This window comes from Phocoena phocoena, chromosome 13, assembly GCF_963924675.1.
Source record: "Phocoena phocoena chromosome 13, mPhoPho1.1, whole genome shotgun sequence".
Taxonomy (NCBI): domain Eukaryota; kingdom Metazoa; phylum Chordata; class Mammalia; order Artiodactyla; family Phocoenidae; genus Phocoena; species Phocoena phocoena.
In genome coordinates this window covers 7,943,076-8,519,791 of record NC_089231.1, presented here as the reverse complement: position 1 = coordinate 8,519,791, position 576,716 = coordinate 7,943,076, and the positions used below count along the sequence as shown (strand labels likewise).

Here is a 576,716-nt window from a genome sequence, read left to right as displayed (position 1 = left end):
ATGTCACTTGCCTACACACACACACACCACACACACACACACACACACACACACAGACAATGACAATGCAGAAGAGGAAGTGAAGGGTAGTGAAAGGCAGCTTTAGAGATTATGTAGTTTGTGGTTGTAAAATGTTCAACATATCTGCTCTGGCATGACAGAATAAACAAAGCTTCATTCTAGCATTCATTTGCGTATGTGAAAAAGGCCTTTAGTACCTAATAGAGCACCTGGCCTGTAGCACATTCTGAACATGCATTTGTTTAATGAATGAACGAAACAAACAATTGCAACCAAAACCAGGTTGAACTCTGAGGTCCATGTGCTTGACTCATGTTGCATTTCATGGACCATCCTGGGAGCTGAGTGGGTTGTCCTGTAATAAGGGGACATGTTCACAGAAAATGTCACAACATTTACCACAGTATTTTTCATGGCAACCTTAGAAACTGAACTCAAGAATCTGAGAGTTGTGAGGGGGAAACATTCCTTGAAAAGCATCTTAAATTCAAACCACTTGAAAAAATGGGGAATTGTGGAGAATTTAAATACTTTATAGCACAAGACCCTCTTATGAGTTCAATATGATTATCTTTCGTGATCTGCCACTTGCAGGAAATGACATTGGCAAGGAAAATGTGCAAGTGTGTGGAGGTAAAATAACTGCCTATATTAACTGAAGTCACACACTATTTTTTGACTATACAGACGGTAATTGAAACCTCCTCCTTCTGAGCAGGAGGAAATCTTCCAAGAGTCAGATAATCCAATAATGTACATGGTTGGAAACATTTGCCTGAAACATGATTATCATTCAAATAGTATGTACTTCTTTAAGCATGTGTTCTTAGTTATTTGGATTACTTTACAGCTTTTTGTTTTGTTCTAGATTTGGGTATTTTGTCTGTTAGTCACGTTTTCCCTCTTTCTTTTAGATTAGAAAAGCAATAAAGATCTCTGTTTGAAACTAAGTACCAAAAGCACCCGTGAAGATTTCACAGAAGTGTGTAATGAATAGGAAGAGTCATACAAAATCAGTCCATAGAACACCTGTGGAAGTCTGTGTGTGTGTGTGTGTTCATGGTTATTAATGAAGAGAAACAGACATTAATTCTTGGGAAATTCACAAGGAATTTTCATGCTCAGTTGTATATGAAAATTTGAATTTGATCTCCTAAGTGTGAAATACAGTTCAAGTGAATGTTATTTTCTTAAAACAAATCTTAATTTCAACCTAGAACCCCTCCTTTATTTTCTAAAAAATGTTTTAAAAGTTAAATGTATTATTTAAGAGGTAAATGACTAAACGTAAACATTTATGCCTAAGGTAAAAGCAACACTTCAGCTTGCTTTTAACCTTCCTCGAAGTGTTCATGTGATACAAAAATTGTCTCTAAGCATCTACCATACCCATACACATTCTAACAGTGAATAACAGCTGTGGGTGAAGAGGAATACCCCTCAATTTTTCAACCATGAAAATAAAATGAACCTTTATATTGCCCTAAAAATAAATGTAAGCAATGCCAAGTCTGGTTAAAAGGGCTCTTTTTGGATAGTGAGGCACAAAATATTTTGTGATAGTTCAGAAAATACATAGACCCTATAATTGGCTTATGCTGAAAGTGGCATTATTTTATTTTTTCCTTTCTCATTCTACAGAAAGGTTTTACTAATTGCCTACACCTATGATTATAATCACTTAAAATCTCTTGATGAGTTGCCTTTTTTGCCTATGAATCTGTGTGGTCTATTATTTTACTAACTATTATGCTGGCTCCATAATATTGAAGAGATAAATATTCACAAAGCTCATTCCATGGCAAATGATTTATTAAATCGACAGCTTTTGCAAGCACATGATTTTTTTTTAAAGCATAGCTGTACTTATGAGACTTTAAGGCTAATTCAATTTTCCTCTCAGCTATTGAGTTCGATTAAGTGTTATCTCCATTCATTCAGCAAAAATCTAGTGAATACCTATTCTTCACTAGGTGCCGGGGCTCCCAGCAGGCCAGCAAATAGCATTCTTCTTCCTCTGTTCTGAACAAATTAAGAAATAAAAAAGAGCAGCATATGATGGCAGAAACATCAGCTCTATAACTTGCATAGGCTCTGTTGGAGGTGGTGGTTTAGTGGGACTGCCAAAGGACTGCCAACTGAACCCTCCCACGAGGCGCTCACCCACTAATAAGGGTAGAGAAGGACCTGCCACCAGAGTACTCCTTGCTCCCTGGAGGAAAAACAGGAGGCAAGCACTGCATGGAGATCTCTCTCTTCCAATGGCCACTGAATCAAGGAGTAAGATGAGGGCAGATTTTATAATGGAGCTTCCACCAGGGTTGGGGGCAAAAGACTCCCCCTACTACTAGCTTTCATGTCAGCAAAGATGAGGAAGGATCTTATTCTTCATTCCAGAAGCTCAGAGCCTACACGGAATGTAGTCTAAAAGAAAAGAAGCCCCTCCTTCCTGAGAGAGTAGGCTGGCATTGCCAGGGCAAATAATGTTGTGTCTGGAGAGCTTCTATGTTTAGTCAGAAAGGATAAGGAATCTGGCTAGGAAGAGAATATTTTAGGCAAAAAAAAAAAAAAAATTCTCAAGTAATCACAATACATGTTAAATCACAACACATAGAAGATACTATCTTTTACTATCAATATGCTTCCATTCCTTCTGTCTAAAGGGGGCATCAGGCACTATAAGATTGGTAGTTGACATTTATTGAGAGTTATGTGCTAAGCATTTTACTTAGGTAATATACATGTTCTCATCTGGTCTTCCCAACCAACTTTTATGATTACAGTGAGGTTTACATAGGCTAACTAGCTTGCATACGATTATAAAGATATTAAATGTTAGACATCAGGAAAAACCCATGTCGCCCAGAGAATGAACATAAAAATATTTCAAAGAGCCTTGGAGGCCAAGCATGATTGGATCTCTGCCTACATTTCTAGCCTTGCCTCTCTGTGATCCCATATCATTGTCTCTCTTTCAGTTATCCAAACGTTTGTAATCTTTCCTATGAATGCCTCAAAGGTGTACATTGAAAGGAAAACATCTGTAGTTATTTCTAAGATTTACTTAAAGTTACTCTTTAATTTTTTGATAGATTTATATTCCTACCTTCAAATTAAAAATCGAGCCCAATATTTTAAATTTAAACCTCAAGTGTATTTATGAACCGCACAATTGTTTTCTGAAATGAAGTCAGTTTTATCATATATTTTTTTAAAAATAAAACTATGCCCAATTTCATATTGATTAATTTGGCACACTGCATAAATTTAGCTTCCAGTTTTCTTTTCTTTTTTCTTAGTTGCGGCATGCACGTGAGATTTAGTTGCCCAACCACAGATCGAACCCGGGCCCCCTGAATTGGGAGCACAGAGTCTTGCCTACTTAACGACCAGGGAAGTCCCAGTCTCCCGGTTTGAACTAGATAATCTCTAGTTCTAATGCTATAGGCCATTGTATATATCAGTCATATATTTAGTATTGAGATCCAATTGTTAAGAAATATTCTTATTTTTACTCAAGAAAAATCTTCACATAAACAGATTCCGAATTAAAGTGAGCCTTTGCCTAACAATTGGATCAAACCTCAGGACTATTTACTCATTCTTTCTTATCTTATACCCTTTGTTTTACACAAGTATTTCTAAGTAATGATTATGTCTGATTCACCACATTACATTCTGGAATTACAAAATGGTAAATGAAGGGAAAAGAACATAAAAGCATTTGGAGAGTAAGTGACAGAAGTTCAGAGAGAGGACTAAGGACTAAGGACATTAGAAAAAGGTAAGTGAAAAAGGTAGATATAAACTGGCTTTTGGATAAACAACAGAAAAATAAGGGCAGAGGGAAAAGGAAAGTCATTCTGGACAAGTCAAACTTCAGAGGTAGGAGGTTGAAGAATCCAGTTTTAAGAGAGGAGACAGGAAGATGAAGACCTTCCCTTAAGGCTGCTTGAGACACTGGTGTTTGGGAAGACAAGACAGTGACATTTCCAAACACTCCTGGAATCAATATAACATTTCTGAGCCCCAGAGCTCATAGACACAGCAGCTCTGCTTGTCTCTTCTTCAACATTTAGTGTCTTCACCACTTAGGAACATTCCCACTTCTTTCCCACACCTTAGAGAGTAATTACAAAGGTTTCTCCTTCAATAACAAGGAGGTTTTCTTGGGAGGAGGATGGGGCAGGGAGTACAGTGGGGGACAGAAAGGACCTGCATTTCCTCAGTTCCAGACACTGTCAGACTTCCTGGACCATGGAACTATTTTGAGAAAAAATTCTCAGTCTGAGTTCGTGCTTCCAATATCATCCTCACCACCATCACCACCATCATCCCTGCTCCCACATTAGGTTCATCCTCCTCAGTACCACCAGGGTCAGCTTTCTAAATCTCAAACCCGAGCAAGTAATTGCCCAGCTCAGGAGCCTTCAGCCCCTCTCCCCATATCACAAGGTAAATTCCAATCTTTAACATGGCAGGAAACATTTACAAGGTGAGAAAGGGGCCTTGCTCCCTTGTTCCTGCTATCTCAAAAAATTAAAAATCTATCAAAAAATTATAGAGTAACTTTTAAGTAAATCTTAGAAATAACTACAGATGTTTTCCTTTCAATGTACACCTTTGAGGCATTCATAGGAAAGATTACAAACGTTTGGATAACTGAAAGAGAGACAATGATATGGGATCACAGAGAGGCAAGGCTAGAAATGTAGGCAGAGATCCAATCATGCTTGGCCTCCAAGGCTCTTTGAAATATTTTTATGTTCCTCTTGTGTGCCCAGTGCTGGCATGAAGTGTGGTCCCCACAGACCCACTTAACCAGGTGATGGCGTCTTATCTTTGCCATCCCTGTGCTACATTCCTGAACCACTGCTGGTGAAATTCACCAATTCCACAGTCCCTCAGGTCCCTCTCACTTGTTTTCTCCTCTGTTTTTTCAGAACGCTCTTTGGTTTTTCATCTTTACTTTCTTCCTTAACCTCCACATCAGCATTTTTACACTTTGCTAATTCTCCCCACTTTTCAAGACTACTAAAAGGTTACTCAGTGAAGTTTTCCTTGATCTCCACATGTAATAAAATATCTCCATCGAGATTTCTACAAATTTTAATTATAGCACTTTCCTCATTGCCCTTAACATATTTCTCTATATCACACAAAAGCTTTTGACAGTCTTAAAGGCAGGGAATGCATTATTCATCTTTGTATGCACGACGACCAGCACAATCCTTGGCATAAAACCATTTTTCACATAAAAGCTTTTATAAATTGTTGTTAAACACAACTAGAGAACTTTTCAAGACTCTCTTCTGTTATTGTTTCTGACTGACAAAGTCTTTTTTATCTCCTTCTAAAATGATAATTTGACATGAGAACATTTATTCCCTAGCTATATAACAATTACCTTCATTAATAATAGAGTAACTATTTGGTTTTTAGTGGAATTTTAAAGTTGGTTTATTCCACTGACTTATTTCTCTTTTACGTTTCTTAAGAAGAAAATTGTCCAGGTGTTTCTGAATGAACACAAGCATGGGATATTTCTGTTCTTGGTTCCACTTCCAAAGAGCTGTGACCATGGACTTACTTGGACCTCAATTTCCTCATCTATAAATCAAAGACATGGACAGATGGTGACTAAGATTCCATCTCAGTGTAATATTTTACTATGAAAATTAAATAGAGTACCTTGTAAATACTTTATAGAAGCTATGTGTGATTATAAACCCATGCATAATTTCCTGGTGGTTTTTTAGTAAATATTCTAGGACTGCGAAAATATACTGGAGAAATATGCCAAAGCAGCTGGGAAAAATCCAGTTGGTTTATTGTCCATTTTTTCTTTCCATTTTTACATTCTATTATTTTAATCTAGTGAATCAGTTCATTTACACTGAAAAAACAAATAATTTGTGATTATGAAGTTAATTTCCATTAGTAGAAAAGCCACGTTAATACTTTTTAAGTAATTTCTCTCATCTACAAAGAAAACGACATTTTTCCAGTGATTGCACTGTTTGATGATAACTTGAGTTTTGCCTACTTTACATGCTAGTGATAAAAAATATACATAAAGCCAGCTTTGTGTATATGAGAACAACTTCACTAGGCATGAGTGTCTTCTGAAAATGGCACTTTTTTATTATGGGGAGAATTTTGCCTCACCATGTGACCTTATTTGAGATTACATTATGAAATGTGGCATGAGAGATGAAATAAGTGGAACTTGAATGATTTCTAATTGCCTTTCCAATAAAACCAGCAGGGAGCTATTAAATAATCCCATTTTAAAAGTACATGTTTGCAGGAGAAATAAGGCTTCAATCCTCATTCTCTGTAGGCAACTCTATATAGGCAAGCTGAGAGATTTCATTAGTTTCATCCATGTAGGTTGTTTCCTTCCAGTTTATAGAATTTCACGCTCTTATTGGTATGCACAGGGCTCCAGAAAGTTCTGCTTCATTGGAAATATTTTCTTTGGACCTGGTTTATGAAGATTATACCATTTTTTAACATATTTACGGTTATTTGAGTTTTAAGTAAGGATATATGTTAGGTTAAATATTAACATGTACCTGAATGTATTATTGAATCATAGATGCACATTGATCACTAATTTTTCATCAATAGTGTAATGTGTTCAGTTTGTCTCATAAAGTATACTGGTTAGACTTTTAAATTTTCAAAGAATCTTTGTAACATTCATACCTCTCCTTTTTAAATAGCTTAAGGGGTTTTGATGGTAACAAAATACATATTTTTCAGGCAAGAAAACAGAGTTGATTTAAAATAAAACAGAATTGCCTGTTGTTGCGTTCCTTTGTGAAAGGTCCAACTGGATGCAAATGACTCTAATCAGTAGCTATGCCCCTCCTTCCCAAAAGGGCCTTCTGCCGCCTCTGCTTATTTTAAATTAACATTTTTTTAATTATGATTTTCTGCAAAGATAAATATGTATGGACATTAATATGGCAGAGATCCATAAAATGATTACCCACATTTAACTACTGTATATTTTCATGTATTTTCCATCTATTAAAAAAAGCTTTGTAGATATATTACTACAGACATTCTATCCTGCCCCCATCATACCTCCTTCCATCTTTTTCCAGAGATGCTGAGAGAATGTATTTCTTTTCCTTCATGATTATGTGTATGTGTGTGTGTATATATATATATGTATATGTATACACACATATGTTTATAAAAAATATATTGTCAATAATATTTACGTAAGTTATTATATAACATGGTCTGATCGTTTTGCAATGTTTTTTATTTACTTAAAATTATGTACTTGAAGTTTACTGATTTTGGTGAATATACCCTTTATTTCAGTTGATTCCATTGTTTGACCATGCTAAATTTATCCATTCTTTAATGGAAGAATATTTATTCCTTCCAGATTTTTACTACTGAAAGCATTGCTCATTGAAGATCTTTATGAAGTTCTCCTAAAACCGTGAACACAATTTTCTCAAGGGTGTATTTTCTCTAGTTGTCAAATTCCTGGGTCACAGGGTCATTGCTTTCTGCTTCTAAGCTTCTAAATGTTTGCAATAAACAAAAAAGGGGGGGTGCACATTTTACCTTCGTAATCTCTTGTGTCTTCGCCAAATAAATAAATGAATAATTAGCTTCAGATAACTTACTAGCGGGGAGATTGTAACTTTTCTGAGGCTAAGTGTAAAGCATTCCTCTCTGTGGTGACGAGTTAAGTTTATTTCTCCTTTAAAAATGTCCTTTACTCTTGCTTCATAAAAGAATAAAAAGCAGTGAGGTTTCTGAAGTGTAATGGACTCAACCTGCAATCCTGCTAATGAGAAGTTCTTCACTGCTTTTTAGAACTGCAAAGTTCCTAATGCCTCTTCTTAGCACATGACTCTTACACGCAGTTGCTTGACTTTACTCACCCTACATGCATAAAGGATAAAAAAAAAAAAAAAGCAAAGAGAAGAAGAAAGAGGAAATAGCTTTTTCTAGGATTAGAATTCTTAATGAAAACCTGTTAAGTTATAATATCTGTTATAAAAACATATGGGAGGGCTTCCCTGGTGGCGCAGTGGTTGAGAGTCCGCCTGCCGATGCAGGGGGCACGGGTTCGTGCCCCGGTCCGGGAAGATCCCACATGCCGCGGAGCAGCTGGGCCAGTGAGCCATGGCCGCTGAGCCTGCGCGTCCGGAGCCTGTGCTCCGCCACAGGAGAGGCCACAACAGTGAGAGGCCCGTGTATCGCAAAAAAACACAAAAAACATATGGGAGTTAGAGCTAAGATATGTTTAGTATCTCCAATAATTGGTGTTTTAAATTGTAAAATTCAAAAGTGTAAAATGCAAATAACTGATTTGAAAATTGATGCATTTGAAGACTAAAATCTTAAAAATATACTGAATACATCATCAATTAAAAATATCACTTTAATCCAATTTCATTTTTTGTGTATCTTTTCTCTATCAATACATACCATGCTGATAAAGAGTACCAGAATAGTGCCTATAATAGGCAATTATTGATTTACCCATTCCATTGATGCACACTGCTTATATGTATACTTAAAAAAATAAAAAGACAACCATTTGTGATGATTATGTGTCAACTTGGCTGTACACAGTTGATTCATCAAACACATTCTTGATATTGCTTTGAAGGTATTTTTTTAGATGCAAGGTATTTTTAAGAGCAAAGATTGAGGTTTCCAGAGCAAGAAGCAATTCAGCCACAAGACTGTGACATAGAAACCCCACCTGAGTTTCCACCTTGGAGATTTCAGACTCAAGATGGCAGCATCAGCTCCTCCCTGACCTGCCAGTGTCTGCCTGCTTGTTCTAGAGATTCTGGACTTGCTAGCCCCACAGCACATGAGACAACTCCTTCAAATCTTTCTCTTTATACTTTTCCTTTCGTCTGAGTTTTTCTATATTTTCATTTTCTTTGTGCATATTTTTCTTTACAGTCATCAGTTATAATGTCTGTTCTAAAAACCTGTGTCTGGTAATTGCAACAGCCTGGTCATCTTGTGGGTAGCCTCCACGGATTGCTTGGTCTCTCCAGTATGAATCACCTATTTCTAGTGCTCATATGAGTAGTGATTTTGGATAGTGTGATGGTTAATTTTATGGGTCTTCATGACTGGGCTAAGAGATGCCCAGATGGCCAGTAAACCATTATTTCTGGGTGTTTCTATGAGGGTGTTTACAAGAAAGATTAGCATTTGAGTCAGTAAACTAAGAAAATCTGCCCTTACCGATATGGGTGGGCATCATCCAATCAACTGAGAGCCCAAACAGAACAAAAAGGTAAAGAAAGAGGGAATTCTTTCCCTCTCTTATTGAGCTGGGACATCCATCTTCTCCTGCTCTTAGACATTGGAATGCCCAAGTCTCTGGATGTTGGACTCAGACTGACTTATACAACTGGCTTTCCTAGTTCTCCATCTTGCAGCTGGCATGTCACAGAATTTCTCAGCTTCTTCTCTGAGCCAATTCCCATAATTAATCACCTCTCATATATTTCTCTATCTATCCTATTGATCTGTTTCTCTGGAAAATTCGACTAATACAGATTGTATGATTGACATCGTGAATGATACATCATAAAGACTGTAGATACTGTTTCTTTTCCTTCTGAAGGAAATAGTTTTCAAGGTAATTTTAAAACATTAGCCCACAGTTAGCTTTTTAAATTGTCATTAACTTTATTAAAATTTTTATTAGCTTCAGCTTTTAAATTTGACATTTTGATTTTAGATTTCTAAATTTTGACTTTTATTTTTCTAAATTATGTGCTGAACTAGTATTTGTCTTGCTTGCTGGAGTCATCAACAGCCCCTTAAGTTCTGCACCCCACATGAGTACTGCATCTGTCTCTCCATGAGTCTCACCCATTCTCAGAGAAGAGGAGGTGTCTGATTCTGGCCTGGTTGTTATTACTGTGTGCCAGTGTGGTGGAACATTAATGCCCTGCCCATCTGGTCCTTGTTGATGCTAAATGATTTCAATACCATGACCCCAGAGGATGAATGTTCCAAATGTAGGTTCAATATCTGTTCAGCTTACTATTTCCGTAGCTACCATTCCCTCTGCTTCTATTATTGGCACTGACACACATAAAAATGAAGTCATAAAGATCCTATCACTTTCCCCTACAGACTGAGGAACAGCTAGCTCATACATGGTATCAGAATTATTTAAGTTCTCTCCTTGTCCGTGAACATCCTTTCTACCCCTCTTAACCTTGTAGAAAACAACTCATCCCTCCACTCTGATTTCTTCCCCCAAATTAACAACGTTTTAAAAATTGAAAATGGTATTCTTAATTGACATCATGAAAAAATTCTACTCCAAACTGATATGCATGTTTCCTAGATTTTCAACAAATAAACCTATGAATCCTAAAGTTATTTACAGTCATCACTTTTTTAAAGATATTTTTAATGTGGACCATTTTAAAAGTCTTTATTGAATTTATTACAATATTGCTTCTGTTTTATGTTTTGTTTTTTTGGCCACGGGGCACATGGGATCTTCACTCCCTGACCAGGGATCTAACCCACGCTCCCTGCATAGGAAGGCAAAGTCCTAACTGCTGGACTGCCAGGGAAGTCCCCTATAGTCATCATTTTAAAGTTAAATCTTGAAAACAATGCCAAATGTTCACTTTTCTAATATTAGTTGCAATACAATGGCATTAGCTTTTACTCCTTCTATTCCACCATTTCCCTACTTTTCCCCACCATTATAATTTCCACTATTTAAAATGTTACATATAGAGAGAAGTAGCAGTCAAATTGCTTATGAAAAGGTATGCTTGTCACTTATACATTAATATACATATTACCTTGCTCATTTACTCACTGTTCAATCTATTATTTGTATACTCATACACCAGTCTTTGCATCTATTTCCTTTAATTTTTTTTTCTTCTACTAGGACACGGCAAATTTGGCAGCTAGTAGACTACTGAAAAGAATCATTTCCCAACTATTGTATTCTTCGTGACTTAGGAAAAATGATATCTCTGTACCTCTAATTCCTTGGATCAAACTTGGAAGTAATAGAGTCATCTTTTACATTTCTGTAGAAAATTAAATAAGATAATGATGTGTTAATACAAGAAACATAGTAAGTGGTCAATAAAAGTTTATTTTCTTCCATTGTATAACATGTAACTCTATTCTGTTTGGAATTTTGCCATTGTTGTTTATTGACCTACTATGATTCTGCCTCTGTCATTGCTTGTATTATCCAGAGAGTATTTAAATTGATAAATTTATCTTTTGCAACCTGTACATAAGGTATTGTATGCCATAGGCTAATTTTTGACCTTCATAATGTAGCCAGGTTAATTACTAGTTAATAAAAAACATTTATTTTCCCTACAATAAGGTGCTCAGCAGGAATGTTCCACCTAATATATTGTGACATGTTATATGAACCTCATCTGGCATTTTGCACCCAATTCAAAGCAATTTCAGAGATGAATAATCCACAGTGTATTTGAATGTGTCTTTGCCAGTCATGATAACAATTCATGGTAAAGAACATAAACAAACAGTGCATGGCGATTACTCAAAGTGATTTCAGTTTCCACATAACTAGTAAAAATAGGTTGAAGAATACTTCTTTGTCTCAAGAATAGATATGAAAGTCCTTGTTTAAAAATTAAACCGTGTTCTAACCCTCAACGGTACTCCTGTCAACATTTTAAATATTAATATTTAATAACTGATTTAATTATTTTCCAGATGAATATATAAAACATGCATTAAATGGAAGTAAAACTGTCTAGTCCACTTTCACAAAATTAGATAGTCTTTAAGATATGTCTGGTTATGACTGTTAAAGGAGTTTATATGCAAGGTAATTTAAACTACTTAATGGATAAATACTTGGATCATTTTTTAAATGATGAGTTAAGGAGAAATCTTTTAAATGGAGTTGTGTGTGTCAGGGAAGTCAGATAAAATATGTTATCTTCAGAAACATTTCAACCTTTAATCACAGGAAAACACAGCTTTGTAACTTCACTTTTTTATAAATTTCACCAATCAGAGAATCATTAGGGTTAACATGTAAACTATTTTAAACACTCTGAAAACCCTGACAATCAGTAATCTTTACTGAGGTTGTCTTTTCCTACTAATTTCTGCCTTAATAATCTCAGATCAGCTAATTTTTGATATGGATATGAGGCAAAATGTTGTGACTCAGGGACACTAATAAAATGCACCATATTTCTGAAATAGTAGAAATATCAAGAAGTCTTATGCACTCTCTTATAAACTATTAAAATGTCTTGAAAGTGTCAATGTTTAATCCTCCAAACTACATCTCCCAGATGTATTATCAACTTGGACTTGGGAAAACCAGATGACCTCAATTATTTGGCATATCAGTACAAAGAGAATAAGATCTCGTGAGAGGGGGTAAGAGTGAGTGACCTGAGATCGATTTTGCAAGGATTAAGAAAATCAAATCTGATCTCCTTCAATATTTTACTTAAATCTGGCTGTGGTTTTGTCTGCATTGAATGCATTGCAATGATGTCATATTTTACCTTGTCTATAGGTCAGAGAGACAAATTATCATCATCTACCCACCTCACTGGCTTTCATTTTCACACACGTAAGATTGCATGAGATGAATTTGTACAGAAAACATTGATAAAACCAGAAATTCTTGACAAAGGATAAAATGGAGATGGAGAAAAGAAGTAAATGCAAGTTATGATTTTATTATTGAAACCTGAACATTTCTCTTCACCCCTATCTGGACCTTCCTACTACTTCAGGATAAAATTAAGTGATGTAGGGATTGTTCATACTATAGGTAAAAATAACACATCAATGTAAAATTTATTCACAGTGAACAGTGTACCCTAACTCTACTCTCTCCATAATTGTGGTGTAAGGCCTAAAGTTGAGGTTCAATATTATATGGGTTGTCATCTGTCAAACAACCCTCCTTATAAAACGTACCAGGAACAGTTTCTGCTTATCTTGGAAAGTGGGTATGCTTCTTGCCAGTCCGTGGAATTATTTAACAATCCGATTACACTTTTCCATGGGAACCAAGGGGCACCCTACCCTCTTGATACTACAGAAGTACCTCCTGTGGCCCCTGCTTGTTCACCCTGTTCCCAAGTGCAATGCCCTTTTGGCCCTGCAAGGTTTGGGTCATCCTTCCCAAAGCTATGTTTGGCTATCCCCATAACCCCAGGGCAGGATTTACATCCTTAACAATAGGTTGAATAGAAAGCAATTGAAACTATATAAAAATGATATATTTGGGCTTCCCTGGTGCCGCAGTGGTTGAGAGTCTGCCTGCCGATGCAGGGGACACGGGTTCATGCCCCGGTCCGGGAAGATCCCACATGCTGCGGAGCGGCTGGGCCCGTGAGCCACGGCCGCTGAGCTTGCGTGTCCGGAGCCTGTGCTCCGCAACAGGAGAGGCCGCAACAGTGAGAGGCTCGCGTACCGCAAAAAAAAAAAAAAGATATATTTTTTTGCTTTAACCTGCAACATGGCAAAGTTCATTGGTTAAGTTTAATTAAATCCTTGTTGAAGCCCAACTGGGTCATGATGTATTATCTTTCATACATTCTTTACAATCTAATATTTTGCTTAAAATTTTTGTATGAATGTTCTTAAAATTTATCTGCTTTGGATTTTCCTTTATTTTGCTGTCCTTATTGTTTGTTTCAAGATGCTGATTAGCCTCATAAAATATTTAGAGGAAATTTCACTATTTTTTTCCCTAAATCTGAGAAAATTTGTATATGATTTGGATTATTTGCTGTGCAGACATCTGATAGAATTCATCAGTGAACCCAACTGTGTCTGGAGTTCTTTATGTGGAAAGATTGTTGATTATTGAATCTGGCTTTAGTGATCATTCAGATTTCCTTTTTTCTCCTTCCATAAGTTTTACTAATATTTTACCAGTGATTTTTAGATTTTTATCTAAATTTTCTTACCTATTGCCATAAAGTAGCTCAAAATATGCTCTTATAACATTTTATCTGATTCCTCTTGCTCCATGGTCTCTTTGGGGCTCGTTCATGCTGTCCCATCTCCTTGTATGCGTAATTTTTTGAATTGAATTGAAGATATTCTGAAGATAAAACTGTAAGAAAAATAATTGTTAGAACCTAAACTTTGCTGCATTATACATTAGAGGTCAGAGACGCTAGCAACCCTGAATTATCTTAATCTACACAACTACTAAGAAGATTCTGATCCATGTAATCTTTAGACAAAACATTCCTAGTCAAAATTCTAGGCGTGTTGGTAGTGGGATGAACTGGGAGATTGGGATTGACATATATACACTAATATGTATAAAATAGATAACTAATAAGAACGTGCTATATAAAAAAATAAAATTCAAAAAAAAATTCTAAGCATGTTAAGATTTTCCACTCAAGAATTTGTTCATATACCATGAACTTCAATTTTTGTTCCTCTTATCCAATGGATGTTCTGATGAATTCCCTTTTATCTGGCTTTTCTTTATCTCTAATAATATGTTTTTGTTTATACTCTATTTTGTCTGATATTAGGATAGCCGCTTTTGTTTTCTATGGTTGTTTGTATATTTTTCTCATCATTTTACTTTCAATCTGTTCATATCTTCAAATTGCTAGTGTGTCTCCTGCAGCAGCATATAATCAGAAATTGATTATTTTAACCATATTGACAAAATCTGCCTTTTGACTGAATTATTTTATCCATTCACATTTAATGTTATTATGTATATAATTGGATTTATGACTTGTAGTTTAGTTTGTGTTTTGCATATATCCCATTCTTTATGTTCCTCTGTCAATAACTGCTTTTGCATTAAGTGAATATTTTCCAATATAACATTTAAATTTCTTTAATAAATAAAAGGTAAATAAATAAAGGAGGAGGAGAAGGAAGGGGAGGGAAACTCCACACTCTTGAAATGTAGAGACGTTATATTTTTTTCAACTAATCTTACTCCTTGTTCTAACTCTAATTATCCTATTTGTCTGTTTCTTTCGAAAGGATTCAACATTAATATATATTATCTTTAAAATGGTTCAAGTGAATCATACACCCAAAGTAAATGACCTCGAGTCAATTAATTTGAAAACCCTGGACTTGTTGAAAGACACATAGTTTTGCTGCCTTTAAAATGTTCTAAGGAACAAACCTAGGTAGGCTTATAGAGGAGGAATTTTCTCTTAATGTGCTTCAACTTGCATAAGGAGAGGTCTCAGTGCAACTGACCAAGAAAGCAGTAAAACCAAATAGTTCATGTGATGTGTCCAACAGTCTGTAAGGATCCTCAGTCCTGATGGGGTGCTGATTGGCATTTGGTTGTCAAGAAGCCTGTTTTGATTTCCCAGAGACAGGTAATGGATCTGAGGTTACCACTCCATTGTCTCAGAAGCACAACTAGTAATACTTTACTCTGAAGATCATCTTGGGAGAAGTAAACTCTTATCCATGACATATTTAAGCAAATATTGACTCTCTTGCATTTTTTCTTAGACGTTTAATGTTATTTTTTATTTCAACTAACTTTCAAATGCAAATATTTTCAAAATTTTATAACTCATATTTAAGCTACAGCTTATTTCAAATCCCTTATAAAATCTATCACAGCTTTGATTTAAAAGTCAAAGATTATATTCAGAGAATATATATTAAAAAAACGTAGAAAAATTTTTAGACATATACAGTAGTTAGGTTTTGTATTTCTCATATTCTTTAAAGCAAAGGTTATCGGGTATGTTGCAGTCATGATATGAATAGTATACCAAGGATTGGAAAATGAAAATATTGCCAAATAACAAACCAATTCTTGCTTGTTTTAACATTATTACATGTATTAGAATCTTAAAAATCAATCTGATAATGAATCAGCCACAAGGTTGGTCTTAATTCAGTCTCCTGTGAGAAAACATAAATGAAATATAATTTATTTAATTTTTATTTACCCTCCTTTACCCTTTAAAAAAATGAGAGGAAACTTCTATTTTAACTCCTCTGGCTTAGTATTTTAATTCAATAACAAAGTAAAAATATATTTAAATTAGTTAAATACCCTTATGGATTTTTAAATAAACATTGGCTCTAACCTGAGTATTTCCTCATTGACATTAGTGCAGTTTACCCTGTTAAAAGCTACACTAAATTCTATGTCTTCATTGCATTTATCAAGTTTACTCCTTTCCAGGTCACTAGCCTCTCCCGAAATTTTTATTACTAAATTACCTTGATGAAGTGATTCTTAAATGTCCCTATGGTACTTTCTGAAGTTATGAGACTAATTTTCATTCAGACTCACATCATCATCTATCAGACTATCTCTTGAGAATCTATTCTCTAGCAAATACACACACTTACATACACAGAGTGCCTCAGGCTTTGCGATATTTCACATAGATATCCTTAGAGGAAAAAAATATTGTTGGCATTAAGAAAAATGGAGGGGACATTTCCCACTACAATAACTATAAAGACATTTCAAAAATAAGCAACAACAGAGCTCTGAAAATATAGTTCATATGCAGTGAAAACAAATACCAGCATACAATTCTGATATATATAAGAAATATACACTGAAAAGAAGACACATGATTTACACAACCTTATCCAGAATTTATATAATAGCATATTTAAGATTTGTTTCATAAGATTCAGAACGCTTGCAGCACAATATTAAAATATTCTGTACCTTCCTGATTCTTGACTTAGAGACCTAGGGTCTCTAACCACTAAAATATTGAATCATTATCAGTCTACCCTGCAGGAGCTTATTTATGAAGCAGCCCAAAACATCAAACTCCTTTCACACTCTACTTATCTCAGTTGTTCCTACAGTTTTACAGTATTAATTATAATCAGCAACTCCCCAACAAACAACTAGGCTAAAAGCAAAGGGTAAGGCAAATTAAAGTGGTACATTTGTTATTTCAGAAGTTTTCTCCCAACTGTTACCATGCTCTAAAAGATTGAGAATGTGGAGCAGATTCAAGGGGGAAGAACCCCACTATCATGACAAATACAGTATGTGGTGATGCTTATGATTAGAGAAATCTTGTGAGTGAGGTTAAAGAAGGATTTTATAAACAAGACACAAACATTACTAACCATAAAGGAGAAAATGATAAATGGAATGGCATAAAATTAATAACTTCTCATCAAAATACATAATTAAGAAATTGAAAGGACAAACCACAGACCAAGAGATGATATTTTCACATGTGCCTAATAGAAGACTCACAAAGAACTTCCAAAAATCATAAGTAAAAGCCAAGCGAGCTAATAAAACAATGGGAAAATGTCTTAAACATATATTTATAAAAGAAGAGATCCAAATTGCCAATAGCATGAGAAAAGTTGCTGAAACTCATTAGTCATTACTAAATCTAAAAATACCCATTCCTATGACTCTGTAAATTGACTCCTAGGTATATAGCTAAAAGAAAATGACACATATATATCTAAAGTTATATATGACTCAGATGTCTATCAACAGAAATATGGATAAAAAAATAAATCATTGTACTATCGTAGTCAGCCTGGGCAGCTATAACAAAAGTACATTTGACTGAGTGGCTTAATCAACAGAATTTTATTTCTCACAGTTATGGCGGCTGGAAATCTAAGATCAGGGTGCTAGCATGACTGGGTTCAGGTGAGAACCCTCTTCCTGCTTCACAGCCATCTTCTAACTGATCCTTACATGTCCAGGAGATAGAGAGCTCTGATCCCTTCACCCCCTTATAAGGGCACTGATCCCATCATGGGACTCCACCCTCATGCCTTCGTCCAAACCCAATTACTTCCCAAGGGCCTCACCTCCAAATACTATCCCATTATGAATTAGGGTCTCAACATATAAAATTTGAGGTACATAAACATTCAATCCATAGCAGATATATTTATACAAGGGAAAACCTCACTTAATGAAAATAAATGAAGTACGCTTACATGTAACATCTTGCAGCTATAATTTTGAGAATAAGAAGTCAGATATAAGAATATATATTATAATATTCCATTTATATAATGTACAAAATAGGAAAAAGTTATCCGTGGCATTATAAGTCAGGTATTTTCCATTGGAGGCTAGTGACCAGAAAGGGCACAAAGGTAGGCTTCTAGGATTTCCTAATGTTCTTATTTGTATTCCCTAGTTATGTTTATGGGTGTCTTTACCCTGAAAATCCTTTAAAAGCTTTATACCTATAATTTGTACAAATTTTAAGGCTTTGTTACAGGACAGTGAAAGATGACTTTTAAAACATTTAGGGAATAAGGACAAAAAAGATACAACCACTGTCAAAGAGAAGTGTCCTTTAAAAACAGTTTTTAAAAAGTTCAAAAACCTTCCCTTCAACAGTATAATTTTTTTTTACATCTTTATTGGAGTACAATTGCTTTACAATGGTGTGCTAGTTTCTGCTTTATAATAAAGTGAACCAGTTATACATATGTTCCCATATCTCTTCCCTATAATTGAAAGAGGGTTATCGTGTGTTGACTGACAGTAGCCTTAACATATCTCAGTATTTCAAGAATTGGAAATAAGGAAAAATGTTAACATTGGCATGTTGGGGGAAAAAACACTTCATAATTATTGAAAGTAAGTGGTTAAAGGAAAGTTTCCCTAAAATAATATTCTTAAAAATCAAGAAGAAAACCGCAGGAAGTTCTTTGGAATCCTTAAAAAATTATACAAGGATGTGTTCACTTTATAATTAATGGAGAAATCCAAGTAGCACAGATTGAGATGAGAAGGCATGGTTTGAAATAAAAAGCAATAGGGGGAGATAAGAAATATTGTAAGGAAACTAAAAGTTCAAAAAGCAGAATTAAGTTCAACTGAGAGTTGGAAGATTATTAAAATATAAAAAATGTACTCAACACCGTGGAGGATGAAATTTACTACAGAGGAAGAAGAGCAAACAGATGCAACTGATGAGATGAGAAAGTAAAAGATATTAAAGTGGGGGAGGAAAATGCCAACATATATATAATTTATATTCCCAGTGGAATGACTAGATCAAATAAAGCAAAATAAGCTCAGACATGTCTGAGGAAAAGTTCTATGCGAACGAAAGCCATCTCTTAGGAAAATGAAAGGATGGCACTTCATTGATGAAAATTAGATGTAAAGAGTGCATCTAAAGATATCATCAATAATTATGAATTGTATATACAAGCTGGAAAGAACCCTATAAACATTCTGTTAGATGTATTATTTATTAAAATTGGGGAGAAAGCTTGGGTATACAAGTGTCAAAGTTCTCCATGCAAAACTGTCATAAGACAATGGATCAACGCGTTCAGCATTTGAAGAGGAATAATATTACAAATGAAGAATATAACATTTAGGCAAAGTTTCATGTACGTTGGTAAGAAAGAGACACTCTCAGATACAGACAATCAAAAAGTAGAACACACATACCATCCTCACAGGGGAAAACAGTTATTAAAACTTACAATCATCAGTAAGGAGAAAAGGCAATATTAATCATCAAAATAGAAAAATCACTGTATTAAAAACTAACTTTGAGCACAGAAAATACTTAAGATATTAAAATCTGATTAAAACTGAGTCTTGACAATAACTGCAAATGTTACAACAAATTTTGAATGAAAATATACATGAGAAATAACATGTGAACTTATAAAGTAAACTAAAAACATAAGTTTGGTTGTATTGAGAAAATAAAGGTAAGTACTATGGAGGGTAATTGGCATAAGTGAGTTAAATTTCCATACGTTCTAGCAGGAATTCTTTACATGAAGTATAAAACTAATGACGGAGGAAATGGCAGCAGGAAGACATTCATTAGAAATAGATGATTAGACATAATCACAGCTACATAATTAACATACATACAATTTATATTATCATTGATGTGATCATGTCAAATATAGCAAAATGAAAAGTTTAAGATATATCTGAGGAAAAGTTCTTATGCTAAAGAAAGTCATTTCAAAGCAAAATGAAAAGATGACCTTTCTTTGATCAAAATTACATATAAAAGTTGCATCTAAAGGCTCAAAGATTCACGTACTTTTAAAAAATACGTAACGGACATGACTTATAGCAGATGTCATGAATAGGATTCTCTGGCTTCCTGAATAGTCCTAAAGGCAGCTCTAAGAGGTCACCTTTAAGGATAACAATTACAATGCCTATTGAAGCAGCCCTTCTTGAATTCTGTCATTACAATTATTCTGAGTACTATACATATACATATGACATATGTCTTTAAATTACATATAAATACATATGTAAACTGTATATATATTTAAAACTACACTATGTTTACATATTTAAACTATATATATATACTTTTAAACTATAAATATGATTTGAAATATGTATGTGTAGTTTTCAAACATTGTTTCTCTAATTTTCACATAATCTAATTTGGCATTTATCCTGAATTTCAAGTGCCTTTCAGTCTAATCAGTTCAACAATTTGTCATCATATGTGACTTCACATGTTTAAATTTTTGCCATTCCCATAAATAACAATGCTATTCTTCCAGTAAATTCAGGTAAGAAATCTCAGTTACCTTTAACTTACTTCTCTTCCAGAATTCCCATACTAAATCAATCATGGGCAATACTTTCTAATTTTTTTTTTTATTTGGGAAGGGTTTCAAATGAATAGTGTATTTTAAAAGAATTTATTGATTTGTAATTCAATTTGAGAAAAACTGTTTTAAATACAAGACATTCAAAAAATATTGTGACAGCCATCCAAATTCCATTAGCTGGGATTAAGTTTTATCACACTGCTTCTAGAAATTTTAGAAAAAGTTAAACATTGCATAATAAGCCAATCTCCCCTTGAAATAGCACTCATGTTACTGAATGCAAGTTCGTGTGCCTGACACACAGTGAGGCCAGACAAACCGAAATGTCAGAGTTTGGATCGGAGAAAGGTTTATTACAGGGCCATGCAAGGAGACAGGTGGCTTGTGCCCCAAAAAAGCTCAGAGCTCGAAAGGTTTCAGTAAAGCACTTTTAAAGGCAAGGTGAGGGAGGGATGTAGTTAGTTGTTGCAAACTTGTTGGTGTTGGTAGGTCAGGTCACGATGTTCCTGTAAACCTTCAACAAAACAAATGTTATTCTGTTCTGGAACTTTTAAATCTCTATATGAATGGACTCTTAAAGATCAGAGCCCTGAGAATAGGCTATCCTGTATATTTCACACGATAGGCAACTTGCTTTTACAAAAGGTGCAGAGCCAGCATGACTGAGCACAGGCAACAGAACAGATCTAATATGGAGTCAGGTTTGTTCTTCCCTATTACACTCAGAGTCCCTTCCCTCTTCTTCACTCTCTAGTGAGTCTAAATTATTACACCCTACTTATTCTATTACTCACAATTTTTAGTACATGTCTTTAAAATTTTACATAAATGCTACTATTCTACAAGATGTTTTTGAAACTTAAAATGTTCATTCAAATCATTTTTGAAATATCCCTCATTATCTATTTATATAATTAGAACTTATTAGCTAGTATATTTTTGTGTGTGTATGTTTTTCATTTTAACCTGCATATAACTAAATCTATATCTATTCTCCAATTGATAGTTCTCTGTGGTGTCTCCATTTTTTTCCACTATTAGAAAAAAACACTTGATGAGCAATCTTGGAATTTTCTTATACACATGTGGAAGTTTTCCTGGTTAATACATCTAGGAGGGTTGATACACTATTAATGATGTAAAATATTTAGTATTGAATGATTTAGTATTGACTATGACAGATATGTACCAAGGAAACTAGATTATTATGCATAATCCTTTCATCCAAAGCATTCATAGTCTTTAATTATATAGATATTATCTTCCTGGTAACTAATAATAACAATCAGCATAAGCTAGGTACAATCAACTAGATAGCTAGACACATGGCTGGCCATCTGAAGACTATATTTTCAACTACCCTAGGAGCTAGGCATGCCCCTGTGATTAAGTTCAGGCCAATGGGATGGGATGTGAGCAAGGTACAGTACCTTGGTCCCTTTCCCTTTTCCCCAGGGTTATGGTAAGAGCTGACATCCATAATGGGCTAAGAAATAGAAGCCACAGGTGAAGAAGGTAGAATTGCCCCACAGAGCCCATTCTGCTAACATCAGACCTCTGTGTGAAAGAAAACAAAAACTTCCCTTTGGTTTAATCCACTGTTTTTAGTGATCTCTTTGTTACAGTACATTAACCTATACCACACCTGATATAGACGTTACAATACGAACTTCAAAGGCTTAAATTTCAGTAAGAAAACCAGTTTCAGTAAGAAATCCTTCTTAAAAGGATTCTGGCACTCTGTTACATTTCCTTCATTTACTAAAGAAAGAAAAGGTGCTTGAGTCTCCTCGTGGTCCATTTTCTAAACTGAAAGTGTCCCGTGCACTTACTTTTTCACTCTTACTGTCTGGTTCTGCCACAATGGTCACTGAACTTGTACTCTCCTGGCTGAGATACGAGTAACCAAGAATCAGAAAAATCTTGTGTATATTTCTTGTTATTTCCCTCTACGTGGCAGTGTCTATTACATAATTTCAGTCCCACAGTGTTCTCTTGGGATGCCAAAGCATATTCTCATGTCCGTATTCAATTTAAAAATATGCAATTTATGATACTTAGTTTCTTATTCTAAAGCAGTTCATTCAGCACAAGTGGGCCTGGGCGTGTAACATCATCTGTATATAAAGAAATGAGAGAAATGTTCCTAGTTTATTCCTAAGAAATGTTGATCCAAAGTGCTTAGAGGTGGGTTACCTCAAGGATGCAGATATTTTGATATTTAAACTGCTGACACCTGGTGCTGCTAAGCTTATCCATATGCCACAGTGAGATTTAATGCATCTAATCCACTTGCTCATTTTAATAAAAACATGATTGTTAGATACAGATAATTATTTTTTTAAATGATAAATTTGCAATCATTTTGAATGAGTTCATATTTCTATTCAAATGTCAGCTCACAAATGATGACTTTCCTGACTACCCCACCTAAAAGAGCATTCTGCAGAGAACACTCTCCTCCTAATTGGCTTTACTTTTATTCATTGTACTTGCATTATTAATATTATTTTAAATATGTCTGTGTCTTAAAAAACTAGAAAATAAACTCCCATCCCTGTAATTTAAGCTCTATGAAGTCCAGTATATGGTTTTTACAGCAACAGTCACATTAACTGAAATAGCAGTTGGGATATAAAACCTAACAAATAAATATGTTTCAAATTGATTAATGAACTGTCTGAGTTAATTTTTAAGACTTTTTACATAGCAGCTTTAGGTTCACAGCAAAACTGAGTTGAAGGTACAGCAATTTCCTACACACCTTCTGCCCCAACACATGCATAGCCTCTCTCATTATCAACTTTACTCACCAGAGTGGGACATTTGTTACAACTGATGAACTCATGTTGACACATCATAATCACCCGAAGTCCATAGCTTACCTTAGGGTGCAGGCTGGGTGTTGTACTTTCCATGGGTTGGGTTATTTTTATATCACTTTTTTCTTTTAGAGTAAAACAAGAACAGATCTTAATAGGGACAAAGTAATGACTATTAATCAACTATAACTTGATACATTTTAATTTGCTAGATATTAAATTTTGCTAAGATGCAGTATTTTTGAATGACAAAAGATTTATTGCTGGAAAGTCACCTGTTTGTAATCATATCTCTGTCTTACATTGGTAGCTCTTAAACTTGACCACAACATTAGAATCACCTGGGGATATTTTAAAAGCAAGCAACACTTCTTCTCAATTCTGACCAATTAAATCAGCACCTCCCTAGGTGTGGTTGAGGTATTGATAGATCTTAAAACTTTTCAGGTGATTTTAATGTATATCAACAACTGAGAAAAACTGGCTTAAAATAATCTCTTTATCCCTTTTACTGCTCAGTCTATGTTAAATTAGAATTTACCATATTAATCCTGAGTCAGATGCAAAGTCATCCAGATGTCATTTCTCCCCAACCGATTATATAAACTTAAAGCAATCCTCATTGAATTCCTAATAAGGTATTGTTGTTTAACTTTTATTTTTATATTAATTTGTAAATGTATATGGAATATCAAAAAACCATATAGACTACTGTTCATGGGAAAATTGTTTTAATTCTAAAAATTAGGGATAACAGAAAATCAAACAAGAAAATGGATACATAAATATTGTTATATTCACTGTTACAGTTATCTATTTGCACATTAAAAATTAGCCCAAAACTTTGCAGACTAAAGCAACAAACCCTCATGACCTCACATGTTTTGGGTCAAGAGTTGGGAAGCAGATGAGTTGAATCGTTCTGTTTCAGGGGCTCTCATGAGGTTATAGTCATGCTCTTGGCCAGTAAACTCCCCACATTGCTATAACATAAAATATTTTTAAGCTCTTGAATAATTTAATTAAATATGGAACAACAAAAGAGGAAACACAAGAGAGCACAATATAAATACAAATAATATTCAATAAAATTTAAAAATGTAAGTTATAAAATGTGACTGAGTTGAAATTTTATTAAAGTATAGACATTTAAGGATAAATTTTTATATGTGTATGTGTCTCACATCCTTTATATAAGAACTTTAAACAAGAATCACACCTAAAAATAATTTCTAATTAAGGTCAAATATAAGGAATGAGCAAGAATATATAGAACAAGTGCCAAAATAAAAGGATACTGGCAATATTAATATCAGATATTATAAAATTTAAAGTCAAAAATATTAAAGTTAAATTACAGTGTAATATATTAATGATAAAAGGATAAATTCTTTTGTGATTTTAAAGATTAAAGAAAAATTCTTTTGTATTTTATACAGAGGCAAATCTTAATGTGAAAAGATAGAAAATTAATGAACGTTCCTTATATACAAGGCACAGTTGGTATAAAAGTAAAAACTTTTATAAATAAAGGAAACATGATTAATCCAATGATACTGATAGAATTTATGACACTTTCCTCAGATGTCCACAGAGAAAATTAGTAATAACTAAGGATTTAGGAAGATTTGAATAATAAAAACCACCATAAGCTGTTATCAATTTACAAAGAATATGCATTGTTTTCAAACACTCAGAGAACATTTCCAAAAATAGACCTTATATCAGGCTACAAAGAAAAGACACATAATTACACAAAAAAGGAATCATATAGGCCACTCTTATGCTCCAAAATGCAACAAAAATAGCAATTAAAAACACATTGTCTCTCCCACCTTGCCTCACCCCCACCCCTGCTAAAGAAATCTCCATCTTCATTTGAAATCATATATATTCTAGCTTTCTTTCAGCATCTTTGTTACATAAGGAAATCAAAACTAAAATTGCAGTTATTTAGCAATGAACAAAAGTGAAGGTATAATTAAAACCTGTGGAATATGAAAAAAATAAAGGAAACTTTCTTGCAACTAATGCCTTTATTGGAACATAATAAATATTTAAAACAAGTGAAAGGCAAATACAACCCAAGAATCCAGAAATATAATTAAATAATGTCCTAAAATTTTACAGAAGAAAGGAGGAATCAATGAAACACAAAACATGCGGAAAACTGAAAACTGCTTCCTAGAAAAGACTAGTAAAGTCTTTGGAAAGTTTCATCACAAGAAAAGGAGAGAAGACCGACATAAAAACCATTAGGGGTGAAACCAGGGATGTTAAAAAATAGGGAACAGAATCTAGAAATTAAGAGGTAATAATGCATAAAATTATATGGATTTTTTTAGTAAAAATGTTCACTACCAAAATTGTTTCAGAAAGAAGTAGTAAAGCAATGTAAACCAATAACCACAGGAAAGATGGAAAAGTCGGTTAAAGCATAATGTCATTCCTCCCTCAAATAAAAAGTGTTTCAGCCTCAAAATAAATTTAAAGAAACAGTTAAAGAATGGTTAATTCCAATGTTAAGATTTTTTTAACTATATAAAAAAGAGGAAAGAAGCATGAAACTATTCCATCCTAACAGATGAAAAAGCTGAACAAACTAAAAAAAAATTGACATAGCTTCTTAGATTTGTAAGAGAAGTGGGGTCACCAGGCAAACTGCTGCCCCTAAAATTGAAGAGTCAGGAAGACACAGAGAATCACAACTTATTAGAGCTGAAACTTCCTTGGGAAGCAATGTCAGGATAGGAAAATCTGAACTATAATTGATGAATTGATGTAATTAATGAAGCTCAATGTGGACAAGTCTGAGGGTTAAAAATTCCAGGTGACCCAGTCAATAGGAGATCCCCACAATTTTGTGAGCATTACCTCCTGGAGGTCTACCAGGTTCTCACAATATAGAGAGGAAAAAAAAACCCTTGTGCAAGGGCAGGGCAAAATGAACTATTTTGAAATATTCCAGAGTATTCTGTTCTTCACAAGGGCTTTTCTCAGGAGAAACTACTTAACCAGAACCTAACCTGCTGGAGGTCCATCAGAACCTAACTGACCTAGGGGCTAGGGGAAGGGAAATTCTCAATTCCATCCCATTCCAGCCATTTTATCCACCTGAGTTATGTATGGGGGAGCGGGTACCAAGAAGCAAGTGTGATGAAGTTCACAGTCCAAAGGCACAAGCTCACTGAAAGACTGAGACTCAATCGCAGGACTATAAACACTTCCCCTCCCCCACACCTCACCACCACATTACTAAAAGCCTGTTTACAGCAGTTCCTTTCACAGAGTACATCACATCCAGCTATCAAGAAGAATCACAAGGCATACTAACAGGCAAAACAAAAACCACAGTTCGAAGAGACAGAGTAAGCATCAGAACCAGGCTCAGATATAAGCAGAGATGTTGGAATCATCAAATCAGGAATTTAAAACAACTATGATTAATATTATTGGTAAGGGCTTTAATGGATAAAGTAGACAGCATACAAGAACAGATGGGCTACATAAGGAGAGAGGAGAAAATCCCAAGAAAGAATCAAAAAGAAATGCTAGACATCAAAATCACTATCACAGAAATGAAGAATGCCTTTGATGATTTTACCCAGACTGGATGTTGTCAAGGTAAGAATCTCTGAGCTTGAGAGTATCTCAACAGAAACCTCTAAAACTGAAAAGCAAAGAGAAAAAAGACTGAAAATAAAAGACAACAGCACATCCAAAAACTATGGGACAACTACAAAAGATGTAACATGTGAGCACGGGGAATAACAGAAGCAGAAGAAAAAGAGAAAGAAACAGAAATATATTTGAAACAATAGTAACCAAGGATTTCCCCCAAATCACAGATCCAGGAAGCTCAGAGAACACCAAGCAGAATAAATGCCCAAAAAAACTACACTTAGGCATCTCATTTCAAACTGCAGAAAATCAAAGATAAAGAAAAAATCCCAATAGAAGCCAGAGAATTTAAATACCCAATAACCAACCTATAGAAGAGCAGAGATAGGAATTACGTCCAATGTCTCAGAAACCTTACAAGCAAAAATAGAGTGGAGGGAGATAGTTAAAGTGTTTAGAGAGAAAAACCACCAAGAATTATGTGTCCTGCGAAATTATTCTTCAAAAGTAAAGGAGAAATTAAGACTTTCTCAGATTTAGAAAAAAAAAAATTGAGTAAATTTATTGCCAGTAGACCTGAAGTTCTTTAGCAAGAAGGAAAATAAGATCAGGATGTTGGATCTACATAAAGTAAGGAAGAGCATCAGAGAAGATATAAATGAAGGTAAAAATCAAAACTTGTTATATAAAAAAAGGAAAGAGTCCTGACTCAGCTTCTGAGATGAATAAGACCTTAACAGAGAAATCAGCCAAAGATTACCCACGCTCAAAATAAAAATGAGAGATTATATTAATTTGTAAACATGTAAGTAGATATCTTAAATACATTTTAGCAACTGTTCAGCAATATGGTAAGATAATGAAACATGTTACTCAAGTGTGTTTTATCTGAGGACTGTAAGGAAGTTTCAAGGTTTTGTAATTTGTAATGTAAGTAATGTTTCAGTACTTTAACAGGTTAAAGGGAGGGGGGAAGAAGCAAATAAAATGTAAAAAATCTAACCATCTGGAACAATGCTTTAAAAGATATCTAAAAACTGTAATACTCTCATTAAGAACAAGACAACTAAATATATATAAATAAACAGCTCTCAATATTGAAGCAACTAAAATATATTTTCCTATTTTGATAAAGAGTAACCACCTCAAATGTTATTCTTAAACACAATAGAGAGAATATACTCTTAATTGTTGAGAGGAATTAAAAAAAAAAAGATAAACCACAATTTCCATTTTAATGCAATAAGAAAAAAGTATAAGTCTTGGTAAGACTGATAAAATTCATTATTTTGAGACAATATGATTGTCTATTTAGAGAAGCTCAAATAATTAACAAACTATGAGAATTAATAAGATTAAAGTAATATGTCAAGACAAGAGGAGCAAATCAACATTTTCTTTTATACCAGCGGCAAACAATTAGAAGCTTTAAATATGAAGTTCGCATTCAGAAAAAAACAAATTTTTGAATCCAAAATAAATACCTAAAAAATATAAAAATGAGCCATAAAATTGGACTGAAACTCACACAAGAGTTTACCAAGCCAGAAAATTAGGATTCATCTCCATTGCTTCCTCTCCCTCACTTCTGCAACTTAACCCATTGCCATGCTTCCTCAATATTACCTCCCAAACAATCCCCGTCTTCCCATTTCTCTCCATTTCTAGCACCACACCCGTAGTCCAAGGAATGCTTTTTCATCACCATCATCTGATCGACTGCAAGAGTTAATCGGGATAAACGGGGAACTTCCCTCTCCTCCCTACATTTTCCATACCACAGTTGGGTAGTCCTGGGTACCTCAGATAAAAAATAGTGCCTACATTTTTTTCCCAGCCGCTTAAGATTTTGTTTTTCATATCACCTTCTTAAATAGTTTGCTTACGTTTTTAATGTATAGCATAAGATAGGATTCTAAATTTATTATTTTATTTGCATATCCAATTGCCCTCAGTTAGTTATTAGTCCATCTTTCCCTAATGATCTGGAATGCTTTCTCATTCTGGAATCTATGTTTGCATAATGTTCTATTTTTTCCATTCTTATACAGGCACTGCATTTTTTTTTTTGGTCTACATTATAATTATAGTATGCTCAGATAACAAGTAGGGTAATTGCTTCTCATGGAAAGAGTGAGCCAAGAGGTTGTTTGAAAAGCAAGTGACTTCCTTTGGGTTTTACAGATTTAAAACAAAAACTCAGTGGGCTTAAGAAAGCTGTTAGAATGATACAATTTCAGCTCATACAGACTAATTAAAGTGCATTGAAACTATAGTTTAAAAGATGTATTTAGAAGCCATTATTTTTCTAAGACAGTTAAATTTAAATTTTTATCCTTAGGTGATTGTGGAAGCAAGAGTATCATTTATTAGCCCAAAATACTTTCAGCAATGATTCCAAACAAACCAGCAAATGCATATACCTATACATACTTATACTTGGCTCGGAACTGTTTTATGGCATCATTATCTGCAATTTCTTCCTATTTCTACTGGTGAACTAATTAACATTCTCACATAGATATTCATTATACCTTGATTTGGGGCAGGAGATAAGCATAAAAACAACAGAAGACAAATATTTGCATGTAAAACATCTGCTTTGTCAGCACTACGATTCTAGCTGTATTAATATAGCAATAATAATATAGCCTAGAGAGGATTTATCAGGATAGTTTGCATATTGAGGTTAATGCCCTTGCAAATGAGTTTATATTTACATAGTCTACATTGCGGGAGTCTTCAAAACGTTCTTTAAAATATATTAGGTATAGATAACTAACATGATTCCACAACATCTGCATTAAAATTACATGAAACCTTATACCAATCATTATGCTACATTTGTCTTTCATCACAGTAGAATAATGAGTTAAAGACTGGCTAATAAAAGTGTAACAAATAATACACCTAGCCAGAATTTATTTTTATTTAGACAGAATTCTGTTAAGGGTAATGCTTGCCAATTCTTATTCGTGCTAGACATAGGAAACTTGGACAAAATGTTAAAATTAATTCTATCTCTACCTTGCCTTCATGCCCATGTTCAAAATTACAGATGTAGGATTTATTTAACCTGTGACTGTATCATTACAATAAAATGGTTTTCCAATAATTGAAGCCAAATTTTGGAAAGAGATCTACATACAATTTAATTCATATTACATTAAGCCTAAATATAAATAAATATAATTAATAACAGAAGAATTCTGATAAGCATTTCCAATTAATCAGTCCTACAGACCTGGTGTTACTATATTTATTGTGATCAAGACAATTATTTTATGGTCCTAGCGGGACTATTCAATTATTCCTGGTGTACTAACCCCAGATATATTTTGCACTGAAATATTTATTCTTACTTCAAGTCCTTTATTATTAGTCACATAATATTTTTATTGTTTGTAATAGACTTATTCAAAGTATAATCATCAATACATATCTTTTGTTTTCCATTAACAGCTTTCCTTCTTTCCAAAGTACTCTGCCTAATGTCCACTATTGTTCTTTTTTAATAAGTTTTTTTTTTAACAGAAATGTGCCTGTGTTTTCTGTTGTGTCTTTCTCTGTTACTTAGTGTTGCTTTCTCTTGAGCATAATGGGGAGAGTTTATGGAATTTGCTTTCTGTTCAGAAAGAGTTACTTCTTCACTGAATTTGACACTGAACTAAAATCAGGTATGATGTATAGCACAGGCCCACATTCCAACCTCCCTGTGGCAATGCCTTCATTTAGGCCAGGTGCCCACTGGAAGCCACACCCTACTTCACACCCTGAGGACACAGCAAAAAGGAAACAGTAAAACCCCTGCCCCAAGGAGCACACGTGCAGTCTGGAAGCAACAAAACCTACCTTTGGCAGCAGAATTTTTGGAATACTACTGTTAGGGGAACCATTGACCCGAAACCACCGGCCCTGGCCAAGCCCCATAGTAAACATTTGCATGAGTTATCTTACAACAAGAGGTCCAGGTAAGGAACGAGGAACTAACAAGCTACCAGCAACTGGAATAATTTGGGAAAGGTCAAAATGAGAGAGGAGACGCCAGTCCATATGTCCTACCAACCTCTCAGAATCCTTCTCGCTGGAATCCATCTTGGCTGAACAATGCGCGAGACACTAGGAAGGACCCTGAGTCAGAGTGATTGGCCAGAGACAACCCGGAAACTAACCCCATCACCATAAAACTCGAGACTGTGAGCCACGTGGCAGAGCAGTTCTTCTGGGTCCCCTTACACTGCTGCTCTCCACCCAGGTGCCCCTTCCCAATAAGGTCTCTTGCTTTGTCAGTGTGTGTGTCTCCTTGGACAATTTATTTCCGAGTGTTAGACAAGAGCCCACTCTTGGGCCCTGGAAGGGCTCCCCCTTCCTGCAACACTATTATCTAGGCATCATATAACAGAGGTTTAAAAAAGAAAAAGGTCTTAATTGTGGGTAAAACAAAATTTTAAGTTATGGGATTTAGATTGTATATTCCAAGTTCATTACTGATATCATGAACATGAGCATTATATCAATGGAATCATAGGAGAATCAAATTCCTCACTTATATCATTGACAAATATAAGAATTTCAAAAAAAACAATATAAAATTCACATTGTTATCAAAATTGATAAAGGATTTCACTCTAATGCCTTCCAAACAGTCCATGTATTCATTCTTCCTCTATTAATCGTTCACTTACATTCATCTTCTCTTGTATTCTTTTTCTCATGCTTATATGGACTGCTATGGAGAAGATCTCCTGTATTCAATTCTTTGATTATGTATTTGCCTGAGGAACTTCAGAAAGAGTTTCATATTTGTCTTCTCTGAATATATCAAAGAATTAGGTCACAATGGATATCTCCAGTGTCTAAGTTAAGTTTGGTCCTTGTAGAAAAGATAATCTAGAAAATAGTTTTCTTTATGCTAATTCTTGGATTTTTGTTGCTCTTTGCCCCCATAAGAATATTTCCATTTGTTTACCCATGCAACTTGAACTTTTTCCTCATATTTGTAATTACAGATACTCTAATGTTACATTTGCAAATGTCGGCTGACAATTTAAGATGCACACCTGTCATGTTAATTCTTAATCTATTTTCTCCAGAAGCTCTGTGCATGGCTAAATCTGATGGTGTTAATGTTTGGCGTGTGAAAAAGGTTAAAAAGTGTCCTCCAAAGTAAACTGCTGTTCTTAAAATAAGATTATCTTATTTCTATATACCATCCCTTTATAAAAAGAGGCTACAAAGATTTTATTTTTACTATAATAAAGAAGTGGACTTCATTGAAATAGCTTGAACAACTTAGAGCAATTGTTCTATGGCAATTTTATATATTTTATTGATTTTGTGCAAACAGCAATTTGGGTGACTTCTATATTCAATAATGTGTTAGAGAAGATAGTGTTTATTTCACATCTTCAATTTTATATTAATATCCATTGATAAGAGAGTAGACAACTTTTACTAAGAGATAACATAGCTATATGAAAGTGAGAATTAATGCTGAAACTCTCATATGCAAACATGTTGATAAAAAAGCAAATATCCAATACATAATAGAAAGGAAAAAATCAAGATAATTTAGAATCACAAATGCAAAAAGAGTTAGGAAGGCTATAGGCATTCACTAGAAAATTTAGCATCAAATGTGCTTTACTGGATGAAAATTGAGAGAATATACTTGGATTTATATCAAACTATAATCTTCTTGTGAATTAGAAAATAAATGAATATTTCTCTTATTTGTAGATATCAGCAGTAATGGAATAGTTATTTATGATTCTCAAATGCTACCAAAATATGGAAGTCCACCACCTTACAATATGTTTTCTTTTGCTTCTTGGGGCTTTGTTGCCTAGAAGATATGACAGGTCAGATAAGATACCTGATAAGGAGAAAAATATTGAATAATTTATCAAAAAATATTGAGTGGTGTGCATCGACAGATGAATGGATAAAGAAGATGTGGCACATATATACAATGGAATATTACTCAGCCATAAAAAGAAACGAAGTTGAGTTATTTTTAGTGAGGTGGATGGACTTAGAGTCTGTCATACAGAGTGAAGTAAGTCAGAACGAGAAAAACAAATACCATATGCTAACACATATATATGGAATCTTAAAAAAAAAATGGTTCTGAAGAACGTAGGGCCAGGATAGGAATAAAGATGCAGACGCAGAGAATAGACTTGAGGACACGGGGAGGGGGAAGAGTAAGCTGGGACGAACTGAGAGTGTGGCATGGACACACATACACTACCAAATGTAAAATAGATAGCTAGTGGGAAGAAGCCACATAGCACAGGGAGATCAGCTTGGTGCTTTGTGACCACCTAGAGGGGTGGGATAGGGAGGGTGGGAGGGAGATGCAAGAGGGAGGAGATATGGGGATATATGTATACGTAAAGCTGATTCACTTTGTTATAAAGCAGAAACTAACATACCATTGTAAAGCAATTATACTCCAATAAATATATTAAAAAAATATGGAGTGGTAAATATTTCCAATGGGATGAGAAAGAGAGTATTTTCAAGAAATTTCTAATCCAGTAAAAACAATCTACAGGTACTGTTGGACGTATAACTATAAACAAGTAGGTTAAGCAATGGATATGAAATGCCATGATAGGGGAAAACAACCCATGAGATGAGCTGGAAATTAGAGAGGGATAGCAGAGGAAGTCCAGTGTAAAATGGCCTGGAATGAGGAAATAATTTGTATACAGAAACAGGAGAGGCCTATGGAACAATGTGAGATGGACCCCAAGTGGTAAGAACAGTACAGCATAGCAAACAGTGCAATTTGGCTAGCGTAAATTATTCTTAAAGAGGTATTACAGGTCATAAAGTTGAGGTGGAGAACTTGTCTATGTAGAGGCTTTCCTTTAAAAGTATAGCTACATACTTTATATTAAAGGTACAGAAAAGTAAAAGGAAATGTATGGTATCAGTCATAGTCTTTGCATGTAAAGAAGAGTATTATAAAAATCAATGTCACATATTTATAAATAGCCAACTTCAAACCTGTATTTCTTCAAACACAAAGCTAACAAGCAAAAGAACGGTGTGTGGTCTGAATGGATTCGTGCTTTCTATAATTACCTTATTCCAATTAAGATATTGGGAAACCAGAACTATCTTCAGTATTTTAAGACTAAAAAAGTGTGTTTAAACTATAACATTTTATGACTCCTCAATTTAAGAGAATATGTATAATCTCAACTGAATATAAGACTAAAGTGAATACAAAACCACCATTAATAAATAATATTTTAAATTTTATTTTCATGAATTCGTCTATTTATTACTTTTGAAAGGAGAAAGCTTTGACAGAAATTAGCATATGCATGTTTCTGAAAATCTAGTAATTTGAGAAGGTTGAGGAAGGAAATCAATAAAAAATGAGAGGCTCCAGCAGTACCAAATTTTTTAACTTGGAAACTGGACCATGTTTGTTTTAACATATCTTCCAAAATTATAGATGCTTTCTTGGCAAATTCTAATTTCAGAATTATATTTAATTATGCTTAACCATTCAAAAAGCTTAAGACAAATATTATCTATTAATTAGATGAATGACAAAAGTATACAAGAGGACATTTTTGTCAAATTTGTCACATATACAGAAATAACTGACTGGCATAGATCAGATAAATATTATTTTAATTATTTTTGGTCAGTGGAAAATTGCCTCAAAAGTTTGAAACTATTGGGAACTTGTAAGTGTACTTACAAGTAAGTAGGTTGAAATCAGCTGACATAGTCAAAAGACCATATGCCTTTGTGTTCACACAGTATTTAAAACTTTACAGAGCCAGCTGCTTCATTTCATAATCTAATTACATATAAAAATGTTCAGCTAAATACTGCAAATGTTTGCCGAAAGTTCCTTTGAATATCTTCATCCTCCATGTCATTGAATTTGTGTTTTATAACTCCTATCCTTATAATTACTGCTTTTTCATTATTCAACTTTTAATAAAATATCATTTACTTCACCTAATATATTTTGCTCTGCCTAATAAGTTAGTATGGATGCTATGTGAATTATAAAGGAAAATAGTCTTTTGAGGGCAGACATATGTATACACATATATATGTGTGTATGTCTATATATATATCAATACCAAGCATATATATATATGCTTCATATGTATATGAAGCAAGGAAAAAGAGGGCGTTCCACATTCAACATGTGCCATTACAATGTAAAGGTGCAATACTCATTCAACAAAAACAACAACAAAGCTCTTATTTGACAGTAAGGGAGATATATATTAAATGAATACATACAACAGAATTTTTATCCTAATAATGCATATTCTCTTCAGAGTACTTATACAACATAGCTGAATTTTGGATGAAAGGAGCTGCTTTTTGATAGATGTACCTCTGTTATCTAATCCTTTCTTTTTAGTTACAAATTTTTAGTAAGATATTACACCCCCTTCTTAAAATTTATAAAAATCAACATTTTCTGCTCATATGTTATGATTTTATGTTTCTTTAAAAATTGCCTTTGGCCATGGAAGACAAGTGCATTGGTTAATAGCAAAATAAATGGTTTTGTTTTATTTTCTTAAATATTTGAAAACATTTTTTTACAAAATTATATTTTAAAAGTACTCTGAATCCTTAATATCTTCACATCATAGGAAGAAAAAGTTCTTATACACTGAAGTCATTCATAATTCATTTATGCTAGAAAAAATGATCATGAACAGCATTTACAAAATAAATGGGAAATGTTTTCTATAAAGTTAACATTTTCATGGGCTCATTATAACAAAGTTATAAATTTATGTTTTCATGATTTTAGGATTGCTTACTCTAAATGAATCAATTATGGAGACTTGAATAGGAAGCTCCTTTTGGATCTACTGTCTATATTTTTTAAATCTGAAATTGCATGTTTTAATTTATGGGGACAATTTTACAATTTCATAATTTAGAGAAAAATGACACTCTGCCTTTCTAGAACATTTTCTAATGTTCTCACTCTACTTCTATTGCCTGGATACTTGAAGCCAAATATTGCTTTGTTACCAAAGGTACTATTTCATGGTCAGCCAGTTAAGATAGATTCATGGCTTAAAACTGGCTCTTAAACCATCTCTCCACTATTCAATTTTCCCAGTCCTCAGTTATGGCCCAACTGGGCTATTCAGCCACTTTTATCATATTCCTGAACTTTTCCATCTACTTTTTTTTTCAGACCCAGAAGTCACTCTCTTCTTCCAAAAGCTGTGCATTCCTTTAAACCTACTTCAAATCATTTCTCTTTGATAAAGCATATTCCATGCTATCTCCCCTCCAATAATCTCTCTCTTCTTTGAATCCAGTTCTTTTTGTCTCTACTGCTCATTTGGGAATTTGTTTTTTCTTTATTTGGTTTTGTTTGAACTAGCTGTTATTTACCTGACTGTATGTCCTAGAACAGAGGAGCCATGTCTAAAACTGTTTTCTATCTGCCACTCTGATATAATACTTACACTGTACAATTTTGTTACTTAACTGCTGGATCTAAATTTGGGTGAATAGCTTTATTGTTCCAATTATACATTTCCGACTAGGCATTTCCCTACCTAGATTTCAGGGTCATTTCATAAAGAAAGAATGGCTTATTTTTCCCATGTTACCTGCAAATGCGGTGGTCATGAGATTATCTCTTAGGAAACTGAGCATCCCTGTTAGATTCCAGTGAACTGTTCAAGGAAACTTTTGGCCTTATTCTACATAACAAATTGCAAAAAAAGATGATTAAATCTATAAAGTGGTTATCTGTTAAATTGAGACAATATATTATTAACATGTATATAATACATATATATGTATCTTCAGATAGAAAAAATATATATATATATAGAGAGAGAGAAAGATAGACAGAGAGAGACAGAGAGGAGAATGTGTATAAATAAATATGCGCTCTAGGTGGGAAGTGGGCTTGGATAGGAAAATCAAACTAATTTGGTGAAATTTCAGAACCTGCAGGAAAATGTTTCATTCTTTTCTGAATCAATTTAAGCAACATTGCCCCTTGAAATAAACAAAACAAAAGCCCAAATAAACTTAACTACAATTAAACCATTTTAAACTGTGAAGCATTACAAAATATTGGCTATTATTATTTTCTATTAATCTTTTGTCTAAGGTTAAAGTTAGAGAGAATAACATCACTACTATCTAAGGTAGAAACAATGCCTTCTGTAACAAAAGGACTCAAAATATTCATAATACCTATTTTCTTTTTACAAATTACTTTATCCTATCATGATTTATTGATAATTATGACAGAGGTTTAGGGAGATAATCTTAGGATCAGAGAAAATGAGTGATGGTTTCAAATTCCAATGTTGCTACTTATGTTTAATAAAGCATCTGCCTCTCAGTCCCTTCATCTAGAAAATGTAAGTAAAACCACCTGGCATAGTTGTTTTGTGACCAAAGATAAGGTATAAAAACACCTGGCACTGTGTGTGTTTCATAAGAGACATTTAACAAGTGGAAACAATACTGTTTGCATTATCTTTTGAGAATTAATACATTAATTTGTACCTCTATGTTTTATTATGCCAACTATAATCTACTATACAATTTTCCCTTCTCTTATCCAGTATCCATGACTAACCCTAATTCATCAACATGTCAATTTGCTCTCTGGAAGTCTTTAACATCGTGGTTATTTCAAACTTTATTTTCTGTAAATTACATCCTTCTAAATCAAATGAACTTTATGCTGTTTTGGCATATTGAAATTTTATGTAGAAGTGATAAAGCAAAATAGTCTCTTCAGGGGTGGTAGGGTAATGACTGATTTTATGATTTCATTCGGCTTCCAAATGCCTATATTTGTTGTATGTCAGGCACTCTGGCAGGCAATGGGGTTATAGGCATGAAAACAACTAAACTCTTGCTTTTGGGCATATGTCAGTCTTATCGAGAAGAAAGAAAAACACTATCCGTAGTGAAACTTATAAATACCATATTAAAAGTCTGGACAATGTATCATGAGGACCCAAAGAAGGGAAGAGGCACATAGCACTACATGCTATGGCTTCTGTGGAGGGGACAGTAAAGGAGTCGATGCCTAAGGACCATAGATTGTCAAATGGACAAGGACAAGAAGAAAGATTCCCAGCACAGTTCTACACCAGCACTAGTAGCACGGGAGGCCTTTCAACCAGATGCTGTAGCAAAGAAATTTAAATGACCATGTAAAAGACAATCTAAAAGTAGTAAGGCAATCTGAAAACAGAGAGAACTTTCTTTTCTAACATCTCCTCCAGGGTAATTGTGACACAGATTTAGAAAAAGTTTAAATACACTTACTGCAATGATACGAAATACTGTCTTTAATTTCCCCAACCTGATGTAAGAAAAAAATTATAAATCTATATTATCCCCTTTTACAACTAATGTGACATTAGTACTCATTTACGTAGAATCAGCCTTGATAAGTAGTCAAAACCTCTCTTTCTAAGAAATAAAGTCTTATAGCATAGTGTGGGAATACAGAAATATATTTTTGTATAGTAAAGTAAAAATATATTTATATATATTATAGTAATATATATTAAAGTAAAATATATAAAGTAAAATATATAAAAATATACAAAGTAATTAAAGCCATGCTGAAAGCAAATTTCTATCTGCAAATTCATCTTGACAGAAGGAAAAGTGCTCCCACACACAACATAATCAATTTGTTTCTTCAAATCGTCTTTCCTCTTATCTGAATGTGTGCATACCATGTATTCTCCTTTTCCTATTCTTTAACATAGCTGACCACTTGCACTGTTTTGCATCCATTTATCAGATATTTATGTTCATTAAACATCTTCTAATTCGTATGCAAGACACTGAGTTAGACATTGAGAGAGGTGCAGTTAGATGACATAACATGAAGGCTTTAAAGGTGTTGCCTAAACGTTATGTAGCAAATGAGAAAGTTATAAGTAGAATAAAGGAAGCTAAGATGGGTTTAGAGAATGATACTATCACTTCTAGTGAAGAGGCATTTTTTTGCCTCACATATTTTATTTTGACTGCTCAGATTTTATCTATATAAATGAAGAAGATGAAATCATTTTAAATCGAAAAGTTTTTCTCTCTTCATAATTCTGCAAAATATGCTTCAGTAGGGAATGAACTGTTAGTTGCTACATCTTCTTAGTCACATTAGAGGTTTGAATGACAGTCCCGGGTTCGATTCCATCCTGTCAGGGATGTGGAGATCAGACAGTGCACAGAATTCTCCTTTCTTTTAAACTAGCAACTGCTGTTATGAAAGTGAGAGGTGCCCTTCCAATATGCTCAACCAGAGATCTTTCTCAGCTAAGCAGATGGCAAAGCTCTTCTACTATGCTGACAATTTGCAGATAAATGGAAGTCTTACTTGGCCAATCTCTGTACTGCTGTAAATCAGGAAAAGAGCAAAAATACAGAAAAATCTATGCATCCCACAAGAATGAGGACCGTCATATGTAGAAATAGTGTAAGACCTTGTGTATCACGTTGTCAAAGCCTAACTCCAGAAGCCGTACAACAAAAGCAGTGTTACTGGTAACCACTCTGATAGGCTTTTCCCATACAGTGAAATTTTGTTGAAAAAATTGAATTCAGCTAAATAGGAGAGTTTAGAAATGCAAATCAAATAGGAAAATAATTGACTTGAGATTGAAAATAGATTTGTCTTAGGTATGTATTTTTTTTTCATTTTTCACAGGAAAATCTGGGGGTCCTACTTATTTTCAGCTTATAATATATTGAAGTTTGCATTATTAGCATTATTTAAAAAGTCATAATATTGCTTTAGTGATTTTACAAGGTGGATAATATTTCAAATTCATGCAGGTTATACAATTAATTTTTTTACTTTCTTTAGTATTTTGAGATTTTTGAATAAACAATGGTTTTCTGTTGCCATAAGCTAATACCTTTCATTTCCTTCTTTCTCCTTGTTTAATAATTTTAAAGCTGTCACCAATGTTGTTATTCTCATAATCTCATCTTCTTTTCAAACACACACATTCCCTAAAAGCACGAAAGAGCAACTAAAATGTTCTAGATTTCTACATTCAGTAGAACGTAGACTCCATGAGAGCAGGGCTGCTGCCTTGTTTATTTCCCCTTTACTAGCTCCAGCAGTGTCTTGCAGGAGTAGATATTTTCTTCCTCTCTCTCCTTCTTGAAATGAAGTATTAATATCAAGCTGTATCTATAGTGTTTCAACGGATTCTGATGTTCTCATTAAAACAAAATCTATAATTCCAAATTCTATCTTCTTATATTTATCTGTAAAGTGCCCATGTGAGACCCTTTTATTTCATTTGTCTTAAAACCTTTTAGGCAGGAAAGGTTTAATGAACCTAACACCTCTCTCGCACAGGGGTGAAATGCACTGTTATGAAATCCTACTGGGAGCCTCTCTGATTTATGGCAGAAAGGAAAATCTACTCCATTAAAGGCACAAGCCTTCAGAGTGTTCCGTCCAAAACCGTTTAACCTCTTGGTTATCCCTGACAGGCAGACCTGGGAGGAGAAGCAAGACCAGCGAGCAGACGTTACTCTGAGATAACTGAGAGGTGCGCTGACTGGCTTCTCCTCCCCTGGCCTTGTTACAAATAGAAACAGCCACAAATAGACAGCCACTGTCAACCTGGCGCGAGGCGATGGGAGTCAAAAGGCTCTCCTGACCAAAAACAACTACAAAATCCTGCTTTGTTTTCACCACTTCCAACATCATTAGCCCTTTTAATGCCCTTATGTGCTCTATTTTATTTTATTATTATATTCTTTAATTTTCTTTATTTTTGGCTGCACTGGGTCTTCATTGCTGCCCGTGGACTTTCTCTAGTTGTGGCAAGGGGGAGCGACTTTTTGTTGTCTAGCGTAGGCTTCTCATTGCGGTGGTTTCTCTTGTTGTGGAGCACGGGCTCTAGGTGCCCGGGCTTCAGTAGTTGTGGCGCGTGGGCTCAGTAGTCGTTGCTCCAGGCTCTAGAGCGCAGGCTCAGTAGTTGTGGCGCACGGGCTTAGTTGCTCCGTGGCATGTGGGATCTTCCCAGACCAGGGATCGAACCCGTGTCCCCTGCATTGGCAGGCGGATTCTTAACCACTGCACCATCAGGGAAGCCCCCTCACGTGCTCTTTAGCTAGCTTAAGACATTATTTAAGTTTAAGAGGATAATTAATTTTCTACCAAATTAGCTGAGACTGGTTTATCCAATTATTCATTGCTAACGATCAGAAGAACCTTGGAGAAATAAGGAAAATAAAAAGAGAGTTTAGGTGATAGAATAAGAAGGTTCCAAGAGTACTGAACTTTATCAGGCAGGGTAAATGTTCTAATTTCGAACCAGGGGAAAGTTTAGGTGAGAAAGTAAGTTTAGAGGGATTTTTGAGCTATGGATACATTTGAAGGAGAGGGCTAGATGTGTCAGTCATCTAGTGACAGCTTAGAGTTTTGTACCCTTTTTAAAAGGGGTGTGCAAATACCACTGTCACCATCAGAACCTATACTTGTCCTTGGAGGAAGAAAGAAGATGTTTTTCATATGCTTAAAGTCAGAAAACCTTAAATCTTTACTGCACTCCCCGCCTCCAATGCACCCACATTATTTTACAAATATCGTCTGTATATGGCAAAGGGGAGCTGTATTCCCCACGGCAACTGGATTTTGCTAACCCGGCTGATAAACGGATGGAAGGAGTGAAGCAGTGGAGGTGATCAGCAAGAAGAGTAGACAGTTGAACAATAAGAATCACCTCTTAAGAGCATAAAGGCCAACACCCCTTAAACACATAGAATTTTTTCCCTTTTTCTAACCCATAACATCTGAGGGAAAATTACCTTCTAGAAGAATTACATCCTGCTCTTTACTCTGCATGCAGTGATTGTTTATTTAGTGTTAAATCATGTAAGATAGAGCAATAATACATTTACTATAGTGAGAACTGGAAAGAATTATTTGTTAAAGCAAGGGAATGATTTCCGGGGGGGTAAATCATAGCGGTTTTCTTAAATTAGATTTTCTATTTGCTGAGCAGAACTTTAATTATGTATTATGTAGTCAATAGGCAGCATTCTTGCATCCAGATTTTTAAGCAGAGGTTAAAGATAACAGAGTACTTATCTCATGGTAATGGCATTTTGAGAAGCTTACTTTGTGCACATGGATTTTAGGCTAGATTTAAACGTAAGGCAGTTTTTAGGAGAAAACATAAAAAGCATCTGTAGTTTATCTTGATTCAAAGATGGTTTGGTCATGCATGGAATTTTTACATTGACCTGGAGAGCTTGTGTTAAGCTCCCCTCCCTGAGTGAAGTGTTCAGTAATTAACGTGCAAAGTGATAGACCTGCTTCATTATTATTAATATATTTTTAATGTCAACTAACATTCATTCAGCTAGGCATTGTACTAGGGATTGGAGGGATAAAAATAAATAAAAGGGCTCTACTCTTTTTTTTTTTTAAACGTCTTTATTGGAATATAATTGCTTTACAATGGTGTGTTAATTTCTGCTTTATAACAAAGTGAAACAGTTATACATATACGTATGTCCCCATATTTCTTCACTCTTGCGTCTCCCTCCCTCACACACTCCCTATCCCACCCCTCTAGGCAGTCACAAACCACCTGGCTGATCTCCCTGTGCTATGCAGCTGCTTTCCACTAGCTAACTAGCTATCTATTTTACATTTGGTAGTGTATATATGTCCATGCCACCCTCTCACTTTGTCCCAGCGTAACCGTCCCCCTCCCCGTAACCTCAAGTCCATTCTCTAGTACGTCACTGTCTTTATTCCCATCTTGCCCCTAGGTTCTTTGTGACCTTTTTTTTTTTTTTTTTTAGATTCCATATATATGTGTTAGCATATGGTATTTGTTTATCTTTCTGACTTACTTCACTCTGCATGACAGACTCTAGGTCAAACCACCTCGTTACAAATAACTCAATTTTGTTTGTTTTCATGGCTGAGTAATATTCCATTGTATATATGTGACACAACTTCTTTATCCATTCATCTGTTGATGGACACTTAGGTTGCTTCCATGTCCTGGCTATTATAAATACAGCTGCAGTGAACATTGTGGTACATGACTCTTTTTGAATTGTGATTTTCTCACAGTATGTGCCCAGTAGTGGGATTGCTGGGTTGTATGGTAGTTCTATTTTTAGTTTTTTAAGGAACCTCCAAAGTGTTATCCATAGTGGCTGTATCAATATACATTCCAACCAACAGTGCAAGAGGGTTCCCTTTTCTCCACACCCTCTCCAGCATTATTCATTTGTAGATTTTTTGATGATGGCCATTCTAACCAGTGTGAGATGATGTCTCATTATAGTTTTGATTTGCATTTCTCTCATGATTAATGATGTTGAGCATTCTTTCATGTGTTCATTGGCAATCTGTATATCTGTTTTGGAGAAATGTCTGTTTAGGTCTTCTGCCCATTTTTGGATTGGTTTCTTTGTTTTTTTGATATTGAGCTGCATGAGCTGCTTGTAAATTTTGGAGATTAATCCTTTGTCAGTTGCTTCATTGGCAAATATTTTATCCCTTTCTGAGGGTTGTCTTTTCGTCCTGTTTATGGTTTCTTTTCCTGTGCAAAAGCTTTTAAGATTTATTAGGTCCCATATGTTTATTTTTGTTTTTACTTCCATTTATTTAGGAGGTGTATCAAAAAGGATCTTGCTGTGATTTATGTCTTAGAGTGTTCTGCCTATGTTTTCCTCTAAGAGTTTGATAGTGTCTGGCTTTACATTTAGGTCTTTAATCCATTCCGAGTTTATTTTTTTTTCCGGTGTTAGGGAGTGTTCTAATTTCACTCTTTTATATGTAGCTGTCCAGTTTTCCCAGCACCACTTATTGAAGAGGCTGTCTTTTCTCCACTGTATATTCTTGCCTCCATTATCAAAGATAAGGTGACTATATGTGCATCGGTTTATCTCTGGGCTTTCTATCCTGTTCCATTTATCTGTATTTCTATTTTTGTGCCAATACCATACTGTCTTGATTATTGTAGCTTTGTAGTATAGTCTGAGGTCAGGGAGCCTGATTCCTCAAGCTCTGTTATTCTTTCTCAAGATACTTTGGCTATTCGGGGTCTCTTCTGTTTCCATACAAATTGTGAAATCTTTTGTTCTAGTTCTGTGAAAAATGCCAGTGGTAGTTCGATAGGGATTGCATTGAATCTGTAGATTGCTTTGGGCAGTATAGTCATTTTCACAATGTTGATTCCTCCAGTCCAAGGACATGGTATATCTCTCCATCTATTTTTATCATCTTTAATTTCTTTCATCAGGGTCTTATAATTTTCTGCATACAGGTCTTTTGTTTCCTTAGGTAGGTTTATTCCTAGATATTTTATTCTTTTTGTTGCAATGGCAAATGGGAGTGTTTCCTTAATTCCACTCTCAGATTTTTCATCATTAGTGTATAGGAATGCAAGAGATTTCTGTGCATTAATTTTGTACCCTGCTACTTTACCAAATTCATTGATTAGCTCTAGTAGTTTTCTGGTAACATCTTTAGGATTCTTTATGTATAGTATCATGTCATCTGCAAACAGTGACAGATTTACTTCTTTTCCAATTTGGATTCCTTTTATTTCTTTTTCGTCTCTGATTGCTGTGGCTAAAAGTTCCAAAACTATGTTGAATAATATTGGTGAGAGTGGGCAAGCTTGTCTTGTTCCTGATCTTAGTGGAAATGGTTTCAATTTTTCACCATTGAGAATTATGTTGGCTGTGAGTTTGTCATAATGGCCTTTATTATGTTGAGGTAAGTTCCCTCTATGCCTGCTTTCTGGAGGGTTTTTATCATAAATGGGTGTTGAATTTGATGAAAGCTTTCTCTGCATCTATTGAAATGATTATATGGTTTTTCTCCTTCAGTTTGTTAATATGGTGTATCACATTGATTGATTTGCGTATATTGAAGAATCCTTGCATTCCTGGGATAAACCCCACTTGATCATCGTGTATGATCCTTTTAATGTGCTGTTGGATTCTGTTTGCTAGTATTTTGTTGAGGATTTTTGCATCTATGTTCATCAGTGATATTGGCCGGTAGTTTTCTTTCTTTGTGACATCTTTGGTTTTGGTATCAGGTGATGGTGGCCTCGTAGAATGAGTTTGGGAGTGTTCTTCCCTCTGCTCTATTTTGGAAGAGTTTGAGAAGGATAGGTGTTAGCTCTTCTCTAAATGTTTGACAGAATTCTCCTGTGAAGCCATCTGGTCCTGGGCTTTTGTTGGTTGGAAGATTTTTAACCACAGTTTCAATTTCAGTGCTTGTGATTGGTCTGTTTATATTTTCTATTTCTTCCTAGTTCAGTATCACAAGGTTGTGCTTTTCTAAGAATTTTGTCTGTTTCTTCCAGTTTGTCCATTTTGTTGGCATAGAGTTGCTTGTAGTAATCTCTCATGATCCTTTGTATTTCTCCAGTGTCAGTTGTTACTTCTTTTTCATTTCTAATTCTATTGATTTGAGTCTTCTCCCTTTTTTTTTGATAAGTCTGGCTAATGGTTTCTCAATTTTGTTTATCTTCTCAAAGAACAAGCTTTTAGTTTTATTGATCTTTGCTATCATTTTCTTCATTTCTTTTTCATTTATTTCTGATCTGATCTTTATGATTGCTTTCCTTCTGCTAACTTTGGGGTTTTTTTGTTCTTCTTTCTCTAATTGCTTTAGGTGTAAGGTTAGGTCATTTATTTGAGATGTTTCTTGTTTCTTGTGGTAGGATTGTATTGCTATAAACTTCCGTCTTAGAACTGCCTTTGCTGAATCCCATAGGTTTTGGGTTATCGTGTTTTCATTGTCATTTGTTTCTAGATGTTTTCTGATTTCCTCTTTGATTTCTTCAGTGATCTCTTCGTTATTAAGTAGTGTATTGTTTAGCCTCCATGTGTTTCTATTTTTTACAGATATTTTCCTGTAATTGATATCTAGTCTCATAGCATTGTGGTCGGAAAAGGTACTTGATACAATTTCAATTTTCTTAAATTTACCAAGGCTTGATTTGTGACCCAAGATATGATCTATCCTGGAAAATGTTCCATGAGCACTTGAAAAGAATGTGTATTCTGTTGTTTATGGATGGAATGTCCTATAAATATCTATTAAGTCCATCTTGTTTAATGTATCATTTAAAGCTTGTGTTTCCTTATTTATTTTCATTTTGGATGATCTGTCCGTTGGTGAAAGCGTGGTGTTAAAGTCCCCTCCTATGATTGTGTTACTGTCAATTTCCCCTTTTATGGCTGTTAGTATTTGCCTTAGGTATTGAGGTGCTCCTATGTTGGGTTCATAAATATTTACAATGGCTACATCTTCTTCTTGGATTGATCCGTTGATCATTATGTATTGTCCTTCTTTGTCTCTTGTAATAGTCTTTGTTTTCAAGTTTATATTGTCTGATATGAGAATTGCTACTCCAGCTTTCTTTTGATTTCCATTTGCATGGAATATCTTTTTCCATCCCCTCACTTTCAGTTTGTACGTGTCCCAGGTTCTGAAGTGGTCTCTTGTAGACAGCATATGTACGGGTCTTGTTTTTGTATCCATTCAGGCAGTCTGTGTCTTTTTTTTTTTTTTTTTTTTTTTTTTTTTTTTTTTATGCGTTACGCGGGCCTCTCACTGTTGCGGCCTCTCCCGTTGCGGAGGACAGGCTCCGGACGCGCAGGCTCAGCGGCCATGGCTCACGGGCCCAGCCGCTCCGCGGCACGTGGGATCCTCCCAGACCGGGGCACGAACCCGTGTCCCCTGCATCGGCAGGCGGACTCTCAACCACTGCGCCACCAGGGAAGCCCAGTCTGTGTCTTTTGGTTGAACCATTTAATCCATTACATTTAAGGTAGTTATTGATATGTATGTTCCTCTTACCATTTCCTAAATTGTTTTGGGTTTGTTATTGTAGGTCTTTTCCTTCTCTTGTGTTTCCCACCTAGAGAAGTTCCTTTAGTATTTGTTGTAAAGCTGGTTTGGTGGTACTGAATTCTCTTAGCTTTTGCTTGTCTGTAAAGGTTTTAATTTTTCCATCAAATATGAACGAGGTTCTTGCTGGGTAGAGTAATCTTGGTTGTAGATTTTCCTCCTTCATCACTTTAAATATGTCCTGCCACTCCCTTCTGGCTTGCAGAGTTTCTGCTGAAAGATCAGCTGTTAACCTTGTGGGGATTCCCTTGTGTGTTATTTGTTGTTTTTCCTTTTCTGCTTTTAATATTTTTTTTTTGTATTTAATTTTTGATAGTTTGATTAATATGTGTCTTGGCATGTTTCTCCTTGGATTTATCCTGTATGGGCCTCTCTGTGCTTCCTGGACTTGATTAACTGTTTCCTTTCCCATATTAGGGAAGTTTTCAACTATAATCTCTTCAAATATTTTCTCAGTCCCTTCTTTTTCTCTTCTTCTGGGACCCTTATAATTTGAATGTTGGGGCATTTAATGTTGTTCCAGAGGTCTCTGAGACTGTCGTCAATTCTTTTCATTCTTTTTTCTTTATTCTGCTCTGCAGTATTTATTTCCACTATTTTATCTTTCAGGTCAGTTATCCGTTCTTCTGCCTCAGTTATTCTGCTATCAATCCCTTCTAGAGAATTTTTAATTTCATGTATTGTGCTGTTCATCACTGTTGGTTTGCTCTTTAGTTCTTCTAGGTTCTTGTTAAATGTTTCTTGCATTTTGTCCATTCTATTTCCAAGATTTCGGATCAGCCTTACTATCATTATTCTGAATTCTTTTTCAGGTAGACTGCCTATTTCCTCTTCATTTGTTAGGTCTTGTGGTTTTTTACATCGCTCCTTCATCTGCTGGATGTTTCTCTGTCTTCTCATTTTGCTTAACTTACTGTGTTTGGGGTCTCCTTTTTGCAGGCTGCAGGTTCGTAGTTCCCGTTATTTTTGGTGTCTGCCCCCCATGGCTAAGGTTAGTTCAGTGGGTTGTGTACGCTTCCTGGTGGAGAGGACTAGTGCCTGTGTTCTGGTGGATGAAACTGTATCTTGTCTTTATGGTGGGCAGGTCCACGTCTGGTGGTGTGTTTTGGGGTGTCTGTGACCTTATTATGATTTTAGGCAGCCTCTCTGCTAATGGGTGGGGTTGTGTTCCTGTCTTGCTAGTTGTTTGGCATAGGGTGTCCAGTACTGTAGCTTGCTGGTCGTTGAGTGGAGCTGGGTCTTGGTGTTGAGATGGAGATCTCTGGGTGATTTTTGCCACTTGATATTATGTGGAGCTCGGATTTCTCTTGTTGACCAGTGACCTGAACTTGGTTCTCCCAACTCAGAGGCATAGCCCTGACGCCTGGCTGGAGCACCAAGAGCCTGTCATCCACACGGCTCAGAATAAAATTTAGAAAAAAAGAAAGAAAGAAAGGAGATAAAATAAAATAAAGTAAAATGAAATAAAATAATTAAAATTAAAAACAATTATTAATAATTTTTTTAATTAAAAAAAGGAAGGAAAGAAAGAAGAGAGCAACCAAATCAAAAAACAAATCCACCAATGATAACAAGTGCTAAAAACTATACTAAAAAAACCAACAAAAAACGGACAGACAGAATCCTAGGACAAATGGTAAAAGCAAAGCTATACAGACAAAATCACACACGGAAGCATACACACTCACAAAAAGAGAAAAACGGAAAAAATATATATATCGTTGCTCCCAAAGTCCACCTCCTCAATTTAGGATGATTCGTTGTCTATTCAGGTATTCCACACATGCAGGTACATCAAGTTGATTGTGGAGATTTAATCCGCTGCTCCTGAGACTGCTTGGAGAGATTTCCCTTTCTCTTCTTTGTTCTCACAGCTCCCGGGGCTCAGCTTTGGATTTGGCCCCGCCTGTGCATGTAGGTCGCCGGAGGGCGTCTGTTTTTCGCTCAGACAGGACGGGGTTAGAGGAGCCGCTGATTCAGGGGCTCTGGCTCACTCAGGCCGGGGGAGGGAGGGGCACTGCGTGCGGGGCGGGCCTGCGGCGGCAGAGGCCAGCGTGACGTTGCACCAGCCTGAGGTGCGCCGTGCATTCTCCCGGAAAGTCGTCCCTGGATCCCGGGACCCTGGCGGTGGTGGCTGCACAGGCTCCCAGGAGGGGACGTGTGGATAGTGACCTGTGCTCACACACAGGCTTCTTGGTGGCGGCAGCAGCAGCCTTAGCGTCTCATGTCCGTCTCTGGGGTCGATGCTGATAGCCGCGGCTCGCACCCGTCTCTGGAGCTTCTTTAAGCGGCGCTCTGAATACCCTCTCCTCACGCACCAAGAGGCAAGAAAAAGCCTCTTGCGTTTTCGGTAGCTCCATACTTTTCCCAGACACCCTCCCGGCTAGCCGTGGCGCACTAACCCCCTGCAGGCTGTGTTCACGCCGCCAACCCCAGTCCTCTCCCTGCGCTCCGACCGAAGCCCGAGCCTCAGCTCCCACCCCGCCCACCCCGGTGGGTGAGCAGACAAGCTTCTCGGGCTGGTGAGTGCCGGTCAGCACCGACCCTCTGTGCGGGAATCTTTCCGCTTTGCCCCCCGCACTCCTGTTGCTGTGCTCTCCTCCGTGGCTCCGAAGCTACACCCCCTCCGCCACCCGCAGTCTCCACCCGTTAAGGGGCTCCTAGTGTGTGGAAACCTTTCCTCCTTCACGGCTCCCTCCCACTGGTGCAGGTCCCGTCCCTATCCTTTTGTCTCTGTTTATTCTTTTTTCTTTTTTCCCTACCCAGGTACATGGGGAGTTTCTTGCCTTTTGGGAGGTCTGAGGTCTTCTGCCAGCGTCCAGTAGGTGTTCTGTAGGAGTTGTTGTTCCACATGTAGATGTAGTTCTGATGTATTTGTGGGGAGGAAGGTGATCTCCACATCTTACTCTTCCGCCATCTTGAAGCTAACTCCAAGGGCTCTACCCTTGAATAGCCTCACGTACTAGAAAAAATGGACATGAGAATATGTAATTTTAAACCAATAATGTAAGTGAATTCTCTGCAAAGTGGTCTAATTGGTAGGAAAACTAAAAGGTTAATTCTGCCTAAGAGAACACAAATGTGATGCAATGGCAATTCTCTGGGCCTATTTGAGAGAAGGTTCTTAGACATGGTTGGAATATCAACAGAGACAAAATTTATTCAACAAAAGGGCCTATGACTAAATGGGAAAAAAAGAGCTGTTTGGTGAAATGAAAACTGTAGGAACAGTGTGACAGAATCTCCACAGCAGTTTTCTGCCTAACACAGTAGGAGAGACAGACATAATAGCAGATGTACCATGAAATGTAGAGAAAGCAAATTTAACATGTTTGGAGAAAAACAAATTCCAGAAAAAGTCCTCGGCCTTCTCTTGTTGGAGGGACAGGGGCCAACCTGTGAAATGAGTGAAGGCCACCCGAGAACACACGGGGGTCAGGATGGGAGGTGGCAGAGAGCAGGTTGTGGGCTGAGGCTATCAGCAGTTCAGGAATACAGAGTGTCAAGTGAAGCCTGCAAAGTCAGGAAACAAGGCTGAAATGTGGGGTGGGAGGGGGCCTGGTTGGGAAGCTCTGAGGTAACTTCATTCTGCACCCTGGGACTTTCGCTCCACCTCACAGGCACAGGAGGTAAACAGGCTGTACCAAGATAGAGCTGCATCTAAGGTTGATCACTCCACAAAGACGGCATGCTTCCAAATGGGACATAACGCAAAGAAGCATTCGAAGAGGAAAGAATGTTGCTTACATTTGACTTTAGAAACACTGTTAAAAGCTCTGGTCAAGGGAAAGCTTTGTCTCAAGGAAAGTTCACCTCCCAGGAGTGCCTCTGCCCTTGTGTTTGTATTATTGGTGCCATTTCAGTCTTTGAAATCATAGCATGTCTTAGATGTCAGCATAAACTGAAAAGGGCTTATGAAACATTCATCAGTCATTGCATAGTCGTGCCTTGGTGTGTGCTCTAAGGGAAATGTGTCTAAAGATCCCAGACTCAGGAATAAGTATAGGATTATACCATACTTAGAGGAGGATTTCATCATGGTAATCAAAAAAGAACAGAAATTTCCAGGTAGGAGCATTTCCCATGGAGGAACAGGAAGTCAGTGAAGGAGAGGCAAGAGTTTCTGCTTATTCCCTGGTTTTTAACTAGAATGAATATTTAAATAACAGTGGTATTAATATATCAATTTGCATTAATACTAATGTTATTATCGTCACTGAGGTAGATTATACCGATAGCTTCATTATTGAAGTCTTATTATGGACAAGGCACCATGCTACCTTATTCACAGAATGCTCGTTTCAAACTTCTAGTAATTCTGTGGATTATTTCATCCTTCGCACCTCAATAATTCAGGTGGGTGCTTTATTTATACCCATCTTGCAAGTAAGCTTTTAAAGCCAAGAGAAGTTAAATAGCCCATTGATAACCAGTTGAATAGAAGTGGGTGACCGTCAGTCTGACTTTCCAGCCTGTGCTTTCAGCATGATGGTGGTGCCATAAATTAAGATGAAAATACAGAGCAACCTCAGGAGTGGGGATGCCTTCTGTTGACGGAGAATGTAGGGATTGCAGTGCTACAGGACCACTTCATGGCCACATGGAGAAGAAGGTTGACTTAAGAGACTGAAGCCCAGGGGCACAGAGAATTTCTCTGACTCTAAGTTCCAGCAACGCTGAAGCGCTTATCCTTATGGAAAGGCATAGTGTTATCTTCTGTGCCTTCACTCACTTTGAACCCTCTGCATTCCTCATTCCCTGTAGCTCATTCTGACTCCTCAGTAACTCATGAGAGGCCCAGCTTCTTCATTTCTTCATGAAGCTTTTCCATGATTACTCAGGCTGGGTGATGTCATATTCCGTGGAGTCATTATATTCTGCCCCTTCAGTTACCACTGTCTTTCCACTTTGTAACTTTGTTATGTGTCTGTCTGCCTCTCCTAGGGGACCGTGAACCCCTTGAGGGCAGAAATGGCCTTAGGTATTTGTGATGCTCTGGGATTAGCCTGTTCTCAGCATCTGAGTTCAAATAAACTTTTTCTTGAAAGAAAGAAGCTGGTTAAATCTGTTGTAGAGATGACTTGTGACAGAGGCTAGACTAAGATCTCTATAGCATGATTTTAAATTACTGAAAAGTAAACTTGAATTCAGCTACAGAAAAATATTCTGATATTGAGGATACATACAGTCATCTCTCAGTATCCCTGGGAGATTGGTTCCAGGACCCCCATGGATACCAAATTCTAAGGATGCTCAAGTCTCTTATTTGGAATAGCATAGTATTTGCATGTAACCTATATACATCCTCCCTATACTTTAAACCATACCCAGATTACTTACAATAACTAACACAATGTAAATGCTACATAAATAGTTGCCAGTGTACAGAAGATTCAAGTTTTCCTTTGTGGAACCCTCTGGAATTATTTTCCCCTAATATAGTCAATCCTCAGTTGGTTGAATCCATAGATGCAGAACCTGCGGATATGGAGGGCCAACAGTGTGTGTGTATGTATATCTATAGTTATAAACATATTCACCATAGTGAAGTGGAATACTTATTATTGGACATAATTAAAAAGCAGTTTAATGACCAATTGTCACAGATATTTAGGAAGAGATTACTTCATTACTTCAATGGATATAAAATAGCTAGATTATATTACCTTTAATTTACTCTTCTCTCTCAAATATATCCTGTAATTCTACATTGTTTTGAATGAGTAATGAGTTGAGAGCAGGTCCTTCAAGACATACCTTTCTAAGACTACCCTTAGCTAACGGTTCCCCAGAGACATGGCCTCTGTACCACATCACTAAAACCATGGAGTCTGGTATAACACAAGGACATGTGTCGGTCATATGGTGGCCTGGCTCTGTGGGACATGACGATAGTCAAAGGCAGAGCAGAAGTGGGAAGAGAGAGGACACGTTTATCTTGATGAAGGCATACTGTCCGCTCCTGAATACGGCAAAGTCAAGAATAATCTACAACATGTCAACAAGACAGGACAGAAGCATCTGTAACAACAAGCTTCTCCTGAAAGAGAATTTTCCAAAAATACTTCCTTGGAAGAATTGATCACTGACATGATGGAAAGGTTAGTGTCCAAGAAATTCTACAAATACCAGGCAGTTTTGTTGCTTGGATATCAACAATGACGTGGGTCACCTAAAGGGGTTGAAGACAAAAACCAAGAATAACTTTGGAAAAACCCCAGGAATCCAGCTTCTGGGCATGTGGAAAGGAATTGTGCTAGCACAGGCGTACCTTGATTCATTGTGCTTTGCAGATACTGTGTTTTTACAAATTGAGGGTTTGTGGCAACCCTGCATCAAGTCTGTGGTGCCATTCTTCCAACAGCATTTGCTCACTTCATGTCTCTGTGTCACATTTTAATTATCTTGCGATATTTCAAACGTTTTCATTATTATATGTGTTATGGTGATCGGTGATCAGTGATCTTTGCTGTTACTACTATAACTACAACTCAGATGATGGTTAGCATTTTTTAGCAATAAAGTCTTTTTTAATTAAGGTATGCACATTGTTTTTTTAGACATAATGCTGTTGTGCACTTAATGGACAACAGTACAGGATAAACATAACTCACATATGCTCCGAGAAACCAAAAACAACCTGTGGCTTGCTCTGTTGCAGTGGTCTGGACGGAACCTGCGGTATCTCTGAAGTCTGCCAGGCAGACTCCTGGGCCTTGCTTCCATGTCACATCTTGGCCAAAATCTTGGGCACCAGCAGGATAGCACCTGAGGCTCTTTCCATGGTCCATAGTCTTAGCAATCGAAGCAGTGGTAATGCTGTCAATCACAACAGCCATGACCTAATCTGTGCGGCACCCTGCTCATCACTGTGTATGCTGTGGCATTCACTCCTTCCAGCAATCTGGAGTTACTGCATAACCTGATTCCCTTTTTATGAGTGAAGAAAGTGAGAATTCAAGAGGCTGAGGATATACAACTGCAATTAACATAGCTAACTAAAAACAGAAAATCTAATCCCAAATCTCACTCTTAGTCACAACACTCTAGGATCTGAATTGAGAAGGATGTATTTAAATTGCTGTTACAGCAGACATAGCAGGGATTGTATAGAAAAATATTTAACAAAAGTAACGATGACCTTTGGCTCAGCAAGACCCCACTGCCCCTGCCAAGGGCCTTGTCTGCCCCCGTGAAGTCCCTTCAGGGCTAGAAGGTGCCGGGTTGGGGGTGGGTACAGTGATGAGTGCTGCTCTAAAGGAGCTCTGGTGGCATCTGGGTGAATTTAATGGTGGTCTCTGGCAGTGCCTACTGGGAGCTCCCAGGCTGGGTACGGGAGAGAACTGGGGTCTAGACAGGTGTCCCTGTAAAGCCCCAGGGGTCCTGGGAAGGGGGATTTTCCTGGGTCTGACTGACAGACAATGGCCAACCAGAGGAGCAGCTGGGAGTTGGTCCTAGTTGGGGCAGATGGGAAGGGTCAGAGTGGCAAAGGAGACCGCAGCACTGAGTGGCTCAAGACAGCAGCTATTTACCAACCAGTAAGGATTTTCAACACCCAGCACAGATGCCCTGGTGGGAATTGGCCCCTCGTCAAGCATGTAGGCTGCAGAATGGAGATCTCAGGGCAAGGTCTAGTTCTTCCTCCTGAAGGAACAAGCGGAATCCTTCGCTGATCCCTCTTTCGACAGAGTCAAGATCTACTTGGTTCTAGGTCTGGCTGATCTTCCATTGTCACCCATCAGACAGGCCGACCCCCGAGTAGCCTGGCACGCTTTTTCTTGACTTCTGCTCTCATCCTGCCCCACAGCCATCTGGATCTAGCACAGCTAAGCTTTCCTGTAAGTAAGGTGTCCTAACCGCTGGCTTCCTTCTATGCTGAACCCTGAAAAATGACTCCCCTCTCCGAGTTGGACCTGTAGCTTTCTATTTATACATCCTTAGCTGGCGCTCTTCTTGGCTGCAGACGTCAGGAGACGTAAAATCTGCTTCCTCGGCAGGCTGGCGTGGAATTAGGTTGGGGGAAGGGGAGCTTCTGATTTACAGTACAATCTAAAAACAGGTTTCCTCATTACCCAGAAACGTGGCCAGCTGGACACTTCCTATATCGCAGCCTTAACACACAGCCTGCCCTCACATTTGCGGCAGCTCAGGGGTTTTCAAATTAATCACTACACTCCCTCTCTGCCATGCGCCACAGAGCAGGTGTTTTATGGGACTGAACTACCCTCTCTCAGCAGTCAGAGAATATCTGAGTCTGTGATGCTTCCAAGGCAGCCACCAAATTCCACAGTCTGTCTCGGCATTGAATTATTGCAGATCCTCATTGGCTTGATAGAAGTTCATTTTCTTGCTCTAACAATAAAGGCTCTTTCTGGCCTATGATATAAACAGCCAGCTTGTTTGGGTTTTGTCTGTTTCTTGCCCGGTTTTGCCCTCACTTTCGTCTTATGTTCTGCTCTCAGTGGTTTCTAACTGTAAGTGTCTCCTCTCACTTTCTTTACCTTGGATCTACTTCTTAGGACTCTCTATCCCACCCCCCATCTTTCTCTTTTATTTATTTATTTTTTGTTTGTTTTGTTTTTAATACCTCTCATTCAGGATCTGGGACTGCTGACGTGTCACTGCGATCCTCACACCCAGGAATTCATAGCACTGATTTTTACTAACTCATTACTTAAGAATATAGTTAAGGTTCTCCATTGATATTTTAACTAAGGCACATCTAGCCTTTTAATCTGGGATTGGGCCACATGAGTCATCAACTTGTTTTGGAGAGGATGTGTTTTTATCAAGAATTGATTGAACATAGATTTGGCCCAATTGTGGGCCACCAGGCCAGCCTGCAGGAGGAAATGTGGACAGGAGGTATTTCTTACTGTGTCCACCTCTGTGCAGCATCCAGATTCAGCCCACTTCAGAAGGATGTCTGTACTCTGTGTCACATGCAAAGCTTTAGTAGGCTTTTAGGAACTACTTATAGATTGGGGCTACCTGTCCTTTGGTCTCCAGAGGTAGTTTATTCCCAATAACTACTGGCCAATGAGAGTACAGTTTGAAGGCAGCCGTTGGGGGACAGCACTTCCTATGTCACCTTTAACAACCCTCCTACAGAGCTCCCTGCGTGGCCATGTTTCAAGGTCAAAGGGTAAGTCCAAACGCTTTTCTGTCAGTGACTCTATGGTTTAACCATTAACATGGCCACACTTCAAAAAACGTAGACCTTTATACATGAATACTTTTTAAAAAAGTTTTAGAGGAATTTAGGTTTTCTAAAAGAGTCAGAGTCAGCAAGTTACAGAATACTTCGCGTGACATCTGGCCTTCAGTATGAGCAGAGAGGAAAGAAAAGACAGGGCGCTCTCAAAGAGACAGCTCTTTGGCCAGCAGGATGCAAATCTTCCCACTCCCATTTTTGCTGACTATAATAAATGTCATATTAGGCCACAGCCTCCCAAATGGCCGAAGTGACAGATGAGAAACTAGGCAGCAGGGAAGAGAAAAAAGGCTCCTCGTATACCTGCCACTGCCCTCATGCCTCAGACAGAACACTCCCTATGGGCCAGGGGAGATGAGTCAGGACACAGGCCTCTGGAGGTAGAGCTAAATGAGGCCAACTGACACACAGTCAACTCGCAGCGTTTGAATCTGAGCCTGTTTCTCCCTGATCCACTGGGGTTCAAAACCCAGTGCCATCACTGAGCTTAACGAAGTCCTTCTCACTTGCAGACTATGTGTGACCCAAGGCTGCTCTGCTCCCAGCAGTAAAACCCAGGAGATGGCTGTATTGACAGTTCAGTGTTCAAAATACCTCTGGAACTTTGGACAGAATAGAACCCCCATTAGCTATTGACACAAAATTCCCAGAATTGAACACATCTCTGGAACATGTGCTCTAGTATCTGCCTAGACCACCTTGGACGTCTGGTTGACAGCTCCCCAGGAATGACTTAGAAAATCAAACAGCATTTAGGGTGTATGAGTTATTCTACGTGATCTGATATAACTACCTTGAGAAAATTTAACAAGTAATAAATAACATTAAACAGCCATAAAAAGAAATGAAATAATGCCATCTGCAGCAACATGGATGGACTTAGAGATTATCATACTAAGTGAAATAAGTCAGACAGAGAAAGACAAATATCATATGATATCACTTATATGTGGAATCTAAAATATGACACAAATGAACTTATTTACAAAACAGAGACAGACCCATAGCCATAGAAAACAAACTTATGGTTATCAAAAGGGAAAGGGGGAAGGGATAAATTAGGAGTTTGGGATTAACAGATACATACTACTATATATAAAATAGATAAACAACAAGGACCTACTGTATAGTGCAGGGAACTATATTAACTATCTCTAACATATGATGGAAAAGAATCTGAAAAACTATATATATATAACTGAATAAGTTTGCTGTACACCTTAAAGTAACACAACATTGTAAATCAACTATACTTCAATTATAAAAAATTTAAAAAAGACTAAGCAAATTTTGAATCTAATAAATGTAATTCCCCAATGACTCTGTAGCTAGACCCCCAAAATTCTGTGGAGGGCAATTTAGTCTGACTTCAAAATAGGATGTATAATAGGAAGTAACAAAAATGTAAAAAGTTTCTTAATTTGTAGCTCTTCTTTAGTTGTTTTCACTTAATGAACATTGGGACATTCTAATTATTGAAAGCTTTTCTGAAAACTGAGCATAAAATATACCGATCTTAATAAACAAAAGCCAGACAAAATTTTTTTGAATTAAATGTAATTGTAACCATATGCTTTTAAAACATACAGTTACCTATCAGTCATGATTATAAAAACTACCAACTGTACAGATTTTAGAGAATTCTTATGACATGGTGGGGCAAAAGTAATTGATCTAGAAAAGTCAGATCTTTGAGAAATCATTAAATTCAACATAACACTTTAAGTCAGATTAGCAATTGATAACCTAGACAAATGCATTTTTGTGTGAGCATGCCTGAGTTTTTGCCTCTGAGTTATTCTGCTTCTTTGAAAATATTCACACAATAAATCTCACCCCTGCTTTTATATTTAACCCAAACCTTTGTGGTCACTTGAAGCTTGGTGATGGTCTTTTAATTGATTACTTAAAGTGTATTTAAAGTGTGCCTTCACTAAATTGTTCCTTTTTTTCTGCCTTTTGATATGTGTTCCAAGCTATTATAAGATCTGTACTTTCTTCAAGATAATTAAAGTATTCCTGTCATCGAATTACATTGTTAAACACATCTTTCAATGTTCTTATTAACTTTATCTAACGTTTAACACAAACTATTAAAATGTTCAGATGTTACCTTTTTAGTGTATTTTTCTCATCAATTTCAATTCTAATCACTACAATTAGCATAAATAATTACTTGGACAAGAAGACTGAACATTTTATGATGTAGTTGTGAGAGGGAGTTATTTTACATCAAAATTAACATTGAAGAAAAGGCGTATAATTTCCTTTAAGTACAGAAACCAGCATTCCTGAAAACACCTAAGTTCTTTGCAGAATAATTTATAAAAGAGGGCTGAATATTCCATAAGCAATTTTAGAGAAGCTTTCTACCATCCCTCATTTTAGGTGGAATGTAATGTTATACTAAGAAATAAAAACAAAGTTACTTTGTGCTCCATTCTTTTGCAAGACCTCTTCATTGATTTCTTTAGAAAGAATTATCTATGGTGACAAATATGCCTTTGTATTGCAGACCTAAATCTTGCAAGTTCTCTTAAGAATCTTTGCCATTTTTGTGATCATAACATAGGTCAAGTTCAGTTCGGCAATGAAGAGTCCCTTATGTCACTACAAAAGGTGTTGAGGTTACAAAAGAGAAAATGAAACCACCCTTCCCTGGAGAGACAGATCTTTCAGTCTGCTTACAACTTGCCAAACAGATTGTTTCAGTATACTGTTGAGAGTGTCATGATAAAATTCATCCAGGAAAGTATGTGAGGAGAACAGAATACTTTGCCATGCCTGAAAGGTATCAGGGAATGCTTTTTGGAGGTGAGGATGCCTGATATATGTCCTTCAGAAATGAGGAGGATTGTGTCAGTTGCGGAAAGTAACTGAGTGCCTTATTTATAACAACAGGAAGGGGGAAAATTAATAGATAAGCATGCCCCTTGGCAAGGAATGCTTAATGAAACAAATAAATGGCATTTCAACCAAGAAACTAAATTATTTCAGTATGTAAAGTACCTCCCTATGTATCATCTACCATTAGAAGATTTTTATCATTTTCAAGAGTGTTCATTAATGAGAATGCACAGTAATATTCTAGTTACTTAGAGAATAACATAAATCAGAGCCAACATTTAAAATTTAGTACCAATATATTTAACAGTGCTTTACAAATATTACCTCATTAAATCTCATATTAACCCCATAGGGTAGATAGGTAGATACTATAATGCTGAATTTATAGCTAAAGTAACTAAAGAATAGAGGGTCTAATAATTTGGCAATAAAGTTACATAACTAATATGTGTTAGTGGTTGGATTCAAACCCAAATAACCTGTCTCCAGACCCTCTTTTCAATCCATGCCATCTTCACTCAAGATCATGACTGTTTCTAGCTGGTAAGTAGCCAACTCATAACAAAGTAGGTAGATGAAGTAGGGAGTAGAAACAGAGGAACCCTGTGGTTCTCAAAAAGAATTCCCAAGACTGGGTATGACTTTCACAGGCTAAATGGAAGTGGGCACGATGAAAACAGCTAGTCCAATTTTCCAAAGAAAATTGATCATAATTTCAACTGTAGCCAAGCATATTGGTCTAGTATTAGCAGAGAATAAAATTTAATAAGTTGTGCCAAGGTATGGTCATAAACGACCAGGATGGCCTCCATCTTTTTTGTAGCCACTTCAAAGCAAAGAATCAATAGATGTTCCAGAATTTCCCTCACTACCCCACAACATCCATTTCTGAAGATGTGTTGATTATATTTTCTATATCCCTTATCTTTGCATAAATTAGTTATGATAAGTTCCTTTGCAATCTTGGATACTTATTTCATTTTGTACACATTTTCTTTCCAAAGAATAAAGACTACATCTTATATTTCCTTATTTTTCCTCTCAGATTGTTAAAACAGTGCCATCTATGTTGTTTAGACAGTGAAATAACATATGTGTGTTCAACCTAAGTAAATGTAGTAAAATTGCAAGAGAAAAGAGAGTGGGAATTTAAATGGTGAAGATTTTGCCCACGTTCTAGTCCATGAGCACCTACCCTCATAGGAACATAAGAGGGCATATGAATCAGTGTTTACTTCAACCATGTTCAGCTTCCTCAGACTATTCATAGCATGAGCATTTCAAGATTTGAATATGAATCCATAGATTCAAAGGTATGTAGTTTTGCTACAGCATATCTCCTGGATACAAGGTAATTAATTCATTAGGTGCTCAACTGAAAAGAACAGTGATGGCTTCATACTGGAGAGAAAACTGCTCAATTTCGTGAGAAATCATATGTTAGGCTTCGATGTGGAGATTTCCTACAAAACTTTCAAGGAAAACGCTTAATTTAAACAATCTTCACTCTATAAACCACCTATGGAATCTAAGGAATGTCACTTGTGACTACTATACCCAGTAAACAGCTTTTAAATGAACGCATAGAATGGGCATGTGTTAACAGTTATGGTGAACCTACTGCTAGAAGGTATTTGGGGAACCCAGGAAGGTCTGAATCTGATTTTAATTCAGTACCTCTTCAACCCTCCAGTACAAGGTTTATAATGAAGAAAATGGGGTGACCCAAACCCCTTTCTTTTAGGTTACCCTGAGCTATGATGCTCACCATCCAGACTTCTTGTCTAGTTGCATTAAAGCACACAATTTAGTCTATAGTCCTATTAAGTCCGATGACCCAAACCCAACACCAACAGGCTGCATGGGATGGAGATCTAAATGATGATGAAAATAATTAAGCTCGTATGTGGAGGGAAAAAAAGGAGTCCAAGATGATTGACCCAACAAGACCTTAACCCTGCTTCCTGATCACCCTTGATGGAGGCCACAGAGAACAGAAAACAGAGAAAAAATTCAGATTCAGTACTTTTTTCTTTTTTTTTTTTTGCAGTACGCGGGCCTCTCACTGCCGTGGCCTCTCCCGTTGCAGAGCACAGGCTCCGGACGTGCAGGCTCAGCGGCCATGGCTCACGGGCCCAGCCACTCCACGGCACGTGGGATCTTTCCAGACCGGGGCACGAACCCGTGTCCCGTGCATCAGCAGGAGGACTCTCAACCACTGCGCCACCAGGGAAGCCCCAAATTCAGTACTTTTTAATAAACAGTAATTCTGTCTGCAAGCAAAAGGCCCCATCATCTTTCTAGGTAATCTGAAACTATGAGATTTCTAGGTATGGATCTAGGAAGGTGACACAATAGAGATCTTTTTTCCCACTCCACAATATCTATCTTGATTTACTACCTGTGTTATAGCAGATTTGGCAAAATATTGAGAATAGGTTAGTTTTGTTTGTTTTTTTTTAATTTGGAAATCCACTTACTTCCCTCTATTTCTTACATGATATATCTTAAGACAACTTTATCAACTACTAGAGGATACTTGATGCCAATACTGGTTTGAAATCCCATGATTATGAAGCAAAATAGAAAATTTGAAAAAGTTCTGAAAAAGTCAACAATAGAATGCAAATATTGGAGGATGAAACCATCTAGTAAAATCGAAAGGTACCAGTTACATTTGATGAGATCATGAGCTTAGGTGATTTGTCTCCCTGCTTTTATGATGTTATTTCCATTTGTATTTGAACTATACAGCTCTTTTCAGTTTTGGAGTATAGAGATTGATTCAATTAACTTAGCATAGGGAGAAAAGGGGAGTCTGGGCAAGGATTCAAGGGAAGAAGTGAGTCAGAGAGAAGGAAATTCGAGAGCAGAGTCCTGTATTGCCAGACTTCACCTATCTAAAATATGAATGGAAAATCTGGCAAGAACTCTACACTCTTGAAGGCTGAAAAACCCTTCGTTTTCATGATGGTGCAGCTTCTTTCTACATGTTGACTCCATTCTTTTTTCATACCAACCACTTCCTTATTACCTAAGTTTGCACATGGTTATGAGTTCAATTTACCACTACCAAATAGTCTATTTCTCAGTTGCCCAAATTCTAATTCCCACTGGCCTAAGCTATCCTTTGTATAGAGGCCAGAAGTCATTGGCTACTGGCTTTGAATCAGGGCTGCACCATGTTGGGTATATCACTGGCAGCATAGGTGGAAGTGCCTGTGGATGAATGGACACAGCAGACAAGGGAAGTTACCACAAAATAGATCCAGTGGACCGCACTTTATCATTTACATGTTTGTTAGCTTAACCCTGTTAAACTCTGCGAGGTTGCTGTGTTTATGAAGGGGTCTTAGTGGTTGATATCATCTATATATCAGGTTAATTTTTGTCATCGTATTCTCTAGCTACAGCACTTTTAAAGGTTCTTCAGCTTTGCTGGATCTGTGTATATGCCGTGTGACCTTGTCTACTGCCTTTGAGTATATGCCTTGCTGATTGGTAAATGGTATCATGAAGTGCCCAGTTGCAGGTATAACATTTTCTAATGAATTAGCAATTTCCAGTTGCTAGTTGTGGGCTCCAAGGTTATTTTGTACAATGTTATGTCACTCAGGGGACTGCAACCGAGTTCGAAGCTCTATGCCTTTCTCATCATTCTGCCCACAGTTGATGGTATATCCTTTGACGGCCCTTTGAAGTTCTGATAATGCTGCTTTTCTTCTCTCAGTGTGCAGGAAACCAGGAGTTTAACACAAAATAAATAAGTAGGATAAAATTCTGCTACATTACAAGAGCTAAAGTTCTTTTCTTTCTCTCTTTCATCTCAAGTTTAATTCCCAAAGTGAAAGTGTTGCATTAATCCTTTTTAAGGAAGTTGATAGAAGAATTAAATCCTAAAGCATGCATATCAGACAGCTATTTCTGTCTTGTGAACCAACTAAATCCAGTCTCTCTGTGCTGCCAAAAACTGCTATCCTAATAAGTGAAATACCATTTTGCTGATAAGATAGATTTTCAGTTTCACCCAAGTTCACAGTTACTACTCTATAAAAAAACCAATTTGGGTCATTACTTAGATCACAAACTTACTTTTTAAGGAGCATTTTTGGTCATGCTTGAGCAGTAATAAACACAGAAAGAATCTTTTCTATAAATTGAATTGTAATGTATTTGAATTTATGGAACTACTTCCTCATTTTTAAAATGAAGGGGTTGGACTAGCTTATTTTTAAGGTTCTTTTCAGAATTAAGCCATGATAATGTAATTCTGTAATTCAATTAAACATCCCCTTTTCAATCAAAAGGATCAGAACTCAAGCAAAATTTGAACTTGGTAAGAGAAGTAACTTTTATCCTCAGTTACCTATCAAATTTTCCTCTTTGCTTTCTTTTATGGACCCTATCTTGGTCTCACAGAGCTGTTGGCAATCTTTCTCTAACTGCTTTAAATCATTGCTTCCTTCAGACCTAAGCATTTGTAAGAGGAACTTGAAAAGAGGAAAACCTTCAAGATACCAACAGATGAATTACCAAAGGTGAGATGTCAGGAAATTATGGGCAGCAGGCCACTCAAGTGACATAATAAACCTTATCTACTCACTCCTCCTGGGCTAAGCTTGAAACTCTGGAGAATTAAACTGGCTCCAAAAACTAGGTTTTCTCTGTTGTTCTAATTGATAATCAGTTAGTATATCACTGCTTCATATTCAGTCTTCTCTCAAGTTGGTATAGAAAAAGTCTTTTCCTCCAATTTATGAGTGTAAGGCAGAAGCAAGTATCCAAGACTTATGTTAGTCAAAAGATGAAGCTTCAGAATAGTGACTAGGGGATTACACTGAATAACTGAGGAATGGGAAAACCACGAATTCCATGTTCCAATACTGGTTCTAAAGGATATCTCTATGGCTTCACCATATGCAAAGTTTTGTATGCATGGGGGCTTTTGGCCACAGTAAAAAATAATTGATTAAAACTGGTTAAAACAATAAGAGTATTTCTTATCTCAACTAACATGACTGTGGTTATCTTTTGCTGATAATTTTCAAAAGTGAAACGATGTGGGTTCATTAAGAAAATAATGCAGCAGGGAAAATTTGGTTATTTCTGAAGTGTGCAAAACAAAGTCAATCCAAGAAATGTTTACCCTCCTATTTCCTAAGAAGACTGGATATTATGTATAATTATAAAAATGGGTGAATATAACTTTTACAGAGGAAAAAATCTTCAATTAAAATATATAATATCCTGAGATTATATGCCATTAATACCCCAAGCTCATAGGTAGAATATATCATTAATATGTCAAAATAATCAAAAGATTCTGTAAGTCTGCAGTAGGTCTTAAATATCTATATATTAATAAAACTCCATAGGTAAGTGATGCATACCCCCAATTGAAAACCTTTGGCCTTGAAGATGCTAGATTCAAACTGAAGAAGAAAAGTTGTCACAAAAATTAACATTTTAAAAAATAACTGAACTTATATCTGCTGGCACAGTGCTATTATCTAATTTCAAGCACCAGGATTCTGACAAATAGAAACATGTTAACAAGGGCTTTGACAATTGTTTAGATTTTCCATACGACTTACAATTTCTGAAATGTTTATATTAATAATATTTTACCTATACCAATTTAACCTAAAAAATGTTAGCATCTCATTTGATGTGACATTTCCCATGCAAGTCATTAATTGTACCATGTCAAAAAACTTAGTTTTTTCTAACACCTTTCTTTTTACAAGGTGAAAGAACAAATCTTCTTTGATTTTCCAGTGACCCTTCAAGGTCACTTTGCTTTATTTGCAAAGGATATTCTCTGGAGAATTAGATCTTTGGGCAGGTAAAATATCAAAGATGTAAGGATATTTGAACAATTGTTTAAGATAGGATCCTGGGTTACTGAGAAACAAATGGGCCACATATTTAACCAAATCAACAATGAAAGACTTTAAAAGTATATAAAGGGGGCTTCCAGTTTCTGGTTCTGCATAAACAGCTCAGAAGCCCCCACTCTATCCTAAATCAAGTAAATAGCTAAAGAGAATGAAAAATCAACAACTATTCTAGGATCTGTCAGAGAGGTGAGGAAACGAGCCGAACTGCTGCCCCCAAGTTTGAAGAGACCAACAGGCAAATACAGAATATAATAACTTACCCAAGCAGAGACTAACAAGCAGAAACCTCCACAGGGACCGGCACCATCATAGGAAAACCAGAATATAATCTGATGATTGCTGGACACTCGATGTGGACAACTCTATGACAAACTCCAGGGGGACTCAGTCAGAGAGGGACCCCCACAATCCTGTATATGTACTTCCAGGGTCTAGGCCAGGTTCAAACAGTAAATATCTGAGAAAACGTTCTCTCCTGCTAACTGTAGCAGGGAGGGAATGCAGCCAGAGCCCTCTGGAAATACCCCAGAACATTCTAGTCTTCTTAAAAAGACTTGCTCACAGGGGAAACTAGTTAACCATAGCCCTACCTTCTGGGTGTTAACAGAGTCTGACTCACCTGGGGGAAGGCAAATACCCAACTCCAGCTGGCTCTTGACTTCCATGTGGGAGGAGGGAAATAATGAACTCCTGCCTGCTCTAGTCATTCTCTCCCACCTACCGAGGAGAAAAAAATATTAAAAACACTTGTGAAGTTCACCATTCAGAGGCACAGCCTCCCAAAAAGACTGACGCCTAATTATAGCATTATGGAAGACTTCTCTTTCCCGACACCTGGCCACCACAGGACTAAAGGCCTATTTTTAGCAGTTCCTTTTACCCAGTACATCATGTCTGGTTATCAACAAAAAATTACAAGGTGTTTCAAAAGACATAAAACACAATAAGAAGAGACAGAGTAAGAATCAGAACCAGACATAGCAGAGATGTTGGAATTTTGAGACCGGGAACTTAAAACAACTAAGATTAATATGCTAAGGGGCCTAATGGATAATGTACATACCAGGCAAGAACAGATGGACAAGGTAAGCAGGTGGGAATACTAAGAAAAAACAAAAAGAAATGCTAGAGATAAAACCACTGTAACAGAATGAAGAGCACCTTTGAAAGGCTATTAGTAGACTGTACACAGCTGATGAAAGAATCTCTGAGCTAGAGGATACAGCAGTAGAATCCTTGAAAACTGACAAGCAAAGAGAACAAAGACTGAAAAAACAGAACAGAGCATCCAAGGACTGTGGGACAACTACTAAAGTATAACACATGAGAAATGGAAATATCAGAAGGAGAAGAAAGAGAGAAAAGAAGAAATACATGAAATAATAATTGAAAATTTCCCCAAATTAATGTCAGACACCAAGCCACAGATCCACGAAGCTTAAAAAAAACAAAGAAGGATGAAAATCTCTTAATTAAAAAAATTTTTTTAATTAAAAAAATCTACACCTAGGCATATCATTTCAAAATGCAGAAGGCCAAAGATAAAGAAAATTATCCTGTGAAATTATCCTTTAAAAGGGAAGGAGAAATAAAAGCCTTTTCAGACAAACCAAAATTGAGGCACTTTATTGCTACTAGAACATCCTTGCAAGAAATGTTAAAAGAAGCTCTTTAGAGAGAAGAAAAACGATATAGGCCAGAAACTTGGATCTACAAAAAGAAAGTAAGAACACAGAAAAAAAAGAGTAAGTAAAAGTAAAATAAAATTTTTTATTTTTTCTTATTCTTAATTCATCTAACAGATAACAGTTTGTTCAATGTCAAAATAGTAAAAAGAAAAAAGTATAACTGATATGCAAAGAAAGGAGAGAAATTAAATAATATATAATGCTCAATTAAACCACAAAAGGCAAAAAGAGTGGAAGACAAAAATAGGAACAAAAATCAAGGGTAACAAATAGAAAAGAGTAACAAATATGGTAGGTATTAATCCAACTATATCCAATAATCACTTTGAATATAAATGGTCTAAATTCACCACTTGAAGACAGAGATGGTCAGGGTAGATGAATAAACACAACTCAACTATATGTCATCTACAAAAAACCCACTTTAAATATAAAGACACATATAGATTAAAAGTAAATGGATAGAGGAAAATATATCATGCTGACACTAATCAAAAGAAATCAAGACTATGTTAATTTTGGATAGAGCAGTCGTCAATACAATGAAAGTTATTAGGAATAAAGAAGGGCATTATACAATGATAAAGGAGTCAATTCTCCAAGAAGGCATAACAATCCTTAAAGTGTATGCACCTAGCAACAGAGCCTCAGACTACAAGAGGTAAAAACTGAAAGAAAAACAAGGAGAAACAGATGCATCCACTGTCACAGTTGGAGACTTCAACGTCCCTCTATTAGACGTGGACAATTCCAGCAGGCAGAAAATCAGTAAGAATACAGATGAACTCAACAATGCCATCAATCAACTAGATAAAATTATCACCTGTAGACCACTTCATTCACCAACAGCAGATAATACATTCTTCTCAAGAACACAACACATGGAACATTCACCAAGATAGACAACATTCTGAGCCATAAAACACACCTTAACAAATTTAAAAGACTAGAAATCACACAATGTCTGCTCTCAGACACAATGGAATTAAACTAGAAATCAATAACAGATTGATAACTGGAAATTCCCAAAATAAGTGGAGACTAAACAGAACATTTCTAACTAAAATGTGGGTCAAAAAGAAATAGCAAGAGAAATTTAAAATATTTTGAACCAAATGAAAATGTAAACACAATTTAAAGAATACGTGGGAAAAAGCAAAAGCAGTGCTTAGAGGGAAATTTACAACATGAATTCATTTATTACAAAAGAATAAGGAACTGAGGTCAATATCTAACTTTCCACCTTAGGATAATAGAAGAAGACGAACAAATTAAACCAAAAGTAAGTGGAAAAAAAGAAATAGTAAGAACTAGATCAGAAATCAGATGAACTTGTAAATACGAAATTAATAGAGAAATGTAATGAAACCAAACGGTGGTTTTTTGTAAAGACCAATATAATCAATAAGCCTCTAGCCAGGTTAAGTAAGAAAAAGAGAGAGGACACAAATTACTAATGTCAGAAATGAAAGTGGGGACATCACTACAGATCCTGTGGACATTAAAAGGATAATAAAAGAATACTATGAAAAACTCTATGCCCACAAATTTGATAACCAACATAAAGTGAATTCCTTCAAAGACAATTGGCCAAAACTCACACAAGAAGAAATAATCTGAATAGGCCTATAACTATTAAATAAATTGAATCTATAATTAATAATCTTCCAAAACAGAAAGTACTAGGCCCAGATGGGTTTAATTGTGAATTCTATCCACATTTAAGGAATAAATTATACTAATTTTCTACGACAACCTCTTTCAGAAAATAGAAGCAGAAGGAATACTTCCTAGGTCATTGTATAAAGCCAGCCTTACACTATATATGGCCTAATTAGAGAAAGTTTGAGAGAGAATACCTAATCTGGTACTTGAAGGATAAATAAGAATTATCAGGTTCATAATGCTAGGAAAGAATTTCAAACAGAGAGCACATCAGAAATAAAGACCTGTAGATATTACATAACTACTGTGATTGAAGCATTTTACATAAACCAGCATTTACTTAAAACATAAAATTCAAAGTCGTGAGTGCTAAGAAATTAATCAGATGAGGAGGGTAGACTTCAGTACAGAGAATGAATTTCAGAAGAACAAGATGGATGTTGGTAAGTAGGAGACAGTAATAATAATCCCTGCTAGGGCTTAGTTGCTCCTTGGCATGTGGGATCTTCCTGGACTAGGGCTCGAACCCATGTCCCCTGCATTGGCAGGTGGATTCTTACCCACTGTGCCACCAGGGAAGTCTCGACAGTGTGTTTTCTTCCCCTCAACAGTGGAAAGACCCAATGATCTTTTTGATCACTGACTTCTAACTCCTAATCTGGCCCAAGGTTACCTAATAAATTCACTCAGTTTCCAATCTCTTGAATGTCAGGGATTCTTCTATCATATTACCTAAATATAAGATTAAGCTGTGGAGGTATTATAATCAAAGTTCTCCAATCAGCAGGAGATATGTCAAAGGGGGAGAAAAAAAACAAGTTATTTGAAGCTCACCAATTAAAAGACATTCTGTAAGCCAAAGGACACCCCACCCTTATTAAACAAACTGGAGAATCCTCCTAAGAAGAAGACTATTTTATTTAACTCCTTAAGATTTTGAATCTTAAATGTGAGAACTTGGAAGTAGCAAAAATGGAGAAATTTTCCTTTAAAAGAAGCCTGTATCAATTAGGATGCAAGGGAAAAGTACTGTTTGTATTTGAAATAATATATCCTGATCAAGAATCATTAATTAAAGATGTATACTACAAGCAACTATGTTTTCATATCAGAAATGCTGTTTTATTTTACATCCTAAGGATTTATTGCCACCAAAAAGAACTTAGAAGTATTGTAATTCATACAAACATAAGTTATTGAATTGAATTGAATTTTTTAAAATTTTTTAAATTTTTGAATTGAATTTTTGAAAATTGAATTTTTAAAAAATTTATTCAGAGAACTCAGGTTTCAAGAAGGAATCTTTGGAAAGACTCCTGGAACAGTCAGAGGCCTAACAGGTAGTGGTGGTACAATTGAATTAGTATACTTCAGGGAGAGTTGAATAAAGGTGACATTTACAAATTATGATCAGAGTGTAGAGGAATCACAGGAACAAGGCTGTAACCAGCTAGCAGTGTGGGTGCTGCTGGAGAGCAGTTGCTAGAACCAGGAAGGATGCATCTTGGAGGGATGGTCTTGAGGGATGCTTCTAGCCTAAGGTGACTTTGAAAGGATTAGTGGAAATGAAAGCCCTCATCTCACTCCCCTCCCTTTCTCTGACCTTCTTCTGGGGTTTCCACTGGCCAACAGGAAGTGAGAGGCTCCCTGGTTCGTGTCCTGAGGTGAGACAAGGCGCAGAACTGCAGCATCAACGTGGCATGCCAAACTGAAGATACCAGTGCAGTTGCCTCCAAAAACACGGTTTCTAAAAGACTGAAAACAAGACATTCTGTTGGTAAAAATATGACGACTGATGTTTACGTTCTTTGTTTAAATGTGTTTCCAGCTAAAAAGACAGAATGGCTGTGAATCATTTTTCTGAAGTTAAAAATGATAGGAATTGAACTTGTTAAACTAAAAATGCTCTCTCTTTTTAAAAACACAATCTTATATTTAGAAAGAAATTTAACTAATGGAGTGATAAGAGCAGGCTGTAAGCCAGGAAAGTGATAAAAGGATTAACTACTCCAAGGCTAAAAGGTCTTTATTTTTTCAAGTCAGTTTTAAATCTTCTAATAGCAAAAGCCCAGATTTTAGAAAGGGATCAGCATCTCCTCCAACCCCATCCATTGGTTAAAGAAGCATTTATGAGTCCCTTTGTTTTTCAAGAACACATTTTTTTAATGTTTGAAGGTACATATTAAATTCTATTTAAATTTGAAAAAGTGATTTAGAAGTAGGTATAGTATAATAAAACTGAAAAGTTTAATGTTTTGTCTTATTTGTTTTAGAAGAATGTTTTGTTTTTCTTCATGGAAATGAGAACATTACTAGTATAAAAAATTGAGGATTTGAGACATAGCATACACTAGTTTCCTGCAAGAATTTGCATTTCTTCACTAAATCAAAGTATATAAATTCCTGTGTAAATGTAATAGGGATTTAGGATCCAAGTGACTTCATGATGATAATACTCTAAAATTCAAATCTATAAACAAAATCTATACAATCAATAAAATAAACGTCAATTTTATATAGTGTTTATATATGCTTTATCTTTCCCAACATTATTAATTTGTTAGTGGAAGTTAAGAGTTTATCATGGAAATGGATATGTATGCTTTTCCAGTGGCATCTGAAATTTTAGATTTCATGATAGGGATTTTTGTAGTTAAAATAAGAATGCTTAAAGGAACAAAGATGTATGAAGTAAAATTGAATTTTGTCACGTTATTCGAAAGGAGATTTTTAACTGAACCGCCACAGTATGTATTTTCATGTACAGTTCTCTGCGAGGAGTCATCTCCTTAATTTCTCAACAGAAAATTTAAAGATTTTAACTACTGTATGGTCCAAATAATACCACCTCAGAGAATCCTTTGCAGTGATACATAGCAAGCATTGGAACAATATATACAGTATAATAACAAATAACTTAATACATTATATGTGATGTTACAGAACCATTTTATATCATAATATAAAGAAAAGCTTGTGGCTCTAACATGAAATAACAATCAACTTGAAAATTTAATATAAAGACAGAACTTAGAGCAAATCCTAAGTTATATGCCGACACTATGCCATTTTATATAAGGAACTTGAGCCTTATAGATTTTGGTATCTGTTGGGGGGGAGGTGTCCTGCAACCCATCCCCCCCAGACAGCAAAGGATGGCTGTACTTTGAAACTTTTTAGGAATTAATGCTTTAATTATAGAAAAACAAAGTTCACTTACAGAATTAAGCATTTTAAGAGGAAGACTATAATAACAGAACTGAACTGAAAATTCTAATGTGAATTCATGTCTTTAAAAGAGCATGCAATTTTCATGGGTCTTCCCTTTGTCCACTGAAACAGCTTAGTGACAATGTCACTCTGAGTTTCCATTGTTTATTAAAAAGAACAAGAGTTCCTTGAAGATAAGATAATTCCACGGGTCCAAGGTGAGCCTGAAACATGCTCTGGTGCCAGAAAGCTGAATATGTTTCCAAGGTTAATGGAACAATATCAAAAGTGCACATAAAGCGATTCCCATTGAACAAAGTGTTGACAAATTGAGCATCCAAAGATGATTACAAACTTCAGTTAATTAAAAAATAATTAAATCTATAAAGACATGAGTTCATAATGATAACACAAAAAAAGAAAAGGTAATATATTCTAAGCTATAGAATGTATTGTTGAGTCTTTTACTTAATCATCTTCATATTACAAACCCATTTCATGTGTTTCTTAAGAAAACGGGTCCCTGTTTATATTGGAAGTTGTTTCATATCTATTTAGGGTCACTTCCTGCATTGATACCAGCATATACATTTTGAAATATACTAGTGGGAGGTCTTGACCTCGATCTGTATATTCCTATAGTAACAAACAATGATTTGGACTTTATTTCTAACTTTTTTTTTAATCTGCCTTGTTTATTTTAGGTAAAGATAAGCCACGAAATCTTCTTCCAAATTTGAGTCTATCTTTCAGACTAATATTTTTTGTATTTCATTTGTTCCAAGTCTCTAATTTACTTCTTTCTTTTTTCATTATAAACCAAATCCAGACCCCACCATTTGAGGCCCCCCATACCCGGTGGTCCCTCACTCAACTTCCTTCTTAATTGTATACAGCCCCAAGTCTAATTTCTAATTGGCTTAAACTGTTTTTTAATGGCATTACACACACTTTCAGTCTTTGGCTTGTATGGTCCCTTTCCTCCATCCAATTTTTTCAAGTCTAACTTCTTCAAATTCTTTAAGTATAAGAGACCCTCCTGTTGCCATGTCTCCAGGTATCCAATAAATCCTTCCATAAAACCCCATACAATACTAGACTCTTTCTGAGTATCTCCATTTTGGTCTGTACCACACACTAGACACTTACTATCATGTTTTATACTATTTTATTGCTATTTTGTATGTTTATCATCTTCCCTTATCTAGAATAACATTCCCTCGGTATCTAAAACATTATTGATCACTCGGTAGACACTTAATCAATACTTGCTAGATTTTCATTCATTCATTCAATGTTATTGCTTATATACATGACAATACAAGCATTGTTTTTGTCATCTGCATTTTCTCTCCTACTTCATACTTGGCCTCTAATTCATTTAATGCATACCTGTAGATTCAACCTCATTCTACAGTCTTTTATTATTATTTTCATTATTATTATTATTAGCTGGATGTATAACCAGAATGATAGATCAATAGTTTTCTCATTTAATGAGCATATTTTGCTTTGTCATAGATTCACTTTTCCCAACAATCAGTCATTAGACATTTGGATTACTCCTCCTTCCTCTTGTGAAGTGTTGCTGACTTGATTCCTCAAGCTTTTGAGGGGTAAACAGTACTTCTCTTCTCATGTCCACATGTCATGTGATGGATTTCTCTCTCCTGATCAAGCACACTTCATGAGAAAATGAACCGTATTTCTTTTGATCAATTTGCTTCTTCTAGTCACCTAGCAAAATACCACTAGTCCACTACGTGAGTTAAAGCTTTCCTAATATTTTCATTGGGGTTTCTCTACTGTATTTTGAATTTCACTAATCACATCATCATTATCTGCTTGAACAGACTGGAATTTTGATTTGATTTTGTTTAGGAATTTATTAATAAATTGTTATAATATTATGAATAAAAAGTAGTTGCCTTCAATTTGTTTTTTCACAAAAATGTATTGTAATTGACTTTTTTTCAGTATCCACAGCCTCGCTTTTCAATAAATACTTAGTTCATCCTATTGCCAACTGAGCCCAATACAGATACCAGCCTCAGAGCAAATGAATATGATTCTAGCATGGATTCCAAATGAAGCTAGAACTAATTTAGCACCTTTACCATCTAAATATTATATTCCAAACTCCTTCTTAACTGCGTTAACCTTTGAGCAAAAGTTAGTTCATGTGTGAATTTCTATAACATTGTATTACAGCAAAAATGTTTCTATCATAGATCTCTTCATAATAAAGTTTGAGAATAACAGGAAATTTCTGTTCTCAAATTTATTTCAACTCTACCTGATCAAGAATGAATTCAGAATTTCAGGTATATTCTCAGATCTTTACATTATCTCATATATTCATTATTGCTTTTATTTAATCCTAGCATGATTATGTACCTACGTATAAAATTTTGTGAAAATGTCAGTTTCCCTTTTTCATTTCTTCCTTTTAAGATGAAGGTGGCATTTGTCCCAATATCCTTAATTCTAAAAAGATCTTCTTGTTTGAGTTTCTTTATTCACAATGGGAACAATCATATTTTCCAAAAATGTTTTCAAAGGTAAAGAATAAATTTGAGCAACGGCATTTTCTCTTTTCCTTATTGAATCCTCTAAGCCTAAGGCATGCATGATAGTAGATTTTGGATTTTAAATGCTCCTATTTGGGGAGAAATGTTAAATCAATTTATATGATTTTTATGCTTCATTTTATCTTTGGCTACAATGATATTTCTAATATGGTTTATGTTCTAAGAAATACATTCCATGACATTATGACAGGCTTTGCATTATAAATGATATGGAGAGAAAGAAAGCAGAACAAGCAAAAACAAATAAAAACAAGGGATGCTAAGTGTAGGAGGAAGAAAAGTAAATGTAATTCAGTATTTCTTTTTAGAAGAAATGTAACTTATTGTTGTCTTTGAAAGAGAAACAATGATTCCAAAAATGACTTAAAATTATATTACATTGTCTTATCTTCAACCTTTTTTGCTTCCATTTTGGCATAAAAGACAAGATTAAATAAATATTTAAATCATTCATTTAACATTAAACACCCAAGGGTCTAACACTATCATTTTTGGTTATTAACACAATTTTTTAAATGATTCTTCTACATATATTGTTATAACTTTAAAAACCTGTCAGAAAGCAGGCATTAGAGCTTCCCTGGTGGCGCAGTGGTTGAGAGTCCGCCTGCCGATGCAGGTGCAACGGGAGAGGCCACAACAGTGAGAGGCCCGCGTACCGCAAAAAAAACAAACAAACAAACAAAACAGTCTTTTTATTATACTCGTGATTCTGTGGGTCAGAAATTTGGGCAGGGCACAGCAGGAACTGATTGTTTCCGCTACATCATACCTGGTGTGGGGTTGCACAAAAAAGCAGAAAGGCTGGAATGGCTGCACGGGAGCAATATGCCTGGGCACTGGTTCTTCTCCACCAGCACCCAGTCCGGCAGTGCCTTCCTGCAGTGTGCTGCCTTAGCTGCAATAACAAATATTGCTCTCTTTCCACAATGCCTTTCCACATAGCTAGCTTGGGTTTCCTCAGAATTCCCAGATGTCTTTCATAGCATCTGGCTTTCCTGAGAAAGGATGTTCCAGAAACTCAAGGCGGAAGCTGTAAGGCTTCTTACATCCTAGCCATAGAATTAAACAGCATCACTTCTACCACATTTCATTGGTTACAGATAGCTGCCCCAAGCCAAGGTGGGCGGGACTAGGCAAGAGCATGAATACCAGGAAGAGTATGTAATTCACTGGAGCCTGGCTACCCTAGGGTTTAAGACATGGTGCTAATTTCTCCTTATTAAACCTTTCAATTTTATCCTGGATGTCATATGTTCTAATCACACTCATTTTTTTGTTGTTTGCTTTGTGAATAAAAACATAAGAAAAGGAAGTATAATCATTCTATTTCTTAGTGGAAGTCTTCAAAACAAGAGGTAAACAATATTCTATTAATGTTATATAGTACTGGGTGTTAAATTATATGCATAGTCTACAATCCAAATGTAGAATGTACTTTGAAATCATCCCATGGTAGAGTTGCAAAAAATGAAATTAAAATTAAAAAAACTGAATAAATCACTTGAGCTAATACAGTCAGATTTGATTGTATTGTTGCTGTTCATAAAAGGTTGCAGAATGGACATATATACACTACCAAATATAAAACAGATAGCTAGTGGGAAGCAGCCGCATAGCACAGGGAGATCAGCTCGGTACTTTGTGACCACCTAGAGGGGCGGCATAGGGAGGGTGGGAGGGAGATGTAAGAGGGAGGAGATATGGGGATATATGTATATGTATAGCTGATTCACTTTGTTATAAAGCAGAAACTGACACACCATTGTAAAGCAATTATACTCCAATAAAGATGTTAAAAATAAAAATAAAAGTAAATAAATAAAAGGTTGTAGAGAAGAGAAAGGTTAGAAGCAATCTTCATACACTTGGACAAATTCACTCATTTTGTAGTGTCTTAAAGAGCATGGCTAACACTTTAGATTTTATGGTGAAACAGGGTGGTGGTCATGATAAATTCAAATTAAGATTGAGGCTATCTGATACAGTCTTTTTCATTCTTCTTTAAAAGTCGTAATCCCAAGTGACATGGGTAGGTCAAGATTGCACAGAGGGTATTGCATGTGCAGAAGGAGACTCTCTACTCCATTTGTAGGTATACTCTTTGCCCTGCCCACAACCTAGTCCCTCTTAGATTAGAAGCTTAGACACTCACAGACATTCTCCACTTGACATTTTACCCATCCTTTCTAGTTGGTCTAGACATGGCCCACTGAGAACCTAGCTTCTTCTCCTTACACATATATTTATGGTATACTTAAACATTTGTGATATTCCACTATAGAAAATATACATATTTAACAATCCACAGTATAAATTGGGTTGAGGGATATTAATCATCTCTGGAATTCTTTTCTAGTCTCGAAGGCTTCTTCAAAACCATCAGGTCTTATGTTTGGAAAATTCTGGATCCCTGGGTTAGGAGTCCTTATACAAAGAGTCGCCTTAACCTCGTGCCTGCCTTTCAATCACACAACTAAGTTCTATGAAGGAACCAGAGATGTGTTAAGGCAATATCATAACTAAGAAAATGTTATCTGGACCATATTCTTCAAATGTGCAGCACTGAAGTAATAAACTTTTCATGGAGCATGTTACCAACTTGGATAATTCTCCATGCATTGTTAAAAAATAGTTACTCATCACTGCAAACACAATAACATCCTAATTCTTTACAAAGTTTCCAAACTATGTCTGCAAACCTTTTAACCAATTGTTCATCCTAACAATACGTTCTGTATCCCACAGTCTTACCCGATTACATTTCATTCTGAATGCACCATGTACTTTCCATTTTCTATTACTTGGCTTAAACAATTCCTTTATTCTTAAATGCTTGGAATACATTTTACCTTATCTTCAATTATCCAAAGCTTACAGAACTCAAATGAAATTTAATATAGTCTATTTATCATAGATGCCTACAACACTATTTATTAAGTATCTTGATACCAACTACAGGCCTAGTCCCCGGTACCCTGGCACTGATATCTTGAACATACTAGATGCTTAATTAATATTAATATGTGAATAAATGAATGAAGAAACCTAATAATTAAATGGAATGTTATATTCCCCACTAATGTTTGAGGAAGGTGAAATATTCAAGACCCTAAAAGAGGGATACCATAGAGTAGCATGAAATTAGGTCACTGGACAGACACTTCAGAAGACCCGTCAAATAGCCATATTTAGAGTGATAATGTTTTATGCCTTTTCATATGGAATCTGAAAGCACATGAAAGATAATGTAGAGTGTTCTAATGTTTGCTAATTATTGCCCTATAATTGTAATTAAATACACCTAAGTATTTCCTTTGAGCTTAAATACAAAATAATCTTGAAATACGAATTTGGTAATTATTTTTCCTTCATTGTCATTTCACTTGGTTTTTTTTTTTTTTTTCAAGTAACCATGGACTGGGATCAGAAGAAATGAAAAAACAGAAAAATTCAATGTCAAATGATTTATTGTAGGACATATTTTCAATGGGAAAAACATAAAGAATAAGGAGTTGCAAGATTCCCACATTCTATGGAAATGAAAAACAATAATACTTAAAATTAAAATGCTTTTTAAGAGGAAAAAGGTACTAGGTGAGGATTTTGTGAGTTTTTAAAAACTGCTTTTCACTCAAACTTAGGATGAGTAAAACAAACATAACTCTCCCATTTCTATAGTTCAATATAATATCACCTGAACTCATTAAAAGGTTGCTATTCATCAGAAAGACTGCCTTTGTATAGTAGCTGAAATATGTATATATATATAAAATTCACACAATAGCACCTTTTAAATTTTATTTGCCTCTATTTTAAATTGTATTTATTTTATCTGCTATTAGAATGTATTTCATATAAAATATATGAAAGAATTTTACATATAAACTTCTATATAACTATATAGAAGAATGTGTATATTCCAATCTTAACATTTTCCAAACACATATTTATAAATTCTAAATTTTTACCTTTTATCCAGCCATAATCTGGACACTTTTAGGCATTTCATTATCAAAAGGAAAAATGAAAATCTCAAAATAATTCCCCTACAAAAATTGCAATCTGATTTTATGCAGATATAGCCTTCCTATTATTGTTTTCTTTCCTTTTAAAAATCATAACTTAATAACTTCTTCTTTTCTTCCTTCCTCCCTTCCTTCCTTCTTTCCTTCTTTTTTTTCTTCCTAATACCAGAAAATAAGACTTGGCCGAAATGGGAAAAGCAGATCTTAGAAGTTATCAGACTTTTTAAAGTCATGCATGTGATTTATGTTGTCCTAAAGGCTAAAAACCTCTAGTTCTGACCGATCCTTTAGAATAATATTCAACTGTCTTCTTAACATTCCACATGGTTATAAAATTCATATGCCACATCATGTCTAAAACAACACTTTTGATTTATCATCCCTCTCTCCTGTTGCTTCCTTCTTCTTTTCTAAATGGCATCCATGTGATGATTCAAGGTGAAAACCTGGACATTACCACTGAACCCTCCTATGGAGGACACTCCATTGGCAACCCCTAACACTGACCAATCCCCTTTTCTTCACATACTCTTCATTCTAGAGTCTAGAAAACAAGAAACCCATGCTTCCCATTTGTGCCTACAGCCAGAGGTTGCCATGTGACCAGGTTCTGGGCAATGAAAAAAAGAGCTAAGAATGTTGAGGCTTCTAAGCTGGCTTTTATGGTCCTGATCAAAAGAATAGATGTAACTCACGACATTAAATCTCTTTCCTTTTCCCTTCTTTCAGTAGGTGGACATGATGCCTAAAGTTGTGATTGTTTTCATGTGACAAAGAGGCAAGAAATAGATGAGTAAAATTTCCTCCAGTGAAGGATTCAGGAGCTGTAATATAGCTTGGAACTTTGATGGCACTTGTAAAGAACTGAACCACTGCCAGCCAAAGCTTGCTGCCACACTTCCTGTAACTATCCTATGTTGAACCACTACAGTCAGGCACTCTGCTACTTGCAGCTCAAAGCATTCCTAACCGCTATATCTCTCCTTCTATCATTCCCTCCTTCCCATCTCCCAAATCATCCCTCAACTAAATTTTGTCAAGTCCACCTTCAGAATATATCTTAAGTACCACAACCCTATTTCAAAACTCCATTATCTCTTTCTGAGATTACTGTATTAGCTTCTTAACTGATCTGTATTTCCACTCTTAAATTCTACCTATCTATTCTCCATATAACTTAAAGAAATGGTATTTCTCAGGGTTATTGTACATTGTGATTTTTGTTCCTCCTACCTAAAATGCTCTTCTGTGGAGCCTTCAAATAGTTGGAGCCTTTTCATTGCTCTGCTGTTACAAATATCTATGCTAAAAGGAGCCTTACTTGACTATTTCATCTAAAGTGGCCCCTTCACAATCATTCTTGAATAATGTTATCCTGTTTACTTCCTTCATATCACTTAAGGCAGTCCAAAATTATCTTTTTTCTTTGATTATTTGTTGTCATCTTCTTCCAACTATTCTATGAACTCTTAAGTTATCTTATGAGCCACCATATACCCTGTATTTAGAATAATTTTGATTAATAGTAGCCATTCAATAAATATTTGTTGGACAAATACATTCATGCATGGAAACTCAGAAATGTCTTCAACACTCAAATGTGTTAGTATCTGAAGTCTCCCTAATATATTAATTCATTAATGTTAAATTGCTTCCCTTTGGAGAGTGTATGCTGAAATAGTTTATACATTAGTGAGAATTAATTATTAACTTCCTTCTGACAGATTCCTGAAGATAAGATTTTATATATACATGTATATATATATATATATATATATATATATATATATATATATAATTAACATTATATATCCACACAAACACACATATATAGTGGCAAGGGGGAATATCATGGATTGATTCTTTGCTAAGTCTTGTCAGACCTAAATTAACACTTTGCAGTAAAACTGGAAACCTACTATGAAAAGGAAACTCCTTGACACAGTGGAAGATACAGTGTTAAAGATTACAAAGACATATATACATTAGTTCCCCAAGGTTGAAATTATAGGATATGGTATTCCAAAAAATGATACTCTTCATTGTGTTATTTCTAATTCCCAACAAGTTAAACTCTGTTGAGGGGTGGTTTAAAAGTGGATCATGACTGCAAGAATACATTTTAGTTCTTACATTCTCCCAGTATCTGCCTAAGATTCCCTACTTCTCTTAGGCCTGATTCTGTCTGAGTGCTGTGATCTAACTGTTCATTTAGTTTTAAATAACTTATAAACATTGATTCTTTTTTTATCTTGTTTTTAAGTAGTAAAAATGAAACATGGTTGCTGAGAGGAATAAATGTGAATGATTTTATCTTGTACAGTTTGGAGGTCCAACTAAAATATAAGAGTTGGTTCAATTGGCTAACAAGGAATTACTTAACTTTTGGGCTTTTTCCATTTAGTTGAACAGCATTTCCGTGGATTCTAAATCTAAAATGGGAACACTTTTAATAAGAGGTATAAGTAAAGATGACATCAGTTTCATGTCTGATGAAAAGCTTGATCCCTCCCAGAATCTGCTTTAAATTCTTACTTGATTGCATGCTGTTTTGCTAAATGCTGCATTGCATGTCTACTTTGCCATTGACCTAAATGCTCCAGACTTTCGCCAAAGCACTGGGCTCCAGAGCTCTCAGTTATGAAAGGCCAAAACCATTTGACATTCTTAGTCTTTAACAACCAAGTATTCTACATCCATTAGAGACCTCCCTTCATCTGGAATAATGCACTGAAGACACCACACTGACGTTTCTATTCTCTACTGCTTCTTCACAATGGAGTAGATTTCTCTCTCATAACTGTCTACCATTGTTGATATGCACTGTGGGACATACAGAACTATTTCTGCTGCTCTTAGATTCCTCAACACTTCAAGGTTTATATTACTGTGTCTCTTCATTTTAAGATTCAACTCAGGGGGTTAGGTACAGGGTAAAACTTAACACAAACATCTCGTGTGTCAACATAAAATCCTTCTCCCTCTACTTTCCAAGCTCTTGTCTGAAAATGGAAAAAACAAACCTGACATCTTCCTTAAAATCTTTATTATTCATTTAGTTGCTAAGAATGTGTTACCATAAACATTAATATGTCTGACAACCCCAGAATAAATGACAGCCCCTCTTTTTGCAGATGTAACACCTTTGTTTTCAGGGTCTAAGAAAGTGACATATGTTAATATTTCAAAAGTTATTATTCTACTTCATTTGTACAAGTTAGATTATTTTGTGCTGAAATGAAAAGACACACTCATATTATCTTAACTGGTACAGAATTATTTATTATAAGGATACTCTAAAAAGTATGAAATCATAAGGCACCATCTCATGACCTATAAAATTTACAGGACAACAAAGAAGTGCTGACTAGAATGACCACAAACTGTCAATGGGAAGCTAACTTTCCCTAAGAATTTGGGGGAAAAATTCCTTTCATAATCAACTGATTGTTTATAAATCTCCCAGGACTAGATTATATCTCAGGTCATAAATAACCAAGAGACAGTAAATAGTGTCATTGCCTTGGAGGCTGGCATCTACTCTATGTCAAGCACTCTGCCTCTATCTATGCTTTCCAACTTTCTTCAGTCATCTTTGTGGACCTTTCCAGTGGTAGGTATAGTTCCTGATTGCACACTAACTCACCTTCCAGGCAGAATGGATGACCAACTTTCTGCTCAAATTGATGTCCAGGATGTCTTTCCTGAGGTCACTCCTGTGAATGTTCAGTATTCTAAATTCTCTCCTCGTAAAGACACCTATGAACAAAAGAACTGTTATTTTATGTTATATCTTATAATCATAAGAGACCTCCTTTGAAACTCCAGAATGTGTCTATGTTTAGGACTCAGATTTTTAGAACCACAGATATGTGTGTGTGTGTGTGTGTGTGTGTGTGTGTGTGTGTGTGTGTTTGAGGAATCTGCTAATTTAAGAAATTTGTGTTTTCAGTTACCCTGGGCATCAAATGTCTTCATATTGCTTCCATTTAATAAGGAAATATTTTGAGGGCGTATATCACTCTGTTGGGGTAAATCAATTTTGCTTCAAGATGTAATTTAACTGCCAGCTTAATGTGTAGCTTGGGTTGAAAAGTTATTTAGTAACCTGTGATCAAGTATTTAGACTCTAGTAGATTCTAAAGCAAGCCAAATTCTCTTTTCCAAAATGAGAATTATTTATACATATAAAGAAAACTATGGCTTTGCTCCAAATCCCCAAGAGATCTTTCTTGCAATTCTATTAATCTTGTCACAGGCCTCAAGTTGCATCCCCTCTTTTTTAGATACTTCAAGCAGTATTGAACCTGTAAAGATTTCCCTTTATTGCAGTAAACTGCTTTTGGGGTCATAAGATAAATGAGTTGGAGAAGGTCACTCACTTGGTGGTTATAGTCACTTAAAATCTAAAAAGTTACACTGATCCTCCTATACCTTCTTCCTGGTATGATGTTCAAGATGCAGCTCCTTGCTCTTCACATATCTACCCCTATGGCCCTAAGTCACTGGATGCACAGAAACTTCAGAAATGTAATGGATTTTCATAAGGCTTAGCTGTCTTCCTCTTCCAGGCATAAAAGACTTGTCACTTCATACTTGATGTTATAAATTTAACGGACAAGGACTTTGTCCTAGGAGAGAGTAAATCCATTAACTTGCCAGTGGACAATTTTAGAATACAGGCTAGGAAATTTACATGACCTTGAGGCAGAATCCTAGAAGTTTGTTGCTGTTATTTTGGGTTAAAAATAAAATATATTTGGTCACTCAAGTGAAAAATAACAGAAAAGAAATGGCTTTACTCTTTCAATAGCCCTGTACCAAGCACCAGGATTGGTGGGGGAGGCGGGGTGGATGTGTTCCAATAACAAGGTAACATTCAGAGTAGATATAAGTGGAGCTGCTCTTGGCTAGAATTTGGGTCGTATGAAGACAAACTTTCAAAGACCAATCTGGGAAATTGAATGAGGAATTCAGATAAATTACTATATTTTGCATGTCTTTAATCATGTTGTTTACTGAGGTGAATTTAAGAGACTGAAAGATTGCTCAGTAAGAGTTGAGTGTCAGAGGATATTTTTAAATTTAATTTTATTTATTTTACACAGCAGGTTCTTACTCGTCATCAATTTTGTACACATCAGTGTATACATGTCAATCCCAATCGCCCAATTCATCACACCACCATCCAGTGTCAGAGGATTTTTCAGTTGCTCTGAAATTTTCCTCCCTTAAAAATCATGGAGCCAGAGATTTCTGGAAAGGTGACTTTTCAATGATATTTAAAATCAAAAGGAAATGATCACCACCATGCCCAAAATGGATCTCCTAGAATGGCTGTTGAGGTGGAATTTACGGTGATAGGCTATAGTGGAATTGAGAGATGATTAGAAGGGTAACTGTAATATTGAGCAAGAGTTCCCCCCATACAATCACTGGGAGATTGCCTTTCCTCAAGTTAACATGGCATTCTCTATGAAGCTTAGAAACCAATGGCAAAAAGCAGAGAAACCAAAAGTCAAAAATTGTACAGATAAAATTGCCTATCCTTCTGGAAAAACATAATCAAGTTAGTCTAACTTCACTTAATAAAACAAAATAAATTCCGGGTGAACTAGAAAACTGAATGTTATAATTAAACATGAAAACCTTTGCCACTCATTTTTTATATTCTAAACTGATCAGTGGCACTAGCATTTTAAAATACAACATTTTCTTTCCTATTTAGATTATACAATTCTTTTTTTTCTTTTCCATTGTAATTACAAGATATTGAATATAGTTCTCTGTGCTACACAGTAAAACCTTGTTGTTTATCTATTTTATATACAGTAGTTTGTATCTGCTAATCCCAAATCCCTAATTTATCCCCCCTCTTTTCCCCTTTGGTAACTATAAGTTTGTTTTCTATGTTTGTGAGTCTGTTTCTGTTTTGTAAATAAGTTCATTTGTATCACCTTTTTTTAGATTTCACATATAAGTGATGTCATATTATATTTGTCTTTCTCTGTCTGACTTACCTAGTATAATAATTCTAGGTCCATTCATGTTGCTGCAAATGGCATTATTTCATTTTTTTATGGCTGAATAACAGTCCATTGTATATATGTACCACATCTTCTTTATCCATTCATCTGTCGATGGACATTTAGGTTGCTTCCATGCCTTGGCTATTGTAAACAGTGCTGCAATGAACATTGGGATGCATGTATCTTTTTGAGTTAGAGTCTTCATCTTTTCCAGATATATGCCCAGGAGTGGGATTGTTGGATCATATAGTAACTCTATTTTTAGTTTTTAAAGGAACCTCCATACTGTTTTCCACAGTGGTTGAACCAAATTACATTCCCATCAAGAGTGTAGGAGGGTTCCCTTTTCTCCACACCCTCCCTGGTATTTATTATTTGCAGACTTTTTGATGATGGCCATTCTGACCGGTGTGAGGTGATATCTCATTTTTGTTTTGATTTGCATTTCTCTGATAATTAGCAATGTTGAGCATCTTTTCATGTACCTGTTGGCTATCTGCATGTTTTAATATTATTTATTTATTTTTATTTTGGTAAGAACACTTAACATGAGATCTACCCTCTTAACAAAATGTTAAGTGCACAATACAGTATTAACTACAGTCACAATGTGGTACAGCAGATCTCTAGAACTTATCCATCTTGCACAACTGAAATTTTATACCCATTGAACAATTCCTTATTTCACCCTCCCCCCAGTCTCTGCCACTTACCATTCTATTCCCTGTTTCTATGGGTTTTGAGTATTCTATACGCCAAAGATAAGTGGAATCATGAAGCATTTGTCCTTTTGTTACTAGCTTGTTTCACTTACAATAATGTCTTTCAGGCTCATCCAAGTTGGCTCATATGTCAGGATTTCCTTCATTTTTAAGGCTGGGAGTTAAAGATTTAAATGTAAGACCTTAAACTATAAAATGCCTAGAAGAAAAAAAATAAGGGAAAAATGGCATGACATTGGTCTAAGCAATGATTTATTCCAAAAGATAGCAACAAAAACTAAAATATACACGTGGGACCACATCAAACTAAAAAGCTTCCACACATCAAAGGAAAAATTCAACACGGTGAAAAGCAACCCAGGGAATGGGAAAAAAAAAATTTGTGAATCATATATCTGACAAGGGGTCAATATCCAAAATATATAAGAAACTTCTACAAATCAATAGCAATAAATAAATAAATAAATAAAATAGGCAAAGGACTGGAATGGAAATTTCTCCAAAGAAAACATGCAGATAGCCAACAGGTATGTGAAAAGACGCTCAACATCACTAATCATCAGGGAAATGCCCATCAAAACCACAATGAGACATCACTTCACACCATTAGGATGGCTATTATCAAAAAAAAAAAAAAAAAAGAAAGAAAGAAAAAACGTAAGTATTGGCGAGGGTGTGAAGAAACTGGAACTCTATACAGGGTTAGTGGGAAAACAAAATGGTATAAACACTATAAAAGCAGTATGCAATTTGCTCAGAAAAGTAAAAATGGAATGACCACATGATCTAGCAATCCCACTCCTGGGTATATATACAAAAGAACTGAAATCAGGAGCTCAAAGAAATATTTGTATTCCCATGTTCATTGCAACATTATTCATAATAGCTAAGATATGGAAGCAACCTAAATGTCCACCAATAGATGAATGGATAAAGAAAATGTGCTATGTATATACAAAAACTCTTATCTGTAAAAGGACAATTAACTCAGTTATTTAATTTCCAAAGAATTAATTCCAAAATTTTATATGTAACCCCTAAATTATGCAATTCTTGATTCTCACTCTCAAAAAGTTCCCCAAAGAAGAGAGACAAGTCATACATAGTAACATAAGTCACAGGTGAGTATCCGAAAGTTTGTAGATGAAAATGGGCTGCTCAAGTTCTCTCCTAGCCTAGACATGCCTCCCTTCCTTTTGGGGGATGGAGCCTGGAACGTTTGGTTGACCAAGACTTCTCCCTCTGTTTCACTATGAGAAGAGCAAATATTTACTTTTAAATCTATATGGTTTTTTTTTCTTCTGGACATTAAAAGTGTATATTTTGGTTTCCAATTTCAACTTTTAGTTGATAATACCATCGATGATTTATTCTTTTGGGGAATGGAGAGGTAGAGAGGAACAGGTGGGGAATAAAAAAGATATTATTTTGTAAATAATATGTAAAATTCATGTATTTGTTTTCAACAAATATTTTAGTCTGTGTGCCTATTCTAGGCCCGGTACTCTTGTAGGTGCAGGAGAAAAGGAAATTTCCTACTCTCAAAGCACACTACAGTGAGATTTAGCAAATAGCTCTCTATAATTGCATATGATAGGTACCTCTTCAATTACATATAATCTGATATTTAGATTGCTTTCCTAACTTCAGATAAAATTACTCATGAAAGTAAATTGTGATCTCTTAAGAATTCTTCTGGGCATCAAAATTAATGGAGGGCTGTCACCTTGAACACAGTTGTGATGAAGAATTCTATATGAAAAAATGCCCTCAAATAACAAAACTGAAATACATTGCTAAATTACTCTCTAGCTTTATCATGTTTGTTTGTTTTTTTAATTTCTATTGATACTCCTACAGCTGATTTACAAGCTTTATCACATTTGGACAAACTTTTCCAACAAGACTTACATAAAAATGACACACAGAAAAAAAATCTAAGGCTATTCTTTCCCGGTAAAAACTTCCAATCATTTCTGAGAGTAAAGAAAGCATCATACCTTTTTTGAACTTCTTGTCACTAGGTTAGGAGTCTGTTTTTCTACCTATTTCACATCCATAGCTATTCAGTGGCACCTCACCTTATCAGTTAAACTCTCTGATGTGGAACACAGTTAAATTCATGTTAGAAAAATTGAAGTATGGCTTCATCACTTGAATTTCTCTTACTGGTCATGACAGTAACATCTTAAAAAGCTTCCATCAGGCTGGTTAAGTTTGACTCCTATGCAGCCTGAAGTTTCTGGGATTAGCTCTATCAAAATGTCCTTTAAGTTGTTTTCACACTCTCCTCTTTAGTATTTCATTGCTGACTGACAGACCTCATCTCTCTGTACCATGCCAAATGTATTTTGCACTCTATAATTCTCTACCAATATAATTCCAAACAACCTAAGTCTTCCAAAGCGGTTGGTCTAGAATCTAAGCCGTCAATTTTGTGTGTTTCTTGTCTCTAGCACTTCTTCAGGGCCTGACTGCATGACTGGATTTCTCAACAATGATCTTCAGTGAGAAAATTAGAGAAAGTATCCAAGCCAGTTCAGATCGTTATAACAAAAATACTCTAGACTTGGTGCCTTACACAACAAACTTTTATTTCTCACAGTTCTAGAAGTGCAAGGGTCCCAGCATGGGTGGGTTCTTGGTGAGTGCTGTCTTCCTGGTTTACTGATGACCATCTTCTCATTGTAACTTCATACAGTGGAGAGTAGAGAGAGAAAGCAAGCTCTCTCTGTTTCTTCTTCTAAGGGTACTAATCCTATAATGAGGGCTCCACCCTCATGACCTGATTACCTCTCAAAGCCTCCACCCCCAAATGCCATCAAATTGGAGGTTATGACTTCAACATATGAATTTTGGGGAGGACACAAAAATGCAGTTCATAGCAGAAGGATACATTATTTGAAAACAAAGGACATTGTATAGGAACCAAGTATCCATTATACAAGAAAGGTTTACAAGCCAAGGTAAAATATTGATCCATGCACCTGTTGTTTCTCTTAGTTACCTTCTAATGATTGGTGATCACTATTGTCAGTCAACTTTATTTTAAATATTCTATACACTTTTCAATCATGGTCCTTGTTCAGTATCTACATGGCGGGTTAACCAGACAGTCTAACACATCATTTTCCCTCTTTGTAAAACCCAGATCAATCCTGCTTGGATGAACAACTTGAATAAAAAACCTGTACTGCAGTCTTTTCATAATGACAATGTAGACCTTGTGTGTGAGACAATGTGAGCCTGAGAGGGAAAGAGCATTTAAGTTAAAATATATATAAATAAAAATAGAAACCAAGTAGAATTTGGCAGAATCCCATAAAAGGAATACAAACACTAACAAGTAAATATAACTCTATTACAAATTTACAACATAAACATGCTGAAAGTGGTAGGCAAGAAAAGAACTAACCTAGGAAATTTTTTAAATGGTACCTTGACTAGACACTGTAAGTCTAAAAACAAAAGCTGTACATAAATGCTGTCATCTAGTTAGTAACCTATTTTATGTGTATATGAGGACTGAAAATATAATTTCTCTGTGAGAGAAAGAAGTTACAAATAAGCAAAGAGGGAAGACCAAAAAGAACTCTGTGGTGCTGCACTAAAATCAGAGGTATCAGTACGAACTCATGATACATACATACATACACAGATACATAGATAGATAGACACATACATAAACACATACTTACATATGTACTTACATACATAGACAGACCTGTATATTCATGGGTTAGTATACATGCGTATATTTCCTAACTCTGTGTATTGAAGTGCCTAGAAGCAATGACACTTGGATAATGAATTGATATCTAGGGAATAGACTTCCCTGGAGCCCCAGCACTGCCTTTGACGATGTGAATGGAGGCAGAATGTGGCGTAAGCATCACTGATGTTCATATTCAGCATAAGGGGAGGATATTTCTCCCCAGTTAATTTGCTCACACAATTTAGTGTCAAATTTCATCTATGACTTGAAATACTTTATATGTCCCATAATAAAGAAACCTTAAAAGCATAAATGACAATGTCCCACAGCCCCTTATGTCACATATATATATAATACATACATACATACATATATATATATACATACATACATACATATATATATATATTAGAAGTGCTTCTTTTTCTGCAATATGTTTCTACTGCATATAGTTTGGTTCGTTTTTATTCTGGTTGTGTTTATACCTGATCCTTTATGCTTTCTATATTTTAGGAATTATTCACAATTTCTGACTTTCTGATTGTTTGCTTTATTGTTTATATTGAGAATACATTCTATATATTTTGATATTGTGTAGCTTTTCTGTTATTTCATGGAATTAGTGGACTAAAGTGCTCATTTTCTCAATCCCTATTGTAAACAATTTAGCCTTTATTTCTCATACAATTATACCTGCATTATCTTGCCTTATAATCCCCAAATCCAAAGCATAAATGTTAATATTCCTTAATTTAAAAGTATTGACAAATTTGAAGTGTGTGGTAGAAATGCATATGGAAACTAAAATATATTTATGTATCTTGATGTTTACCAAAATTATTATGATTGCTATTGTTGAAATAATGATCAAAATAGCCATGCCTAATGTGTATGCTGTTGTGATGATTAAAAGATTCGAAAATACAGTACTTCATTTCGATATTGCAAACACACTCTGTATTTTAAAAAAGTGAATAAACAACATTTTGTGTAAACATACATACATATCTTTGATGATGTTGAGTTAGATTGCTAAAATAATTAGCTTTAGTAAGCCAATAATGAGTTAGTGAAAACCATATTTTAAAAACCCTTACGCGGAGAAAGCAACTGGAAAATCATTCTGCTTTAAGATAATCTCGATGATAGGCATTTTCTATACATACGTATTAGAGTGTTCAGTCATTTGAAAATATGCAATATTGATTTAATAACATTAAAAAGTATTCCATCAAGAAAATGAAAGTAAACTGACGCCAATGGAAAATGTTTACAGCATGTGCCAGACTTCCCAGAATTATCTGGATAATACATCTATAGTTTTTATTTATTTCATATATATTCTATTTATTTGCAGGTAGATGACACCTTTAATTTAGCTAGAAATTAATGAATCTATGAGAATACGTTTTATATATATATATAGTAATATAAAGTAAATATAAACTTAAATAATATAAAATTTAAATGATTTCATTTGAATTAAATGATTGATTCAAATGATTTTTAGTGTAATAATAATTTTGAAAATGGTATTTCTCACAGAATTTAGTGTCACTTAAATTTCATCTATGGCTTTAAATGGTTTATATGTCTCATAATAAAGAAACATTAAAAGCATAAGTGACAGTGCCATGACAAATATATAAATAAAACTGAGGCTGAATATATGAAAAGCCATTAAGTTATAGAAATTTTGATTATCACATTTCCTCAAAATACATAATTTGATACTATATAGACCCAAATAATTTTTTGAAAATTAGCAGGAAACGTTTCGCAGCTTCAAGGAACGTCCAATAGAAAGACATGTAAAGTAATATTTTCAGAAAAGTGGGCTATAATTGAAAGGCTAATATAAGGAGCTAGGAGAGTATAGCAGTAGAGGAAAGTGCAGGCAGAAAAAGTGCTTATCATTTGGTTTTGTTTGTTTTATTTGCTCATTCATTCATTCAGTTTGTTTCACTTATCCATTCATTTTTACCCCTGAATGTGCTCTGTAGGTTTAAAGAGAGGGCCTCATAGGATCGAATTTAAAAGTCACTGTATTTTACCTCCCCTCTGCAGGGGTCCATAGCAATCCATTATAGAGGCTAGCCCTTTCCTGCTCTTTAATAAAATAGTTGCCCATGATTCCTCTGGCTATTTTCAGATGATAAAAGGAGCTTCAGTTATTTCTAGTCACAAAAAGTGTCAGATAAGTAATATCTCTGATTCCAGTTATGAGTAAATCTTCGAATTGCATTTGAAGGGAACCCCATGCCAGCTTCGGCCTGCTGGAAGCCAGTCTTGAAAAGGGGCTGAGGTGGTCAGCTTCCCTCCTTCTCCGCCTAGGTTTGCACTCTGCCTTGCTGACTCTAATTTGTGGACCCTTCAGATTTCAGGCTCTAAGGAGAATGAGAGAGGCACACTTGCATGCTCTGGTCTTGTAAGGAGCTGCCACTTTCCCTGCTGAGCCAATGTACTGGGGTTACATGGTGACCAGCACACTGCTTCTCATCACTGCTCTACTTAGGGGCTCTGAGAACCTGGCAGTGTGCTTTTGCACGCCTCTCCTTCACCTTCTCCTCTTCTTCCTTCTCTCTCTCCTTCTTACTGTAGCTCCCACTGGTCTCCAGGATGCCATCCTAGACGGGATCTATGGCAACTCCACACTGATTTTCTCTCTTCCGTGGGAAGCGCTCACATGACCTTTGACCTCACAGTCAGAAAGGGCCTAACTGTAACATCCCTCCTTTTCCTGCCACCACAAGTTAGAGAGCCAGCGTCTTGCATGCTTGCTTCTCAGGCATGAATTGAACGAACACTCTCTCACTGTGGAAAATAAATGTGAAAGAGCTAGCTCATCCCACTGAAGCCCCTTTTCTGGGTTTTGGGTTTGAGAAGGAACTGTCAGGAGAGCGACAACTTTTTCACTTAGTCTTTCCTAATCTGCAACTCTTTTCTTAGCTCTTCTATCCTCTTTGGTTGACTGATGATATTTGCAGAAACCGTCTATGCAAGAATTACAAAGAGGTCTGGAATCCCCCTTTGAAGTGTACAATTTATATTTCTGGGTTTCAGCACAACTGGTGAGATGCTACTTAGGTAAGAATGTATTTAAGGTACATACTGAGGAGTTTTCTCCTCTGGCTATGTGATCATTGAGCACTTGTGCACCCTGAAACTAAGGAATTAAAAGAGAGATCCTAGGTACTCAACTGATAATTGGAACTTGTTATGGCAACTAATTGGACAAAAATTGACTCTATCATCAAAACTCAGTAGGAAAATACGGTAGCTAATAAAGTCAAGCCGGGTAAAATGTTCTATTTGTCTGTGTCCTAAAATGATGATGGAGTGTTTGATTACATTCACCAACAGTAATCAGTGAAACATTTGGATATAACGAGCTTTAAACAACTCAGATTTCTTCTCTTTTTCCAGTCTCAAGACTGTAAATGACTAATTTAGCTTTTGGAATCAGTTTTAGCAAGTTTACTCTAAATAGCCTATAGATTGGTTTTCATGTACTGGAAGATATAATTAATAATAAATAGGTATAACTTCTAATTTACCAGTTAAATTTAGAAATGACCCAAAATATGGAGTTTGTATTAGTGAGTCTAGGCAACTGAAAATTACCAAGGAAATTCTTAAGTAATATGAAGATTTTGCTTATAATATATTCCAGCACTTTTCCTAGGCAGTGAATTATTGCTGCCAAAAAGCAGTACAGAAACTGAAAATTTGAAAAATGACAAAACATTATAGGAGAGAATCATGAGGTTAAGTGAACCGGCAAATCTAGAGTGAAATCACTTCAATCTAAATGATAGACACAAATTTGAGAAAATGTGAACATTAATTCTGAACAAGTACTGTTCATCAAATATAGTTTGTATGACCTGCATTGTAAAACTGCTTGCATTCATGAATTAATTTCATATATCTGCATTATTCCATCATAAAACATTCAGGAACTCCCACCCCACACACATATTTCATTCCTTCAAATATCAAAAGGTAGATTTTTCTAGTGTGTAATATGATAGAAGATGGCAGGTAACAGAAAACCTTTTCCATTGGTTAACTGTCATCCTTAAATGATCTCCACACGCTTTAAAAATGTACTGATTAAACCTTACAGTAACACTGATATTGAAGTACTCCAAGAAGGAATCTCATTATAAACTTCATTTTTTGCAGAGACATGATACATAGGAACTTTGTTTATTTTCCCAGGATCAAGGACATTTCAAGCTCTGACACTGATACGCTGAGTAATAGGAACAGCAGAGCTGGTCTCAGAAGGGTGAAGATTATGCTGCTGCCTAGGTGATGAGATTTTAGAAAGTTAGATCCCTGTTTCCAAAATCTGCCTTCCTAATTTGCTCAATGATGGCTGAAATTCTTTCCAACATAGCCAAATTCTTTCATCCCAGAGTTAATTGAAAACCTGAAACTGCAAGTAACCTGGTAGGCTTAAAAGAGTGATATTTTTCTTTGCTCAGGAAGTCAGTGAGAACAGGAGAATTCTAGACACCTTGATGAAAGATAAAGTTTTCACGGTAAAGGGAAGGAATTAAGGTAGAGACGCTGAGGGTACTCATATAAGGTCCCCCATCTTGAACATTTTGCATATTTGCTTTGGAACTTTGCCTTTTGTTGCCATAACCCTGACTGAAGGATGCTTGACAAAAACTTGGCTAAAATACGGTATAGAAATGGAGCATTAGACCATATAGTTTATAAGTGGAGACTGTGGATATGGATCACTCAAGCACAAACATATTTTCTTACTGGAGAAGTTGGATAAATCATATAATTCTATCATTATATCATTGTCACTATCTAGCACTTAACCATCTTTTAGAAGGTACTGTGAATGTTATTGTACACCCTTAAAGCAAGAAGGAACCACATTCTTAGAATAAACTCAGAGAAGGGAAGGAAAGAAGTAGCATTTAAGATACTAAAACATTTATCCTCTCCTTAATTCATTACACTTTCTTTGCTTAAAACTCAAATTTACTATATTTAATTAAGCTAACAATTATATACCTATTTTTGAACAATAAGTGGAAAATCTATAGGATACATGCTGCAGAAGAGAAGGTGAATGAAGTAGAACCCTACTATTAAGTGTTTACCAGACTTGGGAAAAGGGCAGTGACAAGCAGACACCTAACTGCCATATAAATTATAAACTTTATATCTGCAAAATGCCTTCAGGTTAATATTCAATTTCACTCTAATATTCAAATTAATAACCATGAAGAACACAATTTTAATGTTTATAAATGAGGAAACTGAAAATCAGAGAAGCTAAGAGTCTCTTCCGTCTCTAAGTTTAAGGCATCTGTCTTATGTGTTATGTGTTATGTCTTATGTCTTATGTGTTATAAGAACATTTTTCACTTGATCAGTAATTATTTACTTAGCACCAAAATGCCACCTAAGTATAATATTGCTTCCTGGGCTGATAGGATTTACAATCCTCTGGGAGAACATGAATGAACAAATAAGGGCACTATAGCATGGAGGAATGCTATATTAAATGTTTGCCCAGCATAACATATACTGGGGGCACTGTACTGGTTTTCTATGGCCACCATAACAAATTACTACACACTTAGTGTCTTAAAGCAACACAACTTTATTATTCATCAGTTCTGTAGTTTAGAAATCCAAAATGGATCTCACTGTGTTAAAATGAAGATATCAGTAGGGTATCTTTTCCGTAGGTTCAAGGTGAGAGTCCCTACCTTTCCTTTACCAGCTTCCAGAGGTTTGCTGCCTTCCTTGCCTTATGACCCTGCTCCTTCTCTTCAAAGTCAGTGAAGTTGCATCCCTCCGACTTTGCTCCCTCAGTCACATCTCCCTTTGACTCTCCTCTTTTGCCCCCTCTTCCACATTTAAGGACCTTTGTGATTATGTTCGGTGTGATTGGATAACAAAGAATAATATCCTTACCTTAAGGTTGGATTTAGCAACTTACCTCCATCTGCAAACTTAATTTTCTTTTTCCATGTAGCCTAACATATTCCTAGCTTTTGGAGATTAGGACATGGACGACTTTGGTGAGCACCATTTTTCTGCCGACCACAGGTGCAAAGAAGGAAGTGGAAAAGGTTGAGTGTTTAGGAAAACTTCACAATGATTACTTCTGAAATATGATTGGGAAACAAAGTTCTGTAAGAATCCTGAAGAGGGAATAATGCTGATGCAGTGAAACAATAGCATATTGCAACTGACAAACCCTCCCTGAAAGTAAATCTATACACACTCCTTCACCTCTCAAAGGCTGTAAAAGCTGAAAATATTCATGACAAACCTGTGAGAAAGCTCAAAAATACCTTGAAGATAAATGCTTCTGCCTTTAACAAATACTTAAATTGAGCAAGAAGCACCTAACACAAAAATTTGAGAATCTGAGGGATGTTTCTTAGCAACTTGTCAGAGAAAATTAACTCTTCATTTGTAATTTATGCATTTAAATTAGTGTTTTAATCCCCTCAAAATCAAGTTCACAATTGTTGTCAACTGAAGAAGAAAAAAACATGTCACTAAAAGTTTTGGTTAGAGAATTATTACTTTTTTCTGTAGAAATCTTATTGGTCATAATACTACATTGTGATTTCAAATGAATTTTTAAAATTATATATATAAAATACATATATATGTACTTTATATATAAAGTTTTAAAACATTATTTTAAATTGTCTTTACTTTTTTTTTTTTTTTTTTTTTTTGCGGTATGCGGGCCTCTCACTGTTGTGACCTCTCCCGTCGCGGAGCACAGGCTCTGGACGCGCAGTCTCAGTGGCCATGGCTCACGGGCCCAGCCGCTCCACGGCCTGTGGGATCCGGGACACGAACCCGTGTCCCCTGCATTGGCCGGCAGACTCTCAACCACTGCACCACCAGGAAAGCCCGTCTTTACTTTTTAGAACAGTTTTAGATTCACAGAAAAATTGAGTAGATAGTACATACATCCCGCACCCAGTTTCCCTATTATTAACATCTTCTATTATTGTGGGATGTTTGTTACAATTAATGAACCAACATTGACACGCTACTACTATCCAAAGTCCATTATTCAGATTTCCTTAATTTTTACCTAATGTCCTTTTTCTGTGGCAGGATCTTATCCAGGATCCCATATTGCACTTAGTCATCATGTCTTCTTCGGCTCCTCTTGGCTGTGACAGTCTGTCTGACTTCTCTTGTTCTTGAAGATTTTGACAGTTAGGATTACAGGTCAGGTATTTTGCAGTAGGTCTTTTTATTGGAGATTCTCTGTTGTTTTCTCATGATTGGACCAGGATTATCTGTTTGGGGAAGAAGACCACATAGGTAACATGCCATTTTTATCATGCCATATCAAGGATACATACTATCCACATGACTTGACCTTGGTTACCTGGCTGAGGAAGTATTGGTCAGATTCTCCTGTGGAGTTACTCTCTCCTGGTCCTACCATACTGTCTCCTTGGAAGGAAGTTGCTATGTGCAGCCATCATTTAAGAAGTAGGGAGTTATGCTTCCCCTCCTCAAGGTCAGGGTATTAATATGTTATTTATATAGATAGAAATTATTTGCAATTCTTCTGCATGAGAGATTCATACCCTCCCCCCACTTATTTATTTATATCAATATGGACTCGTGGATTTTTTTTTTTTTTTCCGGTACGGGGGCCTCTCACTGTTGTGGCCTCTCCCGTTGCGGAGCACAGGCTCCGGACGCGCAGGCTCAGCGGCCATGGCTCACGGGCCCAGCCGCTCCGCGGCATGTGGGATCTTCCCGGACCGGGGCACAAACCCGTGTCCCCTGCATCTGCAGGCGGACTCTCAACCACTGCCCCAACAGGGAAGCCCATGGATAAGTATTTTTATACTTTGGGGTATAATCAAATACTACTTTATTTTGTTGTTCTAATTGTTTAAATAAATTTTTATTAGAAGTTGATGCTACTTAAAGTGTTTTATCAGTAATAATGCAACACAAAGGCTATGTCTGTTACAATCAAATGTTATATAATTTTAATTCAATAAATTAGATTAGATATTCTGGGTGTGTAACTCCTTCCTTAGCCAAAACTATAGTGTTTATGATTACAAATGTAGGATTTTAAAATCACAGAGAAAGTTCAGTTCCCAAACAATAGTGTAGATAGAATATTTTATTCAGGACCACCCGTTCGAATAATGACGAGCCTATTTCTTTCCATGTCCTTTATTATCTGACAGTTGAATTGACTAAATGGATTTAACTAGAGAAGCATTCTTTATATTTGAACTAAAATTCGAGATACTGAGAACAAATAATAACAGAATAATTGCTTTTAGAACTCAAACTTCCCCGCAGGCATATTTCGCAGGATTCAAACGATCTAAAATAAAATTACTCTTACCAAAGTAACATACAGGGTCCACATACCGGTTCAGGAGTACTTTGAATATATTAAATATATAGATTATTGTGAGCAAGAATGCATTTCTCTCTTTGCCTGATCTCTTTGGTCAAACACCTGATTTAACATTCTGTGCAGCTATGTAAAGAAGGATTGAATTCTCAGTGCTTAATTACTTTAGCCTGCTTCCATCTGTTAAGTTAATTTCAGACCTTTTCTCCAACTTTAGACTACATAGAAATCCTTCAAGTAGGCCTATTTCATGACGGATACTTCATGCTGACAATTCAACAGACAAAGTTCACCTTCAAATTCATGGAACCAGCACACTGGCCTTATGTCACCTCCAAGCACTCCTCATATCCTTTTCACAATGGCAAGCCTAGCACTTTTTAAAAAAAGTATAATGTTAAATTGCTTTTTTTCTGAGTCATATCCTTGTTCACATAAAATGGAATTTTTAAGAATGGTTTATTAAAAACACAAGCAAATTGAGGTCTGACAAAATCCACCTTTTAAATAGCTAGCAACAGTTAGATGAAACGGCACATCTGTACTTGCTGTCAGTTCCTCAGCAAGTGATCAGCCAACATAATGGCAATAAACTTGAACAGAGAAACCACCAATAATACAACAATGTGCATCTATCTGCCAAAATCTTGACTCTCTTTAACAGCCTGAGTCAAGGTCAAAATCCAGTAACTGAGAAGACTGATTAAAAGGAATTATTTATTTCCATGAAATTTAAGGCTGATTTGGCATTATACAACTTTACATTAAATAAGTTAAAGAGTAAATTAAAGAGGACATTTAGTCCATTCCCTTGCTTTCAAATAGGAATGCCCACGACCCCACTTAATTTTGACAAAAGACCCAGAGATAATTAAAAGGTCCGCTTCAAAGAGATTATCCAGGGTTTCTCAGTGATCTATTCCAGTGTTTAACAATTCTTAGGCAAGTAAAAATTTTATTGGTTTTGGACCAAAGCCACTGTATGACTTCCAAACTAGAGTAGATACAATATGACCTCTGAAAAAGATTATAAAGATAAAAACTAAAAGAACAGAGAGAATGTCTTTCTTAGTATAGAAATAAGACAAATTTCTCCAGGCTAAGCAGTTTCCAATGCATAAAGTGTCACTCCAAGTTGCAGCCCTGGCAGACTGCATCCCCCTCCAGCTGCCACCTTCCCACCCCCACTGACACATGCCCCCATTCGCCAAATAATCATGGGACCCCCGTGGGTGGTCACAAGCCCATTCACGGCCTGTGGGTGCTGTCACGGAACCAGCAAGTCTCACAATTGTTTTCATCCATTTCTACCGCTGGTCCAGTGGCATGTCACCTCCCAACACAGTCCCTCACAGGAGTCTGGCAGTTACCTACAGGTACTGACACCTAACTGCTATCTGCTCCCGGACACTACAGCATCACATCAGGTCCCTAATATGGCCCCAAAGTGACTCAAGCTTCTGTTCTTTCACCGGAGGCTCCTTAGCGCCAGTTTTATTATACATGTGGAAGCAACGTACGTATATGCGAGATTTTACTCTAAATTTCATAAAGAAATGAGATCGATATGTCTCTGCCCTTTGGAAAGACTAATGAGAATAGAACAATACTGAAACAATCTAAGGTATTTATGAATTTAATTCTGTAGCTGGATATAGTGAAGAGGGTATATGATTTCATAAGAAACATCTACTTAATTTAATGTTTGTTATTATTTTCAGATGGGTGTGAATTTTAATTGAGGAAAGCATTATTATGCTTTAGTTTTATCTACCAGGGTTCTACCTGGCTGAGGTGTGTGTGTGTGTGTGTTTGTGTGTGTGCTTGCATATATGCATATAGATACAAATGTACATCCAAACAATGTCTTCCTTTTCTTCATTTCTAACTGCATTAAACCAAGGCTTTCATTCTTTATTAACAGAGTTATTACATAGCTGCGTATATGTCTCTTCGCCTCTGGTCTCTTTCCACTTTGTGTCAGAGTGCTTTTATAAGACTCAGGCTACTTGCCTCCTTTAGTGACAAACCATTGGTTCATGATAAAATGCAAACTTCTTAGCATGACATGAAGGCCCTTCTAGGAATAGCACTCACCCCTTATACTGTTCTAGAACAATTTGCTGCTTCCAGAATGTGACAAGCTTTTCTACATCTTGGCCTCTCTCCCTACCTCTCCTCCGAATTTCTGCTTGCCCTTGTCTGACTTTGTCACAATCGTCCCTCCATATCTGAGGATGTGGAACCTGTAGATAGGAAGGTGCATTGTATGTCATCCTAAATTTACTTAAGTGATCACTTTTTCTGTGCACTGTTTCCTGACCCTCTCTTAATATCCCATGTAATCTTCCCAGCCATAGCATCCATGGTGTCATTACCAGTACTGCAGCATGTGTTATTATAGAATATTCACTTACTTGTTTTTCTGTATTTGGGGATCATAAATTCTCTGATGGAAGTTTTGAAAGTTTTATGTTCCAAAACCTAACATAGTAGCTGGCATGTGATATTGATGAGAAATATGTTATGTGATTGATAAAATAATTTGAAATTTGTAATCTGTGTTGTTTCCTTCCCAACTCCAGACCTCAGCTACATGATGAAAGTGGATCAATTAGTATTTGAGGGCTGAAAATTTCGAGTACACCCTACTTCAGGAAAATTTCTGTATAAATTCTATTATTTCATTTTCTTTTGCCTTTATCACACTATATGCCACAATTATTAGAAATTTTTGCCTCAAATCTCATGAGAGAACTTAAGCTTGTTTCTTTGGGCTTTGACCTCATAAGGAATTAAAGCTCACCAATATTTTGAATAGAAACCCTTTCCTATTGTTCAAGTTGTCTTGCATTTATATTCTCTATGTTAAATTAAACCTTATTTTTCCTCTTTACTCATTGAGAATCATTATTTTTCCCATTTAAAATTAAAAAGTTCTCTAAAACCATGAGGAAAATTTGACAATATTGTTTTATATTCCCTATAAATATGAGCAAAGGAAATTAATAATTAGCAGAATTCTGGTCTAAAAATTTCTCAGTCAGTAATTAGTTATTTTTAAATAAATATTTTCCATGGTATTTAAAACATGAGGTTTTTTTGTCACACCTTTATTGAAGTATAAATGCTTTACAATGGTGTGTTAGTTTCTGCTGTACAACAAAGTGAATCAGCTATAAGTATACATATATCCCCATATCCCCTCCCTCCCACCCTCCCTATCCCACCCCTCTAGGTGGACACAAAGCACCGAGCTGATCTCCCTGTGCTATGCCGCTGCTTCCCACTAGCTATTTACTTTACATTTGGGAGTGTATACATGTCAATGCTACTCTCTCACATAGTCCCAGCTTACCCTTACCCTTTCCCGTGTCCTCAAGCCCATTCTCTATGTCTGCGGTCTGCGTCTTTATTCCTGTCCTGCCCCTGGGTTCATCAGAACCATTTTTTTTTAGATGCCATAAATATGTGTTAGCATACAGTATTTGTTTTCCTCTTTCTGACTTACTTCACTCTGTATGATAGTCTCTAGGTCCATCCACCACACTACAAATAACACAATTTCTTTTTATGGCTGAGTAATATTCCACTGTATATATGTGCCACATCTCCTTTATCCATTGATATGTCAACGGACACTTAGGTTGCTTCCATGTCCTGGCTATTGTAAATAGAACTGCAGTGAATGTTGTGGAACATGTCTCTTTTTGAATTATGGTTTTCTCAGGGTATATGCCCAGTAGTGGGATTGCTGGGTCATATGGTAGTTCTATTTTTAGTTTTTTAAAGAAACACCATACTGTGCTCCATATTGGCTGTATCAATTTACATTCTCACCAACAGTGCAGGAGGGTTCCCCTTTCTCCACACCTTCTCCAGCATTTATTGTTTGTAGATTTTTTGATGATGGCCATACTGACTGGTGTGAGGTGATACCTCATTGTGGTTTTGATTTGCATTTCTCTAATGATTAGTGATGTTGAGTATCTTTTCATGCATTTGTTGGCCATCTGTATACCTTCTTTGGAGAAATGTCTATTTAGGTCTTCTGCCCATTTTTGGATTGGGTTGTTTGTTTATGTGATATTGAGCTGCATGAGCTTGTATGTTTTGGAGATTAATCCTTTGTCAGTTGCTTCATTTGCAAATATTTTCTCCCATTCTGAGGGTTGTCTTTTCATCTTGTTTATGATTTCCTTAAGTTTCGTTAGGTCCCATTTGTTTATTTTTGTTTTTATTTCCCTTACTCTAGGAGGTGGGTCAAAAAGGATCTTGCTGTGATTTATGCCATAGAGTGTTCTGCCTATGTTTTCCTCTAAGAGTTTTACATGTAGCTGTCCAGTTTTCCCAGCACCACTTTTTTTTTTTTTTTGCGGTACGCGGGCCTCTCACTGTTGTGGCTGCTCCCGTTGCGGAGCACAGGCTCCAGACGTGCAGGCTCAGCGGCCATGGCTCATGGGCCTAGCTGCTCCATGGCATGTGGGATCTTCCCAGACTGGGGCACGAACCCGTGTCCCCTGCATCGGCAGGTGGACTCTCAACCACTGCGCCACCAGGGAAGCCCACCCAGTACCACTTATTGAAGAGGCTGTCTTTTCTCCATTGTATATACTTGCTTCCTTTATCAAAGATTAGATGACAATATGTGTGTGGGTTTATCTCTGGGTTTTCTCTCCTGTTTCATTGATCTATGTTTCTGTTTTTGTGCCAGTACCATACTGTCTTGATTACTGTAGCTTTGTAGTATAGTCTGAAGTCAGAGAGCCTGATTCCTCCAGCTCAGTTTTTCTTTCTTAAGATTGTTTTGGCTATTCGGAGTCTTGTGTGTTTACATAAAAACTGTAAAATTTCTTGTTCTAGTTCTGTGAAAAATGCCATTGGTAATTTGATAGGGATTGCATTCAACCTGTGGATTGCTTGGGGTAGTATAGTCATTTTCACAATATCGATTTTTCCAGTCCAGGGGCATGGTATATCTCTCCATCTGTTTATGTTATCTTTGATTACTTTAATCAGTGTTTTATAGTTTTCTGAGTACAGATCTTTTGCCTCCTTAGGTAGGTTTATTCCTAAGTTTTTATTCTTTTTGTTGCAGTGGTAAATGGGATAGTTTCCTTAATTTCTCTTTCTGTTCTTCTGTTGCTAATGTATAGGAATGCAGGAGATTTCTGTGCATTAATTTTGTATCCTGCGACCTTACCAAATTCATTGATCAGCTCTAGTAGTTTTCTGGTGGCATCTTTAGGATTTTCTGTGTATAGTATCGTGTCATTGGCAAACAGTGACAGCTGTACCTCTTCTTTTCCAATTTGTATTCCTTTTATTTCTTTTTCCTCTCTGATTGCTGTGGCTAGGACTTCCAATACTATGTTGAATAACAGTGGTGAGAATGGACATCCTTGTCTAGCTCCTGATCTTAGAGAAATGCTTTCAATTCTTCACCATTGAGAATGATGTTTGCTGTGAGTCTGTAATATAGGCCCTTTATTATGTTGAGGTAGGTTCCCTCTATGCCCACTTTCTGTTCTTATCATAAATGGGTGTTGAATTTTGTCAAAAGCTTTTTCTACATCTATTGAGGTGATCATATGGTTTTTATTCCTTAATTTGTTAATGTGGTTTATCTCACTGATTGATTTGCATATGTTGAAGAATCCTTGCACCCCTGGGATAAATCCCACTTGATCATGGTATATGATCCTTTTAATGTGCTGTTGGATTCTGTTTGCTAGTATTTTGTTGAGGATTTTTGCATCTATGTTCATCTGTGATACTGGTCTGTAATTTTCTTATTTTCTGATATCTTTGTCTGGTTTTGGTATCAGGGTGATGGTGGCCTTGTAGAACGAGTTTGGGAGGGTTCTTCCCTCTGCAATTTTTTGGAAAAGTTTAAGAAGGAAAGGTGTTAACTCTTCTCTAAATATTCAGTAGGATTCGCCTGTGAAGCCACCTGGTCCTGGACTTTTGTTTGTTGGAAGATTTTTAATTACAGTTTCATTACCTGTGATTGGTCTGTTCATATTTTCTAATTCTTCCTGCTTCAATCTTGGAAAATTGTGGCTTTCAAAGAATTTTTCCATTTCTTCCAGGTTGTCCATTTTATTGGCATAGAGTTGCTTGTAGTAGGCTCTTATGATCTTTTGTATTTCTGCAGCGTCTATTGTAATCTCTCCTTTTTTATTTCTAATTTTATTGAGTTGAATCCTCTCCCTTTTTTTTCTTGATGAGTCTGGCTAAAGGTTTATCAATTTTGTTTATCTTCTCAAAGAACCAGCTTTTAGTTTTATTGATCTTTGCTATTGTTTTCTTCATTTCTATTTATTTCTTCTCTGATCTTTATGATTTCTTTCCTTCTACTAACTCTGGGTTTTCTTTGTTCTTCTTTTTCTAGTTGCTTTAGGTGTAAGGTTAGATTGTTTATTTGAGATTTTTCTTGTTTCTTGCATGAGCCTGAATTTCTATGAACTTCCCTCTTAGAAATGATTTTGCTTCATCCCATAGGCTTTGGATTGTCATGTTTTCATTGTCATTTGTTTCTAGGTATTTTTTTATTTCTTCTTAGATTTCTTCAGTGATCTCTTGGTTGTTTAGCAGTGCACTGTTTAGCCTCCATGTATTTGTGTTTTTTACAGTATTTTTCCTCTAATTGATTTCTAATATCATAGCATTGTGGTTGGAAAAGATGCTTGATATGATTTCAATTTTCTTAAATTTTCCAAGGCTTAATTTGTGACCCAAAGATGTGATCTTGGGTCTTGTGACCCAACATGTGATCTATTCTGGAGAACATTCAATGTGCACTTGAGAAGAAAGTGTATTCTTCTTGTGTTACTGTCGGTTTCTCCTTGTATGGCTGTTAGCATCTGCCTTATGTATTGAGGTGCTCCTATGTTGGGTGCATAAATACTTACAACTGTTATATCTTCTTATTGGATTGGTTCCTTGATCATTATGTAGTGTCCTTCTTTGTCTCTTGTAATAGTCTTTATTATAAAATCTATTTTGTCTGATATGAGAATTGCTACTCCAGCTTCCTTTTGATTTCCATTTGCATGGAATATCTTTTTCCATCCCCTCACTTTCAGTCTGTATGTGTCCCTAGGTCTGAAGTGGGTTTCTTGTAGACAGCATATATACAGGTCTTGTTTTTGTATCCATTCAGCCAGTCTATGTCTTTTGGTTGGAGCATTTAATCCATTTACATTCAAGGTGATTATTGATATGTATGTTCCTATAACAATTTTCTTAATTGATTTGGTGTTGCTTTTGTGGGCCTTCCTCTTCTCTTTTGTTTCCTGCTTAGAGAAGTTCCTTTAGCATTTGTTGTAAAGCTGGTTTGGTGGTGCTGAATTCTCGTAGCTTTTTCTTGTCTGTAAAGCTTTTGATTTCTCCATCGAATCTGAATGAGATCCTTGCTGGGTAGACTAATCTTGGTTGTAGGTTTTTCCCTTTCATCACTTTAAATATGTCTTGCCATTCCCTTCTGGCCTGCAGAGTTTCTGCTCAAAGATCTTAACAGCTTTTAATATTATGGGGATTCCCTTGTATGTCATTTGCTGTTTCTCACTTGCTGCTTTTAATATTTTTTATTTGTATTTAATTTTTGATAGTTTGATTAATATGTGTCTCAATGTGTTTCTCTTTGTGTTTATCCTGTATGGGACTCTCTGCACTTCCTGGACTTGACTATTTCCTTCCATGTTAGGGAAGTTTTCGACTATAATCTCTTTAAACATTTTCTCAGACCCCTTCTTTTTCTCTTCTTCTGGGGTCCCTATAATTCAAATGTTGGTGCACTGAATGTTGTCCCAGAGGTCTCTGAGACTGTCCTCAATTCTCTTCATTCTTTTTTCTTTATTCTGCTCCCCTACAATTATTTCCACCATTTTATCTTCCAGCTCACTTACCCATTCTTCTCTCTGTTATTCTGTTATTGATTCCTTCTAGAGTATTTTTAATTTCAGTTATTTGTGTTATTCATCATTGTTTGTTTGCTCTTTAGTTCTTCTAGATCCTTGTTAAACGTTTCTTGTATTTTCTCCATTCTGTTTCCTAGATTTTGGATCATCTTTACTATCATTATTCTTAATTCTTTTTCAGGTAGGTTGCCTATTTGGTCTTCATTTATTTGGTCTTGTAGGTTTTTACCGTGCTCCTTCATCTGTAACATATTTTTTTGTCATTTCTTTTTTTTGTTTTTTGATGGATGGGGCTGTATTCCTGTCTCTTTGTTTGGCCTGAGGCATCCAGCACTGGTGTTTTCAGGCAGTTGGGTAGAGCCGGGTCTTGGTGCCGAGATGAGGACCTCTGAGAAGCCTCCCTCGGTTAATATTCCCTGGCGTCTGAGGTTCTCTGTTAGTCTAGTGGTTTGGACTCAGCACTCACACTACAGGAGCTTGGGCCCGACCTCTGGCCTGGGAACCAAGATCCTACAAGGTGCATGGAGTGCCAAAAAGAAAAAAAGGAGCAGTACAATAACAGAGAATAAAAGATGAAATAAAACTAGAAATATAAAAAATACATTAGGAAAAATACACATATAATTGAAACAACTGCAACAAGGTAAAACAAAACCACAACAGAAAAATGAAAAAATTTTAAAAATGGGAACAAGCCAAAAGGAGCAGAATAACAAAGTATAAAGAATAAAATAAAATTAGAAAAATAAAATATTTATTAGAAAAAAATAAAAATATAAATGAATCAATAACAAGAAGGTAAAATAGAACCCCAACCTAAAAGAAGAAAACAGAAAGATAAATAAATAATGAAAAAAATGGGCTTAGCTATGGGGGGGGGCGGAGTTTAGGCAGGGGTGGAACTTAGGCAGGGACAGGGTTTAGGGTAGGGCGGGGCCTAGGCGGGAGGGGGTGTGGGCAGGCAGGAGGACATTCAAGCATGGGGTGGGGCCTAGGCAGATTGACGTTCATGTGGGGTGGGGCCTCTGCTTAGGACCCGCATGGAAGGGGAGAGGCAGCACATCCAAAGGAGGGCCTAGGGAGTGTGGAGTTCCGGAGTTTGGAGATAGGGCCCTGAGTGAGGATGTGTGGATGGGGTTTAGGCACAGCACTGGAGGGGGTCTCCGAGTGTAGAGGTCAGCCTTGGGTGGGGGTGTAGGGGCGGGGCTTGGGTTCTACGTGGCAGGAGGGAGGCTCAGAGGGCAGAGGATTAGGCCTGGGAGGTCAACAGGCTCCCCAGTGCCTAAGTGGGCAGGGAAAGCGCTGGCCCCATTCCCTTCCATTCCTCCACACACACCCCAGGGTCTCCCCCATCACCGCTGGACCCCTAACCCTGGGTGGGTCCCGCTGGGTGTAGGAACCCCCCTCCCCCAGACACCCCTCAGGGGTGCCATCCCAGAGGTCCGGCCTTTACTTTTGCTTCCCCTTCCCTCCCTCCCACTCCCTCAGGACCCCTGCGGCTGGAGGGGGCCTTGTTGGGCAGAGGATCAGGCTTGTATCTCAGCAGGCTCCTGGGGGCCCAAGTGGGCAGGGGAAACCTGGCCACACTCCCTTTGGATCCTCCCCCCTCCCAATGGTCCCCCCCTTTCCCCCTCCAGGTGTGGGATCCCTTCCCCTCCCCCAGCCACCCCTCAGGGGCGCCAGTCCCCTCCCACCTCCACTTCTCCTCCCCCCTCACTTTCCTGCATGCCCCACATCCTACCCGGTCACTGGGGGTTCCTCTGTCCCCTTAGGTATCCATGGCCCCCCAGCGGTGCCTGCTAGGTGCCCTGGTTGTGCAGAGAGGCGAATTCCACATCCTCCTGGTCCGCCATCTTGACTCCACCCCATAAAGATTTCTTTATTTATAATTCCTGAAGGACACATGATAATTCCTTTATTTAGATATTTGAATTTATAGATTTTTGAGCTCTATAACGAAGAAATCATTATGACGTACATGTCTGCATATCGTACAAAACATGACAAACATGCTCAGTAAATGAATTTTCCAACATAGCATAAAAGAATTAATCATTTAAATAAAATGAAGTTCACTTTAGCACCTAAGTATTTGGGGGTTCCTGTCACTTAAAACTTTTTTTAAGGCTTCTGTTACAAGGCCCATTCTTTGTTCAAAAACCAATAAAAGGAGGGGGAGCTGAAAATCTTATATAATACCCCAGTTCAAAATGTAGCTGCAGTATTAAGGAGAATACAAATCATTTGGTCTCATGAAATCCTCACTATTTTGAAGAGACGTGAAATAAAATATTTGCCTTACTTCAAGGGGCTTTTACGTGCATGAGTTTTCATACTTATCAGAGATTACTTCAGAGTAATGAAATTCAGCTCCTAAAACTCATCTAGAGAAGAATAATTTTAAGTTAATAAGACTCTATTTTGAGTCAGATATTACAATTGAAGAGAGTATATTATGGTATTCTTTATCTGTGTTCTTACATCAACAGGACACGGGTTCGTCAGACATAGTGCATTGGGAATCTCAGAACCATCTCCAACAGTTTTCCCTTTCAATTTTAAAGCACCTGACATATACTCCATTTAGCCTATGCTTTATCTACAATAGTCATTTACTATATCTTAACTTTTGTTTGCATGTACTCTCCCACTCACGTAACACTGAAAATAGTTCTTAACTACATGTGTAAAATTTTTCTTCCTGATTTTCACCTTTTAATACACAGATATTATAGACTATAATCATTTCAATTTAAAAATTCTGATTGTACAACTGGCATGGATGGGCCATGCCTGGGCTAGATGTTATGGAAATGAAGACAAGTAATAGGCAATTTTGTCTATGAAGGATTTTATAATCTTGTTATTTCATGAGGTTCACATATGTGGAAGCTACTATGAAAGGTAATGTGTCTCTAATAGATAAAGAGGAGCATGAAGCATTTAATTCAGTAGGACTTTACTAAGGAGAAAGCACTTGAGCTGAGTGACATGTTTGGAATAAATCTTAAGGAAATCATACGAATTCGACAGGTAGACAAGAAAAAAGATGTCATTGGGGGTAAAAACCATACACAAAAGCATGTCATGATCTGGTGGCATAGAAAAGGAGTGTCAGCTGGCTTTGTGAAGACATGAAGTGTTATTTGGGGCTTGTTATTTAGACTCTTTGAAACTCAGTTTTTAATCAATTGTAAAATGGAGAAGGGAATTGACAGTTATTGGTAATTGATCATTGAAATCATTACAGATAAAGACAAATGTAGAGAAAATTAGTGCCGTGTCTCGCAATAATAGGATCTCCACCCATTTATTGTGCTTATAACAGGCCACACAAGTCCGTGGTGTTAACAGCTATTTGAATGGTGGTATTAGAAGCTCAACATGTTTGAAGTATAGGATACTTGTTAAGGATATTGAAGCAGCATTTCAGGGCGTTGGTCTCTGTCTACCAGATTTGTGTTTGAGGATGATCTCTCTAAATGATAGAGTGGAGATAGCTATTCATAAATGAACATTTCAGCAATTATGTCATGTCCTCATTTCCCTTATTAAATTATTAATTTGGCTTTAATCCTGAGAAATTAATTGAATTTCTTCTCTGCTAGCGATCCCTAAAATGAAAAACCCTTAAAATATCTTTGAGGCTCAAGAAGAGAAGTCCTATATTCTGAAATAAGTTCTTCATCCTCTCACTTCCCCAAATATGCTTTGCAAGTTAATATAATAACTGTAACAAATCTTTATTATGTTTATAGAACTGAGTTATCAGCAACAGCTAATGTTAAGATATTTAAATATCTTATAACAGACATACATTAAAAGTCATAGGATTTACTTCTTGCATGGAAAGAGAATGAAAATAAAATTAATATCAGTTTTCATGACCAATTATGTTAGCCTTTTCAAATTTGAAATGTAATAAGTTAAAAATCTCTGAGCTGAAACACTGAGGAAATGAAGTGAATTAATAAATATTTGTCTCATATTTAATTGAAAATCTGAAAGCTGTATTAAAGCCAAATTCAATGGGAAACATATGTGAATAACACTTTTATAACACAAGTCCATTAACATTGTGAATATTTACTTTGGCATATATAGGCCAAAGAGAAAATAAAAATAGGGTTTCATTGCATTTATAAATTCAGAAAGAATTCATCTGGACCCAGAACTAGTACCACTATTGATTGTGTGTGTGTGTTTCTTTCTTAATTAGTAAAACTTTAGTTTTCTTTCAACCAAAATCATGAAATCAGAAATACAGCTCCATCTGTCCACCAAAGTCTTGCAAATCACACATCACTGCTACTGCTATAAAAAGGTAAGTAAGAAAAATTTGCTGAAAGTTATTTCAAATAAATTACTATAGACAATATCTATAGTATCTGTAAGTTAACATTCTCAGATTTACAAAACAAATGAAGAAACTACTTGGATATTTGCAAGAATAGATAAACAAGTAACTATGTAGTTTTAGCTGGACTTCATTAAAATTAAAAACTCTGCTCTCTGAAAGAATTATGAAGAGATTTAGAAAACTAACCACAGACTGGGAGAATCATTTTGCCAAAGACATATCTGATAAAGGACTTATCCAAAAAATATAAAGAACTCTTAAAACTCAACAGTAAGAAAATTGACCACCTGATTAAAAAATAGACAAACGATCTGACCAAACACCTCACCAAATAAGACGGCAGATCATCATATGAAAATAAGCTCGATGTCATATGTCATTAGAGCATGAGACAGCAATAAACATCTATTAGAATGGCCAAAATACAGAACACTGACAACACCAAATGCTGGCAAAGATGTGGAGAAACAGCTACACTTATTCATTGCTGGTAGGAATGTGAAATGATATAATCACTTTGGAAGACAGTTCAATGGCTTCTAATAGAACTAATCACATTCTTACATAATTTGGCAATTATTTCTTTGGTATCTACTCAAATTAGGTGAAAACTTATGTTCATTAAAAAAACAGAAATGAATGTTTATAGCAGCTTTATTCATAATTGCCAAAACTTGGAGGTAACCAAGATTTTCTTTAATATGTGAATAGATAAACTACACTATATCCATACAATGGTAAACTTTTCACAACTAAAAAGAAATGAACTATCAAGCCATAAAAAGATATCAAGGAAACTTATATATATATTTGTAAGCAAAAGAATCCATTCTGAAAGAGGTACATACTCATGATTCCAAGTTTATGACATTTTAGAAAAAGCAACTCTATGGAGACAGTAAAAAAAACTAGTGGTTGTCATGGATTGGGAGGAGGAAGTTATGAATAGGTGGAGCTCAGAGGATTTTTAGGGCAGTGAAACCATTACATATGATACTATAATTAGATGGCTATATGACATTATACATTTGTCAAAAATTCATCAAATGAGTGAATCATAGTGTAAACTGTGGATTTGGGGTTATAATGACAATGACACTGTATGTTTATCAATTGTAACAAACACAGCTGTCCCTCAGTGTCCACAGGGGATTGGTTCCAGGGCCCCACAGATATAAAAAGCTGCAGACGCTCAAGTCCCTTATACAAAATGGCACAGTGTTTGCATAAAACCTATACAAATACAGAAAACAGAGTATGTAACTATTTTTGTGCAAATTATAGTGGGGATATTGAGGAAATTTTCCAGTTCTTTCTGAGGAAGAGCTACCTCCTTTGCAATAAAAAACAGTTTTAACTGTAAGCATTAGCAGCATCCATCTACCATGAGAGATGACTGCAATTTACCACTCTGGAAGTCTACCATAACAGGTGCTGCCAGGGAAACCTTCTTAGGTACATTCAATACACTGGCATTTTAGTCTGCTGTGTTAATGTGATACTTGTATCCAGTAATACTTTTGTGCCTTTAATTAATTACAAATTTAAAAAAATATTCTCTCTGCTTCCAAAGAGTATGAAAGTAGGAAAAAAAAAACGTGGTACAGTGGCAATACCTGACAAACACTCCCTCAGCCAGGTGGTCAAGGTCAATCAACATCAACGGTGCTAAATCCCATTGATGGTGTGAACTCTTGGTATGCTGTGATGAGAATGGCACTTGACCTCTTGTGGTCTTCCTCCTCAAACACATAACCCACATCTGATCATAAGAAAAACATCAGACACAACCAAATTGAGGGACGTTCTACAAAATATCTAAGAGTACTCCTCAAGATTGCCAAGGCCATCAAAAATAAGAAAAATCCAAGAAACTCTTACAGACCAGAGAAGCTTAAGGTGACATAAAAACTAAATGAAATGCAGTGTCCTGGATGGGACCCTGGAACAGAAAATGGACTTTCGGTACAAACTAAGGAAATCCAAATGTAGAATGGAGTATACTTAATAGTAACATACAAGAATTGTGATTTCTTCATTGTGAAAAATGGATCATAGTAATATAATTCATTAACAGTAAGGGACACTGGATGAGGGGTATACAGCGACTCTCTGTAATATCTTTGCAACTTTCCTAGAAATCTAAAGTGATTCTGAAATTAAAAGTTTGCTTAGGGCTTCCCTGGTGGCGCAGTGGTTGAGAGTCCACCTGCCGATGCAGGGGACATGGATTCGTGCCCCAGTCCGGGAGGATCCCACATGCCGCGGAGCGGCTGGGCCCGTGAGCCATGGCTGCTGAGCCTGCACGTCCGGAACCTGTGCTCTGCAACGGGAGAGGCCACAACAGTGAGAGGCCCGTGTACCGCAAAAACAAAAACAAAAACAAACAAAAAAGTTTGCTTATTTTTAAAATCACTTAACCCTTTAAATGGGAGCAGCAATATTCCCTCTAGAGACAAATGTGTTATTAAGAGATGTTTTATTCTTTGACATTTATGGAGGAAATACACTCTGAAATCTCTCCTTTACTAACATTTTTTTTTCAACTTGTCTGAAATCGCTTGGATTTCATAATTTTTAAAGACTGGGCGAGAGTAACCTTAGCTATTATTTCTTCATTTTCCTACAGCTTTGATCAGTAGGTGTATTCTCAGAATCACATCTGCTCTTGTCATGGAAAATGCATTGTTCATTGGCTTCCTTTCCGAAAAACTGACAACGTTTGAGTAATTGCCTCAAGTTTTCCAGAATGTTGTGAGACCAACACTGAGTAAGGATATATATCAAAAATAGAAGATAGCAAATGTATTTTAGTGGGGTAACCTGAATAAATGGAGAGAAGTCAGGAGAAATAAACAGTGATGCCTTTATCGGTGACATTTTAGCAAAGGTTATCTTAATATCCTACCCAGCAACATCTGTGACTGACACTAGTGCCATGTTTGTAAATGTAAAAAGTATACTAGTGAAGAATGCACAACAAGAACACAGAGGATTTCTTGAAAATGAATGGCCTTGATTTCTTTAACCACATTAAAAATCTTGCTTACCTTTACAAATGGTATCTTCATTACCTGAATTTTGCTAAATATAGAAGGAAGAAAATAGTCATATACATTCATGAACTAATTCAATACACAATATTCAGTGGTTCTTATAAATTTTTTAAAATGTATATTTAAATAGTACCAAATGTGAACAAAAGAGATATGTAATATAATCAACCAACAGTTACAAGACCTGGACCCTGGATCTGTTTCCTTCACTTATTAATTGTTTGGCATATGACTGTAACAGTGATCTCTCACTCCTTCTCTTTTCAACTAAAACTGGATGGTCATACTCCACCTGAATATATCTCAATGCCTCTATAAAGATCATATGTTATATAGCATCTTTATGAGAAAATATAAGACCTTGGATATCTACTTGGGAGTCATCAGCATCAAAACTATATTTAAAGCCATGATACTGGATGAAATAATTCAGAAAGTATGTGTAAATAGAGAAGAGAAAAGTTACAAGGATTGGTCCTTGCTTCAGTTCATATTTTAAAAGTCAGGAAGAAGAGAAGGAGTGAGGGAAACAGATGAAGGAGTAGCAGTTAGTGAAGTAGGAACATCAGAAGAATGAAAAAGATTGCAACTGGACTAAATGCTGCTGAGAAGTCAAGAACCATGAGTACTAACAAAGGTTGTGGTTTTAAGGACATCTACAAGTACTGTTTCAGTGAAAAAATAGGAAAGTGTAGTTTGAGGGAAAAAATGTGAGATATGGGATTAATGTATCCATAACTATTTTGAGTTTTGTTATAAAGAAGAAAAGAGAGAAGAGGTGGTAGTTAGGCGGGGTAGGGGGGTAGAGCAATGAGATCAACGCAGTTTTGACTTTTATTTTCTCTTTTTTATATAGATTTACATTATAGTATGATGTATAGCATGGTATATGTATACCTAGCTTTCTACATGTATATGTATGTGTGTGTGTGTATAGATGTATATACACCTATGTCTATCTATACTTGCACCTATACCTATATCTTTCTATATGTAGATAGATACAGATGAATAGATAAATAGAGAACTTGATAATATAGGAGAAAATAAAGGAAATCTTAAGTTTTAAGCAATTAAGCAAGAAGGGAGAGGATCTAGTAAGCATTTGACCTCAGTTAGGAATAGGTAAATTTTATTATATTAATTTTCTCTAATGGCTGTAACAAATTGGCTTAAAACAGTACAAATATCTTACGTTTCTGTTGGTGAGAAGTCTGAAACCATTTTCACTGGGATAAAATCAAGGTATTGGCAGCGCTGCTTTCCTTTCTGGAGGCCCTAGGGGAGACTGCTTCCTTGCCTTTATAGCTTTTAGACATCATCCACATTCCTTGGCTTCTGGGTCCCTTTCTCTTTCTTCAAAGCCAGAAATACACCATTTCACTCTGACCATTCTTTCACAGTCACATCTCAGAGCTCTGACTCTCTTCCTCTGCCTCCCTTTTCCATTTTTAAAGAAACCTGTGATTAGATTGAGCCGACTGAGATAATCTAGGTTAATCTCCCCATCTCAAAGTCTTTGATTTAGTCACATCAGCAAAATCCGTTTTGCCATGTAAAGGAGCACATTCACAGGTTCTGGGGATTAGGATGCGGGCATCTTTAGGGACCATTATTCTGCCTTCAGCATTCACCTATTATAATAGTAAGAAAGACAGTAGAAACATAGTAGTGGGGAAATGAAGTAGTTCTTATCTTGCTGCTGATAATGTATCATTGAATTATGACTCAGCTAGCTGAAAGTGATCATAGAAGAAAGAATGTTGGAAATTTGAGGAAGGTATTAACAGTACTTTGTCAAATGGGAGAGTGATTTGACTAGGTTAGTGTCAGCAGTATTTTCTTAAATGTCACTTGATGTTTGGGATAATAAATTTAAGGGGAGACTATTCAATATTGTTGTACATTTTCCACATTGGATTTCTGATATTTGTATCAAGTAGGTGGATATTTGGGTTAACCAAGTGGGCAAGACGAGAAACAAGGCACTTGATGATGTAAACAAGAGAATGTTTATCATCAGGGACAATTAAACTTCAGCTGGGAAAAAAAAGAAAGAGACTATGTGGGTAATAATGGTCACTAACATGGTTGAAAAGAGATTCTAATGCAGTTGAGCAATTTTTGAATTGGTCATGTATTATTAGGGTATCCAGAGAGACACAACCAACAGAATATGTATATAAAAAACAGAAGTAATAGGGGATATAGATAGATGATAGATACATACATAGATAGACAGACTTTATGAGAAATTGGCTCACATGATTGATTATGGAGTCTGAGAAGTCCAGTGGTCTGCCATCTGCAAGCTAGAAATCCAGGAAAACTGGTGGTGAATTCAGTCCAAGTCCAAAGGTCCAACTAATGGTGTAAATCACAGTCCAAGGACAAGAAAAGATGAGATAAGATGTCCCAGCTCAAATTGTGAGGCAGGAGAAAAAGGGTGAGTTCCTCTTTCCTCCACCTTTTGTTCAATTCAGGCCTTCAACTGATTGGATGATGCCCACCCACTTTGGGGAGGATGATCTACTTTACTGAGTCCCCTATTCAAATGCTAAATTCATCCAGAAACACCCTCACAAACACATCTGGGTACCCTATGGCCCACTCAAGTTGACACATAATATTAACCATCATGGGTCAGTTCCAGGAGAAGAGATCAGAAAAGTAAAGAAAGCGTGGGATAATTGAAATTTTAAAATAGAAAGGGCTTAATTATTATTAAAAGTAAAGGCCAAGGTATGATCTTGGGAGTAAGTGGTAAAACTTGGTAGAGAAAATATGGTCAGAAGTGTGGAAGTAAAGAAATCAAGAAGCTACGTGTATGTTGCTGTTTCTATGTGTTTACGTGTTTTTGTACAAATGCGTGCATGTGCATTTTTTTCTTTCCTTTCTTTTTTTTTCTTTTTCTTCCTGCCTTCCTTCCTTCCTTCCTTCCTTTCTTTCTTTCATTGCTTTTATAGTTTCCTGGGAAAAAAGAAGATTTAACATAAAGTCTGAAGTATCTCAAAACTTGTTGTTAACATCTATTATGCTTGAAAAGTGATCTTTAGGATTTAGTTTCCTGAAATTTTTTGAGTTAATCTTCACGGAGGTATTTTGCACTAAGAATAGTTCTAGAAGTTATAAAATGGAACATCTGTGGTGAATACATTAATATCAAAAGTATACTAGTTCATTGAGTCACTATGTTGATGTGAGGGCTTTAGTCTTATTTTACTAATTTGTGGAAGACAGAAGTTTTTGCTATAATCAAATCATATATGAGGACTTCATCCCAAAATGAGGCACTAAACAAGTATAAAATTATCTAATTGGGTTGCTCACATCTGCTGATGGCAGTTGCAGGGCACAAGTAAAGATGTTTTTACCTTGACTTTCAGTTCAGCATCTGCCGGACTGCCTGAGGCCATGCATAGAACTGGATAAAATAATAGGGCTCCTCTGAGGAGGGAAGGACAGCCCAGGGACAATGAGTCCCCACATAAGACATGACTCATTTCTTCAGCCCCATATCCTTTAAATGCCATCCTAATTAACAGTGAGACAATCATATATCATGACACAACAAGCATCTAGGGACCAGAGCGCCATTTTAAAAACAGATGATTTCTTAGTTCATACTGAGGCATTAAATTCTTTATATTACTCCTTTTTCTTAAATAAAGACATTATTGATATACAGAATGACACTTTAAAGCTTTACTCTACTATCAGACTAAGCTTTAACCCTCAGGGATAAAGTCCATGATTCTCTAAATTTAATTTATTTTCAAGACCATAATTAACAGTTCACTAAAATCTCCAGCACCATTATAGCAATAGAGCAGCTCCTAAAGTTCCAACTACATGCTCATAAAATTTTGATTAGTTCTTGTAATCACGCCATCTGGTAGCTTGATTATAGTTATGTCTTAAAACTTAGTGGGGTCTGCCTGATTTTTTAAGTTTTTTCTTAGTATTCTGAAAATTTAATACCTTAGGAATATAAATATAGTTTTTCATCTTTAAAAATTAAAGTATAAATCAATCATATAGATATAAAATAATTAAGCTGTTTTTTTCTGTATATACTGCATTTAGCATTTTTTAAATCACTATTGAATTTAAATTTAGAAGAAAATTACTCATGAGGTGCCAATAAGGGCATGTGGAATATTATAATTTGTCTTCAGTCAAATAAAGTAATTGTAAATAAACTGGAACCTAAGTGTCTTATTTTTAATTTTAAACAAGCTTAAAATTTTTATACAATCTTGTGTATTTTAAAATAATAGTAGAGGAAAGACTACTTTTAAGAGAATCTGGGATCCATCTACAATTCTCAGGTCAGGCTCTTAGCGGAGTCACTAGGCAAACAGGGCTAGATGAATACAACTCTGGCTACCTCTGCAAGGGCAGGTGCAGATCTTTAGATTGAATAAGGATATGAAAGAAGCATCTGGTGAAAGAAATGAAATGAGACATTTGGTGATATCGGCCCCCAGAGACCCATAATAAATGCCTTGACCACCACCATCCCTAGAGGAATCTGACGTTGCCTGTTCTTCCTGGCCTCTGTCTATGGCTGTGGCGTCAAATACTGCCTCTCAGGTGCTCCTGACCCACAGAGAGACATCCTGTGGAGGCATCCACCTGCTATCTGCAAAACTGCCAGCACACAGGGGCGACCACAGCATAGCCCCACTCATGGGCCTGACTCTCTATGTGGTTTCCTGGCAGGCAGACCTCAGTCCCAAGGAGGAAACAAAGGATCTATGCGCCCATCAAAAGAAAATACAAGAACGCTTAAGTCACATCCCTCACAAGACAGAGACAAAGGGAGAACAAAGCAGCACCTGGAACAAAGTAATGCTCCTTTTGGAATTAAAAAAAAATTACACAATTAAAAAATTTCATTAGGTATTTATGGAATAAAGGAGGGTAACTGTAAAACCCCAGGGTTAAGCTTAAAATATTGAGTGGAAAAATGCCTCAAGCAATAGAAAATATGTAAAGATAAAATAGAAGAAAAAATAAAATAAAGTATCTATTTGGGAATAGGTTGACATGGTCTGATTACCATTATTAAATATTATCTAGAATATTGTAACAAAAGTAATGTGATAACAATTATAAACATTAAGTAGACAATAAATTATTTTTCTAATGTTTTGATTTTATACTTAAAAATTCCCAAGATAATTAGAATTTATTAAACTTAAGTATTTTATTAAGTGACTGGATATAAAATAAAGATGAGAAAAACAGTCCATCACACCGAGAGCATAAATTATGATGTAGTTAGAAATACATTTACAGCTTTGCGCAGTGGCAGTATTGTAGCCAATGAGGTTTATCCGAGGCGTGATTATTGCTAATAGAAATACATTTACAGAGTCCTGGACATGAACAGATTAGTATTCAGCCAATGACATATGGGGACTCTATGAAGATTTCCGAAGATTCTTCTATGGCTATGTCCTTTCTGTTATTCTTCCCTGTAAATTCTAGCTGCCTTATCAGCTGTTAACTTAAACTCCTAATATCAGTGACACTTCGATGCTCTAACTGAACTCTACTTTTCCATGCCCTTGAGTATCCATTACTTCATCATGTCTGGAAGATAAAGTCACCAAGACATTTCTGACTATGCCATTTTTCCTTCCTCCTCAAGTCTAACTCCATAAAGAGGTTCGTTTTGTAAAAAGAAACATTAATATATCCAGGGTGTTAAGCTAATGCTCAGTTACTGTTTTAGTGTGTCTTTTTTTAAGGAAGTTAGGCACTTTGACATTCATGTCAATAAATCGTGCATCAATATCCCAAGAAGATGTGAAATACTTCCCAATAAAAAGAACTAAAATTCAGAAAAGGTGTAGGTTCTGGAGGGAAAGCAACTCAAACTGTTTTCAAATTTAAGTTTTTTCTTTTCTCCTATCAAGTACATCCAGAGAGAATACTGGTTATAGTTAATGTAAGTTTAAAAATCCTTCTAAAATGTTAAATCATTAGATAATTCACTATTAGAATAGAGAATATTTATTCTAATTTTAAAAGACATTTTAGACAAAATAGGAAAGACCACAACAATAATTTTAAATTAAAAATTTCTATATGTATACTGAAAATTAATCATAAACCTTTTCATTTTTTACTGAAATATCAAGGTAAGTGAGAAGATTAAAAGGAAAGCAATTGAATGATTCAATGAACAATTCTATTCAAGGCGGGCACTGTAGTTTTGTCATAGCCTAAAACATACACTTAATTTTAAAATGATGATTTTCTCATTTGAAAATGATAAAAATGTATACTTTGTCCAAAAGGTATAAATTTTATAAGGTTGACTATATTAGTGGAAAAACGTGATAAATCATGGTGATAAAAGACTATCATTATAGAGCACCCTAATCCATCATTTTAAATAGACTCTACATTAATCATTACTTATAAACTGAATGCTCAAGTAATCATAATTTATTATGACAATTCAGACTAAAAATAAACATCAACAATGTGGGGTGCATTTGCAGGACAACACAAATTAGGTGTAGGAACTACTTTTCACCCCAAAATTGTTAAGTCTAGTCTATCAGGAGTAACCACATTCAAAGCAAAGTATATGTAGTCAAAGGATAAGTCATATTGCTCCAACAATTGAGCTAGCTTTGTTAAAACGGACTGATCAATGTCAATCAAATATTAAGACTCATTCAAATCCCCATAGCAACATGGACAGAGCCTAGATCATGTAACAGGTATGTATGTGTTTCAATTTAATATTAAATAATTAAAATTCACAACTTAACTCAGTATATTCTACAGAAAGAATATGTAAACAATGCATGCTACCAAGATTTTACAACGTGGCTAAATATGCTAGAACAAATTTACCCTATTACAATTTTCCATCTGTGTTTTCTAGAGTTCGGTTACCAGTGCTATTAACAATGTCTTGAGGGCGGTAAGAACAGAAATAGCCTTCCTTCCCTCCTCAATAAAAGCAGTTCTATTTTAAAATGTCTTTTATATAACAAGGTTTCAAGTGAGATGGTATTTGACAAATAGAGTTTTGCTGTAAATAAAACAATGTAAATTCTTAAAATAGTCCCATTGTAAAATAAATAAATAAATATAAGTAAATTTAAGTATCTGGATGCATAAAGTCACCTCCAGGCAGAATGCCGAGGCAATAAGGCGGCGATCCTATTTTATTTCCCATTTCTCAGTGATTACAATCCTGAACAACTTGTTATCCAATATCTGAAAAAAAAAAAGATGTTTAATCTATTTTGTCCAGTTTTCAGTTGCTTGTTGTGGAATACTTAATCATGTCTCTGATTCCATCATGGCCAGAAGTGGAACTAAAATTCACTTTTGCCAAAAATTGCATTGTGGGATATTGAGGGATAAGTTTCACAAACTTTAGAAAACTTCAATCAAATATTACCAAAATCGAATAAGTTGCTTATAAATATATTTCTTATTTAAGAAAAGTATGAACAACACTAAGTTATCTTGCAATATTTGCTCTTGAATAAGAAAATAAGTTCTATATCTGGCTCTGTGATTAATATTCAGTGAGACATTTGTGAAAGCCTTTTATTTGTCTCTGTTTTGTAATATCATTAAAATATGAATAATTTACTCATTCTCATAGAAAATATTTGTACTATGAAATTGTTAATTATGACATAAATATTCTATAGGCATCAATAGCTGGTGGGTATTTTTATATAAAGGTATTCTGCAAAGTCCTAACTCATATTTTAAAATATTTACTATACACTAGGGACTATATGTTTAATAACATATTTGTTAATATAATACCTAATGAAGTACTGTATTATTTTTCTCACTCTTAAGAAAAAGTCTCACTTTGATTCTCTTTGGGACTGAGTCCATACTCAAATTTCACTAGATCTTAGTTCATATTCTTACTTCTCAGAATTGTACAATAAGACAGTATAAAAATTTTAAATTTCCTCATGTTTCTCAGGTAATTTGTAGTATGAGAATGTGTTATATAGTATTTCCTAGAAGATCAGATATGGCTTTTCCCTCACCATAACACTTTATATACCAAATGTCACTCCCACCCAGCCTCGTAATTTGGGGGACATACACCACAAAAATATGAGATGTATGATAACCTTCTTTCTCAGCCAAAGAATGAGATTTCAAAAGTTGAAGTATAGTTTAAAATAGGCATATACCCAGTGAAGACTTTGGTGAACCCTAATTTCTAATCTATGCAGTTCAGTGTGACTTTGCCCAGGAAAAAACAAAAATGAAACAAAACAAAACAACAACAAAAATACACCTCTTTTGATTTACAGGTTGGCAAATGGCACTATTCATGGAGAAATTTGACTCTTGAATCCTGTGGGCATGATTTACAATGAGGAAGAAATACTGCTGTTTTTAAAATGGTGCAAATAACAAAACAGGAATAATTTAGGCTGAGGCTTTTATGAGATAATGGGGAAATAACTGTCAGATATTTATTTAACTTGCCATGTATCCATTTCTTGAAAGTTAAAATAACTTTTTTTTCTTTTCCAAGATTGTCACTACTTCATGTAACAGTCTAATTAAGAATGGCGTTGAGGTAAATGATCCTGCACTTGATAAAATCTGACTCATTACGAAAAGAAAGATAATGAACTCGGGGGCACAATGCACTCACGGATCAGCTGGACCCCTTGAATATATGACTCTTGTATATGGTGGCCAGGACAGTGGCAAACATGTGCCTTTATGTCTATGAGGGATTTGCTCCTACCAGAGGATAAGCCGATCTGTTTTGTGCTTACTGCAGCCTTATTTGCCTGCTGTGTTAATGTTCAGGTAAAGCACATTATAATGACTGAGTGTAGATATGATAAATATGTAGAACGTTGGGGTTTCATTTATCATCTTGACAGCAAGAATAGTCTTCTGCCCAGCTGAAACTAGACAAAGTACCCTAGTTTACTGGAATGGACTTAAAATTTGTCTGCTATGATTATGGAGTTGACATTCTCATCTTTTTCCTCTCCTTCCAATAGGTTCTTAAAGAACTGGTTGCTGTCAATGTAGAGTTCTACTCTGTTCAAAGGCCAGGGTGATATGGGTGGGGGGGAAATCTTTTGGAACTTCTTTGATTTCTTGCATATGATTTACTCTCCTGTCAGAGCAATAAAGCAGCTCTACACCTCTGGATTTCATTTGTTTTCTTTAATCAAGTAAGTAATTAAGAAAAAAAAACAGTTTAATTATGAACTACCCACTGTGTTCGAATGGAGTTGGAACCAATTAAGATAAAATTAGACTATGAGTGATAAAGTAAAGGCAACATGGATGTATGTGATGTTAGTCTATCCTATCGTCATCTTTTAAACAGTACCCTATAAAATGGTTTCGATTCAGTTTTCTAAAGCATAGTCCTGATTATAGCACTTCCCAGCTCAAAAGCCAGCTGATCTTTTATCCCTTCCTGAATCAAGTCCAAGCCCCCAGAAAACCTAGAAGATCAAGTTCTTCCACAATCTGGTTCCTACCTAAATTTTCAGTTATATTCTTTATTTTCTTTAATATTCTTTATTTCCTTTTTTTTTTTTTTTAGGGGGAGAGGGTCAAAGTCCTCTATTGTCTGGTACCTATACATACCTTGGTTTCTTTTCTATTTTCCCCATTTTCACTTTGGTCTGGGATTTGTTTTTTACATCTTAGCCTGTTTCTTCCCTACCATTTTGAAGAAATGCAAACATCTCTCCGAAGCTTTCTTATTTACTCACCATCAGACTTCAATTATTTTTCCCATTTTTCCATAGTACTTTATTAATATCCCTTGCATAAAACTTATTACTTTACACCTTGCACCAGAATACAATCAAAACCATTATTGAAAACAGAATCCACGTCTGGTTTTCTGCATTTGTTCTCTAGCACCTAGCGTTAAGAACAGAATAAGCTAAATAAAAAAATGTTGGAAAATTTTGCTGTCCTTTTTAGTCATCAATCTTCAAGGCAAGCACACTGGAAATTATTATTTTTTATTTCATATGCTGTAGCTAGGTACACATTCTCTATTGCAGTTATATGATTTGGCTTTTCCTAGGTTTGATTAAACTAAATATCTGAAATGCTTTTATTAAGAACTATCATTAATAAGTTCAACTATTGTATCTCTTACTAAGTTTGCATTAAAAGCCCTTGAAGGTAACTTTCAGTACTCTTTGGTTTGTTCCCCATTCCCTCTAGAATCTTTTTAAAGATAAATATTTCTGGACACCAAAAATATTCAATAAGAAAATATAATGAAAAATGCCAATTTCATACTACAAGAGAAATAATAATTGATTCCCTCTCTTAAGATGTAAATGACAAAGCCATAATTCTTATAGAATTTTTAGCTTACAAAAAAACGTATGAAAGTGTGTCTTCTGACTATGACTCTCAATTTATGATTTGGGTATCTTCCAATTAAAATTTGTCTTTACCTCTAAACTAGATAAATAAGAATTTCGTTAAAAAAGGAAATGTCATATAAATTTTTCCTTCAGAAGATTCTGTGAAAGAAAGAATAACACATTTTTCTCTTTTATGATTCTAGTACTAATGAAACATGGAAACTCTTTCAGTAATGCTTAATTCTAAATAAAGTTAACAAACCAAAGTGTAACATAATAAATTACAAGAAAAAATGCATTTCACCGAGTAAGCATTCATAAAAGATGTAAATCAAAGACAATTTGATAGTGCTCCGCAACAAGAGAGGCCGGGATAGTGAGAGGCCCATGCACCGCGAAGAAGAGTGGCCCCCACATGCCACAACTAAAGAAAGCCCTCGCACAGAAATGAAGACCCAACACAGCAAAAATAAATTAATAAATTAATAAACTCCTACCCCCAATATCTTCTTTAAAAAAAAAAAAGACAATTTGATAATTTACAGTCAGAGCCCTTGACTAACAAAAACATATTTGACATGTAGAGGTAAACAACTGATGAATGAGTCATTATCACAACGAAAGATTTATGAATGAGGGATGGCATTCACTAAAATAATCATGAAGGAGAAAAGATAACTGATTCTGCTTGGAGGGTCACAGAAAGACTGTTTTAGTGGTAGAAAGATTTATTTCATGCATATAAAAAGCATCATACTCCACACCAAGAATTATACATCTGGCTTGATGTATGGAAATTAGTTTTCTCTTCAGGAAATAAGAGGAATTACATTTTTCTAGTCAGTGACAGAGTAATAAAATTTTGATTAAAATCATAACATTTATTTAGAATCCACTATAGCTGAGAATAAGACAAACAACAGGCAGAGCTGACATCACTTCCTGTGGGACATCTTCATCCTTTTTGTCAAAAACATTTCCCTCATTACATAGATAAACTAACTTTCACTAAATTCCTCCAGCTGCATATAAAGTTTCTTGAATAACAAGTGGCAACATCCCCACAATCAGCTATTCCTTCCATGATGCGATTTCTGCTGCATTTGAATTTCAGCTCCAACGTTGTCACTTTCTTCTGTTTGCTACACTTTCATCTTTACTGGCCAAGTCCCTCTTTTGAGCATCCATTGTTGTAAAATACCATCTAAGTCTATCCCTGGGAAGCACTGGGAGCACAAATACACACTCTTTTTTGATGTCTATGTGTGACCGAAATAACAGATGCACAGTGATCAATCACTAGCAGAATTTGAAAGAAGTGACATCATTGGACACCAATCATGTGTGTCTATTATTTACATGGTGATTTGTGGATTAAAGAACTGGAAGCAGTATTTGTACCTCATGAAATTACTCTCAGTTAATATACTTTGGTAACTGAAATTTTAACTGTTTGGCTGAGAGACTGGTGTTATCTACTAAACTATGGTAAATGAAATTCATGCATATAAGCAACATCTTTAGGCTACTAAAGGAAAACTGAAGTTGTCAACTTAGAATTCCTAACCTGGAGGAGATATCTTTCAGAAACAAGGGAAATAGCTTTTTCAGATATATGAAGGCTTTGGCTGGCCAGAATACAATGGGGAAATATGCTTTAAGTGATGTAAGAAAACACACACACACACACACACACACACACACACACACAAGCACACATACACAGCTGTCAACCCAGAATTCTATACTCTGAGAAAATATTTTTCAAAAATTAATGGCAAAATAATGATTATTTTTGAGAAAAAAACAATAGCTGAGAGAATTTATCATAGGCATGTCATTATTTTAAGTAATGATAAAGAAATTTCTTTAGTCAGACAGAAAATTATATCATATGGAAACCTGCATCTAAGAAAGAAATCAAGGGCAACAGAAAAGAACAATATACGAATAGATACATATGATGGATTTTTTCTTTACAAAATCACTTCAAAGACCACTGATTATTTGTGCAAAAATGATATCAATGTATTACAGGGTTTATAACATATAAAGAAAGAAACTGCATAAAAATCACAAAAGACAAGAAATGGAAGTACAAGGATATATTATGTGGAGGTTACCTATGATAACATAAAGGTAAAATAGAGTATAAAGCAGCTTATCCTTAAAATTAAGAATCACATGGAGGCCTTGCAAGTCCCTGTGTTGTGTTGTGAAAGATCAGAAACAGCTCCCTCCTCAGGTCCTTGACTATCTTTCTCTTTGCTGCATTCTAGAAATACAAATTCAGCAACAAGTATACAAAAATCACTTACATTTTTATATGCTACCAGCAAAAGATTGAAAAATGATTCTGTTTGTGTGAATTTTATTCCATTTTTTTTTATACAGCAGGTCCTTATTAGTCATCAATTTTATACACATCAGTGTATACATGTCAATCCCAAACTCCAAATTCATCACACACACCCCCACCACACCGCAGCTTCCCCCCCCTTGGTGTCCATACGTTTGCTCTCTACATCTGTGTCTCAATTTCTGCCCTGCAAACCAGTTCATCTGTACCATTTTTCTAGGTTCCACATATATGCATTAATATATGATATTTGTTTTTCTCTTTCTGACTTACTTCACTCTGTATGACAGTCTCTAGATCTATCCACATCTCAACAAATGAGCCAATTTTGTTCCTTTTTATGGCTGAGTAATATTCCATTGTATATACGTACCACATCATCTTTATCCATTCGTCTGTTGATGGGCATTTAGGTTGCTTCCATGACCTGGCTATTAGAAATAGTGCTGCAATCAACGTTGGGGTGCATGTGTCTTTTTGAATTATGGTTTTCTCTGAGTACATGGCCCAGTAGTGGGATTGCTGGATCATATGGTAATTTTGTTTTTAGTTTTTAAGGAACCTCCACACTGTTCTCCATAGTGGCTGTATCAATTTACATTCCCACCAACAGTGCAACAGGGTTCTCTTTTCTCCACACCCTCTCGAGAATTTGTTGTTTGTAGATTTTCTGATGATGCCCATTCTAACTGGTGTGAGGTGGTACCTCATTGTAGTTTTGATCTGCATTTCTCTAATAATTAGTGATGTTGAGCAGATTTTCATGTGCTTCTTGGCCATCTGTATGTTTCCTTTGGAGAAATGTCTATTTAGGTCTTCAGCCCATTTTTGGATTGGGTTGTTTGTTTTATTAATATTGAGCTGCATGAGCTGTTTATATATTTTGGAGATTAATTCTTTGTCTGTTGATTCGTTTGCAAATATTTTCTCCCATTCTGAGTGTTGTCTTTTCGTCTTGTTTATGGTTTCCTTTGCTGTGCAGAAGCTTTGAAGTTTCATTAGGTTCCATTTGTTTATTTGTTTTTATTTCCATTACTATAGGAGGTGGATCAAAAAAGATCTTTAAAAAAAGTGGGGGGGGGGCTTCCCTGGTGGCGCAGTGGTTGAGAGTCTGCCTGCCGATGCAGGGGACGCAGGTTCATGACCCGGTCTGGGAAGCTCCCACATGCCGCGGAGCGGCTGGGCCCATGAGCCATGGCTGCTGAGCCTGTGCGTCCAGAGCCTGTGTTCCACAATGGGAGAGGCCACAACAGTGAGAGGCCCGTGTACCAAAAAAAAAAAAAGATCTTGCTCTGATTTATGTCAAAGAGTGTTCTTCCTATGTTTTCCTCTAAGAATTTTCTACTGTCCCATCTTACATTAAGGTCTCTAATCCATTTTGAGTTTATTTTTGTGTATGGTGTTAGGGAGTGTTCTAATTTCATTCTTTTACATGTAGCTGTCCAGTTTTCCCAGCACCACTTATTGAAGAGGCTGTCTTTTCTCCATTGTATATCCTTGCCTCCTTTGTCATAGATTAGTTGACCATAGGTGCATGGGTTTATCTCTGGGCTTTCTATCTTGTTCCATTGATCTATGTTTCTGTTTTTGTGTCAGTACCATATTGTCTTGATTACTGTAGCTTTGTAGTATAGTCTGAAGTCAGGGAGTCTGATTCCTCCAACTTCTTTTTTTTTTCCCTCAAGACTGCTTTGGCTGTTCAGGGATTTTTGGGCCTATATACAAATTATAAGATTTTTTGTTCTAGTTCTGTAAAAAATGCCATTGGTAATTTGATAGGGATTGCATTGAATCTGTAGATTGCTTTGGGTAGTATCGTCATTTTCACAATGTTGATTCTTCCAATCCAAGAACATGGTATATATCTCCATCTGTTGTACCATTTTTAATTTCTTTCATCAGTGACTTATCGTTTTCTGCATACAGAAAACTATAGTCTCCTTAGGTAGGTTTATGCCTAGGTATTTTATTCTTTTTGTTGCAATGGTAAATGAGAGTATTTCCTTAAATTTTCTTTCAGATTTTCCATCATTAGTGTATAGGAACGCCAGAGATTTCTGTGCATTAATTTTGTATACTGCTGCTTTACCAAATTCATTGATTAGCTCTAGTGGTTTTCTGGTAATGTCTTTAGGATTCTCTATGTACAGTATCATGTCATCTGAAAACAGTGAGAGCTTCACTTCTTCTTTTCCAATTTGGATTCCTTTTAATTCTTTTTCTTCTCTGACTTCTGGGGCTAAAACTTCCAAAGCTAGGTTGAATAACAGTGGTGAGAGTGGGCAACCTTGTTTTGTTCCTGATCTTAGAGGAAGTGTTTCAGTTTTTCACCATTGCGAACGATGTTGGCTGTGGGTTTGTCATATACGGCCTTTATTATGTTGAGGTAAGTTCCCTCTATGCCGACTTTCTGGAGGATTTTTATCATAAATCAGTGTTGAATTTTGTCGAAAACTTTTTCTGCATCTATTGAGAAGATCATATGGTTTTTATTCTTCAATTTGTTAATATGGTGGATCACACTGATTTGTGTATCTTGAAGAATCCTTGCATTTCTGGGATAAACCCCACTTGATCATGGTGTATGATCCTTTTAATGTGCTGTTGGATTCTGTTTGCTAGTATTTTGTTGAGGATTTTTGCATCTATGTTCATCAGTGATATTGGCCTGTAGTTTTCTTTCTTTGTGACATCCTTGCCTGGTTTTGGTATCAGGGTGATGGTGGCCTCGTAGAATGAGTTGGGGAGTGTTTCTCCCTCTGCTATATTTTGGAAGAGTTTGAGAAGGATAGGTGATAGCTCTTCTCTAAATGTTTGATAGAATTCGCCTGTGAAGCCATCTGGTCCTGGGCTTTTGCTTGTTGGAGGATTTAATCACAGTTTCCATTTCAGTGCTTGTGATTGGTCTGTTCATATTTTCTATTTCTTCCTGATTCAGTCTTGGCAGGTTGTGCCTTTCTAAGAATTTGTCCATTTCTTCCAGGTTGTCCATTTTATTGGCATAGAGTTGCTTGTAGTAATCTCTCATGATCCTTTGTATTTCTGCAAAGGTCAGTTGTTACTTCTCCTTTTCATTTCTAATTCTATTTATCTGAGGCTCTCCCTTTTTTTCTTGTTGCATTTGGCTAATGGTTTATCAATTTTGTTTATCTTCTCAAAGAACCAGCTTTTAGTTTTATTGATCTTTGCTATTGTTTCCTTCATTTCTTTTTCATTTATTTCTGATCTCATCTTTATGATTTCTTTCCTTCTGCTAACTTTGGGGGTTTTTTTGTTCTTCTTTTTCTAATTGCTTTAGGTGCACAGTTACGTTGTCTATTTGAGTTGTTTCTTGTTTATTGAGGTAGAATTGTATTGCTATAAACTTCCCTCTTAAAACAGCTTTTGCTGCATTCCACAGATTTTGGGTGGTCGTGTTTTCATTGTCATTTGTTTCTAGGGATTTTTGATTTCCTCTTTGATTTCTTCAGTGATCTCTTCATTATTAAGTAGTGTATTGCTTAGCATCCATGTGTTTTTATTTCTTACAGATTTTTTCCTTTAATTGATATCTAGTCTCATAGCATTGTGGTCAGAAAAGATACTTGATACTATTTCAATTTTCTTAAATTTACCAAGGCTTGATTTGTGACTCAAAATACGATCTATCCTGCAGAATGTTCCATGAGCACTTGGGAATAAAGTGTATTCTGTTGTTTTTGGATGGAATGTCCTATAAATATCAATTAAGTCCATCTGGTGTAATGTATAGTTTAAAGCTTGTATTTCTTTATTTATTTTCATTTTGGATAATCGGTCCATTGGTGAAAGTGGGGTGTTAAAGTCCCCTACTATGATTGTATTATTGTTGATTTCCCCTTTTATGACTCGTAGCATTTGCCTTATGTATTGAGGTGCTGTCATATTGGGTGCATAAATATTTACAATTGTTATATCTTCTTCTTGGATCGATCCCTTGATCATTATGTAGTGTCATTCTTTGTTGTAATAATCTTTATTTTAGAGTCTATTTTGTCTGATATGAGATTTGGTACTTCAGCTTTCTTTTGATTTCCATTTGCATGGAATATCTTTTTCCATCCCCTCACTGCCAGTCTGTATGTGTCTCTAGGTCTGAACTGGGTATCTTGTAGACACCATATATACGGGTTATGTTTTTGTATCCATTCAGCCAGTCTTTTGGTTGGAACATTTAATCCATTTACAGTTAAGGTAGTTATTGATATGTATGTTCCTATTACCATTCTCTTACTTGTTTTGGGTTTGTTATTGTAGGACTTTTCCTTCTCTTGTGTTTCCTGCCTAGAGAAGTTCCTTTAGCATTTGTTGTATAGCTGGTTTGGTGGTGCTGAATTCTCTTAGCTTTTGCTTGTCTGTAAAGGTTTTAACTTCTCCGTCCAATCTGAAAGAGATCCTTTCTGAGTAATCTTGGTTGTAGGTTTTTCCCTTTCATCACTTTAAATATTTCTTGCCACTTCCTTCTGTCTTGCAGAGTTTCTGCTGAAAGATCAGCTGTTAACATTGTGGGGATTCCCTTGTATGTTATTTGTTGCTTTTCCCTTGCTGTTTTTAATATTTTTTCTTTGCATTTAATTTTTGATAGTTTGATTAATATGTGTTATGGCGTGTTTCTCCTTGGACTGATCCTGTATGGGACTCTCTGTGCTTCCTCGACTTGATCGACTAGCTCCTTTCTCATACTCAGTAAGTTTTCAACTATAATCTCTTCAAATATTTTCTCAGTCCCTTTTTTTTTCTTCTCATTTTCTTCTGTGACGCCTATAATTCAAATGTTGGGTGTTTTATGTTGTCCCAGTGGTCTCTGAGACTGTCCTCAATTCTTTTCATTATTTTTTCTTTATTCTGCTCTTTGGTAGTTATTTCCACTATTTTATCTTCCAGTTCACTTATCCGTTCTGCCTCACTTATTCTGCTATCACTTCCTTCTAGAGAATTTTTAATTTCATGTATTGTGTTGTGCACTATTGTTTGTTTGCTCTTTAGTTCTTCTAGGTCCTTGTTAAATGTTTCTTGCATTTTCTCCATTCTATTTCCAAGATTTTGGATCATCTTTACTATCATTACTCTGAATTCCTTTTCAGGTAAACTGCCTATTTTCTCTTCATTTGTTAGGTCTGGTGGGTTTTTGCCTTGCTCCTTCATTTGCTGTGTGTTTCTCCGTCTTCTCATTTTGCTTAACTTACTGTGTCTGGGGTCTCCTTTTTGCAGGCTGCATGTTTGTAGTTCCCATTGTTTTTGGTGTCTGCCCCCAGTGGCTAAGGTTGGTTCAGTGGGTTGTGTGGGCTTCCTAGTGGAGGGGACTGGTGCCTGGGTTCTGTTGGATGAGGCTGGATCTTGTCTTTCTGTTGGGCAGGACTGCGTACAGTGATGTGTTTTGGGGTGTCTGTGACTTTATTATGATTTTAGGCAGCCTCTCTACTAATGGGTGGGGTTGTGCTCCTGTCTTGCCAGTTGTTTGGCATAGGGTGTCCAGCACTGTAGCTTGCTGGTCGTTGAGTGGAGCTTGGTCTTAGCATTAAGAATGGAAATCTCTGGGAGAGATTTTGCCGTTTGATATTACATGGGGCTGGGAGGTCTCTGGTGGACCAATGTCTTGAATTCAGCTCTCCCACCTCAGAGGCACAGGCATGACACCCGGTCAGATCACCAAGACACTGTCAGCCACATGGCTCAGAAGAAAAATGAGATGAAAGAAAGAAAGGAAAAAAGAAAGAATGAAAGAAAGGAAAATAAAGTTATTAAAGTAAAAAAATAATTATTAAAAAAAAGTTAAAAATAAAAAAAGAAAGAAAGAAGAGTCCAACCAAACCAAAAAACGAATCCAGCAATGATAAAAAGCATTAAAAAGTATACTAAGGAAAAAAAAAAAAAAAAACCAGAGAGACAGAATCCTAGGACAAATGGTAAAAGCAAAGCTATACAGACAAAATCACACTAAGAAGCATACACATGCACACTCACAAAAAGAGAAAAAAGAAAAAGAATATATATATCATTGCTCCCAAAGTCCACTGCCTCAATTTTGGGATGATTTGTTGTCTGTTCAGGTAATCCACAGATGCAGGCTATGTCAAGTTGATTGTGGAGATTTAATCCACTGCTCCTGAGGCTGCTGGGAGATATTTTCCATTCTCTTCTTTGTTCGCACAGCTCCTGGGGTTCAGCATTGGATTTGGCCCCGCCCCTGCGTGTAGGTCACCTGAGGGCGTCTGTTCTTTGCTCAGACAGGACGGGGTTAAAGTAGCAGCACATTGGGGGCTCTGGCTCACTCAGGCTGGGGGGAGGGAAGGGTATGGAATGCAGGGCAAGCCTGGGGCGGCAGAGGCCAACATGAGGTTGCAACATCCTGAGGTGTGCCATGTGCTCTCCCGGGGACGTTGTCCCTGGATCATGGGACCCTGGCAGTGGCAGGCTGCACAGGATCTTGGGAGGGGAGATGTGGATAGTGACTGGTGCTTGTAAACAGGCTTCTTGGTGGCTGTAGCAGCAGCCTTAGCATTTCATGACCATCTCTGGTGTCTGTGCTGATAGCTGTGGCATGCACCCATTTCTGGAGCTTGTTTAGGCAGTGCTCTGAATCCCCTCACCTCGTGCACCCTGAAAAAATGGTCTCTTGCCCCTTAGGCAAGTCCAGACTTTTTCCCGGACTCCCTCCCTTCTAGCTGTGTTGCACTAGACCCCTTCGGGCTGTGTTTACGCAGCCAACCCTAGTCCTCTCCCGGGGTCTGACTTCCAAAGGCTGAGCCTCAGCTCCCAGCCCCACCCACCCCGGCGGGTGAGCAGACAAGCCTCTCGGGCTGGTGAGTGCTGGTCGGCACCAATCCTCTGTGCGGGAATCTCTCTGCTTTGCCCTCTGCACCCCTGTTGCTGCACTCTCCTTCGTGGCTCCAAAGTTTCCCCGCCACCCCCATATCCACCACTGAAGGGACTTCCTAGTGTGTGGAAACTTTTCCATCTTCACAGCTCCCTCCCAGAGGTGCAGGTCCCAACCCTATTCTTTTGTCTCTGGTTTTTCTTTTTTCTTTTGCCCTACCCAGGTATGTGGGGAATGCCTTGCCTTTTGGGAGGTCTGAGGGCTTCTGCCAGCGTTCAGTAGGTGTTGTGTAGTTGTTCCACATGTAGATGTATTTCTGATGTATTTGTTGGGAGGTGATCTCCACGTCTAACTCCTCTGCGATTTTGAAGGTCTTGGAGGTCTCCCTGCAGATCATATTTGAAGTGTCTCCCTTTTACAACCAAAAGCAGAAATTGCTATTTATCCTGACTCACATTTTTCTGATCCAATGTTACACTGAGGTTAGTGTCTTTCTCAGGCATGATTTATTAATTTTCTGAGCAACCTTTCAAGTTCCTGGGCCACCGTGGCTCGTTCCACTGCCTCTTAATTTAGGAAAACTTCAACCCCACAAGACTCAACTCTTAGAAGTGATTCTTCTTTATCCCTTTACTTGTCTTAGTTGGAAAATCACCTTCAGACTCATGATCTGAGGCTGCTATTTGATGCGTCTGAAACCTTTTCCAAAAGGAACCTATAAGAACCACTATTTGTGCATGTTCTCTTTAATATGTGTTTTTTTTTTTTTTTTTTCGTTACGCGGGTCTCTCACTGTTGTGGCTTCTCCTGTTGCAGAGCACAGGCTCCGGACGTGCAGGCTCAGTGGCCATGGCTCATGGGCCCCGCCACTCTGCAGCATGTGGGATCTTCCTGGACCGGGGCACGAACCCGTGTCCCCTGCATCGGCAGGCAGACTCTCAACCACTGTGCCACCAGGGAAGCCCTAATATGTGTATTTTTATCCAGTTTTTGAATCTTCCAAGCACTGAAGCATAAATTACTTTATGTTGCTTTTTTTCTACAGTCAAGGAAAGTTCCTCTCACAATTAACTCCTTCTGCCATTGTCTTATTCCTTTCAGGAGGGTTCAGCTGGATTCCTGAAATTTCAAACTTATTTTTAACTTGGTTTCTTTCCTTCTCTAATACATGTAGGATATTTTTATACTTGTTTTGCTAGAATTGACTGCTTTCCTTCCTTTAATATTTTATTTTATGCACAGGGATATTTCTTTTCAACATATTCCTTCGTATTTTGTTCTCACAGTGAAATGGCTCTGGATCATCCAAATGTTCCATTGGTCTGCATGTTTGTCTTTATGCCAGTAAAGTACTGTTTTAATTACTATAGCCTTGTGATATATTTTGAAATCAAGGAGTGTGATGCCTCCAGCTTTGTTCTTTCTCAAAGTTGTTTTTAGTACTCAGGGTATTTTGAAGTTTCATGTGAATTTTAGGATTTTTAAAAAATTTCTGTAATAAATGCCATTGAGATTTTGGTAAGAATTGTATTGAATCTGTAGATCAATGGATACTTCACCAATATTAATTATTCCAACCTATGAACATGGGATATCTTTCCATTTATTTTTATCTTTTAAACATTTCTTCCATCAATGTTTTATAGTCTTCAGTGCACAAGTCTTTCACTCCTTGTCTAATTTTATTAATTTTTTAAATATTTTCTTTCCAGGTGATTTGTTAATGTACAGAAATGCAACTGATTTTTGTATGTTGATTTTGTACCCTGCAACATTAATGAATTTGTTTATTAGTTACAATAGTTTTCATTATTGTTTTTGTTTTTGGAGTCTTTAAGATTTTCTACATATAAGATCATTGCAACCAGAGATAATTTGTTTTCATCATATTAATGCAATAGTTTCCCAAGTATTTCTTTTTCAAAAAACATAAATCCTAAATCAAATTTTTGCCTCAAAAAAGCTAGCTCCAGAATGGAAGTTAACACTTGCCATAATTGGATACACAATCATTTTTAAATTATTTTATTATGTGCATTCAATACTAAAATTCTATTAATGCATTTAACAACATTCCTAATTAAAAAGAAGCTTGTCATCCCTCATCTTGAAATTCTAAAAAAAACAGCCACAAATAAGTGGTTATTTCTTAACAACTACACTGAAAACTCACTTGTGAAATATAGAGGTATATCTGTAAGCACAGATGAGGCTGACTTTTGAAAAGTCTAGAAAGAACTGAACTTTCCCAGCTTAAAAATCAGCTGAAGCCTTAGAAAACTGTCAGCACAAATATTGTCAGAAGGCTCTAGTAGCCCCCAAACAAAGCTGACAGAGAACTCCCTGGCATAAATCTGTGTATCTGAGCTACTATTCTGACCTGATTTTCTAAACACTACATTGAACCCACAAAAAATAAGGCTCTTCCATACCTCTGTCTTTTATTTGTCTACAGAATTGCTATGATAGTCTTCTAAACTTTAATTTTAATCTTAGTATGTAGCCTGTCATTATTCTTTATCAAATTTGATGATGTACAGCCCTCATCCAGAATCACTGGCTGAATGCCCAAATAAAACTTCATATGTCATGTCAATCCCAATCTCCCAATTCATCCCGCCCCCGCCCCTTCCCCCCCGGCGTCCATATGTTTGTTGCTTACGTCTGTGCCTCTATTTCTGCTTTGCAAGTAAGTTCACCTATACCACTTTTCTAGATTCCACATATGTGCATTAATATACAGTATTTGTGTTTCTCTTTCTGACTTACTTCACTCTGTATGACACTTTAAAGCATGCGTCTCTTACTTTAACATTCTTTCTCTAACAGGTTATTTCTTATCATTTCTCTCTTCCTTTTCTCATCTTTCTCTCATGACTTCTCTTTCCAAGCTCAAGCTGGAATGAATATTACCTTCTCCACTAGCTCACACTCAGCTTGGCTAGCAGGGAGACTCAGGAAATGGAGGAAAACCATGTGTCTAGTTGATATGGATCTGCCAGAGACATTTTCTCATCTCCAGTGTGACAACTCCGCTCTATCATACAGCACTGGATCTTTGTCCTGACAAATTCATTCTCAGATACCTGTAAAACTGCATTCTAAAATCAATGCCAAATATGTTTTTAATAGTTGGCAACAATGGTTTCCTTAAAATAATTTTCCAGAGTCTTTCACAAATTGATGAACATTAAGATTGTTTTCAGGGTTTGTTAACTGATTTTTACTGTAACAAAGAACGTTTGCATTAAACATCCACGTACACAGCTTTTATTACCAGTATCATCATTTTTACATTTTCATAAACGAAAAATAGTGGGTCAAAATGATTATACAATTTTAATTTTAATATATGCAGCCAGATTGCTTTCTCCAACACTTTTTCCAAGTGTTAGTTAATCACATTTCTTAGAGAAGCATATGAGAAGAAATGGGGAGGTATGATTGGAGGGAGATGGACAGAAATCATACAAGAGATTTTGTAGCCCAGAAGAAGGGATTTGGGTTGATTCTGAGTTCAAAATAAAGTGTTGAAGGGCTTTAAGCAGAGGAGTGATGTGATTTTTAAAATATTACAAAAAACACTTTGATTTGACTTGGTTTGGAGAAGGCAAAGGTAGAAGCAGAGAGAAAAGTATAATGAAAAATAGTGTAAGATTTTTTTTCAATTATTTGGATTATGAAAATATTTTGAAATGAGTTCCTAATATTATAGGACTCCTCTGAAATTTTTATGCAAAGCAGTTACACTGAAACTTCTGTTTAACCTGTTTAGAATATATCTCATACGCTTGTTCTAACAAATGGATTCCAAAATGCATGTCCATAAAATACAAGAATGTGAAGTTAAACAAACAAATAAAGTACATTAAACAGCACTCTCTTGGATCAGCCTGCTCTAATAACCCAGTCTGAAATAGATCTTCCTCTCTGTTATGTTCGGTGATGTCAAGCATCCTCTTTTTTTTATCGTAACACTTTTCTGATTTTGTAATTATAAATCCAGCTGTGTCTTTATCACTTTAACATCCATCTTCCTATCAGGCCCTGCCTCCCTGTCTGTCTTTCCTAACGTATTCTCAGGATGCAGCACAGTGTGGGTGCAAAACAAACAGTACACAAAAGTAAATATTTGTTAAATTAACCAATCAAAACCTATTTATCTTCACTGCCATAGCTCATACAGGAAGACATTAGTAGACACTTTTAGGATCTAAATAAAAGAAATTACAGAGTCTCTCAATTTAAGGATATATTTTATGCAGATTAGTATATTATTCTTCTATTTCATACAGCTGAATATCAGCCTTGGGCAATAACTAATGCAGATGTATTTTCAACTAACCACACATTCATGATATAGAGTCACTGCTTGATTATCATTTGAATACAGTTTGTCAAAAAAATAATTTATTTTCTAAATGATTTCTGCCTCCAGTCAGCATTCTTCTAAAGAGCTTGACCACATGGTTATAGGGAGATAGGAAATTATTATGGCATTTGAGAAGTAATTAGAAATTAAAATATGTTACACATGGTACATGATGGAATATGAGGGTGATGGAAGAGTTCAAATGAATTTCTGATAGAGTTAAATTGAGAATTTGGGAGTATAAACTTTGCCTAATAAGTCTGTAGCTAACAGGGTGGAAAAAATTCACAATATTGATACACCTTGGCTGCTTCTTGATGCTTTTAACAAGATATCAGGAGATATGCTGAGGTGCGAGTTGGCCAAATACTAAGAAAAATAAAAGAGAATATAATTTCACTAAAGGAAGCTCTCTCTGCTATGGACTGCCACTTAAAATGGCTGAGAGCCCAATAATTAGCAGCTTTACAGGATTGGAAAAGCCAACTGTATGTGTAACCCAAGAAATAAGAGAGATGATTTTCTAATACAAGCCAGCCCAATGGTACCAACCTACTTAAGGGTACCTCCTTCTTCCCCAAGTCTGTTATTTCACATGGCCTCAAGGTAATTGCCATTAAATTGACGGGGAGAGAGATGCGCAAACAAGAGCTCCAGTAAATAAAAGAGGAGATTCATCAAGTTTCAAAACAACATGTCTGATTAACTTCACGTACAGTTTATTGAAAGCAAATAGACATGAAGGCTGCCAAAGCTTGAGGAAGTTGTACTGCCACAGAAATTACAGACCTTTACAAAGACTGTGATTGTTTAATTTTTAGTTACCCTCTGTCCCATGCCTGTACCAGCCCCCATGAGGTATCTCTCCATCATCGACTTCAGATTAGACCACTGAGGATCAAAGATAAGCAAGAACCTCCCAGAGTCTAAGAAAGACAATGCATGGGCAAGTTATTCACAGATAGCAGAAGGAGAGGAAATCAGCAGACTAACCCAGGAAGCAGTGTTTGGTAACTACCATGGACTCTTTCACATTCTTCCTATTTCTAACACCTGATCTCTTCCTCTAGGACCCCTCAAGTCTTACATTCATTTGTTTCCATGTCTTAGTCCTCTTCAATCTGGGTCCCAGGAATTTCATTCAACACATATGCCTATTGTATGAAAATACCTTTTTTATGCAATTACAGAACACAAAGATGAGTAAAAATAAGGTTTTTAGGAATAATGTTTGCTATCCAGTATGGTCACACACATGATTTAAAGGCTATTATGAGAAATTTCCTACACCCAAATATTTTTCCCATAATGAATACCTTGACTTTGTTACAGCAACTTTGAGGAAGAGGTGGGGCTTTTGTTCTAGTGGGTTCCTCATATAGGTTTTAGATAGATTGGGAGAGCACCGACTCAGGGACAGCTGAACATATGATTTCTAATGGCACATAATTTGAATACTGTTGTGAGTAAAAACACCTACTTCACAATTTTTCCTGACCTGAAAGAGTCTCCCTTTAGTTCAGGACCTCTCCTGAACTCTCAGTTCAATAACCCCACGTTTCTGCCCCCCCAGCCCCCTCACACACATTGCAAAGTTCTTTATTTTAACATGACTCTTCCATTTCCTGTACAGCAAGAGTTGCATACAACAGTATACTGCAGAAACAATTTTTTGAAAAGCAGTGTGGCATCTAGAATTTATTTTCCACATTGACTTTAGCCAAAGGACAAATCCTAATCCTCATCATAAACCAAAAGATGGAATGCCTTACTCCTTTTGATCATATTTTCATTGTGAAGAGCAACAAGGTTAAATGTATTCACAATTTACTGCTCTCTTAAAGAAACCTGTAATAGGGTTTCAGAACCAAGCTTCGGAGAGCACTTAAATATTTAGCAACATGAAAGCACTCTTTTTTCTACTACAATTTAATGCCTCTAACATAAGAATTATTCACATAAAATGTTTAAGTGTTGAACACCTCTGTATAGGACATTGAATAAGGGTTGAACTAAATAAATGTTTATGGAATTCCTATTACATGACAGAATATTCCAGCATCAATTTTGATTTGCTAATTAAAATGCACAGAATTAATTTATAAATAATAAACATTTTTTAAAGTCAGTGAAGGGAGAGACCTTCAAGAAGGTGGAGGAGTAAGACGTGGAGATCACCTTCCTCCCCACAACTACATCAGAAATATATCTACATGTGGAACAGCTCCTACAGAACACCTACTGAACGCTGGCAGAAGACCTCAGACCTCCCAAAAGGCAAGAAACTCCCCACATACCTGGGTAGGGCAAAAGAAAAAAGAATAAACAGAGATAAGAGAATAGGGATGGGACCTGCCCCTCTGGGAGGGAGCTGTGAAGGAGGAAACGTTTCCATACACCAGGAAGCCACTTCACTGGTGCAGACAGGGGTTAGTGGGGCGGGGAAGAAGCTTCGGAGCCACGAAGGAGAGCGCAGTAATAGGGGTGCAGACGGCAAAGTGGAGAGATTCCTGCACACAGGATTGGTGCTGACCAGCACTCGCCAGCCCGAGAAGCTTGTGTGCTCACCCACCAGGGCGGGTGGGGCCTGGGAGCTGAGGCTCGGGCTTCAGAAGTAGGATCCCAGGGAGAGGAACGGGGATGGCTACATGAACACAGCCTGAAGGGGGCCAGTGCACCATAGCTAGTCGGGAGGGAGTCCAGGAAAAGGTCTGGACCTGCCCAAGAGGCAGGAGACCATTGTTTCAGGGTGCATGAGGAAAGGGGATTCAGAGCACTGTCTAAACGAGCTCCAGAAATGGGCCCCAGCCGTGGCTACCAGTGTGGACACCAGAGACGGGCATGAGACACTAAGGCTGCTGCTGCAGCCACCAAGAAGCCTGTTTGCAAGCACAGGTCACTATTCACACCTCCCCTCCCAGGAGCTTGTGCAGCCCGCCACTGCAGCAACGGAAAAACAGCAAATAACACACAAGGGAATCCCCATAAGGTTAACAGCTGATCTTTCTGCAGAAACTCTGCAAGACAGAAGGAAGGAGCAAGACATATTTAAAGTGATGAAAGGGAAAAAGGTACAACCAAGATTACTCTACCCAGCAAGGATCTCATTCAGATTCAAGGGAAAAATTAAATCCTTTACAGACAAGGAAAAGCTAAGAGAATTCAGCACCACCAAACCAGCTTTACAACAAATGCTAAAGGAACTTCTCTAGGCAAGAAACACAAGAGAAGGAAAAGACCAACAATAACAAACCCAAACAATTAAGAAAATGGTAATAGGAACATACATATCGATAATTACCTTAAATGAAAATGGATTAAATGCAACAACCAAAAGACATAGACTGGCTAAATGGAAACAAAAACAAGACCCATATATATGGTGTCTACAAGAGATCCAGTTCAGACCTAGAGACACATACAGACTGAAAGTGAGAGGATGGAAAAAGATATTCCAGGCAAAAGAAACCAAAAGAACGCTGGAGTAGCAGTTCTCATTTCAGACAAAATAGACTTTAAAATAAAGATTATTACAATAGACCAAGAAGGACACTACATAATGATCAAGGGATCAATCCAAGAAGAAGATATAACAGTTGTAAATATTTATGCACCCAACATAGGAGCACCTCAACACATAAGGCAAATGCTAACGGCCATAAAAGGGGAAATCGACAGTAACACAATCATAGTAGGGGGCTTTAACACCCCATTTTCACCAATGCACAGATCATCTGAAATGTAAATAAATAAAGAAACACAAGCTTTAAATGATACATTAAACAAGATGGACTTAACTGATACTTATAGGACAGTCCATCCAAAAACAACAGAATACACTTTCTTCTCAAGTGTCCATGGAACATTCTCCAGGATAGATCATATCTTGGGTCACAAATCAAGCCATGGTATATTTGAGAAAATTGAAATTGTACCAAGTATCTTTTTGGACCACAACACTATAAGACTAGATAGCAATTACAGGAAAAAATTTGTAAAAAAAATACAAACACATGGAGGCTAAAAAATACATTACTAAATAACCAAGGGATCACTGAAGAAATCAAAGAGGAAATAAAAAAATACCTAGAAACAAATGACAATGAAAACATGACGATCCAAAACCTATGGGATGCAGCAAAAGCAGTTCTAAGTGGGAAATTTACAGCAATACAATCTTACGTCAAGAAATGAGACAACTCAAATAAACAACCTAACCTTACACCTAAAGCAATTAGAGAAAGAAGAACAAAAACCCCCCAAAGTTAGCAGAATGAAAGAAATCATAAAGATCAGATGAGAAATAAATGAAAAAGAAATGAACGAAACAATAACAAAGATCAATAAAACTAAAAGCTGGTTCTTTGCGAACATAAACGAAATTGATAAACCATTAGCCAGACTCACTAAGAAAATAGGAAGAAGACTCAAATCAATAGAATTAGAAATGAAAATGGAGAAGTAACTGACACTGCAGAAACACAAAGCATAATGAGAGATAACTACAAGCAACTATATGCCAAAAAAATGGAAAACCTGGAAGAAATGGCTAAATTCTTAGTAAAGCACAAGCTTCCAAGACTGAACCAGGAAGAAACAGAAAACATAAACAGACTAATCACAAGCACTGAAATTGAAACTATGATTAAATATCTTCCAACCAACAAAAGCCCAGGAACAGATGGCTTCAAAGGCAAATTCTATCAAACATTTAGAGAAGAGCCCACACCTACCCTTCTCAAACTCTTCCAAAATATAGTAGAGGGAGGAACACTCACAAAATCATTCTACAAGGCCACCATCACCCTGATACCAAAATCATACAAAGATGTCACAAAGAAAGAAAACTGCAGGCCAATATAAGTGATGAACATAGGTGCAAAAATCCTCAACAAAATACTAGCAAACAAAATCAACAGCACATTAAAAGGATCAAACACCATGATGAAGTGGGGTGTATTCCAGGAGTGCAAGGATTCTTCAATATATGCAAATCAATCAATGTGATAAACCATATAAACAAATTGAAGGAGAAAAACCATATGATCATCTCAATAGATGCAGAAAAAGCTTTTGACAAAATTCAACACCCATTTATGATAAAAACCCTCCAGAAAGTAGGCATAGAGGGAACTTACCTCAACATAATAAAGGCCATATGTGACGAACCCACAGCCAACATCATTCTCATTGGTGAAAAAGTGTAACCATTTCCTCTAAGATCAGGAACAAGACAAGGTTTTCCACTCTCACCACTATTATTCAACATAGTTTTGGAAGCTTTAGCCACAGCAATCAGAGAAGAAAAAGAAATAAAGGAATCCAAATTAACAAAGAAGAAGTAAAACTGTCACTGTTTGCAGATGACATGATACTATACATAGAGAATCCTAAAGATGCTACCAGAAAACTACGAGAGCTAATCAATGAATTTGGTAAAGTAGTAGTATACAAAATTAATGCACAGAAACCTCTTGCATTCCTAAACACTAACGATGAAAAATTTGAAAGAGAAATTAAGAAAACACTCCCATTTACCATTGCAACAAAAAGAATAAAAGACCTAGGAATAAACCTACCTAAGAAGACTAAAGACCTGTATGCAAAAAATGATAAGACACTGATGAAAGAAATTAAAGATGATACAAACAGATGGGGAGATATACCGAGTTCTTGGATTGGAAGAATCAACTTTGTGAAAATGACTATACTACCCAAAACAATCTACAGATTCAATGCAATCCCTATCAAACTACCACTGGCATTTTTCACAGAACTAGAACGAAAAATTTCGCAATTTGTATGGAAACAAAAAAGACCCTGAATAGCCAAAGCAGAAATATAGATCAATGGAACAGGATTGAAATTCCAGAGATAAACTCACACACCTATGGTCACCTTATTTTTGATAAAGGAGACAAGAATATACAATGGAGAAAAGACAGCCTCTTCAAGAACTGGTGCTGGGGAAACTGGACAGCTACATGTAAAAGCATGAAATTAGAACACTCCCTAACACCATAAACAAGGATAAACTCAAAATGGATTAAAACCTAAATGTAAGACCAGATGCTATAAAATTCTTAGAGGAAAACATAGGCAGAACACTCTATGACATAAATCACAGCAAGATCCTTTTTGGCCCACTTCCTAGAGAAATGGAAATAAAAATGGAAATAAACAAATGGGACCTAATGAAACTTAAAATCTTTCGCACAATGAAAGAAACCATAAACAAGGTGAAAAGACAACCCTCAGAGTGGGAGAAAATATTTGCAAATGAAGCAGCTGACAAAGGATTAATCTCCAAAATTTACAAGCAGCTCATGCAGCTCAATATCAAAAAAAAAAAAAAAAAAAACCCAATCCAAAAATGGGCAGAAGACCTAAATAGACATTTCTCCAAAGAAGATATAGATTGCCAACAAACACATGAAAGAATGCTGAACATCACTAATCATTAGAGAAATGCAAATGAAAACTACAATGAGGTATCACTTCACACCAGTCAGAATGGCCATCATCAAAAAATCTACAAACAATAAATGCTGGAGAGGGTGTGGAGAAAAGAGAAAGCTCTTGAACTGTTGGTGGGAATATAAATTGATACAGCCACTATGGAGAACAGTATGGAGGTTCCTTAAAAAACTACAAATAGAACTACCATACAACCCTGCAGTCCCACTACTGGGCATATACCCTGAGAAAACCATAATTCAAAAAGAGTCATGTACCAAAATGTTCACTGCAGCTCTATTTACGGTAGCCAGGACATGGAAGCAACCTAAGTGTTCATCGACAGTTGAATGCGTAAAGAAGGTGTGCCACATATATACAATGGAATATTACTCAGCCATAAAAAGAAAGGAAATTGAGATCTTTGCAGTGAGGTGGATGGACTTAGAGTCTGTCATACAGAGTGAAGTCAGAAAGAGAAAAACAAATACCGTATGCTAACACATAAATATGGAATCTTAAAAAAAAATGGTTCTGAAGAATCCAGGGGCAGGACAGGAATAAAGACACAGATGTAGAGAATGGACTTGAGGACACGGGGAGGTGAAAGTATAAGCTGGGACAAAGTGAGAGAGTGGCATGGACACATATACACTACCAAATGTAAAATAGATAGCTAGTGGGTAGCAGTCGCATAGCACAAGGAGATCAGCTAGGTGCTTTGTGACCACCTAGAGGGGTGAGATAGGGAAAGTGTGAGGGAGAAACAAGAGGGAGGAGATATGGGGATATATGTATAGCTGATTCACTTTGTTATAAAGCAGAAACTAACACAGCATTGTAAAGCAATTATACTCCAATAAAAATGTTTAACAATTAATTAATTAAAGTCAGTGAAAAACAGAAGGTATGTCAGCTCCCCTCCACCATCACCATCGCCAAATTGTTCATTTCTTTTTACTGTCCTAGCTAATTTCTGCTCTACTTTGACATGCTGAATTCTCTAATCTTATATCTGAGAACCTGGAAATACAATTTTTCGAATCTCTGCTCTGATAACACAACCTTGACCCCATGCATTGGTGCCTGTGTCCCAGTTAATATCACATCCACTTTTCTGAAATTTTCCCAAATGTGCAAGTGCTAATGCAATTTTTTTCTTTTTTCTGGTTCCAAAAATCCATGCTACACTTATATGGCTTTTTTAATTAAAAAATTACATTTGTTTGAAATAAAGAAGTGTTCCTGGGAGGTCATATTCAACAAAAATTATGAAGAGTGCAATGAGCTTCATGATTTCTCACACAAAAGTAAAAGGTCTAGATAAGCTCAACAATGGATTTTAATGTCCCTCTCCCCTGGAGGAGGTAGACAGAAGTATCATTCACATAAACAACAGAAGTCTGGGTGATTCAGTTGGCTTTGTGTTTCCTCTCAGGAATCCGAGAGCAAAACGACAACAAATGGCAGCTCTTCTCTGTGCCTCCCTGCACAACGTCTCTGAAGACCTCTGGACTGCATTATGCCGTGCAGCCGGGGTTTGCATGAACCTTCTTTCCCCCAGAGTGAGTTTGCTTAGAAGGGCAGTGTGACAGGAAGGAAATCAGGTAGTGTGTAGTAAGGTAAACAACTTGAGACCTTGAAAAGGTTCTACTACCCAGATTTAGCTCTCCTATCAATTAGTTTGGAGTAATAACACTTTTCTTATAAGATTTCAGGGATAATTGAATGCAAAGGCATACGTGAAGGATCTGGGAAAATTAGGCACTCAATGATTGATCGTTTCTTTCCCTTTCTCATTTCCTTAGGGAAGTAATGTTCAGTCCATCCCTTGCTTTATGGGAATGGACTGAGTTGGCAGCAAAAGTCATGAAAGGAAGAAGAGGAAGAAAAACCTAAGACCAGGAGGTATAACGTGAGGCAACAGTAAAGGCCGTTGATTAAATATTTGGGCCTCCAGCTAAGGGTACTAGCTAAGATGCTGAGAAGCAGTTAGCGCAGCAACCACAAAACTACACACTGTGCATTAGAAATGTGTACCACAGCTGAGAATTAGCAGTGTCAGTGATTCCCAGAGCTGTGGCAAAGACTGGCGCAGGGTCAGTGATGTGAGAAGCTCACGTCACTAGGGATGTAAAACGAGTAACAGTGAAGGGAGAACAGAGTGGAAACATACAGAGGTGGGCAGTAATATATATTATTACATAATACTACAACAGTAATACATATTATTTGTGGTGAGCTTTTCCCAAAAGGCAAGGTGTGATAGTATAGCGGTTCCCAGAACCTCTGGGATTGACAAAAGAGTTTTCAATCTTTCCCCTGCCTAACGAGGCTTACAGCGAGATCCAAGGTCATTAGTAGTTATTTAAAAACCATTTTTCTGACACTTTGTCTTACTCAAGGTCAGGTTTTAACTGGGGAAAGAGTGAAAGGTACTTTTTCTGTTTCTGAAGTGGACATTTGTCAGTTTTTCCTGCTCACCATACATTCTCCTTTCATAACAGCAAGTCAGTTTCTTATGTGTGGCTTTTTTAAAAACTCTCTCCTATTAAATGCAAATCCAAGTTCTTATCTTCCTTTACAGGAAATGAAGGGGTCAGATCTTCCTTTAAAATGGGAAAAGGAAAGAGCCAGGCTGTGTGCTAGCTCCAAGTCTGGAAAAACATCGTACCTTGAAATAGTGTTGCTAAAACCAAAGCAAAGGTATTAATCTGAGGGGCAGGGACTGAAGAGCCTGTTCTCACCAGGGCAGTATTGTACTTTATACTCCCCTGTCACCTTGGTTCCTAACCATTACTAGGACCCCCAGAATTCCCAGAGCCCTTGAGATCTTTCCCATAAATCACACTATACTTGAGTTAGTGAGAAAGTGTTCATATTGCTTGCCTTCAGGGCTCCTCATCTGGTATATCATCCAGAATACACAGTGGGGAGAACACTTATCAAAAGCAGATAATTTAGGGAAGGGAGACTGTGTACATTACCAGAAACACCAGTGATGGGAAAATTATTTCCTTATAATGCAACCAATTCTATGTCTGAATTTATCTAATTAAAAAAAAAATCTCTTCCCGATATTACACTGAATCTTCTTCCCTGTCACATCTTAATCAGTGAAAGATTATACAACTGAAATTAGTAAGTCAACTGTGACCTATAAAAACAGATTTCATTGAACTTCTGAAACAGAAACCAAACTGCAAAGAGTCGGAGTAAGCGAGTGGTGTGGGTCTGGGAGCAAGAGAAGCTAGCGGTGAAGTAGGAGAGAAATGGTGCGCTGGTTGAGGCACTGACCAGTCTCAGAGAATGTCTTTTTTTTTTTTTTTTTTTTTTTTTTTTTTTTTTTTGCGGTACGCGGGCCTCTCACTGCTGTGGCCTCTCCCGTTGCGGAGCACAGGTTCCGGACACACAGGCTCAGCAGCCATGGCTCACGGGCCCAGCCGCTCCGCGGCATGCGGGATCCTCCCAGACCGGGGCACGAACCCACGTCCCCTGCACCGGCAGGCGGACTCTCAACCACTGCACCACCAGGGAAGCCCTCAGAGAATGTTTTTAAAAGGCAGTAGAAGCCGGTATATTTTTGGGTGAATTAGAAGAAGTTAACAGGGGTAAGCTGAGGAAGCGCAGGGAGGTTGAAGAGGATAAATGAGGAGTACAGGTGGAGAAAAATATCTGATAAGCAAAAGGGACATTTCTCTCAGGGGGGAAACATGACGGAAACGATGAGTGAAGATACAAGGTAATCACACAGATTGGAGAAACACACAAGAAATATCTCTTATTTTAGCGAGGTGTTCCATAAATTCATGGGCTGTAAGTGATCTTAGAAGCACCTGAAACAACCTCCTGATAAATGTATGCATTTCTTCTTCAGAATTCAAGAGAGTCCAATAGTTTCTTGAAACTTCTCGTGGTGGGAAAATACTATCTCATGAATAGCTCAAACTGTAAATGACTGTAGTAAATGAAGAAAAAAAAATCCTTTCTTATACGTTCCATCTATTTATCCCAGTTTTACCCTCGAAGACCACAAAAATTCCAATCTCTTTTTCAAACACTCACTCCAAATACTTACTTGAAGATAATTATAATTCTTACTTTAGTAGAGGAACTCATCCAAACACATCTTTTAAAATATAGCCTTCCATATCACAGACTGTTATTGGAGACACAAACATCATCTGTTTAGATCATCTATTCTTTTCCATCTGACGAGAATAACTTTAGTCCCTCTCTGCCTCTCTCTCTCTCTCTCCTGCTTTTCCCCACCTTCCTCTTTCCTTACCTCTCTCCCTCAGTACCCACTCTCCTTTTCTCTTTCTCGTTTGTTCTTCCCTCTTTCCTTTATTCTCTTTCTCCTGCAATCTCTCTTTTTTCTTCCCTCTTTCAGTACCTATGTCTCTCTTTCCGACTCCTTCTCATTTCTTTCTTTGTCTCTTCATTTCTCTCTTCCTCACTCACATGTACTCTACCATGCTTATATTCTTAGGCATATGAAGGTGTACATAGTTACATGCCTTTCTATCCATGGCAATCAATAACTGGCACATTTTCTGTTAGATATGTTCCTTTGGTAAAATGTATATTTCTACATGCCCCTATTCTAACTCTTAGAACTTCATGATACCTTGGTGATTGCGTTTTTCTATTTAGATTTAAATTTCAAGTTCATGTTCTCTCTGACCGATATGTTGTGCCATCCAAAGTCATGAACATCATTTCTGACACACTTTACAATAATTTCTCCCAAGAACTCCTGAGGCTTCCTTCTATTGATTTTCTTTATTACTTGACAGACAAGATTTCCTTCATGCTACCAATATTACAGATAATATCAGATCATTTTTTTTCTCCCCCTCCTTTTAAGCTTAAATTCCTTGTCATGAAATAAATAAAACTCAAGGAAAATAAATCTTTTTTTAAATCTTCACAAGAGTCATCTGCCCCTGGAGTAGAATCAATGTATTCAACACTAAACTGTACCAGAAAGCCAAGTTGTGTTATTCGCTTTATTTTAAAACTTTGTCAATTTTCAGCTTCACGTAAAAACAAGAAATTAAAGTCCACCATTTATCTTCAAAACTTTCCGGTTCTTACAAGGATTCCAGTCACATTTTATATTTCTTTTTTTTTTTTTTTTGCGGTACGCGGGCCTCTCACTGCTGTGGCCTCTCCTGTTGCGGAGCACAGGCTCCGGACGCACAGGCTCAGCAGCCATGGCTCACGGGCCCAGCTGCTCCGTGGCATGTGGGATCTTCCCGGACTGGGGCACGAACCCGTGTCCCCAGCATCGGCAGGTGGACTCTCAACCACTGCACCACCAGGGAAGCCCTATATTTCTTTTTTATTACTTATTTTCCTGATTATAAAATTTGTTTCTACATTGATTCATCCTATAAATTTTTATTGAGCATTTATCATATTCACATTAATATGTTAAACTGTATATATGAAAAGGCATATTAGAAATTGTCTTTATTGTAATGGAGTGCTCAGTTTATTATATTGGACATGTAAGTCAATGATTACATTACAATATATTAAATCTATGCATTTTTCAAGAATATTCATTACTTTTATTATAAAGGATAAAGAAATTATTGATTTTTGTCTGAAAACATGGAGATGTCAGAAACAGCCTTAAGAAGATAAATCATTTTAGTTGAGATCCCAGGAAAGGGTAGTAGTTGGATTTTTTAATAACATAGATCTGCCATCGAGGAAAAAAGCAAATCTTTAAACTGGACAAATCATGTTGATATACAGCTACTTTCCTTATCTTCAGTAATGATTCTCCAAACATCACCCATATTAGTTCATTATCCTATAGACATAAGCAAAATGTTCTCACAATTCTTAAGATCTGTTGTTCTTCCTTGCCCTATAAGAACATGTTCCCACCCTCTTGCACTGTTCGTGGGAATGTAAATTGATACAGCCACTATGGAGAACAGTATGGAGGTTCCTCAGAAAACTAAAAATAGAACTACCATATGACCCAGCAATCCCACTACTGGGCATATACCCTGAGAAAACCATAATTCAAAAAGGGACACATACCACAATGTTCACTGCAGCTCTATTTACAATAGCCAGAACATGGAAGCCACCTAAGTGTCCGTCAACAGATGAATGGATAAAGAAGACGTGGCACATATATACAATGGAATATTACTCAGCCATAAAAAGAAAGGAAATTGAGTTATTTTTAGTGAGGTGGATGGACCCATAGTCTGTCATACAGAGTGAAGTAAGTCAGAAAGAGAAAAGCAAATACCGTATGCTAACACGTATATATGGAATCTAAAAAAAAAAAAAAAAAATTGGTTCTGAAGAACCCAGGGGCAGGACAGGAATAAAGACACAGACGTAGAGAATGGACTTGAGGACATGGGGAGGGGGAAGGGTAAGCTGGGACAAAGTGAGAGAGTGGCATGGACATATATACACTACCAAATGTAAAACATATAGCTAGTGGGAAGCAGCCGCATAGCACAGGGAGATCAGCTCATTGGTTGGTGACCACCTAGAGGGGTGGGATAGGGACGGTGGGAGATGCAAGAGGGAGGAGATATGGGGATATATGTATACGTATAGCTGATTCACTTTGTTATACAGCAGAAACTAGCACAGCATTGTAAAGCAATTATAGTCCAATAAAGATGTTAAAACAAAAAAAAAAGAACTCGTTCCCATAGACAGTTCAAATTTACACTATGTGAGGAAATGCTGACTTTGGTATAATGCAAATATGATATACCCTCGGTTCAGCTCTTAGATGCCTGGTGCTGAATGCCGCACAAGTCAGGTGTCCTGTAGCAGCTGTCTAATCCCTGTGAGTCTAATTTCTCATCTGTAGCATAAATACAGTACAGACTTCGTATCTCCAGCAACAACCATCTAGCAACCCCTATAAAGATATTGGAAGAAATGTGTCGAATGGCTTGCCTCCTTCTGCTTAAACTTAGGGTTTTCACAATCTAAAATGCTACATACATTATTTTGTTTTCCATTTTTTTCACTAAAATACCAGTTCCATGAGGGCAAAGTTTCTTGTCTATCTTATTTAGCACTGTTTCCCCAAGTGTCTAGAATAGGCTGTCCCATTATAAGTGCTCCACAAATATTTGTTGAATGAATCAGTGAATGACTGAAGGAAAAAAAAACTGAACCTGGGAGATGGTTAGTAGGGACACTATGGGAAATGAGATATGAATTAAGTGACTCATTCTATCAATCAGATGGCTATCATGCAGTATTTGGAATGCAGCTGAAGTTAAAAGAGCAGTCCTGAGTGCAACAAGCCCACCCTACAATCAGGAGCTCTGGGCTCAGCTGGATTTAGGATCCTGGGGTCTTGCATGATTGATATTTTCGTGACCTAAGTGTGTTTAATGCATATCTAAGCTGACAGCACCACACATATTTTCCAACTGCTTAAAAAGGTTTATGTAAATTAATCTTCTGATAATTTCCTGTTTGTTTTCTGGATTTTCTACAAGTACAATTGCTTTCATTATGAAAAAAAAAAAAAACTGGTTAAAATTGAAAAGAATTTACAAAACAAGAAAAGACTTTCTTTGCTGTGAAAAGGAATGAACCCTCCAGTTAGGAAGGGATTTTATTAAATGTATAGATATTGAATTTTACCAAATAGATTTTCACATTCTAATGAAATATCTATGCATGTATTCTATGTTCACTGAGAAGAATTTCCCAATAACCCATTCTTAAATTTTTTAGATTAAAAAGTGTTTAATATCTTAATTTTGTAACTTCATTTTGTTAGAATTTTAATTAGAAATTTTATGTTCATATTTTGCTAGTTGGTATTATTATGTGCAAATAACAAAAGCCAACTCTAGATAAGCTACGGGGACCTTGTCAGGCGGATATTGGGGACACACAGAATGGTCAGAAGGCTTAAATAAGACTTTAGGACAGAAACCAAAGGAGCTCTGATGGTGAGACAAGTCACAGCCAGTGGCCCACAAGAGGAGTGAGCTTGTTCTGAGGCCAAAGTGCCTTCCCATTCGGGACACTCTCTCAAGACGCAAAGTCCCCAGACGGAATGCCTTTTGGCCCAGTTGTAGCATGTGCTTGTCCCTTTGATGATCCAGGGCCCTGGCAGATGGGTCTGGGAACCTTGACTTTCCTTGAGAGGTCAGTGGGAAGTATCCCCTGGGAATACCAATTTTATTAAAGTTCTCCACAATGAGGAATTTCCCCAATGGGCTTACACTGTCACCAGTAAAGCCCATTAACAATTCCCAGGAAATAAAAATAGAATCTGGATGATAAAGTCTAACCTTTTTTTTCCTTTGGGTTTAGTCTGGCTTCGCTCGCTCACAGGGTGGCGCGTGCAGAGGCCTCACACTCATCCTTTCAGACCAGATTTCCGGCTGCGAAACGGCTGCGGACACCTCAGCTCCCGGGCTGTGCGCAGAAGCGCAGAGCACAACACAGTTCAAAATGGCTGCAACAGCTGGCCGTGTGCAGAGACAGTGCGCCCGGCACTTTGATCTGAAGCGCACAGCCTCGCGAGAACTCTGCCTCCCCCACGAGATCCCTGCAAAGCAGCCCCACCCACCGCCTGTGGGGAGAGCATGGGCTCTAGAGCTCGAGCTCGCGCCGCTCCCGTTCTTTAATCTAAGAATAAAGCTTTCCTTTGCTTCTGAACCGAACTTGGTCTCCTTTTGGCACAAGCCACACCAGCCAGAAGGACCCGTGTTGGAAGGTCAGTAAAAACACTAGAGCTAATAGGGGCAGGTTGGAGACAGGATATCCAGTCTCACCGTGAGTTTCTCTTTAATTATTTTTCTTACTATTTTTTTCCAGATTGTATAAATGTTATGGTGACTATATAAAATTAATGTTTTTATATTTATTTTCTCTAGCACAGTATGTAATATGTGAATAATCTGTTCTTTAATCTACCAAGAAATTATCAGGTCTTAAGTATTTATTGGTTTCATCAAAAACTTACTGGAATGTAGCTTTTAATTTTTTCAATTTCATCTGTGATGGTTGGTTTATTCCTTGATACTAAATTGGGTTGGCCAAAAAGTTCGTTTGGGTTTTTCCATAACATCTTACGGAAAAAACGAGGGGCTTGAACCGTGTTTGTCTTTTTTAAATTTAATTTTTAACTTATTTAAACCAAATCAAAAACAAAAAAAATTTCTCCCAAACTCCACCCCTCCACTCCTGGCAACCACCAACCTGTTCTCTGTGTCTATGAGTTTAGTGCTTGTTTTTCTTTTTAAGAGTCCACATATAAAATCATACTGGATTTGTCTTTATCTGTCTGACTTATTTCACTTAGCATAGTACCTGGGAGGTCCATCTGTGTTACCGCAAATGGCTAGATTTCACTCTTTTTAATGGCTGAATTATATATATATATATATATATATATATATATATATATATATATATATATATATATATATCTCAATTTCTTTACTCATTCATCTATTAATGGACATTTAGGTTGTTTCCATATCTTAGCTATTGTGAATAATGCTGCATGAACATGGGGCTGCCTATATCTTTAACAGTTAGTGTTTTCATTTTCTTCAGCTAAATACCCAGAAGCGGAATTACTGGATTGTATAGTAGTTCTATGTTTAATTTTTTGAGGAACCTCCACATTGTTTTCCATGGTGGCTGCACCAATTTACATTCCTATCTACAGTGCACAAGGGATCCCTTTTCTCCACATTTTCGCCAACACTTGTTATTCTTGTCTTTTTGATAGCAGCCATTCTAAAAGGCATGAGGTGATATCTCACTGTGGTCATGTCTGTCTTATTCATAGCTGTAGTCTTGGTGCTTAGGACAGTCACCAGGGTATACTTGCTGTTTTAATTAACAGCTTAATTAATTTGTTGAATTGTGAAGGAATAACCTTAAAAACAGTTTTGATCGTGTATCTTTAAGGACATGTTTCCATTCATTAAATTGTTCAGCATAACTTTCTGTGTCATACTATTTTCTTTTCATTTAAAAATCATTATGTATTTTGTTCTTTCATTTCCAGTTTTATTTATAATTTATCTTCTTTTGATGATTAGATCAGTGTTTTTGGAAAATAAACTCCCGGGCTCATCAATTTTACTACCTAGTTATTTTTTTGTTTACAAGTTCTTATATTTGGTATAGTAATTCTTCCATTTTCTTAATTTAAAATGTTTTTTAGTTCAACAATTAGTTTCTTTATTTCTATTCTTGAGAAAGAAAATGACAGATAAAAATTTCAAGCTCCTGATCCAGACAGCTAAGATACATAGAAACTGTATTTGGAGCAGGTTACTTAACCCCTCTGAACTTGAGTTTTTACATCAATAGGATGGTGATAATACCTTGCAGGGCATCTGTAAGGATTAAATGAAGGACTGCTTAGAAGAACATTCAATATTTCCATTCAATTTATTACCTTGTATTTTTTAACAATGATATAATTTACAACCATGGATTTATATCTTAGTAAAGCTTTGAATATATGGTCCATAATATTTTCATATAGTGTCCCTTCATTACATATTTTAAATAATCTATTGAACTTTTAATTACTTCTTTGACCAAAATACTCTTCAAATAGAATAGTTGTCAAAAAAAATTGTACTTGAGATTTTAGTGCTTTACAATTACTATATAGTTTTGTTACTACTTATTGTAAAATGTTATTTTTTTGTCTGTTTTTTGCAGGTTCATTGAAATTTGATAGTTTCATGTCCTATAATGTTATTATACATTTTTGCTTTTTTGAAATTGAGACATTTAACATTACCTAGAATATAATCACATTTGAATCATAAATGTCTCATAGATACATTGTGGGTTTATAAGATATAAACTGTATGTCCTGTTTATATGATATATAGTTAGTGAAACATTCCAGATTTTTACTTTCCAAGCCACCATTTTCTGCATTAATTCTTTTATCTTTTAAAAACAATTCCCTTTCTTGTGATTCCTTGCCTTTTATCTTCTGTCTTTGCTGTATAGACTATTTTTAACCTCCTATCATTTTCAGAGAACTGATGATAAAGACCTAAAATTAATCTTAAGATCTAATATTCAAACAGCACTGAAGTGAACTCAAGAAGGCAGAAAGCTTTGAATTTGTTCTTTCCCTAATTATCTGCCATGGATCTGCTATCAGATAGTTCCACAGATACTTTCCAATTATCCTGTTTTCCTTGCTGTTGCCTAAATTAAATGACATATTATACACCTGATATTTACCTGTGTTCTGATAGAAAGTTGCTCCAATGGTTATTTAAAATTCAGGGAATAGGAGTGAGATAAGCTCTGATACCTTTTCTGACTCTCTTGAGCTGTATGAATTGCCATGGTAATGAGAAGGAACCGAAGAAGGAAGACACTGATGAATCATTGGGGTTTGTGAACCTTGGTGAGAAATTTCCTCTCTGAGTCATGACTGACCCAGAGCCTTGTCTGGTCTCGTGGTCTATAAAATCTCCATGACTCACTAAGCCAGAGAGGCTGTTATTCAAGCCTTAGTATATGTTGGGATATCCTCAGAGGAACAAAAAACTCCTCCCATTGTCTTTTTCCTATTCACTTTTTAAATGCTCCTCAAGAATAAACTTCTTGTCACTGATGGGAGTTTCTTTTTTGATGATTCTGACTTTTGTTCTTTCAGAGGAAGGTTTTAAGCTTCCATCTTTTATTTACATTCTTTCCTTAATTTATCCAGCTCTATTTCTATACAATAGGTCATTTATTTAGCATCAATATTCTCTTTATTTTAAAAATGTGTTGTAAATACCCTCTACGAGTCACTTTTGCATACTTTAATTCAGTAACTACTTCTATTTATTTAAATGGCTATCTATATTCCATATTGGATATGTTGAATTTTTTTCTCCACCATGAACAAGAAAATATCTGTGTTACTTATCTAAGTCTGCTTTAGAGAGTTAAATGCAGTCTTTGGTGAAGTAAACGTTCTTTTTCCTCTATCCTCTAAATATTTTTCAAATGATTTGTAGTAACTGGAGTTATGGGTAATGTAATTTATATTTATAATGTGCTTTAAGGTTACATTGCTTTCATTCATCTGTCATTTGATCAGCATACCAATTATTTGGAACATTTTGTTTGTATTGGATACTCACTTTAATTTTACCAAAGAAACTTAAGGTCATTAAAGGTGAATGATTCTCCAGATGTTCCCAGTTCATAAAGCTTATAGGTTGCAGAAATAAGACCCTAAATGAGAGCATGTGACTTCAAATCTTCAAATCTTATGGTCTAGTTACAAATTGCCTCTCTTTTGGACTTATTGTCATTTTAAGCATAACATAGCTCTACAATGAACTATGATATTAAATGTTTTATTTATTATATTAATGTTGGTAAATAATGCATATACAACATTAAAATACCTGAGTATACAATATTTGTGAATCAACTAGAAAAACCATTTTGACTCTAATTAGTAAGTTATACACTTTGCCTATTCAATTATGTATGTTTATATATTTAGACTGGTCATAAGACTGAAGTAAATAAGCTACTTTTAAAAAGTTCATCTGTTGAAAAATAATTAGGATAGCTGTGATACATGCAGATGACATTGATTATCTGTGGTTCAAGATATAATGTTCCTAGACATATGGAGAGGCTAAACCCTTAAAACCCTTATACCAAAACAATTATTCAAGACAGAAGAAGACAGTTGGTACTGATTTTATATAAGCTGTGGGATGGGCACTGTGTCAGGGATATCATATTACCTAATGTTAATAGACATCTCTAAATCATTGATATTCACCTTGGTTAATTGGGAAAAAACTGAGGCTCATGGAAGTTATAATTTGTCTTGCTCTGATGCTCTTGCTATTTCTACAACAAATAAGTTTTCAGAGATGAAATGTGAGTGGCAAAGATTAATGATGTTTTTGAAAAACAGAGAAGCTGAACATCATATGAAAGAGTTAGCATCAAAGATTTTTTTAAGAAGCTCTTAGAGGCAGGACAGGAGTGTTAAATGTTTATCATGGACAAGACAGATTTGTAAGTATCTCCCAAGTCCTAATGGGCAGTCAGCCTCAGGGGTTGTGGAACTCCAACACGGGAGCTTCCCCACCTATTATTCCTGTTCATGTTTTCTCTTCTAAGGGATCATGTTTATGAAATAAAATTCATATTTTAAGGCAAGACAAGGAAAATTTAAACATAAAATTTTTCTCTTCCCATTTGGGCCTCCTTCCTCCCCTCCAGTGTGCATTGTGCATCTGTGTTATGCATTAACTGGACCTCCCCAATGGCAGAAAACCTGTTCAACCATAAAGATCAATTTTTCTCCTTTTGACACCAGCCATGTAACTCCTTAGAAGATACCATTCCTTTCTCAGTCCTGTAAGGGGTAACGATAACCCACCACTCGCCTTGTATGTGTAGGCATATTTGGTGAGCTTTATGTACAATGCCAATATATCATTTCCCTTAAATGGTGCAGAAATGACTGGTCAGGTGACCTGGGGAGATATTGGTCCACACCTAGTGGAAGTTCTTAACTTAAATACTTATGACCTTATTAATGTTACTAGCTATATTACTTATACTCTGCATATTTTACAAGATTATCGTGTCTTGCATTACCAAATGTGTGACTGAAACTCCTATAAAGATAATAATAAGGCAACTTGAAACAATTGATCGAATATATAGTTCTGTAAGATCAATAATTGTCATAGGGTCACTCTAGGTATGGGAAGAAGCAACATGAGAGGACCATTTCCTGGATCATAACAGACTAGTAAGACAGGTGGTCCAGAGACTTTGGTTACTGTTAACAGAGCCTAATACAGTAATAGTACATGGAGTGGCCCATCAGCAAAATCCTCACCTGAACTGGGAATAAGCATTCCTAGTGCCATGAGTCAAACTGGTCACAAAATGCCTCTCAAACTTTGGTCGAAATTAAGACCAAAGGGAAGGGATTGTAGCATAAAGAATGTCTTGCCCACCACCCGGTCCTACAAGAATCAAGTCATCGGCTACTGCAGTTGCTGACTGACAGTATGCCATGAAAAGAATTCAGCGTGAAGATCAGGATGAAGCAGTTTGTGATCTAGGAAAACTGGCAGAAATGGCCCTCAGATAGTTACGTATTTTTAGGAGAAAATTTTAGGAACCCAGTTTCTTGCATCTTCTACTTAGAAAAGCACTAAAACCGTTAACTATCTGTTCCTCACGAATAGCAGTAATCTTCTACCGGGATGTGTGCTTGATCGCACAGTACCCCTTCGTCAAAATGAAAAATATACTGGCCTCCCTCCTTACCTCGCTGGAACAGTTCTCAGAGATCTCTGAGAGACTGTCTCTCAGGTTATAATCCTCAGTTTGGATCAAATAAAATTTTCCACTTCTTCCTTAGATTGACTATTGATTAATTTTGTCAACAGTGTGCATTCTACTTCCTAACTGAAAAATAACTTTTCCAGATTTTGGTTCCTTTTCATCTGCTCTACTTTAATATATCATTCCATTAAGGAAAAATCTTTGGATTAAAATAAAAGTTCCTAGAGTGTTGAAAACAAGCTACTGGTTTTATGAAATTGAGCATCTCTAGCTAAAAACTAAGAAGATAGCTCTGCAACTCCAGCTGACTGAATAATTTTATTTTTCGTGAATTACATGTCTTGTAAGTATGTGCATCAGCATTATATATTAATAAGTATGCTAATTAATTAACAGAGATTTAAAAATTCCAAATTAAGCTTAATAGTCATCGTTTAATACCTTGAACCTATTTACTTGTTTTAATGGGAACTAGAAATGAGATTTACAAATATTTTCTTATATGATTTGAAAAGAATGAAATTACTTTATTTATATTTAAATAATAAATCAGATCCTAAATTTGACAAACTATTAAATATATCATTGAAAAAGAAGAAATATGTTGCAAATAACCAATTAATCCCAGTTTACGTTTTAAGCCCAATTTAGGTGGAAAGGGTAGAAACTGGAAAAAGTAAAAGTTAGATAAACTGTATCTGAAGTAGAAGAAAATCAAAAGGTAGGGCTTCAGTTTATCTCCTTTAGTTATTATGATATATACCAACACGTTTTTGGAATATTTTGCAGTTTTAGCCTAACTCTACCTATCTAGCCACACGGAAGAGAACACTTTGCTTTCTATCAAAGCAAGAGTCTCCAGTTATCAGTCCCCAACATGTAGACAGGAGGCGTTCAGAAAGAGTGGAAGGGTCTAGAAGCCAATGAGATCAGGCAAAGCGATCAAAACAAAGCACATGAAGCACAACTGTAGGAGAAGAGAGATGGATACAGATAAAATAATGCAAAGAACACATGAGAACATCCGAATGACAACTTTCTGAACTCATGCAAAATAATTTCAAGAGATATAAACATGTTTCCCAATAAAAGATCTAGAAAGTGACTTAGGGCAAAACTTACTGATGATGATGAGTTTACGGTCTGAAAGATCAAGTGCAAGGAATGTCTCAGAGGAGAGAGCCAAAAAATGAAGAAATGGGAAAATGAAGTTATGCAGTGTGATTTAGAGGGTAAAGCCAAAAACTTCTAAAAACTAGCGTGCAACTCCCTCAAAATGTCATTGTTGCCAGATCTTTGAAAACACAATGGGCAAGTGTTTAAAGCAATAGAGAAAGTGAAAGCCATTCCTTCCCAAGGGGCATTTGGCTACAGAGGTCCACTGAGAAACTAAGATTTTTTCTTTGCTTCCAGCAATGGGCCAGGGTTGTGGAATTGAGAACCAAGAGGAATTGTTGTAACTACATGGCGCCTGTGTAACCAACTGGAGATTTGCAAGTGTTTCAAACACTGTCTCTTCCTAAAAACATTTGCCATTTGATAAAATTCAACATCTCTACATGGTAAAGTCAAACAGAAAACCAGCAATAGAAGGGTCTCCTTAACAAAGACTATTTATGACGTTAACATCATAGTTAATATTGTAATATGAAAAGATTTCCCTGAAGTTAACAACCAGTCAAGGATGTTCAATATTATCACTTCTATTAAACATTATTGAACAGGTCTTAACCAGAGAAAGAATAAGAATTGGAGGAGGAGGAGGGGAAGGAAGAAGGGCACAAGAATGGAAAGGAAGGAGTAAAACTTTTTTTTTTTTTTTTGCGGTACGCGGGCCTCTCACTGCTGCGGCCCCTCCCGTTGCGGAGCACAGGCTCCGGATGCGCAGGCTCAGCGGCCATGGCTCGCGGGCCCAGCTGCTCCGCGGCACGAACCCGTGTCCCCTGCATCGGCAGGCGGACCCTCAACCACTGCGCCACGAGGGAAGCCCAGTAAAACTATTTTTATTTAGAGATGGCATGATTGTACATGTAGAAGCTCAAAATAATTTCCAAATATACCACTATGTCTAAAAAGTAAATCTAGCAAGGTCAATATTTTAAAAAAGCAATTATATTTTTTATATCCTAAAAACAAAATAAATTGAAAATTAAATTTCAAAAAATACCACTTACATTGGCTTTAAAAAGTCAAATATCAAAAAATAAATTTAAAGAAATATGTAAAGACCACTACAATAAAAGTTATAAACACTTAAAGTAACAGTGTATTAGTGTGCTAAGGATGCAGTAACAAAGTACCACAGACTGGGTGGTTTAAACAACAGAAATTTATTTTCTCACAATTCTGGATGCTAGAGGTCCGAGACTAAGGTGTTGGCAGGCTTGGTTTCTTCTGAGACCTCTCTCCATGGCTTGTAAATTGCTGTCCTCTCCTCTATCTCTGCATCACCCTCGCATCACCTTCCCTCAACTCATCTCTGTCCAAATTGCCTCTTCTTACAAGGACACCAGCTATATTGGATTAGGACCCACCCTAATGACATCATTTTAACTTAAGTATTTAAGATTTTATCTCTAAATACAGTCACATTCTGAGGCACTGGTGGGTTAGGACTTCAATATATGAATTTGGCCGGTGCGGGGGGGGGGGGGGGGGGTGGGGGGTGGGGGGTTGGTGGGGGTGACAATTCAGCCCATAACACATAATTAGGCAATAATGAAATAAAAAGAGTGAAAGAAGTATTCACATTTGGAGAGGTGTTAGGCGTGTGGTGTAACTGGAGCCAGATACTCATTTGTCCTTGAAAAAAATCGACACCAGATAAATTCTAAAGTTGAGAAATGAAGAAACAGAAGTATAAGCTTATCACTCAATTTGGAGTAACCCTCAAATTATTAAACGTAAGACTTTGAAAATATGGTTGACTCTAGAAATAGGGACTGGGACGACATAAAGATATAAGCTGGAAACCAGTATTTGAATTTATAAAATCTTTTGGCCTACTTTTTCAGCTATATGCTAAAGATATGCAAAAAAATAACAGGTAATTAGAAAAAAAAATAGACCTACATCTAGTAAACATAATCAAAAGGAAGGAACTCAAAATATTAGAAACAAGAAAGGGACTAGAAACACAAATACCAGAGATTTTTTAACTGTGCACATAACACAAAATATTAATTTAAAATCATGAATATATTTGTGATGTATTATATAAATCACTAAAATTGTCAGGTAAAGATTTAGCATATCTGGAGAGACCATTAAAATCAGAAACCATTTAAAGTGATAAAATAATTAACTTTTCAAATTTGTGAGACCAAAGATGCTGTCAAACTTGCATAGAGCAGATAATTTTTATATTTAAAATGTTTCTGAGCACACAAAGAAGAATAAAACTTTCTGTATCTTTTTCTTAAGACACACAGGTTAGCTACACAAAAGTACAAGCTAATCACACTAATCGATGGTAAGTTACTACCCCATCAAATTGAGAACTTTATTAAATAAATGATTAGGGCTTCCCTGGTGGCGCAGTGGTTGAGAGTCCGCCTGCCGATGTAGGGGACACGGGTTCGTGCCCCGGTCCGGGAAGATCCCACATGCCGTGGAGCGGCTGGGCCCGTGAGCCATGGCTGCTGAGCCTGCGCGTCCGGAGCCTGTGCTCCGCAGCGGGAGAGGCCACAACAGTGAGAGGCCCGCGTACCGCAAAGAAAAAAAAATAAATGATTAAATATGATCAAATAAGCTGTATTTTAGAAATTCAAACTTGGGGCAATACTCATAAATATATTAATATACTTAGCTTATCATACTTGAGATACAAGTTATATTTTATGATCTTGATAGATATTAAGACATATTTAGTAAAATTTAATAAATTTTTTGAGTAAGGAACACTTCATAACATAAGAATTGAGAAGTACTACTTTTATCTCAATCAACAGTCAACATCTGAATTATAATCCCTCCCCAAATTCTCATTTACATCAAAAATATTTTTGTGACTGCTTTAGCTTCTATCTTTTAACATTGTTCCAGAAGTTATATCCATTGCAACAAAATAAGAAAAATATTGTAGTAAAAATATTGAGGCTTCCCTGGTGGCGCAGTGGTTGAGAGTCTGCCTGCCGATGCAGGGGACACGGGTTTCGTGCCCCGGTCCGGGAAGATCCCACATGCCGCGGAGCGGCTGGGCCCGTGAGCCATGGCCGCTGAGCCTGCGCGTCCGGAGCCTGTGCTCCGCAACGGGAGAGGCCACAACAGTGAGAGAAGCCCATGTACCGCAAAAAAAAAAAAAAAAAAAAATATATATATATATATATATATATATATAGAACAGGACATAAAATTACTTTTATTTGAATAAGAAATGCAAGAGAATAAATTTAAATGATTTATAAATAATAAGAGCTTTCAGTGATATGTCTATAAGAGGATTTCTAATATAATGATCAGTTATACAGTTTAATAAAGGAAATAATATTTATGACAGCCAAAAATAAAAGAACCAAAGTATGAACTTGAAATGCATAAATACAATACTTATAAAAGAAAACTGCAAAATTTTATCAAGGCGTGTGACTTGTGGAAGGAAAAAGCAAAGTCATATTTCTAAGTGGGAAAATTCAATATTTTAAATATATACAGTCCCTTAAATTTCACTGAAAAAATTTACAAAATTCCAAGCAAGTCCAGTGAGAAATTTGGTGGCAAAATTTGTAGGAGAATAACACTTCAGTATCACAAATTTTGATAAAGAAAAAAATAATGCATTGGGGTGAAGAGTGGACTTGCACTCCCAGATGTTAATACACATTATAAGGACACAATGAATAAAATTTCATGGTTGTAAAATAAATATAGACTATTCTGTTCTGTTGAATAGGAGGTACAAAAACAGAAAGGGATGTATATTCCTTTATAGTATATAATATTGGGGCAATTCAAATTCAATAAGCACGATTAAACATTAGAAGAAATACAGTCATATTAGCACTCCCTCCAATAAACCTGAATAGATTAAAATTTGTATATAAAAATCTTCAATTATAAATGATTTATAAAGGTAGAGGTAGATGTCTGTACCATGGTATTGGTGTGGGCAAGGAACATAATTTGAATATACCAGTCCTCTCACATAAAGAAAGATGGCAACCGGGGTAGAAAGGGAAAAAAATCTATAAACAGTTTCCTTAACTAGGTGACAAGATGGACAACAGAATCTACAATGAGGGGGTATATCCCATCACCAACAGGAACAAGAGTCTCAACACAAGAGTGGTTGTGTAAGAGAAACAAGAGGAAAAGAAGGATCTTGGATCTAAGAATAAAAAAACCCAAAATGCACCCAAACAGCACACTTTCAAGGGTCCCCACTCAGAGTAGAGGGTGAGGCAGACCAATCTGAGAACAACCGAAGAAACAATAGATTAAAAGTTGGAGGTTCAGATATTCCAAAGTTCATGGAGTATATGAGGATGTAGGTAACGGTATAAGTGAAGTAAGTGACTTGGGCCTTGGTACTCTTTGAAAGACAGAGCCTAAAACAAAAAAAACTATTGGGAATAGAATAAAAGTGAACCAGGAGAGGAATTCTAACAGTATGAAAAGAAAGAAGGTTCAAATATTAGGAAAGGAGGAGACCTGAGTAGGAGTGATGTTGACTTAGAACAAGAAATGTATATTTGGTCTTCTACCTGGTTCTCATGTAGATTTTAAAACCCTTGGAATTTCCTAAGTAGCGAGAAGGTCATAGTTTCTTTTGTTATGTTAATCAGGTGACTTTGGAATGCCCCTAGGTCATCTAAGGGTGGGGGCTGTTTGCCAGTAGAACCAACCCTGTAATTGGAGGTTTGGCATTTTCAGACCCACCACTTGACCTCCCAGGGAGAGGAAAGGGGCTGGAGGTTAAGTCAATTGCCAATGGTCAATGATTTAATCAATCATGCCTATGTAATGAAGCCTCCATAAAAACCCCAAATGATGGGATTTTGAGAGCTTCTAGGTTGGTAAACATGTGGAGGTGCTGGGAGAGCAGTGGGATCTTACAGAGATGTCCCCATGTCTTGTCCTATGCATCTCTTTTGTCTGGCTGTTCCTGAGTTACATCCTTTTATAATAAACCAGTAATTTAGTAAGTAAAATGCTTCTCTGAGTTCTGTGAGCCACTCTAGCAAATGAATCCAATCAAACTAGAGGAGGGGGCCTTGGAAAACTCTGATGCATAAGCCAGTTGGTCAGAAGTACAGGTAACCACCCATCTCACACCTGAAGATGGTTGAGGGGCAGTCTTGTAGGAATCAGATTCCTTAACTTGTGGGATATTGATGGTATCTCTGGGTAGATAGTGTCAGAACTGAGTTGAATTGTAGGACACCCGGCTGGTGTCCTGAGTATTGCGAGCTGGTGTAAGGACCTCCCCTCCCCCAACCTGACTTCACATCGAATTGGTGCCAGAACCAATTTAGTAGGCAAGTAACAGAATGTCTTCAGGTGGATACATTGAGAAGCTACATCTTTTTTTTTTTTTTGCGGTACGGGGGCCTCTCACTGCTGTGGCCTCTCCCGCTAAGGAGCACAGGCCCCGGACGCGCAGGCTCAGCGGCCATGGCTCACGGGCCCAGCCGCTCCGCGGCACGTGGGATCCTCCCGGACCAGGGCACGAACCTGTGTCCCCTGCATCGGCAGGCGGACTCTCAACCACCGCGCCACCAGGGAACCCCGAAGGGTAGTTTTTTGTTTGTTTGATTGTTTTTCTGCTGAGCTTTTCTCTCAAACTGCTTCCTGCTAGCAGAATATTGGGAGTCCAAGTGTCTCTCATTCTGGGTAATCTTTGTCTGTTAATGTTCCTGCATATATAACTCTTTTAAGAGCTTTGTGGGTTTCTTGTGAATCTCTTTATTCTATTATAGCACATCCATAAAAATTTGGTCTAAAGATACAGCCAAGGATGTGACTGTAAAATCATTAATTTTCTGAAATCTTAAAAAGAATACATATTTTACAGTCACACCCTTGGCTGTGTCTTTAGACCAAATTTTCAGAGCAGTGCCCAAGGTTAGATCTTTGTTCAGAAGCCATTTCTTAATTTTGGCACTGTTGTGGCTTGGAAAGGCTGAGAATATTAAAAAACATCAGTTGTTGGCTTCTTTTTTTTTGATGGTCCATTCCTCAATTTATCTCTCTCCTTTCTCATTTTACTAAACAGCAAGAAGAAAGAGGCTGCCCCACCAACACTTTGCCTGGAAATATTCTCATCTTCATGACAGTTTATTAGGTACATTTTCTAGTTTCTATATAGTTGCAAGAAGCTGTATTGCTAAGTTTCCTTTCACTACATACATAACCAGAATGCTCCTTCCTCCAATTTCCAATAATATTTTTCTCAGTTTTTGTAAGATCTCACTCACAGTGTCCTCAGTCTTCAAAATTTGGCAGTGTGTGCAAGTTACTTTATGCTTTCACCAGTATTCTTCTCAAGACCACTGATGGATTCCAAAGCCATTCCCAAATTTTACAGTTTTTGTTTGAGGCAGAACCCTCCTTCCACATACTAAAATTTACTTTAGCTATCCATTTATGCATAACAATAACAAGTCATCCCCAAAATTAGCAGATGAAAACAAGTGTGTCTTCTGTTATTTAGAAACAACTAGTAGCAACTTAGGTGGCTGGTTCAGACTCTGGGTCTGTCTCTCAAAGTGTCAGCCGGGGTAGAGTCTTTAAAGGCTTCACTGAGGAGAATCCATGTGTGAGGGTACTCACAGCTGTTGGAAAGCCTCAGAAGATCTACCTCCAGGCTGATATACATGGGCCTCTCCACAGGATCGCTTCATATTGTGGCAGCTGGCTTCCCCCAGAGCAAGCTAGCCAAAAAAGATCACCCAAGAGAGAAGCCACGGTCTTTTATAACCTAATCTAGGAAGCACACTCCATCACGTCTGCCATTCTATTCACTAGAAGTTAGTAAAAAAAAACCCAAGCCAGACTCAGAAGGATTACATGGGCCATCATGCAAAGAGTTGGGGATCTTTGGGTCCCGGTTTAGAGACTGTGTGCTATAGTGATAAAAGTGTGAATAGTATGCAGTTATTTTGGTAAGTAAAATAGAAATAGCACATATGTGTCTTATATAGTCAAAAAGCAGCAATGGAAACGTAAACCCAAAACTAATAAAATTGGTTTCCTAAAAAGAGAAGTAGAAAGCAGAAGGAAGGGACAGAAGTCAAAGCTGTATCTCTCAATGCAACTTGTTTGGTAGGTTTGACTCTGGAAATATGTGAGTATTTCACATAATGAAAGCTCAAAAGAAAAGAAGCAATCCTTAGATATGGAATCTGTCAACATTAATTTGAATTGGAAATATTTGTAAAAACAGAATTTTTCTCTTTTAAAATATATTTCTAAAAGAAAAGTGTTTCATTTCTTGACAACTGAAAAGCTTAGAGTCAGTAGCAAAAATAACACCCTAGTAACCGGATTAATGGGAAATGCATTTCCCATTAAAAGGAACAAAGGTTCCCAGAAGAAATAATGGATTCCAGGTCCTGAGTTGGAAATGTACAAGATGAGCCCGGGATATCTTGTGAGTGATCACAGCAAAGCTGTTAAGGTTCATGGGTTTTTTGTGATAGAAACACAAAAAATGTCTATTGAAACAGTTCCTTTTGGTCAAGGATGGAGCAATTCAAACAGCAAAAAGAATAAGGACTGTGATGGATTGAAATACATCACATATACAAAACTCTATCTTTGATGATATTTTAAAGGGAGCAGAGTTTCCTTTTTGTGTTTGCTAGAACCCATTCAGTATTTCTGAAAAATGGTTGATAAAGGTTAAGAATCAAGCATATTCCCTGCCTTTCTTACAAGGAATCTATTTCAGGGCAATCCTGTAGTTTGCAAAGGGAAGTTTTGTTTTGTAAGAAAATAGCTTATAAATGCAGGAATAAAATCAAATTAGAAAATCAAAATGTTGCAGTCCATAAAAAAACAATGGTCATCAGGGGCTGCAAAAACGATTAGGTGGAAGGTTGGAGGAGAATTTTGTAATGTATGGATCAGGCTGACAACACTTGATTCCTTTCATCAGTGGGATAGTCAGACATTTTGTTTGCCTTGATGTGATTCAGTAGGATATATACAGCATCTCATAAATTATTCTTGAAAACCAAAAGAAGAATGTACTCAAATGTCTAAGTCACATTACTAGTTTGGGGCTTAGGTGACTAAAATAAATTATGCCATGAGAATACAAGCAACCAACCCAGACCTAGAAGAATTTACATGACAAATTTATATTATATAACCTAGTGTTTTCAAGAGGCAAACAAACAATATAAAAAGAGGGGGAGGGTATTTTGTCATAGATACACACACATATACACACAAATTGCTATACCAGCAATATAAGAATCAAACAAATATAGAGTAATATTTACATCATATTAGGGTATTATAAAGACCTACATAAGCATATGAACAAAGGCATAATCATTCCATAATCTTTAAAAGCCAGAGTTACTAACCTTACCTTATCCTTGGGTATGCCTTAAGATTGTTGCTGAGACAAAATTAATCCCTGACTTCAAACAGCTTACAATCAATTTGTGGAAACCGATTATTATATAAAGGATGGTGGAAGTTAGTGGTCAGGGAAATTATTGTGGACACAAAACCTATCTTGAAATTGTGCCTCTGAAACTGAACATCTCTGAGCCTCAGTTTCCTCATCTACTAAATAGCAAGTATCCTTGGGTTGCAAAGAGGTCTGAACTGAATAATGTATTTAAAGTATCAGCAAATCTAAAACAGTCTTCACATGAAGAAAAGAAATAACAGCCATGTAGTATACGAAATAGTAACAAATGTGTGGGCTGGACCACATGCTCCACGTATTTGGAGAAGGGGAATCACACCAAGTTAACAGGGAGTTTACGCAAGTTTTCTGCAAGTATCAGAATTTGAACTCATTCTGAGCGGCAGCCTAAGGAATCTTGCCATGTGATTGGATATGTCTGCCCCGGCACCTGGCCCTCTGCATGGCGGATATCCAAACAAATGCTGGCTAAGTAAATGAATGGATAGGAATAGTGTGCTGTTCAGCCAGGTTAGAGTTGCCGTTGGGTTATATGGGCTCTGGATGGAGACTCTTGCTAATGATGGGACCAAAATCACCTTTGGGGCATCCATTTGGTAGGGTGAGGGGCATGCTACTTTATCCTTCAGGTTTTGATATTTTTCTCCCCTCAATCAAGTAGTTTCCTTTCTCTCTTACTATTGTTATGTTCCCAATAGGGCTAAGAAATTTAAACTGAGAACATGGAAAAATACTGCTCACCAAAATAAGCAGAAATAAACACGGTCTTTTGAACTCTTACTAAACAGACTCTATAAAGAAGTCACTTAGAAAATTTTCATTCATTATACATTATTTTTCTTAATTAGAAACATCCTTACTATGTATTAAATATCCTTCCCTATAGCAAAAATCCATATATTGTCCCCAACCAACATTTAATACTCCCTCATTTTTCCTTGAATCTTATCAAACGGATATAATTTTTAGATTAAAATTTCTTTACAACAGAGAATAGCCTACTTCTAAATCTCACGCGTTCCTACATAAAGGGGTCAGAGTTCTTCATTGTTTTGTTTTTAGGAGTGGAACATTTCCATAAATCATTTGCATCCACCGGTAACTGCTATGGTCTGCATTTCGCCTAGAAGATGAAAAGCCACGAGCCACTTTTAGTCATAGTTAACTAACACGCGGGCATAAATCACTCCACTCCAGCGCTCACGGCTTCTTCGGGAGAGGACGTCGGAGACCGGGGCCTCGCCTGATTGCTCCAGTCTTTCCAGCAGCAGAGGGATTAGACACATGCGCACGATTGGTCTCTTTGTGTGCACCGGGAAGGGCTTGGCGTCGATTTACAGTTCCTAACCTAACGGGGCAAGGACCTGGAGCGCGAGCGTGCGCTTAGGAATAAAAATGCACTGTAAAACACGGCCATTGAAATAAACAATTGCCTTGCTCCCGTTGGCCTTCTTCCCTGGGAGGATCCCCACCGCCCTTCCCCCGGTGTCCAGCTTGGGAGTGGAGATTTAAGAGCCCGGGAATGAGGAGCCGTGGCCTCAGGAATCCCGCACCCGGGAGAGCGTGGCTGGCACAGGGAGCCGGGTGGGAGCGGGACCCCGGGCGCGGGTGGCGGGAGGAGCTCACCGCCCGAGTCGCGAGTGATGGGGCGCGTCTTGCGAGTATCTTCTAGCCCAGCCACCCCGCGGGCCAGGGGGAGGGAGCCGGGCGGCGAATCGGCCCGCCCCCCCGCCCCGTTCCGCCCCTCCCCCCCGCGCTGGGGAGCCGCGATGGTGCACTCCGGCCAGCTGTGCGCCGCCGAGTGAGGCGCCAGCCCGTGGGTGCTACCGGGGGTGGCGGCTGCGCGGAGGGGGCGCCAGCAGCAGGCGGCGGCGGGGGGCGAAGGTGAGGACCGGAACGCGGAGGGCGGGCGCTGCTCGCGGCGCCGGGCCGCGTTCCCCGTCCGCGGTCACCCTGCAACCCAGCCTGCGTCCCCGGCGGCGGGAGCTCGGGGGCACCGGGAGGCGGCTGGCGGCGGCCGGCTGGATGCGAGACCTGCGCGGACCCCGTGGCGGACGGCAGCTCTCGACTCGGGGAAGCCGAACGCGCTGGCCATGGCCTCCAACTTTAACGACATAGTCAAGCAGGGCTACGTGAAAATCCGCAGCAGGAAGCTGGGGGTGAGTCGCTCGCTAGGCTTTCTCCTTCTCCTGCGCCCGTTTGGCGCAGCTGGCGATGGGGGGCGGGGCGGGGAGAGGTGACCCACTCGGGGGCAGAGGCAAAGAAGGACCCGGCCCTCCCGCGGACGGCCCGCTTGTTGCTCGGCGGGGCTGGGGACCCGCACCTGCCTCGGGGGGCTCTGCAGACCCGGCTGAGGGCTCCGGGAGCGCCCGGGTCCCCGTCCTCATGTGCGCGGCGCTGGTTTAGACCCAGACTAAGAAGTCTTGTAGGCGAAAGGGATTGTCAGTTCCGAGATGAATGCGCCCCAGAGGGGGTTTATATTCAGAGCAATCCACAATGCTCTGTTCTCAGGACTGTGTGCCTTCGGGTACAACTGCTCTGTGTGCAGGACGTGGACACACGCTCTGGTGTGTGTGTGTGTGCGTTTAGTATCACCATTTCCCCCGCTTCCCCAGCCCGCTTCGAAATTCTCTTTTGATGCCTTGTCTGCGCCCCGCGTCCCTGCCAGCGACTGCCGGCGAGTTTCGTGCTCCCTGAGCAGTTGCCCACCGGCAGGCTCCCTGGCCGCGAGTGCGCCCGGACAGGTGGACCTAAGTCCGCGTGCACGCAGGTGTATGCTCACGGCCGCTGACACGGGAGCGGTCGCGACAGAAAAGTTTACGGAGACCTTCTCTTGGTTTTTTGAAATATGCTCTGCCCGACTTGGGAGAGAAACAGTGTAGACCCCCGAGGGTTTAAAACTTCTCCAGTGACCGGATGAGGACGTAAGAGGAACGCGTAGACGGCCCTAGAGGACCTGGGAGGTGGGCTGCAGGGAGTGGGAGGGGAGGCGGGCACCTGGGCCGAGAGCCGCCAGAGTGAGCAGACGTGGGAGGACGGTCGGAGTGACGGGTAGAGGTCCCCGCGGGAGCGCGCGCTGGGGGAGTGGGCACCCGAGGCCGGCCTGGGTGGGCCTGTCCAGAACGCGAGGGAAACTCGATCTGGGGGCCAAAGTGCCCGCTTTCCGTATTCCCTGGATGTCCACCTCACGCTTCTCAAAGCTCCAGTTCTACGGAGCTCCGGTATCCTGGGGCAAAGCGGCCTTGAACGAGAACATTCCCTGCCTTCCCTGCTGAATGGATGAATTACTCTAACTTGGAGAGGGAAAGAGAAGGAGGGAGAACTTCGTTATTCTCATTAAAAAGAAAGAAAGAAAGAAAGAAAATAAATGCTAAGCGTATCGTTAGAAAACTAAGGTGGGGTAGAGTCCCTAAAAGAGGAAGGATCACCTCGCACCCAGAAGCCGCTTTGCGCGAGTAGGTGGACACAGGTGTTGGGGGAGGAGGGAGGGGACAGGCAGACTTGCCTTTTTGTGCTGCCCCCGTTGGGTTTCACGTTCGAGATGCAGACTGTACCCCAAGGACACACGGGACCCATTCTCCAACTTCATCAGACCTGTAGAAGTGGGGAGTACAAATCTGGGTGAGGACAAAGCTCCCCTCGCCCCCGCCTGGCGCCTCGGTGCGCTGCTGCGCGCCCCGCCTGGCGAGAGAGGGCAGACACGGCGTGCAGACCCTCGGCCGGGTTTCAAGGGCCGCTCCTGGGTAGAAGAATGCGCCTCATTCTTTCCCAGGGAGTGAAGGAAGAACCCTCGTGAAAAGCTGCAGTTGTCCGGCAGGCTGATGGCTTCTCGCGGCCCGGACGTATTGCTCAAATCTGTCACCCTGACAGCCATCGGCCAAGACAGGAGGTGCGGAGCTAAGGCTTGGGGGCGCGGAGGGCGGAGGGGGGGGTAAGAACTGTTCCAGGAACTTGACCTTTGAAGCCCTTTGCTCTCCCACGGGGTGCTTGCTCATCATTCTCGCTCTTGCGTCTTCTTGAAATCTCAATTGTGTCTGACACTTCACACGCTATAAGCTAATGGATGATTTAAGTCCCCCGGGGAGATGTGCATCTGCTTCCACAGTCACCGTGTACGTGAAAATCAGACTGAGGAACAGAACGCTGAGAACCCCGCCTCGCGCACTTGGCCTTGGAGTCTATAGGATTCCTCCCCCATCAGAGCTTTCCAGGATTTCATATAATTAAAACTGAATTTGCATCTTAATTATAAGATAGGATCCAGGGAAAGAGCACTGAATGTTTCTTGGGTAACTATGGCATTTACAGCCTTTGAAATGCCCTTTTAGAACATCGTACACCGTTTCCCCCCTAAAGATGTGTTCAGATGTTTATTTCATTTCCAAACATCTCTTTCCATACCCGCTGTTTAGAGCTATGCATGTGTAAAGGACAGCCTTCACAGAAAACAGTACAAGCATGTTTACTTCAGAGTTTGATGTTGAAACAGTTTGCATTGTTTTAATATCAAAATATTAAACTAAATTAACCTTGACTATTTTTGAGAATATTATTTATTTTAAAAAACGTTAGCAACTTTTCTATTCAGAATATGCTAGTATTCAGAAGGGTGAATTCCAATGACAGAACTTCACACAGATGATTCTGTGAAGCTTAATAAGTTAAATGGGTCCCGTAAGATAGTAAAACACTAAGCGAATATCGTGTGCCTTAAAAATGAAAATGTATAATCATACCCAAAATCATAGTTACAGGAATTATCTAAGCATTGGATGATAGGAATCAGTTATAGGAATTATCTAAGCATAGTTTTTCTAGTTAATAATACATATTCGTAATTTTATGGGCTCAGAACTATGAACTTTTCTAAATAAAAGAATACTTTTAACTCAGAGGAGACATAATGGTTCTTTTATGGGTTATGTTCAAAATTAAATTTCACAATAAAAGGAATTCTAATTAAATATGCACAGATATTTGATTTAGTATGGGTAGAATGCATGCTTTCAAGAACCAAATTTTATAGTATTCTAAGGGAGAAAAAGGCCTGGTTATGAGGCCAGTTGTATCAGAGATGAAAATGATGACATGAAAATATATTTTGAGATAAAATGTTTAATGTGCCCTTTACTCCTCACAAGTTAGTGCTTATTATTATGCTGAATGAGGGCAGAAAAGCATTTCCTGCCCTCTAGGCAGTGGGGCATTCCTTCCAGAGGTGCTTCCAGGTCCAAGTGTTTGAAAGGGCCCCTGCCCTGTGTCTTTTTACAGAACCTAGTGCTACCTGTTGAGGATAATTCCTTAGCCAAATAGTTGGGTGAAGTAGTAAGTGTTAAACATTTTTTTTGTTGTTTGCTTTCAAATTTGTCTTGGATCATTAATCAGTTTTTCTTCCATTTAGGAAAATAATTTTGAGAAAAAATAGAATCATCTTCCTGAATTTTACTCTTGTCCTTTAAAAAATATGCTGTTAAGTCATTATTTATTAATTTATTTTTGGCTGCATTGGGTCTTCGCTGCAGCACGCGGGCTTTTCTCTAGTTGTGGCGAGTGGGGGCTGCTCTTCGTTGCGGTGCGTGGACTTCTCATTGCGGTAACTTCTCATTGCGGAGCACGGGCTCTAGGAGCGCGGGCTTCAGTAGTTGTGGCTCGCGGGCTCTAGAGAGCAGGCTCAGTAGTTGTGGCGCAGGGCTTAGTTGCTCCGTGGCATGTGGGATCTTCCCGGACCAGGGATGGAACCCGTGTCCCCAGCACTGACAGGCAGATTCTTAACCACTGCATCACGAGGGAAGACCCAGTCATTACATTTTTGAAGGTATTAAATCATTAAAAGTATAATGATGACTCTTATAAAGAATCATTTCTTTAAATTCTCTATTAATTTTTCATTATATTACATTACCATTTCTATGAATATATTGTTTTCCTTTTGCAGGATTTAAAAGCGCTTACTGTAGTTTAGTTCTCACCATCTTATCTGTTGCATGATTTATATTATAATTCACAAGATACCATGGTGGCCAGTATTTTTTTTTTTTTTTTAAGAAAAGAGTGCTTAAAAACTCTAATAAAAATAAAACAAAGCAAATGCTTTTTGGTCAATATTGTTTATCTCTTAGCCTTTATCATCTATTTTTCTTCTGACCTCTAATAGGTTAAATTTAGTCAGCAAGGCATATATTGCAAAATATCCAACCTGTTCTTGGTTTGCAGATAAACTAAGAACACAATTGCTGAAACTGTTACTAACTTTATATGAGGCTTATTGACTCTATAAATGTAGCAAAAGTAAATGCAGCATTATGCAGTGATATCACCATATCATCACCATCATTGCCACCAGTGTACAAATTCCAGCCTGCAAATAGTCTACAGTAATTCTGCAGTTTGACTGCTTCTAGACTGTCACATCATTGTTTTCAAGGAATTCTATTCAAATACATCATTGTGAATATTCACAGGCACGTTGTGCATAGACAAGTAGTATTTTATGTAGCTTTTTTTTCTAGTTCTTACTCAAAGTTAGGTGAGAGATTGGATTAGTATGTGTGGGTATTGAAGGAGTGTCTCAGGATAGGGTGGTATTACATGTTCAACAAATGGTCAAATCGTGGAGCATCTACTGTTTATCAGATGGCGTACACTGTGTGTGTGTGTGTGTGTGTGTGTGTGTGTGTGAGAATATTCCAGAGTCATGTTGTATTAAGTCAAGGTTGTTAACAGTGGATACCTCCTATATCACCACCGCTCGTGGTACGCTAGGTCAGTAATAATCACCTTGTCCCCACCTGGCTGTAAGGGAAGCAGGGAAATATAGAGCACAATTTTGGAGTATTTGATGAGCACCAACTTTATGAGCTAATCATCTATTCAGGATTTTCTCTTTTGCATAGTCTCCATTTGTTTTAACAATTATTGTGGATTCATCTATCTCATGCCCTCTCTCCCTCCTTGATTAAAACCTTGAGACACCCCCATACCTGGTTTGATGATTATCTATCTGCTTCTCGTAAACTCTTCTGAATTTTCCTGTGCTTTTACAAACAGCTTTTATCTGATGATGGAAGAGAGTATTTATGAGAGATGTTTTTGAAAATTTATCCCGTTATAGAATCTCCCTCATTAATATGAATGGAAATTTTTGTGGGTGCATTTGCATCGGTTTTGGTCCATAGAGCATTTAAAAATTTCTCTGGTCTCCCAAATCTCTAGAAACTATTTTGTGAAGAGAGATTATATCATGTATGAAATGCGTTACCAATTTGCCAAGAATTAGATACAATAAATGTATTTAAGATAAGATATATAAATAACAATAATTCTGACCATTCAAAAGTTCAAAAGAACTTTCAGGATCATTACCTCAGATATGAGTTCTCAACTTAAGTATTTAAGATGTAGAAGTTGTATTGGGTGCCTTTAAATCTTTACCCATTTGTGAATATTGTATATCCTGGGCATTTTGCTTTCTGAAATGGAGCCATTATATCCATGGTGATTTATCATTTACCTCTTTCTCATTAAATATGGATTTAGAATGTATAAAAGTTTTAATTATTTGAGCTCTCTTTCTCTTTCAGATTTTTATTTATGGTGGCTATTATGTATACGTTTAACATGTGTACATACCACTTATTTCTGTATCTATATATATGTCTGCAAAAATCACTTGTTCTTAGAATTTTAGAGTAGAAAGTGGTCTTGTATACCTTCTATTCAATCTCCCTATACTAATTTATTTGCAACCGTATGTTTGTGTACATGACATTTTAGCTATTCTAAAGAAATTCTATTATCTGAATTACTGAGACTTTTTCGTTTTTAAAACATCCCTATGTCTGCATATGGACATGCCTGAGTTTCTTTGAATTTTCAAAACTTAAAGCCAAAAGCAAAGACAATAAAAGTAAGCCTAACTGTAAAAACCAAAGCCAGACATTTTGCTGGCTTTGATAGTAAATGATTATGCCCATGCAATACCTGGGGGAAGCCATTAAATCAGGTGTGAGATATAAGAGTTCACGTCTCAGTTTTTGACTTGCTAGGTTTACAGATGACTGCTGTCAAGGTGAACTTTAAAAGATGGCATTCCCTCAGATAACAAAGATTTTACTCAGTACTCAGGGAAATCTTTTAAATGACGAGAATAGCGTAATCAAACAGTGGTCAACTATCTTTGTAAGTTTTACATTCCCAATTTCCTTAAAAGTGTTTCAGAAGTGCTCGATAATGGTTGACATTGGGGATGAGTATAAAATAACATGAATATAAAATAACATATGTATTTGAAATCGGTGTCATTGTTTTGAAGTATTTTTATTCTAATGTGTTGTTCTGTTTGGGTCATAATAAGCCATGTGACTACTACTGAGTAAGACTATTGAGTATTCCTATCGTTGGTCTGTTTCCATCCACTTCGTTTTAGACACTGTAGAATTTAAAAAGCAAGCAATACAAATAAAAGCTACCTGTATTCCCACCATCTACAGATCATCTCTAGATTTTGTCAATTTTGAAGTGCTAGTTTAAAGGAAAAAGTAATTTCTACCAATTGAGACAAACTAATTAAAATAGAGTATACTATAGTTTTTTTGCCTTCAGTTTATAGCTTTTGCTTCATTTTACTCACGGTATTTTCTTTATTCTTCAAGCTCTGGGTAACTTGTCCAGAGAGGCCAAGACTCTGGAGAACATTTTCGTTAACTTTCTGCATAGATCTCCATTCGTTTTCCTTTTTCTTAACATCTTTATTGGAGTATAATTGCTTTACAATGGTGGCCATTAGTTTTTATTTTAAGATACAGAGAGGATTATCTTCTGAGTAATTCATTTTTACATTATAACACTATTTCCCACTGAGAATACTGCAGCTGTCAGTCAAACTGGATGGAACAAGGAATGATATTTTGTTATTAGCAGAGAACAGCAATTCATTTAATAAAGAAAACTATTTTCATGTTATTTGAAATGAATGGTGGTTGTAATCTTTGAACATGTGCAAAGTGCTTTGCCTGCAATTTTACTGAATCCATTGCATAGAGCTTGGCTTAACAGTAAAATGACTTGGAGGACAAATACACTGAAGTCTGAGACTTTTTTTAAAAATGGATACAGTGAAGTTTGAGACTTTTTAAAAAAATTGATTAATTAATTTGTTTTTGGCTGCATTGGGTCTTTGTTGCCGTGCTCAGGCTTCTCTTTGTGGTGGCTTCTCTTGTTGCAGAGCATGGGCTCTAGGCACGTGGGCTTCAGTAGTTGTGGCATGCGGGCTCAGTAGTTGTGGCTCATGGGTTCTAGAGCACAGGCTCAGTAGCTCTGGTGCCTGGGCTTAGTTGATCTGTGGCATGTGGGATCTTCCCAGACCAGGGCTCAAACCCGTGCCCCCTGCATTGGCAGGTGGATTCTCAACCACTGTGCCACGAGGGAAGCCCTAATTTGAGACTGTATAATAGTAACATAATCATGTTGCATTGGGTGTACCATGCATTTTACAGCTTATAAAGAATTTTCACGTATATTTTATAATTCTCTCAGCATACTTTTGAAAGTATATTTAGTTTTTAATCCCATTTTATACATAAGCTAAAATTTAAAAGAAGTAAAATGAATCAGCCAGGTCTACAGAGATACAGATTGGGTTTGTATGTGTGAGTGTGTATACTCAAATCTAGGTTTTATAACTTCAAGTTCAGTGTTATACCTACTATGAACAGTTTCCACTTTGCAAAATATGTGGACAGGTAATAACAGCTATGTGTACTATTCGAAGTAAATGTGTTTTCTTTCATTGGTAACATAGTGTAAAGCAAATATTATCATTAACTTAGCCTTAAGCTAACTGTATTGCATATAAAAGTGTGTTGGCAGGTGGGAGGTGATGGAAATGGGTGAAAGAAGTCAAAAGTACACACTTTCAGTTATTAGATAAGTAAGTTCTGAGGATGTAATATATACAATGGTGACTATAGTTAGCAATACTGTATTGTATATTTGAAAGTTGCTAGAAAGGTAGATCTTAAAAGTTCTTATCACAAGAAAAAAATTGCAGCTGTGTGAGGTTATGGATGTTAACTAATTGTGTTGATCAGTTCACAGTATATACATATCAAATCATTAAGTTGTATACCTTAAACTTATACAAAGTTATATGTCAATTATGTCTTAATAAAGCTGGAAAAAAGAGCTATGTAATGAAAGAATGTACACCACAGTAAGGAGGTTCTATACAGATATTTCTCCAGGCCACTTGAATGGCCTTGATTTCATTTTCATTGTACCATCTAAAACTCAGCTAATCTCTTCTTTTACAAAAGGAAAACAGGCTTCAAAAACTGACAGTGTCCTGGTATAATTTATAATGTTTTAAAAATATTTAAATCTATTTATTTTACCATTATCTTTATTTATGAAAAGCCATCTTTTGTTTAAGGTTGTCATATAAAAGCTTATGTTTGAATCAACTTAATGAAAAGTGAGTTTATTTAAGGAAAAACACAAGTAAAAAATAATAAACATTTACTGGGATCTGGCAAATCAAAAGGTGACATAGTTATGCAGCAAAAAGTGTGATTGTGTTACCCTGTTGCTTTAATATCAGGCAGCACTGAAGTATACCGTGAACTCTGAGTGGCTGGGGTGGGTTGTGTGTTTATTTGTGTGGCTTGCTACTTTTAAGTGGCAGGAGTTGAAATACGTATACTGAAATGATGTTCCTTTTTTTCCCCTTAGTTTCCTTATTTTTCTAAATTGGCTATATCACCTACATTTGTCACCTACATTTGTAAACTTTTATAGAAGATGTATTGCATGTGTAAACATGTGTAGTTATTTATAGAAGATGTATTGCATGTGTAAACATGTGTAGTTATTTACAGAAGATGTATTGCATGTGTAAACGTGTAGTTATTTTGCTCCTCCTGATTTCTTCTTTGTAAATATGAAATTACTTTTCCTGACCATTCACTATCCTTTTGAATATGCATGTATGTGTGTATGTGTGTGTATACGTGTGTACATATGTACACATACATAGATACATGCATATATATAATGTGATATATATGTTATATATTAAATAGAATATGTATATATCTCCAAATGGTCTGTTAGTCCTCATTCATGCTGAATTGTTATCCTTCCCGAGTATGTAAAAGCACCTAACCCAACTCCAGCAGAAGAAAATGTTCACAAAATGTCTTAGCACACTTTTTAAAACATAAATTGTTACATGTTCACGTTATACTTTATTTGGAAAAAATATTTGATATTAGTCTAAAATTGAAATTTAGTGTATCTTTCAAAAACTATAACTTTTAAAGAGTGCCAACCAGTAAGAGAAAATTCTGTATTTATCTCTGTCTACATAACTCTAGTGAAACTTCTCACATACTATTCAAGAAAAAGAACAAAAACATACTTTTGACATAATTGAACTTGCTTAGAAAACTATGCCTTTTCATTTAACTTACTAGGGAAAAGGAATACATCTCTCTGAGCGCTTTAAGGACCCTTGGGGCTATGCTGTAGAAAGGACCCATGTCATTTTACTGATGCTTTTATAGACTTCATTACACTTTGGAATCTTTAAGTATTACCTGTGTAATTCTTCTAAATAAAAGTACATCCAGTGCCAAATCATGATGTTTAGCTATAAGGTACCAAATTTATGTATAAGTATGAAATGTACTCTTCTATACATTTAAAACATAACAACTATTTAACGCTCCAAAGGCTACTTAACACTCATACTGTTGCATCCTGATATTTTGCGTAATTCTCTACATTACTTAGCCCTCTATTAAAAAATGATTCTCAATATTTGTGAGGGACTGCACATTGGAGTCCCTGGGATGGGTGTGGAACGTTGAGGTAAAGGGCCAGAATAAAGGAGCTTGCTCTGTCCTGAGAATCCAGGAAGTCACTGATGTGTTTACAGGAAAGGTTAAATGTTCATTCTCAAATCAACAACATCCCTGAATCTTGGGTGTGTAGAAAGGATTGTAGTCAAGTAGGACTTTTGGCAAGGAGACCAAATAGGAGTGGGTTTTAGTATCCAGAAAAGGCACTGGTAATTCTAGTGGCTAGTTCTGATTGAGAATCACCGATGTAGAAGTATTTTTTTCCAGCACTGAGAAGAAACAATTCTTCAACCTATTATTGTTTGCATTGAGAAGTCAGCTGTCAGTCATATTGCTACCTTTTGAAAAGGATTAGCCTTTTTTTCCTCAGGCTGCTTGTAACTTTCTCCTTTTCTGGTTTTCAGGAGTTTTGCTATCATATGTGGAGGTGTAGTTTTTATTCTGTTCATTATTTTGGGGTCTATAGCGCTTCTTAATTCCATAGCTTGATATCTTCCTGCAGTTCTAAAAAATTATCCACTATTACTCTTTCACATATCAGTTCTGTCCATTTTTTCTCTTCTTCCTTACTCATATGTTATGTTAGATCATTTGTACCATACGTCTGTGCCTTTATACCTTTTCTTTTCCCTATTTTTGTGTCTTGAAGATTCAGGATGGATGTTTTCTACTGAAATTTCTTCCAGTTCACTAATTTTCTATGCAGCTGTGAATAATCTACTGTTAAACCTATTCATTATTATCAATTTAAGTAATTTTTTCAGGTCTAGGATTTTCATTTCATTCTAGTTTTTAGAATTTCCTATTAAAAATTCTCAGTTTTTATCCTTGGTAGTCTTCAATGCCTTCAGATAGATGATTTTTGTATTTGTCCAGCATTTCTAATCAACAGCAGAAAGGCTGGCCTAAATTGCCTTGTCCACCATTAACAGGAATGGAGCAGTCCCAGCTGGTTGAGTTTTATAGTGATTTCTTTGTGAGAGCTAGAGGCCGTGTGGTCCTCTTGAACTCCACTGAGAGCCAAGAGGGTCGGCTGTAGCTCTTCCCTAGTAGTGAGACCCTCTCCCTGTGGGAATTTTGTCTTGAAATATTTTCAACAGGTTATTTACCTCCACATTAGTACTAGGGTTTGTGATAGTGAAGTTGAAGAAAAATGAAGATATTTAAGTGATAGGACTAACTACAACTTTGCAGGTAGTGTACGTGGGTCTAACCTGCCCCTGTATAAAAATGGAGGGAAAACAAGGCAAGGATTCTAAGCCTGCTCTAGGGTTTGATTTAACGAACAAGGCCAAATAGTTCTGGCTGTTAAAGCAATGGTTCTTAGCCCTGGATACACATTGCAATCCTAGGAGAGGGGTTTTGAGTTTGTTTGTTTTAGTATTTACTAAATGCAATGACAAGATCGGCTCCCAGAGAGGCTTATTTAGTTGATCTCTGGGCAGTAGAATTGTTTTTGTTTGTTTGTATTTGTTTGGTTTGGTTTTAATCTACCCAAGTGATTCTAGCATAAGTGAAGTACTTTTCACCAGAAAATAATTTCAAAGCAAGCTGTTTATCACTATATATTACCACAGAACCCTACTGAACTAGGATAAGTAGTTTATAATATACCTCAAGAAGTAGCTAAACCAATTAACAATACAGTTCAGACATCCATCATTTATTTTTTTCACCCAGCATTTGAATGTTCTTCCAACTATTTGGAGAATAACCCCACATTATGGATGTTGAAGATAGCAAATAATGGCTCACACTGTAGAAGATAAAATACCAAAAATACTATTTCCTCATCTTCCTTGCTACTAGGGTATGAGAAATGAGCTAGTATTGCCAATTACATGTCTAGACATTGACTTATTGATGCAAGAGGCAACCCAGTGGAGAAGTCTTCACAGGGCACGCAGAATAGTACTTTCTCCTGGATTAATTTATTGATGCAAAAGTAGAAGCAATGCAAACTGTCCAAAAGCAATAGCTTCATCAAGAAACTTTAATAATTTGATGGGTCACTTATGGTTTCTTAGTCTTGAACCTGGTTCTCCAGCCTCTATTCCTGATTTGAGGTAATGAAAAATTGAATAAACGTTTTTCCATCTAAGTCAGCCATTGCCAGCTTTGATTACAACTAATAGCAACTAATACATCCGATGGATAAAATGGCGTTATTGGAAGTGATGCAATTAAATTTTAAAATATACTAAAATCCTATGTATACTAAATATATACTAAAATAACTAATTTTTAGAGTAATGGTTATTAAACAATTGTCCTTAACAATACGTAGACACTGGAATTCATTTTCTGTTGTGGTCACTCCTAATGTGGACGTATAGAGCATAGTTAGTGAATTACTCTGTTCACCCATGGAGAAGTTTAGGAGCTTTAATGGAAGCATACATTCAGACCCTATATAATTATGAAAAAGTTTGTTCTAGAAGAGGAACCCACACAAATGTATGCAACACATTTTTGACAAAGGTGCAGAAACAATTCAGTAAAGAAAGGATATCTTTCAAATAAATGTTCTGGGAGCAATTGGACATCCATAGGCAAAATGAATGAATCTCAACATAAACCTCACACCTTATAGCTCAAAATAGATTAGCGATTTAAATGTTAAAAGTAAAACTTGATAAATTAACTTCATAAAAATGAAAAACTTTTGCTTTATGGAAGAGCCTGTGAAGAGGATTTAAAGAAAGCTATTGGGTGGTGGAGATTATTTACGAGCTACATGTCTCTAACAGAGAACTTGAATAAAAAACTCTTAAAATGCTGCAGTTAAATTTAAAAAACAATAATCCAGTTAGAAAATGGGCAAAAAAATGAACTGATCCTTCACAAAAGTTGATATGCAGATGGAAAATAAACACATGAACAGATGTTCAACTTTATTAGCCACTAGTGAGATGCAAATTAAAACCACCATGAGTTATCAGTAAACACCTATTGGAAAGGCTAAAACGAAAACCTGTGACAACAACAAATACTGGCAAGAGGCAGAAAACCTGGATCACTCATACGTTGCTGTTGGGAATGTGACATGGTTCAGACACTCGTGAAAACACTGTGGCAGTTTCTAAATTAAACTAATTATGCAATGGCCATACGATCGTCAGCGGTACCACCCACTGGACATCTATCCCAGAGAAATGAAAACTTTTGTTTACAGGCAAACCGTACACAAATGTTTGTAGCAGATTTATTTGAAATATCCCCAAACTGAAAACAAGCCAGATGTCCATCATTGGGTGAGTGGTTAAACTGTAGGACGTCCACATCATGTAATACTACTCAGCAATAAAAAGGATTAAACCACTGATAACCCCCAAAGATGAATCTTGAGAGAATTATGTTGAGTGAGTGAAAAAAAAAAAAACCCAAAAGGTTATAAACTGTGTGATTTCATTTATATAACATTCTTGAGATACAAAATTATAGAAGTGAAGAATAGATTTGTAGTAGCCAGAGGTTATAGACAGGGGAGAGCAAGTGGAGTTTGTGTGTGGATAGGGTGATAAAAGGGCAATGTGAGGGATCTTTGTGGTGATGGGGATATTTTGTATCTTGACCGTATTAATTGACATCCTGGTTGTAACAGTGGACTATATAAGATGTTCCCATAGGGAAAATTGAGTAAAGAGAATGCAGGGTCACTCTATTATTTTTCATAACTGCATGTGGAACTACAATTATCTCAAAAATGTTTAATTAAAAAATGTAAGCGGGGGGCTTCCCTGGTGGCACAGTGGTTGAGGGTCCGCCTGCCGATGCAGGGGACACGGGTTCGTGCCCCGGTCCGGGAAGATCCCACATGACGCGGAGCGGCTGGGCCCGTGAGCCATGGCCGCTGAGCCTGCGCGTCCTGAGCCTGTGCTCCACACCGGGAGAGGCCGCAACAGGGAGAGGCCCGCGTACCGCAAAAAAAAAAAATTTAAGCGGGGCATCAAGATGTAGCCCCATTTTACAAATGTGATACCGCTGAGCCTCACTTTTCTTATTTGTAAAATGAGGATAAGAATACCAACCTCATTGTACTTTGTTAACGTTAAATAACTGTACTTTACAAGATCTGAAACAAACCTTGGTCTATGATGCTGAGTCCTTGACAGAGCTACTGAAAGTGTATCCCTTTGAAAAGGAATATGCATCTTTGCAGCCCTTTTGAATTGGGGTCCCATAAGCAAAGAAAGCCTTATGTGAGTAATGCTTCAGTGACCATGGGAGTGTAGATAACTCCACTAGAATCCTGATTTTAATTTCTTTGAATATGTCCTCAGAAGTGAAACTGCTGGATCCTATGTAGCTCTGTGTTTAATTTCTTGAGGAACCTCCATAGTGTTTTCCATAGTGGCTGCCCTGACTTCCCTGCCCACCAAAGTGCACTGGGTTCCCTTTTGTCCACATCTTTGCCAACACTTGTTATCTCTTGCCTTGCTGATGTTAGCCATTCGAACAGGTGTGAGGTGATGTCTCACTGGGGCTTTGATTTGCACTTCCCTGATGATTAGTGATGCTGCGCGGCTTTTCCTGTACCTGTTGGCCATCTGTATGTCTTCTTTGGAAAATATCTATTTAAGTCCTCTGCCCATTTCTAAGAGTTTCGTTGTTTTTTTTTTTTTGCTGTTGAGGTGTATAAATGTTTTGGTTATTAACTGCTTATCGGATACATGATTGGCAGATATTTTCTCCCATTTCATAGGTTGCCTTTTTATTTTGTGGATGGTTTCTTTTGCTGTGCAGAAGTGTTTTTAGTTTGAAAATATAAATGTTGATTGTTTTGAATTTGCACATTAGTGTTCTCTGTGAAATGAGGTTTATTCTATATCAGCTGTATTTGCCCACAGGACACCTTAATTACTAGGAGCCAAGCGGCTTGAACACGCCATTGACTCTGGAGACAAACAGCAGTGCAAACTTCTCTACCTTTGCTTTTGAGCTCAAAGTGAGCCACCTTGTCCAAATTTTAGAAAATGTCATTACTGAGAAGATAAAGTTCAGCAACAATTTAATGAAATTTCATTTTGTATCTCCAGTAAGAGATCACTTGGCTACATTCCCATCCAAAAAGTGCCATTATCTGTTTTGATTCTCAAGGTGATACCTAGTTGCAGCTCCTTTTTCAATGTTAATGAAACTGCCCAGAATACAAAAGAAATGAAGTCCCAAATACAGCCTCTAGGAATACGTTTCAGTTTTTATGCTCTCTGATGACAGGTTAATTTCAGTACCTGGATAGAAAGTGAAGGGGGAACCGAAAAATTGCTTTTAAAAAATAGCTTAACACCTGAGGCATTTGGGTATCTGACTCATTTAGGATTCAGAATCAGTGGTGAAGGAAATAATCATTTTGCTACGCAATTAGAATCTCTAACATATTTGGTACGTTTTTCAATTAAAAATATCAAGACTATGTTACTGTATATTAACATTAAGGGTATATTAATATGAAATATTAATATTAATTAAGGGTATATTAATATGAAATATATCAAGATGAAGCAGTAAAAGGGAGGAAAAGGAAAATTAGCGTCAATACCTGCAAGTCTAGTATGTACTATGCACAGGGGGTACAGCGATGGGTAAGAACCAATGTCAGACTAGCTTAGCCTGGCACAAAAGCGGGCAGTCAATAAATCATTGCTGAATTGTTAAATCAGTTTATATTCAGAACTGCACTATCAGGGTTTTGATTGACACATAGAGGAGTATTGGCACTGCTGTCTTGGAGGCACTTTGTAATTTACCTCTTCATAATTAGCTTTAGCATTATCAACTGAATTGCAATACAAAGGCTGTAATAGGCGATATATCAGCTGGAAAATGTCTTAATATCTTACCTAGGGCTTCCCTGGTGGCGCAGTGGTTGAGAGTCCGCCTGCCGATGAACGGAACACGGGTTCGTGCCCCGGTCCGGGAAGATCCCATATGTCGCAGAGCGGCTGGGCCCGTGAGCCATGGCCACTGAGCCTACGCGTCCGGAGCCTGTGCTCCGCAACGGGAGAGGCCACGGCAGTGAGAGGCCCGCGTACCGCAAAAAAAAAAAAAAAAATCTTACCTAAGGATGTTATTCAATTTATAATATTTTTTAACTTCACCTAAAGACACTTTCTGAAAATTCTTTGAGAAAGCACTAAAATTTAGCTTCCCTAAGAACACACCATGCAACAACAAAAACCCCCAAAGTGCATTTGTTTTGCATAAGTTTTGTTTAAAGGCTACCTAAATTTTTTTTTATTAATTTTTATTGGAGAATGGTTGCTTTATAATGTTGTGGTATACGCCAGTGCACAACAAAATGAATCAGCCATACACATACAGATATTCCCTCCCTCTTGGACTTCCCTCCCATTTAGGTTACCACAGTGCATTAGGTAGAGTTCTCTGTGCTATATGGTATGTTCCCAACAGTTGTCTATTTTATACATAGTATCAATAATGTATATGTGTCAATCCTAGTCTCCCAATTCCTGCCACCCCACCTCTTTCCCCCTTGGTATCCATACATTTGTTCTCCACGTCTGTGTCTCTATTTCTGTTAAGGCTACCTAAATGAAAAAAAAAAAAATTAAGTTCTATAACATTAGATGTATTTCTTGTGTTGTATTTGTTTCAGTTGCTATTTTGACTGTTCTTTATGTATATATTTATTTTTAATATTGGTTTTGAAATTTCAAATAGTATATGAATTAGAACCTTATGATAACTATCTTTGAGCAAGAGGAATTTTCCATTAAGAGTCATACCAACAACTTGTATTTTTATAGTATTTTACAATTTAAAACATGCTTTTATATATAGTTCCCCTTTAAAATAACACCTTCTTCAGTGGGTAGGTCAGATATCATCTTTATTTTACAGAGGAAGACTGTGATTTTAAGGGAGGTGAGATAACACTGAGTCTGAAGGCTTCATTCTTTTACACTCATTTCTAGTTTCTTCTCAGAATACCTGTGCTAACTACTGCACACATTTTGATGACAATGCATTTCACTCTTACCCCAGTAGAGGCTGCCCTCTGATATGGCATCCTTGACTAGGACATGGTATACTTTTTCTTAATAACATATTTTATGTAGGTTTCCTCCCAATATAGATTGGAGCCATTTAATATCTCTGTTGTAGTGCTTTGTCTCTGCTGTGTCTCAATTCTTAATCTCAAAGATAATGTCACCAGTGGGTCCTCAGAGCTCTTTAACACTTTCCCTTTGCTGCGTGTAATCTGCCGGCCTTGAAACCTAGGTCCATGCGTCACTTTAGATGTGTTTGAGAATTATGAAATTTTCTCACTTGTGTTTATTTTTAAACATGGAAACCATTACCAAAATAGTCCTATATGCAAAAGTGTAATTCTGAAATGTCTTCTTCCATCTCATTGATGTTGACTTTTATGATATGTGATTTTATGACTTCGATGGAGCTGATGGCTGTCCCTCTTCTAGCAATGACTACATTCTTTTTGTCTCTGAAACGACTCTCCACAAACCTCTGCTTCAGGAAAACTCAGTATTTCAGATTATTCACACGATTTAAGCCTCAACTCAAGAGTTCCAAGCTTCAAGCATTAGCACAGTATAGTGGGGAGGAAAAGCTCTGGAAAGAGCGAGCTTCAGTTGAGTCCACTGACTTTCCAACGCTGTACCTCATCTGTAAATAGAGTGTCACATGCCAAAAGGCTATTCCATAGGTTACTGTAAGCTGTAAATAAGATAAAATATTCAAAGTGCAGGAACATGGTAGACCGCACGACTTTTACCTATTGATAGTGGTATTTCTAAACAACAGACAGGGACTTGACTAGCCACAGTGAAGCAGTATCACCATTTTGGAGTATTTTATATATTTCACCCCTTTGGGACAGTACCTCTTTCTTTGCTTTAGGCAACACGCTTCACTGGGTTTTATGTTTGACGCAAAGTGGGAACATGGCAGGATTTTAATCCAGAGCAATTACTTGATTAAAGTGTTTTAGACATTTTAGTCTGGCAAAATGATGTGCATGGATTGATGTAAGTGAAGGCATGGTGACCAGAGTGAAGGTCGCTAGGGTTGATCACGCCTTGGCCACACCTGCATCGGGGCTGCCATGCTTCCTCACCTGGAGTGCTGGGCCTCCTGGGCTGTGCTTGACTAGCTCTTCTCTGTCATTTGATGTTTTTTTTTCGACCGTCACTTCGTTTCAGCTAATAGAAGCACATAGTATCACCTAGGAAGCCCTCCACTTCTGGGCCTTCCATTGTATACACCTTACCAATTTCCAGCCCTAAATGCATGTGCTCTGTTTCTAATAGCTGGTGTCACGTCTGTGTGGAAGGCGAGGAATCCCTGCATTTGTGCATCCTTCTGCCTTTTCAGCTGCATCTTTCACCGGCTTCCCCCCCTCCTCCTGCCCTCCCCGTGCCCACCACTGCAAGACTCCTCCTGATGGTCTGTTTCTTAAACTCTTACCTCTTTTTCTTAGAATCCTTTTTCAGTCCTGAACCCTACAGTTTTATTCCTACTTCTCAAAAGATTTATCTGAAGTAGATATTTTAATCTCACTTCCAATCTCCAGATTGGCATATGCCAAAATGTTTATGAAAGCTTTCCTTCTTAATACCCATAGTGCACCCCAATGCAACGAGGCTAAATAGAGCACTTCATCACATATAAACATATATAAGTAGGTATTTCTATTAATACTACCAGTCATTTCAAAATGACTACCACGTCTTAGAGACGATACTGGCTCTGCCCTTTCTCTGATTCACTACAGACAACCAAATGCCGTATCTTATTGGTGCTGCCTGCAAACGTCTTTGTCCTCTGTGGTCTCTTTCCAGTTGAAATTCTGCTTCTATAACTTCAGGCTCAAATGTTGGTGGGATTTTCCAACAGTTATTTTTACTGCCAGCTCGATTACTCTTGTACTTCTGCCAGATTAATTTTCCTAAATTTCAGATTGAAACATATAATTCCCCCTCTTAAATTTTCCCATGGTTTCTCATTACCTAGAGTAATAATTAAAACTAAAACTTGTAATTCAAAGCTATCGACACTATCTACCATTGTTTCATTTAGGTTTTTTTTAATTACATAATATTTCAAACATACTGGAAATTATACAGAATCGTATTACAAACTGCCACATACAGACTACCCATATTTTACCAATCTTATCACAGTAACACACTGAACAATTGTACTCAGTATTTATCTATGTTACTACATAGATCCAGTTTGTTCATTTCAATGGCTGTATTGTCCTGTATTACATAAATAAACTATACTTCTTCTGTTAATGGACATCAATGAGGTTTTTCTATTTTTGTTATTATAAACTATACTTCAACAAATACACTTATATAATTCTCTTGATGCTATGTATCCAAGTTTCTCCAAGGTATGTGGTTAGAATTAGAATTGTAGGTTTTAAAATATGTGCATTTTCACTTTACTAGGTGTTTTCAGGTTGCTCACAAGTAATTGTTCCAATTGGTCCAATGAAATGGGAGAACTTATATCACATCCTTAGAAGCAATTGATATTGCCATATTTCTTTAAGTTATGAAACATTTCAAGCAGAGAACGTAAAACTGTCTTAAAAATAACATTTTGCTATATTTACTTCACTTTTTAAAAACAGAAATAAAATGGGTAAAGTTGAAGCCCCAACACAGTAACTTCAGAAGTAAACTTACGTTTATAATTCTATGCATAGTTTTTCTATATTTATTATATTTTTATATTTATTTTAGTAATATGTGCTGTTGCTTTGCATAGTTTCAGCTTTATATAACTGGAATCATACACTTTGTAACTTCCTGAAACATACTTGACTTTGCTCAAGATTATGTTTTTTGAGATTTAATCATTTTGATGGAGTTTCTATTTATTCATTTTATTCTGTACACTATTCCTTGGTATAAGTACTCCACAGTTTGTATTTCCTAGTGCAATGTGCAGGAGTTTTTTGTTTGTTTTTAGGTTATATGCCTAGAGGTGGATTTTCTGGGCATATGTTGGCACAGACTAGATATCGCCAAATTGCATCCCAGATGGTATAGCCAAGTGCACTCTCCCCTGAATTTAAGTCCCTTTTACTCTGCTTCCTCACCAACATCTTATATTTTCAGATGAGACTTTTTCCTTCCTTGGATAAATGGGTGTGTGAAAGTTATATTTCTCTACAGTTTGAACACGTTTTCATATGTTTGTTGATCAGTGGATTTTCCTGGTTTATAAATTCTCTCTTCAGTCCCACTGCCTATTTTTCTATGTGATATTTTTTCTTAATGGTTCATAGGTGTTCTCTCTGTATTTTGAAGATGATTCTTATGCAGTTAATAAACTTTACAATTATCTTCTTTCATGTTATGGCTTGCCTTTAAATTTGCTTATGGTCTCCTGTGTATTACTGATACTTTAAATTTTAATGAAATCAAACTTATTCTCTTTATGGCTTATACCTTTTGTGTCTTATTTAAGAAGTTACTCCACACGGTAGTATAAAACTGCTATTTTTCTGTTTTAGTCGGTTGCTTTCATGCATTTATTTATACACTTAGATCTTTAATCAACCTGTAATTAATCCTCATTTTAGGATTTACATTTGTAATCTTATTTGTTTCCCTATGGAGAGCCAATTTTTTCACCTTCATTTATTAAGTATTCTTATCCATGAGCTTGTGAAACAGATCCAATTTTTCATGTTTTCATATATTTCCAACATTTTGTTGTATTTACTCTTAATGTACTTTAAAGTTTTTATTGTCATTTTGAATGAAATCTTTTAAAATTAGATTTTCTAATTGGTTGATACTGATTTATAGGAAAGCTATTGTTTTTGCATAACTTGTATCTAACTGAATGTTGAATATATTGATGTCTTGTTCTGTGTAGTCACCGTGTAGGTGCTCAGGACACATCAAAGCAAAGAGCATGAACCTTGCCTTCAAGGAGCACGTCTCATAAGGGGGTCAAAAAATTAAACACACAGTTGCCATGCAGAGTTATACGTGCCTTTTGCAAGGGAAGATGGTGAGATTAGTAGGAGGGGACTTTGCCATTGAGAACCAAGAAGGCACCAGGATGGAGGTGACTGAGTTTGTTCTGATGGATGAGGCAGGCTCATTAAGTGGGTGTGGAGGAAGGACTGGGTGATGGGGTAACCTGGGCAGGGCAAAGGTCATGGAATATCTGCGTTTGTGAACCATAAGTACCCCAGAACCGCTTGTGTGTAAAGTGTGCCAGAGTAGAGTCAGATTTTAGAAGACATTTAAAGTTATAGGAAGTTACAACCCTGATGTGTATTCATTGGGATTTTAGAAGAGGAGTTTTAAGCAGGGGAGTAATACAGTAATATTTGTGCATTTGAGGTGTGGGTTGGCATGGTCAAGATTGGAAGTGGGGATGCTATATAGAAATTAAGCCCCAAAATGCAAGAAAGAGCCAGTATAGGCAGCAAAAATAGCAAGAAAGAGCCAGTATAGGCAGCAAAAATAGAGAAGGGCATTGCTGTCATAGTGCCTTTTGTGTATTGTAAAATGGGTGAATTTTCCCACTTCTGGCCTCTTGATTGTATATACTTACTGTATATAATATGATATATAGTATTTGTTCTGCTCTCACTATCACGGCTTGTCACAGTGCTACCTGTCTTTAAGACCATTTAAAAAGTCACCTCATTTACAAAGCTTTTCCCATAATTTCTAAGCAATACGTGGTTTTCCACCTCCCTTTTTCAGTTAAAGTGCTTTGCTTGTACCTTTTATGTACTTTTTTCCTGCTTTTCACTTTATTTGTTCATGAAATTAATTTTTCAATTATCTCACAATCACATTTATTTAGTAAGGTCTTTAAAATGTAAGAAAATTTGAATTTATTTTACAATATTTTATTTTATTCATTGAATTATCATTAATTCAATTTCTTATTTTTAAACAAGAATTTTTAAAAATTGCAGTTCTTCAAGCAATCTCTAATCAGATACAAAGTGATTCTGATTTAAAAAGTTGATAAACTGTTTCCGTATTAAAATGAAAGAAATCACATAAACTGTTAAAGTCAAGGGGGATAGACAATCAGAAAATTAAGTTAAACTGTTAAACATATACTTAATTTTCTGATTGTGTCCCCCTTGATTTTATGTCTCTGTCTGTATACTAAGGCATTGGGCAAGGCTATCTTTAAGATCATTTTAGCTTTAGCACACCATAGCTAGATACATATATTTATCTTCTTTTATTTTTGGAGAAATTCTTCCCTGACCTACTATCACAAAGATATTCTTGTACATTTTATTCTAACTGTTCCAAATTTTAATTTTCATATGTAGGTTTTTCAGTTCACCTGAAATAATTCTTGGTTAGTGTGAGATAATGATCAGATTTATGTTTCTAAAAGTTTAGCCAATTTTCTCATCACTATTTGTTAAATAGTCTGTCCTTTTCCATTCAGGTTCAATGCTACTTTTTTCATACATCAAGTTTCTATATATGTGTGGGTGGTATCTGGGCTCTCTATTCTGTCCCATTGTGTATTTGTGTGTAATGAGCCTAGAAAGCCCTCTTCACCTCCAACTACTTTACACTTCCTTTGCAAAGTTTTCTAGGATCTTTTAATCCTTTATTTTGTCATTTGCATTTTGGGATCTGTTATTAAGTTGCATCAAAAACTTCGCTGAGAATTTAATTCATTTCATTAATTCATTCATTAATTCATTCATTTAATTCATTCATTAATTCATTTCATTGACTTTTAATATTGGAAATGCAATTATAAATGACTTTTAGACATTGTATTTCAATGCCTTAATGTTACAAATATGGAAATGGGAGCCCAAAGGAGTACATTCAGATTACCTGTAAAAACCATTTTGAGTCTAAATTTCTATGAGAAAATGTAAATGACTCAAATATGGACCATTTACTAAACACTATAGATCATGTCTATACCATTAAAAAGAAATAAAGTGGAGGGAACTGATCCCTGTAAGCCTCAGGAGGACAGGAACCTTGTCTCTCTTGCCCATCCCCCCCTCCCCAGGGCTCAGCCCAGTGGCTGACTCTGAGAAGGAGACATGAAAATGTTATCTGCTGAATGGCTGAATGGATTTGATTTCCAGCTTCTGCACGTACTTGATTTTGACCTTAGTGTGATGCTAATGAGAGATGATGCAGAAGGAACTCTGACCTGGCAGCCTAGCTCAATGGGAATGGCCTGGCTTTGAGCATCAGGAGACCTGGGGACCACCAGAGTGGAAAAAAGAGTGAAATAAGCCTCAGCAGGCATAACAGGAGAGCTGATACCAAGCCAGGAACCGCCTGTCCCTGACAATCTCAAAGAAAAGCAACCTCGAGGTGTGAGCCTGGATTATAGCGGGAGGGCCAGGCCTCAATGGACCCCTGGGTAGACTCACACGGATGAAAAAGCCCACAAAGGCATAGGAGAAGCCAAGGCTCTCCTTCTTCTGGCACTTCCTTTGCCTGGTTGTCGTAGTTCCCTGATGAGTGTACATATATATCAGCCCCATTGCAGGTACACACCTGTGGGTTTAAACTTGGGGGCTGCAGGAGACACCTGTTAAAAGACAGGGAGGAGGGTGGCTCTGCAAGGGGGCCACTCTCCCATTGGCAGTTCAGGTTGGAATGGAGAGGCTGGAGAGTCCACTGCTAGTTCCCCTTGACTGGACTTTTAACAAATAATAAGAATAATAAATGGAAAACAGAAAATCTATGAAAAGTAAATATGAAGTCAATACAATGAATTGTTTTTAAAAAGTGTCAAAGATTATCATTTTAATCAGCATTTATACCACTTTATTCACCTTATGGATTATGAGATATTTCACATTCTATTTATTGTCCTCTTCTGAATCTAGTCATTCCTGATCCCTTCCAGCCTAATGTATTGACCCTTTTTAAACCTGTTTTTACTTTGCTTAGAATTCTTCCTGGAACCTTAGCTTATTCTGCTTTGTATTGTACAAATGATTAGATTATAAAATATAGAGCAGAACTTTTACTACAGCCCAGTGAATAGAAGGACCAAAATTTGCACTCCAAGATAATTTTTACTTTCTCATAATAAATAATGGGGGCCCACAATTTTCAGTGGGTATGATTTGTGAATATTATTTAATTCATTTAACAAATTTGCTACTGTTGGACTCCCCTCACCTCTTGGATAATGTCGTAGAAGTGGAATTGTTGGCTCAAAGCCATATAATTTGTAACTTTTTAATTTGAGATAATTTTACATCAAAGTAACAAAAATAGAATTCTGTATACCCTTCATCCAGGTTTCTCTTAGGTTAACATCTTACATAGCATAGAATAATTCTCTTATTTTTCAATTTTACTTTATGTATTATAAAAGGTAGCATCCTGCATTTAAACATTGTTTCTTTAAACCACAGACATTAAATTATAAGAAACTATGTAAATTATAATAACCATAGAAAAGGAAATAAAGTGAAAATATATTATAATTAAACACTGAAATATTCCATAATATAGTTTATAATCAGTGAAAATTTTCTCTGAAAATTAACCTAAACAATTTTAATACTGCAATTTTTCTGAAATGTGTAAAAAAATACCAAACACATAGATAAACTGAGTGAGAAGAGTAAACCTTTAAGCTGATTGTTCATAATGTAATACTATTTTGAGAAAAGAGGGAACAGATATGCATGTTTCTGTATTTCAACCACGCTTCAAAATGTAAAATGAATCTTATTCAGTTTGGCTAAATACTGACTGCTGGCAACAGTGCTACATTTGCTTGTTCTGTGCTTATGGGGGGTAGAGACAAAGGTGTTTCCATTAGTTTGTAGACAAGTGAGAAAGGATTCCTTGAAGAGGTGGATCTTGAATTGGGGTTTTGTTTCACTAAGTCTGGATTGATGGTGAAATGGTAAGAAGTTCAAGATGCAGGATAGCATTAAATATTATCTTTGCACTTTAATGAATGTATTTGACAATACTTTTGTATGCTTATTTTGCCTTATTTGCAATTTATTATTTTATTTTCAAAGAATATATATTATTGGCATTCAAGGAAAATTATATAGATATATCTTTAAATAAGTATTTTTTCCTCCATCTTTCAGTTTAAAATGAGTATTTTTTCCTCTCTCTGAGGTATAGCTTCTCTTTGTTCATATGTGCTTCTCTTTAGATTTATAGAGATAATATTTAAAATAATTTAAGATAATCTCTCTTTATTCTCTCTATGAAAATCGATAATGTTAGCACACTTAGAGTTCTCTTCTTTCTGATTTTTGCATACTATTCTAACTTGTTAGGGTTTTCCATGTTTACATCCTGTTTTATAATTCTTACACATTTTCACACCATAGCTCTGTATTTAAATGTGTGATATGCACCATCACAGCCTCCCTGTTCTTGAGTCCTTTATTTTGAAATATATCTGGATTAGCTGGATTGTATCATTAAATAGTTGTTTTTGAGAACTTGTTAAGAGTAGTCATGAGTACAGGCATACCTTGGAGCCATCCCACGTTCCCTTCCAGACCACCGCCAGAAAGAGAATATCGCATTCAAGTGAGTCCCGCGAATTCCTTGTTTCCCAGTGCGCATAAAAGTTATGTTCACGCTACACTGTAGCTTGTGAGCAGTAACATTATGTATTAAAAAATGCACATGCATTAATTAAAAAATAAGTTATTGCTAAACAATGCTAACCATCATTTACTCCTTCAGCAAGGGGTAATCGTTTTGCTGGTGGAGGGTCTGAAATATCGCGAGAATTTACAACGCGACAGAGATGTGAAGTGAACGAGCGCTGCTGGAGAAATGGCGCCTCGTAGACCTGCTCCAGGCAGGGTTGCCAGAAACCTTCCGTTTCTAAACCGCGCAGTGTATGCCACGCGCAAAAAAATGAGGTATGCCTGTATGTTCTCTGACTTATTGCGTCCGTGGGAATGTCTGCCTGGTACTTTTTTGCTTGAAAGGTAACTTGAGCTACATTTAAATAAATGTAGTGAAAATGTAGCCAAATCTATTACTCAGGTTACAGTCTTTTTCACTGAGACGCCTGTAGACATTGTTTCACTGTCTTCCAACATTTACTGTTTCTAATGGGGCAGAATTTGGTTTCTCAATTATCTCACTTTCTATACAAATTGCTTTTTCTTCTCGGATTTACATTCTTATTAAAAGCATATATTTTGTTTGCCTTGACTATGAAAAACATTGAACATGAAAAAAGAATTATGGACTTGTGTAAAATTGCGATCTTTGAATAGAAAAACAACTGTACATTGTATAGTTGAAGGTACTGAGTATGTGGGTAGTGAAATTCAGTAGCTTCTTGAGGTATTTCAAATCCCTCTGATTCTCAATGGGCTAATTTTTAAAAAAGCGACTACATTAAGCTTTTGAAATTACAATAGAAAAGCATGGAAATTAAACTTTAAAAATCAATTCTCTGTATATCCTATTTCTGATAAATTCTGTGTTTAAAAAAAAATTATGTTAAATCAGAACTAATAGCCAACCAAAAACAACCTTATGTCAGTACCAAATGAAGTTAAAGTACTATTTCATTGCAGTTATTATTATAATACTATGTTACTGTCAAAAATAGTATAAAAGTATGCCAATTATTCTATTATAGCTGTGCTTAATTTTTGAAATTGAAAATTATGTTCTGTTCATCGTACTATTTTGTGGTAGGTGTTTCAGGATCTAAATTCTTTTTTGCTTTTTGAAAAATTTTTGCAATGGATGACATTAGAAGATAAGAGAAAATAAATTCAATAGGACATCTTTGTACATAACATCTGTTGTACAACTTAATATGAATTACTTGTCGTGAACTATTTTTCTTATAAAAACAATTTCAAAGCTGTACCAAACCTACTCCCCAATGACTCATTCAAATATGGCTAAGATAACTTAAATTTACAAGTTATTTCTGAATCAGAGAATTATATTGTTTGGTCCACCAGAATATGCATTGGACAATGTAGCAATAAATGTAGCTACAAATCTGTTATTCTTTTTTATAATAGAAATATCAACAACCAGGGGGTGACAGAATAATTTGTTCTCAATAGCTGTTGCCTGTGAAAAGCACTACAGGTGTTCTGTGGTATAAAGAGATGGCTCAGGTAGAGGTAAAACCCTGATGTGCATAATGCAACACCGAATGTTTTGATATTCATAATGCAACACCGAATGTTTTGATATGCATAATGCAATACCGAATGTTTTGAGCACCTTAAGAAAGACACAATATTTTGGATATTGAGAGAAAATAACAAATTGTGCTGGCTGGAAGGAGGGCAGAGTTCAGAATGATATTTTAGAAAGGAGATTACGTTTAAGCTGGGGATTAAAATATGGTTACCCTGGGATATACAGAGACAGGGTAAGAGAACAAAATAAAGGATCAGAGGATTTGGATAATCCTGAATTGTGTACAATCCTTGCATAATTAATCAGTCTTTCTTTACCTTGTGTTTTATTTTTTAAAATTTCACCGTTAATGTCATTTTTGATTTATGTTCTTTCCTTAAAATAGGATAAATTTGCTCATCTTATGAATATTAACAAAATTATCTGGAATTATCTTTTATGTGCTTTTTATTTTTAAGTATCCTTCAGGATTCCTAATATATTTGCAAATTATTTTTCAGCAGTAGAAATTTAAGTTCTTTTTGAGACCTTTTTTACATACTGATCATTATCTTTAAGCCACTTGCATTTTCCCAGCATAATAGATATCATAATCTTTATATATCTGTATGAATACTGTTTTAGTGTTTCTCCCACTTACTGTGAGTTCCATGAGGTCAAAGACCACTTCTGTTACATCTCACTACATTCTCATAGCACAAGGCTGACTCATAGCCAGTGCTTAAAAATACTGAATTAATAAACAAATGGTGGGGAAATCAATGTTATTTCATATTTATTTTATCTAAAAATAATGAAGATGACTCAACATTTTTCATCTGGTGTAAAGAGGTATTCTACCTCATAGTGAATGCATCGGTAGGGTTCAGGGCCTAAATAATTTCTTTTGAAGTAAAAAATTATATTTATATAGAATCTAGAGTTAAGAACATGATTTTCACATGTTGATTTTAAACCATCTTTTAAAGAATGATGTTAGTGTCTGAACGTGAAACTTGAATGCAAGTTTCACTACCTGCTGAATGCATAGCTCCTTGCTCAGCAAGCAACTAGGGGCAGAGCCTTCCAGAGACCTTGTGAGAATGTACATATTGGTTCAGCGTATGGATTCTAGAGCAAGATTATCTCAGCTTGAAACCCAGCTCCAGCACGTACTAGCAATGTGACCTGGGGATGTTTATCTCCTCTTTGTTCTCCAGTTTCCTCCTCTGCAAAGTAGTGTTGGAGTGATGAGTCAGTGAGTTAAATCATGTAAGTCGTTTAGAAAAGTGATACAAGTAAAGTGCTATAAAAGTGTGTGTAATTATTATATTATTATAAATACCAGGAGACCCAATTCTCCACAGGACAGGGGTTACTCTTCCTAAGCTGGAGAACCCTGAATCCTTATCTGTTTCTTGTAGCCTGCAAAGCAAGCCGGGAAGGATATTAAGCAGGGAATTAAAAATGTGAGTTTTAAGATAGCTTTAGATGACTTCAGGGAAATGGCTGCGCTAATCTAGGATCAAGTTCAGTAGGCAATTTGCAATTTTTAATAACCTTTGATGTTTTGGAGTGTATGGCATGCATCACTGCAGCCTGGGCCAATTCACTTGCAATGTATGATCATTGCAGATATATCAAGATGGCTGGGTATTTGAAGAGTCAAAGAATAGTTGTGAATATCTGATCCAGGATCTCATTGCCTTCACAACTATGCCGAAAGGGTACCGTATGGAGTTGATTCAATTTGTGGTCATTTTCCAAGAATGCATTTCCCAACTATCCAGCCCTACATATGAGCTATGCCTATTTTGTAATTGTTTCTTTGAGGTTTACTTGGTTAAAAACTTCACAGGTAAGAATTTGTGTCATACTTATTGCTGTCTCCTCAGCGCTGATTGCCATACTCATTCTTTTTTTCTAAGAAAAATATATATTATTGAGGCAAAAGTCATCTTAGTATAAAACAAACCATTTTAAAGTGTAACATTCACAGCCTTGTGCACCCGTCATGTCTATCTAGTTCCAAAACATTTTCATCACCCCAAAGGAAATCTCTATTCCATACTCAGTCATTACCCATTTCATACTCCCCTAGTCCCTGGCAGTCACCAATCTGCTTCTGTCTCTATGCATTTAACTCTTCTGAATATATAAATGAAATCATATACTGTGTGAACTTTTATGTCTGGCCCTTTCATCCAGCATAATGTTCTTGAGGTTCATCTATGTGTTAGCATGTGTCATTTATGTATGTTTCATTTATGTCTGAATAGTATTTCGTTGTATGAATATACCATATTTTGTTTGCTCAATCATCAGTTGATGGGTATTTGGGTTTTTTCCACCTTTCGGTGACTGTAAATAGTATTTCTATGGACATTTGCATACAAGTTTTTGGTGATCCCTTTTAAAATTATTTTGAATATATATGTATGAGTGGAATTGCTGTCTTATATGGTAATTCCTTGTTTCACTTCTTGAAGAAACTCCAAAATGTTTTGTACAATGACTGCTCCATTTTACATTCTATCAGCAATGTATAAAGATCCCAATTTATCCGTATCCTTGCCAACACTTGATATTTTCTTTGTTGTTGTGATTGTGATTATGATTATGATGATGACTATCCTAGTGGGTATAAAGTGGTATCTCACTGTGGTTTTGATTTTCATTTCTCTAATGACTGTTGTTGAACATGTATGTTAAACATCATTTCATGGGCTGGTTGGACATTTGTATATCTTTGGAGAAATGCCTACTAAAGTCCTTTGCCTGTTTGTGGGGCGGTGGTTGTTTGTTTTTTGTTGTTGAATTGTAAAGTTTCTTTATATATTCTGGAAACTAGACTCTTATTGGATATATGACTTGCAATTTTTTCTCCTATTCTGTAGGCTCTCTTTTCATTTTCTTGATAATATGCTTTGATGCACAAAAAAATTAATTTTGATGAAGTCCAGTTTTACCTGTTTTTTCTTTTGTTGCTTGTGCTTTTGACTTCATATCCAAGATTCCATTGCCAAATCCAATGTTATGTAGACTTACACCTATGTCTTCTTCTAATAGTCTTATAGCTTTAACTTTACATTTAGGTCTTTAATTCATTTTAAGTTAATTTTTTTTATGGTATGAGTTAGAGGTTCAACTTCATTCTTTTCTGTGTGGATTTCCAGTTGTAATAGCACCATTTATTGAAGAAATTATTCTTTCCCTATTGAATGGTCTTGGCACCCTTGTTGAAAATCAACTGGCCACAGATGTATGGGTTTATTTCTAGAATCTCTGTTCTATTCCATTGACCCACATGTCTATCCTAATGATAGCAGGACACTGTTATGATTATTGTAGCTTTGTAGTAGGTTTTTAAGTTGGGAAGTGAGTCCTCCAACTCTGTTCTCTATCATGATTATTTTGGCTATTTGGGGTTACTTAAAATTCCATGTGTATTTTGAATCATATGAATTTTTGCAAAAGGCTAATGATAGGATTTTGATAGGAATTGCAGTGATTATGAGGATCACTTGTAGGGGTTGGGGTATTGCCATTTTAACACTATTAAGTCTTCTGATTGATGAACATGGGATGTCTTTCCATTTCTTGAGGTAATTAAAAGAGGTTTTGGTTTTGGCAATGTTTTATAGTTTCAGTGTACAAGTCTTGTGCCTCTTTGGTTAAATTTATTCCTGAGTATTATATTTTTGATGTTATTGTAAATAGAATTGTTTCTTAATTTCAGTTTCAGATTATCCATTGCCAGTGTATAGAAATACAGCTGATTTTCTTGTGTGTTGATCTTTTATTCTGCCATTTTGCCGATTTTGTTTATTAGCTCTAATGATTTTTTGTGTGTGGATTTTCTAGAATTTTCTATATGGAAGATTAGTTTTTCTGCAAGTAGAGATACTTTCACTTTTTTCCCCAATTTGGACGCCTTTGTTTTGTTTTTAATTGCCTAAGAGTTCTGTTTAGACCTCCTAATACAATGTTGAATACTAGTGACCAAACTGGTTATCCTTGTCTTGTTCCTGATCTTAGAGTGAAAACTTTCAGTCTCTTATCATTGAGTAAAATACCAGCTATGGGTTTTTCATAGATGCCCTTTATTAGGTTGAGGAAGTTCCTTTCTATTCCTAGTTTATGCAGTGTTTTTATCGTGAAAGGGTTTTGGCTTTTGTCACAAGCTTTTTTTGCACCAACTGAGATTATCGTGTGACATGAATTTTCCCTCAGTCTGTTGTGGTGTATTACTTTGATTGGTTTTCGTATGTTGAACCACACTTGTATTCCTGAATAAATCCCACTTGGTCATGGTGTGTAATTTTCTAATATGCTGCTGGATTCAATTTTCTAGTACTTTGTTGAAGAGTTCTGCCTTTACTTTCATAAGGAGAATTGGTCTATAGTTTTCGTATGATGTCTTTATTTGGCTTTGGTGTCAAGATTATTCTCTCCTAAGAGAATGAGATAGGAGTGTTCCCTCCTTTTCTATTATTTGGAGGAGTTGGAAATGGATTGGTGTTAATTCTTGTTTGAAAAATTTGCATAGTTCACCAGTGAAGCTATCTGATTCTGGGCTTTCCTTTAGGGGTAGAGGTTGGTTACTGATTCAATCTCTGAACTGGTATAAATCTGTTTATATTTTCTATTTCTTTTTTTTCTTTTTTTTTTTTTTTGCGGTATGCGGGCCTCTCACTGTTGTGGCCTCTCCCCTTGCGGAGCACAGGCTCCGGACGCGCAGGCTCGCCGGCCATGGCTCACGGGCCCAGTCACTCCGCGGCATGTGGGATCTTCCTGGACCGGGGCACGAACCCGTGTCCCCTGCATCGGCAGGCGGACTCGCAATCACTGCGCCACCAGGGAAGCCCCACCTTCATTCTTTTAATATGACTATCCATACATCCGATGTTCATGGATTGCTAAAATGTTCATGCTACCCCCATTGATCTATAGGTTCAATGCAATCCCTATGGAAATTCCAAAGATACTTTTTCACAGAAGCAGAAAAAACAGACCTACAATTCATATGAAATCACAAAGGACCACAAATAGCCAAATCAATCCTGAGAAAGAAGAACAAAGCTGGAGGCATAACACTTCCTAATTTCAAAATATATTGTGCAGTTACTGTAATCAAAACAGTACGGTGCTGACAAAAGACCAATGGAATAGAATAGAGAGCCCAGAAATAACTTCACAATTATATGATCAGTTCATCTTCAACAAGGATGCCAGGAATACAAAATGGAGAAGGGATAGCCTCTTCAACAAATGGTGTTGTAGAAACTAGTAGATATGCTTCTTTTTTAAAAAATTAAGTTAATTAATTAATTTTTATTTTGGCTGTGTTGGGTCTTTGTTGCTGGGCATGGGCTTTCTCTAGCTACAATCAGTGGGGGCTACTCTTTGTTGGGGTGTGCGGGCTTCTCATTGCGGTGGCTTCTCTTGTTGCGGAGCATGGGCTCTAAGTGTGCGGGTTTCAGTAGTTGTGACACGCAGGCTCAGTAGTTGTGGCACATGGGCTTAGTTGCTCCATGGCATGTGGGATCGTCCCAGACCAGGGCTCGAACCTGTGTCCCCTGCACTGGCAAGAGATTTCTTAACCAATGCGCCACCAGGGAAGCCCCAGAACGGTAAGGCCTCACAGGGTTTTAGCAGATCCCTGAACTCCATTTTGACTCTTGCTGTCAAAAAAGTCATTTGATCTACTTTATCTCTGCAATCAACAGGAAACTTTTGCTGCATTGAGTGTTTGTAAGTTAATTGTGTGTGGTGTGTGTGTGTGTGTGTGTGTAGCATGTATTCTAATATGTAAAGTGATTGTAGCTTGAACTGTTTTTAATAGAAATATATGTTTATATATTATGTATATTATATATTCATATGTTATATATTTTCATATATTATTCACGTATATGAATAATTCATACTGCAAAATATCTCAGTGAGTTCCTTTACAAGTGCTTTCTCTCCTTTTGGTATATGTGGCATATTCATTAGACTTGTGCAGAGTCACAGTTGTATTTTGGGAGATAATTCGATCAATATGGCTGTTTGTTTTTACATAGGAATGGGTAGTAAGATTCATAGAGACTCAGGGTTTTAATTGACAGCAGATGAGAAGCGCAGAACATTTTGGGGGTAAATGCCACAGCATAAAATGTAAAATATTGGCAATCCTTCTCTTTCAGTAAAATTACCTGCAGCTGTATTGGCAAACGACTTATCATTTATATTCAAAAAGCTAAATTATGGGCAATTTGAACTCATTTATCTTTTTAAAATCCATGCAAATAATGACAACATTAATCTTTTTTCTCCAAAAGAATGAACAACTAGTTTGAAATGCCAATTCTTTAAAGAGATTTACATGACTATAGTGTATCCAGATTAAAAATGAGAATTTAAAGAAGGGATTAAAGAAATAGAGGAGGCACAAGATTTCAAATTTGTTTCTGCCATATACAAACAAACATTTTTCATTCAAGCATTATAATGAAGCACCATATCTACTGCATCAAAATGTGCTTTTCAAAAAAGAAATTGATACCAAAACATTGTTTTTCTTCAGGAACACATTTCAAAATAAATTATTTCATTAAAGCACCCTTTAATTTATTATATTCCATAACAACTAAAATTTGCCTTTTATACTTTCTAGGCCTTGCCAGTTTTTCTAAATGGTTTGCACTTTTTCTTGTTTTGAATCTACTCTCCACAATTCTTCTTGCCCTCTTTGTTGGTCCTCATGTTATTAAGTTGATAACACCAGTAATAATTAATGGCCAACCTTTACTGCGTACTTGAAACGTGTCCATGTTTTTGGCATTTTACTTTTTAAATAATTTAATACTCACTTCTTTTTATATTTGAGGAAAGTCAGGCATCTGGCAAGTAAGGAACAAATTCTAAAACAAGATTAAAGCCTAGTCAGCCTTGTCTCCAGAACCTGTGCTCAGAACGCTTCTGCTTATTGCTTTTGATGGCGATTATTGCAGAGCATACTGTCTTCTGTTTCTATATTTACGTTCTTCATGACTAAGCTTCTGCCACTGTACTTAGAACTTTCCTGTCGCTGAGCACAGTGAATACTATTTGATACTTCACATTTGGGAAGAAATCTCAATATAAATGTGAAAGCAATATATTCATTACATCTGATACTTGGTTTAAACGTATAATTGATATAAAGATATATATTTCAGATAATTTTATTAAAGAATGTAACTACTTTGATGTATCTATGGATAAAGTTCATTAAAGGAGTTACGTTCCTATTGGTATGTTATTTGTGTTTAAAAATGACTTTCTCTTATTTCTATAATATCATTTATGGACTCTTTTAAAAAAATTAATTTGTAGTCAGTTCCTGTCATTATTTACTTTGATACTTAAATTGACCCCAATGTGGCACATGAGAGCCTCTTCCAGCTTGTTTCTGTGTGTCTTCTTGCCATTTCCCCATAAGCTGTGAAGCACATCCCTACTTTTTGGCACAGTATATAAGGGGTGTTGGGGAGAGGAGGAAACACTTCTTTACCAAAAAATGAGCAATAAAATTGCAAAATGAGTGACAGAAATAGAAAAAATATTCTTTTACAATCACTAAAGTAGTAATTGAATCCCTCTGGCATCATCAACCACTGAAAAAAATAGTTAACAGAGAGAATATTCACAACTTAAATGATAAAACTTAATATCACCAGGAATGGGTCCAGTGATTATTACTATATCCTGATATAATGCAATAACAAGAAGATGCATATGTCAAAATAATATAACATATCAATGAGGTAATAATATGTTAATAACATAAATATATTGATATAGTATATTTATATTACATATAAAATACCAATTAGAAAGATACCAGTAAGTTTTTATGCAAGTAAAACTAAATATACAATCATGCTTTATATTATAAAACTACTCGATGGGCCTGTAGCCCATATATAACATATCAATGAGGTAATAATATGTTAATAACATAAATGTATTGATATAGTATATTTATATTACATATAAAATACCAATTAGAAAGATACCAGTAAGTTTTTATGCAAGTAAAACTATACAATCATGTTTTATATTATAAACCTACTAGATGGGTTTGGTCAGTATATTTGTACATAAATTTATTAATGTTTCTATGTGCATGTCACATATTCTGCAACAGTAAGTGTGAAGCCACTCATACCTTTTCATGGGCAGTATGAGAAATTTATATTACCTGGCACTCTTGTGAATTGATGATTTTCTAAGTAAGCTGCTGAATCTATTATGTTTTAACTTGTAAACAGCTGGCGTCTATGCCAAGCAATGTATTTTCTTCTTTCCATATTTTTATTGTTTTAAAAGCCCACTTCTGTCTTTCTTGAAGTCTCATTTCCAGCCCGTCCATGCTCATTTGGAATTCCTAGAGTAGCAACACTTTCTGCTTCACACTTGGTTCTGTTAACCTCGCGCGGCGTGCACGTGTGTGTGTGAGCCCGTGCCTAGGCATGCAAAAAGGAATAGAATTATGCTCGAGGAAAGCACAGAAAAAGCCCTAAACTGACTTACATTTCCCATAAGTGCCTTCCTTATAGCTTTGCTCTTAGGAAGTACTGAGTATTTGAGGATAGCATTGTTACCATCATTATTATTATTATTACTAGTAATAGCAGTGTGGTATTGTAATGCCAGCACTTTCTTTCTTGGCTCTGATGAATAAATGTATTTCAGAGTCTCTCTGTCTCACACAGACATACAGGTACACACAGAGAGGTACACACACACACACACACACACACACACGTATACACACACACGCACACACATTTAATATATTTTACTGAAAAAATTTTCAAACTCCTCTGACTCAGAAATGCCTCCTAGAATTATTTTTGTATTTTACTAGTTTGTTTGCTCTTATTTTAAACCTTCTATTTCCTTTGACTTCTCACCTACCATCTTCCTCATCACTCAGGGCAAGTAACCTTACTGCCCGTCCACCTTGAGAATACCTAACAGTAGCTTCTCAGTTGCCTGGTAAATGTCTGACAGTCTGACTGGTATCTAAATAGCCTTGATTCATCCCATTGGGTTATAATGGAGCACATACTCCCCGACTCTGGTCTAAGTTCTTTCCAGCTTTTCTCTGAATAACATCCACACTATTTAATCCATTGTTAGGTTTTCACAAAATTGTTTTCCCACAATCTTTAAATAGTCTCTCTCCCCACTTCCATTCCCACTGGAATAAACAAACATCTTTTTAAAACTCTCTTTAAAAAATAAACTTTGAAACATTTTTGACCTCATATTCTCCTACAGTTGTAGACCTGTCTTTTCCCTATAAGTGACTTTTTCAAAGGATTTCACCGACACACACACACACGTTAGTTTGATTAGAAATGACAAAGCAATTCATCATCTCCTTTAGTCCTCTCCGACCATCTTGCCAACTAAGTCTTCTTATAAAACGTGGGTTTGCCTTCTATCTTCAGCCCTTTAAGAACAACCTCCAATCCTTAATGCTTACTGTGATCTGTAAGGTCTTTTCTGATTTGCTTCCCACTTAGCTCTGTTCTGTCCACAGTGAACAGACTCTGGTTCACCTTTAGTTTGTTGCTCACTCTTCCTCATCTCAAGACTCCTGCACATGCTTTTCCTTCTGCCTTGAGAACTTCTCCCTGCACACTTTCCTTCTCATGTCTGGTTAGCCTGCTAATCATGTTTTTCCTGCGAAACATTTTCATACCTCTTCTTCTAGGATATCTTCCTTGACGTTCCAAAGTGTGCTGTGTCCGCCCTGGCTGCTCCCATATCGCTGATCATAATATATTATAACTGTCTATTTGTTGGTATTTCCCACTAACCATAAGGTTTATGAAAGCAAGCATCATGTGTGTTTTTTAACCACATGTTCTCAAGATCTAGCACAGGTCTTGGCAGATAGAGGTTATTCACTAACCATTTAAAAAATGAAATGTTAGTTATTAGTCTTCTTGCATAGACTGTTGTGTGTGTGTGTGTGTGTGTGTGTGTGTGTGTGTGTCCTGAAACCTCTCCTTGGGCTATGATGGTTAAGAGTATTTACAAAACGTACCTTCAAACATCAATTTTCCATGAATATTTTGATTACATTATTGCTTCTTTCCATTTCAGTGTTAAAAATTCTAAATGTCATGGGTATTTAAGGTATATTTATTCAACATATTCTTGTAAATGAGAGAAAAATCCTGTCCTATTTGTGCTTGATTTTTTGTCTTTATTTTTATTAAACGCTTCAATGAATTGCTTCGGCTTAAAAAATTTTTTTTCATAGAGCATTCATGTAGTGTATTAACTGATTAATCCTTCTGCTAGAAGATTACAGAAACCCTCAAATCTGTGCAGAATTCAACAAATCCAGAGTAATAGCATTTAAACATTGGAAAGGTGGTTTCTCCTGGGAGCTTGAGCAATTATTTTAGCTCTGTGCCCAGGTAACTCGAGTCCTTAGGAACCGTCCTTGCCTTTTAAATTCTGTGAGCCTGAAGGGCTGACTGGGAGCTCTGCCTGTGTTTCATTACCTTCAGCAGTGATTTCTTTTCAGCCTGTTGCTTGGAAGTTCGTCTCTGGCTTGGCATTGTGGAATCCGTGTCGCCTTGTCCACTCTCCCTCCTGGTCCCCTGTCCTCTGGAGACTTGGTCAACACCCAGCAGGTAGAGATGGACAGCAGTGTTTGTAGCATTGCTACGTACCGTTGGCCTCGTGGGCTCCCCCTCCTTCTTAAGAATGTGTTCGGTTGCATGAAACATTGAAGTTTTCTCATTAAACCATCTGAAACGTTTAACTTACTTATGCCTGTATAAGACACTTGATAAAGACGTTCACAGAGCATGCCCCAGTTTTATGTGCTACAAGTAATTTGCCTTTCCCTGTCATCTCTCGTCCTGTGCGTGTGTGCATGTGTATCTTATGATCTTCATTGTGTCCTCTCTTTAGATTTCTTGCTACTGCATCTGTATCACCAGGATAGTGCACAGCATCCTGTTGACACCAAATAAAGCTTAAACTGTAATCATTGTCGTTATTGCTACTTTGTTTGAAAATAATATCTACTGTAGACTTTTGTCAATACTTTGTTACTTAAATTGCCTCCTCCTGTGTTTCTGGGATTCTGAGCTCTGGACCTAAAGCATAAAGATCTGGGCCATCTAAAGATTTGGCAATTCTTAAAGCACACAGTGAGCCCTGGGCTTCAAATGTAATCGTAAATTGTAGCACACTTAATGAGTATAATAAACTAACAGCAGGAGTGTTGTTTTCATACATGTTTGCATAATGATAGACTCACATCTGAGAAGAAATCATCTAATCAATGTGAATTCCCATAATTTGTCATGAATCCTGATGTGGGATTGGCATTTGGTAAAAACGTTTTTAGCTGAAAGCTAGACTTAGCAGACTGTAAGGGTGTGTGTCACAGTGGAGGGGGTGTTTATTTTGCTGTTTAAACTTTAGTTATTAAGGTCCACTTTCCTGTTCTTTAAGGGGAAACCTATTCCCAGAGTTGTCTACATCTTGATAGTTTGATGACAACAGTTTGATTTTTTTTTTAATGGGACTTTCTAGTAGATTGTGAGAGCCTGAAGCGAATGCATATTGATACTTTTCTTTCATCATCTCCAGGGTGAGACAAAGATATTTAGTGAAGAATTTTGCTCTGACAAATTAGTGAAGGAAAATGATCTATAAGATACTGTAGAAGCATAATCCGTAAAATTCAGTAGCTGAAACACTGTAGATGTCTTATATTTGTCATAAAACCTTTGTGATTTGGGCTAATTTTGAGCAGAGCCAGTCTGAATTAATAAACAATGCAAACTGTGGAATGCCTTTAAAGATGTATAATATTATTATGTAAAACTAATCAGGGCCTGAGGGATCTGCTTCTAAGAACAACAACAAAACCCCAAATAATCTCTGTTTTTAAATTTCAGATCATACTTTTTAGAGTAAATGCTCTTCACATGTACTTCAAATTTCAAATCATTTATATTTCCTTGCAGCATTTTCATATAACTTAATTGGCTGTTAAATGCATGTGCACAGACACATACGTGCACGTGGAACTGGAAACCAATTCACCCATTTTGTTGTGCGGCATGTTTGATTTCTATCCTGGATCGGAGGACCTTTAGTTTTCTAATAATACTAAAATCATCGAAAGCCAATATTGAGAAACATATATCTTCATTTAGGACAGAAGGAACTGAATTTACTTTTTGGATTTTTGTGATGTGACTATAAAAGAATAAGCAAAATTCCTAATAGAATTATTCTTTTGGCCTTTAAATTTAAAATAAAATTGTCCATATTTTCCTGCCTTTGAAAGGTTTTCAAAAACAGAAAGCAGGATGAAGAAGGGAGAATCCTCTATTTGTTCAATGATTAGCTAACCACATGCATAATGTAATACTACGTGGACAAAAATCCCAAAGATCCGAGAGAGAGGAAGGGAGGAAGGGAGAGGGAGGGAAGGAAGAAGTCAGAGAGAGAGAGAGAGAGAGAAGGAAGGCAGGGCCTTCTGTCCATAATGAAATATCCTTTTCTGATGAGTAAGCTGTTGATCCAAGTTACTTTTATATTGATACCAAGGAAAATGAGGATTCCCTTCTCTTCCCTTCCCTGCCCCTTTTTTCTTAAGTAGGAAAGATGAAGGGACCATGAAGGCACTCAGTGCTGAGGATAGGTAACAACATCGAAGAAGCCATAACTCTTTTTTTGCGATACGCGGGCCTCTCACTGTTGTGGCCTCTCCCGTTGTGGAGCACAGGCTCCGGACGCGCAGGCTCAGTGGCCATGGCTCACGGGCCCAGCCACCCTGCGGCATGTAGGATCCTCCCGGACGGGGGCACGAACCCGCGTCTCCCGCATCGGCAGGCGGACTCCCAACCACTGTGCCACCAGGGAAGCCCCATAACTCATTTTAACCTTACTGGTTATTATTATTGAATATTTTGTTTTGGCAAGGACAATTCTGTCTGCGTATTTTAATACAGGGAAAGTGTTAGCCCATTATCTTATTTAATAATGTTATAGAGTAAAGAGGATGATAAGGTTAATAAATATTTGAAAGAAATGATTAAAATATACTATACTATAGCTGCTAAAAGATGAGGTAATATGGCAATAGCAAATTACAAATTAATTTCTAAAGATATTGGTATTTCCACATAAGATCAGAAGACCATTTTTAAAAGATGAATGCGAATGTAAGAAAGCAAATATTTAACATGACTGAAAATTGGTAATGAATCAAGTAAGAATTTCTTTCGAATCAGGAATGTGAAGTGGTCCTGTTCTAGAAGAAGTAAGATAGATTGAAACATGAGTGGTTTCAAACACTAATTCATAGTTTTTCAAGGAAATGCAGAGTTTTCTTTCCTAGTCTGTATTCAGCGAATCTGTATTGGACTCATAATATTGTATAAGTTAATAATTTAGCATGTGTTTTCTAGAAGCTCTCTGGATATTATCAAATCAGTTAATTTCTCATATCTCTTACGTACTGAAAAAATCGGTCCTTTTAAAAAAACATATCCTTCTATGTTCCACTAGATAATCAAACACTATACCAGAATTAACCAAAAGTCTAAGTATACAGTTTCCTCTATCATTTGTGTTACTTATTTTTATGAGGTACACGTTAACCGCTAGTCTTGGTATTTACAATTATTATTGTTGTGATATCTGTTTTAGAAGTGATGGGTGACATAGTTATCAAAATGATTTAGAGAGTATGGTGACTCCCTAATTTACTGCAAGTAATAGCATGGAAAAACAGCTTGCATTTCTGAGCAGCCGTATGCCACGTGATAGGCAATGATTTAATTTTGAAGTTATTTTATTACATTTTCAAATGAAAAATCCACCCTATTTCTTACTATGTGCCTCATTATTAATTCACACTTTATCCTCCTTAGGTGATTATCATGATTCATGTATCACTGCCTGACTTGTATTATATACACTGTTGCCATTGTATAATGGTGGGAATTCGATATTTCTCGTTTCAGTGGAATTACTTTCCTTGTATACAGTAAAGGAGGCTTCTGTATTTCAGGAAGCAAATTATGAGTACTTGTTTAACAAATAGGAACATGTCCACTGAGCAGATTTTCCCGTTAAATTCTGCTGTGCTTATAATTTGAAACTCAGTTAAACCCAGCACGTCAATAACACACATAATAGTTTTGATGGTTTAGTATGCACCAGGTCTTATGAGAGGTCACAGGCAGTATCTGTACCCTTGAGGAATGAGTGGCTTAATAGATGGGGTTTCTACTGCATTTTGTGTCATACAAAATTAATGTGTGTATATATATATATATATATATATATAATACATAGAATGTATTATATATACTGCATATATGTTTTTGTATATATTATAATTATAGTTGTATCTGAGAAGCAGAGATGAGGCTGGAAAGAGAAATAGAAGCTGAAAGACATTAAATATCTCATGTTTAATCTAATATACAATAAGATCTGGGGCCATTTTAGGTTTCAGACTTAGGTAATGGTATGATCTAGCCACAGGTTTGAACCATTTAACTACTGCTGCGTATAAGATGGACTAGAGCGTCTTCTCAAGCAATTCATGGGTGATGGACTGGAAAGAACTTGGAGTATGGAGACCAGCTGGGATACCAAGAGACAAACACAACTCTGGATAAAAATGGGGATTTTTTTTTTTGAAACAAAAACATAGGAAGAAACTGTTGCATATTTCAGAGCAAGCTAATCTGGATTTTGTAACTCCTTGGATGTTTGGGACGAAGGAGGGTGGGTGAGGAGATGCTTTTGAAGGTGCTGTCTTTTCTATCCCATATCTGGGGATAGTGCTGCTTCTGCTAAAGGAAAGGCAGGGTTTGTGTAGGAATTTAGAGTTGCCTCTTCTTTATAATAACTTCAACTGGAAAAGGAAAAGCAGTATGGAAGGCACCCAGAAACTGGGGGTCCAAGAGCCTAGTGCATCAGAACTAGAAAGACATTTATAAGTCTCCAGTGTCTGCTTAATACTGATAATTTCGTGAAGCAAGTAGATTTTACTGAATTTGCTTTCTTATTATTTGTTTATTTAATTCTTAGTTTTATACAGGTTTTTTTTTTAAATTGGAGAATAATTGCTTTACAATGTTACATTAGTTTCTGCTGTACAAGGAAGTAAGTCAGCTATACAGGTTTAAATAATGAAACATTTTATCCTTTAATTTAAATAATATAGTATTTTCAATTCCAAATCATTTTAATTTTGTGTGTTGGCTTTGAAGGATGGGGAAGATAATTAAGCAATGAGTAGAGATGGTAATCTAATTTGGGGAGGGTGTTGTTTTGAAAATACATATAATTTATGAACTACTTCAGAAAGTTGCCTGGAAAAGATGTTAGTAAAGGAGTAGAAAACAAAGTGTAAGACATTTTCATTCATTCAACTAATAGTTGTTTTGACTTGGGTGCTGGGGCTAGAACATTTGAGTTCTGTTCTCATGGAGTTTTTGCTTTAGAGGATGGAGATGAGGAATATATATTTAACACATAAGCAAAGAAATAGATGAAGATAAGTCCTACCTAAGGATTTTTTTAAAGTGTGATACAAATGGAGATGCAAGAAGGATATTCTGAACTTAGGGAACAGGCCTGGTGTATTTAAGAAACAAAATGAAGCCAAAAATGAAGGTGAGTAATGGAGATTAACCAAGGTGGTGGCAGGAGATGAACCAAGCAGGGTTTGTAAACCATGGCATGCTCTTTGGATTTTATCTGAGGTTCTCTGAAAAGTTACTGGATAGTTTTAAGTAGGAATTTGTCCTTACCTGGTTTATGTATTTTAAAGATCACTATGGCTGCTATGTTAAAAGTGGATGAGGGTTAGAGGGAACAGGAGAGAAAGAAATCAGGGAGACCATTTAAGACGCTGTTACAATATTATCATCTGAAAGAAAATTCTAATCAGCAAATATTGAATGAATGAATGGTCTTTTGCTTCTGATATCTCAAACAGAATAGTTTTTGGTTGAGCAGGAAATAAACTTTCAAAGCACCTAATGAAATCTGTCTATGCTCTTACTGAGAATTCTGTTCTACCCCATTTTTCATTGCAAATTTCTTATTCTCATGTTGCCTCCATTTCACCACAATACTTACCTTACAGTGTTATTATAAAATAATAAGAATAATCAAGTTATTATTGTACTAGTTTGCATTTATTTATTAAGCAGGGACTGTGGTCGGTCTTTTACATGCATTATCTCATATCATTTTACCAAACAGCCCTATTAATTAGGTGACATAAGTGTCCCCCTTTTACATATAAGGAAACTGAAGCAAAACCTCACTTAAGAAATGGCTCCTCCAATTCCTACTTAGGAAAAGCCAGAAATCAGTATCAGAAAACCTCCATTTGGAGCTAAGGAGACAGGCAAACACAGGTGGAGCATCCCTAGTTATCTCGGCCGGATTCTGAACTTGACACTGAGCTCAGGGAAGCAGCACTGCTCACTGGATGCAGCTTCCTCATTTCTCCTGCGAAGCTGCCCTCTGTCCCCATGCTGAGAATCCGCCCGCCCCCCCCCACCCCCCCCCCCGGGACTCACAGTCCTTAGAAGAAAAGGATGCAGATATTATTCCTGCCTTTGGGGCTAAGGTTTCCGTGAAGTTCTTGCCTGGGCTCCCTTAATTACATTGCCTTGGAATTTGCCAGGTCCTTCTCCCCCTTCCCAGATTTCTGGGGCTCACTTAGGCCCAGGAGGAGAAAGGTTCGTCAGTTATTTCTGGAACGTTTTTTTCTTCGTCTTCTTTCCCATTGGGGAGAAACCCACACGTGTCTGATCCCACTATTTCTTCAAAGAAACATTCTTTTCCTTTCCATTCGTCTCAGTCAAAATGTCTGGCCTAAAGGCAAACAAATTATCCAATTCAAGAACTCCTTCTTAAGAAACAAAGAATTGCAAGCATAGGTTATTCGTATCTGCCCTGTTCTGATCTGTGTTGGAGAATCTCACGCTATTTGAAACCTCTTCAAAGATAATTGCTGGCATTTACTTCTTTTGTTTTACAGCAGTGTTAAAGCTATAAATCAGAGGGAAAGCACATTTTATATTTACCTTATATAGTACAACCAAAATGTAACTAGTACAGACTTGGGTGGGAAAAAGTAATATTGCATATTTTATGTAGCTAATCATGCTTCCCAAGTTTGAGAAAAAGTTCCAACTTGCCACTTAATTACAAGTAGGCCTGTCAGATAGAATACAGGATACACAATTAAATTTCACTTTCAGATAAAAAATGATTTTTTTTTAGTATGAGTAAGTCCCATGCAGTATTTGTATTTTTATTTGCTGAATCTGGCAACCCTAAGTATAACCTTAATTATAAAACTATTTTTTTGTTAAAAGTTTAAAGGCCAAATAATGGAAGAGGTGTTAAAATGTCTCAAATTAGTTTACGTAATCACAATAATGAAGTGCTGGTCCCTGATGTATTTCCTGTAGGTAGGATAATTCCTGCCATGGTCACGTCCTTTGGTCCCTGTTAACACAGACTTACCCAAGTTCTTGCCACCACTGAAGATACTCCCATATCACTCTGTTTTGCATCTGGCCTCAGTCCTGGACCTACTACTGTGAGTCTCTGCTCTGGGGTCAACTAGACCCTCACTGAGGTCTGTGTGACAGACCCTCCCATGCCTTTGCTGGGTAATATGCTGTGAGTCCATGTGTGTGTGGGTTTTTGGGGGGGGCTTCCTCCTTCCTCTCTCTCTGTCATGCAGGCACACATGCACTCTCTTCTCTCTTTTCTTTCTTTTTTTGAGGACTGTGTAATTGTGTCCACAGAAGCAGTATGGCCCCTCTGTATTGGAGAAGCAGAAAATCATTTGTAAGGTTAAATAACCTGATGCTGAATTTCGAGATATAAAGCAAATTCAGGCTGCTTGATTCTAATACAAACGAGAAACATTCATTTTATTTAGACTCATCCACAAAGTGTGCTTAGATCTTTAAAATAAAATTTTTCCCTACAGGGAATTTGATTTGACTCTTGACATGGTTTCTATAAGGTTTAATATATTTCAAAAGCCAATTTATTAGAAAATGTGTCAAAACTCTTTTTAATGCCAGTTTTCATTTTTAAACCAACGTATATTATAACTGCCTAGGCCTTCTTTGGCAAGAAAGCCTTTGGTCACAGCATAACTAAAATAGTTCCAAAGGTTTCCCAATGCAATGTTTTCCAATCAGTGTAGCCAGAGCTAGGGTAACTTTTGTCAAAAACAAAAATTAATGTGGTCTTGTAATTCTAGTTCAATAACAAAACTATAACAATCTCTTCAGAAATACTACAGACAAGAATATTAATTATCTGTAAGTTAAAACTCGAACCCAAATGAAAATGTATGGCAGAATGTAATGGTTTATTAAACACCAATGTATCTATTCTCCATATTTGAAAAAATGTTATCTTGGATAAAATTTAAATATTATCAAAGTCCCCAAATAAATCCCGAAGTAGATAGATGTTTCACTTTTGAGTTCTAGGTGGGCACATTTTTATTGAGTTTTACATATTAAGGAAAAGTCAACAAATCACTCCATTAGAAATAATGTAGTTAATGAATAGCAATTGTATACCTCAGTATTTTAGTCTACTTTAGCACAACATAAAAAGGGAATTGTATAACATATACGACCATTTTAGAAAAAAGAAGGAGACTGTGGTTAAGTAGAAGAGAATATTGGAATCTTATTTTCACTGGGAAGGTTGGAAAAGCAGAAGTATTGATCTTACGAAGAGTAAGTTGTTTACAAGGCATAAAGTAAAACTAAGAATTAAGGTTAGACCCTGTGGAAATGCACTCATATTGATTACAAATACCTACTTAGTATTTTGTGATTTGCCCATCGTGAGATAGTAGAAAATAAAGTACTTTGAAATTGGGAGTATAAACAAAGCAAAAAACAGGAAACATTTATCACAGAATTGGCAAATAATTTAAAATTTTGAAGAGAGAAATTCAGTGTTTGCTGTGCTGCTAAGCGCTGCATTGGACGCCTTCCTAGGTGAGCCCTCGTCTAAACTGTCCCGGCTTTACCTGAAATTACGTTCCTGAAAGTAAGGAAGCTTGGGTCTTAGTGGTGTCATACTGAGCTGTATATCTGCTTGAAAATTAATTGTTTTCCTTTAGACGTATTAGCTCTTCCAGTAAATATGTAACAGCTCTTCTTGTCTTGCTGCCCACCTGAAAAACTTTGTCTCCATTCTGCTTTATAAATGCTGACCTTCCAGTTCTACTCAACAAGCATTAACAATATGAGCGTCTTAGCCTGGTACCTGACATTTTAAAGGCAGTTCTCCAAGGTAGTTTTTTGTGACTCTAGTATAATTGATTTGGTCCATTTATAGATTGTTAAAGAGAGTTTTCATCTTTTGAACCATTTTTCTTTAGCACACAGGGTTAGTTTTTTCCCTAGATATATGCACGTTGTGAATTTTTTAAGTATGGAAAATATGTATAAGAGCAAGACATTTTCTGGATGTTCTTAAACTCTTTGTGTCATAAGGGATATAAGTATCTGAGAACTCATGAACTTTTATTTTATTTTCTCAAGAATGAGACAGCAATCAGAGGGTTTCTTGGAAGACACACATAGTCGTCACTTTGTTAGTTGGGGTTCCTGGAGGAAACAGATGGCCCTCTCAGCAGGAATGATTAGAGAAATCTTAACTGTGGACAAGATGGGTAATGGACAGCTTATGGGAAACCAACAAAAGGTAGGAGAGAGCGAGAGTCAGCTCTGCCATACCCAGGCCTCAAGGACAAGAGAAGGGATTGATGACCAGATTGGAGCCGAAGGTGTCAGAGGGGCCGCCCAAGGGAGTGGGCCTGGGCAGGGGGAAGCAGTGCCCTCTGAGGCCCGAGGGGGGAGTGAAGGGACACACACTGCAACGCCATCCCCCTCACTCCCATTTCCCGCTGGAACTTTCCTCTGTCAGAACCCGACTGGAACCAGCTGGAAGCACAGGGACTTGCTCTGTAGTCCATACAGATCAGCTTCTGGGATGCAGAGCTGGCCAGAGCACAGTGAGAGTGGGGGACTCTGGAGGGGCCAGTGGAATGTATAATTCCCATTTTTTATGAACACAGTAAGAGATTACTTGAATTAGTCAGTGGAGGTCGTGAGGACATGAGTGCTGTTAATGACCCCATCACTGAACCTGTTTGCATTGCAGCCTTCAAAACAGGCTGCTTGTAACACGGGAACATTTAAAGATGGGTATGGTGTAGGGATGACTGTATGGCTGTGTGTTTCATAGAGTGTGTGATAACCCAATGGTGACAATGCTATTTGAAATATGAATTTAAAGTTTGAAATAAGATTTAGAAGAACTTTCATCTTTGGGGGAGTCCTATCAACTCTCAAGTGTTTCACAGTACCATTTCCGATGAAAGCATCAGTCTCAAGGATTTTTGAGGTAAGATCGTCCTATTGGAGTCTCTGGTGTCAGTAGGCCATACTGGCAGGTAGAGAAGGTAGAGGTGATGACTTAAAAATGCGACGAGCATCGTGGTCCCTAAGTTTGCTCTAGATTTAAAATTTTGTGTTTTATCTTGTTTTTAATCAAATGAGACTATGCTTCATATTATCTTTGTTGTTTTTCATAGCTTTGGATAGCTCACAGCAAGAGAGTGTAATTGTATCATTCAGTTTATTCCATAGATATTTATTGAGTTCCTCCATACTCCAAAAAAAAGTTAAATCCTGAAGTTGCAATGAATGGCATCTGTATCTATATTCTAAAACATTATTACTTGTTTTATATTCGAAGTAAGCTAATCTATATGTGTTTTATAATTCAAAGCTGACCTAATTCCTGCTTTTCGCTAGGTATAATATATGACTTTATAGGAATTTCAAAGAAAAATTTTGAACATTGATAACTTTGGTGGTGGCTTTGGCACCTCCTGAATGATCAACGTCCATTAATCAGCTCAACAGCTAAGATGATAACTGTACAAATTAGCATAAATTTGACCTTCAAACTATGTTTTCAAACCTGCTGTGTTCCTTCTACATTTGGTTTCTTTATATACATAACTATGAAAAAGATCACTACTTTAGTATTTGAGGATTTAGCCTTAATTTCGTTTAGCCTAAAACTATCACAAAATGTATCAATAGTGAATGCATATACAAAGCATTGTCATTAGCAAACAGTAAAGAAAACTTACATCTTTTTCCTTTAAAATATAGAAAATTACATTCATGTTACTTCAAACTGAGTTTTCAAGTAAGCATGCCAATCACTTGGATAAAGTGATCTGTTATTCACAAAGGACCCCCAAAGGATATATGTGTTCTTACTTTATACTTTCATTTGCTCTGCACTGAGAGAGAGAACCAGCTTTTCAAATCAGGGCTGTTTCTGATACTAGATTTAGCATAATTTGCACTTCGATATTAGCACAGGACATTTGCTTGGAAAATCATATTAGCCTTCTTATATTACAAAGTTTCTTTGGACCTTGAACATAAATCCCTGTTTTAGGGCTTTAGCTATCTTCTTTTTTTTTTTTTGCGGTACGCAGGCCTCTCACTGTTGTGGCCTCTCCCGTTGCGGAGCACAGGCTCCGGACGCGCAGGCTCAGCGGCCATGGCTCACGGGCCCAGCCACTCCGCGGCATGTGGGATCCTCCCGGACCGGGGCACGAACCCGTGTCCTCCGCATCGGCAGGCGGACTCTCAACCACTGCACCACCAGGGAAGCCCTCAGCTACCTTCTTGTCCCCGTTTCAGTGCTCCTCCCCTCCCGCCGCCTCCTTCCGATCCTCCTTTCCTTTCTCCTCCTGCTTTTTCTTGAGATCATTATTGGAAAACAGTCACTTTGAAAATTGTCTATTTCCTAATGTAAAAAGTTTTAACAATAATAACTAGTATCCTAGTTTCCTGATTACAACCTAGTCAATTTCATGGTTTTCTTTGAGGAATAAATTCCTTTTACGTCTTTTGTAAGGTTAGTGTTTTTGTTTTCTAATTTTACTGATAGCATATTTATTCATATAACCATCACTTTATTTCCAGTATATCAATTATGTACCAACTTCGGGACATAAGACTAATATTGTTTGTGAGAGAGCTTGTTATAATTATTTTCACAATGATTTTATATTGCAATATTTTTTTTAATTTACAGAAAAGTCACAAAGATAACCTCTCATCCAGTTTCCCCTAATGTTGCCATCTTAATAAACCATAGTATATTTGTTAAAACCAAGAACCAATATTGGTACACTACTATTAACTAAACTTGATTCTATTTGGATTTTTTGGACTTTCCCACCAATGTCCAGGATCCCATTAGGAATACTACATTACATTCAGTAATGCTCATATTGAATACTGCTTTTCTTTCTCTTTTCTTTTTTTGAGAGAAAATATTTTATTTTTGACTCATTTGATTTAACATTTATAAAGCTATTGAAGTTTTCTATCTTTTGTGAAATAATTTTGGTAAGTTATTTTGGATTACCCCCCCTTTTTATTTATTTTTAAATAATAAATTGTATATATTTCAGTTGTACAACATGATGATTTGATATACATACAGATAGTAAAAGGATTACTGTAGTCGAGCTAATTAATGTATCTTCCCACAGTTACTAGTTTTGTGTGTCTGTGTGGACAGAGGACCTGGAATCTACTTTCTTAGCAAATTGGTAGTGTTCCATATGGTATTATTAACTATAGTTACCCTGCTGTACATTATAGCTCTAGATTTATTCATCCTATATAACTAAAACTTTGTACCCTTTGACCAACATCTCCCCCTTTTCCCCACCTCCCCACCTCTGGTAACCACCGTCCTACTCTGCTTCTATGTATTTGACCTTAAATTTTTAGATTCCACATATAAGTGAGATAATGCAGCATTTGTCTTTCTGTGTCTGGCTTATTTCACTTAGCATAATATCCTCCAGGTTCATCCATGTCATTGCAAATGACAGACACTTCTTTATTTAAGGCTGAATGGTATTCCATTGTGTGTATGTATACAGACACACATATGTGTGATATATTTGCCACAATTTCTTTATCCATCCATTCATAGACAGACACTTGAGTTGTTTCCATATCTTGGCTATTGTGAATTCTGCTGCTGTGAACAGGCTGTGCAGATATCTTTTCAAGGTACTGATTTCATTCCTTTGGTCATATACCCGAAAGAGGGATTGCTGGATTGTATGGTAATTCTGTTTTTAAATTTCTGAGGAACCACCATGCTGTTTGCCATGGTGGCTGCACCAGCTTGCATTCCCACCAGCAGTGCTCAGCGTTTCCACTTTCTCCACATCCTAGCCAGCGCTTTTTATCTTCTATCCTTTTTGATGGTAGCCATCCTGACAGGTGTGAGGTGGTAGCTCACTGCGGTTTTGATTTGCATTTCCCTGATGATTAGTGATGTGGAGCATCTTTTCATGTACCTGTTGGCCATCTGTATGTCTTCTTTGGAAAAATGTCTATTTGGGTCCTTTGCCCATTTTGTAAATAAGATTAAAATTGGATTGTTTGTTGTTTGTTCGCTTTTTTGCAGTTTTATATGTTCTTATATATTTTGGACGATTAACCCATTATCAGAGATATAGTTTGCAAATATTTTCTCCCATTTAGTAGGTTGTCTTTTCATTTTGTTGATTGTTTTCTTTGCTGGGCAGAAGTTTTTGGTTTCATATCATTTCACATGTTTATTTTTCTTCAGTTGCCTGAGCTTTTTTCAATTATAGGAAAAGATTACCAGATTATGGTATAGAATTCAGCTAAGCTATATTTCTGGTATATATCCAATTTAGATATTTTGTTAGTTTTGTTTTTGCTCAACTATTTCCTGAGTGTTTAGTCTACTCAGTAGTGCTTGGGAGGTAAGGAAAAGTATAACTGAAAGACAAATGCACGACGTCTATTCTAGTGACCTGTGGTTCTATAAACAAAAATAGAATAAACAAAGAACAGGGGATTAGTTAGCAGGAGGGGTGGAGTGGGACTATTGATTACATAGTGGACAGTTTTGTTTAGAAGGGTTCCAGTCAAAAGATAAAAATGTGAGAATGGAATTCAATAAAGGGTTCTGGAGTAACCCAGAGAGGATGGGATAACATAAGTTGGTGTACAATGTAGCAACATGTGTAGTACACTTAACAGGATGAGCTGGAGGAATTATAGAATATGACTTCCACACCTTGCCCTCAATATATAATGGATATTAAGCCAGTTGATAGATGATAGTAAATATAGAAGCAACTTTTGCAGGGTTCTGGGGATTAGAGGAGTACAATGCTTTACTCCACTTGTATTTCATTGCAGATATGTTTTCTGTACTATAGCCACCATAATACATTTTGAGAGATTGAATTGTGAACTCTTTGGAAGAAAAATGGCCCATTAATACAAGTTAATATATATAAGTTAAAACATTCTTCTCCAGGTAACTTATTCATTAACTTTGGCACATTTTCATAAAAAAATGAAATACCCTTTGTTATCTATGGTATCAGTTAGAATGGAATTATAATTTCTTCCCATGAGGAAAAAAAAGTATTTAACACTCTTAAGTAGAGTTATAAAAATAATTTAAGGGAATGCTTAAAATTCACAAAGTATTTTGAATGAAGGTTGACACTAACGTGATTAAACATTTCGTTTGCATCTGTTCAGTCTCTTGTGAGTATGTGGTAATGACCTGATTTTAATTATCGAAGCCCCTAATAAATTTAGACATAAATCAGGAGGGAGCAGGTCAACTTCGGGAGTTATTAATAAATTGGCACACTTAAAACATTTAATTTTTTAGCATCTAAACTAATGTGATGTTAGAGTCTACTTGTTGACATATTAATATAGCTGAATACATTGTTATTAATCACATATTAATTGAAATAGTAAAATATATTTTAATAGTAGTGATAACTTACCTCAAAATAATTTTAACTAATTTAAAAATGAATTATAAAGTTTAGCTTTTCAGAAGTAGCTTATGCACTATGCTCTTATTTTAAATATGCCTATTGGTGTGTAATTTATAAGATTAAAACTTGTAAATGATCACATGGGAAATTCTGTATCTTTTTTTAGATGTTGGGGGTAGGAGTTTATTAATTAATTTATTTTTGCTGTGTTGGGTCTTCGTTTCTGTGCGAGGGCTATCTCCAGTTGTGGCAAGCAGGGGCCACTCTTCATCGCGGTGCGTGGGCCTCTCACTATCGCGGCCTCTCCTGTTGCGGAGCACAGGCTCCAGACGCACAGGCTCAGTAGTTGTGGCTCACGGGCCTATTTGCTCCGTGGCGTGTGGGATCCTCCCAGACCAGGGCTCGAACCCATGTCCCCTGCATTAGCAGGCAGATTCTCAACCACTGCGCCACCAGGGAAGCCCTCTGTTTCTTATTTTTTGCCCCAATTTTATCTAACTTTTGAGATGGTAAAATGAGTCTCAAAGACATGAATATTAATAGACTACAGTAGTGAGAAGAATCTTAACACATTTTTCATTTGTTAGCTATACATCCTTGACTAAATTATTTTATGGAAATGAGGTAGCTCATTTAAAATATTTCTATAGCCTCTCATATAATTAATATAATTCTCTGAATTTATATCATCAAACTATTTAAGGCTAGTAATGTATCTAACCTGTTTGAGTTAATTAAGATATATTTATCAGTTTTATTTACAAATGTATGACTTAGGGACAGATATCAAGGTAAATAGATACGAACTTTAACTTCAAAGCCTTTAAAATCTGGGATGTAAATCAGTGATGCTTGTAAACAGGCAAACAACATTAAGGTAAGTGAAGAGCTCAGTAAAAAATTTCACAGGTAAACAAATGCTTGTATTTATTTTACTTTTTTGGACATCTGTCCCAAACATGCTGTTATTGGACTGGACCTTTGTACCTTTGTACTGTTTAGAAGCATCTTGTAGTAAGAAGTGTCTTAGCCATGAGTTTACCTGTGGGTAAGGTAAATTACATAACTTCGATGTGACTGAGGTCATGGTACAAGTTTTTAATTTTCAGGCAGTTGCATCGGGTAGAGGTGGTCCCATGTCAGGGAGCTGTGAGGGTGAAGAACTCACACACAAGCCTGAGATATCTGCGTGGCTGGTCAGCCTCAGCTGCAGAAGCACTTCTTCCAGAGTGGCAAGTGAAGAGGAGAGAAATTTCCCCTTATTCCGCTATTTTCCCTCCTAGTATTCAGCACCTGTGCAGTGAGGCACTGATGACTGGGAGGACCCAGCCCATACCCGAGCACAGCTTCCCCCGCCGGGTGCTTGAGAGAGGAGTGGGGTCAGACACACCCTCTTCATTCTCATCCCTCCAGGCTCCTGCTTGAGAGCGGATGGGAGGTGGGATGAGGATTTTTAAACTGTGCTGAACTCAGCTCTTCACAACTAAAAATGATCCAAAATCAGGTGGTCCACTCAAGTGTTATGAATGGAACGGGACATGAAAAATGTAATATCGTACATTTGGGGAAAGAATTGGGAGAAAAGTTCATTTATGTTTGTGTGCCACACATTTAGAACATTCAACATGACTATTACATATATGATGGAAGGAATGATTCTGTCCTTGGGCTGAACCTGTTGGAGTGCATGCATCATTGTCAGAAAGAGGTATTCCATATAGATAGAAGTGAAAAAACTATGTATTTCATATCAGTATGAAAAGAATTCATTTAAAACGTTTTGGTTTCCTTAGCATATGCATGTCTCTGTGAGCAATATTTTTCTGTTTTGACAATTGTTCTAGAAGTTAAGGAACCTTATGAAAGGGATGAAATCAAAGAGTTGTATAAGAAATATGAATAATTTGAAAGACCCTCTAAATATGTATTTACTAATTGCTGTCTTTCAATGATGTAACGTAGTTACTTTGTCCTGAGGTCCCCCTCAGTCTTAGGAGACTCGTTCTGTTTACACAGTGGAATTCTGGAGGCCCCTCGTGGAAGGTGTCTCAGGCTGCTTGGCTGGAATGGGCCTTCACCCTTCTGTAGAATTTTAACAGTCTGGAGTAATCACTTTCGTGCCGATTTCTTCTTTGCTTCTGTTAGCTACTCCTGTCCCTGAACTTTTGTAACATAAGAGTCTTTGCCACTCCTTTCTCAGTAACTGCAGGTGACATTCAAACTTGCAGAAACTCTTCTCTCCAGGTTGCTGTAACGAACTGTGCAGAGTAGACTTGCTTGAAGAAAATAGTGCCTTAGAGGATTGCAGGCTTTTACCCATACTTGACTTAATAAAATTTAAAGAAAGGCATTAGAAAGACATTGGCCTTTGTGTTTTATTCATACTAGTTATGGGCCTCCTTTTAAAAGTTAATTGTTTTATTTAATGATTAAAATAATGTTTCTGTCCAATAATCAGCATGCCAAATTGGGTTTATTTGATTATTTACATCTTTTTAGATTTTTCAAATAAACAAGAATATTTAACTACTTAAGAATTAATCCATATGTTTTCTTTATCTACAGTATCAGCCAACAGGTTGAGGGTTTTCTGCTCTTTGCTGACATCCTGTGACCTTAGCATACACTGAATTTCTGTTTGCTTAATTTCTAAACCCTAAGGCCCGAGTCTTACCTCAAAAGGTAAATTAAATACTCAGTAGGTTTCTATAAACCAAGACTGGCTGAAATATTCTTGTAAGACACTTTGACAAACTGATTTATATGTAATATGTGTATGCTTTGTAAAAAAAAATTCACAGTCTCTATTCTGTAAGCAACTGAAATGTTTATTTTATAGAAGGAGTCCAAATAAATGTCTCAGCTTCATAAGTATGCATGGAGATACTCAGTTGATTTATTTTTGGTGACGGGAACAAAGCCTAAATTTAGAAGCTATCTTTCTTTGACAGTACAGTCCTAAAATACTTCTAGACGTTTTCAGTTTTTGTATTTTGTATTTCTTTAGTGAATTAAAGAATTAATATAGCTAAGTCTAGAGGATGTTAAGCTTGGTCCCTCCTCAGTTAATATGTTTTAAAATATTTTTATTTCTTAGTGACCCATGAAAAACTAAACATATAAGTGTATTTTTAACTATATTTTTAAACAGCTTCTAGCATGACTTGAAAAAAAATGACTCTACCACACTCATTTGAGGAAAGAGTTGTATATGCAGTTAATTCTTGTTATTCATGGTAGTTACGTCCTATAAAGTAAACAAGAACATTGAATTAGCTAATACTGAACCATTGTTCTTAGGAGAAATACAGACTTGGGTCCTGCCAACCTCTGGTCGCAACATTTTCATCAAGCAATCAATACATAGATTTGTTTTAAGTGTGTTTCTGTTTAAAGGCACTCTATTTAACACATATTGTTGAGTCATTAACATTAGACTCTCACCAGTAGCATTGCAGCTCATGATTGAGCTAAGCCTATCTGGCACATCCCAACCCTCTTGTGCTCAGGGATATTAGCACTTCAGCACCGTGCTTGGGGCCATTTTAAACAGTGACACCACCAACAAAAAGCACAAAAATGTGAAAAGCATGGCAAATAAAACATGAAAAAAGACACTAGTTTATAGTTAAGAGCTTTGAAACAAAGAATATGGAGTGTTGTATTGTAAGACCTCAGCTGGGAACATGTGGGCAATCATTGATCCAAGTTGATCTTGGGATTACAAAAAATATTAATGAGTAGATGAATTCTCAAATAATAGACTTTACGGATAATGAGGATCAACTGTACTGCACAGCGTATCCGGTGCACATCCTTTAAGGTTTGGTTTGGGGCTCTTTATTCATTCATTTATTTATTTATTTATTTTTTGCGGTACGCGGGCCTCTCACTGCTGTGGCCTCTCCCGTTGTGGAGCACAGGCTCCGGACGCGCAGGCTCAGCGGCCATGTCTCACGGGCACAGCCGCTCCGCGGCATGTGGGATCCTCCCGGACTGGGGCACGAACCCGCGTCCCCTGCATCGGCAGGCGGACTCTCAACCACTGCGCCACCAGGGAAGCCCTGGGGCTTTTTAAAATCAGCTCTTCAGCACATGCTGTGCCAGCGGGGCTGCTCACATCCGCAGTCCAGGTGAGTCAGGGCCAGAAGTGAGATCCAGGCTTGAAGACCTTGTAGTCATTTGGCATAGTGCTTTTAGATCTGTTGAATTTAATTACATTTTTATTTAATTACATTTTAAATGGGTCTCTATGTTGTAAATGTGTTTAAGATATTCATTTTTAATGTACTTCATAAAGTTTCTTAATGGGTAAGAGATTAAAAAAAAAAAAAGAAAAAAAAAAGGATCCTTCCCCCCAGACAGTTGGGGAGGCATGGCTGCAGGTGGTCGTTGAGCTGTCCCACTGGCCCAGAATATAGAGCGAATAGGGCAGCAGGTGTCCTGTAATCTAAGCCTCATTGTCACCCGCCACTAGTGATCCCTCCCCCCCAAGTCTGTGTCTGAGACGTGAGGGCAACCCTTCTGGCATCATTTAGTACTAAGATCCTTCAGAAGAGTGAAGAAAGGCCTCATTGACCACTGCTCATCTGGTTCATCCTTCTTAGGAAGATAGAACTGGTAATTCTCTAGAAATAAAAACATTTTTCTGCTCTGGTTTAAGTGATCAGACAAAATATTCTCTGATTCTACTGAAAATTGTAAACCCAAACATACTGCTTATCTTTTCCTAAACGTAGGGTGACAGCCATTATATTTTTCTCTTCCTCCGCCTCTTATAGCACAAAAGAAAAATAAGTTTCATAATTTTAGAAATATTCCCATGAAGCCTCAGATTTTTTCTATACCTCGAGTGAAATATTTACAAAAGATATTGTATATATGCATATATGTTTATATAATATATGCATATGTGTTCACATAATATATACATATATATGCACAATGTATATTTATATATTCACAAGCCCCAAATCATTTCACAAATACTTTTACTCATTAATTTACAACAGATATTGAATGACAACCTTCCGTGTTTCAGGATTTGTTCAATACGTATTTGTTGAATGATTTCATTAGTCACTGATTCTTCAAAGTAGCTTTTTAAATTAAAAAAAAATCAATTTCTATCAAGACCTATAGTCAGTAACATATATAAATATTGAGAAATAGAGAATTTGTGCAGTACTTTGAGAGGAGATAGATGACTCCAATGAATGATTAGGTCAGACACACTCTTGAAAAGCTCTACTAGATAGATGGCTGATTATCAATCCCTGGGTCCCATTGTCAAAAAGTAGTGAAAGAATAGGAGGATGTAATTAGGAGAGAAGATCACTTCTCTATTTGAAGAGTCGAAGCAAATGTGTAGTGTAAACATGGTGGATTGGTCAGGGCCCTGCTCCGTATGTTCACTGCGAAGCCATCTGATGAAAGTGCTACCGTGCTGTGAATGCACCATTTGAAACAGGTCTTCTCCTTGGTTGCCACCACAGAAGATTAGGGGGCTGCGGAATCTTGCCTGGGCTTTTCCCTACCTGAGCTGAAGGTGACACACATTGCTGTTACAGATGCGTCCCGATGTGACTCCTTTAAGAGCAAAGGGCCAGGAAGTAGGGAGAGCAGCCAGAATGCTTGGTAAATGGTCTCTCCTGTGTCAGAGAATGGACACTGTTTATAACCTGACAATGTTTTCCCACTAGTACTCAGCTCACGGTGTGCCCTGTGTTTTGCTTGAAGGCACCGAGCAAGTACGGATGACTTTTCTGATTGACGTTTCGTTTAAACTCACTCACTGTTCGCTCCAAAAGATACATTGATTTTCATCAGTGATGCTGACTTAGTTCACTGGTTTTCAAATGGTATGCTTCCAACCCTAAACATCTACAGAAGTGTTTCAGGAGTGATCTCAACAGGAGAAGGAGATCAAGTGGGCAGGAATATGGCTGATCCCCAGCCTCAGTCCCCTGGAAAAGAGATAACCTCATCTGGTTCATTGCAATTCTGAAAAAGTTTTTTTTTTTTTTTTCATTATTGGAGTATAATTGCTTTACAATGTTGTGTTAGTTTCTGCTGTACAACAAAGTGAATCAGCTATAAATACACATATATCCCCATATCTCCTCCCTCTTGCGTCTCCCTCCCACCCTCCCTATCCCACCCCTCTAGTTGGTCACAAAGCACCGAGCTGATCTCCCAGTGCTATGCGGCTGCTTCCCACTAGCTACCTATTTTACGTTTGGTAGTGTATATATGTCCATGCCTCTCTGTCGCTTCGTCCCAGCTTACCCTTCCCCGGAGGGTTTTACTACTGTTCCTCCTGCCCCCTTCCCCCGCAAAACAAACAAACAAACAAAAAAAACTTTGTTACTGAAGAATCATTTGAAAACCAGTGATATTTTACAGAAACCCACTTCATATTTGTCATTGAATTAAGTCTAAAATATATGGTATAAAAAGATGGAATTTGAGGTTCTTGTCAACGAATCTCTGAAATTTCAACAAAATATAAGAACATATATATTTGAAGGACTAGCAACTGAATCCACTTGTGATAAATATCTTCTCATTTACTTGATGTTTGAGTATGTTAATCATCTAATTCTAGTCTTAAGTTTGCCAATTTATAATGTCATATATATGTGAGAGTCGGGTTTTTTATGAAAAACTCAGTGATGGCAAATAAAGGTCTTAATCACTGAAAGAGCATTAAGTTATGGTACAGGTTCCCCACACTATCTGGAAGTAGAGCATTCCTATGAAACCTTTCAGAAGCCAAAATGGTGTGAAGAGAAGAAGCAGTCACATTAGGACACATCTTGCTAACGGAGGCACAAAATAAATCGAGATAAAGCACAAAGGCTCACAGACACAGTTCAAAGCTATGGCAGCTTGATGCTGAGATGCTGAGTGACTTCTGGGGACGGAGCCTTGGCAGGGCTAGCCCTCCTCTCCGGGTGGGCACTGCCTCAGTAATAGCCCCCTGCAAGACAAACGCTGAATGCTGTTTTCACTTTTCACCTTTAGTGAAAGCAAAAATCCACTTGGGATTTCTTTTGGTTATCGAAAACAGTTACAAATGTAGATCTTTTTAAAAGTGAAGTGGCGGGCTTCCCTGGTGGTGCAGTGGTTGAGAGTCCGCCTGCCGATGCAGGGGACGCAGGTTCGTGACCCGGTCCGGGAAGATCCCACATGCCACGGAGCGGCTGGGCCCGTGAGCCATGGCCGCTGAGCCTGCGCGTCCAGAGCCTGTGCTCCACAACGGGAGAGGCCACAGCAGTGAGAGGCCTGCGTACGGGGAAAAAAAAAAAAAAGTGAAGTGGCGTAATGTGAACTTTTGAAAAGCAGGGGATACTCGTAGTTTAATAATTTTATAGTAATATTTTCATAGTGAATACAGAAAGTATAAAATTTTATATATATATAATAACATAGTTAAAAAAGGAACTGTAAAAATGTAGAAATGTCTTATAGTAGCATGGATCAAAAGAGTTGAAATAATGAAATCTTATTAAAGAATCCATAGTAGATTTTGAACAAGCTCTTAAAAGAGAATTATCCTTTGGGAAAATGCCACTTCATTCATACTAAGTGCATAGTTTTTACTTTCATTTAAACTATGTTATGTAAATATTTGACAGTGAAGTTTAAATCATTGACAGAAATTACTGTAGTGTTGTTTGAGCCTCTGACATTTATTTCCCCGTGAAACAGGTTTGTTTCCATTGTTTGATATTTAAGATACATTGCAGATTGAAAGTCTAAAGGTGGATGAAAATCAATTGATAAATAAAATAATCTTCCTCTTACCTTTGAGGAAAATAGTTTTATATTCAACATCTATTAGAATTCTCTTATTTTTCTCAAGTATGCATTTAATACATTGAATCACAAAAATGTTTAGAAATAAACTCAAAATATACTATTACAGATAGAAATTGTATATAAGAAGGTAGGATGAATGATTTTGGCAACCAGATAAAGATTCAGATTTTTAAACTTCTTTTTTGCTTTTTTCTTTTGCACATTGACTAATAAACAGTTGCTGATGCTGTTTTGTACGCTACCAAGCTCCAAGTTCTTTTACGCCTGGGACAAACTTTTTGGCAACAGGAAAGAGACACAGACCTGCTGGGCCATATGCCTTGAAAAATTAATCCACATGGAACTGTTTGTAATCTTATAAGTTCATGCCTGGACAAATTAAGATAGCCTCAGACAACACAAAATTGTTAGAAAGAAAGCAACATTTTGCTTATCTGTTGCTGCCACGTAAATTACCCCACAATTTGAAGCTAGAAACAATGGTTTTATTTTCTTCAAAGTTTACCAAGATTGGGAAGGGCTTGCTGAGTAGCTTGTCCCTGATGAATGGGGTGTCAGTGGGAGTCACTGAGGCTGGGGATCTATTTCCAAGACATTTGGTTTCTTGGTTCACAAGTCTGGCTCCTCCTTGCTTCCTCTCCCTCTCCTCAGGCAGCCGCAACTCCAAAGCCTGTTCCTGGGACTCAGGCTTCTCAAGCTTGGTTTTCCCGGTGCAGTCACACCTTCACATGCCAGCTGGCTTTCAACCAACAGGGGCGGAAGTTCTCAGACCATTAACTTCTGTGCCTGGGACTGGAACCACATCATTCTGTCATATTGGTCTAGGCAATCAGAGGGTCCACCTGGATTCCAGGAGGAAATTCCAGAAATGGGCCTTAAATTAAGATTAGAGAACAGAGGATAAATCATTCAAATATATGTCTCAGTTTGAGGAGAGATGAGTCTTCTGTCTAATGGACTCAAAGAATGTTGGTAGGAAACTGTGAGAACAGATTTTTCTAGGAAGAATGTCAGCATAGACATATCTTTGGGCACAGACAGCTCTGTCTAACAAGAAGAGAGTTCAGTCAAACCATTTTGGATATAGTTATTTGTCTCATTGCAGACTTCAAACATTTTAAGTTCACATAAATATACCAATATCACCTAAACCTATTTATTTTCTTTATTAATATATATTCTCTTTATTAAAATATGCCTAGTCTGTAAATATTATTTCCTCATCCTCTGTTGTCTTTATGTGTCACATCTTGGGTGAAAAACACATGTGAAACAGAGAAAATAGGATAACTCATAGGTGTAAAGGAGACTTGAGTTCCGGTAACAAGCAGGGTCTTTGTTTGCAGAGTATGGGATATTTCTTATTCCTGGCTTGTGCTGATTTTAGAGATTTACCTCTTCTGTTGAATGAATTGCTGAATGTCAATAGATGTTTGTAGGAGTTACACAAGAAAACTTTAGGGTGGAGTAAAGTCAGAGAAGGGGGTGATAGGTTATCTCATCAGCTGGAATGTCCCTGTACTTACAGATCTTCACCAATTCTAGAGTTGTGAGATCTCGGCTTCTCCCCACTTTGATGGTCTCTGCCAATTTATAGAGTTTCAGGAAGGATCTCACTGTGTTTATAAATCAGTCCAGTTTGTTTCTTGAGTCACTGGCCAAGGTGTTGCCTTAACTCACCTCAGGGCCCCCACTGTTGCCTGTGGGTTGCTTTGGTTTCTCTCTAATCTGGCACCCCAGAGGCTGATTGCCCTTCCTGAGGGCTGACTCCGCGCCTGACTCCCCAGCCTCCTGCCTGCTGCTTCCCACTCCCTCAGGCTACTCCCCAAATGCTTCCACCCAAACTCCCTGTGGTGGAGGTGCACTGTATGCTCCCTTGGGGCCTGAAACAGACTCTTAATCCACTCATATAGAGCCCATGTGTCTTAGTCAGCTTGGGCTACCATAACAAAAATGCCATGGACTGGGTGGACTAAACAACAGAAATGTATTTCTCATTTCTGGAGGCTGGAAGTCCAGGACCAGGGTGCCAGCAAGGAGGTGTCATTATGAGGGCTTTTACACTGGCTTGTAGGTGGCCGCCATCTTCCTGTGTGTTCACGTGACTTCTTTGTGTGCACATGGGAGGGAGAGGGAACAAGTTCCCTGGTGCCTGTCTCTTGTTATAAGCGCACTAATGCCATCAGGAGGGCCCCGCCCTCATGCTCTCATCTGGACCTAATTACATCCCAAAGGTCCCATCTTCAAATAGCATCACATTGGGGGTTAAGGCTTCAACATATAAATTTTGTGGGGGACACAACCATTCAGTCCGTATCATCATGTGTCCCTCTCTCTACTGAGGCCGCTGACCTCACCACCAATGGCCTCAGCTCATCTGGGTCTCACTGTTGCTGGCTCATCCATCTGGTTGTGAGTCAGTTGTGCTGTTCATCTTGTGTGACACCTCCCTTAATGCCAGTGTCACTGTTGCCTGTACTCATCAATCTATAGCAAAAGTAATGGAGAAACGAGCCTAGCTCTTTGATCAGCTCTTATTGATGTGGTCCACAGGGTCCAAAGTGTTACAGCTTTTTAAGTTTTACACACATAGAACTTTTCTACTAAATAGAAACAGAGGCTAAGTTGAGTGCACTGAAAGTGGTTCAATGAAAAACCAGCACTGAACTCAAGAACTCAAGTTTATTCGGTGAGATTGTCTCTGAAATCCTAACGATGCTTTTGTTATTTGTTTGCATGTTACTGCCCTACCCACCCTGTCCAGTTTACATATTTACGTAGTTCTGAATCCCAGTGTTTCAAAATCTTTTTCCAGAAAACTTCTCAGACTCAGTATAAATCAGTGGAGACAAATACTCAAGGTCCATCTGCTCCATCCCCATCTTGCTTACGTAAGGGGTAGGTGGTCCACCTCCGATAACATGCTCCTAAGCTGGGTATGGGTGGGGGAGGGAGGATAAGCCCACTAGTTCCATGTGCTGAGTACCTTCAGTGACTTCACAAAAATAAGCTGGAATCAGCCATGGTGGTGGAAGTATTTATACCACAGAAATCAGCAAATGCTACAATCTACAATCTGGGCTTTCAAAAACAATTTTTTTTTTTGTCAGCAAGCCAAAATACCAGTACTCTTAACAGGACTGATTTCAAGCTATCAGTGTTTTAACAACAGCTCACAGAATTCCTAAAAACTTAACAGTAAGCTCTCACGATCCCGTATCATTGGGCTGCAGCATACCACCTCTGTTCTTTCAAATGATGACTAGGAAAAACACAATTTATAACAGTTTTCTTGGATATTATTATTTATGTAATAGGCTGTTGTTTTGGATATATCTGAAGCTGGGAAATTTATGTTTAGGCTTGCAGCACAAACAACAAAAATTAATGTAGCTGCAAATGTAGTCGGCACATTTCATATTATTCTTTAGTTTATAATTAATTGGATATTTGTGTTGGTGATTAAATATAAATGTATACCTCAGTCTATCTGTGATAAAACTGACTAAAATTTCCTTCTGTAAAAATACAAAAGTTAAATTTAATGCACTAATGGTCACTAACAAGAGTCAGGCAGAAATGATTATTTGTGTATAGTGCCTGATTTTGAAGGATTCTGAGGAGTATGAAGACTGTGGAAGTTGGAAATCATGCGGTCATTGTACACATTGGACGGTAAAATGGTCAGGATGATGGGAATTGAGAAGGGCACCGGAGAGATAGGAGCAAGTGGAAACAGCTAGGGTAGATGAATTTTTCCAGAGATTTAGCAACACTAGAAATGAGATGGAATGGAAATCTAAAGGTGAAAGAGAGTCAGAGGATAGTTTGAGGAGGGATGAGAAGCCTTGTTACATTCAAATTGGAAACAGCTAGTCAAGAGAAAATGATGGCTGAGGATTCTACAAAGCTAGAAAAAGATCTAGAGTGAACAACATCCTTGACAGACTAGATATTCTCCTTCAAGACAGAAGTTGGAGTCAGGGTGGGGAGTTGAGGGCAAAGAGAGTGATTCAGAGAGTTTAGAAACTAACATGGATTTGAGGGCTTAATATTCTCTCTCTCTTTTTTTTTTTCTTTTAAAAACTTCTTCCTTTAGGGTAAAAAAAAAAAGAAGTGATTCTACAAAGCAATCTCACGGGCCATCAAAGTGGAAAAGCCATCAGGTGTGTCAGGCAACAGGCAGCTTCCTCCTCCTTCAGGGCAGAGCCAGTGGTTCCCATGCCTTCCAGCCTTGAGTCAGCCCTTTTAAATTTTTCTGTTTATCATCTTTATTGGAGTATAATTGCTTTACAATGGTGTGTTCCTTTCTGCTTTATAACAAAGTGAATCAGCTGTAGGTATACATATATCCCCATATCTCCTGTCTCTTGCATCTCCCTCCCACCCTCCCTATGCCACCCCTCTAGGTGGTTACAAAGCACCACGCTGATCTCTCTGTGCTATGCGGCTGCTTCCCACTAGCTATCTGTTTTACATTTTGTAGTGTATATTTGTCAGTGCTAGTCTCACTTCGTCCTGGTTTACCCTTCCCCCTCCCCGTATCCTCAAGTCCATTCTCTACGTCTGCGTCTTTATTCCTATCCTGCCCCTAGGTTCTTCAGAACCACTGTTTTTTTTTTGTTTGTTTTGTTTTTTTTAGATTCCATATATATGTGTTAGCATACGGTATTTGTTTTTCTCTTTCTGACTTACTTCACTCTGTATGACAGACTCTAGGTCCATCCACCTCACTACAAGTAACTCAATTTCGTTTCTTTTTATGGCTGAGTAATATTCAATTATATATATATGTGTTACATCTTCTTTATCCATACATCTGTCTGTGGACACTTAGGTGGCTTCCGTGTCCTGGCTATTGTAAAGAGTGCTGCAATGAACATTTTGGTACATGACTCTTTTTGAATTATGGTTTTCTCAGGGTATATGCCCAGTAGTAGGATTGCTGGGTCGTATGGTAGTTCTATTTTTAGTTTTTTAAGGAACCTCCATACTGTTCTGCATAGTGGCTGTATCAATTTACATTCTCACCAGCAGTGCAAGAGGGTTCCATTTTCTCCACACCCTCTCCAGCATTTATTGCTTGTAGATTTTTTGATGATGGCCATTCTGACTGGTGTGAGGTGATACCTCACTGTAGTTTTTGTTTTGCATCTCTCTAATGATTAGTGATGTTCAGCATCCTTTCATGTTTTTGTTGGCAATCTGTATATCTTCTTTGGAGAAATGTCTGTTTAGGTCTTCTGCCCATTTTTGGATTGGTTGTTTTTTTTGTTGTTGTTTGTTTGTTTTTGATATTGAGCTGCATGAGCTGCTTGTATATTTTGGAGATTAATCCTTTGTCAGTTGCTTCATTTGAAAATATTTTCTCCCATTCTGAGGGTTGTCTTTTCGTCTTGTTAATTGTTTCCTTTGCTGTGCAAAAGCTTTTAAGTTTCATTAGGTCCCATTTGCTTATTTTTATTTCCATTTCTCTAAGAGGTGGATCAAAAAGGATCTTGCTGTGATTTATCTCATAGACTATTCTTCCTATGTTTTCCTCTAAGAGTTTTATAGTTTCTGGCCTTACATTTAGGTCTTTCATCAATTTTGAGTTTATTTTTGTGTATGGTGTTAGGAAGTGTTCTAATTTCATTCTTTTACATGTAGCTGTCCAGTTTTCCCAGCACCCCTTATTGAAGAGGCTGCCTTTTCTCCATTGTATATTCTTGCCTGTTTTATCAAAGATAGGGTGACCATATGTGCGTGGGTATATCTCTGGGCTTTCTGTCCTGTTCCATTGATCTATATTTCTGTTTTTGTGCCAGTACCATACTGTCTTGATTACTGTAGCTTTGTAGTATAGTCTGAGTCAGGGAACCTGATTCCTCCAGCTCCATTTTTCTTTCTCAAGGTTGCTTTGGCTATTGGGGGTCTTTTGTGTTTCCATACAAATTGTGAAATTTTTTGTTCTAGTTCTGTGAGAAATGCCAGTGATAGGGATTGCATTGAATCTGTAGATTGTTTTGGGTAGTATAATCATGTTCACAATGTTGATTCTTCCAATCCAAGAACATGGTATATCTCTCCATCTGTTTGTCTCATCTTTAATTTCTTTTATCAGTTTCTTATAGTTTTCTGCATACAGTTCTTTTCTCTCCTTAGGTAGGTTTATTCCTAGATATTTTTTTCTTTTTGTTCCAAAGGTAAAGGGAATGTTTCCTTAATTTCTCTTTCAGATTTTTCATCATTAGTGTATAGGAATGCAAGAGATTTCTGTGCATTAATTTTGTATCCTGCTGCTTCACCAAATTCATTGATTAGCTCTAGTAGTTTTCTGGTAGCATCTTTAGGATTCTCTATGTATAGTATCATGTCATGTGCAAACAGTGACAGCTTTACTTCTTCTTCTCCGATTTGGATTCCTTTTATTTCTGTTTCGTCTCTGATTGCTGTGGCTAAAACTTCTAAAACTATGTTGAATAGTAGTGGTGAGAGTGGGCAACCTTGTCTTGTTCCTGATCTTAGTGGAAATGCTTTCAATTTTTCACCATTGAGAATGATGTTTGCTATGGGTTTGTCATATATGGCCTTTATTATGTTGAGGTAAGCTCCCTCTATGATTACTTTCTCGAGGGTTTTTCTCATAAATCGGTGTTGAATTTTGTCAAAAGCTTTTTCTGCATCTATTGAGATTATCATATGGTTTTTATCCTTCAATTTGTTAATATGGTGTATCACATTGATTGATTTGCATATATTGAAGAATCCTTGCGTTCCTGGGATAAACCTCACTTGTTCATGGTATATGATACTTTTAATGTGCTTTTGGATTCTGTTTGCTAGTATTTTGTTGAGGATTTTCACGTCTATGTTCATCAGTGATACTGGCCTGTAGTTTTCTTTTTTTGTGACATCTTTGTCTGGTTTTGGTATCAGGGTGATGGTGGCCTTGTAGGATGAGTTTGGGAGTGTTCCTCCGTCTGCTATATTTTGGAAGAGTTTGAGAAGGATAGGTGTTAGCTCTTCTCTAAATGTTTCATAGAATTCACCTGAGAAGCCATCTGTTCCTGGGCTTTTGTTTGTTGGAAGATTTTTAATCACAGTTTCAACTTCAGTGCTTGTGATTGGTCTGTTTATATTTTTTATTTCTTCCTGGTTCAGTCTCGGACAGTTGTGCATTTTAAGAACTTGTCCATTTCTTCCAGGTTGTCCGTATCATTGACATGTAGTTGCTTGTAGTACTCTCTCATGATACTTTGTATTTCTGCAGTGTCAGTCGTTACTTCCCTTTTTTCGTTTCTAAGTCTATTTATTTGAGCCTTCTCCCTTTTTTTCTTGATGAGTCTGGCTAATGGTTTATCAATTTTGTTTATCTCCTCAAAGAACCAGCTTTTAGTTTTATTGATTTAGGTGTAAGGTTAGGTTGTTTGAGTTGTTTCTTGTTTGTTGAGGTAGAATTGTATTGCTATAAACTTCCCTCTTAGAACTTCTTTTGCTGCATCCCATAGGTTTTGGGTCATCTTTGAGGGCTTAAAATTCTTAATTTATTGTCAGCATTTCTGATATGAGTGAAAGGGATAGAAACATTGGGAGTTTTGAAGGAAACAGGGAATGATTTGCTGGAAAAACTCAACAAGGAAGTAGAGAAATAAAGGAATAAAGCCCACAGAGAAATTTCTCCCTGTTGTAAGTCTCAAGTGTTAAGGCCAATCATTTGTGAAATACCTTTTTATTCTTTTCTACCCTTAGACAAGCCCTACGTCATTAGCATGAGGTGTACACACAGTATATATCTATTTTTATTATAAGATGCCACACCATCTTATTGTCATTTTTATCTCTGTTCCCTCCAATTCCTAAGGTGGAACTTTTGCATGCCTCCTTGCCTTTTGCTTACATTTCATGCTCATTTCTTTTGGGAATTTACAGATCTTCCTTCACTTACCATGGGGTTACATCCATTCCAATAAATCTATTCTGGGAATTCCGTGCAGGTCCAGTGGTTAGGACTTGGTGCTTTCACTGTGGCGTCCGGGTTCAAATTCTGGACTGGAAATATTGTAAGTGAGAAATGTATTTAATAACTTAACCTACCGATCATCACAGCTTAGCCTAGCCCTCCATAAACATTCTTGGAATACTCACATTAGCCTGCAGTTGGGGAAAATCATCTGACGCAAAGCCTATTTTATACTAAAGTGTTGAATATCGTGTAATTTATTGAATACTGTAGTGAAACTGAGAAACAGAATGATTGTCTGGGTACAGAATGGTTTAAGTGTGTCAGTTCTTCACCAGCATGATTGCGTGGTTGCCCGGGAGCATCAGGAGAGGATCATACTGTGTATATCACTAGCCTGGGAAAAGATCAAAATTGGAAGAATGGTTTCTGCTGAATGCCTATCGATTCCACAGCATCCTAACGTCAAAAAATTGTGGAGTCAAACCGTTGTAAGTCAAGGACTGTCGATACATAAATTCTCATCTTCAGCCATTGTCTCCGCTGGGAGTGTTCTAATGCTTTCTCACTCAGTACACACCTGTCTCCTTGAAATCCCACAAGGACACTTTTCCTGACTGCTTCCCCAACAATCTGTTTTCTGAATCTTTCTTCACTTTACCCTCACACTTGATTTATTTATGAGTTTAAATGTTTATGGGAAATTTAGGTTCAGGTGAGTGAAAACTTTGAAAGTCTCCGAAGACCAGTGAAGAGCTTACCATTTAGTGAGAGAGAACACACACAGAAAGAAATTATTTTAAAATGGTATTTTAGTATATAGGGAACAAATCAGTAAGTTATACATACTTAAACACTCATAAATTATTTCCTCTAGTGTAATAACCATGCCCTTTCTTGATCTCTGAGTGAAAGGTGGTTATGGAAGTGTGACCAGCAATAAGGATGAAAAACAAATGAATTAAGATGTGGAAGAAGTTTACAGATATCACCCTACTACCTATTTAATAAAATGTATCCTTTTTAAGAAATAAAGTATATTTTTTATAATTGTAATATTTTGTTATTCCAAAATGCTACCTCTATGCAATATAAAATCTCTTGGAAAAATATTTTTTAAAGCACATCAAATTGGAAGTTATGGTATTTTCTTTACAGAAATGAATCTTAACATGAAATTCTGGCAAAATGGCAAAAAACTTGATATTCCACACAGATTTTGTTTTCAGGCAAGTATCATATCAATAACTATGTAAACTATATCAGTAAAATAAGTTATAAATGTACCTCTAATCATTCATTAACATGATTTACATTGAACCTACTCTAGATATAGAGCAGTTTCTGTAGCTTTGACATCATGTATATTATACCTCTTTTAAAAAATATATTTCACGTTTTCACTCATATGTAGAAAGTAGCAGCCTTTTATATAAAACAGGTTATATATACACTTTTAACATATATGATTAAATGGTAATCACAGACTAAGAACCATAGGCAATCTAAATTGTAGCTCAGATTCCCCGATCAGTCCATAAAGACCTATTTGTTTTACTAAACAGAAGTACAGGAATCTTCTTCAGAGAGATTCTTCTCCTGCCCCATGTTTCAGTACCAATCCCATCCCTCTTCAGGTAATCATTCGTCTGCTGAGCATGTACCTCTCCATGGAATGACGTAGGTGGCATGTGCTATTGGATAAGATGTGTGCTCTGGGGCCAATGGACTCATTGGCCTCAGCAAGTGACTGTCACTTTGCTTCAGATTCCTCACGTGTGACATGGGATACCAAGAGTCTTATTGCTTGGAGTTACTGTGAGGCTGACATATAAGTTAAATTAATAATGTATAGTCCCCAGGACACAGTATTATTGTCACTATTATTCGCTCTGAAGGTAGCCCTGGCAGAAATCGCTTTTCTCCTGAATTGTCGCCATTACTTCTCCCCAAACCACACACCCACAGTGATACCTCTCACTACTAAGATGCAGGAATGATAATAGAGACATTACAGCTACAAAGATTTCAGGAAACTGGCAGCAAAAAGGGCAGAGAATTTTTTTCAGAGATTGAGAGCTGAGGCCAGGACCTTCTTTAAAAAATATTGATCACATCAACTCCTTGGTCATCCCATGTATTTTCTTCCTATGACCCCAGAGATCAGCCCAGCTTCCCCCTTCCCATTGCCATCACCATTTTATTCCAGTCAGGGTTTCTTTTCTCCTATTTCTTACAGAATAAAGCAAACATTTTTGAGTTTTTCCTTATCCTTCTGTCCCTAATGCATACAGAAAGTCCTGTTCAGATTTCCATGTGTTCCATAAGTCTGTTTGTGTATGTTTTGGCATATCTCAAATAGATATTTTACTAATTCTTGGTTTACAAAGTCTGAGTTGTTTTACCATACAAATTAATACACCTTTAGAAGTGGAAGGTGAAAAGAGCGGTATTTTATTTATTTTTTTGTCATATATTTTGCTGAAAAAATGTTGGGAGGGACAGTTTTGAGGTCATGCATATATTTTGAAAAATAATTCTGGAAAGCCTGTCTCTACATAAATGGATTTCTAAACAAATTTCTGGTATATATAATGCATTATTGCAGGCTGCTTTTTCATAGTTCTAAATATTCACAGAACATGCTAATTAGTCCAGAAGCTCAGATTGCTGGAGAACTAAATTTTGAAAAAGAATTGTATCATGTGATCATATATTTTCTATTTTTTAAGGAGCTTGAAATTTCTAAAACAACACAGACTTTTTTTGCCCCAATGGGCGATCTCTGTGTTTGCATGCGTTGTGACTTCCTATAAGTGATGAAACACTAATTCTCACAGTGGTATCATTAGACAGCAGCTACCTCTCACAGCACAAATGGGAGGCTATTCTGTTCCATGCTGTTTTCATCAGCAAACTTGATACCCCACATGCAAAGAGTAATTTCATTACAATTAAAATGTCATGTAAATAAGTGAGGTTGATAGAATATACAAAATTCAGAAAGAAAGAAGAAAAACCTCCACAATGGATTGTGGAAATACAAAGACAATATGGAAAATGTTTCCAGTTAAGAAGTAGTTGTTATGAGTTCTTTTAATTCTTATATATTTTAGAGAAATTTAATTTATTAATATATGCCTGGTAGCATATACTTAAAGTAGAAAATACCTCTCATATCATTTAATACAGATTTTTTACTTAAAGAATCTTGAGACCAAAGACTAAAACTGTGACCACCTATATACTAACTTAATGCTTTGTTAAGTGTCTTGTGCAATTAGAACAAGCAAAAAAAAAAAGACAATTGGCTCTACTTAAATTTAATTTTTTTGCTTAAAGTAAAAAATATGATTTTGAGATAAATATAAAATGATAAAATCATGAAGCATTTATGATTATTTAGAAGTCTTATGTTAGGTTTTATAGTTAACTTTAGCAAATTGCATCCCCTGGTTTCCAAGTGGGTTGATTTTGCATACTGCTAATATGTGCAAGTAGGTATCATTGTGATGAACTGAGTTACACTTGCCTCCTGTGAATAGTATGGGGACACGGGGTGACTCCTGTTCCCACTGTAAGTGGTGAGGGAGCAGTTGAATAGATTGCCTTCAACATGTTCTGCTCCTAGGAGAGCCTATGATTCTTCCTCATACCTGGCCTCAACACCTTGTATTTTTCGTGGAGGAGACAAAAAGTGTCATATAAAATGAAGCTACTCTTTTTAATTTCTTAATTTAGAATACGATGCCTTCACATATTGAATTGATGGGACAGTAGCCTGACCAAGAAATCAGGAGGCCTGGAAAGCATGTTTGGATAGGGAGCTCAGTGGTATTTGTCAGAATGCAGAAATGTTTAGAGGTTCTACAAGTAAGGAAATGTTTTTCACAAACCACAGAAATTTGCAGTGCTGGGGGGGCCTGTTCATTGCTTTTATTCATTTTGAGTTCCAAGAAATATTTTATTTGAAAGAAATAAATGATTGCAGAAAAGATTGAACACTGGAGTAGATAGATGTTTACTCAGTCATCTCCAGCTCATTGGTTCCAATGAATAAGCTTTACATGCCTAAGTGTTTTCTGACTATAAATTAAATATATATTTATTGTAAAAAAATTGGGAAATACAACAAGTATATACTAAAGAAAGTTAAAATCATCATTGAAAAAAATTATTTCTCTATTTTGTATTTACTTTTTAAACAAATAGCAAACGTTACTGTCCTAAAATTCCTCTAATTTAGTGGACAAATTTAGCCTATCGTATGTCTAGCTAATATATTTGGCACTGTATATTTATAATTTTCAGTGTTCAGTAGTTTAGTTACATTCAATATTTTAAAGGTATTTCTTTATAAAAATGATACCTCTGGGGTTACTCACAAAATTGCTTGGGTGTATATACTAAGTAAGGTAGGAATACAGGTTAGCTCTTTCACTGAAACAATATTAACAGATCACCTAAGAATTTTCTTCTTCCACAAAACGTATGAGAACACATACTGGAAGGTAAGAGAAATTCATATACGTAATTTCTAATATTGAAAGGAATGTGCAAAAACTCGTATATTTATACATTATTAGTGGTTGTATAAATTTATACAAGACCTTTGAAATCAGTTGTATAGCAAGGGCCTAAAATTATGTATGTATTTCTCTACTTCTTGAAATAAAAAGTTTGTTGAAACGTAAAATCACCACACATGGCATGGCATGTAGTAAACACTCAGTAAATATCAGCTGTTAATATTAACCACAGTGAAATGGAAATTGTTTAAATTAACTGAACAATGTTATCAGTATAGAACATCTACTGAGTTTATTTAGATCATTAGTGAATACTTTTCTTGACTAATTTCTAGAGGAAATGCATAATTTTTGCACTTTGCTCTCTTGACTGGCTCAAATGCCCTTCACGACAGAAAGATAACTAGTGAAGAATTGTATTGCCTATCATTTTCTGACACAATAAATACATTTTGTGTATCTAATATAATAGGTTTCTTTATGTGTTGTTGGATGTGTCTTCCGAAAATAGCTGATGGTGTACAAAGAGTGTTTTCTAAAAATTCAGTAAAACTGCATGGGACTTAATTTGAGATTCTGAAATATCATCTCACTGATCCCATTACTGTACTGTATGTCCTTTGTGTGATGTAATTATGATCATAAATTAGCAAAATGTTTAGCTTGTTATCGGTACATTTCCTAAGGAAGAACTAAGAATCTGAGCTGAATATTAATTCCAGCCATGACTGAGCGTTTTCTAAATTGCCATAATCATTTATCAGCCTGTTATTTTGCATACAGCTTTGGCCTTAGAGGTTGTTTATTGTATCTGTTGAATTTGAAGTTGTGTGCAATAGGTTGCCTAGGCATGTTTCAGAAATGTACCATGCTATCTAAACATATAAATCATCGGGGTTTTTTGGTTTTTTTGTTTTTTGCCAACTGGCTCGACATTAACACTCAGTAAATGGCAACCAATGTGCAGAAGAAAACCAAAGGAATATTAAGAACAGACATCTCCAAATTGAGAGCTCAGATGGGTTTATTATGGCTATATTTGTAAGAAAGTATTCGTTCCCAAATCTGTCTCTTTTTGTGCAGAGATAATCATATGCCAGCAGCAGATAGAAAACTGAAGAGATGAGTGGTGTGCATCTATAATTTTGATTATCTCATGTAGAGGGAAATACATCCTGTAGGAAGAATAATACATGTTCTTTTTTGAAATCGTACAATAAGAGCTATAAAAATCGCAATATTGTTCACATGAGAGTATGGTGACATACAATTATTGGTTTTATACTTACGGCTGTCATACACAATGGAAAATAGTGTTAGACATGTCACTTCCTTAATGCCAAAGAGCAATTATGATGGTGGTCCTGGAACAGCAGCATTAGCATCACATGGGAACTTGTTAGAACTCAAATTTCCAGCCGCACCCAGACCTCCTAATCATAAACTCTGGGGGTGAAGCACCAAAAACCGTTCTGTAAGAATCAGTCTGGTTGATTTTAATGCATGCTAAAATTTGAGAGCTATTGCATTAGACAAAGCAAGTAAGCAGAGGGGCAGCAGTCAGTTAATAATGATCAGTTTTGTCCAATACACAGATATATACCCATTCTACTGGCTCTCAGCTTCCTAACCCTGCCTTAATAGCCACAGTCACTACATGATGAGTACCTCCCCTAGAATATAAACTAGATGGGGGCAAGGAATCCAGCTCCTCTGTTCACTGCCTGTTACCCCAGCACCTATAGAGGGTAATTTAATACATATTTATTGAATGAGCAAATTGCTGAGAGTTCAATAATTTAAACATTATGTTAATGGATAATGTTAATAACAATTTTTAAGATAGATATAGATGAATAGATTGATGTGTTCACCTTTAGTTAAACAAGAGTAACCCCCCTTATCCATGGGGGATAACATTTCAAGATGCCCCAGGGGATGCCTGAAACCTTGGATAGTACCGGACCCTATATATATTAAATATTATGTTTCTTCCTATACATAAATACCTGCCATAAAGTTTAACTTATAAATTAGACATAGTAAGAGATTAATACCAATAACTAATAATAAAATAGAACAATTATAATAATACACTGTAGTAAAAGTTATGTCAGTGTGATCTCTCTCGCTCTCAAAATATCTTATTGTACAAATTTAATCAAGCACACAGTGTGGCCTCAATTTTTCCAGTTTGAGGTGGGACAGCAAAATTAGCATAATTTTCTTTTTCCTTTTCACAATTTTGCAGATAGGATATTTGTTCTTACCATAGATTTTAGCAACCTCAGCATCAGATTTATTTCCTTTTCTGACGAGTTGAGAACTTTACCTTTTCACTTAAAGGAAACACTTTACGGCTGCTGTTTGACGTATCCAAATTGCCAGCATCACTACTCTTGCATTTGAGGGCCATTATTAAGTAAAATAAGCATCATTTGAACACAAGCACTGTGATACTGTGATGTCAGTAGATCTGATGACTGAGATGGATACTAAGTGGCTAACGGGCAGGATGCTCTGGACAAAGCGGTGATTCACGTCCTGGGCATGGTGGGGCAGGATTTCATCACACTACTCAAAACATCAGGAGATTTAAAACTTCTGTGTTGTTTATGCAGTTTTCCATTTACTACTTTTGGACTTTGGTTGACCATAGGTAACTTAAACCTCGGAAAGCAAAACCATGGATAAGGGGAGACTCCTGTAATATGTCAATCTTGTATCACTCTGGAATTGTAAGCTAATTTTAGTCAATATAGTTTGACAAGTATGAAAAATATTTAATATTTAAACTTTGTGTAGCATGAAACCACCATGCTCATAACTCTAGCAGTCACCTTCAATAAATTATTTTAATGCATGTACTTGGAATTGTTAGTAAAATTTGAAATGCTAGCAACTTTTGGTGTTGGGTTCTGTGTGAAAGTGTGTTAGAATGCTGCATTTTCTGTACTTTTATGAAAAGAATCCTCCAGAGTGAAAAACAGCCCTAAAAATGGTGTATTCAACCAAAACCTGAGATGAGAAAAATAAATTGAAATAATTGTGGTCCATAGTATTCCCATGTGATATCCAAAATGTCATATTCACTAGCAACAGAAGTAAACAGTACTTTAGACTTGTGCTACGTTGCTTTTTAGAATTAATTTCATAGTAGAGTGAATTCTCAACAATTGTGAATTCTCAAATTTATCACTATGAAATGATCTTGAAAAATATTCATTTCATACTAACTTTACTGATTTAACTGGTTAGTGAGCTAATGTGTGTGCACTGCTCACTAGGTAATTAGAAGGAAAAAGTGCAATTTTCACAATTTATTTTATGGTTGAAACATACTACATATCAGAACCTAATATCCTCAAATAATTTACTTTCCATCTAAGGGTGTAATTTCAGTGTGAGTTTTCTAATGCAGCACTGCCATGAGCACCAAGTCAATATCTGTTCCTCTTAAGGAAGAGTCACTATGTAGAGTCATCACTCTCAAAATATAATCTTGGGTTTCAGTGAACTTGTGTGTTAGATGAATGATATTTTAGTGGTCTCCATGCTTTTAAATTTGCATGATTAATATAGAATGATTGCTGAAAAATGCCTGATGACAGTTAGGACGCATGGTACCTCTTTAGCTTTTCTGACAAGTTTGTAACCATGCATATCATCATAAGGCAAAAAAGAAACACATCAGTCAATGTAATGACTAATTTAAAATATTTCCCACTAAAACACAGAATGCTTTATACTTGTATTAGATTCTTAAAGTATATTTTATAAATGCTAGAATATTAAATCTTCAATTAAGATTTTAATAAATACAGAAGATATGAAACACCAAGTTCATTGTTATCAGAATCAAATTCCCATTGTATTTATTTTAGGGGGAAGAGAGACAGGAGATTTGGAACAATTGTCTATAACAATGGAATAACACTTCTCCCTTGATATCTTCAGAAGAGCTAAGAGAGCTGTAATTTCAGACGCAATTGCTTCCATTTGGTATTACAATTGTTGGTCTTACTTAAATTAAAAACTGCCATTAGATTGACTTTTATAGTGGTAAGTTGTGCTTAAGATGGGTTGGTACTAAGTAAACAGCTGCATAATTTGCTAACTTCCTTGAAGTTGTAGCATTGTCATTTATCATAGCTGTTTTGGTGGGACATGATTATTGTATTAAGAAGGGTGTTGAATTTGAACGTCTTATATACCCAGCAGATGAAATTTCAAGACTCTGAATACAAAAATTTATGAAAGGGGAGGAGATAATTGAAGGAAAGATTGTTGAGAGAAAAACTGTATGCTGAGGGCAGAATGAGGGGAGTCACTGATATTTTAAAAGTTGAAAAAGGAGAAATAATTCAGGAAGACAGAGATGAAATTGCAAAACAAAAACAAAAACAGAAATTCTCAGGTTAGAATCTAGGATCCCAAGGAGACAGCGCTTTGAGAAGCAAATGGTCCGCAGTGTCAGATGCAAAGGAAAGGTTGTTACAGTATCTTTAATTGGCTAGAAAATACTAAAGCACTGACAATGTAATACTCTGCAGTGGCTACTTTAACCCTAGGGATAGATCAGTTGTCCTATCACAGCCTCTAATTCCATGCATTTTCTGTGGAATGAGGAATCCCACACTCCGAAAGAACCTACACGTGGTTGTCCTGGCAATTTATCAATCAAAACACAGACTTTATAAAGTGCTATAATAATGCAAAAAAAATAGTTTTGTTAGTGAAGCTAGTGATTTTCAAGAGATGATAGACTTGCTAAAATATTTTAAAGATACTTTTTTCTTCTAAAGTATAAGTATATAGAAGGTTCTGCCATATGCAGTCTGTGGATTGATCTCCAGATTGCCTGTATCTGGTTGAGGATTCCAAGGATTTGGCTTAACTGAATCATGGCCACAGAGTATTATCACATTTTTCTTAAGTGAACCTTAATGTAAACTAAAGTTTCTGGATAGCTGGAATTTCTTTGAATCTGCATAGATTGTATGATTCTTTCTGTGTCTCCCTGCTAAAACTATTTGTCTAATGAATAGCTACCTGTGGGGGAGATTTCAGTCTGAGATATTCTTTTGTTTAACCTGAAAAGATAATTATAGGAACCTCGAACACTGAAGAAGCCAGGAGTTGAGCATAACCAAAATGCATCCCAGTTTTAAATAGAGACCCAGTGAGCTGAGGACAGAATTGACCACTGGAATTTTCACTGTGGTTGATCTGTGCCAGGGGACGTTCAGTTTTTTTGTGGAAGCCTAAATCTACTGGTGATTGGCTAAGGAGAAGATGGGAAGCCAGAGAGTGCTGCAAACACCCAAGTTGACAGTCTCCATTCGCATTGCCTGGTGTAGTTTCCTATTTTGATAAATAGTAAGTATGGTTAAATTTCCTTCATGTAAGAGTGAAGAAGGCAAAAGTACTTAAAAGCATAGACTTTAAAACAGTAAATTTGTTAGACTGTCTTACAATACCACATATATTTGTTTTTCACTTCAATATATGTGGCACTTTTAAAAAGGAATTAATTTCTTTTTGGTTAACGTATCTGTGTCTAATAAAATTTGACAGATGTCATTTTGTATTGAATAACATTTTTTAAACCAATATTTGTTATTCAGAGACAGAAAAAAGAATGACTAGAGTCACTATTCTTCCTGAACAATAGGAGAAATGTTATATTCCTATGTATAAAACATTGTTTCAAGAGAAAGACCTTTTGAGAAGTAAAGAATTCCTGAGGGCTCTCAGTGACTTAGATGATGTTTTATAAAACATCTTTAGTCATATCCTCCACATTTGAGTCACGGTGGAAACTTATAATACGATAGGTTTCCATGGCAACTATGAAACTACCAATCTAGGTGATAGTCACCTGTCTGAGAGTTAGTGAGGTGCCTGTATGTTAATGCAAAGGACAGTCATTTAATCTTGGTAGCTAGATGAGTAGTTACTCTCCAAAAAAGTCTTTTAGAAATATGTGTAGTCAAAAAGATCTATTAAGTTTAAATTTCTATTGTCTTAATTGGAACTGTCCAAAATATCTCATTTCTTTTAACAAACTATGGGCAAGGGGATGACATCACAACTGCTTAAAACAGACACACCAACTCTTTCTTCAGAAACATAATTTTTCATGAAATTAACCTAAAGAGGGAATAGAAAATATATAAAGAGTTTAATATTGAAACACATGCCTGATACTATCTGACCCTAGCCTCTGGTTAGTGCTTGTTTTAAGGTTTGCTATTTTATTTTTATACCTTGAGCGATGGACTTATACACAGTAGTAAACATTTTTCACCCAATGAATGTTATAAGAGGAAAGAGGATATAATGAATAATATTCAAATATAAAATGTATTTATGAGGAGACCTTCAAGATGGTGGAGGAGTGAGACATGGAGATCACCTTCCTCCCCACAAATACATCAGATATACATCTACATGTGGAACAACTCCTACAAAACACCTACTGAACGCTGGCAGAAGACCTCAGACTTCCCAAAACCCATGTGGCTGACAGGGTCTTGGTGCTCCGGCCGGGTGTCAGGCCTGTGCCTCTGAGGTAGGAGAGCTGAGTTCAGGACATTGGTCCACCAGAGACCTCCCGCTACATGTAATATTAAACAGTGAAAGCTCTCCCAGAGATGTCCCTCTCAATGCTGAGACCCAGCTCCACTCAGCCACCAGCACCGTACAGTGCCGGACATACTATGCCGAACAACTAGCAAGACAGGAAGACAACCCCACCCATTAGCAGAGAGGCTGCCCCAAATCATAATAAGGTCACAGACACCCCAGAACACACCACCAGATGCGGTCCTGCCCACCACAAAGACAAGATCCAGCATCATCCACCAGAACACAGGCACCAGTCCTGTCCACCAGGAAGCCTACACAACCCACTGAACCACCTTAGCCACTTTGGGGGCAGACACCAAAAACAATGGGAACTACGAACCTGCAACCTGCGAAAAGGAGACTCCAAACACAGTAAGTTAAGCAAAATGAGAAAACAGAGAAACAGCAGATGAAGGAGCAAGGTAAAAACCCACCAGACCAAACAGATGAAGAGGAAATAGGCAGTCTACCTGAAAAAGAATTCAGAGTAATGATAGTAAACCTGATCCAAAATCTTGGAAATAGAATGGAGAAAATACAAGAAACGTTTAACAAGGACCTAGAAGAATTAAAGAGCAAAAAAACAACGGTAAACAACACAATAAATGAAACTAAAAATTCTCTGGAAGGAATCAGTAGCAGAATAACTGAGACAGAACGGATAAGTGACCTGTAAGATAAAATAGTGGAAATAACTACCGCAGAGCAATATAAAGAAAAAAGAATGAAAAGAATTGAGGACAGTCTCAGAGACCTCTGGGACAACAGTAAACTCACCAACATTCAAATTATAGGGGTCCCAGAAGAAGAAGAGAAAAAGGAAGGGACTGAGAAAGTATTTGAAGAGATTATAGTTGAAAACGTTCCCTAATATCGGAAAGGAAATAGTCATTCAAATCCAGGAAGTGCAGAGAGTCCCATACAGGACAAATCCAAGGAGAAACACACCAAGACACATATTAATCAAACTATTAAAAATTAAATACAAAGAAAAAATATTGAAAGCAGCAAGGGAAAAGCAAATAATAACATACAAGGAAATACCCATAATGTTTAAAGCTGATCTTTTAGAAGAAATTCTGCAAGCCAGAAGGGAGTGGCAGGACATATTTAAAGTGATGAAAGGGAAAAACCTGCAACCAAGATTACCCAGCAAGGATCTCATTCAGATTCAATGGAGAAATTAAAATCTTCACAGACAAGCAAAAGCTAAGAGAATTCAGCAGCACCAAACCAGCTTTGTCTGTTTCTGTTTTGTAAATAAGTTCATTTGTATCATTTTTTTAAATTAGATTCCACATATGAGTGATATCATGGTATTTTTCTTTGTCTGATTTACTTCACTTAGTAGGATAATCTCTAGGTCCATCCATGTTGCTGCAAATAGCATTATTTCATTCTTTTTTAATGGCTGAGTAATGTTCCATTGTATATAGGTACCACATCTTCTTTATCCATTCCTCTATCACATTCCATATTTTCTGATCTTGCCTCAGTGCTCCCCAAACCTCACCCCTTGCAAACAAAGACGTGAACCTGACACTTAAGCCTTGCCAATCAAGATATCCCCTTTCTTGGCCACACAGTATTTTATGCAAGAGTGGGCATTTAGTCCAAGCCAAGCCTATTAGAATCTCCCCTTGAACTTTGCTTCTTAAACTACCATGGAAGAGTTTATTTTGATAGTGGGGTTGGGGAGAGAAAATGTAATGTAATGAGTATTAAACTGAGTCCTTCCTGTACTATCGATAAGGGTTATCATCTTGAAAAGTCAACCAATCTCTCCATGACTCAGCCCCCATCTAAAAAATTGAGGATTTGGTCCAAGTCAATGGTTTCTATGATTATTATCCCTTAAAAATGGTTATATCATTTAAAAAAAACCCTGATATATGCACCCAACAGTCCGAATTTCCTTTCGCTGTCTCATATTTTAGATGTCTTATAGCTCATGTATTATTTTCTAGTGTGAATATGTGTCACTGGAGGTAAATGCCAGGTAGATTTTTACCCTTATTTTCATTAAACATTGCAAGTATCTGATTTTGTTAAATATATAAGATAAAATTCTGATACCTATTTTTTTCATTCTCTACAACTATAATTAAAATACAGCAATAAAATCTCTTCACTAAATTTGATGCATATTTTAGTTTGATATTTTATATTTGAACAACAGTTGTACTGATCTCTGTTCATTTGTTTGCACTGAAAAAAATCATGGCAGAAAATATTTTTGGTGTTGTCTAAAAGCAAGATGAAGAATAAGCTCTTAAGATTTTATGATTGTTGCCTTATTTTAGGGAGCAACTATATTTCTGTCCCTCTGTCAAATGCTTAAATTAAGTTCCTAGCCTGACTGCGTGTATGTAACTCTGTCAGACATACACACTTGCATACATTTGTGTGCATGTTCACACACATACACACACCTTTGGGTACATTCTACCCTAGCGCATTGGGTCCATACTGTGCTTATGGGAAGTTCCAGTCACTTGGGGACTGCGCTAATCGGGATTTCCAGCAATAAGTAATCTCCAGAGAAAAACTGTTTCTTTTCGAACCAATCTGATATTGGTGAAGGATTAGTATTTTCTTTTTGGGTTCGACGCTACATTTCACTCTCTGATGAAATGCACAGAGAGCTTTTCATCGTTTGAAAATCTTGTGTAACAGGAGAGATTTTTCGCAATTTGTGCATCATGGTAAAATTCTAGGGCAGCAAAGCGATGGAAAGGCAGTGTAGAGTTGTTTAGTTGTGAGATCTTAGTTGGGCTAAATTACTTAGCAATGACAAAGGCGATGAATGAATGGTTCTGACTTGCCAAGAGATCAGCATATTTCCTAGTATTATGGGATAGCAATATTATAAGTTTATATACAAAGTTAATAAACCAGTGAAAATATAAAATATATTTTATCTTTAGAAGATAATTGTGTCATCTTCTAGAAACTAAGCTCTCTGTAATTAAATATAGTTCTCATGTCACAGTAACACTTGACAGATTAAAATTTAATAAATGCTAAGTCCATTTGAAGGTTAAAATACATATTCTCTCTGGTTAGGTTTTAACTTTCTGTCAATGCATATAACGTATTGAATGTATATTTAAAGATATTAAGTAACATTCATTCAAGAGTCAATATATGCAAAAAGGATACAGTGTAAGCTCATTTTCCATTTAGAATTTTTCCTCTTGAAATCTTCTTGCAGTTATTTGATTACCTCCCCTATGTAAATACTTGAAGTATATATATATGTGTTATTCCACTATTGATTTGTCTATGTACTTTTTTTTTTTTGTGGTACGCGGGCCTCTCACTGTTGTGGCCTCTCCCATTGCGGAGCACAGGCTCCGGATGCGCAGGCTCAGTGGCCATGGCTCACGGGCCCAGCCGCGCCGCGGCATGTGGGGTCTTCCCGGACAGGGGCACGAACCCGTGTCCCCTGCATCGGCAGGCGGGCTCTCAACCAGTGCGCCACCAGGGAAGCCCCTGTCCATGTACTTTTTTACTGATCACTTTGAGATCAAAATATTGATTCAAATATGTGATAAGAATACAAATGAATAGAGAAAAAAACACGAAGAAAACAAGAAAATAAGAGAGAAAAGTGGGGGAGGGAGAGAGGGTGGCAAAAGGGAGGGAAGGAGGGAAGAAGGAAGGAAAGGAATATTGTAAAAGTTTCTTCCTTTGCTGTCATTTTGAAGAATTACCTGAGTTCTGTATCTATTTTCAAATATCTATGTGCTAAATTTCTGAGGTGGGAAAAAGTGACATTCCTAAAAAATTTAATAGGATATTGTGTTGTAAAATTGTTTACTAGCCACATAGCTGACTGAATCCTGAAATGGAATGAATAAGCCATGTAATACATTTTAAACTCTGTTTAAAATGAAAACAGAGTCCATACAACTCATAATAGATACCCTTGTTGATTAATAAACAAGTATGACTGATGTCGTTTGAGCAACAAGTATATTAGTTTTTCACACATCTTTCTTCTCAAAAAAATTATAGTTTTTTTAGAATCCATTTTTATTTCAAAATTAGATCATAATTCTCACCAGCAGGATAGACAAAGCCCTCCCAAGTAATTATGCAGTGTGCTCCCTCTCCTGCAAGACCACTCATGGTTAGAGTTCCCCATTTTTTGGAAGACACAGGCCATCAGTGTGTGCCTTTGAGGTTTGTAGGTAGAGCCATTCAACCCAAGACTCAGCTGTGTCTTCTGTCCGTAATCTCAGACTAATTAGAAGTTCTGCTCAATTAATAGGATGACATGGTGGGAAACTGTTAGAATGATTGATGGCGAATTTTTAATGACTGGTTTGGCTATTCATATGTGGGATGCTATTGTTAAGGTCAGAATAATGTAAGTCTTCTGTTCTATTTTTTTAAAACATGCTTACCCTATTTTCACTGTAATATTTAAAACACATGAGATGAAACAAATATTTTTCCACCAAAATTATTTTATCCAGCATGTTTAATTGTGTACAATTTATCATGTCTGCCGTTTCTTCGGAGACTTCTTTTAGACCACCAAGGCAAGAGTGCACTGGAAGCATTGTGTAAATATGTGTAACTAAAGAGAGATTTCCCATGTTTGTGGTCAGATAACCTTTCTAATGCATATAAAAGGAAAGATAAACTTTTTTTTTCTGATTCTACGGTGAACCTGATAATAAATACAGCAGCCTGTCAGCTTCAATGTTTTCTGATAGTCACCAGATAACCTCCCTTTTTTGTTATTGCTTGGTCAATCATTTGTCTTGTTTCCCTTTGTTTTTGAGCCCTCTCAGGGCATCATTACCACAAAGCCAGTGACATACTGATTAAATGAGAGATGCAGGCATGAGTTAAAGAACACAGAACCTACTTTTAATACTTTTTGTTTCTGCTACAGCTCAGATGAAACAAAAATAGAATGGATTTGAAAAAATAAACACATATCTGTGAGACAAAGGAGGGACAAAAAACCAGAGAAGTCCATAGAGGAATAACATGCATGTGAGAAATATATGGTACTAATGTTTCCACTTTCACTTTCCTTGATTAACTTTACATCAACCTTTTTTTTGGTGGGGGGGAAATAAAACCTTTCGTGTAAGACTAGGCTCATAGAGTAATAATAGGCTCTATCTCTCTTTCTCGATCTACAATCAAGTAAGATTGGGAATTCTTTTTTTTTTTTAAGCATCTTTATTGGAGTATAATTGCTTTACAATGGTGTGTTAGTTTCTGCTTCACAACAAAATGAATCCGTTATATATATACATATGTTCCCATATCTCTTCCCTCTTGTGTCTCCCTCCCTCCCTCCTTATCCCACCCCTCCAGGCGGTCACAAAGCACCGAGCTGATCTCCCTGTGCTATGCGGCTGCTTCCCGCTAGCTATCTACCTTATGTTTGGTAGTGTGTATATGTCCATGCCTCTCTCTCGCTTTGTCACAGCTCACCCTTCCCCCTCCCCATATCCTCAAGTCCATTCTCTAGTAGGTCTGTGTCTTTATTCCTGTTTTACCCCTAGGTTCTTCATGACATGTTTTTTTTTTTCTTAAGTTCCATATATATGTGTTAGCATATGGTATTTGTCTCTCTCTTTCTGACTTACTTCACTCTGTATGACAGACTCTAGGTCTATCCACCTCATTACCAGTAGCTCAATTTTGTTTCTTTTTATGGCTGAGTAATATTCCATTGTATATATGTGCCACATCTTTTTTTTTTTTAACATCTTTATTGGGGTATAATTGCTTTACAATGGTGTGTTAGTTTCTGCTTTATAACAAAGTGAATCAGTTATACATATACATATGTTCCCATATGTCTTCCCTCTTGCGTCTCCCTCCCTCCCACCCTCCCTATCCCACCCCTCCAGGCTGTCACAAAGCACCGAGCCAATATCCCTGTGCCATACGGCTGCTTTCCACTAGCTATCTACCTTACGTTTGTTAGTGTGTATATGTCCATGACTCTCTCTCACCCTGTCACAGCTCACCCTTCCCCCTCCCCATAACCTCAAGTCCGTTATCCAGTAGGTCTGCGTCTTTATTCCTGTCTTACCCCTAGGTCCTTCATGACATTTTCTTTCCTTAAATTCCATATATATGTGTTAGCATACGGTATTTGTCTTTTTCTTTCTGACTTACTTCACTCTGTATGACAGACTCTAGGTCCATCCACCTCATTACAAATAGCTCAATTTCGTTTCTTTTTATGGCTGAGTAATATTCCATTGTATATATGTGCCACATCTTCTTTATCCATTCGTCCGATGATGGGCACTTAGGTTGTTTCCATCTCCGGGCTATTGTAAATAGAGCTGCAATGAACATTTTGGTACATGACTCTTTGAATTTTGGTTTTCTCAGGGTATATGCCCAGTAGTGGGATTGCTGGGTCATATGGTAGTTCTATTTGTAGTTTTTTAAGGAACCTCCATACTGTTCTCCATAGTGGCTGAACCAATTCACATTCCCACCAGCAGTGCAAGAGTGTTCCCTTTTCTCCACACCCTCTCCAGCATTTATTGTTTCTAGATTTTTTGATGATGGCCATTCTGACTGGTGTGAGATGATATCTCATTGTAGTTTTGACTTGCATTTCTCTAATGATTAATGATGTTGAGCATTCTTTCACGTGTTTGTTGGCAGTCTGTGTATCTTCTTTGGAGAAATGTCTATTTAGGTCTTCTGCCCATTTTTGGACTGGGTTGTTTGTTTTTTTGTTATTGAGCTGCATGAGCTGCTTATAAATTTTGGAGATTAATCAGTTGCTTCATTTGCAAATATTTTCTCCCATTCTGAGGGTTGTCTTTTGGTCTTGGTTATGGTTTCCTTTGCTGTGCAAAAGCTTTGAAGTTTCATTAGGTCCCATTTGTTTATTTTTGTTTTTATTTCCATTACTCTAGGAGGTGGGTCAGAAAGGATCTTGCTGTGATTTATGTCATAGAGTGTTCTGCCTATGTTTTCCTCTAAGAGTTTGATAGTTTCTGGCCTTAAATTTAGGTCTTTAATCCATTTTGAGCTTATTTTTGTGTGTGGTGTTAGGGAGTGTTCTAATCTCATACTTTTACATGTACCTGTCCAGTTTTCCCAGCACCACTTATTGAAGAGCCTTTCCTTTCTCCACTGTACATTCCTGCCTCCTTTATTATAATTGAGGGAATGTTTCATCATTGTAGAGCTGTCAAGGCATGCTAATATGTTTTATAAAGTTCTCAAACAGATTATGGTTATGCATTTCCAAATTCTTCAGACCACAATTAATTTTCACCAATACTCGCTTTAGCATATATTGTTTTGGTTTCATTGTTTACTAAACACTGATCAATTCTCACTTTTCTGAAGCTTTGTAATTCCCGACATGATTTAAATTTCTATTCCAGAGAAGTTTACAAGAAATCTGCAAATGTACTGAGAGTAGGGGCTATGTCTTATACGTCTTGGTGTGTCCATAATGTTTTACAAAGTAGAGTTCACCCAAGGAAGTTTTAAATTATAGGCATTATACAATATGCTGGGGATTAAGAAGTTACCTTTCCTATGAATTTAAAATAATACCTGGTCTAGCAAGAATGGCAGAAATACAAACACATAACCGTTATATAAATAATTAGTGGTACAGCACAGGTACAAATAAAGTCCTATTTGCTGAAATGAGAGAACAACCAAATGTGCCTGGAGGAACTGGGAAGGCTTTGTCCAGATGACAACTAAACTGAGTCATAAAGATAAATTGTTATTTCACCAGGTGAAGATGAGAAGGAAATATTCTAGCTTGAGGAATGGTGTAAGCGAAGACATAGAATCACAAAACACTTAATTTGCAAGAAACAATGAGAAACTCATTAATATTTACTAGGCAATAATTTCTCTGAAGGCAAAGATTTTTTTATATTGACTTTATTCTGTAATTTAATACACTATCTTATTAATCTTCTTTAATATTATATTGGCCAACCTAGGTCATTTGCATTTTCACATAAAAAAGTACACCTATATCCTCTGTATCTATCTACAAAGATTTTGAGATTACACCATTTTAAATAGCAAACTTTGAAAATTGAGACTGTAATTTTTGAATCTTTATGTTCTCAGTTCTGTTTATGGATATAAACACATTGGAGACTCTTTGTAAATAAATAAAAACTTAAAATACTATCTCAAGGCCAGTAGATGAGAATAGAATCAAAGCAGAAATTAACAACTGAAGTTTTTAAACATTAGAAGATTATTACCTTCATATTTACTATATGGATATGATGCCTGGATGGATTAGATGTCCCTGTCACCACGTGAGACCACCTAACTTCTGCATAAAGAAAAAGCTGCTGTCTTGCTTATGTATTTGCTAGATTCTATTCGTACTATTAGCTTTTCAATTTGCATCATTTTTGGCTTCTGAGGAATATCCTTGACTATGTTCATTAAACTTGAGAAGTTCCAGGGTCTCTCTGAATAGTTGAACAGACTACATAGAACCCTGGGACTCTCTCTTGCAAACCATGTCTCTGCAAGACCCCTTTTTATGTAGGTACAGTAGTCCCCCCTTATCCGAGGTTTCAGTTACCCGTGGACCACCACAGTTTGAAAATATTAAAGGTAAAATTCCATAAATAAACAATCGATAGTTTTAAATTTTGTGCTGTTCAGAGTAGTATCATGGTGAAATCTCTCCCTGTTCCAATCCCCCCAGGATCTCCAACAGTTGACATCTGTTCCTGACCGACGTCAGGTTTCATATAGTTCAGTAACCGTTGACATCATCGTGGGTCAATGATCCAGGATCATCCTTCTTCTGATGTATTGTCAGAAGGTCAACAGTAGCCTAATGTTCCATCCCAGCACCTACCTCATTCACCCCAGTTCATCTCATCACGTAGGCATTTTATTATCTCACATCATCACAAGAAGGGTGAGTACAGTAGAATAACCTATTTTGAGAGAGAGGGAGAGGGAGAGAGAGGGAGAGGGAGAGAGGGAGCACATCCACATGACTTTTATTACTGTATATTGTTATAATTACTGTTATTCATTATTGGTGTTATACTGTGCCTAATTTATAAATTAAACTTTATTGTATCAGTAGGTATGTGTGTATAGGAAAATAGAGTATATACTGGGTTTAGTACCATCTGCGGCTTCAGGCATCCACTGGGGGTCTTGGAACATATTCCTCCTGGGTAAGAGGGGACTACAGTATGTATTTATTGATTGTAACTAGAAGTCAGGTTGTTTTGCATTTGTGTATTTTTTAAATGTATTACTTTCAATTTCAACTGAGTGTTTAATGACCCTGTCCCTAATTCTTAGGATACTTCACTTTAGATGCCTCTGAGTTGAGTTCAGCCAGATTTGAGAGTTGTGTTATATAGCTTGAATCTTTATATTTATTAAATCTCCCATCTCTAGGCCTTTTCTTAGAGATGTTGAATTCTGAGCAGTAAATAACAAGAATGTGCAAATGTCAACCATGGAGTTGTGTTGATCATAAGGCCTGGGCTGTCCTCTGTCCTATGTATCAGCTGGTAGAGCGTGGCCTTTCACTCGTCCCTGGTGATACTGCCTGCTAGCCACTGGCGGCTTAGTTTCCATTTGTGCATCCCAATGACTCCTTTATTAATTCACAGTGTGATTATTACCTGCCATAAGTATGAGAAGAATTACTTAGAAAGAAAGGATTTTTATCAGCACTCCTTCATTTTGGCAAAGCATTGCTGGTCTGATAAACTGAGAACTTGTTTTCAAAACATTAAAATTTTGGAGGATTCTGCTGGTAAAAATATGCATAGCTGAACACAAAATGTCTGAAAAGAGAATGTGTGTTACTTCCAGGCCTCTTCCTCCTCCTCTTCCCTTTTTCTTTTATTATTATTATTTTTTGATGTGTCCTGCCTCCAGTGTTGGGTCTCCTCCCTATCTGTCTGTCTACTTGTTAGTCTTCCTTCTTAGGCATGTTCCTTTTTATGCTCTTTTATGAGACAGCACTTTACTTAGTGTTGTGTTTTAAACATTGTAATATGTAAATTCAGTAGCAACATTGGTCATTTTGCCTGAAATCGTTATTATCAGGCGTTTGACTGAATTTGAAAATTTTATATGAACATTAAATGAGGAGGCAGCAGCAGAAAATTCATAGATATTACGCAAGGTAATATGTGGATAATCTTTCCAGAGCATCATCTTTTTGGCTAAAGAGAACAGAAAATGTCTTAAAAGGTAGGACTAAAAATTAAAACCATGCTATATAGAAAGGATAATTTGATAGAATGAACACAGTGGAAGACATTGACTCACTATAACTCTGAAAATTATGTATTTAAGTTTCATTAGATATAATGACATACATGGTGGAAGGTAAATTTACCAGTGATTTTAAAATAACAATAGTTTTAAAAATTGTCAGATGCATAAAGTTATTTTCTCCTAGTCACATTTGTAATGGACACCATGTGTTTGACAATGGAAATTCCTTCTGCTGTCTGTGTTGCATATAAACTAAAGAAGAAAATGCAGAAATTTAGCAACAGCGTATTGTAGTTGGCTTTCAGAAATTTTCTTGAGAAAACACAAAAAAGTAGGATTAAAAAATTTAAGAGTTAGGAGTATTAACTCATTTTCAGGCTCAACCTCACAGATTTTGTATTGGACCACCAAAAGCAAATATTGTACAAATATTGATGTTATGATAAATTGTGTTGAACATAATTACAAATTGTGAAGACAAATGTATATTGGTGCAGACTTTGGGGTGGGATATTTTAATATTTCCTATTGAATTTTAAAAAAAACCTTCAACTGCCAATTACATTTATATTCACTTACTAGTTAAACTAGGGCAATCAGAATAAAGAAGCAGAAGAAAGTAATTCAGAGACAAGAATGCTTTATTTTCATTATTCATACATACAAAAGAATTAACTGAAATTCCACAGATGTAAGCAAAATTTAAATAAATTAAATCCATATATTGGATTTGTACAGAGTCATTAAACATTGAGATTTTGGAGACTACTTAGATATTTAGGAAGATGTTGATTAAAATGGTATGCGTAAAAGTCCCATTGAAAAGGAGCTCCACAATTTTGGAAAAATGTAAACATAGATAATCTGGAAAAATATACTAATATTAAAAGAGGCTACTTTGGGAGTAGTTATTAAAATACATGATTTTGTAAATTTTACTTTTCTAAATTTTCAATAATGGCATTATATTACTTTTACAATTAAAGTTTTCTTGAAAGTGTTTGAAATAATGTAATAAATCTTGTGCATAACATGGCATAAAACATGATTATAAAAAAAGTGATGTTAATGTTTATAATTGTAAACTGTCATATTGGCATTGTCAGTAGATCCTTCAGCAGAAAGGTTAGATAATTTAATGTGCAGTATTTTTGTTTTTTTAGTTTCCTATTTTAAAAGGAAGTTTTATTGCTTGTTATTATTTAATTAAACAAAATAACACTGCTAAAAAGTGTCTAGGACACTGTTAGTCTGAACAGCTTAATTTAAAATAATAGTATTAAAATAAATAAAACTCTTTTCTTCTATGCAGGTGAAATAACTTTGAATACCCTGAATTCTAATCTCAATTCATTGTATATAAAAACAGTGTTTATTATATTAAGGATAATTTATGCATTTTATAGTTACTTGCAATTTCAGTTACCCTCAATCATGTTTCTGAAGACTCTTTAAAAATGAATTTTTTTTAAAGAAAGTATATTTACTTATTTAAAACAGTTACTAATTGCCCTAGTTAAAAATAGTTACTACACTATTGGATTTGGGTAAGGTGTTATTAGTGTAAGCCAAAGTGATTAAACCATATCATCTTCTTTGTGTAATTTTAAATATACTTGAATATTATGTATGTCAGTAGATTAGGTTTTTAAATCTTAATTTCTTTCTTTCTTTGAATCACTGATCAGATCTTTGCTGCTTTTGTTTCAGAAGAGTATGTAATAGGGTGGGGTCAGCCTGAACATTTTCTTTCATTCAGTTCAGTTCAGTTCAGTTCACCACTATGAAATATGCGAAGTCCTACCTAAAGTGTGTGTGTATAATGATTAAAAAGACAAGCCGCCTTCACTCCATTGTTCATGTTTTGACAAGTAGGATGTAAAATCAACTAATGAAACATGGAATGTGGGATGGTAGTAACAATAAATATACTGCTTAAGAGATATTAGTCCAAAAAGCTTAGTCTTTAATGGATTGTTCTGGTACGATAACTCTTGGATACATGAGATATCACTGTAGTTGTAACCTGATTTTCCAGATTTAAAAATTTTACTTAAATATTTATACATATTATAGAATTTTACTTAAGCACCTAGAATCTACAGAATAAATGAGTCTGAGATTTTATTTTAGTGTTGCATGTTTTAAATAATATATACCTATCTCTCACACTATGTTCGGCAGTATATGTAATTTACATTCTGTATCTTAAAATTCAGGTATCTGTATCTTAAAATTCAGGTGAGACAAAGAACCAATCAAATCATATGTCATTATTTTGGCAGTGTTCTGAGTTCTTTTAGAAGGTTTGCTGTGTCTAATATCTTGAAATTTACAGTCATTTTTTAAACTTGTGAATTAATGTTTATTTCCATCTTTGCAAAAACCTTTAAGAAAGGACATTTCGTTTAAAGTCAAACCTAGTGTTTTAAGTACATTTTTAATGGACAATGAGAAGAAAACACTGAGGCTCAAAATTTTCTATGAAAGAAGAATTTATAATTGACATTTATTTATTAATTCTTCTAGGAGAAAATAAGTAGTTGCTTGCAAAACTAAGAAAAACTAAGTAACTTATTCTTTCTAAGAGAAATAGAATTATTGACTATTTGCATTCTGGATTTATTAGTTAAAATAATTTGTTGTAATATAAAATTTTTTATGTCTGTAACTGACTTTGGGCAAAAGTAATAGTTCTCATGTAAAATTTATAGATATTATTCTATCTAGCTTTTATGATATCTACTGTGATACGGAGTATTGTTCCATGTTATTGAATTATCTTCTAACCGTTGAAAACTTGCTGAATTACAGTTCAAAAATGTGACAGGAAAATAAAGCTATTCTTTTCAATTCCCTTTCTGCTTCTGAGGGAAGGTAAATCATGGCAACAGGAGCTTGTCTTGTTTTCTGAGCATGCTTATGGATATGATGGGTAGCAGTGGAGGCAATGAGACAGGGGTTAATTGCTCTGAAAGGGAAGGAGAGAGAGAAGGAAGCTGGGACAGAGGGTCTAGGAAGTCAGGCAGCAATGCACAATGTAGAGGCCTCACAAGGCAATGGTCAAGAGAGCAAAAGTGGGACTTTGGAGTGATTGGAAACATGTAACATAAATTTGTTACTGAGTTGTTTATTTTGTGGTTTGTGATATAAAGCCTCTCAGTTTCCCACGGATTTTTCACTGAAGCCCATATATTTTTTTAACATCTTTATTGGAGTATAATTGCTTTACAATTGTATGTATACATATATCTCCATATTTCTAAGTACTGATTCAATAAAGTTCATCTTCCACGATTGACACAGGCAAACAGTAGAAGCAGAACACAGAGAGAGCCACCAACTTGATCTTAAATTAGTGTTTTATGAAATGTGGGTAAGGAATGAGGCAATTTGATTGAAATTTTTCGATGAACATATTTTAGTGTTTATGTTCCATGAGTAGTTCCCAATTATTTTTTAGAAAATTAAACCATATGAATAATATAAACCTCATTTGAAAAATAACATATTGCCTCATTTATCCTCCAAAGAAATCTAAATTTAAACTCTCTAAGATTGGTGTAGTGTAATACATACTGTAGAAATGATTTATTGGGTTTATCCAAGCTTTTCCATTTTGATTTCAAAAAAGATGCTTTACTTGGGCTTCCCTGGTGGCGCAGTGGTTGAGAGTCCGCCTGCAGATGCAGGGGATACGGTTTCGTGTCCCGGTCTGGGAAAATGCCACTTGCCGCGGAGCAGCTGGGCCCGTGAGCCATGGCCGCTGAGCCTGCGCGTCCGGAGCCTGTGCTCCGCAACGGGAGAGGCCACAGCAGTGAGAGGCCCGCGTACTGCAAAAAAAACCCAACCAGAACAAACAAACAAATAACAGATACTTTACTTGATGACTGAAAATATTTTCACCTTAAATGTTTTTTTCAGACACTGTAGATATTGATCTGCTACCAGAGAAAAACATTTTTTTTCTCTACGTGAAGTTTTTTCCCCATCTCTTTGGTTTTATTTGTTTTGTTTATGTGTTTTTGTAACTGGGCCAAGGAAGAACTGCTTTGTCAGCGCCAATGATGTTTGTGCTGTTGGTAACTCCGTGCAACTTCAGTTCCTTCCAGTAATGGTTATGGTCATCTGACCTAAGAAAATGTCTGCTCAAACTTTGCAAATGCATTAGGTCCACATGATCTAGAAGTTCAATATTGACTTGAAAGTTGATCTAAAGTTATTCCTGGTTCTTAAATTTATAGTCCCAAATGTTTTTCCAACTTCCAGCTCAGTTTTTCAGCAGCTGGGAGAGTGAAGAGGTGATGTCTTCAAGTGCACAGGTGCAGAGTCTAATGCTGTTACCAGAGATTTTATCCACACCCGTTTGTGCCTTATGCAGTGACTTCTGTATCCTGAAATGTATGAGATGTTTATTGTGTGTTTTAGGAACACATTTATTATTTTAGTCAAATTGGACAGTTCTGCATAAGAATTGAGGTTACGGAGTGAATTAATTATTAAAAGTTAAAAACTTGAAAGTTCTATAGATTAAGCAACCTAAACATAAGAAATGAACCAAGCAGTACTTTCCAAATGTTTTGGGTGTCACAGTCTCTTAGCAGAAGGTGTGTTTTATTAAACCTTCTTCTACTTTCATGCGATATTTTACAGGCATACTTCGTTTTATTGCGTTCTGCTTTACTGCACTTCGCAGATCTTGCGTTTTTTTCCAAGTTGAAGGTTTGTGGCAATCTTGCATTGAGCAAGTCTGTCGGCATCATTTTTCCAATGGTATTTGCTCACATCATGTCTGTGTCACATTATGGTACTTTTTGCAATATTTCAAACTTTTTATTATTATTGTATTTGTTATGGTGGCCAGTGATCTGTGATGTAACTATTGAAAAAAGATTATGACTTGCTGAAGGCTTAGATGATGGTTAGCATGTTTTAGCAATAGACTATTTTTAAATTAAGGTATATATGTTGTTCTTTTAGACATAATGCTACTGCACACGTAACAGACTACGGTATAGTGTAAATGTAATTCGTGTATGCACTGGGAAACCAAAAAATTCATGTGACTCGCTTTATTGCGATACTCGCTTTATTTTGGTGGTCTGCAACCGAGCCTACAACTGGCACAATGGAGAACCATTCATTTGGAAGCAGCAGACATGATGGCTTTATCTGGTTATGAAGAATTTCCACTTTTTAAAAAAAAATCAGGCAAGTACTCATGCATTAGCCTGAAACTATTAAGCAAAGTTTTGAAAATGAATTAAATAATTTGTTTTAAAAAATAAATGGGAACTTTTTTCTTATATCAATTTGTATTACTTAATTATTTTTTTCTTCTCTTCTCAATCATATATTTTTGCAATTATTAGACCAGCTTTGAATGCTATGCTCACAAGTGTACTGGAGAGAGGAGAATACTGTTCTGAATAAATTAATTATTAAACAAGGCTTTTTAGTGGAAAAAGAAACCTTCATTCTCATGGTATATATTACATATATACCGGTATATAAAATTATTATCTGAATTAAACTAAGTCAAATGCTGTATTTTACAGTTTTTAGGTAGATAAGTAGAAATGACTAAATTTTGAAACTTCTTTAAAACTATATAAGAAATGGGAAACTATTTTTGCAAATAATATTTGTTTCTATTTTTGAAGGAAAAATTCATAATACTCTAGAATTTTTCTTCATTATGTATAATAAAATGTGATTTATCTAATGTTTAGCATTACCCTCATATGCCAAATCATTCTGTTCCAAAAATTTAGATATTTAAATTTCAGTTTAACTTGTATTTTTCTTTATATTTAAAAATTTTAACCTTAAAATCTATGTAAAAATTTTTTTGAAGTATATCATGAATGATTTTGCATGTTTCTGGAGGGTTTCTATTTCGGATTGAAAGTTTAGGTAATCACTAAAGAAATGTAAGGAGATAATTGCTATAGAAAGATGATTCTGCTTGTGGTGAGGACTACGGAGCGAAGAAAGATCAATGAGTAATGAAATCTATCGTTCTATTTAATTTGAATCCAATATCTCCTTTTAATCTTCATTGCATTTGCATTAGTTCAGGCACAGGCTACTACACTTGGCTATATATTTCCTTTCTTTGGGCTCCTCATCGTGACTGGGAAATGTAACAAAATTTTTTTTCTGCAAAAAGCCAGATAGTAAATATTTTAGGCTTCTTTGTAGGCCGTAAAGTCACAAGTACTTAACTGACGCACTGTAGTATAAAAGCCACCATAGATAATGCATAAATGAATGGACATGGCTAGGTTCTAACGAAACTTTATTTATGGACCTTGAAATATGAATTTTATATAATTTTCACCTCATAAAACATTCTTCATTTACCTTTTCAGTCATTTAAAAATGTAAAAATCATTCTTGGTTCTTGAGTTATGTATAAATCTGGCCTGTTGTCTGTTTTTTTGTATGGGCCACATGAAGTTTGAGAGTCTACACAAATTAAAATTTATTCATTAAGTCATATTTATAAAAATATATCATTTTATAATCAATTTACACATACTCCTCCTTTCCTTACTATATTTTTTATACCAGCTTTGTTGAGATATGAATCACATATCTTATCATTTCACTCCTTTAATGGCACAGTTCAATGTTTGTTAGTATACTCACAGAATTGTTCATGAATCACCACAGTCAAATTTAGAACATTTTCATCACCATGAAAAGAAATCCCATAACCATTAACTGTCACTACCCATTTTCTCCTAATTCCCCTGCATCCCTAGACAACTACTGGTTAGTGATTTCTGTTGATTTACCTATTCTGTACATTTCATACAAATAGAATCGTACAATATGTGGTCTTTTGTGACTAACTTCTTTCGCTTAGTATTATGTTTTCAAGGTTCATCAGTGTTGAAGCATGTATCTGTACCTCATTTCTTTATATTACTGAATAATATTCCACTGTATGGCTATCTCACATTTTTATTATCCATTCATCATGTGATGGTCATTTGGGTTGTTTCTACTTTTTTGGCTATGATTAATAATGCTACTGTCAACATTCACGTACAGATTTTTGTGTGGACATGTTTTCATTTCTCTTGGGTATAGCCCTAGCAATGGAATTGCTGAGTCATATAGAAATTTGCCAAATTTCTTTCGTTAGTGATTTCTAATTTCATTCCATTGTAGCCTTAGAACATACTTTGTATGATTTCAATCCTTTTAAACTTATTTAGGTTTGTTTATGGCTCAGCATATGGTCTGTCCTGGACAGTGTTCCATGTAGACTTGAGAAGAATGTATATTTTGTACATAAAGTTGCTGAGAGAGCAAGGAAATATATGGGTGTTTCCTAACCCATGTATGTATGCAGATGTATAAATATTTATAACTATAAACATACATCTCTATATTAAGTGAAACTTGAGTTCCTACTGATGTCTCCATGTCTCATCCATCATCACATGGATCATTCTAGCCTCCTCCCTTTGCTTTTCTGTGACCTCCCACTCCAACAGTGGGAAACTTGTTTCCTACCATCCACCATCTTTGCCTAATTGTTTAACTCCAGGTTACAAGTATAGTAGTTTCAGAATTGTTAACCTGTACTTCTGTGGGAAACAGCTTTGTCCAGAAGATTCTGTGCATTTGTGTAATTGTTTCTGCTGTTAATCTCACAGTTTCACCTCATTTCCAAAGTTACTTAATTCAGCACCTATTCCCTTACCCACATCAGTGAGGCTGTTTCAGACATTTATAATATATTATTTAGTCACATTCTACATTCCATCGAGCCTACTTTTAAAGGGCAAATGCCAAGCCTTTGTTGATTTGATTTCATACATAAAAAGTAGTGATTCTGTTTTCTGTACCTAAATAATAGTCACCATTAATGAACCTTAAACTTAGTTGTAAGCATAATCGTAAAGCTATATTCCAGTACAAGCGCTTTAACTTACAGATGCAAGACTTAAATACATAAATTATTAATATCACAGTAAATTAATGGTGGAGCCAGATTAGCATTCAGGCTACTCTAGGAAGAATGTTCTTTTCTTATATTCTCTCCGATACAATATTATCTAATATTCTCTAATCATTTTCCTTTCAGAATTTAAAATTTTCTAAGATAATTAGGGTTAGTATAAGGAGGAAAATAACTTTGAAATAAACAAATACTTAACTCCTCAAGAGGTTCTAATAGCATATTAAACTTCTGAATCAAGGAGAGTTAGTACAAGATCTTTGTGTTTGGCATTAATCCAGGAGATTCCCTGAATTGTAGCCTAACTCACTGCTGATAAGAATACTTCTCCCAAGGAAGGCTGTAATCTTGCCAGTTTATACAGTGCTAAATAGTCCTCCGCTCCAGCATTTATTTGTTTAGACTTTCTATTTAAATGTAAGGTTTAATAAAACTGGATCTCCATAATCTAAGTATCCATCGTTCACGCTGTAGTTCTGCCTGGGCCGCATTAATTAATCTTTAGCACAATCATGACATATGTAACATTACTCAACATCTCTCTTGGTTGGAAACTATTAAAACAAGCACTGCTTTAGAGCAACTGGCAGTGCTTTCATTGTGGTACTCACTATCACCTCTTTCCAGGAAAGAAGAAAACAAAAGTGAATTTCCATTGCCCTGACAGGTCCAAAGAACAAAAGACAGTGGATCTAGCAGTATAAAAGGGATCAAGGACTGCATAAATCACCAGAGAAAAATCACCTGCATTTCTGGATTTTTGTGTCTTTTGTGGTCAGATCTTGCAATGAGTATTAGGTATTGGTTTAGTACTCATTTTCCCTCCTACTGTCTTGTTTTCTTTCTCTCCCCCTCTTTCTCCACATATCTATGCATATCCTCCTCACCATCTGCAATGAAAGGAAATTATATAATAAATTAGATGACCTGCCACCTAAACTGAATCCTAGTGATACACCAGGCATTATCGAGAACTCCATAAATTCCATTCCAGTCTTTGTTTAATAATTGGAATTCCCCTTTGATTTCTTTCTCCTTTACTCCCCTATCCAACTAACCAATAATTCTTTTCATTGCTTTATGACTTTTTGCACTGGCTAATTCTTTTAAATTCCCATAATCAGCACTATTTTATACCTTCATCTCAGACCTTGGTTTCATTTCTCAATGCACTCCAAACTGTGTTCTCCAAAGAAGTTTCCCTGTCTGCAGTCTCTGCAATCTTCATTTATTTATGCACCTAACTCATTTAAGGAATTGTGACATTGAGTTGGAAAGGAGTACAAATATTTGCTGAGTCCCAGCTTCTGCTACATAAGGCAATAATTGCATGATATCACCGTGAGTACACCACAACATAAGTACCCTCTCTGCCCCAAAGACTCTTTGTATTTTCTTCCTTTAAATCATTGCTCAAGTTATTACTAAACAAAATACATTCTTTTTCTTAAACTTTTTATTTTATATTGGAGTATAGTTGATTAACAATGTTGTGTTAGTTTCAGTTGTACAGCAAAGTGATTCAGTTATACATATACATGTATCTATCTTTTTCAAATTCTTTTCCCATTTAGGTTGTTACATAATATTGAACAGAGTTCCCTGTGCTATACAGTAGGTCCTTGTTGGTTATCCATTTTAAATATAGCAGTGTGTACATGTCAATCCCAAACTCCCTAACTATCCCTCCCTGCCACCCTTCCCTCCCTGGTAACCATAAGTTCCTTTTCTCAGTCTGTAAGTCTGTTGCTGTTTTATAAATAAGTTCATTTGTATCATTTTTTTAAGATTCTGCATATAAGCAATATCAAACAATATTTCTTTCTCTGTCTGACTTACTTTACTCAGTATGACAATCTCTAGTTCCATCCATGTTGCTGCAAATGGTGTTATTTCATTCTTTTTTAATGGCTGAGTAATATTCCATTGTATATATGGGTCCCATCTTCTTTATCTGTTCCTCTGTCAATGGACATTTAAGTTGCTTCCATGTCTGGGCTATTGTAAACAGTGCTCCAATGAACGTTGAGGTGCATGTATCCTTTTGGACCATGTTTTTCTCCAGATATATGCCCAGGAAGGGGATTTCAGGATCATTTGGTAGCTCTATTTTTAGATTTTTAAGGAACCTCCATACTGTTCTCCACAGTGGCTGTATCAATTTATATTCACACCAACAGTGCAAGAGGTTACCCTTCTCTCCACACCCTCTCCAGCATTTATTGTTTGTGGATTTTTTGATGATAGCCATTCTGACTGGTGTGAGGTGATAGCTCATTGTAGATTTGATTTGCATTTCTCTAATAATTAGCGATGTTGAACATCTTTTCATGTGCCTCTTGGCCATGTCTTCTTTGGAGAAATGTCAATTTAGGTATTCTGCCCATTTTTTTTTTTTTTTTTTTTTGTTGCGGTACTCGGGCCTCTCACTGTCGTGGCCTTTCCCGTTGCGGAGCAACAGGCTCCGGACGTGCAGGCTCAGCGGCCATGGCTCACGGGCGCAGCCGCTCCGTGGCATGTGGGATCTTCCTGGACCGGGGCACGAACTCTCAACCACTGCGCCACCACGGAAGCCCCCATTTTTTTTTTTTTAAACATCTTTATTGGAGTATAATTGCTTCACAATGGTGTGTTAGTTTCCATTTTTTGATTGGGTTTTTTTGTTTTGATGATATTAAGCTGCATATGCTGTTTGTAAATTTTGGAGACTAATCCCTTGTTGATCACATCATTTGCAAATATTTTCTCCCATTCTGCGTAATTAGGTCCCATTTGTTTATTTTTGGTTTTATTCCCATTACTCTGCGAGACAGATTGAAAAAGATCTTGCTGTGATTTATGTCAGAGAGTATTCTGCCTATGTTTTCCTCTAAGAGTTGTATAGTGGCTGGTTTTACATTTAGGTCTTTAATCCATTTTGAGCTTATTTTTGTGTATGGTGTTAAAGAATGTTCTATTTAAAATACATTCTTAAATAGTGAATTCCATGTGCATCAGAATCACTTGGAAGGCTTGTTGAAACCTCACCCCCAGGGATTTTGATGCATAATTTGTTCCCAGGTGATGCTGAAGCTGCTTGTCTGGGCACCACACTTAGAGAACCACTGCCCCAGAAGGTTGTGTGTTGATAGCTAGTTCACTAGTTTACCTTCGTTGTGAGGGATCCCAGAGAGATTCCATCTAGACCCCTAGATGTTACTTACACTAGTTATTCAGAGTTAATGAGAAAATTGTCCAGGTATGTGTAGAATGTTTTCTGTGGAAGATAATGACAGGAAGTAATAAAAACATAACTTTTTGATGGATTCTGATAATTATAAATTGATGAAAACAATTTATACATGTATGCTAGCATGTTAATAACATTTTCATCTTTATTTTGACTAAGCAGAAAATTAATATTGTAACTTATAGTGAAATTTCTGAAAAATACAATAGCTTTTCCTTTTTAATTTTTGCTTAAGAAATCTTAATTGGCTAGTCTTTACAGATTAAAAGTAAGTCTGTTACTAATAAGTATTTTACAAATAAGTGGGTAAATCCATTGGTTAATTTTCCTATTTGAGAATTTCTTTTAAGAGGACATTGCCAGTCATGAAGAGTTATTAGTAAGTGTAACCTTTTATTTCTTAAGGATTTCTGAATTTTATAAATGAATTTTTCATTAGGCAGCCAAGTTTCATCAGGCAGTACTTATGTAGGCTAATGGCACTCATCAGAATAATCTGCTGATTTCATAGTTTAATATTAATTTAAGCTGAGCCCTTGGAAATGTGTGCCAAATCTAGTTTCTTAATGGACCACTAATAAAATCAAAACTTTATACCTATCATAACTTGGTAAGGAAACAAAATAATTTTTTGTTTGATATATAAACACATAAAAATTTGTTAATTTTCTGTGTGATTTTAATGTATGCCCTACTATGTGTCCCCAACTTAAATAGGTTAAACTGTAGTATCATTTAATAAGTAGATTTAGATAATAGAATCTACATGGAAATTTATCTTAGAAGATTTGAGATGAGTCCATATAATTGTTTCCAATTCAGAGTTTTGGTTTATGATAAAATAGAAATGGAGGCTATTGTAGAATTTTATTTTGTCTGTGCTTATTTTAAGCATTTTTCTCATTGGTAGAAAAGGAGATAATTTCTCATTAAGATAGTGAGTTCAGTAATTCTCTCACTCCCTATTTTGCTTCTTCTATCACATATGTTTTCGATACCAAATCCATTACATGAAGTTGAGCACATGTATTCCAGATCATCTTAATTCTCAGTATGTACACCCCCTTTCCAATGTGATTCTCATTCCTTTTGTTCTCATGAAATTTCTACGCCATTTCATAATTTAAGCCCCTGGACATCACCCATCTGTATCTGTTTTTCTGTCTTCTTCACTCAGACCATAGTATTTTCATTCTCATCAAAATGTTGTCATTACCATTTCTGCATAGAAGACATACAGATGGCCTATAAGCACATGAAAAGATACTAAACATTACTAATTATTAGAGAAGTGCAAATCAAAACTGCAATGAGGTATCAACTCACACTGGTCAGAATGGCCATCATTAAAAAGTCTACAAATAATAAATGCTGGAGAGGGTGTGGAGAACAGGGAACCCTCCTATACTGTTGGTGGGAACGTAAATTGGTGCAGCCACTATGGAGAACAGTATGGAGGTTCCTTAAAAAACTGAAAATAGAGTTGCCATATGATCCTGCAATCCCACTTCCAGGCATATATCTGGAAAAAAACTCTAATTCGAAAGATACATGCACCACAATATTCATAGCAGCACCATTTACAGTAGCCAAGACATGGAAGCAACCTAAATGTCTGTAAACAGATGAAAGGATAAAGATGTGTGTGTGTGTGTGTGTGTGTGTATACATATATATATGTATATATACACACACACATACACATATATATACATACACACACACATACATACATACACAATGGATTATTACTCAGCTATAAAAAAAGAACGAAATAGTGCCATTTGCAGCAACATAGATGGACCTAGAGATTGTAATACTAAGTGAAGTAAGAGAGAGAGAGAGAGAGAGAGACAAATATATAATATCACATGTGAAATCTAAACTATGGTACAAATGAACTTTATTATAAAACAGAGACCCACAGACATAGAAAACAAACTTGTGGTTACCAGAGGGGAAAGTGGTGGCAGGGTAGGGATAATTTAGAGGAGTTTGGGGTTGGCAGATGTAAGCTACCATGTATAAAATAAACAAGGTCCTCCTGCATAGCACAGGGAAGTATATTCAATATCTTGTAATAAACTATAATGGAAAGAAATATGAAAAAGAATATCACTTTGCTGTACACCAGAAACTAACAAATATTGTAAAGTAACTATACTTCAATAAAAAATAATAAATAAAATATTGTCATTACAAGCATACCTTGGAAATATTGTGTTCCAGACCACCTCAGTAAAGCAAATAAAGCAATAAAGTAAGTCACATGAAATTCTTTGCTTTCCCAATGAGTATAAAAGTTATGTTTATACTATACTGTAGTCTGTTAAGTGTGCAATAGCATTATGTCTAAAAAACAATGTACACACCTTAATTAAAAAATAATGCTGTTGGAAAAATTCTGCTGATAGACTTGTTTGACACAGGGTTGCCACAAACCTTCAATTTGGAAAAAAGCGCAGTGTCTGGTAAACACAGTAAAGGGAAGCCCAATAAAACAAGGTTATGCCTGTATGTTGAAAACACTTACGTGTTACTTTTGAAAGGACATCTCATAGACTTCTATCAAAATTCAGTGATATTTGAGAGCCCTCTTTTTTATTGAAACGAAGAGCTCTTGTCCCTTTTCAGTTTTACAGTTAATAACTTGGGGAAGAAGAGCTTTATTCAAGACATTGGCAGAGTTCTCAATACCATTTTCAGTCTTCACAGCACTACTCTTATGACTCTTCATGAAACAGTATCCAAAGAAGGGACATTTTCTCATTTTATAAAAAAGTGAAAATAGTCGGTTCTGGTCAGAACGTATTTAAGCATTCAAAACTGTAATTGACTAAGTCAGGTAATAGTTTTATTAACACATTAGGTGATACTTTAAATGCGTATTCACTGTCAATAGCTTTAAGATATTTATGGAACTAAAATTATTTTAAAAATAAAACTTCAGTGGTGGTTAAATATTCATGAAAGTAAGTGTTGTTTTCTCAGTAAACAGCCTTATGAGAAACCATCAGTTTCAAAGTTTGTTCCTTTGGGACCAGTGCATACAGTCATTTTGAAAGGTGACATTTGTGATATCCTAAAAGAAATAAGGAGAAATAACAGTGCAAGTAGGTTCTTTTAAAAAAAAGATATCCCATGTTTAGTTATGTTAACCCAATATTGTATCCTCCCTCAGAAAAAATAATTAATTACTGAAACAAACACTCAGTCCTCTACATTAATGGGGAAATGGCTTCAATTTTATTTTACATTGTAAACTGCATATGTTTAAATAAACATATGTACGATATTGCTTATTACTAATGTAATTTTGATATTAACTCAAAATTAGTTCTGACAACTTTCCTTTTTTTTCAGCCATTTCAATTGTGTCCTCATTATCCTCTAAAAATTTATTTTTAGTGTGTCTTGTCGTGCCTTCTATAATACAGAATAAGGCATGTCTAACATTATGCCAACAGATTTTTCTATTCAATCAAATTGAATAAAAATAAGGTACTAGGAATTATGCACAGAAAAAAGTAAAAAATAGAATAGATTCATATTATGCAAGTAAATATAAACATTAACCTGACAACTGCAGGAAAGGAACTTCAGTAATTGTTTTATTTAAATGAAAAGTGCATATTAGAATACATTCCATATGGACAAATTCAATATTCTATTTTCAGTGCTCAATAAAAAAATAAAGTTCTTAAATTTATTATGTAATAAATTTTATGAGTTTAGATTCTTATAAAGCAAACTGCTTTACTTTTCTCTTTTAATTGTTTCTCCCTTGGTTTGAAAATTAAGGAAATTATCTTTCTTTTTATAATTCCTAAATCACTGTTTTTTATACTTTGATAGAAATGTTTGATTACCAGCAGATGTTTGGAGACTGGAGGATGGGGGGAAATTACACCATAAATGCCTTTGTGCGTGTATTTGTGTGTATGTGTGTTTTCAAATAACGAGATTGAATAGAACTACTCATCCAATCAGATCAGCCTTGTATGGATCTATTCTTTTAAGTTTTCTAAGATAAAGGAAGTCAGCTTTTGCCTGTAAACATGAACTGTGGATATACTGAATGTGACAGATTATTTAAGGAGACGTATCACTTAAGACCTTTGTTCTCCAGTTACTTAGAAGGACTCAAAATAATTGGACAGAAAAGCAGTTGAACAAAATGCAACATTATTTGTCGTTTTGTATCTTTCTGTGTATACCTAGATTACAGCAGCTGTATTATTTCATTAGATACTTTAGCTGATCTGCATAGAACCAAGCCTTCTGTATCCCTTGTTTGAATATCCAGGGTCTTGGATTTAGTTGGTTTTGAATGAATGCTTGTATATTTAATATAAAACAATCAAATTTATTTATTTAAGAATATGTATGCCTAATCCCTTCAAGGGAAAAACTGGGGTAGGATGGAATACAGTTTTTTAAGCAAATTTATATGTGCTCATTAACCCTTTTATATACTTGAAAGACACATGTACTCACACGGAATGGTCTTACCTCACTGCATTCTGGGTAGTTTGTAATACCTAGGTATAACTAAGGCACTTAGGAAGCTGATTTTAAATAGAATAAAATAAATTACAGCTCATATTGTAACTAGAATATTTATAAAGCCAAGACCAAATCTAGGATACAAATAGTATGTATGTGCCTTAACCATTAGGCTTTAACTAAATATAAAATTCTGGATCTCCCCAGCAGCACACACCAAGTTAGCAATTCCTGTCATATTTGCTTCTAAATAAATTGGGAATCTGCACCTCTTTTATTCCTCTCTGCTTGAGTTCTGCCTTCTCTCTCAGTCTGTCTACCGCAGTAACCTCTAGTATGTACACACAAGCAGAATTGCTGGTCCCTGGGAATGCTTAACTTTAAAAAGGACTTCCTGTTTTCAAAATTAGTTGTACCATTTTACACTATTTCCAGCAATATATTAGAATTCTATCTCTCTTTAAAGATCGTTTTAGCTGTTCTGGGTCATTTGCACTTACATATAAATTTTATAATCACCTTGTCAATGTCTACTATAAAAGTCTGCTAGTATTTTGATTATGATTGTATTGAATCTAAAGGAATTTGGAAAGAACAGGGTACATCTCTCCATTTATATGAGTGTTCTTTAAGTTCTCTCAGAGGTGTTTTATAGTTTTCAGTATAGAGGTCTTTCCTGGATCTCGGTATATTTTTTCTAAGTATTTTATACTCTTTTACTTTTTAAACTTTATTTTCCAATTGTTAGTTGCTAGTATACAGAAATGCAATTATCTTTGTATTTTAAACCTTCAGTATAGTTTATATATTCAAGATAGTTCATTTGTTAGCTCTAGTTGTTCTTTAGACAGCTCTTAGAATTTTAAAAGACGAAATTATGTTATCTGAAAATACAGACAGTTTTCTTCTTCCTTCCCAATTTTGATGCCTTCTATTTATTTCTTGGCTTCACTGTCCAGGCCAGAGAATTTGTCCGGGGATGAGAGGACTCATCCTTGTGTTGTGCCTGAATTTAGCAAAACTGAAGCGATAGTAAGAGTACGGAACTAACCGACAAGTCCTGCTGCTATTAGTAGCATTTTTAACCCAGGTCTCGGGCTCTGCTCTATGTCTCTCTGTTCTCCAAATTTACATTTCTCTGTAACAAAAAGAAAATAAGATGTTTAATCCTATACAAGAATTCAGAGATATCAGATTGTAATTACACAGAAGGGCTCATTGGATCTTTGATGCTGACAGTTTCAAGTGCTGATACCACTCCACTTGGCTGGTTTATAGTGACCACAAGTAAATCTGAAAGCAGCACGATGATGCCACACTCACCTGACCCTGGTCTGGTCCCACAGCTGTGGGAGAGGCTTAGCTGGAGCAATCAGCTTTTCCTTTTGTTCTTCTGTAAAATCACTCTGCATTCCAGAGTATGTTAAAGATGCCAACAGTTGTTTATAATTGGAAAATTCCTAATTTTTCACTAATAATGACCACAAATTTTATCTAACATACTTTTTAAACTTTTAATCTAAAGGTCTTGAAGTTTTTATATTTCTTCATTTCCGCTCTTACCGTTGAGAAATTCCATTGTGCAGAAGGCTAACCAGGTGTGTTGTGAATCAGTAGATTGGTGTTTTACAAATAAAGGAACCAAAGCAGATCCAAAATGGATGTGATATTTTATTATACTTTAGAGACAGTATTGAAGAAGTGAGCTTGTTATGAAATATAATGTTTCCCTCTAGGCTAAGGACCCCTTTATCTTTCTTTAGTTCTAACAGTAGGCTTGGCATCAAATAGATTTGACATAGTGGATAATTGTCTTCTGAACTATGCAAGAAAAATTGCATTATTCTGTTTATTTGGTCCAATGTGTTAATATGAATACATTGATAATACAATTTTTAATCTTCAAGTTGAATTACATACATTTTTGTTGTATTGGTGTACAACCTATATAACTTCTCTATATCACTGTATATATTTTAGGTATGAAAATTTTTCTTCATGATTGCTATTAAATGTTCATCATTTAAGTGTGACATTTTACTTATAATAAAAATTAAATTAACCAATCAAAAATGTACATTGTATAAAGAACTATAAAACTGTCTCACTTTTTAATGGGAAGACTTATAGAATCTAGTGCCAACCTGTGTTAATGTTTCTGCACTCTATCTTTGAAACATCTGTTATATTTGACCTCTGCTCTTTCCCATTTTGCTTTAGAAACTGCATTCTTTTTTTTTTTTAACATCTTTATTGGGGTATAATTGCTTTACAATGGTGTGTATAGAAACTGCATTCTTCTCTCATTTTTCCCAACCGTAGTCCTTATTTGTATATGCTTCAACCCAGGCTCTAATTCAACCTAACAGTGATTCTTTGCTGTACCTTGGCTACATGCTGTAAAATTTGAATTGAATGCCTTGAATTTTAACTCCACTAATCAACTAATCTCTGGTGCATTAATGCTATCCCATTAGAACAATAAATTCTAACAAAATCATGGCTCTTCCTGATTCTTATTAGAGAAAGGGAAACTCCCATATACTTATAAGCAATAATATTTTGTTTTCCCCAGTTTGGGAGATAGCAGGAATTAGAATGATGAAATGTTCTAATGTGAACTGAATACATTTAAAGTTTTCCTCTCAAAGTCTTTATTATGTAACGTTTAAACTACTCATAGATTTAAGGAATAAAAAAAAATCAGTACTTATTATTCGCCAACAAGTCTAAGAAGAATTTTTTATCTGCAACTAAATACCCTTTGTATATTTCTTCATATGTCCTGATTTACTACTAGATTTCACTCAAAATATCCAGGTTTGTGTGAAAAGTCATGTACATATTGTCTTCCCTTATCTGTTTCACATATCATCTCTGGGAATTTAAAACATGTTCATGATATGTTTTGACAAATAGCATTTTACATTTCAATATAGTTATGTTTCTCAGTCTTTACCTTTATGTCCTGTGCATTTGACATACAGTCTAAAAACAATCTTTCTCAAACATGTAACAAAAATGTTACCCTGTATTTGGTTCTAAAATTTTTTAAGCATTGCTTTTTATATTTATTAATACTATATTTATCCACAGGGACTGATTTTGTTTATGGTGAGACGTTGGAATAAAACATGTTCATTGTTTTTTCCATATGAATAACCAGTTTTCCCAGTACCATTTATTGATTTATTGAGAAGTCTTTTACTCCATTGTTCTAAATCCCAGCTCTGTCATGCATCAGTGTTCCACACTTTTGTCTGTCAGTCGATGAGACCCTTAATAGTTTCCACTTGTCCCTTTATCTGTCTCTGTGTCAATACCACTTAGTCTTAATTATTATACCTCCATTGTAAGTCTTCTTTAGCACCTGCCCTGATTTTAGGTTTGCAAAGCTGCATAAAATACCATGCAGGGGTTTTGGTTGAAATTACATTAATAGATTAGTGTGAAGAGAATCAGTGTGAATCATTATATTGCTCATATATCTCTTCATTTCCTTAGTACTTTAATGTCTTCCAAAAAAGTGAGATGTTTTCTCCATATTACTCTTAATCACTTTTATTTCTTAGATTTATTCTTGTTTTATATTTTCAGTACCACTGTAAAACTTACATTTTCCTCTTACATTTTCTGCATCTTTGTTGGTGCATGGGAAAGCAATTGATTACTGTATATTGCTCTTGTGGTTGGCTGACCTACTGAAATTGTAATTTTAAGAATTTGATATGGATTCACTTGTTTTTTAATGTAGGCAATCTAATTTCAATAAATAATGATAGTTTCTGTTTCTTTGACATTTTCCTAACCCTTATATACTTTTTCTTTTTTCTTGACTAATGAACTTGCTAGGAATTATATATAATATACATATGATAACGGCCATTCTCATCATGTTCCTGACCTAAAAGGTATTATTACCTCTGTCTTTTGTTATTAAATATAGTATTTCTATTTTTTTCTTAGACTATATTAAAAAATAGAGTTCTTCCGATTTCCATACAGAAAAGAAAATGACTTACAATGGGATTATACAGATGAGTCTAAAATTTTCTTATGAAACTTTGGATTCCAGAAAATAATATATGGATACCTACAAAGTTCTGGGTGCTTGGAAATGTTATCCAAAATAATATTGTACTTGGCCAAATTATTATCCAAATGTCAGTGCAATAGACTTACTTTCTTAAACATGATATATTTTAGGAATCATAACATCTAGAAAGAATTCTTGAAAAATAATAAAGAAGTATAAAATCCTGCCAAAAAATAATTGGAGATGACATAGGAAAGGACCAGTGCCAGACTCAGCATCTACGTAATTAGCACAATGTCTGTAAGGTCTCAAAGGATCACGCATTTACCAAGGAATTTAATCCAGCCAAATAGTCAATGACTATAAAGAAGACATGTGACAATATTCAAGGAAGTAAGAATTCAAGGAATATACCTACAGACCTTTCTTAGAACAAATAACTTGGCCATAAAGTTAGGTCCACCGAAAAATGCATAGGAATAATTACCTCAGGAATAGAGAACCTATGGTAAAATAATCTAATAAGCATTGCATACATTTATCTTTAGATAATTTAGTCAGTTATTAGCAGAGTACAAATTACATGCCATAGAATTTGATATATAAAAATATGACTAATGAAATACAACATATATATTGTTAAATATATATTGTTAAAACAGAAGGGTAATATGAATGTTTTGCTCTTTTTAAATTAAATATGGTTTTGTTAAACATCTCATTTTTGTAAAATTATCTCTGACTATCCATCCATTTACGCTAGTATATTGAAGAGAGAATCTATATAAAATGTTGGTTACTTTGTTAATTATAGTTATTTATGATTGATAGAAGACTTTCCTTTTTGCATTTTTATGGTATTTGAAATTTTTATAATTACTATATACATCATGATTTTTATAAAAATTATCACATTATTTTTTTTTCACACACACACACTGTATTTTATTTTTACAAAAGATAAATAGACTGACACCAAGCATTGTAAATGGATGGCCACAACAAAAGCAACAATGATTGCAATTACCAAACACGAAACACACTCATACTATGTCATGATATTGACATTCAGTCCAGGAATCCTCCACTGTACCAGCTCCTTTACTTTGTAGTGAAAATTGATTTGTATATTTTTTGCCTCTGAGTCCTTGTGGGATTTTTATTTTTTTATTCAAACAGAAAGTCACAAAAATTATAATCATCCTCATCAGTTCACTCAGTCCGGTGTAATTAATTTTTTTTCATCTTGACCTTTTGTTAGCACTTGTATGAGTTCATCAGTTTTCCATTAGAGTTCTGAAAATGCTTATTCATTCAGTTCAGCATTATAGTCAGTTACCAGAAACCTGTACTTGTCAGAGTCTTTTCCATGAATTCCTTGAAGATGAAACCCTTTTATAGGAACATATTTGCAAAAGCATCAGAGTACACCCAGAACTGTCTATAAACGACAAGAGACTTAAAAATGACCACAGTTAAAGATTTGATGAAAGTTCATAATAATGCAATTGACAAGGAAATTTAGTTATTTCTGAGATATACATTTTAAAGTAATGACTAGAATTATGACTTACAACATTATACCAGAACATATAAGATTTTCAGAAATTTCATGTAATGTCTGAAACATTTATATTAACATATTTCCATACAAATACCCAAAGAGAGTTTAGTATTGTTTGTTTGTTTATACTGCAGGTTCTTATTAGTCATCAATTTTATACACATCAGTGTATACATGTCAATCCCAATTGCCCAATTCATCACACCACCACCACCACCACCCCCACGGCTTTCCCCCCTTGGTGTCCATACGCTTGTTCTCTACATCTGTGTCTCAACTTCTGCCCGGCAAACTGGTTCATTTGTACCATTTTTCTAGGTTCCTCATATATGTGTTAATATACAATATTTGTTTTTCTCTTTCTGGCTTACTTCACTCTGTATGACAGTCTCTAGATCCGTCCACGTCTCAGCAAATGACTCAATTTTGTTCCTTTTTATGGCTGGGTAATATTCCATTGTATATAGGTACCACATCTTATTTATCCATTAATCTGTCAATGGGCATTTAGGTTGCTTCCATGACCTGGATATTGTAAACAGTGCTGCAATGAACATTGGGGTGCATGACTCTTTTTGAATTATGGTTTTCTCTGGGTACATGCTCAGTAGTGGGATTGCTGGATCATATGGTAGTTCTATTTTTAGTTTTTTAAGGAACCTCCATACTGTTCTCCATAGTGGCTGTATCAATTTACATTCCCACCAACAGGGCAGGAGGGTTCCCTTTTCTCCACACCCTCTCCAGCATTTGTTGTTTGTAGATTTTCTGATGATGCCCATCCTAACTGGTGTGAGGTGGTACCTCATTGTAGTTTCGATTTGCATCTCTCTAATAATTAGTGATGTTGAGCAGCTTTTCATGTGCTTCCTGGCCATGTGTATGTCTTCTTTGTAGAAATGTCTGTTTAGGTCTTCTGCCCATTTTTGGATTGGGTTGTTTGTTTCTTTAGTATTGAGCTGCATGAGCTGTTTATATATTTTGGAGATGAATCCTTCACATCATTATTCTTAATCATTCTTAAACTTGAATAATGAATGGTAGAGATATAGCCTATGTATTCACATGTATTAATATATCCACAATAACTCACAATATTTTTGTTTTAAAAAGACTCTGAATAGTGATTTAGTTCAACTCCTTCATCTTACAGGAGAGAATAAGTAAGCTCAAGTGGTTCGGAAAGCTGTCCAGTATCACTTAGCTTGTTAGCGATTGAATGAATGAGGGAGCAATTTCATATATCTTAAATTAATTCATCAAAATTGTCATACAAAGAATAATACACATTAACATACAAGAAAGAAGTATTTAAATCCTATTCAAGTAATCATAGTTAAATGATTCCTAAGATGATTTCACTTTGATTTTGTAAAAAACTTGCCTCCTGCCTCTGATATTGCCTGGTTAACTGAGTCTCACTCTAATCTGCTTTCCTTCATTCAGCTTTCCTGCTCAGGCTGTGTCAGATGCTCCTCTTTGTCTCAGGGTACTGCGAGTACCACTATCGAGGTGCTTCCTTCAGGGATTTGAAATTAGTTTTTGCATGCTGGTCTGCCCCAGCAGCCTGCAAGTTCCTTCAAGCCAGGGTCCATCCATTATCGTATTACCTGGTGCCTAGCACAGTGGCGTATATTAAGTGGTCTGTGAATATTTGTTGAGCTGATCGAGTTGCATTTGGGGATCTGTACACTCAGCTAATTATTGAGCACTTGCTATGGCTAAGATATACTGATAAGAGTTGGAGTCTTCCTTTATGTCTAGAAGAGTGTGGTAATTTTACACAAATATGCAAACTTCTGCTTCTGTTCTGATTGTATGCTTTTGAATAAGGAACAATTTATGACCTCTGTCTGGCAAATACATTTCAAAGACATCATCAGTAGTTACCTGGCCAAGATGCTGATAAAATCGCTTTTGCAGAGGGAACTCTTTCTCCTTTTATATGATTTTTACAACAATATGTCTTAAAAGTGCGCTGACAGTATAGTCCAGAGTGTCCAAGATGTATCAGAGATAGAGCTTCTAGTAAAAATAAGCTCCTTAGAAAGCTTTTTGTATTGTTATTTTTCTAGAGGAATGAGTGAAGGATTTTTTATAAGGACTTGTATCCAAGCAGAAATTTTAAAATAAACCTGCTATGTTCAATTTGATGTTTTACTATTGTAACATACGACAAATACTGTGAAGTTACAGGGCTATCATTATTTTTATTGAAAAACTAGGTAAACAGGCTCTTTTCCCATGTATCTTGATGGTTGGAAAAATGCATTTTGAGGATAGAAATGTTATTTTGATGTATGAGAACCTACGTGGAAGATAAATATGAAAAGAGTAAGGAAAAAAATAAGCAAGTCCTATGGTATTTACGTTCCAGCAGAGACCGCTGTGGACCTGGTGTCCCGTTTTTAGTGTCATTTCTTTCAAGCAGGCTACCCATTGCCTTTTATTTTCCCCAATAAGAATAGTTAAAATAGGCACCTTAGATGATTTGCCTTTTACTATACCAGCCCTTATATTCCTACTCTCTTAATTACTGGGTATTAACTCTTTTGTTATTCCTGTTGCCTTTCTGATTGTCTTCCTGGGAATCCCTTTCCTCTATTTCCCTTTAAATGTCCATCTTCCCCTGCTTCCTTCTTCCCCTACCCTCTCTCTTCCCTCCCCCATGCAAAATGCTGTCCTTGGTCCTCCAAGGCTAGTAGACAGTTTTTCTGAGCCTCAGTTGCTTCATCTGTAAAATGGAAATAATAGGGATAGTTACCACACAGTTTTGGTGTGAGGGTTGAGTGTGAGAGAGTGCTTGGCATGGCAAAATTGTTTACTGTATGTCAGCTATTGTAGAAGTAAAGCCAATTAAGGGATCTCCCTGACTCAGGCTTTTTCCATGTAAACTTTCTTTTAAAAGCCAAAATATCTCTGTGAAACTTTAAACACTTGTTGATCATATTTTAATATTCCTTGCCAGGTAGGTAAGGAATATAACTGGTGCATAATTCATGAATTGAGAAGTTTCTCTGCTACCCTCATCTTGGTAAACCCTACCCCTCACTTCTGTGGTGGAAACCAATTTTTAAAGTTCTTTTTTATGGTTCTAGTGTTTCTTTATGGAGATCCAAGAAATTACGGCTATATATTTTTAAATTTCTTTCTCGTACGAAAGGCATATGTATGTGAAAAAAGCAAGGTTTTTTTCCCTACACATAAACATAACCTGGAGATATTTTCGATCCATACATAGAAAGCTTTCTTATTCCATTGTGTAGATGTGCTATAGTTTACTTGACAAGTTCCTTATCAGCAGGTATTAGGGTTATTTTGCTATTATCAACAATTCTGCAGTATATAATTTATCCACATAACATTGTTATGAATGCAGATGAACTGATGGTGTAAAATTTAAAATGAGGGACTGCTGGGTCAAAGTCATGTATGCAAATTTTATACTTTTTGTTTTCAAATTTAAAATGTTTGTTATCCTTTCTGCATTGATTTGAGATGCCACCTTTATTGTCACATGGTCTTTGCAGATTTCTATTCTTTTCTATTGGTCTGCTTGCTCAGGTGCCATTACCACACTGTTTTAATTATTGGGGTGTTATAGTATGTTTTAATACATGTTAGGTCTCCCCAACTATTGTTCTTATTTTTCTGAGGTTATTTTTTTTTGCTATTTCCTATTTTACCATAAGTTAAGTAGTGTGTCTAGTTATGAAAGAGTAATTTAAGGTTTATTACATTAAACATATGAACTAATAGAGGTGAATTTATTTTCTATGAAATCACAGGGCATCTTTGCATTAAATCATATTTGATGTCCTCCAGAAATGGTTTCTAATGTTCCTTTTTGAGGTCTTAACATTTCTTTTGAGTGTATTTCTAGATATTTTTAACATTTATGTGACCACCATAAATGGAGTTTTCCATCATACTTCCTAAATGATTATTGTTTGTTATATTTAAGATTTTTGACTTCTGATGATTTTATGAACTTTTACCATAGTGAAATGAATTTCCTTATGCTCTGTAATAGATCTCAGTGGATTCTACTGAGTTTCCCAATATATAGTTATTTCATCTACAAGTTGTTTTAGCTGTTACTTTCTAATATTCCTATCTCTAATTTCTTTCTTTTTTGTAATTGCACTGGATAACATTTCTGCTACCTTGTAAATCTTAGTGTTGCTAAAGAGTATCTTTGTTGTAATCCTGATTGGCAGAAATGATCTAATGATGTGTTTTTCCTTTAAGTATAATGCTGGTTCCTGGGCTCATTTGAGAGATGGGGGGAAAGGGCAGAGAAGAGTGTATATTTTATCCTTTAGTGCACATATATCATTGCCCTTTTCTTAACTCACCCGATATTATGTTTATTTTTGATTCTCTTTCCCCAAACTGATTATCCCTTTAAGACAAGTATGAGTTTTACTCTTTCCTATAGTAAGCATAATGTTTTACACATTGTCAGCATTCATTCATTGTGCAATTTGAATTATAATGAAGCCTCTAAAATTGTATACTACTGTAATTTGCTGTCATGCTCTGGAATAATTCCTAAGTAGATATATTTACTTGCATGGGATGTAGGAGTTGATGCCCTTCATAGTGACTGAATATATAAGACTTGTGTCAAGGAGGTGGCAATGGGTGAGACCTGTGAGTAAATAATATATCAATATATTATGCACAGGACTGAAAACATTAAGTTACATTCAAAAATTAAATAACAACCATTTCCAATCATTTATGAAAGACATTTTATTGGGAATAAGTATTAAAGTGTTATTGAAGCTTGTGGTTGCACTTACTTAAGTTTGTAATGATTATACTGGTTCTTTATAAATCTAAGGCGAGTTTATGCTTTCTACCAATGTATATTGAGCCCTTATAAGCATATATTATGCAAGAAGCTGTTTAATATACAAAGTTGTACTTTCAACAAGCATAGGCTCCAATGAGAGAAATGAAATTTATACTGAGCCACAAAACAAAGAAGGCTATAATAACTCTCCCATTTGTGGAGACCATAGGAAAGTGGAGACTGGAGGTATTATTGTGAGCAGGCAAGCTCAATCTGCCCAAAGTTTCCTTCCTTGAAACCTAAGTATCACATTGATAGGAAAAGTTAATCAGGTTGACCAGATGTCAGGACATCTGGAAGCACAAAGAAAGTATTGAATGTATTGCATGGTGATTATAATTAACAATACTGTATTGTACTCTTGAAATTTGCTATATGAGGTAACAGATATATTAATTAGCTGGATTGTAGTGATCATTTCACAGTGGTCCATAAGAAAACATTAGCATGATTATTTTGATGGTGGTGTACAGAATAGTTTAGAGAGAAAGGAGAGGTAGGAGGCCAACTTAGCAAACCATAGCAATAATTTAGAATTGTGCCAAACTTTGAGTAAGTTACTTAACCTTTATGCCTGAGTGTCCCATATTGTAAACAATGATAATAATATCGCCCACCTTATTGGATTTTGGTGTGGTTTAAACTATGTTAGTATTTATAAATTCCTCATTACAGTGGGAACATAATATGAACTTAAGGTGCTAGTTACTCGTATTGAAAGTCAAGATTGCTACTGTTACCTGATTGAAGCAATGCCCAAAATGTTGACTGAAGAGGAAAAAGTCAGGTTAAATCACAAAATTAAAATAATACTAAAACAAATATAGAGCATCCAAATCTAATTACGTAGCTCTAAACAGAAAGCCAGTACACTTTTGAAACAGCAGCCAAAATTAAATTAGGGAAAATGAGAGAAATAAAAATGTAAAGTAGATAAGAAACACTGTGTACTTTTTGCTAAGAAATTAATTTTCTTTTCTGAATAAAACCTCTCACTTAAGGTGTTTCATTTCAAAATGAGCTTTTTTAAAAAACGTCTTTATTGGAGTATAATTGCTTTACAATGGTGTGTTAGTTTCTGCTTTATAAAAAAGCAAATCAGCTCTACATATACATATATCCCCATATCTCCTCCCTCTTGCGTCTCCCTATACATTTGAAATCAGTCACCCTTTAAACTATTTCTTTCCTGGGCTTTCAAACTCCTGAAACTTTCATGTCTTTTTTATGCTCTGAGGAGAGAAGCTTCTGTTCAGCTACTGAGCGTGGATTAGCGCTTAAGCCTTCAAGGAGCCCATACTCTCAAATACCATTTAGTTTAGATCTTGACATTTTCTTTTATTCTTGATCTTTTTAAAAATCACTTATTGGACTTCCCTGGTGGTGCAGTGGTTGAGAGTCCGCCTGCCGATGCAGGGGACACGGGTTCGTGCCCCGGTCCGGGAAGATCCCACATGCCGCAGAGCGGTTGGGCCCGTGAGCCATGGCCGCTGAGCCTGCGCGTCCGGAGCCTGTGCTCCGCAACGGGAGAGGCCATGACAGTGAGAGACCCACGTACCGCAAAAAACATAAAAAAAAAATTAAAAATCCCTTATTACTGCACAAGATTTGTGTCCTTAAAATGAAAGGATACAAAGCGTGTCCAAAGGGTATTTTCAAAACAGTCTGTTTGGGGGGCAAACATTTATTTATAACTAAGCACTTGGATTGAGTTCTTCATTGGTTTAATCACAGACAAGCCTCGTGTTGCCCGTAGGTTCTCTAGATTTTAGAGGAAGGAAAGTAAATTTCAGATCCTTCTTCTTTTCATTCTTCTTTTCAGTTATCTTTTTTTTGTCTTTCTCATCACTTGAGTTTTTAGACATGAAATGTTGCAAACGTGCTGAAATTTTCAGTATATCAGAATAAACGGGTAATTCTCCTTCACTGGCTGGTTTCCATCCCTTGAGGGCAAGGACTGTCTTCTAGATATTTAGGATACATTTCTCTGTGATTTAGGTGAATAGAGAACAAGTGGTAAGGGATGGGTTTGAGGAAAGAAAGAGACAGAGGTATTTCCCATACATGATTGACTTCAAAAAATAGAAATAGATAAAAGACAAAAATTGACAAAGTAGGGCAAACAAAAAGAAAAGAACTAGACAAAATTTCTTTGTTTTTAGCATCCTTTTTTTCCTAGGCCCAGGCTTTCATCCTTGGAGCAAGCCAAACTTTCTTCTTATCTTGATGTAAGTTTTCCCAGCTTTAAAATCAACACATTAATATCTTGCTCATTTAAGACTGAGAGGACATAATGCATGAGTAATGTAATACATTTTACATTTTGTACATAATGTACATAATGTAATACATTATACATTTTACATAAGTAATGTAATAATATGTATTACATAAGTAATACATATTACATAAGTAACGTAATAATAACAAATACAAGCTCTGAAGTTAGATTATCAGGGCTTGATTCCTATATCTTAGTGACTGTCTTTAAAAAAATGTTTTTTCTGTGCCTCAATTTTGTCCTATGTAACATACAGTAATAATGAAGCCTAATAGTGTTGTTTTGTGAACGAAATGTGTTAATACATTTCAGATATTTAGATCAACATGTGACCAAGAGTATGTGTCCATCTTGGAAATTATAAAAGATTATATACCTATAAGGTATTGATTGATTCATCCAACAGTTTTTAAGTATTCACTTTGCTATGAGTGAGTTTAGGGATGGAGAAGGAAAACAACGTGTAAGGCATGGCTGCTTCTCTGAAGGAGACTATAATCTAATAAGGGAGATTAACTGTCAAAGGACAGCAAAGAACAAATGATAAAGGAAAATGGTAAAGAGATGCTTGTTTTGCCTGGTTTGGTCTAGGAAGGCTCCATGAGAGAAGTTAAGACTTAAGTCTGGGTTCAAAGGGTAGCTAGGATTCTAAAGAATGTGAATTGAAAAATGGAATTTCAAGTAAAGAATATGATGCAAAAAAGACATGAAAGCAGTGCAATTCAAGGAGAAAATTTAATGGGAGAAGTGACAAATGTTTCACAAGACTTTGGGATTAGTTCATGAAGGTTCTTGAATAGCAAGCTTCAGAATTTGAAATTTCTTTTATAAGCAGTGGGTGATAGTGATGTATTGGAAAGTTTTTTGTTGTTCTTGTTTTCATTTGTTTTTTGGTCTGAAGATATATGTGGCCAGAGCTGTGATTTAGGACATTTATTATGGTAATAGTTAATAAGTTGGGTTGGAGTAAAACAAATGTGACAGCAGGAGATCAGCTGGGAGGTTACTCGAACAGTGTTTCTTAAAGTGGGATTCCGCTAGATGTTAGTAACAAAAAGAAAGGGAGGGATGTTATACATGGGTGATTAAATGTATTTGTCAACTAAAATGAATACTTTCATGGAGTGGAATGAAAGAAGTTTTCAAAGGCTACTGAGCAAAAACAAAAAGTGAGACAGTCTAAGAAATTTTATAAATCCATCACAAAGTAGGAAAACAGTAAAAAATGTACATTAAAAAGAATAAAACAAATATGAGGGGCTTCCCTGGTGGCGCAGTGGTTGAGAGTCTGCCTGCCGATGCAGGGGACACTGGTTCGTGCTCCGGTCCGGGAAGATCCCACGTGCCGCGGAGCGGCTGGGCCCGTGAGCCATGGCCGCTGAGCCTGAGTGTCCGGAGCCTGTGCTCCGCAACGGGAGAGGCCACAGCAGTGAGAGGCCCGCGTATTGCAAAAAAAAAAACCAAAAAAAAACAAATATGAGGTGGTGAAAAGTTCAAATATATCAGTAACCACATAAATGTAAATAGATTATGCATTTGTTTTAATAAACAGAAGTCATAAATATATAAGCCAAACTGACAAATTTACTATCTTAAAGTGAAAAACTTCTGCATGAAAAGTTAAATTATGAAAAAGTGAAAGTCAAACTACAAAATAGGGGAAGGTATTTCCAATACATTTACCTGATAAAGGATTTAAAAGTAAAATATATTGAAATTTTTCTGCAAATCAACAGCAAAAAGGACAAAAAACAAATATAGTCTATCAACATGGGTAAAGCTCTATCATATAATTGAAAGTGAAAATTAGGCTTTATAGTATTTCGTACATGAAGTTTTATACTATTTGTGCAAAATTTGAAATATGAAAACAGTAATAAATATTGCTTATAAAGGTATAAAGATACCTTTATAATTCGATTGGAAGGATGTGCATTAACTTTAAGATAATATGTCATATGCAGTACATATATGAAAAAGAATTTTTTTTCTTTTACATCTTTATTGGAGTATAATTGCTTTACAATGGTGTGTTAGTTTCTGCTTTATAACAAAGTGAATCAGTTATACATATACATATGTTCCCATATCTCTTCCCTCTTGCGTATCCCTCCCTCGCACCCTCTGTATCCCACCCCTCCAGGCGGTCACAAAGCACAGAGCTGATCTCCCTGTGCTATGCGACTGCTTCCCACTAGCTATCTATCTTACGTTTGGTAGTATATATATGTCCATGCCACTCTCTCGCTTTGTCACAGCTTACCCTTATGAAAAAGAATTTAATGATTAGTAACTATTGACCCTAGAAGTTCTGGAATTTCTCAAAGATCATTACAAAACTTCACGTATAATTGACCTTTTCATAATTCTTTAAGTTCATTACCAAATCTGGCAGCTGTTTATGGCTAATTGAAATGAAACCAGTAACATCAGTTATAATCACATTTATTACCAGAAAACTCATGTCTGTTGTCAGTTGAAACCTTAGCATAAGTCCCTCATTTGAAATCAACATCTGAATATTATCATTACTTTTAAAGAACAGTGGATTACAAGAGGCATGGAATAATTCTATTTTAGGCTTAAACATTTTACTCAGGACAATTCAACAAGTATGTAAACTTAGGTCAAGTTGATATACTAATTTGAAATAGAAGTTGGAAATGTGTTTTCTGATTCAATATTTTAAAGATACTGTACTTATTAGTTTCAAAGAGGCACTAGGTATTCAAAAAACCACTAGGTGTTGAATCAACATTGGATGAGTCTGAAAATTTATATCTGGAAACTGAAGTAAAATAATGGTTTCACAAAGAGGACATAGTTTAATGGTAAGAAGTTATTCTCAGGTAGTCTGGAAAGCAGCATTTTACAGAAAGACTGCAGTTTATAAATTTGTCAAGAGCAGTTTTGGTAATGCAGTTGTTTAAATATCATATTAAACTCAATATATCTCAACTAAACTCATTTAGTTTAGTTTATATAACTAAACTCATTTCTTAGGTTTTCTGACAATTGCATAAATGCCATCATTCACTTGGTTATCTAGGTATAAAAACTTAGATATATCTTTAATTCTTCACTTGTATTGTTTATTGTAAAGTTCAGATTTTTCCTGTAATGTTTTTCATCCTGGGTTCATCTTCTCTCTCTCTGCTGCCCTCAACATTGGCTGAGTTGTAATCTCCTTCTCTGGTATGAATGTACTAATCACCTAATGAAACTTTTCTCTTGTCATAGTTATATTAACCCTACTACTGATCTAATATTTTAAAAATATTATTCCCATGTCACTCCCTTAATAAAACTGATCATTGACTCCATTTTCTGCTACATCAAATGAAAACTGTCTTTGATTTTTAAGGCTTTCTACCTTTTGTGTTTTTATTCTTTCTTTCTTTCCTAGGAGTGTGTGTGTGTGTGTGTTCCTCAATTCTCCCCATTCTTTTTTTTTTTTTTTAACATCTTTATTGGAGTATAATTGCTTTACAATGGTGTGTTAGTTTCTGCTGTATAACAAAGTGAATCAGCTATGTGTATACATATATCCCCATATGTCCTCCCTCTTGTGTCTCCCTCCCTTCCATCCTCCCTATCCCTCCCCTCTAGGTGGACACAAAGCACCGAGCTGATCTCCCTGTGCTATGCGGCTGCTCCCCATTCTTATATATCACGGGAGCATCTCACTTTTGGATTTTGCCCACAGATTTTTGCCTGGTGCAGGTAAAGGCAAAAATTAATGAAGACACAAAGATTTGAAACGTATGTGACTAAAAAGAGGAAATAAAAATCCTGGAAGGAGAAGTAAACTGAAGAGGAAATATTTTGATTTGGACATTTGACTTTCACTTACTGAACCCTATAGTAACTGGGTCCATAAAATAGAAACGTGCTGGTTGTACCTGGGAATAGAGTTTTCAGTGATTATTGAGTTATGCCTGTACAACTGACTGATGAAAATAAAATATTGTCAATTTCAAAAGCATAAGTTGATATAGAGCTAAAGAATACTCCGATTTTAGAGAAAGTAAAACCCAGAAGACATGGTTCTTTCCTGGAGATTTTGAGCAAAGAGATAGGATATTTTGTTCTGTGTCATGTCAGTGTTGGGCTCCTTGAAAGCAGGGAGCAGGAAGAGAGTAATTGTAAGACTCCCTCCAGTGCTGTGATTGTCTCTAAAGATTGCCACCTGCTTGGGTTACTGCTCTGCAGGTCTGCTCTGCAATTGGTTTTCATTCTCATGATAATGAATTGTCTCATGACAATTTCACACTCTCAACCTAAAACTTGCTGCTGCTGTGAAGTGTTTCATTTCTGGCTGTGACTCTAAACCATGTCTGTATTCTTTCCCAGTATTTCATTGATGGCCTGGTAGACAAATGCAGTAGAGAGAACTATAGATACTCAGGTGAAAAACAAAAAACACTTGGCCTCCTCAAAAGTTGGCAATGGTGAGATTTGGGGAATCATTGTTTGCCTTTTGTGAATTTCCAATTGTTTTTCTGGGTTATTAAGATAAAGAGAAAGCAAGAGCATAGAAACGGAAAAGATGAACACATTTATTTTGGTCTTTCCAACCATGAAACGAGAAAAAATGAGATATACATATTGTGCTTTAAGCATTTTTTCAATGTTAATGGATAGCAATATTCATATTTTGCATTAAACAGTGGTGAATGATGCAAAGCTCTTGAGTTAACAAAATTGGTGAGAACTTTCTCTTTTAAAATTGAACTTAAATTATGGTCTGAGGAGAAGGGAAATAAGTTTTTAATTTTTTGGTTCTGTGGTTTATATTTAAATAGGTGAGTGTTTATACAGAGACAGATGCATATTTATATTATTTATATATGTATATAAACTAAACTTTAAAAGTCAAATAGATATAAGGACAAATGCATTTATATATAAATATAAATGGATAGCCATATACACATAAAATGATAGCCTGCCTCTACTCCATTTCATCCTTTTTTGTTTGTTTGTTTCATCCTTAATGACCTCTGCTTTTTCAGTCGCAGATTATATAACCTAAAACAGAAATGGCCAGTAGAAGTATTTTTAAAACAATGAAGTAAAAACAATCCTTGAATTAGTGATAAGATTTCTTATATTTTTTGAGATACTAGTTAGTTTTTTGCTAAATTAAGTTACAGGTTAAAATAAATGTATTTAGACTTGTGGATATTTAAGAAAATGTATTTATATCCTCCATCCCCAGAAATATACTCTTTGCCTGTTTACAATGGGGGCTGCTTGGTGCCCCTTATAACACCTTTAAAGTTGTCTCTGGCTCATCTCTTTTCATTGCTCTTGTATTCTTAAGTATTTCTAATCAATTCACAGGTGGAGAAAAACCCTTTGGGTTTTACATTTATCAGAGAGCCACTGCATTTATGTCAGGGAACTCAGCAGGCTGTGAACTATATCCAGAGTTGCAGATGTGTACAAAGGAGGACCCGTAGTGGATATATTTGATTATAGTAGTCTACTCCTGGGCATACAGAAGCCACAGGACTGTAGACATTGCAATTGACAGCTGCAAGTCTTACAGGTTAGAGATGACATGTGCCTTGAAAAATCTAAGCATTTAAAAGAAATCAACCTGAAATACCCAATATTCCTGACCCTATACCACTATTTTTAAAATTTCATTTCATTTGTGACTTTTGTTTAATCTGTAATCCTAAATTTTCTGAGACTTCAGTTTACTTAAGGACATCTACCATAACTTAGAGAAAGAGTTGATGAATCTGATTGAAATCTTAAAGTCAAGATTGTTCCTGACCTGGCTCTCCCATATCTTTCTTCTCTTATCTCTCACCACCCTTACTGTGGTTCACTGCCCTCCACACTGGCCTCCTTGCAGTTCTTGGAATAATAGTTCACGCAGGCTCCCTCAACAGGGCATTTGCTCTTGCAATTTTGTCTTACTGAAGCACTCTTTCCCCAGATGTCTGTACCACTCTTTCTGTCACTTCCTCTAATACTAAAATGTAGGCTGCTGGGTGAGCCTTCCCTCACCATCCCTCCATAGCACTTAACACCATTGAAAAAAATACAGTTTACAAATACACTTATTTATTTGCCATCATCTGTCTACCCAATTGAAATGGATGTTAGAGGCAGGAACTTTGTTTCCACACGGACAGAAAGTTTGTGTGCTTTTTGCTGTTGCTATTATTATTATTTTTATCTGCATTTTTTTACAACTGTATCCACAGAACAAAGAGCTCTCAAATATTTTTTGAACAAATGGAATAGATAAGAGTGATTCTGGTATCGGTATATATTTGACAGCAATTAAATATAAGCCAGTGTTGAAAGTTCATATCTATATTGAAAAAGATAGCTAAAGCCAAATTCATCAGTGCATGAAGCTTAATCCTGTGTATTAACCACTTTTTACACAAACACAGAGTGTCTTTCAATAGTACCATACACAATTTGTGAGAGGAGAAAGACTCAGGACTAAGTAATTGAATTTACTCATAGCATAAGCCTGCAATAACCATTCCTGAATGGTCTTTGCTTATGTGTTTATTTGTTGTCTTGATATGTTCATCTTATATACAGTTATAAATAATTGAATCCTATACCCCAAGTTATCATTTATACAGTATCTTGATTTCAGAAGGGAACACAGGGACTTCCCTGGTGGTCCAGTGGTTAAGACTTTACCTTCCAGTGCAGGGGGTATGGGTTTGATCCTTGGTCGGGGAGCTAAGATCCCACATGCCTCACGGCCAAAAACCCAAAACATAAAACAGAAGCAATATTGTAACAACTTCAATAAAGACTTTAAAAATGGTCCACATAAAAAAATATCTTTAAAAAAAAATAAGGGAACACAAACAAAAGATGCTCCAGATATGCCACTGTCGTCTATATTCTTTAAAATCTCTGGAAACGAAGTTTGTGTGACTCCTTTTAGTGCAGTGGATCCTCAGGTTTGACAACTCCTATAATTAAAAATTCTCCCAAGTTTTTAACCAAAATTGTACATGAACAAAGTTCATTAGGTCAACATCTTATGATGGAACAGGCCCATTAAATCCGACTTTTGGTTAAGTTAAATCTTGGGAATGGATGCTGGATAAATAACGTCATTATGGCTATGAATTAAAGCAAAGAAATCAAACCATCTACATCACAGTGAGTCTTAAATGGAAAAAGGATGCCCTTTGTGTAAAATCTCCTTGAAAAGGAGAAAACACTGAAGAAAAGGGACTGCTATGAGGTAAAAGGTTTTCATCTGATGGAAGGGAATCAAGAGGGTATTTAACTATGGCAATCGGTCTGGCTGGCTAATGCAGTGTAAAACTGAGGTGTGGAGCAGCTGTGCATCCTGCGGATTTCTGTAGTCCTGGCAACAACGTGGAATTTTCTCGAAGGAAAATCTGAAGGGTACCCAGGAGCCTGTTTGGTGAGACAACGGGCATGTTTAGGAGATAACTTTGAGAAGGTGAAATCAGTTACTTCCTCAGGAGAGAGTGAAGCAGCATCTTGAACAGCAATGGGACAGGCAGGCGTGTCATCCGAGAAGGGACAGGACTCGGGAGAAGGTGAATCTTCCTGCAACCTATAAGTTCTGTTGCTAACTAGCCAAATGGTCCCTGCATCTTCAGATGCCCTTGAAGAGCCAAGCAGTGTCTGAAGAGACTGCACCCTGTCCTCCCACACACTGCTAAAGAAGGGCACTGAGTTATGTCCTGTCTTTTGGAACAAAAGTAAAAACACCTAATTTAAATTAAATTAGTAAAAATACCTAATTAAAAGTACCTAATTTAATTGGTGTGGTTCTCTTTCAGTCACTCGAAAAATTTGTATTTTTCATTTATAAGCAAAATAAAACCTATTCCTTTATTTTTTCTTCTCAGAGGAGTGATTTCCTGGTCTCAAGCGGCCATTTTTGCTGCTCATCTTCAGAATTCTCCAACATACCCGTATAAGGCATCAGTTCCAGGGCCTAAAGCAGACTAACACTATTAAAATCCCACTTGAAAAAGAGTAACAGGGAGGTGATTTCCTCGTGCTCCTATTAACTGTATGCTTCTGGTAAGAAGGTTGCTTTCAGACTGCTGACTCATGCTGAATTTGACTTCACATTGACAGAGAAAGACACTTCCAAATTCTCTGCACCAGGTCCCTTTTTACTACCATCACAAAGCAAACTATTTTGAAAAAAAAAAAAGCAAGGCGGAAAACAAAACTCTGCATTTATTAGCATTTATTAAATAATTAAGTTAAAAAATTCAACTAGACAGCAAAATATAACTAGTCCACAGTCATGATAATTCATACTATTTTTCCCAATAAATTATTTTGTTTTAATAAGTGTATTATGAGATTTCATTAGGCTTTTGAAATATCAAAAATAATTTAATTGAAACAGAAATTGAGGAACTTTGTGCAAAATACCTGGCCAGTAGTCTTCAAAACTGTCAAGGTCATGAGAAGCAAAAAAGGCTGAGAAACTGTCAAAGATCAGAGGAGATTAGGAGACAGGACCACTGAATGCACCGTGGTGACCTGGATTGGATCCCAAAACAGAAGAGGACATTGGTGTGAAAAACTGGTGACTTCTGAATAGAATCTGTAGTTTAGATGATAGTATTTTACTAACGTTAAGTCTTAGTTTTGAAAAATGTATCATGGTTATTTAGGATGTTAGTATTAGGAGAAGCTGGGTAAAATCTTTTTGGGAAATCTCTGCACCATTTTTGCCAGTGTTTATAAATCTAAAATTATCCCAGAACAAGAAAATAATAACTTAAGGGCCTTGGCTTGGTAAACAGTCTGTTACATCAGGTCTTTAACAATCAATTTTATCTATATGTGGTTGCCTCTGTTAATGTAATAGCAAAGAGATAAGATGCTATCGTAAATACCAAGTCTATTTTTCCTCATTATCCATTATCAGGTTTATTCTATAGCAGTATCAAGTGCCTAAATGGAAACATTTTTGCTTTCTGACTCATGTTTATCTCACTATTTAGTTAAAAATAATGTTGTCACACAAGCTGAGACATTGCAGTCAGGGAGTATGTTTGTTTACTTCCATGAATATTACAAGGCTTCATTGAATATCACCATGGTTCCTGAGCAATAAAGTGCACAGGGTACAGGGAAAAGTATTCTTCTGTAGGAAAGAACAGAAACTATATTACCAGGATTTTTGGTCTCAAATGCATTCAAAGAGGGTCTTCCTACCTCAACTAGAATTCCAAATCCACTAATAAATAATCAGGAGATAAATATGAATAATCTATATACTTTGCAAATGATATGTTTATTTATCTGCCTTGGATCTCTCACATTTCTACTCAGATTCATGTAACTATTTTTCACTTCCACAATATTACTGTTAATACTACTACTCCACTAATAAAAACAAGATCTAAAAAAGTATCTTTCTTAGAGTGGGCTGCCATAACACAATGCCATAGGCTGAGTGGCTTGAAAAACAGACATTTATTTTCTCACAGTTCTGGGGGTTAGAAGTCAAAGATCAAGGTCCAGCATGGTCAGGTTCTGGCAAGAGCCCTCTTCCCAGCTTGCAGATGACCAGCATCTCACTGCATGTCCACATGACCTCTTTTTCTGTGAGAGCATGGAGAGAAGGCAGGCTCTCTGGTGTCTTTTCTTACAAGGACACTAATTCCATCCTGAGGGCCCCACCCTCATGACTTCATCTAACCCTAATTACCTCCCAAAGCCCCATCTCCAACTACCATCACATTGGGGGTGAGGAATCCAACGAACCATATGCTGATATCATATTATTATCAATATTTATACTACCTTTTTTAGGTTGTTTTACCTTGAGGGTAGAGATCAGTAAGGGGTCAAAAAATAAATAAATAACTAGAACACAGTATGTGGAACACAAGTGTGTGGAGAGAACACCAGGAGATCTGAAGGAGTAGTCATAACTCCTTATGTCCTGGGCTGTGGTTAGAAATCTTGTTACAGAGGAGATGGGTCTCCACCTGGGTAGAGAAAGAGAGGTATATCCATGTGTGCTGAAAGCTCAGGGCTGTCCTTCATGTGCTTTTTGAAGCTACCAGTATGGAGCTAGGAAAGGAAGCAAGAGTAATATGAAATTGTGTGATTGTACTGTTATTGTGTTTATTCTGCTTTTATGATGAGAGGTCTTCCTGTGATTGTTCTGAGTGCCTTTGAACAGGAGAAACACTGTCTTCTAGTGAATAATAGACAGTGCACACTCCAGAGGAATTATAGTATCTGGCCTATATTAAAAAAAACAGTATAGGGCTTCCCTGGTGGCGCAGTGGTTGAGAGTCCGCCTGCCGATGCGGGGGGACGCGGGTTCGTGCCCCGGTCCGGGAGGATCCCACGTGCCGCGGAGCGGCTGGGCCCGTGGGCCATGGCCGCTGAGCCTGCACGTCCGGAGCCTGTGCTCCGCAAGGAGAGAGGCCACAGCAGTGAGAGGCCCGCGTGCCGCAAAAAAAAAAAAAAAAACAGTATAAATAAACTTTACAGTATAATTAAAGAAATAGAACAGAAGAGAGACCTTCAAGATAGCGGAGGAGTAAGACATGGAGATCACCTTCCTCCCCACAAATACATTAGAAATACATCTACATGTGGAACAACTCCTACAGAACACCTACTGAATGCTGTCAGACAACCTCAGACGTCCCCAAAGAGCGAAGAACAGATGCCCTCAGCGACCTACATGCAGAGGCGGAGCTAAATCCAAAGCTGAACCCCAGGAGCTGTGCGAACAAAGAAGAGGAAGGGACATCTCTCCCAGCAGCCTCAGGAGCCGCAGATTAAAGCTCCACAATCAACTTGATGTACCCTGCATCTGTGAAATACATGAATAGACAACAAATCATCCCAAAATTGAGGCAGTGGACTTTGTGTGATTTTGTCTGTATAGCTTTGCTTTTACAATTTCTCTTGGGGTTCTGTCTGTCCTTTTTTATTTTTATTTTTTAGGGTAGTTTTTAGTGCTTGTTATCGTTGATGGATTTGGTTTTTGGTTTGGTTGCTGTCTTCTTTCTTTCTCTTTTTTATTACTATATATTTTTTTAAAATTTTCAATAATTTTTTTACTTTTTATTTTAATAACTTTATTTTATTTTACTTTTTTCTTTCTTTTTTCTCCCTTTTCTTCTCAGCCGTGTGGCTGACAGGGCCTTGGTACTCTAACTGGGTGTCAGGCCAGTGCCTCTGCGGTGGGATAGCGGAGTTCAGGACATTGGTCCACAAGAGACCTCCCGGCTCCATGTAATATCAAATGGTGAAAGCTCTCGCAGAGATCTCCATCTCAACTCTAAGAGCCACCTCCACTCAACGACCAGCAAGCTTCAGTGCTGGACACCCCCTGCCAAACAACTAGCAAGACAGGAATGTAACCCCACCCATTAGCAGAGAGGCTGCCTAAAATCATAATAGGGTCACAGACACACCAAAACACACCACCAGATGTGGTCCTGCCCACCACAAAGACAAGATCCAGGCTCATCCACCAGAACACAGGCACCAGTCCCCTCCACCAGGAAGCTTACACAACCCAGTGAACCAACCTTAGCCACTTTGGGGGCAGACACCAAAAACAATGGGAACTACAAACCTGCAGCCTGCAAAAAGGAGACTCCAAACACAGTAAGTTAAGCAAAATGAGAAGAGAGAAACACAAAGCAGATGAAGGAGCAAGGTAAAAACCCACCAGACCAAACAAATGAAGAGGAAATAGGCAGTCTACCTGAAAAAGAATTCAGAATAATGATAGTAAAGATGATCCAAAATCTTGGAAATAGAATGGAGAAAATACAAGAAACGTTTAACAAGGACGTAGAGGAACTAAAGAGCAAACAAACAATGATGAACAACACAATAAATGAAATTTAAAATTCTCTAGAAGGAATCAATAGCAGAATAACTAAGGCAGAAGAATGGATAAGTGACCTAGAAGATAAAATAGTGGAAATAACTACCACAGAGCAGAATATTGAAAAAAGAATGAAAAGAATCGAGAACAGTCTCAGAGACCTCTTGTACAACATTAAATGCGCCAACATTCGAAATATAGGGGTCCCAGAAGAAGAAGAGAAAAAGAAAGGGACTGAGAAAATATTTGAAGAGATTATAGTTGATAACTTCCCTAATATGGGAAAGGAAATAGTCAATCAAGTCCGGGAAGCACAGAGTCCCATACAAGATAAATCCAAGGAGAAACATGCCAAGACACATACTAATCAAACTATCAAAAATTAAATACAAAGAAAAAATATTGAAAGCAGCAAAGGAAAAACAACAAATAACACACAAGGGAATCCCCATAAGGTAAGCAGCTGATCTTTCAGCAGAAACTCTGCAAGCCAGAAGGGAGTGGCAGGGCATATTTAAAGTGATGAAAGGGAAAAACCTACAACCAAGATTACTCTACCCAGCAAGGATCTCATTTAGATTCTACAGAGAAATTAAAACCTTTACAGACAAGCAAAAGCTAAGAGAATTCAACACCACCAAACCAGCTTTACAGCAATGCTAAAGGAACTTCTCTAGGCAAGAAGCGCAAAAGAAGGAAAAGACCTACAAAAACAAACCCAAAACAATTAAGAAAATGGTAATAGGAACACACATATTGATAATTACCTTAAACGTAAATGGATTAAATGCTCCAACCAAAAAACATAAACTGGCTGAATGGATACAAAAACAAGACCCATATATATGCTGTCTACAAGAGACCCACTTCAGACCTAGGGACACCTACAGGCTGAAAGTGAGAGGATGGAAAACAATATTCCATGCAAATGGAAGTCAAAAGAAAGCTGGAGTAGCAATTCACATATCAGACAAAATAGACTTTAAAATAAAGATTATTACAAGAGACAAAGAAGGACACTGCATAATGATCAAGGGATCAATCCAAGAAGAAGATATGACAATTGTAAATATTTATGGACCCAACATAGGAGCACCTCAATACATAAGCCAAATGCTGACAACCATAAAGGGGGAAATTGACAGTAACACAATCATAGTAGGGGACTTTATCACCCCACTTTCACAATGGACAGATCATCCAAAATGAAAATAAAGAAACACAAGCTTTAAATGATACATTAAATAAGATGGACTTAATTGATATTTATAGGACATTCCATCCAAAAACAACAGAATACACTTTCTTAAGTGCTCTTGGAACATTCTCCAGGATAGATCATATCTTGGATCACAAATCAATCTTGGTAAATTTGAGAAAACTGAAATCATATCAGGTATCTTTTTCAACCACAATGCTATGAGACTAGATATCAATTACAGGAAAAAATCTGTAAAAATTACAAACACATGGAGGCTAAACAATACAGTACTAAATAACCAAGAGATCACTGAAGAAATCAAAGAGGAAATCAAAAAATACCTAGAAACAAATGACAATGTAAACACGACAACCCAAAACCCAGAGATAAACCCACGCACCTATGGTCAACTAATCTGTGACAAAGGAGGCAAGGATATACAATGGAGAAAAGACAGTCTCTTCAATAAGTGGTGCTGGGAAAACTGGACAGCTACATGTAAAAGAATGAAATTAGAACACTCCGTAACACCATACACAAAAATAAACTCAAAATGGATTGAAGACCTAAATGTAAGACCAGACACTTTAAAACTCTTAGAGGAAAACATAGGCAGAACACTCCATGACATAAATCACAGCAAGATCCTTCCTGACCCACCTCCTAGAGAAATGCAAATTAAAACAAAAATAAACAAATGGGACCTAATGAAACTTAAACCTTTTGCACAGCAAAGGAAACCATAAACAAGACAAAAAGACAGCCCTCAGAATGGGAGAACATATTTGCAAATTAAGCAACTGACAAAGGATTAATCTCCAAAATTTACAAGCAGCTCATGCAGCTCAATATCAAAAAAACAACCCAATCCAAAAATGGGCAGAAGACCTAAACAGACATTTCTCCAAAGAAGATATACAGATTGCCAACAAACACATGAAAGGATGCTCAACATCACTAATCATTAGAGAATTGCAGGTGAAAAACACAATGAGGTATCACCTCACAACCATCAGAATGGCCATATTCAAAAAATCTACAAATAATAAATGCTGGAGAGGGGGTGGAGTAAAGGGAACCCCCTTGCACTGTTGGTGGGAATGTAAATTGATACAGCCACTATGGAGAAGAGTATGGAGGTTCCTTTAAAAACTAAAAATAGAACTACCATATGACCCAGCAATCCCACTACTGGGCATATAGCCTGAGAAAAGCATAATTCAAAAAGAGTCATGTACCGCAATGTTCATTGCAGCTGTATTTACAGTAGGTAGTTCATGGAAGCCACCTAAGTGTCCATCGACAGACGAATGGATAAAGAAGATGTGGCACATATATATAATGGAATATTACTCAACCATATAAAGAAATGAAATTGAGTTATTTGTAGTGAGGTGGATGGACCTAGAGACTGTCGTACAGAGTGAAGTCAGAAAGAGAAAAATAAATACCATATGCTAACACATATGTATGGAATCTAAAAAAAAAAAAAAAAAAGGTTCTGAAGGACCTAGGGGCAGGACAGGAATAAAGACGCAGACGTAGAGAATGGGCTTGACACTGGGAGGGGGAAGGGTAAGCTGGGACGAAGTGACAGAGTGGCATGGACATATATACACTACCAAATGTAAAATAGATAGCTAGTGGGAAGCAGCTGTATAGCACAGGGAGATCTGCTCGGTGCTTTGTGACCACCTAGAGGGGTGGGACAGGGAGGGTGGGAGGGTGACCCATGAGGGAAGAGATATGGGGATGTATGTATATGTATAGCTGATTCATTTTTTTATGAAGCAGAAACTAACATTGTAAAGCAATTATACTCCAATAAAGATGTTTAAAAATAAATAAATAAATAAATTTTAAAAATAAAAAAGAGAAATAGAACAGAAATACAGTGATCTTAGTTTCTGGCTATAGAGAATGTAAACTCCAGCAAAAATATGCATTTCTATAAAAGTTTGAAATATTAAATTTGCATTTCTAGACCTCTTTAGTTATTGAAAAAAGTCTCATTTTATTGATTTGACTTAAACATACCTGTGGATGGAGGGTTTTAAGGTGGGCATCAGGTGACAGTGTAAGAGCCAACATGAATTATTCCTGTAAAATCAGGAAGAGTCCAGAAAGAAGGGCCTGTGTTTGTGTAATATATAGCCCTGCTTTTTTTTTAAACAAAGCTGAAGAGATGTGTGTTCAGACAGATGTGTGTTCAAATCCTGACACTCTTACTGTCTTACTATCTTTATCCTAAAATGAAGACAACCTACCTCATATAGTAGGTATAAGGATTAAATGTGTCTATAAATTTTAAAATGTATTGCACATAATAAGTGTTTAGTAAATAGTAGGTGCTATAAAAGCATAGAAGGGCGTGACAGATGTGTCCATTATAAAAAGATATCTGTTTCATTTTCTAAAGCAGTATATGAGCATTTTTTATAATGAACACTGTAAGTTAATTTTTAAATGTGATGTTTTTCCAAAGAATATTGAACATTATGAAAGTGCTTAATCTTAGTAAATTTTTACTTCATTATCATGGAAAACAGAATTGTTTGTCACCAGGATGGTGAGAATAAATACTTTATATGGTGTTGATACCCAGATGATTTAGTTAGATTAAAGAGGATTGAAGCCAGTGCACTGAAAATGTCATAGCATAAAATCTTTTCATATAAAATTTGTTTATATTTAATATTGTTTTTAAAATTTGCTATAATTTTAAAGAATAACATGCCTCTGAATTCCCAATTTTTTTCTCTCTGTAAGATAAGTGCATGTAAAACAATTTATTCCCCCGGATTAGTTGAACAGATAAATCCCTGATGCTACTAAACTCACGTACAAAAGATATAATGGGATTCCTTTATTTACTTTCAGATTTTCCGACGTTGCTGGTTGGTTTTTAAGAAGGCGTCTAGTAAAGGACCCAGAAGGCTAGAAAAATTTCCAGATGAAAAGGCAGCATATTTCAGAAACTTTCATAAGGTAAGTCACAGTCTTTGGAATCTCTGGGGAATAACTGTACCCTTGGCAACAACTGTGGAGACATTTCTTTTGATAGATGAAGTCTGCAGAGGCAAAAATGCATGGCCAGGATAAAATGTCCCTGCACTGATAAAATGCAAAAGTTGTTCTTCTCCTTTATTTTAATCATCTGCTATAAATGCCAGTGGTACCTCTGCAAAATGAAAGACTCATTTTTATTGCTACTTTGCAAAATGAGATGACTCATAACTCAACCAGATCATTTCCCAAGGTGCTGAGTAGGCATTTTCCCTCTTTTCATTTTTCACTTTGATTTCAAGCGTGGGCAATGTTTTGGAGATAAAACTTTTGAGGCTGGTGTTAGCAGTGTTAACGACACTTAATGTACAAAGCATTTGCTCTTTTCAGCATAACGAGAACGATCGTCATGTATGCTGATGTGTGGAGGTGTGACTTAAACCCTATGAATGAAATAGCGATTTCCTAAGAATTAAAAGTATGTAAGACGTTGCCCTAGAGTGATACTAAATGTGCTGCTGAAAGTTCTCTCTGGTGATAATGTCCAAAAAGAGTTAAGTATTCGATAGTAATGTGGAGGATTCATGATCAGAATGCAGAATTGTGAAACAGCATTGCTTTTTTGATAGAATGCCTACATAAGCTCAGGAAAGACTTTAATTCCTCACTGGTGGTAACATAGAGTAAGTTACCCTGAATAATGTAATTAGTCTGTGGAATTTATTTTATGTGAGGTATAGTGCTAATTTCTTCTTTTATTAAAAATAGAGTGCTTGCCAGGGATGAGGGGGGTGGGAGGGATAAATAGGCACAGGACTGAGGATTTTTAGGACAGTGAAACTACCCTTTATGATACTATAATGGTGGATGTATGTCATTATAAATCTGTCCAAAGCCATAGAACGTACAACACCAAGAGTGAACCTTACTGTAAAATATGGACTTTGGGTGATTATGTTGTATCAAAGTAGGTTCATGAGTTATAACAAATGTACCATCTGGTGGGGATATTGATAATGGGGGAGGCTAGGTATTTGTGAGGGCAGGTTGCATACGGGAAAGCTCTGTACTTTCTGCTCAATATTGCTGTGAACGTAACACTGCTCTAAAAATTAAAGTCTATTAAAAATAGATCATTCAGCAGTAATGTGCTAACCAATCCTATTACACAAATAACTAGCAATCTTTTGTATTAGATTTGAACCTATATCATAAGGCTTAAAATGTGAATTTCTTTAACTCTCTATGAGGTATTCTGTATTTTAATATAGATTTACTAATAGAGAATCCAAGTTCAAGTTCCTGCCCAGCCACTTACAAGCTCATAGGAGTCTGGTTTTCTCATGAGGACATGGATTTTAAAATTGTAATATTACATGTCTCTTTTGAAGACTATTTAAGATAGAGTATCAAATAACAACCAACACAGTGATGCAGGTTCTTACTATATGAAAAATTATTTGCAGCCTGAAGTCATATTGATATTTTGTATGATGATGATGACCATGGCAATAATTTTAAGCCTCACTTAATGACAAACTGCCAGGTCGTGAAATGTAAGTCTGTAACGTTTAGTTTTTGAGTAAAATTTTGGAAGACGGAGCATAGTATATATTCTGTGTATTCCTGGTCAGAACGCCTGCCTGCTGGTCAGTGCTGTACTCTGGCTGGACGCTCTCTAGCCAGCGCACCTAGAGTCCACGTACTCATGATTCAGCCATCTTCTACTTGCAAAATGGCAACATTATAAGCAGTATTATAACCACCTATAAGGGTTAATAATTTAGACAAAGATAAGTATAAGCTGTCTGCTTTACACGATGCACTGGGGAGCACGAGGAGATGTATGAGGCACAGTCCTTGCCCTGAAAGAGCTTGTATTCCAGAGGAAAAGACACACATATGCAGATAATTTTGATTCAATATGAACAAGTCTTAATAAATTGAAAAGGGTTGAGGTCATAAAGAGTGTGTTCTCTGACCATAAATTATTTAAATTAGAAATCAATGTTATCTAGTAAATGCTAAATATTTGGTAATTAACATAGTCTAAGGGGTAATAATTCCAAGGCAATGTAGTAGTCACAGAGGCTATTAGCAGGTATTCTAAACTCAAAGTTAATAAAAACACAAATATCAGCATGTGTGGAATAGAGCTATACCGGTGAGTACAGGGAAATATATAGCTATGAGTTCTTACATTAGAAAGAAACAATAAATGCAGGAGAAAATATCAATGAAACAGAAACCAAAATAGCAGTCAGGAAATTTTGTAAAGTCAATAGCTGTTTCTTTTACAAAAAAAATCACTCACTTGATAAACTCTTAACCAAATTTATCAGGAAAAAAATAATAAGAAAAATCAAAGGCTGGTAAGAGTAGAGGGGTTATCACTACAAATTCTACTTGACAGCTTAAAGGAAATAGACAAACTCCTTGAAAGATACAAACTACCTAGTCTTATTCAATAGCTGAAGACCTAATAAAAACTTTGAACTTATATAGTTCACAACTTTCCCACCAAGAAAACTTCAGGTCCATATCATTTCACTTGTTAATACTACAACATATTTAAAGGGAAAAAATTAATCCACATAAATACTTAAGGAAAATATAAAAAGGAGGAAACCCTTTCCAACTCACTTTATCAGACTGATATTATCTGAAAACCAAAACTAGACAAAGACACTAGGGGAAAGTGACTGATCAATATCCCTACAAATCAGAACATTTAAACAAAATATTAGGAAATCTAATTCAACAATATGTTAAAATAACATGATCAAGTAAGATTTACGATAGAAATGCAAGGTTGTTTTAACATTTGAAAATCGACCAATGTAATAATGTAGAAACAAAGAGAAAATATATCATGGGATCCTTTAAATGTATACAGAAAGACATTTCTGTATGCATATAAAGACAAAATTCAACATCCATTTATGATTTAAAACTCTCAGAACATCAAGGACAGAATGAACTTCCTTAATCAGAAAAAAAGCATCTAACAAATACCTACAGAAAAGAAAAAGAAAACTCTGTTTCTATGCTCAGTGACATAATCGTTTGTTGAAAATGCATGATCGTCTTCAAAACAAATACCAGAACTAATGAATGAATTTAGTGAATGACATTTTATGATCATTTGCATTTCTAAATAGTAGCAGTTAACACTTGATAAATTAATTTTTAAAAAAAACTCAATTTACAGTAGTGCCAACAAATAATTATAAAGCACATGTGCAATCTCTACACTGAAAACTATGGAAAATAGCTGAATTAAAGAGGACCCAAATAAATGGCAAGAAATAAAATATTCTTAGATTGATACCAATTCAATATTTTTAGGATGGTCAATTCTTCCTAAATCGATATGTAACATAATTCTTATCAAAATTCCAGGAATATTTTCTTGTAGGTATTGACAAACTAATTCTATATGGATATTTGCATAGCCTATATTAACCAATGCAATTTTAATAAAGAACAAAATTGGAAATTTATAAGATTTCAAGACTTATTATAAAGTGACAGAAATCATGATATTATGATTTTAGCAAAAGGATATTTATATAGATCAATGGAAGGGAATAGAGAGGTCAGAAATGAACTGATACATATATGGTCAGTTGCATTTTGACAAAGGTATGAAGACAAGTCAATAGGAAAAGAAACTTTCTCCAACTAATGGTGCTAGAACAACTAGATGTCTCTATGTAAATAAATGAACATTGATCTTACATCACATTATACACATAATAAACTCAGAGCAGATCATTGGTCTAAATTTAAACGCCAAAACTATAAAACTCCCTGTAGTAAGTATAGGAGAAAACCTTTTCCACTTTGTAATAAGCAAATATTTCTCAGCACACAAAAAGTATAAACCATAAGAAAAGATTGGTAAATTGAGCTGTATTGAAATTTAAAACTTTTTCTCTTCAAGTGATCTAGCTAACAAAATAAAAAGGCAGGTAAGTCTGGGAAAATACATGCAAACATTTCTCTGACCAGAAACACATATCCAGAATACTTAAAGAATTCTTAGAACTCAATAACAGAATAAAAACCCAGTATTTTAGGTTGAACAAAAGATGTGAACAGATATTTCCTAAAATAAGATATATGAACAGCAAACAAGAACATGAAAAGATGCTCAACATCACCAGTGATCTGCAAGGTTTAAATTCAAAGTAACACTGTCCATCCATTAGAATGGCTAAAACCAGAAAGATTGAAACTAACCAGAGTTGTAGAACTCATACATTGCTGATGGACATGTAAAATTTTATAAGCACTTTGTAAAACAGTTGGCAGTTTCTTTAAAAGAGTAAACATACATCTGTCCAGCCATTCCACTTCTAGAAATTTACTCCCCTTCCCCGCAAATGAATAGCCATGTCCAAATAAATATATGTACGAAAATGTTCATAGTAGCTTTATTCAAAATAGCCTACAAGTGGAAACAACCCAAACAGGAGAATGAATAAACTAATTGTGGTACATCCGTCAATGGAAAACAACTGAATGATTGAAAGGAAAGACCTACTGACACACATAATAACAGATGAATCTCAGAATCATAATGCTGACTGAAAGAAGACCCAAAATAATACATATTGTATAATTTCACCCTTGTATTTGTAGTAACAAAATTCTTATTTATAGAAAAGAAAACATATCCTTGGTTGCCTATTTTTTTTTTTTTTTTTTTTGGCGGTACGTGGGGGCCTCTCACTGCTGTGGCCTCTCCCGTTGCGGAGCACAGGCTCCAGACGCACAGGCTCAGCGGCCATGGCTCACGGGCCCAGCCGCTCTGTGGCATGTGGGATCTTCCCGGACCGGGGCACAAACCCGTGTCCCCTGCATCGGCAGGCGGACTCCCAACCACTGCGCCACCAGGGAAGCCCCTTGGTTGCCTATTTTGAGGGAGGAATAGATGGAAGGTTGGCCTGCAAAAGGACCTAAGGTGTTTAGGGGGGTGATGGAAGTGTTCTTTATTCTTACTGTGGTGGTGGTTTAAAAGGTACACGCAATGGTCAAAATTCATTCAGTTGCTCACTTTAAATGGTGGTAACTTACTGTGTATAAATCATTCTTCAATAAAGTTAACAAGGAAAAAGATCATCCTGTTGAGAAAGATCAAGAATCTTAACCCCTTTTGGGTCTGTGTGGTGACAACATTTACAATCTACTCTCATAGCAACTTTCAAGCGTATAATACAGCACTCTTCGCTGTAATCACCATGGTGTACATTAGCTCCTCGGAACTTATTCATCTTACCCTTTGACCAATGGTGATGGAGATATTAACTAACCTTATTGTGGTAATCATTTCACAATATATGTGTATCCAAACATTATGTTGTACACCTTAAATTTACACCATGTTGTGGGTCAATGACATGGCAGTAATAAAGTTGGAATAAAAAAGAATCTTAACCACATTACACAGTGGGTAAGAGTGTAGGCTCTGGAATCCAGCTTCCATATTTAACAGCTGTGTGAAATTGCATAAGTTATTTAACCTCTATGTACCTAATTTTTCTCCTCTGACAGATTAAGATTTTAATAGTGCCTACCACAGAGAGCTGTTGTAAGGAATGAATGGTACTGTAGACATACAACGAGCTTAAGTATAATTAGTTGCTATTAACAGAGGAAAATTTATAGCTAAGCATATAACTACTTACTTGGTGTATGGTTAGTTTAGAAAATGTTAGGTGTTATTCGTCTAGCCTAGATGTGGCGGTAACTCCAATGAATGTGTTAGTATTGAAGTTTGAGGTCAAAGGACACATTTTGGATATAGTTTGTGAAAATGGACAGGATGTACCTATGGATTAAATGTTGAGTGTAAGTGAAAGGTAGGACTCATGGACTTGAGCAACAGAGATAAGGATGGTACAGTTCATGAAGATGGGAAAGACGGAAGAGCAGGCTTTGAGTAAAAGTCACAAGGTTTCACTTAGCATATGTTAAATTTGAAATGTCTATTAGGCATTCAAACTAAAATGTCAAGGAGTCAATTAGATAAACAAATGTGGGCTGGGGTGGGGGAAATGTCACTGATAAAGTTAGTTATCTGACTGTCATTGGCATATTGATATCACTTTACTCTGTAGCACTGGATAAAATGTCCTTGGGAAAGAATGAAGAAAAAGGAGATAACACTCCAACACTTAGAGGATTAGCAGAGCTGGAGGAGCCAGAACAGAAATCTGAGAACAGCAGGCAGTAAGATGAGAAAAATAACACTAAGGGTAAACCATTGGAAACTAAGAGAAAACTGTGCTAAAAGATGTGAACAAATGGTCATCTGTGTCTAGTTTGAGAGATTGAGAAAGGTGACAGAAAAGGGACCATTGGGCTGACAACATGGAGGTCTTTGGTGGCTTTGCCAAGAGCTATTTCAGTGAAACACGGGGACTTATTTCACCTGGAGTAGCTTACACGAGATTGAGGGGTAAGGAACGGATAGCTACTCAGGCAATGTTTTTCAAGACGTTTCACTGTAAAACTGAGCCAATATATAGAGCAGATATGTTTTTTAAGTACGACATGTATTGTAACACACCTATATGCCAAAGGGGACAACCTAGTAGACAGAAACTGTGATGATTAAAAGGTTCTTGTGTATAATGATAGGGTTTGGTCTTTAACAGAACCAGAGAGCATTCATTTTAACAAAAAAGAAGGAAAAGAATGACTGCAGATATAAGTAGGTTAAATAAAAATTAATGTTAGAAAACTATGACTAACACTTTCAAAACATACACACTTTATGTGTGTAAGCTCTCTCTCCAGTCTGTGAAAATTAAGTCATGAAAGACCCTGTGCAGTGCACTGAGAATAGGAATAGTTCATCTTTTAATAAATAACTGAACAGATATCACTGACTGTAACTTGAAACTTCCTAAAGCACTTTAATAACTAGATTCAGTGTGTGTGACAGCTAAAATTTACTTTTCTCATGGCAATGTTTTGGAGATTCAAGGTTTTTATTGTTACAACTTATTATTCCCAGCAGTTGGGAGGCTAATTCTGTTTCCTAGTGATTTAAATTTCCTTTCAGGAATTTTATCTTATTGTTTTCCTCAGTGATTGTGAATTAAAACCGTGAAGTTAGACCAATTCCGTTAAGGAAGAATAATTTGGTCATGATTCATCAGTAATAAGAAATCTTAACGGTTGTTTTCAAGAAAATATGTAAATGGTTTCTTCTCTTATTTTGATACTATTTTAGCAAGTTTTGCCTAATGCTTCACTGGCTGTCTTATTATAGGCTCTGGGTAAAAAAAAATCACACACTTTTACTTCGTATATGTTAAAATTGAAATGTCTCTTCGGCATTCAGGCCAAAATATTTGTGTCAACCTCACTACTTTTCTTCTTAACTAGCTCTATGACACTGATTTTTGCTTCTTTATTTTCTTAGAATGTACAGCTAGCATTATTCAAATTCTCTTTTATCATCTCTTCTATTATTCAATACTGCCATGCTTTATCACTCACACATGATAAAGTTCTCCCTAGCCATCCAAATTATATTACCATTGGGCAACTCTGATGTTGCTCAAATTAAAGGAAAAACTTTCCATGTAAATATTTGCTTTCACTGGGTGCCATAAGTAACATACAGGTGCATCTTGCCACTGAGGGTAATTTCTACTATGCTACAAAGGAAAAGAGCCCTGCCCTGAATATTGGGAAACGACTGTCAAACCCAATTCAAGAAAACAGAGAAAATACTATTTTAATAATATAATATAATTAATATAATATAATATATAGTTTTGTGAAACTGTGATATCTAGTGACTAGATAGACACTGAGGCTCAGAAGATGAAGAGCTGAGATACTCTTCTTATTTTTCCAATAGTGACAGTAATTGCCCTACTCCTCCAACACTGTTATGAGGTGTAAATAAGATACTACATGTGAACTCTTTAAAGACTGTCTAGAGCAGTCAAAAAATGTTAAGAGTTATTATCATTATTGTTTTAAGATCTTACAGTACAAGAAAGCTAGGTTATAAATAGCTAACTACAATGAAGTATGATGAAGTGCAGTAATAAAAGTAAAAGGGAACACTTGTGTACCTTTGGAAATCAGGACTTTCCAAAGGGCTTCTTAAGATTACTCTGTTTTGACAAAACAAAATAATGGAGAGGGATGCATTCTATGAGGAAGAAAAAGGGTGATTACAAGTACTGAAGCTACACTGCATGGTGAGTTGAAGAAAATTTGAGGAATCTAGTGTTGGCAAACTCTGAAAGGAGGGCTGTAGTGGTGGAAAATAAGCACAAAGGAAGTGGGTGAGGCAAGTGAAGGGTCATAAATACCTTCCTCATGAGTTTAACCTCTATCCTGTAAGCAATAGAGCAGTTGTGAAGGGTTTTAAATGGTTTTTCATATCTTCAAATATGCATTCAGAAAAAAATAATTTGCGTGACATCACATCAAATGGATGGGATAATAGACTATATACAGAAAAACAATATAATTAAATATTATAGTATCATTATTTCCACTTCCCCGTAATAGACAACAGGGTCCTAAATGGAGAACGGTAAAGTGAATGGAGAGGAGATAGATTTGGGTGATATTTTCTAGGTACAGTCAGTAGAATTAAGAAGACTTAGTAACTGATTGGATATCGGGGAAATGGAAGAGAGAGGAATAAGACGATATCTTTTCAGGACTGGGTGAGGGATGAATGGTCGTGCTGTTCATCGAGACTGGGTGAAAAAAAGGTGATTCTTGGCATGTTAGATTTTGAAGTATTTATGTATGGTATATTCACGTATATATTTCATTAAACAATTAGAAGTACAGCCAGTTTGTAGTGAAACTGCCCAGGAAATCTACGGAACAGAATTAATGTGAAGGTGGATGTATGTCAGCACTTCTCTGTCAAAGCCTGATCGGTGTAAAATGAAACCGTCCTCTATAAAAGACACTGACCTTAGTTCCAGCCTTATGGTGACATCCAAGATATTTCACAGGTATTTCAATTATAAATTTATTGAGAGTTACAAATCAAAAAGTTGATACTTGACTGAAAAAAACACCAGCTAATTCAAGGAATGATAGACAATTATGAAAAGGCCCATTTAAATGAGGAAATGCTAGTAGAATAAACATGAAAATCCTAACCAGTAAAATTTATAAAATGTATAGTAATTATCAAGACTCTTTAAATATACTCCTAGCTGAAAAATGTAATAATTCTAAAGAGATAATTGTTAATTTTACCATAAAGTTATTAAAAATACTGACATTTGCAAAGAGTTTGAAGAAGAGAGAAGACAGAACTTTGGAGACTGTGTGAGTCCTGCTCTGCTCTGGGGCTGCCCCTCCCTATGACAGGGTGGGTGGGTGTAGCTAGTGTCCAGAAGGCCAACCCAGGGGTCAGATGGGGTTAATTTGTCCAAGGCCTGGACAACCAGCCATCAAGGCAACAAAAACAATCAAGATGTCCGTGACATTTTTATCCTGAAATATACTTTCGCTTCTTCAAAATCAAAGACTGAGCTATCACTTCCCATGACTTTTTCCATTTGTAGAATTATGAATCCTTTTTTCAGATGTGAACATGGCAAAGCTCTAAATCTCTCATAGTTCCCTCTGATGATCAGGTCAATAAAGAAAGATCTCTTTATGAAAAAGGCTGGCATATTTAAAATCTTTGTTTTCCCTTGAACAATTAATGCTCAGTCCAAATATTGGATCTGCAGAATTGGAAAAAAAATACTTCATTTTCAAGATGGCTTAAAGAAGTAGACCATTATGGATTTCCCAGATTGTCCTATTTGTTAACGTTTAAACACTTTAAACTTCTGATTAGCCGGTTATTTTGATATGCCCTAAAATCTGCTGTAGTACTCAATAGCAATAAATTAAAATAATCAATCAAATGAACTAAATGTTTCCAACCTAAGTGAGCGACTTCTGCAAAATAATCTAAGGATACAATTATTTTTTTTACCAACTTTAACGTAATGCTATACTCTAGCTGAAACCTACATATTATAAAGCTTATGAGTATTACTGATCTCATTTAGACATTTGATATGTTTACTGTGAGAGAGATCTTGCTGCATAAATCAGTTTTTTATATGAAACTGCTATAAAATGGTATATACTTTTTTTTTTACTTCTCGATAGAAAGAAATTTGAAATTCAGATCACTAGCTGCTGAAGGAAGTTATTAAAAATGCATTAGGGTTGAAAATGTAGCTATATATAATTGTCATAACAGATATTCAAAACACATTTATCCTCAATGAAAACTGAACTAAAGCAATTTACATAGAATCAGCTAATAAATTTTCCTTAATTTTCTAAGCAGATGAAAAAGAAACAGTTTATAGAAATTTTAATAAAGTAAATATGAGTGCTGTCTGTAGTGAGGAAAATATAAATAAAATCCCTTAGGAGGATGAATGAAGATAGTGCTATGTGAAGTTCCCATTCTACTCGATGCCAGAAAAGCGACGCCCATATTGAGACCAATATTATTTCTAAATTCCCTATAACCTGACATTAAAAACATTGTTTTATTCTGTTTTACTCCTATTTGGAGTTGTCCTATTTATCTATATGTAAAGTAAACATCTGAGAGAATTTGGGAAAAGATGAAGGCGTCCTTATGAAAAACAGCCACCTATAAATATAGCATGTCCTTAAAGCTAGAAGCAAAAGCATCAGTAAGTGTAGAAACAGCACGTGTGTACAGTGTGGTATCTCGAACATTTTCATTTTGATTCCCTGAAGAAATGGCTAAATGCTTGGATGAACACACACTTGGTGCAATGTGAAGAGTGAGCATAGGCTTGGTTTCTCCTGAAATACCCACCAGAAGTTCCCAGAGTGATAATCGTTTATTTGGGTTAAGGCATCTTATCCATTTGTGTATTTATTCAGTCATTCATCTAGCTGTAATCTCTTAGTTTGAAGACGTTTCAGTTTCTTGAACAGAAGCACCTATGGACACACACGTTGGTTCCTGTGACAGTCACAGTTAATCCATGATCATTTGTTAATTGTCTCATAATATCTGAGCCCTAGTGCTAGTCACTCAGGGAAGACTCATAGAAATGGAATACGAAAAGTTGGTTTTATGTAGGATAAGATGAAGGGGAGAAATGCCCAAGGCTGGATGCACCTTCACTGACAGCGATGGATGGGCTGTGAATGGACAGCTCTCAGAGATCAGCAGGAGAGACCATGGGTTAAGACCTTTGGATGGAGGGGATTTATGGAGCTGTGATCTCAAAATAATAGGGAACTCCCAGAGTTAGACTTGATGTTTGTAATACTTGAGTCAAGGTCAATTGAAATTTTGCAACATGTAAGATATCTCCAATAAGGATCATTCTGTGTGGCTTAAGAAAGCCATGGAAAAGCAATCACTCAGCAATCAGGACTTGTTTATCACCTATTGCTCTATGACAGATATCTGTTCACTGAGAAATATGGAATCAGACGCTTAGAAAATATCTGTATGATTAATCTGGGCTTGACTTAGAGCGTGCAGCAATATGATTCATGTTAGGAAAATTATTGTCTTTATTCACTTTTTCAACCTACTCGCTTGTGTGTGTAGGAGGCAATCCTCTGCAGTGGTGCTACATCAGGAAGACATAGTATGCTTTAAACAATGTCTTTCTCTCACTTTCCTGTCTGTAAAATGCAAATAATATCATAGCTCAGAAAGTGAGACGACAGCTTCACGTAAGACAATGTGAAACTTAAAACAGTTATGGTGTGCAAGTCATTTCAGCCTCAGATTTTGCATCTTTGAAACCAGAGACATAATTCATACCAACTTTAGAAAAATTTTGAGACCAATTTGCATGATAAAGTAACTTGTAATTTCAAACAAGCCATTTTCCGTGGTAAATCAGATGGTAAATTTGAGAAAGAATATTCAACAGCACAATTTTGTTATGACATTATTTCCATGATTTCTGAAGCATTTTTACATTTATCTAATGGATTTAGATCCAGTGCCCTTAATTATTCTTTCAGAATATCATCAATGTATTTTGGATTTTTAAAAATCTCTTACCCATTAACAAAGTCTGCTTAGTTGTATAATATCTGACAGATGCAATAGGAGAAAAGCTAATTGCATAATATTCACTGAGGATAAATTGTTTTTCTACCATTAATGGAAAGTTATATATTATACTTCAAGTAATGAATGCATATTCATTTACAGCTTAAAATTTGAAGAATATTTTAGTGAGACTTTATTCTTGAATTATTACTTTGTACCTTGCTATAAATATCTATGTAGCATCTTTTATTTTATAAATAGCGCTGTTACATATTTGTTTCAAATTATATAGTATTTTAAAAATTGTAAATCCTTTTTACATCTAACACTTCTTTTTGTATGTGTGTGTGTGTTTACATTGGCCCAGTGGCCATTTTATTTTATTTTAATTAATTTTTATTAGTGTATAGTTGCTTTACAATGTTGTGTTAGTTTCTGCTGTACAGCAAAGTGAATCAGTTATACATATACATATATCCACGCTTTTTTTAGATTCTATTCCCGTATAGGTCATTGCAGAGTTGTCTAATACTTCTAATAACAAAAGGTAAAATTTTCATTACCCATTAAACAATCTTAGGTTACAAACCAATAGTAGCCACTTAACTGATTTTGTTGATTAGAGAACAGGTTCTTAATTTAGGGAACCATAGGCTTTGAGATTCAGTGAAATAAGTGTTGAATTTGTTCTATTCAGAATTATTTTCACACATAATTTGACATCCTGAAGAAATGATTAAATTCCTGCTATACAATATTCAGGGAAGTTAGGGGTTTTCCCCCATTTATTTGGAGAAAAAGAGAAAGAGGGATTGTAAGTTTTATGCAACTATTCCCACCCCAGTTCTCCTTTTCTATGTCTTTGAATCAAGTTAATCATATTTAGAAATCCAGGGTACTATAAAATTAAAATCTAATTGGATTTGCAGTAGTCTGTAATTCTCCACTATTCTCCTTTTTACCCTTTCATAAAAAATTGTCTTGGTGTAGTGGAAATGTCCTGCTAAGCTCAGGGCTACATGATATTCTAGTCTTAGAGTCAGTACAGCTGACTTTCTGATGGTGGATGTAAAAGTCAACTTTCCTGTCTTTTATTCCAGTTCCATCTTGCAGATAAACTCATGTGGTCAGACTCATTATTATCCCCAAACTTGGATCTTTTATGCAGTTTAATGACAAATAATTGGAATATAACTTTCACTTACTATGGTTGTGTAACAAATTACCACCAACTCAGGGTCTCAAAAAACGGGCATTTATGAGCTCACAGTGCTGTAGGTCGTAAGGTGCAGTATGGCTGTGTTCTCTGTTGAGGGTTCCATGAGGGTGAAGTCAAGTGGTCAGTCAGACTGAGCTCTTATCTGGTGGCTCTGGAGAAAAATCTGCTTCCAAGCTCCTTCTGGAGTTGGCTGATTCAGTTCCTCGCAGCTGTAAGACTGAAGTCCCTGTTTCCTTGCTGGCTGCCAAGGTTTGCTCTCAGCAGCTAGAGGCTGCCCGAAATCCTTGACTTCTGTGGCTCTTTCCCTGTCTGAGACAGCAGTGGAACACCAAGACATTCTCAAGCTTCTCTTTCTCTCCTACGTCCAGCTGGAGAAAAAGCTCCTGTGACTAGGTCAGGTGACCTGGAGTATCTCTGTGTTGTGATCTAACTCTAGTGTGTACTATTTAAATTTTTGTTTATCTTCATTTGGGAAGGGATGTTTTTGGTCTGGCAAAAGTGAGAGTATCCCCTTTCCCTCGTAGCCTGTAGGAGGTATACACAAGATAGGTATTGTATTTGAAGCAAAACATGATGCAACTCCGACAGTTCAGGCATGGGGTTTAATTGAATTAATTGCTAACTCAACATCCACCCATTTGTAACTCACTTCTTCCATTCCCATCTTCAATATAGAGACTGAAAGAGCTAGACGATCACTTTTTACGCTTCCTGCAGTTATGGAGGTACATTTCTGGCCAATGAGATAAAAATTTTAAGCCTACTAAAAGGTTAGAAAGGAATTTGTATTTTCTGATATAGCCAGTAATGTCCCTTATTCCCTTTTTCTACATTGAAAACGTGATAGCTGGAAATGCAGCAGACATTTTGTGCCCTGAGGAGATGAGCTTGAGAGAAATGCTGGCGAAAACAGGTGCTGATGTAGGTCTTTAATAAATGGGAAGTGGTCTAAAGAGAACTTTTGAAAAGTGGGGAATACCTGTATTGGGGCCTGAGTTGTTGCCTCTAATATTATCAAACTGCTAAACTAACACCAATAACTGCCTACCTCTAAGTTATTATGTGAGAAAAAAAAATCTTGCTTAAATCAGTGGCCAGCAAATTTTTATCTGTAAAGAGCCAGATAGTAAAAATTTTAGGCTTTGCAGATCCTAAGGTCTCTGTTGCAACTCTTCAACTCTGCCCTTGTAGTACATTAAACAGCCACAGACAATACGTAAACAAATGGCTGTGTTCCAATAAAACTTTATTTACAAAATTTATTTAAATTCAGCCCACAGGCCATAGTTTGCCTACCACAGATTTCAATCACTGATATTCGAGTTTTCTATTACTTAAAGCTATGCATTTTTAAATCTAAATAAAAAGGTATAAATAATCCTGGATATCCTGTCTAGATGCTGTAAGTATATATAGGTAAACAAGCTAAACATGATTCGCAGTTAAGTCATGGGTCTCACCTAGAGTTGGTCTCATAAGCATAGGGAAGTAACCAGAGTCTCTTATAGCTTTCTTATATATATACTCTTTGGAATTGATATACATTAATGATCATACCAATACTCTTTCCACTCTGTGTCCTTTACTAGCAAAACATAATTGTGCCCATTAGTTACTATGTTAGGAGTTACCACATACTAAGCCATAGAGAGCTGAGCTGAAGACTAATTCAGAGCACTGAAAAGTTGTAATAGCCATATAATTGTTAATAGCAGTTGACCTGCTACAATTTCACATATCGTTCAGTTGACTTTTCTTTAGGAAGTGGATTTTCCTCCCTCCCTCCTTCCCTTCCTTCCTTCTTCCTTCCTTCCTTCCTCCATCCCTCCCTCCCTCTCTTCCTTCCTTCTTTCCTCTTTCTAGTGTGATAGAAGGCAGCTGCAAAGGTTGATTTAATCATTATTGCTAAGTTAATGGATGCTATCATCATTCATCTCTATAATATTTGATTAATCTATTTTATTCCATTTCTTAAATCCATTCATCTCTCCGCTTCCATAATCATTATAGTGATTTTGATGGGAAAATTTATGTGAATCTTACATATGTATACTGTTGATTTATTGAACATGTCCTGCTTTGTTAATTCACTTAGGTAATATTGTATTATAACTTACTATGTTTATTTTTAATTCATGTTGCATTATGACTTTTAGACCTATTTGCATTTCTCTGTCTCCATTTTGCCAGTTGCTTCTAACTGTTACATGATACCCCATAGTTTACATCCATTATATTTTACTTTTCCATTTTCCTAGTGATAGAAACTGGATTGCCAGCAACTTCTCATTACCTCAGACAATGAAGTAATTAAGATTTTTGTTCAGTGTCTTTATGCCCCAATGTGAGAAATTTTCTGGTATATATAAAAAAGAATAAAATCGTTGCGTGGAGGATATGTGAGTACTTAAGTATGTACAACCAGATGACTTTTCAGAAAGCAGCTCCACTCTACACATCCACAGGGCACCTGAGGGTTCTGTATGCTCACATTCTTATTGATACTTTCCATTAGTCATTAATTTTCCAAATCTGATGGATGTAAAGTGATATTCATTTGCGTTTTAACATACAGTTTTCTATTCCCAGTGAATTTGAGAAATTCTTCCTATGCACAATTGCTTTCTGAGTTTATTCTTCCACGAATTCTTTGATCGTATCATTAGTCCATATCATACTGGGATCCGTTTATTTTTCTGGCTGTTTTATAAGGTTTTCTTGTCTATTCTAAACACTAGTCTTACTTCAATTTTAGATGTTGTAAATAATTTCTCACCTCTGTCCGTTCACTTTGTGGAGTCCTGCATTAAACAGAAATCAATTTTTTTTTAATACTTAGGGACTCAGTTATCACTCGTCCATTTGTTAAATGAGCTATCCTCTCAGTTGTTGTGGTGGCGTAGATCTTATACTCACACACATATGTTTTTCTCTGATTACTCTGTACTGTCTGCTTGTTTGTTCTTGTACCACTAACATGCCACTTGTCTTAAATAACCACCGATCACACGATGTTGTGGCATTTGTTAGGAACATTGTTCCCCAAACACGCTCAGGTCTTACTTTCTAAAATTACCTTAGCAGTTTATCTAAGGACATGGAATATGCTTTTTACTCAGCTCCTCTTTTAAGGTTTAAAATTTTCTCCAACGAAATTCCTAGGTATGTTACAGCTTTTCTTGTTATTGTGAAGGTATTATTTTTTCTAGTTAATATTTGCTAGTGTGGGGAAATCCTGCTGATTTTTTGTGTTGACTGTATTTGACAGTATTGTTGAATACTTTTGTTGTTTTAATAATTTATTTTTCTATTAATGCTGCTAGTGTTTACATGTCAGTGATCATATTGTCTACAAATAGTGATAGTTCTATCTTCTCCTTTCTTAGCCTTTTTCTTAACTTCTTGTCTAGGACCTATGTTACACTGAGGCACTGACAGAGAGTATCCTTGCCAAGTTTCCAGTAATAAAGGGACTGTGCATGAAGTAAAATAAATTGGTAATAAACTTTAAAGAAAATTCCTTTCTATACTTGATATATTGAGGGTTTTTTTCTCATAAAAGGTGTTGAACTTTATCAATTATATTATTTTTTTAATCAGCTGAGGTAACCGTGTGATTTTTCTCATGCCGTCTATCAATTTTGAGATCTATGTTTAGGCACTTTCTGATGTTAACCATACTTTAGGTGACTCAAAATAAATACCGATATATTCTTTGCTTTTTAAGAAACTAATATCTTACTAGAGAAACGGGGCTATATACAAATTTTTCATCATTTTCTTTCTATCATTTTACCTTCATCCAAGACTACTGACTTTAAAACACAAATTGGACTGTTCATTTTCAAATAGTACTGTATAATCGTATTAGTTTCCCAGGCTGGCCTAACAAACTACCACAAATTTGGCTTAAAATCGCAGAAGTTTATTCTCTCCCAGTTTTGGGGGCCAGAGGTCAGGAATCAAGGTGTCGGCTGGTCTGCATCCCTTCAGAGCCTCTAGGGGAGCATCCTCCCTTGCCTTTTCCAGCCTTTGGTAGCTCCAGGAACCCCTTCACTTGCGGCAGCATCACTTCCGCCTCTGCCCTCACACTCACGTGACCGTGTCCACTGTGTCCTGCCTCAAAGCTCCCTCTTCTCTTATAAGGACACTGATCATTGGCTGTGGGGCCCACACTGAATCCAGGGTGATCTCCTCTCAAGGTCCTTCGCTTAATTACAGCTGCGAAGACCCTTTTCCCAAATAAGGTCCCATTCACAAGTTCTGGGGTTTAGGACTTGGACATGTCTTTTAGTGGGCTGCTATTCAACCATTACTGTAATTAAAAGATTTAAAATTGTGCATCTAGTAAGTAAAGTCCTAGAAGCTGGAGAGTCTCTGTTAGTATCTGTGTAGCAAAGCTGTGCCTCTCAGAGTGAGAATGATGCTAGGGCTGACTGAGCTGTTTCATGCCTTTTTGTTCTTAAGTTAGTGAAACATATTATTAGACACTAAATTTACACATGTTGAGAGAGAGACAGAGAGAGAGGGAGGGAGAGAAGAGGAGAGAAAGACGTATGTACATTTCCTATTTTAGTGCTTATTTTTCCTTTGTACTAATGTTCTGCATTTCTTAGCCCTGAAGATAGATTATCTTTTTTGTTTTTTATAATAGACAACCTCAAAATATTTTGGGGTAATAAGGCAATGAGTTTTTCTGGGATTCCTTTCATCATCCCTACAATTTGGGTCTCTTTGGTAGTTGAATTCTCCTTCCTGTAATAACTTCTCGATTAGCCATTATTTGCCATTATTAAATAGCATGAATTTCAGAGCAATAGCTATTGCTTAAGTTGGTGGAAAGACCACTAGTGTGAGAAGCAGGAGGCATGGCCCTGATTCTGGTCATCACTCTAACTGTAGGACGGCCGCCCAGACAGGGACAGCGGTTTCCCATTGTTAGATGAGGAAAGCTTAGCTCTCTGTTTTATAAGTTAGAATGTTTTTGGCTGAAAATAACAGAAACCCCAATTCAAACAACTTAAAGAAGAGCATTTTCACATATTACAGCATGTCCAGAAAAAGAAAATGGCTTCAGGGTTTGGTTCATTCTTGATTTTTGCTTAAGAATGAAAATTAAGGACCTGGGTTCGTTTTTTTTCTTTCCTATCTCTGCTCTGCCATCCTTAGAGTTGCCTTCACCTTCGATCTAGTAGAATGATAACTGTAGCATCTCTGAATTATGACATCCAGACAGGACAACATCCACTGGAGAAGGGGGCTAGTTTTATCTGGAGGTTACCTCCAGATAAGAAAACATTTGTCAGAAGACTTCTGTTCACAAGTCATTGGTTATATTTAGGTCATGTTCTCTTTCTTAAACTAATCACAAGCAAGGAGACTGTGACCCTAGGAGTAACAAGTTCTACCATGATACTAGGGGTGAGAGATGCCTACCAGGGCACTTGGGCTGCATGATGTAGGGGTGCATAACTGAAAAAAAATCAGATTCTGTTATGAATGAAGGAACTGGAACTGGATGCTGAGTAGACAGCCAGTGGTGGCTACTATAGTTAATTTTAATTCTAATGTAATTTTATCCATAGTTATTTTTTTCTAGAAGATGCATTTCATAATGTAGTTTAATATTTGAGAGACCTTAAGTCTTTCAAAGATTTAAAAGACTGAACTTGTAATTATTGATTATGAGCATGTTGGGACTGTCAAATAGTAAGCATGGGAGGTCTGTATCAGACTACATGATATCTGTCACAAGGAGCTTAAAAAATGAGTTATATTGAGTTTTTCAATGGTACACATTCATATTATTCAGTGACAGGAGACAAATGTAAGGAAGCAGCTATTGGAAAATTGATATAAATTATATTGAAAGGAAGCAATTATAAAATTTCTATGCAAATATTATGACCAGAATATTGAAGTATACAATGTATAGGATAACACGAATATTTAAATTAGCATTATGAAAACTTAGGACTCAAGCTTTCAAAAGAGATTGATATGTATTTGTTGTAATAATTTAAAACTTCAGTAAAACTTCCACCTTTTTTTCTTATTGGAAAATCAATATTCTCTATCCTAATAAAGTGAATTTTATTAAACTAGCTCCTAAAAATGTCTATTCTCAAAACTCTGACTTAATTAGAACAACCATAGAAGATTAGTAAAATGTCAGGATTGAGAAGAATTATTAGTAAGATTAATAAGAAAGAGGAGTGCAATTTATTTTCAAATTCATTTAAATATACTTGAAAAAATCTGAAAGTTAATGTCTTTTACTTTTCAAAATAAGATTAGGTTTAAAGAAAGAAACTGAGCGCCTAAATAGGCAGTATGTGATCTCAACTGTCACGACAGTAAATTGATAAGACACTTTAAAACAAAAAATAATTTCAGTAACTATGCTTTTTTCAACTTTTTATCTGTGTACTAAATAGTGAAAATTAATTTTATACTTGTGAGTAAGATCTGCATTGAATGCTAATATTTAGTTTAATTTGCATAGTTATGCTAAGGGGAAAGGTATATAACATAAAAAGTATGATGATTTTTAAATTGTGCAATAAACCTTAATTTGTTTATTCTAACTGTGGCTAGTATGCAAATAAAATCCCTCTGAAAAACTTGGGCTTAATTGGAAAAAATATCACTATGTCCTTCAACCCATATCAGATTCTTCCTGAAAGTTCTACCAAACTAAGTAATGGTAGAACAAGTAAAATCTAGTTAACCATTTTGATGTACAAGTGAAGCAGCTTCTCTGAAGCTTTTTCTTTTTTATATTAATTTTTATTGGAGTACAGCTGCTATACAATGTTGTGTTAGCTTCTACTGTACAGCAAGGAGAATCAGCTATACGTATACATATATCCACTCTTTTTTTGGATTTCCTTCCCATTTAGGTTACCACAGAGCATTGAGTAGAGTTCCCTGTGCTATACAGTAGGTTCTCGTTAGTTATCTATTTTATACATAGTAGTGTATATATGTCAATCCCATTCTCCCAATTCATCCCATCCCCCCCTTCCCCCTTGGTAGCCATATGTTTGTTCTCTATGTCTGTGTGTCTCTTTCTGCTTTGCAAATAAGATTATACCATTTTTCTAGATTACACTTATATGCCTTAATATACAATATTTGTTTTTCTCTTTCTGACTTACCTCATAAGTTATACATAGAAGTATGCCCTCCCTTTCAGAACACATAGCCCAGCGCAGCTGTATGCTATCCTCTTCTTTATCTTTAGTCTTTTCTTCTCTCATCAAATATGAAAGAAATAATCACTTAACACATGCCTACTGGTCTTCACTGTGAAAAGCATATAGTCAAAATGCAAAAAACAAAAAATCCTATGTTGAAGTCTAGTTATGTAAAGAATTAATAAATAAATGACATGAATTAGTAAAGGAACAACTCAATAATTTACTTACTGAGTCCAGTATAAGAACACAACCAGGTTTCATAATGAGTCAAGGAGCCATCTAAATTCAGCTCAAGCTGTCAAGGTCTTGAGAAACATCCCACCCCTCCATCACCAACAGGGATAAGTTATTAACCATGCATGAGTCGTTCAGGAGAGACTAAGGGAGGCTTGCCATTGGTCTTGGTGAATGATTGTGAGCTTGACAGGAAGACGAAGGAACCGGGAACCCCAGGAAGATTATTCTGTGAAAGACTACATAACCTTTCAATAGCATGTTTCTATTCAGGAAAATTGAAGGATTTTGTATATGGCTGGAACCTAACTTGTGTTCAAAGTTGGTGTAGAGAAAGATGAGTTTAGATGTACAGGTAGGAACTGAGTCATTAAAGTTGTCAAGTCCTTGCTAAGGAGTGAGAACTTAATTTTGAGGTGTTATTAAATGGTTTTAAGGCCGTGAGGGGCAGCATCAAATGTTTGGATTAACAATATTAGTCTACGATCAGTGCGAACAAGATAATGGAAGATGAAGAGTATGACAGCTGACGGAAAAATAATGGAAATATTTAAGATGAGAAAGAGTGAGAGTCTGGATGAGTAGTGAAGTTGTGGAAGGGAAGGAGTAAGAGAGCTCATGAAGTAGACTTTGACAGAGTTTTATGACAGAGCAGGTGTTGTGGGCCTGGGACAAAGCTATATTTGGAGCAGTGGATCTCAGAGTGGCCCATGAAGACAACACTCTTTCCATCATAGTACTAGTATATTACTTGTCATTTTCACTTTGTTCTGGTGCAAAGGCAATAATAGGTAAAACTGCAGCACAAATCAAGGCAACGGCTCCAAACAATAGTAGTAGTTACTGTATTCTTTTTTAAAAGGTAAAATTTGTATATATTTAAGGTGTACACCATGCTGCTTTGGTATACATATACATAGTAAAATGATGACTAGAGTCAAGCTAATTCACATAGCCATCTCCTCACATAGTTAACCTTGTGTGTGTGTGTGTGGTGAGAGCACCTGAAATCTGGTCACAATACAATACATAATACAATATAGTATTATTAACTATAGTCATCGTGCTGTACATTAGATCTCACACCCTACATACCTGCAACTAGGTATCCTTTCACCAATATTTCCCACTTTCCACACCATTAACTACTATTCTGCTCTGCTTCTATGTATTCGACTTTTTTAGATTCCACAAGTGAGATCATACAGTGTTTTACTTTCTCTGTCTGGCTTATTTCACTTAGCATAGTGTCCTCCAAGTTCATGTGTGATGTCACAAATGGCCAGATCTCTTTCTTTTAGCGCTGAATAATATTCATATTTTATATGTTATATGTATATCACAATTTGTTCATTGACAGACACTTACATTGTTTCCCTATCTTGGCTATTGTGGATAATGCGGCAATGAACATGGGATCGCAGATATCTCTTTGATGTACTGATTTCATTTCCTTTGGGTATATGCCCAGAAGAGGGATTGATGGATCATGTGGTAGTTCTATTTTTAATTTTTGAGGAACATCCATAGTGTTTTCCATAGTGGCTGTACCAGTTTAGATTTCCACTACCAGTGTACCACGGCTCCCTTTGCTCTACATCCTCTCCAACACTTATCTTTTAACTTTTTGATAACAGCCCTCCTAACAGGTATGAGGTGATATCTCCTTATGGTTTTGATTTGCATTTCCCTAATGATTAGTGATGTTGGACACCTTTTTCATGTTGGTTGGCCATTTGTGTGTCTTCTTTGGAAAAACATCTATTAGGTCCTTTGCCCTTGTTTTAATTAGGTTATTTGGTTTTGTTTTGTTTTTAGCTATTGAGTATTGTACATGTATTCCTTATATGTTTGGGATATTAATCTTTTTTTTTTTAAGATGTTGGGGGTAGGAGTTTATTAATTAATTTATTTATTTTTGCTGTGTTGGGTCTTCATTTCTGTGCGAGGGCCTTCTCTAGTTCTGGCCAGCGGGGGCCACTCTTCATCACTTTGTGCGGGCCTCTCATTATTGCGGCCTCTCTTGTTGCAGAGCACAGGCTCCAGGCGCGCAGGCTCAGTAGTTGTGGCTCACAGGCTTAGTTGCTCCGCAGCATGTGGGATCTTCCCAGACCAGGGCTCGAACCCGTGTCCCCTGCATTGACAGTCAGATTCTCAACCACTGCACCACCAGGGAAGCCCTGGGATATTAATCTTTTATCAAATATATGGTTTATGAATATTTTCTCCCAATCTGTAGGTTGCCTTTTCATTTCATTGATTCCTTCCTTTGCTGTGCAGAAACTTTTTAAAAAACAGAAGTAGATGAATTACTTCCAAACTCTGGCCTTTTATGAGGCCAGCATCACCTTGATACCAAAGGCAAGCAAAGACAAAGAAACCACAAGAAAAGAAAGGTCAATATCTCTGTGGATGCAAAAATCCACAATAAAATACTAGCAAACTGAATTCAACAGCACATCAAAAAGATTATACGTAACGACAAAGTGGGATTTATCCCTGGGATGCAAAGTTGGTTTAACATATGCACATCAATCAATCAATGCAATACTCGACATTAAAAAATGAAAGATAAAAATCATGTGATCATCTCAATGGCTGCAGAAAAAGTATTTGACAAAGTCAAAAATCCATTCATAATTTTTAAAAAAACCTCTCAACAAAATAGGTACAGAAGAAAATTTCCTCAACAAAATAAAGCCCATTTATGAAAGGCCCACAGCTAACGTCATAATCAATGGAGGAAAACTTAAAGCTTTTACTCTGAGATCTGGTAAAGACAAGGATGCCAACTTTCACCACTTCTATTCAAAATAGTACTGGAAGTAATAGAAAGAGCAATAAGATAAGAAAGAGAAATAAAAGGCATCAAAATCAGAAAGGAAGAAGTAAAATTATTGCTTTTTGCAGATGACATGATCCTATATGTGGAAAACCTAAAGACTCCATAAAAAATGTTAGAAATAATAAATGAATCAGTAAAGCTGTAGGATAAAAAGTCAACATACAAAAATCAGTTGCATTTTTTTTATACCAGTGATGATATCTCCAAAAAGGAAATCAAGAAAACAATCCCATTTACAATAGTATCCAAAAAATGAAATACTTAAGAATAAATTTAACTAAGGAGGTAAAAGACCTGTACACTGAAAACTATTACACACTGATGAAAAAAATTGAAGCAGGTATAAATAGAAATATCCTGTGTTCATAGACTGAAGAATTAATATTGTTAAAACATCAATACTTCCCAAAGCAATATACAATATTCAGTCCATCGCTATCAAAATTCCAAAGGCATTTTTCACAGAATTAGAAAAAACAATTCTAAAATTTGTATCAAATTTTAGAGCCAAAGCAATCTTGAGAAAGCTTTAGGCAATCACACTTCCTCATTTAAAATTATATTACAAAGCTATAGTAATCAAAACAGTATGACAATGGCATAGAAGTAGACAAAGATACCAGTGGAACAGAATAGAGAGCCCAGAAATTATATATATATATTTCATCAACTAATTTTCAACAAGAGTGCCAAGGAGAGACAATGGGAAAGGGATAGTGTCATCAATAATTGTTGCTGGGGAAACTGGATATGCACATGCAAAAGAATGAAATTGGAACCTCCTCTTACACCTTACACAAAAATCAACTCAAAATGGATTAAAGACTTAAATGTAAGACCCGAAACAATAAAATTCCTAGGAAAACATAGGGGAAAATCTCCTTGACATTGATTTTGATAATTATTTTTTTGGATATGACACCAAAGGCTTAAGCAAAGCAGTAAAAATAAATGCAACTAAAGTCATTGTATTCTTTACCATCATATATTCACCCAAATAAGCAAATGAACAAAAAAAAAACATATTTCAATTGTATTTTCATTTTACTTAGGAATCATATTGATGAAACAATAAAAATAACTTTATTAAATCTAGACCTTTAAGTACAACTTTTTAATACTGTATGTGAAAAAATGGTAAGAACCCATAAAACACATCTGCTACATACTGACATGAAATGATTATCTCCAGGGGGAGCACTTGTGTGATTGTTGAAATTACTAGCAAACTGGCAAAAATTTTTTTCACAGAACACCTATTTTAATGAAAGTGTGATTGACAGAAAAAATATGGTTATTCAGACTTGGGTAATTCTCAGACATTTTCTCAAAAATGAACTAAATGAGCCTGTCTTCAAAGAAAACAATTGACAGTATTTATTAACAGAGCTAAATTTTAAGTTTTCAGATGAAAATTAAAATTTGGGCACCTACTGTGTCTGCATTCTTGAGTTAACAACTTCTCAAAACTTACAGACTTTCTTTGGGGAAACCAAGGGTGATATTGATGAATTTTTTATATTGATAATGAAATATGTTGACAGTTATAAGATCTTCATAACTCAGTGAACCAGTGTTTTACCCAAAATCAAAGGTGAAAAGGGACCTATGGATTTTAATGCAACAGAGTGTAAAACGTGTATGACACTATGTCAGACCCCCTGTGGTAATAACCTTTAAAAGAAATATGTCAACTTTGGAGACAGAATTGAAGAATATCTACAGTTGGCTGAAAATGCTCTTAAACTATTCTTCCCTTTTGCAACTTCATGTCTGTGTGAGGACTTATTTTCTGTATATACGTAATCAAAACCATGTATCTGAATTCAGAAGCAGAAATGAGTATCAAGCTGTCTTCTCTTAAGCCAGATATTGAGTTTTGCAAAAATGTAAAAACATTAACACTCTTTGCCTATTTAAGAAAATTTTTTAAATTTTAAAATAGTATTTGTGTTATCATAAAATGGTTTATTATTAGTTTTAAACATATTAATAAAAATTTTTTGAATACTTTATAAGTACTAATATTTCTTATTGTTATCATTAATAGATATAAGCCACATGAACAAAATAGGGCAGGAGAGTAAGGTTGTAAGTTGTCTATATACTTTTTAAACTTATGCTTTAAAATCCAGGTTTTTTTGTAACATTGATTGGTACAGGTGACCAATCCACAAATTGGTTACAGAAATACAGACTTTCTACTTCTGTGTTTGTTTGGCTATCACAAGGTTTATCACCATCATTTGTAATGTTATCACCCCAACTATGTTATGAAGTCCTACAGAAAAATATTATGTGTTTTTTCTTTGAACACTCGACCTCTGACTCTTATCACTATGAATTCCTTGGGGATTGCTCCTTGAAATAAAAATTAAATAACACCAGGTAGCAAAGTCATCATTTAGGTATGTTTATATTTAGGCTTTACTTCTATCACTTATTAGACCTCAATATTTTAAATTATTGACTGTGGCATTTATTGACTTAGACTTGAACAACCAGAATTATTTTCAAGTAATTTTTCCTTTAATTAAATTCTGTTGATTTCTTATTTAAAGTAATTATTTTAATGTCTTATTATTAAACTTTAAAATTTTGTCCTTTTATAGCAATATGAAAAATCAATATTTCAGATATATGGATTGAATTGTTAATTGATGTAATAATTTCTTGATATATTTTATTGAAATGCTCTAGGACTTCACAATCTTAATAAAAGTTCATAATTACTTTTATGTCACACTGTTAGGTTTTAGACTAATAAAAACATTTTTATTTTAAAACATTTAAAGACATTCTTTTAAAAATTGTCTTCATGTAAGAAAATACAAATAGTTTTGTACTGGATGGTACAATCATATAGTACTGAGAGTGAAAAGTGAGGACAGGAGACTCAAATATATCTTGACATAAATTGTTATGATTTTAAATATTTTTAAAATATATTTTGAATTAAAGATATATCAAATTCCAAAGGTATACCAACTCCTTAGAAAATCTTCGAAGTATGATTTTGGTACCTTCTGGTATGATTTTGTAACATTTTATAATCTAGTATAACACTTGAATTTCCTAACCAAGACAATCTGAGAAGTGGAATTTTATGCTCCTCATGAGTATTTTGCTTTCTGGCATCTCTTCATTGTGTTAGGGCACACACTGGAGTGGGTGGCGTCGCACTATTGATCAACAACAAAAAGCCTTGCACCGTTGTGGAAACCAGTGTAACAATGTCTGCTTGAAGAGGTTCTCTGCATTTCTAAATGTAAATTTTACAGAAGAGCAAACACTTTGTTTGAACTACATCATCTGGCAGATTGCCTAAGGCACTAAAGTTAGATCTCTAGTGCTTGCTGCATTTTGCTAGGGTATTTATTAATTTGTTCTGTTGATTTTTTGTGATGAGGTGACAAAAAAAGATGTAATCTACAATATCTGTTCCAATATTCTTTTATATTTGTAAATAAACATATTTAGAAAGACCTTTGAGCAGAATAGTAAATGTTTTTATGATATTGTTTGGTACAACTAGATATTATATATAATGTACATAGCAGCATATCACTTCATGCTCACCTGACATAAATTGCATCAGTTCTTAAGCAACACATAATCTTCATTGCTTTTAGTTTCTATTTAATTTTATTAAGATCATTTGTTTATTTAAAATTAATAACACTTGAAAATAATATCTCTTTTTAAAATCTTTAACTTACTATGTTAGAAAAAAATTTGGCTTAACTATTACTTGAGTCAGTTATCAAATCATTTAAACATTCAAGAATTTATCATTGAGAACATGCTTTAATGTACTTTAAATATAATATGCAAATCATTGTTCCAAAAAAAAATTCTCATCTTTCTCTCCAGAGTATTAGACCTCAGACATTGTAAGATATTAGTGTCTAATTATTCTTTACTGGAAGGGAAAATGAGTATTTCCAAATAGATAGGTAGGTAGGTAGATAGATAGATAGATAGATACATAGATATAGTATATGTATAATTCACAAATGAATACACATAGGTGTTTATATATATGCATATATATGAAGCAAATAATTTTTAGTTTATTTAACTTAAAATCACTTATCTTACCCATTTTAATTTTGCATGTTAATCTTAAATGAGATAATGACGAGGAGAGAGAAAAAAACAAATATGAAGAGAAGATATATTAAAATGAATTTTCCTGCAATGTAGAATGTAGACAGTAGACTGTAAACTCATCGTGACAAAGAACAAAAGGGCCCCTATGGACAGCCTACACAGCAACCCTGAGTGATAAGCATGTTATTTTATGAGGCTAGAAGTCTAGACCACTACAGATTTTAAAAGGAAATATGACAAAAAACATAAAGCTCAACAAGTAGCCACATAGTTTTATTTTACAGATATTATGTGTCATCAGTACAATTTTTAGCTATGAATTGGTCGTTTAAACTATTTTTATGCTAGTATGTCCTAATCAACATCAGAGGTATCATCTTCACAAATGGAGGAGCAAAATTTTTTGAATATATAAGTATATCTGTTTATCTTTCTTCGCTTAGAACACTAGTTAGTGATTGATAGTGCTTCTGGGATGGCTTTGTGAATCGTAAATGGAATTAAATCATTTCCCTTCCTCAAAACCCTTCATTTTCAGTTAAAATGTGTGATAAAGTGAAAGCATTGACCATTGATCAAGTCAAAACTGGTACCCTTGTTAAAGACAAGGTAAATACCCAGTTTCTGCCCACGCTAGCCATCCTCTCCCACCTGTGGTTAGGGAGGACTGAGAAACACTTGTTAAGCTCCCAGTCCAGAGGCACAGGCTCGCTAAAGACTGGGACCTGATGACAGGACTGTGGAACACGTCCCTTCGCCCACACCTGACCACCACATGACTAAAGGCCTATTTACAGCAGTTCCTTTTACCCAGTACATCATACCTGGCTACCAAGTAAAAATAGCCGTTGGAAAGTGGCTTAAGACGGCAATAATGGATCATTTTGTGTAAGCACCTACATATAGCGCGTACTGTACACTAAGTTAAAAACATTGTTCTTTCAAGGTAACTGAACTGCACAACATCAAAAATATAACCAGGCTGCCTCGAGAGACAAAGAAGCATGCAGTGGCAATTATCTTCCAGGATGAAACGTCAAAGACATTTGCCTGTGAGTCAGGTAAGCAATTATAGCCTTGTCTCCAGCTTGAAGATGTGGAACTGCTTCTGAGACAATAGCCCAGATGGATTAAGATCTACCACTGAATAGGATGGCTTATTGTGATGAGAAAGTGCTGTGGAAGGCTTTAGTAAGAAGCTCAGTGTATCTATTTCTACAGATGTTTGGGGTGCTTGTTTATTATGTGTCGGGCTTTTGCTCCCAGGTGGTCTGAGGACTCTTGAGGTTTCCTTTCAAGCTCGGAGAATTAAATAAACAAGGCCGGTGAGAAGCTGTTAGGGCAAGCGCGTGCTGTGTGTCCTGGTCCTTGCTGAGTGTGCACCTGGAGGCAGTTGGTAGCACGATAACAGTGCTGCTGTGCAGGAGTGCGGCACGGCGCAGCCGCGGTCCCCAGACATTTCAAAACAGAACTTTGAGTGATCGGTTGCCTTCATGGATTCTCAGTATTACAATGAAATACCTTTCGGACTGAACTTTAGCATCCCAGTTCATAAAACACTCTGGCATTATTGAGTCACAAGGCAGGTTATTGTTGGAACTTGCAGTGTTTTTGATTTTGGAATCCCTGTGCTGTGTAATATATTAGTTGGCTTATTATAGTTTTTTAAAGATTTTGCTCAGGGAAATGGTGTATTCATTTTATAATGCATGGAAGCAAAAAGCACTAAGGGTTTGAAAGATGTGAATTTCAAAGAATCGATGAGTCTTTAGGAGAAGCTTTGTTGAGTAATTTTTAAAAGGGAGTAAAGTTTCTGTATTTATGGCTAAAGTTTATAGGTATATTTATTACCGGGTTATGTTATTCAAAAACATAAAGTCACTTTGCCTAAATAAATTGCTCATACCTCTTCACCTACACTTATCTTTGCTCAATTGAATTAGAATGTATCAAAGTGTTCCTCTTTCCTTGAATGCCTTTATTCCTTTTATGTACCTTGCTTCACTACTCATCTGACCTCATTCCATCATTAAAAACTGTCTTTTGGGGGCTTCCCTGGTGGCGCAGTGGTTGAGAGTCCGCCTGCCGATGCAGGGGACACAGGTTCGTGCCCCAGTCTGGGAGGATCCCACATGCTGCGGAGCGGCTGGGCCCGTGAGCCATGGCCGCTGAGCCTGCGCATCCTCAGCCTGTGCTCCGCAACGGGAGAGGCCACCACGGTGAGAGGCCCGCATACCGCAAAAAAAAAAAAAAAAAAAACCCAAGAAATGTCTGTTTGGCGGTTGCATAGAAGTCTGTTAACTGGTAATATAAATCCCCATGTGATAATAGAACCCATCCCAAACTTGCTGGTATCATATATTAATATTCAAAAGTATCTGTGCCTTCTTGTTCATTGTCTACAACTGCACAAGCTCACTTTTCTCTGAGCTCTTAAATAATGTTGCATATTAAAACTAACAACAACCAGAGGAGGACCTTCAAGATGGCAGAGGAGTAAGATGTGGAGATCACCTTCCTGCCCACAAATACATCAAAAAATACGTCTACATGTGGAACAACTCCTACAGAAGACCTACTGAATGCTGGCAGAAGATCTTAGACTTCCCAAAAGCCGTGTGGCTGACAGGGTCTTGGTGCTCCAGCTGGGGGTCAGGCCTGAGCCTCTGAGGTGTGAGAGTCGAGTTCAGGACATTGGACCACCAGAGACCTCCTGGCCCCACGTAATATCAAACGGCGAGAGCTCTCCCAGAGATCTCTGTCTCAATGCTAAGACCCAGCTCCACTCAATGACCAGCAAGCTACAGTGCTGGACACCCTATGCCAAACAACTAGCAAGACAGGAACACAACCCCACCCATTAGCCGAGAGACTGCCTAAAATCATAATAAGTTCACAGACACCCCAAAACACAGCACTGGACGTGGTCCTGCCCACCAGAAAGACAAGATCCAGCCTCATCTACCAGAACACAGGCACTAGTCCCCTCCACCAGGAAACTTACACAGCCCACTGAACCAACCTTACCCACGGGGGCAGACACAAAAAACAATGGTAACTACAAACCTGCAGCCTGTGAAAAGGAGACCCCAAACACAGTAAATTAAGCAAAATGAGAAGACAGAGAAACACAAAGCAGATGAAGGAGCAAGGTAAAAACCCACCAGACCAAACAAATGAAGAGGAAATAGGCAGTCTAGCTGAAAAAGAATTCAGAGTAATGATAGTAAGGATGATCCAAAATCTTAGAAATAGAATGGACAAAATGCAAGAACATTTAACAAGGACCTAAAAGAACTAAAGAGCAAACAAACAATGATGAACAACATAATAAGTGAAATTTAAAATTCTCTAGAAGGAATCAATACCAGAATAACTGAGGCAGAAGAACAAATAAGTGACCTGGAAGAAAAAATAGTGGAAATAATTACCACAGAGCAGAATAAAGAAAAATGAATGAAGAGAATTGAGGACAGTCTCAGAGACCTCTGGAACAACATTAAACACAGCAACATTCGAATTGTAGGGATCCCAAAAGAAGAAGAGAAAAAGAAAGGGACTGAGAAACTATTTGAAGAGATTATAGTTGAAAACTTCCCTAACATGGGAAAGGAAATAGTCAAGTTTAGGAGGCACAGAGAGTACCATACAGGATAAACCCAAAGAGAAGTACACTAAGACATATATTAATCAAACTATCAAAAACTATATACAAGGAAGAAATATTAAAGGCAGCAAGGGAAAAGCAACAAAGAGCATACAAGGGAATCCCCATATGTTAAAAGGCGATCTTTCAGCACAAACCCTGCAAGCCAGAAGAGAGTGGCAGTACATATTTAAAGTGATGAAAGGAGAAAACCTACAACCAAGATTACCCGACCCAGCAAGGATCTCATTCAGATTTGACAGAGAAATCAAAAGATTTACAGACAAGCAAAAGCTAAGAGAATTCAGCACCACCAAACCAGCTTTACAACAAATGCTAAAGGAACTTCTCTAAGCAGGAAACAGAAGTGAAGAGAAAGACCCACAAAAGTGACCCCAAATCAATTAAGAAAATGGTAATAGGAACATACATATCAATAATCACCTTGAATGTAAACGGATTAAATGCTCCAACCAAAAGACATAGACTGGCTGAATGGATACAAAAACAAGACGTGTATATATGCTGTCTACAAGAGACCCACTTCTGACCTAGGGACACATACAGACTGAAAGTGAGGGGATGGAAAAAGATATTCCATGCAAATGGAAATCAAAAGAAAGCTGGAGTAGCAATTCTCATATCAGACAAAACAGACTTTAAATAAAAGACTCTTACAAGAGACAAAGAAGGACACTGCGTAATGATCAAAGGATCAAACTAAGAAGAATTTATAACAGTTGTAAATGTTTATACACCCAACATAGCAGCACCTCAATGCATAAGACAAATGCTAACAGCCATAAAAGGGTAAATCAACAGTAACACAATCATAGTAGGGGACTTTAACACCCAAGTTTCACCAATGCAGAGATCATCCAAAATGAAAAATAAGGAAACACAAGCTTTAAATGACACATTAAACATGATGGACTTAATTGATATTCATAGGACATTCCATCCAAAAACAACAGAATACACTTTCTTCTCAAGTGCTTATGGAACATTCTCTGGGATAGATCATATCTTGGATCACAAATCAAGCCTTAGTAAATTTAAGAAAACTGAAATCTTATCAAGTATCTTTGCCAATCACAACGCTATGAGGCTACATATCAATTACAGGGGAAAAAACTGTTAAAAATACAAACACATGGAGGCTAAACAATACACTACTAAATACCCAATAGATCACTGAAGAAATCAAAGAGGAAATAAAAAAAATACCTAGAAACAAGTGACAGTGAAAACACGATGCCCCAAAACCTATGGGATGCAGCAAAAAGCAGTTCTAAGAGGGAAATTTATAGCAATACTATCCAACCTCAAGAAACAAGAAAAATCTCAAATGAACAGCCTAACCTCACACCTAAAGCAGTTAGAGAAAGAAGAACAAAAAGACCCCAAAGTTAACAGAAGGAAAGAAATCATAAAGATCAGATCAGAAATAAATGAAAAAAAAAATGAAGGAAACAATAGCAAAGATCAGTAAAAGTAAAAGCTGGTTCTTTGAGAAGATAAACAAAACTGACAAACCATTAGCCAGGCTCCTCAAGAAGAAAACGGAGAGGACTCAAATCAACAGAATTAGAAATCAAAAAGGAGAAGTAACAACTGACACTGCAGAAATACAAAGGATCATGAGAGAGTACTACAAGCAACTCTATGCCAATAAAATGGACAACCTGGAAGAAATGGACAAATTCTTAGAAAAGCACAACCTTCCAAGACTGAACTAGGAAGAAATAGAAAATATAAACAGATCAATCACAAGCACTGAAATTGAAACTGTGATTAAAAATCTTCCAACAACCAAACGCCCAGGAACAGATGGCTTTCCAGGAGAATTCTATCAAACATTTAGAGAAGAGCTCACACCTACCCTATCAAAGTCTTCCAAAATATAGTAGAGGGATGAACACTCCCAAACTCATTCTGTGAGGCCACTATCACCCTGATATTGAAACCAGACAAATATGTCACACACACAAAAAAAAACCTACAGGCCAATATCACTGATGAACATAGATGCAAAAATCCTGAACAAAATATTAGCAAACAGAATCCAACAGCACATTAAAAGGATCATACACCATGATCAAGTGGGCTTTGTCCCAGGAATGCCAGGATTCTTCAATATACGCAAATCAATCAATGTGATACACCATATTAAAAAGTTGAAGGATAAAAAACATCTGATAATTTCAGTAGATGCAGACAAAGCTTTTGACAAAATTCAACACCGATTTATGATAAAAACCCTCCAGAAAGTAGGCATAGAGGGAACTTATCTCAACATAATAAGGGTGATATATGACAAACCCATAGCCAACATCGTTCTCAGTGGTGAAAAACTGAAAGCATTTCGACTAATATCAGGAACAAGACAAGGTTTCCCACTCTCACCGCTATTATTCAACATAGTTTTGGAAGTTTTAGCAACAGCAATCAAATAAGAAAAAGAAATAAAAGGAATCCAAATTGGTAAAGAAGTAAAACTGTCACTGTTTGCAGATGATATGATATTATACATTAGAGAATCATAAAGATGCTACCAGAAAACTACTAGAGCTAATCAATGAATTTGGTAAAGTAGCAGGATACAAAATTAATGAACAGAAATCTCTTGCATTCCTATACACTAATGATGAAAAATCTGAAAGACAAATTAAGGAAACACTCGCATTCACCATTGCAACAAAAACAATAAAATACCTAGGAATAAACCTACCTAAGGAGAGAAAAGAACTGTATGTAGAAAACTATAAGAAACTGATAAAAGAAATTAAAGATTATACAAACAGATGGAGAGATATACCATGTTCTTAGATTCAAAGAATCAACATTCTGAAAATGACTATACTACCCAAAGCAATCTACACATTGAACGCAATCCCTATCAAATTACCAATGGCATTTTTCACAGAATGAGAACTAAAAATGTCACAATTTGTATGGAAACACAAAAGACCCCCAATAGCCAAAGCAATCTTGAGAAAGAAAAACGGAGCTGGAGGAATCAGACTCCAAGACTTCAGACTATACTACAAAGCTACAGTAATCAAGATAGTATGATACTGGCACAAAAACAGAACTATAGATCAATAGAACAGGATAGAAAGTCCAGAGATAAATCCAAGCACCTATGGTCACCTTATTTTTGATAAGGGAGGCAAGAATATACAATGGAGAAAAGACAGCCTCTTCAATAAGTGGTGCTGGGAAAACTGGACAGCTATATGTAAAAGAATGAAATTAGAACACTTCCTAATACTGTACCCAAAAATAAACTCAAAATGGTTGAAAGACCTTAATGTAAGGCCAGACACTATAAAACTCTTAGAGGAAAACATAGGAAGAACCATCTATTACATAAATCACAGTAAGATCCTTTTCGATCCACCTCCTAGAGAAATGGAAATAAAAACAAAAATAAACAAATGGGACCTAATAAATCTTAAAAGCTTTTGCACAGGAAAGGAAACCATAAACAAGATGAAAAGACACCCTCAGAGTGGGAGAAAATATTTGTAAATGAAGCCACTGTCAAGGATTAATCTCCAAAATATGCAAGCAGCTCATGCAGCTCAATATCAGAAAAACAAATAACCCAATCCAAAAAGGGCAGAAGACCTAAACAGACATTTCTGCAGAAAAGATATACAGATTGCCAACGAACACGTGAAAGAATGCTCAACATCATTAATCATTAGAGAAAAGCAAATCAGAACTATAATGAGACATCATCTCACACCGGTTAGAATGGCCATCATCAAAAAATCTACAAATAATTAATGCTGGAGAGGGTGTGGAGAAAAGGGAACCCTCTTGCACTGTTGGTGGGAAAGTAAATTGATGCAGCCACTATGGAGAACAGTAAGAAGGTTCCTTAAAAACTAAAAGAACTAGCATACAACCCAGCAATCCCACTACTGGGCATATACCCTAAGAAAACCATAATTCAAAAGGAGTCATGTATCACAATGTTGTTTACAGCACTATTTACAATAGCCAGGACATGGAAGCAACGTAAGTGTCCATCGACAGGTGAATGGATAAAGAAGATGTGGCACATACATACAATGGAATATTACTCAGCCATAAAAAGAAACGAAATTGAGTTATTTGTAGTGAGGTGGATGGACCTATAGTCTGTCATACAGACTGAAGTAAGTCAGAAAGAGAAAAATACCATATGCTAACACATATATATGAAATCTAAAAAAAAAATAATGGTTCTGAAGAACGTATGGGCAGGACAGGAATAAAAACGCAGATGTGGTGAATGAACTTGAGGACATGGGGAGGGGGAAGGGTAAGCTGAGGCAAAGTCAGAGAGTGACACTGACATATACACACTACCAAATAAAATAGATGGTGGGAAGCAGCCACATAGCACAGGGAGATCAGCTCGGTGCTTTGTGACCACCTAGAGGGGTGGGATAGGGAGGGTGGGAGAGAGACGCAAGAGGGAGGGGATATGGAGATATTTGTATACATATGGCTGATTCACTTTGTTATACAGCAGAAACTAATACAACATTTTTAAGCAATTATACTCCAATAAAGATGTTAAAAAAAAAGAAAAAAAAAACCTAACAACAACCAGAAAATTGGTTTTCCAAAACAGATAAAAGAGCATTTTCTTTATTGTTTGTATGTTTCAATTTTCACTGTTGTTTTACAATTTTTATTTGTACTGAATTGTGTTGTGGGTACATAGGCAATACCAGAGCATCTTATTTCAGATAAGAATGATATTGAATTATGTTTCTACATAATTCTGAAATTTAGACTCACAGTTGTAACCCACAAGTCTGAAATTGGAAGCTTTTGTTTTCTTTTTTGGCAGTGGTGGTAGTTTCATGGTTCATATAAGATTTTTGAGAAATGAAAGGCTCTTCTTTAAAAGAAAATGGCCTTAAATTTCAATAGAAGAATATCCTGACAGTGAGACTGAGGCAAGATGTAAGTGTAAAAATGAAGAAGGCTTTTTTTTGCATTTCTTGCAAAGAGCTTTCAACTAGTTTAAATTATGATTAATTTGAAAGTATTATTTATTTTTAAACCATTTTTTTATGTGTAGATGTAACAGTCTGCTTTTAGATGGTAGTAAAAGTGTTTAAGAAGCCATGGCACAATTTTTAAAAATTGTCTTAGCTTCGTGGCATGCCAATGGGAAAAAAGGAAGAACTTAAAAACAAGGAATTTGAGTATTTTTTCTTGCAAATTATGTTTTTCAGATAGATATTAAGATGGAGTAGTCTATATTTTTTAATAAAATGACAAAATTACATGGAAAACAGACTCAAACTGAAAAGCAGTCAGATGTCAAAACTAAAATAACAAGATTAAAGCCACGATTAAAAGGATCTCTCACATTTACTTCTAATGAAAATGAAGATTAAAATGTACTGTCATAATGGCTATTGAGAATGTGAATTGTTTCAATTATTTTTTTCAAGAAAACTGACAACTGCCATTATAAACATGCATATCCTTGACTCAGTGAACCTGTTTGGGAACATATCCTGCATATTATACATTATGTGTAATGACAAGAAAACTGGAAACAAGTGAATGCCTATGAGGAAAATCATTGAATAAATTATGGTATATCCTTATCATGAAATATTATGCAATCAATAGGAAGAATTCTAACACACACACACACAAATAAGTATAAGTAAAACTGAGGAAATCTGAATAAAGTCAGTGGACTTCCAATGTCAGTATCCTGGTTGTGATGTTGTACTATAATTTTGCAAAATATTAACATAGGGGTCAGAGAGAAGAAAGTGGTCAAAATATACACAGGATCTCTCTGTAGTATTTCTTATTATTACAAGTGAATCTACAATTGTCTCAGTAAAACTTGCAATAAAATACTAACTCTATATCAGTTATCTGTAAGGTCAACTATGATGTATTTTTAAGTTAAAAGACAGATCAGAGAAAGAATTTCAGAAATAAAAAGTGGTATAGTCTAACATGCTAAAAAGAAACTGACAGCAATAACAACAAACAACAAAACTAATCCTAAATGTGTACCTGTGTACCTTGTGTATGATTCATGAGTACAAAGACACGTGTGCACGCATACATACGTGTGTGTCTTGCTCCTTCTAATGTGTAGACCTTGTATGAGCTCCCCCAGCCTAGTATGCCCCCTGCACACTTCAACCAACCATCTCTACATTTCCTTACATCCTCAGTGTAGGATCTCATGCTTCCGGCCCCTCATCTTAGTACCTCCGCTCTATTTCCCCATAGCACTGGAACTTGGACTTCATGTACCTTGTTCAAAACCTCTCTGCTCTGTAGGATTTTAAGCTCAATGTAGACATAACCCTGGTGTCTTTCTCCTCCTGGAATTACCAGCACCACAGTGCTAATAAAAATTTGTTGAATTAATGAATGAGTAAAGTTTATACTTAAGTTTTGTTATAATGATATGTTTATCATCTTCCTTTTTCAAAGAGATCATTGTTTTTCAAAACAAGTTTGGGAGACTAATTTGACTGCCCCATAGGAAAAATTATTTAAATTGCCAAATAACAGATTGCTCTGTGTTGTGATGGGGAGTGGGGGGTGGTGATCAGTGTGCTGTGTGTGCAAATCACCATGGCCCACCAGGTCTGCTGTAACAACTATGAATAAAACATTCTTGAATACAAATGAACATTTCTGCATTCTGCCATTCCTTGAAAAGAGAGCCCATGTTCATTTTTTTTTTTTTTTTTTGGAGTATGTTCAATGCCTAGTGAATAAAGGAACAGATGGCTTAGATGTTGGAAACTCAGAGGTTGGGTAATAGATTCGCTTACCTTCATTAAGGAAAAGAGAAAAGGAAAGGAAGAGCTCAGCTATGTCTATCTTTTGTCAGTATATGAAATCTGAAAAGATCTCCAAATAATACAGGGCAAGTAATATTTAAAGTCTGAACAACCTGGTTAATTTCCTAAATAATTATTTGAAACATTGAATTTATTCTGTAATATAATGAACTTATTTCTATAGTTTTTCCCATTTGAAATTTGTAATGGAATATTCATGAATAAATTGCCCAACATTAAAAATGAAAACTATTTGGGCAAAAGCCAAATCCCAATATATCCATAAACATTAAATTTTTAAAAAGTTTTGCATAAGTGTTACTTTGTACCTGAAATCCCTGGATATCAGTTAATCACGTTTCAGTTTATTCACATTGTATTTCCCAAATCCTATATCTTTGTGGGTTTTGCTGTTGTTGTTTTTTTTAGAAAATTCATGTAATATCTGAAACAATTATATTAACATATTTCCATACAAATACCCAAAGAAAGTTTAGTATTAGTTGTTTTGTTTGTTTCTTTCTTTTTTATACTGCAAGTTCTTAATCATCAATTTTATACACATCAGTGTATGCATGTCAATCCCAATCGCCCAATTCAGCACACCACCACCCCCACTCCGCCACGGTTTTCCCCCCTTGGTGCCCATACGTTTGTTCTCTACATCTGTGTCTCAGCTTCTGCCGTGAAAACCGGTTCATCTGTACTATTTTTCTAGGTTCCACATACATGCGTTAATACACGATATTTGTTTTTCTCTTTCTGACTTACTTCACTCTGTATGACAGTCTCTAGATCCATCCACTTCTCAACAAATGACTCAATTTCATTCCTTTTTATGACTGAGTAATATTCCATTGTATATATGTACCACAACTTCTTTATCCATTCGTTTGTCAGTGGACATTTAGGTTGCTTCCATGACCTGGCTATTGTAAACAGTGCTGCAATGAACATTGGGGTGCATGTGTCTTTTTGAGTTATGGTTTTCTTAGGGTATATGCCCAGTAGTGGGATTGCTGGATCATATGGTAATTCTATTTTTAGTTTTTTAAGGAACCTCCATACTGTTCTCCATAGTGGCTGTATCAATTTACATTCCCACCAACAGTGCAAGAGGGTTCTCTTTTCTCCAGCATTTGTTGTTTGTAGATTTTCTGATGATGCCCATTCTAACTGGTCTAACTGGTGAAGTGGTACCTCATTGCAGTTTCGATTTGCATTTCTCTAATAATTAGTGATGTTGAGCAGCTTTTTCTGTGCTTCTTGGCCATCTATATATCTTCTTTAGAGAAATGTCTATTTAGCTCTTCTGCTCATTTTTGCATTGGGTTGTTTGTTATTTTAATATTGAGCTGCATGAGCTGTTTATATATTTTAGAGATTAATCCTTTGTATGTTGATTCATTTGCAAATATTTTCTCCCATTCTGAGGGTTGTCTTTCCGTCTTGTTTATGGTTTCCTTTGCTGTGCAAAAACTATGAAGTTTCATTATGTCCCATTTGTTTATTTTTATTTCCATTACTCTAGGAGGTGGTTCAAAAAAGATTTTGCTGTGATTTATGTCAAAGAGTGATCTTCCTGTGTTTTCCTCTAAGAGTTTTATAGTGTCCAGTCTTACATTTAGGTCTCAAATCCATTTTGAGTTTATTTTTGTGTATGGTGTTAGGGAGTGTTCTAATTTCATTCTTTTACATGTAGCTGTCCAGTTTTCCCAGCACCAGTTCTTGAAGAGACTGTCTTTTCTCCATTGTATATCCTTGCCTCCTTTGTCATAGATTAGTTGACCATAGGTGCATGGGTTTATCTCTGGGCTTTCTATCTTGTTCCATTGATCTGTGTTTCTGTTTTGTACCAGTACCATATTGTCTGATTACTGTAGCTTTGTAATATAATCTGAAGTCAGGGAGTCTGATTCCTCCAGCTCCACTTTTTTCCCTCAAGACTGCTTTGGCTATTCGCAGTCTTTTGTGTACCATACAAATTTTTAGATGATTTGTTATAGTTCTGGAAAAAAATGCCATTGATAGTTTAATAGGGATTGCTTCGAATCTGTAGATTGCTTTGGGTAGTACACTCATTTTCACAATATTGATTTTTCCAATCCAAGAACATGGTATACCTCTACATCTGTTGGCATCATCTTTAATTTATTTCATCAGTTTCTTATAGTTTTCTGCATACAGGTCTTTTGTTTCCCTAGGTAGGTTTATTCCTAGGTATTTTATTCTTTTTCTTGCAATGGTAAATGGGAGTGTTTCCATAATTTCTCTTTCAGATTTTTCATCATTAGTGTATAGGAATGCAAGAGATTTCTGTTCATTAATTTTGTATCCTGCAACTTTACCAAATTCATTGATTAGCTCTAGTAGTTTTCTGGTGGCATTTTTAGGATTCTCTATGTATAGTATCCTGTCATCTGCAAACAGTGACAGTTTTACTTCTTCTTTTCCAATTTGTATTCCTTTTACTTCTTTTTCTTCTCTGATTGCCATGGGTAGGACTTACATAACTATGTTGAATAATAGTGGTGATAGTGGACATCCTTGTCTCGTTCCTGATCTTAGAGGAAATGGTTTCAGTTTTTCACCATTGAGAATGATGTTCGCTTTGGGTTTGTCATATATGGCCATAATTATGTTGAGGTAGGTTCCCTCTATGCCCACTTTCTAGAGAGTTTTTATCATAAATGGGTGTTGACTTTTTTTTTCTTTTTCTTCAGTACACGGGCCGCTCACTGTTGAGGCCTCTCCCGTTGCGGAGCACAGGCTCCGGACATGCAGGCTCAGCGGCCATGGCTCACGGGCCCAGCTGCTCTGTGGCATGTGGGATCTTCCCGGACTCGGGCACGAACCCGTGTCCCCTGCATCGGCAGGCGGACTCTCAACCATTGCACCGCCAGGGAAGCCCGGGTGTTGACTTTTGTGAAAAGCTTTTTCTGCATCTATTGAGAAGATCATATGGTTTTTCTTCTTCAATTTGTTAATATGGTGTATCACATTGATTGATTTGTGTATACTGAAGAATCCTTGCATCCCTGGGATAAATCACACTTGATCATGGTGTATGATCCTTTTAATGTGTTTTTTGATTCTGTGTCCTAGTATTTTGTTGAGGATTTTTGCATCGATATTCATCAGTGATATTGGTCTGCAATTTTCTTTTTTTGTAGTACCTTTGTCTGGGTTTGGTATAAGGGTGATGGTGGCCTCATAGAATGAATTTGGGAGTGTTCCTTCCTCTGCAATTTTTTGGAAGAGTTTGAGAAGGCTGGGTGTTAGCTCTTCTCTAATTGTTTGATAGAATTCACCTGTCAAGCCATTTGGTCCTGGACTTTTGTTTGTTGGAAGATTTTTAATCACAGTTTCAATTTCATTACTTGTGATTGGTCTGTTCATATTTTCTGTTTCTTCCTGGTTCAGTCTTGGAATATTATACCTTTCTAAGAATTTGTCCATTTCTTCCAGGTTGTCCATTTTATTGGCATAGAGTTGCTTGTAGTAGTCTCTTAGGATGCTTTGTATTTCTGTGGTGTCTGTTGTAACTTCTCCTTTTTCATTTCTTTTTTTTTTTTTTTTTGTGGTACGCAGGCCTCTTACTGTTGTGGCCTCTCCCGTTGCGGAGCACAGGCTCCGGACATGCAGGCTCAGTGGCCATGGCTCACGGGCCCAGCTGCTCCGCGGCATGTGGGATCTTCCCGAACCGAGGCACAAACCTGTGTCCCCTGCATCGGCAGGCGGACTCTCAACTACTGCGCCACCAGGGAAGCTGTCTCCTTTTTTATTTCTAATTTTATTGATTTGAGTCCTCTCACTCCTTTTCTTGATCCGCCTCACTAATGGCTTATCAATTTTATCTTCTCAAAGAACGAGCTTTGAGTTTTCTTGATCTTTGCTATTGTTTTCTTTGTTTCTATTTCATTTACTTCTGTTCTCATCTTTATGTGTTCTTTCCTTCTGCTACCTTTCGGTTTTGTTTGTTCTTCTTTCTCTAGTTCCTTTAGGTGTAAGACTAGGTTGTTTACTTGAGATTTTTTTCTTGTTTCTTGAGTTACGATTGTATAACTGTAAACTTCCCTCTTAGAACTGCTTTTGCTGCATCCCGTAGGTTTTGGATCATCGTGTTTTCATTGTCATTTGTCTCTAGGTATTTTTTGATTTCCTCTTTGATTTCTTCACTGATCTCTTGGTTATTTAGTAATGTATTATTTAGCCTCCATGTATTTGTGTATTTTTACATTTTTTCCCCTGTAATTCATTTCTAATCTCATAGCGTTGTGGCCAGAAAAGATAGTTGATATGATTTCAGTTTTCTTAAATTTACTGAGGCTTGATTTGTGACCCAAGATGTGATCTATCCTGTAGAATGCTCCATGCACACTTGAGAAGAAAGTGTAATCTGTTTTTGGATGGAATGTCCTATAAATATCAATTAAATCTATCTGGTCTATTGTGTCATTTCCTTATTAATTTTCTGTTTGGATGATCTGTCCATTGGTGTAAGTGAGGTGTTAAAGTCCCCCACTATTATTGTATTACTGTTGATTTCCTCTTTTATAGCTGTTAGCAGTTGCCTTATGTATTGAGGTGCTTCTATGTTGGGTGCATATATATTTATAATTGTTATATCTTCTTCTTGGATTGATCCATTGATCATTATGTAGTTTCCTTCCTTGTCTCTTGTAACATTCTTTATTTTAAACTCTATTTTTTCTGATAAGAGCATAGCTACTCCAGCTTTCTTTTGATTTCCATTTGCATGGAATATCTTTTTCCAACCCCTCACTTTCAGTCTGTATGTGTCCCTAGGTCTGAAGTGGGTCTCTTGTAGACAGCATATATATGGGTCTTCTTTTTGTATCCATTCAGCAAGCCTGTGTCTTTTGGTTGGAGCATTTGATCCATTCATGTTTAAGGTAATTATTGATATGTATGTTCCTATGACGATTTTCTTAATTGTTTTGGGTTTGTTTTTGTAGATCCTTTTCTTTCTTGTGTTTCCCACTTAGAGAAGTTCCTTTAGCATTTGTTGTAGAGCTGGTTTGGTGCTGCTGAATTCTCTTAGCCTTTGCTTGTCTGTAACGCTTTTGATTTCTCCATTGAATCTGAATGAGATCCTTGCCAGGTAGAGTAATCTTGGTTGTAGGTTCTTCTTTTTCATCACTTTAAGTATATCATGCCACTCCCTTCTGGCTTGTAGACTTTCTGCTGAGAAATCAGCTGTTAACCTTATGGGAGTTCCCTTGTATGTTATTTTTCATTTTTCCCTTGCTGTATGGGACTCGCTGCACTTCCTGGACTTGGGTGACTTCCCTATGCTATGGACATTTTTGACTATAATCTCTTCTAATATTTTCTCTGGTCCTTTCTCTCTCTCTTCTCCTTCTGGGATCCCTATAATGAGAATGTTGTTGCATTTAATGTTGTCTCAGAGGTCTCTTAGGCTGTCTTCATTTCTTTTCATTCTTTTTTCTTTATTCTGTTCCACAGCAGTGAATTCCACCATTCTGTCGTCCAGGTCACTTATCCGTTCTGCTGCCTCAGTTATTCTGCTATTGATTCCTTCTAGTGTAGTTTTCATTTCAGTTATTGTATTGTTCATCTCTGTTTGTTTGTTCTTTAATTCTTCTAGGTCTTTGTTAAACATTTCTTTCATCTTCTTGATCTTTGCCTCCATTCTCTTTCCGAGGTCCTGGATCATCTTCACTATCATTATTTTGAATTCTTTTTCTGGAAGGTTGCCTATCTGCCCTTCATTTAGTTGTTTTTCTGGGGTTTTATCTTGTTCCTTCATCTGGTCCATAGCCCTCTGTCTTTTCATCTTGTTTATCTTTCTGTGAATGTGTTTTTTGTTCCAGAGGCTGCAGGATTGTAGTTCTTGCTTCTGCTCTCTGCCCTCTGGTGGATGAGGCTATCTAAGAGGCTTGATGGGAGGGACTGGTGGTGGGTAGAGCTGACTGTTGCTTTGGTGGGCAGAGCTCAGTAAAACTTTAATCCACTTGACTGTTGATGGGTGGGCCTGGGTTCCCTCCCTTTGGTTGTTTGGCCTGAGGCAACCCAACTCTGGTGCCTACCTGGGCTCTTTGGTGGGGCTAATGACAGACTCTTGGGGGGCTCATGCCTAGGAGTATTTCCCAGAACTTCTGCTGCCAGTGTTCTTGTCCCCACGGTGAGCCAAAGCCACACCCCTGCCTCTGCAGGAGACCCTCCAACACTAGCAGGTAGGTCTTGTTCAGTCTCCCCTGGGGTCACTGCTCCTTCCCCTGGGTCCCGATGCACACACTACTTTGTGTGTGCCCTCCAAGAGTGGAGTCTCTGTTTCCCCCAGTCCGGTCGAAGTCCTGCAATCAATTCCCATTAAGCTTCAACGTCTGATTCTCTAGGAATTCCTCCTCCCGTTGCCGGACCCCCAGGTTGGGAACCCTGATATGGGGCTCAGAACCTTAACTCCAGTGGGTGGACTTCTGTGGTATAAGTGTTCTACAATCTGTGAGTCACCCACCCAGCAGTTTTGGGATTTGATTTTACTGTGATTGCACCCCTCCTACCATCTCATTGTGGCTTCTTCTTTATGTTTGGATGTGGGATATCTTTTTTGGTGAGTTCCAATGTCTTCCTGTCAATGATTGTCCAGCAGCTAGTTGTGATTCTGGTGTTCTCACAAGAGAGAGTGAGAGCACGTCCTTCTACTCTGCCATCTTGGTTCCTAATCTTTTTTTTTTAATATAGTTTCTCAAATATGCCATGCCATTTACTGTTTCATTCCTTTGCATGTTGTGTTTCCTCTGCCTGGAATTGAGCTAAGATGAGACTCCCTCAATTTCCTCCTCCCTCCCATTCTTTGGAGGATTACTATATCTTCGTTTTTAAAAGAATATTGTTTTTTAATATAACCTCTTTTCCTGGTAATTGTTTATATTAGTAAGATATATTTTTATCTTAAATTTTATTACTGATTGTTTTATGAAAATATTTTTTTCCAGAAGATTTTCTATGTTTTTCTGCTTCTCAGGTTTCCTATAATCTTTTCCTACCACAAATACGTCCAAAAAAAATGCAATCAAAAATCATTCTTGAATTTAGATTGAAGGGTAATAGGCATATATTTAAGCCTTTTTTGATTAGCATTTTTATTATATATGCAATTGCAAAACCTGTGTTGGCTCCCACCCATTGCCTAGAACCTTTAAACATTAGAAATGAACTGGTTAAGCATCTGCACTAAATCGTTAAGATATGCTGGACTAGGAGCCTGTTCTTGGACTTAGGTGAATAGAACCTACTGTAAAGTACCATTACTATTCATTAATTTTATAATAAAATACGTGTAATTTCACCAAAAGTGATTTTTATTTGATTTAAAAAATCCTCTTTGCTGATTAAGAAATCCTTTGAACCATGTGGATTATTTAATTTTGGAAGGGCTGAACTTCTGCTTAAGAATGAAGGAAAGTCCGCTCATAAAGGTTCTGTACTCCAAGTATTCCGCGCAGATTATAGAACTTTTCAAGTTTGTAGTATTAAAGTTAATTCGGTAAAAGTAAGCTAGTGAAACAACTAACAAATTCTAATGATTGTTCAGTTCATAATCAAATGTGACTCTAAATTGTTAAAATATAGTTTGTATAACTCAAAATAACAGCTGGTATATATCCCGTATGCAGGGGGAAATCAATTTTATTACATTTAAGAAGTCAAATCAGGGTGTGACATTAGAAAAAAATTCACTGCAGCTGCTCAGCTACATGGTCTGTGGATAAACATACTCATTCAGGTTCAAGTGATGTCAGCCCAGCACTTTTATGAGCAGTCCATTTACTTTTGGGATAATGGGAGACTTTTCTGTTTATTGATTGTTCAATACAAAAGACAACTTGAATGAGGTTGTAGCAACGTATATTTCTAGCTGACTCAGTCACTGTGGGATAAAATTGCCAGTTTATAACCATCTGGTTCTTAGCTATCCTGCTATGAGATTTGGAAGAAATCATTAAAAACAGAAGCTAGTGGCCTTATGTGATCTGAAATGTGTTGGGATTTTGAAGTTATTTATTTCTTTAGAGAAAGTGAAATGCTGTGTAGCAGTGGCAGTGTAATGAGACTTTGAATTTTTAATGCTCCTCTCAGACTCACATTGAATAAAAATACCCAACCTGCATTTGCACCCTCTCATAGCAAGACTAAATTAGTTTGGTAAAATGTGGGCATGGTTTTATAAGGTTGGTGTGATAATAAATCAGAGGCAGAACTGATTTGAGCAAAATTTTATGACTTATTACTTTACAGTGTCCAGGTGCTGATGTGTACTGGAGGTAAGTGGAGTTGTCTGGTAGGTTCAGTCCAGAGCAGTCCCTACCTAGGCACCAAAACTGTGGCCGAGGGGAGTTGATGCCATTTAGGATGAATGGGGCTAATGCACCATCACCTGAAAGAGGTTCGTTGATTTGGGACATTGGAAACAAAGATGAATTAGTTCACTATGAGAGGAAAATGTATAAGCTGATTAACAATTAAATTAAGCATATACCATTAAGTGTAACATGTATAAAACTGATATATCCTGGTTTAAACACTCACTAAAGACTGATAAACTCTAGAAATTGTTGACTGGAGAATAAAATCTACTACATATCCCTGGAGTCTTCTGTTTAAGTTCCAATTCTATTGGTTGCTTTTTCACTTTCACCCTGGTCCTGCTTTAGATCCCTGCCTTTGAACTTTGTGAACTTAGTAAAATGAGCTATAGCTAATTGGCCATCTGCTGTGTCAGCACCCTGTATCATCCCGTCACTCCATCCTCACGTCCAGTAAGCCACCCTTCCAGCCAGGCGGCCTCTGCATTGTTTTCTGCCCATCGTTTCACACAATGAAGCTAACTTTTGTGCTCTTTCTTGGAGCCAACCAAGTAGATTTCCCCAAAAGTCAATCAAGCTGCAGAAAGTTAGAACTAACTGCTCTCTGGGCAAGACTGCACAAAATATTTTTCAAGCTTTACGAACAATTACCATAGAGCGTCAGCTGGAAAATGGTCAGATGGGGAAGCATTGTTGTTATTCCATATTCCTGCACACTAAGAAAATGTACTTTTGCTTTATTTTCAGGATTTACATAAAGAATATTACCCTTGATGTGTCACTCTAAAATTGTACCGTATGTTATTCTGTTATACAGAACTGTTCTTTTCTAAGATATCAAGCCATCTATAATTGGGTGCCAGACTTTTGAAATCTTTGAAGCAGAAAAGTGGTTTGAATATTTTTATTCAGAAAAAAAGCCTTTAATTTGAAGTGTTGAGTGAATACTAAAAATTGAGTATGTTTCTTACAGAGGCGACTCATCTCAGTAAACTAGCTTAAAAATATGTAAGACTTTATAATTTAAGCTTTCTAGAAAATCTTTTAAGCAATTAATATTCAACAGTGCGATAGACTTCAAGACTGAATTTATTTTTTGCCAACTTGTCCCTTATGTATTCATATATTTGTATAAGATTGAATATTAACAGATTAGAAAGAAGCTTTTACATAAAATGCTCTAGTAGCAAAACAGAGTGATATGATAAAAAAAGAGCTCGTAGTGGGTTGCATTGTGTCCCCTCAAAATATATGTTCAAGTCCCGACCCTTGTTGCTTTATTTGGAAACAGGGTTTGCAGATACAATCAAATCAAGATGTAGTCATAGTCGATTAGGGTCACCCCTAAATCCAATGACTGGTGTGTGTATAAGAGAAAGGAGAGGGAGATTTGGATACAGAGGCTTAGAGGAAACATGGAGAGAGAAGAAAGCTATGTGAAGATGAAGGCTGAGATTGGAAAGACGCAGCTACAGTGAAGGGATGCCAAGTATTGCCAACAGCCATCAGATGCCAGGAGAGAAGCACGGAACAGATCCTTCCTCAGAGCCTCCAGATGAAACCAGCTCTGTTGACACCTTGAATTTGGTCTTCCAGCCTAGAGAACTGTGACAGAGTAAACTTCTGTTGTTTTAAACCACCCAGTCTGTGAAAATTAATTATGACAGTCCTAGAACTAATACAGAGCTCTTCCAGATCAGGTTTTTTCAAAATATGTCATTTATGGAGGACTTTGAATGGCTTTCAACAGGTGGGTGGAGAGACAAACGAATTCCATGTAGAAATGCAAACAAGAACTGAAGAAGTTCCTTCATGTTTTCAAAGTAGTTTTGGGAGCAGAGGAAGAAGAGTGGAAATAGCTGAGAGTTTGGATGTTGTTTTGAACACAAATGGAGCAAATTAAAGTTATTTTTTTTTACATTTTCTTTCTGATTATCAAAGGGATACAGGCTTTCTGTTTCCAAAAGTAAGGCTGCCTTATGTACTGAAAATACTTAGAAGTAAGTACTAAGTAAAATATAACAAACATTTAAGTGCATAGTTCAGCTTACAAGAAAGAAAAGAAGTGCCACCAAAGATGACATGAGGAGAAAGCTTTCCAGAGGAGTGAATTGGACCCGGGAGCCTTGGTTCATCTGCGTAATGAACACAGGACATGCATTCATCTTCACAGCTGTGCCTGCAGGGCAACAAGCAGTGCCTGGGCTCCTGCCGGTTGGGGAAACAGAAGTCAAAGCTTCCAGTAAAAAGTGATTAAGAAAAAAAAAATTCAAATGCCAGCAGAGAAAAATGTTTAGGAGACTTCCTCTCCTAGGCTAGACTTTTCTGAAAACTTCAATCCCATATCTGCCCTTGCTGGCATTTTTGTGCCGTTATACCACCTTTATGATCCTGGACATCACAAGCCCAGGGATTTGTCTAAAATGACTCAGAACTGGTAATTCTCCTTCAGCAACACATACCTCTCAGGATTCCCATGGGCAACTTCTAAAATAGGGATTTGCTAGCAAAGATGACCAAATCATAAGCAAACAAGCACCATGGATAAAAGTTAGAAAATGTACAAGGAAGATCACTACAGTGCTTTTTATAAAACAGAAAAATTAATGAAGTAATTGTCCACTAGTTTGTCATTGATTTAAAAAATAAAATAATTTGCACCAATTAAAACCGATGATGTAAATTTGTATTTATTAATTTGAAAAGGTGCAGATCATTTATTAAGTGAAAAATGCAGTTCATAAAATGTACTATAAGGTACAGTATTTTGAACATGTGTGTAAACACACACACACAAGCATACAGGCATATATATACACATGCACACATACACACAAATATCTGTGTGTCATAAAGCATAAAGGACTAAAACTTCATATCAATGACTTTCCTCCGGTAAAGGAATAGCAGTGATGTTCTTTTTATAACTTTATATTCTAAAAGTTGTTTAATTTTTATGTTTTGATTTTATTTTATTATGGATTATTAAAATATCTTACATAGATAATAATATAAATAATAGTATTACAAACACCTGTGACCCCATTAACCACCTTAAGAAATAAATAAATCAAATACAGTATAAATATGTGATATGTGCTTTTGTTATAATTATATAATCCCTAAAATGTTATTATAATTGCATAATTTATGAAACATTTGTGAATTATAGTTTTATTATAATTTATATTTATTTCTAGAATCGTGGCTTATTTTACATATTTTTGAAATTTGAATAAATATATAATCATACTCTGTTTTTTGGAAAGTTGCTATTTTCCTCATTGTCATGTTTGTGAACTTCTTTGGTAAATATGGCCCTAGTTCCTTCATTTTATATCATTACAGGGTTATACTATGCTTTATTTCTGTTAGATAAGTCATATTCTTAAAATATGTAGATTCACTCAAAGTCGGCAGTATAATTACAAGGTTCTTTTCCCTCAAACAATTAATAGGATAAGGTATGTCAATATATTTCCTGCAAAGTCATGGCCTGGGTCATACTCTAGAGCCACACGGCCTGAATTCAGATCCTCCCTGCACCCTGATTCCTCCTCTGTAAAAAGGACCAGTAACAAGTTCACCTCATGGGTTTGTAGTAAAGATTTAAAGTCAAAAGAACAATGCCTGGCACGTATTAAGCATTTGACAGATGTTTCAGGAGTCAATCCCAATCGGGTATATTGAAGCATTATTCTTGATAGACTTAAGTTCAATTGTAACACAGGATTTTTACAACTATATTCACAGTTGAGGCAGGTCTGTGAATTGCTTGTACTTTCCTAGACAGGGTTTGACATAGGATATTGTCAATGTTCATAAAAAGAATGTCCAAATGTTCCTTTTTTAAACTATCCAGTGGTTTATATAACAAATGAAATAGTATTTCCATGTTGCTTCTGAAACCATATTGCTTTGTTTATAGACTTCACAGCCAAGCAGGCTTTCTGCATCCATATGCATGCATTTTGGTAATTTTATTTTCCTGGAGCACTGTCCACTTTATCCTGGTTTTCACATTTCTTTGTATCTGACCAGGCAAGACCACAGCCTCCGTCATCGACTGCCTGGGTTCAGATGCTCTCTCCCTACTTTCTAGTGGTGTGTTTGGGAGAAGGTGACTTCCTTCCATAAACCTTGGCCTTGTCACCTTTAAAAGGACAATTACAGAAGGTACTAAAATTGTTAATCACTTAGGGTGACTGGGGCTTAGTAAGTGCTTGTCAGTGTTAGCTCTCATTACTATGTAACTTCTGATTCTAATTTCCTTTCATTTGTATAGTTCTCTTCTCATTACTAAGACTATGTACTTGTGTGTCCTTCTCTTTCTAAACTATTCAGAGTGCTTCAGAATGTGTGTGTGTGTATATATATATATATATTTTTTTGCGGTACGCGGGCCTCTCACTGTTGTGGCCTCTCCCGTTGTGGAGCACAGGCTCCGGACGCGCAGGCTCAGTGGCCATGGCTCACGGGCCCAGCCATTCCGCGGCATGTGGGATCTTCCCGGACCGGGGCACGAACCCGTGTCCCCTGCATCGGCAGGCGGACTCTCAGCCACTGCGCCACCAGGGAAGCCCTGGAATGTATATATTATTTTGTCTTGTTTTGGTAAGTGAATAGGAAGAAGCAAGGGGCAGAGTCAAGGAAGTTGATTATGGGGGCTTGGGGGTGATTATAATGGTTGACAGTAGAGTTTAAGCTGGATAAGAGTGAGAGTGGGGACATCGAGGGGTGATTGAGTTTGAAAATAAGGTAGGATCAGCAGTGGATTATTGGTCTTGATGGAGTTCAAGGAGCGTTGGAATTGAGATACTCAATGGAGTAAACTGAAAAAATAAGAGGTGCTGGTCTGAGGTTGGAATGTGTGAAGATAGTTTTAATGAAAGATGCGCAGTTTGGCTGTTTGGAAATTTTCCTACGGGAAATAGTTAATTCCTTAATAATAAAAGATGATGCTTTACACCTAGTAGTTTCACACAAAATGTAGGTTGTTACCAATCACGTGTTTTTAAAGAAAGAAAATGACCTTAAAATATGTTTAAAATAATATAATTAAAAGTTCATTCTATTATACTTCTTGTGTTGCTTTCTTGGGAGGATTTGATTTTTACAAGGCAATATTTTAATTTTATGATTTGCAAATACTCTTAAGTGCAGTAACATATATTGTGTCAATTTCCCTTTTGAATTTTTCACTTTTCAACAGATTTAGATGCCAGAAACATGTAACATCCACTGAGCCTGGTACCATGCTAAGAAATGTCTCATAGGAAATCCCATTGAATTTTTTAAACAAACCCTTTCTGTTTATTGTGTTTTCCAGGAACACACCTTCTTTTAAGCTTATAAACCCATTGCCTTATTTTTATGACGTTCTCCAGCTCTATAAGGAGAAAATATGGAGAGTTGAGAATTATATTTCAGGCCACAGTGTGATAGATAACCTTTGTCTCCTGTGAATTCAAGCTTTGTATTATGGAAGCACATCACATTGACATCTGCAGGATTTATTTGTTTTGATAACTCTAATTTGTTGGGCAGAATGTATCACAAAGCTGCCTTTTAATGTCTGAAGCCAACAGCATTTTTCTTTCGTGTGTCACTAAAAATGCTATGAAATAAGCAATAGGATTTTGGGTTTAAGTACCCTGTTGCCATTTGCTTCAAGCTGTGTTTTTCTCTTTAAGTGTACTACTTCTAACAACATAGCTGTGGTTCACTACATCATACTGAATTTGTTTATAAATAGTGAGGCAGATGAAAGCAGCAAATTAGATTTAATGCAAGGCACCACGGCCTCTTTAGGTAAAGAACTTGCAGGCACTGAATGGAAATTGCAAAATGACACAAAGAAAATTGAGATTCAGAGATTCAAACAACTGGTAGGTACAACAACTATTATTATTGTTTAAGGGATACAAGTGTAAAAACTAAAAAAAATCAGTGACCTTGAGACCAGTTCTCACTTGGGAATTTCAGGAAGATAAGAATTTATAGGTTTGTACCCAACTGGGAAGAGAAAAAAATAATTACTCATGTTCATGACTACCGCTCCTGAATCATTATGAAAGTGAAATAAACCCATTTGCGTTGGAATTGCCATCTCCCTATTTCCACAACACTTTGCTTACGTACTATGATAATTATTGTGAACACTCCGTGTATTATATTGGGGAAGTTTTCCAGTGCGTGGAAAAGGAGGTAAAATCTACTTAAAGCATAACTAGGAGAGTAAAATTCAACTTAGGTCTAAATTATTTATTGAACGTCTGCCTTGTCCTGTTAATATTGGCTCATAATGTACCTAATCATATTTCCAAGAAAAGTTCTCCATATTCTAAGAAAGTAAAGCAGTGGAAACAGATGAATCCCGTTCAGCCATTTATTTGCTCTGTGACTCTAGGCAAAATATTAAATCCCTCTAATGACGGTTACTAATGTGTATCAAATACTAATGTGTTTCCAGCACTGTGTTCTCCACTATGACTTCATTTTAATCTCATAATAATTCTCACAAAACTCGTAGGTAGTTGTTTCCATTTCAGAGGTGATGAAATAAAGGCACAGAGAAGCTGTGATGATGTGCATCATTAGTAAGTGCTAGAGCCAGGATGTGAATTTGGAAACGCCACGTCTAGTTGCTGCATTACATATATTTTAAATTTGGTGTTTTCGTCTGCAAAAAGGAATAATTTATAGTGCTATTAACAAATAGACATCACAGATATAAAGCACCTAGCATAGAGTAAGCTCATTGTGAATGGTAACTAACCATCACTTTTTGGCTCAGATAGTTCCCTCTTCTATCAATTCTTTTTCTTCTATCAATTTTTGATGTAGCCTAAGGGACCAGTGCCATTTCATGATTTGGGGACTTTTAATGTTTAATAAATCTAAAAACAGTTTAGAAATGAATTTGTTTTATTTGTTGGCCCCTGAAATTCTCTACCCCTTTTCTGAATCTATCCTTAAAGAGGTTAGTTTAAAGCTATTTCATCATCACTGTCACCAATCATCCTCGTCCTCTCATGGTGCCAGAAGATTTAGCAAGTCATTATAACTATTACTTCTATCGCCTATCAGTTGAGAAGGACAATGGCCTAACATATGTTTAAAATATAGCAAAGCTTTTGTAGCCACTTTTATAACAAATGCCAAGAGCAGGGTTCTATTTCAAGTTCTATCCGTTGGTAATCTAAAACCAGATAGGAAACCAGGGCAGTATGAAGTCTCTCCCTTTAATCTTTGGTCATCCCATTAGATCCCTAAACCATATACAATTAACCAAACAAAAGTTTAGCCAGGGATAAATTTCACGAGAGAATTACTTTCTGATTATTTTTAGGGGCATATTTTTAAATTAATTAACTGATTCCTAAGTATTTTTTCTTTCATGTCATTTTTATTCACTCTTCAATTTATAATGAATCCTGGCTTTTGAATCACTTTAGCATACATACTAGAAGCTGGTCTCTTCCCAACTTGCACATATAAAATAGTGTTTTTGTGCATTCTTTTACTTTATGGTACAGAGGTTATATACCTCATCTTATTTGTATGGTCCTTTTTTCTCCTATCTGCTTTTCCAAACTTTTTTGGAGGTCAGTGCTGTTTTAAAGCTTCTCTACATCCCACTCTACTGGATATCACCTATAAATTTTTATTTTTTAAGTACTGCTCTCAAAGTCATTAAAATATACTGAAGGCTGAAATGCATTCTAGAACAACTCGACAAGGCAACTCTAGAAAAGATCTGAAAATTAGTTTTCTTCGATTTTTTCCTAGCATTTTCCATGTCCTTATCACATAGGTAAATGCTCCAAATGCCATTTACAAGGCTATAAAGCAGTGTGAGTAGGTGACCTAAGAAAGCAGTAAACTATTGGTGTCAAGACCAAATTAGAATTCACTTTAAGGTAACAAGTTAGAGTGGTTTTATTATACTTTCATGAGTCAAAATCCTAAGAGGAGCATGTTTTATGGCCAGAGAGTAAGTTTGTTTCTTAATTTGTCAGGGAGATAAATTCTATGGCTTGATCCATTTCTCAGGTAGTGTTTGTCAGAAGGGTGACTCACCTTCAATTGCCTTGGTTGAGACTCTGCTTTTAAGAATAAATTTTACAGTAGGTAATACACATAACGAGGGCCCATCTATACCTAGCCAACCCTACACCAGACTCATTGTGTCTGTTATTGATAATAAATAATTATCTTTGTTTCATAGGTTTAAGGTCAGATGGACATGCTTATATGTGTAAGTTCAAATCCTGAAGATAGGACAAAGTAGTCAAAACGTAAGAAGTATTTTTTTCAAGCAGGTTTCTTAATTAGCTTCAGAAAAGATGCAAATCATTAAGCTCTTTTCCATGTCAGCAGTAGCAGCACTATTACCATTTTTATATGCTTTCTTTGGGCCAGGCCCCATCAAATATTGGAACTCTATGAGAAAATGTTCACAGACTCAGCTCAGTTATTTTGAAGCCTGTTTAATTTTACTTTCAAAATTTTAATTTGTAAATATTATCTCCGAAAACAGAGTCACAAAAAGGTTTAGTGTTTTCAGGGATAGAACTAAGTGAATTCTGAGATGTGGAGTAGGAAAATGTGACCCCCTACCTATATTCCTAGACAGAGTAAACATCAACCCTATGTTAGGATTCATATCAAAGATGCCTCTAACACACTTGACTTCAGATAACACCTAATTCCACTGTTCACCCCTGATTAAAAAGACAAATTAATGTAACCTGTGCCCTTTACCTTCTCCCCTTATCACTTTAAATCCTCACTCAATGCATCCACATTGATTTTTATTGATGACTGCCAGAGAAAAGAATAGATATATACCTTTCTGCATTTCTTCCTTTCTTTATTCATTAATTCCAAAAAATATTTATTAAATGTCAACCATGTAAAGGCTTGGTTCCAGACATTAAGGATACAGCTGTGAACAAGCAGGGAAAAATTCATGTCTGCAAAGAGCCGATAATCTAGTTGGAGGAGACTAAAAAATAAGCACAATAAATAAGTAAAATGTTTAATAAGTTGGTGGTGAGTGCTATAAAGAAAATCAGCAGGAAGTAGGAAGAACTGGCCTTACCCGTAGGAAAAGTAAACTTGCTCATATCTGGGAGGGAGCTGTACAACTTGGAGCAAGGCATCCAGGGAAGTGAGGCTCCTTGCCTTCCACAGACACCGGGAGATGGGGTGCTGTCTTCCCTGATGGTTCCATTTCAGAGGGATGGCTGCCAGGACATTCTTGGGAGGCAAAACTGGCAACAGGGCTCTTAAAAGGACCTACTCCTAAGAAACGGCAAGGTAAATGTTCTAAGAAAAGGGAGAGAGGGACCTCTGTGGTTAGGCCATCTGGATTCTGTAATCAGGGCAGTGGTGAGTGAGAGGTCAGAGGCCTAGAGTCCAGCTGAGGAGAACATGAAGACTCTTGATTGCCTTGTAGACGTGGTAGAGACCGTAGTTGGTGAGATGAGTAGGCATTGGAGGGTGTGGACCAACCATGTCATGGTCTGATTCACATTTCAGCAGTTGAGAAAAAGCAGGACATGGGAGCAAAAAGGGAGACAGTGAAGAAGGGGTGAGGGCAACTGAAATAGGGGAGAGCTGAGTGGTGTTGGAAGACCAGGAGGAAAGCTCAGCTGGCAACAAGTCGACAACTACAGATGGATCCAGCCTCCATGACAGCCGTAAGGAGCAGACACAGACACTGAAAAATGTCAGCAGACACATTTAAACCAGAAGTTGGAGCGATATATATGGTGCATTAGAAAGTGTTTTCTACTGCCCAGTGAGATACCTGTGTGATATTTTGTGAATAATTAAGATTCCTAAACTCTTCAATGGTATTCAAGCACAAGTACCCTGGGTGTCAAGTCAATCAAGTATGAGGATGAAGGAGACTTAGCAGAAGTGGGGATCCTTGTAACTTGATGGAGTTTATCCTCGGGAGAACACTCTTTCTTCAGTATAATTAATCACCCACAACTTACATTTGTATGTAAAATATAGAGCTGTCACTTTCTAAGACTACATAAAATAGAAAAATTCAAGATATGCATTTTGCCCCTTTCAATGAACTTTATACATAATGTACAAAAACAAAAGTTGTTTCCTAAAAGTGATCCTATGGAATCAATATTTAACTTTCATTCTTTTGTAAATAATACTTGAAGAAATTAATTTTACATGATAGTAGTGTTTTCCCCAAATCGTAGACCATTGATTTTTTGCAAGGTTAATAATTTAATGAAGAGAGGTTAGTTGAGTGATCAAAAGTTTGAGGAATACTGGATTAAACAGAGTTGAGCAATTTTGCTTGCTATAGAACACAGAGCATTTAATACGTTATGGTAAGTTGTGCCTCTCTGAGAAACAGATGTGAAATGAAATTTTTCTAAATGTATTTTTGACTATGGACTTCCTTTTTTTTTAACTTCTGACTATATCTCTGAACTGAAGTTCTGTGGAGACATATAGAAAGAATTATTACATTTATTGGTTTGAGAAGGTCTTAGACGTTGACCTCTAAGTATGAGAGTAATTCACACCTTCATGTAGAAGAGGTTCTTGGATGGATCAGAGCAGGACTTCAGTGGGCTACTACCAAATGTAAAATAGATAGCTAGTGGCAAGCAGCCACATAGCACAGGGAGATCAGCTTGGTGCTGTGTGTCCACCTAGAGGAGTGGGATAGGGAGGGTGGGAGGAAGGCGCAAGAGGGAGGAGATATGGGGATATATGTATATGTGTAGCTGATTCACTTTGTTATAAAGCAGAAACTGACACACCGTTATAAAGCAATTATACTCCAATAAATATGCTTAAATAAATAAAAGAACACTAAAAAGGAAAAAAAAAAGAGTTCACTGTAAGCTGAGGTCAACTGGGGCTGGTGGTGAAGCCATGTGCAAGCCACAGACATCAAGGTTAAGTGCTTATTCATGGTACCAGAGGGCACCTAGCCCCTGGCTGGAGGGATGATCCTATAGTAGGAAAAAGATTGCTGATTTATTCACAAAGGCTGCAATATTTTAAGGTCTCCTAGCCAATCAGAGGGAATGTCAAGAGTCTGCCAGTTTGAGAATTATGGTTCCTGCCAAATTAACCTGGCAGCTGTTCCGAGAGTGTTCAGGCAGCTCCAGATCTATCCAGTAGCTTCATTCCATGGTCTTTACAGCCTGGTTCCCCTGGAGCAATACAGAAGAGTGCTGTAGTCTTTAGGGACACAGCAAGTGGCAGTATTTCTGTAATTTGCTCAGTGTACAAGAGCTCAGATGGAGGCTTGCTGAGCTTTAGAATAAGATATCAAAAATGAGTGTTGCTTATTTTTTTCTATCATACTAGATGGTCATGTATTAGACTTGCTCCTGACATATTTCACATCCCTCATTCTGTACCCAATTAAAAGAGTGACAGAGTCTGACAGGCCCTTTTCCTTTGTCTTTCTCCCTTCCAGCATCTGTCATTCTTTTTGAAAGGGAAATTTGCAATATGTTTATTTTACTGTTAATTTATTTACAAGTGGGATAAAAACCATTATGAGAACTTGGCATTGAGGAGCTAGTTAATATTTTTCTGTTATAACTGCCAACTGCAACAGACCCATTGTCCTCTGCGAGTGTCTGTTTGGATGGCTCAATGGGGACCACACTGTTCCCATCACCTAGAGACTTAACTTGAGAATTCCTATGGAACTAGGTAAATCATGTCAACACGACAGTAAGAAGAGAAAGTGAGACGTTTAAAAGGAGGTTGTTGAATCCTGTCCCCGTAGAGTTAATGATTGGAGTCTGTCGTTTCCATCTTGGAGGACTGATCCTGGGGTGATGTGCTGGTCCTGAGGACTCTGCATCCCAACTCAAACCTTCCTTCAGCACTGGGTCTTCAGTACCTTCAGCTCTTCAGCACAATTCCAGGAGAAACTGTAATACACAGTTGACTCTGCATTTGCTAGTAATTTTTAACGATTTCTTAGTTCCTAGTGAAAACCTATTAGGTAAGGCAAGTTTACCCTGCACACATATCCACCTGGCCTATCTCAACGTGCAAATGGCAAGGATTCAAGAAAGACCTGAAAGGTCTAGCCAAGCCCTGATCATTTTAATGGAGATGTTTCCAAAAGCAAGTAGAAAATGGATTCTGGGTTTCTTGACTCTGTTGCTTTTTGTATTATGCTATGCATCTTTTGAATGAGAGGGGGAAAAAAAAGAATGGCCCACCCTGTCAAATTTTGTTCCTTTCAATTTTTAAAAAATGTTTAGCAGCATTTATGTTAAAATGTATTTTATTTTAAAACTGTTTGCATGAGTGAGGAAAGCTGTATATTTCTTCACATTCAGACATTTATTATTCATGAAATCAGAGCACAGATAGCCTGTCAGAATATAGCCAAAGGGCTGAATGTAGACTAAGAGGCTCGCTGTTACCATGTAAAGTGCCGTAAAAAAATGAAATCCTAATAATGGGGAGTAGATATATTGTTCTTCCCGAGGAAATGTCCCCCAAGTCTCACAAAGCATTAATCATTATATCCATTTCTCTTTTCAAAGCTCCAGGCATTATTTTGGATTTCTTTGTTCTCTGTTGAATGGTCAGATTATACTGTGACTGCATGTATCGCGTTGTACATTACAACTCTTTGTCAAATTCCCGGGAAGTGCTTCTGTAAAATGTTTTGGGTATTGCCGAACACTTTTTTGTGTTATTCAGAAAAATGTAAATGTATGGGCCTTTTCTTAAGGTAGTTTCTTAAAGCTATAAAAGGTAGACGCCCCCAAGAAACTTTCAGCATTTAGAAATGCAAGTAACTGAGCTTTGCAACCTGAAGGAGTCAGCTCAAATTGCTAAATAATCAACATCCAGGATGGTGTGTCCATTGTCGAATTCGCATGCATTTCTCTGCCAGGAAATTATTCCTGTTCTAATAAGGTACCTCTAGCTAAATCTGCTTTGAAAAAGCAGCTCTTGTCTTTGCATTTGAAGATGCATTTCACAGCATTCCTCCTTGATGGAGCACCAACCAAGGAAATATACACCAGAGACATCTGGGAAAGCATGTTTGCTAATTGTCCCTTTGGATGAAAAAATCTGATGACTAGGAGTTTGGAGAAGATATAATTTTTAATGCATAAACCCAGTGTCTTCTGAGGCTTCTGGAGACCCCAAAGAATTGCTGACCAACGAAGTCCTGACAGTAATTTGTAAGTTGAATTTGAGACATTGACAGATACTGTGAGACTGGAGACCTTTAGTGAAGAGCGCGATAATTCACTGCAACCAAATTGAGCGCCCAGCTCTCGTCATCTCCTGTCACTGCTCAGCCTCAGTTTGGCCACTTGGGTTGTTGTGCATTCCAGCATCTCACACACGGACTACCCGCTCCAGCCACCTCGTGCCTCACCCACTCCTCCTCCCACCCCCAGACTCAGGCTTCACCGAGTGAAGGACTCACCCAACCAACACACTGGCCAGTGTGGCCACCTCTCAGTGTAGCTAGACTATCTAGGTTCATCTAGATGCACTCCTCCACAATATTAGATACAATCATCTGACTTGAAAACAACTGCTAGAGTAAATGTGCACATCTGAATATTGTCCAAAACCCAAAGCAATACCTTCTTGATTTCACATGCCTCTTTCCTGAAAATACTCTTGTATATATAAGCCTGTTTATTTTTACCTCTAGTCCTTTTTATCACACCTCACTAATATTTACTCAATTTGAAAATTATTATGTTGGTTGCATGACTAAACTTTGATTCATTCTGTGTCTTCAGTATTCAAATATTAACCCATCTTCCTGACCGCATGACTATTGAATAAAGGCCATTGTCCACAACCCTAAATTTTTATCATTGAAAGTTAAGACATCTTTACCATTATTTGGTAATTTAATAAAATGCATTTGCATTTCCCTTGATGACCTTGCAGTAAAGTATAAAAGGTATATGCAGTTTATCACTGAAAAACAGAATTGGTTTGTCTTAGGAGTACATATTGTCCTAGCTAATTAGTAGAACTTTTGAATGCAGTGTATAGCGTAATCAAACTTAGGTGTCTTGGTATGTGGAGCTCAGGAATACTTTCTTGCGTTTTCTAGTCTTTTAATATATACTTCTCTCTCCTTATGTTCTGAATTTCCATTTGAGTAATAAAAATGATTATTTTAGGGCTTCTCTGGTGGCGCAGTGGTTGAGAGTCTGCCTGCCGATGCAGGGGACACGGGTTCGTGCCCTGGTCCGGGAAGATCCCACATGCCGCGGAGGTGGCTGGGCCCATGAGCCATGGCCGCTGAGCCTGTGCTCCGCAACGGGAGAGGCCACAGCAGTGAGAGGCCCGCGTACCGCAAAAAAAAAAAAAAAAAAAAAGATTATTCTAAAATTTCCAAAACTCCTGCATTCAACTTCTCTAAAATATTATGAAAATAATCTTCTAAATTCTAGGACTATGGTAATCTGTTGTCTTACTGAAAGACCATTGTGTCAGAATGCCGTATATAGGATAGAACCTGGAGACACATCTTCTCATAGATATAAATTTTAAATATTAAAGTCACCTTGTGGCCTCTGAAAACTAAAATGATTTTGCCAGTAGAAAGAATCATTTTACCCGGAAGCAGGATATTCAAAAGTAAGGTCTCCCTCGATATGTTTAGAAATATATTTAGAAATACACAGAAACATTTAGAAATAAACAGTTTTGGTGAGCCATTTTTTACTAGTTTCTTTAAAAACAGCATTTATTGATAAATTTATAACTACAAATATGTACAGAGTTTCATATAATAAATATACAAAGACACATCATTTGGAGCAAAACGAAACATGTATTCGAATCCAGCTACTTTAAGAAGCAACGGTAATCTAATGTTTTCTTTCCCCTAGTATTTTTTTTTTTTGACTCTATGTATAAGACATAATTAACCATAGAAACTGTTTTTGGTCAGATGCCATCCTCTGTGGCCACCACCAAGTGCCCAGTTTGAATGTTCTGGAAGCATTGTGATTTACATTAATTTCAGCCATGTTTATCCTTCATTCACCAGCAGTTACTAAGTTTATAGCTTTAGGTCAGAGATTCTCCATATACAGTTCATGTGTGGATGTTAGAGAATCCATGAATCCCCTGACATTTTCTTCTAGTTTGTGTTTCTATGTCTTTCATCGATTTGTTAAGAACTATTGTTTTACATTCTCTGACATAAATCCTAGCAATGTTTTCTTAAGTCAGTCTCCCAAGGCAATAGAAATAAAAGCAAAAATAAACAGATGGGACCTAATCAAACCTACAAGCTTTTGCACAGCTAAGGAAACCATAAACAAAACGAAAAGACAACCTACAGACTGGGAGAAAATATTTGCAAACTATGCGACTGACAAGGGATTCACTTCCAAAATATATAAACAGCTCATACAACTCAATAACATTTATCACTCTTGAATTCTGGCAAAAGTGGAGACATGTCACAATGAGTAGTTTCTATTGGAAGGATGATTGTGAGACCATTTAACAAATATTTTAACTCAAAACAACAAAAATTTCTGTAGTGAATATTGAATATGGGAAAATTTTTAAATGGCCATCATTGGCTCAACAGTTTTAGGCTTTAGGAGAAAAAGAAAAGAATAAATAATAGAAAGTAATATTGAAAGACTTGCATGAGAAGACAGAAAAAATAGACTATTAATTTAGCAGTGACTTGGATCTATCATAACTAGAGGAATATCAGAAAGTTATCTCCCAGCCAAAAAAGTACAATATGGTACCATATCTTCTCCACTTGAAAAATAAGTCCAAGAATAAAATATCTGAAAATGGAGTTAGATGACTGGATTTCAGTACTGTGTCCTGCACAAAATAGTAGTGTGGCCTTGGGTGAGCCGGTTAGACATTTAGGCTTGTCTCTTAATGAGGAAATAATAATGCCTCTTTCACCTATATATCATGGTGATCACAAAGTGAAATTTTTCTCTTTTGACAACTCTTGGACACACTAAATTTTAGTGTACTTTTGTATACCGTTTTAAAATTACACCCCCTACCCCTGCCACAGAAAAGTCAAAGAACTGGTAATGTTTTTACCATGTACAGGGAATCTGGCAGAGTGGTTGTTAAGATAACGTGAATTTTAGTTCCAGTTATTTTACAATCTAAGCTGTAACTTGAGTGTGTCATAAGTTGTCCAGTTTAATTTCCTCTTCTATAAGTGAATTAGACAAGGGGATCTCTGATAAGTACAGTCAGCCCTCTATATCCACAGTTTCTGCATCCATATTTCCACCATCGAGGATGGAAAATATTTTTTTAAAATTTTCAGAAAGTTCTGAAAACCACAACTTGAATTCTATGCACCAGCAACTATTTACATAGTGTTCAAATTGTATTTATTACTGTTTACATAGCATTTACAGTGTATTAGGTATCGTAAGCGTCTAGAGATGATTTAAAGTGCAAAGGAGGATGTGTGTATGTCATGTGCTAAGACTTCACCATTTTATACCAGGGACTTGAGCATCCTCAGATTTTGGTATCTGTGGGAGGCGCTGCAACCAATCTCCCATAGATACTGAAGGACAGCTATATTCATTTTCTATAAATTAAATATAATGTAACAAGGGGGAGAAAATATTATTCACCAGAACTAATTTTTTTGGTATTTATTAATTCAATAAATAATTATAGGCTGCCTACTCTTTGCTTGGGGTTAGACAAGTGATCAAGGCAGATAAAATTCAGACCCAGAGAGAACATTCTAGATGGGGAGACAGACAACAAACAAGGAAACAAGTGAACGTGTAATTTCAGATAATAATAAGTGTAATGAACAAAAACAAGGCAAGGTAAGAGATTGGGAAGTAGCGGAGGGTACAGAGACAATTTTCAGTGAGGTATTCTGGAAAGGTCTCGCTGAAATGGTGACAATTGAGCAGAGACCTGAATTAAGCAAGGGAATAAGCTATGGGAAGAGCTAGAGATTCTAGGCAGAGGAAACCACACACGCATGGGCACCAAGGTGGCCAGTGTGGCTGCAGATGAGTGAGTGAGGGGAAGAGTAGTTGGAGGTGTGGACACAGGGCTTTTGCTTGTAGGTCCATCCTCCATTCAAGTAAACTTATGTGTACGGAGTGAGAAAGAAGTCGAGGTTCATTTTTCTATATAGATATGCAGTTGTTCCAATATCATGTTTTAAATAGACTACCCTACTCTCTGAAATACATTAGTGCTTTAAAAAATAATCCATCAGTCATCCATGTGTGGGTCTCTTTATGGATTGATTCTCTATTCTGCCTCTTTGATCTTATGTGTCTGTATTTATGCCAAAACCACTCTGTCTTAATTCCTTAGAGTTTTATTTATGGTTAGTCTTGAAATCAGGTAGCCTAAGCCTTCCGACATTCTTTTTATCAACACTGCTTTGGTTTTCTTGGTCATATCTGACCACCACGGTTCAAGATGAAAGCTCTCTCAGCTCCTTCATCCCATTGGCCTTCTGTATGCTCTGCATGCTGTACCAGCAATAAAATCTAACTTTCCCAGAGCAACAGCTTTATCTATCCTCTGCTGAGGGCATGATGCTGAGAAGAGTCAAAGAATCACACTAAAGTGACTCTAACTTCAGCCAGATCCTTACTGCTGCTTCATTTTGTAACGATTTCCTAACACGCCGCCCACATCAGGTGTTCCAAAGCTGAAATACTCTTAATGCTCTAACTATCCAATTCTTAGCAGATTACTTTGCCCAGTACATTACTGATAAAATTAAACATCTTTCATCTTATATACATTACGTTTCAATAGTTTGTAATTTTTTCTTTCTTAATATTTCTTCCCTTTTAAAAAAAATCCCCTCAACCTATGTGTTTAATTTCATCCTTCGATTGTCCCCTCTTTATTTTCTCCATGTTCACTGGCTTCTTCCTGCCTCTGATGGCTCAGGCACACCTGTCTCAGGCACTGCTGTAGTTACTCTTGCGGCTACCAGCGCCAGGTGGGCTCCAGCTGACACCCACTGGGTGCAAACTTACAATGCACACGCTGTGTGCTTCTCACTTGTCTCCATGGCTGTCCTGTTGACCCCAAGGCTTCAAATACCATGGGATCCTGATTGGCACTAACCCTTGGGCAGCTAGAAGGTGTATGGGAAATTCAAAGCTCTGGTGTAAACCCTTCCGCAGTGGGAGGTGGGGTCTGGGGATTAAATGTGAACACATGCATTGTTCTTTTTCTCCCCAGGTGGATGCGCCGGAGACAGGTTTTGGTGGCATTTCACAACACAACACTGCCAGACTGAGAACCCATTTGCACGTAGAGGTGGCCAGCTTGGTAGCACGTCTTTAGATTGGCTTTCCCTTCTCTCCCTCGCCCCTCACTGCTCCCTCAGTGACTGTACTTTCTAGTGAAGTAGGACCACATATGGCTTTGCTTCGAGCCTTGCTTTTCCACACTACTTGTGCTGCCACGGAACCAGGAAAGGCTTTAGACAGCACACCCTCAGATAGGTTTTGGGAGTTGGATTGCTGCCCTGAAGCTGGATCAGATTTTGAGTATAAGCAGTGATTTCTCTTGGCCTGCAGTAGCATCTCAGCAACTCAGACTTGCACTGGTCGGGAGCTGGGAGCAGGCACAGGTGGAAGGGGAGCACGAGAATTGCTAGTGACTGCACGTCTGGACTCCCCACCCAGACGGAGGACACCATGCTACACTCGGCATCATCTCCAACTGCTAAGAAAGAGGGTCAGCATTGGGGGAGGGCTTCTTTAAATTTGGAAACAATGTATATCATATTTCAGAATGTTATTCCAAGCCGGTTCTTGATTTACTTGGAAGATTGCCAGTTGTCAGTGGCCTTGTGAGTAAGTGAGGACTCTTCAGCCTATCCTGGCTGTGTTGAAGGCACTCCTGTCCCCGGAACCGTGTGACCCAGTAGCCCTGTGGCGCTGCTGGTGCCTGTGACGTGTGAGAGTGTGACGGGGGTCCCTGGCAAGCCCCCCCAGGAAGCCTGTGTGCAGAGACCCAGGGATCTCAGAGAGTTCGTCTCTCTATGGAGCACTGCTCTCCATTTAAAAATCTCCCCTTGCATGGTCCTGGCCTCGGTGGGGAATAATTATTGGACCATGGGGCACTGAGTGCCGATGTGATAGGAGCCACCCTTTGTGAGCTGGACATGAGTAAACCTTCCAAATCTCAAGGTCAGGTGGACACGGCAACGATGCACTGTACAATGGAAATACTCAGGACCAAGTCCTAACAGGTGCAGGAGACACAAGGTACCACAAGAACAGGTAGCATAGAGCCCCACATCCTGTATCTTTCCTGCCTTGGCATCTTTCTTTCACCCCTTCGCTATGGCCTCGTGAAGGATTCTCTGCGACCAACAAAAGAAGATGGAAACAACTCAGGCACGCTTCACGGGTTAGCTAGCCGGGTCTGGCTGTGCTAGCCAAGGGGGGATGTACCACATGACAACTCCACTCACACACTCTCTGAAGGACAAGAGGAACGAAAGTCTGCTCAGTGACCTCAGTTGTCTGTCTCAGCCTCTGCTTCCGGGGGTAACACAAGCTAAGACACTTCCTTGTTACCCTTTGCTACATCTAAGTCACTTTATCACTCTTTGTAACTGTCAGTGTTTTCCTGAACCAGTGATCAGGGCTGCCAGGGATACTATGCCTGTAAGTCGTATTTTGTGCTCCAGTTCTGCAGAACACGATCGCTTATGCAAACGAAGTCCAGTTCAGAGAAGTTCAAAATCATTTTAAAAGCCAGAAAAGGTTGGAAAGGCAAAAACGCAGCCTGGGAAGCGAGGGTGTAGTAAGTGAAGTAACTTCAGTTTAGGAGACAGTACGCTTCTAGGATGATTGGGAGTCTGTGGACTTTAAAGCACTGTTTCTTTTTTAGCCCTGAATGGCAGAGCTCCACTCCTCACTCCAGTGATGCACCCACTGCCTGGCACCAGAGTCATTACCTGGAGCCTTCAGGAGAAAGCAGCCCCACCTGCCCTCCATGTATCCTCCTGATCTTATAGCCAAATTACTCTTGCCGTTCAGCTTTATTCTGTCATAAATCTATGCAACAGCCCACTGAGCATCATTATTTAAAGCAGTGTGTTCTGTAGAAAAGAGGTCACAAGAGAAGTTCAGAAAAATGAGTCTTCATGGTTCTGTGAGTTTGGGAAATACAATTTGTCTCCCCTTTGGAAAATTCATCAGGTACATTTACATATTAAAGGCTTTAAAATGAGAGTAAAAAAGCAATAAAATGACACTTTTATCCTTATTCAGGTCAGCAATTTCCAAACTTACATGCCTACATAACTCTATTTTATCTTTGTTTTAACCACTCATCCCCCCCTCCCCAAATGCTTCTTGGCCCTATCATCATTCAGGGAGAAAAAAAAAAGTAAAGAGAAGTGATCATAATAACTTTGAAGTATCCATGTGGTACATTTGTGTTCACAGAATTTTAGAATTCAAAGGGACATTGGAGAATATCTAGTTTAGTGGTTCTCAAACATTTTATCACAAAAAAACATTTTACTTTAACTTCTTCCCATGTCCGCAAGTTTTGAAAGAAGTATTCTACCAATCACTTGATAAATGATAATGATTTCTCCTTTTTTATTTATTTTTTATTTTTTATTTTTTGGTGGTACGCAGGCCTCTCACCGTTGTGGCCTCTCCCGTTGTGGAGCACAGGCTCCAGACGCACAGGCTCAGCGGCCATGGCTCACGGGCCCAGCCGCTCCACGGCATGTGGGGTCTTAACGGACCGGGGCACGAACCCGCGTCCCCTGCATCGGCAGGCGGACTCTCAACCACTGCGCCACCAGGGAAGCCCCTCACCTTTTGTATTCAGAAAAGGGTTATATAGCCAGCTTTCAGAGCCTTTGATTAAGTGAGTTACATATTTATTTTGGTGGTTTAGTAATACTTTCAGCAATATATCAAAGGATCATGATATTTTAGTTGGTGAACTTTTAAGTTCTCAGAGAAAAATGACTTCTTTCCATCATCTCCTAAGGAAAAATCTACGTTTTACCCACAGATCACATGCTTTGGTTTCTAAAAGATTGAATGTCCTACCCGAGGCCCACTGTTTTATGTAGAACAGGGACTGTAAACTATAAACTCGGAGCTCCTAATTCCCTAATCAATAATCTTCCTATTGCCTTTGATGTTTCTCTAGAGTAGGGGTTGGCAAACTAGTTTTATAAAGAGCCAGATAATAAATATTTTAGGCTTTGTGGGTCATACAGTCTCTGTTGAAACTATTCAACTTTGCTATTGTTGTGTGAAAGCAGCAATTGACAATACAAATGAGTGTGACTTTGTTCCAATAAAACTTTATTTACAGAAGCATGGAGCAGGCTTGATTTGGTGCCCAAGCTATAGTGGGCCAGCTGCTGCTATAATACACTCTGTCATACACCTGCCCAGTTATAAGAATCACCTGGCCTTTAGGGTGAACTACAAATTCCATTGTCTCTTTTCTGCTTCTAATTTAGGATGAGGCCCAGCAATCTTCATTCTTTTCAAACATGCCAGGTGATTTTTTTTTCCAAGGGACAAGTTGGGTAAACACTGATCTAGGGTATAGTTATTCTTGCTTTGTAATATTAGAAAACCACAAATGTTTATTTCCAGTTTTAACTGATTAATAATAACTTTTCTAAAACATATCAGGTCAAGGTTGAGTCAAAAGGACTTTAATATTTGGCTTCAATTTGATTTAGTAGATTAATTTGACTTATATTATTGATTTGTGGTTCAGTTTATGTTCCTGGTTGCTATGTGAACTCTTAAATGATCTATTCCTTGTTCTTTAGCGGTTCTTCAATTAGAATAGCTCAGAGAAGGATGCAGGATCGTCATCTACAGGACCAGATGCCTACTTAAGAAAATGTAAAAAATATATACGGATATGTATATATATATATATATATATATATATATATATATATGTGTGTGTGTGTGTGTGTGTGTGTGTGTGTGTGTGATATCACAAGAAAGGTGATGGCTAGTTAGAAATGAGGTTTTATAAAGCAATTTAAAAGTAATAAGCGTTAATGTACTACTGCACCATTGACAAGACACATTACTCTCAGTTGACATTTACAGTCCTGGGAGGTAGGTCTTTTGTCCTCATTCTGTAACTGAAGAAACTGAGGCTCAAATCACACAGCTGGTAAATGGAATGGAGACTTTTAAAATTTCAAGTTCTGTGCCCCTTCTCCTACAGTTGAGGAGGTAGGAGTAAAAGAAGGATAATAACAGAAACTAGAAACATACATGAACCAAGAAAAAACTTTTAATCACAGTGTCCATTTCTCCAATACTGTGTGAATAGAAGGAAATCCAAGACTCTTTGGAGCTGCTTCTCGGGAAATCAAGAAACAAATTTGCAAAAAAAGTCTCTCTAAGTGTCTTCCAATCCTATGACTGTCTTAGTGCAAACTCTTTACAGCCGTGGAGGACCCTTTTCTGTAACTTGAGAAAACAAGGTCAAGAGCCCATGCTTGATGGGGATGTGGGAGGGGGTTGAGAAAGAGGAGAACTTGGGCAATTAGGGAAAAAGGGATTCCTGTGAAGTCAGCAAAACTGGCTCCTCCCAGCTGCTCTCTTCACAGCTTCTGACAACAGCTTTGCATCCCTGTGTGCCTTGGTCCTCATAACACCTTTCTTATTCTGCTCTCATATAAGACACTACAGGATCCTAATGAGATGCCTTATTTACTGCTTTATTCCCAACCAGTTAGGGACTAACCAAAGCACAGCATCTAATGCATATAAGTGACTGAATGAATACGAGAAATAAGGAGGAAGGGGGGTGGGGGTGGAGAAGGGAAGGAGAGACAGAAAGAGAGAGAAAAGAAAGAAAAAAGGTGAATATCAACAGAGCACATGAGACGTATCATCATTATTAATCAGGAAATATCTGAGTATCTCTACCCATTAGATTCCTGTTTCTTTCCTGTCCCTAAACTAGAGTAGAATCATCTCCTCCAGAGTCCCTTGTCCTCTTCTGATTTTTGTAGCTAAATCATGACCCTGTTAACTGATGATGAGGGTCAGTTGCTGGTTCCCAGGTGACCATGAGTGCGCTGAGCAAATGTTTCTGCTCTTACTGATCATTTCACCTAGTTCTCCTGACCCCAGCATCTCTGCTCAATTTGTTGCAAATGAAAATGCCAGATTAACATATAGCATAGTTCTAATAAAAAAAAATAATAACCAAAAGCCTTTGATGTTTCCATATTGCCTAATAAAAGGCCCTCAAGGGGCTTCCCTGGTGGCGCAGTGGTTGAGAGTCTGCCTGCTGATGCAGGGGACACGGGTTCGTGCCCCGGTCCGGGAAGATCCCACATGCCGCGGAGCGGCTGTGCTCGTGAGACATGGCCGCTGAGCCTGCGCATCTGGAGCCTGTGCTCTGCAACAGGAAAGGCCACAACAGTGAGAGGCCCACGTACCGCAAAAAAAAAAAGGCCCTCAAGCCCTTTGACTGCTAAGCTAGACTCACTCTCTGGCCTTACCCAGTGCTATTCTCTTATTACCAACTGCCTGAGAAATTGCTGTTCACAGACATGCCCACTCTGATATTCCCATTCTTTCCCTTGTGAATTCTCTACCTATTCTTTGAAATGGGTTCTCAAATACTATCTCAAAGAGAATCTCACTGCCTTTAAGCTTCCTTATCAGTTTTGTTTTTCCTGGTAAGCAATTTTTGTCTCATTTTCATCTCGTAGAGGCACAGTTGTATAAGAAGAGCACTGTAGAATCAGAAAGATGTGGACTGTGCTATATTCCACTCAATGCAATTGGACAAGTGGTCCAGCCATTTGGAGTCTGTTTCCAAACTGGCAGAATGGTTTCTAGAGCAGTGTGATAGTTCATTTTTTGATGGCCAGAAGCAACTGAAAAACCCCCCTGCTCAGAGAAGAAGCTTCACCACCTGTTAGCTGAGTGACAGAAGCAATAACAACAAACTTTGGGAACAAAGAGAGGAAGAGACTGAGCAGTGGGATAGAAGGAGCTGTTGGATTGTAGACGGGCTTCCGCATTTGTAGAATCAGGACTCTTAAACTTTACTAAAGAAAGTGACAGAGTTTATTTGATTAGTGGCTAACAAGACGTGAAAACATAGTCTTCTTCCAAGAACATAAAAATAAACAACCACTTAGGAATCAGACATCTCTTTAAGGCTGTGTATTATTCTTTCTTTCTTTTGCTTTTTTGTATTTTTAACATCTTTATTGGAGTATAATTGCTTCATAATGTTGTTACTTTCTGCTGTATAACAAAGTGAATCAGCTATAGGTATACATATATCCCCATACCCCTCCCTCTTGAATCTCCCTCCCACCCTCCCTATCCCACCCCTCTAGGTGGTCACAAAGCACCAAGCTGATATCATTCTGCTATGTGGCTGATTCCAACTAGCTATCTATTTTATATTTGGTAGTGTATATATGTCCCTGCCACTCTCTCACTTTGTCCCAGCTTACCCTTACCCCTCCCCGTGTCCTCACGTCCATTCTCTACGTCTGCATCTTTATTCCTGTTGTACCCCTAGGTTCATCAGAACCTTTTTTTTTTTTTTTTTTTTTTTTTTTTTTTAGATTCCATATGTATGTGTTAGCATACAGTATTTGGTTTTCTCTTTCTGACTTACTTCACTCTGTATGACAGACTCTAGGTCCATGCATCTCACTACAAATAACTCAATTTCGTTTCTTTTTATGGCTGAGTAATATTCCATTATATATGTGCCACATCTTCTTTATCCATTCAGCTGTCGATGGACACTTACGTTGCTTCCACGTTCTGGCTATTGTAAATAGAGCTGTAATGAACACTGTGGTACATGACTTTTTTTGAATTATGGTTTTCTCAGGGTATATGCCCAGTAGTGGGATTGCTGGGTTGTATGATAGTTCTATTTTTAGTTGTTTTTTTTTTTTTTTGGTGGGGAGTGTACGCGGGCCTCTCACTGTTGTGGCCTCTCCCATTGCAGAGCACAGGCTCCGGACATGCAGGCTCAGTGGCCATGACTCACGGGCCTAGCCACTCCGCGGCATGTGTGATCTTCCCGGACCGGGGCATGAACCCACGTCCCCTGCATTGGAAGGTGGACTCTCAACCACTGCGCCACCATGGAAGCCCTATTTTTAGTTATTTAAAGAACCTACTTACTGTTCTCCATAGTGGCTGTATCAATTTACATTCCCACCAACAGTGCAGGAGGGTTCCTTTTTCTCCACACCCTCTCCAGTATTTATTGTTTGTAGATTTTTTGATGATGGCCATTCTGACCGGTGTGAGATGATACCTCATTGTAGTTTTGATTTGCGTTTCTCTAATGATTAGTCATGTTGAACATCGTTTCAAATGTTAGTTGGCAATCTGTATATCTTCTTTGGAGAAATGTCTATTTAAGTCTTCTGCCCATTTTTGGATTTGGTTGTTTGTTTTTCTGATATTGAGCTGCATGAGCTGCTTGTATATGTTGAGGATTAATCCTTTGTCAGTTGCTTCGTTTGCAAATATATTCTCCCATTCTCAGGGTTGTCTTTTCGTCTTGTTTACGGTATCCTTTACTGGGCAAAAGCTTTTAAGTTTCATTAGGTCCCATTTGTTTATTTTTGTTTTTATTTCCATTTCTCCAGGAGGTGGGTCAAAAAGGATCTTGCTCTGATTTACGTCATAGTGTGTTCTGCCTATGTTTTGCTCTAAGAGTTTGATAGTGTCTGGCCTTACATTTAGGTCTTTAATCCATTTTGAGTTTATTTTTGTGTATGGTGTTAGGAAGTGTTCTAATATAATTCTTTTACATGTAGCTGTCCAGTTTTCCCAGCACCACTTATTGAAGAGGCTGTCTTTTCTCCATTGTGTATTCTTGCATCCTTTATCAAAGAAAGGGTGACCATATGTACATGGGTTTATCTCTGGGCTTTCTACCCTATTCCATTGATCTATATTTCTGTTTTAGTGCCAGTACCATACTGTCTTGATTACTGTAGCTTTGTAGTATAGTCTGAAGTCCAGGAACCTGACTCGTCCAGCTCTGTTTTTCTTACTCAAGATTGCTTTGGCTATTGGGGGTCTTTTGTGTTTCCATACAGATTGTGAAATTTTTTGTTCTAGTTCTGTGAAAAATGCCATTGGTATTTTGATAGGGATTGTACTGAATCTGTACATTGCTTTGGGTAGTATAGTCATTTTCACAATGTTGATTCTCCAGTCCAAGGACATGGTATATCTCTCCATCTGTTTGTATCATCTTTAATTTCCTTCATCAGTGTCTTATACTTTTCTGCATATAGGTCTTTTGTCCCGTTTGGTAGGTTTATTCCTAGGTATTTTATTCTTTTTGTTGCAGTCAAAATGGGAGTGTTACCTTAATTTCTCTTTCAGATTTTTCATCATTAATGTATAGGTATGCAGGAGATTTCTGTGTGTTAATTTTGTATCCTGCTACTTTACCAAATTCATTGATTAGCTCTAGTAGTTTTCTGGTAGCGTCTTTAGGATTCTCTATGTATAAGTATCATGCCATCTGTAAACAGTGACAGCTTTACTACTTCTTTTCCAATTTGGATTCCTTTTATTTCTTTTTCTTTTCTGATTACTGTGGCTAAAACTTCCAAAACTATGTTGAATAATAGGGGTGAGAATAGGCATCCTTGTCTTGTTCCTGATCTTAGAGGAAATGCTTTCAGTTTTTCACCATTGAGAATGATGTTGGCTGTGGGTTTGTCATATATGGACTTTATTATGTTGAGGTAAGTTCCCTCTATGCCTAATTTCTGATGAGTGTTTTTTATAAATGGGTGTTGAATTTTGTCAAAAGCTTTTTCTGCATCTATTGAGGTGATCATATGGTTTTTTTCCTTTAGTTTGTTAATGTGGTGTATCAGATTGATTGATTTGCATACATTGAAGAATCCTTGCATTCCTGGGATAAATCCCACTTGATCATGATCCTTTTAATGTGCTGTTGGATTTTGTTTGCTAGTATTTTGATGAGGATTTTACATCTTTGTTCATCAGTGATATTGGTGTGTCGTTTTCTTTTTTTGTGACATCTTTGTCTGGTTTTGCTATCAGGGTGATGGTGGCCTCCTAGAATGCATTTGGGAGAGTTACTCCCTCTGCTGTATTTTGGAAGAGTTTGAGAAGGATAGGTATTACTTCTTCTTTAAATGTTTGATAGAATTCACCTGTGAAGCCATCTGGTCCTGGGCTTTTGTTTTTTGAAAGATTTTTAATCACAGTCTCAATTTCAGTGCTTGTGATTGGTCTGTTTATATTTTGTATTTCTTCCTGGTTCAGTCTTGGAAGGTTCTGCTTTTCTAAGAATTTGTCCATTTCTCCCAGATTGTCCATTTTATTGGCATAGAGTTGTTTGTAGTAATCTCTCATGATCCTTTGTATTTCTGCAGTGTCAGTTGTTATTTCTTCTTTTTCACTTCTAATTCTGTTGGTTTGAGTCTTCTTTCTTTTTTCTTGATGAGGCTGGCTAGTGGTTTATTGATTTTGTTTATCTTCTCAAAGAACAAGCTTTTAGTTTTATTGATGTTTGCTATTGTTTCCTTCATTTCTTTTTCATTTATTTCTGATCTGATCCTTATGATTTCTTTCCTTCTGCTAACTTTGGGGTTTTTTTGTTCTTCTTTCTCTAATTGCTTTAGGTGTAAGGTTAGGTTGTTTATTTGAGATGTTTCTTGTTTCTTTAGGTAGGATTGTATTGCTATAAGTTTCCCTCTTACAACTGCTTTTGCTGCATCCCATACATTTTGGGCCATTGTGTTTTCATTGTCATTTGTTTCTAGGTATTTTTTGCTTTCCTCTTTGATTTCTTCAATGGTCTCTTGGTTATTAAGTAGTGTATTGTTTAGCCTTCATCTGTTTGTATTTTCTACAGATTTTTTCCTGTAATTGATATCTAGTCTCATAGCATTGTGGTTGGAAAAGATACTTGATATGAAATCAATTTTCTGACATTTACCAAGGCTTGACTTGTGACCCAAGATATGGTCTATCCTGTAGAATGTTCCATGAGCACTTGAGAAGAAAGTGTATTCTGTTCTTTTTGGATGGAATGTCCTATAAATATCAATTAAGTCCATCTTGTTTAATGTATCATTTAAAGCTTGTGTTTCCTTATTTATTTTCATTTTGGGTGATCTGTCCATTGGTGAAAGTGGGCTATTAAAGTCCTCCCTATGATTGTGTTACTGTCAATTTCCCCTTTTATGGCTGTTAGCATTTGCCTTATGTATTGAGGTGCTCCTATGTTGGGTGCATAAATATTTACAATTGTTATATTTTCTTCTTGGATTGATCCATTGATCATTATGTAGTGTCCTTCTTTGTCTCTTGTAGTAGTCTTTATTTTAAAGTCTATTTTCTCTGATATGTGAATTGCTACTCCAGCTTTCTTTTGATTCCCATTTGCATGGAATATCTTTTCCCATCCCCTCAGTTTCTCTCTGTATGTGTCCCTAGGTCTGAAGTAGGTCTTTTGCAGGCAGCATATAGATGCGTCTTGTTCAACTTACTGTGTTTAGGGTCTCCTTTTCGCTGGCTGCAGGGTCATAGTTTCCATTGTGTTTGGTGTCTGCCTCCAGTGGCTAAGGTTGGTTCAGTGGGTTGTGTGGGCTTCCTGGTGGAGGGGACTGGTGCCTGTGTTCTGGTGGATAAGGCTGGATCTTGCCTTTCAGCGAGGTGGGACCGCATCTGGTGGTGTGCTTTGGGTTGTCTGTGATCTTATTATGATTTTAGACAGCCTCTCTGTTAATGGGTGGGGTTGTGTTCCTGTCTTGCTGGTTGTTTGGCATGGGGTGTCCAGCTTGTTGGTCGTTGAGTGGAGCTGGGTCTTAGTGTTGAGATGGAGATCTCTGGGAGAGCTTTTGCCATTTGATGTTATGTGTAGCCAGGAGGTCTCTGGTGGACCAATGTCCTGAACTCAATTCTCCCACTTCAGAGGCACAGGCCTGACACCCGGCCAGAGCATGAAGACCCTGTCAGCCACACGGCTCAGAAGAAAAGGGAGAAAACAAGAAAGATAGAAAAATAAAATAAAGTTATTAAAATAAAAATATATATTAAAAAGAAAAAAAATTAAAAGTAATAAAAAAATCGGACAGACACAACCCTAGGACAAATGGTAAAAGCTATATAGACAAAATCACACAAAGAAGCATACACATACACACTCACAAAAAGAGAAAAAGGAAAAAAATATATATATCTCTTGGGAAGTCTGAGGTCTTCTGCCAGCGTTTAGTTAGGTGTTCTGTAGGAGTTGTTCCACATGTAGGTGTATTTTTGGTGTATTTGTAGAGAGGAAGGTGATCTCCACGTCTTACTCCTCCACCATCTTGAAGGTCTCTCCCAGTGTTTTGTAATGCATTCTTCATCTCATTGAGTTCTTTAGCTCCAGAATTTCTTTAGTTCTTTTTTATTTTATTTTTTTAATAAATTTATTTATTTATGTATTTATTTTTGGCTACATTGGGTCTTCATTGCTGTGTGTGGGCTTTCTCTAGTTGGGGCGAGCAGGGTCTACCCTTTGTTGCGGTGCATGGGCTTCTCATTGTGGTGGCTTCTCATGTTTCGGAGCACAGTCTCTAGGCGGATGGGCTTCAGTAGTTGTGGCATGTGGGCTCAGTAGTTGTGGCTCACGGGCTCTAGAGTGCAGGCTCAGTAGTTGTGGTGCACAGGCTTAGTTGCTCCACAGCATGTGGGATCTTCCCAGAACAGGGCTTGAACCCGTGTCTCTGCATTGGCAGGTGGATTCTCAACCACTGTGCCACCAGGGAAGTCCTCTTTGGTTCTTTTTTAGTGTTTCAGTCTTTGGTGAAGTATTTCTTGTGTTCATTCATTTTATTCCTGAGCTCACTGAACTGTCTTTCTGAGTTTTCTTGTAGCTCATCGTTTCTTCATGACTGCTGTTTTGAATTCTCTATCAGTTAGATCATCATATTCTGTGACATTAAGTTTGGTTTCTAGAGAACTGTCGTTTTCTTTTCATGATGCCATGTTACCACGGTTCTGAATGGTGCTAGATGAGTTGTTCCTCTTGCTGGTGCATTTGAAGTAGCAAACACCTTTCTTCTTTAGGTAAAGGGTTTTTGTTTGTTTTAACACGATTATAATGGTTCAACAGGTTAGTGATTAGGGGCCTTTCTTTTCTTTTCCAGTAGGTGGCGCTACACACAAGTTTTTGGTGCCTCACCTGGGCTGCCTCTGGTTATATTTGAGACTCTTGTCACTGCTTGTGCCTTTGGGTAGCTGGTGCCTTGCTGCTGCAGGTGTCCCTGGTGTTGCCACCTGAGGCACAGGGATAACAGGCGCCTCCACTACATTTGGGGTCTCCTGGGTCACAAGCTCTGCTGCTGCGGAGAAGAAAGAGAGTGGGGATGGGAGAGCCGGGTCACAGGTGTCTCTGCTGTGACAGGGTTGTCGGGTTCCTGGGAGCCGCCACTATGGGGGAGGGGGGCAGAGTTGCTAGTGCCTTTGCAGCTGGACGGATGGGGCCATACGCTCCACTGCCACTGCTGTTCAGTTCCCTGTGGCTGTGTAGCCACTGCAGCCAGAAAGCTGGTGTCAGGTGCGCTGCCTCGCTTGCTGCTGCCAAGTTCTCTGGGGCTGTGGACTCAGCCTCCATCGCTAGGTCCGGATTGTAGGCACCACGCTCACTGTTCCCGCGGTTCTGCCTCCTCTGTGTGTTCCAGTCCCCCCACCTTCACGTGCACAGATGTGTGCAATTTTCCAGAATCCTGGTGTGTTGGACAGAGGCACCTTTGTTACGGAGTTATGGATGTTTTACTGGTTGTAAATTGAAGGGAAGAGACAAAGAGAGCATCTCACACTGCTGTGATGCTCTAATATCTTTAGCAGAAGGACTGAGCATTAGAAGATGTGAGGGTGTGGGAATGTGTGCACTGAATGTCCCGTATTAACTGGTAGGTGGCACCTCAGTGCCTGGGATTCAGCAGTCTTGAGCATGCAGGTTTTCTTTGGCTAAATGCCAATACACATTCTGCTTGTGCCTAGACAGGGCTTGTAGAAAATAATCAGAACAGCCCCCTATTCCCATCAGCACTAAAATAGCTGTTCATGCAACTGGGAACAGTAGTAAATTCTTTTTTATTTCTTGCTTTCTATGCAGAAGGTCAAATCCCTGGCCAATTTCAGATGTACAGTATTTTTTTAAATGTATAAATTGAGACAGAACATGAGCAGAATCTTACCAAAAAAAAAAAAAAAGAAAGGAAAGAGAGAGACAAGGTTTGTACTACTAAGCACACAATCCCACTGGAGATGACATTATCAGAGCGTAGCATCCAGATGGCATATTCTTGAGTCCTAATCATTTCCTGGTACCGAAGTTTCCCTAACTTCTCTCATTATCCATAGGAGTTCCCATTTGAGGGTCTGTGACTATTTCTCTCTGTAGGAATGCATGCAAACCTCAGGCATGTGAGGAGGGCTAGTATTTTTTTCAACACCTGTCACTCATAATATTTCAAATGCTCATCTAATTATAGAAAAGAAAAATATGAACTTTATATTCATTTTTAAAATAGTCACAACAAAGCTCTCAAAGAAAGAATTTGTGATCAAATAAACCAAGTGTACTGGGCAGAGATCTAAAAACTGACACCCTTCATTGAATGGCCTGAATTTGCACAAGTCCATGGTACTAATGAGAAAAAGGGTCTTAGTTTAGGGTACATCCTGTGATTACATCCCTTTCACTGCCAGGGTTTGCCCACTTCTCTTAGGATGAAGAAACTTAAGTTATCAGCCTCGATAGATACGCTCAGAGCTTGGCAGTTAATTTGTATTGCATGAGGAAATTTGTTTGCATAACTGTTTCTTTTAATAGTTGAGTCACAGCAAATTCTGATTGTATAACTAGAAAATGCAAAATAACATCAATCGAAAATGGATTTGAATTAATGAGTTTAGTAAAGTGGCTTGATAAAATATCAAGATACAGAAATTAAGGACTTACAAAGAAGCAATACATATTTATAAAAGGTAATGGAAACAAATGGCTTTATTTCCAATGACAGAAATCCCCATAATAGTAAACAATCTGAGAAATATGCAAAACCTAAATAAAAAATATGTAAATCTTTATAGAATATAAATTATATCTAATCTTCCTATATTCATCTATTCATGCAATGGAACCGTAATAATTACAATTTTTAAAAAATGACCACTAATTCTAACATAGATCTCTCAAGAGACACCCCTTTAAGGTCCCCTACATGAAGCTTAGATGCTCCAGAACCACCATGTAGTGGATTTCCTTTCTGAGAAAAGGAACGTAGGGCTAACACTCTATGCCCACTGTCTCTTGTTCTTGGGTAAGGTAGGTCAATGTGATAGGTACATGTCGGACAAGAATTTCTGAAAATTCCATATGATGTTCCATTCTTGTTTAAAAAAAAAAAAGAAAAAACAGCAGTGGTTGATTTTATGTATCTATAAAGAAAATACAAGGACTACTTCTTCTGGGTGGGTCTTGGACCATAATATACTAATAAATGAGCGTTTCAGTCTCTGAGCTAGGAGAAGTGAGAAGAGGATTAGGACACCTCCTGCCCTGAGCAAGGGCTCCAGGCGCTGTTAACAGAGGATCCGCTACAGAGAGTGGACAGCAACCCACTCATCTCTCCCAATCCCGGGTGAGCCATGCCAGCCCTCAATAGGAAGGAACAGTGCAGAAAATGCCTGGATATTGCTTGATATGTATCTAATATGGAATAATAGAAAACTGAAAAGCCTTTCACAAGTTTAAGTGTCTTGGCTTCTTAAATTTTCAGTGATATTTTGGTAAAACTGGATCAAAAATGACCATATCCAATGAAGGGAAGAGCTCCTTGCTGTTCAGTGGACATAAACTTTTGGTTATATAAGATAATAACTTGTGGAGATCTTCTGTACAGCAATGTGCCTGCAGTTCACAATACCGTGTTGTACACTGAAAAAATTAAGAGGGCAGCTCTCATGTTAAGTGTTCTTACCGAAATTAAAAAAGAAAACATTCAAGAATAAACAATAAAATTTTGAAAAAAATGAGGGGGAAGAAGAGACTTGTCCCATTAGATATTACAATGTATTAAGAAGTCATGGTTATTAAAACTTGTTTTGGGTGTAAAGGAGTAAACAAATAGACCAGTGACACAGAGCACCAGAATGCAAAAGTTCACAAAAGATGCATGACTGTTTGGGAACTTGATTGAGGATATATATTAGGAAAAACTGTTGGTTTTCCTTTAATATTAATCCATAATTCATTTAGGCATAGACTTCGAGATTGATAATAATTTATCTTATAATTCTGAAGACATTTTTATATTGCATTCTTGCTTCCAGTGCTGCAGCTGAGACATCCGAGGCCATTTTTGATAGGTGATCCCTGTATGTGGCATAGTCTTTTTCTCTCACTGAAAGATCTCTGAATCATCACTTTATTTTTGGTATTCTAAAAGGGCACTTGATTCCTGCCCTTCATTATTGGAAGTTTTTTTAAAAATATTATTTGTTTGATAATTTCTTCTATTATTTTGCTCATTCCACGGATTTTAGAAGTTCTACTAATAGCGTATTGGACTGCCTTGATAGAGAGTAATTATTTTTGCAGCCTCTAATTTTACCTCCTGGTCTATTTGTTTTACTATCTATAAAATATTGACATTCTGTTTCATCTTCCAGCCCCTTCATTATTTTTTTACTACTGCTGTTTTTGGCTACTCTGTTATAGCAGGATGCTTAGTAGAAAAGATGAATGCAGATGTTTGTACATTTTGTAATGGGAAGCATTCTGTAATGATGACTTCTATTTTCTCTGTGAAGTAGGAGAGAGATTCCTTTGTTGGTTAACAAAGGATTGAGAAGGCAGTGAGGGCTGACATCTGTCTCAGACAGGGCTTGTAGAGAGGGGGGGTTGGAGATGAGTGGGGTTGGAGATGAGTCACCCAAATAAAGGCTCACTCCACATATGAATATAATGTATTAATATAAGCTACTTGCATAAGGAAAGAATCCCAAGCTGAGATTAAGCTCAGAATGTATACAGAATTGCTCACTGCAGTAGGGTTTTGAAGGAGGCAAAGTTGAAACAGTTTTGTTCAGAGACTTTAACAATAGCAGGCTTAAGATATTTCCAGAGGAGAGAAAACCTTTCTGAAGATGAACTTACAATAAAACAGTACAAACCACATGAAAAAGTCACAAGAGAGAGTCAGCTGATACAAAATGGCAAATTAGCACTCCAAGAACCAGAAATAATAGGAAAAGTTAAAAAAGAATGTTAAATAATTGCATTTAAAATAAATAAAGGGGGGAGGGGTAAATTAGGAGTTTGGGATTAATATATACACACTACTATATATAAAATAGATAACCAACAAGGACATACTATATAGCACAGGAACTATACTCAATACCTAGTAATAAGCTATAAGGGAAAAAATCTGGAAAAGAACATATATATACGTGTGTGAGTGTGTGTGTATGTGTGTGTGTGTGTGTGTATATATATATATATATACACACACACGTATAAAATTGAATCATTTTGTTGTACACGTGAAACTAGCACAACATTGTAAATCAATTATACTTCAATAAAAAATAAAATTAAAAAAATAAACATGATAAGAAAGAAATAGACATCACATTAGAAGGGCATAATAATATGGAAACAGAACACAGGCAAAATAAACCAGTAGAACTTCTAAATTTTTTTAAGTCATTGAAATGGAAAGGACTGAATAAACTAGACTATCTGAAGAGATTACTAGTTAATTAGAAGATAAACCTGAAGAAATCAAGAAGGCAGCACAAAATATGAAGAGATAAAAATATTAATTTATGATACTAAGATAAGAAAGAATGAGAATATCCAGCATATGTCCAACATATATCTGACGGGATTTCCAAGGTAAGAAACAAGAGTGAATAGGAGAGAGCCAAAACTCAAAATGATAATAGCTGAAAAAAAATCTCAGAACTGAAGAAAGATATGTGTCTTCAAGAGTTACATCAAACCAACAAGTAGACACAGTATGGTGAATGTGCAAAATTAAATATAAAGCAAAAAATCTTAAGAGCAACTCCCCCCAAAAAAATCAAACTACCTTTAGAAGATGAATAGATGACTCAATATTAGCAACAAGAGACAGAAGACACTAGAAAAATATTTTCAAAATGCTGGAGAAAAATAACTGTCAAGATATCATTCAAGAGTGAAGGCAGACATTTCAGAAATAAGGAAATGTATTAACCTAAGCCTTCACAGAAAGTACTAAAAATATGTTCTTTAGCAAAAAGGAAACTAAAAGCAGAAAGAAAGAAGGATGCAAATTGCAGTGATGAGGGTGGTTAAGGATGTGGGTGCCAGAATCACCTGTGCTGTGTAACTAAGAGAAAATCACTTACCTCTCTGTGCCTCAGTTTCCACATATAAAATGAAAATGAAAATAATAGTAGCAATTATATCATGTTTCTTATGGGAGGTAAACAAGTCAATACTTGCAAAGCACTGGCACATAGTACAAGTTCAATAAATGTTGACTAAAAATATAAGTTAGCAATTGCTAAATTTGAAATAAAATCGATATAAAATGCTAAAAATAATAACTATTTTAGGATTTTAGAGATAAGAGACTTCATATAAGTTACAAATAAAATGTTGGAAAATAATATGGTACAAAACTGAGAGGAAGTTATTGAAGTGTTTTAAGATCATTGTATTTTCTTCTTCTACACGGGGAAGGTGGAAAAGAAAGAAAATGCAGCTAATGCTATAGAACACTGTGGTCTCCAGACCAACAGGACCAGCATATCTGAGAACTTGTTAGAAATGCAAAATTCTCCGGCCCCACCCCAGACCTGCTGAATCAGGACCTTTGTGTATGGGGGTACCAGACCTGCTGAATCAGGACCTCTGTGTATGGGGGTACAAGAACCCATTGAACAAGCTCTTCAGGTGACTTGAAGGCATAGCAAAGTCTGAGAACCTCTGGTAGAGATGAGTACAAGGAAAGGGGGGGGGTCGGGGGTGGAGTCACAAGTGGAAAACTTGAAATGGTAGATAAAAATCCAAATGAATGTAAATATCTGCTGTTTTTTAAAGAGATCTTTAATTGTTTTTAAAAATCTAGTTATATGCCTCTTACAAGATAAACACACACAAAAGTTAAGACCCAGAGTGACAGAAAGAAAAGGAATGAGAAAAGATAAATCCCACGTAGATGATTGTTCTCCATCATTACCTCTCTCTGTTATACTATTGAGTCTTCTTTTTCTTTAACTTGCTTTCATCAGCGAAATAAGGGAGCAGTGACACATGCCACATCTGAACATTAAGAGCATTGCACGGCTCTTTGCTTTTATCTCCTTTATCTTGAGCCTGGGATAAAGGCTGCCATCCTGGTCCCAGAAGGAGAAACCTGGAGCAAAGCTGAAGCTGACCTGCATCCAGCAAGGTCAGGAGAAGAAACAAGCATTTTTGTTACAGAAATCCCATGAGATTGCAGAGCTGTTTCTTACCACAGCATAATCTAAGCAAAAGGTGGTTGATACAGGAAAAAAAATGCAACAACACAAACCAAAGGAAGCTGGTGTAATGGAATGAGATTTTTAAGTTGAATTATTTATTAGCAATCAAGTGTAATAGTCCTCTGCTCTTATACACCTAATGAAATAGTCTAAAAAAAAGGTTGTATGCTGATAACATGACAGGAAGAAAATTGACCCAAACCATGACGGGAATAAATGATAAATCCACCAACATGATGGAAGACTTTCACCTACAGTTCATAATTCTGGAATTGGGTTGGAATTCTATCAAACATAAAATAAAAATTTACTGGACTCTTCTATTATGCAAAAGAGAATAGACTCTGGGGCTGGATGCTGGGTGTGTCCCCTGGACTTCACATGCTGGAGGTGTGGGCGGGCAGTTTCTTTACATGCTTGGGTCTCAGTTATGTCATCAGTAAAGCTGGGATACTAACAGTGACTCTCTCATAGCATTAATGGGATGTGTATGTGACTTAATACTGTAATGTAAATTTCTTAGCATAATATCTGGCACACAGTAAATATATTAAAAATAAAAAACATTGTTTTAAAGTTTAGAACAATAACAACTACTGTTACTATTGCTATTATTATTACAGTACAAGCGCATTCATTTCAGACCACAGAAAACACACTGCAGTCAAGAATTGCCTTTTATTTACCAAATTTCCTGATCAGAATAAAGGGGTTCAAGAAGAACTACAACCCTGCACTCTGTGGAACAAAAAACACATTCACAGAAAGATAGACAAGATGAAAAGGCAGAGGGCTATGTACCAGATGAGGGAACAAGATAAAATCCCAGAAAAACAACTAAATGAAGTGGAGATAGGCAACCTTCCAGAAAAAGAATTCAGAATAACGATAGTGAAGATGATCCAGGACCTCGGAAAAAGAATGGAAGCAAAGATCAAGAAGATGAAAGAAATGTTTAACAAAGACCTAGAAGAATTAAGGAACAAACAAACAGAGATGAACAATACAATAACTGAAATGAAAACTACACTAGAAGGAATCAAGAGCAGAATAACTGAGGCAGAAGAATGGATAAGTGACCTGGAAGACAGAATGGTGGAATTCACTGCTGCAGAACAGAATAAAGAAAAAAGAATGAAAAGAAATGAAGACAGCCTAAGAGACCTCTGGGACAACATTAAACACAACAACATTCACATTATAGGGGTCCCAGAGGGGAAGAGAGAGAGAAAGGACCGAGAAAATATTTGAAGAGATTATAGTTGAAAAGTTCCCTAACATGGGAAAGGAAATAGCCACCCAAGTCCAGAAAGCACAGAGAGTCCCATACAGGATAAACCCAAGGAGAAACACGCTGAGACACATAGTAATCAAATTGGCAAAAATTAAAGACAAAGAAAAATTATTGAAAGCAGCAGGGAAAAATGACAAATAACATACAAGGGAACTCCCATAAGGTTAACAGCTGATTTCTCAGCAGAAACTCTACAAGCCAGAAGGGAGTGGCATGATGTACTTCAAGTGATGAAAGAGAAGAACCTACAACCAAGATTACTCTACCCGGCAAGGATCTCATTCAGATTCGATAGAGAAAACAAAAGTTTGCAGACAAGCAAAAGCTAAGAGAATTCAGCAGCAACAAACGAGCTCTACAACAAATGCTAAAGGAGCTTAGAGCTCTAAGTGGGAAACACAAGAGAAGAAGAGGACCTACAAAAACAAACCCAAAACAATTAAGAAAATGGTCATAGGAACATGCATATCGATAATAATCTTAAATGTGAATAGATTAAATGCTCCAGCCAAAAGACACAGGCTCGCTGAATGGATACAAAAACAAGACCCATATATATGCCATCTACAAGAGACCCACTTCAGACCTAGAGACACATACAGACTGAAAGTGAGGGGATGGAAAAAGATATTCCATGTAAATGGAACTCAAAAGAAAGCTGGAGTAGCAATACTCATAACAGATAAACCTGACTTTAAAATAAAGAATGTTACAAGAGACAAGGAAGGACACTACATAATGATCAAGGGATCAATCCAAGAAGAAGATATAACAATTATAAATATATATGCACCCAACATAGGAACACCTCAATACATAAGGCAACTGCTATCAGGTATAAACGAGGAAATTTACAGTAACACAATAATAGTGGGGGACTTTAACACCTCACTTACACCAATGGACAGATCATCCAAACAGAAAATTAATAGGGAAACACAAGGTTTAAATGACACAATAGACCAGATCGATTTAATTAATATTTATAGGACATTCAATCCAAAAACAGCAGATTACACTTTCTTCTCAAGTGTGCACGGAGCATTCCCCAGGATAGATCACATCTTGGGTCACAAATCAAGCCTCAGTAAATTTAAGAAAATTGAAATCATATCAACTATCTTTTTTGACCACAATGCTATGAGATTAGAAATCAATTACAGGGTAAAAAACGTAAAAAATACAAACACGTGGAGGCTAAACAATACGTTACTAAGTAACGTTACTAAGTAACCAAGAAATCAAAGAGGAAATCAAAAAATGCCTAGAGGCAAATGACAATGAAAACACAACGATCCAAAACCTATGGGATGCAGCAAAAGCAGTTCTAAGAGGGAAGTTTATAGATATACAAGCCTACCTCAAGAAACAAGAAAAATTTCAAATAAACGATCTAACCTTACACCTAAAGGAACTAGAGAAAGCAGAACAAACAAAACCCAAAGTTAGCACAAGGAAAGAAATCATGAAGATCAGAGCAGAAATAAATGAAATAGAAACAAAGAAAACAATAGCACACATCAATAAAACTAAAATCTGTTTCTTTGAGAAGATTAAAAAAAATTGATAAACCATTAGCCAGACTCATCAAGGAAAAGAGGGAGAGGACTCAAATCAATAAAATTAGAAATGAAAAAGGAGAACGTACAACAGACACCGGAGAAAAATGCATCCTAAGAGACCACAACAAGCAACTCTATGCCAATAAATGGACAACCTGGAAGAAATGGACAAATTCTTAGAAAGGTATAACCTTCCAAGACTGAAGCAGGAAGAAATAGAAAATAAGAACAGACCAATCACAAGTAACAAAATTGAAACTGTGATTTAAAATCTTCCAACAAACAAAAGTCCAGGACCAGATGGTTTCACAGGCGAATTCTATCAAACATTTACAGAAGAGCTAACACCCATCCTTCTCAAACTCTTCCAAAAAACTGCAGAGGAAGGAACACTCCCAAACTCATTCTATGAAGCCCCCATCACCCTGATACCAAAACCAGAAAAAGATACTACAAAAAAAGAAAATTGCAGACCAATATCACTGATGAATATAGATGCAAAAATCCTCAACAAAATACTAGCAAACAGAATCCAACAACACATTAAAAGGTTCATACACCATGATCAAGTGGGATTTATTCCAGAGATGCAAGGATTCTTCAATATACGCAAGTCAATCAATATGATACACCATATCAACAAATTAAAGAAGAAAAACCATATGATCATCTCAATAGATGCAGAAAAAGCTTTTCACAAAAGTCAACACCCATTTATGATAAAAACTCTCTAGAAAGTGGGCATAGAGGGAACCTACCTCAACATAATAAAGGCCATATATGACAAACCCACAGTGAAAATCATTCTCAATGGTGAAAAACTAAAAGCATTTCCTCTAAGATCAGGTACAAGACAAGGATGTCCACTCTCACCACTATTATTCAACATAGTTTTGGAAGTCCTAGCCACGGCAATCAGAGAAAAAAAAGAAATAAAAGGAATACAAATTGAAGAATAAGAAGTAAAATTGTCACTGTTTGCAGATAACATGATACTATACATAGAGAATCCTAAAGATGCCAGCAGAAAACTACTAGAGCTAATCAAAGGATTTGGTAAAGTTGCAGGGTACAAAATTAATGCACAGAAATCTCTTGCATTCCTATATACTAATGATGAAAAATCTGAAAGAGAAGTTACGGAAACACTCCCATTTACCATTGCAAGTAAAAGAATAAAATACCTAGGAATAAACCTACCTGAGGAGACAAAAGGCCTGTATGCAGAAAGCTACAAGACACTGGTGAAAGAAATTGGAGACGATACCAACAGATGGAGAGATATATTATGTTCTTGGACTGGAAGAATCAATATTGTGAATATAACTATACTACCCAAAGCAATCTACAGATTCAATGCAATCCCTATCAAACTACCAGTGGCATTTTTTACAGAACTAGAACAAAAAATCTTATAATTTGTATATAGGCCCAAAAATCCCTGAATAGCCAAAGCAGTCTTGAGGGAAAAAAAAAAAGGAGCTGTAGGAATCAGACTCCCTGACTTCAGACTATACTACAAAGCTACAGTAATCAAGACAATATGGTACTGACACAAAAACAGAAACATAGATCAATGGAACAAGATAGAAAGCCCAGAGATAAACCCATGCACCTATGGTCAACTAATCTATGACAAAGGAGGCAAGGATATACAATGGAGAAAAGACAGCCTCTTCAATAAGTGGTGCTGGGAAAACTGGACAGCTACATGTAAAAGAGTGAAATTAGAACACTCCCTAACACCATACACAAAAATAAACTCAAAATGGATTAGAGACCTAAATGTAAGACCGGACACTATAAAACTCTTAGAGGAAAACAGGAAGAACACTCTTTGACATAAATCACAGCAAGATATGTCTTTGATCCACCTCCTAGAGTTATGGAAATAAAAACAAAAATAAACAAATGGGACCTAATGAAACCTCAAAGCTTTTGCACAGCAAAGGAAGCCATAAACAAGATGGAAAGACAACCCTCAGAACAGGAGAAAATATTTGCAAATGAATAATGGACAAAGGATTAATCTGCAAAATATATAAACAGCTCATGCAGCTCAATATTAAAAAAACAAACAACCCAATCTAAAAATGGGCAGAAGACCTAAGTAGCCATTTCTCTAAAGAAGACATACAGATGGCCAAGAAGCACAGAAAAAGCTGCTCAACATCACTAATTATTAGAGAAATGCAAATCGAAACTACAATGAGGTATCACCTCACACCAGTTAGAATGGGCATCGTCAGAAAATCTACAAACAACAAGTGCTGGAGAGGGTATGGAGAAAAGGGAACCCTCCTGCACTGTTGCTGGGAATGTAAATTGATACAGCCACTATGGAGAACAGTATGGAGGTTCCTTAAAAAACTAAAAATAGAATTACCATATGATCTAGCAATTCCACTACTGGGCATATACCCAGAGAAAACCATAATTTAAAAAGACACATACGCCCCAATGTTCATTGCAGCACTATTTACAATGTCCAGGTCATGGAAGCAACCTAAATGCCCATCGACAGACGAATGGGTAAAGAAGATGTGGAACATATATACAATGGAATATTACTCAGCCGTAAAAGTGAACAAAATTGGGTCATTTGCAGACATGTAGATGGATCTAGATAATGTCATAGAGTGAAGTAAGTCAGAAAGAGAAAAACAGATATCATATTAACATATATGTGGAGCCTAGAAAAATGGTACAGATGAATTTGTTTGCAGGGCAGAAATTGAGACACATGTAGAGAACAAACGTATGGACACCAAAGGGGGGATAGTGGTGGGGGTGGGGTGGTGGTGTGATGAATTGGGAGATTGGGATTGACATGTATCCACTGATGTGTATGAAATGGATGACTAATAAGAATTTTTTAAAAAGTAAAGAAAAATAAAAGATAAAGGGGTTCTTCTGCTTTCTTGGCTGCACTACTTTGATCTCCCAGTGTCTCCTCTGTATTCCTCCATTTCTTTCACAAATGGAAACAGCGTTTTTTCTGGTGTCTTTTTCATTATTCCAGAATAGAGCACAAACTAATAACCTCAACATGCTTAGTGTTCGCATATATAACTTTCTTCTTCCAATAAGGGAAAACGTTAATTGGCAACTGGGTTTCCAATAACTCATTTTTCAATATTCCTGATCGACTCTTATAGGAGCTGTAACAGTTAGCCTGCATATACTAATAAAACACTATTCCTTAACAGACTGCAGCTGGCAAAGGCCAGCCCTTAAGAGTTACAACATGGTTCTGTCTGGTTCCCTTAAGGAGATACTTTTTCCTACTCTGAACATTTGAAAACATATTAAAAGCGAATATACACAGTTTGAAAACTTCCTTCACACCCTGCAATTTCGAATGTTAGTACTCTCTGAACATTTCATCGCTGTATCTGGTTCTGCTGCCCCCGAATCCCAGACATAAAGGGGGCTCCCATCGCTCCAACTCCTAACCTCCTGTGTCCACCTTTGCTTTCTCTCCTCTATGACTTGTTCAGAAGAAACTAGCAACATCTGGTCTTTCCTATTACATAAGGTGATTATTTACAAAGGAGGCACAGCAAAACATAAAAAATATTGTCCATAAGAAAGAGATGAAGTGACCAGGAACACGCGAGAAAGAAGGCTACATGCTCTCATGTTGCAAAAGAAGATAATCACGTAATATAATGTGTTTCTGCATGATATATTTCTTTGTGTTTTTATTTAGGAATCAATTCCCTGAGAAATTGCACACTGCTTACCTTTACCAGCAGAATTTTGTCAATTAAGCAGCCTGAGATAAAGTCAAGGGCACTGCGGACAGGAGCAAGCAGGTCGTTAAACGTGGTGACTGGAGTGAGAAGATCAGATGTTTATATAGCGTTTTACAGCCATGGTGTGTCTTGGCGTGTCTCGGGAATGGCTAAAAAAGACCTTAATCTGGGTGGACCTGTGATTATTTGCTAGGACACTATCCTTCTGGACATGGAATGAGGGCTAGGTTTTAAACATTGTTGGATGAACAGTCAGAAATCCTGTGTTGCACTCTAAGCAGTGAATGGTAGAACTAAGTCTGTTGACGCAAAGCATCAGGGTGTGTCCCAGCTGTGCAAGGAGAGGAGGAACCTCTGCTGTGGCATGCTTCACTTTCCATCCCCAGGTCCATTTGGAACAGGCTGTGCTGCATGTCAGAAACAGATGCGCATGTCACAGGCTGACAGGGCCCCAACTTCTTTCCTGAAGGCCACTTTTAAATCTTTCCTACATGATCTCTGTGCTTCTGAAACAGACACTGTGCATGACAGCCTGCAAGGTGCATCAGTTGTTCACAGTTGGGGACATAGACTTGAATCAGTTGCTAAATATGTTACTTTTTATATGGAGAGTAGTAGGATGCACGTGTCTCTGTCTATTTATTTGAGTAAAACTTAATGAATGTAAACTTTCCACCAACATGTAAATGTTGACTCCAATATACAAATCTCAAAGAGGCTGGCCACTTTCTCTCATCGTTTGTTTTAGGATGGGGCATGCTAATGCAGGATAGTGACATTTGCGGGGAGATTGGTCCTGATGTAATCACTAAAATAATTTCATGTTTCTTTCTCAAGTGATATATTCATCAGAACTAAAATTTTATGAAGGACCCCTTGATAATGAGGAAGGAATAGTCTCTTTATTAAATGGTGTTGGGAAGCCTGGACAGTTACATGCAAAAGAATTAAACTGGACCACTAACTCACACCATACACAAAAATTAACTCAAAATGGATTAAAGATTTGAACATAAGACCTGAAACCATAAAACTCCAAGAAGAAGATTTTAGGCAGTAAGCTTCTTGACGTAGGTCTTGGTGATGATTTTTTGAATCTGACACCGAAAGCAAAAGCAACAAAAGCAAAAATAAATAAGTGGGACCACATCAAACTAAAAAGCTTCTGCACAGCAAAGAAAACCATAAACAACAAAAAAGGCAACCTATGGAATGGGAGAAAGTATTTGCAAATGATATGTCTAATAATGGTTATACATAAGGAGCTCATACAAATCAGCACAAAGACAATCCAATTAAAAAATGTGCAGAGAGACTTCCCTGGTGGCACAGTGGTTAAGAACCCGCCTGCCAGTGCAGGGGACGTGGGTTCGAGCCCTGGTCCAGGAAGATCCCACATGCTGCGGAGCAACTAAGCACGTGCACCACAACTACTGAAGCCTGAGCATCTAGACCCCGTGCACCACAATGAAGAGTAGCCCCTGGGCTTCCCCGGTGGCGCAGTGGTTGAGAGTCCACCTGCCGATGCAGCGGACACGGGTTCGTGCCCCGGTCCGGGAAGATCCCACGTGCCGCAGAGCGGCTGGGCCTGTGAGTCATGGCCGCTGAGCCTGCGCGTCCGGAGCCTGTGCTCCACAACGGGAGAGGCCACAGCAGTGAGAGGACCGCGTACCACAAAAAAAAAAAAAAAAAAAAAAAAAAAAAGAGTAGCCCCTGCTCGCCGTGACTAGAGGAAGCCTGTGCTCAGCAACGAAGACCCAACGCAGCCATAAATAAATAAATAGGTGGATAAATAAATAAATAAATAGATTCATTTTTAAAAATGGGTAGAAGTCTGAATAGACATTTTTCCAAAGAAGACATGCAGATGCCCAACAGACACATGAAAAGATACTTGCGATCACTAATCATCAGGGAAATGCAAATCAAAACCACAATAAGATACCACCTCACACTTGTCAGAACAGCTATGGTCAAAAAGACAAGAAATAACAAGTGTTGGCGAGGGTGTGGAGAAAAGGGAGCCCTTGTGCACTGTCGGTGGGAATGTCATTTGGTGTAGCTACTATGGAGAACAGTGTGGATATTCCTCAAAAAAATTAAAAATAGAACCATCATAAGATCTAGCATTTCCACTTCTGGGTATTTATTTGAAGAAAATGAAAACTCTTAACTCAAAGAGATATACATACTCCCATGTTTATTGTAACGTTATTTACAATAGCCAAGACATGAAAACAACCTAAGTGTCTGTTGATGGTTGACTGGATAAAGAATTGTTTTGTGTGTATGTGTGTATATATATATATATATATATATATATATATTATTCAGCCATAAAAATAATGAAATCTTGCCATTTGCAACAGCATGAATGGACCTCAAGGGCATTGTGCTAAGTGAAATAAGTCAGACAGAAAAAGACAAATACCTTATGATCTCTTATATGTAAAATCTAAAAAAACAAACCAAGCTTATAGAGAGAACAGATTCGTGGTGCTAGAGGTTCACATTAGCGGAGGGGGTCAAAAGGTAAAGAACAAAAAAGTGGAGCCCTTTCCATTACACTCTGTAATAATAAATCAAGGCTCCTTTCTGTGCAGTCGTTGGGATAATGGTTCTAAAATTCAGCTTATTCTTATCAAAGAATATCAAAATGCAACATGATTAATGATTGTCTAGTTAATTTTGGTTTCCTACCTAAAATAGTTGTTTATTAAGTTATAACTTTAATTTACTGGATTAATTTTTAAAACTGAATACAGACACAGATATAATGTAAAGGAAAACTAGAAAGAGTACATAAAATACATGACATAGACTGTCACCAATCTCCCCAAACTGTAAATGCACATTACAGACATCTTCTTACTTGTTTGTCCGAATCGGAAATCTGAACTATACCCACCTTGTGACCACTCTGAGAAGCCGACTTCTGGGCTTAGCATAGAAACAAATAGTAATCAGAAGGGAGACAGCTAGCCTGTTTTCAACTTAGTTCTTCTAAATAAACCCAGAATTTAATCTCCCCACAGCGTTTTGATGCAGAATTCCAGGGGTGAACCTTTGTTTTCTTCCTTTTCTCCTCTCCTCTTTCTCCCACACTTCTGTCTTGAGAGGCTCACATTTTAACCAGGATGTGCATTTATCTTAGATACTTTTAGAATGCTTGCTCCTGATGTAACTTACTGCTTTCTTTACCTCCATTTCTTGTAAAGAGAGTCTGTCCTTGAAAATGCTTTTCTTCTACCCTAACTATATTCTCCAAGTTTGAAGCTCTGTCCTTCTTGTCTGTTTGGGTCTTTTGTCTTCAGGTCTTTGTTGGGAGATGGATATTTCCTTTGAACAGATAGAAAATAGAAAATATTTGTAATACAGTTTCACACTGATTCACTTTAATCAAACCAAATTTTGCATAAGGGTGCATCAGTTGATTTACAATGAAGCTTTTTATAGTCAGGTTGAAAATCTGAGGAAGAGGAAGAGACCCCGACACCTGTTTGGTCGGCTAGCATGGGTGCCGGCCTCCATGGACTTTCGTGGTCTCCGAGCCGAAGGCTCTCTTCGGGTGGGACTCGGGAGCTCTTTGGGAAGACGGCCGCCTCCCTGCACAGACCCGGCTCTGCATACACGTGCTCCGACCATCGACCCACGCGCGTCTCTGCTGACCCCTGTCCAGTGGCCTCCACCAGGGTCTGTGCAAGAACTTCTGTTGCTGGGATCCCCTCTCCAGCCCTCAGCCAGCATGCAGCCCTCTTGGACTTCAGCAGGGTCCACTTGGGACACACTAAAGTTTTATTTTTGCCATCTCGTGTTTGTGAATGCCGGCCTGCCACCAATGCCACCTCTTGGTCTCTGTCCAGTCCTTCCCCTCCCCCTCATCAAATTGACAGGTACACAGAACAGCAAGTTCAATAAGCAGATTCCCTGCCCGGGAGTGAAACCAATAGCCTGATACCCCCAGTGTGTAGGAGAAGCTCTCTCACCACGCACTCTCCCCTCCCCTCACACATACACACTGAGATGCACGAGAACACACGCTTGAGATAGGCTGTTTCATGCCTCTCTTTCAGAATTAGAGAGGGGAATTTCCGTGGTACTTTCCTAGGAACTCAGATCATTGCTTTTAATTTCCGTGGTTGTGGTTGTTTGCTCCAGCCTATGTACGGGAAGGAGTTGCAAGTGAAGGCAGCCACCTGGTCTCATGCTTCTAGCTTCAGGTCCTGGGTGAGTGAGTATGGTGCCTCTCTTTAGAATGTTCTCCCAATGTGAGGATACTTAGCTGTTTTCAGGTGGTAGCTTTAGCTGGATCTAAACCCAAGAGGACAAATCTCGCTTACTGGTATTATAAAATTTACTTTAATAACCTATTTCTGAAATAGATGAAAATACATTTCCAATTTATCTCATTTCACAAGCCACTAATTTAAAGGATGATTGGTCAACAAATACATTTTAAAATCAATTATTATGTAATATTTGGATTGGGCACAAAGGTGATATAAAAATAAAGATTAAAATTTAAAGTATACTAATGCATCAAAAGTACATACAATTAATTTCAGGATCTGATATTTTAAATTCTTGTAGTTTTTTTGAACTTAAAATAATCAGTTGGGTTTTTTTCATTATTTCTGTATTTTGGTTTCAGATTGCTAAGAAATAATTTTTCAGACTCATCTGAGTACATCTCTGAGGATAATATATTATCTTTATTCCCAGTGAATGGAAAATGAATTTGAACATAGTATTTATTATATATTCTCAGTCTGATACTAGTTTTTGAAAAGCCATCTTTGTCAGGTGTACATAGTTATGATCATGTGAAAAGAATGTATAAATGTTAATAATCATCTTGTAAATTACCAGGATAATTATCATTTTTATACTCCTTGTGGTCCCCATGCTTTCTTCATTTCTGAATGTATGATTAGAATGAAAGAAGAATTCCAGCAGGCATTATGGTCAAAACCATCTCCTCTTAGAGATAAAAAGAAGAAAAAGATATTCATGACATTCATCCCATCTCCTAACTGCAGGCAGTGCTCCCCCTGTGTGCTCTTAGAGTGACTCAAACTGTGTGTACTTAAAGGGAACGTGATACTGTATTACTTTCTCATTCACTCAACAAATATTCGGTGTGCCAGGCACCTAACTCCAAGGGGAGAAAATGCCATCTAACTATGAACCTGAAAGAAGCAGCTTCAGATCCAGTTTACCAAGTAAAGGGTATATACCATCCACACTTCTGGTCACCAAACATCTGTTCACTTTTCTTCCTAAACAAAAAATACATTCACCCCTTTCTAAAAGACACAGTCTTGGTGTCTCATCCAGTCAGATGCACGGTTGTTGCTGGAGGACGTCCAGATGTGGCTTTTCATGGTAGAAACCTGTGCTTCTCCTCACTGTGGCAGAGACAGAATAAATACTGTGCAGAGGCCCCCTGCTGTGTGGAATGGGGTATTGTACTTGACTAGGTACCAGTTTTGTTCCCTAGAAGAGGGTCACCTGTCCTTTGTTATATGAAACCTGTGATTCCAGTCTCTGGGACTTTCCTGATTTTCTTTTCTCTGCCTCTACTTGACATCTGAAGTGAACATGGGCGTGTATACCTTCTTTAGGGACTGAGACACTTTCTCAACAGCTTTCTGCCCTAGAAGCTCGAGGGTGGTATACAAACTCCAAAAGCCATTAACTTTTTCTAGAGCAGATTTCTGTTCCTGAATATGTAGCCATTTTAATCTATTTGATTTTTACTTAGTTCCGTGTGCCAATAGTTATGCCCACATTTCTTTTCTAGAAACACTTCTCTTGAATTCTAGGCCTCCTGCAAGGCCTTCTTCAGACCTTGAGAGGTCACGTTTGATGGGAAACCCACCCCCTTGGTACCTTCTTCCTGAGCTATTTCTCCGAATGAAGAGATACATTGGCCATCACACCCTTGGCTGGACCTTTACTCCAAGGAACTTTCAGCCATTCAGAGGTTTCAAGAAGGGATTATATAGCTCAAAGCCTTATCATTTTTATTTTTATTGGGGTTGACTTGGAGTTGAGAAGCAGCTGTCTTTTTCAGCCTTGAAAGGCTCTAATTATTTGCATATACTCTGCTTCCTTTAAATCCTTTTATGTGCAAACTGACCAATTATTTTCTTTATACCTTGTCAGATGCAACCTATAGCAACTAACACTTGCTGCTAATATTCTGTTTTTCAGTTCCTTTCCCTACTTCAAGTTATTTTCTAACTCCTTCACCAAGTTACTGCAGGTGACATTTTAACCAAATATTTCACCACCTCCTAATATGCATCAGCATGCATCCGGGTACAGTTTCCTTATTCCTTGCTGACTGGCCACCACAACAATGACACACTTTAAGTTTTTGTGATAGATTCACCCCACTTCTATTTCTTTTCCTTCTATTTTTTTTTAATTAGGAAACATGAGACATGTAGCCATAACATACAATCCTAAGATCTCAGTCCCTTCACCCAGCAAACGTTTTTTTCCTTGCTTACCCTGTGAATCTGTAGAATGGCTCAGTTCATCACAGACATCAGGGATCCAGACTGACACAAGCACAGTTTCATTGTTTCCTTTCACCTCACTGCATCAATGGGAAGGGAGTGTAAAGAATTATACACCCAGCTATTACAGCTTTCACACAGAAGTGTCACAAGGAATTTATGCTTATAATTCATTGGTCAAACCAACGACTAAACCAGATGTTACTAGTGCAAGGAAATGCCATCATGCTACAAGCCCTAAGGAGAAGAACCAAAAAATTGGGTGAATAACACTCAAGACTGATATAGAGGGAGCAACTGGAGACAAAGAAACATGTTAGGATGCTATGTTCTGTAGTCCAGGCAAGATATGATAATAAAATAAATATTAAAATAAACATAAAGAGGCTTAAAATGGGAAATAGAATGACAGCATCTGTTTTGTGCATGAAAGTGTTTCAGATGGATTAGATGTAGGGGTGATTGTTATAGGAAGGTCCATGAAGTAGCTTTCATCTCAGTCCAGCAGAGAGAAGGAAACAAAGAATGGTAGCAGTGGGAATGGGGAGAAGCGATTTGTGAGAAATATTTTAATGTTACATTTGATACTGTTGCCTACATAAATAAGACTTCCTTGACAACACTGTCTAAAAGAGCCACCACAAATGCCTGACTCTGTCACTACCTAAATTAGTTCTTTCTGCTGCTTCATTGCCTGTTTCCATTAGAATGAACCAAGAAAGCAGAGATTTTATCCCCGGGACATTAAATGGTGCTTTGCACATAATGGGGCTCAATATTTATTGATTGCATTGGATGTTATGAGATAGAAAGTATGGAGTGAGTTAAATGACAGAAGTCAAAGACGACCCCAAGATTTGTGAGGTTAAGAAACAGCTGCCTCCTGGTGACCCAGGATCTCTTTCCATAAAAGTCAAGGGGAAGAGAGCCCTGTGCGGTCCGCTGCCAGTGGGGCTGAGGCGGCAGTCTGCGCGCTCCGCAGGACAAGGACCCAGGGAGGCCTTGTCTGCAGTGAAGAGGAAGCTTCTCACTGCCTTGGGATACGTCTGGCAATCTGCAAGCTCCAACTCCATCAGCAGGAGCCACCAGGAAGCCCCGGGAACTGTGCTGCCAGAAAGACCTCCCATCCCCTTCTCCGCTCGGCACTCACTGTATCTATCGCCGTACTGTCTGCACGGGGCCATCAGGATCAATTTCAAATGCCCTTTATCTCTGTCACATCAGTTACCACGAGAAGCTCATTCTTCTTGGTCATCTCTCGTGTCCAGAATCACCATGGAGGCCTGTATATGGCACTGTAGTTCCTTCCCACACCCCTGCACAAATCCTGATAGATACCCTCTAAAATTCTTATCTCAGTTTTCCCTCCACCTTGCTTCTGTCTTTTACAAAAGACAAACAAAACCTTCTGAAAAGAGTTGTCTATATTTACCTATATTCTGACTCCAATTTCTGTCTCTTCTCTCCTAGTTTTCCTTGTACCTGTTCGATCAGCCTTTTATTTCTATCAGTCAATCAAAAACTCTCCTTACTAAGGAAATGAATGCCCTCCACATTGGTGAATCTTGTAGTCAAATTTGGACCTCATTTTATTTGAGCTTTGCTGGTATTTAAAGCCGTTGGTCATGTGATATCATTGTAGTTTTGATTTGCATTTCCTTGATGATTAATGTTGTTGAGTACCTTTTCATGTGCCTGTTGGCCATTTGTATATCTTCCTTGGAAAAATACCTGTTCAGGTCCTTTGCCCATTTTTTAATTGGGCCATTTGGTTTTTTTACTATTAAGTTTTATGAGTTCCTTGTACATTGTGTATATTAACCCCTTGTCAGATATATGGCTTGCAAATATTTTCTCCCATTCCGTATTTTGCCTTTTCATTTAGTTGATGGTTTCCTTTGCTGTGAAGAAGCTTTTTTAGTTTGATGTAATCCCACTTGTTTATTTTTGTTTTGTTCCCTGTGCTTTTGGTATCAAATCATAAAAATCAAGGAGCTTACTCTCTGTTTTCTTCTAAGAGTTTTATGATTTCAGGTCTTACATTCAAGTCATTAATCTATTTTGAGTTGATTTTTATGTATAGTGTAAGATAGGAGTGGAGTTTCATTCTTTTGCATGCACATATCCAGTTTTCCCAACACCATTTATGAAAGAGATTTTTCTTTTTTCTTTGTGTATTTTTGGTGCCTTTTTAGAAAATTAATTGACCGTGTATGCAATAGGCAAGAGATAACAAATGCTGGCCAGGATGTGGAGAAAAGAGAACACTTGTACACTGTCAGTGGAATGTAAATTGGTGTACAGACTACACAGTTACTCAAGAAATTCAACTAGAACTATCATATGATCCAGTATTCCTACTTCTGGTTATATATCTAAAGAAAAAGAAATCATTATCTCAAAGAGATATCTTTACTCCCATGTTCATTACAGCATTATTCACAAAAGCCAACATATAGAAAAACCTAAGTGTCCATCAGCAAATGAATGAATAAAGAAAATGTGGTACATACAAAATGGAATATTATTCAGCCTTTAAAAAGAAGGAAATCCTGCCATTTGTAAAAACATGGATGGATCTTGAGGGCATTATGGTAAATGAAATAATCCAGACAGAGAAAGACAAATACTGCATGGTATCACTTATATGTGGACATTTTTAAAAAGTTGAACTCATAGAAACAGAGAATAGAATGGTGGCTGTCAGGGGCTGGGGGTAGGAGAAAGGAGGAGAGGTTGGTAAAAAGGTACAAGCTTTCAGTTATAAGATGAATAAAGTCTGAGGATCTAATGTACAACATTAGATCACAACTGATCACAGTTGATAATATTGTATAGTAAAATCAAAATTTGCTAAAGGAGTAGAACTTAAGTGTTCTCACCAAAGCAAACAAACAAACAAAAACCAACCTAAATATGTAAGATGATAGAAGTGTTAATTAACTTTATTGCGGGAATTCTTTCACATGTATATGTGTGTGTGTGTGTGTGTCTCAAATCATCATGTTGTACACCTTATATACGTTACAATTTTATTCATCAATTATATGTCAGTAAAACTGATAAAAACTATAAAATGAAACAGTCATGCTCCCCTCCTTGAAACACTATTTGTCCTTGGCTTCCAGCATAATATACCCTTTTTAGTTTCTTCTTCCTTGAATGTCTGTTACTTCTAAGCCTCCTTCCCACCTCCCAGATCTCTAATTGTGGGAGAGTCCCCGGTCTCAGCCTTTAAATGTCTTCTTTTTTTTTCTGTCAACTCAAACTGGTTGGTGGTCTCACGTGGATACATACCTTTAAATGATAGCTATACACTGTTGACTCCACATTTATAAGTCCGGTCTAAACCTCTGTTCTGAACACCAGGCTGATATATCCAACTGCCTACTAATCTTTCCACTTCTATATCTAATAAGCATCTAAAACTTATTTCTGAAACTGAGCTCTTATTTTCTTCCAAATCTGCTTCTCCCACAGTCTTCACATTTTCACTAAAAGTCAATTCCATGACTTCTAGTGAAAAGTTGCACAAGCAAAAAACTCTGTTCATCTTTTTTTTTAATTAATTAATGTATTTATTTATTTATTGGTTGTGTTGGATCTTTGTTGCTGCACTCAGTCTTTCTCTAGTTGTGGCAAGCTGGGAGGGTTACTCTTCATTGCGGAGCGCAGGCTTCTTATTGTGGTGGCTTCTCTTGTGTGGAGCACGGACTATAGGCATGAGGGCTTCAGTAGTTGTGGCACTTGGGCTCAGCAGTTGTAGCTCGTGGGCTCTAGAGCGTAGGCTCAGTAGTTGTGGCACATGGGCCCAGTTGCTCCGCGGCATGTGGGATCTTCCCAGACCAGGGCTTGAACCCGTGTCCCCTGCATTGGCAGGAGGATTCTTAACCACTGCACCACCAGGGAAGTCCCTCTGTGTTCATCTTTAATCTCTCTCTTTCCCTCGTGCTACAAATATTGCAAATATTTCAAACTTGCAAATATCATAGGTTTTCATGAATATATTCTAAATTTAACAGTTCTTATCACCACTATGCCCACTCTACTGGTCCATCGATTCAAGCCACCATTATTCTTTTGCCTGGTACCCATCACCACTACTTCTCTCCTTTTTACTTGTTTTTTCATGACAGTTTTATTTTCTCACTTTGGTCAATGCCTCTTAGTAAGTTTTCATTTGAGACTGTTTTTTCTTAAGCATCTTATAATTTGTCATTTCAGAGTTAATTTTCTCTTTTTCTTTCACTTCTCTTCCAGATTCATTCCACTCTTCATTTCACCTACTTTTGTTGTTGTTCATTTCCATTCTTAGTTTTTGAATTTCTAATTGAAACTGAATTTTTATATCCACAAATGCTTGTTTGAATGTATTCATCTATCTTTGGAGTGCATACTTACAGTGTTCTTCTGCTTCATGTTATCATTTTGGGGGAATGGGGTGAGGTGAGAGGCAGTTTTCCTAAACTGATTTGAATTTGTGTGAATTTTTGTGTCTTGAATTTCTGCCATAGTTCTCCATGGACTTTTATTTCCTTTGTTGATTCTTATGACATTGGGGTGTTTTTAAGAGTCCTAGTTTAATTCTGCCTTTTTCTGTCCTTTTAACAAGGTCCAGGTAGCATAGCAAGGGTTTGTTTGTTTGCTTTGGTGATGGGGGAGAGAGTGAATTCTCTGAAATGTGGCATCCTTTTGTCTTACAGGATCCTAAATTTTCTACTTTTTCTTCTTTTCCCCTCCCCCACCCAGTTGCTGAAGGGTTCTTCTTCTTTTCTGTCTTTTTTCTCACTTAAAGGCTGTGTAACTGGAAGACGCCACAAAAATCACTCTTGCCCCTCAAAACCCAGTGTGTCCCTTTAAATCGCATTTACCTTTTATATGACATCCGGTCCTAGATCATGCATCCTTTCCTTCCCTATAGATCATGTCCTCTTCTACCCAGTCCTTTCTTAGTATCCTAAGATTCAAGCTGCATCTCATCTTTCTGGTGATTGCTGCAACTCTCCTCAGTCGTCGTCGCCAGCATCCCTCCTCCAACCCCCTGCTGTTTTTCTTGGTTAGCTCTTGGCAGTTCCTGCTTTCTCTGTTCTGAGACTCCCCGACCCCAGCGTTAACCAGGAAGTCTTTCCTAATTATTTTGCTTCTTAAGCTTCAAGCAGATTTAATCACATCATGTTCCATCTATATCTGTATACCTTCCTAATTTTTCACGGATCACATCCCATTAAATTCATTTGCTCGCTTGGAGGTTTTCTTGGTAGAGAGGAAGAGGCTGATTGGCCTTTGTGTTTGTTTTGGTGTTCTGTTTCTGACATAAAAAAGTGCCCTACACACAGCAGCTTAAACCAACACAAATTGATCATCTTACAATTCTAAAGGACAGAAGCCCAACACGAGTCTAACCAGGCAAAAACTAAAGTGTCGGCAAGGCTGTGTCCCCTTCTGGAAGCTCCGAGGATAATACACTCCCAGGCTCATTGGGGTTGTTGGCCACATTCAGTTCCGTACTCTGAGCAATTGTCAAAGGTTTTTGTCATAAATTTGACTCTGTATAGAGAAACGGTTTCAGAGCTCTGTGTGGTTTCGGGCGCAGTCTTCGAGATCTAACCACGGCACTGGCAACACTTCCATATTCCAACACAGAGCTCTCCTCTTTCGTGTTTCCTTTCTACTCCCAAGTACCTCCTGATTGCTGCGTAGAAAGCAACTGCTTTCAGGCCTTACGAGAACATGATTAAGAGCTCTTGATGGTGCCTCTTTCTCAAAAAGTTCCCTGCTTCACAAAAGTTCCTATGAGAAGCTTAGGCACGTACATCAAGTGTTCAGTCGGTGTCTAGTAAGAATTCCGCAGATTGGAAAGTGTTCCTCCTGGGGCTGGTTTTCTATCACGAATGCACTCACTCTGGAGCTAACCTTCAGCGTTAGTGCAAAGGACCCCTTTCTACCTTGCTTTCTTGTAATGTTTTGACATCACTTTCCCATCATTCTCAGGCTATTTACAAGTGTTGATCTGAGTTCTTTCTTATTTTCTCTGATTTGCTTTAAGCTCTGTGTCACTGACTAACCTCCAGATTAAAGCATTTTGCAGCAAATTCTTGTCAGGCTAAAGAGCAGCACATTCGATGGGTCTATCGTTTTTTGCTGTTTGTCCCTTGTTACTTTGGAAGACAGACGGGAGCGATTTTCTCTTTGGCCACATCTGAAAGCCTCGCCTCACTCCTCTAATTCACAAAAGGAGAGAATGGCAGAAACAGACATGCTATATTGAATCCAAAAATGTGATGTATCAATCTGTTGTTAAATTAAGGAAAATAAGTTATGATTATGTGCATAAAGGATCAAATAAACTTAGGTAACTCATTTCTTTGGCTCAAAGTTGACCTTTTCTAAGATTCCATTGCCATATCTCTATAGAAAATAAAAATCTTGTCAAGTGTTTATCATATATAGGATCAAAAGGAATTTATACAAGTCTTCCGTTTTGGCATAAATACCACGAATGAGGCTAAAAGAAAAAGACAGCTATTAAAATAAGAAACTTTTCGAATATGAGATATTTTAGAATTACTGAAGTTTGATAGAGAATCATATTTGAAATTTCTCTCTTCCCCTTCCTAATCAAAGATCTGTTTTATCTAGACGAGCCAGCTGTGAAGAGTAGAAGTTATAATCTCCAATTAAAATGGGGATGAATAAAGACTTCAAAACACCCAGCAAGTGACTACTTCCCAAATTATTTTCATTTGGTTCTAGAATGTATATTAATTTCCAGGAATCAACTGCAAATCACATCTACTTACTTGTTCCACATTTATTTATTAGTTTCCATATCCAGGTGCTGCACTGGCTCTCGACTGACTAAATCAATGTCTCCCTGCCTCTAGTATCAGAATATATTGGTTGGGAAAGGCAGACAAATAACTCAGGGATATAGAGACTATGATCAAAGTATAGACAGAGTGAAATGGAAATGTAGAGGAAAGACGTCAAATCCAAAGTTGGGCCTGAAGGAACTAAACAGAGAAGGGCATATTTGAAACAGGTTTTAAAGGATTATTAGGTGTGGGAATGTGGAAAGGAGCAAATTAAGGCACCTCAGGGACAGGAAATAAACGCGCCTCTTACTTAGAAAAGAAAACTAAACGTTCCTACCCATCTGACTTCAACAGACAGGGCTCTTTCCTGTGAGCTTAACATTCTTCCCGTCTTTGCTGAAGCATGCAGTTAGGGTTTAACTGGTCTCTTGTCTTCCCACTACAGAAAAAGTAAGAGAAAAAGAAAAGTCCGTAACACATCCACAAGGCCAGTTAAATAAGAAGTAGGTGCCAATTTTCAAGAATGAAAAATGTCGTCAAAATATCGAATATTTTAATAGCTCTATAAATTTCAAATGCCAATAAGAGATCTTTGTCGCAACAGTCTACATCGGGAGACACTTTTCTTCACTTTCCAGCAAATAGGAGTATTTAAGACTTCAGTAAATATAAAAACAACATTTGTCACCAAATCATCGCAAATCTGCCCAGCAAATAAGAATTACATACGCTTAAGAATTCCTGGTTTGGGGCTTCCCTGGTGGTGCAGTGGTTGAGAGTCCGCATGCCGATGCAGGGCCCATGAGCCATGGCCGCTGAGCCTGCGCATCCGGAGCCTGTGCTCCACAACGGGAGAGGCCACAACAGTGAGAGGCCCGCGTACCGCAAAACAAAACAAAAAAAAAAAGAATTCCTGGTTTTGTTGATGACAAAACAGTATTATCTTCCCTACATTTTCCTAAGATTATTAATAAAAGCCAAATCCAATGAGGACTAAATACAAAAGTTTATTATTTCCACACAAAACTAGTCTTACCTGCATCTTACAGCAAATTACGATGAAACTGATTCAGTGCCATTTTTAATTCTGCTATATGATTTTACCTGATAGCCTATTTTCTGTAGATGTGATGACCCTTTTTTCACTGTTTGCAAATATAGCTCCTTTTGGATCATTTAACTTTCAAGTCGTCATCCTAAGGCCTAAATTTAGTGAAAGTAATAAAGCTTAAATTTAATCATTTATTCAATAGGCATTCTTAAGAGTCTGCTATGTAAAGATCTCTTCTTTTTTTTTTTTTTTTTTTTTTTGCGGTATGCGGGCCTCTCACTGTTGTGGCCTCTCCTGTTGCGGAGCACAGGCTCCGGATGCGCAGGCTCAGCGGCCATGGCTCACGGGCCCTGCATCGGCAGGCGGACTCTCAACCACTGCGCCACCAGGGAAGCCCAAAAGATCTCTTCTTATTTAAATGAATCTAGCCATAATTCTGCAAATTCTCCCTAGAATTCTGCAAAGAAGTGATGGAAAGAAACTCAGGAACAGCCATCCATCTTTGACTGTATCTCTACTTTGCAGGGTCCCTGATCATCATTTTCCCTACAGTCTGATAATTTAGTTTAGTCTCTATTTGTCTTGTTATTCCCAAACATTTTTCAGGTTTTTTTTCTTTTGGAAGTTACCAAATTTATTCATTTAACTGATCCTATACATAATGAAAACATTATTTGGGTTTCTGTTCTAGAGAAAAGTTATTGACCTGAATTAAGAATTTGAGCATAGCTGCAAGCTATCCAAAAAAGATGTCTAAATGAGAAAGCACTTCCACCACAAAGAGAAAAACATAGAAAACGTTGCAGAACATTTTATGCCTTCATTCCTCCATAAAGAAATTTAATCATTTACACATTATGTGTAGACCAAGGTAGACGCTTGAAAGATAAAACAAAAGACAAAAGGCACTGAAATTATGGGAAAATAAATATTTAAAAATACAGTGGGTTTATTAGATTATTGCATTTGTATTTAATCTCCTCAGTTCTGTAAACACAGAAAATGGAAAGGTGAAAGATGTAAGGTAATTCAGAGAAAAACACTAGTTAAATAATGATGGGACAAAGTAAATTAACATGCAATAAAAGATATTAAAGGATTTCAATACATGGAGTTTGCCAAAGAAAAGAGCAAATAAGCACAGCTATAATTATTTGAAAGGTGCCTGTCAAAAACAGATTTTAAGCAACAAAGCCTTGTATAATAAACAAGTTCAGCTTGTCTGCAGCAAAACTGTTAGATCAAATATGCAGACTACAAAGGTTAGTACTTTTGAGGTGAGGGTTTGGGGCTGATCTAACTGAACTAAATACTACAAAACCGGGAAGAGGACGGACAGAGTGCTGACTGCTTCTCAGACTTTACTCATTGAACTTAGGGCTGTCCCTCGCTGGTCACAAGGTGTCACTGTCGCTGCCCTGGATGTGCCTCTCCACCTCAGCCCTGACCACCCTCCTCAGTGCAGCCTGGTTCCTCCAGCACATTCATGCAGAGACACGTAACGCTCCTTCATACTCTCACACAAATACCTCACACACTCACGTACTCATACACAGACCCATGTACTCACACGCACACACACTCACAGATGTGCTCTAACACGCTCATATGCACACTGTCCCCCGCTCACATACACTGATACACACTCACAAGCTGATACACAGACACACACCGATACACACACTCACACACACTCCCTCCCCTTCCTGCTCGCCCTGCAGGTCCCTGATCAGATTCCCTCCGAGCTGCTCAGCCTTTGTCCTGGTGCCCCAGCTCCTACTGGCTAAGCCACAGCCCTCCAGAGAACCATACACCAGACTCCTGCCCACCCACCTGACTCTAAGATTACTGGGAACAGAAACTGTGTTTTTCCATATCCTCTTAGCACAGTGCCTGGCTTACAGTGAGAAAATGTTTGTTAATAAAGAAATGAACCCTTGATGATTCTGATCTGATCTGATTCTTCTGAGCTGAATTGCAGGGATGTCTCTCTCTCTTTCTCTTTCTCCCTCTCTCTCTCTCCCTCTCCTTCTCTCTCTGTTTCTTTCTGAAATAGTTTATAATTCAGTCTTTAATGTGACTATATCTAGTCTTATTGTATTACTCTTGCTATTTCTCTTCATACATGCTGCTGTACTATTAAAATGCAGAAGCGTTGCAATTCTCAAGATTGGCTGCCAAAGCCATCTTTACGTGCTGGTGGAAGCCCAGGAGCCCCTCTCATTGCTGTGGAGGCAGCCCGCTGGCTCTGGTCCTTACAGAAAAGCCAAGTTGAGTTCTACTCAAAATAGTCAGCTCGAGCTTCCTAGAAGCCCTTTACTGTATGGTTGTTTTCTTTATCTCATTCAATCCTAGGACAAAAGAGTTACTAGAAGGAGTGAGGGACATATTTCTTTAACCTCTGGGCATGCACTGACTTAGTATTTAAAGGGAGTGTTGTGACACAGGTGCTTTGTCATATTTCACACTTTTAATTTTACCACACATAGCATAGCAGATATTCTTCTTTCCATCTATGGGGTCCTGGAAATACTCGCAGGGAGAGTCATGCAGATGAGATGTTAATTGCATGTGATTTCACTGATGATTGAAGGTCGAGGAGTTCTGAGAAATAGTCACAACATCAAAATGTAAAAAGAAAAATTATAGCCATATTGTCTCCCTTAGCAAAAATGTCAAGGATTTCTAGAGACATGGCATGGAAATTGGCTTAAGCATTTGATCTGTTGTTAGAAAAGCTTTCAAGACTTTCATAAATTTTAGAAGTCAAAATTCATATATCTAATGAAACTTATTTTCAATATATGCTGTTGTTGCTTGTGTAAAATTTTTCTGTGAAGGCTGGCATTCCCTCACCAGAAGAAAAAACGTGTTTTTTTTTTAGAAAGCTGTGGGCCTCAGCAATGCCTTTTTATTGTATTAGAGGCCCTGTGATCAGAAGGGATTCTTTTCTAGGTTCATGAGGAAAAGCCCACCAGCCAGATAAGGAGCCAGGCCTGGCCCACATGAGAATCTGCTTTCTCCTTGGGCACATGCTGTGTCTGACACCACAGAGGACAATCCCTGAAGGATGCAAACCATAGCTTTTGCAAGGAAAAATCACTTTTGTGATTTGAACGTTGGAAGCGTTATTTTTGTCGGAATAGTACTCCGTGGGAGACTGCATGTTCTTTTTCTTTATTTTCTAACAACATTCTATGGTCTTGATAAAACGAAGAAAAAGTGACAAATATGGCTTGACATCTCATTGATCAAACCCATTTTTGATGCTAAGGCGGTGTGACTGAGCACAGGGAGAAAGCATTACCCAGGTTTGATGACGTTGGCTGTCGAGCAGAGCAGTTGATACTCGTATCCTTGGAGTCAAGAAAACGTGTCACAGATAACGTTTTTATGGGGAGTTTAAAATGCCAGGGCAAAGGTGGAAATGTCATCCACAGAGAGGAGCAAGAGATTCGAAGGACATCTATATTAAACTGCTCTAGTACAGACTTAGGCTATGTGAAAAAGTCAGAAATTTCTCTGGATGAGTGTCAGTGGAAAACTCTTATCCAATTTCTGTGCAGTGATTTGGGGGCTTGGCCCAAAATTTCTAACCTTTTGGATCTCTGCATATAAAAGTAGTTAGAAGGCTTGGGTTCCAATTCTGTCTTGGTGCTGACCCATGATAGGATATGAGACCCAATTATGACACTAATCCTTAGTCATCTCATGCACAGAGGGCTTATATTAGGATCAAATTCATCCATGTTTGTGAAAGCATTCAACACTACAAGATTTTGTGTAGGTGAAAGGTATTCAAAGGTTTCAAGCAAAGAAAAACCGCGGATACAGAGAAGTCGGGAAGTAATGGGAATAAAAAGAGAGTGATCTAATCAATATCTTAGATAATTGGAGTTTTCTAAAGGGGGAAGTTATTTTTAATATCTTCTCCCTAAATTTTTTTAAGTGAGGATGGTCTTCTTTTGAGATTTGTAAAAGGAAATCGATCACATTCTTTTGCTGATCTGTGATCCACTGCAGTTCAGAATGACGAGGATCAGACCTTCAGTCTGCACAAATCCAAGTTACATTCAGGAGGACAGTCATGTGTTTAATCTAGTTCAACATTTTTCAGCTATTCACTTATATATTTTTATTTTGTATTTAATTAATTTTTCCAAGTAAATTCTTTCCTCAAATTAAATCAATCTAAAATATACTGGATAGTAAACAAATCTCAGTCTATTAATTATAAATAAGATAAAGTACATTGGAATAACTTAAAATAACTTTAAAATACAATGTTATAATGTCAAGGGAAACAATTGTGGAGATTGTTTTATTTCACTGCTTAGATATAGCTTTTTAGTTTGCTTAAGGTAGATTTTTTAACGCTCACCACTTACCTGGGAAACTGGTTCAGGAAACATTCCTTCTCCATCATTCCTATGTAGCCTTGCCTGACTTCCATGGCATGTGCTCATTTTCAGAGCTGGAGGCCGAGGAGTGGTGCAAGCATCTCTGCATGGAGTGTCTGGGGACCAGGCTGAATGACATCAGCCTCGGGGAGCCTGATCTCTTGGCGGCAGGAGTGCAGCGGGAACAGAATGGTAAGTGCGTCTCCATCCTTCCTTTCTTTTAAAGTGCACTGGGAGCTATAGAACTTTGAAAGTGGAAAGGACCTCAGAAATGTTTCAGACCAATCCTTTTTAAAGGAAAGTAAACTGATCAACCTCAGCTGTTAAGGGACTTTCTCAAGACTGCATACCAACTAGAAAAATACTAAGGTACAATCCAGGTCTCCTGCCTTCTTGCTCTGTGACATTGTCATTTATCTCAATAAATAAGTTACCTCAACAATAAGTTTATTCCTTATATATAAGGTTTTGAATGGACAACATTCCTACATTTTCTTTTTTGATAGTTGTTATAGATTTGGAGTCTAAATAAATAAGTTTGGCTTGTTGTGTTATTTTTCAATAGATTTTAGGGAATGTGGCTAATAGTATGTCTTTGCTCAGGCTGCCATAACAAAATACCATAGACTTGGTGGCTTGAACAACAGGAATTAATTTCTCACAGTTCTGGAGGCCAAGTTCTTGCTGTGGCCCCATGTGGCAGAGGGGGAGAGAGAATAAGCTCTCTCCTGTCTTTTCCTGTAAGGGCACTAATTCGTTATGAGGGCCCCACCCTCATGACCTCCTCTAAGCTTCATTACTCCCAAAGACTCCATCTCTAAATCCTGTCACCTTGGGCGTTAGGGCTTAAACCTATGAATTTTAGGGGGACACAATTCAGTCCATAGCATACTACATGTAAGGAAGTACAATGTGTGAAATCTCAGGGTTTAACAAAATTGAGGTTTATGTGACATGTTATTTACTTACTGCACTGCTCTCTAATTAAACATTTCTGATGTCTCTTAAGAAGTTATGCTGCCTCTTGACTAACACCTGTAAATAATGAAATCAGGGTAATGTCATGAGCTTTTTTTCCCTCCATTTAAAAAAATAATTATCATTATCACCAGAAGATCTAGTAGTATGAAAATAGAAACTTTCCAATGTTCTTAATTTCTATGGCTAGTGTTTTTGAAAAGGTTGAGGGATGTTGGTGAAGGTTGATACTACTTATTAAAAAGAAATTCTGGAATTATCTGTGGTTTATACTGTAGACAGCACCAGTAAAATGCATCAGGATAATACTTAGCAATAATGATTTTGTTATAAGTAATAATATTCTAACAACCATCACTGACATTATTTTTTGGGTTTTGCTACACTGAAAAAATGTTTTCCCCACTACCTGATTATAAACATACGTGGGCACCAACTTTGCCCATGTTGGTAGTTTCAGAAAGTCAGGAAGGCCTTTCTGTGGCTCTTTTTCTAGCTTCCTTTTGATATTCCAGTTTCTCTCCCACACTTCCTTGGATTTCATCTCTCCAATTTAGTTTCTGAGAACTGTGCTAAGTACAGAACGCCCATAATTGTGCTGCTTAAAATATGCTGTTCATTCTCAGATTAAGAGAAGAAGAAAAAAAAAAAAAACTCTTTACCGATAAACATTCGTCAAGTACTACATAAAGAAAATATGAAGAAAGCGAATAAATTAGGCCTGTGGGTGGAAGCATTACTGTGTGCTGCTTACTTGGTGTGAATTGTATGCTTTTACTTTAAAGATCTGGGGTTGTATATGGTTTCCATCCAAATGGATAATGTACTCCTTTGGTTTATTATAATTTTTATTTCTAATTTGATAATAATGTCAAAGTAACTTACCTACAATATAAAGGGAAGACTTTAACATAAACTTTTTAGGATAGGACAAACATGGAGTTAAATGCCAGAGCTATATAAGAAGCGCAAGCAGATATAGCCTAACAAGCAAACTTTTTAGGATGCAACCTGAATGTAGGCTACACCCCTTAATTAGGACAAGTTCCTAAGGCTCTTCTAATTTCAGTTTGCTAATGTGTGAAAATGAACTAATACCAATTTATGGTGTTGTCATGATGGTTACATGAGATAATATAAAATAAAGACTAACTCTCCTGCCTAGCTCAGTTTTTTAAAAAAGCACAAGTTTGTTTGTTTAAAGCACAAGTAAAAATAAAGAAATCAAAAACTAATTCCCACATATACTTTAGAGAAGACCTGAAATTATAATAACATCCAATGCTTTTTTAGGTTTATTTTGTTTAATAATCCTAAATTGATAAAAAGCGTTATATGTGCTTTTAATATATAGTAATTATTTAGTTAAAGAAGGTAGTATTTGATCCATTTAAATGACCCCCTAAAAGTACATGGTACCATAAAGGAAATTGGCAGTCTTACACACACACACACACACACACACACACACACACACACACACACACACAATCATGATCATTGAGACCCTTCAGTGTTTAGCGTTAAAAGGAAAAACTTAGCTGGAAGGATTTCTTTTCCCCAGGAAGTACCTTCCACATGGGTGAATTTCTCTCTTTGAGTCCAAGGCCATGGACATAGCCATTGCTCCAAGCTCTTCGAGTTACATACACTTTCTTTAAAATGCTTCCTCAAGTCCAAATAATAACATCTTTCCTTTGTTTCTTCTGACCATTGAGAACTAGGTAAAACTTTTTAAAAGAATAATTTATACCAAAGGACAGCATGAAAGGCATAAATCTTGACAGAACGTCTAAATTACAGACTCTACTATTGCCAGCTCAAAAATCCCAGTGAATATGTGTTTACATGCGGCCTGGAAGAGAAGCACACACACACAAATTGGCACAATTTGTTACTTGCATTCCCCGATTTTGTCACTTCCTAATCAGTAGACCTCTCCCGTAAACACGATAATTCCATTTTAAGTCTGCCCTGAAATAACTACCAGTAGTCTATAAAATCCTATGCTAAAGACTAAGAATGCTCTTTAGCTAACTTGAGCCCTCTCCCTTGAGCCCCAGGATCGCTTTAGGGACACACCTGTTCATTTTACTACATGTAGGGAAAATATTTGTTGTTTTAGCTAACTGAAGTATTTTAAAAAATAATACTATCTTTTAAAGCTGTCCTTCCATAGTTTTCAATCATAACACCTCTTAATATAAACAAATTCTTTAACTTCCTAATACATGTTTTAAGTCGTTAATATGTTCAGATTGGAATCAATCCTTTATGAAAGATTTGTAATCACAGATTTAGGTTTTTTCCTTAAGGCATTTTAGTGTTAAATTCTATCATTTCTTTTTTTTTTTTTTTTTTTTTGCGGTATGCGGGCCTCTCACTGCTGTGGCCTCTCCCGTTGCGGAGCACAGGCTCTGGACGCGCAGGCTCAGTGGCCATGGCTCACGGGCCCAGCCGCTCCGCGGCATGTGGGATCTTCCCGGACCGGGGCACGAACCCGTGTCCCCTGCATCGGCAGGCACACTCTCAACCACTGTGCCACCAGGGAAGCCCTAAATTCTATAATTTCTTATTCATCAGAAACATTATTTTAATGTTTTATCAGTGATATGCTGGGATTTAGTTTGAAATTTCTCCTAAGAGATGAGATACACATGCATGTGTGCAGAATTGATGTAATAAATTACATTGTGGTGGCTTGTGGTGATCTTGTGGTATCCCGTCATCAAGGGAAGGCTCATTGCTCAGTCCTAACCACAGCATTTTTTTTCTGACATTCAAAATTGCTACTACTCCTCTAGTGTTTTCTGACTCTTCAAACAGCTTGGTCTTATTTACTCTGAGGCTAGCAAAGAGTAAACATTCGTGCAGTTAATGTTTACATGTGTAATGTATGTCGCTAAGATAAAAGTGGTTATTGATTAAATTCTTTGCTATAATCATTTTTCATCTAGTGCTGTCAGCTGTTTTCCTGTTGGTTCAGAATCCCACATAGTACAGGTGAAAATCAGGGAACACAAGTACACACACACACACAAACTTATTCTTGGACTTCAGATAACACTGCCACAAAAGAGTGCATACTAAGTAGACATTTTGAATTTTAAATTCTTACAACTTGCAGAATCTTCACATCTTTCAGTTGTATTTAAGATAGCCTATGCTGACCTTAGAAAATATTAATGTAAGGTGTTATAATCATAGTTATTTAGAAAGGAGTCACAATACGTAATAGCAATTCTGGAAAACAAATGTTACGTGCTAATCGTTAATAGCAGAAGTAAGCATCACAACCAAGAAGCGAGTCACTTGTGTGAAGTTCCTGCTGCTGCAGTTGGAAGTAGACTCAAGGATATGTCCATTTTGCTGTTGATACAAGAGATCATTATCCAAAACAAAATGGAAAAATAACCTCAGACTTTGCCATCTGGTTAATGCAGAGTCAGATTTGAGGGTTTGGTTTTTTCCAGGACCAAGAGTCCCTGCTTATGAATGGTCTAGAATTGGCATGAATTCCTACTTTTAGCCTAAGAATGTGTGTATAACCTTTCTGCAGAAGCAAAGCGGTATTCCAGTGTTGTTTCTAAATTATTTACTTGGGTTGCCGTAGTAACCATGCTCCCTACATTCCACTCAGAGTCCCTTGTATGTCACTCACTCATTCATTCTTCACCCATCAAACATTTTCGAGGCTATGCTATGCAAGCACTAAGCCGAGGAAATGTAGAATTATATAAAATAGGACCATTACTTTTAAAAAGCTCACACAATAGTGAGGGAGACCAACCTACGAACAAGGTGTATTGATCAATGCTTTGTAAAATAATGCTGTGTTCTTGGTCACACAAAATCTCAATAGCACAGACCTGGAAGTGTGTCGTTATCCTTCATGCATAGGTGGGTTGGCTAGGGTTCATTGGATTTAGGCTGGGTAATGCTGAGATTGGCCCCAAGCTGCACATGACGTCTGCATCTCTTCCGTGTATAGCTCATCCTCCTGACACCAACGGCTACCTAAGGCATGTTCCCAAAACAAAAACATTAGGGCAAGAGATCAAGCCCAAACTTGCAACATAATTTAAGTCTCTGCATTTGTCATGTCCACTGACATTCATTGACCAAAGCAAATCCTATGGCCAAGCCCAAAGTCAAGGGGTACAAAAGTACACCCCACCTGTGGGGCCACGACATGAGTTAGAAAGTCTGACCTAGCGTGGAGAGGAAGTGAAGAATTGAGATAAATGATACAATCTACATGCTAAAATAAAAATAGAAGTGCTGTGGTATAGGTATGATCAGTTCTAATCAGAACAGCCTACCTTTCTATAAAAAAAAAAACTTATTTCTTATTCCTCTAAATAACCCTCTCAATCAGGCAGGAAGTCTGAAATTCTTAATGTCCATCAGTAATTAAAGCCAGTATTAGCAGGCCTTTATTCGTTTGGAAAATGGCCAGTTAATGACAAAACAATAACACCCGTAACAGTAAAACTTTCTCTATTTTAAGGATCTTTTCCCCAGTTTTTCAAAAATGATTTGGGGTAAGCCATATTCACACTTATACACATACTTTATGACTAGTCATGAAAGAGTGTTCCAGGTTAATTTTTTTTGTCCCTGGGATAACACTCAGCAAAACCCACTTTTGCATGGGGAGAAGAAATTTCGCATACCTATGTTTGAGCTTCCAAATGCCATCCACACACTCCTGTATTTCCCAAAGTGAGTTCCAGGATGCTACTACTACTACTATATGCCTTCTGCAGTGAGAGAATCAGCAGAGTGAGTGTAATATTACGTAACACCATTGTGGGTTAGATTGTGTTCCCCTCCAAAATAAGAGATGTCAAAGTCCTAACCCTCAGAATGGGACCTTACTGGGAATAGGATCTTTACAGAGAACCAAGTTTAAACAAACTCATTAGAAAGAGCCCTAATCCGATATGACATGCAATATGTCCTTATAAAGAGGGGAAATTTGGACACAGAGATGGATGATGTGAAGATGCATGGAGAGGAGACGGCCATGTAACTTGCGTGATGTATCTACCAGCCAAGGAAGGCCAAGGATTGCCAGCAAACTCCAGAAGTCAGAAGAGATGAGGGAGGATTCTCCCTCTAAAGCTTTCAGAGAGAACCTAGCCCGGCCAACGCCTTGATTTCAGACTTCTAGCCTCCAGAACTACGAGATAATAAATTTCTGTTGCTTTGAGCCACCCAGTTTTTTGGTACTTTGTAACAGCAGCCCTAGGAAATTAATACCAACCCTATATGATGGTCACCATATGCATGAGCTGATTAAAGCTGTACTAGAATAAAGATCTTTGTTAACTTTGTGTAATGCAACATTTCCCATACTCATTTTACCTATCTGTCTTTTTCTACGCATAACCCCTGTCCATAGCTTGTGGATATTCATATCTGTTCCATGAAACAGGTTGGAAAACGCCAGTATAACCAGTGGAGGTGCTTATCTACAGGGAAAGCTGAAAGATGATGGTGATGGGAGCAGCCGTCCTGGCAAGAATAAGATGATACTCATGGATATAACACAAAATCCTGAATGGGCCCTAAATATGTGCCTCCTCACCTTATCTTGTGTTGCTAATTCCATTCTTTGATTGCTGTCGACATTGCATATCATCAGTAAACTAGGTCAAAACACCACTTCTCCCGTTTGGTCCTCAGTATGCACTACAATGGAATCAAGGCCAATGCCATATATATTTCTACCTCTCTTTGAAATAGATGATTCAAGGAAAGCAAGGGTGTTTTGTAGTGCTTCCCTCCCTACACCGCCAAATCTAAGCGATCCATTGTCTAACTCTGGCCATATCGTTACAAAGTGAGATGCATACTGGGAGAAATATCTTGAAACACCAAAGGACCTGTCCTGTTTGCTTTGCCCTGGAAACGTGCCCTATACAAACACAATGATAACAAAGACGCAAATTTCAGAAACATTTGTAATTATGTGAAAGGAGAAGCTTCTGGGGAGAATGCTGAGTCCGGAATTACTGGTATCTCCCAACTACAGGCAAAAAGAGGGACTTTGAAGATAAGGTAATGCCTTGCCCTTACCCTTTCCCTGGGAGTTTGAGTGGACACAGACACATGCTTCTATCCTCTCATGTAAATTGGAGGCTACTACAAGAACAAAGACTAGAATTTGATTCTCTGCATGGAGTTTGATGACAAGCATAGGAAGAGATGGAGAGATGTGGTGGAGAGATGTCAGCAGAGCCTAGCAAGGTGTAACAAGATAAAGCTACACCTCAACTGTCTCAAAACTGATATGGCATGGATGGGGTGCCCAGGCTTCCTGTTGGCCCCCACTGGACCCCAGATACTCTCTGAAAGCAGGACTTGCTGTGTCACAGGAAAGCAAGTGAAGTAACTCCACAGGGAGATGGGTACATACGAACCAGATAAGAGGACCGTGTTTCCTCTGCTGACTCCTGGGACTATATCAGTTCCAGGGGTTTTCAAATCAGCCTGGATGAAACGAGGAGGAAGCTCAAAGATTGAACTTTGATCAGAAACTGGGTTAAATGAGTCCTCATTTGACAGAAAACAAACACAAATATACACACACACAAAGAGGAAAGAAAAGAAAACCTCAGTATACACTAATGAGATTTCTTTTTTTTTCTTTTGTAATGCTATGAATTTTATTTGATACATTTAAAAGCATACTTCTGAGAAGAGTCCATGGCGTCACCAGACTGCTAATGTGGTTTGTGGCTCAAAAACAGTTAAGAACGCTGACCTCAAATTTGTCTCACTCTTCTGTGCTCTGTTAATTCAGAGCATTAATGTGGTCCATTATACTTTCGTACCAAAGCTTGTTTAGATTCGGGTAGTACAAATTAGCTTCTCTAGGGCTTCTCTTCATGGGCCTCCTGGATATTGTGAGTTCCCTTTGAGTAGGTAGGAATGTTTCCTACCATTCTTGTACTTGGCTTCTGCATTACTTCTTTCACTCCAATTGTCTAATCCTGTGTTTCTACTGTATTAGACTCTCCATCCTTTTCACCGGCAGAATAAAACCTTATATTTCTCCCCCTGGATATTTCAGTGAGTACTGAGTTTTTCGGACCCCAAACTCTGATTTCTTGAATGAGTTTTGCAACTTTCTGGCTCAGTCCGGGGAACTCCATTTCCTCTCCCTCCCACCAGTATAAGCATTCAGGGGCCGAGATTTCATTTTTGATATACCCAACTTTTGTTGATCCGTTTTGTTCCTGCTACAGTAAAACTATGGTGTCAACCTTGGAAGTCAAACTTGTAGCCTGACGAACATATGTTGCCAGACAAACTTAGTACGTCATCAAGTTCTGTTCCACGTCTCATAAGCTCTGGGGCCATGGTCAAGAGGCTGAAATGCTCTAAATCTCAGATTCCTGCTCTTTGGGATGATACTGATAGTACACGTCTCATAGGATTGTTGTAAGGATTAAATAAACTATAGCATGCAAAGCAAGTAGCACAGTGCCTAACAGGAAAGTCCATCTTTCTCTGGAATACTGTGCATGTCTCTGCCACATTCACATCAAGTGTGTGTTAGACAAGAAGATTCTGGGCCCCCCAGCCACACTCTAAAACAAACATCTCTGGGATGTGGGACCAGATGTCTGTATTTTAATAACCCCAGGAACCTAACATGCAGTAAAGTTTGAAAACTCAGGGTAATAAACTGTTGATTATAATCAGCTTCAAAATAGCTACCAGTGATTTTAGGAATCTCTTGCAAAGTTTCCTTGCAACGTTTCTTGCATTTCTTACAAAGTTTCAAAATTACTGACATAAATTTAATCACAACATCCTTGTAGTATCTTCTTAACACCTGTCTACACTGTAGTGATAGCTCCTTTTTTACTTCATATAGGTTATTTTTGGCTTTTTTTCCCCGTAGTCAGCATCATCAGAGATTTACCTATTTATTAAACCTTTTTTTCAGTATGTTTTAAAATGTATTAATTTCTGCTCTCATTCACTGTGACTAATCACTCAGTTGCTCCACAGTTTTGGATTTAATTGCAGGTTCTTTTTCAAATCTTTTGAGGTGGATGTTTAGAGCATCAAATTTTAGCCTTTCACTTTAAAAATATATTTTGCAAAGCTCTACATTTTTCTTTGAGCATAGTTTAAAATCCTAACTGTAGTAATAACAGTCCCAGAACTCAGATTATGATATAATAAGTGTTAAAATTGGAAGGAAAAGTGTCGGGGGAAATGTTTTTTAATTTCCATCTGCCATAAAAGAAAAAGTCAAAATATTATCTCTGATTATAGGCTTTGTAAATAAAATAAAATTTTATGTTACTTAACAGAGATCCAAATTACCCAAAGTAACTTAAAAAAAATAGAAAACCTAAAGAGCCCTATGTCCATTCAAGAAATTTAAATTAAAATTATACAACTTCCCATACACGAACTCCAGTCCCATACAGTTGCGCTCTTGAATTCTATTTAAAGAAGAAATAATATCAATCCTATGCAAAGTTTTTTGGAAAACAGAAGAGGAGGGATGATTTCACAATTCATTTTATGAAGCCACTATAAGCCCGATACTGAAACCAGAGAAAGTCAATGCAAGAAAATAAAATTCCAGACAGATATCTTTTATGCATATAAGTACAAAATCCTCTTAAAAATTAGAAAATGGAATATTAAAGTATTAACAAGATAATACACTCTGATCAATATTGGTATGTATGCCAGAAATGCAAAAAAAATCCCAGAAATCAACCATTATGTGTCACTACATTAATAGGTCGAGGGAGAAGATCATATGATCATTACAATTGATCCATAAAAAGCATTTGGTAAAATACAATATGCATTTATGAAAACAACTCTCAAAAACCTAGGAATAGAAGGGACTTTCTCAAACTGATGAAGGACATCAATGTAAAACCTTCAGAAAATAGAATTCTTGAAGGTAAAATATTGAATGCTTTCCTCATGAGATTGGGAATAAGGGAAAGATATCCTCTCTCACCACTTCTATTCAGTATTCTACTTACTCTACTTAAGGTCCTAATTTGTGTGATATGACAAGAAAAGAAACTAAAATTATAAAAATTAGTAAGAAAATAAGAGGTTAAGATAGTGTACCTTGAAAACGCTAAGGAGTCTATGAGAAAGCAACTACAACTACCTGAATTCAGTGATGTTGCAGGATAAAAAGTTAATATGTATTTATGTGTATATATATGTGTGTAAATATTATATAGATATAACTTATCTATATAAATATATATATAACATTTACACACATATATATTATCAGTGAACAATTACAAATATGATAGTATCATTTATAATACCATCTAAAAAAAAAATCACATACTCAGAGATAAAATCAGCAAAGACCTCTACCGTAAAAACTAAATACTGCTGAGAGAAATGAAAAGACATCTAAATAAATGTAGTGATAAGCCACTCATGATTGGAATAGTCAATATTGTTAAGATGTCAGTTCTCCTTACAGTAACCTATTGATTCAACACAATTCCAATAAAAATCCTGAAAGCCAGGCATTATTTTCTAGAACTTGACAAGTTAATTTTAAAGTGTATTTGGAAGGCAAAGGACCAACACTAGCCAAATTGTCTCAGAAAGGAAGAACCAAGCTGGAATGTGTACCCTTTCTAATTTCTGGACTTATTATAAGTGACAGTAATCAGGACAGGATAGACAAATAGGTCAGTGGAACAGAACAGAAAGAAAATGATCCACATATATGGATCAGTAATTTTTGACAAGGGCACCAAAGCCCTTTTTCATAAGCTTATTGGTCATTTTGATGAGAAAAGGAATATTTCTTTAATAAATAGTTTTAGACTGACTGGATATCTATATAGGAAACTATGAACCTTAACCCCTACCTCACACCATACTCAAACATCAATTTAAGGTGGATGCAAATTTAGGATAGGCTAAGATTTCTTATATAAAACACTGAAAAAAAAACTGTAAGAATAAATAATTTGGGCTTCCTCAAAATTCAAACCTATGCTCCTCAAAAAACACCATCAAAAACAGTTAAAAGGAAATAAAAAATAAAAATGGAATGCCACAAACTGGAACTAAATTAGTGACGTGCTGAGCTTCTGGCTCACAGGAGGCTACTAAAATAGGCAAAGATAACCTACAGTGTTAGAAATGAGATCAGTGGTTGCTTCTGGGGGCCGCGGGCAGCTGGCCCCCAGAAGCATATTTATTTCATATTTCATATTTATTAAATGAAATATGGCATAGCTATACAGTAGAATATTATGCAATCATTAAAATTGTTAAATCATTAAACTTTCTGAGGTGACAGAAAAGTTGTGTCTTGTGCATTTGTCAAAACTGAATAAACGTTATAAATAAGATATGAGCATTTCATTGTGCTTCAATATACCAGTTACTGTAAAAACTAAAATGCGAAAACTGCTATGAACGGGTGATATAATAGTTAACCTTTCAGTAACAAAGGACTTATTAGAAAAATTAAAACTATTTTCCGTTTTCTGGCCATAAATACCATAAACAAAATTAAGGGAACCTGAGATGAAGTCTTTGTCATAAACATGGTAGGAAAAATTTGTCGTATATAGAATTCTTAAAATCAACAGAGAAATAGTAAACCTAGTTTAAAAATCTGGCAGGGGACATTTATGTAAAATGAATATATAAAATATGTTTTTTAATTGGAATATGGATTGGTAAGGAATTTCTGGAAAGCAATTTGGCAATGTGTGGTTCTTAAAAGAGTTTATGGCATTTAATCCAATAATTCAGATCTTAGTACCCAATGTAATTTAATAATCAAGGGTATTAAAATGATCCAAAATGTATATATAAGAATAAAGTAAACCCTATGACTCAATATTATTATTGAGTGAATTATTTAGCAAATTAAACTGAAAGTTGGTTATTTTCTTATAGCCTAATTTATATCAGACAGTTGACTTAACTTCAATATTCATCAAATAGATAATTATTAAATGAAATATGGCATAGCTATACAGTAGAATATTATGCAATCATTAAAATTGTATCCCCAAGCTATACAGTAGAATATTATGCAATCATTAAAATTGTATCCCCAAGGAATCCTTAATAGCACCTGAAAATGTTATACTATAGTAAAGGAAATATAAAGGGTTCAGTACTTTATATTCTGTATGACAATAAGTACAATATATGTGAATATGTTTGTATATTAAGATACACATTACAGTGCTCGCTTCGGCAGCACATATACTAAAAAAGATACACATTACTTTAACAGATTATCTCTATACGGTATAATAGCAGTTGAATTTTTAATGATTTTCTGTATTTACTACAATGAACATGATTTACTTGGAAATGCAGATAAAATGCTGTCAGCAGTAATTTTTTTTGTAAAAAAAAGAAAAGGAAAGAAAGAAGGAAGGAAGGGAAAAAATAAATTAGTTCCTGGGGGATTAAAAGATATTACTGGTTTTATTGTTTGTTTGTTTGCTTTTTTGCGGTACGCGGGCCTCTCACTGCTGTGGCCTCTCCCGTTGCGGAGCACAGGCTCCGGACGTGCAGGCTCAGCGGCCATGGTTCATGGGCCCAGTCGCTCCGCGGCATGTGGGATCTTCCCGGACCGGGGCACGAACCCGTGTCCCCTGCATAGGCAGGCGGACTCTCAACCACTGTGCCACCAAGGAAGCCCTGGTTTTGTTTTTTTTAAGTGCTGCCATTTGATACAAGAATTGCAAGGATTCCAATTTACAGTGTCCATTGAGCAGATGGCACCTGGCAACTGCATTTATTGCTATTGCCACATTATAATAAAATAAATTTTGACAAATTTCAGTACTCTGGTGGAAATGGAGTCACAATTTCTGAAGAGTTCCACAAATTTTGACAAGCATAATCATGCTTTGTTTCATTCCTGGTTTAATTGCATTATACAGATCTCAGGATGTGTCTAAATGTGCAAATATCTGCTTTCCCAGTGAGGCTCCATTTCTAAGGCTGCTGAAATTGAAGGCTGACCACTGCAGTATCCCAATATTTCAGCCATTTGGAGACAAGAATGCAAAGTTCAGAATGATCTTGAAATATCTCATTATTTTCTGAGTAATATCTGGTTCTATTGAATTTTGTGGCACTTCATATGACCATTAAAAACAAAGCATATTGTATCAAACAGTGGGGTGAACCTAGATTCGAAATTGAGATGAATACTCATTAATAAATTCCAACACTCCCAAGCATGCATTAGTTTTTCAAACACCAGATTCTTGTGGACTTACTAAATAGTGGTTAATATTAGACCAATAACTCTGGTCCTTTGACTAAATAACATTTAGTAGACTGTTTATTAGTTTAGTATTAATATTGAAATTTCATGTTTGGAATTGGTATGTAACAATTGTGAAATATAGAGCCTAGAGTGGGACTTTCTTGCTGTCTCAGAAATGTACTGCAGCCCCAGAGTGGTGGATAATGGGTGAAAAGCACCATGAAATTCTAAAGAGCAGGCTGGAAGATTAATTGAGGAGAATTCTCTCATAGGAGAAGAGCAGAAAGGAGGGGGTCTATCCCCCTCCAAGCACGATGAAGGGGGAAAGGCGAGAGAACCACTCAGAATTTGGATTGTTCGCCAGATGGGGAGGTTGATCTCTCACCCAGGCTGGCAGAGCTGTAGAATCATCTAGTCCTGACCAGGCTGGTACCAGAGCAGTGTGCAAGAGAGTATGGGGGACAACCTGAGTTTGGAGGTGTAGTGGTTATTCTTCTCACCATGATGAATCTGCGAGCGGGATACAGGATGCAGCCACAGCTGTTCATGGTGGCTAAATAAGGAGATAAAGGTCACCAACTGGACAACGCTCATTTCCACATTTGATGGGACAAGTAAGTTTGGGTCTTTTAATGAATTAGCTGCAGTAATAAATTTAACTGAAAAGATGTCTTCCGTAACTATCAATATTCTGATCACATGAAATTTTGAGAAAAAAATTGAATTCTCTTGCTATAAAATAATTTGTTAAATCTTTAAAATTATTTTGACCAGTAAGTTGTATGTAGAGTGAGTTTTACTTTATGGAAACACTGGTTGATAGAAACAACTAAGTGAAGTTCAAAATTATACATTGTCCAATCATTTAGAGCTATTACTAATCATTACATGACCATATATATGCATATAAATATTAACTTTAAGTTATTTAATTTAATAATACCTAAATATTTTAATTAATGAACTTTAACAAATATTTAAGTCTCTACTATATGGAAGACCCTGGAATTGAAATTCAGAAAATTAGGGATGTCGCCAAATTGCTAAAGAACACGTTTCTTATTGTGGGGCTTCTCCTTTTGAGCCATACTTGGATTTTAGGAAGAGAAGGTAAAAGTATGACTTTACACTCACCCACTTAGCTGAAGTTATTATAAAGTTTAACCTCTCCCCATGGAAAACCTGACGGTTTTAATATTTATGAAGCTCTTATTTTTCAGATATTTAGGTGTAATACTTAGTTCCATGTTCCATCCTTTCTTTTGACCCAACCTTCAAACCCACAACTTCTGAAGTATCAGAAGTGGAATCGACAGAGGGGGATAGACTGCTCAGCAATCAGCTAACAGCTAAAACTTACAGGACGTTCTTTGAAAAACGAATGGACTGGCATCCAATAGACGTTTCCCAAATTTATTTTAATTAATCAGCTAATATACACAAGATGTATTTTATATTCATGCAGTCACAGACACTGAGTGTTTACTATGAGGTAGATTCACAAAATTATTCAATACATAAATTCCAGAAGTCTGTTTTTTTTAATATTTCAATTTGTTACCAAGGAAACTTAGCTGAGCTTATATGTCTGTTTTTCAGCATGGTTCTCCTTTTTTTTTTTTGCGGTATGCGGGCCTCTCACTGCTGTGGCCTCTCCCGTTGCGGAGCACAGGCACCGGGCACGCAGGCTCAGCGGCCATGGCTCACGGGCCCAGCCGTTCCGCGGCATGTGGGATCTTCCCGGACCAGGGCATGAACCCACGTTCCCTGCATCAGCAGGCAGACTCTCAACCACTGCGCCATCAGAGAAGCCCTAGCATGGTTCTCCTTTAAAACCAGTATTCCATCTCTTCTGTTACAAGATGGAAATTACCAAGAAACTGGTTGAAGAGCTCATCATCCTTTTGTTTTCTGTTCATTTATTTCTTGTCACTGGAGGGTATTTTGCTTCATGTCAGAAACGTCATCAGTGATCCTCTGCTTCCTTCTGCACCTGCAAGCTCCACCTACCTCCACTTGCCAGGCTCCAGCTAATATTATATTGTGTTAGTTCCTGCCCTAAACAAGATCTATGTAAAACCTCACTGGCTGAGAAGGGAAGGTTTCCGTCCTTCTCAGGGTCTCCCACATATCACCTGGGGTCTCACTGTCCCTTTTCCAGGACCATTTCTCCTGAGTGTAGCTCCCCTTTCTCGCCAGATCTTGTCCAATTCAATTTGACCAAACCTTGTTTTGTAGCCCCCTCGAGACTGTTCTTGTGGTTGTGACCTTAACCCTGTGTCAAGGCCATTTGGAGCATGGTCTCTTCCTTTGGACCTCTTAATCCAGCCCTAGAGTAAAACTGCCCTGGTAAGGCAACTGCAGATTCAACAACAGTAAGCATCTTTGTTGGACAGAACAATTCATCTTATAAATATTTCACCTTGTTATTGTTTTGGCCATTTAAAATAAAATTATCTTTTCTCATATATCTATCAGCCATTATACAAACCTAAGTTTTACCAAAATACAGTTTTATGGGCAATGTGTTTGGGATTTTTCACTCTAGAATTCTATAGTTTATATGTGTGAACACATTTAAAACTAATATTTTTTACATAACCTTTCAAAAATTTATTTCTTCACACATTCACCAGTCTTCACAGGACTTTATATTTTATTCATGTTTCAGGATATTATTATCATTATTTAGACAGCTAGTTTCTTTTGTAATTCTTTTGGCTACTTGGAACTCTGCTGTTTAGTGCTTCTTTATAGTGTTTTTATTGTTATTGTTGATGATCTCAAAAGGACATACTTGGGATATACATATCTTGCTGAATTGTAAACTATCTTTCATATGCCCCCTTTCTTTCTATGCCTCTCTCCCTTCTTTATTCCAATTGGCATAAGAACTCTTTCTTGACAAGTCAGTCATGAGTCAGTTGAGATAGGATTAATTGATTTGAGCAGAGATTAGAAAACAATTTTGAATAAAATGTGCTGATTTGCTCTACTGGAACATAGCATCACTTTTCAAAAGCATTCCTCATGGTTTCTCAGATGCTGCTACTTCCTTGGCAATATTTTTAAATGAGTTTCACAAATCGACACTTCTCGAAGTGTGGTCCCCAGAGCAGCAGCATTAACATCTCCTGGGAACAAGTAGAAATGTAAATTAGCCAGCCCTGGGGTAGACTTACTGTATCAGAAACAATAACGGTGGAGGCAAGCCAGCCGTCTGTAATGAAGCAAGCCCTCCAGGTAATTTTGATGCTCACTGAAACCTGAAAACCAGTACTCCAGGCAGTAAAACCCAAACGCAGTTTCTTAAATAAAAAGGTGACATGATCAGAGATGGGTTTAAAAAACCTGCCTGATAGGATTATTTCACAGAGGTAGATATTTTTAAAAGTCATTTTAATGGAACCAGTTTTAACTATTTCATATTGAAATGGTCCAATGGAAAACATAACAAGTTTTAGTAAAACAATGTGTTTTATGTTACTAAGGGCATAAAATAATTTCTTCATAGCAAATGCAGAAACCTTCCTTCCGTTAAAATGGAATTCAAAGAAGTATAATTTGCTAGATGACTTGATGTGCTGCCCTTATCTTTATGTGCCTGGTTTTCTGCTGGATTAATTAGCCTACGTTTTCATTGAATCTCAAATCCTTGGAAATTAGCCATTAGAGGGAGATAAATTTTGAATATTTAAAAATTGAAAATAAAATTTGTTTAGGGTAATCCCTTTCTTAAGATAGAAGAAATAGCATCAAAAAGAAGGTAGGAGCATTCTAAACCATAACAAGAAGGGGTTACTTCAGTTGCCAGGTTAAAAAAAAAAAAAAGTGGGAAAGTAGAAGGCAGGCCAGAGGGAAGGGATGCAGGTAAGGTTCACCTGCTTTGTGCTGTCTAGAGGTGGCCCTGGAAGGACTCCTTAGGGGAGTTATCCCATCACTTTGAACTTGTTCGTAAATGCGCCTCAAAGACTTTGGTGTGTAGAGCCCTATGTCATGTGACTCACGATAAATTCACGTATTAATTATTTTCCAACTTTCTCCAATGGCCATTGTGATGACTGTACTTTTTCTGTGTTTATTACTGTTAGGTTTTATCTGCTAACATTGGAGCACGCAGACATTTCTGTGAAAACGTTATGGTTCTTCTGGGTCCTCTGAAATACTCTGTAGATTATGTACAACCTTTCACGGAACATCCATTTGAAGGACACTCCATGTCAGGACCATTTTTTTGTATGCTCCGTTTTTTCAGTTACAAACAATAGGTGTGAATATCAAGGGTCAGTACAGTCTTAAGCAACAGTAAGATTGTTTAATGATGTTTATTTATTTCAGAAGTTTTTTAAAAGTGTTGTTATTTCTTGGCATTTTGGCAGTGAGTCTTCCGATGCTCTCTTCGAACTCCGGGATTGATGGAAAGGAAAGAATTTAGAGGACCGTTTCACTTTCCGCTTTTATAATGACAATATTTTCCCTATGCACAACAGATGCCACTGACACATGGTTAGTTCCAATGTAGAAGCTGAACTTCATCAAAAGTGTCTTGAGCAAAGAAAAGAATATTGCTGTTCAGGCATTAACTATAGCCCTGAGTCACTCTGTTGGGTCCAAGTTTCATTTCTATTCTCATATTAGATCATACCCTTTTGATTTACTTGTAATCCCGTTGGAGAGAGAACTGTGCCGGGAAAGTGAGGGATGTATTTAATGCTGCACGTAGATACTTGCACACAAGAATTTTAAGGTTTATGGAATATGTACGTGTCTATGTAGATGTAGATACAGCCTTTTATTGCACATAATTAATGGGACAATGTTCTTCATTTTTCAGGTATAGAATTTATCTCATTTTGCCTTTTCTTTGGGGAATAATTGTGAAATCTATATACATATTACTTTCATGGGTCAACAACCTAAGTAGAACATTGAATCATTAGATGATTTTTGGTCCCGGAATATCTAGGCACTGGAACATCAGTATTGACCGTATGGTTACTAAGTTTCAAGCTGTCGTGCTTAAGTTAAATATAACTGATTTGGCATCAGAAAATCCTTGCTTTACAAAATACCTGCCACTGAAAAGATTCTTTCTATTATACAGACAATTCCAGCTCAGTACCAGCAAACACACAGTGTTTAAGATCGTCGCATCACGAGGGATGATAGCACATTTCTGAACATCTCAATCCTTTACAAACTGCAGCTGCACCGTTATGCCTCCTCAAAATAATTCATGCAACAGCACTGCCTTTAGAGAACGATTCGCAATCAGATTCCAACTCACAAAGTGTATCTGCCAGTAATTCTTAAACGTTCTGTTATCACGACTCATTATTTTTTTTGTAATACCTCAATTCTTGCAACCCATATTCATCGTGGGATATATTTATTTCATTCATACAATTAACTAATATTTATTGATCATTTACTATAAACTAAGAATATGGTGCTAGGAACTAAGGATACTTTGTAGGACACTTTGTAGGTCATACCAAGTTCTTTACTTCCTGGAACTTACCAACTAACCTTATTTTTCAAAATAAAGTGCATCTAATGCATTTTAATGGGGATCAGGGGCTGCGGGATTTTGCGGTAACCTTTGAGATACATGAAAAGTTATAAAGCGAGGTTTGGAATCATTGCCTAATAATCAGATTTTCAATTTCAAACTATCCAGGAGTGAAACAGTTATGTGCTTTTATTTTGCATACCAAAACAACGTCTGAAGTTCTGCCGAAGGCAGTAATGAATATCTGCAATTATCACAAGCTGAATTTGACCGTGAATACTCTGTGCTTTGAGAGTCAGTCTGAGAGGGCATTAAATACTTCACGCCTCAGAGGTAAAATTGAGTAAGCTTTTGTGTAAGTTAAAGAAGACATTCCTCGCAGAAATTATTTCTATGACATCCACTTAAGATTATGTGAAGAAGCGGACAGTTACGGCATTTGGGCAGACTCCAGTTAGTTTTCTGCCCTTATGATCCCACTTTACAATTTAACCATTTAATCCCCACCATAGAGAATGCATGCAACAAAAAGTTGAAGAATGAGTGAATGGATTAATGATTAAGAATACTCTAACTCCTTTTCCCATACAATAGAAAAAGGTAGTGTTTCGTAGTATATATCGATGTCACCAAGGGACACAGTAACACTTTCTGAAGGCTGTAGGTAGGTATACAAACTCATACAATGCTGCCATAAAAAGTTACACCTCTTTCGGCTTCATTTTCTCCATTCCTTGTTTCTTTGCAGAGCGATTCAACGTGTATCTTATGCCTACACCAAACCTGGACATCTATGGCGAATGCACAATGCAGATCACTCATGAGAATATCTATCTCTGGGATATCCACAATGCCAAAGTCAAGCTGGTCATGTGGCCTCTCAGCTCACTGAGGAGATACGGGCGGGACTCAACATGGTTCACGTTTGAGTCAGGAAGGTAAGCTTTGAGCACAGAAGCCACAGGCAAAGGTTCTGTCCCGCAGTGCCCAGGCTGGCCGTTTCATTTCCATGAAGGGTAGAGAGCACCAAATATATATCAATAATTTCTTCACGTTCTTACTGATAATCTGAATAAAATTGTGTTAATTCTATGGCAGGTTAAGTACCCCATTCAAAATAATTCCCGTCTCTTACTCTGGCATCAAACCAGTTTCATAATTATCTTTATCATACAAGATCTTTGTGAAATTATTACGATATTTATTTAGGGTTCATCCTCCTATATTTTTGGTGCAATAGGGTCTCCATAAAATTCAACATGTCCTTGCCAGCATTATACTTGTGGGGTTTTCTCAAAGGAAAATATTTTGAAAGGAGTTTTATATAAAATTGCTTAAATACTACCTTTTAGGTTTGAGATAAGTTAATGCAATATTCATTTACCCAGATGTTTATGTTAATAACATTAATTAAGTATTATTAATTCAGAATGACTGAAAAAAAAGTTGGCAAATCCATAGTTTATGAAATGTGTAATTCCGATTTTAAATGTAGTATGTCAAGACAAATACATTGGTTTCTTGATCACAGCATATGGTTGGAATCCATAAATGTCTAAAATGAATGCTTGCTTCACAATCATTATTCACAGGTACGGGTTTAGACGTGAGCTTCAACCAACTGAATCAACGTTATTATGCTCTGACCCCTTTGTGATATTGTTGTCACACATCCAAGACAAGACTTAGGTTTAGGGATTCTCTATAAGAGATGTTTAATGTATTCACACTTGGGGACATGATTTATCACATTCTAGAAATGAATCTGTGGCCTTATAAGGTAATTACAGTGAAGTCACTATGTGACTAGATAGATAAATTATAATAGTTATACAACAGAATATTACCTACCCATGACACACAACTTGGATGAATCTCAATAACATTGCTGTAAGCATTATGTGTAATTCCATCGGTAGGAAATTCTACAACAGGCAAAACTAATTTACAGTGACAGAAAGCAAATGAATGGTTGCCTAGGATTGGGGATAGGGAGAGAATGGACTCCAGGAAACACCGAGGAACTTCGGGGGTGGTGAAAATGCCCTGTATCCTGACTTTTGTCAAGAGCCATGGAACTGTTTATAAATATTGGTGTGCATTGTTATATGCAAATTATCCCCCAGTGTTTTTAATGTGAAAAGAAAAAGTGGGGAAAGAAAGTTGGAGGGGATTTACTATTCTTATTTTATATACTTTCCCACTGTTTGAGGTTTGACAGTGAGCATTTGTTACTTTTACAACAAAACACTTCCTCTGGAAGGAATGGTGCCAAGGAAGGGGAGAGAGCCCCAAGCATTTTCTGGAGAGGGGGTCTTGAAGCTGTGAGATACAGCCAGGCCTTTATTCCTAGGTAGGCCCAGTAAAGTCAGAAGTATGTTTTCATAACCTGAGCAGGCTTTGAACTTTTTACATTTTTCTTGTAAATCTCAGTTTTTAAATACTTTATATCGTCTGATTAAAAAGTTAACCCAAACTTTTGAGGGAGTAATTGGAAAGAAAAGCTTAAAATCACTCATAATTTCTCCATCTTGAGAAAATGGCTTTTAATATTTTGGTTTACTTCTTTCCAATATATTTTAAAATCAGCATATTTTCACTTAACATTATATTGAGAAGTAATCTCTGAGTCCTTTAAAATCAAGATTTTTGTGGTCATGTGGTATCTGAACATATGGCTGTACTATCATTAATTTAATATTAGGGTGTTTCCAGAATGAACTAGTATAAATAAAGCCACACTGACCGACCATCTGCGAAAAAAAGATGTGCAAATATCTGATCATTTTCTTAGCAGAGCCTTTTTCAAGAATTACTGGGTCAAAAGCTGTGAACATTTTCAAGGTTCTTCACAATATAGCAAATTGCTTTCAAGGGAAGTAAAATCAATTCACACACCCTCTAAGGGTGCAAAGAGAGTGCTCTTCTTGACCCCATAACCACAGCATTAAAATGATGATTTAGGATGTTTCTATTTTGATAGAGGACTTGGATATCTTGTTATTTTTTTTCTTTTCTCCTTTGTTTCTTTATGTTTGGAGGTGTGTCCTTGTGTTCATTTCTATGTTTTTCCTTCTTTGAAATTTGGGTGTCCTTTGCCCTATTGACCATTATTCTGTGTGTCTAGTTTGTAAATTCCAGAAGATCTCACTCTTATTAAAGGTAGCCAAAGGCAGAAGGTTTTGTCCATGTGTGATCCAGAGAAATGAAAGCAGGACGCTGTGTTCCCTAGGTCAGGACCGGGAGAAGCGGGGAGGGGAATGGCATGAGTGATGACAAGTGACAATTTAAAGGAAAAGTTGGCAGGTAAGGCCCGGCCTGTCATCCTAGTGAAGCTTGAGCTGAAGAATGACGTTTTCTGCGTTTTATGTTACTAGCTCTTTGCACAAGGCACATCGTTTGGAAGCAGTCTCTAGCCGTTTATTCATAACTGCTGCATGTACTGGAATGTCATAAAATTGGATGCCAAAATAGTCCTTTCTCGACCGACAGGCTTTTTCCAAAATGCACTTTAAATTCTACTGTACCGATAAAAGATAAGGATAAACAGTAAAAGTGGAGCAAGGTCATTCTTTCTGGAGGAGCCTACCTCACACGTCCTCACACTCATACCCCATACATGTGAGGACAGAAAGAGAGCGGGGACCGGGAAGCGTTCACTGGGAGCTGTCCTCAAAGGGGCGCAGCCTGGGGAGGTGAAGTCATGGCCCCCTGCCTGCTCAGAGGAATTGCTCTTTTTTTAAAAATAAATAAATAAATTTATTTATTTATTTATTTATGGCTGCGTTGGGTCTTCGTTGCTGCGCGAGCTTTCTCTAGTTGCGGCGAGTGGGGGCTGCTCTTCGTTGCGGTGCACAGGCTTCTCATTGCGGTGGCTTCTCTTGTTGCGGAGCATGGGCTCTAGGCTCGTGGGCTTCAGTAGTTGTGGCACGCAGGCTCAGTAATTGTGGCTCGTGGGCTCCAGAGCGCAGGCTCAGTAGTTGTGGCGCACAGGCTTAGTTGCTCCACGGCATGTGGGATCTTCCTGGACCAGGGATCGAACTCGTGTCCCCTGCCTTGGCAGGTGGATTCTTAACCACTGAGCCACCAGGGAAGTCCCAGGAATTGCTCTTTTACCATAAAGATTTTAAGTTTGTATTTTAAGAGTGAAAACCACCAATGTGTCATGCAAGATTTTTTAATCAAAAAATCAAAAAAAATCCAAACCTGCAGAGGAAGTCATAGGATTCGTGATTATGTGCAGTTTTATCCTGTGAGAGACAAAACCACTTTTTTAACTGCTGATGCGGCTTTTTCACTTTGCATAACCTCATAAGTGTTGTAAGCAAAACTGAGGATGAGCTCAAATGCCTGCATAACAGAATTCAAGCGAGCCCCGAATCCTTTTTTATAAAATGATTGTTCAAAACATAACCTCCCTATCCAGCACAATGTTTAATATAACACAGTCAGTGCTTAAAATATATGTCTCACTAACTTTGATAATATTATCCTTACTGAGAAGCCTGGGGAAAATCTGGTTACAGATTTTTAACGATTGGAAATATAAAACAATACGGTTCCCATAGGAAGATGGTTAATGGAAGCAAATGCTCTAGGTGCTATAATCAAGGATTTCGTGATGTCATAGTGAGGCTTATTCTATCCTTAAACCTTTCTTGATCAGTAATACAGAGAGAAATCCTTCCTTCTCTAATGTATGACCAGTTAGTTAAAATAAAAGGTAAGGCAGACAGTTTTTAAATGTGATACCAAAGCATGATTACTCCCCCCAAAAAAGATAATTTGACTATAGCAAAATTAAGAACTTGCCTCTGCAAAAACACTTTTAAGGGAATGAAAAGCAAGACACTGATCTAGAGAAAATATTTGGAAGTCACATATTTGACAGTGCACTTATCCAAAACATATATAGAACTTCCAACTCAAAAATAAGAAAAACAACAGCCAATTTTAAAAATAGGGAAAAGATTCAAGCGGAAACTTCACCAAAGAAGACATATGATTGACCAGTTATCACAGTAATTATCATATGTCTTTTTGTACATCAAAAGACAATATCAGCAGAGTAAAGAGGCAACTCACGAATTGGGAGAAAATATTTACAAGTCATATATTTGATAAGCGGTTAATGTCCAGAATATAGAGAGAACTTCCAAAAATTAATAACAACAAAAAACAATCTAGTTAAAAAATAAGCAAAGGACTTAAGTAGACATTTCTCCAGAGAAGATATACAAATAGTCAGTAGCATATGAAACGATGCTCAGCGTCACTAATTTTTAGGGAAATGCAAATCAAAACTGTGATGAGATGCCACTCACACCCATTAAGAGGGCTACTATCAAAATAATAATAATAATAAGTGTTGGTGAGGGTGTGGAGGAATTGGAACCATTGTGCACTGTTGGTGGGTATGTAAAACTGTAGAGTCCCTGTGGAAAACAGTATGGCAGTTCCTCAAAAAATTAAAAATAGGGTTACCATATATGATCCAACAATTCCACTTACGGGTATACACCCAAAAGAATTGAAAGTAGGGTCTCAAAAAGATATTTGTACACTAATATTCATAGAAGCATTATTCACAAGAGCTAAAACATGAAAGCAACTCAAGTGTCCATCAATGGATAAATGGGTGTTTAAAATGTGATATATACATACAATGAAGATTATTACACAGCCATAAAAAGGAAGGAAATTCTGACACATGCTGTAACATCGATGAACCTTGAGGACACTATGCGAAGTGAAATAAGCCAGCCACAAAGAGTTAAGTACAGTATGATTCGACTTACATGAGGTACCTAAAGTGGTCAAAATCACAGAGACAGAAAGTAGAATGATGATTGCCAGGAGCTAGGAGGAGAGGGCATCGACAATTATTGTTGAATGAGTATAGAGTTTCAATTTTACAAAATGAAAAGAGTTATGGGGATGGACAGTGATGATGGTTTCACAATATTATAAATGTATTTAATATCACTAATCTTAAACACGGTTAAGATAGACCACACAATATTGAAGGAAAAGAACTAAGTGAAAAGACCGATACTACCGGGGTTCAAGACAGAACTGTAAATCTACTGTCATGAAGGCAGTGTAGTATTAGTGAAGAACACACAAATAGGCCAGTGGATCAGAATAGAGAGCCCAGAAATAGGCCCCATAAGTAAAGTCAACTGATCTATGACAAAGGAACAAAGGTAATACAATGGAGAAAAGCTAGCTTCTTCAAGAAATAGTGCTGGAAAAACTGGACATTCACATGCTAAAAATAATTCTAGACACAGACCTTACACCCTTGACAAAAATTAACTCAGAATGGATCACAGACCTAAATGTAAAATGCAAGACCATAAAGCTCCTAGAATATAACATAGGAGAAAACCTACATGACCCTGCGTATAGCGATGACATTTTAGATACAACACCAAAGTCATGATCCATTAAGGAATTAACTGATAAGCTGGACTTCATTAAAATTAATAACTTCTGCTCTGCGAAAAACTTCTCAATGAGAAGACAAGCCACAGGCTGGGAGATCATATTTGAAAAAGATACATATGATAAAGGACTTTATCCAAAATTACAAAGACTCTTAAAACTCAACAGTAAGAAAGCAAAAACCCAATTAAAAAATGAGCCAAAGACTTTGACACATAACTCGTCAAAGAAGATATACAGATGGAAAATAAGTACACCATATATCATCAGGGGAATGTAAATTAAAATAACAATTAGATACCAGTATACACCTGCTAGAATGGCCAAAATCTGGAACACTGGCAACAGCAAATGCTGGAGAGAATATGGGATAAAAGGACTTTTCATTCCTTGCTCATAGGAATGCAAACTGGTGTAGCCACTTTGGAGGACAATTTGGTGGTTTCTTATGAAACTAAACATATTCCTACCATACAATATAGCAGTCAGGCTCCTTGATATTTACCCAAAGAAGTTGAAAACTTATGTCCACACAGAAACCTACACATGAATGGTTATAGCAGGTTTTTTCATAATTTTCAGAGCTTGGGATCAACCAAGATGTCCTTCAGAAGGTGGATGAATAAACTGTGTTGCATACAAATAATAGAATACTATTCAGCCCTAAAAAGAAATGAACTATCAAGTCATGAAAAGATGTGGAGGAACCTTAAATTGCATACTGCTAAGTGAAAGAAGCTAATCTGAAAAAGCTACACACCTTATGATTCTAACTATATGACATTCTGACAAAGCAAAACTGGAGACAGTAAAAAGATCAGTAGTTGCCAAGGGGTTCAGGGATGGTAGAGGATGAATAGAGCACAGAAAATTTTTAGGCCAGTGAAAATACTCTGGATGATACCATAATGATGGATACACATCTTTATACATTTGTCCAAACACATAGGATGTACAACACCAAGAGTGAACCATAATGTAAACTCTGGACTTTGGGTGATTACGATGTCAGTGTAGGTTTATCAAGTAAAACAAATGTACCACTCTGGTGGGAGATGTTGATAATGGAGGAGGCTATTCATGTGTAGGGGAAGGTAGTTGTCAAATCTCTGTACTTTCCCCTTAATTTTGCTGTGAAACTAAAAACTACACTAGAAAATGGTCTTAATAAAAAAAAGTTATGTTGAATAACTTAAATGTATACAACCTCTATTGTTCTTATACCTCAGTAAAGCTGGAAAAAATAAATCTTGTATGTGGAAGTGTTGGAATATATTTTTGTTCTAAATTTTACACACCTATTGTTCCCTATAATCTAATACCTTGTAACGGTATGATAAATTTCTATCATCTATTAGTAGAGTTGTCCGTCGGTATTTGTGGGGGCGTGGTTCCAGGACCCCCTGTGCATAACAAAATCCAAGGATGCTCAAGTTCCTCATATAAAATGGTGTAGTACAGTTGGCTCTCTGTATCCACTGGGTTCTGCATCCTCGAGGATGGATTTGAAGGACCATCTGTAACTGTGGCTGGAAACAACGGACATGCGGCACACAGATATTTCCTTTGACTGTGCCATGAAACATGAGACACATCAGCAAAGCTCTATGAAGATGGAAGAATATGTGTTTTCGCAGCACTATTAGATTTGGGTTAAAATACTTGTTCTTCTATGTATTTGGCCAAATTGATTTTCATTCTTTTGTCTTATACCCTTTATTTGTGACCACAAGGACTGAAATATTACTTTGTAGCCTTTTGTGATGTCTGAGAATTAGGCAAGGTTTGGAATGTATTCAGTGCTCAAAAAATACTAGTTTTTTTCCCCCTTTTTAAAATCTCTTCTTATCTTTTATTTATGAAAATTGAAATTATTTAATAAAGTTATAGTTTTTTAAAAGTCAGATGGTCAGTAAGCTATAATAAGATGGTGAAAACCTAAGCAAATAAAAAACTAAAGAAATATGAAAGAAAAATGTTTTGAAACAGCTGATGTTGACACAATTTCAATTTCCTTCACAACATGTAAAGTATTATTTGTCTGTACTCTTCTACAGTTGCTAAAAAAAAGATAATTCTGAATTTTTTTAAGTTTAGTGAAATACAGCTTTAGCTGAAATGCACTCACGAATTACTAGCATGACCACGTGTATATAATATGCTGTGTGCCTGTAACAGGTAAAGATACTGATGAATTCACTGTCTTTTGAGTGAGTGGTAGGTTTACTCATTTGACTAATTAAGGACTAAAATATTTTCATATGTATGGGAATTTTTTAAGGTTATGGCTATTTAATTAAAAATAATCATTTCAGGGCTTTCCTGGTGGCGCAGTGGTTGAGAGTCCGCCTGCCAATGCAGGGGACACGGGTTCGTGCCCCGGTCCAGGAAGATCCCACGTGCCGCGGAGCGGCTGGGCCCGTGAGCCATGGCCGCTGAGCCTGCGCGTCCGGAGCCTGTGCTCCGCAAGGCCACAGCAGTGAGAAGCCCGCGTACCGCAAAAAAAAAAAAAAAAAAAAAAAAAATAAGCAGTTCAGCACTCAATGCTTGTGCTCACTGGTGGATTTCTAGCCTCACAGTGTCCTGAGGCTTATGCCTGTGGTTATCACCAGCATTAAAATAAATGAACCCGAAGTCGTAAGACTGGTCTGGAGTGGCACATTAACTCACTTGGAAAATTCCTCTTAAAGCTTTCATAAGCCAGTCTAAGAAACTGCAATTAACAGTGATATGTGCATCTCCTCTGTAGGTGACCACTTCCCCAGAAAGAGTCCCTTTGTATATCTATATTCAGCACGTTTGTTAAAATACAGTCTCTATTTTTTAATTACACTCTGGGCTGATACTATAAAATCATGTCCTGGTGTTTTAGCTTTTTTCATAGAAGAATGTTGATTTCTTCAAAGCAAAGGATCCTTTTTGATTACCAGTATTGCCGTGTACAGTGTTGGGCATGTGAAATAGGTGTTTGATGAATTTAATCATCTTTTGTAAATACGTTACATCTGATAGCTTTCAAAGCTCTTGCTGTTACAGGCACACAGCTTATGAAAGTGGCCCAACATACAGTCACATCAAAAATAATAAAATATCTACGAGTAAATCTGCATAAGGGGTTAAAAGACCTATACTTGGAAAACTATGAGACACTGATGAAAGAAATTGAAGACAACACAAACAGATGGAAACATATACCGTGTTCATGGATTGGAAGAATTAATATAGTTAAAATGTCCATAGTACCCAAGGCAATCTACAGATTCAATGGAATCCTTATCAAAACACCAAGGGCATTTTTCACAGAAATAGGACAAATTTTAAAATTTGTATGGAAATACAAAACCCCAACTAGCCAACACAATCTTGAGAAAGAAGACTAGAACTGGAGGAATCATGCTCCCTGACTTCAGATTATACTACATAGCTACAGTAATCAAAACAGTATGGTACTGGCACAAAAATAGTTACATAGATAATTGGAACAGAATAGACAGCCCAGAAATAAAGCAACACACCTATGGTCATTTAATCTATGACAAAGGAGGCAAAAATATACAATTGAGAAAAGACACTCTTTTCAATAAGTGGTGCTGGGAAAACTGAACAGCTACATGTAAAAGAATGAAATTAGAATGTTCTCTAATGTCATATACAAAAATAAACTCAAAATGGATTAAAGATCTAAATGTAAGCCCGGAAACCATAAAACTCCTAGAAGAAAACATAGGTGGAGCACTGTTTGACATAAATTGTAGCAATATATTTTTTTGGATCGGTGTCCTAAAGCCAGGGAAATAAAAGCAAAAATAAACAAATGGGACCTAATTACAGGTAAACTTAAAAGCTTTTGCACAGCAGAGGAAACCATCAACAAAACAAAAGGACAACCTACTGAATGGAAGGCAATATTTGCAAATGATATGACTGATAAGGGGTTAATATCCAAAATAATAAGCAACTCATACAACTCAACATCAAAAAAACAAACAGCACGATTTTTAAAAAATGGGCAGAAGACCTGAATCAACATTTTTCCAAAGAAGACATACAGATGGCCAACAGGCACATGAAAAGATGATCAACATCATTAATCATTAGAGAAATGCAAATTAAAGCCACAATGAGATATCACTTCACACCTGTCATAATGACTATCATCAAAAAGACCACAACTAACAAATGCTGGCAAGGATGTGAAGAAAAGGGACCCTTATACTCAGTGGGAATGTAAATTGGTGCAACCACTGTGGAAAACAGTATGGAGGTTTCTCAAAAACCTAAAAATAGAACTACCATATGACCCAGCAATTCCACTCCTGGGTATTCAAAAAAAACCAAAAACATTCATTTGAAAAGATATATGCACCCTAATGTTCATAGCAGCATTATTTACAATTGCCGACATATGGAAGCAACCTAGGTGCCCATCAACAGATAATTGGATAAAGAAGATGTGGTATATATATACAATGGAATATTACTCAACCACAAAAAACAATGAAATTTTGCCATTTGCAACAACATGGATGGACTTGGAGGGTATTATGCTAAGTGAAATATGTCAGACAGGGAAAGACAAATACTGTATGATATCACTTATATGTGGAACCTAAAAAATAAAACAAGCTAGTGAATATAACAAAAAAGAAACAGACTCACAGATATAGAGAACAAAATAGTGCCTACCAGTGGGGAGAGGGCAAGGGGAGGGGCAAGATAGGGATAGGAGATTAAAAGTTACAAACTAAATAAATAAGCCACAAGGGTATATAGTACAACATAGGGAATATAGACAGTATTTTATAGTAACTATGAATGGACTATAACCTTTAAAAATTGTGAATCATTGTGTTGTTGTACACCTGAAACTTAGTGTATATCAACTGTACCTGAATTTTTTAAAAAAATAGTCAAAAAATGGCTGGACAGAGCTTCCTTCTCCCTTCCACCATGTGAGAACAGGTGAAAAGAGAGTGTCTATGATTCAGTAACCTCTCACCAGACACCACATCTGCCAGCTCCATGATCTTAGACATCCCAGCCTCCAGAATGGTGAGAAGTAAATTTTTGTTGTTTATAAGCCACCCAGTCTGTGATATTTTGTTAAAGCAGCCCAAAATGGACCAAGACATCTGCTACTCTGTTTATTTGAAATTATTCACCTGGTTAAAGATAGCCCACAACGTCACTAGATAGATATATCTAAAATTTAAATCTATGTGTACTTTCATGCATTAAAAGCACCTCCCTGCTGCCTGTAACATAAAGACTAAGTTTTCTCGGCATGGCCTATAAAACACTCCTGGTTCTGCACTTTATTTGCCTTTTCAACAAACTCTCTGCTTATGTCCTGCTTACTGCTCTAAACTCCAGCATCAAATAACACGTAATGAAGGTCACCTAAGCTTTGCCCGTGCCGTCCATCCATCCTGAACATCCTGCCATCTCCCACTGTCCTCCCACTTTAGCTCAAATCATTCCAACTCATCTTTTATGATTCCAGTAGCAGATCGTCTCCTTCGGGAAAACTCCTAAGTCCCTAAAATTAGATTCAATGGCCTTTTGCCCAAACAGTACTGCTCTCCAAGTATCTCCTGCTCCCCTACATTTCCCAACACCCAGGGCAGTCTGGGGCGCCATCTGACTAGCTCCCAACGAAGGGTTATGAACAGAAGTGATCTGTTTAAGCTAATGCACTTATTTCCTATGCCAATGTTGTCCTGGTTGCCCAGGATAGATGCCCAGAACCAAAGTGGACTAGTATAAATGAGAAATTCCTGCTGCATTAAACCACTGACACTTTGTTTGTTATTTAGGGATAAGTCTGTTTGATCCTGATAGAAATTGATAGCAGGAAGAGCGCCAGCTGCAGTAATAAATAAATAAATAGCCCTAAGATCTGTGGCATTGAAATCACGGTTGTGCCGGGGATAAAGGAGAGGGATGTGGGAGCTGGAGAAGAGATGTCATGCAGTTGATGAGATGCTGACAGAGCTCTTTCCTCTGGGTGAAACGTGTGATAACTTGCCAGGCCAACCGCACGTGTAATGAGCTTCTGGATTGTAAGACCAAATACAAATTAAAATTAAGAGACTTCATTCTTTGTTGAAAATGGGCAGAAAGATTGCTCTCCCCTCCCTTTTTCTTTGAACTTACTTACTTTAGAAAATGTAAAATTGTAAGTACTTTCTTCTATTTGAAATGCATATAAATCCTTCTGAAAATGAAATAGGTCTTTTGTCAGCTTTAAGAACCAGGAGTGCCCTTCTCTCTCTCTCTCTCTCTCTCTCTCTCTCTCTCTCTCTTTCTCTCTCTCTCTCTCTCTCTCTCTCTCTCTCTCTCTCTCTCTCTCTCTCTCGGACTCAGGAACCACTTCTTAAACATGAAAGGAGAGAGTTCCCCTCACCCCCCGTTTCTGTGGGAGAGTAGGAGCCTAATGTCAGTGGTGCTTGGCTCCAGATTGCAAAACTACCTCCTGTCATAAAGGTGTGAGAAGTTTGTTTTTCCTCTAGATAAAACCAAGTAGCTAATCTAGGTGGTCACTCCAGTTACCAGGTGAATCTAGGATGAACTCTGTGGCAAATGCTGCTGTCACATCCTCTTACTTGAGACCAGTTATTGTTTATCTTGAGAACATGTACATAGTGGGTTATATCTGCTTGTGACTATGAAAAGGGCGAGATGTCTTTTTCTTTGCAGTCTCTTAGCAGATTGCCTGTGATGTGCATCACATTCTGGTTTAATATGAATAAGATATCAAGAGTATTTTCTTTCTCTATTACTTTTGTGGAGAGAATTTCTAGATTGGAAGAGGATTTTGTTTTTAACTGTATTCCCTAACAACATCTAGGGGAAGAAGTTAGAAAACAAAATGTTTGTTGGCTCGCAAGAGACTACAAAGAAAGGATCTCAGGGAAAACTTGAGAACTTGCAAGCAAAAATGAAAGGGATTTGAAAAAAATCAAACCCCTGCAAAATTGGAAAAGATAAGTATGTTGAGTCACCAAAGAGTAAGGAGATAAAATTAAGAAAGCCTTTTAAGTGACAAAAATAAGTTAAAACAGCCTCAAGAAAAAGAACAGAATAAGAGTATAGTCTCCACATTTATTGCTAAAACCTCTCGATAAAGGCGTTCGAGGTAAAGGGCAGCTTAAGAGTATGGTGCCTAGGATAATCTTTTAATTATAAAAGATGACCGAGGGTAAAGGATGGATTGAGTGGTGCTCCTACAGAACTTGACAAAGTCAAGGTAGCACCTTGAAACCAAAAGAGAGAGGTTTGGGGAAGAGGAAACAAAATATTATAGCAAATCTGAGAAGTACGTCTTAAAAAAAATCCAAAATGGTGGGTACAGAATGAGGGTCAAGGATCACTGTTAACCCTTAGTTAGGGTAAGGAACCTCAGGTTACCTGGTGAGCAGCATTTCAGAATGACCAGGGCCAGTCCCGCCTTCCGCATGTCTCCTATCCCCTCTGCTTAAAGGGGAGTGTCTGCAGTGCTGGGCTTCCTGACCCTCTTGAACCACTGTTCATTAGGTGGGGAAAAGCAGAAAAATTCCTTTTAGATCATTCTTTTGGAATCAAGAGAAGTCACATCGGGAACTGATTTAGATACTGTTGCATATCACCTGCAGATTCTGGACCTGGAGCTGGAATCGAGGGCTGGATGAATTGCTTTTCGGTTTGTCTCCTTTAGGGAAGGGTTGAGTGTGTAGGAAAAAGAGAGGAAAGGGATCTTTGCTGACCAGAAGTGATGATTGTGGCAGAGACAGTCGTGCTTACCAAGCAGTCCACCGACTCCCCTGTATTTACCTTTCCCCTTGCAATTAGGTGGGCCCCATGAGACACAGTTCTGGACAAGGGGCTAATGTACATTGCCTCTGTACCAGAGTATTTGAATGTCTTGTGTTAGTCAACTTGGGCTGTCGTAACAAAATACCATAGAATGGGAGACTTAAGCAACATAAATTTACTTCTTGCAGTTCTGGAGGCTGAGAAGTCCAAGATCAGGTGCTGCTGAGTGGTCCCTTGTGAGGGCGCTCTTCTTGGTTTGCAGACAGCTACATTCTCACTGCACCCTCACATGGTGGAAAGGGAGCGAGAGGAAGCACGTTTCCTGTGTCTCTTGTTATGAGGACACCAATCCTGTTGGATCAGAGCCCCATTCTTATGCCTCATTTAACCTTAATTACCTCAGAAAGGCCCTTTCTGCAAATATAGTCGTATTGGGGTTCGAGGCTTCAATATATAAACTGGGGAGGGGGGTGTACAATTAGTCTAGAGCATGCCTGTTGAAGAATTTTCCAACACTTTCACCCACTGTGCAACTGAAGTGGTCTATTGCTGAAATGCCTTAGCCACAAGATTGCAGGAGCCTGGGTTTCTGAATCCAGTTTGCCCTGGTGATTTGCCCAGACACGTATCAGACATAGCTTGAGTGAGAAATCAACATTTGTTGTGTTAAGCCATTGAGGTTTGAAGTTACCTTTATTATTTTTTTTAATTACACAGCATAAGTGAACTAATTTTCCTAATCCATAACCTTTTTGTGATTTCAGTACCTACTCACTAAATCTCTTTTATTACAATTCCTACTTTATATTATAACCATTGGTCCATCTGTCCCTCCAAGTACCCTATGAGCGCATTAAGGACAGGGATTATTTAGTCATCTCTCTTTCTCTAAAACGTCATGGTATTTGACAAATGATTGAAAGTATCTCATAATTAATGAGATTTTCAATGTCACAAAAAGATTTAAATGATCATGTTCCATTGAGTTTCAATTACATAGTACAGGGAATAAGAAAGGCCTCATCTGCATCACGGATATATGTGATGTTAAAAAGTCCTATGTCTGTATAAACTTTTCCTTTACTTCCAGAGAATTAATACTAAGACAAAGCCTTTGAGGAACTTAGTGTCTTTTCTGTGTGTGCCAAATTTGGTAAATCTCTTGCTACTACAACACTGGGACTAATTTTTTCCCCTAGGATAAAACATTAATTAAATGACTTAGGAAACCATTCTTATCAAGAAATGGAGGCTCTGATCTTAATTTTTGCTCCATTAACTTTAAGATTCAGTACATTTTTATTGAACCCATACATACTTTAATGTGAATTGCTTTTCATTATTTGGTCTATAGGGATTCCAATGACAGTTTTGGCCTTCCTTTCAGGTTTTTTACTTCTCCTTCAAAAAGTTCCTAAACTTTAGTAATAGTCATTAAATTAAGGAACGATTGCTGGAATCCAGACGAGAGGATGAGAATCAATGGAAAGAGATGGAAGTTCTGATTTGATCTCCTCCTTGGATGTGGCAGGTCTCCACCTCCACCAATGAGACTTACATCTCACAGGAGACTAATCCAGGCTGGCTTTTTTAGAACATTTGAACCATTTGTTTATTAATGACTGATTGATTCATTCAAAAGACGCACATATTTTCACATGTCTGGAATTGAGATCTGTGTTGTTACTATTATGGCATTTACATCGAATGGCATTATTCGATGGTGGCCGCCAGGTGGCGCTAGCAATGTAGTTGCCATTACCTGCAGGCACACAGCCTTGCTCATTGATGCCAATGTTTTCATCCCTTCAATAGAAGCTACATGTAACGTTAGTGCTTCACTTCTTGAGTTTAATTATATTTCAGTTTAATGTCAACTCTTCAGTGTTTCACTCAAGAAACATTTTAGGACCATTTGAGAAAAACAAAACTTATTGTGAACACCTTCTTGTAGATAAAGTATTCACCAGCCAGCATAAAACTTGTAGAATGGGTGTCAGTGGTTTAGAAGAAAATTTTAAAGTCAAAAGCAGCATACTCTTTAATAAAGAACTGTGTACCACTAACACTCCTGATGGCAAATGAAGTAATATTTTGTGAAAAAAGAAAAACAAAGGACATTGGTAATTCTGGATTGATTCAGAAGAGTTGGACTCTGTATGTGCAAACGTTTTAGAAATTCCTTTGTTAACTTACTTTACTTATATTTTTTATGCATATGTAAAAGTAACATGTAATAATCTATGACAAGTGAGCCTAAGTCTTATAATACATACATTTTTAAGAGATTTTAAAAAACTTTGTATAAGAACATAACTGTGATACATAAAGTTGGGTGAGTCTTATAATCCTTGGTGTTTTATATTTGGCAAAATATGGTAGTTATTGTGTTCATATTATATGCCAGGCATTGTTTAGGTGCTTGGATGGCTCAGAACAAAGGTCTCTGCCTTCATGATGCTTATAGGTTCTTGAGGCAGGACAATAACAAAATAAGCACATTAGGATAAACATAAATAATATATCAGGTGTTGCTGAGTGTTTTGGAGAAAAAACGTAACATAGTAAAGGTATAGGCATGATGGGGATGGATGCTACTTGATAGAGTTGGTCAAACAAGACATCTTATTTAAGGTGATATTCCAGTAGATACCTAAAGGAAGTGAAGAAGAAGCTTTGTAGGTGGTTACTTGAGAAATAACGCTCTTGGAAGAGGGAGTATCAAACCCAAAGACCCAGCCAGGGACAGTACTGCGCTTTATATTTAAAGAGTGGAAAGCGTGGCCAGAGCAGAGTGAGTGTGGAAGGTTTAGGAGATGACACCAGACAGATGCTTTGGGCCCGACTAAGTAGCATCCTCTGAGGCTTATTGAGGACTTTAGGTTTTACTTTGATTGGATTCAGAAGCCATTGAGATACTTAGATCAGCATGACGCAGCCTCCGTTATATTATAAAAGAGATTTACTCCAGATGTTGTATGGAGACCAGACGGTCGGGAAGTAATGATGAAAACAAGGAGAACAGTTAGGATCCCGTTACAATATCCAGACAAGTGATGATGGACCAAAGTTTAGCAGGGGAGAAGAGGATAAACTATCAAATTTAGAGTCTGAATAGATGTGGAATGTGAAAAAAAAACCTATGAATTAACCATTGACTTTGAGAATTGGACCAAGCAACCAGAAAAATATAGATGCCAATTACTGTAATGTAGAATACTGAAAGGGTGAAAGATTGGGTTGAAAATCCAGTTTGTTTTCTGACATGGTAAGTTTGAGATATCTCGTGGACAACCAAGTGGATTTTCAGGAGGTGGCTGCGTATATGTATCTGGATATCAGGGAAGAGTCACCAGCAAGTAGATTGCTTTTAAGTTATATACCTGAATGCCTCACTTATGGGAAGAGAAGATACAAACATCCATTACTTACTCCTGGGCAAAAATGCTTCAGAAGTAGATAATATTAACCATGTTAAGTACTACAGAGAAGATGAGTAAGATGAAGCTTGAGAAGCAACATGCTGATTTTGCAAATCAGAGGCCACCGATGGCCTTGAGAAGACCTGTTTCAGTGGAGTCATGGGGGCAAGAGTGAGTTCAAGAGTGAGAGGAGAGAAATCAGAATCCGCAAGGACGATGACTCAAGAAATTTTATCATGAAGATAACAGAAATAGAGAAGTAGCTGGAAAAGAATGTGAGGTTAAACTTTTTTTTGAAGATGAGCTATATTAAAAAACATTTGCATGAAGACAGGAGTCATACTATACAGAGGGAAAAAATGATAAAGCAGAAGAAGGAGGGAAATGTCACTAATAATGTCCTTGAGTTGATGAGAGGAAATGGGATCTAGTGAACAAGCGAGCAGCTACAGTAAATATATATATATATATATATATATATGTATGTATGTATTTTAAACAGGAAGGTGTAATGGAGGATGATATAAATGGAGGCAGGCATTTGGGGCTCATGATAGAGGCATGTGGAAGTTGTCTTCTGATAGTTTCTGTTGTTGAAATACGAAGCAAGGTAACTGACCATGAGGCTAGAGGGAAAAAGTATTCAATATTTGATGCAAGAGAAGGTATAATCTGGTTGTTTGGGTGAGTAAACCTACCACAGAAGTAGAGTAAGATGGCCAGTTAACACCAAAGTAGAGTTCTCGTAACTGCCAGCCGAATCTGTGGCCTCATCCATTTTCCTCTGCTCCTGGTTCATCACCCAGTGCTACTTCCAAACTCTCCCAGGCTTCTGCCCTTCAGATCTTCAATGGGACTCAGGGCCTCTCTGCACCCCACAGGTGAGCCGGGCGGTGCTTAGGTTCCTGTACTTGCCCACTTCAGACACCCATGTCTGCCTTTGTTCCTCTTCTGCACTCGGAGCGGCTGTACGTGGGGATTGTGAGGGTTCTTTGAGGCGCTGCAGCCTGCCTCTACTGTGCTCCTATTTATAATGTTCCCAGGCTCCCCAAATATCTGAACATTTCTGAAGTGTCCCCCTCCCTCCAGCACACATCCTTGGTTCCCGTCCTTTTATACTCGCTAGGATCCTTCTTACTTACTTACATCTGTCCATGCCGTCTTGTCTACCTGGAATAGTCCTCCCCCACCCCACCCCTCACGTCTCACGCACACACACACACACACACACACAACCGTTCAACCTTCCTTAACTTAGATGCTCCTATAATGACGTATACAGAACCTCTACACTATAGCACGGAACACACTGATTGCAAAGCCCTACACACCTCGTCAGACTCCACGCTGCCCTAAGAGTCCTTTAAGAGGAGATGTTTTTCTAGCAGCCTGCCTGGTATCTGCCATAGAAGTCTGTGAAATGAGTGACAGGACACACGAGTGAGGGAGACTGCCAGCCCCAGAGGAACTGGGCAGTGTCATGTGCAAGACCCCGAAGCCCAGCACCAGTTCTAAGATTCTCTTAATCACTCAGGTTAAGCAAGAAAAACTAAATAAGTCTCTTAGGCTATTTCTACTCTAATGAGACAGCATAGATAATACCAACAATTATGCTACTTTATGAGGCAGAGCCATGAGAACAAAACCTCAGAAATTATTTCCAGCTGTCTGGTATTTTCTTCACTTAATAGGGATGAAGGATCCTATTATAACAAAATCTGAGAATGAAGCAGCATCATAAATTAGGAAAAAGTTAAAGATGAGGGAATAGTATTATTTTTCATTTCTTTTATGTCCAAGGTGTCTGTGACTTAAATAACAAGTGTATTAGTCTCCAGATGCGGTCAAAACATATTCCTGTTTCCTAAAGTGAGGGCGATTTTGGCAGGAATGAAACACGTTCCTGTGTCATCCTGTCCTAATTACACTTCCCGTGGTGTGAGAGATTTCGTATGCATCTCTCCCCTCCCCCTTCTTCCTTCCCCCTCCCCCTTCTTCCTTCCCCCTCCCCCTTCTTCCTTCCCCCTCCCCCTTCCTCTACTCTCCAGATGCCCCCTTCCCCCCTCCTGCCAACTCCTCTTCACCCCTCCCCTTTTGCTCCTTTCTCTTCCTTCTTTTTAATAAATATTATCTACTTTGGCTTCTGTTTTGCTTTCCTTGTCTCCTTTCTGCCTGACAAATCCCGATCCAGTCCCTCCAAAATGTCAAGCTTTCTCCAAGCTTCCCTCCTAAAACTACTTAAACTTTCATGTGAAATAGACCTCCTAAAAATCCCTGAGGAAGAAGCGTGTGTAACGTCAGTTTATATGTGAAGCCACAAGGCCCTAAATTGAAATTTAAGTCTACTAACTTTAAGAAGAATAAAAAACTTTCAGAAGAAAAATTCACTTGCTTTTTTTTCTCAGTTAGTTTATATTGTGGTACAGTATACATAACATAAAATGTACAATATTACCGTTTTATTAAAGAGATTTTTACAGCAATTTTAGGTTCACAGCAAAGGTACAGAGATTTCATATATATCACCTGAACACACACGCATGCAGACTACCCCATTATCAACTGCCCCACCAGAGGGGTGCATTTGTTACAATTAATGGATCTGCACAGGCACACCGTAATCACCCCAAATCCAGAGTTTACATTATGGTTCACTCTTAGTATTGTACATTCTATGGGTTTGGACAAATATACACGCACCCATCATTGTGGTGTCATCCAGAGATGTTTCACTGCCCTAAAAATGCTCTGTGTTCAGCCTATTCATCCCTCCCCACCCTTAATCTCTAATTACAACATTGATCTTCTTACCGTCTCTGTTTTGCCTTTTCCAGAATGTCGTATCGTTGGAAATACACCAGTGTGTAGTCTTTGCAGAGTGGCTTCTTGCACTTGGTAGTGTACAGTTTAAGGTTCTTCTGTGTTTTCTCACGGCTTGGTAGTTCATTTTTTTTTAGTGCTAAATAATATTCCATTGTCTGGATGTACCAAGTTTATTTATCCATTCACCTACCAAAGGACATCTTGTTAGATTCCAGGTTTTGGCAATTATGAATAAAGCTGCTATAAGCATTCATATGCAGGTTGTTTTGTGGATATAAGTCTTCACATCCTTTGGGTAAATATCAAGGAGTGTGATTGCTGGCTTGTGTGCTAAGAGTATACTTAGTTTTGTAAGAAATCACCAAACTGTCTTCCAAAATGGCTGCACCGTTCAGCATTCCTGCCAGCAATGAATGGGAGTTCCTGTTGCTCCACATCTCCAGTGTTTGGTGTTGTCAGTGTTCCGAATTTTGACCGTTCCAACAGGTGTGTAGTGGTATCTCATTGTTGTTTTAACTGGCGTTTCCCTGGTGATATGTGATGTGGAGCATCTTTCCATATGCCTATTTGCCATCTTAACTGGGTTGTTTGTTTTCATATTGTTGAGTTTTAAGAGTTCTTTTATATTTTAGGTAACTGTCCTTTATCAGATGTAGCTTTTGCAAATATGATCTCCCAGTCCGTGGCTCGTCTCCTCATTCTCTTGACATTGTCTTTTTCAGAGCAGAAGGCTTTAATTTTAATGAAATCCAGCTTATCAATTATTTCTTTCATGTGTCATGACTTTGGTATTGTATTTAAAATGCCCTCATCATACCCAAGGTCATCTAGGTTTTCTCCTAAAATGCCAAGGTTTTTAGGAGCTCTGTGCCAGGAACTAAGACTAAATATGTATTTCTTGTTATAAATTACAGTATCTCAATAAGACAACTCAAATTGGTATCATTTAAGAGGAGCAAAAAGATAAATGAATGGAGTCCCTGAGTTTATGATCTGATTTCCTTCAAGTCTATTTCCAAATAGATATTTTTAATTTACAAGTAGAATTAGCAGGAAATTAACACATAGAGAAATTTTAGTAAATGATCTATGAACTAAATTATTTTTAACAACTGTATGTAAATAGTGATCTTTAAATCACAGATAAAAGAATGATTTGATTTGAATATCTGTTACCTTTTTAAACATTAGAAGATTCCACTATCATGAGAATTTTATTTTTCATATTTGTTAAAAACTAACCAATGAGCTTGTGTATCCTCTGAGTCATTTCTTTTGAAAAACACTGTTTGAATTACAATTATTGGGTATGGAAAATATACTGTTGTTACACTGTTTTTAATATGAAAATATATTTGCTCCTTGAAGTTCTGGATCATCCATTTTCATTTGATGTTTGTCCAAGTACTCCTTAAGGCTTCACATGTTTACTTTCCCATTCATTACTTGATGTGTTTTAATCGCTCATCAATATTGCCAGATATCGATTAATTTCATCCTATTTTGTAAAGGTTATGCTGAGTCAAGTAGAAAAGAAGATAGAATATCAGTTCATGTCAGAAATACTGGGGAACAAAGCTTTCTTGACTTTTAATCCTTTGTGGATACTATATACATATAGAATATATATATATTCTACCAAAGTCTTTGAGCATGCCAATTACCTTGCCATAAATGTGCATAGGAAGCTCACTTCTCCAGAAATTCACAATAAATGAAGTGCTAAATATAGCACTGTTTTTTTTTTCCTGATTCAATTATACAAATTGAAAACATGTTAAAGAATAGTGTTTTCAAAACACACCAAATTCGCCTTGAAATTAAAACTGTAATTGAGAAATTTAGAAATACTTTGCACGCCAGGTTATCGAGACTAAAATATGTCAGTTACTCATCCATAAATGGTCACTGAGTCCCTACTCTTTGAAGGGATATACAGTATACCCAGCTCACAATCTATCCCTAGAATGACTAACCTGGTTTGGGGAAAGCATGACGAAGAGCGCTTGCTATGACTATAATTTAATAAGATCTAAAATTCATAAATATATCTTGGTGAGTCAAGGAAGGAAAGACTTAGAAGTGTACAGGCAGCTAAGAAGTCAGAAAATGTTTATTTCTCTCATTATAACACGATAACATTGGAAAACTAATGCTGTCGGGAGTAGAATGGCCTGCAGACATATGGTAAGACGTTTAATAACTAGTAGCCTGCAGTCGACCCTGTACAGATGTTTATAGTTTCTTTTCCCCCTCTACATTTTTTTGTAAATTTTTATTTCTGCTTTACCTCTAACTAAAAATCTTTTATGGCATATTTCTTCTACTTATTTTATGTGTTTTCCAGAGCTTCATAATTATTGAATGCAGTTCTTTTGGCATAAATATCATATTCTCCTACAGGCAGATTTACCGAGATACCTGTGATCTATGTCTCCAGGACCCCTCTCTAATAACAGGGGCCCTTGCAACCTATTTGCATATGTGATGAATGATTTTCATCACTTTGTAGATGTACAGTATTTTTCTACTCTTCTTATTACAGTAAAATGACTTCCAAAATTCTATAAGCTTTGGGCCCCACAAAAACCTGGATCTATACCTGATCACTCTTGTATCTGTTGACTTATTTCACCAGTAAGGGTGCTGGATTTCTGTAAACATATCTACCTTTTCCATACCCCCTCCTTTCCAAGTGGAATTAATAAAACTCAGTCCCAAGATGGTGGCCTGCACTGGTGTCCTGGTTCCTCACCAAGAATCGTTGCTGCTTGGATCACATAGGAATTAAATTGCCCATCTTGGCCCTAAACTTCATCAGTACTCCAAGCAAAATGATTCTAAAAAATTATAAGTTCAACAGTGTATTCCACTGTGGAGAAAAGAGTTAAAGCTCCTCGTCTGTGATCCATTTTTCTCCTGAGTAACACTAAAGGAATGTCCAGGGGACAGAAGCAAAGCAAGTGGTCTAGTGTATAGTCTTGTAAACATGCTGAGTGACCTCCTAGATTAAGGATATTGCTGGGAACAGATTCCCTATCGACAGAATGCCCCTAGCAGGATGCTCCTGGTTTAAGACTGCCTGTGGTCAACAGTCCTGTGGTGGACTCCCTAGAGAATGCCACCTAAACTAAATATTTGGGTTATAAAATAAAGGTATGCATTTCCTGACTCCCTGCCGGGTGTGCCTGTCCCGTACGTCACTTAGAGAACTCACGTGATCTGAGGAAGATGGTGCACGTCGGCAGCAGAAGGAAGGTCCTGAGGAGCTGCTCTCAAGGGCCCAGTCCTTTTCCTGCCTTGTCTGTACCTCTTGATTGGGGTAAAATTTGACATTCAGTAAAATCTCTTGACAGTCTGACCCTTTGGATTGGCCCATCCCCAACATGCTCACAGTTGGTTGCCAGGGAATAAGTCAAATACATTCAGAAAGACATTAATATTTCTTATAAATGAATAATCCCTAAATGTAAATGTTTTTAGCAAATGTAAATATTTTATTTAGTCAAAAGAAAAAATAATAAATAAAAAATACGTTTCAAACAGACGTTAATACCAGGGTACCATCTTAGTTGGACACAAAGAACTGAGAAGGAGATTTTGCAGGGCAATTCATCTTATTAAATATTTAGGGATATTTTTATATGATAAATATTTTATGTATCCAGTGACATTCTCCAAAACATGATGAGAGTATTTGTCAACATATAAAGAACTGAGGTAAGTTGAGTTATGCTTTCGTTGGCTCACAGAATTACTCCAAGGGAATAAGGATTTGACATGAATAATATGCATGACCAAGTTTTTATATGACCAAGTTTGGCACCATGACGCTATAAATTTCTCACATTAAGGTCATGTAATGAAGTGGTTTAGACTAGACTATGAAATCTCAGGCAATCGATTCTGGATTAAACTTCTCTTGTCAATCAACTCCTTTGAATGTCAGATCCTCATCTGAAAACTGGAGATTAATTTTGCCGAGGCCATGGGGTTGTTTTTAGAATTAAATGGAAAAGTGCTACTTATAAAGAAATTACGACAGTGTTTGACACGCAGTATACAGGAGCCCAGTTTTTTTTTTTTTTTTCCCAGTTATTATTAATTAGACGTATTATGTCTTTTAAAATTTTAAGACAATATCTGAACTTAAAGGACACTAGAGTTTTCTATTTTAAAAGAGAAATTAGAAATCAGATCCCAGAGTGTTGCACACGCATGCCAATGAACAAGGTAGCCCGTGGCCTCACAACTTTCCAAGCTGAAGGTGTCAGTCTCCCACCCCTCACACCCTGTTCTGAGTGGCAGAACTGTCAGTCAGGTGCATTGTTAACCACAGGGCTGGTGAGGAATGAGAAGCACAACATTTGACATTTGGCTTTGCAGGTGAATGAATTCTTCCAATCTCACGGTCTTTGAAATAAAAGACTCTCTGATGTTACATTTGAACGACTCATGCTCCATTGCATCTGTAAAGGGACTGTATTTGAAACAAGTCAAATCAGGGTTTGGATTGGTCATGTAGGCATTGAAAGTCCCCATTGACTGTCTATTTGCTTTCCTATTACCATTCTGAACCCATCTTACTTATGCACCGTGATTTTTGGGGCTACTACGTTTGCATTCATTGTACTACAGTTAAGACAATTTGCAGTAACTGGTTCACTCAGCAGAGAGCAAGAAAACAAACCATTAGTGATTCTGCTGGAATTAACTAATTTATTTGTGAACATAAAGTCTAATCAAAAGGAATTCTTCAGCAATGTCATTTCAGCAGCCAAATCCCAGCTCTATTCAAATGGATTCATTGATATTCCTCACACCTTGCTTAGCAGGCTAAAGACTAGCTTCTCTCTTCCTGGGGAGGTCAGAGTGAACACAGAAAGAACTCTTACAGATGAAACTGTGTCTCTTTCCTACCTACCTGATTATTGAGGGGGTTCGTTATTTGAAGCTCACTTGGTCCATGTTACTCTACAAAGCTCCACCTTGAGGAGTTAACTGGAAACTTTTGGCTGAGAATGGCACCATACGATGAGAACTGTGGGGCACTTTAATAGACCGCTGACTTGTTACAATTATAAATGACAAACTATAAATGAAGTTCTAATATGAGTATTTCTATTACCTCTTCCCTACAGAAGTGGTGACAATCTTAACCTATTAGAGTTTTCTTTGGTTTTCTTTCTTTATTTGTACAGGTTTCACTGATTCTGTGCTACACCCACACTGTGCTTTTCCTATAAGACCCTTATTGCCATTTAAAGAGAAGCTCAGACTGTGCCTACAGTTGCTCAAAGTTGCTTTAGACGACAGACTCTACAGAACTGACGAAAATACCCTCCTCTGGTTACTTGTAACTCCTGCCCTAGAATGGTGTTTTAAATTCTGCTATTTTTGCTAAGAATCATTTGTGCATTATTTCTAATTTCCACACGGACACCAAGCAATCACGACCACCCACCGCACCCCCAGCCCCCGATTCCTATCCTTATAGTTTTGCTTTTTCCCAGAATGTCATTTAAATGTATGTCTGGCTACCTTCATGGAGCATAATGCCTTTTTAGATTCTTCCGTGGTGCTTCATGTACGGGAGTCCATTCCTTTGTATTGTGGTGTGAATATACTACAACTCTTTTATCCATTCACCAGTTGAGAAGTTTAAACATATTGTAGTTTCTTGCTTCACATAAACGAGTGATCTCTGCTTTTAAGGAAAATTCTCTCACACTTTCTGCACCACAGGCAGAGAGATTGACTCATCCCATGAATTTCTTGAATCCAAATGTAGACATATTACTAAATTTGAATCCCTATGCAGTATAATATCTCACGACAAAAAGCTTTTGTAATGCAAACAATAATATGTAAAAGTATGTATTAAGCCACATTTAAAAACATACTTCTCTGTGAATAAACTTTAAAAAATTAAAAAATATTTTATGAAAATTATAGAAAACATGGGAAATATATTTCATATTGCACCTAATAAGTGCTCATAAACAAAAAATTAGAGTACATGGGTAATTGTTTCAGTAGGTTTTATTATTTAAGTGCGGTGAAGCCTACATATCATGCCATTGAAAAGATAATTGGTCACTGACAGTTCTCAAGAGGAGGGGGCCCATCTATGACAAACGAGGCAAGGATATACAATGGAGAAAAGACAGCCTCTTCAATAAGTGGTGCTGGGAAAACTGGACAGCTACATAGAAAAGAATGAAATTAGAACACTCCCTAACACCATACACAAAAATAAGCTCAAAATGGATTAGAGACCTAAACATAAGACCGGACACTATAAAACTCTTAGAGGAAAACATAGGAAGAACACTCTTTGACATAAATCACAGCAAGATCTTTTTTGATCCACCTCCTAGAGTAATGGAAATAAAAATAAACAAATGAAACTTCAAAGCTTTTGCACAGCAAAGGAAACTACAAACAAGACGAAAAGACAACCCTCAAGATGGGAGAAAATATTTGCAAACGAATAAACAAAGGATTAATCTCCAAAATATATATACAGCTCATGCAGCTCAGTATTAAAAAAACAAACAACCCAATCAAAAAATGGGCCGAAGACCTAAATAGACATTTCTCCCAAGAAGACATACAGATGGCCAAGAAGCACATGAAAAGCTACTCAACATCACTAATTATTAGAGAAATGCAAATCAAAACTACAATGAGGTATCACCTCACACCAGTTAGAATGGGCATCATCAGAAAATCTACAAACAACACATGCTGGAGAGGGTGTGGAGAAAAGAGAACTCTCTTGCACTGTTGGTGGGAATGTAAATTGATACAGCCACTATGGAGAACAGTATGGAGGTTCCTTTAAAAACTAAAAATAGAACTACCATACGACCCAGCAATCCCACTACTGGGCATATACCCGGAGAAAATCATAATTCAAAAAGAGTCATGTACCAAAATGTTCATTGCAGCACTATTTACAACAGCCAGGACATGGAAGCAACCTAAGTGTCCGTCGACAGATGAATGGATAAAGAAGATGTGGCACATATATACAATGGAATATTACTCAGCCATAAAAAGGAACGAAATTGGGTCATTTGTAGAGATGTGGATGGATCTAGAGACTGTCATACAGAGTGAAGTAAGTCAGAGAGAAAAACAAATATCGTGTATTAACGCATATATGTAGAACCTAGAAAAATGGTACAGGTGAACTGGTTTGCAGGGCAGAAATAGAGACACAGATGTAGAGAACAAACGTATGGACACCAAGCAGGGAAAGTGGCGGGGGGTGGGTGGTGGTGGTGGTGGGGTGGTGTGATGAATTGGGAGATTGGGATTGACATGTGTATGCTGATGTGTATAAAATGAATGACTGTATAAAAAGATAAATAAAATTCAAAAATTAAAAAAACAAAAAGATGAACCCCACACCCCATGGCCTCATCACCAGCAACTATATACAAGTCTCTAGGCAAGAAAGGAGAGACCCAAGCATCGATGCACGTGGAGAATTGCTGGCTTCCACTGAGACTGAAGGGCTGTGCATGGTCTTTCCTGTCCTGAATCCTTCTAAAAAGCTAAGCAAACTAAGTGCTGGATCAAATGCTACTGTGTCTTTTGAGTTTGATTGCCAGTCAAACCTGTTACCAATGCAATAGTGGGACAGTGTATTGTACTTCAATAAAAAGTTTACTACAGAAAAAAAAGAAAAGAAAAGAGGAGGGGGCCCGCCATGGCAGGGGGGGCCACAGGAGAAGTACCAGGAAGCAGAGGGAGAAAGGGAAATGCAGGCAAGGGCCTTTATTGTGAACCTGGTGAGGCAGTGTGAGCAGGCTTAGGATTGGCGAGTTTGAATCATTTCAGGGTGCTCTGGGGTGGAGGAACTGTCCCTGGGTGTCTGGTACTGACCCTGGGCTGATTAGGGCAGGTGAGTTTACCATCTCTAGGAATCGGCCAACCCTGGGAGGGGCTGTCTCTCTAAGGTCAGCAAGGTCCTAAATGTCAAAGCATCAGAACACAGAAAATAAAGATATGGTGAACACAGTGATATATTTTTACAGTGTATTCCTTTAAGAAATGTAACTCTTGGGTTTCCCTGGTGGCGCAGTGGTTAGGAATCCACCTGCCAATGCAGGGGACACGGGTTCGAGCCCTGGTCCAGGAAGATCCCACATGCCGCGGAGCAACTAAGCCCGTGTTCCGAGCCTGTGCTCTAGAGCCCATGAGCCACAACTACTGAGCCCCCGTGCCACAACTACTAAAGCCCGCGTGCCTAGAGCCCGTGCTCGGCAACAAGAGAAGCCACCGCAATGAGAAGCCCGTGCACCGCAACGAAGAGTAGCCCCCACTCGCCACAACTAGAGAAAGCCTGTGTGCGGCAAAGAAGACCCAACACGGCCAAAATAAATAAATAAGTAAAATAAATTTATTTAAAAAAAAAACGAAATGTAACTCTTTCGGTGGTCTTTACAATCAATAGGAAGTTGCAGAATTCCACGTCAGTCCAGAGGATGGGAATAAGGGCAGAGGAACCCGAGGGGTCCACGTTGAGTCTTGGAGGCACTGAGGAGTAGATTTGCGTCTTGGTGCATTTGAAGTGATCTGGGGTGGGTGGAAGGAAAGTAAGAGCACACAGCCGCTGTCTGAAAGCTGAGGGAAATGGGCAATTTCCATGCAGCGAGAGGAAGTGCTGAGTCGTTTAATCCACTATGCAGAAAGCAGGAACTCTGTGAGTTGGGAGTAACAATAGAGCACATTTTATCAAGAAAGGAACTATGACTTCCAAACAGGGTTTGGAAGTAAAAAGGTAGTAAAATTGTTACAGAAGTTGTTTCTCTACTATTATGATGAGGCCGCTATTTAGTTTTAAAAAGGAAGCATATTTTATGCTATGCTCATCACTTTCTATTGTATTAATCGCTTTACTTCTCATCGAGGAGAACTTGCCTGGTGTTTTATACTCGCCATGAATTCTACCACTCAAATAAGCCCGGTACTATTCAATATGAACACGTACTTCATCTCCAATGCACTAGTACTCTATTTGCCTCTAATTTTTACTGGGACCAAAGGTAGCATTGACCTAGGTCATCACTCGAAAAGAGAACCTGGATAACCATCCAAAGGGATACACGAATATGCTGGACTCCGACAAAAAGGAAAACTGGAGTCTGCTCAAAATCTAAAGAGCTAAGACATTGGGAGTACAAAATAATGATTGACACTAATAATTGTATAGTCTTAGAAGAGCAAAGAATATAATTAAATTGTTGAAAGCAAAATGTAATCAACACCTAAAGTCCTAGGCTCCGTGTGGTTGATCAGTGGTTTACATTAACATAATACGAACAAGCCATGCTTTAAAGTTTAAGTGTGGAACCATGATTTAGCAAACACAAGACTTGTATTGATGGTATTTATATATACGTTATAACCTGATTTAATTATTAAGCATCATAATAGCTACTGGCTTTGCAAGATGTTATAGTGCTATAATGATACTTTTGAATGATCTCTCAATAGATAGATAGAAATAGATATCTATATGGAGAGAGAGAAAGAGTAAGTACTCCTGGAGTGAGAGCACACAGCAGCTGCCTGAAAGCTGAGGAAAACAGGCAGTTTCCATGCAGCATGTATTTTTCCTTTCCCCACACCTCTCTACAGGTAACTCCTTCAATAGTCATTGTGGCCCAAGCCTTCCAGCACTCTCCCGGTACAGCATACTCCTTCTGTTACAGCTTTTATTACAAGTTTTGATGCTGTAATTCATTAAGATGTCCTTCATCTATGGAGTCGTTCTGTCAGCAATTCTAATTCAAAGTGCAGAAGCTACAAAGGCAGGATCTTGGAGAAGGCAAACGTAAATTATCTCTGGAGGAAAATAATATGCATTTTAAGCGTCAGACAATTTCACTAAAAAGTCTGTTGTACAGTAAAACATAATCAGGACACGAGTTAAGACGACATGAAGAACAACGAGAAGAAACAATAGGCAATAACAACAAACCCAAAGAGATACCAAATCCTGGAGTTATCACGTACAGACTTCAGGATAAGTACATTTACAAGATTTCAAGAGATAAATGAAGACATTGAGAATTTGGTCAAAAAACTGGAAACTATTTTTAAAAATTGAGCAAATGAAGGTTTCAGGGCTAATAAATACAATGTTTCGGTTCCCCTTCCACTATTTGAAATGCAGTGATGTGAAACAAGAAAAATCATTATTACTATCATTATTAATATCATCACAGTCTTTCACAATTCTCAGAGTTGACTTTGTTCAGCTAGCAGTTCTTGTTCATCCAGTTCTCTCATGTGTTTGCAATCAGATGGAGGCTAAAGAGGAAATCATTTCAAAGGCTTCCTTACTTACATGTCTGGATTGACATCACCTAGACCTAGATCTCCACTGAGAAAGTAAGCTGGGACCCTTACACGTAGCCCCCTCAGTGTGGCTTCCTCAAAGCATGATGACTGAATTCCAGGAACAAGCACCTCAAGAAAGAGGGGTTCAGGTGAAAGCTGGGTTTTATGACCTAGAATTGGAGGTCTTACAGTGTCACTTCTACTGCATCCTGTTCACTAGAAGTGGATGACTAAGCACGCCCAAATTCAATAGAATGGGAATAAGATGACTTCTTTTGATGGAAGCAGTGTCAGAAAATTTGCAGGTCCATACAGCACATACAATGACAAACTTTATGAACTGACTGAATGTGTATAGCTGCAGATTAGACATACCTAAAGAAATAACTAATTAATGAGAAAAAAGAGCAGAAGAAAATATCCAGAAAAGAAAAAAAGCACAGAGAGACAAAAGGCTGGAAGAGAACTACAAGAAACAAAGAATTTCATGTTTAATTGGAGTCCTAGCAGAAGGGAGCAGAGAGAATTGGACACGTGCACAATTTGAAGATATAATGGCTGAGAATTTTCAAAAATTACAAAAGACATCATGTCACAGAGTCTAGAATTTCTAAATCTAAGATAAATAAAAAGAAAACCGCACTTAGAAATAGGTTACTTTCTGAGGTTACAATGTAATTTACACCTAATAGCTCAACAGAAATTATGAAAGCCAGAAATAAAAATATGGAATGATAACCTATAAAGTCCTAAAGGGAAATAACTGTCACTTAAAATCCTATTCTTAGAAAAAATATTCTTCAAGAGTAAATGCAAAATTAAAATGTTTCATACAAACCAAACTGGCCAGCAGACCTTCACCAAAGGAAATACAGACTTGCAAAAAGATATACTTCACGCCAAAGGAAACTGTTCCCACATAGAAGATTAGAAATGCAATATTGAATAAAGATAAATGAAAAGAGTAAAAATGTGAAACTTTAAAAGCTCATTCTAAAAGGTGTCTGGAAATGAAAATGGAAAAAGTTATATGAATTTACCAATTCATTCTTGAAGAACAATCTGAGAAGGCAACCCTACCAGATTTTTAGACATATTATAAAGCTAAACTATTTTAAACAGTGTAGCATTAGCAGAGGAATAGATCTTTGCCCACTGAAAGAAGCATAGAAACTCTTTTATAGATTTTTTGTTTTATAGCAAAGGTTGTAGTGGAGAACATTGGAGAATAGCCAGTCTTTTAAATAAATGGTGCTGAGTCAACTGGATAACTATAGGGAATAAAAAGTAATTTGATCCAACCTCAGATATATAAACATTAATAATATTAATTACAGATAGATTATATATAGATTTAAAATGTGAGAGAAAAATTAATATAATTTTTAGAATCAAACAGAGGATAATATCTTCATGAACTCAAAGGAGAAATACTTTTTAAATAAAACTAAAACACTAACAAAACAATCAGTAGATTGGGCCATATTAAAATTAAGAATATTAATGCTGTTCATCAAAAGATCATTGAAGGCATGAAAATTAGGCATAGTGTGAAAAGAATCATTTGCAACATCTATAATTGATAAAGGGCTCATATCTGCTCTATGTAATAAAGTAAAAAAGACTGACGATACCAAGTGTTGGTGAGGGTGTGAAGCAACTGGAACTCTTATTCACTGTAGTAGAGTGAAATTTGTATAATCACTAGTTTATCTGATTTATCTAGTAAATAGGAACATACGCATACTCCACAACCAAGCAATACCACTTCTAGATATATACCCAATAGAAATGCTGCATGTATCCACCAAGAGGCATGTATTCTATCTAGTATTTATGTATTTGGTAAGAGCCACAACATGGAAATAACCTGAATAGGCTTTAGCAGTAGAATGGAAAAGTAATTTAGCATAATCAACAATAGGACAATTCAAGAACAATGAATGGCCTACACTCTACATGCCCAGGTGGATTAATAAATATCATTTTGAGTAAGCAGCAACCAAACACAAAAGAATGAAATTGGCAAATTAGCAGGACGAAACTACGATGTTTGTGTATGCATAATTAGATGAAAAACTAAAGAAAACCCAGAATGCTATTGCCATAAACATCTGGTTAAATCAGAGTGTAGAGTGGAAGGTGTGAGATTGGGAGGGACAAACATCTAAGATGGTAACTATGTTTTAAATTTTGGCTAGGTGGTAGTTATACTGGTGTTTGCTTTTGATGTATCATCGAGCTCTACATTTATATTTTATTTTATCTCATTTTCTGTATGTGTTCTTCGTAACTAAAAACTTAATATGAAAATTAAAATTATATTTTTAAGAAATTCGTTATTTTAGTAATCAAAAATTTCTGCATTCTATTTCAGGATATTTACATGGATATAATAATTCATTTACTCCTTCATATAGTCACAAAATTTCATAGTTGTTGGGTTCTGGTTTTTGAAATATAGTTAACATGGTGATTTTATGATTATATTCCCTTAAAAAACTATTTCATGAGATCAAAATCAAAGCTTCAAAAGATTTCCTGTAAGGCACTTCATCAAGAGTGACAATTGTAATCAAATGAACATACTTTAAAATCTAAAAAGGTTGAATAAGTGAATTCCTGTATAAAAGAGTAAATACAACCTGAAAGGAGGAATTTTTATCTTAGAAATGCCCCATATACACAGCCTGCCCCCAAAATGTCTTTGATATTCAATCTTGACTTTCTTATATTTTAATCTTTAATGTTGCTTGTGTTCACCAGCATAAAAACTGCACGTAAATTTCAAAGCTTGCCTTCATCAGGCCATAAATTAGGAGAGGTCTTCACATACCTAGGATATTATGCAAATGTCTAGATTAAAATGTTCTTTCCTGTGTTATTGTTAGAAGATCACTTCAGTAAGTATTGTAGAGCATACACCTACTTTTCTTTTTGCCAACAACCATGTGTATTCCTGGGACATAGTAGGCACATAAAAAATATATATTTGCTTGATTATTTGAAGATGTTTGTAGCCTAAGTCAAATATTTACTTGAAGAGTGGGATTTTTTCTAACTTACCTCCTCTTCAAATGGCAGGGGCTCCATGAAGTCCTCACCAGTGGTTCCAAGGTAGCTAGTTATAGATCTGGCCAAAACTTTAAACCGAAATAAAGATGACATTTTCAACAGAAATATGTTTATGACAATATAAATTATAAAACTTGGAAATATAATGCTTTGGTTATCTAAAACAAAAAAGTAAATTTACTTTCTTCCATCACGTGCTGTTGCGTGCCGCGCACGTTCAGGTGTATTCTCTAATTGCAATAAGCATTTTCATCTCTCTGTCTTGACACTAGTCATCCACCAAAAAATTCTAATTTTTTGGGAAAAAAAAGCTTCCAAAAATTTTTTGGAAAAAAAAAAGCTTTCCTAAGCTGGCTCCCTTGGAAGGAATTTTTTGAATGAAGTGGAAGCATTATTATGAATTTACTTAAAATATGTATTTCATACATTTATTGATGAGAACAAAAAAAATAGAGAAAATAACCACCAAAGAATGTCTTTTTTACAAAAGACAACATAAAAATATAAATAATGTAAACAGTGTTGTCTTTTTAAATAGAATGAAGTCAAAGGATCATTGAAAGTTTATTCTCTATAGTGAGAGCTATGGATATATTGGAAAACATGTTTGATCTGTCTTTAAACAAAGAGGCTTAAATTATAAGAGAATTTTTTGAATAAAAATCGTCAGTTCAAGGGTACCTATGGATTTGGAATATTATGGTAACTCGGGGGAAATGAAAATCTCCCTCAAAAAAGAGATGGTGTTGTTTTATACCTCTTTTCAGTGGAGATCTTAATTTAATTCCACATAATACAATGAAATCATAGGTTTGGGTCTGGGTCACTGTTGAAAGCTGTGCTACTCTTAATATGTTCTTTAGGGACATAGCCACACACCTTTGAACTTTCAGTCCATATTTATGAGAGGGTGTGATCCAAGTAAGTTATTATTCTTATCTTCAAATGAGTACCCTCAAAGAGCATAGCAACTCCTCCTTGATGTAGAGGTATCAGCACCAATGTCAGCCTCATGTCTCAGCCTTTGATCTAAAGCTCAGAGAACATTGGTGACCCAGCTTCAGAGACAAGTACCATGTCTTCTCCCCAAAATGCCCTTCTCCTTGGTACTTCTCTCAGACTTGACACAGACTGGACAAGCATGATATTTTGAATGTACCGAGCATCCATTTTTTAAAAATGCAACTCTTGAACTTCTCTGCATAGTCATTACTGCAGTTTTCTGAAGGATCCTTAAGGACTGCACACAGTTGAGGGCCTCCTCCCCAGGCAGTCATGCCTCGGGATGGAAGAGTATCTGGATAACCTCTCTTGTCATATTCTGTTTGAGCTGAAGCTAACCCTCCTGTCCCAAACACAAGATCCTATGGCATTAGCTTCCATCCAGATACACTCTTTGACCCATCATGAGACATCTTCTAAGCCAAGGCTCTTGTGTGTTTGAATCCTGTGCTCTCTCTCTCCTAAGACTCTAGTCCACAAAACTTACTTCTTTTCTGCCATCTAATTCTCTCTTTTTTGGTTTTTATCATATAATTTTTTTAAATTTCTAATTCTAACTAATATGCAACATCATCTGTTGACACTTATGGCCAGCATGCCTTTGGAAACTCAGATGACAAACAGTTTCCCTCTGCTTAACTTCCAGTGCGCCTGCATTGGTGCTCTGGTCTGCTGCTGTAGAGACTCCAAAAAGCACAGCATCCCAAGACCTTCTTGGAGCACCTTTTCTTCTGCCATCATAACATACTGATTATAATAATGTACGATACAAGTCATTCATTTATATAACATAATATTTTAAAATAACTGTCATATTTTTCTTATTTGCAGAGAATGGTTCTATCAGCTGTCTGTTGCTGTGTAACAACTCACCTAAATCTAATGGTAAACAACAGCCATTTATGTCCATGAGTCTGTAGGTCATCAATCTGCTCAATTGGTCCAGGCCCGCTGATCTTGGCTGGGCTTGCACATTCTCCTGCAGTCAGGTAGCAGCTTGGCCGGAGACTGGCTGACCTAATAAGGTGTCTCCTACCAGTCTAGGGGATCAGTGACCAGATGAGCATGATGGGGACACGTGTCTCTTATTATCCAGCAGGCTTCCTGGTCTTGTTCACACGGTGGCAAGGTTCCAAAGCAGCAAGCAAGGAAGCACAAGCCCTTTGTCAGCTGCTGATGGCATCTCATTTTACCAGTGGCCCAGGCAAGCCACAGGCTGGCAGAGAATCAGAGGATGTATGAAAATGCCACCTTTGATGCGAAGAGTATTAACGGCACGTGGCAAGGGCACAAACACAGGATGGGAAGTAGTTTGTGGCCGTTTTTCCATTCCACAGGAAATAGTATCATGGGTAGAGGGTGAGCTTTTCAGTAGATACATAGTGCAGGCCAGGTATTATTATTATCACTATTATTATCTCCATCCTTATTCCTGCTCATCATAACAGTCTTCTGAGATGTACTGGATAAATATTCTTTTCCTTCTTTTATAAATGAGAGAACAGGCTCAGAGAGATGAAGAAACTTGTTATAAATTAAGTTTAGACCCAGCAATAAAGAAATGACCTGCTCAAAGGGTTTGAGAAGAATCCAGTGTAGGAATTATTTTAAAAGGTGAGGGTATGATTAGGGAACAAACACGGGCTGGTAGAGCACCCCGAGACTAGTAACAGAGAAGCTTGTCCCTACCCCAGGCCTGAAGGAGCAAGGAAACCAGAGCCCAGAAAGAACTTAGATCCTTGGAAGAAGGAACACTGTCAAAACTACAGTGTTGAGACGGGAAGGACAGGGTGGAAAAACACCTCTGTTCTCCTTCCAGTTCTACTGGCTTCTGTCAACACCCTCCTCTGGCCAAACCAGGAGGGCAGTAAGCCTGAGCCTGTAGAAGTCAGCTTCCCAGGGCACAATGCCAGACAGACACGTTAGAAAAAAGATAGAGAATGGGTATCAGGGTACAAGTAGAGAACAGTCAGTACATTCAAGGTCACATAAGTCATTTTTAGCACATCCAGAGAAGACATCTGTCACTACAGAGCCTGAATCCAGAACGCTGTTTTTTCAACTAGAAGATTTAAATGGTAAATTATTATTTCCTTTGCCATGTGTTTGCATGAAGAGCAAAATACTTGATATTTCCAAATTTAAATTCAATCACATTTATGTTCATTAAAATATTAATAACAAATATTTAGCACTGAAATCTAAAATGACAACATAGTATCCTGAGGAAATATATATCGTTGGTCTATTTACCTGTAAAACTGGTTCAAAATGAACCCCACAGTAACTTAGAAACCCTAAAGAAATTATTCTCGCTAAAAGAAATTGTTTTCTTACTCTTCGTGCCAAGGTAACTTGCCATATTTTAAATGGAACCCCAGAGAAAAATACATAGTCACCCAAACCTACAATAGAAACTAAGCCTTTCCGTTCATGCCAGTTGCGATGACCTATACATATTTTTACACACTGCATTTCTATTAAATATGCAGGAAGCTGACAATAGGTATAGTCGTGGGTCATTTTGCCTGCAATTCTAACTACATCATTTACACACTGCACTAAATATAATGAAAGTCGGTGTAGGGGGAAGACAACACGGCCCTTGAGAACAAAAATGAATTTCCAAAAAAGGCAACATTACTAGAGCTATATATTCAAAACTTTCCACTGCAGGAGAAACAGGTTGAAAAATGACCTTTACATGAGCTGATGAAATAACAAAGTGTTTTTCCTTCCCTTCTCCAACATTGTCTGTGTTGGTGAAAGCAGAAGGCCGATTTCCCCCGTGGAAAACCGCCACTTTACCAGAGGAAGCCGTTTTTCACAGGCAAATTCTCCCACAGGGACAATTGCTAGTTGGACTGAGTACACACCAGGGCGCGACTGGGCCTGCCAGAGGCCTTACAGGTCACAGTTTGAGAACAGGAAATGCCATCTCCAAACATAGAAAATGCAGCAGTATCATCGGGGGATGCAGCAGAGGTCGGTGATGTTCAAAAGCAGCCAGGAGGCGTCGCTAAGGAGGAAGTTGGAGCTCTCCGGATGCAGGAGTGCCCCGGCCAAACCAGCTCCCATAATCACACTAGTAACATCCTGCACTGCGTAGTACTTGACAGTTTTCATGATGCTTTCCCATTTTGATCCTCGTAGCAATCCTATAAGGTATGCAAGACAAATGGTTTTATAGACGAGCAGCTGAAGACTTAGCGGTCAGGTGACTTTTCCAAGGCCTCCAAGCTAAGCCAGAGCTGTTTGGATCCTCAGTGCTTCCCCAGGATCCTGGGTGCCTGCCCAGGGCATCATCTTATCCCTGTGGCTTCCATCCACCGCTGTCCACGCAACCCAGGGCTGCTCGGGCTCTTAACCCTGATCCCAAAACCTTGACTGCTTCCTTTGACGTAAACACGAATTGAAAAGAAACAGAGGAGATTCGCCTTTCAATCCTCCCTTGTTTGGTACCTTGCTAATTCCTTCTCACCTTTAATCTGTGGAAAATCCTAATGAAAATAGCAAGACAGGCAATCCTTGGGAATTGGAACCAGTCATCAATCCCTAGATGGAAAAAATAGTATGAATTATATAAACATAACTCTATGGCTCAAGCATTTAGAATGGTAGCCAGCAAAGCAACACAGAATGTTATATAATTGAGATTCTGTAACATCCTTATATGTGATAAGAAAAATGGAATCATACAGATATCACTTAGCACCAAATGATCTTTTGTTCATTGCGAAGATAGCATTTCAAATGAGCACATGGAGCTTGATCCATGATAGATATTTACAGTAACCAGCCAAGGGCTTTGACCATTAAGAAAAGTAAAATAGGGCTTCCCTGGTGGCGCAGTGGTTGAGAGTCCGCCTGCCGATGCAGGAGACACGGGTTCGTGCCCCGGTCTGGGAAGATCCCACATGCCGTGGAGCGGCTGGGCCCGTGAGCCATGGCCGCTGAGTCTGCGCGTCCGGACCCTGTGCTCCACAACGGGAGAGGCCATGACAGTGAGAGGCCCCGTACCGCCAAAAAAAAAAAAAGTTTGAACTCCCTTGTGGATGTCATTCAAGACATCCCACCCTTTGGGCTATTCAGGCCTCCAGTAGATTGGATGAGGTGCACTCACATTGGGGAAGGCAATCTGCTTTATTCAGCCCACTGAGTCAAATGTTAATCTCATCCAGAAACACCCTCACACACACACACAGAATAATGTTTAGCCAAATGTCTAGGCACCTATGGCCTGGTCAAGTCGACACATGAAATTATCCATCGTACTTGCCTTAAAGAGTGGGCTGTTGACTGTAGAGGTGATATCAGGATGTAAGCCAGAGAGTTTGAGTGCGAATTTCCAAGAGCAACCATGTGACATTAGAGCTCCATAAATGATAGACCGAACGGATCTGAGATGGGTGTAAATGAACCTTGATATGAACTATATGTTCATGCTGATCTGCACATCCCTGTCTCGTGAACTCCTGGACAGCAAGATGACTTCGATTAACTCCATTCTCTTTTCCCTTACCTAGAAGTCGTTAAGCAGGAAAAGGAAAAGTACCCAAGGCACGACTAAGGTAACACAACACAGTACATCATGTTTTAAAGACACTGGCTGCCTTTTGAAATACAAGCATAAATAGATGAAGTTTAAAGCTAACTAACCACTTAAATGGATCTGTAAGCTTAGCTATGAACTGCTTCTGTATTTGAAAGGGATCTTAACAATCATTTAGCCAAACCTTCTTACTTTAAAAACAGGAATACTGACACTCAAAAATGGGTAAGAAAAGGATTACTAATAAGTTTTTTCATTTATACAACTTCCATTTGACGTCTTTCAATATCAGTGTTTCTTTTTGTCATTTGCATCGTCCCATGACCTGGTGTGTGTAGGAATCTAGAGACTTCGACATAGACTGGAAGTGCAGATGGATGAGAGGTGGGGATTAAAAACCTGTTCAAACATTAAAAGGAATGTACTCCCAGGAGTCATCTCCTTTAAGGAATGATGACTTGTATCTCCTTTGTCTCTAGATTTTTGAGGAGCTTTTTGAATTAATGTGATTTTTTTTTCATTTCATTCTTTGGTTTTTTTTAATTAATTAATTTATTTATTTATGGCTGCGTTGGGTCTTCATTGCTGCACGCAGGCTTTCTCTAGTTGCGGCGAGTGGGGGCTACTCTTCTTTGTAGTACGCGAGCTTCTCATTGTGGTGGCTTCTCTTGTTGCAGAGCGTGTGTTCTAGGCGCGCGGGCTTCAGTAGTTGTGGCGCGCAGTCTCAGTAGCTGTGTCTCGTGGGCTCTAGAGTGCAGGCTCAGTAGTTGTGGCACATGGGCTTAGTTGCTCTGTGGCATGTGGGATCTTCCCAGACCAGGGCTCGAACATGTGTCCCCTGCATTGGCAGGCGGCTTCTACTTTGAAGGTGATTCAAATTGTCTGTTCACTATATGTTCAATTCAGATACTTTTAAAGAAAACAATTTAAAGTTTAAGTGAGTTTAAAAATTAAGGTTTAAAATTTACTAACCTGGAATGATGACATTTGAAATTATAAAAAAAAAAAACTAAGTAATTACATTTGAAATTCTTTAATTTTTTAAATTTAAGTATATTCATTTTTTACTATGGCATTAATTTTAATTTCCGTTTCTAAACAAATGAAAAAGCTGTAGTAGACACATATGCCCACATCCTTTGTAATACCAATCAGTACTCTCCCTGATTGGTATTACAAAGGATGTAATATTCTACCTTAGAATGATATGTTTTGTACCATTTTACCGGGTGGTTTGTTTTGGTAATGGCAGTAAAAGAATAAAAGTTATACTCTCTCAGTGATCTGTCAACCTAAAACCTCTAGAGAAAATTTTAACACAATAAGGATAACCAGTTCAATTCTTCAAAATGTGTAATTGTGTTATGTATTTCATATAGCCATCTACTCATTTACTGAGTGTTTAAATGAAAAAGTAAACACATAGAAAGATGGGTAGATAGATAGACAGGTAATGAGAGCAAATGCAATTCATGAGTTAATGTTTCTTATTTAATTATTTTTTAAATATGATTTTTTAAATATAGTCTAGAAGCTAATACAGGGCCTGATGCATTATTGGCTGATGTCCAAAAAAATCAATGAATGAATAAATATAAGCAAAGAAGAAAAGGCAATATAACCATCATAAAATCAAGTATAGTCTTAATTTTTTTCTATTTTGGCTATAATTTAAACACTTTCCTCTGTAGTCACCTGAGACAACAAAAGTATCTTTCAAATAATTTTAAAATTACCTTAATTAACTATATTTAGAGCAAAAAGAGAACAAAATGTAATTTTAAACCCTGATTACATGCTCTTTTGCTCTAAGGGAATATAATTATTTCATTTTTAGGCTCCCCTCAAAATGGTAAGAGAAGGAAAACTCTTCTTTTGCAATTCAGTGTCTAAATATTAGTAACTTGCATGATAATTTAAAAAATCTTCCAGTCGTAACTTGGCAAATTCACTTTAAAAAGGGAATATAATTTCTAAATGACAGAATTTAAACTTTTGCTTTACTTGTTTTGTCTTCAGCTCTTCCTACAAAAATAGGTTTGGGTTGTTTCATATGATACACACACAGCCTCCCTCAAACAATATTAAGACAGACCAAGTGTGTATCAGCTGGGAACATAAGAACATATCAGCTCTGTTTTCCTTTGGATTGTTTGGTCTACTCCTTTCAGAAGACAATGTTAACACTATGGGGTCATTCTTCAAAGAAAATTTCTTTCTTTGATATTTTATTTTGCTTTTTTTTTGCTATCCAGAACTACAATTTCATTACCTGTCAGGAAGCCAACATAATGATAATTTTCAAGTCATTTCGGTCAACAAACATTTTTGGAGTGCATTGGGTGCTTTTTGTGGTTGACACTTGGGGGTTACAGATGTTAAAACTCCTAATCCTCAAGGAGTATGCAATATTTTTACAATAAAGCCACTGGATGCATATAAAATTAGCTGTAACCCTTTTTAAATGCTTTTTTTCCCCACTAAACCTTCATAAACACAATGTAAGAGTATAATGAGAATGATACTGTTAATAGTTTATGATCATGCTTTGAGGTAATTAAATAGCAACTAAAGTCCTATGGTTTATTTACATCTTCACCTGGTGGATTTTTCAATTCTCAATTTTTGAGGCAGGAAGGAAAGTAAGGTGAAGAACATCTTATATATATGTTTTCTCAAGGATTTAGTAAAACCAGAACTTCAGACTGCTTCAGGGAGACTCAACTGGCTTTTTCATTGAGGTGAAAAACCAAAAGAGAACATTTGGCAGTAAGAAAAAGTAAATAAAATAGAATAATACGAAAATTTGGAAAATATGTGTAAAGATGGGGATATTTTAATTAATGTGGTTATAATTTGCACTCATCACTGAGTACACAGGTGGAGGAATTGTAGAATTTTGGAAGAAATTTGTACATTAGAGATCATTTATATCAATTCTTTCATTGAAACTCAATTTTATAAAGGATCAAAATGGCATTTCAAGCTAATTTGCAGAGAGCCTGGACTAAAATCAAGATCTCCTTGTAGGATCGAGTCTCTCAACTTGTTTGAGGGGCGGCATTGTAGCCCTAAGGTTCCAACAGTGAGATAAGCAATAACAGGCACCATATGCATTAAATGTTTAGGAACATACAGTAGTCCAGTCAGGAGGCAGAGAGGATGGCAGATGTTCTGCTAAATCCTCCTCCTTATGAAGGACTTGACTTGAAGTTGGGAGTCCAGGGCATGTTTGAGTCCAATTCAACAATTTTGACTGATTTACCTTCATGTGCATTTTAAGGGTGCACATATGCCATTGAGGTATGTGTCTTGGGAACCTGATTTGACAGAAAAGGAACAACAGCAAAGAAGGAGAGAGCTTTCAAAATATTTTATCCCGAGCCCTGTCCTAGCTGTTTCCCTGTTACAGAAATGTTCATAATGAAAGAATTATGCGTGCTTTTCTGCTTCTTATCTTGAATGAATGCAACTGGGCTTAGTGATGTTGCGCTTACCCTCCAAAATCACACGGCTACGTTCAGATCACAGCTCGACCACGTCAATTTTAATGACCTTGGGCAAATCTATTAGCCTCCTTAGCATGGTGTTTTCTGTAAAACGGAAGCAGCGAGAGCTTTGTAGGGTGTTGTGAAGCTCAGTGAGGTAATGCACACACGGCATTTATCACCATGCCTGGCACTAGTAGGTGCTCCCCGAAAGCTAGCTGTTATCATTCTCCTCATTGCTGTGGGTATTGTTTCAACGCTTTACAAACCAGAACTCTCCATAATCCTGGTCCCTTGAAAATCAGATCAGATGCCTGTGCTACACTGGAAAGAGATTAAATGTATATATAAATATATATACTGTGTGTGTGTGCGTGTGTGCGTTTAAACTGGAAGGGAGGCCCTTAAGTCATCAGTACAGGGTTGTATAAGTTTAACAGTATAAGTGTACAGTCGGCACTCAGTATCCGTGGCTTCCACATCTGCAGATTTAACCAACTGAGCGTTGACCTCCAGATGCAGAACCGCTGATACTGAGGGCCAAGTGTACTACATCACTTTATACGAGGGGCTTGAGCATCCTCGGATTCTGCTATCGAGCCCTGGAGCCAGTCCCCGGCGAATACCGAGGGCAGCCTGTTATTTGCTAAGGGACAGAGACAGAGCTGGGCACATCATAAACACTACATCTTCACAAAAACCCTGTGAGGGTCCTCAGACCTTTACTTTAAATTTTAATGTGGTTTAATTTTAGTTAATTAAATTCAATTAATAAATCCATAGCATTCCTTTATTTAATTTGATGGTTTACATAAAGAAGAATCAGCAAGAAGTGTCCCTCCCATACTCATAGACCACCTGTCACGTTCACTTCCCCCCCAGCAAGTAACACGGTTACTAGTTTCTTGTGCATTCCTCCGGAGTTTAATGTACATATAAGCAAAGATGTATATAAATTCTTCCCCACATACTTTTTTACAAAACTGTTAGCACACTATATACATTATATTCTCCTTGTTTTTTACTAGCTTAGCAATATGTTTTAGGTATCTAACTATTTGGGTAGTAGTAGTAGTAATAATAATAGAAGTACTATTTCATATTAATAAGTTACAAACACTGTTTTAATATTTACATATATTAATCCATTTAATGATCAGACAACCCAATGAAAAAAGTACTGATATTATACCTAACTTACAGGTATCAGAAGTTATCAGTGTTGTGAGTTTCAAATATTTTTCCTAGTTTTGAATTTGCCATTTGCTGTCTTATGATTTCTTACTTATTTTTTTCATTGTTCACAGGCAGATTTATCAATCTTTTGTCACATTTTGCCTTGGATCGTAGCTTGAAACCCCCTCCATTTTCTGAGTTTATATAGGAATTCTTTCCTACTTTCTTCTGGTACTTTTTTGGTTTTGTTTTTGCTTTCTCTGGAGTTTATATCAGTGGAGGTAGAAACATGGATCCAAATATTTTTCCGGATGGCTATTGTCCAAACGCAGTTTATTGACTAGTCCAGCTTTCCCTCACAGATTTGAGACAACACTTTCACCACATATTGAACTCCCATATGAACTGGGTCTGTTTCTGGACTTGCTTTACTGTTGCTTTCGTCTGTTTGTCCATTTTGCTTGTAATTTTTTACTACGGATCAACGTCTGACTCACTAGAGCTTTAGACAGAAACTTCAGCCTTTTCAAAGCTGCTAAAAAAAAAAAAAAGTAAAATGCTAGCATCGTTAAATGACAATAAAGATTAAACTGTTATCAGGAAAGAATTGTTAATGGGGTTTCACTGCTCTGCAGAAGAGCTGTGCTTTGAAGAATTTCATTACTTTCTGTAATTAAACATTAAATTGTAAATAATGAATAGAAGCACCACTGGCTTTCAGGAAAGTGCTCCTGCTTTACACCATTGCTGAGAGTTTAAAATTTCTGTGTGCATGGAGGATAGATATGTGGTCACTAAATATACATACAAAACTGCAAAACTCACTGCAGGGGTGAAATTATACGCTGTGGAGATGGACAAAATTGCGAGAGGTTTCCAAATTCATCTGTAGCGAAATTATGTCTAAAGACCCCCAGAGAATTATTTTAAAGTATCCATTTGCATTTCTTAAACTGTTTCCTTAACTTCTCACTTGGTAAATTTCTTTTGCTTGCCATTTGGAAGAAAGGCTGGAATTCTGATGCCACTCCTTCCTAAAGAGCTAAGTTTGAGACGTAAGGACAAGAAAAGGAGGGCAGTGGTCTAGCGATTACATGGTAGGGGCTTTTTCTCAAGTGAAGTTGCCTCCGTGGCACCATCTTTTAGGATTATTTCTCCTCTTGAAGGGAACTTTGAGACCCATACATAATGGAGTGCCTCCCTGGAGTTTAGTTTCCTCTGAATACAGACATTCACAGGGAACTCTAGTTATTTCTTACTTGTTAGAACACAGTAGAGACGAGACTGGCAGTACTGTTGTTTCAAGGGATTCTGGAAGGGAATGGTGAGGTGGGATAAAGAAAGAGAGCATGCCCTCTTAAATCCCTAGAGGAATGGAATTTGAAAAAGAGCCATTTAAGGAAAAGACTAGGATTTTTAATATTCTTATTACATCAAAATATATTAACAACCTACCACCTGCTGGCTGTCTTGGGTGGAGGAGACTCCAGGACTATCCTCAGGCTCAGTGATTCCCTAGAAAGACTCGCAAGGTTCAGAAAAAAACTATTATGCACACAGTTTCGGTTTACTAGAGTGAAAGGTACATGTTACAATCAGCAAAGAGAAAAGACGCAAGGATGCAGACAAGGAGGGACCAGGCACGAGCCTCCAGACCCCCGTCCCATGCAGTCACACGGGGACAGCAATGATACATGACAGTAAGCGTGAGGTGTTGTGAACCAAGGAAGCCCCCGAGCCTTGGTGTCTGAGGTTTTGGTTGAGGGTCAGCTAGATGGGCATGCAGTGTCCTCAGGGTCCAGGAGCAACCTCAGTCACTCAGACCCTAGCCACCACCAGAGCAAAACAGGCATTCATGGTGAACCACCTTGTTAGGATAAACTTACCTGGTCAGACGGATACAGCATGGCTCAAGGCCTCAGGCACAAGAGACACTCTTATCAGACTGAATATAACAAAGGCTCCAAGGTTGCATTTCAGAAACCCTCCAAGGGGCCATCCCCAAAACAGACTTTTCTTCGAGATGTGCAGAGTTTGAGCAACCCAGGCCTGCTGAATTAATCCTTTCCTGCCCACTGTCACATACATTACTTCATTTGATTAAAAGAAAAATAAAAACAATCTTGTGACAAAGTCTTGTCACCCCCATTTTGTACATGAGGAGAAAATAGGTGAAATAACTTTCCATGGCCTTCCTCTTGGCCGTGTACTTCTTCCTGCTAGCATTTACCACAGTGAGTGAGTCATTTTCTGAACAATGCTTATCTTCCCCACCATTTAAAAAGCCTCAGAGGCAATGAGCCATGTATATTGTTCCCTCCTTTTTATCCCCAGGCCCAAGACAGAGCCTGGCTTTATAGTACTAGATAAGTATGTGATAAATGAATATGACAGGCCATAACATGATTGTTGAAATTTGTACCCTTAGTCTTTTGACTGTACTATTACAGTCTATGCTATTATAATGTCCCTTATATCACAATGTCAGAAAAGAAAAAAAAAAAAACCTGGAAATAAGTGTGTCAGTCCTACTTCTTAGAATTTTTATGAAGCCCCAAATTATTCCTTAAAGCTGAAAGGGACCTTAGAGATTCTACTCTTTAACATTTTATTTTAGGTAAGAAGAAGTATTAATTTTGTGCAAATACCTTGTTAAGTATAAAGAGAGATATCATTTGTAATTGTCTATACATTTCAATAAAATTCTAGTTTGGAGTCAGGACAAACATACATTGTCCATATTTTCACTTATTCTTCAAGTCAATGCAGTTGAGGAATGTGCGTGCTAGTGGTGAGGGGTTAGGACAGTCAAATGTAACTAGCACCTCTATCTTAGCTCTCTCCAAATGAAGGAAAGGATTCTTCTAGAGGTGTTTTTGTCCTTTTCGTCACATTTCTTCCTTTCTAACCTTCAGTTTGTTATGTCAAAGTCTTAAGCTGCACGAATATGGCTTCTAATTTGTCCTGCTCTGGGTCCCAAGCATCATCTCCCACTGCCTTGAATGAAATGGTGGCCTGTGGAAAGAGTTCTGTAGCCCAGTACTTCTCAAACTACACTGTGCGTACAAATCATATTGTCAAACGCAGGTTCTGCGTCAGCACTCTGGACAGCTCCCAGCGGTGCAGGTGCTGCTGGTCTGGGGACCAGATCGAGGGGCGGGGCAATAGCTGTCAGAATGATTTCATGCCTCCTCCCATTGTCCTCTCTAGTACTGGCTCGCTACCACAAAACTCTTTAGACGTATAAGAAAAATCTCGATATCTGTTCCTTACCACTCCTGAGAGAACATGTTTTAAACAATAACTGGTAAAAACCTAAACTGTTTCTTCCAACACTGCTGACAGAAGTCATAAATCTGAGCCAATTATAGTGAAGAAGTTTGATTTCAGCTTGGCTTTAGGTACCTATTGTTTAAAAAAGAGCCCCTTCTACCTAAAAGTTCTTTGCTTTTTATGCTGGCATGTTCTAATTCCTGGTTTCTTGATCGATGGACGAAGTTTACAGTAGTTTTTATTTCAGAGGCTGGAAATAAAACCCTTCTGTAAGCTTTCAGACTCCTTCACTGGGCAGAGTTAAGTCCCAGGAAGTGCTAAGTGTTAGACCTTTGCAACTCAGTGACTGAGTATGGAATAACAATTTGTGTCTTCGTTATCTCATTTCTGAAGGCTCATAAGCAGTGTTTTTCCGATAACAATGAACAAAACTCAACCTCAAACAGGATGGGCTCACCGCTCATCAATGATTTGCCTGCTCCCGCTGTTGGAGTTTTTTACTCCTCTGAATCAACAAAGAAAGCTCATTTGTTTCACTTTGTGAAAACTCTTCATTTTTCTCTCAGACTTTCCATTTCACGCTTTGTGAATTTTATTAAGATCTCTTTCACAGAAGCTAAGTGCTGGTTCTATGGAGCCCTGAGGGATGGCAGTCACAGCCTCTATAATTTCTGAAGCCTCTTGAGACACTTCTTTTCTACTAAAACTCCTTGGAGAATCATAAGGTAGAATCTAAAATCTTTTTGGTGCTGGAAGACAGAGGTTGGCCTCATGAGCATTTTGTGCAAATCTTTTGGTGTCGTAGCCTGAAAACAACAACACAGCAGTCCGGTTAAGGTCCAGTTTCTGATTGGGAACATCATATTGATATTCAGCGGGTCTTTCTGAAGGCCTCCAATTATTTTTAAAAGCTGGTTTAAAATATTAATTTAAAATATGTTTTATTTTAGAATGTCTTTATTAATAAAACTTACACATAATCCTGTTGCCTGAGAAATTGTCAGTGGCTTTAGTCCAATAAAAAATTGTCAGTGGCTTTAGTCCAATAAAAAAAACTGTGTTTTAAAAGGTAATTATAGTTAAATAATTGAAAAGGAATTTGTATTCTGATTTTCTTTTCCTCTTGAATTTACATTATAGGAAATTTAGGGAGTTCTCTGGTGGCCTAGCGGTGAGAATTCCAGGCTTTCACTGCCGTGGTCCAGGTTCAGTCTCTGGTCAGGGAACTGAGATCCTGCAAGCCCTGTGGCATGGCCAAAAAAATGTTTTAATGTTATTATATGCTCTCAGAAATGACATAGTAACAGTTGTATAATGGTCCATCAGATAAAAATATATATTTAAGCCAACCACTTCTCTATGGTGGATATTGAGATTAGTGCCATACTTTCTCTATGATGAAAAGAATGATAACTAACATTTTTGAGCACTTAATATCTGCCAAGGAACACTATAAATATTGTATCAAGTCTCTCCACTGTCGTAAGGATCTGATGAGCTGGGTACTGTTATTTTTCCTGTTAGAGATTGTGCGAAGGGGGTACAGGCAAGTTAGCTTGCTTCAGCTCACACTGCTGGTAAGGGGCAGGGCCAAGTTCAGACAAATACTCTCACATCCAAACGGGGTCTCCTCTCTGCCATGTTATTTCTTAGGCTATACTGAGATTTACATAAGGATTCCTCAGTTTAAGTAAAAGCTTCAAACTATGTATGCAAATCCTTAAACTAAAAAAATCTTCTCCTTGGTTCCTACTACATGAGTTTAAAATTGCAGATTTTTTCTTAAGTTCTTAATGTTTCAAGAGCTATCAAATCATAGGAGACAGTGCTATGATATCAGAGTGAAGGCTGTTAAAGAAAACAACTATTTGCTTTGATTCTTTGCATATTGGTAAGACATGCCCTGTAATATCTGACAGCACTTTTGTCTGTTCCTTCACACAGTTGTAAACACTTCATCTTTAAAAATCCAAATGTGCATGGATTTTCACCCTTAGTTTCATTCTCATGCACCATTTAAAGATGCGTTGGTTGGTTGGTTCCTTGGTTGGTTTGGTCAAGGATGAATCTGCTTCACTCGCTCCTATGAAAATCAAGGTGGAGGGGATGACAGGGTGAGGGCATCTTTTACGTGGAGAACTGTTACACACTTGAACACATGAAGACCCATCTCTTTCCCTATCTCTATCCTCACAGAATGTGTGACACAGGAGAAGGACTATTCACTTTTCAAACAAGGGAAGGAGAAATGATCTATCAGAAGGTCCATTCTGCGACACTGGCCATAGCTGAGCAACATGAAAGATTAATGCTAGAAATGGAGCAGAAGGCCCGGGTAAGGCTCCTTCCTTGGTAACCTAACAGCTTGGAAATGAATGTCACTGAGGTCTGATGCACATCGTGTGTATGTGGGTCCTTTCATGACAGCGCCCCAGCGTCCAACCCCATCCCAGCCCCGAGAACTTGTCCCAGTTACTGAACCTCATCTTTCTAATATCCTCTTCAGCATATGACAGAAGAAGCTATTTGTGGCCGCTAGCCATGCACGTCGTGTATGTACCTATGACCTGTTACCACAGTTACCCAGAGAGGAGCGGAGTGCACAGAGAGTGAAACAAGAAGCAGTGCTCTCTGCATCTCTCCACATGTAGTTGGACAATCAGAGATGCAAATGTGGACCCAAAATAATGAGGAAAATAGGTTTCTACCAGAAAGGATTACACTTTTCTTTTGTCTTTGTATTTATCCTAGATTCTCTGAAACTTCCAGCTCTTTCTGTCCGTGTTTCAGAGCCGATACTAAAATGTTTGCAAAAGGAGCTTATACTGTTTACCAGATATCTGTTATCCTGTCGTGGAACTATGCTATAGTTTCAGGGTCAAGCTAAGAAATAATTTAATAAAGAATCTGAAATAGCAAATTTTACAAGTAGCTAAAAAAAATTATAAGCTTTACTACTAACTTCTTTGAAAAGCAAACAATGGAATTATTATCGGCTGTAACTTTAATAGGTCAATATTCTCTTTCTTCAAAATTTATAGGGATGCATTAGATTACATCTATGAGAGGACAAGTGGAGCTTTGGGAAATAGGTGGGTCACTACCCAGAAAAACTTTCATAATTCTATTCCATTTTAAGACTATGAGGCTTTATATCCAGTATTATTTTAGTTTTGACTTTTAAAATTCTCAAATACATAATGTTTTGAAGTATAAAATTATCTTTTAAATGTAAGAAGACAAAATAGTCTGGCAAATGATTTTACATTATCTTTAATACATTTTCGATTTTGTCAATACTACATACACATTTTTCTCTATCTAGGGTATGGTTTAAAAAGCCTTCCTAATACTTAAGGGCAGCAAGTGCAAATCAGGCTTACATTTGGCCTTCAGTGGGGGTGAAAGAGTAACTTGAACGTTAATAGGATTATTAACATGAGACTATGGGATTAATTGATGAAGCATCAATAGGAGGTTGGTATGATTTAGTCTTCTAGGAAGATTTGGGTTAAATTTAAATTATTGTAACAATTATCTAATTAATATGACATTTTTCTAGTGGCTTAAATCGGGTGAAAAAAATATAACTACCAAACTTCAAATTATTTCAGAATCTTGAACATTCATTATCAGCCCATATTTACAATCTGCTGATGTTAATTTTCAGCCAAAATGAACAACTGTGATGTCACTTGCTATTAGTCAACAGCGGTAGTTCTTTACTTCTAGTTGTTCTGAACGGAAAAAATGCTCATAAGTGAGTCATTTAAATTGTATTTCATAAAGGAAATTTCAAGAGCTCTTTCATGCAACTGTAATTGTCTGACGTAAGGAGAGCACTCAGTGTACTGGGTTCCCATCCCCGTTCTACCACTCACTGTCTGTATAATCTTGAACAAGTTATTTAACTTCTAAATGTCTCATTTTCCTGTATCTGTAAAATGGGGATACAAGAGTTCTACTTATTTGGCTGTAATGAGGTATCTGTGCATTAACATATATGAAGTGCTAAGAACAGACCTGGCACTCAGAAAGTACTATGAAAGTTTCATTATCATGATGGTGATGTTGAATAATTATAAGACTTGCAATGTTTGTGAAGACACTAAATTTTTATTCCCAGCTATAGCTACGTAATGTCTTCCAATCCTTTACAAGTGTGTCTAACAGTCTTGTGCGAAAACATTTGCAAAACAAAATTTAATTTACATTTGCTTTTGATGTGGTTGTACGTTTATCTTATCCTGTGCCACTGAGAAGCAAGTCCAGGGGAGTGGAGTGAAGCAGTTGCTGTGAAGGAGTTAGAGATGGTAGGTCCACCTTCTAAGATCTCAGGCAGTGGAAAGCCAGGATTTGGGTACACCGTGGATCTGGGTGCTCGGAGATGGAAGGGAAAGGGGGCAGGTGTTTAAATAGCAGGCTCAGTATGGCTTAACAAAGAAACCAAATGTTTCTGAAAATCACAAAATCAGAGACTCCATCAACTTGGTGCATACATATAAATGGAGTCTTTGGTTTAATTTCAACAGTGATTGCAAAGCTATGCTTTTCTCTGAAGGATAATATTGATACTAATTAAATTACTCCATAGGTAGTCCATTCTGTAGAATAAGTTGAACTAATGATGCTTTTCCAAGGGCATGCTACCACAACTTGAGAACTGCCCCAATTCCCCAAATTCTAGGGCTGTAAGCAAAGATTTCCAGGTCTCCCAGATACCTTTTCTTTTTCTTTTAAGAGACCTCCTCTACATGCACAAATCTCTTTTTAAAAAAGAAATTCCAACAAGTATGGAATAGAATTTAAATACCCTCTATCTAACTCTTAATTGATTTATACAAAATAAAACAAAGGTTTGTGCCATAAACTAGGCAATAGTGTAACTTGCGAGTTGGAAAAGTACCAGAAAACCTACCTAAGATATAAAAATGTTGCATTTTGTTTATTATGTATTCACTGCAAAATAAGAAGATAACACTGCTCATTGGCTTTCCAGTTTTAAAACCAAGCTGTGGAAGATAAATATTGATCAGATAGAAAATGTTTTTACATTTTTAATGTTATTAAAAAGATTTTACAAGATTACCAAGAAGCTATACAAGCAATGAATTCCCCCAAACATCGTTGTTCAGGCAACTGAAGTATTTACTTTCATCCTTTAAAAAAGAGATGATTTCAGAGTGCTACTGGCTTTATAGATAAACTTGAATGAGAAATAATGTCTCAACATCCGTTTCTTAACTATAAGAGAAAGAATTCAGTATATCTTTCAGCATGATATGCATGTAAAACTTTGTTTTGCCCCATTTATCACCATCCTTCCTAGGGAACACGTGAATAGACATATTTTGATATATCTCTATAATCTGAGTTAGGCAATGTTTCTATTCTTGTTTGAAGAATCTGATATCTAGAAAAGCATCGTGCATAAAACAGTTCATTGGCACTGTGGAGAACTGGATAAAAAGAATCACTAAATCGGTAAGGCTGTTAGAGGTGTGTGCTTACATTTCCTTCACTGAGAAAGATAATGAAAGAATGAATGAATATTAACTGACTCCATTAGGAAGTTTTAAAGGAGAAGTTGGCCATTTATTAACTCCATTCACAGGTTTGTAAATAATACATTTATTACTCCGTGCTCAAAACGCTGCAGGATGGTAGGGAAAACAAGACAAGGACAACAATGTTCCTTCTCTCAAGTGGCCCAGAATTTTGTGGGATCAAAATTTTGTAATTTTGAGTAAGCTTATCTTTTTCCTTTTACTCCTTGAAATCTCAAGTTTTCCATGCTTTATTAATGTAACTAATTAAATCAGATGGTTAAGAAATGCCATTACAAAATTTTGATTCAACTATACTAAAAACACCAGTTGGTCTTGTTTATGTTGTCATGACAGTAGAGCCTGATTGATTTCTTGGATAATCAACTTATTGGAAGGTCCTCAGTCAAAGCTCCATGGAGAATGAGTTCTTCAGTACAAGAAGACACTCTTCCTTTTTCCATTCAGATATAAAGCTTCAGCTTCTCACTCTTACGTCCAGATAAGAAAGGGCAAATGATCATGATAGTAAAACAGAGAGTGATCTTAAGTAGTCCTATATTTTCTTTACTTACTAACTCAAAACTAGCCTTATTTTAAAAGAGAATTTTGTAAGGGGGTACATGGGAGAATTAAGCCCCGATAATAAATTTTAAACTGGAACTCTGTCTGAGATTACTAAGATTCAAGTATTTGAGGAAATTATTAAAGCTAGGTAGTTAAACAAATGGCACCTCTAGAATTTGTTTCCATTTCATAAAGCTCATGTTCTTAGAACCCTCCAAGTTCTTCGAATTCTATTGCCAAAAGCATTTATAGGTGCTCTGCCTTGCATGTGCAACATTATCGAGGAAAGTTTTCATTGTCTTGGTGAACAGCCATTCATCAGAAAGCACATTGCAAATGTGCCAGCATGGCTTAGCCCCCCGAGGGTGAGTGGAGGCTGATTTCATCTTCAACAAGACCTGAAATAATTTAATTTTGGATTTCCGTGGATCTCTACACACATACACACACAACACAAACACACACACAAAAACAAACACAAATAATACAAAAGAAACTTCTTTTTTAATTTGCTTTTTATGTTTTTAAGCTTTACAAGTATTATGAAATGTCCACAGGGAAGAAGCAGCTGAGACGACATAAATGTAATTTTTAAAACACAGGTTTTTCCTGATATCTTACCAAAAATAAGTAAAGGAAGTGGGGGAGGGGGTCGTTAGTACCTTTGTAATATTGTAAGTGATTTAAAAGGGAACGGTCTCCCATAACAAGAATTACAGTGTGTCCTTTAAAAGCATAGGGTCTGGAATGTGCCTGTTTCCAGTAATTCTTGCCTCCTGGTCACCAGAAAAGCTCTGTACACAATTTAAGGACAAATAGCTTCAGTGTTATTGAAACACCTGCAAGATAGCAAACCCACTTCTAATGCCTAAAAAACAACACTGGCAAGACTTGTTGAAGGCGCTGCTGTCCAAAGCTGTCAGTTCTTTGGTTTTCCTAAGCTCTAGTGGTTGGAGAAAAACAAATAGCAGAGTCTTACATAGAACTTCTTCCCTGGAAAACAAATTGTTTTCTTTAAGATTTGTCATTTTACTTGCCCTTGTTACTAGACATACAAGAAACAAAAGTAACCTCGCACATTTAACAAACTAAAAAATTTGTACTGTTCCCAAAACAATAAACCTTTTGAACAGTAATCATTTAAAAACAAATGATCTTATTTCCTTTTATAATGTAAGATGAAAAGAAATTTCTGGTGAGGAAGCAGCATTGTTTGACTCTACCTACTGCCCTGTAGGCATAGAGGTGGGTCTAATGCTGCCCTGTCTCTGGGGAGGGCAGAGTGGAGAGAAGAGGAGAGGGGGAGAGAGAACAAAGCTGGCTTTATGTACAACTAGCTTAGACGGCGACTCGAAATTAGCGTATTTGCCCTTCTAGATTTATACTTGATCATAGATCTTACCCGAGTATTGACTGCTACCAGCCTATGAAATTATTTTTTGTCTAAATAGTTGCATGAACGAGGAAATGCTATTCCACTGCATCAGTTCCAAGATGCACATCTTTTTCACAGTTTAACATCTCTCTAGTCAGATGGGAGTTACAGTCTAATTAGCAGCACTGTTCTTTTGTAGTGCTACATAAAATCACGTTGGCTTTCTAGTGATGGCATCTTAGCGTGTATAAAATACCGTAATACTTGTTGTGAGTATTCTGAAGACACTAAGCTGTTATTCCCAACTGTAGCTAAATTATATCTTTCAGTTCCTTTCAAGTATATCTAACAAGACCATGAGCACTATGTGCTCATTTATCACTTTTGAAGGAACAAGAAAGCTTCCAGAATGGGATGTATCCTAGGTAGTTTGGCTTCCTTTTGAGTGACAGTGTTCTTCATACCCACATTTTACAGGAATCTCTGTCAGCTATGGGGAAAAAACAAACAAAACTAGTTTTCCCATACTGAAAAGGTGAAGAATTTGGAAACATCATAATCTCGTGAGCCACACACAGGAAAATGTTAACACTTCTTGCAGTCTCTCTTCTAGGTATATTCATAGACGTTTACAGAATTCTAGGAGAAGTTTAAACGTGTGACTTGTGATTGCAAGTGGTATGTTGTATCCAATATATAGGAATATCTGTTAATGAGTTCATCCTTCAAAGTCCTATTCTTGATTCTGCTGCTCAATATTATCAATTATTAACCAAAAGACAAGACCTTTATTATTACTGACAATGACCAGTTCTCTGCTGGGAAATGCCATTAGCATTTTTGTGAAATTTTCTTTTACTGATTGACAGACACTGATTAAACGAACACAAGCTCACTCAATTAGAACAAATTATTATAGCTGATAACTAAAGTGGGCCTGTGTTCCTGATGTTTCAGAACACTAAAGGAAATTTCGTCTCTAAACAAACACACAAGAACAAAGAAAATATACATTTCTGTCTGCAGTAAATACACAAATGAGATGGAAATGACGAGAAGGCAATGTGTAATTTTTCTAATACGTGGTGCTGAGACACAGTGTAATAGTAAATATTTTATTTAGATCATGTTTTTTTCCCTTAAAATTTGTTGTGGATACTCTAGATGTCACTTCAAAAAAAGCATTATATCAGTATATAATATTTATGTATAATATTTAATCAACTTGATTAGAATTGATAATGTATAAGGAAAATGAGTGCCCAACATTAAAAATTTCAACTTCTATGTTTAAAAAATAGGGCCTCCCTGGTGGCTCAGTGGTTGAGAATCTGCGTGCCAATGCAGGGGACACGGGTTCGTACCCCGGTCCGGGAAGATCCCACATGCCGCAGAGCGGTTGGGCCCGTGAGCCATGGCCGCTGAGCCTGCATGTCCGGAGCCTGTGCTCCGCAATGGGAGAGTCCACAATAGTGAGAGGCCCGCGTACAGCAAAAAAAAAAAAAAAAATACAATTTTGTTTCTTTTATTTGTACTGCTAGAATGGAACAATAGTAAGGAAATTACAAAAAAAAATTTACTTTTAAACTGGTAATCTTATTTATTGAGGGTCGTACAATCTGCTCTTGGCAATTACAAGAATAATTTCCTTAAAAAAAAAACAAAACAGATGTCAAAAGTCAATCAAGATGACTCAGCATAAAAACATATATGACATATACACATACAACCCAAAGAATCAGACTGACTCTTCTTTGGCATAGTGCTGTAAAATAGGGAAACACTTAGGCCAACAGTGGTCAAACTAAAATCTAAGAAATTGATGTAAGCATTGCATGGGAAGATATTTAAGGATGCTTTCAAAGAATGTGAACATAGTTCACATTCTGGGATGTATTCAGTGAATGCATACACTTTAGGTGGAAGCAGCATGGCATGGTGGGTAACCAGGTAGACTCTAGGGAAAGACAAGCAGAGCTCTGTGACCTTCTGCAAGTCGCTTACCTCCTCTGTGCCTTAGCTTCCTCTTCTTAAAACAGGAAGAAGGATCAATAATATCTACTTCAGAGTGTTAGGATGCCACCTGGTCTTTAGTAAAAGGTCAATAATTATTAGCTAATTCATAAAATGGCAAAAGAAAAACCTTTAATTTTAAATGGGTAAAATTGTATAACCACCACTAAAGTTCATCCCAGTTTTTATTATATGCAGACATTGGAAATTAATTACATAAACCTTATTATAGCCTCTAGATATTTATATATTTCAAAATCAAATGACAGCAAAAATCTTATTTATGAAATTTAATGCTTTAATGTGTATTCATCATGTTCTTATATTCAAAGGGTGTCTCTGTAAATGTATCTGCTTACAGATGATAGACAGATGAATGATTGATAGATAGAGAATATATATTCTTAAAATCATTACTGAGTACAGGTAAGAATATACCTGTACTTAATACTTAAAGTATTTATGTAGATGTTTGTAATAATTTCTGATGTTATTCCAAAATCCAGCTTTTTTCACACTCTATGAAAGTATTTTGGTCAATACATGGTTTAAAATATATAATAATGACATCCGTTTTGTTTCAAGTTAATGAAAATGATATTCTACAAAGTCCAATTTTAAATGTCACCTAGCAACTTCCACTACATGACTATATGAACTACATTTTATTTGTTAGTCTGGTACAAACTCAGCAAGATATCTTCTTTTTTTTTTTTCCATTTATCTTGAATAAAATGGAAGATTAAGTGTAAGGTGTCCCCTATTGAAAATTAAGTCAAGTCTGTGAGAAGCCAATTGTCCATAAACCTTCCAACTTCAGAGGACTGTTTGAACAAATCCAAACAGTGCCAATCCAAGCTTGGCTGGCTAATGCTCTCCTGGGCTTCTGTTTCCATACAGTTTTCAAGTTTCATGAGCTGTTTTCCAAGACAAGTAAAACTAAATGTTCTCGGCCAGGAGTGCACTGGTGTTGAGCATTTCCTTATTAAGCAGTACTGTTTTTTCTTACACGGACACACATGTCACATTAACATATTTCCCAACCACCTGTATTTTTGCAGTGCTTCTTACCTACAGTGTGTTTCCCGGCCCATTTTCTCTTGTCTCGGACAAACCAGGGCCCGTGTTGACACATCCACCCGTATGAGGCATTCTTTAACTCTCTTCATACAGAAAAGCTGTGTCTGTCTCTTCCCAGCTGATAGTACACGTATGTACAAACATACACGCACTCTGCTCACCTGTCTCCCCTCTGTCTTCCACCCCTCCCACCTGCCCATACTGACCACCTATTCCTGACTCACATTACTAGTTTTTTTTACTTCTATTACGCTTTTAGACTTAGATCCAAGTAGATGCCTCTGCCTCCTTTGTCGTTCCTTTGATAGCTCATTTTGGGCAAATCTACATCTTGACCACATGGAGACTTGGACACCACTGGTCTAAGCCACCTCTCTATGCAGTTGCAGCAGTAAAGGTGCAGCTGTGTTTACTGAGCACTTCAGGCATGACCAGCATTGTTCTTTTCACTCTAAAAGCATCATCTTATAAAATACTTATAACAACACTTAAGGCACATTATATTAACTTTAGCGATAAGGAAAAATTGAATCTTAAAAAAAAAAGTTTAAGTACCTTTCCTGAAGTCAGAAGGCTAGGCAGCTGTGGGGTTGATATTTGACAACAGGTCGCTGACAGCAAAGCCCATGGACTTAACTCCGTGATTTTGCCACACAGATGGTGGTGTTCTGTCTTGAACATAGCAAAGAGGCACTCGCATTCTGGCCTTGATCCAGTGGAACAGACCCAGTTGGTGTAATTCTCACCTAACCTGCTCTTTGAATAGAGGGTTCCAATAATTTATTTTACGGTGAGTGTGGTAAAGAGGGAAGAACGTCATGGGCTCCGAGCCTCAGAAACATTACCCACTGGCTGTGGCAGGATGAACAAATTACGTGACCCCTCTGAGCCTCATTTTCCTTGTCTGTAAAGTTCAGATGGCATATGTGTTGACGATTTATGTGGATATTAAATGGGATAACCTATGAAACCAGTTTGCACAGGGCCAGGCCCATAGAGAATGACTCATAAATGCTAATCTATAAATGCTGAACTTTTCCTCTCCCAATTATGTAGATTTGTGTCTTGAGTGCTAAAATGATTTTTTTAATTCTAGGCAATAATTAGGGAGAGACAGAGCAAAAGGAAAATTGATTTTTTAATTATTTTTTCAATACTTTTAAAATTTTTTTTGGCCGCACCACGCAGCTTATTCCCCGACCAGGGATCGAACCGGGGCCCTCAGCAGTGAAAGTGCAGAGTCCTAACCAGTGGACCACCAGGGAATTCCCCAGAATTGATTTTTTTAAACCATTTTTTTAATACATATGAATTTTATGTAGGTGAACACAAATTAGCATTAAGGTTTATCACAAGGGCCAGCAGAGTCCCAAAACAGCAAAGGGAAATTGCAAAAGGCAGTAGCATAACCTGGATAACGTTTGTGGTAAAAGCGAGAAGAGGTGCTGGTAGCCTGTACGTTCACAAAAATTCTGTCAGTTGTCAGGCCCTTCCTGCTGTTTCTTGGCGGCATAGGTTCTGTCAAAGTACAAGGCTGTGTTGTCACACGTTGTCATATGTGGGGAGGAAGCTCATCTTCCCAGGAGAGATCAGCATTGGAGCCTAAAGAGCAGTGGACTCAGAAGTCCAGGGGACTGTTTTCTATTGGAGCTTCTGGAGTTAGGATTTTGCCTTGAGCAAATCCTTGAATTTTTTTGGATTTTGATTTTCCATCTGTAAGATGAAAATGGCTGGATTCTCTAAGAAAGAGTCTAACCTCGAATTACGTGGCCAGTGTACGCAGTGAGCTTGGGCTTCCTCATACCATGGCAGCCTCAGAGCAGTGTGACTCACATGGTGACTCAGAACAAGGGAGAGAAGGAGAAACTGCCATAAAGGTCTCAAAGGGCATGGCCGAAACAAACAAAATGTCGCATCTACATGCGACATTTTGTTTGTTTCAACCAGTCCAGAAGCCCAGATGTAAAGGTCTGGAACCTAGATGCCCTATTTCTGAATGCAGGCTTTCCAAGAATTTGAAGCCATCTTCAATCCTCCACAAAAAAATAATGCAGTATCTAATATTACTTATGATGAAACTTCATTTGAAAGTCATTAAACAGAATCTCTTGATACTCAGAAAAATCACAGGACAGAGCAGAAGCACGATTCTTAGAAAAGAAATTTGAGAAACTGTAGAAACTGACTTCCTTAGAAAAGTCAGGTCATACCTCAAAGCCCCAGCCTCCTCTCATTTTAAAGAGGGATATTTCATCCCTTTCCTATCTCCCCAAAATTTTATGAGGATTTGACTAGATAAAATAAATGATCTCTGGGCCAAATGCCAGGAAAAATGACTGAAAGAAGATAAAGGTGTAGAATATTTGAATTTGGCTGAAAATAGGGAAGTGGTATTGTTATCTATATGTTGTAAATGCCTAGGAATTTCTAGTAGACCAAGTGCAGATGAAACAAAGGAGAGATGAATGGATGATGGACAACACCACTTCTTGGAAAAGAAGCCCAGACGTGCTAAGAAAGAAGGGGAGATTACTAACCCATTTATGTGGAAGAGTAGAGGTGAAAAGACGGAGGTTAGGCTGAACCCTGGGACGGGGAGAACTTTTGCAAGTGGAGTTTTAAAATATAGCTAAAGAATGGGAAAGTAAAGAACCATAAAACCGTCAGGAAGCTTTGTGTGTCAATAAAATACCGTTTTCATTAAGTACTATTTTATAAGAGTACTTAAATATACAAGAGGAAATGGACAGAAACATGTTAATTAGTAATTCGAAATTAACACTTTCCTTCATATTTGATAAAGTAGATTTAGTTTTTTTTGAATATATGGAGAAGGAAATTGAGTGAATAGTGTGTGTAGAGAGAGAGAGACTACATTCATTGCGCATTTTTCAAGTACCTATGAAACATTTACCAAAATGGTCATATATTAGATAAAAATAAAAAATAAACTTCAATATATAGAAACTACTCAGGCCATATTATCTGACCACAATGCATCATTAAATGAAAATTAATAAAATATGCACAAAAAAGCAATATCTCAACAAAATGTACACAAGCAATCTCCCATATAAAATAGGAAATAATACCACAATTACATAATTTAGAAAAGAATGATTTTTATTCTACGTACAAGCCATTGTGATGTGGACAAAGTGGCATTTGGAAGGAAATGCTTTCATTAATAAACAAATAAAAATGGAAATGGAAATATTCAACTTGAAAAGATTGAAAAGACCAAGAAAACAAGACAGACAGAAGGTGGAAGTTAATTAGGATAAAAGCAAAGTATAAGAAAATATAAGAAAAACTGAAAAATATAAATTCTTTAAATAAATTTTAAAACCCAAGTATATAAGTTGGAGACATGAAAGGACTTACAAAAACAGGCAAAATTCCTTTTAAGCTCCAAGAGAATTTGATGCTTTTTTAAACAAAAATGTAAATGTCAAATGATATTAGGAGAATTGAGACTCTTTGGGAAACCATGATCATAACTCTACTTGTACATACTAAACTAATTCCCTTGGATGGAATACTGACTTAAATGGTTTTTTTCTACAGTTTCTCAAAATTCTTTAATATTAGGATCTATTCGTTTTAGTGTGAAAAGAGCAGAAACAACTCGAGAGCCTTTCAATGTGGATATATTGAATAAATTGGGGTATGAGATCGTCCTTTGTCTTTGTCAGGGTGCATGTAAGTAAATAGGGCCTATGCTAGGTAGTTCAGTAGAGGGAATTTTAATAAGATAGTTTAGACTCAAGATGTAGGAAGAGCAGGGACGATCCAGAGATTAGCAAATGCAGGAAAGATATACCACCCCCAGCTCCCTTGCCTGCCACAGCGTCACGGAAGTCAGCAGAAGACACAAGACTCCCAGATCAGAGACAAAGGACTTTATTACTCATGGCACAGCCGGCAGCATGAATTCCAGGTTCCCATCCGTTCCCCTGTTCCCCACGTCCCATGGAGCCATGTGGAGCAGCCCAGGTGTCTGCTGCATATTGTCACAGCTGAGGAGCCAGAGTTTAGGTGGTGTTGAACCCAAGTTCACGTGCCCGGTGCACAGTGAGGCCAAACAAATGGATACATTAGAGATTGGAGCAGAGAAAGATGTATTGCAATGCCATCCAAGGAGAACAGGGCAGCTCGTGCGCAAAAATCCCCCTGCCCCGATGGTTTTTTTTTTCTTTTCTTTTCTTTCTTTTTTTTTGTTTTGTGATATGCGGGTTTCTCACTGTTGCGGCCCCTCCCGTTGCAGAGCACAGGCTCCAGACGCGCAGGCTCAGCGGCCATGGCTCACGGGCCCAGCCGCTCCGCGGCACGTGGGATCCTCCCCAACCGGGGCATGAACCCACGTCCCCTGCATCGGCAGGTGGACTCTCGACCACTGCGCCACCAGGGAAGCCCTCTTCGACGGTTGTTTTAGAAGACTTTGTATAGGCAGTTTCGAGGGGAGGGCTCCAGGGTGTGTGGCCTTCCTCCGGTTGGCTGGTGGTGAGATAACAGGATGATGTTCCAGGAATCAGCCTCTGGTTCCAGCCAGTCTGGAGTCCATGTGCTTATGCTCAGCCTGAAGTTACCATCCTCCACCTGGGAGGGGGCCTTATTTCCTGTAGAAGAACTCAAAGGTGTGTATCAGATTGTCAAGTGTATCGCTTGAGGAGGAACCAGGACCCTGCCCCACGGCTGCACTATTGTTTCTGGACTGCCTTTACTTTGTTTCTGCCTTCCCTCACTCGCCTAATTAGTAACCGTTTGAATCCGCGCTTTGGAACCCAGGGAAGGTCTAGGAGACCGAAAGCCTTTTTCCTACAAACAAGACACGGAAAGGCTTTGGTACCCAGGAGGGCCCCACAGGGTCCTGCTTGGTTTCATAGGAACTCCTAATTTTATAAGGTGGCCGCTAGCAAACCTGCCCAGGCTTCAACGTGGAAGAAGACAGTATCTGTATTTTCCTGGTCGGGAAACAAATACGTCCTCCACCCTGGAGAAAGACACTCTCTTCCAGGCCTGTTTGCCGCACAAGCAAACAATAGTAAGGAACAGAAGTGGTCACAAGAAATGCAGAACCACGAGTGGCCCAGGAAGAATTCTTTCCTAACAACTACCTTTCAACCAAACGTTTTCAAAAGAGTTTTCTGAAGTTTAGGGAAGGGGAGGGAAGCGGGTTGCAGCAGGAAATGATCTCCTCTTTGAGATCACACTCATATCAGATGTTGACATCTGTATATTTACATATTGCCTAGATGGGAGTGAGCAGAAGCTGTCAACCCTTGTTTATATCTTTAAGAGTCTTCTAAATATGAGGTTCTTTGCTTTGGGGTTTCCTTTCATATCCACTGGAAGACAGCATAACTCTTACCTGTATGATGCTCAGATAAAGGTATTAACTGAATATCCATAGGGCACACTTTGGGACAAAATCATCCTCTTGGGCTGTGGGCTTTGTGAGATGTGTAGATTTGTTTTGTTTTGTTTTTCGTTTGTTTTTGCAGTACGTGGGCCTCTCACTGCTGTGGCCTCTCCCGTTGCGGAGCACAGGCTCCGGACGCGCAGGCTCAGCGGCCACGGCTCACGGGCCCAGCCGCTCCGCGGCATGTGGGATCTTCCCGGACCGGGGCACGAACCCGTGTCCCCTGCATCGGCAGGCGGACTCTCAACCACTGTGCCACCAGGGAAGCCCTGAGATGTTATTAATTAGAGGACTGCCCACTGTCAGAAAGTGCACATTTGCTCAGATTACATCAGAGAAATGCGCACGAAGGCCAAACAGAACCATTTCTGGATATTTTTCGAAAACAGTGTGAATCAGTAAAAATAAATTTCTTTCTTGAAAATGCAATGTAAAGTATTATTCTTTTTCAACTAATAACGTGTCTGAGCATCACCTGATGGGATGCTGTGTGGCTCTCTGTAGCTAACCTTACAGTTTATCTTGCAAATAAGAAAACATACCACACTTTCATCACAGAACTTCTCAGGGAAAACACTTTTTCTAATATGTACAAACGCCTATTGCAGGAGCAAGGAAAAAGATCTATTTGAGGAAAGAGCCATTGGGTAAGGGTGGGGGCGGGTGTCAGGAAAAACTGTAAGACGCAGTATGTTCAGGCCACTCAGGATGGCTGCTCTCTTGCTCTCTGTCTATCCCCTGCCCGACCAGGGCCTGCTTCACCTACACCCTATGCATACGACTGACCTTCCAGCGTACTTGCCCCAGGTCCCAGCTGGTGATTGTTCTTATCAAAGGGGCGGGGAGGTGCATTCCCTCCGCTGGTTTCCCTGGTAACTAATGAGTCCACCTGACGTCAATCCCCATATAAGTGGCAATCCCCCTCCCACAGCAAAGACTGCCGCCATGTCCTGCCACAGCCTTCCTGCCTTGCGCCGGCACATGGTACGGTGTCACTCCAGGACCTTGCTTCAGACGTGTAAGCTGCCCCATCCATTAAACCACTGATGTCTCTGTTGCCAGCTCCGGGTTCTTTCTTCGGTCTTGAAGCTGGGCAAGCACAGGGCTTGTAGGTTTGTGGGGTGCAGCCCAACAGACAATGAAATGGGTGAAAAAGAAACGGTATCTTGGGCTTCCCTGGTGGCGCAGTGGTAGAGAGTCCGCCTGCCGATGCCGGGGACACGGGTTCGTGCCCCGGTCCGGGAGGATCCCACATGCCGCGGAGCGGCTGGGCCCGTGAGCCATGGCCGCCGAGCCTGCGCGTCCGGAGCCTGTGCTCCGCCACGGGAAAGGCCGCCAACAGTGAGAGGCCCGCGTACCGAAAAAAAAAAAAAGAAATGGTATCTTGTGTTTGGCACCATTTGGGGGTATCTGTTTCTGAAAGGGCTTGCACCTCCGGGTATCTGTTTCTGCAAGGGCTTGCACCTCCATTTTTTGAGTTATTTTACAATTCAATAAATTGTATAAAGCCGATAGTATCAGTAATGCAGGTACTTCTTGCTTACAGAAATGCAAATTAACGTGTCTGATGGAATGTAATTGATTATTGCTGTGGCTGTTTACTGCGTTCCTGACCAGCTAGAAGCCCTTTGAATTCTCCTTGGAATCAGTCGACCATCTTTTTGTTCCCTTCTTAATTGATGAGATGAATTGCTTACAAGTGTCATTTCATATTTTTTAAGTCATGATTTTCCTTTTTTTAAAATGATACCTTAGGCGTTCCCTGGCAGTCCAGTGGTTAGTATTCAGAGCTTTCATTTCAGTGGCCCCAGGTTCAATCCTTGGTCAGGGAACTAAGATCCTGAAAGCCACCCGGCGCACCACGCACCCCCCTCCAAAAAAACCAAAATGGTATCTTGAAACAGCAGGTAATGCAGGAATCTGTAACATTGTATCATATGTCACCCAAGTTTAACGCTGAACTTTTAAAAGAACACATTTCAGTTTACTATTTTAAATAAAGCCTAACACACGTTATCTTTTTCTTTTAGCTTCAGACAAGCTTGACTGAACCAATGACGTTATCCAAATCAATATCTCTTCCTCGCAGTGCATACTGGCATCACATCACTCGTCAGAACAGCGTTGGGGAAATCTACAGTTTGCAAGGCAAGTAACCGTAAAGCCCCTGCTTTAGCTTCCTACAGGTGGACCACCAGCCACGCAAATTGCTTTGTATTTGCATTGCTTGCTTTTCCTCCATTTCCAGTTATCAGCTGTCACTGGCCACAGTGGGAGCTCTGAGATTTACCGTGGCTTTGCTAAAGGTATCATTTCATAGACTCCTGGTAAAAATTATCCCAAAGATCTCCGAGGGCTGAGGACCCACTTTGGCACAGGAATTTGACTAAAACATTATACAAAACATATTATCAGAAGCTAAAAGTAGCTAATACCAGGGTCTGTTTCATGCTGTGTTTTACAGAGGATTTCTTACTTAGCATCTTGTTGCCGTAATAGGATTGAGTATCAGTTCAGGAGGCTGACTTCCAGCTCTGTGATGAAATGCTGCATGAACCTGTTCATAGTTAAAGGTTTAGCCAAAGCCTTGACATAGAAACCATAGGGGAGGGTGCAGGGCAGGAGGAGACGGGTGTAAGTGTTGTTGCTTCTGTATGTTTCCTAACGATAAGGCGTTGACTGACTGCTTGGCAGACGAATCAGAGGAGCAGAGAGCAGGTGTTTGATCGACAGCCGCAGAACTCAGTTTCCGTGGTTTCCTTCCTATTTTTTCCCTTTTGTCCTAAATTCATAAACTTAACCTTCAGATAAAATATTCAGCTGCAAGAAACTAACAGCTGACCAAGACAGGAGGAAGCAGGAACTAGGAAAAATAAGGCTTAAAACAACACAGCTGAAAACACTCATCAAACCTTTTTTGAGCATAATAGGCTTGAACATACTAGGTACCCAATAAATACCTGGTGAAGGAACGGCCATCGTAACCTTTCAGAATATTTTTCTTTTCATACATTAACTTTTGCTCATATTAACAACATTAAATGTTTTGACAAAAAAAGAAAATATTTCTGTAACAAGCAAACTGAAATCGTGTATTTTTAAAGCAGTATTTGCTTGCCAGAGTTTCAAAGCTGGAATAATGGGATTTGATGAGTGGGGATGAGTGATTAAAGATACATTCTGCAAGGAAAAGCGGTCAGAACCACGTTAGTCACTTACAGAATTGCATTTTATATTTTAAATGAACCCTCTTATCACCAACTTGACTACCTGTATTTAATAGATCCTTATTATCTTTTTGTATTATTTATTTGTATGAGAAAATCTTTAATGGCACAAGGATTAGAGGATTGAGAAAAGGAGGGGAACTGCTTTGACAGTTTCATTTGTCAGAAAGAGGAGACGTGCTTCCATTTTGTTTTTTTCTGTCCACAAATGCCAGTGACCACACACTAAAATCACCTGAGTCATGATCTTATGAAGCAAATCTTGCTTGTTCCGGGGATTAGAAAAATTAGAAAATATGCCTTTAACGTAAGGTTGTTTTTATTTAAACATAAACATACACATGTAAATATTGATATTCAATAGAAGAAAACTAAAACTATGGAATATTTGAATAAGAGAAATAAAAACAGTTAAATTTCTAAGCAAAAAGAAAGCGAGATGTTAATACAAATACATTGGAAATGGGTTGGAACCACTGTACTGAAAACTTTGGGTTCTGACAAGGTGTCGGTTTGTAATCCCAGCAAATAAAAGACTGGTTTTCATGGTAACATACAGAAAACTTTTCTCCGAAGGCAGCATTAAGATCTAGACTGATAACTTCAGAAATAATGTCATAAGCACCCAACAACCAATACCAGAATGCATTAAATTTCTGGAAACATTGCCAGAGACTTGTTGGAGGACAGTATTGATTTACACAATAAAAGAGAATCAATAACTAATTAGAATTCTCTATGATTTATGTCACAAATATTAATTTCCAGTTAAGGGTTTCAAATGCCTTATTGATTACGATGAACTGTTTATTTATATGATCTTGTTGGCAAGGTAAAATTTACCTTCTAACCTTCCAGGTTCTTTGGCTGGTCTAATAATTAAATTGACATTCGATTAACAGGAGAAAAACAATTTGTTACATATACACGGGAGTCCCCTGAGAGCCAGAGGCAAGTCTGGCAACCGAGGCTTATACGGCATATCCTGAGCTCAGGGAAGGGACAGGGGCCTGGGGCTTCCAAGGGGAGGAAGGTGAGTCACAGGACCATAAGAAGAGCAGATGTTTGGTAATTAACTGTTTGCCCTGCCACACTGATCGGTCATTCAGATAAAGTTATCTCTGTGTCTGAGCCAGGCCCCCTGTCGGAATTCTTTTAGGCAATTAAGTGAGAGGTTAAAGCTCTTCCTGAGTCTTTTGGACCTTGACTGTCTTCAGCTCAAAATAATCCGCACGCCAAAGTGGCACATTTTGGGGAGGCTCATTCCGAACCCCTTCAATCTCAATGTCACATTCTTCTCTGGTCGTTAGTTGTTGTTTTTATGTAACAAAAAATACACATTGATTAGGGTAATTACTGTAAGTCAGATAAATATAGAATATACTCAATGTAGAGTACATTTCACTCTACATTTATTTTTGTGTTGCATGCTTCTTAGAGCCATACATTCTGCCATTTTATATACCCCTCATATTATGGTTATATCATATAGATAGAGACACAGATAGATAAATAGATTGTAGGTAGGTAGACAATATATAGGTCAATATAGATATAAATTTGTTAGTGATACTTTGACAATGATTTGTCTTGTTCTCCTTTTGTTCTGCTGAGAGAGGTGGAGGGGCAGAGCCTTTGACCATGGTTTTTACTGGGGTGTAATCTCCTCAGGCTCTGCCCTCGTGGAATTAGGGCAGAATAAAACTACTGAATCAAAACAGAAACCACCTCATCACCCCTTCACGCACACGTGCATTTTTTTCACTAAACTACATTTAAAAGTGTGGTTATTTTGCATCTCACTCCCTCAGTTGTGCTCCTTGAAGTGGCATCACCTCTTCTTTCCAAAGAGGAGAACATAGTCAAGCAACTATCATCATTGATCTTCCAGAGTCAAAGGAAAACTCTGGCGTTGGTGGGTGATATATCATCAAGTAAACTGCAGGTAGCATTGAGGAATAAAAATCCGTCGTTAGAATATTTTCACCATGCTGTTAACATTCTAACTGTGAAGCTGAAATCAATATGAATTAAATTCAACAGGCTTTCATTCAGAAGGTAAAGGGGGGGAAGTTTTATATGCTTAAAGTTTAATAGATTGGAATTCATTAATAAGCAGCACACATACTGGAACGGAAAAAAAATTCCTGGTGTGAAAACAAATCCATTACATATAAAGACTTACCTATAACTTCAATTGCCGGTCACCCTCAAAACTGTACTTTACTTGGTTTTACTGTATTCACTTCTGTCATCCAGTCTATAACCATAGAGGCAATATACACTGTGAAAGATTGACGTATCAATACTGACATCCTGCGTTTTGTTTGCTCTAATGTTTGGAAGAAAGGTGCAATACCAGATCTCTCCATGGTACTCCCAGATCAGCGCTCTGAGAGTATGAGCTCATGGTTTCCCCAGTGTGCTCTAGCTCTCTGGAGTCAAAAAGATTGAAAAACAGAATGATTCCTCTTTAATAAGTACACACTAGCTAAGTACGGGGCAGCTGCTGTTTAAAATCTCTATCCCTAAATGGCTGTGATGGGTTATGTCACCTCTTCCTGGAGAAGTCGTTAATAAAGACTTTTCCTTTTCTTGATTTTTACCAGGTAATCGGGATGATTGATTTGTATTAGAAAGTAATTTTTTATTTATGTCTCTCTAACTTCTGCATTTATGAAAAACATTTGTGTCAAAACACATTCTAGGGCTTCCCTGGTGGCGCAGTGGTTGAGAGTCCACCTGCCGATGCAGGGGACGCGGGTTTGTGCCCCGGTCCGGGAAGATCCCACATGCCGCGGAGCGGCTGGGCCCGTGAGCCATGGCCGCTGAGCCTGCACATCCGCATCCGCATCCGGAGGAGCGTGTGCTCTGCAACGAGAGAGGCCACAACAGTGAGAGGCCCACGTACCGCAAAACAAACAAACACATTCTAGAGATGTTATCTCTAGACTTAGGGAAACATAAACTGTTAAAGGGTAGGAAACATGATCTTGAACTCTTGACTCAAAAGTGAATGCTCAAAACACATCATTTGTTTTACTAGTGATAGAACTGTGGTTTTAGTTCTAAGGCCTTCAGCAGAAGATGTGTTGGGGGGATGAGGAACAGTCCAAAAAAGCAGGAGACAGAAAGAAAGAAGGAGGGGGGTAGGGAGGGAGGAAGGGGAAAGAAAGAAAAGAAAAGAAAGAAAAAGACCACTCAACAGCCAATAAATCGAGAGGCAATTTCAGTAGAGAAGGATGGACTTTATTCAGAAAAGCCGGCAATCTGGGGAGATGGTGGACTCATGTCCAGAGACCAGTTCCCAAGGTTCTGCTCAGCCATGACAGCTTTTAAAGGGAAAAAGGGGAAACCATCTCAGTTCATTAAGGCAGGAGGTCAGATTCTTCATCATTTTTCTGCTGTGTGCAGGCCTGCTGACTCCTTCCCATCTTCCTTGGGACGCGTCTTGCCCACGGGGTCTACCTGCCCCCGCAGGGTCCACCTGCAAATTTGCTAAGGGGAAGAAGCTAGGGGTAGAGAGTCAGTCATTCTTTAACTACTTAATTCTTCATTCTTACTCCTTCTCATCCAGGAAAGGGACCAACAGGTTAGGTAAGGTGTTGTATATATTTAGAAAAGCAGAAACCAGGAGCTATGTTAAATGTTGCCTGATCTCATCTTTATGACTAGGGTCTAAGGAAAACAGGGAAGAAGAAACAGAAAAGGGGCAAAGGAGCTGCTTACGGTAAGGAGGTCAGAGTTTTTCTTACTTAAGGCTCTCACCTTGACTTTTAATTGCCATTCTACTTATTTAGATGATGGACTATAGAGCAGGGTCTTTAAAGTGGGATTTGTGAAGACGACGAGCATTTATTAAAGACGACAAATCAAACTAGTAAAGACCATGGGTGGTACCAAAGCTCGCTCACGGGAGGCACTTGTGAGTCTTCAATGAACTCAGAAATGTATTAGAAAATGCATTATAAAGGATACAAGGAGGGGATGGCGTCAAGACCACTCTTCTCTCTGAGGACGGTTCTCAACCAGTGTCGCGAAAGGAACCACGTCCACTCCATTGTCGCAGCAGCCCTTCTCTGGGCACAGGCTCAGGCCTTTGTTGGCGCGTCTGTTCCTTGCTTTACGATTGTTGATAGTGAACACAGACGCTTGCTGCTGCTGGTCTTTGCTTTGGTAGCACAGGAGACACTGTGACCTGCTAGGTTTCTGCCTCTCCACCTGATGTTTCCATCGGGATGAGCTCTTCCGCAAGCTACAGTGATGAGAAGGGGCATCAAGAATGTGAGCTGGAAATGATCCCCACGCGCCGCCTTATGAGACTGTGTGTTATCCTTAAACTTTCCCTGATACATTTAATTCCTATTTTTTACACAAATCTACATGGGATAGGCTGGGGCTCGTTTTTGAACAGCCTGAACAACTTCGCTCTCGGAATTAAGGACGATTGGGGGTGCCGTTTGTAAAGGTGACAACTTTTGGAGTTCTGCTTTCATTAAACTGATTAATATTCAGATGCCAGCTCTGAACTGTCTGCTCCCTCCGCCCGTGGTACATCTGTAATTAGCTCCAGACCCCCGGTGTCAGCACAGCAGCCAACCTGATTACACGGAAGGCATGTTATGTTCACCGAAAGGGCATCTGCTGCTCCAATTTCTCAGAAGGACAGGATGCAAACAGGCAATTAGAATTAGAGATAACCTTTGGAAAACGGTAAATAGAGTTCTGGCGGAGGTGAAGGAGGTAAATCAAAGGATTTACTCACTCTTTGCTCAGCTCTGACCCTCTGTCCTTCTTTCCTGCCTGTTTAATTTCAAGTTCGCATGGTTTTTAAATTGCTTCCATTGAGATCTTCTGTTTAAATTTTCATGATATGATGTTTTCCAAATCGCAAAGTTAATAAAAGCCTCCTGTAGCAAGTAACATACACACACACAGAGAAATCTGCACCAGTGGTAAAAAGGAGCTTGCACGTGTTCATGCTCCAATCTTCCCAGGATTTCATCTACATGTTGTCAGGTGAATCAGTCACTGTGGGTCCACAGCAGCCAATACATCCCACGTTGTCCATAAGGCCCGACCCTGCTTCTGGCGATTCGGCAACAAACCTTAAAACGTGAGCTGGTTTTTAGAATCAACACTTTGTGTCTAATCAAAGCTTCTCTATGAACATGTACTGCGTATCCTTACCTTACGAAGGGGAAGTCAAAGGCAGAAGGTGCCTCCCTGGATATCAGTTTTCAGAGAGGAATGAAACAGTTGCTTCCCCAAGATAGACACCAAAACAATGCTCCAAATATTCTCAGTGTGAAATGTCCCTCATACCCCACAGTTATCATCCATCACTCCCTCTACCAAGCTCCCAGACATTTAGGTACAGCTTTAATATATCAATCTATTTGTTTATAAACCTGTTTCTTCTACTAGGTTCTGTTTATAAACCTGTTTCTTCTACTAGGTTCTACTAGCAACTTTTATTTTATGGTGAATCTACATTTTCTTTTTCCTTTTGTTTTTAATGTTTGAATTTGTTTTTTTACACAGCAGTTCTTATTAGTCATCCATTTTATTCACATCAATGTATACATGTCAATCCCAATCTCCCAATTCATCACACCACCACCACCACCCCCTGCCGCTTTCCCCCCTTGGTGTCCATACGTTTGTTCTCTACATCTGTGTCTCAACTTCTGCCCTGCAAACCAGTTATCTGTACCATTTTTCTAGGTTCCACATATATGGGTTAATATACGATATTTGTTTTTCTGACTTACTTCACTCTCTATGACAGTCTCTAGATTCATCAGCGTCTCTGCAAATGACTCAATTTCATTCCTTTTTATGGCTGAGTAATATTCCATTGTATATTTGTACCACAACTTTATCCATTCGTCTGTTGATGGGCATTTATGTTGCCTTCATGACCTGGCTGTTGTAAATAGTGCTGCAATGAACATTGGGGTGCGTGTGTCTTTTTGAATTATGGTTTTCTCTGAGTATATGTGCAGTAGTGGGATTTCTGGGTCATATGGTCATTCTATTTTTAGTTTTTTAAGGAACCTCCATACTGTTCTCCACAGTGGCTGTATCAATTTACATTCCCAGCAACAGTGCAAGAGGGTTCCCTTTTCTCCACACCCTCTCCAGCATTTGTTGTTTGTAGATTATCTGATGAAGCCCATTCTAACTGGTGTGAGGTCAAATACCTCATTGTAGTTTTGATTTGCATTTCTCTAATAATTAGTGATGTTGAGCAGCTTTTCATGTGCTTCTTGGCCATGTGTATGTCTTCTGTGGAGAAATGTCTGTTTAGGTCTTCTGCCCATTTTGGGATTGGGTTGTTTTTTTAATATTGAGCTGCATGAGCTGTTTATATATTTTGGAGATTAATCCTTTGCCTGTTGATTCATTTGCAAATATTTTCTCCCATTCTGAGAGTTGTCTTCTCATCTTCTTAGTAGTTTCCTTTGCTTTGCAAAAGCTTTTAAGTTTCATTAGGTCCCATTTGTTTATTTTTGTTTTTATTTACATTATTTACTCTAGGAGGTAGATCAAAAAAGATCTTGCTGTGATTTATGTCAAAGAGTGTTCTTCCTATGTTTTCCTCTAAGAGTTTTATAGTGTCTGGTCTTACATTTAGGTCTCTCATCCCTTTTGAGTTTATTTTTCTGTGTAGTGTTACGGAATGTTCTAATTTCATTCTTTTATATGTAGCTGTCCAGTTTTGCCAGCACCACTTATTGAAGAGGCTGTCTTTTCTTCACTGTATATCCTTGCCTCCTTTGACATAGATCAGTTGACCATAGGTGTGTGGGTTTATCTCTGAGCTTTCTCTCCTGTTCCATTGATCTATATTTCTTTTTTGTGCCAGTACCATATTCTCTTGATTACTGTAGCTTTGTAGTATCGTCTGAAGTCAGGGAGCCTGATTCCTCCAGCTCCATTTTTCTTTCTCAAGATTGCTTTGGCTACTCAGGGTCTTTTATGTTTCATACAAATTGTGAAATTTCTTGTTCTAATTCTGTGAAGAATGCCATTGGTAGTTTGATGGGGAATGCAATGAATCTGTAGATTGCCTTGGGTAATATAGTCATTTTCACAATACTGATTCTTCCAATCCAAGAACATGGTATATCTCTCCATCAGTTGGTATCATCTTTAATTTCTTTCGTCAGTGTCTTATAGTTTTCTGCATACAGGTCTTTTGTCTCCTCGGGTAGGTTTATTCCTAGGTATTTTATTCTCTTTGTTGCAATGGTAAATGGGAGTGTTTCCTTAATTTCTCTTTCAGATTTTTCATCGTTAGTATATAGGAATGCAAGAGATTTCTGTGCATTAATTTTGTATCCTGCAACTTTACCAAATTCATTGATTAGCTCTAGTGGCTTTCTGGTCGCACCTTTAGGATTCTCTATGTATAGTATCATGTCATCTGCAAACAGTGACAGTTTTATTTCTTCTTTTCCAATTTGTATTCGTTTTATTTCTTTCTCTTCTATAATTGCCATGGCTAGGACTTCCAAAACTATGTTGAATAATAGTGGTGAGAGTGGACATTCTTGTCTTGTTCCTGATCTTAAAGGAAATGCTTTCAGTTTTTCACCATTGAGAACGATGTTTGCTGTGGGTTTCTTGTATGTAACCTTTATTATGTTGAGGTAGGTGTCCCTCCATGCCCACTTTCTGGAGGGTTTTTATCATAAATGGGTGTTGAATTTTGTCACAAGCTTTTTCTGCATCTATTGAGATGATCATATGGTTTTTCTTCTTCAATTTGTTAATATGGTGTATCACATTGATTGATTTGCATATATTGAAGAATCCTTGCATCCCTGGGATAAATCCCACTTGATCATGGGTGTATGATCCTTCTAATGTGCTGTTGGATTCTGTTTGCTAGTATTTTGTTGAGGATTTTTGCAACTGTATTCATCAGTGATATTGGTGTGTAATTTTATTTTTTTGTAGTATCTTTGTCTGGTTTTGGTATCAGGGTGAAGGTGGCCTCATAGAATGAGTTTGGGAGTGTTCCTTCCTCTGCAATTTTTGGAAGAGTTTGAGAAGGATGGGTGTTAGCTCTTCTCTAAATGTTTGATAGAATTCACCTGTGAAACCATCTGGTCCTGGACTTTTGTTTGTTGGAAGATATTTAATCACAGTTTCAATTTCATTACTTGTGATTGTTCTGTTCATATTTTCTATTTTTTCCTGGTGCAGTCTTGGAAGGTTATACCTTTCTAAGAATTTGTCCATTTCTTCCAGGTTGTCCATTTTATTGGCATAGAGTTGCTTGTAGTAGTCTCTTAGGATGCCTTTTATTTCTGCCATGTCTGTTTTAACTTCTTTTTCATTTCCAATTTTATTGATTTGAGTCCTCTCCCTTTTTTTCTTGATGAGTCTGGCTAATGGTTTATGAATTTTGTTTATCTTCTCAAAGAACCAGCTTTTAATTCTATTGATCTTTGCTCTTGTTTTCTTTGTTTGTATTTCACTTATTTCTGCTCTGATTTTTATGATTTCTTTCCTTCTGCTAAGGTTGGGTTTTGTTTGTTCTTCTTTCTCCACTCCTTTTAGGTGTAAGGTTAGATTGTTTATTTGAGATGTTTGTTGTTTCTTGAGGTAGGATTTTATTGTTATAAACTGCCCTCTTAGAACTGCTTTTGCTGCATCCAATAGGTTTTGGATTGTCGTGTTTTCATTGTCATTTGTCTCTAGGTATTTTTTGATTTCCTCTTTGATTTCTTCAGTGATCTCTTGGTTATTTAGTAACATATTGTTTAGCCTCCATCTGTCTGTGTTTTTTACGTTTTTTTCCCTGTGACCGATTTCCAATCTCATAGCGTTTTGGTCAGAAAAGATGCTTGATATGATTTCAATTTTCTTAAATTCACTGAGGCTTGATTTGTGACCCAAGATGTGATCCATCCTGGAGAATGTTCCATGCGCATTTGAGAAGAAAGTGTAATCTTCTGTTTTTGGATGGAATGTCTCATAAATATCAATTAAATCTATCTGGTCTATTGTGTCATTTAAAGCTTGTGTTTCCTTATTAATTTTCTGTTTGGATGATCTGAGGTAGCAACTTTGAATGATTTTTTTATCCCCGTGGCTCTGCTAAATTTGGATGGCTCAGTCATTGTGAAGAGGCTCTATCTGCAGAGGTTAAAATCTGGAGTTTCAGAGTTAAGTAAACCTGAGTTTGAATATTAACTTTACCATTGCTAAGTTGTGTGACTTTGGGCTACTTACTTAATCTTTCTAAGCCTCATACCCTTGATCTCTAAAACGAGGATAATGGTACCTATCACAGCGCTTAAATGAGATCATCCACATAAGGTATAAAGATTCCATAATTACTAACCATTGTCAATATTAAATTTGCAGTAAGAAGTTTCTTTCCCAGAAAAGGGAAGCATGCTATCTTACTACATTTTTTAACATCTTTATTTGAATATAATTGCTTTACAATGGTGTGTTAGTTTCTGCTTTATAACACAGTGAATCAACTATACATACACATATATCCCCACATCTCATCCCTCTTGCATCTCCCTCCCTCCCTCCCACCCTCCCTATCCCACCCCTCTAAGTGGTGACAAAGCACTGACCTGATCTCCCTGTGCTGTGCAGCTGCTTCCCACTAGCGATCTAGTTTACATTTGGTAGTGTATATATGTCCATGCCAATCTCTCACTTTGCCCCAGCTAACCCTTCCCCCTCGCCATCCTCAAGTCCATTCTCTAGTAGGTCTGTGTCTTTATTCCCATCCTGCCCCTAGGGTCTTCACGACCATTGGTTTTTTAATTTTTTTTTGATTCCATATATATGTGTTAGCATACAGTATTTCTTTTTCTCATTCTGACTTACTTCAGTCGGTATGGCAGACTGTAGGTCCATCCACCTCACTACAAATAACTCAATTTCGTTTCTTTTTATGGCTCAGTAATATTCCATTGTATATATGTGCCACATCTTTATCCATTGATCTGTCGATGGACACTTAGGTTGCTTCCATACCCTGGCTACTGTAAATACAGCTGCAATGAATATTGTGGTACATGACTCTTTTTGAATTATTGTTGCCTCCAGGTATATGCGCAGTAATGGTATTGCTGGGTCGTATGGTAGTTCTATTTTTAATTTTTTTAAGGAACCTCCATACTGTTCTGCATGGTGGCTGTATCAATTTATATTCCCACCAACAGTGCAAGAGGGTTCCCTTTTCTCCACACCCTCTCCAGCATTTATTGTTTGTACATTTTTTGATGATGGACATTCTGACTGGTGTGAGGTCATACCTCACTGTAGTTTTCATTTGCATTTCTCTAATGATTAGTGATGTTGAGCATCCTTTCATGTGTTCGTTGGCAATCTATATATCTTCTTTGGAGAAATGTCTGTTTAGGTCTTCTGCCCATTTTTGGATTGAGTTTTTTGTTGTTTTGATACTGAGCTGCATGAGCTGCTTTTAAATTTTGGAGATTAATCCTCTGTCAGTTGCTTCATTTGCAAAAATGTTCTCCCATTCTGAGGGTTGTCTTTTCATCTTGTTTATGGTTTCCTATGCTGTGCAAAAGCTTTGAAGTTTCATTAGGTCCCATTTGTTTATTTTTGTTTTTATTTCCATTTCTCTAGGAGATGGGTCAAAAAGGATCTTGCTGTGCTTTATGTCATACAGTGTTCTGACTATGTTTTCCTTTAAGAGTTTTCCAGTGTCTGGCCTTACATTTACGTCTTTAATCCACTTTGGGTTTATTTTTGTGTATGGTGGTAGGGAGTGTTCTAATTTCATTCTTTTACATGTTGCTGTCCAGTTTTCCCAGCACCACTTATCAAAGAGGCTGTCTTTTCTTCCTTCATTGTATATTCTTGCCTCCTTTATCAAAGATAAGGTGACCATATGTGCGTGGGTTTATCTCTGGGCTTTCTATCCTGTTCCATTGATCTATACTTCTGTTTTGTGCCAGTACCATACTGTCTTGATTACTGTAGCTTTGTAGTATCGTCTGAAGTCAGGGAGCCTGATTCCTCCAGCTCCATTTTTCTTTCTCAAGATTGCTTTGGCTATTCAGGGACTTTTGTGTTTCCATACAAATTGTGAAATTTTTTGTTCTATTTCTGTGTAAAATGCCAGTGGTAGTTTGATAGGGATTGCATTGAATCTGTAGATTGCTTTGGGTAGTATAGTCATTTTCACAGTGTTCGTTCTTCCAATCCAAGAACATTGTATATCTCTCCATCTATTTGTATCATCTTTAATTTCTTTCATCAGTGTCATAGTTTTCTGCATACATGTCTTTTGTCTCATCAGGTAGGTTTATTCCTAGGTATTTTATTCTTTTTGTTGTAGTGGTAAATGTTTCTTTAATTTCGCTTTCAGATTTTTCTTCATTAGTGTATAAGAATGCAAGAGATTTCTGTGCATTAATTTTGTATCCTGCAACTTTACCAAATTCATTGATTAGCTCTAGAAGTTTTCTGGTAGCATCTTTAGGATTCTTTATGTATAGTATCATGTCATCTGCAAACAGTGACAGCTTTACTTCATTTTTCCCATTTGTATTCCTTTTATTTCTTTTTATTCTCTGACTGCTGTGGTTAAAACTTCCAAAACAATGTTGAATAACAGTGGTGAGAGTGGGCAAACTTGTTTTGTTTCTGATCTTAGTGGAAATGGTTTCAGGTTTTCACAAATGAGGATGATGTTGGCTGTTGGTTTGTCACATATGGCCTATATTATGTTGAGGTAAGTTCCCTCTATGCCTACTTTCTGGAGGGTTTTTATCATAAATGGGTGTTGAATTTTGTCAAAAACTTATTCTGCATGTATTGAGATGATCATATGGTTTTTATTCTTCAATTTGTTAATATGGTGTATCACATTAATTGATTTGCATATATTGAAGAATCCTTGCTTTCCTGGGATAAACCCTACTTGATCATGGTGTATGATCCTTTTAATGTGCTGTTGGATTCTGTTTGCTAGTATTTTGTGGAGGGTTTTTGCATCTATGTTCATCAGTGATACTGGTCTGTAGTTTTCTTTTTTGGGACATCATTGTCTGGTTTTGGTATCAGGGTGATGATAGCCTCATAGAATGAGTGTGGGCGTGTTCTTCCCTCTGCTATAATTTGGAAGAGTTTGAGAAGGATAGGTGTTAGCTCTTCTCTAAATGTTTGATAGAATTCTCCTGTGAAGCCATCTGGTCCTGGGCTTTTGTTTGTTGGAAGAGTTTTAATCACAGTCTCAACTTCAGTGCTTGTGATTGGTTTGTTTATATTTTCGATTTCTTCCTGGTTCAGTCTCGGAAGTTTGTGCTTTTCTATGAATTTGTCCATTTCTTCCAGGTTGTCCATTTTATTGGCATAGAATTGCTTGTAGTTATCTCTCATGATCCGTTGTATTTCTGCAGTGTCAGTTGTTACGTCTCCTTTTTCATTTCTAATTGTATTGACTTGAGTCTTCTTGCTTTTTTTCTTGATGAGTCTGGCTAATGGTTTATCAATTTTGTTTATGTTCCCAAAGAACCAGCTTTTAGTTTTATTGATCTTTGCTATTGTTTCCTTCATTTCTTTTTATTTCTGATCTGACCTTTATGATATCTTTCCTTCTACTAACTTTGGGACTTTTTTGTTCTTCTTTCTCTGATTGCTTTAGGTGTAAGGTTAGGTTGTTTATTTGAGATGTTTCTTAAGGTAGGATTGTATTGCTATAACTTCCCTCTTCGAACTGCTTTTGCTGCATCCCATAGGTTTTGGATCGTCGTGTTTTCATTGTCATTTGTTTCTAGGTATTTTTTCATTTCCTCAGTGATGTCTTGCGGCGAGCTTCTTCTGACCAGCAGAAAGACGAGTCACCACACGCTAGATTCTTCTCGTATCACACTTTATTGGAGTACAGCTTGGTTATAGACAGATGGAGGGAAGACCCCGAGCTTTGTTCCCACTGGCTTTTTATAATGCACTATAACCTGTGGCAACCTGTGGTTGGCTGGTTAACTCAACCTGTGGTTGGCTGGTTAACTCAACCTGTGGTTGGCTGGTTAACTCAACAAGATATGTGCTGTTCACAATTTATTGGTTGCAATTCTGATCCTTTATTAGCATATTGGCTAGTCGTGGCGCATGTGTGGCACATAGCCTGGCACATAGCCTTGCACATAGCCTTGGGGCTACTCCCTGATAAGCGTTATCTGCGACATGGCAGAACAACGGCTTCCCATGGCAGAACACCGGCTTCCCACAATGTCTTGGTTATTAAGTAGTGTATTGTTTAGCCTCCATGTGTTTATATTTTTTACAGATTTTTTTCCTTTAATTGATATCTAGTCTCATAGCATTCTGTTCAAAAAAGATACTTGATATGATTTCAATTTTCTTAAATTCACCAAGGCTTGATTTGTGACCTAAGATGTGACCTATCCTGCAGAATGTTCAATGAGAACTTAGGAAGAAAGTGTATTCTGTTGTTTTTGGATGGAATGTCCTATAAATATCAATTAAGTCCATCTTGTTTGATGTATCATTTAAAGCTTGTGTTTCCTTTTTTATTTTCATTTTGGATGATCTGTCCATTGGTGAAAGTGGGGTGTTAAAGTCCCCTAGTATGATTGTGTTACTGTTAGTTTCCTCTTTTATGGCTGTTAGTATTTGCCTTATGTATTGGTGTGCTCCTGTGTTGGTTGCAGAAATATTTATAATTGTTATATCTTCTTGGATTGATTCCCCCCTGATCATTATGTAGTGTCCTTCTTGTCTCTTGTAATAGTCTTTGTTTTAAAGTCTATTTTGTCTGATATGAAAATTGCTACTCCAGCGTTCTTTTGATTTCCATTTGCATGGAATATCTTTTTCCATCCCCTGACTTTCAGTGTGTATGTGTCCCTAGGTCTGAAGTGGGTCTCTTGTAGACAGCATATATACGGGTCTTGTTTTTGTATCCATTCAGTCAGTCTATGTCTTTTGTTTGGAGCATTTAATCCATTTACATTTAAGGTAGTTATCAATATGTATGTTCCTATTACCATTTTCTTAATTGTTTTGGGCTTGTTATTGTAGGTCTTTTCCTTCTCTTGTGTTTCCTGTCTAGGGAAGTTCCTTTAGCGTTTGTTGTAAAGCTAGTTTGGTGTTGCTGAATTCTCTTAGCTTTTGCTTGTTTGTAAAGGTTTTAATTTCTCTGTCAAATCTGAATGAGATCCTTGCTGGGTAGAGTAATATTGGTTGTAGAATTTTCCCTTTCACCACTTTAAATATGTCCTGCCACTCCCTTCTGGCTTGCAGAGTTTCTGCTGAAAGATCAGCTGTTACCTTTATGGGGATTTCCTTGTATATCCTACTACAATTTATTGTAGTTGTTAACTTTAAAATATGATTATAGAGTTTCCACTCTGCATGAAGAATTTTGTTCTAAGCACGTTATAAAAATCTCGCTTTAAGAAATGGTTTTCTATGGAGCTGGATGAATCAGGCTCGCTGACTTCAGACTAAACTACAAAGCTACAGTAATCAAGACAGTATGGTACTTGCACAAAAACAGAAATATAGATCAATGGAACAGGATAGAAAGCCCAGAGATAAACCCACATAAATATGGTCACCTTATTTTTGATAAAGGAGGCAAGAAGATACAGTGGAGAAAAGACAGCCTCTTCAATAAATGGTGCTGGGAAAACTGGACAGTTACATGTAAAGGAATGAAATTAGAACACTTCTTAATACCATACACAAAAATAAACTCAAAATGGATTAAAGACCTAAATGTAAGGCCAGACACTAGAAAACTCTTAGAGGAAAACATAGGCAGAACACTATTACATAAATCACACAAGATCCTTTTTGACCCACCTCCTAGAGAAATGGAAATAAAAACAAAAATAAATGAATGGGACCTAATGAAACTTAAAAGCTTTTGCATAGCAAAGGAAACCACAAGCAAGACGAAAAGACAACCCTCAGAATGGGAGAAAATATTTGCAAATGACAAAGGATTAATCTCCAAAATTTATAAGCAGCTCATGCAGCTCAATATCAAAAAAATAAACAACCCAATCCAAAATGGGCAGAAGACTTAAACAGACATTTCTCCAAAGAAGACGTACAGATTGCCAACAAACATGAAAGGATGCTCAACATCTCTAATCATTAGAGAAATGCAAATCAAAACTGCAGTGAGTTATCACCTCACACCAGTCAGAATGGCCATCATCAAAAAAATCTACGAACAACAAATGCTGGAGAGGGTGTGGAGAAATGGATACCCTCTTGCACTGTGGGTTCATTGTGAACATTGTTACAGCTACTATGGAGAACAGTATGGAGGTTCCTTAAAAAACTAAAAATAGAACTACCATATGACCCAGCAATCCCACTACTGGGCATATACCCTGAGAAAACCACAATTCATAAAGAGTCATGTACCACAGTGTTCATTGCAGCTCTATTTACAACAGCCAGGACATGGAAGCAACCCAAGTGTCCATCGACAGATGAATGGATAAAGAAGATGTGGCACGTATATACAATGGAATATTAGCCATAAAAAGAAATGAAATTGAGTTATCTGTAGTGAGGTGGATGGACCTAGAATCTGTCATACAGAGTAAAGTAAGTAAGAGAAAAATATATACCGTATGCTAACACATATATGGAATTAAAAAAAAAAAGGATATGAAGAACCTAAGAGCAGGACAGTAATAAAGACGCAGACTTAGAGAATAGACTTGAGGACACAGGGAGGGGGAAGGGGAAGCTGGGACAAAGTGAGAGAGTGGCTTGGACATATATATACTACCAAATGTAAAATAGATAGCTAGTGGGAAGCAACCTCACAGCACAGGGAGATCAGCTTGGTACTTTGTGACCACCTAGAGGGGTTGGATAGGGAGGGTGGGAGGAAGACACAAAAGGGAGGAAATATGGGGATATATGTATACATATAGCTGATTCACTTTGTTATAAAGCAGAAACTAACACTCCATTGTAAATCAATTATACTCCAATAAAAATGTTAAAAATATATATATATAGAAATGGTTTTCTAGCTTCTAAAGTTCGAGAAAAACTAAATCTAACTCTAAACCTAACCCAAAGTGGTTTTTTTTTTAATTGAGTCATACTATTGTTTCATTCTTTTTAGAATTTTTTTAAAATTTATTTATTGTATTTTATTTTTGGCTGTAGTAGATCTTCGTTGCTGCCCTTGGGGCTTTTTCTGTTTGCAGCAAGCGGGGGCTACTCTTCATTGCTGTGCGCGGGCTTCTTGCGGTGGCTTCTCTTGTGGCGGAGCTCGGGCCCCAGACGCACAGGCCTTGGTAGTTGTGGCGCGAGGGCTCAGTAGTTGTGGCTCATGGGCTTAGTTGCTCCGCGGCATGTGGGGTCCTCCCGGACCAGGGCTCGAACCCGTGTCCCCTTCGTTGGCAGGTGGATTCTTAACCCCGCCGCACCACCAGGAAGCCCCAAACCCTACGTTTTTAATGCAAGAAAAAAAAAATGTTAGGCAAAATGTCAGGGTTAAGTCTTCAGTTGTTTTTTTCTTTCCATCTGTGAGTATATACAAGACATTGCCCCCTAAAGAGATGAACCCCTTCTCCCAAGCCTTACATCACTCAGTCCATGTAGCCCAAGGGAAATGGGACACTGTTTTTCAGTCCGTGGAGTTGCAAAATTCCTGAATGACTTTATTCAGCTCAGTGTAGAAGAGGTGTCCACAGCCCACCCTCCCGCCCAAGGTCAATTCTTGCTGATTCATCACCCTGACTCCTGAGTAACCTGAGAACTTCCTCTACCAGGCCCCAACCTGTCTCCTCAGGTAGACCAGGTTTGCTTGAGCCTATTACTACTAAGCTGATTTTATCATGGCTGGACCAGAGATGAAAGCCAAGATGCAGACTGTTAATTAAGTTCTCCTGACATAGCACAATGAAAAATCTGAAGGTAACTCAGTGTGAAATGTTAACAGTCAGCCATCTAATCATTGTCTATTAGACGCATAAAAGTAGTTACTAAAAGGCCCAGAGTTTCCAGATATTATATTGGATTAGTATAATCTAACAATGACCTTATTCAAACAAATCGCTTCACTCTCGTTAATTCAAACCTGAAATTTCAATTTCAGAAAACTGAAGCCAGGAAGAAAAATATTAATGTAAGTGAACTTTTTTCCCTCTCAAGGTTCTTCTATGTAGTTTATAGTTTGTGAAGTGTAGCTTAACACAATTAATTAAACCTGAAACTTGGTCTCTGTACTTGATTTTTCTCCATCAAGCTTCCCCATGCAATTTTCTAACTATAATAGGTAACATGTAGTTCTATATGGATCAAACTTTTACGGAAAAAAATATATTCCTTTTGATTCAGTAGGGAATAAATATGGTACATGACATTAGCTCAAGGAAAGGTTAATACAACCATGACAGAAGGTCAGCTGTCATCATGTATTTATGTGCATGTACACACGTACACACACATACGTATGTACACACACATACATATGTACACACACACAGGACCATTTGGCTCACTGGTGTCTCACCATATATCACTTCCCTTGAAATGTGCCTATTAAGCTACACAAACGATAAACTACACAGGAGAACGTTGAGAGGAGAAAATTCACTTACATTTTTCTTCCTGACTTCTGTTTTTTTAACCTCATCTCTACCTCTGGCTCTTCAACTAAATGTACCCAATCCCTAGTTCTAGGTTTAAAAATTGTATTTCATACATCTTCCCCTTTATTTTTTTTTTGTCTGCCAGAGAGCATCACATCTGGAGACTTGATAATGATTGGAGAATAAGAAAAGATGAGAAACATCAGAAATTAGCATCCTTAAAATTATACTGCAGAGTTAATGTAGATTTAAGCCAGATGTGGCCTTCAGTGAAGTTGTGGCACTTACCCCACTGCCTTATAAATAACAGATGCTAACTCAATGTTTGCTACTTCAGACTTCAAACAGCCAGTATTTTAAAACTTAGGAGCATGGTTACATGAGAGAAATTTATGTTAAGAATTTAAAACATGTACTTATGTTTTAACGTCTGTATTTTAACGCAGGAAGAATAGTATAGTTTGGGCATGTTCCTAGAAATTTTTGATTGGCATTGCTATATTGCATTGGTTTGGTAGGGAATTTAGAACCTCCATTTTATTAATATGTCTAAATATTCATAATGCAAAAAAGAAATTCAATGCCAAACTTCAAATGACATAATATGTCTTTTACGTACATATTCAAAGATAAAAGGTATGTGACTTTAGAACAGAATGTTCTCACTGACATCACAACTCTGTGAGAGAAATTATACTTCTTATCCTTCCATCCGTCAGAAAATCCCATTCTTCCAAATGAATTTGGGAAGTTGCCTCTCTGTTGTATATTTGAGGAATAGTCATTGTCTACGGCCCTGGAGTATTTATTTTAGAATTCTGTATGTGCTCAAAAAAGAGGTTGGCTTAGAAATACCTCGTGCTTGTGTTGGGCTGAAGATCTGCAAGCCTTATAGTTGCCCAGACTTGAGACCAAAGACAGAGCCTGGAGACAGTGACAGAGACATCAATTGTTTGCTGGACAGGAGGCCTCACACAAAGGGTCCTGGAGTGGCACCCCACCTGTGTGGTGCTGTAATCTTAGACTTTCCTTTAACGATAGTAATGGTGTTTCATATTCTGCCTTTTCCTATCCTTACAGCATTTTCTCCCTCAGTAAATCTCATGCCAGGGATGTAACTGTCCCAAGTGGGAATGCACTTTCCCATTTTTACTCTCTTTTTTAATATTGGGTTGGCCAAAAAGTTCATTCGGGTTTTGCCATATCCTATGGAGAAACCTGAGCAAACGGGCCAACCCGGTACTATCACTTCCATCCAGAGTCCTTTCCACGTCTGTCTTGTACTAGTGACTTTGTTATGTGTACTTTGAGGTCCAGATAAAAGTTTAATCGTATCGTTCTCCAAATAGACCCCTACCTGCTCACTAGGTTGTCAAAGTAGAAAATACCTTCGCTTTCCCTGGTACCTACCCAGCAGAGTGCCTTACAAAGGGCTTTTGGGCTGATCTTATCTATACAAAAAGCAGTATGTTTCTGGCAAGAAATTCCCATGTTGTCGTGCTGCTATTTATTAAATTCTTGTAATTGTGTTGCCTTACGATAGAAGTTTTGCCATGGAGAGAAGATGCAGCCCAAGTTATTTTGGCTCTAATTTGTAAGATAAAAATTAAAAATACAGTTGACCCTTGAACAACACAGGGGTTGGGGGCACCACCCCTCTATGCAGTTGAAAATCCATGTATAACTTATAGTCAGTCTTCTGTATCCGCGCTTCTGCACCCAAGGATTCAACTAACCCTGGTAATTCTATTGAAAACTCCTAAGTGGACACACACACTTGTTCAACATTGTGTAGTTCAAGGGTCAGCTGTATTCTCAGCTCTTAGAAGTGAAAGGTGATTTGGCAGTGGCCCCCTCTCCCTCTCCTGTCCCCCTCCCCCCTCTTCTCCAACTTCTCCCTCCCCCTCCCCCTCCCTTTCCCTGTTTCCCCCCTTGCCCTCTTCTCTTCCCTCTATCCCTCCCCCCCATCCCTCTCCCTCCCTCTTGATGCTAAAAACTCAGCCTCTGTGCACAGATGCCGAATCGAATCTCAGAGACAGAGTTCTGGGTGAAGTAGAAAAGAATAGTTTTATTGCTTTGCCAGGCAAAGGGGGACACAGCAGGCTTGTGCCCCTGAAAACCTGTGTGTCCCAACCAGGGGGATTTGGTGAGGAGTTTGACAGCAGTCCCTTCAAGGGTGGGGTTGATGATAAGATTAGGGTGTGTGCAGGGCCTGCAGTCCTTTAATCTGGTCGCAGGTAATCTGATGAGTCTCTGTGGTTCCTTTAATCTGGCCTCGGGTGGTGTTATCGAAGGGCTTCTCTGGTTCCTTTAATCTGGAATGGAGAATGCTGACATCATCCATCTGTTGGGGGTTTTAGGTCCTTACAGGGCTTGAAGATACCGTTCTGTGTATCCCTTGAGGGGGAACCAGGATCTGCCCCAAGGCTGCACTATTGTTTCTTGACTGCCCCTCCCTTGTCTCTGCATCCCCTCCCTTCCCTGATAAGCAACTGTTCAAACCTGCCCTTTGGAACTCAGGGAAGGTCATAGAGCCTGGAGGCTGTTCCCTACAAACAAGAAATAGGGGACACGGAAAGGCTTCGGTGCCCAGGAGCCCCACAGGGTCCTGCTCGGTTTCACTCGCCCCTCTCTGTCTCTCCCTCCCTCTCCCCCTCTCACTGTCCTACTCTTTCCCTCTCCCCATCGCGCTCTCTCTCCGTGTGTGTGTGTGTGTGTGTGTGTGTGTGTGTGTGTGTGTGTGTGTGTGTGTGTGTGCGCGTGCGCGCGTGTTTAACCTGCCGTTGTACCACAATTCACCTGACTTCATATTTAGGAGGCTCTTCCTTGGTTTTCTTCTCGGTAAATGATGCTGGTGGGCTGGTAACTCCTGCAATGTCCTTTAAACCTGAACTTAACCTTTTCTATCTTGGGAATCTACATTTGACATGTTTTTCATATTTTCACATTTTTGTAAAAAATAATATGAATTCGGTGGCAGCATCCTGTTTACTGGGAAAAGAAATAGCTTATTTTAATCTGAATTGTACAAATGATTGTATAATTGTATAAATAATAGGACATGAAAATGTGGACCCACCTTTACATTTAAAGAAAATAAAAAAATATATAATTTCTGAAATATATATATTTTATTAATATTGATATATATTATAATTGTATTTAAATATATAACATATTTCTAAAATTATAATTAGGAATGAAGGTTATGTGTCAGTAATATAGAATAAAAAATTTTGGCAGATACAATCTGTTTACATACAGCACAGAACATTAAACCATATCTCCTGTTATGTATCAGAGTTTATTATAAGATTGAATCCATGGTCAGGGAAAATTATAAAATAGAGCCAAGATTTCCACTGAAAACCAAGCAATCATGTTTTACGTTTCTGAAAGCATAAAAGGATGAGCAAAGATCTGTGTTTTGGGTCAATTTGTTTTTCAGTTGCCACAAAGATGGGGATATTTATTGGTCTGTCTACTGTAGAGCCACATGTGGTAACTATGGGATTTTTAAAAACATTTTTATTGGAGTATAATTGCTTTACATTGTTGTGTTAGTTTCTGCTGTATAACATAGTCAATCAGCTATATGTATATATGTATCCCCATACTCCCTACCTATTGTGTCTCCCTCCCACCCTCCCTATCCCACCCCTCTAGGTGGTCACAAAGCACCAACCTGATCTCCCTGTGCTATGCGGCTGCTTCCCACTAGCTATCTACCTTACGTTTGGTAGTGTATATATGTCCATGCCTCTCTCACTTCATCCCAGTTTCCCCTTCCCCCTCCCCGTTTTCTCTTTCTGACTTACTTCACTCTGTCTGACAGACTCTAGGTCCATCCACCTCACTACAAATAACTCAATTTTGTTTCTTTTAATGGCTGAGTAATATTCCATTGTATGTATGTGCCACATCTTCTTTATCCATTCATCTGTCGATGGACACTTAGGTGGCCTCCATGTCCTGGCTATTGTAAATAGTGCTGCAGTGAACATTGTGGTACATGACTCTTTTTGAATTAATTTAGCCAAGTGAGGTTTCCATGGATTTCTCTGTTGATGCGACAGATGGCCGTCTGTTGGAAATATTATGGTGTGCTCTGTGTCTTTGCTGTACCTGCAAACACTTTCAGCTAACAAGAGAAAATACTTTCCAAATTCCAACTGATCATTTGCTTGTCCTCTTCAGAATGTTCAGAGCAGGATGTCAGAAGATTTTCCTTAACTTAAATAATGTGCACTATTAAATGGGAGAATGTTTTCTTTAGTGCTATAAAAATAAGATGTGTTTTCCAAAGGAGGAGTATAGTCTTAGTGGGTAAGCTTGGCTGTTAACATTTTCTCCTGTGACATTGCCTAGATTTCTTGAAGAAAATATACCCTTGTTTATGTAAGCCATCACTCACCCTCTGTTCACAGGTGATACTTTTACTGGGAAAATTACCCCTGGCTTGAAATAAACTAGCTCTAGTGTTATCATCACTGTTAATCAGAGATATGTTTTGTGTGATAAGAAATAAGTGTTATTGATGTTATTATTTACTTATCACCTAAACATGATTATTCAGAGAAAGTAAAACTACAATATAGGTAAATTTTATGAAAAATACTCCATTACCACTGTAACTGAATAGATATTTTTGTATTCTACAAATAAATGACTCCATCACAGATGGAGAAGCTAGGCTAAAAAGTGCACTAGGATAGTTTCCTATATAGTTCTTAAATTTACTATTGTAATAATGGTCCTTGTTTGATTAAAACATTTAAAACAAAAAAAAGGAAAAATGTGCACTTAACGTGGTAATACATGGGATTATATATTAATAATAATGGTCACTTCAATTGAACTTTACAGATAAATGTGATTGAAATCATCCTGTCAATTTATACAAATAAAATAGTTTGGAACATAAACTTCTAGAATGGTGACATTGCCTCTGTCAAAAGCAAACTTAAAGTAAAAATGACCTTTTTTCATCTAAATGACTGCCTTGACGTGGTATTTACCTTTGAAAGAAAACTTTGTTATAAATAATTAAAATGACATATTTTCTAACCGGAGAGAGAGGTTTCATTAGAGAAAAAGAGTTCTTTCCAGAATTGGGCAGTCTGTTATTCACATTTGTGATATGGAAGTCACTTAGGATGAATAAGAGATCAGAAAGAATAATATAGCAGTTTTCTTATGGTCCAGAGTTAATAAAGCATCTTAATTACTATGGGAAAAAAGGAGGTATTACAGAGAGAATAAATGCACATAGAGACTACAGAAAGAATAGACATTTTGAAGAACTGAGCTCCTCTTTTCCTGTCAATGGCTAGAGAATTTTTTTAAATCTAGAGCTATCTGGAAATTTCATGTGTTCTAAGATTTTCTAAAGCTTCATCCACCTCCCTGAAGAAAGTATCTTAGAAGCTATCTGTACCAGGATGAAAGATCAAGTTGTGTTTCATTAAACCATTTCTGTTTTACAAAACATATCACAATAGGTCATAAACAATTTTAAAAAAACAAGCTTGTTATTCATTCCCACTCTCCTTAAGAGTACATCAGCGTCTTCATGTTTGTAAATTTTCCCATTTTCATTACCTTATGGATACCTAATTTCATTACATTGTGTTAAAAGATACTTGGGATGATTTCAATCATTAAAATCAGTAAACTTTGCTACTTTGCAGACATTTAGTCATATAAAAACCACATATATACAAAGTTGAACCATGTGATCACCATTTTTTTTAAATACTTGAAACTTTTATTTGCATGATCACCATTTTTGTAGCCCCAAAGCAATTTCATATGAATCAACCTAATTAGAAAACTACATAGATCATAACGTATGACTTGCCTTTAAATATTTAGAGAGGTGGGCTGTGGGCTTCCATTCATGTTCTTGCCCTGGTCCACCTCTGGAGGTGAGAGAGACAGTGGAATCGATGTGCAGAGACGAAGGTTCACAGGGGGCCTCACAGGGGGCCTCGCGGGTGTTACTTCTGCCTGGGATCACAGCCTTGTGCTGCCTGTTGTCTGAAATCAGTTGTTTTATACAGTGTGTCTACTTTTTATAGTTGTTTATAATCAAGAAGTAAATTTCGCCCATTCCTCCATCATTGCCGGTAGTGGGAACCTGGGCTATGCTACTCACTGACCTCCAGCTGAAAAGCGGTTCCAGTATCATTCAGGACCTGTTCTCAAACTCTTCTGCAGAAGGCGGCCACATGAGCAGAGGTGAGGGAATCTGAGTGCCTACAGGCTCTGGGGGAAAACCCAAATCAGCCCAGTAAAAGAGCAAAATATCTCTAAAGTCTTACCTTTAAACATTAATCTCTATTCTCCTCCCTTTTCAATCCATGTGCCTCAGAGCTAAACTTGCTTCTGAGGGTATCCATACCCTGGTTCTCGTTTACTTATTGCATTAACGGATGCTTAGCATCCAAAGGAGTGTTTCTGAAGAAGCTGCTGAGTCACCAGGCACCTCTAGGATATTTTGAAATCCTCCAATGGCACAGCCCTCCTGGACCCACTAAAGGGACATGGGTTAAATGGGAGAGGACCCTTGTCTGGACCCCTCAAATCTCAAAACATCAATACTTTGTCTTGTACTTCTATTTTCTCCACTCCAAGTGCTAACGAGTTTTGGAGTAACTGAAGGTAATCTGGGTCTCTCCTGAATTGAAACGAGTGCCGTGGAATTCTCTTCCCAAAGCAGTTTAAACAAACCACCACCAAGGGAGCAGAACCACGCACGACCACTGTATGTGCCAGTACCCGCAGGAATCTAGACATCTCCCAGGCCCTTCTCTCACCCACCCAAACGACCGCATAGTTCAGAAACACAGAGTAATGACTGATTTCCTGTGGAGGGTGGACACAACTTACAAGCATAAACGGGCTCCTTGTAATGAGGAGAAATTAGAGGCCTCAGTTCCATTTACATAGTGTAGAGGAACAGAGGAGTAGAATGGAAATTTCCAATGTTCTGCAAATACCAAATTAAGGAGTAGGTAGAAATGCCAACATTAAAGTCACGTTAAGCATATGATCCATTTAAACTTGGCACTGAAACAGGGAATAAAGCTGTCCTAGGGGTCCTAACTGATCATTTGGAACACTGGCAAAAGGGGTTGGCATAAAATTCCATGCCATGTGCAGTTAGAGAATGTATAAATTGTGATCATAATGCCTCCTCAGTGTACCCATGACAGTAAGGGAGTCGCTGCCAGGTGATGAAGGTGGACTACTTGATCGGAAATAGCAATCTCATTTACTTTGGTAATACGTCCCAATTTGTGAATTAGGAGTGTAAAAAATTGCTTTTGCTTCCCTGTGTTTTCACTTCTGGCAAGGCTATCTCATGAAATAATGGAAACGTTTTCCTACGGATAACTGAAGTCTAGAAATAATGTGACTCGTTACAATACAATAGAGTCCCCCACTTCACCTCACTTTAACCAGGTTGGCATGCCCGCTAAACAGCTCCTTAAAACAGGAAGTAGCAACATTTGATGTAGTTCTTAAAGGTAAATAATGTTTTGCTATTTAAAAAAAATCTGCCAAATAAAACCCAAGCCCATATATTTTGTTTACAAACACGATCATAAAAGTCCAAGTGAATGTGACAGTTGTGAAAAATTAAGGCAGTACAGCTTTCACCCTCCTGATTCTGAATCCCTTCATTCACTCAAGTAATTATATAGTATTTATCAATAGGATTTATGTAAATTATTAAATGTTTGTCAAATAATACATTATATATATTATACTTATCAATAGGATTTATGTAAATTATTAAATGTTTGTCAAATAATACATTATATATATTATACTTATCAATAGGATTTATGTAAATTATTAAATGTTTGTCAAATAATACATTATATATATATTATACTTATATATATATATATATATAAAAAATCTGGTTTTATAAGCAAACCATGTAATCTTATAGGACCTATCTTTTAGTTTTCTTTCGTTCCATTTTAATTTTTCCATTCTAAACGTGCTTACATTACATTGGTATAGCTCCCTAAGTTTTCACAAAACACACTCTAAACAGTGGATGTGTGACCATTATATTTGGTCAGATGTGTGTGTGTGTGTATGTGTGTGATGTAACTAAAAGTTTTAAGAAACTAAATTATTATCTCTTATCTTGTAATGATTGAAGATAAGAAACCATCAATTTTAACTGTACACCTGTTTTCATTTTATTTATTTTAATTTTTAAATTTTTTTATGAGATACATAATGAAGATATAACATTGTGAAAGTTTAAGGTGTGTGTATTGATTTGATACACATTATATTGAGAAATGATTATCACCATAGCATTGGCTAACACTGTCATCTCCTTACATAATTACCCTTTTTTTTAAAAAAAAAAGATCTTTATTAGAATATACTTGCTTCACAATGCTGTGTTCGTTTCTGTTGTACAACAAAGTGAATCAGCCCTATGCACACATACGTCCCCATATGCCCTCCCTCTTGAGCCTCCCCTCTCACCCTCCCTATCCCACGTCTCTAGCTCATCACAAAGCACCGAGCTGATCTCCCTGTGCTATGCTGCTGCTTCCCACTAGATATTTTACATTCGGTAGTGTATATATGTCAATGCTACTCTCACTTCGCCCCAGCTTCCCCCTCCCCCATTCCGTCTCCTCAAGTCCATTCTCTATATCTACGTCTTTATTCCTGCCCTGTCACTAGGTTCAGCAGTATCATTTTTTTTCCTTTTAGATTCCATATATATGTGTTAGCATACGGTGTTTGTTTTTCTCTCTCTGACTTCACTCAGTATGACAGACTCTAGGTCCATAGACTACAAATAACTCAATTTCGTTTCTTTTTATGGCTGAGTAATATTCCATTGTATATACGTGCCACATCTTCTTTATCCATTCATCTGTCGATAGACATAGGTTGCTTCCACGTCCTGGCTATGGTAAATAGTGCTGCAGTGAACGTTGGCACATGTCTCTTGTTGATTTATGGTTTTCTCAGGGTATAAGCCCAGTAGTGGGATTGCTGGGTCATATGGCAGTTCTATTTTTAATTTTTTAAGGAACCTCCGTACTGTTCTCTATGGTGGTTGTACCGATTTACATTCCCACCAACAGTGCAGGAGGGTTCCTTTTTCACCACACCCTGGCCATTCTGACCAGTGTGAGGTGAAACCTCATTGTAGTTTTGATTTCCATTTCTCTAATAATTAGTGATGTTGAGCAGCTTTTCATGTGCTTCTTGGCCATCTGTATGTCTTCTTCTTTAGTGAAATGTCTATTTAAGACTTCTGCCCATTTTTTAATTGAACTTTTTTTTGATATTGAGCTCTATGAGCTGTTTGTATATTTTGGAGATGAATCCTTTGTCCACTGTTTCATTTGAAAATATTTTCTCCCATTCTGAGGGTTGTCTTTTCCATCTTGTTTATAGTTTCCTTTGCTGTACAAAAACTTTTAAGTTTCATTAGGTCCCATTTGTTTATTTTTGTTTTTATTTCCATTTCTCTAGGAGGGGGTCAAAAAGGATCTTGCTGTGATTTATGTCATGGAGTGTTCTGCCTATGTTTTCCTCTAAGAGTTTTATAGTGTATGGTCTTACATTTAGGTCTTTAATCCATTTGGAGTTTATTTTTGTGTATGGTGTTAGGGTGTGTTCTAATTTCATTCTTTTACATGTAGCTGTCCAGTTTTCCCAGCACTACTTATTGAAGAGGCTGTCTCTTCTCCGTTGTATGTTCTTGACTCCTTTGTCGTAAAATAGGTGACCATATGTGCGTGGGTTTATCTCTGGGCTTTCTATCCTGTTCCACTGATCTATATTTCTGTTTTTGTGCCAGTACCATACTGTCTTGATTACTGTAGCTTTGTAGTATAGTCTGAAATCAGGGAGCCTGATTCCTCCAGCTCCATTTTTCTTTCTCAAGATTGCTTTGGCTATTTGGGGTCTTTTGTGTTTCCGTACACAAATCAATCAATGTGATATACCATATTAACAAATTGAAGAAGAAAAACCATACGATCATCTCAATAGATGCAGAAAAAGCTTTTGACAAAATTCAACACCCGTTTGCAATAAAAACTCCCCAGAAAGTGGGCATAGAGGGAACCTACCTCAACCTAATAAAGGCCATATATGACAAAGCCACAGCAAACATCATACTCAATGGTGAAAAACTGAAAGCATTTCCACTAACATCAGGAACAAGACAAGGATGTCCACCCGCGCCACTCTTGTTCAACGTAGTTTTAGAAGTCCTAACCGTGGCAATCAGGTAAGAAAAAGAAATAAAAGGAATACAAATTGGAAAAGAAGAATTAAAACTGTCACTGTTTGCAAATGACATGATACTATACATAGAGAATCCTAAAGATGCCACCAGAAAACTAGTAGAACTAATCAATGAATTTGTTAAGGTTGCAGGATACAAAATTAATGCACAGAAATCTCTGGCATTCCTATACACTAACAATGAAAAACCAGAAAGAGAAATTAAGGAAACAATTCCATTTACCGTTGCAACAGAAAGAATAAAATACCTAGGAATAAACATACCTTTTATTTAAGGAGACAAAAGATCTGTAAGCAGAAAACTATAAAACACTGATGAAAGATATCAAAGATGACATAAACAGATGGAGAGATATACCATGTTCTTGGATTGGAAGAATCAGTATTGTGAAAATGACTATACTACCCAAAGCAATCTACAGATTCAGTGCATTCCCCATCAAACTACCAATGGCATTCTTCACAGAATTAGAACAAAAAATTTTACAATTCGTATGGAAATACCCTTTCTTTTTTGCGGTAAGAACATTCAAGATCTACTCTCAGCAACTTTCAAGTACATAATACAGTATTGTTAGCTATAATCACCGTGCTGTACATCAGATCCCCAAAACTTATTCTTTTATAACTGGAAGCGTAACTGTGCCTGTTTTGCACGGTGGTAGAGGTGGGGTGTGCAACTGAACACACACGGATTGTCAGAGTTGCAAAAAGCATTTTTAGAAACATTTATACAAACGTACTTTGCAATATTTCTTTTGCTGAAATATGTATCAATTTACTAGTAATATCCAACCAGGTTAAATATATTAAACCTAGTTTTTCCCAAATGTAGCTACTACGGCAAACCACTAAGATTTCAGCTGGCACTACCTGAATCTCAAGTTCAAAATAAATTTCTAAACACTTTTTCTTCTTAATTTGAATATCCAGCAGGTATTCTGCCACTGAGGTCCCTACACAGCTGTGAGCACATCAGCAGAGGCTGCAATGTGAGTCTGAAGATACTGTTTCTAAGACGCAAAGACACTGCACATCCCCTGTGACATCATAATCTGCCTATTACTGAAATGCACCACTAATTTCCCTCGTGGCTTAAGATTACTGGCAGTAGAAGTAGTGACAACACGTCATATTTTACAGACTGAGATGTAAGCTCTAGGATTTCAGAACAGGTATGCGAAATAACTTGAGTAACGTCATACTCTCTGACCCTACTGTCATCAGATCCTATTGAGGTCGACACACCGGGGTTTTCATCCCAGTTCTGTCATAGCTTCTCGTACAACCTTGGACAAGTTGATGACCCTCTCTGAACTGTAGCGTTGTCCTGTGAAATACGGACCAGATGTAGCCAAGGTCATGTAAGCTTAGCATGCTCAGCCCTCCAATCTACCTCACTCAGAATATACTTAACAACGGCTGTAGAAATCCTTCAGTCTCTTTAAACGTGTGATGGAGGATATGGGGATAGTTCCCTGGAGCTAAGAAGTTATTCTTAACTATGAAACAGCGGGTACAAACATTTGCAAAATTTAATAGCAAACCACCGAAAAATAGCACGACCTGATCACCAGAGAAAGCAGAAATAAAGATAAAATAGCTCGGAACTACATTACGCTTGAGCAACGGGAGAACAGGGGGCCAATACTCTAATGCTTATATTCATTTAACAAATGTTTACTGAGCACTGACTGTGCACTAGGCAGAGCGCCAGGTCTTCTGTATAACGAAGTTCCTTATTATACAAACTGATTCACTTAATGACACGACGGTTTGGGAATTTTACCCATTTGGCAGGCAGGGTAAATACAAAGTCTTGCTGCACTCAAAGTAAAGGTCTTTAATGAGAAGTTTCATCTGCTTTTAACTACCTCCTAACAAGTGGGAAGGAAGAGAGAAACAGCTCCATGTATCTGCCCAGGCTTATTTCTCCTCTGAGTAATCAGACTGTGGAAGGCCATCCTGGACCACGTAGGGAAAGAGCTAGTCACCGAACTGTGAACTGCAGTCATCCTAGAACTGAGGATTTTTTCTAGAAGAATGAACTTTCTGCCTGAGTATTTCTTTGAGAGAGAAGAGAAGGGAAATGTCACAGCAGTCGTCTGGGCGGTGGACAGTGTAGGGAAAGCTGGCTGTGGCCAGAGTCCCAACTAGTGGATTAGACAGAGATGAATCCCTGTCACTTCAAGGTGAGCCTCATAACAGGATAATTGGAAGCAGGAGAAGAAATCCAGAGAAGGGTCCTAGAAACACACAAATGAGTATGGCTTGCCTTTCAGGAATGTTTGGGACCCACATTCCCAGTTTCTCTAATCCAAATTCTACCAGTCCACATAATGAAAAACTTGTCACTGTGAATTTGTCTCTGATGATATGCACCCTTCCCTTCACTTCTAATTAATTTATTTTACTCTATCTGAGTCTAACACGTGGATCTGGCAGAGATGACAGCCTTTTCTGTCAGCTTTCACCTGTACACCAGCCTTCTTAGAACGTAAGACCACCATCTCTGATGGAAGTTTCTCAGCCTGGGAGGGTCTGAAATATGAACGCACATATCCTTAAAAGTGGAATTTGCTAAGCACAATACATGGCACAAATCAAGTTCAAAACAGACCAGTCCTGCTCCCAAAATAAAGTTTATAGAAAAATTAAAGTCACTGACAACTTGCTGAAATTCCCTATCATGAATGCGCTTAGGAAACGTACATGTCAAAATAGGGCCTCAGCACTATTCCAGAGCAGGAAGTCCTAGTCAGAACCCCAACTGTCAAGCCAGCTACAAGGCTCCAGGTAGCAATGGCTTGTCATCCCCATAGCCTAGTTTGGGGCAGCCTAGACTACTGAAGCTATTTGATGTTGCATGACTCCTCCTCAGGGTGGTGCCTGGAGCAGAAGGTACAGTTCAGATGAAAAGCATCCTGGGTCGTGTGAATATTTTTTAGTAAGATTCTTGAAAACAGCTCTTGTCTCATGACAACTCAGCTGGGCTACGGTGATTACTCTTTCTGGAAATCGCACCTGTTGATTCAGTAATTTTATAGAGATTTGTTTTCAATTTTTATGTTACCCCCTGATAGACTTGCCTATATTTACCAGAAATGAATTAGAAACCAATGCCTTTACACCTGCACAAAACCTACCCCAAGGGACAGGTCTTCTCACCAACTGAAAGGAAGAAGACATGATTTTAAAATTCTTGTGGCATTGCTGTGGTATAATTCTTCTAAGATTCTCTAAAAAAAGAGTTGTATCCTTTTTACAGGAATAAAATGCCACCATCACTGTAGTCATATAATGTCACCCACCAACCGCATATTAAATGTGAAAAAATAAAACAATTAGGAAAATATGTATCATTGCTTGCTTTAGGAAAATATGTATCATTGCTTGCTTTACTTTCATTTTTTTCACATTTTTGTTCCACTTACCTGAAAACTATTTACCACATGCTATATAAGCCATGTCTCATTTACTAAGTTGCCTCTTTAACTTTTTTATTTTCATTCAGGAAAACTATAAAAATGTCAGAATGTCACCTTGGGATACTAACATCTTGAAATGACATTAACCTTTAAAAAATACCTGTATATATTAAGGAAGAATGTAAACCAAATAAAGAATGTAAACCAAAAAAAGGGCAAGAATCTTCTATTTTGTTAGTGCTAGGGGAAAAATAGCTCAAATTTTTAAAAGTATATAAAAAATAAATGATACAAGTAATTGTTAAGAAATATTTCCATAAATAAGTTATCTTCTACTAAGGCCTTCTGTACCACTGGTTCCCCCAACTGGGTATAATTTCTTCCTTTTTTGAACTGCCGTCACATTTCTTTCTTATATGACGCTGTTTCATAGTTTGTATTACAAATCGTGTGTTCTCTAGTAGTTAGAGGCAGTATCTTTTACTTCCTCACAGTGACTATCACTGTCTTATATTCATTTCTTCTTTTTGTTCATTCTTTCATCAAATGTTTATTAAAGCAGGCATTAGTAAACCAGAAAAATAAGGTTGCCGCCTCCATGCAGTTTTCCTCTTTAAATATGATTCTTGACTCAGATTTTCATCACAGCTTATACCCTGGAGTTTTATACAGACTCATATAATAAGCCAACTTGACTGACTTATTTTTGTTTTCCCATATTAACTTGTTATCGAGTTATAATTTACCTACAATAAGATAAATATTTATAGATTAATTTCACGTCTTTGAGGTTTGAAATTACTCATGTAACCACCACCTAAACAAGATATAGAACATTTCTATCACCTCATAAAGTTCGCTTGTGAATCTTTCCAGTCAAATTCTCCACCAAACAACTCCTTCCTGAACTGGATCACCATCAACTCTATTTAACTTGTTCTTAGACTTCTAAAAATGCAGTCAGACATTGTATATTATTTTGTGTCTGGCTTCCTTCTCTCAACAAACTTTTGACATTTATTTGTATTGTTGTGTGGTTTAGTGCTTTGTTTCTTTTTACTGAATACTGTCCCATTATTGTCCAGTAACACTGAATATTATTCCATTGTATGAATATACCACAATTTGTTAATCCTCTCTCTTACTGACCATCTTGTGGATTGTTCCCAGTTTTCATTATCATGAGCGAGACTGTGAAAAACAATCTCATGCAAGTCTTTTTTGGACACATGTTTTCATTTCTCTTGGTTAAATTACTGGGGGGGAATCACTAGGTAATAAGTTGGATGGGTGTTTAACTTTGTAGGAAACTCCCAAACGTTGTTATTTTACATTCCCACCAACCACTTGTGAGAGTTCCAGTTGCTTCTTCAACATTTGATGTTGTCAGTCTCTTCTATTTCAGCCATTCAGATGGGAGTGTAGTTCCAGTTGTTTCCCATCCTAGTCAGTATTTGGTATTTCAAGATTTTAACTTTAGTGATACTAGCAGGTGTGTTGTTCTCTCTCATTTTTTTATTTGCATTGACATGAGTAATAAAGTTGAACATCTTACCATGTGCCCATTGGCCACTGTCTATCTAATAATTTCCTAAAGTGTCTGTTCAAGGCTTTTGCTCTTATCAAAACTGGGTTTTAGGTCTTATTTTTGTTTTGTAGGTGTTCTCTATATTTTCTTGGTATAAGTTGTTTGTCAAAAATAAGTATTGCAAATTCTTTCCCTTTCTATGGGTTGCCTCTATACTTTCTTAATGAAGTCCTTTGTGGAGAAAAAATTTTAATTTTGGAAAACTCTGATTTCACATTGTTTTCTTCAAAGGTCTGTGCTTTACTAAGTCCTCCCTAAGAATGCTTACCTCAAGAACACAATGATAGGCTTCTATGTTTTCTTCTCAAAGCTCTATGGGTCTCACTTTTACATTTAGGTGTTTGATTCACCTCAAATGGACTTTTCTACATGGAGTGAAGTAGGAATAGAGGATTTTGAAAATCTATATAGATACTAAAGTTATTGAAGCACAATCTGTTCAAAAACAAACTTCATTTCCCCCATTGAGTTGATTTGGCATCTTAGTCAAAAATCATTTTTAAACCTGAAATCTGACAAGTCTCTGTATACACCTAATTTTCAGCAAACAAAGAGAGGAGCAGAATATATTGACCACCATAAATGTGCAACAGTGAATCCAGCCTGTGGGCAACTCAACCCTACAGGTCAGTCAGTCCAGTATCTTTAACAGATAAACTGTAAGGTAAATAAAGTGATAAAGAGAGAACCTGTGGATTAAAAGAGACATAAAAGATATATTTAAGTTTTTAAAACGGGCAAGAATGAACTACAGTGTCTAGGAATGCATGCTTGAGTGGTAAAACGATAGAGAAATATAAGGAAGTGATTACTATAGATGCCAGGATAGTGGTTATTTTGGAAGGAGAAGAGAGGACTGTGACTGGGATGGGCAAATAGAAGGGTTTTGGGTGGGAGACAAAGTTATGTTACTTAACCTGAATGATGATTTTAACTGTGTTCTCTTTATAATAATTCAGTAAACTATACTTTTGTTTCACGTGATTTTTTATATCTATGTTTTATTTTTCAATAAAATGGTTAAAAATAATTTTAAAAAGTATCTGTTTTTAACCAACAAGGATTTATATCCTAGGTATACAGGTCTGGTTCAACAACTGAAACTCAATTAATGCAGTCCATCACATCAACAGTCTAAAAAAGAAAAATCAAATGAGTATATCAGTAGACACAGAAAAAGCTTTTGACAAAATCCAACACCCAATTATTATAAAAACTTTCAGTAAACTGGGACTAGAGGCGACCTTGCTCAGCTTAATAAGAACATCTACAAAAAATCTACAGCTAACATCACACTTACTTAAGAGTGAGAAACTAGAAGCTTCCCCAGTAAGATCAGGTACAAGACAAGGATGTTGCCCTTTACACTTCTTTTCAATATTATACTGAAGTAGTATAGTAGCTAATGCAGTAAGAAAAGGAAATTAAAAGTATGTAGATTGGGAAGGAAAAAATAAAACTGTCTTTGTTCTTTGATGACATGATCATCAATGCAGAAAATTTGGGAGAATTGACCAAAAACTCCTGAAATGAGTAAGTAATTAGCAAAGCTGCAAGATACGAGTTAATACAGAAAAGTCAATTGCATTCCCATATACCAGCAATGAGAAAGTGGAATCTGAAATTAAAGCCACAGTACCATTTACATTAACATCTAATAAAGAAAATCAAAGAAGTGGTAAATGAATGGAAAAATAGTCCATGTTCATGGATAGGAAGACTCAAATTGTAAAGATTCTAGTTCTTCCCAAACTGATGTAGAGGTTCTATGCTTTCCCATTCAGAATGCCAGTGACTTATTTCACAGAATTGACAAACTGATCCCAAAGTTTATGTGAAGAGGCAAAGACTCAGAATAGATAACACAATATTGAAGGAAAAGAACAAGATTGAAGGATGACATTCTCCAACTTCAAGACTTACAAGACTTACTATAAAGCTACAGTAATCAACACAGTTTGGTAGTGGCAAAATAGGCAAATAGGTAAATGGAACAAAATAGAGAGCCCAGAAATAGATCTTTGACAAAGGAGCAAGGATAGTCTTTTCAGCAAGCGGTGCTGGAACAACTGGACATCCATATGCATACACATACAAAAAAAAGTTTAACTAGACACAGACTCTACACCCTTCATGAAAGTGAACTCAAAATGGATCACAGACCTAAATGCAAAACATAACACTTATAAAACTCCTAGAAGATAGCATAGGAGAAAACCTAGATGACCTTGGGTCTGGTGATGACATTTTCGATACACCACCAAAGCCATGGTCCATGAGAGAAATAATGGATAAGCTGGACTTCATTAAAATGAAAAACTTCTGCTCTATGAAAGACAATGGCAAGAGAATGAGAAGTCGAGTCACAGACTGGGAGAATATATTTGCAAAAGATAATCCAAAAAGGACTCTCATTTAAAATCTAAAAGGAACTCAAACTCAACAAAAGGAAACAGCCTGATTAACAATGAGCCAGTAGTCTTAGCAGACACCTCACCAAGGAAGATATACAGATGGAAAGTAAGCATATGAAAAGATGATCCATGTTATATGTTATGCAAAGTAAAACAACAGGATTCCACTCACTGGAATGGCCAAAATCCAGAACACTGACAACAGCAAATGCTGGTGAGAATGTGGAGCAACAGGAGCCCTCATTCATTGCTGGGGATGCAAAGTGATGCAGCCACTTTGGAAGACAGTTTGGCAGTTCCTTACAATACTAAGCATCCTCTTACCATACGATCCAGCATTCGTGCTTCTTGATATTTACCCAAAAGAATTGGAAATTTACATCCACACAAAAACCTGCACACAGATATTAATAGCCGCTCTAGTCATAATTGCCAAAACGTGGAAGCAACCTAGTGAATGGATAAATAAACTGTGGTATATCCACACAGTATTACTGCAGGCTAAAAATAAATGAGTTATCAAGCCATAAAAACAGATGGAAGAACCTCAAATGCATATTACCAAGAGAAAGAAGCCAGTCTGAAAAGATTATGTATTTATGATTCCAACTATATGACGTTCTGGAAAAGGCAAAACTAGACAGACAGTAAAAAGATCAGTAGTTGCCAGAGGTTGGTCAAGGGGAAGATGAATAGGCAGAGCAAGGAGGATTTTTAGGGCAGTGAAAATACTCTGTACGATACCATAATGATGGATATATATCTCATACATTTGTCCAAACCCATAGAATGTACCATACCATGAATGAACCCTGAAGTGAACTATGGGCTTTGAGTGATTATGATGTATGAATGTAGGTTAATCTGTTGTAACAAATGTAACATTTTGGTGGATGATGTTGATAATGGGGGAGAGGATGTGCATGTGTAGGGGCAGCGGGAAATCTCTGCACCTTCCCTTCAGTTTTGCTGCGAAGCTAAAACTGCTCAAAAGAGTAAAATCATAATTTAAAAATTAACTGTATTAATTACATAACACTTGCACATTAGAATATGTCTTCAGATCTTTGTGAAAATTCAAGTTACCTAAAATGCCAGAAGTTGATCTTACCAGATTTTAGGAGAACAGAACTTTTTTGTTTTCTGTTTTGTATACTTTTGGAATCTCTTAAATAAACTAAAACAATAGTATCATGTTATTCATTATTAATATTATTAATGTTATAAAATTTAGAAACAAATATTCCACTTACTGTTGCTTCTACGTTTTTAGGTTATAGAGACAACCATTTTCACTTCATGTTTTTTTAGCTTCTAGAGGGGATGAGGGCATTCATTGGTTCTGAGGCCAAACCAACCCTGTTGGAGTACTAGCTATGCAATCATGGGCAGAAAACTTAACTACCATATTGTCTGTTTCCTGATGTGCAAAATAGAACTAAAAATCTTTCTAGGAAGTCACTGGCTTGTAAACAGAATTTAATGTTTAAAGAAACCATAAATCCTAGTACATAGTAAACTTACAATTAGTGCTGTGATTTTTCTACTATTACTACTAATTATTACTATTATTACTAATATATTGACCTGCAAGCAAGAAATTGGAGTTGTGAGCTAAAAGGAAACATTTCTTCATTTGAATTTTTAACCGTTTTATCTTGTTCATCTAAAATCCATTAAGATACCACAAAATTAGAAACTCTTTATTTCTTTTTAGAAGTTTTTTTGTCAGCAGCAATATTCTGCAAACTAGCTGAGAAAAATTAAGTATTTTTAAATCTGAGAACACCTAACCTCGTTTCGTAAAAAAATGAAGTCATTAACTCTGGCTTGCCTATGGCCCAAAAGGCAACAAATGGGCTTTGAAAAGCACTTAATCTGAAATCACTGAAATTGTTCATTCTGAAAAAGATCGAAAAAAGTATGAAGTGTTTTTCCATCAATTTCCATATAAAAAGAAAGCTACCTATACTTCCTTAGCATTGCTTGAATGTCTCCGATATTTGCTTGACGGGCATCCAAGATCATGAAGTGCCCTCAGGAAGCTAGTTAGCTCTAAAATGAAACTACTTTGACAACAAGTTTTGGCCATGGGATTGAAATGTGATGTTTTTATCACGTAGAATCCACGTCTTGAATAATCAGGCTGCTTCGGTCATTTGTGGAAGACACAGCATAATAAATCTCAGATGTGAATCTACCCTGAGAGTCCATCATTTCCATGATGCCCTGATGACCAAGCCTCTATTACAGTTTTCTCACACTTGACTGGTTCGGTCTCAGATATCATCAGCTGGGAAACCCTCTAAACTTAGCCGTACAGCTTCATTCTCCAAGCCATTTGACTTTAATAGAAACGCAAATAGAAGTAATTATGATGGCTGTCTTTCAAGGGGTGGGAGTTAGTTCCCAGCATATACAATTTTAAGGCAACAAATTGAAATCAGCAGGAAAGAAACATTTACAGTTCAGCTTATCTTTATGGAGTTATTTTTACAATTTTTAGTTTTTCTTTATCTCTGCATGTGCTATAAAAACACAAAATTTGGAGCCATTCAATTTGGCTTCCTTTTTCGATTGCATTGAAACAGTAAATGAAATCTAAAGCCACTAATCTATGAATTTCCCTAATTTCAAAGTATGTTAATATTTTTCTTCAGGTACACTACCTACCAAATGGCTTCTCATTAAATGGGATGTTAAAATATATTCTATATTCCAATTACATTCTACTCTTCCCCGTTGTATTTTCAAATTGCTTATAACAAAGAAGTTACATTATTATGTCAACATTTATTTTGCCTCTGTTTAGTTCCTCTTTTCAGAAACCACTTATGCTTCAGAAATTACCCATTACGGTTCTGGGAAAGATGTTAAGTGCTATTATTGAACATGATTCATCCCACGCACTCTGCCTGTGTACATGTCTAATAGACCTAGCTTAACACAAAAAGCTTTGTTACTTTATTTTGTCAGAATTCATAATTTTGTAAAAAAATGTTTGCATGAATATCTTCTTTTCTCCAGACTTTTTTCTATTTTGGCATCATAATAGTTTCAGAATGCTAGATTTTTTTAATTCCTTTATGAAAATGGCCTCTGAAAGACATGGGGTATCTTTTTTACACTGACCTGTTATATAATCTGACCTCTCAGACTCAACCTCGGAATAGTTCAGTCATTCTGGCCAGCTTAGAAATGTCATTACTAATATCTTGATGAAGTTTGTATTTTAAGAAATATGACTTTTCCCCTACACTACACTCTTTCCAAACAACATAATAAATGACTCTGAAACATTTATTTTAATGATTTTGTTGCTACAACTGACATACCTTTGGAATTTTTCTCATTGGGCAAAATACATTTATGTCCTTGGGTTGGAAAGAATCCATTAGAACTTGAAATACAGAGTGCATCTAGTTCTATTATACCCTCCCAACAACCCATGAAACTCCAGTCCCAAGAGGTCAAGGTGGCATGTAGCATGGAGAGGAAGAATAGGGGTTCTTGTTTAGGACTCCTCCCCTTACAAGCATTATGATCTCAGATAAACTAAATTCTCTGTACTTTATTATCTTCATCTGACAAATGAGAGTAATTTTAGTACTTATCACATAGGGACACAAATATTAAGTGAGTTAATGTTTTTTCCTCTTAAATATTCACTTTTTTCTCCTGTTTTCCAGGCCTTAGAATAAATAGTGTGTGGAACACAATTTGGGTTCAACTAGTATCACTATGGTTTTTACTTAACTGTCTAAGGCTCTTGTGGTGAGCTGGATAATGGTCCCCCAACGACGCCCATCACTTGAGGGCCCCTAAAAGTCATCACAAGTGTGATTCTAAGAGGGAGGCAGGAGGGGGATGTGGCTGCAGAAGAGGGCAAAGGTGATGTGCCAGTGGGGTCATGAGCCAAACGTGGGGACGGCCTCCAGGAGCAGGCAGAAGCAAGGCAACAGTCCGGAGGGGGCGCGACCCTGCTGACCTTTCTGCCCAGGGACGTTCGTTTCAGACTCCCGCCTCCAGGAGTGCAAGAGGATAATCTGTGTTGTTCTAAGCCGTTGAGTTTGTGGCCACTTGTTACAGCAGCAGTAGGAAACCGAAACAGCCATCCGACTAGATATGGAAGCTCCCAGAACTATTACTGCATCTCTGACTCTCTGGCTGTTCTACTTTTCATCACATTTTGGGCTAATCCATAGAGAACACTGCACAGTTGGGGTCACCTCTATGCTAGAGAATACTGGACTCTTGTTCAAGTACCGCATAGTTGGGAATTGAATTGCCAAGAAACTATCAAAGACAAATATTTTTTCATAGTTTAAGAAAGGCCACTCAAGTTTTCTCTTTTCACTTTTTCGAAACCTACATTTCTATTATTTACGAGTTGAAAGTTCAAGCCTGAGAGGGGAGGCTAGCAACTGAGCCTCACGCGGGCAGCACACGTAGGGCCAGTGTCACCCCTAAGGCTTACTGTGCTACAGCTGGACGAGTCAGCGTCTCCTGGCACAGGGACCAGAGGACAGCAGGAATCCAACTCCTGTCCTCTGTCCCCTTGCAAAAAGAGGTTAGCCCCAAGTTTGCTTGATCTCAAGGGAAACCACATCTTAGTGACCACTATTAGGAAAGAGAACCTACTCCTTGCTCTGTGGTGACCTACATGGGAAGGAAATCTAAGAGTGGATATACGTATATGTATAACTGATTCACTTTGCTGTACAGCAGAAACTAACACAACATTGTAAAGCAACTATACTGCAATAAAAATTAAAAAAAAAAGGAAAGAGAACCTACTCCAAACTGCACTATAACAAATATTGTTAAATTACATTGTTTACATTATTCTCTTTTTTTCAAACGATTTGTAAGGGGGGGTTCTAATAGTATTTTTTTTTTTAATATAGTTACAATCCCACTGTCTAATTTTGCTAGTGGACCTCATTTAATAATTAGGAATGTTTTTTGCTGCAAGTAAGTTAAAAACCAACTGACAGTGGTTTACACCAATAGTCCATTTCTTTATCATATAAAAAAGCCTCATTTGGCTTCTCTTGTTGATTTAGCTGCTCAGTGATGTCACTGGGGATCCAGGATCTTTCTGTGCTTCTGTTCTATTGTGCTTATTAGCAAGCTTCCTTTCCATCTTCATGCTTGTAACTCTTGTTCACAAGATGACTGCTAGAGCTCCAGGCATCACATTTACTTTCAAAACACAAATCAGAAGGAAGAGACAAAGTTTCTCCACTGTGAGGCTTATTAATTTTTAATCAGTGAAGGAAATCTTTCCAAATTTCCACACAGATGTCTTCTATTTCATGGGCCAGAATTTTGACATTATGGGTAACTCTGTCTGCACTGGGAAACTGCTGGGAAAAGTAAGTAACTGGCAAAGGGGAAGGAAACGCTGTGATGAGCTTACTAGTCATTATTTATCTCCTTGCCTGAGGGAAAACCCTAACTTCCCTGAGATCAAAAGATTTCTACCCTGGCTTCTTATCACAAGGATAGAAGGGCAAATGGGCAGTTGTCAAGGCAATAAACAGAATCTGGCATATTTTAGGACAATATAATTAGAAAATTATAAATTCTCCAAGAATATTTATTCAAGCAAGTTACTATTTTAAATCTATCTTTAAGTGCATATACTTCTGATTAAAATAATGTATGGGAATTGAAGAAAATTTGGGGAAAGAAAAAAGAACTAAGAATAAAGTGAGACATGAGAATAAAATAAAATGTTTAAAAGCATCTCCCAGAGACTGTCATGTTGGTATTTAGGTGTAAAGATATGTGCAGCCTTTTTGTTTAGTTTGATTGTTTTACTCAGTGCATCTTACCTTTAATACTTTTTAATCAGCCTTTTCCTTAACAGTATGTCATGGGCATTCTCCCACATCATTAATATCCTTGTACATCATCATTTAGAATAGCTATGATAGTCTAAGCAGTAGGTCTATAGTTTAATAGATACAACCAACTCCCACTGTCAAACATTTAGACTGTTTCCTGTTTGTGTTTTTTGGTTTGGTTTTTTATTTTGCTATTAAACACCAAATTATTGTTCTTGTGATGAGAACCTTTAACGTCTACTCTCTCAGCAACTCGCCAATATACAATCCAGTATTGTTGACTATAGTCACCATGCTGTACATCACATCCCCACACCTTATTTATCTTAGAGCTGGAACCCAAAGTACCTCTTAAGCTTCCTCAGAAAATCTTAAGCCAAGATTTTTCATACTCACAAATTGCTCTGCCGTCTCACATATTAACCCAGACTGCCCACTGGCATTGGCGCTATGAGTGTCATAAATTTTCTCTAACTCTGACTTCGGTGCAGGGTATCTACCAAAGGGAGTAACTGCAGAGTTGGATAAAAATAAAGAATGGAGAAGTTTAGCAACAGGGGGAGGGTCAAAATACATTTCTGCTCAGAAAGGAAGGTGAGTCCTTACATCCTGGAAGCACTTTAGGGAAGCACTTCAGAACAAGCTCTATTTCATATCCTTTTACTGCCAAAATGGAGGCGTTTGGTCGAGCAATTTCTCACTCACTCATTTAATGATTCTTATGATTAAGTGCCGTCAAAAGTCAGAACTTGGGGCTTCCCTGGTGGCGCAGTGGTTGAGAGTCCGCCTGCCGATGCAGGGGGCATGGGTTCGTGCCCCGGTCCGGGAGGATCCCACATGCCGCGGAGCGGCTGGGCCCGTGAGCCATGGCCGCTGAGCCTGCGCCTCCGGAGCCTGTGCTCTGCAACGGGAGAGGCCCCAACAGTGAGAAGCCCACGTACCGCAAAAAAAAAAAAAAAAAAGTCAGAACTTGGACAGCACATAAAGAGACACAGCTCCTGCACTTGTGGTTTATAACCTAAGGGAGGCATATATGCTGGTGAGACATTAAACTCATCACCGAAGAAAGTATTTTCACCTCAGAGGAGGAAAGTTCATGAGCACTTAGATGGTGGCTTTATTTCACCTGTTATGTCCTTTTGGGGAGGATGAAGGTGGGAGTATGAAGGCCATTGAAAAGATTTCATGGAAGAAATGAGTGATGAGAAGTAATGATCCAAGAAATAAGACTACTGATGAAATAATCGATGCAAAATAAAACAGACATAGCTCTTTTTAAATACACATAGCCACATGCAAAATAGGCAGTGCCATAATTTTGACTGAACTTGTTTCTACAGTTTAATAATCTTCTTTCAATATTCCAGGAAACCATAACACTGTTAAGATACCGCTCATACACACGGGGAGGGAAAAAGAAGAAACCCAAATAGGCCACAGTATTTCCAAATAGATCTTCTCCCAAACAAATTCTGATCTAACATAAAGCACATATGTGATAACGTTTGAGAACTGTCAATTAACAAGCAATAACACATTTTCCTGAAGCTTTGACCAAAGGTTCACAGGCTTAACTGAAACTTCTCAGGGTACAAACATATGAATAAACTCTGAAGAAAAGTCATTAATTGTATCTGTCCTCTCAAACAAGTTTTTCATTTTATTAAGGGAAGAGATATTATAATAATTTCACTTATTATTTGGTTTTTGAAACTGAGTTTATGTTTTGTGTGTGTGTGTGCTAAAAAAAAAAGGTTGTGTACTTTACTGTTTACTTTTCCTTCAAGATTTCTTGGATGTATTTCAAAATTTTAGATTGAAATTTGCATTATATTCACTTAAATGTCTCTCTTATCTGGGCTTTTTTTTAGTTCTCTAACCTAGTAAAGCCCTAATCAAAGAGAACTACTTGGGGCTTCCCTGGTGACACAGTGGTTAAGAATCTGCTTGCCAATGCAGGGGACACGGGTTCGATCCTTGGTCTCGGAAGATCCCACATGCCGTGGAGCAACTAACTAAGCCCGTGAGCCACAACTACTAAAGTCCGCGCACGATAGCCCGTGCTCCGCAACAAGAGAAGCCACCGCAATGAGAAGCCCGCGCACTGCAACGAAGAGTAGCCCCCACTCACTGCAACTAGAGAAAGCCCGCACACAACCAAAAATAAATTTAAAAAAAATTTTTAAGAAACTAAAAAAAACATTACTTGTTCTAGTGTAATTAGTACAATAAATTATATATTTAACGGTAATTACTTGTTCTAGTGTAATTAGTACAATAAATTATATATTTAACGGTAATTACTTGTTCTAGTGTAATTAGTATAATAAATTATATATTTAACGGTATCCACACAGTTTAGAAAATAGTTTTATTTTTGTCTTCTTAGATGGTCTTGCTGCCTATAAATTCTTATTGGAAGGCAGCTGAATGAAATATAAAAATTTTCAGGAGCACACTGCTAATTCTATTTGGACTTGCGCTGTATGTTAAATTTTAGCCCGTTCCAACTGTTAATATTGTAAAAGGTCACATACTCAATGCAATGCATTTTAGTGTCTGCACTGAATGCCAGATTAATCTCAGTGTAATTAAAGAGTTTAACCCTATAGTTATGAAGCAGGAAAATAGGATTGTTTCCCTCAGATCCCATGAACCTAGCAGAAGGATAAGAAACATAAGTTGTGCAGCTGCTGCCCTGACTAGAGACTGGCTATACAGCCCAAATACATTCTGTTTTGGTGAGACCCAGACTTACAGTATAAAATCCCATTCATCAATCACTGTAGTCCCATGATCATCAACCTTAAGGATCAGTATTTTACAAGGCGGGCTAGGTCACTGGAGGTTCATACCACTAGGCAGGTTATTATATAACATTATTATGCTAAGGGACAAGGTCATTCAGAAATCCGATTGCATGCAGATTGGCTTTGATGTCTCTACAAATTTCTAAAACATAAACACTAGCCATTCAAGTTCATCATAGGTTCAAATGGAAGAGGGAACCAATATTGGATTCACATCAAGCTTTAGGCAGACCTGGTCAGGAGAAGCTGGTGGGTACGTTACGAGCATCCTCCATCTTAGTTTCTCATCTTCAAAAAAGTGCCAAGCTACATGGTTTTAGCAGCAGCTTACTGACAGTGACCACTGTCACTCCCAATCACAACTGGTTAAAAGTTAAGAGAATTTAGAAATTATGTGGGCCAGCAGTTCTTAAAGTGTGGTCCCCAAGTCAGCAGTATCATCAGGGAACTTGTTAGAAATGCAAATTCCAGACCTACTGAAAATCATAACTTCTAGGGGCGGAGCCCAGGAGTCCGCGTTTAGGAAACACTTGGGGTGATTCTGATGAACGCTTAAATTCCAGGCAACTCTGCCCCATTTTGTTCCATTTTATGAGTGACAAGACAGTAAAGTCAGAAGGAACCTCAGACCTCCTGACTTCCCGAAGAATATCCTACACCGTTCATACAGATGATTGCATTTTTTTTAGTGGCAGAGTTGGACTTCATTTGGGGAGTGAAATGGGGGAAGGGGGACTTAGAAAGAGTTCTGTCATTAGACAGCTGATGTTCCAGAAGCCACGAAGCAGAGCCCAGAGGACACCCGGGGTGCAGTGCGAGGAAGCAAACACACAACCAGGAACTCGGCAATCTGGGTTGTAGACCTCACGCGCACCTGGCCGGTCCTAGCGGTGTCACACCAGCCCCCAGGTGGTTTCTCCGAGTACCAAGTGGGAATAATACCTGCCCTCTTACTTCTCAGTGCCGTTTTCAGAATTAAAATAAGTAATTACATGTGAAACTGTCTGAAGCCTGAAAGCCACATATAAACATGTTACTACTTTGGGCAAGCATGCGGCCCGCCGCCGAGAGGGTATACCCCGGAAGGGAGGCACCGCCGCAGAGAGGTGGGGGAGTGACAGGAGGGACCCCCAGGAGAAAGGATGGGACAGACGGTGACCTAGAGCTGGGTGACCTTGAGAAAACCTGTAAAGGACGACGATAAAAATACGGGGGCCGGCAATGAGAAACCAGTACCAACCAGAAAGAGAAGTGAAAGAGGCTGGATGAGGTGTTCCCCATCACACAGCTGAAGTGTGTATTTTTAAGGCTACACTGGCCCTGAAGTGGGGGGGAAATGGGAGGGGACAAAAGGTGGCGCCGCGGTAAACAAATCAAAATCCCTTTGCGGGGACGCGGCCAGCAGGGCGAGTGGCCGGACAGGGGGAGGTGAAGTGGAGGCGGGGCTGGGTTTTAGTTTCTCTTCTCTAATAATTCTGCAATCATCGCAGGCAAGTCTGAAAGTCTGATCCCCGTAAGAATGCAAGTGGACGTGAGCTGGCGTCCGTGTGCCCGGCGCTGGGACCAGAACAGAGATGTGTTCCGTGCAAATCCCAGGCCTCGGGGCACCTGGGGGAAGCCTAGCTGAGGCGGCAGGAAATAAAAGCACTGGGAGGGAGGGAGGGAGGGAGGCCATGTTTATATGTTGCTTTCAGGCTTCAGACAGTTTCACATGTAATTACTTAATTCTGAAAACGGCACTGAGAAGTAAGAGGGCAGGTATTATTCCCACTTGGTACTCAGAGAAACAACCTGGGGGCTGGTGTGACACTGCTAGGGCGGCAGGTGAGATCTCAGGCCCCCAAGGGAAAACGACACAGAGAGAAAGCCACGCCTTAGCCCGGGTTTGAAGGAAGATGGGAAGATGAACTTTACTTTTGTTCATCTTCACATTGTCTGGTCTCACTCACTACAACAAACATGCATTCCTTCTGTGATTGGAAACACATCAAAGAAAAAAATTTTAATAAAAAAACAATACTATATTATGGAGTTGTGTGCTAAAAATAGCATCAAAGCCATTAACTGGGGCCAGGAATAAGGTCTGAAGCAATCAGAGTTCATATGATTCGTGCTGCAGCTCTTTCTAGATTAAAACGTAAGAATACAGTTACAGGAATAAGTCATTTAAATAAAAGCAAATGAAGTTGACAGACGACATAAAACTCTGTAATCATCACATTTTAAAGTTCTGTATGTATATTTTAGGTTGAACTCCATGAAATTTCTGATAATTTACAGTTTGTGACCTAAAAACAACTATGATAGGGTTCAATCGTATCTTTCTATTTGGAATAGATAGATAGATGGATAGACAGATAGGTAATGTAACCTGAGACTTTTCAAGATTTGGTTAAAATTCTTTTTTGGTTTCATTGTCAGTTTCATTGATTAAATATATTTGCATGAAAAGTAATCTCCATAGTTGTAAACTTATACTATACTATACTGTACTTTCTATGCTGAGAACTTGTCCACATTGGAGGAGGTCAGCTTTGTAGCTGCTGGTTTAGGAACCGTTCCTGACCTTTGAATGCTATGCCAGGAGGACCGGGGAGGGGCAGAGAAGGCCAGGGCCACAGCGGAGGCCCTCAGCAAGAGCTGCAGGATCGCATCCCAGCAAAAGTTACAGCTGCGTCCACCAGTACACTCCTGAAGAAAACCCCAAAGGGAAAACATTCTGCATTCGGCACAGTATTTACGAGAGCAGAATTCTCACACGTCCCTGTTGCCCATGAGGTAGTCAGTAGACTCACAGCTTCCACAGACACCAAAGGACGTGCAAATTAAACTTTTAAAAGCGTTACATTTTAACTGTTGCTGCATAGTAGCTTTTCGTTCTTTGAATATGAGCCCAACTCATCTATTTCTTTCTTATTCTTTCCTGAAATGCCTTATACAACTCCATTCACTGAATGTTTGTCTTGAACTGATCATCGATGATCACTACTGCTGATCATTTCAGATGTGTTCCATCTTTATTAAGTGACAAAGCTTCATTTTTCTTCTAAATTAAGAAATAAGAGGGGCTTCCCTGGTGGCACAGTGGATAGGAATCTGCCTGCCAATGCAGGGGACGCGGGTTCGATCCCTGGTCCAGGAGGATCCCACATGCCGCACAGCAACTAAGCTCGTGCGCCACAACTACTGAGCCTGCGCTCTAGAGCCCGCGAGCCACAACTGCTGAAGCCTCCGCACCTAGAGCCCGTGCTCCGCAACAAGAGAAGCCACTGCAATGAGAAGCCCGCGCGTGCACCACAACGAAGAGTAGCCCCGGCTCACAGAAAGCCGGCGTGCAGCAATGAAGACCCAACGCAGCCAAAAATAAATAAATAAATAAGTTTTTAAAAAAAAGAAAAGAAATAAGACAATAATAAAAATGGTCCTTAAGGATCTTTGGCCCTAAAATCAATCACTCCAGAATTTACTGATGCTGTCATAACCAAATACCATAGACTGAGTGGCTTAAACAAGAGAAATTTATTTTCTCACACTTCTGGAGGCTGAAGTCCAAGGTCAGGGCGTCAGCATGGTCAGATATTGGGGAGAGCTTTCTTCCTGGCTTGCAGGTGGCTGCCCTCTTGCTGTGAGCTCACATACCTTTCCTCAATGAGTGTGGAAAGAGAGAGATCTCTCTCTTCTTCTTCTTCTAAAGTCACCAATGCTCACTGATTAGGACCTCACCCTTATGACCTCATTTAACTTAATTACATCCTAAAAGCCTTATCTCCAAGTCAGTCACATTGAGGATTAGAGCCTCAACAAGTGAATCTGGGGGGGACACAGTTCAGTCCACAGCAGTCCTGCAACCGCTGGGTTCAGTCCAGGATCCCAACCATCACAGTCTAGATGCACCATGAGAATCCCGCCTCTGGTCCACACCAATGTCAGCATCTCAGGGAAACTCAGTGGGTACCCTCACCTCAATTATGAGTTCTAAATCCAGACCGAAGCAAGAGCATATTTAAGCTAAGAAAGGCTGCCAAAATCAGAATTCTGAGGTTTGGAGTTTTTTAGAGAACTGAGAACTCAGAAAGAGGCCTTGGGTTCCAAAACCAAACACCATATACAGCCCTCCCCCACAAATACCTACTGAAGACCCCCCTGCAATTGAGAACCAATGAACGACGAAGACCTTGGAGCCTCCTGAATCCTGAAATGCCATCACATTATGGAGTATTTCCAGCCTGTGAACTGGCCATTTTTGCAGCTACGGCTTTCCCAGACCCGCTGTAGTTTGTGGAGCCACCTCCAACAGTTTCCTGTACCCCAGGACGTCTCAAGCAGGAGGGATGTGCTCTGAGACCAGAACTTAGTTACAGCGGACACCCCGCTGCAGGCATCCATCCATCGGGGTGCGGGCAGAGAAGCAGAGGCAGTTGGAGAGACACATGGAGACAATGCAAGGCATCGGCTTATGTACTTCTGGGGGCTCACTGGACAAGTTCAAGGTCACAGGTGGGGGCTCCAGGGTAGGGCGTGAAGCTGCCATCCACAGGCAGCACTGCTCCTTCGCCAGGAGGTCCTCAGTGCTGTTCTTTCACCTGATGGAATCAGCTCCATCCAGATTCTCTGGGATCATCCCCCTACTTCTGGGCTCTAACCACACCTACGAAACACCTCAGAGCAGCATCTCAGTTAGTGTTTGATAAAAACTGGGTCTGTGGCCTGGCCAGGTTCACACAGGAAAGACCCCCCAGCCTGCAGGCGTCCCCTCCACCCTATAGAGGGCTGTCGGGCACCACGGTGTAACCCCCAGTGAAATCTGAGTGTAGTTCTCTACTGCGAGGGCTTCATGAAACAATGCATGTAAAAAATACTAAAAAGAAAAGTTTTACACACATATAACAGAGTCTTGGTTTTAGCACTGTTGGTATCAGAGGATGTCTGCCTGTTATTCTAAAAGCAAAACAAAATATTCTTGCAAGTACACAGGGGCATCAGGCAGTACCATCTCACCAGGAACAAACTCTTGCATCTCTGCTACTTTTGTTGACTTCCGTGTTTCTTAATTTTAGCCGGTGTCATTCAATCTAATCTGTATCGTTATCTTAGTCTTGGGAGGATAGCCATCTATTTCAGCATGTATTTTTCTCAATGAGTGAGGAATATGCATGAAGTGAAGAAAAAAGTCTAGACAAAACTATCCCATTGATGCAGATTTCCATACTGTCTACAGTGCACCTGCTGCCCCTCAGAGCAGCGAGCAGCTCCTGACCACCCTGTGATCCTGGCTGTGAGACCGTGTGAGTTGTCCCTTCCCCAGGAGCTCTGCAGCTTGTCCAAGACCAGTTCTCATTCCACTGCATCCCATATATCCAGAGACGGAACGGGATTTCAGACAATGATCTTAACCACCAGCTGTGTCCCACACGCATCCCCACACTAAGCTCCCAAGTCTCAAGTACCTGAACGGACAAAAATTACTGTGCTTTGTAGTTTCTGCCACAAAGGAAAACACATATAATATTTTTAAATACAGCATATATACATATATTATTTATAGATATAGATAGATAGATAGATGCAGACTTAATGAATCTATCTAAAGTTGTGACTGTCAGTAGAAAGCAAAAGGCAGAATACATGTGTAATGATGCAAGTCACTGATGCATTTTTCCCAACAGTACATACTTCAACACACACCAAGCAATAAGGGAGCTGCCTCTGTGCATGGATTAGCTCCACCGGGCAAAGGTTAGCACAGACAATGAAGATTAGGAGGGATGTTAAACCTTCGATTTACTGTTTTTATATCCTGTCTCTTTCCACTTATTTAAAAATACAGCTGCAATATGTAAACACTGCCAGAACCCATTGTTATTAAAGTAAAAAGGCAAACCATTCAGAAGTTTGTAAATATCAGAATAACAATCCTTGGCCATTCATTTTCTATACACATTTTTTTCCAATAGACTCACGTGTCAACCATCCTGTGAAAATTACACGTGGTGGTTAAAATGCTTGAGAATAGTGAGGCAAGTCAGTAATTGAAAGTTATCAACAAGACAGAGCGTGTCCGATTGTCAACTGGCTGCTCAAAACCCCCCCCCCCACCATACTTCCTGTGTCGGTCACATTTCTCTGCTTTCCGTCCCACGTTCTAACAGCAGTAACAGGATATTCTAAAATACACTAAGACTGCATCTTCTCAGTTCAGTTTAACTGTCTGTCACAGGAGACAAAAAGAAACTATCCTAACAAAAGAACTCTGATAAGAGATATATTCACCAGTTAATCATCCCCTGAATGTTAACCATCACAGCTGTAAGCTATTTACCCTATCATCTCTTTATTTTCTTTCTTTAAAGTACCCTATTGCGGTATAGCAGTCCTCTAGAGCAATTTTAAAGGGCAGCAAATCTTTGAGCACAGTCTTCCATATTCAGAATTAAAACATGCTTCACTGTTTTTAACAAAGGCTCTAACAGAATGAAAGCTTCATTCTAAAACCGCAGGAATCATTCATCTTCTCTGTGTTGTGTTTGTCCTAAAATAAATGTTTCTTTCTTCCCTGTGACAATTAAATGAAGGCTCTGATTTTTTTCTCCATTTTTTTTTTTTTTTTTTTGGCTCACGGGCCCAGCTGCTCCGCGGCATGCGGGATCCTCCTGGACCGGGGCATGAACCGGCGTCCCCTGCATCAGCAGGCGGACTCCCAACCATTGCACCACCAGGGAAGCCCTCTCTATTTTATTTTTATGTTGACAGCATGCTATTGTTAAAAAAAAATCACCTGAAGAAGAGACTCTCCCCATCAAAACAACAGCAGGAACAAAAATCTATATGCCTTATAAGAAATAATTTGGATAATTCTCAGGTGACTGGACTGTCTTTACTGGAAATTAATTTTGATTAATAAGTATATCCATCCTATGAATTTGAGTGGTAAGAGAACTGCTTACCTAATTTTCTGTTCTCTAGTAAGAATTCCAGAATGTCCGTATTCATTCTTTCTTTCTCACATGTCATGGAGTTATTCAGCTCTCTATGAAACTGTCCTACTGGTCACTATCATGAAATTATTTCATTAAGATATGATGTGTATTTCAGATGATGAAGAACTTCACTGAAACTTAGAGTGTTACTAAATAATAAGTCATTGTAAAAATCCACCAAAAACTGGTAGTCACTGCCATTATCGTGAGAATCATTAAATATCACTATTTATTAACATTGTCAAGAACTGTGGACAGTCTAAGATTTCACCCCACATGCCAGCTGGCCAGTAAGCCTGCCGCAGTTTCATGGATGCTGGCAGAACACAAGAGGCCGCTGGATCAGAGACTAAGGACCTTATAGCACTGGCCAGAGTATCTGCATTTATGTTGCTTTCCTGAGTCCCATTTCTTACAGGGAGATGAAAAGAAGGTCAGGTGACACCCACATATGAAGTAGGCTGTGTTACAGGGGAGGAACCACAAGCATAGGGAGCCCCAGTATTTTATAGTGGGCGATTATACAGCCTGAACTTTGTCCCTGAGGGAGACACTATCCTTACTTCATGAGACATAAGCAAATCTTCCCTTTTCTCCAGAGGGAGACACTTGCTCCATTTTTCAGAAGAAGGCCATCCGTGCTCACAAAACATGCAGAGACGCAAGAGGCTCATGGAGGATCGTCTACCAACAAACTCTCACTTCCTCATTTTTTCACTAAACTCGCATCTGTTCAGATCTTTTAAAACGGTTTCAATTGGTACATTTGTTGGGGTCAGTGTATTATAATGAAGCTAAAAATAATCATTTCCTTATTCTCCTATTTATACCTATAGCATACATTTGACAATCACATTTAGCCTTGTTATTAAAATTCTAATTTTAAAAAGGATTGTCATTTCCCCATTAGCCAGGACCAGGCGACATCATTAAATTATTTTGATTCAACAAAATAATTACTGACCATCAAAGACGTGCGAGGCAATCGATGAGATATCGGTCCCTCTCTCTAGCTCCTATTTGCACAGAGTGAGCTGCTGCGTGCATTTTTCATAGTTTTATTCATTAATATTTACTGAGTTCCTGCTGTGAGCCTGGCATTTTACAAGGTTCCAAAGACAAAGGTAAATAAGCTTCCTTTCCTCAAGTTCAGGGTAAAAGCTCACAGAAGAGACACCAAGGTGCCGCGTTAAGAGATGAGCAAGAGGTATATAGGAGGTGCTAAGAAAGTGTAGCAGGGGCTTCCCTGGTGGCACAGTGGTTAAGAATCCGCCTGCCAATGCAGGCGACAGGGGTTCAAGCCCTAGTCCAGGAAGATCCCACGTGCCGCGGAGCAACTAAGCCCGTGCACCACAACCACTGAGCCTGCGCTCTAGAGCCCGTGAGCCACAACTACTGAGCCCGCGCGCCTGGAGCCCGTGCTCCACAATGAGAAGCCCGCGCACCACAACGAAGAGTAGCCCCCGCTCGCCGCAACTAGAGAAAGCCTGCGTGCAGCAACAAACACCCAACGCCGCCGAAAATAAACAAGATAAAAATGAAAAAAAAGCACAGCAGACTCAGGCTGGGTGAGATGGTGCCAGGCTTCCAAGATGGATTCTTCAAGAAAAACAGGAATTAGCCTGAAAGAGCTGAGCACAATGGAGTGTGAGTGTGGACATTCCAAGCAGAGAAAGAAGCCCATGCCATGGGTCAGGGAGCCTCTTTAGCTGGGAACTGTGTGTCCTTTAGAAAGAGGCCGTGAAAGCAGACGTGGAGGTGGAGGCTGGAAAAAGCTGGAGCTGGAGAAGTGAGCACAGTTCAAGTCAGAGTCCTTAGGGGCGGTTCCAATATATTTATACACACATATAGGAAAGAGTTTAAGGGTAACAATGTGGTTAAAAGGAAGCCCTGGAGGATTTGTCTTGAAACCGTATTTGTAAGCAAAGCAATGTTTTTACATGGATTTTTTTACTGGAGAGTGGAACTGATGGATTTTGTACATGAGGGTCGAGTAAAGAACCCACAAATTATACCCTTGTCACCACCACTGAGAACCTTAAGTACTTAAGTACCATGCGGGAGAGTTTGCATTTACCCTGAACAGGTGTGCAGTGGGGTGGACACCACTGGTCAGGAAGACCAGCTGGCTGGCTATGGCCATAAGCCTGATGAGATTCAGGGCAGAGGTAGGGAGCATGAAGAAAATAAGTGGATTCAAGAGGTTTTGAAGAGGTAGAAACTGCAGGACTTAGTGGCTGATGGCAGGAGGGGAGATGACAGCAAAGCACGGAGACCAGGATGGCTCACAGTCCTCTGACCTGGGCTGGGTTGATGGGTGCCATTCACTGAAATAGTAAGTACAGGAGGACAGGAAATCGGGCAGGGAAGAATGGTGGGTTCAGTGTTGAAATACCACCTGTCAGTAACGGACAAGTTTTTGTTTTCTGGCCATGCTCTCCTGTTTAATTGATGAATGCCAAGTTGAAGAGGCACAAAGGTTTTCCCCATTTTAAAAGCCTCTCATTCTTTGTCTGTAGGTGACAGAGAACATTGCAGCGGTCAGATCTCCAGCTGCTGGGCTTTCCCAAACGGGAACCCCAAGACAACTCACCTTTCCCTCCTCCATTTTTAGAAATAAATTCTTTCTTCAATTTATCAGAGCCTAGTTATTTAGTAAATTCAACAATATCCAGAAACCCATTTCAAATAAAAGGGAAGCAAAACGAAGGCATTACTACAATGTATTGGGATCTACTCCCCGCACTGGTTTAGTTACACTGTCCCACTTCATCTCCACTGCTCAGGTGGAGTCCCTAGGACTGTTCTCATTTCACAGATAAAGAGGAACCTCAGGCTTCAGCTACAGTCAGGACTGTCACTCAAGTCTATCACACCCTGAATTATATTCTTTAACTTTCCTGTGTTCCCCAATTTCACTACAAAGTTTCTAAAAGGTGTGTAGTATTTTGCCGTCTCAGTCTTGTTTCTAAACCTGCTGAAACCATTTAAATTATCTGTATTATAACTCTGCTCAAGGCTTAAGGCTAGTAAAGTCTGCGAGTCTGGCAGAATCAGCAGTTCTCAAGGTCCCATCTCTGGTCTACCAGGCACTTCTTTCACAACTGAGAGGAATACATTTCTTACGCAGCTAAACTTCTCCAATTTTCTTTCTGAGAATTACATTTCTAATCTCCTGATTGAAAGGAACAGGAGGGCCTATTTGCTATGGCCGAATTCATATAATACTGGTACCAAATTCTCAGGTCAAGCAAAAATGCTCTCCTTTCTCAGCGCCCTCCTGGTCCTTTCTCTAGAATTCCGAACTTCTAGCTCCTGAGAGATGCCTGTTCTTTGTCTTAGTTGTTACACTCATCTTCACTGAGAGATTCTTTCATTATCATTTCATTGGATTTATGTTTGGAACGACTTGTCTACCAAAAAAAAAATGTTTTAAGTAAAATACATATGACTGAAGATCAAAAGTTGTAATCATTAGATGATAGTACTACCAGCCTGAAATATATGTATACGTATGTGTGTATATACATATGCATGTGTGTGTATATATGTGTGTATTCATATGTCTATATATATGATACATCCAACCAAAGCACGTAGAAAATGTACTCACATTGGGCAGACTTAAGTAAAAATATAATTTCCTTTAAAATTTTTAACAAAAATAGTTTTCTGACCACTTCAAGCCCACTCACCACCACTGTCATGACCCCTCAGTGAATTAATCCAGGCTGAAATGTTCTCTAACATGTAAACGGTAGCTAATAAACACTTTCCTGACAGGGTCATATTAAAATTGAGGCTCCACAGGACTGAATGTTGTCCAGCTTTAGAGGAGTTAAAACCCAGAATTTGATTCTTTTCGACTTGGTGTCAAAAACTGACAAATGACCCTTTATTTTAACTTCAGCTGCTTTCATACCTATCTCCCAATTCGAACTACTTTCCTAGATTTCTTTCTAGTGGTTTTTAATGCTTATTTTTTCACTGGCTTTTCAAGGTCTTTGTAATTTATTTTTATATATAGTGTAGGAAAGAATATAAACTAATATGTTTCCTTAGAGAGCTGGCCAAATTTCCCAGTACTAGAAATTTTTAAAATTTGATAGAATTAGAGACTTATGTAGAGGCATAAAGACTCAAGGAAACATAAAGCTTTTCTGTCTTTGACTTAGTTAATTAGGAAATGTTAATTTTTATATGATTTACCAATTTGAGTCAATGTTATTAATTATGTAAACATAAACGGTTTCCATAAAAATATTACACGCTACAGCAGTAGTGAAATTGAGTGAATTTGGTAACACTGGCCAACTCACTGTCATGGACATAATCCAAGAACAATCCAGATGGATTACTGACCACAACTTCCTAAGATTTAGCCTTTTATTCTATTAAGTGATTGTTAAATATTTAAAAAAATAAGCGATAGAAACTAACATTTCTGACTTTCACAATTATAAAATCAAAGTAAAACATATAAAGAAATAAAGACTCTTGGAAAAAAACAGTGAATATCCATGTTCTCACAGTCAAGTAACATGAAATAAAGTTAATTCAGATTATCCTGTGCTCTTCTGAAAATCAATATAACTGAGGGAATTAAAAGAAAAAAAAGTTATGAGGCCTGCTTGCTCCCTTGCCTCTAAAATATGATTTTGTTTGCCAAATCATGCCCTTTTCTCTGTTGTGCTGACCGCGGGGTAGCCTTAACCTTCTGGGGTGAGTGAAGAGTTTCAAGGCAGCAGCCTGGATTCCAACACTGGAGTCTGCGCACCCAGGAGAGAGAGTGTAAGGGGACTGATCCTATAGGGCTGCCAGGTGGATTAAGTAAATCAACATAAGTGAAACATCTGACACTTCCTGGTACACTGTTACTGCTCAGTATTAATGACCGCTAATACCATGAGTCAAGCACTCGGATACTTGATGTATGATTGCATCCCACCCAAGGTCACCTGGTGAGGCTAGGACACGCCTTAGAGCCTGTGCTCTCAACCCTTCCCTGTCCTGGCCTGTTTTCAGTGAAATCATTACAGGTAACGTGACGTTGTAAAATGGCAATAATTCTACAAACATTTTCTAGCCTTTAGACATTAGTACTCAATATTAAACAATAACTGATGAAAATATATTTCAATCTCTCACAGAGTAAAAATAAAATAAAGATAACTAATTAAAAATTAAAAGCTAACCAGGGGTTAAAATGATTTTCACTGCTGTCTCTGGGTACAACGGTGATAAAATGCCCAATAAGGATTCCTCAACCTGCCTAGAAAAGTAATTTGGATTTTTCGCAGCAGTTTCTCATAAAACAGAAGAAATGTCCACAGAACACGTCCTTTGTCCTATACTCCTGGACTCCATTTTCACGAATCTCAGACCTCCTATTTATTTATCTGGATATTTTCAATACCAATACAGACACTGCAATCTCGACTTTCCAGGAAGTGCTACTAGCCAGAAACTATCTAGGCTTCAGATTTCCAGGTTCTGAAATTACTGCAGTTTATTGATTGTATAATGAGAACGCAGAGTATTGAATTTAACTATAGTAAGAAATATTTGTAGGTCTTTCTCAATGACAATGAATGTCCTCAACTCCTCACCACACCCAACCATTCTGGCCTAATTCTTCTCTAGGTCGGTACCGGCAGTTTCCAACGCTCCCACTGGACCTGGAAGAATGCGGATGAGTTGGAGAAAATCAGGAAGAATTATAAGTGAACCCTAGGAAATGCACAGAAAACCAGAGGCTTCTTTTTCTCTTTGCACTGCCTTCTGTGAGAAATTGTTCTATCTGGGGCTAAATTTAATCTATCAGATGTGTGATGGTGGGAAAAGATTGATTACAGCTCCTCTGTCGTCTCACTGAATGAGCGAGCTTTTGAACCGCAAATCCGATCCAATCACTCATCTTTAAATCATTCAAAAGTTTTCTATCATCCATTAAAAAAGTATCCAATTGGCTTCATAAGATATAACGGACTCTCCAGGGTGTGTCCCCTCCCCACGTCCATATCTCATCTGCTGCGACTCACCATCTGGAATTTTCTCTCTCATCGTTAGCATCACGAGGGCCTAATTCCTGATGGTGAGACACAGAGTCTGAAAGCCATGACCATTTGGGCACTCTGGTCTTATACTGACAAACAAAATATTTACAAATCTAAGAAGACAAAATATTTACAAATCTAAGACAAAACTTTGTTTGTGATTATCAGAATGTTTCCCAGATCTCTGAAAAATCAACCTAGTCATTACTAGAGGGAAAAATTCTAGATAAAGTTCTACAGAGAATGAGATGAAATCAGACGTGTCGCGTGCTGAGCAGATTTTTGGACACTTAAACTCATTTCAGAGGTCCTCAGACTAAACGCAAGCTTGACCTTGTATCTACCGCAGAATAAAACTGTGCTACGTTCTATGAAAACCTGACAGTAAATTTTCAATAATTTTGTCAATCTTCCTCATATTTAGTCTTTTTTACAAACTTCCTCCTATGTAAACTTATGTGACGTTCAATATTTTTTCTAGAACATTTCTGTCGTAACTCAAATCTCTAACTATACATTACGTAGGGAAATCCCATGCTCTTGGAAAAGTGTTTCTATGCATTCGTTTAAAATCTTTAGAAAAGAATTATATCAAATAAAAATTTCCACTTTCTCCCTAAGATACCATCTTGAGGACGATCAGCTGGAAAGTATTCTTGTTATTGATTTGCAGGAGATTAACGTGACTTTTCAGTAAACTTGTTAAAATACCTCAGATTATAGTTCTGGAGATCTCAACCTGAACTGGGCACACCCTACTTCACGATCCTGAATAGTTCCTTGATTGCTAAAACTTTCTATATATAATATATTCATAAGTGGGAACAAAGATGTATCAATATATAACTTATTTTTATTAACATTATATTCCAAATTTTATACCTAAACCCTTGAAAATTGCAATGAAAAATTTATAGCTCAAAAACTAAACAAAAAACTGAATTTTTATTTTATGAGATTTTCCCATTCCTCAAAAAACTGAATTTTTATATTTTCCCATTCCTCTTGTTGAGCAACACTGATGAATTTTTATTCCATGTGTTCTCTACTCAGTTTCAACTTAGATTATCCCATGTTAATGTTTACCATTTTAGTAGCTGCCACAGATTGCTTATACCTTCCACAACTATTCAAATGCATTCTGCTAACAGCGAAGGGTTCAGCTAAGTTTTGTGAAGAGATCAGTTATAGAAAATTAATATCACAGTTGTAGTAAATTAATATCCCAATAGGTAATTAAAATACATGAGAAATGAAATGCAAGCAACAGGAAAAAATGAATGCTACATCAACCAGAATAATAGATAGAAGGCTATTTTTAGTCCAGAGAATTTATGAAATGGGTATTAAAAATGTAATTCTGTATGAATCAAATTAAACCATCTTTAAAACAAATTAAAGTATTATAAACTATATTGTGTTCGATATTTTTCAGTATTAGAATGCAGCTGCTAACCCACCAGGCTCTTTATAACTGGAGGCTGGGTACTACACAGAATTAAATAATACGCATTTTCCCATTCAAACATTTCTAATTTTTAAAGATATGAGTAAAGGATACTTAGATGTCCACTTATGAAACAAGCAAAAAAGGTCCATAGTTTTAGGGGTGAAAGTGCCATTATTAATAACAATAAATGTATGAATGTATATTAAAGAAAGGAGAACAAGAGAGGGAAAGGAAAAGGGAAAAGAAAGCTTTTGCAAATTAAAATTAGAACAGTAAAATCTTTTTTATAATTTAGTAAGTTTGGAAGAGAAGGTTAAGCAAACCTCAAATCTCCCACAAAATAAAGCAGCAAAAAAGAGTGAAAATAAAAAAGATTGGAAAATTATAAGATCAGAACAGCACTGGAACATATAAATAATAGATGGTTAGAGAAAGAGAACAGAAGTGGGAGAAAGAGAGCAGAGCAAAATGGTGGAAGGGAAATAATTAACAAAAATTATAATAATAATCCAGAAGTATTTCCCAGAAATGAGACACCTTGGTTCCCTGATTGAAAAATAAAATCTCATAAAGTATTTGGAAAAATACTAACACCATGACACATCATTTTGAACCTCATAACAAAGGATCAATGCCAGGCACTATTGCAAATGCTTTGTTTCTACTTCAGTAGCAGGTTGTGAAGATTAAATGAACTAGTGGGCTGTGTGTGTGTAGTGCTCGCACGCTCGTGTGCATATACCATGATACAGTACCCCTGCTCTTAGTGTTAATATTGTATTGTATAAACACTAATGTAATACACCATTAGACTGTGCTATTATGAAATAACTCTTTGAACACATGATCCTATTGGTAGAAACTATTATAATTGCCATTTTACACTTGAGGAACTCGAAGGACAGAACAGTAAAGGGACAGAGTGGGAACTCAAACACAAGTCGTCCTCCTTCAGAGCCAGCACAATTAACCATCACACAATACAGGATCCTTAACTTAGGGCATGAACCAAGAGAGATTCCCAATAAATTAAAAAGCTGAAGATAGCAAAAGAAATTTATGAAAATATAAAAAGAACTTATAAGAAAATATTTTAATAATCTTGTGATGAAGACAGACTTATTTCAAGACACAAAATCAGAACACCAACACTTGACTACAAAATTTAAATACTTTATGTAGCAAAAGGAAATTGAACAATAAGATGCAATTCTTCATCCTTCAACCTGGCAACATTTTTAGTCTAATTAATATCCAGATCATCTAATGTTAAGATACAAAGTACTCTTATACCCTCCAAGTGGGAATGTAAGCTAGTGCAATGCACATTGAGTTTATATCAGAAACAGTGGCATAAAACAACCATTAAAATTTTTCTTTTTTGACAATTTGAAGGATGAAAAATTACATGTCATGTTTAACCATTTTATGTAATCTTAAGCCAAATTACGTAATTTCACTAGCAAGTACAAATACCTCCCAGAGAAAAGGTCAAGAAAATAATAATCCCTAACAAAAGAAAAGGTGTCACCTACATTTTCTCAGATTAATGTCTCCTGATTAATTTTAGTTATTATAAAATGAATGGACTACGGACTGAACTGTGTCCCCCAAAGTTCACAGGCTGGAGCCCTAACTCCAAATATAACTGTATTGGAAATCAGGCCTTTAAGGAGGCAATTAAGGTTAAATAATATCCTATGGGTTGGACCCAGATCTAACAGGATTAGTGTCCTTATAAGAGGAAGAGACCCCAGGAAAGTCCACACAGAGAAATGCACCAGTGAGGACCCCCTGCCAGCCCAGGAGAGAGTTCTGCCAGCACCTTGACCTCAGACTGGCCTCTGGGACTATGAGAAAATACATATCTGTTGTTTAAGCTACCCAGTCTTAAAGAATTGATATGAGGATTTTTTAAAATAATATTTCTAAGGTAGTTAGCATAGAAATATGTGCTCAACGAACAGTAGTTATTCCATCATGGCTTTTCATTTCCAAATCACTTTCTGTCTGCTTTGAAACCCATGGTCTTCATTCCCCGGTGGTTCACATGTACTGACCAAGCCTCAATTCCCCCCAGCAAATCTATTCAAGGGTCATGGAGCTCCTGGGACCCTGGAATCCCCACAGGCATTTCTGGAGCACACCCCTAGGAGAGCACAAAGATCGACCAAAACATAGTCCGCTTTGAACTGTAATTAGAACTGAGGAAAATGCAAATGCAGCTTATAGAAGAGCCACTGACTACAGGTCCTGAGCATTTCCAAGCGTGACTAATACATGGTAGGTTTTTACTAAGAGACTGGAGATGGCCCTTGTTGCCTCCACCTCCTGTCTGGTTTCACCTTTTACCTGGCTGCAAGGTAAACATACAAGTTTTAAACATCCCATAAAAACCTGCTGGCCCCAGATTCACTGCAGTGAGAGCCCTTAAGCCCTCTGCTTTGCACCCCAACTTATTCTTCCATTCCCTCCTCCAGTATCCGGGCCTGATCTGCCATCTGCCCTCTCCGAACAAGGGGTTTCTAGCCTCGGGAATCAGCATCCCCGCTGTGTCCACCTAGTCCTGACTATTGCTGATGCCTTGGTCCAGGCTGCTCCCTTCCTCAGGAGGCAACTGTTCTACTTGGGGTTTCTTCCTGCTTTGTTTTGTTTGTTTTATTATTTAAAGGGACGACACTCTTTCCTGCCCCCCAGATTCTAACAAACTAATAAAACACACAAATTCACGTCAGCACGTAGCATTACTGGGGCATCGCCTCTTACAAATTAATGACCACAAGTTTTATGCTTTGGGAATCTTCTGACTTCCTTCCAAAACAAGTTCCTTTATATTTTATGTAAAGAATAAAATTGGTGTTAGTAAGTATGGAAAACTAGAAGCTGGCAGAAAGAGGATGAGCAGTGGTAACTGTACCAGGCAGTAAAGTACTGCTTCATCCCTCAGGAAAGAGAAGATATCTGCAAGAGCCTGCCATTCCTCACTTTTGCTCCTAGGTGTGATGTGAATCTCTAGTCCTGCATCCCGACTTGGTAGTTATTTTCTACTGCATTGTGTTCCATCTAGTTTATTCCTGTTTGAATCTTTCATGATGCGACAGGAAGTTTTCCTTCTATGGCTAGAGTCACTTCACCTTTCTTGTCACGTGGTACTCTTCAGTTTCCAGGAGAAGTCATGTAATTTTGTTAGAATAAACAAATGTCTTAAATGCCTCTGTGTCCAATGTATGTCCTTCCTTTTGGAGTGGACCCATGTTTCTCCATCTGGGGCTCATATACTTGCCATGGAGGGAAGGGGGTAGGGGATGGTATGAAGTGTCATTTCAGAGTATACTTCAAACCACCAGGTAAATATGATATGTTTCTCTCCCATGTTACCCGAATATATGGGTAGAAAATATTATTTTCTATTAAAACAGACATGAATATACAATGGAGTAGAAATGAAAATTCAAAAGGACTTTTAAGATAGACTGATGGCTATGAACAAATTTGTGACTTTTAAATTGCAGCATCACCCAGATGCCCAGAGTCTGTCTTTCAGGGGATGGTCCGGAGGGGAAAGTTTAGGAAGGATTTAAATAGGGTCTCTGTTGAGTGGAATGAACAGGTCTAGTCCAGCAAGTTTTTAATTTAAGCCACAAAGTTGATTTGTTTTGTTTTGTTTTCATCAACGGTGCCTAAGGGCACAATGCAAATAAATGTTGAGAAAGTGATTAATTACTTCTCTCTTTTGTTCTCATACTCATTGTTGCCAAAATCAAACAGCACTTATTAAGCCTTCATATGTTCAGCTCTGATTGAGGTATGTTATTTTTGTGATAAGCAGAAACAGCATCATTTGTGAACTGTCTGTAAAGAAATGGTTGTGGTAAGAAAAAACATCATTTAATCTCCGATTAGACTAGAAATTGTTTGTAGAGGAGATGAAGAAATCTTCAAGATGACCTTGAAGGAAAATAATATTCCAAACCTGTCACAGTGAGAACAGCGTACTGCGAGGGTACACAAAGCATAGACACTGAACAAGAAAATGGACAAGAGTGTGGACACATTCAGCATAGAAAGAAGGGATAAAAACTAACGTTTATTAGGTACCTACCATCCCAGGTGTCTTCCTGTATGTTGTTTTGTTTAACCCTCAAAATACCTTAGGAAAGTATGTTCTTTCCATGCAAAAAAAATGAGGCTCAGAAAGGGATGGTAGAGCTGGATTTTGGACTCAGCAATTTCAGAGTCTTTGGTGGTGGTGTGTACACACTCCGTGGAGCAGAGGTCTCTGGTGATCGTTGAAGTGTACAGTTCTGTAACCAGTTCTAAGCTCCGCTGGCGTCCTGCTCCGATCCCATACAGCACTGGCTGTGCGGACCCTTCATCTGATGTTTACTGTTATCTATCCTTGTCTGATGACCATTCCCAAAGCAGCTTGTGAACTCTGGAAACTCACGAACCATGGCTTTCATTACTTTGTCTTCCCTGTGGAGTCCTGAATTATTTTAGTAGATGCTTGGCAAATTTTAGTTGCATGATTGAAGTTCTACCCCCAAGATTCTAGATTCTGTGTGCATAGGCAAGGACTCTTCCATATTCACGACTTAAACCTTAGCCTTTAGACCACAAGTAATGTGAATTAAAGGTGTGCTCTCGCATTGCTCTCTTTCAGATATTTGTAGCATTTTTTAAAATGACAGGATAAAACCCAGGCCAGGAACATGGTCTTAATATTAGTATTTCCAACTGGTTTGTACTCATGAACGCCAGTCTCTCCTCTTACGGGAACTGAACTATCATCCAGCAAGTCAATGGTGAGATAAGGAGGCAAACTGTTAAAATTTTAAGTGATGTTCCCCATATCGGATTAGTGTATCACAACCTTGTCGTATAAGCATCATGTCAAAAGGCCACCTCCTCAGGGAAGCCTTCATGGACTGCCCCCTATGGATGGCCGTGCTGGAGAGAGTCCCTCATGGCATCTGTCTCTTGCTGTGGGGATGCATTTAACATGTATGAATTTAATTGATACACATTGATTTAATACTCAAAAGCACCATATTATACCATTATTGTCATCCAGAATGCGCAGATAAGGAAACTGCGAAACCCAGAGACCAAGTAAGTCTCTCAAGATCAGTTACAACGAGTTCGCCAGAGGGGCAGCACGTGTGCCCGGAGCTCTAACTCCTAAGTCCCCAAGCTGATCTCGCCTCTAACGGCCGAACCCTCCTGCCTACCCCCCAGCTTCGTCTTCCTCATTGCCTCCTCAGGGTCCTATAGCAAAGAGAAGACACACTTAGCTGAGATTTTATAAGAATTTGATGATGGAATTCAATTGGACCCTTGAATCAGCTGTCGGTCCAATTACTGAATCAGTAAGGAGATGTGAGAGATGGCAACGGCAAGGCAGCCCTGCCCCCCTCAGGCCTGAAGGAGCACGGAAAGGCAATGGGGTTTCTGGACCCTGGGAGAGGGAGGGAAGGGAGCAGAAAGGTCTGGAAACTCAGAAGCAGGAGGCTGGGTGGCAGAAGCGCAGGAGCAGACGGGACGGCCTCTCCTCCCTGACCTGCCGCTGAGTCTTAACAAGAGAACCAGGCCAACAGTGAAACTAACATGATTTTTATCTCGAAAGCAAGAGTTTGCTCTCACGACTTTTTAACACTGAGGTTCTACCACTTTAATTACCTTTTTATTGCCCAATGCATTTGCATTTCCTCCCTGGATCCCAAGCTTCAGACTCGACCCAGACAGATTCCGAGTCACCAAACACACCTGACGATGAAAACTGGCTTAGTGCATGACCTTGCAAACGCCAGCCCCACCTGAGGAGCCTGATGAGATGTTTGATGTTTCTGTGTTAATCATCTTCCCTGGATTCCTCACCACAGAGACGAGAAAACATATAAACCAAACTCAATAGTCTCTTGCTTTGAGTGAAATAGCTCCGAGAGGCCAGAACACACTGTATCTAGTTTTTCTTCTCTCCCCACTGAGCTCATCCATTAGATAATCATTCTCACGTGTGAAGAACAATTACTGACTGATTGAGAAGGATGGGGAGACCCCTGGGAAGTTCACCTGAAGCCCTAGAACGCATCCTTTCTCCCTACGTTGTTAGCATTCTGCTAGTTTTCCAGTAATCATTTCTGGATTTTGCATTAAACAAATTTCTCATCGCAGGGGTGCATCTGAATTATAAAATCACAGAAATAAATTTCCTATAAGACTTAACTTTGAGGCCATTTTAGTAACCATGAAGGTTTATCGTTTGGGTTAACCATATCACGAAGCGGGCTCAGTTACTCACAAACCCGCCAGGCGAAGCCAGGGCCTGAAACGCAATCATTGTGAAAGCTTCTTCCTGATAATTGATGGCGACGGGTTAGGATAAAGTGTAGTCTGCCTGCTCAAAAGGTTTTTATAAGTATGTCATTTGCTTCTGTACGCTGAAAAGTGAGTCTCAAAGAAAAGAAAGCGCTTACAGGCTCTCCGGCAAAAACAGCTTTTTTTTTTTTTTTTGGAAAAGCTTTTTGTGCTTTTGTTCCAAAGGTTGAAGTAGAGTACAAGTCTGAGATCCCTAGCTCTCTGGCATCCAGAATTTTTGAGAAGACACACTAAGGAAACTATTGAGCCCTGCATACATTTTTAACTCACCAAGGAACCAGGCGCCGTTTCTCCATTTTTACCTACTCACCTCGCGCTTTTCGGAGTCAGTTTCTTGGTACAGCTCTCCTTCCTTTTTGTCTCTCCAGGTCACGGGTTTGGGTCCTCGAAGATGTCACGCGCACAGACGTTTCCCAGCTACGCCTCGGAGCAGAGCGAAGAGACACAGCCGTCCTTGTCCCGGTCCAGCAGCTACGGCTTCAGCTACAGCTCCAGCCTCATCCAATGACACCCAGAGAGATGCTGAGACCAGAGAGACAGTCTGTCCGGACCTGCCTGGGGGCCATCACGCCCTCTGCCTCGCGGAGGACCAATTGCAGGGAACATTGAAATGGGTCGGGTCTATCCCCGCTCCCAGTGGAAGGTTAAAAACTGGAGTTCTGCTTCCTTGATTCTGTGGCTAAGTCCTTTATTTATTGAGTTTCTTGCGGGGGAGTCTATGTTTTACAAAAATAGAATCCAAATCTTCTGAACAGTCATTTAAACAAAATCCTTTGAGTCTGACAGTAGCAGAAGCCTGGGCAGGGTGAGAAGTCGCCCATGCTGGACTATACCTGGGTGAAGGTATTGCCCCTGTCCTCCTGGCTCAGTCCTCCCACCTGAGGAGAGGTCTGTCCTTAGACAGAAAGGTGACCCACCACAAGTTCTGTGGCTTGGAGGGTTTCGACAGGGACAAATCCACTAAGCTCTACAAATGGCATCACAACTTTCCATATAAATAAGCCCAGTGACAAGGGAACACGCCCACGAAATTTAGAACACACTCTTAAGCAGGGCCTTGTAGCTCTATTCTGTGTGTGTGCTCTGTGTGTGTGTGTTGTGTGTGTGTCTGTAGACAAATATGGATATGGATATTGCTGTATCCATCTATATCTAACAAGTATATATCAATGTGTGCTGAGAGTGACAGCATATGCTCACTTAAATTGTTTAAAACTGTTATTTGGTGCATTAAAATTAAGGTTGTTATGTTGAATAGCTATTTTTAAAATAGTGCTGTAAAAAAAAAAAAGGCTTCTTATTAGCAAAGTATTTATGTAGTCATGTCTGCTCCTGTGAGAAACATAGGTGACGATGTGAAAAGGGGGACAACTTTGAAAGCGAAGGAACCAGTCTGGCTGTCCTGCACGTCACGTCACTGCACTGTCTTTCTGTTCAGTAATCCCTTGTTGGTGACGATGTTTCTCCCTTTGGACCCCTCTGAGCTACGTGGGGAAGATTGGGTGTGATCCTCGATTGGCTTTCATTTAACCTCAAGGAAAAGAAGGACTGTAAATGACAATCTGTTTAAGAAAGAGATAAAAGTACACTTTAAATGAAATCAGACATTTTGCAGTCAGGAGACCAACAATAGGGACAGGACTGTAGGTATCATTTTATGTGTCACAGATGCTGTTCCCAGAGAGCCATCAGGGGCTTGTAATTTACTGTGTAACCAGAATTGGCTGGGCTTTACTTTCCTTTTATTGGATATGGGTTGGCTGGGATTATAAGAGAAAATAGACCCCCCCCCAAAAAAAGTTTTTTTCATTCCTGAGACTAATGACAAACCTACTAGATTTAAAGGGACGTGGTGATTTCCACGTGAACTGGGGAAGTTTGGCTAATTTGGGTCAACATAGATATTTTTGCCCTTAGTTTTGGAGTTTACTCAAGTAAAAATAAAAATCATTCTGCCCGAATTATCTGATGCCACGTGCCTAAGATGGTCAGCTCATAAATACTCCAAAGGTGGATTTAAAGAACAGCAAGCCCAGGTCATGTAAGATGAAAACCTGATTTTTTTTTCAATATCAAAATTTTTTTAAGCTTTCAAAGTTAGTCTGTTGAAAGGGTACCTTTTTTGCTGATCTGTGATAAGGCTTTTTTTTCATCCATGTCCATAGCTTGAATGCAGAGTCACAATTCATTGTGGAGAGTTACTAGTGGTAAAAGAGGTATTCAGTCCCTCCGTGATAAATTTGCACTTATATCAACTGCCTAGATTTTCCACATCTCAGATAAGTCTGAAAATGCCCTCAAGATGCTAATCATAAGAGTTAATGTGGCTGTGAAAAATAATTATCCTAAGCTTTCAGGGATAAAAAGAAAATTACTCAAATGCTCTGCACTGTGAATGTTGCTGACACAGCAGAATAGCGGATGACTGGTTCCTGGCGATGATACAGCCTTCCCTGAAATCCCAGCCTTCAGGGTTGAACACCTCTGAATTACTTTAGCACATGGCGTTTGCTTTTGAAATGCCGCTAGTGAAACACACCAGAGCAACTCCCAGCTGAGACCATTTGAGCACAGCTCCCAGTGGTGCCACGCTCAAAGCAAGCCTCTTGTGGCTCACTCGGTCGAGTTGTTGCTTACAGACCACAAGTTTCTACATGGAACTTAGGGGGACAGATCCTCAGGGGTCCTGGTATATGTCTCAGCTTTATTAATGTGCCAGAAGCACAGACAGCGGGTCCGGGGGGATTCTGCTAATTAGACGAGTCTGCTCTTGTGTCTGTTTGGTGGGAGACACGATTCCTGCATGAAGTAGTTTCCAGAACACTGTTTGCTTGTGATCATTACCAGTGAGTGTAACTGAGGGGGGGGTCCCAAAGATCAGGCATAACCTTGGGCCGGTTCATTCAGAAAATAATGTCATAAAAAAGAGTCAGAGAGAAATTTCCTTCCCATGTCCTTAACCCAATCTCATCACAATGAGAATTATTCTGTAAAAGATTTCATGATAAATTTTTGGAGATTTATTCTAGCATACTCCTCTAACTATACTTAAAATTGCAGCTAAGTCAAAATTGCTAAATGACCAGATAGGAGAATTTACATTAACCTAAGATACTCGGCATAAGGCAATGCACGCTGTAATCAGTGACAAGCAGATAAATATTCTGCAAAAACCAAAGATGAAAACTTACTGAACCGGTCTGCTGGAAGGTCATAAAGCCAGCACCAGTGGAGTAAGTAGAGTGGTCATAGGCGTGTATCCAACTCACTCGAGCTTGTAGGTTTTTGACTGAAGATGCCTCTATGCTTTGCAAGCATTTTTCTCCCTTCAGAAATTGTGTTCTTCTTTAATATACATGTGACTTTTTCATTGTGAGGGAGTGACTGCTATGAACCAAAGACATCCTTCGGCTCCTTCTGAAACTGACTCAGTCAGCTTTCCATCCAGAGTTAGACCGGCGGACGAAGATGGTCACAGTTTCCGTATCAGGTTGGAAGAAGGCAGTGGTCAAGGAACCCGACACAAGTCATAAAGGATCTTCTGAGAGCAGAGAAAGCCTGGAAGACGTACACATTTCATGGAAAGACTACCTGAAGGGATTTATTTTTTATGTCCCCAATTTTTTGTTCTAATATTAATTGTTGTACACGTGACATTATATTTATGTAGAAAAGTACAAAATAACTTTGACCCAATTGTTTACTATTCTGGTGGGAGGGAAATGAAAACACTTCTTTCTCTTAGTCATCAAACAATGATGATGATTAGCACTCAGAACTAATTTGTTTATGCAATAAATATTTATGGATCAATAGGTTTTGGCCACTGCCACAATTTGAACTTAATGAAATAAGAAATATATATTTCCTTATACATTAAGGAAGATGCAGTTTGATAGAGCATGTGAAATAAAGTGAAACGTATTTATTAAAAGTAAACCTCACCTTTTCCAACAAGTAGTAACTATAGTACTTAGTCCTTGTATCTTGTACAATTTTCCTCTGTCTTCATTGGGCAATTATGTTTGAAAATAATTTATCACCTATAAAATGGTTAACCACTTATTCTTTCTGTCCAGTATAGAAGCAGTGGACTGATAAATAACTTTACACTGTTAGTAGTTTCTATAAATCCAATTTATTGCATGTGGTATCTTTATAGTAGATATTAAAAACATCATAAAAATTGATGTCTGCCCCTCATTCTTTGGCCAATATCTCAGAAAACTCTGTAAAAAAGCATGATTACACTACTCCCTTGATTATTTGAGCCACTTACTAAAATGGACCATTAATGCTACAGTGAAAACAAGCTAAGAAAATTATATTCTTGTAAAAACACTGTAGTCCAGATTTGATTTTTACAATACATACAGCACAATAAATGGGCAGTATACACTCAGTGGGGCTGAGCTTAGGCCTTTAACACTTTGTGTTTTATAGCAAACATTATACTAAAAACTGCTCAAAGTGAAAATTACACATTTTCTCCAAATCTATCATGTCTGTCAATACCTTGCAATTTCAAACTGCTTTATCAATCATTAACTATACTTTATAATCCCAGAAACTTGGCCTTCTCAAAATAGATAGAACTTTGCCACTAGACATGTGTTAATAATTATAGTAGGTGATACACCACACAAATGAACTTCTAGCCTATGAAATGTATGGAGTGCAATTTCCCATGGAGGGGGTAGAGCAAGAGGAGGGGGACTAGTCATTAGGGCAACAGTTTAGATAAAATTACAAAAAATCCAATGAAGTGTCCAGTGTTACACTGGGACTCTGCTGTCTTCATATTCTGACCTCAGTTCTATGTCACAGACATGGCCTTCTTTACTAGTTTCACCTCATACTAAGTATGCAATTGAAAGAAGACATAGGTTGTATCAGGTTTTGAAGTTACCACAGAAAGACAACACATATCAAGTATGCTTCCTTCAGTTTAGTGAAACTTATTGCACACAAAAGAATGTATCATCACAAAACACCCATGGTTAAATGTCTCTTCACTGACATGAGCATCAGTTTCGTATGGTCAACCTCATTTGAGTTTCAACACGATGTATTAGCTGTGACACTGGCTGGGGACTAAATAAGAGGTCAACAGCCTCACATGTTAATTCTCTATCAATGTATTCAAAAGATTCACCCACTTTTCTTCTCTGAAACGACCACAAATGCTTCCTTTTTTACTCGAGAATGTAAATCTTTGTTGTATCATTTCTACAATTATTACAACTAGGTGAGGCATGGGATAGTTCATAGATACTTCTCGGGGAAGTATCATGAGATGTTGGACACATTTTCTAAATAGATGGAATGCTAGCTAGCTCTGAAAGCAATCACGTAGAAGAAAATTTCCGCTTTATGTTCTGCTCAGGAGAAAACCAAAACCCGTGGGTATTGTAATTTATTCAAAGGCAAAGAAAATGGTGAGGAATAGTTTTGCCTCATTCCAGGCTTCTAATCCAGGAATGTTTCCTTGACTCCGTGTCATCTCCCAGTTAGGCATGGTGGGAGCGAGAAATACCACATGGCCTCTAAATAAATAGGCCCTTGTACATTTAAGGGTTTCTTCCAATTTTTTAGATGTTCCTCACTCTTCCTGGGTTCATCACCACTATATCAATAGAAAGGCTTGATAAGGCAATTCATTAGACTGGTTGTAGGTCATGAATGATTAGGATAAGTTTTATTACTCCTACACTGTCTTCGAGTTCTTTGTTGGAAATTCAAATTTATTTATCCTGAAGCGATAGTTGAACAACTATAAAAAAATTAAGTAGATGTCTATGTTTTGTATTCCTGCTAGTTTATCATATTATAATTGTGATTATTATTTTGAGGATTTTTATCATTCTGTAGCACTTTCGTTTAATTATTTATGGCATTTGTCACAACTTAGATAATAATATCCAAGCTACATTTTTTTTCATGTGAACTCAAAAAGCTTTCCTTTTCAATTGAAATTTGGGGAATGGCATTTTTTACATTAAAATACCTTACACATCAAGGTTTTTCTTACACACTTCAGTAGACAATTATTTAAATTAACTTTAGATAAATAAATAAGTTAAAATTACTAAAAAATATGAAAACCACATTTTACTTATGATTTTAGTACATTTTTCCCAGTTGAAGATTTTAACGTCTTGTTAAGATTTAAAGGAGAGGAAAAATACATTTTTAATTGAAATATACCAACTTCCTTCTAATAATTCAGCTTAATAAGTTTTTATTTTACCTCATCTTCTATGTCTGCTACCCTAGTCCATATTCCATATTCTGGTTTTAAGAATGAGTGGATTAAAATTTTCTAATAGTTATTTTGGGAAGTTTAGTAGTTGATGCAGTTAACTTCCTCAGACAGCTCCCTGATTTTAGGACAACTTTAGACTTAAAGAGAACATAAAATCAATCCTTTTTGTAGACACAGAATCATGGGTCAAATGGAGCAAGGTCTCCACACTGTCCCCGTAGTTGTGTTCATGTTGGAATTTGATTGTTATCTTAACACTCAAGTGATCCACAGCCTCGTAAGTCGCTTATTTTCAGGAATCAGAAATTAAAAAACCCAAATTAAGGAGAAAAAGAAAATTGAGATGATGATTTAAAAAAAAATTTTTTTTAAGTCACCACATGATTTCTCTCAAAGAAAACATTATGAGTTATGAGAGGGTTTTTATGGCGTTTCAATATCATTAACTCTTTGAGGCTGAAAGGCAGGGAAAATGAAGAAGAAAATGACAGAAGTATCTTGATATTAAGTATGAATCAGAAGTTAATATGATATAGGTCAATATGAAATAATTTGATCAATAAAATTGAGATTTACATATATATTGCATAATTCAAAGAACAATGCTTTTTCTTATCTAAAAGAAAATATATATATATAAGTGGGTGGAGTTGGGGGAGATGGAACTCCAAATTTTTGTGATGACCTGAAGTAGAAGATTCTTTCCCAGTATAAGACACTATAATTTTTGTTACAGTAAGCACTGCATAAATCACAGCAACAAATCAGCCTACCCCTTGACAATAAGTGAACATGAAAGCCAGAATCACCTTAACTGAAGATGACGGGAGACCTCCCAGGGTCTGCAGTGGCCTCAGTTACTCTCTCCACACAAGCCCTAACACACACACACACACACACACACACACTTTTGACTATTTACCTACACTATATATTCCACTGTAATGCTCTTTTTCCTAGGTCCACACAGAATTATCCCATCTTGGAAAATCCTTATCCCTGTGAATCTTCAAAATATATTAAAATTATGTGCTGTATGTCTACTTTCCACAAATTCTTTTAAATTAATTTATATGTACTTTGTGAAGTCTTATACTGTACATTGTAAACAAATGTAAATTGTCATTGATTAAATTTATTGTTTATGAGTACTTTGATAAAAATAACTTTGGATGCTAGGCCCCTGTTAAGAATTAAAATACCCATTGCAAATTTGCTTCTATTGGAAAATATGTGATTTGACATTCTTTATTTTTAATCACAATCTATCCCAAATAAATAATAGTTCGGGGACGTCTGGACTTAAATACTCATTGGGCCACCTTTGGGAAGGGAATGCAAAGAAATAGCTGTCCCTGGAAACTAAATGTGAATTTCTGGCAGAACAGAAAATATTATTATAACGTGGCAATAATAAAATTAGGAAATTAAAGTATTTTAAAATCTGTCTGTGTGATTTTCCCCCTTGGTAAAATACATGAAATGCATAGTTCAAGAATTACCTTTTTCTGAATTCATAGTTTCTGTATCTCAATCCTTAATAGATAAAACTTATTCATGTCTTACTCATAATTCTAAGAAATTTACAAATGATATTGCTACCAGGAGGAAAATTTATACTGTGCAAGATTAAGTTTCCCCCATCACTTAAAAAAAGGTAAAGCCATTCAAAACTACTACTTTACACGACAACTTTGCATGACTGAGACTTTGAACATGTAACTTGATGGTTTTTACTCAAGAGTTGTTGAATATTGTTGGCACTGTAATATTATATGATTTCCTTAATTTCTCTTATTGAATGATGAACTCTAACTATGTAATGAAACAGAATTCTGGCAAATCATATGCTGCTAACCTTCAAAGTGTCCATTGTTCCTTCACTTATTGGCTTGCTATTTTTAAAATAAAGTAAAAGAAGGCCCTTTATTAAATGCAAGGTTACTGAGAATTTATTATGCATTTTCAGTGTTTTCCTTATGATAACAGAATATAATTTTTATTAGGTTGACTCTGGTTTGGTGGAATCATAGACTATTAATATTGAAACTGACATTGGTGGTTAACACATTTTCTAGTGAAGTCACACCCAAAGTTTTGAAGTGGCTTTCTCAGTGTCACACAACTAGAAAAAAGTTTTTCCTCCGGAACTATGCTCACCCTTTAATAAAAACAAGAAAATTATTAAAAATGAACATTTGGTAGACAAAGGTTTAATATCCAAAGTGAAATGTGTGTGGTCATGACTGTACTAGACACCAGTAGCTTCTTTGTTATTTTCCATCCCATGATATAGAACCTTTGTCACTTGGATTTAGACCACAGAATCTGTTCCTGAAACTTAATCTTTAAATATTAGCTGGATATATCTTATCACTTTACCAAATTAGTTGGGAGTATTTTTCCTTTTAGAGAGTCACGTCTTTAAAGAAAGGGTGAGGCTTCCATAATATCAGAGAAATCAGAATGGGTGAGGGTCAAGCGGTCAGTCCTAGTGCTAAAATGTCCTGCTCCAACCAGGTCTGGACAAGGTCATGAATTTGAAGAAAGCAATGAAAAATGTATGAGTGCTTTCACTTCTGTGCAGAAGGTAGAAGGTGGGAAAATACTTAGGGAGTTGCAATGATGATGCAAACACTCATTCTTTCTAACTGCTGAATGAAATACAGCTTATTCTGGATATGACGCTTTTGTGCTAATTTCGTAACAAATTGGTGATGTGAACTTGATGGATTTTTCTTTTCCTTTCTGCCACTATTAAAATCACAGGGATTATATTTACCGGGGAAAGGGTCTTTATGAAAAGTGCAAGGTTTGTGTAAGTTTGGAGCTGACATAAGAGAAGATATTTAATAAATGCACGCCAGAGGGCACGGCCCAATAGCAATTACTATGCTATTTTTGTAATATACAAAGAAAAGCAAAATCAAATAAGTCCCCAAAATGGCAAAACTGCTATCTTTATTTCCAAGTTATTCAAGAAAAATAGTAGGCAAATATACCTAATTTTGATATCCATATGGTAAAATTTTAAGTCAATGTCTGAGCAAGAACTGGATAGAGTATCTAAATATTCATGGAAACATGAATTATCCTAGTATCTAGGTGTTTTAGGAAATCAGGCTGCTGATTTATATGATCTCAAAGGCTAGTCAGTGGCTGATACTTACTGAATGCTTGACATTGACAAGACATGAGTACAGGGCACCCGGTATCTCTTGGCTCTTGTTCTGGCCTCCTTTTGATTACTTTTGATACACAGCAGTGCCAAGAGGGCACTCTGATGGCAAAAGGCTGTGTGGCTTTCCACAGAAGAGCTGAGATGGCAAAAATAAAGGAGTGAGGGAGGGAAGAGAGACCAGCCTCGTCAGCTTCCTAAATCCCTTTCTCAAAGCTGTCTCTGCATTTCTCTCTTCCTCCTTCCCCCCTTCCCACCCCTTCCCCTCCTCCTCCTCCTTCTTCTTTCTCAATCCCTCGCTTTCTCTCTCTCTCTCTCTCTCTCTCTGAATAGCTAGGCCTCGCTTTTTTTAATCACAGGAAATTATTAGGCAGCATAGTCTAACATAACTCCAAAATTACCTCTTGCTATTTCTATTGTATAAATTTTGTTAAACCCGTTTTTCTAAAATTCCCTATTCCTCTCGACACAAACGTGTACATAAGACGAATACGCACTCGCCATCACTGTCTATGTATGTGTGAATTACAGAAATCTGTTCTACATCTCTTACACCCTTCTGAATATTTGCAAACTTTGATTGTAAGATAGCCGAAAGAAAAAAAAATACTATTTCAAAATTCAATTTAAAAGACATTAATTGAATCTTCTAAGAGCTGGGAATTCAAAAGTGAGTAAGACTTGGATTCTCCTTTAAGGAACTCACCATTTAAGGAAAAGTATGCATTTCAAGTCATGAAGTAGGTATATCCAGTCTAGCGCTGTTCAGCCAATGTTGCATGACTTAATAAATTCCTTTCTTGTTCCAATATCCATTAAAACATATGTTTTAGGTAGCCTGCTGTTTCTGAAGTTTATGGTTTTTTAACAAATGTAATTCTATTTCAGAGACCTAAATAGATAGAGCTTGATGTCCAAAACAATAAATATTAAGGCCATTAGCAGAACTAATCCATTTCACTCAAACTACAGCCACCTCACTGTCAGCAAAATAATCTAAAGTAAAAATGCCACAAAGGATATACTGTGAACGTCCTGCTCAGCTCCGCACCCCACCCTCCTTCCCCACCATCTGGGCCTCTTTCTCAATACTGAGAGAGGCTGGCATTCTAAATCCTAAACTGCATGGACCATCGAGAGCGCTAAGAAATGTAACTAAAATGAATCATCATAGATTTAGAAATTGTAAGCGGGATGACTAGGTGTTATACAGGAAAGATTGTCCACTGCCACTTTTAATATTGTGCACAACTTAGACTGATTGGGGGTGCTTTTGATATCTCAGGTAAAATCAACATTGCATATAGTAGAAACTATTCACCACATACATGAACAAAATGTAATTATTCCATCCTTCGTGTGACATTTGTCCTTTTCAACTCTTCAATAGAGATGTAAAATGGATACATATCCAAGAGGCACTATTCCCCAAAAGAGATGTTATATCATGATGTTTGACATTTTAAACAATAACATTTATATGCTATACTTAACTGTGTGTTGTAGGGTTTGGGGCATTATTTTTAATGTATCAGAACATTATGAGCTCTCAAATAATTCAGGTCACTGCTGAGAACCCGAGTAAAAGAGATCATCTCTGTCTTTTTGGGTTCCTGTCTAGACACCATCTTTTCTTGAAGCTTAAATGACATGGGATTCTTACAATAATAACTGGTGGTTATTATTAACGATGTTCCCTAATCTGGAAGTGATGGTAACAGGTCTTGGGCAGTAATGGATTGTTTCTTAGTCTAACTTAATAGAAATGTTCAACTTCAACACTGCTTCTATTAACATGTAAAGAGAAAGAGTTTAGAGTTTTAGAAGAAATTGTTCAATGATCTATTTAGAAAAGCTTTGCAATGTTCTGGTTTATGGCCATATGGAGTGAAGAAGCTATAGGGCTACTCTGACTTGGGTCCATTGTTCATGTTAAAGTGACTCTTTCACACATTTATGAAAGCATATAACTAGCACTGTGTAACGGGCCCTCAGGATGTGTGGACCTCCTTTCTCAACTTGCCATTCTGTTTTGTTTATCTTGCTTTGCATTGTGTTTTCTTCCATTGAAGCCTAACATTTGTATGTATATATACACCCTGATCATGCTGTTAGTGCCTTGTTTCCTCTTACCCATGCATTCTTCTGATTCTCATTTACCGCCTGTGCAACCAATCTTTAAAATAAATTTATACTGAATACATGTGACCAGGGCAACACTTTCCTTTGACTTGCATTTATTCCATTTTAGCATCATCCAAAAAAAGTCATGAAGTCTGGTGCCTCAGACTGCATTCTGGGGTGGATGGGTGTTACTAACAGTTCCTCTGACTTAGTTTGTGCTGACTGTGTAGACTTGACACATTATTTTCTTCTTGTGGCTTGAGATGGTATGTCTCTTTACTACCTTTTGCTTCTTTTTGGACTAAAAATTTGATAAGGCCTGATGTTGATCTGAACAGTCAGGGAAACTGAGTATGATCATATGATCTCATACGAATCTTCAGATTGTATTCTATATTTTATTTGTGCTCAGTTTTCAAGACAATAAATATTTTGTCACGTGGATCTATGGCCCGTGAAAGTGGGACAAAAATAAGTATGGAACAGAGAGAGTCAGATGGGTCGGAATCCAATGTCAGGCCACCCTAGTGAAGCATCACAAAATCAGGACAACGAAACAGGCCAGAAACCAAGACAGTAGAAAATACATATACTAAACGTATGTGGGGAAGGACTTCCAGGTTTAATGCCAACATAGAAAGAGCTTGGCAGTGGCCATGATTACAACAAGAAAAAATTGAACAGACTAAAAATCAGTGACTTTCCTTGGATCTATCAGAGAACTGAGGTCACAAGGCAGACCTCCACTGCAAAATCTGCAGAGACAGACACATCCAGACAGCTGCAGCAACCAATATCTCCTCACCTGGAGCAGAAGCTCTGAGGCCATCAACTAATAGGAATGCCTAAATGGTGAGCTGGATGAATTGCTGAACATAACTGTGGACTAAGCGTGAGAAAATGATGGGAGCCATAGTCTAAGAGGGACCCCGAAAGCCACCAGAGTCTCACCATGAGGATTCAAGAAAGATTCCCTCATGGACCTGGCCAGGGAAGGGGCAGCATCACCACTGTGAAATAAGCCAAGAGCCTTCTCAGTAACAAAGACCTACACTCCAGAGGAAAGGACTTTGTCAGAGCACAGTTCTCAAACCTAGTCCCAGCTCCTGCAGCCTTCCTGTCTCACCTAAGAAAGAAAAATAAAAATCATAACCATAATAACATAGTCAACAGTGGCCAGGCTGTCATGGAAGGAGACTGGAAACTCTGCAGCCAGGGATTGGGGTAGAGGGCAAGAGGGAAAGCAATTCCGCCAGGGAAACATCTGTGAACTTAACAAAGTCATAGGCTTAGACTGAATCATACAGTAGTAGAACACCCTCCTCCCCCGCCACTTGCCATCACACCAGTAGGGGCCCAGTATAATCACAGCAGACTGCAGACAAAAGAGCTCAAGAGGGAAAATCTCTCTGAGGAGTACCTAGGAGTACTCGGTACATTTTTTTCTTTTTTGCTCTTTGTGAAGTCTCTCAGGAAGGGAAGGGGGCACATGCGAAGCTCTCAGGATGCACTTTGTGAATGTGGCTGTGTACGGGTGGGGAGTAAAGTGCAGGTCCAGGTGGAGGCTCAGGCAGAGAATAGGCTGGGATGTGCTCAGTGTCAGGAGCAGCTAAGAGGACAGCAGAAAATGCCCAAGATGCTGCCTGGAGCATTCATTCCAGAACGAGCCCGATGTCTCCTGATCTCAGGAGTTCCTGGGGTGGGGTGAGGGGTTGGGGAGAGGATGGAGAGTCCTTGGATGGAAACACCTGGGCGCCCCAGTTGCCAGAGGCCCTTATTCCAGACTTGGGAGTATGCAGTCTGGTCCACGCCATCTTTCAAGCAAACCCCAATCATTGTCAAGGCCTCCCAACCCTCAGTCAGAATCACAGTGCGCTGAAGTCTCACCCCAAAGGCACAGCCAGCTGTGGGGACCAGGCTCTGGGCCAAAGGACACACAGGGGCAGGACTGACCAAAGCCAGGGCAGGGGTATGTACTGCACATGTGTGGGCCGAGAGTGTGTACATTTCCAGAGCATTCTGGGCCACAGTGAGGACTCCTGGGGGCCAATCCAATGTCTGCCATGGTCCAAGCCCATAGCTGGAGATATATAGGACATGCTAACACAATTCAAAAGAAAGCTGGAGCACCTGTTTAATTTTAGACAAAGCAGACTTCAGGACAAGGAATGTCCTCAGGGATGAAAAGGGCATTACATGTGACAAAGTGGTCAATTGTCCAAGAAACACTGACAATCCTAAAAGTGTATGTTCCTAATAATAGAATATCAAAATACACGAGGCAAAAGCTGATAAAACTGCAAGGTGACATAGACAAATCCATAACTGTAGCTGGAGACTGCAACATGTCTCTATCAGCATGCGATAGAACAAGCAGGGAGAAAATCAGAAAGAATAAGGGTGACCTGAACAGCACTATCAGTCAGTCTGATCTACTGAACATTTGTAAGATATTACATCCAGCAGCAGAATGCACATGCTTCTCAAGCTCACGTGAAATATTCTCCGAGGTAGACCATATTCTGGGCCATAAAACACACCTTAATACATTTAAAAGAATAGAAATCATACAAATAATGTTTTCAGACTACAACAAAATTAAATTAGAACTCTGTAAGGCAAATATAGTAGAGAAATCCAAAAATATAGAGAGGTTTAAAAAGCATTTTTAAATAACCCATGAGTCAAAGAAGCCTCAAGAAAAATCCAAAAATATCTTAATTAGATAAAAATAAAAATACAGCTTACCAGAATTTGTGGGATGCAGTGATATTTAAAGCATTAAATGCCAAGAATGGAAAGGAAGAGAAATCTAAAATCAGTAACCAAAGCTTACACCTTAGGTAACTAGAGAAAGAAGAGCAAAATAAATCTAAAGCAAGCAAAAGAAAGAAAATAATAAAAATTAGAGCAGAAATCAATGAAATTGAAAATAACAGAATAAAATCAATGAAACCAATTCTTTGAAAAGATAAAAAAAAAATTAGTAAGGTCGAGCAAAGGTAGTCAAGAAAAAAAGAGAGAAGACAAAAATTACCACCATCATAAATAAAGAAGGATCATAATTACGGATAGCCAATTGAAGAAACAATTGGATGTTAAAGGGTAATAAGGGAATATTGGGAACAACTCTATGCTAACAACTTGATAACAGATAAAATGGGCCAATTCCTTGAAAGGCATAAACTACCAACCCTCACACAAGGAAAAACAGACGAACTGTACAGCCCTATATCTATTAAAGAAATTGAATCAAAAATTAATAACCTTCCAAAGTGAAAGTACCATCCTACCAAACATTTATGGAAAAATATAATACCAATTAATTCTCTACAACTCTTCCAAAAAACAGAAGCAGAGAAATCATGTCTAACTCATTCTATGAAGTCAGAACTATCCTAATATCAAACCAGATAAAACATTGCCAAAAAAAAGATAAATATCTCCCATAAACTTAGATGAAAAAAAATCAACAAAATATTAGCAAAACAAATCCAACAATGTCTAAAAATAATTATTGTTATCAGCTAGGATTTATTACAGTTATGCAAGACTGGTTCAACATTCAAAATTCAGAAATGTAATCTACCACATCAACAGGCTAACAAAGAAAAGTAATATAATCGTATCAATTGAAGCAGAAAAGGCATTTGACAAAATACCACGTGCATTCATGATTTTTTAAAAACTCTCAGCAAATTCAGAGAAAAACTTTCTCAACTTGATAAAGAACATCTACAAAACACCCACAGCTAACATCATACTTAATGGTGAGAGAAGGCAGGAATGGACTATCTTATCACTCCTATTCAACATTTTGCTGGAAGTCCAAGCTGCCACAATAAGACAAGGAAAAGAAATAAAATGCATAAAGATTGGGAAGCAATAAATGAAACTATCTTTATTTGCAGAAGACATAGTTGTCTATGCAGAGAACTCCAAAGAATCCACCAAAAAAAACCCCCTGAAA

The 576,716-nt window shown here is 37.2% G+C and overlaps 1 protein-coding gene and 1 pseudogene across 1 annotated transcript; both read left to right on the top strand.

Moving 5' to 3' along the window:
* The first annotated feature begins 117,645 nt into the window (after positions 1-117,645).
* On the top strand, positions 117,646-117,803 carry LOC136133336 (U4 spliceosomal RNA; annotated as a pseudogene).
* A 50,978-nt stretch (positions 117,804-168,781) lies between these two features.
* DOK6 (docking protein 6) lies at positions 168,782-561,687 on the top strand. The gene is made up of 8 exons (XM_065890010.1): positions 168,782-168,847; positions 302,251-302,358; positions 331,003-331,117; positions 410,974-411,093; positions 430,417-430,606; positions 479,276-479,414; positions 495,113-495,230; positions 561,548-561,687. The coding sequence occupies exons 1-8, from the start codon at positions 168,782-168,784 to the stop codon at positions 561,685-561,687; spliced, it is 996 nt and encodes a 331-aa protein (XP_065746082.1).
* The last annotated feature ends 15,029 nt before the right edge of the window (positions 561,688-576,716 follow it).

Excerpts from the sequence above, each read along its gene's own strand:
- DOK6 (XM_065890010.1), top strand. The coding sequence starts at position 168,782 with ATGGCCTCCAACTTTAACGACATAGTCAAGCAGGGCTACGTGAAAATC. Across the intron at positions 168,848-302,250 it reads TCCGCAGCAGGAAGCTGGGG|ATTTTCCGACGTTGCTGGTT; the intron begins GTGAGTCGCTCG and ends ATTTACTTTCAG. Across the intron at positions 495,231-561,547 it reads GGAAATCTACAGTTTGCAAG|GTCACGGGTTTGGGTCCTCG; the intron begins GCAAGTAACCGT and ends TTGTCTCTCCAG.